We start from the raw sequence: 576,716 nt of genomic DNA, 5'->3' as shown, positions 1-576,716 counted from the left end.
CAGTGCACTTGTGACACAAAGAAACACCTTTCTGCTACCAAAAAGAAATGCATTAAATTCATAAAGAAAATTATTCTGTTGTTGTGACTAATAAGTGCAACTGGATAGGTCTATGAATAGAATTTGATTTCTGGAACTTTAGGTTAATCAGCACGCAAATTCAAGGATGACTAGTCTTTAATAATAAAATATACTTTTACCTCAAAGAATAGGTAGTATTATCTAATAGCTCTTTTCCTGAAAATGATTGTATTCATACTCCCCTAAAAACTATTCTTTCACCTTTAACTCATTAATCAGGGACTATGTCATCATCCTAAATCACATTAAATGAATATTTTCATAGGAAAGCTCAATATTATAAATTTCAGTCTTCTGAATAATCTTTTTATACTTCAACTCTACTTTTAAATCTTTGAGCCATAAAAAAATTATTTTCAGGTTATGTTCAATTCATTTAAGATGAATGACAGTACTTATTTCAGTTTCTCACTGTATAGTCAGATCACTATTAAATGGGGAAATAAAGAGTCCCTTTTTGCTCAGATCTATTTCTTTGGTACTACCATTAAGAGGCTTATTTACAGGAAATAAAGCAATTTCTAAACATTATAAATATTGGCTCTGATTTTTCTCCTTTTGCCACTTTTAGCAGAGGTACTAAGCTGGTAAAATCACAGAGAGAGAGATGCTGCAGATCATGAAGCTCCACAGAGAGAAAAAGTGCAGTTTTAGAATGAAATCTTGGCTGAATTTTCCTTGCTAACACAGACATATATAGAGCATGGTATGTGGAGTGATTTGGCCAAAACTCCTCTAATATGGGATGGGAATACAGAAACTAGCTCTCTCCTACATACTGGAATTCTAAATCTGAAAAATCAGTTAGGAAACCAGCTCCCTAAAAGTTGTTACTTAATCTTTTAGAATTTCAACAAGAAAATTCAAGCTAAATTCTAACTACAGGGAAAAAAAGAGATAGGAAGGCAGGAGGAAAATGCATATCAAAAAAAAAGAATCTTTTTTCTCCAAACCCTAGAACACCATTACTTGCTTCTCTGAGAGAAGACTCAGACTCCAAAAGTGGTCTTGTAGCACATATCATGAATTGTAACTATGACTGAGTTTTCGCCAATTTTCCCTCGCTCGTAAAATGTACTTGGTGGTATATTTAAAATCCCACCCATCTTCCCAGGTACTGCTACAATCCCCACTTCCTCTATTGACTTACTTGTAATTTCCCCTACTCCATGGCAGCCATCCTTTTCTGAAATATTGTGGTCCTTAACCTATTACCTCTCTCCAATGACTTCTTATTTACTCAACTCTGTGTTATTGCTACTTGTATTTGTGTCTTATCTTCCCTAATAAATTATGAATTCCCCTAAAAGAGGTTCCTGGCATAAATTAATTTTTCATCTTAGCTAAGTACCTTGCACAACATAAGGCATGGAAAAAAAAATACTTGTTAAAGGATGGCAATGATGAATGATTGGAGAATATATTTAAGGCCAGGAATTGGAGAATATTTTCTCAACAAGTCAAAAAAAGATTAACATGCTTCTCTCTTCAAGAAATGACAGAAAAAGTAGCAAGTCTCGAAAACCCTCCCAGGAGGACATCTGGCATAAACACAGGAGGTTGGAGATGGTGGTCTGAGGAATCTAGTGAGGCAGGCTGAGAAACTGAGCCTTCTCCACATCTCCTAAAGCCAAAAGGATAGCCAGATGACTTTTCTTAGCCAAGGTCTAGAGAAAGGATTTGAATGTAGACATAAAAGCAGGCACTGTAGAAGCATTAGGACCAAAGAATAAGAACAAGTTCTACCAGGGCCTCCCTGGTGGCATAATGGTTAAGTCTCAGTGTTTCCATGTGATGGCTCACTGAGACAGCCTGAGTTTGATCCCCGGCCAGGGAGCTAATCCACATGGTGCAACAGACCTCTCCTGTCTCACCCACTACTCCCCTCAGTGGTGTATTTCAGTAGATCTGCCTGTTCTGCTCCCCACTCTGTCTCTAGTGAATCCTCTTAACCTCCACACCACTGGCCTGCACCCAAGTTCTTCTATACAAAAATAAATAAATAAAATCTTAAAAGAAAAAGAAATTTGAACTCTGGCATTTCTGTGAGTATAAAAGTACATGATATAACAATGCTTAAAGAAGTTTATTCAAGATGGAGCATGGAAATGGGTTTTGAGACTTATGGCAGTAAGAAGAGTTAGAGCTTTACACTGGTCCAGCCAGGGATGATGAAGTTGAACTCACAGTTGTGAATGGAAGTAGAAATGAAAGTGAAATTTTATGATGCTCTGTGAAGTGGAAACCAAGGGCTTGAATATATTGGATACCGAAGGTGTGAGAGGGTAAATATTCAAGAGTTTTCATTGATTGGGGAATAATAAAAAGTTCAGGCATTCCTTATGGGTAACACAACAGCAAAATGATATCTTTTCAAAATGCTACTAGTCATGCTCTCCCTTTTCCCAAGAAAATACAAAATTTGGTGAAAAATGAAGGGCTTCCTGGAACTGATTGCATCAGAAGCTACTGAATAGAACACAATCTTATTTGTTGATTTTCATAGAAATTTTGTGCTTCATTTTATACCAAACCTCTTGAGCTGGAACTTCACATCTTTTTTCAATCCTTATGACCTTGTTTTGCAATGCATTCATTAAATTGCTGATTGTAAGAACTCTTATCTGATTATAATGGCACATAGTTGCATAGGGCATATAAAAGCTTCCAGAATTCCCTGGTCATAACTCTACACTAGATTTACCCTTAGTAGTACTTTCAAATGGTATTTTAAAAACATAACTCACTGGATAAAGTAAAAGGACCGATGGAATGGCAATACTCAGATAATAAAATAGCAATGATTTAAATAGAGTTCAAATCATATCTGATTCACTCAATGAATGTGTCACTATGCTAGACCTCATAAATAATACAAAAGAACTTTAAAAAATAATTTCAACTTTCTGGTAATTTTCAGTCCCTTTGGGATGAGAAGAGATATGGACTTACCATTTAAGGTAAGCATTTCATTAAATGCCACAATAAGTGGTTCAAATTTAGTTAAACATAGTTAAGCATTCAAGAAAGAAATCTTGTTCACTAGCTGGCCTGAATAAAGGGAAAGGCTTAAGGGAAGGGGAAAGCTTAATTGGACCTTGAAAGGCTGGTCAGTTTAGAACCAGTAGAGAAAAGAAAGCAAAGGTTTGGAGGACAGCAAATTTTTGTCACTGGTATGAGCCTAGTTATATAGAATGCAGAAAAGAAATTGATTTTGGTTTAAAAGACAGTAAATGTTAAGGAACAGAAGAACAAGAGATTAACTAGGAAGGAAAAACTTTATAGCAGAAGGTTCTGTAGATACAATCCTATAAGCAAGGAAAGTTATTGAAATTAATGAGTAGGAGATTTGAGTCTCCAAGTGGAATCTTTAGGAAGATGGATCACTTGGACACTAGAAAGATACTAGAGTTAGGAAGACCAATTAAGAATTCACACTAATAAGAGCAAAATGATTGGGATAAATATGAAATGCAAATTCAAAGAAGACAAAATCAAGCCCCCCCAAGTTTTTGCATTTTTGTGAGCCATTAGGATTGTTATGACAATTAAACAGGAGATACTAAGGCCCAAGATAGAAATGTAAATTTTTGTGGAAAAAAGAAAGTGAAAGTATCCACGTTTATTTGGAAGGAGATAGTTGATGCCTTAAAATTAATAAAATGGAATTATGGAGAAAGAAAGCATAAGTTGAAAGTCTCTTTAAAAGAGAACAGAAAGGAAATTAAAACTTTCTGAGCACCTACTCTAGATTTTTCATCTCATTTAATCCTCCCTAATATCAAGAAACTACTTTTAATATTTTGTAATTCTTAAACAAAAGATGATAAAATATTTAAAATGTTACTAAGACTTATCCCTAGTTAATAAATTCAGGGGAAAGAGGATTGAAGTCTGAACCCAGATTGGTGTGATTATAGAACTGTTAATCGGATTCCTATTATGGATACATCTTCAGTAAATGTCCTCTATGAAATGATCCATGAAAGACTTGATTTCTTCTCCAGCTCTTCAGTCTACTTATGAACTGTGATCATGGGAACATTGTTGATTTTTTTAAATTAGTATAACATTGCTTTATAACCTTGTAGAAGATTCAGAAATACAGGATCCTACTTCTTCTGGTGTATGCTACCACACCCACCACCAAAGTTCCCATAGTCCTCCACCATAGTCCACCATTTCCCTCTCCACATTCTTCTCCATCCTCCTCTTCCCACTGGTAGCATCAGTTTTATAGTCAGATTTCTAGAGTTTGTTTCTTATTTGGTACCATCTGAATGTTTGCTTTGTTCCTCTATACTCCATGTATGAGCAAAGCCATCTAGTATTTGTCTTTTTACATCTGGCTTATTTCACCTAGCACAGTCACCTCCAGTTCCGGTTCCATTCATGGTGTCCCAAATGATGTCCATCTCATTAATTTTATAGCTAAGAAGTATTCCAGTGTGTGTGTGTGTGTGTATGTGTGTGTGTTGTTTCTGGACATTTTGAAATGGGCTATTCTCACAGGTGTGAGGTGTTATCTCATTATGGCTTTGATTTGCATTTCCTTGCTAAGGGATGATGAGCATCTTTTCGTGTGCCTATTGACCACCCGTATGTCTTCTTTAGAGAAGTGTCTATTTAGATCATCTACCTATTTTTGGATCCACTTCTTTTCTTTATGTTGAGTTACATGAGTTCTTTGTGGAACTTGGATATTAACCCCTTGTCAGATGTATAATGTGCAAATATTTTCTCCCACTTGGTAAGGTGTCTTTTCATTTAATGATAGTTTTTTTTCCCCTGTGCAGAAACATTTTATTTTGACATAGTCCCAATCATTTACTTTTGCTTTTGTTTCACTTGCTGTAGGAGTCAACTCCCAAATAAATCACTGAGGCTAATGTGGAGTATTGCTACCTATGATTTCTTTTAAGTACTTTATGGTTTCAGACCTTACATCTAAATCTTCAATCCATTTTTATTTAATTTTTGCAGATACTGTTGGTGATCTAGTTTTATTCTTTTGCATGTGGCTTTCCAGTTTTCCCAACACAGTCTGTTTAAGATATTTTCCTTTCTCCAATGTATACTCCTACCTCCTACTTATATGGAAAGAGTGTCCAAACTTTCCATATAAGTATGGATTGTTTCTGAGTTTTAGATTCTGTTCCATTATTACATGTCTATGTTTATCCCAATAACATACTGTTTTGATAAGTATAGCTTTGTAATATAGCTTAAGGTATGGGAGTATGAAACTTCTGTTCTTTGTCATTTTTGTCAAGACTGCTTTGGCTTTCCAGAGTCTTTTAAGGTTCCATATAAATTTCAGTGGTGTTTGTTCTAAACATTTCTTTGAAGAATGCCATGGAAACTTTGATATGGGGTTGTTTTGAATGAATCTGTGTATTGTGTTGGATATAATGTAGTGTTTCAACAATGTTTATTTTTCCAATCCATGAGCAGGGAATAGCTTTCCTTTTTTGTGTGTATGTGTCTTGTATTTCTCTTAACACTGTCTTATGCTCTTCATTATATATGTCCTTCACTTCTTTTATTACTCCTAAGTATTTAATTCTTTTTGATGCCATAATAAAGATGGTTGTTTTCTTGCTTTCTTTCTCTTCTAGTTCACTGTATATAAGAAGACAACTGATTTTTGTAGACTGATTTTGTACACTGCCACTTTAGCACACTGATTTGTTGTTTCTAATAATTTCAGTGGAGTCATTAAGATGTTCTATGTATATTTTCATGTCACCTGCAAACAATGACAGTTTTAGTTCTTCTTTCACAATATTGATTCCTTTTTAATCTTTCTCTTGCAAGATTGCTCTAGCGAGCACATTCAATAATATATTGAATAGTGGTAGTGAAAGTTGCTATTTTTACCTTGTACCTGACCTTAGATGAAAAACTTGCAGTTTTTCACCATTGAAAATGTTACCTGTGGGTATGTCATATGTGCTTTTATTATTTTTAAATATTTTCCACCAATCCCCATTCTGAGGCGTTCTATCATAAATGATTTTGTATCTTATCAAATGCTTTCTCTACATCTATTACTATAATCATGATTTTTATCTCTCCCTTTTCAGATGTTAGTAGGAACTGGAGAAACAAGAAAGAGTCCTATGTTCAGATTTTTAAAGACGTGTTAAGTGAAATCCTTATTATTTCTTTATTGAGGTAATATTGGTTAACAGTACAGTATATGATTCAGAGGTTTAGGTTTATACCTATTCAGATGTATGTTAACACACCACACCCACCACCAAGGTGCCTATAATTCTTCACCATAGTCCATTGGTAGAGATATTGTGTGGAATACATGCGAGAACTTTTATCCCAAGAAACTTTCTCTCATGGTACATATTGTGGGATTAATGTCCCTAATTTGGTTGGACAATACAATCTGATATTTCTGAAAAAAGCTTTGAAGAGTACAAAGTAGAAAGACTACTGGTATACATTTATTTGTTTAACAGTAGAATTATATGATGAATATACATCCCACTGGATTTTACTATATAAGAAACCAAACAACCTATTTAGGAACCACGGTGAGAGAGGCACTTGGAAATGTTGCAGTCTCAGGTTTGGAGACAGGAAATTAAATTGGGTTTCTAATAAGGAAAACTTTCCCATGATACCATGACAGGGCCTCTCCCAAACAGCCTCTAATTCATCATACCTGTTCCTTTTTCACATGACTTCATTTTTGGCAAAATGTGAAAGAAAGTGGTTAGCACTGGGGAATACACACATCAAAAAACAAAAATGAGTCAAACAAGGACAACAGCATATGAAATTACAAAGAACCTCTTCTCAAATTTATAAGCTTCAGAGTTGCATAATAGATGTGGATTCATATGGTTTCCTAAAAGAACAGTATTTTATTATTTTTCTTTCACTTCTCTCTACTTATTTTCATCATAAAAGCAAGACATTATCTTTTTAGAAGAAACCCATGCATAGATATTGTATAATTGTAGCCACAAAATTAGAAAGAAGATGTTAAAACCTCCTCTAAGTAGTGAGCAAAAGAGTAAGGATAGGAATGGAAGTATTTTTACTTTTCACTTTTTACTCTTCTGTACCAACTGAATATTTCATAGCAGGTAAGTATTATACTTTTTATTTTAAAATTAAAAACTAAAGACATTAATTGGATCTCTTTAACAAAAAAAATTCTATGACCTTCGTGTACATCATGAATATATATATATATATATATATATTCACTTCTCCGATGGAAATGTGATCATTCTGTTCTAAAACTTGACTTTTTCATTTAAAATATTTTGTATATTATGTATATCTAAGTATGTTCCACTATTATTAATAGCTACAAAATATGGATATAACTGTACAATAACCTCTGATTTATATTTTGAAACATATCAGTTGTTTTCAGTTTTCTACCATAGCAAACACTTCAGTGAACATCATTGTTCGTATATCTGGCAGTTCTCTGTGTGTGTGTGTGTGTGTGTGTGTGTGTGTGTGTATAAGATGAATTCCTAGAAGTAGAGTTGCTGAGCTGAAATGCATGTAACTTTATTAAATGAGCTGAACTCAATGAAATTATAAGCAAAACAACAGCTTCCTCCTGTCTCACTCATTCCTTGTCTTTTCTCCCAGCCTTCAAGCAGATTGCTTTCAGTCACTTTTACTTTCAGATATTAAAGAATCCAGGCTAGTCTAGAACTAAACACACTCATCAAGTTTAAATTTCCTCCCCTTCTCCCAGCCCAGATCTGTTTCAAAATTCTTTAGTGGTAAAGGAAAACAAAAGTTGATGTTTAATAATTTTTCCTTTCTGCCTGAATCTTCCCTTGAAGCTTTCAATACTTGGCTTGAGATAGGGGATGAAGGAGAACCTATCTCATCACCTTTTCCCATTAACTCTTGCCATTTCTCTAATAAACGAAGAATCACAGAATCAGTTTACAATTCTTTCAGAGATGACCTAGAACATTGCTTAGGAATAAAAGGAAAATTATCACCTATTGTTATTAGCTTTAGGACATTAACCCAGATAAGGAAATGCCCTTAATACTCTATTATGTATATTTTTAATTTTGACAGATATTAATAAGTAACACTCTAATATAGTTAAAAGAATTTCCACTCCCATGAAGAATATATCAAATTACATACTTCTACTTACCCAAGTTCTGAATCTTTGCCATTCTAAAAGGCAGAAAATGTAGTATCTAATTTTTGTTGATTTGTATTCTTATATCAATGGCCAAATATCTTTTAATTTATCAGCTATCACTATTTTTCTGTGAATTGTTAGCACATACTTGCATACTTCTACTTTCTTTCATTTTTTGCATAGAAGAACTGGGGTGTAGGCCAGAGGTACGGATGAGTGAGAGGATTCGCAAGAGACAAAGTGGGGAGCAGAACAGGTGGAATTACTGAAATACACTACTAAGGGTAGCAGCAGACAAGACAGGAGAGGTCTGTTGCTCCATATTTGGGCTAGTTGTGATCGCACTGAGACTTAACCCCTCAGCCACCAGGGAGGCATTCCATTTTCTTTTGAGTTTTCTTTTTCTTGTTGTTTTTCTATATTAAATATATTGAGAAAATTAGTTCTTACATATCTTGAATATCATCTCAGAAACTGAGATGATAGATAGATAGATTAGATAGATAGATAGATAGATAGATAGATAGATAGATAGATAGATAGATAGACAGATAGATAGATAGACAGATAGATAGATAGATAGAAATATATTTGCCAATGGTGTGAACTCTTACTTTGTTTATGGTGTTAGTTCTGTGCGAATGTTTTTAACATTACAATAACCAAATTTATCAGTCTTTTAATCTAGAGTTTCTGGGGATTAGATCATTGTTTACTAGGCCTACCTATTATATGTTTTTTACTGCTTTTGAATCAGTTCCAGTTATTTTACTTTTTTCTAGGAAACCACTAATTTCTTTCTGATTTCTCATATTTCCAAAATGACCTATAAACTATAATATAGTCTAATAATTATCTTTTTTCCTCTGTCTATTTTGTTTCCCATTTGTATTTTCATCATTAATTTTGATATTTGTTATTCTCTTTTCCTTTGCCTGCTTAGACTAACTAGCTGGTTTCCCAAATAATGAACATGATTTATTTATCAATCCTACTTTGTTTTCTGTTTTATAGCTCATTCATTTATACTGTCAGGTTCAATTCCTTTATTTCATTTTCTTTAGTGTTTATCTCTTTTCTAATTCCTTACATTAGAAAATCCTGGATAAATTTTTTAGTATATTTATTTTGTTTAATACTACAATCATTTGAATTATAAATATTCTTCCTAGTGCCAATTTAGCTCACATGGGTGTATAGTCAGATTTCTAGATAATCTATAATTAATTTTATTTTATATTTCTTCTTTCATAAGGTTTACTTAAAAATGAACTCAAGAATCACCACATTCTCCAAAGAGAAACTACTATATAATTGCATTCTATCTTAATATCACTCTCTAGAATACCACTTGAGTGCCCAAATTCAATATGAAAATTGCACAGTATGATTATCCTGAGATGTTTGATTGTTTTTACTTTTAGATTCCTAGGTGTGAAAGTTCTAGTTTGCTATTAACTCCTAGCTAAATTGCATTGTGGTGAAAAAATGTTGTCTCCACTGTTTCTAATTTTTAATTTATTAAAAATGTCTTTAGGTTTAATATACTGGTCAGGTTTTATAAAAAGGTTTATGTCTTATAGTATAGAGTCAGCATAAAACTACTAGAATATCCATATTAATCATATTACTTAATCTGTCATGGGCTGAAAGATGTGACTTAAAAATCTTTTACTGATAGTGGATTGTCAACCATTAATTACTATAGAGCATTCTATTTGGTACACAAGGTTTTATGATATCTATAGACTTACTGTGAATTTTACTTTGCATCATTGAACTGAAAATGAAATTACCTTTCTAACATTATTTTCCTCCTCCAGCTATATAGAAGCTATATAATTTAGATTGAATTGAGTCTCCATTCAGCTCCATGGATACCTAATTAATCTAAATCAGTGGTTGTCAAAATTTATAACCTCAAGTCTCTTTTAAACTCTTAGAACTTATCAAGAGCTCCAAAAATCTCTTGTTTATGTGAATTATATCTATGAATGTGTTCTACATTAGAAATTAAAACAGAAAATGTTTAAATATTTATCCATTCAGCAACTTTAAAATATGCTAAGTGAAATAAGTCAGAAGGAGAAAGATAAATACCAGATGATTTCACTCATCTGCAGAACATAAAGAAACAAAACAGGGGAACAGGCTAAACTAAACCAAAACAAATCCTAGAAATCTAACTGCGAATTGAGGCTACCAAGGGGGTGTGTGAGAATCATGAACAAAGAGGGGAGGGAGCCAAATGGACTATATGAAGAATTATGAGGAGGGCCTGTCTGGTGGTACAAGGGATTGGGTCTCAGCACTGTGAAGCTGTCTGCAACCGCTACAGCACAAGTTCGATCCCCAGCCAGGGAGCTACCTACATGGTGCAGCAGACCTCTCCTGACTAGCCCACAGCCCCCCTCAGCAGTGTATTTCAGTCAGTCTGCCTGTTCTGTTGCCCAGTCTGTCTCTGGTGAATCCTCTCACCTCCCACACCTTTGGCCTGTACCCCAGCTCTTGTATGCATAAATAAATATTTTTAAAAAGTTTTAATATTGGGAAGCATTTTTAATATTAAAAAATGTTTTAATGTTGGAAAACACAAATTTTCCATTTTGAGCATTTACCTTTAAAAAATGAATTTTATCTTTGGAAAAAATATATTATCAACTGTTTCACTAAAATGACAGATTCATCTCATATGTTTTCAAGAAAATGTCTGTCAAATACCCAAGTCTGAGTAACAAGTTTGTCAGTAGTTCTCTGAAATAAAGTGGTGTCACAATGAAAAAAAGAAGCTACTTTGGTGGCAATTCAAGCTCAGAATGTTTTCCTCAATTACTTGAGACACCCATCACACTTTAAACTATTGCATAAGTGCTTCATGCTAACTTCCCATTTCATTATACAAAACATTACAAAGACAGGTATTCAAGTTTCTAGATATGATAAGATTAATATTTTCTTACTGGCTTATCAATGATATTTTTAGGCAAAACTGGCATTCTTTGGCTATAATACAATGATCGGCAAAGTCCTTTGATGCCATTGCCTTGAGCCACGCTAATTTACAGCAGCTTTACCAGTCAACTGTTCTGCCATCATTACAAATGTCAACACAGTGAAAGGACAAATAACTTGCTCATATTTTTATAAAAATAGTTTTAACTTGCAGACCTGAAAGTGTTGTGGGGAGTCTTAGAGATCTGTGGTTCACACTGAGAATTTCGGTTTAAATCAACCAGAACTAGTCTTACTGTCTTTCTATTGTGATTGGTTAAGAGTGGCTGGGAATTTTTTTCAGATGGCTAGGGAGAAGAGTCATGACTGTGAGTAAGGAATCACATGTTCACAGTCACTTTGGGCAGTCTTCTTATGACCCAGAGGAAAGTCAGCCTGAGAACAATTGCTTACCAGGGAACTTCACAGAAAAAATGAGGCCAGAGACACCATAGCACCACCACCACCCACCACCCCATCCACTGAATTTTTTGGTTTCATGAACCAAATAATCCCTTCATTTTCAAATCAGTTTCCCTTTGTCTCTTTTCTAAGCATTAAAAATACAATAGTGAATGAAACAGACAAAAACCCCTGTTCTCATGGGAACTAATCTGAGAACCTTTCTCTTGTTACATGTAATTTATCTCATTTATCTAAAAGTAATACTTTCTTCTTATTTATGACATTTTATTTATATTTCCTGATTTCAGTACTTTCTTTTCTTCTATTTTCAACAAAGTTGCCTGTGTTCTCTTTTATTTATTTTTTAAATAAAAGTTCAAATGGTGCTTTTGAATTATATTTTTGAAGTATCCACTTTAGAATATATTTTCTGACTTCCTGCTAAAAATGTGCACTTATATTGTCTTTAATCTCACACTTTTACTTTTCATCCCCTATTATTTTGCTTTTTATATTATTATTTTTACCTTATGTAAATTTATAAAGCTTGCCCTATAACCACAATTCCCATCATTGCTGAGCACTAATACTAACACAAACATATTAATATTCAATGCCAGGCCTCTAATACAACTTCCCCTATTTCTTAGATCCTTAGCATAGCACTTCTTTAATGCCTGATTTCCATCAGGTAATTTTTTCAAGGACTGATTTGTGTTATATTCTTTTTTGCATATTGCACAATATCTGTCTAAGACATTTAGTCAAATAAAAAATAATCATTGAGTCATACTAGTTCCTCTTAAATATCTGATTTTGCTTCATGACACTCTAACTTTGAAAGTCATTATGTCTGATGTAGTCTATAAGTGTTAACTACATAGGGTAAAATTTTACTTTTACCCTAGGAATTGTTTCCAGTAACTTCTCTAAGATATAGGCTGATATTGGTCCTACTCTACCATCTTTAAGCTAGCATGTCCTGTGCCTTCCATCTGCATATACCTTTATTTCAAAGGATTTCTTCTCTACTGTCTTTGAATACCAATTATCTGATTAATTTATTCTGTACTCTTCAGGAGCACCAACTGTAATTTGCTGAGTAACAATATAAATTTTTTGGGTCTCCCCGATGGCTCAGTGGTTGAGCGCTGGGTTGTGAAGCTGCCTGCAGCCTCTGCAGCACCGGTTCGATCCCCAGCCGCCAGGGAAGGGTCCCACATGGCACACAGAAACTCTCCTGCCACCCGCTGCTCCCCTCAGCAGTGTACTTCGTCAGTCTGCCTGTTCTGCTTCCCCCTCTAGCTCTGGTGAATTCTCTCACCCTCCGGCACTTCTGACTGTACCCAGTGCTTGTATAAATAAATAAATAAATCTTTTAAAATATATATAAATTTTTCCTGTTGTCTGGAAATTAGGACTAAGCTACCAAGCCAAGAACAAAAGATGCTATATTCCCCATATTGTGAGTTCTAATAACAATCAGCACTTGGTACAGGATTCTCTCTATAGAGCTCCTTGAGAGGACATTTTAGAAGGACTAGCTCCCCACTAGTACTAGTCAATGTAAAAACCAGAGTAAGGAGAGAAGATACTACCTTTAAAGGGGTCTAGTGTTCAAGAATAAAAGCTATTTCCATCACCTTATTCCACACTACCACTCCCAGCCATAGGTTAAGAAAAAGGGATAATTTGTCTGCCAGAAATCTTCAAATAACAGAGTGGGATGGGGTTGCACTTCTAGACATAGAGGAGGGTGTACATAGCTAATAAGATATTAATTTCAACCCAAGCTCTTAAACTCTCAAAAAGGTAAAGCCACCATGCACAAGGTACATGCATAAAATTGTTTTGATTCTAGTCCTTTATTTTTTCCCAGTTTTTAAAAATTACATTAAGGTAATTGTTATTGTCTGCCCAGTACCAAACTTACTTCCCAACATTATGTGACAGTCAGCAGGAAGCAAGTGTCCACCCATCCACTAAGGAATCTGAGGGGAAGCATAACAATTCCCCATCTCTGAAGCCAGGGCACAGCCATGTCACCTAGGTTCAGGCAGCTGGCTCTCGCCCCAGGACTTTGAAACTGGAGTTGGTGGTACATAGAAAAGGGAATGGCTGAATCATTTGTGATGGCATCAGCCATCAGCATGTAGTCCAATGTTAATCTTAAGCATAACTGATATTTTTATTATTAAAAAAATTAGTCAATTCCTATTATTTGAAATCAAGACCCTGCTGCTACATAAACAAGTAGACCCTTCAACATTTTTCCTGTTTTTATATATGTGCATATATATATATATATATATATATATGTGTGTGTGTGTGTGTGTGTGTGTGTGTGTCAGGTTAACTAAATAATATGTTTTAAATTAAGACCAAACCATAAATAACAATAAAATATCTCACATACCTGCTCTTTTTTTTTATATAATCCTCATTTCTTAGCATCCTAAAAAGAGAATAAACATTTTATTCTCATCATTAATGGACACATGATAGAAAATCAAAATAGCACAAAATCTTCTTCCAAACAATTTAAATTAGATGATATATAAAAGAAGTATGTGTTCCCAAATTAGGTTTACTAAATGTTATGTTATAAACTTTTATATTATTGACTTTTGACTTAGCACACAAGTGAGTTGGCTCTTTATCCAGTTTGGATAAAGAAGTGCAGTGAAATGGTTGTATTAATTATCTTTCATATTGCTGAAACTCATTCTGTCAAATCCTATAATGTATCACTTTTTCCCCAATCATAAAGTCATTGAAATCTACTGCTATTTTATGTCTCTTTTCAAGGGAAATAAATCTTTATCAGCTCCTTACTTTCAAAAGCTCTGCCCCATTATTGTGGGCTATTAAATGCCAAGCTCTTGTTTGAAAATACAGGTTACTTTCAATAAGGCAACTGAACTGCAGAGCAATCGATTCTCTGCCTTCAATGAGATTTAGACACTCTTGCTTCAATAAAAGGCTGTTATTAAGCCATCTCCTTTCTAAAGAATTTCTGGTGCTATTTTTTAAAATGATCCTGTTTTCATTTTACAAAACTTTTTTGAATCCTGTTACCTTGACAACAAGTTAACGTATTTGACGGAGATCATAAACTAAAGACAGCAGAGTTTAATCCAGTCCTCTTCATTTAAGAGTTTATAGATGGAGGATTTTTGTGGCATAATGATGAAATAATTTTTACCAATTGCTTTAAGAAGAGTTGAAATTATTGCTTCACTGACATGTTTCAGATTTTTTATTTAGCAATATATAGAGTGTTTCTATGTGTCAGACAGTGTTATAAATCGAAGCCTAAATTTTCCTAGCATACTGATTATTATTCTCATTTTACAGATGAGGAAACTGAGGCATAGTATGTTTAACTTGCTCAAGAGTTAGTAAAGGTCAGCGCCTCGTTTCAATTCCTGATAGTCTGGGTCCATTGTCTGATACTGAGATACCAGGTATTTGCATATGGATAAGATTATCTGTCAATGATCTTGATATTTAAATGAAATTTAATACTTAGTGACAAAAAAAATCAAAAATCTTGCTCCCACATCACAAGGAAAATTATCACACCTCAGGCAAGATAAACACCCCACCTATGTTATTCAGTTCCAATGTGGTTGGTCTTCTTACTCCACTACATGTTAAAGAAAGTCAACAGAAGAAGAAAAATAGCTAGCATTTCTTGAAAGAACCATGTTCTTGAGACTCATTTAGCACTCATAACAGGATAGGTATTTTTTTTTATCTCTGCTTCACAATTAGGATCTAAGACTCAGAGAGGTCAAGCAACCAAAAACCACTCAAAGACAGAACTGGGAATCAAACATAGTCTGGCTTTTTCTGTATTATCTTTTTTTTTTTTTAAGATTTTTTTTTATATTCCCCATACAATTGCACCCCCTTTATTTTGAACCCAGTCCCTCCTCTCCCCGCCCCCCTCATAGTGTGTCTCTGGTTTATAGCTACTTGCAGACTTTGTTTTTTTCTTTATTATAGTTATTCTTTTTTCTGGTCCCTTATTTAGATTTTCTAGATTCCTGCTATGAGTGAGACCATCCAGTATTTTTCTTTTTCTTTCTGGCTTATTTTGCTGAGCATAATCCCTTCCAGCTCCATCCATGTTGCTGCAAATTGCATGTGTTTATCTTTTTTATTGCTGAGTAATATTCCATTGTGTATATATACTACATCTTCTTGATCCAGTCATCTATTTTTTGGGCATTTGGGTTGTTTCCAAAGCTTAGCTATTGTAAATAGTACTGCTATAAACATAGGGGTGCAGGTGCCCTTTTGAATTAATGTTTCTGTGTCCTTTGAGTAAATACCTAGGAGTGGAGTTGCTGGATCATATGGAAGCTCTATCTTTAGTAGGTTAAGAAATCTCCACACAGTTCTCCATCATGGTTGGACCAGTTTGCACTCCCACCAGCAGTGCAGGAGAGGTCCTTTTTCTCCACACCCTCGCCAACATTTGTTGTTGCTAGTTTTTTTTAATATGTGCCATTCTCACTGGTGTAAGATGGTATCTCATTGTAGTTTTGATCTGCATTTCCCTGATTACAAGTGATGTTGAACATTTTTTCATATGCCTGTTGGCCGTTTGCATTTCCTCTTCAAAGAAGTTTCTTTTTAGTTCTTCTGCCCATTTTTGACTGGATTGTTTACTTTGTTTTTGTTGAGTCTCATCAGCTCTTTGTAGGTTTTTGTGATCAGTCCTTTATCATTAGTGTTGTGTGCAAAAATTTTCTCCCAGTCGGTGGGGTTTCTCTTTGTTTTTGTTATTGTCTCTTTTGCTGTGCAGAAGCTCTTTAATTTGATGAAGTCCCAGCTGTTTATCTTTGCCTTCACTATCACTGCTTTGGGTGATGTGTCTGTAAAGATGTCTTTGAGGTGCATGTCATGTAGTGTTTCTGTCATATCTTACCATCACTTTAACCAAATTTGGTACCAACAGAAATGCAGAAGCCCAACTGAAGTAGAAACTCTCACTTGACCCACATATTTAGCTCCTTCTGAGTAAAATACCACTTATTAATTATTTCTTCAATTCGTTGCCACTATAGGAGATGAAAGTTTCTTTGACCTTTATAGGGTTTTCCATGACAAAGGAAGTAGCTTCATAAAGAAAAGAAGGTTGTTAGAAACAGCTACACCTCAGCATTTTTATGCTCGATGTTATAAGAGCAGACAATCATGGAAAAATATGATGGTCAAGGAGTATGAGATAGTAAACTGGGGAAAACTTAACAAGTCCTCTTTTTTGGAATTCTTCTCAGCATTCCTTTGTCTTTGGACATAAGTTTGCACTTTTCTTCTTGTATAAAAATCTCACCTGAGATTTTTATGACCAGTTTCAGTTAAGGTAGGGGAGGTCAGAGTGACCTTCCTGTGTCTGCTGTTTACTCAGACCCCTTCAACTTAAAATATTCCATATGCCACAGATGCCATATTTAGGGGTTGCATGTCCTGAGCCCTATCATCATCTCACTATGGAGCAGGCAATAGACTCACATTCTGGAGTCCATTTGATTCCAAATGCATTCTTTTTTGTTTGTTTCCAAATTATCTGTATCATTAATATCATTATTATTACTACCTTATAGTAGAGACCCCAAAGTTGAATTTGGAGTTTAAGAAAATAAACTTTATTATATGGCCCTTAAAACATATCTTAAACTGATTTCCCAAAATAGCTCCACCAAATTACATTGTCACCACAAGTTTATAAATGTAATAAATAATCTCAAGAATTTCATTACATCTTTGCAGAAAGGAACATGTTACAACTTTAAAACTATGTCACTAACACAGCAGAAAAGGGGGCATCTTTAGTCATTAATATTTATTCTCAGCAACCAGAAGCAAAAATGGAGTTACCACAAGTAAAATACACAAAATAATAGTCTTTCCTTAAGATAGCAGTTTCTAACAAAAAAACTTCCCCCAAATTTCTACTAAAATATCCATAATATAGAGGGAAAAGTAAAAACTCAATATTGATCTCAAGATTTCTAGAAGCACAATTGGTGGCCAGGTCTGTGTTCCCACTCTCAATTGCTGCGTTCTCATTGCCATCTTTGCCATTTATTAGGCAAATGAACACTGACAAGTTACCAGCCTCTCTCTGCCTTAGCTGTCACATCTGTACAACAGGAAAGTATACTCTATCTCAGAGGTTGTTGTAAGAATTGAATAAGCTTGTACATGCAGATCTCTCAGAGGAGCAAAGAGTAAGCTCTAAAATATACCTTAGCTAGGTTTGGCTTACAATATCAGCATTGATGTTTATCCAGTGTTTCTAAAAGTGTGTCACCAGGCCAGTACCCATAAGTTCCTTGTCCTTGCTCTATTCCAGTTTTATCATTTCATTTTGTAGACAAAATCAGAAAAAAAAAAAAAAAAAAACAGGAAAGGCAGGTTGAGACCAAGATGGAGGTAGAAAGAAGACAGGGATTAAGTCACAGACTCATAACCAGAGAGAAATGCACACATTAGCATGATGGCAGATCCCTGCCAAGATCAAACTTGGAAGAAAAAAGTCAGATATGCAGTTCTAGAAATCCCCACCTATTTCTCTGAAATTTGCTGATGCAGAATCTTTATCCCCTTCCCTTCCCAAATTAGTTGGCTTCTCCCTAGTTCAGGGAGTAAGCCCTTAGAGCATAAGCTCCCTGTCCATTCCTTAGCCAGTGAATAAAACCCTAAGCTATTTGAACCTTTGTTTTGAGTGTCTCTCCAAGGATTGTTTGGGGGAAGAATGGATAAAAGAGCTCAACTAGCCAGTAACAAGTCTATGTATAAGATTGGGGTAAGATAGTAGATATGAAAGATTAGGGGTAATATTCAAAGTTACTATAGGTGATACACAGCACTGTCATTAAATAGCATTATTCCCATGTAATGAGAAAATTTTACCTTCCATTTTCAATTCTCAATCCTTTTGATTAAAATTATTAAAATCCCAATTTGGTGGCAATTATGTCTTTTCATCTCCCCAATAATTGAAAATCACCTTTAGTAGCTAAGAGAACAGGTTTTAGACTGGCAAAGAACAGTATTTAGCAAGAATTTAGTCACAAATTTTAAAGCATATTTGCTTTCATAAGTATCTTCCATTTCTCTAATTTTGCTAATATTTTTATTTAAATTACATAAAACTTCTTTTATATAATATCCTTTTTTGTTGTTACAGGAAGCACAGTAAAAGATTTCATAATATACATTTCATACTAATCCCCAAATCAAAATTTACAACAAGTTATTCTACAAAGTATTTCAGAAATAGAGATTGAACAAAATGTGGGAATTTGAATGGAAAAATATATAGAAATTACATAGGAGCTACTAATTATAAACACTCTAATTACAAACTTCTCTTATACCCTCAGAAATTAAATTTACCTGACCTAGAGGACATATGTCTTAGTCATGCCTCTAATATAAAAAGAGAGGCCCTAAATTTATTATCCTTGACCAATCACCTATTGTTCCTGCAGGTCTCTAATGTATAAATTCTGTACAGAGAACATTTGGGGGGAAAATGATTTTATTATTCATGGACTCTGAACTCACAGATTTCTATGTGCTCTCCTGTCCATTGAGTCAAGCTGGCCACCTATAACCCACTAATTTAAAAATGTGAATACCAAAAAGGTACTTACTTTCTAAATTGATTTCTCCTAACATATCAATATTTTGTTTATTACAGATGTGAATGCAGAGTGTCATCAATGTTTAATCTGCATCATTCATTACACTGCTAAATTGGACTTTATAAATATTATACTCTATACAACAGCACTCAAAATGAATCACTCCTATGAACAAGAGCTGAACCATTTAACAGCATTACAGTTTACTTTAATAAAGCAAATCCCCACTAACAAGAGGATCCTAATGTTGGAAACATAATGAAGTAACGCAGATTGAGGAAGCAACTTTATTGTAATACCCTGGAATTCTGTTATTTGTAATGATGGTGACAAAAATTTCCTATCAGTATGATAAATCTTAGTCAAGTGCTTAACCCAAAGATATTGTACATCAATTGAATTTTATTTGGCTATTCAGATATTTAGATAAAGAACATGACTACTCTCTCTCTTTTAGGGATGATGATGAAAAGTATGAGCGTATTCTCCATTTCAAAATAGTATGGCAAAACTTAGAACAAAGCTGTTTCTTAGATAAACATAGATACTGAAGAAGTTGAGTCCAAAATTAGTGAAACAAAAAAAAATTATGAAAGCATGTAAAAAGTAAGTATGTTATTATATGAAGCTGATGTGTGGTATGTATGTCTAGTTCAGAGACTAAAATAAATACATTAAATGTATTTTATCAACTATCTCAACTACATTTTACCATTCAATCTATAACATACCAGAAGGCATAGGATTAAGAGAAAAATTCCAACATTATGCTTAGTGAAATAAGACAGATGGAGAAAGACAAACACCATATGATTTCACTTATATGTGGTGTATAAAGAAACCAAACAGATGAATTAAATAAAAACAAAATAAATGTTTGGACTTTAAGACCAAATTAGTGATTATCATAAAGGAATGGGGAAAGAGGGTGGATAATTGTATAAAAGAGGACAATGTTGTGGTAAAGGATAGAATTAGACATTAGTGACAAGCTTAATGTAATATATACAGGCATTGATTTTTAATGATACACAACAGAAACCAATATAATGTAAAGTTACTTCAACCAAAAAAACTATTAAACAAACAGAAAGAACCTAAACAATTTTGTAATTCTTCATATAACTCTAGTCCCCAGAATTTTCTTTTAGCACTCTGTCCCTAAAACCCTAAAATAACAAGATTTTTCTCAGTTGCTTTCAGTGTCGTGATAATTTGATTAAACTTAGGTGATTCCTTTTTTCACTTTTAGAGTTTTGTTAATTAGTGCTGAGCGTTAGCAGACCATACAGATAAGCTGACAAATGACCAAAACATGTTAATAGAGAACAGCTCAAATTCCCTTGCCACCAGTCAGAAATAATTGGTACTTTCTTCAAGCTTTCCTAAGAGAATGACAAATCAAGAGGAAATGCCTTTTATTTCAAAAGATTTTTATTGGCTCTGGATCATAAAGCAAGGCAATTTATTTCTCCTTTTTTATTATAAAGAAAACATAACACTATCTCTAAAGGAATGCTGATCAAAGTTAAGGAGTTTAACATGTCAAAGTGAAAAAGATGTCAGCATCTAGGGAAACTGAGGATATAAAGCTGTTAAGTGAATTGGACTAATTTCTTCATAGAAGTCACACTAAGCAAATCACACTTTTTGATATGAAGATGCAGATGCACTTCACACTGGTAAATGAAATAAAGAGAATGATCTATCATTTAGAAGTAAATGTAAAGGCTACTTCTCTGTGGAATCAAGATAAACAAAACAAAAAGGGAGACTCATTAAAAAAAGAAAAACACAACATGAATAACATACTTCTATTTATTGTTCAGGATAATGGCACTGTAAGCATCCAAAAGACTCAGGCAAGACTGACTAAAACAAAGCACAGGCTGGTAAACTCTGGGGCATCAAATTTTAGGATTGAGAACAGCTAAAAACTTACTCTTCTTGAATGTTTTTAACCATTCATCCATCCCCTAATATTAACATACACTTTTGTGGTATCCTTATTATGTATGACAAAGTAGCATTTTTAGGGCCTCCCCGGTGATGCAGCGGGTTAAGTGCCACACTGTGAAGCTGTCCCTGGCCTCTGCAGTGCAGGTTCAATTTCCAGCTGGACAGGGAGATATCCACATGGCGCAGCAGACCTCTCCTGTCTCGCCTGCTGCTCCCCTCAGCAGTATCTTCAGTCTGTCTGCCTGTTCAGCTTCCCACTCTGTCTCTGGTGAATCCTCTCACCTTCCCGCACCTCTGGCCTGTACCCCAGTTCTTGTATAAATAAAATAAATCTTTTTTTAAAAAAGTAGCATTTTTACTGAGCTTCTGCTATACAGATTTAGACTAACAAGGTTTGGGTCTAAGGTATCTGGAGTCCACTTTTAAGCAAGATTCTCCATATGCTTTATTGGAGAATTAAAACTACCTCTTGAATTAGATATGACTATTTGGAAATAAGTTTCCATTACCATTTTATGTAATAATTCTATAATTTTCATATTAAGATTTATTGTATTTTGTAGCTCCTTGGTAGTTAAAATGGAACCAATTCCACCATTTCAGCTTTCAATGAGCTACAAAATACATTTAATTTAAAAAATCATATTTTAGCATATAAAATGAAAATCGAATTTTATTCCCAAATATTCACTTCTAATTTAAGCAGTAGTTGTGGCTGTTTCAGTCTAATTATGTATCTTTTATGCATAAGAAACTACTGAGACTAACTCAGTTGGGAAATTGAATGTTAGTATCATTTAGAATAACTATTGAGTGATAAAGTTTCTGTTTAAAAAACATCCAAAATCTTCTTTACAGAAATGAGTATATCAGTGCCTATTCTGCCAAAGGGGACACATCTGATCCTCATTTTAAATTTCACCAAATTATTTCTGGCTTTTGAAAAAAGTTATGCTTTGCAGTCTGTTTATTGGTTTTGGAACTACATATTCCATATAAGAGTGAAAATTCATTTTTCTTTAGGTTCCAATGAATAAGCATGTAAAACTTCATCTATACAGTTTACAACTGCAATTTATATTACAATGTCTGATCTTGATCCTTTTATTTTTTTTTTATTAGTCAATTTTTTTTTTTTATACAGGCATGTTTTATTTATTTATTTGTTTGTTTGTTTGTTTTGTTTATACATGCACTGGGTACAGTCAGAAGCGCGGGAGGGTGAGAGAATTCACCAGAGCCAGAGCGAGGAGCAGAGCAGGCAGAAGGACCGAAGTACACTGCTGAGGGGAGCAGTGGGCGGCAGGAGAGGTCTGCGCTCCATGTGGGACCCTCCTCTGGTGGCCGGGGAGCAGCTGGGGATCGAACAGGCGCTGAAGAGGTTGCGGGCAGCTTCGCAACCCAGCGCTCAACCGCTGCGCCACCGGGGAGGCCCTGATCTTGATCCTTTTAAATGAAATTTCATAAATTTTTAGATTTTTCTTAATTCACCTTCATACATATGCAGATAGTTTCTGAACACTTTTTAGTATTCATCCCATTTTGCACATAGACAATAAGTAAGACTTTTGGCTATGTGAAGTAGTATAAAGCTTAATTTAATTTTTTAAGATTTATTTATTTATGCATACAAGAACTGGGGTACAGACAGGAGGTGGCGGGGGGGGGGGGAGGGTGAGAGGATTCACCAAAGACAGAATGGGGAAAAGAACAGGCAGATTGACTGAAACACACTGCTGAGGGAAGCAGTGGGAGAGTCAGGAGAGATCTGCTGCACCATGTGGGCAGCTCCCTGGCTGGGGATTCAACTTGTGCCGCAGTGGCTGTGAATTACTTCATAGGTTGAGTCTTAACCCCTTGTGCCACCAGGGAGGCACAAGGGGTTAGGGGGTTAACCTTACTTTAAAGGAATTCAGTTAATAAGTATCCAAGTTTATGAAACAGAAAATTCAAGGAGTCACTGAAAGATTTCCCCAGAGTTTCAGTAGCAAACTCCTTACAGGCTTTAATATCAGCGATTCCACCAGCATTTGTTGATTTCCTACCATGTGCCAACAGTTCTAATGAGCAAGGGAGGAGAAAAGATGAGAAAATCCTAATACCTGAAATCAAGTATCTCAGGCTTAATGGTTGAAACAAATACATAAGCAAATAATATTATTATTATAACATTTTGTATATTCAGATTCACACTTTGTCCCAAAAGGGATTTAGGTCACAAAGTTACTTTAACTGTGGGATAAGTACAATAGAATCACAAATAAAGCACATAAGAGGAAATAATAAACATGTAAGAGGAAATAACAAATGTGATTCAATTTATAATTAAGTATACAAGAACTCTGTGATGAATCAAAGAATAGGATTCCTATATATATTCTTTAGTTGCAATCTGGCAAAATATCAAATCATGACTTTTAATATTCTCACATAACTTAATTCTATAAATGAGAGCTTACTAATAATTGGTAAATAAGTGGATTACACTATTTTGCCATTTCATTCTAAGGGTTTTTAATTTAATATATGCCACACAAATGCTTATTTGAAATAGCACAACAAAAGATAGTTTATGGGGAGAGCCCAGAAAGAATGATTTATTTGATTATTCCTTCTCTCTTTTCTCATCTAATTGCTGGGTTCAAATTCTTTGATAAATGTTAGTCTTCTAAATGAGTTGCAAAATAAAACATTAGCACTGTAAAGATTAGCTGGAATTACTATAGTTTGAAAACATTTGCTCCATATTTCCATCTAACATGTAAGACTGAAAAAAACAGTTATGCTTTATGTTCCATTTGTAGAATCTACAAAGTAGGACAAGATTCTAGAACTTGTAGGACAAGTAACACATTATAGGACTTGTGCTTTTTTTTTTTTTAAGACTTATTTATTTATTTATACAAGCACTGGGTACAGTAAGAAGCGCGGGAGGGTAAGAGAATTCACCAGAGCCAGAGCAGGGAGCAGAACAGGCAGACTGACAAAATACATTGCTGAGGGGAGCAGTGGGTGCAGCAGGGGAGGTCTGCATGCCATGTGGACCCTCGCCGGCGGCCGGGGATCGAACCAGTGCTGCAGAGGATGTGGGCAGCAAAACCGCTGCCCCACCGGGGAGACCCAGGACTTGTGCATTTTGTCTGACTAGAACCAGAATCTATTTGGGAGTGCACCACTGCTGTCCTTGGTCTTTGTTGATAGTTCCTTCTAGAAGTGAACACAGAACTCAAGTCTGGCCACAGTAACTGGATCCAGAATGACCATGTGATCCTAGTCAGGCCAATCAAGGTTGTTGACAAGACTTTGGCTGACGTTACAAGGAAAGAGATGCTAGCTATAAGGGTAATACATTGTAAAGATGCTGATGGCCATCTTCAATTCTATTTTGAGAGACCCCTAACTAGAACAAAACTGATCCCCCCCCAAAAAAAAATCAAGAGATAGAGAAAAAGACTCTTTCCAGATATTACATCAGTTATACTTCCACATAGAGCAAGCTTATGGCCTAGCTGTCCTCTTGAATGTTGTAACTGAGATGAGTTCTGGCTGATGAAACTAGGAATGTTGATTAATGCAGTGCTCAACAAATGTGAGATCACATTTCCTTTCTTCCTTCCCTCCTCCAATTTCGTTATGTATGACTTAGAAAACTACCAAAATGGACATATTGAAATATAGACTATGAAACTACAACACGATTTAGAATGTGTAATAAATTACTTATGTGAAAAAGACAGAAAAAAATGAGACAGAAAAATTTTACAGGAATAAATATTGCATCTGAGATTTTTTAATTCTTAATTTTATGTCTGCTTTGTCATTTACAGACAGAAAAAAAATCATTGTGCATTTCTAGTTTCCCTTTGAATAAAAGATAACATAAGTATCATGATTCTTTCATAAAAATCATTCTGGTACAAAAAGATAAATAGACACTTTCAGATTTCACAAGCCTAATTCTGAAAACTCACAGGAAGCATCAAAGAGCATAGACTATATAGCACTATATCAGCAATTGAAAGCTCTGCTATTTGCTGAAAGATCTAATCCCAAGAAGCATCTGTTCTTGAATCCCTCTGTGACCTAAAAACTATATATGCCCTATTTTACCCCATTCCTCAAGAAGCAGAAAAAATCTTAATCTTGACAATCTTCACTGTGGTACTAGTTACACCATATTCAAAATAAGCCAGAGGAGGGGTCTCCCTGGTGGCGCAAGGGGTTAAGCCCAGCACTATGAAGCAATCTGCAACCTCTGCAGCACGAGTTCGATCCCCGGCCAGTCAGGGAGCAATCCACATGGTGCAACAGACCTCTCCAGTCTCACCCGCTGCTCCCCTCAGCAGTGTATTTCAGTCAGTCTGCCTGCTCTGCTCTCCACTCTGTCTCTGGTGAATCCTCCCACCCCCCCCCGCATCTCTGGCCTGTACCCCAGCTCTTGTATGCATAAATAAATAAATCTTTTAAAAAAAAACAAATAAGCCAGAGGAACAAAGCTGGGAATGGTCCTATTTGTCACAGAATATTCTAAGGAGAAAATTCAAAACCATTTGTGTTTCTACTGGTATTTCTCTGCTTGAAAGACTGGGTGAAAAGTAACCTGACATTTGTTGGGAAATTGTATTTTCATGTTATAAACACTTTACAGGAAGAGAAAGCAAAGGCAACTTACTGCCTTTCTGGCCAAAGTAGAATTTTAAGAGTAACACAAAAGACAAGGTGAATTACTCTCTTTTCAAATCCTCCTCCTTTCTCTAATGTTGCTCTTGAAACAAATAGGGTGTTTTTCTAAGAGCTTGCAGCATGTATTTGTGTATCCTCAATCATCTCTCTTCATTTGGTGCAGTCACCATTTCTTGCAGACCTAACTGCATGGAAGAAAAGAATGCCTTTGCAGCCCCAGGATTTAGGGTAGGAAATCTAAGCTTTCAGTTTTCTCACCATAAATAAGATGTGCTTCCAAACACTGTTATACAAAGTATAACAGTGAACAATACCACCCCTCTTTTCAGCTAGTTCTTGCCCTCTTTTTCAGGATTATTGCTCAGTAAATTTTTCCCTTTTTTCAATTGCTGCATTAGGCACCAGTATGAGAAAAGATCATGTGCAGCCAATTTGCTGCCCAAGTTAGGATTCTTTAATATTTCAGCATTTCTAAAAATGATGCACCACTTGTTTGGCTCTGCTTGTAATTTTGTTTTCAATTTCTATCTGCCTTGGGCATCTTCCTCCTGCCACATACCCATATGAGCCTAACTGTATACCACATGCAGTGCCAGATGCTAGAAATGCCATGATATACCAAAGCTTGTGACACAAGGATGATCTGCTCTTTCCCTATTAATTAAATGAGAAAACTGCAGGTATATTGTCTCCCGCTCAGCCCCATTACAAATGCAGCCAACAGATGCTACCACATATGATTCATGTAAGTATAAAGGAAAGATGTAAATATGCCCCTTAAAATTTTCTTCATCAAGGACTGGAAGCCCATGAGGTTGGTTAGTTTGTGAAGAAAAGCAGGTGTTAAGTAAAACAAATCTTGAATACAGCAATACCCAAGGTAACCAGCACTCTGGCTTCTGTCCAAAACTGTGTCACACACTTGCCTTATGCTTTAACACACCTGTCATTTCCTGTTGTGAGCTGCCCAGGCACAAGGTTGGTGACAAGCCAGGATTAAACCCACTGGCAACTATTCACCCCATGTCCATCAGCATGTGCTCTGAAAATCCCTTAGACTCCTCAGACTTGCCAGCAGCAGCCAATGTTTCCTTTGATAAATGCTACCTCCCAGCAAACCACATTCAGAACAGACAGACCATCTGAGAACACTAGCTTTCATCTCTGCACTCCCTTATCACTAACAAGACTCTGTCTAATAACCGCATAAGCCCAACTATCACACATTGAAAGAAGGCTTAAAAAAACCCAAGTAGTACAAACAAGGTTTGTAGCATAATTTAGAGATATGAGGACACTGTGGATAAATTATCAGTGATACTAGGAACAAAGTGTAACAGTTTGGGTTAGAGGATTAAGGACAACAAGAAACCCTGAATTCTATAACTTTTCCCCAAATTCAGTCGGCAGTTAGGCCTCTGGCCTTGGTCCTATTGATTTATCTTTAATTTTATTCTCTAACCCTCTCCAAAATGATCTTTCCTCCCACAATAGAATTGATGTAAACACCAAATAATGGTCATTGATGCAGCATTATTCTTCAAACATTTAGTGTTAATTGGCCCAGCATTAGATATTTGAAAATGGTCACAAGGAATTGTGCAGTATTAACAATTTTCCCAATGAACACATATTCTCTTAAAGAAAGTTTCAGATTCTCAGAATTGAACTCATGTTTTCAGGCACTTTATGAGATCTCAAGTAATGATGAAATGATAGCATAGTTAGCCAGGCCTGCCAGTTCTCATAAATGCATATCTGACTTCTCTGAAAGTTTCATGTCATCTTCTATGGATTCTCATATGATCTTCAGCTTCTGTCCCCTTCTAAATAGTGAGAAAGGAAGAAATTACAAGAAAGAGGCAAATATAGCTCTGCCCTGTACCTTGGTGATGTGGCGTTCTCATTTCTCTGCAATTTGTATACTTTGCCTCTATCTGCACCATGTAGCACTGGCATTGATCACCATCTGGAAATTGGACCTCACAACCTATATTTCTCCTTGGCTTCAGTGGCCTCCTTTCTAAACCAGCCAAAAACATTTCTATTTTTTTATTATATCTTTTCATTGTTGTAATGGTTTACAACACTGTATGTGATATAGACATATAGGTTAACACCTCTTCAGATGTATGTGACCACACCACACCCACCACCAAAGTAGCAATAATCTTATATCCCATTCTATTGGGCGCCCTTCCTCATAACACCACTCTCACCCTCCCTCTCTCTACACCTAACACCTGTATGAATGGTTCATATAAAAAATAAATAAATGAAAGTAAAACAGAAACAAGTGCTGACAAGGATATGGAGGAAAAGGAAACCTCCTATACTGTAAGCGGGAATGTAGACTGGTGCAGACTCCTGGAAAACAGTATGGAGGTAGCCTCAACTCTACAATCAGATTTCTAGGGTATATTCTTGTTTAGTTTTGACTGCACATTTCTTTTGTTTCCCTATATTTCACATCTGAGTGAAATCATCCATTATATTTCTTTCCTTTATGATTTATTTCATTTAGCATAATCCCTTTCAGTTCCATCATGCAATGGCAATATTTCTTTTGTTTTTAGCTGAGTAGTATTCTATTGTGTACATATACCACATCTTCTTTAACCAGTCATCTATCCTTGGGCTAGGTTGTTTCCATAATTAGCAATTATAAGTAGTGATGTAATGAACATAGGAGTGCATCTATTCCTTTTGATCAGAGTGTTGCATTGTTGGGGTAGATACCTAGGAGTTGTACTGCTGAATCATATGGTAGATCTACTTTAAATCTTTGAGAAACCTCCATACTATTTTTCATAGAGACTGGATCAGTCTACATTCCAATCAGTAATGTACTAGGTTTGCTTTCTCTCCACATCCTCACAAAAACTTGTTATTTCTGGCCTTTTTGCCATAGACCATTATCACAGGTGAAAGGTTTTGATTTGAATTTCCCTGATAAGAACAGTGATGAACATCTTGTCATGTGCCTGTTTGCCTGTATGTCTTTGGAGAAGTATCTATTTAGCTAGTCTGCCCATGATTAGACTGGGTATTTTGTTTTCTTGTTATTGAGTTGAATAAATTCTTTGTAGATCATGGATATTAGCTTCTTGTCAGATGTCTGATGTGCAAATATTTTCTCCCACTCAGTAATTTGTCTTTTTGTTTTAATGATAGTTTCTTTTGCTGTGCAGAACCCTTTTAGTTTGATGTAGACCACATAATCTATTTTTGCAGCATTTCCCTTGCATTGAAGTTGAATCCCCAATGACATTACTGAAGCCATAGGCATGGAGTGTTTTGCGTAAGTTTTCTTCTATGTATTTCATGGATTCAGGTGTTATATCCATGTCTTTAATTTATTTTTACCTAATTGTTTGTGTATGTTATGAGATAGTAGTGAGTCTCATTCTTTTCATTATAGAAAACTAGTTTTCCCAGGACCACTTTTTGAAGAGACTTCCCTTTCTTCATTGTATATTCTTGGATCCTTTGTCATAAATTGTGTTTAATTCTGGGGTTTCAATTCTCCTCCATTGGTGGTGTGTCTATTTTTGTTCCAATACCATAGTGTTTTGATTACTATAGTTTTGTGGCATTGTTTGGAGGCTGGGAATATAATATTTTTGTCAGAATTGCTTTCCTATTTGGGGTTGTTTGTATTTCTATACAAATTTCTGAAATGTTACCACAAATATTTCCAAACAACCTCACCACAAAGCACATCTAAACCATCTGCTAAAGTCTACAAAGCTGTAAATTTCATGAAAGCAGAAGCTACAGCTTGCTCATCCTTGTAACCACCACTGCATCTGAAAAAATGACTCGCACTTAGTATACCACGGAGGTTGAAATATCTTTTTTATTTGAATGCAATATGTCTGAGATCCTTACCTCAACATTACTCCTTCCTCATCACAATCTTGCCATCAGTGTTCTTCCTCAGTCCCAATCACATCTGCACCTCATTCTTATAAGAACATTTAATAACCAAGTGTTTTTATATTTCTTCCAGTCCTTCATGATTTCTCCACTGGCAATGTAATTCTTACTCAGTCCTGGAGTGCTGTTATCACTTTCCTGCCAGTCCCAACACAACCATTAAAAGCCTCATCCTGTGACCTATAGGCAAGCTCATCTCCAAATTTGTTTCCCACATATGTATGTTCTTCCAATTCATTTATCTCTGTTTGTAGGTTGAGTAGGATGTCTAGAGAAAGACAAAGAAGTGGCCCAAGATAGGATCATATTGGAAAACTCCAAATAGCCTTATTTGGTATCTGATATCAACTCTTAGCTTACTCTGACCAATTTCCCAGAACATTTTTCTCCCTAAGTCCCCAACACTCCATATTTCAAGCAGATCAGATTTGCTAATATTTTACTTTAAGAGGCTGATGCTACATGCAAGTTATGAGAAATGGCATGTTATACATCAATAAACTATATTCCATTAAGTTAAAATGGAAAAGAACTTTACATTTCTCAATGCTTGTTAATGTGATATCACTATGAAATCTGTTTTTGATGGGAAGGGCTCTATCCACAAGCTCATACTTTGGTATGTGACTTTATTAAGCCCAAAAAGCATTTCACCTGAGAAGTTGGGCAAATGTGCTACCTTTACTGATAAAAAAAAAGAGAGAGAAAATCTGGATGTATTGCTCACCTAGGTAAGAAAGTGCTAGGCTGGTTAGGCCCAATCTTATTGAATTAATAAAACGCTGATATTACATAGGACTTTAAGAAAGAGTACATATGGAGAAAGGGATTGTGTTAGCTACAAAGGCTACAATAGGTTTTATTTCAGTCTTCAAAGGTGACTAATGTTGAGTACAGAAAGTTAATTGCATTTAGCTACAGAAATAGCTGACGATAGATGGTAGATGCCAGTCTTAAAACACAAGATCACTGGATATGGTTTCACTGCTGATTGACTGACTTTCAAATCATGAGATTGCTACTGATTGGTAAACTTTCAAAAGTCAGTTGACAAAGGCAAATTACCACTGATCAATTAGACAGGTTTAAAACAAATCTTGGTATTTACTGGCTATTTTTTTTTAATGGGAAGGAACTTTAATAAAACTAGGAAACAATACAGGTAAGGCAAAGAGTCTAGTTTCTAAATGAAGCACCCAAAGTTACCCGTCCCCTCGTGGGTAAAAGTCCATCCAAATGGGATTGGCGCAGAGCAAGGCCCCAAAGCCTGCTACAAGTCTAAAGCATCTTCTAGTGGGGACCCACAGAAAAGGGTCACAAACAACCAGACAAGCCCAGAAGGAAAAGAGCAAAATCAACATCAAGATAAAAGCTGCCATTGTCACCTCCCCACGGGTCTCACCCACATCTGTGTCACCCAGTCCACGACCAAAAGACAAGCGCAGTTTCTTCACGTGTCTCTAGGCTCCATGCACCTCCTCCAGGTCTCCTGGCTCCATCCTGCTTCCTTCCTCAGTCTCTTCTCCAGCTTCTCCTCCTCCTGCTCAGCTCCACCCTCCCTTGGGTGGGGCAGGGAACCTCCCCCTTTCCTGGGGACCACCCTGTTGCAATCCCCCCTTTTAATTTTTATTCCACCATATCTATGGTGGCACAGATCTCATGGTGCAATCTTAGGAGACAGTCTTTTTTCAGGGTTACAATGTGTGTAAGAGAAGCAACAATTAGTCAGCAGCATTGTCCATGAATGTCCAGTATGAGTTTCATTACTTAAAAATAGTCCATTATCCAAGCCAAAAGAAAAAACTTGGAGCATTGGATAAAACAAGATAGCAAATATATCAAAATCACAGGGAAAGAATGTTAAAATGGTTCAACTTATGTAAAACACAAATTTTCTCAACCTTGATCCCAAACTTTTAACAGCATAGCAAAAGTTTGCAAACTAAATCTACTTTTAAACCATGTTTCCTATTTTTGCATAAAATCACAGGGCAGAAAATAACTAACAGCAATTTTTAGATGGCTTTGTTGAAATACTCCATACAGGATCAGAGCGAACCGGTGGCATCCAGTCGATGTATGCTTCAGGTATAAAGTTGGACTCATCAGACTCCACCTGGGCTTTCCTCTTCTCGAGGGTACCAGGGCATTTTCGTTGGCCAGGTTGTCAGTCCTGCCAATGGAGGCAAGCTTCCTCACCTTCTTTGGAGATCTCTGGAACCATCTGTGTCACCCAGTCCACGACCAAAAGACAAGCACAGTTTCTTCACGTGTCTCTAGGCTCCATGTGCCTCTTCCAGGTCTCCTGGCTCCATCCTGCTTCCTTCCTCAGTCTCTTCTCTATTTACTGGCTATTATGTCAGCTTTTTTCCTGATAGTATGAGGACTTTTTAAAATTCTCATGCCTAAAGAATATGCTAGTTACAGTGAAATAAGTCAGAAGAAAAAAAAAATAGCAGATGGTTTCATTTATAAGAGGAATATAGGGGAACCAAATAAGACATCAGGGGAAAAATAGTAATAATACAAAACACAACAAAACAAAAACAAACAGACAATTATAAACCAGAGACATCCTGCACGGGATGGGGAGGAAGAGGGATCGGAAGGAGGGAGTGAGGAGCACAGGGCACTGTGATGATGGTGCATGGGTGAATTGGTGGAGCAAATTCTATGGGGACTACACCTGATGGGGAAAAAAAGATATCAAATATTGTTTAAAAATGAATAATGATGTGAAATATATATAAACAAATAAATTTTTAAAAAGATATGCTAGTTATAATAAATTTTGATGTTAGAAGTATTTTTTTTATTTCATCGAGCCATTCAAACAACTAAAGTAGAAGATCCAGTTGGCATAGAGGTTTCCACTGATTTGCCAAAGTCTATCAATTGGTAGTGATAGTCTAGAGTGAATTACTGAGAAGATTGTAGATTTCATCCTCGCTCAGGTTTGAGTATCATCACTCATGAGTAATGCTTGTTACAGAGAGAATTGAGTGACTGCACCACATTATGTATTTTCTGAATACCCTAGATCCAAAGCCACTCAGAGTCTACAGTTGGTTAGGTTGGACTCCATGAATGGTTATTGCAGAGATCAACTTTAACAAGAATAAATTGAATTGGCTGAGTTGTAAGCCATTGATATTTAAAAATGCTGTTGACCTGAATGGAATAAAGGGTATGTATACTAAGGCAATGAGGACAGTATGAAAAATTCAGTAAAATCTTGGTAAATATGCCTCCCCAGTGGCACAGCGGTTGAGCGCTGGGTTGTGAAGCTGCCCGCAGCCTCTGCAGCGCCGGTTCGATCCTGGCTGCCGGGCGAGGGTCCCACATGGCGCGCAGACCTCTCCTGCCACACGCTGCTCCCCTCAGCAGTGTATTTCATCGGTCTCTCTGTTCTGCTCTCCGCTCTGGCTCTGGTGAATTCTCTCACCCTCCCGCACCTCTGACTGTACCCAGTGCTTGCAAATAGAAAGAGTAAAATAACAAACATTTATATCCAAAGAGGTAAGAAAGAACAAAAATCTATGTCCAGAACAAACACATATGCCTAGGAGAAAAAAGTTGAATTGAAAAATGTCATTTTTAGTAACTTTTTTACTAAAAAAATTCTACATTTAATTTTGAAACTTAGCAACAAAGAATAAAAAGTTTCCTAAGTTTAATTCTTTATAACCATAAAGAATTTAAATTGTTAATTTAATTGTTAAATTGTTAATTTAATTGTTAATTTAATATTCAAAATATTCATTTTTTTAATTTTAGATACAGATAATGAGTTCATGAAATTTATCTTCCAAAAAATATTATTGCAATCAGGAATTTTCACTTTTTCTCAGGATATTTTCCACCATTTTGATATCAACTTCAAGATCTAAGGCTTTAATAATTTCTGGATTAGATGAAGCAAAAATATGAACTGGACACTTGGTTGGAGTATAAGAATATGTCACATTTCAGTAAGTGAGCCTAGTTTAACCTTTCAACATCCATGCCTCAACTTATTTTTGCCAAATTATCACTACAGGAACAATAATTCTCACAAAGTATTCTTATAACTTTGGTTTTTCTTTTTTGTAGTCCCCAAAAGGAAAACCATTACTTTTTATAATAAAAATAAAGATGAAGTGTGGGTTTCTAAGGCACTAATGGAACTCATGAATTTAGAAGATTGCATATGTCTCTAAGTATACCTCATGATAGTCAAGGGTCTGCTTGATTTTAATTTCCCTTCAATGTTCGAGGTTGAATAACATTTTAAAATTGTACATCCTTAGCATCTTCTGTATAATAAAATATCTGGATGTCTTCATTCATCAGGACATGAACCAGAGCTGAGCACTAATGTTTTTTCTAGCACAATAACCATTCTATATATTTAAAATCACCAATTCAGAGGATATTAGAAAGTTCTCATTTCTATAGAGTCTTCTACTAGAAACAATGAGGGGATTATTATAGACTATATAAGACTGTGTAAAAAATTACACATGAGCAATTTTTTAAATAGAATTTAACATTAATATATAAAACAAACTGGAAATGTAAATGTTTAAAAAGGCAACACCATTTACCAATGGTATTGAACAAATTTCTAAGCTTCACTAAAATTTATTCTCCATATTTCTAAAATGGAAACCTCTTCATGGTGTTTTTTTCATTGTTAAATATGATAATTCAGTGAGTATTTATTCAGTACTTGACAAATGACAAGAATTAATAAATATGAATAAAGACACTGGATGTGAAGACAAAAGATGGGTTCCTCAAGATGGTATAATCTGAGTCAGTATCCAAAGTAAAATTCAAAGAGAAAAGCAGAATCTATTCCCAGTAAAGACATGAGCAGACAAATGGAAATAGAAACTTCCAAGAAAAGCATTTAATTACATTCATCATAGAAAATGGCATACTATTGTCCAATTCTGTGCAAGACCCTATTAACTTTCTTTTTAATAATAATAGAAAATGAATTGAAAGGGATCTTGAAGGGACAGACTATCAATTACTTTGACTTCAGACAGGCGGGATCATTTTTAAGCTACTTACATGTTATTTACTTGAGATGACAAAATAAGAAAAATCATAGCAATTTTCAAAATATAAAATCCTTTCTTTGGTGGCCAAGCCTGTCTTTCACTTTAAGGCTGCATAACACTGTCTTGAAATGACTGTCAACTGCACGTTCTCTACAAGGGCACCGACCAATCCTTTCATAGATCCCTTTCCTTTCCTTAGAGTTGTCAGTTGTCATTAATGCTCCTGACAGTCTGCTTCATCCAGCATACTTGCTGAAGTGGAAGGTGTTACACTTGAGTGTCCAATTTATGGATAGAGAACAATATTCAACATGAAAATGTTAATCAAGCAAATGCCTAAAGAAAGATTGCTTGCCACAAACAACTTTTAATTGTCTGTCATATTAGATGGGATACCAAGTATTTGTTGGAGTGCATATAATGTAAAAAGGGACTTGTGAAAAAAAAATTTTACCAATAACTTTTTAAATAACCTTCAATGAAGTAGATTGTTAAGTTCTCCATATACTTAATGTTTTTTAAGAAACTTGTTTTCAAAAGGATTCCTATAACAAAAATGAATGGGGGAAATAACTGTTTGTAGCAAAAACAGAATAGCTTTAGTAGAATTTAGTTGATGACAGCACCATACATATTACAGCACAGCACAGATTGAGTGTAATTATTTGAAACATACTGGTATTTTTCAGAAATGCTGTGTTAACTAAACACACACACATACACATTTGTGAATCTGAGTTAGGGAAGAACAACACTTCCACCAAAAGTAACTATAAAAGATGCATCTAAGGCCTCCATGGTTGTGCAGGGGTTAAAGTCTCAGTGCTAACAATCTATCACCAGCTACTGCAGCATGAGTCTGATCCCTGGCTAGGGAGCTAATCCACATGGCACAGCAGACCTCTCCTGTCTACCTGCTGCTCCTCTCAACAGTGTATTTTGGTAAATCCACGTGTTCTGCTTCCCAATCTGTCTCTGGTGAATCCTCTTACCCTCCCCTACCTCTGGCCTATATCCTAGTTCTTGAATTCACAAATAAAATAAATCTTTTTTAAAAAAGATGCATCCAGGAATTGAGGGGTTTAGGTATCAGAAAGGAGAGAAATTATTTGAGGTATGCCCTGTATACTGGACACAATTTCTCCTCTTGCGGGATTTGCTGAATATAGCAGCAAGTAGGCTATAGGTGATATGGTGTTAGGTACCCTACGATGGCAAAACATTATGGAGAGAATTTTAATATTACCATAATTAAAAGAATATATTATTAAAATATTAATAATAAAGAAATCTATTTCCCTTCCAAAAACAAAAACAAAAACCTACACTTAGAAAAGAAAGAAATAATACCAAGAAAAGTGTAAGATGTAGGATGATAGGCCTGAAATAATCAGGCCAAAGCAACAGTTAAAGAAATATGATTGAGAAAGGTTTAAGATTAAGACTTTGGAACAAACCACAGATCATAAAGGACCAAAAAACCAAAGAGACTAAACAAAAAGAGAAGCACATGTACATACATTATAACCTAAGCTCCTTTTTAAAATCATGACAAAGAGAAAAATCTAACATACACCTGAAGAGGTAGGGTTCTATATTTCTGAATCATATATAGTGCTGTATACCAAAGTTACCTTAATGAAAAAAAAATTATAAAATAACATATCTGCTATTTACTGAAACAATTCAAAAGAAGTACATACAATGAGAGAGAAATAACTTAAAAATAAGATATGATTAAAAAAATTAGGAAATCTGGGAAAAGAATACACAGAAACTTTTTATATTATTCTTACAGCTTTCATTAGCCTGAAATTATTTGCTTTATTTCAAATATTTTGAAATTATTATTTTTTTTTGGTCTGAAGTCAAATGTTTTGGGAAAATAAAATGTGAGAAAATGAAGTGTTATTCCCTATTATTTCCTGAATCCTAGTTTCAAAAACTACAAAACGAATGAAGTTCAATAGAGAACATTCAAGGCAAGCAAAATATGAAAAATATTTTCCTTAGAGAAGCCACACTAAATAACTAAATGAGTTCTTTAGGCAGAAGAAAAATAACCCCAAATGGAGTCTTAGAAATGTAAGAAGTATCGAAGAGCAACAAAAAGAGTAAATAAGTGAGTAAATGTAAATGAATATTGACCATATAAAAACAAAAATGGTAACACTTTTTGTATTAAATATATGTATAATTAAAAAATTATGATATCAGTAATGAACATCAGCACTAGGTAAAGAGAATGAACAAGAGTTAAAGGATGTATGTGAGAAAATACACAATTTAAAATAAATATTTGATATTATTTGTCAATTATTTGCCCATTAGTTCTAAAAGGCCCTTTCATTTCTCAGTACTTCTCAACATTATTCTTTGGGTACAAGAAAGATTCATTTAATTACCTCAAGTAATCAATTCTAAAACTTCATGTGGTAATGACAGAGACCATATCCCATGAATACTTCTCTGTTTATCAGTGCCACTCAAGGATACAGGTTTATGGAGCTTTCCACAATTACAGAGCAATGGGATATTTATGTGGATAATATATTTGCTTTTAATACTTCTACTCAGAAATATGTGTCACTTTTGCTCATGCTTTGTTGGTCAAAGTAAGTTTCACAGCTATTCAAAATGTCAGAGATATGGGGAAATGTGATCCAACTGTGCCCAAATGGTCAAGTAAATGAATTAAAATAATTCATTCCTGAACTAAGATTGAGAATGTATCATAAACAAAAAATTTCAAATAACCCAATATTGCTGCAGTATATACATAAATTAGATATATAATAGATAGGTATAGGTAGGTAGGTAGGTTGATCGATCCATTAAATAAATAACTTGAGATGTGACACAAAGGTATTCCAAAAAAATCAAGGTGAGACATGTTCAGTCTCTAAAATAATTTGACTGAAACTGCCTAGCTGCAATGTCCTTTAGATGAAAGCAACATGTTATAAAGAGAGGACAAATTGATAATTTTAAAGATAATTTTATCAGAGTTAAAGAAAACACTGTGACAATGTAGAGGAATTGTCTAGACATGGAAAATTTTGAGTCTCAATATTGATAAGGGAGTAAAGGAAACTGACTTAAACCAAAAATGAAAAATGGATTTAATGCCAATTTGTAATGCTTAGAAGTGGTTATTGGGTAGAGGATCAGCCAGCTTCTTACACAACAATCCTAACTCATTTTCTCCCAACTGTGGCCATGATTTGCTTCTTGGACCTCTGATAGACTATACTTTTCTAGTTAGTTATAGCTAGTAATTTGTGCTTCACCTTTATTTTTAATGAGTCCAGGTTCATATTTGAATATCCAAATCTCCTATCTATTTGACCAATATTTTGAGATTTGCATTTTTCTTCTTGAAATTCTTTCCAGTTTGGCCTATATCCTTGAAGCAATCAGGTACACAGAATGGAAGACAGCATACACCTGCTAATTTCTCACTTCTAAAAATAAATCTCTTAGATGAAGCATGAAAATGTGGAAAGATTTTCATTTTCCAATCATGGAAACTATTGCTCCAGCCCCTTCACTTTTTAACCAGCATAAAGACAATAGGATAATATACATGAACCAAGGTATATAGTTCAGGGAAGTGTTCTTGTTAGCTAGCCCAAGATCTGCTAATGAGCAGATAGTTATGGTATACTAAATCATCTTGAAATGACCTCTTCCAAGCTCAGAAGGTTAAATCCTCAAATCCTGTGCTGAGGCTATATTTAGATTTAAGAGAAAGCAAAGGGGATGGGAGATTTATGTATGAGGGAATTAATTATAATGATCAGAGGGACCCTGGCACTTCCTGTCATTCTCTCAACACCCCGCCTAAAAAATCCAGATTTCTTTAGTCTCTAGGGCTCTTTTAGGATGCCAATTTTACAGTTAGTTCCATGGTATTATGCCTTTTCAATGAAACATCTTCCCAATACAGCACCATCAGGTATGACTTGGAGGCTATGTTTGGATGGAACTGAAAAATTAGGTGGAAGAAACCCAGTTCAAACTACACAAGCAAAAAAAAGTGAATCCACTTTGATTCACAAATCTGAAAATGTATCTGGCATGACTAAATTCAAAGATTCAACAATATAGGGCCTCCCCGGTGGCGCAGTGGTTGAGTGCTGGGTTGCGAAGCTGCCCGCGGCCTCCGCGCCGCCAGTTCAATCCCCGGCTGCTCCCCGGCCACGGAGGAGGGTCCCACATGGCGCGCAGACCTCTCCTGCAGCCCGCTGCTCCCCTCAGCAGTGTACTTCGGTCCTTCTGCCTGCTCTGCTCCCCGCTCTGGCTCTGGTGAATTCTCTCACCCTCCCGCGCTTCTGACTGTACCCAGTGCATGTATAAACAAAACAAACAAACAAACAAACAAATAAATAAATAAACATGCCTCTATTAAAAAAAAATTAAAAAAAAAAGATTCAACAATATAGTCAAGAATCTGGCTCTGCCCCCCTTGGATTTTGTTTCTTCTTGACTTCATTCTCAGGCAGACTTTTGGAACATAATGGCAAAATTAGCTATCAGCAGCCCCAACTCAATTCTGCCAGGTTAGGAATCCCAGCAGGAGACAGCAAATCTCTTCCCAATAGCACCAAGAAAATATGGGCAATGTGTCCCTTATGGACAAATCCTGAGTCATGGTCAGCCTCACCCATATCACTTGGACTAAGAGTGAGAGGAAAGTATACAAAGAAAAATCAGAGAATGGGTACAGGAAATGTATATATGAGCAACAAAATAAATATATGTTCATGATCAGGATGTATAATTTAAGAATGCAGCTGAAACTAAGAGTTTTCAGGTAATATCTAGTCAATCTCCTAGGTCCATTCAATAACAGAAAGATGTAGGAAATACCCTGAAGATATAGCACAAGGAAAAATAACTATAGTCTGCTTTTCTTTTAACAGCTTGGAGGAAAAACAAATGGTATGGAGAGAGGGAAGGGGAAGGAAGAAAGGGAATGACCAAAAGTCACCATAAGATTCAAAAAAAGGTCAAAGTGGGATTTATCACAGGGAGGCAAGGATAGTTCAACATATACAAATCAATTACTATAATTTGCCATATCAACAAAAGGAAAGACAAAAGTCATATCATAATATCAATAGATGCAAAGAAAGCATTTGACAAGACTCAGCATCCATTTGTGATAAAAACTCAGTAAAATGGAGATAGAAAGACATTTTTCTTTTGTTTAGATTCATAGTCCCAGTCATATTATCATCCTTATTTCTGTATCGGTATATCTTACTCTCCTTGTCCAAATTTTGAAGTAGTCAATACTTAGAAAAAAGCACAAAATTCTTCAAAGCAGCTGCATCAGCACATGCCTTTGAAGGCTTTAGCTAAAAGTTCATCAAGCAAGGAAAATTAAGGATGAGACTGAAAGGACAAGGAGACCTTAGAATGTCCTATATAACCTGCATAGCATGGATCAAATCATGATAGAAGTCACAGTGCTATATCTCGCCTATGTATCATATGGGATAAATGGATAAGCTAGCAGAACTGCACTAAATTAGGTACACTATAAAGGAACTTAAGCATAATCTGGGCAGCCAGAAACTATGCAGAACACAGAAGAACAACACCTGTTCCAAGCATATTAACTTGAAGAAATAAACTAGAGAAGCTCTCACCTAAAATGGACATTATTATTTTAAGGAAAATGGCAGATAAGGAGAAGAAATTAGGGACCTACTTATATTATTTTTCCTTCAATATACTGAAGTAAGCTAGAAAAGCTTCCAAGAGCTCTCTCTCTCTCTACTTGACAATATTCTAATGAAATGTAATGCTACCTCGTTTTTTCAATGTCAGTAACTTGTCAGAAGTCACTTGGGACACTTGGCAAGCAAGAATCATGCTGCAAATCATTGGTGTCTGAGAAATAGCATATTTTATTGTGATTAGAAATGAAGGTTCTACGAAAAAGAAATGAAAAATCAACAGAACTATACCAGATGCTTGTTGGGGCTAATTACAGAACCCAGGTTTTAATTCAGTAAAGATTAACTCAGCCTTTAGCAGGACTTATGCTTCAAAGTCCTCCCAGAGAGCACCATAAAGATCTGTGAGGAGTGTAAGGTTGGAAATTCGCACTGAAATCACAAAATATTCAGATTTCACCACTTGAGGAAGGCATAGAGAGAAGCAACCAGAGACAGATTCCTTACTGGGTTTGATGAGAAAATTCATTGTCTACTTTGTTCTTTATTGCCTCTGCATCTTAATCCTCCCTAATTGCCCTTCATTATACAACAACCATTAAAATAAAAGAACAAGGTGTCTTGCATAAGTATTTAATAAATAGCTGTTGATAGGAAAAAGAAAAGGAATAAGGAAGGAGGAGGGAATGAGACATAGGAAAGGAGGGTAGAAAGAAGGCAAGGAGGGAGAGAGGATAGAAGTGAAGTGAAAGAAAGACAAGTAATAAGCCCAATATTCTTATGTCCCATGTTTAAAAATTCACCACTTTTATTGTGTAAAGGAAAAAAAATCATACCAAAATGTTATCCTGACTATGAATTCATTTATATTTAAAATATGCAAGGATTAATGCTAGAACTATGTAATATTTCATGCAATATTTTTATTAAGAAAATAAAAAATGATATAAGAACATAATTGTTCTAGAAAGTTTGAATATGTGGTCATAGACCTCAGAAAACAGAAATGTCTAAGTATCTCATGAGGGTATAGCTTTAAAGTGGTTTTGCAAAGCCTTTTTTCTAAAGAACTTTTATAGGGAGAAATTTTGTCCATAATACCATGTTCAACCTCCTAGTCCATGCTAAGACAAGAACCATTATATGCTCACAGAAACTAGCCTGCTTTGATATTGTATACACTCCTTCCTTAAAAGGTTACCATATTTTGACAATGAAATCAATGTCAAAGGATTGACTTTATTAGAGACAAACTACCTTTTAAACTTAAAGAAAAGTATAATTTTTTGAGTGTCTGGGGAAAAATTATTAAAGAGAAATGTGAGTTTCAGACCAGAAACAACAAGTAGCAGCAGCAAACATTCTGATCAGTTTGTTTTCCAAATTTAAGTTATATGGTCAGATTTGCAGTTTGTCAGCCATCTGTTCTCCTCTATTATAGGCAGATGATATCTAGTATAAAGTAAGTCCAAGCATCTAAAATTTTATAGGTTAGGCTTAACATTGTGAAAAAACAGAGATAAGCTTCAGGAAATGCTGTGTTTTCAAGATATATCTATGAATTCATGAACAACTCTTCTACAATTATTCTAGGGAAGCAATAAGTAATTTGAGAGATGAAACTAAGGATTATACATACAATACAAAAATCAAAGACAATGATCAATACAAAATCAAAGACAGTTCCAATATGACACATAAGGAGCTTAGAAGTCACCACTCCATGGTAACAAGTAAAATAAAAGAATAAGTTGAAAATCAACAACTCATCTTGAGTCCATTAAAGTGATGTTACTAGGCAAATCTTTGTTAGAAAGACTGATAGAGAATCAAACTTATAGTTGAAATCCATGAGTAGAAACTACCATGGGAACTAGTGTCAGAAAAAACTGAACTGTAACTGATGAATTAATGAAGGCTCAGAGAAGACAGTTCAAAAGTCAAAAAAACTCCAGGAGGCAGTGACAATGGCACATGTTAATATAGGGGAACCAAATAAGACATCAGTGTATAAAAATAATAACACTACAAGACACAACAAAACAAAAACAGACAATTATAAATTAGACATACTGCAGGGGAGGAGGGAGAGGGATTAGAGGGAGGGAGGGAGGAGCACAGGGGACTGAGGTGATGGTACATTGGTGAAGGAAATTCTGTGGAGACTATGCCTGGGGGCGCAGGAAAGCAAATATTGTTTAAAAATTAACAATGAAGTAAAAAAAAAAAATTTAAAAAACCACTAGCAACAACAAATGTTGGCAAGGATGTAGAGAAAAAAGGAACTCTCCTACACTGCTGGTGGGAATGCAAACTGGTCCAGCCACTATTGAAAGCTGTGTGGAGATTCCTCAAACCAGTAAAAATAGAGCTACCATATGACCCAGCAATTCCACTCCTAGGAATCTATCCCAAAACACAAAAAGATTAATTCAAAAGGATACCTGCACCCTTATGTTTATTGCAGCACTATTTACGATAGGTAAGCTATGGAAACAACCCAAATGCCCCAAAATAGATGACTGGATCAAGAATATGTGGTATATGCACACAATGGTATATTATTCAGCAATCCAAAAACATAAACTCCTGCCATTCTCAGCAACTTGGCTGCAGCTGCTCAGTGAAATAAGTCAGAAGGAAAAAAGAAAAATATCAGATGGTTTCACTTATAGGAGAAATATAGGGGAATCCAATAAGGTATCATGGAAAAAATAATAATAATAAATAAAAAACCAAAATTAACAGGCAACTACAAATCAGAGACATTCTACAGGGGAGGGAAGAGCACAAAAGACTGTTGATGATGCATGGGTGATTTAGTGGTAGGAATTTTATGGGGACCATACCTGAGAGATCAAATATTGCACAAAAATCAACAATGATATAAAATATATATAAATAAATAAATTTTTAAAAATAATGATGTGTCAATGCAGATTCATTAACTGAAACAAATGTAACACCATTATAGAGGACATTGATAGTGGGGTGTTGGGGACTGGGAGTTCTGCATGCGTAGGGAAAAGGTATAATGAAAACCCACCGTAGTTCCTGCTCAATATTGCTGTGAATTTAAAACTGTTGTAAAAATTAAAGCTTATTAATTTAATAAATGAACAACAATGCAAAGATAAAATTTATTAGAGATGCTCACATCCTCCACAAAGACTGGAATATTAAAAAAAAAAAAAAATTACGCATCACCAGACAGGAGGTACTGCCTGAGGTACAATGAGGACAAAATAAATGAGATGTCAATCCTACCTAGTAGGGTGAAGATATAATCACATAATTATAACATATTGTGAGAAGTGTTATAATAAATACATGTACAAAGTACTGTGGAACACAGAGGAAAAAAACAGAGCAGGCATTCAAATTCTAGTTGAATTGAGTTGAAACACAGTATGCTTATTGGGACAAAGCCTAAAGAAAAATGAGGCCAGTCGCCTGGCAACAATGTGTGTTTCTACAAACCAATTACTTGTTCAGTAATTGGTAAATAGAGGAATCCTACCAGTGTAATACGCAGAAGTTGTGTTGATTGATAGCCATTTTTCCCAGACCAGAGTCAGAAATGGAGGGGGGAGGTCTAAGCAGGATAAGTGAGCAGTCTCATCTTGGTAAATGCGCAGACTGGAGCCCTTTCAGTTCCCCATTATTTCCAATGAATGCCTGTATCCAGGATCCCTTCTCCAAAGAGGTGCACCCAGCTTTTAAATGCTCTTGTTCCTTTAGTCAGCGCTCCTTTAGTCATCATCCCTATAACAGCAAACCATCATTTTTGTTCTATTTTTCTATTTTACTTGTGCATTTTTAATATCCCCTGAGATAGCCCCCAGCAATTTTGTTTTCAGACACCTGACTATTTTTGTTAAAGCTCTGATTACAAAGCCATGTTGGTTTTAAGTGGTCTGCCCCAATTCTATTTTCCCATAAGACTTGTTATTTTTATAGAGAAATTTTCAGAATAGGAGGCTTCCAAGGAACATAAATTTCATGTTCTATCAAAAATTCCTGCAGTTAAAATTACTCTCTTAAAAGAATGAATGAGTAGTATGTTTTAACTATACAGGCTGTTACTAGGTTGTTCTCTACCCCCATGGATGTTGGAGAGAGATGTTGGGGTTAATCATTAGCTCTGTTATGAATTAAATGAATTCAATATCCATCTAACCCTTCCAATTGCTCCAACCTTGTCTGTTGTTTTTTTGGTTTTTTTTTTTTTGTTTTTTTTTTGTTTTTTTTTAAGAAAACAGTATGTCCATCTCAGGGCCTTTGCAGATATTCTCTTTCCTGTCATTCAAGTCTCAGCTCAAATGTCACCTTCTTAGAGAAATCTCTCCTGACCACCTAACCAAAGGCTGCACTCCCCAAACTTGTGTTCTTTCATATTCCTCTCTTTCTAATACTTAAGTTTTCTGATTTTTATTTGTGACTTAACAGGTTCATGAAAGCTTGTACCACATGTGCCTTTTTAACTAGAGAAATGAAAAGGGGGCTCACAGCCACACGAATGTGCACAGTATAAAGGCCCCACGACCTATAGTCCAGTCCACCTACCCAAGTTTCTAGTCTCATTTGGTGCTGCCTTCTCTAAGAGCTTCTCATCACACTCTAGCAATTACTAAAAATTTACAAAGAACAATTTCCTAATTGATCTCGGCCTACATCCCACCCCTGCTAGCTCATTTATAAATTCTCAGTGTTTAGAAGACATTGGTTTCTAGGAGGCATTAGAAAAACATTTCTTGATTATATTACATATTAAAAAAAAAAAATACTAATTGATAAGTTTTTCTCTGGCCAGCTAATCCTTAAATAGTTGAATTTAGCTGATTTACTTTGTTTTCCCCTGTGCTTTTGTGCTCACCATCTGATTAACTCTAGTGCATATAGATGAACAGATCTACCACAGTTTCTATTTCTTTTCATTTTCTGTGTCTCCTTATGGAGCAGTCTTCATCTGTTTTCCCTATAGTTTTTGTTGTTGCTGCTGTTTATTTGTTTGTTTTAAATATCTGTATCATCAATAGATGATGGTGTAAAAGCAGTAAAATTGAGTCAATGGATGCCTAAGTGACTCAGATAATTTGAGTACAGTAAATTCTAGTGGAAACATTTCCTTCATAATAAATAACAGATAATAGATTGAAGGACCTTAATATCCATATTCAGAATGGTTTCATGATCTTAGAGTCATGACTTTTATTGGCATAAAATGAGTGAAAGTAATATTTTTGATCTCTAGAATTATCCTTTCAAACATGCTATAAAATTTATTTTTCTCCTTTTTCCTAATCCAAATTCAAATTTCAAAGAATGATTCTTTATGGAAGAGAATTATTGCTACTCTAGATCTATAAAATCCCAAAACTGTGGTTTAACTTGTATTCACATGCAGATTATTTTTCCATAATAACAAAATTAAGCCACAAAAATTAAACCAGACATATAAGTAGTTTGGTTCTACAAAGAAGCATATGATTTTAATATATTTTTAAATTTTTTTAATTAAAATTATGTAGATTGTCACAGCTAAAATTATAGTGATAAATATGAGCACTGGTTACAGTGATACTTTTATTTATTCATCTATTATCACTGAAAAATTTGAGTCATGATTATAACACACTGATTTAATGAAGGTATATATTTCTATATAATTAGTATGCAAAAGTTCAGGTAAATGGCACTTCATTCTAACTTAATAGGAACTTCAAGTCCCACCCTCCCACAGCTACATCACAGTCACATTCAAGAGGGAAGAGGGTCTCAAAGTAGTCACCCTGTGCACTGACTACCTCACAACTAGGAAGAGCCTTTGCCTCTCCAAACAGTAATTTCAAATACAAACAATATGTTTAAAACAAAAAAAAATTGGAAAATTCTAAACCCAGTGCAGCTGCAAATATAAAAGTGTAGGAAATTGAATATTCTTGCTACAATAACAAATGAATTCACTGTAAATGAAGCATTTTCTACTAACTGTGCCATGGGGGCTAGGTGGCTTTGCTGTCAAGAAATTTCCCATGGGCTTGCTAGGCACAAATTAGTCCAACACTAATGAATCTCATCCTATTTACCTCACTTCTAAAGTCATTATATAAATTGGTTCAATTCTGCATGGAGGATAAACACAGTTAGCTGGCTAAGGGATAAAAAAGGACAATGAGAGCTTGGCGTTAAAACACATCAGCACATAGAAAAGTTTTTATCAGATCCACTGCAGAAACATAAGATAATAAATGGTTGGTGCTAGTATTATTATTTGATGATGATAGGTAACATTGTGCTGTTAACATGCATCAGGATTTGTTCTGTTAAGTGGTAAGTACTATACATGTAACTCACCACTGTAAGTTCCACTTTAGAGATAAAGAAGGTGGGGCATAAAGAAGTTAATTAACTTGTCAGAAATGATATAGCCAGTTAACAGCAAACTCTGAACTTTCAGCTCCAGTGTCTGTTCTCTTAACTTCATAATATACAACTGCATGTACCTATAAACACTGAGTAGGAGTGGAAAGTATTGGTTTCTTAGTAATACCAGACCACGCAGGGTGTTTTTTCCCAATCAATTAAATATGAAGTATAATAAATAAAATATTAAGTATAATAAATAAAGAGATCTAAAACTAATATCATCACTCAGCTAAATGTTATTCACACTCTTGGAAACATGAGATTAAGATGATCTCTAAGATGGGCACAGGTAGTTTGGTGGAAGGTAAGTGGAACATGTGCACATATGGAAGAGCAAAATGTAACCCCAAAAATTAAAATAAAAATTTTTTAAAAGAATATATCTTAGGTCCTTTATAGTTCTCAAATTCTCCCTGACTTTCATCCTAAATTGTTAGGATAACCAAATTCGGTCTCATCAAAGAACCATCAATCTGCTCCTTGTTGGCTTCATTATCTATTGACATAATTTTGTGAAATTTAGGTCCTCTGCCTAACTTTTTCAAAATTCCAGAAATTTTAATTTTCTTGTATTTTCTATGGTGCAAGCTTATCTCCTTGTATATACCCAAAGTTCATAGGTCAAACTGCATGGAAGGTAAAATCTGGCCATATTGAGAGCCTGTGTGAGGACCTCTAGCAAGACCTAGGAAAAATCCAGATAAGCCCATAAGTCCAATAGAGAAAACCAAAGTAAGCAGAGGCTGTCAAGACCATAGGCCTATCACTGTTAATTCAACAGCAGAAAGTGTAGTTTATAGAATTCTCTGAATGCCTCAGTGGCTCTTTAAATCAACTTCACCTTTAAGTACTACTTTAAATCTAATAAATATTCATCTGTTGCAGTTATCTCCTTATTGAAAGTCAATAACTCAGTTTAGGAGGTTTTGTCACTTGGTCTGACCCACCTGGAAGCATGCAGGACCCTGGAAGTGGTAGGCAGTGGCCGAGCCCTGATAATTGCCTCTTTTGCCTTCTGTACGGAAAAACAGCATTTAAAAAGTTGACTGATGAAAGGAGATGTTCTCTTTATTCCTAACTGAAATATAACATATTTTAAAGTGTACAAATCAGAAATATAAAGTTGAATATATCTTTACATACGTATAAGCCTCTATTAATTACCCATATAATCATGCTAGAGTCTAGGACATCACTAGAAGCACAGAGGGTTCTCTAGCGCCCTCTCCAGTTCAATACTCCCCACCAACAATAGCCATATTTTACCCTTTCTCATCATGGACCCACTTGCCTGTCTTTAAAATTTTTTTTAAAAAATGGAACCAAACATAAAATGTATTTCCTTTGTTCTGCCTTCTTTTACTCAACATTGCCCTTAAAGCTTCATCCTTGGATCAACAGCTCATTCTTTTTTATTATTATGCAGGCATTCCATTCTGTAGAAGGATATTTAAGGTTTGTCTAGTTTTGGACTACCTGACTAATGGTGATAAGAATTCTCATACAAAATATCTGTTGGACAATACCCAAGAATGAAATTGTTTGGCTAATAATATAGGTATATATTTGCTGTTAGTAGATGCTGCCAAACAGTTTTCCAAAGTAATTGTACCAATTTGATTCCCACCAGCAGTGTATGAGTGTTCCAATTGCTTCACATATTTGATTGGTGTATTGAGTTCAAAATTAGCTGAGGGCAAGGACCTTTCTCAAATTTGTCTATGATCTCTAAATTTCTCATCATTCCTCAAATCCAATTACAATTACAATCCAATAATTTTCCAGAACTAAAAAACAACAAATAGTTGTTCAAATAGTTAATATGAATATCATTGAAATGTAAAGAATTTTTAAATTTTCAGACCAATTATTTTCTGGTCACAGTGAATATCCAATGGGAAAAAAAAGGAGGTTTCTGTTGGATGTGTATGTATCCACTTGCTTATATTTTTGAACAGGATGGATGACAATGACTTTCAGCAAAATTAAGCAATTAGATGATTCTGTTTTTTTCCCTTTGCAAACAAATTTGCCGTTAGCCAACAGAGTGGGTAATGAGAGCTCCTTCTCCATGAAGTACAGCCCCTGCTTTATCCCATCTGTCTTCATGAGCTGTCACAAGGGCTAATATGAGAAAGTTCCACTTTCAGCAATTTACTCTTGAACCAATTTGATTATGAAGTTTGTGCATAAAAGGCACATTTGTCAAAAATACAGAATGTACTTGGTTGAGAGATAGAATGTTTTGAGGAAGTGGTAGATAAATAAAATACTCTCTGAAATTAACCCAGAAATGCCCATGCCTTCTTGCATTAAGAGTCAACAAAGAACACATTTTTTTTGTAATTATTTTACAAAATAACTTACCTTCTCCTGGCATATGTGATATACAAAAAAATAGATATGTATAGCAATCATTTTCTGCTGCAACTACCTATTACTATCATGAGAAGCTGCTTTATAACTCTACTTCCTCGATGTCCAGCTGTTGCTTACATCTAGACATTCTTTCATATGCAAACGTTTTGGCCATAAAAAAATTGACCAAAATGATTCTCTTAGATGATTAAACAAGATGGTGTTTCTGATGTTTGATATCCAATCATACTCTGCTGCCATTTCTGAAGAAACTCTAAGTTCTATGTTACAAACACTTCTCTAAGCATTTTCCATCTTCCCTCTTAAAGTTTGCGTGTATGGGAGTTCATCCTATGAACTTTGCCAAAGCACTATAAAATGCAAGTCACAGAAACTGCTTGTCTGAAACTACTTGTCTTTAATCCAAAGTTCTTTTATCTTCTGAAAAAGTGTACACTAAAATGCCACAGTGGACCTATTATTTTGCTTGTCACATTAGCAGCCCATGTTTTTCATCTCTCAAGTCCAGGGAGTGCTCATGAACCTCTCTGCTATGCTCTAGCTTTACCTGCTTCTCTCTAGTCCTGGCCTTTCCACTTCTTCCTTTCCACCAGCTACTTTTTATTTTCTTTAAATGTGCAAATGTGAATATTATCCTTCAAAGCAAAACTTATTCTCTACCCTCACCCCCTTTGGTCTCACACCCCTTCTTCAGTCTCATTCTATCTCACCTCCTTCACCATTTTTTTTTGTTTCCAAAATTACATTTTCTCACATTCTAATTAGCCCTAAATCTACTGAGCTCATCCTCTGTCCCCTACACTCTATGAAAAGTACAACATTCCTTAATAATATCCTTGTTACTAAATCCAATTAACAACTTATAGACCTTACATTACTTTATTCTCATGGAACCACTGAGTACTCCTCTTTCCTGAAGTGCATGGTCCACTGCCCTCATGGTACTCATGCCTCCCGATTTTCCTTTCAGTTACACACTCTCTTTATTTATACAGCCTCATGTTCCTCTCTGTCCCTTAGAAACTGCTGTTTTCCAGGGTTCCCTGCCTGATCTTCTATACTCATACCACATCTATTATCCAGACATTCACATCCACACACATGAATTCAGTGAGCAACCAGAGCACTCTGCTTTCCATAGAGCAGTGGGGGCAAATGCAACATGGATTGTGTGGTAACAGGAAAGTGAGCAAATAGAACCCTGCCAATCTTTTTTAAGAAATACACTTATGCAGGAAGCTTTCAAAACTCTCTTCTGAATTCCAGATTTATAAATGCAAATTTCTACATCTTCACCAAACACACTGCCTTCCTCCCTCCTCAACACCTGCTTTCAAATTTCAATGAATGGCATCACTACCCACTTAGTCATTCTTTAATCTCATTGTTTCCTCCCTCTCTCTCATCCTTCCCAGTCATTCAAACTATATTGATTCTGAAAAAAACATACTTGTTAAGTATGAACTTTTGTTTAATATGTACCAAAATTTATGCAAGGAGATTTTACATGATTATTTAACTTTATCCTTTAAAGTTAGGATTATTATTATTACCCCCACTTTTAGTATGCAATGAAACAAAGTTCCAATTAGCTGAATAAAAGGAACAAATATGATTAATTCTACCATTATTATGGGAAGGTGTCATGTAAGTTGAAGCTTTGAAAATAAAGAAAAATGGAGATGGAGACGGAGGTCCTGGTAGACAGAGTTCTAGGAAAACAGCAAATCTAGAAAATGAGTACTATGAAAAGTTGAATAGCAAGCCATAAGTGGAATGTGAGTCCTCTAGTTTGTCTAAAGTTTAGACAACAGCATTGGAAATAGATAAGCCACAAACATACTTGAACTGATATCAAGGGAAGAATTCTATACACAGTCAGCAGTCAATGGAGAACTAACAAATTGAGCAAAAGCCTGGAACAGCTGAGTTTTAGGAAGACCACCCCTCCCCCAACTCCCCAATGATCTGTAGAATAGATTAAAGCAGAAAAATATGGGAACATTCCCATAAATAGTCAAATCAAATTCAAAAGTCAATGGTAAGAAGCTCCAGTGTTTGATTTAGCATTAAAAAAGAAAAATAAATGTTCAGGAGGGAGAAGATATTAGAAGACTAGAAGTAGCCAGTGTGGTCTCTGCCCTTGAGAAATTTCTATTGTAGACATGAAAGCAGAAACTGTGATAAAGAATTAAAGTGTGATAAGGGCAATAAGGAACAAATAAGAGTCTAAAATTTGGCACTTATTTAAGAAAAAAGTTTCCCAAAAAACTGAACTACAGAGCAATTCTTACCTAAATTAGTGTTCTGAAACATACTATCAGTATGATCCAAAAAACCTCAGGCAGAGAATTTAAGAGAAAGGACAAAAGAGACACTGTAGAGTTGGAATGTATACAACTTGGCAAACAATTTGATGAGAAGGGGAATGAAGGAGAGGGAGAGGTCAAAGAGACTAAGAATTTGATCCACAAGAACTGGGATAATGGCATTCTCTGTGGCAGGTTGAGAAGATGGGAGAGAAACTGTTTGGGAAGAGACAAAAGTAGTTTTGTATTGGTTGAATTTTAACTTTCTATGGGAACACCCAGATAAAGGGTTATAGCAGGAAAATAGAAAAGCTGATTAAAAGCTTAGGATTGTGTCATCTTAAAAAATCAAATCCTGTATGTTTTTGTTTTTTGGTTGGATACAAATGCATAGAAAATGCTGTATAACAACATATACCCCTCTGCATACCAAAGGGAAATAGCAGATAGAAGACTAGATGTTGGGGAGAAAAGGAATTTTCATGTTTTACTCTTTATTTAGCTAGATTATTTGGATATTTTAATGGTCATATAGCTATATTATTTGAATATTTTAATGGTCATGTACTCAAGTATTATTTAATTTTAAAGCTTTGATTTAAAATATTTGGAACTAGAAACTAGAGGTGAGACAACATTGGCATAAAATGATAGTAGAAGATACAGGAGAGGGTACAGTTGTTCAAAAACACAAATACAAAAAGATAGAATAGGTGATTTAAGAATTAAGCCTGGAATCATTTTCTTAGAGAACAGGAAAGTGATAACACCATGGAAAGAGGAAAATATCTGTCCAAAAGGTTATGGAAAACCAATAACATGCCAAAAACACATGAAAAAGAAGATAAGTTGGGGGAGGGAGATAGAAACAAATTATCACATGCCAAACATTGTTACTAACATAACAGAGATAAGTGCAATTTATTGGAAGATTGGTTATACATCAGAAACATGCTAACAATTTTATGTAATGATTCCATTCCATCCTCCTAAGAAGCTTAAGGTAAAATGTAAAAATCTTCACTTGAGATGTGGACCTGAGGTTCACAGAGGTTAAGATTTATGATTATATAACTAGTTTAATTGAAGAGTTCAAGTTCAAAGCCAGTTCCAAATTCAGAGACCTTGCTCAGAGTTCTGGCCACTTGCTTTTGTTTAGAAAGAATAAACAAAGAACAACAAAGGGTCAAATGTTACACTGCTATAATGGAGGTGACAACTAACAGAAAAGGATTTGGTCATGTGTTTATAAAATATCTACTGATTTGGGGAACCAGCATTTGAATGAGTAAGGGAAAAAACAAGTGCAAGAAATTAAAATTCAAAGAAATCTTTTGTAGCAACAGGAACATGATATGAAGAATTTTTTAATGTGGCATAAAAGAGAGGATTATTTATGGCTGAAGAAGTAAGCAACAGGGTACAATTAAAGCAGTGATGCCCTTGAAGAGATAGGGCCATGACCTTATATAGAAGGCCAAGACTTGGAAGACATTGCACCCTGGGAAAAAGAGTAAAAGAGAGAGAGCAGGATCCTAAGTGGAATGAATAGAAAGTTTCTGCTGAGTAGTTTCAGACAAAGGTGACTAGTGTAAGGAATATAGAGAATGTTTTGAATAATCACTGTGAGAAACATGATAGAAAAACAACAATGTGTGATCCAAACATTGCTAAATGGCAGAATGAGTCTGACTGAAAAGTAGCATGGCCTTCACAGGTGCCCTTATTCAGACTTTTTTTTTTTACTTCATTTGGGAATACTCATTAGCCTAATATTTAGGGAGTAGCCTGTAAGAGTTAACGAATCCATCTTCACAAAGGGGTTGTGAAGGCAGATACCACAAAGGGACCTGGAGTTTTTCAGGCCTTAAATCAAGCCGTGGTTCTATCACCTGCCAATTCTGTAGACTCTGGAATTAATTTCATCTTTAAGTATCAAGTATTTAATTTGTAAACTCAAGTGCCTAGCCCCATAATTTGTTGCGAGAATAAATGTTTACACAGCACATAATGTAAAATATTCTAAACTCTCAACATATATTAAATATTAAGTAATGGGAGAACTGAGAGATGTGTATCAAAGAATTGAAAGAAAAGATGAAGATAAGGAGTTAGTTAATAGTGAATGATAGAGTAGAAGAAGAAAAAGACAAAAAGTTTTGGTAAGAGACGGATATTTCAAAATTTGAAATCTTGTAGGTGAAGCAGTTTTGATGAATCATAAGGCCAAACCAGGTAATCAAGTAATTTATTTAAATGGAGACCACTGAAACTGAGGTGTCTAAGAATCCAGGAAGGAAGTGTAGAGATATTCCCTAGGAAGGTGCCTCAGGAAGGGGAAGACAGATTTCATTCTTTTTTTAAAAAGATTTATTTATTTATTTATTTATTTATTTATTTATACACGAACTGGGGTAGAGGCCAGATGCGTGGGAGGATGAGAGGATTCACCAGAGACAGAGCGGGTAGCAGAACAGGCAGACTGATGAAATACACTGCTGAGGGGAGCAGCGGGCAAGACAGGAGAGGTCTGCCGCACCATATGGGACCCTCGCCAGCCAGCTGGGATCGAACCCGCGCTGCAGAGGCCGTGGACAGCTTCACAGCGCGGCGTTCAACTGCCTGCGCCACCAGGGGAGGATCCAGATTTCACTCTTAATGAAGTCATTAAGAATGGCAGGAAAATGATTTTGTGTTGTTTATAGATTACTCAGGCAAGGAATAAGACAAAAAAGTGGTATAAATTGTAAGCAACCAAGCTGGATCTTGGGCTCTTTGCCCATAAATCCAAACTCTGAACCATGAGAATGTATTTACAAAGAAGAGTTCATTCAAGATAGCCACCAAAGCAGGTGGGATTGGCATCTTGAAAAACTGCCTCCCCAAATGATGAGAATACTGTGATTATATAAGGGTGAGAGGAAAGTAAGGAAATAGAGAGTTTGAAGGAGTTGAGGGGAGGGGGGACTTTCAAATTTCTGGGCCCAAGGATGTACCAGGCAGTCTTGGCTTCATGAGTCAAGGTGTGGATGGCTTTCTCAGCAGGAAGTGTCTCCTGAGGCCATCATCCTGCAACACCCAGCAGATGTTTGTTTTTGATGATCAACCTCAAAGGAGCACTGAGAATTTTTATTAGGGGTGTAACACAATCAAATTTCTGAGTTTCAGGAAATGCGGTTGAAGAGAAATGCATTAGTTGCAAATTAAAGGTTAATCATAAGGAGGGGGTGGGGGAACAGAGAACAAAGAATGGTCACTGTTAAATATTGCACAGTCCTAATATTTAGTACAGGGACAATTTTGCTACAAAATGGAAGGCATCTGGCTACAGAATTTCAAAGTATGAAATTGCTAAAGGAGAACAAAGAATGTATAAAACTCCTGGACATAGAATGTGAGAAAAGCATTGTCAAGAATTTTGAAGGGTTCTGAGATTTACTCTACTTGCAAGTAGCAAGTTGGCCTGCCAAAGCTTCAAGAGTGCTGGCAGAAGACACAAAGCTGCTTTACAAATATATATATATAGCTTTATACATATTTGTATATTTATATATCAATAGCAGTAGCCCCAGAAATGTCATTTTCCTCAAGAGGATATGGAAAGGGCAGCACCTGCACACACACGCAGAGGATTGAGTTACATGAGCAGAACCCTGAACTAGGGGAAGCTGATGCTTTTATGATGTGCTGTAAACACATGCCTGCCCTTTGCTATGAAGGGAGAGTGACTACATCTTCCAGGGCTATTTGCTATACAAACATCCTTGAAAAGACAGTCTACAAAGGCAGTCAGCATTTTTGTTCACAAGATATGCAGAAATCCAAGAGACCCATGGAGAATTGTCTCCTAAGAAGAGGAAAAGGTGGAAAGGAAATATTATCAGAGAAAAAAAAACAGGTTTCATTAATACAAGTAGATAAAAATAGAGTCACCATATTTATACAAATTTAACCTCCTTTCAATGACAATTCCTTCTCCAGGGATTGTTCTTCTCTAAGCTACTGTATTAGAGCTTATAAAGCCTCCTGGAGATTTTTTTCCACCTTGACTCCCATACTCATCCTCACTTATAAGACTCACTGCTTCTCAGGCTCCTTGTTTATTTATTCGGTGACTATCATCATAAAACACACAGCTTCTAACTGTGGAAAAGTTATTTGCTACTTTCAGAAGGAATTCTGGCATTGTTTTACAACTCCCTTCTGTTAACTGTTCAATTGTGTCTTAAATTATCCTGAGCTGCTCTCTTAGCTTTTCCTAAGAAACTGTTTCTTGGAAATTTGAAAACTGACATGTTAATTCTGTTTCTTTGAAAGTTAAGACAAATGTTAGAACTGAGTTTTGAATGCTTCTTCATGCAGTAAAAGACCAGGTTTGGTGGAAATTTAAAAAGAGAAAACATACTTATAAATTTGAAAAATCACATTTTAGAAGCAATCTACCAGCATATTCTTTGAACATGTAAAACATTAAAAACTGATTCTCAGCAACTGAATTTATTCATAAATAATTTTACAAATGTGGTATCATAGCTTTGCAAATATAGCATTTTTTTTCTGCATAATACCAGAAAATCCCTGAAAAAGTGAAGATTTAGTCACAAATCCATGTTTAATCTGCTTTGTGAAAAACATGCAGATTTTGATGATCATGTGCTCCTAAGCACTACTGTCTAATGGGTCCAATGTCTAAAAGAGTGACAGTGCTGTGCTTTTCATCTGGTATACACTATCAACTCCTGTTATCTTCCTTACCCTTCCAGAAAAAGACTATTAATGAAAATTAATATTTAATACCCCCTTTAGGCAAGGGTAGATTCCTTTTTTATGCAAGATAATAATAATGATTATAATTCTCACAGCCTGATTGTGTGCCAGTTGCCAAAGAAAAACCAGAGCTTGATTGTAGTTAAAGTAGCAAAAGGGGTCAAAGGTACAAACTTCTAGTTACAAAATACCTAAGTCATGAGGATGTAAAGTACATGACAATCATATTGTTAATAATACTGCATTGTTATTTGAACATTGCTAGCAGCGTAGATCTCAAGAGTTCTCTTTACAAGAAAAAAATTTGTGAGTCTATGTGATGATGGATATTACCTAGACTTACAGTGATCATTTTGCAATATATACACCTAATGAATCATTATGTTGTACACCAGAAGGTAACATAATGTTTTATATGAACTACACTTCTTCAAAAAAGTAGTAAAAGCTAATTTTTATTCAGGAGTATTACAATTGGAGAAAGATTTCAATATAGAACTGGGCTCAATTCTGCATACAACAAGGAAAATGTAGGGATTTATAGCCAAGAAGAGAGGTCAGGGCAGTGAATGGAAAATTACTAAAAGAGTAGGGGAACTCTTACTAAATAGATCTAACAGGATTTTTTCTGAAAGCATGCAAGGATGATTAGAAATCACCTGGGAGATAGTGGGGGATGAAGAAATTGATTATCAAGTAAGATGTCAAGGGAGAGACATCCTGGCTAAACTAAAGTGATAGGATTCTTGTTAAAACTAGACTCAAGGATGGAGATAGAAGCCCAAAGATCAGGTTTCTAACGAAAGAGAGGGTTCAGAAGAGCCTGACCAAAGTTTGGTCAAGGAGAGACTCTTTGTTACTTGCACTCTTCTAAGCACTTTATATACATTAATTTATGTAACCCACACAACAACCCAGAAGGCATATTTCATTACTTTCCCATTTTGAAGATGTGAAAACTGAGGCACATAGAGACTAAATGATTTGATCAAGGTCCCATGCCTAGTAGGAGGTAAAGTCAGGATTTGAAGCCAGGCAATTTGGTTCTAGAGAGTATGTGTGTCTTGCAAAGGCAATACTGCTAATAGTGAGTATTTATTGAGCAGTTGCCACATTCTAGTCACTGGGCTAACTGTTTTGCATGCTTCATTTTTCACTGAAGCCTAAAAAGAATGCTGTGAATTTGGTTTCACTGCTATTCCCAGATTGTAGTTGAGAAAAGTGAGGCTTCATGAGGTCAACAAGGGTCATATAGCAGGTAAGGCACAATAGTCATTAGACTAATAGCTAGGAATTAGTAAATCCAAAATTAAATCTAAACCCAAGGATTTTTTTCCTCTAAAGCCCATTCCTAACTTCCTTTTTCTGATCATTTGTTTTCAGTCAATAAATATTTGCAAAGTTTCTACTAGGCACTGCGCAAGGCACTGGGGCCATTATAGTAAAAAAGAACATTTCCTGAATTCACAGAGCTTAGTCTATGGGAGAGACATTACACACAGCAACTGCAACCTAGTATCATAAGTGCTGAATAGGTACAGGGTGCTGTGAGAAGACAGGGTTAGAAAGTACATAATCCTGGTTTGGGGGGACTATGGAAGGTTCCCCAGAAGTCACTTACAGCTTTGTAGAGGAAACAACATCTAAACACGGGTCTATTCCCCAAGAAACCTGTGGAAATTGCAGGAATTAGCCAGGAGGCCAAAAGGTAAAGGAAATATGTTCCTGATGAAGGAAAGAGCATGTGCCAAGATTTCAATAAAGAATGAATGATTAGATCAGTATGGCTGGAGCCACAGGGTGGGGAGGAGTGATAGGTGGAAGAGGTAAGAGGGGACAGGATCATGAAGGAGCTTATTAACCAACTGAAAACATTCACAGTTAAAAACAGCAAGGAATCCAACCTACTAAAGATAGAGCTTCCATATGATCCAGCAATTCCACTCCTAGGTATTTACCCAAAGGACACAGAAACATTAATTCCAAAGAGCACTTGCACCCTTATGTTTATAGCAGCACTGTTTACAATAGCTAAGCTTTGGAAACAACCCAAATTCCCAAAAATAGATGACTGGATCAAGAAGATGTGGTACGTATACACCATGGAATATTACTCAGCATTCAAAAAAGATAAACACATGCAATTTGCAGCAACATGGATAGAGCTGGAAGGGATCATGCTCAGCGAAATAAGCCAGAAAGAAAAAGAAAAATACCGAATGGTCTCCCTCATAACAGGAATCTAGAAAACCTAAATATGGACCAGAAAAAAGAATAACTATGAGAAAGAAAAAAATCAAAATCAACAAACAACTATAAACCAGAGCCACTCTTTGTGGGGGGGGGGGGAGCGGGTGGGAAGGAAGGATTGGGGTCAAAATCGGGGTTGTAATTGTATGGGGAATATAAAAATAAAGAAAAAAGAAAAAAAAAGAACAGCAAGGAATCACTGAAGAATTTCATGCAAGAAAATGTCATGTTCCAATCTGTATACCAGGAAGACCACTCACACTGCATCATGAGCACAAGTCACTGGGAAAGGGGCACAGGCTGACTGAAGGAAGACACTTTTGAGATGGTTGCGGGAAGGCAGAGGAGCACACAAGTGGCAGTGAGGAGAGTGAGAAATGAGTAGATCTGAAAGTGACTCCCAAAGTATGTTGCATTTCTAAGACTTGGTAATTGGTAGGACTGTCTTAGCAGGAATCAGTTGGCAAGAAGATGTCTAGCTTGGAAATATATTTGAAGAGGAATGAAATATAGGAGAAACAGCAGGCTTAAAAGGAAAAATAATTATATCTGTTTGGGAAATGCTGAGCTATATGTATTCACAAAGGACCCAGGTGAACAAGCTGCTTAAGTGATTGCTAAGGGTGGAGCTCAGGATGTTCTTGAGGTGAAACTGTGGGAACCATCTTGATGGAAAGATGAGTAAAAGCACTGGGGCATATGAGATTACCCAAAGAAAGTATGAGATACAGGAGAAAAGTAAGCTGGGAGAAGACCAATCTTCCAAGGTTTAAAAGAGAAAATTTCAGAAGAATTTGAAAAAGACTGGCCAGAGAGGTGGGAGCAAAGCCTGGTGTGGGCATCACAGTGACTAAGAGGAAAGTTTTCAGAAAGGAGTGACCACCATGTCAAGTGCTGTTGAAGGATAAGTAAGAGGGGACTGGAATTTTGGCCAGTGAGTTTACAAAAAGCATATATTTCTGAAGTGTAGAGCAAATAGCTAGAAGACAAACAATATCTTTGGTAAAGCATTGAAGAGTTTATGCTAATATACCAGACTTGAGGAACAGATGTGGGTGTGAAGTTCTTTGGGAGAAACAAGAGGATAGAGGAAGAGTTTTCAAATGAATAAAGATTTTGGCCAAACAAATGAACAAATAAAGAAAGATTTTTAGACTAGAAGACCAAATTATTGGTTACCAGAAAGGAAGAGCTAGAAAGGGTGTATAAAGCAGGTAAAAGGGGTTAATTGTATGGTGATGGACAGAATTAGTGGATAACTTAATGTAGTTGGTATAGTAATACACACTTAAACAGTATAGTATTCTGAAGTAGCATACCAGATATTAATTTATAATGAAGCACAACTGAAACTTATGTAATCTCAAAATGCAATATTACTTCAATTAAATAATAATAATAATAATAACAAAGAAAAGAAAAAAGAGTTTGGGAGTCAATGGTTGAGAGTGAGGACACAGGTGCCTCCTGGAAGTAAGCTTGTGATGTAATGACTAATTATGGGCAAATGTCCAGGTTTAATACACAGCTCTGTCACTTACAATTGGTGAGACATGGTGCAGCTTGCTTAACTTCTCTGTACCTTAGTTCTACTTTCAGTAAGGCAGATTGTTGTGAAGCTAAAATGAGTTAATTGGCATGACAGGTTTAAACAGTGCCTGGTGCAGCAGACCTCTCCTGTCTTGCCCGCTGTTCCCCTTAGCATCATATTTCAGTAAACCAGCCAGGTCTGCTCCCCACTCTGTCTCTGGTGAATCCTCTCACTCCCTGCACCTCTGGCCTGTACCCCAGTTATTCTATGGAAATTTTTTTTAAAATAAAGTTTAAAAATTTTTAAATAAAATAAAAAATAAACAGTACCTGGCACACATTAAGCATTTTGTGCCACCTCTTAATGTTTCCTCATTTTCTAGGGACTGTACAGTTTCAAAATTCTGATGAAATATTTGAGAAGAACGTTCCTAATACCAATTGAGACTATATTCTCCACTCGAACAAAAAAAGGAAAGTACTTAGAGTTAGACTTATTTTGATCTAAAAGAATAAAAGGCACGAGGTGGTCAAGAGGACCGGCTATATCACTACTGGAAACCAGGAAGTCTGTGAAAACAGACCAGGGGTTGAAAACTAGTGTCCACAGACTGGTTTGTGAATTCAAAAAACATGCCTATTCCAAGAAACAATATCGATAGTTGCTTTCACCTCACATCAGCAGTTTTGGGTAGCTACAAGGAAGATGTATGAGCCATAAAGCCTAACATATTTAGTATCTGACCCTCTACAGAAAAAGTTGTGAACTCTTGACATAATCAATACTTTCAAAATAATATGAAAGCACCTAAAGAAAAAACTAAGCAGCTGGGAATCTAATCGTAGATTCTAGTTTAAGAAGAAAGAGGAGGAGTGGGGGTGTTGGGGGGAGAGAAGGAGGAAGAGGGGGAGAGAGAGGGAGAGAAGAAAGAAAGGCCCAAAATGAAGTTCTTCATGATGGTGTCTTTGATACCACAGTTGTTACTGAAGGAAAGCAGCACAAAGGTCTCTGGGTATAAATTTCAAAGTTCCTGGTCTTTTTAAGACAAACTCAGCCCCCTACATAAAATGTTTAATATAGTATGCATTTTGAAATATAAATTAGCATTTCTTTTTTTTTAAGATTTATTTATGCATGCAAGAGCTGCTGTGGGGGGGGGGGAGGGGGGGTGAGAGGATTCACCAGAGAGAGCGGGGAGCAGAACAGGCAGACTGCCTAAAATACACTGCTGAGGGGAGCAGCAGGTGAGACAGGAGAGGTCTGCTGCGCCATGTGGGTCAGCTCCCTGGCGGGAGATTGAACTCTTGCTGCAATGGCTGCAGACAGCTTCATAGTGCTGCACTGCCACCAGGAGGCCTTAAATTAGCTAATGTATTTGCCTTTCTCTAAGAGGTTGTTCCATGCAACCATAGGCTGACAAACGACTTACTAGGTTTGGTGACTGGGAGCACCACTGGGAAATTACAAAATGGAAGACTGGAGGGTGAAAGGAGGGGAGAGGACTATCTCTCTTAGCTCCTCTCTCTCTTTCTCTTTCCTTTCTTCCCTTCTTTCTTCCCTCCCTTTGGCCTCCCCAACTTCCGTGTGATTTGAATGGAATTTCCAACTGTAGCTTATCTTTTTAGTGGTCCCATTTCTTGCCAGTCCTTAGCATGGCTGTGGCAACTGGCCCAGGAGTTTCAGGCCACCACCTTCTCGCCCCTTGTCCCTCAGCCATAGGATGAGCAGGATACAGCTTCTGTTTTTGCTCATTGCTGGGTTGCTTCTCTGTCCCCTTTATTCTGTGTGTTGTGATAAAATATACAGAACATAATTTCCCTTTTATTTTTTAGCTTCTCCAATACACTTGTAACCAGTCCTACATTGAATTCTATAAAACCACCTCTGTGCTTCTATGTTCTTGGCTAAACCTGACTGATACCACTCATTCTTTAATTTAACAGAGGTTTTATCTCAAGTGTAGATTTTAAAAATGAGTAGAAATCACTGAAAGAATATGTATCAACTTTTTGTTTAAAAAAAAACTGTTCTTTTACTTGGTCTAAATCTTGAGTGATGGCTTTTATAGCCTCCTCTCTCCCTTGCAATCTATTTTAAAGTCCCTCTCCACAATACAAAGTGGCCATTGCGTCATCTTGAGCACTCATTATACCTTCAAGTGTCAGAGATTTCATTTGGATTCTCTTATTAAACTTTAAATCCAATTGAGTTAACACAAATCTTTCAATAACAAAATCTATTTGGAAAATCACTTGCAAGAATCCCTTTATCTCTTTTATTTTATTTTCCATTCTTACTTTTTCTTCCTACCTATTGCTTTTTTTGCTTTTCCCCAATAGAAATAAGAAACATGATCAGAGCAACATTTAAACAGCCCACCAACATGACCTCTATCTTTCTTCATGTCAAAAGAGGGAGATGTTGCCGTGGCAACTCTGGAGGAGACAGAGGAGACATTCTTAACTTCCTAGACTGCAATCTTAAAAAAAAAAAAAAAAATCTTCAGGTGGGAGGCCTGATATTGTTTTAACACAATTTCTTTCTATAATGTAAGACCCAAATTTGAAGGACAACAATTTATGGATTGTCCCCAGCAGAAGTGTGTGTTAAATGGGCACTCTTCGCCTGCAAATGATTTTGTATTCAGTTGTTTCTCATTCTGCTGATGCAGGGAGCATTTTACTGCCTTAGAACCATAAATTTCGAGGATTATCCATTACTGAGCCTTTAATGTGTAAAATACTAAGAAAGAGTAGCCAGTCCACAGTCCTTCTCCCTAAATGAATATTATTCTCTTACCATTTCCTTTTGTCTGGCCATTAGTCTTTTCTGCTTTCTTTTTTCCATTTTGTGGTTTCTTACTCCTCCACTGTCTCCATGAATTCACTCTGACCTAATTGAAGTACCATCCTGTGTCAAGCATGTCTATGCTGCAAGGAGGACTGGGCACAACTGAAGTGAAAGGTCACCAACTTTGGGAGTGGAGAAATCAAGAAGAGGGGTCACAACAGGTCATAGTGGATAAATAACTCCAGCAACTTCTATGCTGGACCTACCTCACCTTTTCTCCTACACTGTCACTATTTCAGGAGCCAGAAAGAAATGAGGAGGAAGGTGTAAAGTTGTTCTTAATGCAGCACTATTTGTGTTGACCTCTTCAGATGTTGTCAATCTTAATATTTACATGATGGCCATAGAGCCCTTCACATGCTGGCTCCTGCTCTGTCTTCTCTTCCTTTATTTTTTAAAGATTTATTTATTTATGTATACAATAACTGGGGTACAGGCCAGAGGTGGGGGGGGGGAATGAAAGTATTCACCAGAGACAGAGTGGGGAACTGAACAGGCAGACTGACTGAAATATATTTCTGAGGGGAGCAGTGGGCGAGACAAGAGAGGTCTGCTGTGCCATGTGGGTAGCTCCCTGGCCGGCAGGGGATTGAACTTGTGCTGCAGAGGCCGTGGATAACTTCACAGCGCTGTGCTTAGCTTCCTGTGCCACCAGGGAGGCCCTTCTCTTTCTTTAGCTCTAAGCTGAGAGTTGAGTGATACCAGCACTATCTCAAAAATTTGCATACATTTCCTCCTTTCATCTTCACAAAATCACCCGTATTACTGATGAGCATAAGGTCTTCCAAGTGGAAAGCTGCAGAAGCAGAATTTGAATCCCAGAGAATCTAATCCAAAGATTTGTTTTTCATATATAACACATTGCAACCCCAACAGGGAAAATCTAAACATTATATGAAAAGCATCTGTTTATTATGTCTAAATTTTCCATCTGCCTATAAGCAATGTAAGTGAAGGGAAAATTCATATTCACTCCTGTAGCCTGCCCGTGCCTAGCATGTTGTAAACACTTGATAAACAACAAGAATGAATGAACTTGTTCTCACCCTTCTTCTTTTTTCTGAATCTGAATTACTGCCAAAACCTCTAAATGGCCTCCTTACCTTTTTTCTTGAACACTTGTAACTAAGTTTCCACATGAAGTTTAAACAGGATTAATTTGATACTGTTACTTTAAAATTGCTCAACAGTTCCCCCATGGAAAGGTTAAAGTGCAAATTTCTTTTCCATTATCTACCTCAGAGTTTTATCTTTCCCCCTCAATCCCACAACACACAATCTATCCTTCACCTCTTTGCTCAATTATTATGAAAATTAAGGTAATTGGCAGCTTCACTGATACAGACCTTTGAACTATAGTTTCAAAGCTTTAAACTTTTGTGCATGCAATTTCCTCACCAGGCCCTAGTCTCCCACACACACATACTCCTACCACAACCCCACCCTGGGGTACACATACACACTTTCTTCCCTCACCTTATTTGCCAGGCAAACTACTATGTCCCTGTAATTAACTGAATGTATGTGCCTCCCCCACCTCATTCTTATAATGAAACACTACCTACAACCCCAACAGAGTATTTGGAGGTAGGGCCTTTGGGAAGTAATTAGGATTAGACGAGGTCAAGAGTGTGTAGCCCTCATCAATGAGATTAGCATCTTTCTAAGAATCACAAGAGTGCTTGTTTCTTCTCTGCTCTCCATCAGCAAGAAATCAGCAGTCAACAACCTAGAGAAGGGCCCTCACTAGAATTCAACCATGCTGGCACCCTGACCTTAGATTTCCAGCCTCCAGAACTGTGAGAAATAAATGTCTGTTGTTTATAAGCTATCCAAACTGACTTAGACACCTCCTTCAAGAATAAACTCAAGCAACACCTCCTCAAGATTCACTAATTTCCTGAAAACTAATTGCTTTCTGTTCCTCACACTAATGTCCACTATAGAAATTGCCATTTTGTGTTCTCACTGTTTACTTCCCCACTGTTTTGCCAATTTGCTAAAAACAGCATCCATACCTTTTCATCTCTACATCTCCAGGATGTACATCTCCAGGATGTAGAGATGGCAGCACAGTATCTGGTGCTGCCAGCCTAAAAAAAATCAATATTTGTCCAAAATAAGCAGGAGAGAGAGAGCGAGAGAGAGAAAGGGAGTGAGGGATGGATGACCCTTCATTTGGTTGAAAACAGGTTCCTAGAAGAATAGTCATGCAATGACCAACTTTTGCTCTTTGAGGCAGGTCAAGAAAGTTGTGGGGCCTGGAACACGACCCTACATAACTAACCCAAGAACTATGTGATAATAACAATGATGAGGGGGATAAGAAAATCCCCCTCATTTGCTGTAAGAAGCAGCAAGACAAATTTTTATGTACAACTTTATCTCAAGCTGTCCCTGTGTGGAAGATTCATCTCCAAACCCCATACTATGGCAATACTTGTGAAATCATTAAATTTATTTTTGTGTGTGTTTCTTTTCAAGTCAAAATATTTTGAGATATAAAATCATGCCTGTTGCAGAGTGTGATATTGCCTTGTCAATTGGTTTTTCTTACTGCCACTAATCAAAGAACTCAAATACATATTTCTTAGGACCTAAAGCACACAGTATGTAAAACTAAAAGAAAATCAGAAAGAGGGCCTCCCCGGTGGTGCAGCAGTTGAGCGCCGGGTTGCAAAGCTGCCCGCTGCCTCTGCAGCGCCGGTTCGATCCCCGGATGCTCCCCAGCCACCGGAGGAGGGTCCCACATGGCACGCAGACCTCGCCTGCCGCCCGCTGCTCCCCTCAGCAGTGTGTTTCATCAGTCTGCCTGCTCTGCTCCCCTCTCTGGCTCTGGTGAATTCTCTCACCCTCCCGCGCTTCTCACTGTACCCAGTGCTTGTATAGATAAATAAAAGTAAATCTTAAAAAAAAAAAGTCTGTAAAAAAAAAAAGTAAAAAAAAAAAAAAGAAAATCAGAAATAAAAATGCTTAACATCTCTGATTTTAAGAACTCTATTTTTTCCAATTTTGAAAGGCATGGCTTATTTTACTGTCTCTCACTTGTAATATCTATTATTAAGGTAAAATGTAGATAACATTGGAGAAATCTCGTTATATTGAGTAAATAAAAGACAACAAACTTTTAACTGTTTGGTCAAACAGCTTTCCATGGCAGAATCAAGGGTCTGTGATTATTTTTTAAGGCTGACATTTAATTAAAACTAAAATATGTTGTAAATACACATTCCTCAACTCAAAAGAAGATGGAAAGAACATTCAATATCAGGAAGGATTTATTTCTAATAATTGGAATTTAAATATTCCTTCATCTTTATCAACAGTACAACTTTACCAATATTGTAACATTATATGTATTATCACTATTATCAATATTATAACTTTTAAAGTTATATATGGATATTTGTTGGATTTTTATTTATTAACACCAGGTTTTCCTTCTTAGTGTTCTCATTGTTTAGTTATTTAATTTTTTTCTTTTAGTATTGATTCAAGCACTTAGCAAAGCAGATGGCTTAGTTGTTCGTTAAATGGTGATTACAGTTATCTATTAGGATTCATTCCCAGGGCAGTAATGCTTAATAGTTTTTTCATATATTCTTTATGCATTAGTGGTGATTGTCTCTAAAATATTTTAACCAAGTCACATAATCCTAAATACTACCAATTTCACTCATGAGGAGTAAATGTTAAGTCCATTATGCCAATTAAATACTAATTTCACCTATAAAAACCAAATTCAAACATTCATACTTCTGATTAGCAAAATGTCTCCAGTACTTGCCCCAGTCATTGATGGATAATAGCCATTCTGATTAGATGCTAACTCACCACCCTACTACTAGAACATAGCCTAAAGTAACATAAACCCAAAACCACACTGCTGTAGTAAATTGTATACACTGTCACAAGGAACATAGCCAAATATCTTAATGGAAAACTAGATTTCCCCTAAGCTAGTCTGCTGTTTTTGTTGTCTTATAGACTGTGAAACCCATTCCTAATCAGCTGACATGTTTCATGAAGCCTGCCTACAATTCTTGGAAAAGTGGAAAATTCCTGCTTTTGGACCTTAGAAGCTGAAACAAGCAATGGTTAAATAACTCTCTTCCTCTGAATAAGTTAAGATTATCATTTTAGTGTACTTTTTCTTACATTATGTTTCAAGTTTGTGAAAATTTAAATTTGCACTTTTTTGAGAAAAACCTTTAAAATAATAAGTTACACATGGGAATACTGAAGTCACAGAAAATTTTTTGATGATATTTGATCCATTTCACATTCTTAGGGAAAATATTTAGGTTACTACAGAACACATAGGTAATGCTAAAGGCCTCGATCATAAATATGAGTATCTAGAGAAAAGAATAGTCTGGGAGCATCCTTTTGTTCCTGAATGTGAAAGTGAGATTGATGAAGAAGTACCAAGCTATCCCAAGGTGGGTGCTGGCAGATTTGCCTAAAATTCTCCATCAAATGCCTCATTTCTTATCTTTACATAAGCAATCCTCGACAACTAAAGATGGGTTTTTTAATCAGCCAGAGGGCACAGAATTTGTTTCATTGGGCCAAAATTCTGCAAAGCACAATGTTAAAATATGAGGTTGGGCACCAATGAGTCCAGGCAGCTGGTCCTCTTCCATGCTTTTATTTCACCTGATCATCATGCTTTTGAAAGGAGGCTATTTGCTTGTGAAATTCCACAGGCCAGGCTGGCTATTACTTTCACCAGGCTCAAGAAAACAATCACAATACACAAAGGCCCCTTAAGATTTGTTTGTTAATTTATTTAATTGACATTTATTGAGCATCTGCTGTTTGGCAAACTTGGGACTAATAGGAATAGGTAGGAGCTCAAGCATGTGGAAGACTAATTCTAGCTACCCTCAAGGATTTTAGTCAATTGGGGAAGATAATCACAAAATGGCACTGAACTAAATGAATGAGCACATTCAATGTACATACTCAAAGGATGTGTTTGTGAAGATCAGGCAAAACAGGGCTGGAAAAAATAATACTTTCTTTCCTAGTTTAAAGAACATGGTCCACGGAATGTAGATTGAGTTCTGTCAAGGTTAAAAATCTGTATTTGTCACCAGTTGCTCTTCATGGTCACCCTTTTGTCTCACACACAACAACAATGTACAAAAGCAATCTCTCGGGCATTGGCAAGTATTAACCACATTCCATTTTTCTATGGCATCAAAAGCCCCAAAATCTTAGGGAAACTAACATCAATTAGTTAGAATAAATCTCTTTAGACCAATTCTCACTGAGGAATAAATTAACAATGAGGTATATTAATCGTCCCAAGAAATGAGAAGGTATTTAGGCAGAAATACATTTTTAATTTAGTAGTAATACACTCGAAATTCAGGAACTATTGGTTACCCCACAGGTTGATAGCTTAAAATACATATTGAATAGCTATAATTCAATTTTTTCCAAAATGTAATACAGTCTTCTTGTTGTACCGTGTTGGTACATAAAATTATTTCAAGTATCACATGAAAAACATTTTTAGTTTAATAACTATGTGTATATGCATGTGTGTACACATTTCTGCTGTCACATGTAATTAAGTAGAATTACAATGGTATATATACATATAAATACATACTAATGATACTAACTTTGTATTTTAGGGAAATATAATTAAGAGACTGAACATACAAATGAATAATGGTCAGATCATTAAAAAAATTAAGACCCTCTAACCCACAATCTGTGGCAACCAGCTAAGGAAGTCAATCCATCACCTACAGTAAACCAAACACTAACTTACTATACACAAGTCATCTCAATAGCTCTATTAACCAGCCCAGGATACCAAACAATAACTCCTCTAAGTAATGTTGCCCAGATTGCCTAAACTTAATAACAGAGCTTTTCTAATTTTTGCTCTCACTTTCAAGTTGGGGCCAACCAAAGAAAGCTAACTATGCACCCCTAATCAATCACATAGGCTACCCTGCTTGTAGTGAGCTCACTTACAACTACCCCATGTCAGTATCTTCCAAACCAGTCATACCTGAATCCTTCCCTTTTTTCCACTTTCCCAACTCCCCTGCTTGACTTTTCATCTCTTCCTAATACAAGTGATTGCGACTATCTTGCTATAGTAAGTTCACAGTAAATAGTCTTTGCTTGTCCTCATTTTAGAAATTTTCATTTATTTTCACAAAACAAAAGTCTCTTTCTAAAATGAATGTACTTCAAAGTGAGAAGGGGATATGAAGTAATTAAAATATAATTAAATAATTGTACAGAAGGCACATGAATATCACAAAAATCATCACAAATCACAGTAGTACACAAATGAGGGAAGTTTGAAAACACTGCATTCTGTGCAAATTTTGTGCTAGATATTATAACATGTACAAAATCTTGCACGGGAATGATATGGCGAGTGTCACTGGGTATCCTACCTCAGATCTTTGCACTACCTGTTTCCTCTACTTGCAGTGATTTCTCACACACCCACAAGACACACCTCTGCTCTTTGGGTCATTTTTCAAGTATGTACTTTGTAAGTTCTTCTCTGACTATTCCATTTTGAATATAATAGCCTCTCTGCTATCCTTCCCTTTGAAACACACTCAGTCCTCATCACCTTTCATGTTTTATTTTCACCATTGTACTTAAGATCATCCAATATACTATGCATTTTATTTCTTTGTTATAAGTAATCCCCCATACTACTAGGTAATTCTCTAAGGGCAAGGATCTTTAACCCTTGTTTCTCTTTTCTCTTCAAGAATGAATTCTCGGGCCTCCCCTGATGGCGCAGTGGTTGAGTGCTGGGCTGAGGCTGCCTGCAGCCTCTGCAGCACTGGTTCGTTCCCCGGACACCGGCAAGGGTCCCACATAAAAAAAAAAAAAAAAAAAAAGACTGAATTCTTAACACCTAAAACAGTACCTGGCACTGAGAACATCTTCAATAAATTAAAAAGAAGAAGGGAATATCATCAACTTTATAGACAACAGAAATACCAAGCTCAATCTCAAATCTGTCACTTATTTACTTGGTTAGTCACAGAGATGTGTCACTCAGATTCCCTTCAAAAGATAATGCATTGTCCCAGCTGTCAGTCCCTTCAGGCTTTACCTGGGCTGCAGAGGGTCTCCTTTCTCAAGGACACACCCTGAAAAGGCAACCAACACCCCATGACTGAGCAAGGGCACAGAAATTTCAGCCCAGCCCATCTTACTGGCAAAATGTCCCCAGAGCTCCCCCTGGTGTTAGGCACAGCTTACTTGTATCTGAATCATAACTACAATTTGTCTGTCCAATCCTCCTACCGCCTGGCTCTTTTGCACTGGTGTTAATTCTTAATATATTCCTTGGACACAAAATCCCATTCCAGCAGCTGTTTCAGGAGAACCGATCAGCAAAGTTAGTTAAAGTACCCAAGAATCCAACTAATGACATTAATCAAGATTCTAACTTTCCTCTGCTCCCTTCTTCCCTGAATTCTTCATGGAGGCTCAGCACAGTTGTGGTATGTTGTTAGCAGTCAACCCAGAAGCAGCTTGTACCTCTCAGGGCATATACACATTCCTGCAGATCCATGTAGACAAGACCTAAGAATCATGTAGCACAGGCTCCAGAGATGACATCTAAACAGGCCCTAAGGAGACTGCCATGTGGGGACTCTAGTCAAAGCGTCCCTTCTGCCACAGTGAAATAAGGGATCTTTGCTCTACTGCTATTTATCTTCCTTCTCAGCTGCCACACTCGATATGAAAACGTTTGTTTTTATTCAGAATGTCTGTCTCCAGGTTATAATCTCCCTAGGCACTGTCATGATTCTATAACTTACAGAGTTCAGAGCCTGGCTTCAGGACTCTCTAAATAAACAAAAGAGAATTAATAATAATAATTACAGCAACCATTCCTTGGCATTCCTGTGGATTCCACCCATTCAAAATGACTCAGGCAGCAGGCTATTACACTGTAGTTGCATGTTTCCTATATCTAGAGAGCTATACAAGGCTATGAAGAAAATTGCTGCTCTAACATAGAATGCATGCAATATATATACATTCAGTACAAAGTTTTGCCAGTTTCAGCTCCAATAACCTAGGAGTAAAAGACTTGTGCCCCTATTAGTGAATCCCCTAACAGACAAAAATATTATAAAAACATAGTTTTCTCCATTCAGATTCAATTAGATTTCCAAAAATGTTTCAGTGGGTGTAAAGCTCAATAGAGAAAGTTCAAAAGAACATTTTTTAATTAAAATCAAATTTTATGGGTAATGACCTTACAGATATATTGGTTACATGGCATATTATAGCTGTTCTCTTGTGATTGAATTGAGAAAGAATCTGAACAAATCACAAGAGTCCAAATCACAAGAGTCACAGCAAAGGTAAAAAGAAAAGGAAAATCATCCAAATTATTTGTGAAAACACCATTGTACCTTCTCAGGCCCTTCTCCTGTTTTGTGCTATGTGGAACAGTTTTTCATATCCAGGAACCACTGAGCTGACACTGATAGATTTTAAGAGAACCTCAGGTTAACCAAAATGTAAGTGTCCTATGAGTAAGAATCAGGAAACAGTTTCTCTCCATAACTTACAGGGGCAGACAACTTTGGTGCCTATCTAGGCGCAACAATGGCAATGAGCTCACTGACACCAAGGGGCAGAATCCGTATGCCCTTAACATTCCTTCACTTCTTCATTCAAAATCCTCTATTATCCATTATCCCCAAGACAGAGAGCCTTCTTTTCAAGAACAATTCAAATGGCAATTTAGATGCCTACCCAGTGAGGCTCTCATAGACACATAGTAACACACCACCCATGGGGAGATTGTTTCCACAAGGGTGATATGACTTGGAAAGTGATTGAAAAGAAGCAGTGCCCGGTCCACAAAGGGTAAGTCATGGCATCCTAAGACAAGTGGTTCTTTCTTCTGGGAGCTGTGAGATGGACAAAGTAGCATACAATAGCAAGAGGACAAAAGGCCTAATAAGTCCACAGTGAGGGCAAAAAAGAAATATTTCTCACAGTTTTGGAGGCCAAGATTATTTCTAAGATTCAAGATTCTTTCCGAAATTATTCAAGGTTAAGTCTAAGTACAAGATCAAGATGCTGGCAGATTTGGTTCTTGATGAGATCCTGCCTTTTAAACTTGCACCACTTTCCATGGTGGAGTAAGAGCTCTAGTCTCTTCCTCTTCTTATAAGGACACCAATTCCATGGTGAGGTGTCTAAACAATCTGAACTTGATTAACACCCAAAACCCCATCCCTACTATCACATTTGGGACTAGGGTGTCAACAAATGAATTTGGGGGAGACACATTGAGTCTGCAACATTCAGCTAAGTAAATTTTGCCAGAAAAGATCAGAAAATGGAAATGAGGCAACAGAGGAATTAATTTCCAAGTCTGTGCCATCTCAAAGGAGGCAGAGATCCTGGAGAGAGAAGATGAGTATGCACTGGGATGGGGGTGGAGACATAGAAATATAGTAACAGATCCTGACTAGATCTGACTAGAGAGGGGTCCCGGCATTGGCCCCTATAATCCTGCCTCTCTATCTCTGTCTCTCTTTTGGTAGCATGTCCGGGACCTCTCAGCCTTAGTCTTACTGGACTTTCAGCTCCAATTCCTCAATTTGGGATGCCTGCCAGTTTTCAGCAGGGTTCACCCTGTTTTTGCTAAAGCCTACAAACTCTCTCCACACAGTGAAGTGTGGGCTCACCTATGATTTTCACCTCTTGGGAATCACGTTTCACCTTGATTTTCATTCTTGGGAATAATCACTTTTCTTCATTGCCTAATGGCCAATATCTTAAAAACTGTTGTTTTATATATTCTGTCTGAATTATTTGGATGGGAAGATAAATCTTTACTCAAATTCTCTGTCAAAATGTCTTCCAGATATCAATGAAAACAGATTTCCTATAATTTCACTATAATATTTACTGAACGTGAATTTTTAAATTGGAATTAAAAAGAATTTATTTCCTGACTACTTATCCTTATATTAGACCTCTATTACCTAAGATAACCTAAGAGAATGTTCAAAGTAGGGATTGAGAAACTATGGCAGGGCCTCCCTGGTGGCACAGGGGTTAAGTTTCAGCACTACCAACTTATTGCCAACCATTGTGGCATGAGTTCTACTGTGGATCCCAGGCCAGGGAGCTAACCCACATGATGCAGCAGACCTCTCCTGTCTCACACGCTGCTCCCCTCAGCAGTATACGACAGTCAGTCTGCCTGTTCTGCTCCCCACTTTGTCTCTGGAGAGTCCTCTCACCTCCCTGCCCCTCTGGCTTACACCCCAGTTCTTGTGTGCATAAATAAATAAAATAAATCTTAAAAAAAAAAAAAACTTGCAGGCTAGTAGAGCCAGTAATTTTTGCATGCTTAAATCACACTAATTTTGTGCAATGGGGTTAAAATAGGACTACAAAAAATGAAACTGACTCCAAAGAATATTGCAGCTGTCCACTGACCCTAATTCCTAGCATATGCTGAGTCATGCTGCCTCTCTTTAACTCTTCAAGTCACTGGGTTCCTATCAGTAGAATGGATACAGCTCCTTACTTCCCAGGCATGCTGGAAAGATTAATTTAGGTCAGTTAATCCAGTGGTTGCAGAAAGTGCTATATTCTTGCTATGCCATGAAAGTAACCCAAGAAACCACAATAATGATGTGCAGTAGAATTCAGAAAATGAGAAATGTCAACAAACAACATAAAAATGAAAGATACTGCTTTACAAAATGTATTGCATCCATTTATTCTGTCAAGCAAAGTTGGGTTTCTCTCTTTTAAAACAGACTGCTTTGTGGCATACCAAAACAGTATATATTTTATGTGTAGCAATAAAGTCTTATTAGTATAAAATCTCATTACAGCTAATGATGCTTAAATTTCTCATTTGAAGTAGGTGAGGTTGTCTTGCTTTGGAGAGAGTTGGCAGGTGGATGGATTGATAAAGTGAGGAGAATATAAAATATAAGTCATGTCATCAGACCCTACCTAGTTCCCAGGCTCTGCAACCCATTCGCCTCACAGGTGTAGTCATTGACTTTTGGTCTCAAGTCCTATCTCTCTCTCTCTTTTTTTTTAAAGATTTATTTATTTATGCATACAAGAACTGGGGTACAGGCCAGGGGTGTGGGGGACAAGAGGATTCACCAGAGACAGAGTGGGGAACAGGACAGGCAGATCTATTGAAACATACTGCTGAGAGGAGCAGCAGGCAAGACAGGAGAGGTCTGCTGCACCATGTGGGCAGATCCCTGGTTGGCCGGGGATCAAACCTGTGCTGCAGAGGCTGCAGACAGCTCCATAGTGGTGTGCTTAACCACTTGAACCACCAGGGAGGCCCTAAGTCCTATCTCTCTCTAGCTTCAAGCTCAGTGGTTCTCAAACTATAGCCCCAATCAGGACCATCTAGGAATTTGTTAGAATTTCAAGTTCTCTACTCCCCATCCCAGACCTAGAGAATCAGAAAATCTGGGAGTGAGACACAGGAGTCTTTTAATAAGCCCTCCACTTGATTCTAATGTATGTCAAAGCTTCAGTACAGCTGCTCTACACCAGCATCTTAATCACAGTGGTATTCACAATTCAGCTATTTTTTCTTTTGAGTGTTTACTTGAGTGCTTATTATCTGTCATAATCTGTTACTACTGTTGTAACAAAATACAACAGACTGGTAGTTTATAAACAAAAAAATTATTACTCAGAGTTCCCGGGGATGGAAATCCAAAATCAGGGTGTCCTCATGGTCTACTTCTGGTGAAGGCCCTCTTTCAAGTTGCAGACCTCTCACTGAGTCCTCACATGGTACCAGGGGCCAGGGAGATTTCTCAGGTCTCTTCTAAAAGGGCATGGGTACTATTCATGAGGGTGGCCATTATGATCTAATTAGAAGGTGCCCCCCTCCGACTAATACCATCACCTTGTGGATTAGGTGTCAATTTATGTTCTTGGGGAGTCACTCACTCCCACCACAGCATTATCTTTCTTCTATTCTGGTTACCTATTAGAAACACCTCTGGAACAATTTAAAATCTCCATGCCAAGGATGAGAGTGAGACTAAATATACTCAAAATTAAGGGCATACGTATTTTTTTTCTCCCCAGAGATTCCCAGGGGTAAGCATTGTAGAGAACCACTGTGTGGACAAGGACTGACTTCCAGCAAGAGACAGTTAAGTGGCTCTGCCCACACTCTGGGACTCAGCCCCATGTAGACCTTAGGGACAAGTTTTGAGGTCCCAATTCTGATAGGTAGACTTATGCCTCCTTCCTCTGCCAGGCCTCAGTTTGTTTCCCTGTTGAAGTTAGCAGGCTTCTGTTAATCCACCTGTTCTGGGAATTGAGCCAGTGTTGTAGTTCCATAGAAAAGAGGTGTGTCCTGTGTGAAAGCCTGCTGACTTTTGAGTCCCCACTTCTATTCTCACTGTACCATTTACAGTCTATTTCTTCCCTCACCCTTAGCCAGGAAACTGTTGTTCACAACCTAGTATGTGATCTTAATTCCTATTTCATGTTCACATGATCATATGCAAATACACACACATTTATGGTTTTTTCTCCCATTCTTTAGCATTTTTAATAGGATACACACATTACATTTTTCTACATCTTTCATGTCCTAGTTAAAAATACATCATGGAACTCCCTCCAAACAACTATTATAGGTTGATATAGTACTAACACATCTTTTTTATTAGTTACATACTATTCCACCCAATGAGTTGTATACACGCATATGATGTACACACACCAAGTGCGCATCATGCATGTACACACATACACACACACACATTCACACAAGTGGGCAATTACTGATTTTCAGGAAAATGTTACCATAAACATTTCTGGGGGTAGGGGATGTAACACATATCCTTACACACTGCAGCTCTATTTCTTTAGAATAGAGTTTCTAAAATAAATTTGCTGGCTTGAGTCATATGAGTATTTTTGCTTATTGTAGATATTGCTAGATTATTTTCCAAAAATGCCTGTAACAACTCACATTTCCAGAGGCAATTTGTGAAAGAGCTCATCTCCACATTCTTGCCAGCAGTGGATGTTATCATCTTTTTTTTTATTTTTGCCAATTCAATAAACGGTTGCAAAGTGAGAATTCATTGGCTAATTTGCATTTCTCTGATTATTACTGAAGTTTAAACACTCTTTCATATGTTCATTATATTTGTCATTTGGCTAGTCATTTGGACTTGTTCTTCTGTGAATTATCTATTTATAGCTTTCAAAAGTTTTTCTATTGGAGTATTAGCCACTTGTTTTAAGAGTTTGTTACCAATTATAAATATTTATTTGTTAGACTACCTATTTTTCAGTGTGTCATTTGTCTTTTAACTTGGCATATGTAACTTTTATCCTACAATGTTGTAATGTAATCACACACGTCTATTTCTTAAATAGCTTTGGACTTTCATGTCTTGGTTAAAAGTGTCTCCTTAATTTAGATTTTAATTTTCAGCTAAGATTTTAGTATGGGATGAAACTGATGTTAAGTTTATAGATTATATAAAGTAAGACCTATCTAGTAGGTGCTCTTAGTAACTCCTTTTCCCCACTATATCTCTAGGAACTTTTTATGTGCCCTGTCAAATTTCCAGTTGCCAGAATATGAATCTCTGTACGTGAAAGCTTTTCATTAGATCTAAAAAGGCCAGTCAATTTATGCTCCTCAAGTCCAAATAAGCACCATCACCACCTCCTCCCAGAAGACTCCTCCTCCAATGACTTTCCTGAGTGGCAAAAACTCAGGAAACTGAACAAGAACTGGCTACATAATTTGCAGGACCCAATAAAAATTGAAAATGGAAACAGCCCCCAGAAGCTAAAACCCATCCCCAATCTAGGTCTGCATTCCCATGCCTATAGGTTTAGCTGTCAATCAAGTCTAACCACTTTTTGTTTCTCAGATTGGCTGGTTAAATCACTTTAAGTATGACCTCTTGGCTACAATACCAAGATTAACCTGTTCTTCCAGAGCAGTTCTGCTCAAAAATATCTAGAGTAGGGTTCCCGCCTTTTGTGCACAGGGCAACCATGGTTCAGAAGGACCTGACCACTAGCCCATATTGAGACAATGACCAATTTTGGGTTCTTTTGTTTTCCTGTCCAATTTGCCCAATGAGATCCTGTGAAACTCACTTTCTTTTGCCAATGGAATTCAACTCTTTTGCTCTCCCAAACCCCACTTCCCAAAATGTAATATAAGCCCAATTCCCTGGGGTTTCATAGAGGTAATGCCTTGGGACTGCTACATCCTGCTTACCCTGCTCCACATTAAAGTCCTTTCTTTTTCAAAATTCTAAGTGGTATATCTTTTGTAATTATGCACATCAGGTAGACATGCTAACTTGATTCTTGGTAATAAAAATTTGAGGCCCTGGCTGTTGAAGTAAATCTCGAACTCCTGTGAGTGCTCGACCCCAGGCTATAGCAACCCAAGGACAGGCTATTCCTCACAGGATTACAACCTCTACATCAAAAGGTGTTTCTTGATCAAGGTTCAAGTGTCAAAGACTTTGGAAGGCCCTTATCAAATTATCCACCAAAGTTGGCATTGCTCTGCTAGCTCAAGGTAGAAACCTGTGTATCCAAAGACAATCTCCATACACCCAGCACCCTCAACCAGGTCACCATTGGAGGTGGAGAGCAACCATGGTACATACTTCTTCACCCTATCACCCACTATACAACCAGCTCTGGTGACTGCCAGAAACCAAGGGTAGTAACTATTGCAGGTAGATAAAAGGAAGGAGGGAGGTAGCAGAGGTAGGATCGGGCATGGGTTGAAATTGCAAGCCCCAGGGGCATGCTCTATTTTGTCATCAAGCTTCAATTGCAAAACACAAACTCAAAGATAAAGAATCAAGAATTTCAAGAGGCTACATAATAATAATAAATCCATTCTGTTTTATGTAGTAGCTCTATGCTACTATACTGGGCCAATGCTTCAGAAGCTGGCCCTGCCCTCGAATTCAGATGGGATAGGTTACCCAGCTATGTTACCCAGAGTTTTCTAAGTCACTAAACTCCAATGGTCTAGTGTCTTATTTCACTTACAAATGCACCATTTTTGGCTGCCTTTCCATTGCATCACTTCCTTACTCTCCTATCAGTGTGTTCTACTCCTCCTAAACCAACCTCCTGCTTTCATTGGAATCTGGCTCAGAATATGCTTCCAGGGGAACATGAACTAAGTCAGAGTTCAACTTATTTTCTTCCAAATGAATAGTCCAGTTGCATTTCAACCAGAGGTCTTACTAGCTGTGCATGAAAGTTACTGAGATTCACATCCCACTTGGCATTTTCCAGTTTTATAATTTTTACCATTCTAAGAAGTAGTAAATAATATCTAATAATTGCTTTATTTTGCATTTCTCTAATTAAAAATAATTTTGAACATTTCCTTGTACACTTACTAGCTTTAAGACTCCCTCTTTTGTAAACAATTCATATTGTATCTGCTTTCTTCTTGAGGTAGTTGTCATCTTGTTGATATTCAGTTTTTTCCTATTGAGATATCAACTGCTCATCAGTTTCAGGCATCCAGAATATCTTTCTCTCTTTGACACATTACCAAAATGGACTCTATGCTATAATCACACAGGATAAAGTTGAAAAGTATGAATAGCTAAATGATCTGTAAAAGGTATTATTTTTCCTTCCCTTTTGAAACTATTTCTAACATAGGTAAGTAGGTAAGCATACCTACTTCATTCATAGTATCACTGAAGTCATTGCCAAGTGCTCCTGAAATTGTGGTTGGCCTTTCATCCCAATGTGAAAGCTGTCCTGATAGATTCTGCTGCTGCTGCTGCTGCTATTCAAAATAGTTTTCTCTTCTCTAACTCTTCTGAAGTAATATGTGTACCTGATGTGTGTGTAATACCTTGAAATAAATTTCTGGAACTACCTAGCATACTGAGCTGAATAGCCCTAAGAAGGTACACTGCTTCATCTTAGTGCCAGAGCCCTCTGCAAATCTTCTTCATCGTTGTCTCAAAGTACTGACCCATCATTTACTTCTAAGACTCGTTCCAGATCTTGTTTTTGGATTCTCTATTCTTTCAGTTGTGTTAATTTGTCTCCAGCAAATTTTGATAGGTGCATCTGTTGGAGCTGATCATCTGCAAAAGTTGGTCGGCTTCACAGTCTGGCAGATCACCCTTTACAACAAATATAGTATAAACTCCCTATTGTAATTGAGCCAAGAAAAGTGCAAGGTATGCATCTGATATTAATTCTGGACACTGCAAGAATGAATTCAAATGGAACCACTCTTCTAATTTTCTAACTGCAAACTACTGTTCCTTATAATTGCATATAAATGACCTTTTACTTAAAGGATCAATCCTGAGCCTCCGACACTCTGGACTGTAGAACAGGATTAGTTCTAAATTTCACTTTCAAAATATTACTTATAACTTGAATTGGGGAAAAAAACCATCATCCATATTTCTAGACCGCTGTTGTAAAATGTGTGATAGCCTTTACTAGTACTTCCCTTTTCTGCCATTCTCAGTCTCTCTTCATCTCTGCTCAATTGAAGATTATGTAAATTCCACAGGGTTAAAATAGATTATTCAAGCAATGTTGAACACAAAGGAAGCCTTCTTATTTCTGGTGGAAGATGGATTCCATGTTAATTTTTGCTCAACCACTCCCCTCTTTTGGTAATCTCTTTTGAAAGTTTACATTTATACTTATAAGTGAGACTGGGCTATAGTTTAGGGCTGTTTTTTTTATTGTTATCACGTCTGCTATAATAGATGCTACTATTTTACCCAATTTTACAATATTAAATTGTGCTGGCTTCACAAAGGGAATTTATATACTTACTATAATTTTTCTGAGTTATTATAATTTTAAAATAATAGAATTTTATGCTTTGTTTAAGTTGGAATCTATCTGAAAATTCTCTGGTCCTATGGCTTTTTATTCAACTTTCCATTCTCCTTGACAATACTCTTCGTCTATCCAAGTTTTCCATCACTGTTGCATGTTTTGATCCTTTTTATTTTGCTGGTAATTTATCTAATGTTTCTATGTTTTCTGATTTTCTCCTACACAGTGTACCTAGTGTTGTGTAATAATGGTGTCACCAACCTTATTTGGTGGTTTTTGGTTTTCTCTTTTATTTCTTAATCATACTCCCTTAGAGATTATCTGTTCAAGTAACCAGAGCAGATTTATTATAATTTTAGTAAAACTTTCATAACTTTATTAGTTCTCCCACATTGTTATTTTATTACTGCTCTTTCCTAATTTCTTTAGATCTTAAATTCCTTGTTTTTTCAGTTTGCCTTCTTTAATAATAAACATCATTGAGATCATATACATTTTCCACTGAGTATATGTTTGGCATTCCACAGACTTTGGGATGCACTGTTACTTATATTTTTTTTAATCATTTTTGATGTAGTTTGTAATCAGAGGTTTATTTAAGTATAACTTCTGTAATTTTCAAGGTTGAAATGTTTTGTCTTTTTACTTACTTTTATATATTATCAGAAATGCTCTGTATTTTTAAATTGGTTAAAGCTAAGGAATTAAATGAGGAAGTGATTGATCCTGAGCACAAAGTAGAGACTCAATTCATGATTGTGATGAGAGAAGATGCAATGATTGAAGACAAAAAAAAAATGCCTGTCTTACATCAATTCCCCCTCCAAGTATAACTATTTAAAACTCACGTTGGAGCTGAGGGCTTATATCCACTTACAGATTTCCCAAAATGATAACATACTGTCTACATGGACCTTTGAATTTTTCAACCCTCATTGTTCATTAGTCTTTATTAATTATGCTGATACTAATCAGAGTACTTTAACTTAGTGGAAAGAGCTAAGATTTTGACTTCATGCTGCCTCATTTCCCTTAAAAGATATTTGGTCCGGGCCTCCCAGGTGGCGCAGCGGTTGAGCGCTGGGTTGCGAAGCTGCCCGCGGCCTCCGTGGCGCCGGTTCGATCCCCGGCTGCTTCCCGGCCACAGGAGGAGGGTCCCACATGGCGCGCAGACCTCTCCTGCCGCCCGCTGCTCCCCTCAGCAGTGTACTTCGGTCCTTCTGCCTGCTCTGCTCCCCACTCTGGCTCTGGTGAATTCTCTCACCCTCCCGCACTTCTGACTGTACCCAGTGCATGTATAAACAAACAAACAAACAAACAAACAAATAAAAATAAATAAATAAAAACATGCCTCTATAAAAAAAAAAAAAGATATTTGGTCCTCATCAAAATTTTCATTAAGACATTTGGTAAATGCCAAAAAGTCCTTGGTCCTATCAAAAATATACTTGAGCATATTTGGTTCATGATTCATTAAATAATACATGCATTTAACTTTGTTACAATTTTATTTACATTACTGTTACTGTAATTCATGATGAATTCTGAATTTCACATTTATTTTTGTTCTTCTTCCTCATCAAGTTCAGCATGATTGATCTTAAGTCATTGAGCAGTTGCTCTTAAGTATATATTGACCAGATTATTGTATCTGTTAACGTTTTCAATTATTTGAATTTGATTTTGTTGGAATTGTTGTGAAGTTGGTGGCCATTTTTTAGTATGACCACCAAGAACCTGGGTGATGACTTGTTCATTGCATTTCTATTTATCTTTTCATACTTCAATAAATCTCAGAATTGAAGGTTGGAACACTAACATCAGTTCTTCAAATTTGCTGTGCCAGCCTTCCACTGCATTGTTTATCTCATGGTCAGTATTGATTTATAAATATTCCAAATTTCTAGTGGAAATGTTGGAACTTCCAGTCTTCTGATTTTCCCTTGTCTTCATGAACATACACTCTCTCAACACAACCCATTATGTTATTCTAAACATATCTACATTCTTTACATTGTACTTAAAATTTTCACTTACATCTTCTAAAGGCACAAAAGGAAGTCCAAATAAGAATGCACACTTATGGGTGTAATTTCTATTGTCGTATACTCACGTGTTAGACCCAAAGGTATATTTTGCCACAGTAATTATGAAAAGTGAAAGAAGTATCCTATCAGTTATGTATGGGGTAAGAACAACCAAATTGTATTAATATTTTTAATCTCAAGAATCTGTCATGCATAATGAAGGGTTAATGATGAGACTTCTTTCCCATACAAATTCAATGGCAGAAGAACTATTTTTTTTTTTTATTTTGTAGTCATCTGACTACAGCCATCTGACTAAAGTGATCTAGTTTGCTAGTAGAGGAAATGTCACTAATGCCTTATGGATTTGATACCAAATAGTGTTTAGTTTGATCAGTCCTTAGGTAGGCACCAGCTGAGGTCATCATGTTCCACACCTATTGGCAAGTAAGCCTTAGAGTTATACCTACCAAAACCTTTCCTAATAGCAACAGAATATTCTTTGGGTCTATTAAGATCATAACCCTCTTTGGCACTGACTCAAGTGAAACATTACCCATTAATCCTGGGTGATGGAGAAGGTGTAGTGGGGTCACCCCTCATAGCATTTCTTCCACCTGGACACTACCTGGTTGAAAATCCACACATATTCTCATTCCTCCTGAACAAGGAGATGCTCTGTAAAGTGTTTCTGTCAAATATTCACCACTTTATATAGTTGCTTGACCATCTCCTTTCAAACTTCACACTTACTGAACAAACCAGACACATCTAACCAAATGCCTTAGTGACATTGACATACCATACATGAAATAGCCCATCCTCAATTTGTCATCATCCTTGTATTTCTCAAACCATGGGCTCATCCTTGGTACACATAGTTAATATAAATTTCTCTCTTCTGCAGGAATCAAACTCTCACCTAACTTCCTAAACTTATATGCCATTACCAGTAGGCTAACAAGGTAAGAAGGGTTATTATTATCAATACAGCCACAACACAGTTATTGGACCAATAAAACATAATGGTATTTCTTTTATGTATTCATCCTATAAACCAAAAATATAAATAAATGTTATGGGTTATTTAAATCCAAGGACATTTTCTGACCATAGTTTTTTTTTTTTTTTAACAAGATTAAATTTCAAGGACCTTTTGGCATGAACAAAATGTCTTAATAGACATTTTGGGATAGACTCAAATTTCAAGGACCTTTGGCATGGAACAATTTCTCAATGGACATTTTGGACTGTACCAAATGCCCACTAACCCTTGGTTTCAAATTCTGGATCTCCCTTTACTGATTTTGTGTAACTTCTAGATGATTTATTCAACTTATGTCCTAATTTTATTTTCAGAATATAGGGGTAATGATAGTAACTCCTGTACATAGCAGATATGAGAATATAGTGAGATAATGAGTGTTAGCCAGAAGTCTTTGAAATCTAACTCAAGAAATAAAGAGGGACCCACAAAAAATGCTGGGTTTAGACACAAGTTGATCTAGAAGCTCAAATGATGCCATAAGGGCCTCTCACCACATTTAATCTCAAATTCTCTGGTCAAGAACCTCATTTCTTTCACTATAGAAAAATGTCCATTTTCCTAGGACCATAGCCACAGATAGCTACAGACTTAAATCATTAGCAACCAAGTTAAAATAGAGATTATCTCCTTTTAAGAATTTTTCTGTCAATCCCAGGCAAGAAACATAATGGGCACTTCATAGATGACATATGTACCCTTTAACAATCACTTAAAAATACTATCCTATTTAATATGCCCATACCTATGATGGATAGGATTGAGGAAAAACCACACAGACTCAGAGAAGCACTTCCACAAATGGAAGCTATCAAAAAAAAAAAAAGCAAACAAAAAAAGCAATAAATAACTTCCACTATAATTTGTAAAGCATTTTGCACAGTTATTAAATACATTAAGGGTTTAATTCATATTGTCTGTCTAGTCATTACCACTCACAGAAATTTCCTCAGGGCACTGGGTATTAAATGAAACCTGTGACTCCAAACTAAATTTCTTCCAGGACCAGAACTAACAGTGTTCTTCTACCCAAGGCAAACCTGTCATGGGATCTGGATCTAGTTCTGGGTCCCTTCCAAATTGCTCTGCCCTCATATAACTAAGTCCTGCTGAAAGCACGTACATAATTTTTCAATAATAATATAGGTGGTACTTAAAAAAATTTTCTGACATGTACTCTTCCCATGAAACTGCTTCATTAGTATCAGACTTATTTATCAAAAATTAAGTTCTATCAAAATTGGAATAATTAGTACTGGTGGTATCATTCTACCACAAGAAACTAGGAATGTGAGCATATAAGAAAAAACAGATGTTTGCAAATATTACAACTAGCCAACACAGGACCAAGGTCTTTTAGAAAAGTTATATAAGTAAAATAAGTCCTAGGATCATCCTGATCTTATGCCTGGAAGTATTTTATTGATAATGACAAAAAGAAAATCTGAGATCATAATGTTCATAGTAAATTTTAAATTGATAGGACAGAGTTTAGACTTTGAGGAAACTGACACTGCTAAACTATGTGAGGCAGAATACACTATAGGAAGGAGGAATTAAAAAAAAAAGTGCTCCAGAAATCTGCATAGAAATTCTGTTGATCCCCTATGTAAAGGATCCAAGTAAGGGATCAGGAAAAAAAGTAATTATAATAAAGTAAAAATCAAAATCAACAGGCAACAATAAACAAGAGACATTCTGCAGGGGGAGGGAGAAGGGAGTAGGATCAAAACAGGGGTGGGAAGAGCACAAGGGACTATAGTGATGGTTCACAGGTGAATGGATAGTGGGAATTTCATGGGGACTATAACTGAGATGGAAATGCATACATTGTACAAAAATGAAAAATGGTGTAAAAAATATAAAATAAAATAATAATAATTAAAAAGAAAGAAATTCCACTTAGTCTGTTGTTGAATACAAAGTCCATCAGGAAAGGGAAAGAACTACAGAAAAACAGTGAACTGAACCATTTTCAGAGCTCACATGGAACTCAGAGATGATTGAGTTCCAATCAGCCAGAATAGAAAGCTTTGTTGAATATCTAGTCCATGGAGTAGAAATCTCTGGAGGGTCATGACTTGATACTAAGTCAACCCAAGCCTAATACTACTCCAACTTTTGAAAACTTTAAAACAAGGCTAGAAAGGATAGTGCTAATCTACCAATCTCTTCAGTAAAATAAAGTTTGATATTTCTTTAAAGAAATACAAAATCCACTCAACATTAACATTTACAAAGCCCTGGATCCAATCAAAAATGACTGGAGCTATGAATAAAGAAAATTGTTACATATAATAAAGATATAAATCAATGAATAATAGTGGACCCAAAAATGGCAGAGATGATGAAATTATCAAAGTAATTGAAAGAGCTATTATAAATATGTACAAAAATTTAAAGAAAAACACGACCATAATAAGAAGAGAAATGGAAATTATAAAAAATAACTAAATGGAACATCTAAAGAAAAAAACTACAATTTCTGAAAAGAAAAATTAACTGGATATTTTTAAGAACATAAAAGATCAGTGAATTTGAGGATATAAAAACAGAAATTACCCAAAATGAAGTGCAGAGTAAAAAAATGTTTTTTAGTTTAACAAACCTTCCGTGAGCTTTGGGACTATATTAGAGTTCCTGGAGCAGAAAAGAAAAAGCATGGAGCATAAGAGATAGTTAATGAAATAACAAAAACTTTTCCATCCTGATTATAACTCTAAAGCCCAAATCCAAGGAACTCAATAAACCATTAGTAGGATAAAAACAATGATATCAAGTTACATTAGCATCAAATTACTGAAAATCAGAGAGGGGTTTAAAGGGAACCAGGGGACACCCCAACATTTAAAAGCATCCCATCTTTTGTTTGGGCAAAGTTGAACTCAGTTTACACCAGACTTTCTTCTGTATGCTAGTATTTATCACTGAATAAAATCTATCTTAACTAACATTTAAATTTTTTTTTTTCAAAAATCAACCAGGGGAAAACATTATGTATACACCTTAAATTCATATTTTTTAAGTGTTAGAATTGGGTTGGTTTCTTTTATTGCTCTTTTCCAGTTTTATTGAGCTATAATTAAGGTATACATATGTGTTTTCATTTGCACGTGTGTGTGGTGGGGGGGGGAGAGAGAGAGAGACAGAAATGCTTACCAAATCAGGTTACTTAATTTATTCATCATCTCCATGGCTACAATTTATTTTATTTTGCGTTTGGTGTATATAATTTTTATTTGTTAATTATATATCAATAGAGCTGGTAGAGGGAAAGCAAAAGAAGGGCATACAACATGGAGAATTGAAGATAAAAGAAACAGTGGACTTTTCATTAGAAAATATGCAAGAGATGACAATGTAATGGATTATTTAAGTTAATGAAAACAAATGACTCCCTGCCAATCTAGCATTCTATATCCACTGGGAATATTTTTCAAAAATGAAGGTGAAATAAAGATATTTCATTTTCATGTAACAAAATCTAAGAGAATTTACTGTCAGCAGCTGTAGTATATGGAAGTGATAGGAAAATAATACTGTGTGGAAACATAGGTGAACAAGAGCTAGTAATAATGCTGGAAATGCTGAATATGTAAGTATAAATAAAATTTATTTTTCTCGGGCCTCCTCTGGTGGCGCAGGCAGTGGAGCACTACGCTGTGAAGCTGTCTGCAGCCTCTGCAGCGCTGGTTCGATCCCGACAGGCGAGGATCCCACGTGGCGTGGCAGACCTTTCCTGTCTTGGCTGCTGCTCCCCTCAGCAGTGTATTTCGTCAGTCTGCCTGTTCTGTTCCCCACTCTGTCTCTGGTGAATTCTCACACCCTCCCACGCATCTGACCTGTAACCGGGTTCTTGTACAAAATAAATAAATCTTAAAAAAATTATTTTTCTCATTTTTGAGATATAATTGAGATGTTATGTAAGTTTAGGTTGTAGAATATATTTACACAGAATCTTTATATACTATATTGCAATATATGTTTATCACATAAAAATGTTTTTAATATTTACTTTATTAGCAATAATAATAATGTTATGGGCTTATAACACATAGAAGAGAACTACAACAAAGCAATAACACAAAGGGTGAGAGAGGGACAATTCAATTGTACTTTGTAAGATTCTACATCATACATGACATGATATAATATTATTTAAAGGTAAAGTGTGATATGCTAAAGGTATATACTATAAATCTTAGTAACCACTAAAAAATAGAACAAAGAACTATAATTACTAAGCCAAGAGTGGAGATAAAAAGTAGAGCTAAAAGCTACTCAATCTACAAAACATTAGGAAAAGGGAGTGCAAGGAATGGAAAGCAGAGGGGAAACATACAAAACAAACTATAAAACAATAGACTGAAACTCAACCATATTTATATATAATATAAAGTAAATATAAATGGTTAAACACTCCATTAAAGGCAAAGCTATATGGCAAGATATTTTTAAGCAATGTTCAATTTTACATTATCTCACATCAACTAACATCACCTCAAATATAAAGATGTGGAATAAAAGTAAAAAGATCATGAATTATTTGTTATTTTATCATAAGTAGAAGAAAACTAGAGTGACTTCCATTAGCATCTACAAGTTAATCTTTAGGACAAGAAATTTTAACACAGGTAAATAGGTTTGTTTCAAAATGGTTAAACAGTTAATTTCTCATGAGGACATGTGGCTGCACATAATCACAGAGCTTTCAAGTCCATAGAACAAAACTGACAGAATTGAAAGGAGGAACAGACAAATCCATAATTATAGTTGAAAACCTCAACACTCCTGACTCATAATTGATAAAACAAGCAGATAGAAAATCAGCAAGAATGTGAAGATTTGAATAAAAATATCAATTTGTGTTAATTGACAGTTATAGAACACAATACCCAAAAACTGTAGAACAGCCATTCTTTTAAAGTTACATGAAGATTCATCCAAGTGGTCATAGACAGGTCTTAAAACAAATATCAGAACATTTATTTTTTTTATTAGATAATAAATTTTATTGTTATTTTCCCCATACAATTGCAGCCCCCCCATTCTGACCCCAATCCCTCCCCTCCCGCCCCCGCCCCCCTAAAAGTGTCTCTGGTTCATAGTTTTTGTTGATTTTGATTTTCACTTTCTTATAGTTATTCATTTTCCTGGTCCCTTATTTAAGTTTTCTAGATTCCTGCTATGAGTGAGACCATCCGGTATTTTTCTTTTTCTTTTTGGCTTATTTCGCTGAGCATGATCCCTTCCAGCGCCATCCATGTTGCTGCAAATTGCATGTGTTTATCTTTTTTGAATGCTGAGTAATATTCCATGGTATATATGTACCACATCTTCTTGATCCAGTCATCTATTTTTGGGCATTTCGGTTGTTTCCAAAGCTTAGCTATTGTAAACAGTGCTGCTATAAACATAGGGGTGCAGGTGTTCTTTGGAATTGATGTTTCTGTGTCCTTTGGGTAAATACCTAGGAGTGGAATTGCTGGATCATATGGAAGCTCTATGTTTAGTAGGTCCAGAAATCTCCACACAGCTTTCCACAGTGGTTAGACCAGTTTGCACTCCCACCAACAGTGCAGAAGAGTTCCTTTTTCTCCACACCCTCGCCAACATTTGTTGTTGCTAGTTTTTTTAATATGTGCCATTCTCACTGGTGTAAGATGGTATCTCATGGTAGTTTTGATTTGCATTTCCCTGATGACAAGTGATGTTGAACATTTTTTCATATGCCTGTTGGCCAACAAATATCAGAACATTTAAATGGTAGTAAAGTGTATTTTCTGACAGCAGCAAAAATAAATTTTGAAAAAATACTACATAAAAATACACAACAAACTAAGAGATATTAAATTTAATGATGAAAAACTGAAACATACCCTCCCCCACAAGACTGTTAATAGGACAAGGATTCCTGCTTTTGCTAATTATATTCAATATTGGACTGGCAGTTTTAACCATAGAAATCCCAAAAGAAGAAAGGGGAGGGAAGCGAAGGGAGAGAGAAATTCATAAGTAAAATAATCTCTATTCACAGATGACATGATTTTTACAGTCTCTACTCCTAGTCAAATATATGACCACAAGAATTAAAAACAGATATTCAAGCAAAAACCTGTACACAGATGTTTTTAGCAACATTATTTACAATAGCCAAAAGTTGGAAATAAACCACGTCCTTCAATTGATGAATGGATACATACAGTGGAATATTTATCAGAAAAAAAAGAAAGTACTGATACATACTACAAAGTGGATGAACTTCAAAAACATACTAAGTGAAAGAAGCCAGACAAAAGTTTCATATAGTGTTTGATCAAATTTTCATATGTAATATCCAGAATAAATTTCTTATATAAAATTCATAGAGACAGAAAGACAGACTGTAGAGTGGAGAATGACTACTTTAAGAGTAGAGGATCTCCTTTGGGATGGATATTGAGAATGCTTTGGAACTGTATAAAGTGATGTTTGCACAACATTCTGAATATACTAAATACCACTGAATTGTACCATTAAAAGTAGTTAATTTTGTTACATGAATATACTTCAATAATGAAAAATCAATAACAAAAATATAAAATAGCAATATTACAAAATATCACCATTTATGGAAAATTAACCGAAGCAACTCTAAATAACTCTTGAATCAAAGGACTTATAAGGAAACTAGAAAATATTTTAAGTGTTAATAAAACCACATCATATAAGAATTTATGAGTAGTGCTTATAATATTTATGGTTGTAAATGCTTATATTTAAAAAGAATCAAAATCCAAACCAGCGATGTAAGCTTCTAGCTTAATGAACTAGAATAAGGAAACATTAAATCCAGTCTAAGGAGAATAAGTAAATTATAAAGAAATCAAAAGAAAAAAAATCAACAAGATCGTAAAGTGATTTTCTGAAAAAAATCAATACATTTTATAAGCTTCTAGCCAGTCTAATTAAAAAGACGAGAGAGAGAGAGAGACAGAGAGAACACAATAAGACAATAAGGAGAATGAAGAAAGGGACAATATTACAGAACTTACTAATATTAAAAGGATAGTAAGAGATTATCTCAATAATAAATTTTACTATATAGTTCAGCAAATTGTATTTTACAAAATGGCTACAACATTACTTCTCACCTCACATGCTCTTTCAGAACTTTTCTTCTGCCTTGTCAAGAAATAGTCCAAGGCTCATACATTTGAACCTTGGCAGGACTTTACAACTAATAGAATACACACACACATAGCTTCAAAAAGTACTTCAAATGCTAGGTCATTTCCCTGATTACGAGTGATGGTGAATATTTTTTCATATGCCTGTTGGCCATTTGCATTTCCTCTTCAGAGAAGTTTCTTTTCAGCTCATATGCCCATTTTTTCACTGGATTATTTTCTTTGTTGTTGTTGAGTCTCATCAGCTCTTTGCAGATTTTTGTGATCAGTCCTTTATCATTAGTGTTGTGTGCAAAAATGTTCTCCCAGTTGGTGGGGTTTCTTTTAGTTTTTGTTATTGTCTCTTTTGCTGTGCAGAAGCTCTTTAATTTGATGTAGTCCCAGCTGTTTATCTTTGCCTTCACTATCACTGCTTTGGGTGATGTGTCTGTAAAGATGTCTTTGACTTGTAATCAGGGAAATGCAAATCAAAACTACCATGAGATACCATCTTACACCAGTGAGAATGGCACATATTAAAAAAACTAGCAACAACAAATGTTGGCGAGGGTGTGGAGAAAAAGGAACTCTTCTGCACTGTTGGTGGGAGTGCAAACTGGTCCAACCACTATGGAGAGCTGTGTGGAGATTTCTTGACCTACTAAACATAGAGCTTCCATATGATCCAGCAATTCCACTCCTAGGTATTTACCAAAAGGATACAGAAACATCAACTCCAAAAATCATCTGCACCCCTATGTTTATAGCAGCACTGTTTACAATAGCTAAGCTTTGGAAACAGCCCAAATGCCCAAAAATAGATGACTGGATCAAGAAGATGTGGTACATATATACCATGGAATATTACTCAGCATTCAAAAAAGATAAACACATGCAATTTGCAGCAACATGGATGGCGCTGGAAGGGATCATGCTCAGCGAAATAAGCCAGAAAGAAAAAGAAAAATATCGGATGGTCTCACTCATAGCAGGAATCTAGAAAACTTAAATAAGGGACCAGGAAAATGAATATCTATAAGAAAGTGAAAATCATAATCAACAAAAACTATGAACCAGAGACACTTTATGAGGGGAGGGGGGCGGGGGGGAGGGATTGGGGTCAAAATAAAGGGGTTGCAATTGTTTGGGGAATATAAAAATAAAAAAATTAAAATTAAAAAAAATGCTAGGTCATAAAAGGTAAATAGGCTTCAATTCAACTCTATCAATAATTTAAAATTCTGTTCTTCAAAACACAGCATTAATAAAAATAAAAAGACAAGCCACAATCTGGAGGGAAATATTTGCAATGCATATATTTGACAAATGATTTGTATCCAGAATATGTAGAGAATGCGTACATCTCAATAAGACAATTAAGTTAATTAAAATATGGGGAAAATACCTGAACAGACACTATATATGATCAATAAGCATAAGATATAAAAATGAGTAATAAGCACATAAAGCCAGTCTTATAAAAGGAGAGCATATTATTCTGCTTGAAATTTCAGAGCTGAAAAAAACTAACTTAATTTTCTATACATGTTTGGGTTTATTTTTGGTCCCTCAATTCTATTTCACTGGTCTGTCTGTCTTTGTTCCAATCTATCAAGTTTTTGTCATATGTGTGTATTGAACACTGTCAAATACTTTCTCAGCATGTGATATGATCATGTGATTTTATCTTTCTTTTTGTTGATGTGGTGAGTAATATTAATTGATTTGATTTGAAACATCCTTGCATCCTGGCTTGACAGTTTTAAATAAAATATGGAGTACAAATCTTAGCATAGTATAAGGCATTGAATAAGGACATAATAAATTTAACCCTCACACATCTCACTTCTTCATTTTATCCCTCCAGAAGAGTCATCACAAATTAAATGTAGGTAAAAGAACAGTAACAGAGCTTGAGCATGAAAGACCGTAGGAGTACCATGTAGGAATAGAGGCGAAACGTTGCCATATCTTCTAGTGATGGACACAAAACAGAAATCTGGAATTTTATGTGGAATTTCTCCACATTTAAATGTTGATAGTAAAGTGAAAATTATTAAAGTTCTGTATCTACCAACATTATCAGATCAAACCAAATTTGTCTGTTACTCTGTGCTATCCAATAGACCACAAATGTGCTCCCTTTACTTATCTAAAAAGATGAAAAATAGTAAAACCTGCAACACAACCTTAGTTTTGGTATGCATAAACACACACACACATTTTGTAGTGGCCATATGGTTCTTAGAACATATTGTCAGAAATTGCTCACCTCACTTTTTTTCTCTCCAAAGTTCCTATTCCCCTGTATGATGACATGACTTTAGCTAATGCCAACGGCAGAAATTATTGCATTAAGTTTCTTCAACGATTCTTGACACAAGGTCAGAATCACTCTGCCTTAAGCACTCTTATGTGTTTTCAACAACGGCCTTTGTGTCCAGGTGGTCTGTGCCATGGTCTTCTTCAACAACACATGTGCTTTGCTATTTCTTTTTACTCCTTTCTTCTTAAGAGTTGAAGTCACAAGGTAAGTGACAATTTTTTTAAAGGTTAATTAAGAGCCTTTCTCATATGTCCTACTTAATTAGCTCCTGTCAACCTTGATTACACTCAAATTTTCAAATTATACTATACCTATATTTATTATGCTTGCATGAATAATGTGAAATAACAGTACAGCTACTGTTCGAAGCTTTTCCTGTAAATGACTACTATAATACAGGAATTATCAAAGTAATATAAATGCTAACCCAGAGACTCTTTAATGTGAATACATTTCATACTGATGAACTTCTATAATTGCTGTGCATGTTTAAGGGCAGAAAGGTAATTTTTCTTTGGAATAATAGCTCCTGGTGACTGTTTTGAAATTTCTTAATATAAAGGTGGCCAACAGGAATGCGTCTCTGCTCTGTACTAGTACTGTTCACATTTTGGTGTGTACATGACTCATCTGCAGAGCTTGTTAACAATTCAGGTTCTGGCAGAGCCTTTCTGTTGCTGAAAAGGACACTGCCCCATTCACAAACCCTTTAATAAAGTCAATTAGATTTCTAAATTTATTCAGATATATATATATATTTTTAATAGTACTATCCCTTAGTCTCTGAGTCACAGGAAAGACAAAAGGTGAATAGAGTGAAGATGAATAATTTCCCTGTTTTTCAATCATCTTCTTTACGGGAAGTGAAGCCTAGTTTTTCTAAGGGTTAATGAACTTGGTAATCTTTATGAAGAAATAATCTTGGCAGCACTAAAAAGAGCTGGGAGAAAGATGGACAGAATCCATGAGTCTTCACTTCATTCAGGGATTTGATGATTGGCATCTGGAGGAAGCAGTCACATCTGAAATAGAGCTGGGGACTTTTGAAGATTGGTATTTCAGCAAAGAAAGACAGAAACCATCAGAAAGGTCACGAGAGACTGAGAAACTCAGTTCACCAGGAGAGATAGCGATCCCTCCCACTGGATCCTCAGGGCTTTCCTTAAACCCAGGGCCTAGACAGAGAACAAACAGTTCTTAGCAAGAGTTCAGCCTGCTCAAAGAGGGAGCCTAGGTGGCCAGCGGCTGTTTTTAGCAGTGTGGAGAAACACTCACCTATGTCCTGAGTAATCTCTGAGCTCCCGGGGTTGTTTTTGCCAACCTTAAGGAGTCAGCAGAGATGCCTGCATATATCTAGCACAATCTATGCTGCTTCCCTGCTCCATCTGTAGAGTACAGGCCTCTGAGCAGAATACTCATGGTCTTATCCAGAGGAGTTCCCACATAGGCTTTGGAAAGTTTAGGAAGCCACCTACCTCTCCCCCTTGCATGACCCTGGGGCCTGCTCCCAGAGTGTATAGTCAGAAACTATGAGCAACCACATGAACAAAGTGTGGAGCAAGAAAATACTGGTGTTTTTGTGCCCACCTTGGGGAGTCAGCAGCGGTGCTGGCCTGGACCTAGCATGAGATCTAGCATGTAACCATAGTGTATGTATATCTGTTTGTGAAATATAAGCCAGTTTTACTATACTATTATATACTTAGAAAATATACCAAAATGGAAATTTTAAAAATAAGATAAAATAAATAAAAATATTTTAAAATTATGTTTTGTTTATTAATGCCATCAAAATTAATTTTTTAGTTAAAGATTATTTTTTAATTATTTTTAATAAGATTCCAGAAACTTAGTTCTTAAATATTTGTTAGTTATGATGGCTTCTTCATGCCACCACCTATAATCCCATAGTGCAATGTACATTTTTTACAACTCAGAATAGCTCAAGGCACACTACTTATTATATAACCATGTATCTGAAAATATATATATTTAATATTATAGTGGATATAAATTCATATTTCAAAATATCTTCTTGATAATTCTAATCCTTTTGGCTAATTGCTTATTAGACCTGATTAGATTGTCACTATTGTTTTTTTTTACCTTGCAATATGATAAAGAGCTTGAACTAGGAGACTAAGTATGTTGACTCTGACATTTTCTTCTTGTCTCTGTACATTTGTGTTATTAGTTTTACTTCTAATCAGCAAGATTATTTTGCAGGAATCTTTTGAGGCTATTTCAGTGCTTCCTAAGGGTCTTCATAAGACACTACTAAGAATTCAGATTTCAGGACTATTATAGACCCTGTATGGCTTTAGTTTCATTCAGAAGGATCTAGGCTAGAAAACAGCTTCCCACAGGACAGAGCAAAGCATTCCTCTTCTGCAAGAGTCCTTGAGTAATCCTTGCCACAGACCAGGGAGTGACCTCTAGCCTCCCCAGGTGTCAGCTCAGGCTCAAAAATAAGAGATCATCCACATTGACTTGTTTCAAATTCTGCCCTAATAGCCAATGTCTCTTTAGCAACTCCACTGGCATAACCTCTGGAGCTCCCATAGCACCTAGATTAGCACTCTCAGTTAAAAACTATGGTTTCCCCAAGAAAAATTCATATTTCCCCTCTTATACTTTTGATGGGTATGTAGATTGGTCCAATCCCTCTGGAAAGCAGTACTGAAGTTTCTCAAAAAAAACTAAAGATGGATTTGTCTTACAACCCAACAATTCCACTCTTAGATTAAAAAAATACAAAAACACTAATTCAGAAAGAAACATGCACTCCCATGTTTATAGCAGCACTATTTACAATAGCAAAGATTTATGGAAATAACCTCCATGTTCAAAAACAATAAAATTAAACAATAAAAAAGAAAAACAGCTAAAAAAAAAGAAAGCAACGAAATTCTTAAAAAAAATATGCAATTCTCCCTGTTGTAACATTTTACTCAGTTAATTTTATCATAAGTAATGTTGTCTAGAAATCTTTTTGACATATTACCTTTATCAGAACTCCACAGAAAGTACTAGAAAGGTAACAAAAGGACACATTATTAGGCAGAAGGAAAGTTTTACTAACCCTTTATGAACACCATTGTGGATATCCAATTTTGTGGGCTTTTGGTTAAACCAGAGATATACATTTTAAATTAACTGAGAACATATAAGTTGCAGTTTTTCAACAAATAAGGATGCCTTTTTATTTCTAGCTCAGGGATACTTATGTCTAAATATCTCATATACTATCTATAACATGGGACCATTTGATGCATGGTATTATCCTCATATTGAATATTAAATTTCTTACTTTTTAAATAGATGTTTTTTTTTTAATAAATTTAATTTAGGTTCACAGAAAAATTGAGAGGAAGGTAACTCCTACTCCCACCTATGTATAATTTCCCCATTATCAACCTAAATCCCCCTGCCCCACCAAGACTGGTATATTGGTTTATAAACCTTAGATTAAGGTTCATTCTTGGTGCTTTGGACAAATGTTTAATGACATGGGATATATCTTTACAGTAAAAATAAAAGTCGTGGAGAACATTGTCAGACATTTAGCTTCTCTGGCCCAGCTCACTAAAACAGTAAAGCCTTCCCTCTATGGAACAATCCAAAAGCATTTTTGTATTTTGTGGGGTTAAAAAATAGATGATTGATGGATATGCAGGTAGGTTGGTAGGTAGGCAGATGGATGGATGGACGGATGGACAGATGAATATGGATGAATGGGAATACTAACATTTTGTTTCTAAATTCCAATTAACTGGCTCTCAGAGTCATTCTGGGTGCGTCACCTCCAATTTGAGACATTGTTTTTTACTCTGCTATCCAACCAGCTTCATCCAGTCATTTATATTGTGTACCACCCTAGTGCACATTGGCCTTTTTTAATTTCCCAAAGAGTAATGCACATGTGAATCACCTAGGGATTTTGTTAGGCAAATTCTAATGGAGTCTGAAGTAAGGTCTAACAGACTCCTGGTGATATTGATGCTGCAGGGATACAGAACACATTTTGTAGAAAGGCTTCAGCCCAGAAGTTTACATACCAGGGGTACACATCAGAATCACCTGGGGGGCCTCCCTGGTGGTGCAGGGGTTAAAGACAGCATTATCAAGCTATTGGCAGCCACTGCAGCACTGAGTTCAATCCCTGGCTGGCCAGGGAGCTACCCACATGGTGCAGCAGACCTCTCCTGTTTTGCCCACTGCTCCTCTCAGCAGTGTATTTCAGTACACCTGCCTGTTCTGTTCCCCACTCTCTCTGTATGCATAAATAAAATAAATCTTACAAAAAAAAAAAAGAAGAATCACCTGGGAAGTTTGTAAACCAGCCGACACCCGCATTTTACTTCTGGCAAGGCCATCCTTTCCTCCTCTGAAAAACTCCACAGATTCTTCTTTCTCCTCTAAGGCATCAAACACTCCTACTCCATTCCTTCAAATCACAGTTTAAATACCACTCCTCAGAGTAGCCCTCCCTGAGCTCTCAGCTTGGATAAGGCCCTTGCCTTAGGGTGTTCCAGCCACTATTACTTAAATACTGTAGACTAGGTAGCTTATAAACAACAAAAGGCTATTGATACTTCTTACATTTCTAGTGGTTGGAAAATCCAAATTCAAGATTACAACAGATTTGGTATCTGGTGAGAGCCCACTTTACTGTAACCTCGCATGGTGGGAAGGGAGAGGGATCTATGTCTAGCTTCTTTTGCAAGGGCACAAATTTCATTCATGAATATTTAGCTGTGGTGACCTAATCACCCCCCAAAACTCCCCAACCAAGTACCATCACATTGGACATTAGATTTCAGCAAATGAATCTGGTAAGGGCACAAACACTGGGTCTTCAGCAGCCCCTCTGTCATGGTCTGTCCTTGCACTTCATCTTTACTTCATGATAATCATTAGCATGATAGTTAAATTACAATATGTGTAAATTTCTATCTGCTCAAAAAAACATTTTGCTCAAATTTTCTTTAGAGCTGGGATTGTCTGTCCAGTTTTGTTCATTGCTATCTGCCCCATTTCTAGCACTATGCCCTGCACATGACAAGGGCTAATATATATTAAATAAATGAATTTCCATTTTTCATGTTCATTTGTGTTTGCCAGAGTAATGTCAAAGAAACTGAAGAAATGTGTTCTCCACAGTCCTAAAATGTAGAGGGACTATATAGTATTATTTATTCTTAAAGATGACAATGTTATCAACATTACTACTATACCAGTCAAAGGTATAGTAGCACCTATTTTTGTCAGTCAGTAGACAAAAATAAAGAAGATAGATAGAACCCCAGATCTAATATAGTTTGTGCCTTTGTATGGAAGACAGATATTCAAGGGATTGGGGTTTAAACAACTCTCATAAGACCAATGTCATGTATCCCCTCCTCCTCCATAATTGGGAAGAAGGAGAAAATGACAAGAGTTATACACTAAGGCAAGAAAATTCATATAAATAATTAAGAAATTCATACAAATAATTACAAGCATTAAATCAAATAATTTTTAATTTTATTTTTATATTCCCCATACAATTGCAACCCCCTTATTTTGACCCCAATCCCTCCTTTCCCTGTCCCCCACCCCCCATAGTGTGTCTCTGGTTCATAGTTGTTTGTTGATTTTGTAAATCAAATAATTTCAAGTGGATTTTAGGGGGTGTTATAATGCATATAATGAGGGCCCTCAGCCTAGTCTAGGGGAAATGGGAAGCTTCCCTGGGGAAACTGAACAAGAGATTAGCCAGACTAAGGGTGAGAGGTGTGGATGTTTCAGACTGAGGGAACAGAATATTTGTTCAAAGAGGCAGGAGTCTAAGGAAAAGACCTGAAGGACAGAATCCAGAGGGGCTGGCACAGATATGTGGGGTGAGGCTGAAGAAGAAACAGGAAACAAATCATGCAGCTTGCTGAACATTTTGAACTTTCTCTGAGTTCAATGCAAAATCCCTGAGGAGTTTTAAGCAGGGTAATAATGGTCTGATGGCAGTGCTGAAAGATCTCCCTGGCTCCAGTAACTGCAATTACATCAGGATAAACCCGATAAGCCTTTCCTTCTCCTAATGATTATTTCATTTTTATTTGCTTATTTATTCTTCTGCAGTTTCTGACCCATAAAATAGCTGTCCTTTGTCAATTACTTGGTGATTCATGCTGAACAGTATAAAGCTTAGTTGGAAGCATTCAGATGCTTACGGTCTTCAGATTTTCTTTGAATCTAGTTTTAAAAAGCCTTAATTCAATTTTTGGTAGTTCTCAGCAAGGTATACTACCTTGAAATATTAATTTACATCTTTCAGTAGTAATCTTTCAATCAAATATTAAAGTTGCAGAAATTAAAACTGTGCTTCTATTTCAAGTTACAGAAAAGGTATTTATCATCTAGGAAGCAATACAAATGACTACTGGATTTGAGGAGAATAAATTTACGTATTAGTATCAACACTAGAAATTGTTATAACATTGCAGGTATTTTAGGTCATGAATGCTGCACCCATCACCACCTCGCCATACAGAGAAGATATAGTTTAAGTCTGGATTTGGATGTGACAAAATAAAGAAAATCTGTTTCCTCTCAAGGAAGAAACTTTTTTTAAAAATTGAAAGAATGTTTCTTTAACTGTTTGACTAAGGTAGGGATAAGAAATGGTACATGTGAGACCCTCTGCTCCAGTAATATGCTTATAGATAATAGGTGGTTCCTCCTTTGTTACATCTGTCTTGCATTTAACCAGTGGTTTTAAATTTCATTCTAGTTCCACTGACCCCTTGTTATAATAAATAAATATTGCCTAATTCCCCTTTAAGCCCCCATAAATTAAATTATAAGATATTTCCTATCCACACAAATTTCTAGCAATTTAATAACACTCCCTAAATGTATTATAACTAGGGTAACTATATAAAAGAGAAGACAATATTTAGGGCAAACTTACACTAAAAAATTATTCATTGCTTAGCAGAAATTTAAATTTAATTGGGCTCTCTATATTTTTATTGCAACCCTAATTATAGGAAAGACAATAATATAATAGTTATTTTAATGTAAAACTGCTCAACTTCTACTACACTATGATACATAATAAGGTAGTCAGATGCTTGCATCTGTTATAGAATCACCCTGATTACAATAGCTACAAATGCAGACTAATATTGATAGATTTCATTGGCAGCTCAAATACCATAAATGGTATGACTGTTACAGATGTGATTTTTCTGAAACAACAGTCTTCACAAATTTTAAGACAAAACAAGCTACAAACTTCTTTTGATTTGTGCAGTGCTTACTTGAGTTCCTGAATAATCTGATGTATATTAAAATCATAACAAGCACATGAACGCACATGTGCATAAGTGCACACACACAAACACACATACAAATTTCAAGTAGAAATCTGAAGAAATTTACTTATTTTTTCTTTTTAGACTGTCCTAGATAATTTTAACCTGGTTTCCCCTATATGATAATAGAGTCAGGATACCCACTTCTGGGTATATAGCTGAAGGAAACAAAATCACTGTCCAAAGAGACAGCTGCACCTTCAAGTTCAGTATTTATAATAGCCAATATAGGGAAACAACCTAAGTGTCTATGAATGGATGAAAAGATACAGAAAATTTGAGAGACAGGAGTGCGTGCACATGCACACACATACATACAATATTTTCAGTCCATTATAAAGAATGAAATATTGCCATTTGTGACAACATGGGAGGACCTTGAAGGCATTATACTAAGTGAAATAAGTCAGAGAAAAACAAAAAAAATACCATATGATCTCACTTATATGTGGAATCTAAAAGAACAAAAATCAAGCTCATAGATTCGGAGAACAGATTAATGGTTGTCAATGGTGGAGTGGCTAAAGTAGATCAAATGATGACGTAGATCAAAAGGCACAATCTTCCAGATACAAAATAAGTAAGTCATGGGGATATAAGGTACTGCATGGCGCCTATGTTTAATAAGACTCTATTGTTATTTGAAAGTTACTAAGAGAGGATATCTTAAAAGATCTCATCACGAAAAAAATTATTAGTAGGCATGATGATGGATGTTAACTAGAGTTCTGGCAATCATTTTGTTTATCTACAAATATTGGATTATTTTATTGTATACCCCACACTAGTATAATGTTGTTATTCAATTACACCTCAATACAAAACAAAATGTAGGGCCAGAGGTTTAAAGAAGCCTATCCCTCTCCATATTGACCTCATAGTGCCCCATGCTAGTCTTGATTATGTGTCAGATAATATTGCTTATCTCATTTCTAAAATAAGAAGATTTCTATGCTTCTTGCTTCATAGTGCAGAGTGTGAAAAAGTTAATAAATTCTTTTCTCAACATTGAAGAACATAAGTTAAAGAATCTTTGGTCTGAAAATAGATTTTATTAGCTGAGGCAGCTTCCATGGAAATGTCCCCCTTCTATCTCAGCATATAGCACTTTCCTTAAATGAAAAGATTGCTGGGAGCACTTCTTTGGCTAAGTTAGTACCAGAGAAGTTTTCTTCTGAGTTAGTTTCAATCAGACACATGTATCCCTGAAATAAAGGAACAGTGGCCTCTAGAATAAAAAAAAAAGTCTCTCTTTATATCTTCTCTAATTGACATCCAATGAGGTACATATTTATCCAATAGAAGCAAATCATCAATCTCAGAAAAAAATCCTGATTGTTCAACAGGAAAGACAAAACATTTGACTTCCCTCAAGTGCACAAGGGATTCCATGTCTACAAGGCACCTGGCTAACAGTCAGTGACAAAGATGTTTGTGGACTCCCCAGCCTTCCAAACTAGACAAATTTTGTTAAAGCGACTTTCAGCAGTTGACTCAAGAAGTAAAGAAAACAAAATAATTGAAGAATTTGAAAAGGTTATAAATGTTCTAACTCTTAAGTTTCAGTTGAGAGTTCTAAACTTTCAGCGATCAGGGGAATTTTATATTAAATATAGAGGACAACAAAAAGATAGAAAAAAGTTTACACTCATTCTAAAAGGTAGCATAATCCTGTAGGTTTATAACAGCTGTGAACATAGATGTCACTGTCCTAAATAAGATAATAACCAATCCATTATGGCACTTCACTAAAAAGAACATTGAACTCTGAAAAAGGAAGGTTTGTCTCAACAATAGAAGGCTGATTCACTATTAGCAAATCAATTACTGCATCTCACCACATTAATATAGTGAATTAAGTGTGTAATTACATATCTAATATCTCAGTTAATGTTCAAAGTCGGAGAGGGGGCGGAGCAACATGGCGGCGAGGAGACGCTGCGAGTAAGATCTCCCATTAAAAAAAGCTAATAGGGAGGAAAAGCGGCAGGTCCCAGTGAGAACTGGGACACGGAAGATAAACGGACCACTCCAGCAAACTGCCCGAAGAAGAAAGTTGCCATAAAAGAGGACCAGAAGGGAGGGAAGCGCAGAACCCTGCTCCCCTCCCCCGCCCACAAAGTCGGCACTCTCCGACCGGCAGAGAGGAGGGAAACAACAAACCAAAACGGCCAACAAGAACAATGACGCAGCAAGTGGGAATGTGAGTAGAAAGGAACTATTTCAGCCACCACACCCCGTGAACGGGAGCTGTGGAGAACCCTGCAGGATCCGCCGCAGAGGTGAGCTCCGGGCGCCATTAAAGAGAGCCCCGCCCCCCAGGAGGAGGCCAGCACCAGCACATAGCCCCGGCCGCCCGGTAAGCTTGCACGGAAGCGGCGCGCTGAAAAAGCAGACGCGGATCCGGATCGGATTGCAGCTGCCCAGGTCCCCGCGCCTGCGACCTAGGCTTGCGGGGAGACGCACGGAGGCCCTCCCTGAGTGAGCAGGAACCAGGCGCCCAGGCACGGGAGCGGGATTCAAAAGGCGCCATTCCCGCGCCACTGATCTGGGCTACAGCCCGCATCCTGGAACTGAGGGCTTTGGAACTGAGACCCGGGGCACGAAATTAGGGGCGTGGGTTCCCCACGACGGTGGGGCACAAGGCAGACACAGCACCCCAAAGCCGTTGAGGTGTACCCTACCATCCCCGCTCTGCTCCCTGTCCCACGGGGTGGAAAATCAGCTCCCCAAGGGTTCTAGGAGAGATCTCTGGCGCCACCTAGCGACTTGAAGCCAGCAGAGGCTCCTGAAGGAGCTAGTGGCCAGCTGGGGAGTTAGCCCACACCGGGCCCCTTCCGAACAAGTAGTCTGAGCCCACAGGGAGAGCGAGCACCCACAGCCGGGGCAGACCAGGCGCGCAGAAGAGTGTGCCTGACACCGGACGCGCAGGGAGTGTGTCCCACATCACCATTTTAGAACAGGGACATTTCTTCAGTAAAGACTACCTGCAGAAGGCTTCCTCAGGAGCCAGAGGTGAGCGGGGGAAGTTCGCCCACGCCAGACCCCCTCTGGCCTGCAGTCCAAGCCCAGAGGGGGAGCAGGAACCCACCGCCGGGGCAGACCAGGCGCATAGGGGAGTGTGTCCCCACATCGGCATTTTAGAACAGGGACCTTTCTCCAGTAAAGACTGCTTGAAACTGACAGATGACTCCTGGAGGAACCAGAGGGGAACAGAGAAGCCCACCCAAGATGCTGGCCAGTCCCAACAACACAGTGTCCCAACGCATACGGCAAATTAGAAAACAGACAGTAGGGAGGAGAAGAACCACACGCAACCTAGCAACTCTCTAGAGAAAAAGCACACCACAAAAAGAAAACCAGCCCCCAGATTGCAACGACAATAACTTGGAAGAATTTCTGAGCCTTCCAGAAAGAGAATTTAAAATTGCCGTGATTAAAAAACTGACAGAAGTCATAAAGGAAAACAATGATAAGGGAAAAATAATCAACGATCAGAAGAATGCAATTGAGTCCCTAGAGAGGGAAAACAATGGTCAGAAGAAAGAAATTGAGTCCCTAAAGAGGGAAGTAAAAGAAATGCAGGAGATCAAAGAATTAATGGAAGAACTAAAGAATTCTGGGAAAAGCAATGAAAGCAGAATAGATGAAATGGAAGAACGAATAAGTAATCTTGAAGACACAGAAATAAAAAGAACCAAAAGAGAAAAGGAAAGAGAAGTACGAAGGAAAAAGAACGAAGAAAGACTTCGGGAACTATCTGACTCCATGAGGAAAGGAAATATAAGAGTTACAGGAATTCCAGAAGGACAGGAGAGAGATGTAGGAACAGAGAAAATATTCAAAGAGATAATTGAAGAGAACTTCCCAAATGTGAAGAAGGAGCTGAAAATTGATATACAAGAAGCAAGAAGAACACCAAACTTCCACGACGAAAGGAAAAACACAGCAAGACACATAATAGTAAAGCTCCCAAGAATCCAGGACAAGGAAAAAATAATGAAGCTGGCAAGAGGGAAGAAACAGATAACATTCAAAGGAAAACCAATCAGGCTGACATCAGACTTCTCTGAAGAAACACTACGGGCAAGGAGAGAGTGGAGAGACATAGTCAACAGACTCCAAGAAAACAGATGCCAACCAAGAATACTCTATCCCGCAAAGCTCTCCTTCCTCTTTGAAGAAAGAATATGGACCTTCCCAGACAAACAGAAACTCCTGAATTTCATTGCAACTAAACCCCCACTCCAAAAAATACTACAAGGAGTCCTAAAGCCAGAACCTCAGAGGGACGAATAACAATGAAAGAAGGCCAAAAAAAAAAGTTATTAAAAGAATAAATAAATAAAATCAAAGAAAAGACAAACACAATGGCAAATACAGATGTTAACATATCAATATTAACTCTAAATGTAAATGGACTAAACTCTTCAATAAAAAGACACAGAGTTGCAGCCTGGATTAAGAAACAAAACCCAACCTTTTGCTGTCTCCAGGAAACACATTTAGCTACAAAAGATAAAAATAGGCTCAAAGTTAAAGGATGGAAAACAATCCTACAAGCAAATGGACCAAAAAAGAAAGCAGGAACAGCTATACTTATATCAGATAAAACAGATTTCAAACTCAAAAAGATAAAAAGAGACCCCAATGGTCACTACATTATGATCAAGGGGACAATACTTCAAGAAGAAATAACACTCATTAACATATACTCACCAAATGAAGGAGCACCAAAATATATCAGACAACTGTTGTCCTCTCTGAAAACAGACATCAGAGAAAACACATACGTAGTGGGAGACTTCAACACACCACTATCAACAATGGATAGATCAACAAGACAAAAAATAAGTAAAGAAACCAAAGCTCTAAATAAGGACCTAGAGCAATTGGGCTTAACAGACATCTATAGAACACTAAACCCCAAAAAAACGGAGTACACATTTTTCTCAAGCGCACACGGATCATTCTCCAGGATAGATCACATACTGGGGCAAAAGACAAACATCAACAGATACACCAAGATTGAAATCATATCAACCATCTTTTCTGACCATGAAGGCATCAAACTAGAAATAAACCATAAAAAGAAGGCAAGGAACTTTCCTACCTCATGGAGATTAAAAACCACACTACTGGAAGACCACTGGACTAATGAGGAGATCAAAGAAGAAATTAAAAAATTTTTTGAATTGAACGACAAGGAGGACACCAATATCCTAAATGTATGGGATGAAGCAAAAGCAGTAATAAGAGGAAAATATATAGCAATAGAAGCTCACATTAAGAAACAAGAAAGAACGCAAAGAAACAACCTAATCTTGAAGCTCAAAGATCTAGAAAAAGAACAACAAAAAAACCACAAAACCAGTAGAAGAAAAGAAATAATAAAAACCAAAGCAGAAATAAATGAAATTGAAACTAAAAAAACAATCCAAAAGATCAATGAAAGCAAGAGCTGGTTCTTTGAAAATATCAATAAAATAGACAAACCCTTAGCCAGGCTCACAAAGGAAAAAAGGGAGAAAGCACAAATAAACAGGATCATCAATGAAAGAGGAGAAATCACAACGGACACAGCAGAAATCAAAAGAATAATCAGTAACTACTATGAACAGTTATATGGAAACAAGTTTAACAATCTAGAGGGATGGACAAATTCCTACAACTCTACAATCACCCAAAGCTAGATAAAGAAGAAATAGAACACCTAAACAGACCAATTACAATTAGCGAAATTGAAATGGTAATCAAAAACCTCCCCAAAAACAAAAGCCCAGGACCTGATGGATTTACAAATGAATTCTACCAAACATTCAGAGACAAATTAGTGCCTATCCTTCACAAACTCTTCCAAAAAATTGAGAAGGAAGGGACAATACCAAACACGTTTTATGAAGCCAACATTACACTAATACCAAAACCGAACAAGGACAACACAAAAAAGGAAAACTACAGGCCAATCTCCCTAATGAATACTGATGCAAAAATCCTCAATAAAATTTTAGCTATCAGAATCCAACAATGTATCCATAAGATAATTCACCACGACCAAGTAGGAATCATTCCAGGGACACAAGGATGGTTTAACATCCGAAAATCAATCAAAGTTATCCAACACATCAACAAAAAGAAATATAAAAACCACATGATAATATCAATAGATGCTGAGAAAGCTTTCGACAAAGTGCAACACCCATTCATGATAAAAGCCCTTGAAATTCTTGGGATACAAGGAACATACCTCAACATCACAAAGGCCATCTATGACAAGCCAACAGCCAGTATCATTCTCAATGGTGAAAAGCTGAAAGCAATTCCATTAAGATCTGGAACAAGACAAGGATGTCCACTCTCACCACTGCTTTTCAATATAATACTGGAAGTCCTAGCCAGGGCAATAAGACAAGAGAATGACATCCAAGGAATCGAAATAGGAAAAGAAGAAGTCAAACTATCACTATTTGCAGACGATTGATATTATACATAGAGAACCCCAAAAACTCCACAGAAAAGCTAATTCAACTCATCAATCAGTTCAGTAAAGTGGCAGGATACAAAATCAACACGCAAAAGTCAGTAGCCTTCCTATACACAAACAATAAATCTGAAGAAGAAGAAATCAAAAAAACCATCCCTTTTGTTATTGAAACAAAAAAAATCAAATATTTGGGAATAAATCTAACAAAAGAGGTAAAGGACCTATACAAAGAAAACTATAAAACACTGTTAAAAGAAATAGAAGAAGACACAAAGAAATGGAGAGACATCCCCTGCTCATGGATTGGAAGAATAAACATTATTAAAATGGCCATCCTTCCAAAAGCAATATACAGATTCAATGCTATTCCAATCAAAATTTCAATGTCATTCTTCAAAGAAATAGAACAATTATTGATGAAATTCATATGGAATCACAAAAAAACCCTGAATAGCCAAAGCTCTCCTGAAAAAAAAAAGAAGGGAATGGAGGCATCACACTCCCAGACTTCAAACTATACTACAAAGCCATCATCATCAAAACTGCATGGTATTGGAACAAGAACAGACATACAGACCAATGGAATCGAATAGAAAATCCAGAAATAAACCCACAGATTTATGGTCAACTAATCTTTGACAAAGGAGCAAAGAATATGCATTGGAGCAAAGAAAGTTTGTTCAATAAATGGTGCTGGGAAAACTGGGTCGCTACATGCAAAAGAATGAAGCTTGACCACTACCTCACACCATACACAAAAATCAACTCAAAATGGATTAAGGAACTAGACATAAGACCTGAAACCATAAAATACATAGAAGGAAATATAGGCGAAACACTACGTGATTTGCACATCAAAGACATCTTTACAGACACATCACCCAAAGCAGTGATAGTGAAGGGAAAGATAAACAGCTGGGACTACATCAAATTAAAGAGCTTCTGCACAGCAAAAGAGACAATAACAAAAACAAAGAGAAACCCCACCAACTGGGAGAACATTTTTGCACCCAACACTAATGATAAAGGACTGATCACAAAAATCTGCAAAGAGCTGATGAGACTCAACAACAACAAAGAAAATAACCCAGTCAAAAAATGGGCAGAAGAGCTAAAAAGAAACTTCTCTGAAGAGGAAATGCAAATGGCCAACAGGCATATGAAAAAATGTTCAACATCACTTGTCATCAGGGAAATGCAAATCAAAACTACCATGAGATACCATCTTACACCAGTGAGAATGGCACATATTAAAAAAACTAGCAACAACAAATGTTGGCGAGGGTGTGGAGAAAAAGGAACTCTTCTGCACTGTTGGTGGGAGTGCAAACTGGTCCAACCACTGTGGAAAGCTGTGTGGAGATTTCTGGACCTACTTAAACATAGAGCTTCCATATGATCCAGCAATTCCACTCCTAGGTATTTACCCAAAGGACACAGAAACATCCATTCCAAAGAACACCTGCACCCCTATGTTTATAGCAGCACTGTTTACAATAGCTAAGCTTTGGAAACAACCCAAATGCCCAAAAATAGATGACTGGATCAAGAAGATGTGGTACATATATACCATGGAATATTACTCAGCATTCAAAAAAGATAAACACATGCAATTTGCAGCAACATGGATGGCGCTGGAAGGGATCATGCTCAGCGAAATAAGCCAAAAAGAAAAAGAAAAATACCGGATGGTCTCACTCATAGCAGGAATCTAGAAAACTTAAATAAGGGACCAAGAAAATGAATAACTATAAGAAAGTGAAAATCGAAATCAACAAAAAACTATGAACCAGAGACACTTTTAGGGGGGCAGGAGGGGAGGGATTGGGGTCAGAATGGGGGGGCTGCAATTGTATGGGGAATATAACAATAAAATTTTTTTAAAAAATAAATAAATAAATAAAAAATGTTCAAAGTCATTTGATCTTTTTAATCTGATAAATAGTAGTTATAATAGTAAGCAACCTAACTAAAACTGAAATTTTAGAAATAACCCTACTAAAATCAAGGATAAATTCTGAGACTTTTTGCCTCCAGCACTCTTCAACATTTTGCTCCAGTCCCTTGTCATTGAAATAAAACTAGAAGAAATAATTTAGAGGCATAAATCACTTGAAAGTGAGCTAATCCTAGTCCTACCTGTGCTTAGCTCCATTCCTGAACCACTCCTTCCTTGCCTTGCTCTGTATCATAGGTGACATCCTCTGCAGGCTGTTTCATGTTTTCATTACTGTTGGGCCCAGCTAAATCCAGTTGGAGGTGCTGGTGGGAGATTGGAGGGTGGAGGAAGAAAGCAAATATATTTCTCTCACTTTATACCAGCCCTCAATAGAAATGGAAACAGTTTCTTTCACAGCAGCTGCATTTCCTGCATGACTTACACTCCCACGGTACAGGCCCACCATCCTTCCAGTTTGTTTGGGGTGACCCTGGTTCCTGGGCTCTAGTAGCACAGCCTCCAGCCTTTCTCTCTTCAGTCTCCTGATTGTGGCTTCTTACTGTTACAGTTGGGTTATCTCCTTGTTTTTGGTGTGGTTTTTCAAGGATACCTCACATCTGTTTAAAATTCCCTTTTTAGTAAAGTGGTTTCTATTCCACCAGTAAGACTGACATTACAGAAAACTGGCATCTGTAAATGCTACAATTTTCTCCTAGAATGTCCAAATGAATCAATACAAAACTAGTAAAGCCAATGTGAAAATTTAGTAAGCCACATGATACAGGCTCAACAACAAAAACAAAGTTTTTATGTCAGCAATATTAAATTAGAAAATGTAATGGGAAGATTTATTCCATTCAAAATGATAGCAACTAAGTCATGAATACCTGGGGATAATACCGAAAAGAAATATGTAAGACCTACATAAAGTAAACTCAAAACTATACTGCAGTACATAAAAGTAGAACTAAAAAAATATATATCATGTTTCTGAATGCAAAAGTTCAATAATATAAGACTGTCAATTCCTTCCCAATTAATTAATATATTTGGGGCAATCCCAATACACTAGCTTTTAGGACTTAAAAATCAGATTCCAAAGTTATGGTAAAAAGCAAAAAATATGTATTTTGAAAGAGAAAGAAAATGAGGTTGGGTCAGCCCTTATTGCTACTAATGTATACAATAAAGATGGGGGTATTAAAGCATTATATCAATGCCAATGCAGAAACAATAATCTAGAATTATGTGTGCTTGTGTGTATGTTTGTGTGTGTGCAACTAATGTGGGTTTGAAACAATGAACTACTCCCTTAGGAAAAGTGAAAATAATTAATGGAACAAAAATAAGAGGTTATATACATTTGAATGGGGAAGATATTCTTTTTTTTTAATAACATTCTTTTATTTATTTATTTATTTATTTATTTATTTATTTATTTATTTATTTATTTATTTAACAAGCACTGGGTACAGTCAGAAGCGCCAGAGGGTGAGAGAATTCACCAGAGCCAGAACAGGGAGCAGAGCAGGCAGAAGGACCGAAGTACACTGCTGAGGGGAGCAGCGGGCGGCAGGAGAGGTCTGCACGCCATGCGGGACCCTCCTCCAGTGGCGGGGAGCAGCCAGGGATCGAACCAGAGCTGCAGAGGCTGCAGGCAGCTTAGCAACCCAGCGCTCAACCGCTGCGCCACCGGGGAGGCCCCAGGGGAAGATATTCTTAATTGACATAAAATCCAAGAGCTATCAACTTGAATACATAAAAATTTTAGTTCTGTACTAGTAAAGGAGATGATATGTAATATTGAAAGGGTCAAGAGACTTAAAACATTTGCAACATAGACAAGTAGCTTATTATTTAAAAAGCTCCTTTAAATCAATAAGAAAAATATCAACACTCCAACAGGAAAATTGGCAAGATATGAATGAACAGCTCACCAAAAGATTGCACAAATGGTAAATAAATATAAGAAATTATTCTCTGCTTAATGAGTAATAAGGGAAATTCATACTAAAGCAGCCATAAGAATCTTATTTATTTCTCTCAGATTAACAAACAATTAAAAGCTTGGTAACAGGAAGTTGTGCAGAGGATGCTATATACTGTTCATGGAGTAAAAATTGATAAAGTTCTTTAAAAGGCAATTATTAGCACATTATAAATGAACATATCCTTAGACACAGCATTTCCATTTCTAAAATTCTAGTCTAAATAAATATTATCATTATATTAAAAAACATTCACTGTAGCACTATAAAAAATTTAGAGAACAACTAAATGTTCAAAGGGAGTGGTGAAAAATTATGCTAGATTCATGAAATGGACTAGATCTATAAGTAATGATGGATAAATTTCCAACAAAAATACCTATGTGGAAATAAAATAAAAAGCACACAATATATTGTTTGCAGAATGTTTTCTTTTTAAATATAGGTGTGTATGTTTATATATATGCATTTATATATATTTATGTATATAAATATACATTAATACATTTGTAAATGTGCAGAAGGATGATGGGGAATATAAGCAATAAACTGTTAACAGTGAGCCCCCTGGAATAGAATGGAATCTGGGCAGGATTAAGAACAAAGAGAGTAGAGAGGGATTCTGACCTCACATACTAAATGCTTCTTCCTTTTAACAATAAGGAAACAATAGGGAAAATAAACAATAAGAAAAATAAATAAAATGTAAGAAATATTAGTTAAAATCACATATATGGTCTTAGTTATCACATACTGTCTTTCTCTTCCAAATTCACCTATTAAACTAAGTTCTAAGCCTTAGTACCTCAGAATGTGACATTATTTTACAATAGTCATCACAGATGCAGTAAATTGAGTTAATATGATACTATATTGGAGTAGGGTGGGATTCTAATCTAGTATGACTTGTGTGGTTATACAAAAAATGAAATGTGTACACAGACTTTCAGAGATTACCAAAGATTACCAAGAAAACATCGTGTTAGGTATTTTTTTTAATCATACCAGAAAGAAAAGGGTTAGCATTTTATCAGTTCTAACATGGAAAAGAAAAAAACACCTATTAGAAACTATCATCTTGAAAATACCATGTACACTTCCAAGGACAGTTCTGTGCTCATCGATTGTAAACATTCTTTAATTTGCTCAAATTGCCTGCCTTTTCCACAAAGAAAACACAGCTGGCACCCTTAGGAACTATGATAGAGCAAAAGTAATTGGGTAAAGAGTTCTAAGTAATGGATTCTATATTTTCACACCCATCTTAAAAATAAAAATTGCTTCTTAGTTAAGATTTCCATAATCACTGAACATGTTTTTAAATTAGGCACAAAAATCTAAGGAAAAGAATTTTTTCTTACCTTCTGCAGGATATGGGGAAAAAGAGTTATAATTTGTTACAAATTACCCAGGATTGCTTACTTTAATATCCCTTTGTGTTCAACAGGGGAAAGAAAAGGGGAGGAGAGACAGAGGGAGAGAGCGCAGAAACATGTTTCTTTTTCTTTTTTTTTTTTATAGAGGCATGTTTTATTTATTTATTTATTTGTTTGTTTGTTTGTTTTGTTTATACATGCACAGGATTACAGTCAGAAGTGAGGGAGGGTGAAGGAATCCACCAGAGCCAGAGCGAGGAGCAGAGCAGGCAGAAGGACGGAAGTACACTGTTGAGGGGAGCAGCGGGCTGCAGGAGAGGTCTGCGCGCCATGTGGGACCCTCCTCCTGTGGCCGGGGAGCAGCCGGGGATCGAACCAGCGCTGCAGAGGCCGCGGGCAGCTTCGCAACCCAGCGCTCAACCACTGTGCCACTGGGGAGTCCCAGAAACATGTTTCTTGATATAAAACCAGAAACTATATATAAACCGTATTCAGTTTAAGTTAGAAAATCCAAATGAAAGACTCTTGCACTTGTCTAGGAGAATGATTACAATAGAGAACATTGGAGGAAAATGAACTTCTCTCCTGCTGCTGATAGAAATGTATTCAGTCCCTTTTTTCCACCTGTCAATGTTTAATCACACTGCAAATTGTAGACTGCTCTCTGATATTTCATTATTCTAAGTTTTGAAGTGACATTAACTGTATGTTTGTCATTTCCTGGGACAAGACCAAGATTGAAGGTTCCCTGTTCCTAAATACAATGATTTAAGTAGAGGTTCTTTACTTGTGAGTGGATACAGAAGAGAAGTTGTTAAAAAAATATGGACCCAAATTTGGGGAATAATTTCAAAGATATTTGGTTTTGTCTCCAGTTCCTAAAATAGCTCCAGACTATAAAAGTGAAAGGTAGATATTTTGTTTCTAAAAACAAGCCCCCTTTCAACCACACCTGAGTTTATGTTAATAGTGTGACTTTGGACACCCCTGAGAATGAGATGCTTGTACCCAGGGCAACCAACCATGTGATTAGAGGGTTGAGACTTTTAGTCCCACCCCCTGGACTCTGGAAGGGAACAAGAGACTAGAAGTCAGTTTAATCACCAATGGCCAGTGGTTTAATTATCATACTTACAAGGGAACCTCTCTGAAAACAGTAACCAAAGGGTTTCTGGGAGTTCCAGATTGCTACACACATCAAGGTGCTGGGAATGTGGTGTGCTCTGAGACAGGAACGAAGCTCCATGCCCTTTCCCATAACTTACCCTTGCATCTCTTCCATCTGCTTTTTCCTCAGTTGTATCTTTTATAATAAACCTGTTATCTAGTGAGCACTGTTATCCTGAGTACTGTGAGCCACTCTAAAAATTATCAAACCTGAGAAGCAGTTCATGAGAAACTCCAGTTTATAGCCTGTCATGAGCAGCACAACTGGCAACTTGGACTGATTATCAAATGTAGGTGAAGCTGGGTAGTGGAACTGAGCCCTTAACCTGTGGAAGCTGCACTAATTACAGGCAGTTAGTGTCAGAATTAAATTAGACAGTAGGAGACCAAGTGGATGTCCGCAGAGAATTAGAGAATTGGTTGGTATGAGTAATACCCTCCCCAGCCCCCACTTTGCTGTCAGAAGTCCTGTGCAAGTAGAGAAAGCAAAGGTTTTCCTTAAGGGTTCTTCACAATTCTATATAAAATATAATCTCATAGTTCACTATTATGACATTAACAGGAAAATCAGTATTGTACATCATATAATCACTCCTATAAGAAAGAAAAACAGTCAAAACACAAAGAATCAGCATGCAGTGAGAGAGATTACACTTGGGTAAGCCCCACTTCTCTGCATCCCCTGCAGAGAATACAATCAGACTGAAAATGATTGATTAGTGAGAAACTAATTAGAGTAGAAATTTCTTTAACATATTCACTCAGCAGAGAACATGTTTAATTAGTGTGAGAAGATATAGCATGCCATTGAAATAGAAGTTCTGGTCACTCATTTCAACTAATTAGGTGTAAAGGAAGCTTGTTTCCTAAGTAATATTTAAGGACAATTTTTTTTTTAAAGTAGAACTGTAGCTCTCTTACAGATATAAAAATGAACACATATTACAGCTTTTCTTTAACTCATATCAGGAAATGGGTAATATATTAAAATCAATTCAAAGGCCACATTTATAGATTAGGAATGTTGAAACAAAAGTGCCAGTGGTGGCAAAACCACTTTTTCCCCTTGAAGAAGGAAAGTCAATTGAACCTCCATAGGACAGAGTTTATATGTCTACAGATAAAAATTATTAGGCATTGCTATCAGTTAGCTACAAGTTTTGGAGTTTGAAATAGCTCCAACAGAACCAATATCAGAAAACCTAGAAGAATGTGCATTGTTCTTCACTGAATCACAAATTTTCCCCTAATCTCCCAATATTTGGAGACCTGCTTTAAAGACTCAGAAAATAAACACAAAGCATGTCAATTTATTATGTTTAAAGCCCTGAAGTATCAATTGAACAATAGAATTACCAACAGCAAAATTTTTCAACTCATAGACCTCTCCAAGATGCAAAGACAGACGTCACAAGATGTTCAAAATGGACTTTCTTGAGATGTGTCAGTGTGGCCTGTGGATTATTTTGAGCTGTGATCAAGAGAAGTCCTGAGGAATAGAGACTAACTTTTTTTTTTTAAATAATATATTTTATTTTTATATTCCCCCATACAATTGCAGCCCCCCCATTCTGACCCCAATCCCTCCCCTCCGGCCCCTCACCCCCCAAAAAGTGTCTCTGGTTCATAGTTTTTTGTTGATTTTGATTTTCACTTTCTTATAGTTATTCATTTTCCTGGTCCCTTATTTAAGTTTTCTAGATTCCTGCTATGAGTGAGACCATCCGGTATTTTTCTTTTTCTTTTTGGCTTATTTCGCTGAGCATGATCCCTTCCAGCGCCATCCATGTTGCAGCAAATTGCATGTGTTTATCTTTTTTGAATGCTGAGTAATATTCCATGGTATATATGTACCACATCTTCTTGATCCAGTCATCTATTTTTGGGCATTTGGGTTGTTTCCAAAGCTTAGCTATTGTAAACAGTGCTGCTATAAACATAGGGGTGCAGGTGTTCTTTGGAATGGATGTTTCTGTGTCCTTTGGGTAAATACCTAGGAGTGGAATTGCTGGATCATATGGAAGCTCTATGTTTAAGTAGGTCCAGAAATCTCCACACAGCTTTCCACAGTGGTTGGACCAGTTTGCACTCCCACCAACAGTGCAGAAGAGTTCCTTTTTCTCCACACCCTCGCCAACATTTGTTGTTGCTAGTTTTTTTAATATGTGCCATTCTCACTGGTGTAAGATGGTATCTCATGGTAGTTTTGATTTGCATTTCCCTGATGACAAGTGATGTTGAACATTTTTTCATATGCCTGTTGGCCATTTGCATTTCCTCTTCAGAGAAGTTTCTTTTTAGCTCTTCTGCCCATTTTTTGACTGGGTTATTTTCTTTGTTGTTGTTGAGTCTCATCAGCTCTTTGCAGATTTTTGTGATCAGTCCTTTATCATTAGTGTTGGGTGCAAAAATGTTCTCCCAGTTGGTGGGGTTTCTCTTTGTTTTTGTTATTGTCTCTTTTGCTGTGCAGAAGCTCTTTAATTTGATGTAGTCCCAGCTGTTTATCTTTCCCTTCACTATCACTGCTTTGGGTGATGTGTCTGTAAAGATGTCTTTGATGTGCAAATCACGTAGTGTTTCGCCTATATTTCCTTCTATGTATTTTATGGTTTCAGGTCTTATGTCTAGTTCCTTAATCCATTTTGAGTTGATTTTTGTGTATGGTGTGAGGTAGTGGTCAAGCTTCATTCTTTTGCATGTAGCAACCCAGTTTTCCCAGCACCATTTATTGAACAAACTTTCTTTGCTCCAATGCATAGTCTTTGCTCCTTTGTCAAAGATTAGTTGACCATAAATCTGTGGGTTTATTTCTGGATTTTCTATTTGATTCCATTGGTCTGTATGTCTGTTCTTGTTCCAATACCATGCAGTTTTGATGATTATGGCTTTGTAGTAGAGTTTGAAGTCTGGGAGTGTGATGCCTCCATTCCCTTCTCTTTTTTTCAGGAGAGCTTTGGCTATTCGGGGTTTTTTGTGATTCCACATGAATTTCATCAATAATTGTTCTATTTCTTTGAAGAATGACATTGAAATTTTGATTGGAATAGCATTGAATCTGTATATTGCTTTTGGTAGGATGGCCATTTTAATAATGTTTATTCTTCCAATCCATGAGCAGGGGATGTCTTTCCATTTCTTTGTGTCTTCTTCTATTTCTTTTAACAGTGTTTTATAGTTTTATTTGTATAGGTCCTTTACCTCTTTTGTTAGATTTATTCCCAAATATTTGATTTTTTTGTTTCAATAATAAAAGGGATGGTTTTTTTTGATTTCTTCTTCTTCAGATTTATTGTTTGTGTATAGGAAGGCTACTGACTTTCACGTGTTGATTTTGTATCCTGCCACTTTACTGAACTGATTGATGAGTTGAATTAGTTTTTCTGTGGAGTTTTTAGGGTTCTCTATGTATATTATCATATCATCTGCAAAGAGTGATAGTTTGACTTCTTCTTTTCCTATTTGGATTCCTTGGATGTCTTTCTCTTGTCTTATTGCTCTGGCTAGGACTTCCAGTATTATATTGAAGAGCAGTGGTGAGAGTGGACATCCTTGTCTTGTTCCAGATCTTAATGGAAATGCTTCAGCTTTTCACCATTGAGAATGATACTGGCTGTTGGCTTGTCATAGATGGCCTTTATGATGTTGAGGTATGCTCCTTGTATCCCAAGAATTTCAAGGGCTTTTATCATGAATGCTTGTTGCACTTTGTCGAAAGCTTTCTCAGCATCTATTGATATTATCATATAGTTTTTATATTTCGTTTTCTTGATGTGTTGGATAACGTTGATTGATTTTCGGATGTTGAACCATCCTTGTGTCCCTGGAATGAATCCTACTTGGTCGTGGTGAATTATCTTATGGATACATTGTTGGATTCTGATAGCTAAAATTTTATTGAGGATTTTTGCATCAGTGTTCATTAGGGTGATTGGCCTGTAGTTTTCCTTTTTTGTGTTGTCCTTGTTCGGTTTTGGTATTAGTGTAATGTTGGCTTCATAGAACGTGTTTGGCATTGTCCCATCCTTCTCAATTTTTTGAAAGAGTTTGTGAAGGATAGGCATTAATTCATCTCTGAATGTTTGGTAGAATTCATTTGGAAATCCATCAGGTCCTGGGCTTTTGTTTTTGGGGAGGTTTTTGATTACCATTTCAATTTCGCTAATTGTAATTGGTCTGTTTAGGTGTTCTATTTCTTCTTTATCTAGCTTTGGGTGATTGTAAAGTTGTAGGAATTTGTCCATCTCCTCTAGATTGTTGAACTTGTTTCCATATAACTGTTCAAAGTAGTTACTGATTATTCTTTTGATTTCTGCTGTGTCCGTTGTGATTTCTCCTCTTTCATTTGTGATCCTGTTTATTTGTGCTTTCTCCCTTTTTTCCTCTGTGAGCCTGGCTAGGGGTTTGTCTATTTAATTTATTTTTTCAAAGAACCAGCTCTTGGTTTCATTGATCTTTTGGATTGTTTTTTTAGTTTCAATTTCATTTATTTCTGCTTTGGTTTTTATTATTTCTTTTCTTCTACTGGTTTTGGGGGTTTTTTGTTGTTCTTTTTCTAGATCTTTGAGCTTCGAGATTAGGTTGTTTCTTTGAGTTCGTTCTTGTTTCTTGATGTGAGCTTCTATTGCTATATATTTTCCTCTTATTACTGCTTTTGCTCCATCCCATACATTTAGGATATTGGTGTCCTCCTTGTCATTCAATTCAAAGAATTTTTTAATTTCTTCTTTGATCTCCTCATTAGTCCAGTGGTCTTCCAGTAGTGTGGTTATTAATCTCCATGAGGTAGGAAAGTTCCTTGCCTTCTTTTTATGGTTTATTTCTAGTTTGATGCCTTCATGGTCAGAAAAGATGGTTGATATGATTTCAATCTTGGTGTATCTGTTGATGTTTGTCTTGTGCCCCAGTATGTGATCGATCCTGGAGAATGATCTGTGTGCACTTGAGAAAAATGTGTACTCCATTTTTTTTTGGGTTTAGTGTTCTATAGATGTCTGTTAAGCCCAAATGCTCTAGGTCCTTATTTAGAGCTTTAGTTTCTTTACTTATTTTTTGTCTTGTTGATCTATCCATTGTTGATAGTGGTGTGTTGAAGTCACCCACTACGTATGTGTTTTCTCTGATGTCTGTTTTCAGAGAGGACAACAGTTGTCTGATATATTTTGGTGCTCCTTCGTTTGGTGAGTATATGTTAATGAGTGTTATTTCTTCTTGAAATATTGTCCCCTTGATCATAATGTAGTGACCATTGGGGTCTCTTTTTATTTTTTTGAGTTTGAAGTCTGTTTTATCTGATATAAGTATAGCTGTTCCTGCTTTCTTTTTTGGTCCATTTGCTTGTAGGATTGTTTTCCATCCTTTAACTTTGAGCCTATTTTTATCTTTTGTAGCTAAATGTGTTTCCTGGAGACAGCAAAAGGTTGGGTTTTGTTTCTTAATCCAGGCTGCAACTCTGTGTCTTTTTATTGAAGAGTTTAGTCCATTTACATTTAGAGTTAATATTGATATGTTAGCATTTGTATTTGCCATTGTGTTTGTCTTTTCTTTGATTTTATTTATTTATTCTTTTAATAACTTTTTTTTTTGGCCTTCTTTCATTGTTATTCGTCCCTCTGAGGTTCTGGCTTTAGGATTCCTTGTAGTATTTTTTGGAGTGGGGGTTTAGTCATAATGAAATTCCGGAGTTTCTCTTTGTCTGGGAAGTTCCTTATTCTTTCTTCATAGAGGAAGGAGAGCTTTGCAGGATAGAGTATTCTTGGTTGGCATCTGTTTTCTTGGAGTCTGTTGACTATGTCCCTCCACTCTCTCCTTGCCCGTAGTGTTTCTTCAGAGAAGTCTGATGTCAGCCTGATTGGTTTTCCTTTGAATGTTATCTGTTTACTACCTCTTGTCAGCTTCATTATTTTTTCCTTGTCCTGGATTCTTGGGAGCTTTACTATTATGTGTCTTGCTGTATTTTTCCTTTCGTCGTGGAAGTTTGGTGTTCTTCTTGCTTCTTGTATATCAATTTTCAGCTCCTTCTTCACGTTTGGGAAGTTCTCTTCAATTATCTCCTGGAATATTTTCTCTGTTCCTACATCTCTCTTCTCTCCTTCTGGAATTCCTATAACTCTTATATTTCCTTTCCTCATGGAGTCAGATAGTTCCCGAAGTCTTTCTTCGTTCTTTTTCCTTCGTACTTCTCTTTCCTTTTCTGTTTTGGTTCTTTTTATTTCTGTGTCTTCAAGAGTACTTATTCATTCTTCCATTTCATCTATTCTGCTTTCATTGCTTTTCCCAGAGTTCTTTAGTTCCTCCATTAATTCTTTGATCTCCTGCGTTTCTTTTGCTTCCCTCTTTAGGGACTCAATTTCCTTCTTCTGATCATTGTTTTCCTTTATGAGTTCTGTCATTTTTTTAATCATGGCAATTTTAAATTCTCTTTCTGGAAGGCTCAGAAGTTCTTCCAAGTTACTGTCGTTGCAATCTGGGGGGTGGTTTTCTTTTTGTGGTGTGCTTTTTTCCTGAGGAGTTGTTAGGTTGCATGTGGTTCTTCTACTCCCTACTGTCTGTTTTCTAATTTGTCGTATGCATTGGGACACTGTGTTGCTCGGACTGGCCGGCATCTTGGGTGAACTTCTCCGCTCCCCTCTGGCTCCTCCAGGAGCCATCTCTGGCTTCTGAGGGAGCTTTCTGCTGGTTTCAGGAAGTCTTTACTGAAGAAATGTCCCTGTTCTAAAATGGCAACGCGGGACTTAGTCCCTGAGCATCCGGTCTCAGGCACACTCTTTTGCGTGCCAGTCTGCCCTGGCCGTGGGTGCCTGTTCCCTCTGTGGGCTCAGACTGCTGGTCGGAAGGGGCCTGGCGTGGGCTAACTTCCCAGCTGGCCACTGTCTCCTCCAGGAGCCTTCTGCCCTTTTCAAGGAGTCTTAAGAAATTTCCTGTTCTATGGGGTGTTAGTGACTTTTTTTTCAGGTCGCTAGGTGGTGCCAGAGAGCTCTCCTATTGTCCTTGGGGGGCTGTTTTTCGCCCCCCCCCACCCCGTGGGACAGGGAACAGAGCAGGAATTGTAGGGTAAACCTCAACGGCTTTGGGGTGCTGTGTCTGCCTTGCGCCCCACCGTCGTGGAGAACCCATGCCCCGAACTTCGTGCCCCGGGTCTCAGTTCCAAAGCCCTCAGGTCCAGGACGCGGGCTGTAGCCCAGTTCAGTGGCGCGGGAATGGCACCTTTTGCACCCGCTCCTGTGCCTGGGTGCCTAGTTCCTGCTTACTCAGTGAGGGACTTTCACCTCAGTGAGGGCCTCCGCGCGTCTCCCCGCAAGCCTAGGTCGCAGGCGTGGGGACCTGGGCAGCCGCGATCCCGATCCGCGTTTGCTTTTCAAGCGCGCCGCTTTTCCACACAAGCTTACCGGCCGGCCTGGGGCTGTGTGCAGGTCTCCTCCAGAGTCTCTTTATTCTTCAATGGCGCCCGGAGCCGTTCGCTCACCGCTGCAGGGTTCTCCACAGTTCCCGTTCACGGGGTGTGGTGGCTGCAATAGTTCCTTTCCACTCTCAGTCCCGCTTGCTGCGTAGTTTGTTCTTGTTGGTCATTTTAGTTTGTTTTCCTCCTCTCTGCTGGTCGGAGAGTGCCGACTCTGTGGGTGTGGGAGGGGAGAAGGGTTCTGCGCTTTCCTCCCTTCTAGTCCTCTTTTATGGCCACTTTCTTCTTCGGGTAGTTTGCTGGAGTCGTCCGTTTATCTTCCGTGTCCCAGTTCTCACTGGGACCTGCCGCTTTTCTTCCCTACTAACTTTTTTTTAATGGGAGATCTTACTCGCAGCGTCTCCTCGCCGCCATGTTGCTCCGCCCCCCAAGGGTTTCCTCGAGACTAACTTCTACTCCTTTAACTATGTAGAAAAATAAAAATTGGTGTTATTATGCATATTAGATTTTTTATCAGAAATGAACTTTTTATCAGAGAAATGTATCTATAAGGGTAAACATCTAATTACAGATCATCTTATCTTCATCATGAGTCACCTTCTCTTGGTCTTCTGAATCTCTCTCCTTGAAGCCTCATGCCCTTATTCCACTCCATTTGTCAGAAGATATGAGAGAGAGAGAGAGAGAGAGAGAGAACTTTATTTTTCCCATTGACTTCTAGAATTTATATCCATATAGATTCTCCATGCATATGTAATGAAATATGTTTGTTTTCTCCTACTAATGTGTCTGCTGTTAATTTGATTGCCCAACCAGCCATAAAGAACCCCAGAGTGGGAAGGGGAAGTTTCCTTTCTGCCCCTACACAACAGTTAGGAGAATCATCAAGTCCTAAGCAATAACAGACTCTATCATTGGTAGTAATTTAGTCTTCATACCTCTGACAGTCACATAAAGATGGGTCATGCTGGGTGTGTTCATCTTAGAATAATTCCTACCAGGATAACAATTCCCTCCTCCCAGAGACCTCAGTGCTCTCTCCTCTTTCATAATTATCTCCTGGTAAGAATCTGAATACTTATTTTTAAGGTGTTTTATTGTGCCCATCTTGAATATTAAAAATCATATCACTTGATGAGTCCTCCTTATAAAACTTTTAAAATTTAACTTTAAGCTCTGTATTGCAGTGTTTAGTATGTTAACATAACTGAATAAGGAGGCCATTAAACTGAAGTAGCTCAAATGATTTGGTGACCTATGTAAGCAAACCAATACGTAAGCCTATAAATTCCTAGGATATCCAATCACAAATACCCAACTATGCTCTTTTTTTTAATGCAACATTGTTTTGCATTATATGTTTTAGGTGTACAGCATTATGGTTGATATCTGCATATACTAAATCAGGATCATTATCAAAATCCTAGTTTCCATCCACCAACATATACTTGATCCCTTTTCACTCACCTGACAACCTCCCTCACCTCTGGTAACCATTAATCTGTTCACTGAATCTAAGAGTTTGATTTTGTTTTTTCATCTTAAAGCTTAACTAAGCTTAACTTAGTTAACTAAGCTTAACTTAACTAAGCTTAACTAAGCTTTAAGATACAGTCAATCAAATAATTTCCTTGTTTTGCTTTTGTACCTTCTGTATATAAATCACTTCTCTGGTTAGGAGGGGAGTACTCCTAACACTCCTAATCTGGCTCTGCTTAATTGGAATTGATTTTTGCTTAAAGAAGCTCTTAACTTTTAAAAAATACCTCAGTTTATCTTTTAATAAATATTATACTAATAAAAAGTATTCTAATTATAAATATCCTTATATATTCACACTTATGCATAAGCATTATATGTATCTGTATAGAAACATATTTTATATTTTACTCACATTTATTTCAAATCAAGTTCATATAAAACATAAGTATCTAAATACTTCATCTCCTCTGCTTAATTATTTCCCAAAATATTTAAAATTTTAAATGAAATCCTCTAAAAGTAAGTTCATCTACTTGTGTAAACAATCTTCAAATGTCATTTTTCACTCAGTTTTCTCATTTGTTTAGTGTTAATAGTTCTTACTGTGTAATCACACTCCTTGTGTGATTATATATTATGAATATATTTATAACACTTCACTATCCACACAATTTATTAAATCATTTAGAAATTAACTTGTAATGTCTTAACTGTTCACAGATTATTTTAAATGATTTGGTGACCTATGTGAGGACATACTGAATGATGAATAAACTTAGCACTGTAATTTTATATTTCCTCATGTTGTTATCATTTACCTCAAATCAGATCTTATGTTTAATTGAATGACTGGGTACCAATTAAATCTAAAGATGAGAGGGTAATCTGGATGTTAACACATGGAGAAAAAGAAAATCTTATTTCTTTAAACAGAACTGCCTCTCTCCCTGCTTCCCCATCCTTAGCCACAAAACTTTTTGTGTAGAAATACTTTTTTTCCTGGAGTATACTGAATTTGCTTCCTAGAAAATGGACTACAGCTTCAGGGACAGGCTTGAGTCATAATAGATAGTTCCAGAAACTAAACTGACTACTTGGGGGCAAATAACTGGTTAATCAACACACTTATTTGCAAAGTAAAGTGTAGACAGAGCTGATTCCAAAAAACAGATAAGGTTTTGAAGAAATTATAATAGGACATCGTCAGTTAGAATCTTTGGGAAAAGATCAGAAATGTTTAATATAGAGAAAAACCTCTATATTAGAGCAAACAATGTATTAATGTGCTATGTGTAGTCTAAACATCTTTTTCCATTAAATCTTGAGCAAAAATATACTCTGGGGAATGGGCCTATTTAATGTAATGTGACATTTTACTAAAAAGGGTAATTAGATGGGCAGGAGTAATAGTCACCTGTGAATAGTACCATGATTACATACCGGTGATAAACTACACGTGCAGGAAAAGTGACACTGTAGAATTTTCTGAAAAACTGGCAAGCCTGATAGTGCACATTAATGAACACCTAATGTCTTTTGGGTGCTTTTGATCAGGTCCTTTGTCATATCCATTTTGCTCACTTAAAGAGATTTACAAAAGATTGATTAATCTCTCTATCCAATAACTCTACACTCTATTGAATAATCAGTGCTTCTTCCTCTCAAAAAGTTCTTTATAAATATTAATCCTTGTATCACTGCCATAAATTCTACTTTTTAGATAAGAGGAAGACAGTTGCTTCCCATTAATTATCACATCAGGAAACTGATTGGACATTTTCAAGAGATTGACTATATAAGAGTGAAAAATAGTTTCCCCTCTACCTTTCTGAGTTGTTAGCTGAGACCCATGTAATAAATGAAAGGTTTGCAAGAGAAAAACAAACAGAAATTTATTAACATGTAAACCTCATGTATACCTGGGAGATACCCAGGAAAAAGTGAGTAACCCCCATCAGGTGCTGTTAGAATTCAGGTTTAAATAAGCACCAAAAAAGGGAAAGAAGAGGAAGAGCAAATGATTTTTAGGAAAAATGATTTTCCTTTAGAAGAACAGATGGGATCATGAAGAAGAAGAAAGAAAAGAAGAGAAGTTTGTTTGGTTGAGGTGTTGACTTCTAGACTTTCACATCTGTGGCAAGACTCAATTTTCCCCTGGTAGATGACTCTCCCAGGGAAGAAGTTTAGGACAACTGGCTGTTTTTTGTTTTAGCTTTTGTTTTTGAGGATCTGCCTTTAAGCAGTTAGGTAAAAGCATCTCCTTGCTTTTGCTATTTTCCAAGTACCTACAGCTCAACATAATGGCTGCTCCGGTCTCCCTGGTGGCACAGGCAGTTGAGAGCCGATCTGTGAAGCTGTCCGCAGCCTCTGCAGTGCAGGTTTGATCCCGGCCGGCCAGCGAGAATCCCACATGGCGCAGCAGACCTCTCCTGTTTCGCCTGCTGCTCCCCTCAGCAGGGTATTTTGTCAGTCTGCCTGTTCTGTTCCCCACTCTGTCTCCAGTGAATCCTCTCACTCTCCCGTGCATCTGGCCTATACCCCGGTTCTTGTATAAAAATAAATCTTAAAAAAAAAAAAACCAACATAATGGCTGCTCTATGCTGAACATGTATAGTCACATTTTGGGTAGCATATTCTGGTGTCCTCCAACTAAAAATACAATCTCTACTTGTAGGGGTTGGGAGCCCAAAAGTTGAAAAGCCTGAAGTTCCAAACTTTAAGTCATAAGTAGGCTCCATTTACTATGTGGAACTGTGAATGAGTTATGAACTCTACTTGTGCTTCAGGCACTTGCCTAGTTATGTGATCCTGGGATCTTCGAGGAGGAAAAAAATCTCTTCCTCTACTAATTTTAGGGCCTCAAGGTAAGGTCCTATAAATTAGACTGGCCAAAAACATTAACAGGAAAAAACATAGATTTTATTAGCATGTAATCAAACACATACATATTCAACAACCTGAGGTGATGTTATTATAACTTAGATTCAAATACCAAGAAAGGAAAAGGACATCTGGACAGTGGGGCTAAGTTTGGGAAAGGTGACCAGGAGAAGAATGGTAAAGAAAGGTTGTTCAGAAGCATTTGTGTGCAGACCTTAAGTCTGTATCTTCTCCATTCATAAGAGATGCTAAAAACTCTCTTCCCTGTATGGGAGAGAAAGACAGCTCAACAAATGGAAATTTTTTAATAAAAATATATATTCTTTACAAAAGAAAAAATTGTGCCTTGAGTCTTTTCCTGAGTGTACTGTTCTCAAATGATCATTAGCTTAAAATAATCCATATTCCAAGGAAGCATATTTTGGGCTGGCATTTCCTGGTATCCTCAATATCATCTCCTATAACAGAAACCTTCCTTTGTCTCCATTTTAGTTAAAGAGCAGAATGTAGAGACTTTCAGTCTGAGAGAAAAATATTTGAGCTTCTTGAAGAAGGTATGAGTTTCTAAAGTGCATGCTTAGGGAAATAGAAGATCCTCTGCATTAGAGGAAAGAGAGGGGGGGGAAGCAAGTTCCCTGAAATATAGAAAATTCCCTGGAGGAAGGGGAGAAAAGACAAAGGGTTGGAATGCTCTTGGGGAATGGAAGACAGAAAAAAACTAGTCATTAAAGGTAAATTTCTAGCAATCTGGGTTAAAAGCCCAGCTTTGCTCCTAACTAGCTGATCTTGGGCCACATATTCCTTCTGAGCCTCAGTATCCTTTTCTATAAAATGGGAATAATAATGGCTCCACCTAACAAAGTGAACTGAATTATTTAAAATTCACAATTTTTAATAAGTTCTATATTAACCTCTCTTTACTATAAAACATCTTGAGGCCAGAACTTAGGTGAGGCCTAGGAAAATAAAATTTTGAAGACAGATTTTCAACTTATTAGTTGAGAGGATAACAAATAAACTTTACATATCTCTCCCAGGCAATTTTCAGTGAAGTTCACATAATTCAGTGATGTTTTTGTGCATGCTTATTTTAGTAGGTTTATTTTAAAAAAAGAACATTTCTAGTATTAATACTAAATGTATAGGCCCTATTTATTTCATCCGAAAGTACCCGCTTGTGGAAGATAATTTCTTTATTGCAGATAAATATATACTAAAGCCTAAGCAATGACTACTGGGACAATCACAGGGAGTCTGTAATTTGTTTTAAAAGTAAAACAATAAAAATAAATTGCATTTAAAAGTCATGATGGGTCTGAGCAAGTAATTCAGAATAACCAAATTCATAAGAGACCAATTGAAGAGTTTACAAATGGAAATGCGTTTGCCAGAAAAGCTAACAGTCAAATTCACAAATCCCAAATATACTCCGCAAAACACACTGTAGAACAAAACCAACTTACTGACTTAGAGTCCAAAATTAAAGATATAAGAGTTCAACTACCAAAAGGAGTATTTCCAGTAATTTGCTTAAAGAATTGCTTTGTATGTGTAAGGAAAGGTTCCTTTTCCAGAAACAGGACTGGTCATCAGATCTAACTTCTCCCAGAACCATACCAGAGACACAAGAATGACATGTCTTCTTTGACTTCTAAGACTCTTGATTAGAGGAGTAAAAGAAAATATTTCACCACAATTATCTAAAATCTATGTTTTGATCCTGACTCAATTACTTATTTGCTTAGTGAGTGAGCAAATGAATGACCATTCTGCCCTTCTGGTTTCTTATGTATCAAATGGGGAAAGTAGAGAAGTCACTATAGGAAGTGAATGAGCAATAAATGTAGAGCTCTATAGGATGCAAGGTGCATCTGTTTGAAAATGTTAGTTGCTATCAGCTCACTGTATTTATATTTTGACATATTCCTAGTCAGAAAAAAATTAATTGCATCATGGTCTTTATTATATAATTTACACTTTATTCTCCTTGGAGGAATTTTGAAGACTTCTAATTTCCTTGATGATCATTGGACAGCATAGGTACATATTTATAGTTCTCTCAGTCAGGTAACTTCAAAAAGATGAAAATCTCACCCATTTAACCTTTATTTTCTTATGAGTTTTATCTATTTAAAATTTTAATCATATTCTTTATCATGCACTTTTTTCAGAGTGGCCTCCTCTTGGCCACCCCTTTTATCATTCTCAAGTCTTTTGGCTACAGGAAGATAAAACCATGATTTTTTTATTGCCACCTCTTTCCAGCACAAAGCATAATGCCAAGCACATAGTAGATGTTCAATATATTTTTTTTTTCAAATGAAACTATAGATGTCTAGTCCTTCCTGATTACATAAATAGCTAACCTCTCAGACAGGTTATATGTTGAATTTTTTATTTGGAAGTTATGTTTTCTTATTTCCCAGTCTAATTTGTGCTTTACTTGAAAATTTAAGGGTTCTAATTATTTTGTTCAAGTTGTTCTTTACCTCATCCCAGCATCTCTGTAATTAGAGACCTTATCTGACTTTCCTCTGTTTATCTCATTCATGTTAGGCCTACTTAGATGTGCTATAATTTTTCTTCCTCTGCGCTTGGAACTTTGGTATGGCTGATGCCTTACATGAGAATGCTCACAGGAGGTGAAAGTTCCTGGGGGCTGGCAGTATAGCAACATGAAGGGTGTGAGTCCTTCATCAACACATTATGATGAAATTGCTCTACTTTCTGTTCTCTAGTTTCCCACCTCAAGATGGAGAGGAATTAGCCCACCATTCAGTTCTCTTTCACCCTCCTCCTCTCTTTCCTAGACCATGACAAGTTCACCCTGCTTTTGTTTTTTTTTTTTTATAAAGATTTATTTATTTATGCATACAAGAGCTGGGGTACAGGCCAGAGATGAGGGGGTGAGAGAATTCACCAGAGACAGAGTAGGGAACAGAACAGGCAGGCTGACTGAAATACACTGCTGAGGGGAGCAGCGGGCGAGACAGCAGAGGTCTGCCTCGCCATGTGGGTCTCTCAGGGGCTGGTTGGGGATCGATCTTGTGCTGCAGAGGCTGAGGCTGCATATTGCTTCATAGTGGGGTGCTTAACCCATTGCGCCACGAGGGAGGCCCTCACCCTGCTTTTGAAGGTCAAGGATCCTTAAGAACAGATCTCTCGAGAATCTCCTCATGGAGTGTGCTATGCTGGTCTCAAAGCTGTCATTCAACTCAGAGAGGAGAAAGTCCTACTACATGTTCCAGCAGGCGCCTTCTAGACCCCATATTCCATATCCCACTCTTTGCTAGGCTCTGGACAATTGGGTCAGGCCAAGTTAGAGGTCAACTTCAATTTCACCAAGTAGCATTATGTGATCTCTTAACTAAATCTGAGGCATAATTAATTTTGTAGTTTATTATGGCTATAAACTTATCCAAAATTAAATATCACTTATTTGGCTTATCTTGAGAACAAGGGAAAAGGAAATAAATCTGTAAGGTGGAATAAGAGAATAAGAGAGAAACCTTGTAAATTGTTTTTTTTTCATTTTCTCTCCCTAGGTTTAAATAACTGTATCTGAACAGGTACTGTTTGTAGTCTTTAGAACAGGGGCTTTTCTTCAGAGTCTACATTAGTATTTAGCACATGTAAGTGCTCAAAAACATATGCTGAATAAATTAATAAATAAAAGGGCGAGTGAATGGATGATGATGCAGAAGACTAAGAAGACTTTGATCATATTAGTTTTCAAAATTTGTTTTTAACTTAAAGGGCTTTTGTTTTTTATGAGACAGAAAGAGATGAACTACTTTGTCTGAAATGAGCTTTCAATATCAATCATACTAGTTAAAACACTTTGGTTCAATGAACTGTGTCAATTATTGGAATGGATTAAGCAAATGAATGGGACATTATTTTGATGAGCAGTCTAAGCTAGTCATTAACACAAATGACAAAAAGCCAGAAGATCCAAATGTAAAACTGGGTAACAAATTTTCAAAAGAAATTTAATCAATTATTACATGTTTAATGTATAGCTTTAAAAGGAGTTCAATAAATTATTACAACCTAAGTAAGCAGAATTCTTGATAAACTTAATCTTGTCACATTGACTCAGGAAAGATGTAGATTGTGAGGAGATATAAAATCAGTCAAAAGTATTTATTATATGTCTGTCTGCTCAACACAGTTCTTAGCACTATGAAGGATACAAAGATTTGTAAAACATGGTCATTAGAATTAACATGCTTACAGTTTAATTGGGAAGACATAATTGGCATGTTTAATTATATGTACTTGTACTTGACTTTTTTAAAAAAGGGTATTAAATTCTTTTAGGGCTATTCTTTGTACTCTAAGCACTATTAAATAAATATTCAGTGAAAATTCTTAAAATATATTCTGGAGTCAGTTAAGATTGGGTTCATATCTAATGGTTTTAGACTAATATAACTGTACCATGAAATGTTAAAATTTGGTATAATAACCTTAAACCATTGAACCCACAAAAAATAAATTTCATATAAATCAAAAAAATCTGGAAAAAAGTGATGGAGTGAAGCCAAAATCATAGGCACTGCACCTGGAAGGCTTTATAATCAACTATTACCAAATCTTCAAGGAAAGGATGATTCCTACTATAAACTAACTCATAGAATAAAAAATATATATGAAACTAAGTTTATGAAACTAAAATGATATTGATACCAAAATCATTCATGTACAATAGAGGAAGCATTTCAAGAGTACCTCACTTATAAAATGAAGTACAAATATACCAAGTTAAACATTAAACAACTAATTCTGCACTATAAGAATCAAGTAGGGACTATCCCAGGAATGTAGGATAGCTCATCCTTAAAGATTCTATCAATTCTATCAATGGTTCTGATAACAATGATGGATTAAACAAAAGTACTTAACTTTTGTTACCTCCTAAAATCCCACTATATTGACAATAAAGAGGGTTTTTTTGTTTGTTTAATTACTTAGTAATGTATTTATCTAAACAAGAACAGAGGGGAGGGAAGATGCAGCAACAAAATTATGGAAATTAGGAAGCAAGTGGATAACTGGTTGTAGTTAACTTAGAATACCGGAGAAGGGTGAGTTTCAAACACACAGGAAAAAACTGAGAGGCAATCAGATCTATGTAGTGGAACTGCCAAAAACAACAGAGCTGGAAACACCAGAAACCTTTGAAGGTAGGGTAAAAGTGAACTAAGAACCAAAAAATGATTTGAGTTCATTCAGAAGCACTCTCCCCAATCACACAACGAGATTACTTCTACCTCCACTCCCCTCAAATGCCCCACTACCCCCCTCGCCCCCACCACAGTCCCTTCTCCCTAAAAAAAAAAAAAAAAAAGGACAGGATACTGCAAGCTTATTGCCTGGAGAGAATAAAGGTTTCTGAACTGAGCAATACCAGGCAGTAAGGAAATCAGGACAATTCACTATAAGTTCATAGGTTCATGTTGGTATTCCTAGATTTCTTTTCTCACTTGGACCAAGAATGAACTCTACACTGAACTCTACACTTTAAGCAGGAGATAGAAGGAGGCTTCTCTTCAGAATTTCACTAGCTCATGAGAAAAGATCTGATATTGATTTTGGGGTTCACTAATGGAATGGCCCAGAATCACAATACAATGAACCTCTATATTTGATAAAATATACATACATGCCCCCACACCTACACACACATTCAGAGCTTCCAGGCAACTTTTTTAAAATGTACAATTCAGTGGATTTTAGTGTACAATTTAGTGGATTTCTGGCAACCACTAATCTATTCTCTGTGATATATGGATTTTCCTGTACCAGACATTTCATATGAATGGAATAATACATATTCATAGAATTATTTATAATGCCAAAAAAGCATTATTCATAATAGAATAGGAAGAAACATTTGCTCTGAAGATGCAATATATGGTACTGTCTCCCCCACAGCCAAGATTTAAATCCATGAATCAGAGTGAAAATGGAAGTGGTACCACTCACCCCTATTTTTTTCACCTATATAATCACTCAAATCACATACTCACTTAGTGATTCAATGGCAAAGTTCTTGTGTTCTCCTTCTGAGAAGCTAAGCCATCAATTATTTTAGTCTCCCCATTCAACAGAATCAATAGAATCAACAGGAAAGAAAGGTTGTTACTATCTTGGCTGTGGTGATTGATCCTGTTACCAAAATAAAATTGGGTTCTTACTATACAATGGAGGTAAAGAAAAATATGGCTAGAATACAGGATATCCCTTAGGGACTCTCAGTATTACTATGTCCCATGTTTAATGTCAATGGAAAACTACAACTCAAGCAGGAAGACCAATAGCACACAATCTTCAGGAATGAATATTTGGGTCACTCAGCCAGGCAAAGATATATAACTAACAGAGGTGTTTGCTGAGAACAAAGGAAATATGGAATTAGTAGTAGGACATATTTATAAATATCAGCTAAAACCATGAGACCACTGCTAACACAAGGACTGTAGTAGTTATGAGTATTTCTTGTTTATTTTGTTAAGGTTATATATCATTCATAATTGTTGTATTTCCTCTCTTATCCCCCAATATCATCTCATCATCTAACATAATATGTATTAATACTAGTTCACTTTATATCACAATATTTATATTACAAGATATTAAGGTGAAGAGGCAAGTTCGCTCAAGAAATTTGTGTGTTCAACTAGGGAAAGAAGTAGGACGGTTTAACTTGTAGGCAGGTAGTTGAGTCAGGAAGAACTATTACCTTGTTCTTGTCTTTATTTGGAGATTAAATATGGTTTATGGACGCCACATTGACAAAAAGTGAGTGGTTCATGATGTCAGTTTAATGTGTCAACTTGACTAGGCTCTAGTATCCAGTTGTTAAATACCAATCTCGGTGGTACTTTAAAGGTATTTTTAAAATGTGATAACTTTTGCAATTAGTTGATTTTAAGGAGATTTTCTTTGATAATCTGGGTAAACCTAATCTAATCAACTGAAAGCTCTTAAGAATTGAATTGAGATTTTCTTGAGGAAGAAGAAATTTCATGCATAGATTGCAATGTCAGCGCCTCCCAAGATTTCCTACCATCACCTTCCTGATAGTCTGCTCAATAGATTTGAACTTGCCTCGTCATGCCCAACAGTGGTATAAACCAATTACTTACAATAAATACATATAGAATATATTATATATTAGATTAGATTCATTGCTGCAGGACTCTCTAGTTGTGCTATATTTGAGACTTTTATTACCTAACCCTTCTTTCATTCTTCTTTCACAGACTTCAAACATTATCACTCTCAGATTACTCCTGTTCCTTCACCCTTTGCCTTTCACAGGCATTGCTCCCAATACATTTCTTGCACTCCTGTTTCTTTCTTGGAATAGGCTTCTTAGAGGACCCAAACTGACACAGGATGGGACCTCAAAAATCATCTAAGCTCATATCGATTACTTCTAAGCTCAAAAACCTGAGGTTAAAATAATTTACTGAATGTCATATGGTTTCTATGTGGCAGATCAAAATTAGTAATAGGGTTAACAATCTACAATCAAATACTTTTCTATCAAAATAGGAAAGATTCAAATTCAATAAAGGCAACTTTATTATAACATAAAAAGCTGAAAGTAGTATTAACAAAACTGCAGGAATCTACATGGGGTAATAAAGTTGAAAACATTCACTGGAATCTAACAAGGAATACACATCAAATATGTATAGTTGACAAAGAAAACACAGCAGCAGGAGCAAGAAAGCAAAGGAAAATATTAGAAACATCCAGAATACCCAGGCAGTTCAGTTTCTCTCAGTCACACAGGACACATTTCATCTTCAGAACGCAGCCACCAAAATATGTGAGATACATCAGTCTCAGGGAATGCAGATAGAGTTAATGGTCCCCAAATTTATGTACATCTGCAACTTCAGAATGACCTTATTGGGTAGTAGAATATTTACAGATATAATTAAAGATTGAGATGAGATCATTTTGGATTAGGGTGGATCCTAAATCCAGTAAAAATATTCATATAAAGGAATAGATAAGAACACACAGAAATGATGCCATAATGAGTGGCAGTGATTGGAGTGAAGTGTCTAAAAGTCACAGAATGCCAGGGACCACCTGGAATAGGAAAGGAAGAATTTTCCCCATGGGCCTTGAGGGAAGCATGATGCTGTCAGAACCTTGAGTTTGACTTCTGGCCTCCAGAATCGTGAGAAAACAAATTTCTGTTCTTCACAGCCATAGTTTATTACAGCAGCTCTAGAAAACTAATACACTGAGGCACAAGTTTACTGAGGGTTCTTCTGCAACAGTCACATAGCAAAAACCAGGTTATATGGCTAAATATAATAATCAAACCCACCACGTATACATTTTCAGTGAAAAATGTAGAAAAAAAATGGTACAGAAAACCCCTCAGTGGAGCTTTGACCTTCAAAGAGCATTAAAAATTGCTAGCTAGCATATTTCCTTCCCATGCTACTCTAGGGTCGGTACCATGACTCCAGGTGTCTTGAGAGATAAACACATGACACTGTAGAACACCTTCTAGTAAAACTGCCCTTACCTAACTACATAGCCAGAGAATAATTCTAGGTTTCTATGGTGAGACAGAGAAGAATCAAGCTAACTCAAACCTGATTGACATCTGAAGCTTAGAGGTTACCAAATAAAATTTCTTTTCATCCTTACAGCCCAACGAAACAAGTGACAATACACATAAAGTGTTGCCAACCAGATAAATTCACTAAGTTCTGGGCCCAGGGTTTTTCCTGGGATTCAGTCATGTATGCATGTAGTGCCTGCATGACTGTCCTCTGTTACTCAGATTCCAACTCCTCTCATCCCTGAAAACAATCAGGTATTCACCATAAATCACATCATTAGGACAAATTTATCTTGTCACACTGGTACAGCATGGCTCAACACCGCGGGCTTACAAAAACATTATTCTGAGAGATAATAGGTATTCTATTTATTTCAGCCCTTGTTTCTGATTCTACAGTGCCCATATAATATAGTACTCCAAGAACATTTCTTTTACTACCAAAAGTCTTGACAGATACCTTAACTTTCTTTAAAAGTTAATGGTTTATTGCAGTACCAGAGATAAAAATATCTAGGTTATACTGTTTTCAAGGTTTAATGTTAAATACAGTTCTTTAGCTAAAGTTGTTTTTCTGATTCTCAAATCAAAGATTCAGTCATGTCACCTATTTAGACCCTTAAGAATATTCTAGGAAATCCATAAAATATAAGATTCTTTCCTGTTTATCTTAGACAAAACCAATTATTAAATAATAATTATTTTGCAACTTAACTTTCATTTAAAGCTACATCATATGCATCTTTATTGTCAATGTACAAATCTCCCTCATTATTTTCAATGAGTCTAATATTTCATTGTGTAGATGAACAAAATCTGTTTAGTCTTTCCTCTACTGTGAACATTTAGGTTGTTTTCTGTTTGCTATTAAAATAAATCATCAATTAATATCCTCCATAAACATGTTTAAGGAGAGTGACAGAATTTGATTTTGTGCAGTATACAGGGTTTTTGTTACTATTTTCTGACAATAATGCAAGCAACCCTGATTGCTAGAAAGGGAAGCCAGAGCTTCTCTTAATTATGTTTCTAAGAAAATATTTAGTATGTACCAGAGAATTTCAGATCCAATATCTAATTAATACAAAAGTTAGAGTAGCTAATTTCTATTCTTTTTGATTTCTTTCTAATTATGAAATAATAGTTTGGAAAATAGAGAAATAGATAAAGAAGAAAATTAAAAACACTTAAATTTAACTGCTCTGACAATATTTCAATGAACCTCCTTCATGTCTCCTTTCTGTGCAGTTATTTTACATAGTTGAAATTTAATGTACATAATTCTTTATCCTGAGTTTAAAATTTAATATAACATTTGCTATGTATGCCTCTAATACTAATAGCCACTTTTTTAATATTCTAGTGTAATATTTAATATTCTGTGTAATATTCTAGTGTGTTCTATGCTATATGTTATTGTTGCCTTAGTTCGCTTCTCTTATTTCCAACAACAGAGTTTTTGTTGTGAAGGATATCTTCATGTACAGAGAGTTTTCCGGTGCACAGAAGTTTTTCTGTGTTTTATATTATTTATTTAGGAGAAAGCCTTAGAAGTGAAATTAGAAGATCACAGTTCTCAATGCATATTGCCAAACTACAAGTTTCATTAATCACTCATTGATTGTTCCTACTAAGACTGCAGGTATTCAACCAGGGAGAAGCAACTCCCAAACTATAATTTTGGCATTCAGTCATTTATTACATATTTTTTCTTCCTGAATTATCAGAAAAATATCATTATTATAGGAATATATGAGAAATATAATACATTTAATTAGAGTTTTGCTATAATATAGTTTTAAATTGTGTCCTTTGGTTTATTTTTACTTTTATATATGTTTATACTGCTAAGATTAGCTTTTTTTCCCCACCGACCCTACTTCTGAGACACTCTACAAAGACTCAGTCCTACTAGAAAATAGGGAGATAGGAACTGTAATAATTTTAATTTACAAAATACACTTCCATGATTTTTTTTCAATTATCTCTGTAGACTGCAACCCGCTGTTAACAGATTTCTACCATAAAAGGTGGAAGGTCCAGGGCCTCCCCTGGTGGCGCAGCGGTTGAGCGCTAGGTTGCGAGGCTGCCCGCAACCTCTGCAGCACCAGTTCGATCCCCAGCCACCAGTGAGGTTCCCACATGGCGCACAGACCTCTCCTGCCGCCCGCTGCTCCCCTCAGCAGTGTATTTCAGTAGATCTGCCTGTTCTGCTCCCCGCTCTAGCTCTGGTGATGTCTCTCACCCTCCTGCGCTTCTGACTGTACCCAGTGCTTGTATAAATAAATAAATAAATCTTTAAAAAAAATGGTGGAAGGTCCATGTTCTTATACCATTAATGAGGAGCAGAGCTGAGCAGCCAGGTGAAGTTCTTTAATATGAAAAAAAAGGAAAGAAAGGAAGGAAGGAAGGAAGGAAGGAAGGAAGGAAGGAAGGAAGGAAGGAAGGAAGGAAGGAAGGAAGGAAGGAAGGAAGGAAGGAAGGAAGGAAGGAAGGAAGGAAGGAAGGAAGGAAGGAAGGAAGGAAGGAAGGAAGGAAGGAAGGAAGGAAGGAAGGAAGGAAGGAAGGAAGGAAGGAAGGAAGGAAAATGCATACATTGTGCAAAAATGAAAAATGATGTAAAAAGTTTATAAAATAAAAAAAATTATTATCTGATTACTAGTAGAATTGAACATATTTTCATATACTTAATGGTCATGTTTTCTTTTCTAGAAAATATCTGCTGCTAAAAGCATTTCTTACATTTTTCTAAAGGACACATTGTCTTATTCTTAGTGTTTTGCAGGAGTTTATTATATGCTGGAGATTAAAATTATATTTCATTATGTTACTTTTGTAGCTTTTATGTATCCCCAGTTTTGGCCTTGCTTTTAACTTTTGCAAGCTATTTTTTATCATAATGGTAAAAAAACACATAGCATTAAATTTACCATTTTAACCATTTTTAAATGTACATGTTAGTAGTGATAAGTATATTCACAGCAATCCAATATTAAATGAATAATTCAAAAGATTTGAAAAAAAGGCAGTTGGGTTCAAGAGAGAACACTTGGGAGAGACACAGAGAAACATAGGGAGGAGAAGGGCCTGCTTGCCTCTTGACTTTGGACTGGCACCAAGGACTTGGGGTAAAAAGAGACATGTAGAGACACTTGGAAGAGACAAGAGTGAGCGACACATGGAGAGGTTGACAGTAGCTGCCATTATCTTGATTCAGACTTTGATTTTGCGTCTTTCAACCCAGTCTTGTCTGGCCCCTTGGCTCCTTTCCTATGGTACCCCACCAGAAGTTATCTTAGACTTGTGGCAAGCTTTTGGTCTCGGTGGCCCTGCTTCTGGCAACCCTGTTAGCAACATTGAGCATTTACCCATGAGGGGATGTAGAACCTTAGGTGTTTTATTTGTAAACTATTATCCTTTCTTCTCTCTCTCTATGCATTAATTTTATTAAAGTTCTTTTACACTGGGTATGCTTTGTCTATGTGCACACAGGTGGCCAGACCCCATTAGAGCATGGGAGTGTGGGGGTTATCAGGATACCTCTCAGTCTGCTTGTTGACATTGCCATTAGTGTAAGTAAAATAATTTATCAAAAGACTTTTAAGAAACTTTCTGAGAATCACTCTAGGCCCATCTTCACTTTAAATAATTCATTCAACTTTGTAAAATGTTTCTTATTAGATGCCTACATGATACTTAAAAGTATGCTCATTTTAATTGTTTCTCAACACCTGAATACAAATGAAAATTTGCTCAATCTGAAAGTAAAACTTTATGTAAAATCTGATATAGTATAAATGTTGTTCTCTATATTTCATATCAGTAGAAACTTGTAACATCCAACAGTGTTAGCATTAGTTGTATTTAATGTAAGATGGAAAATTATACTTTCATTACACTTTTAGATTCAGCATACTAGCTTTCACCTTAGGCAGATTTGTATAACACTAAGAATTATAAATGATTATATCTGCCTAGAAGTAGTAATTACTTTCTCAGCATCTAGCTAAAATACAGATATATAAAGTTCTATTTTTTGACACATAAATTGTGCTGGCAGAATTTAAGATGATAGTTTTTAAAAAAAACTAAACTTTCAACAGCAAAGCTACCTACCAAAGTTTGGGGGGAGTTAATTTTATTTTTAATTCTGAACTGTCCTTAGAAATTCATCTTTCCTAACATATTACTCTGAACTGAATATCCAGGTCCATTCTGGAGCTGACCCAAAGACACAAGTATCTTGTCTTGCAGTCTTCTGGAGAGAAGAAAAACATGTGTTTGTTGAGTCTTGGATGGGCCCATCTCAGGAGTTAATTTCATGTAAGAAAGTGTACATGTTGATTTCTGGGACTATAGCAAAGAGTAGGGAGTACAGTGCTGGACTAGATGGCAAGGAAATAGTGTTAAGTTTTGTTGGACAGAAACAGCTGCTTGATTGTCAGCAATTTTCATCCAGTTTAGTGCTCTCTCATAGGGGTAAAACAAAATAACTCTTGATTACTCTCCAGAAAATTTTTTCCCCTAATATCTCTATATTGAAAACCTACAGTATTCATCATTCATCATTCTATAAACCTATATTAATGCTCTCCAGATTTTTAGCCCTTATTATCTACTGGTAGAAACTTTGTAAATTTATAGTGTGCTAAGGAATTTTTCCCTCAAAACTACCACTTGTGAGTTCTAAGAATTCTTTATTGTTTTTATGTATTGAGAATTTGTACACATCTGTTTAAATTTTATTATTCCATTTAAATTCATTTCCTTTAAAATTTCATAATTCTCCGCTAACTATTCACCTATACACATGCACACACACATACACACATACTTTTAGTCTTTTCAAACTGAAGATCCCTCATATTCAATTTTGGTCTACCTGTTCAGCATAAGTTTCAAACATTTCTGACTTTTTCTTGAGTATTAGAGGCCAGCACTTCAAAGTATTTCAGTTTATTTCTAATACTTTTTCCTGGTGTCCCCTTACATATGCATTTGTGGTTTTTCCCATAATGTAACAAAGTTGTCCACTGTCAAACATCTGTCATTTTCTATATGGTGTTCTGTGATATTCTTACAGAGTTTTCCAAATTCCAGTTTGGAAATTGGAAAGAGTATTTAAAGTCATGTGTAAATTTGGACATTTGTTGTACACAACAATTTCAGATTGTAAGTAAAAAACATCATTCCTGAGAAGGCAGGGTTCTGATACATTAACTTATGAAAATCTGAATAAGTCACATTTTGATTACTATTATTACACCACTTATGCTCAGTTTGATGGTACTACAAGTGGTCAAATCTAAAGGAAATTCAAGGATATGTTTTATTTTATTTTAAAAACTGTACTTACTATATTTACTATTATCTTTCTTATTGCCTATTGATGCATTTATAAGATACACAGATATGAAATCATTTCTTCCAATAGTTTTTTCACTTTTCCTTATACCACTTTCTAATTCTATACCTACATTAAGTGTTCAGTGTATGTCATAAACAATTCTGAGCACCTGTTTTGCACAAGCTTCAGACTAGGTATTATGTACTTAAAAAAAAAAGTCTAAAAGACTCTTTAGGAAGACAAGTCATTATAAATAAAAAGGCTAGACAGCATATGATAATCTTTTGAAAGAAATGCAGCTGTAAAAATAATAATGAAACAAAGTTTTCTCAAGAAGTCTTGTGGACAGATAGTGAGTGATATATGATGAAGTAGGTTCCAGATCTTATACATCAGATTCTAACTTTAGCTAGTTAAGAAGAAAATGATTTTATTATAAGGTTAGGGAGTAGCTCACAAAATTGAAGGAAATTCCAGAAAACCAGGACCATAAAAAGACAGAAACCAAGGAAAGTTTGATAAGAGATGATAGCTCAGGTTATACTTTGAAGCAGCCTGGTTAGGTTTCTATTGACCACTGGCGAACACTACTAGAAACAGTATTCACTGTCACTGAATGGCACAGCCATGAATAAATTCTAAGTTTTCTGTTAAGCTACTGTGCTTAACAGTGACCTCAGTATATAATTGGTGGCACCAAGGTTGTATACTAGCAATGGTTTGGGAGAAACAAAATATCTTATTTCTGAGCCTTCTTTAATGCAACCTGGAGTGTTGAGTCCTATACACATATACAAGGAATTTTCCCAAAATAAAAATAGGTTTGGGGGCTGGGAAGCTGAAATGACAAAATACCCAATAGAGCCCATTTCTCTGTTATATATATATATATATATATATATATATATATATATATATCCCTTATGTTCCATGGTTATTCATAACATTATCTCCCACCCAACATTGCTGCACACCTAACATAGGTGAGAAATAAATTTGAGAATGCACTGACTTTTCCTCATAGAAAGACAATCAAAAGTCTACTAACTTACTATATTCAGTTCATTATCTAGGATCTCAGGGAATGTCCATTTCTTCTTAGTTCTATAGTAATGCCATCACAGTGCACTACTCTATGCACTACTTTGTAGTTATCCAATGTTAAATATCCTACACACAAAGAGTGAGGAGCAGAGAGACTATGAAAGAAAGTTAACTAAAGTACATGCCATAGTAAGAAATATGGATAAAAGGTATTGTTCTTTGTCCTTGAAATTGGTCACAAGACCATACTTAATATTTAAAACCTTTTTCACTTTAGTACAAAAAACAGGCAGCATGTGGAGATGGCAAGAAAATGTTGCAAGAGAGGCTGTATTTTTTGTGAACTGAATTCTCTGACCACAATAGTAAGGAACTTTAATAATATGTTATCCATAATAGTTTAATACTGGTTTCTGTGACAGAGGTCCAGAGGGAACTAGTACAGAAGCAAGTCCACTTGGATTAATAACTCTTTCCTCTTGAGAAACAGTTCTTTTGGCCTTTTGGAGAATGAACACTTTGGCATGGCAGGTAACTGTATGACCCCAGCTATTCATTCTGAAAGGACACTTGTATACCTCTGTATATTGCAGCACTATTTACAATAGGTAAGCTATGGAAACAACCCAATGCCCAAAAATAGATGACTGGATCAAGAAGATATGGTATATATACACAATGGAATATTACTCAGCAATCAAAAAAAAAGATAAACTCATGCCATCCGCAGCAACATGGATGGAGCTGGAAGGGATCATGCTCAGTGAAATAAGCTGGAAAGAAAAAGAAAAATGTTGGATGGTTTCACTTATAGGAGGAAGATAGAGGATCCAAACAAGGCATAAAGGGGAAGGGATGGGGAGGAGCAATTAAAATAAAGTGAAAATCAAAATCAACAAGCAACTATAGACCGGAGATATTCTGCAGAGTGGGGAAAAGGGAGTAGGATCAAAACAGGAGTGGGAAGAGCACAAGGGACTATGGTGATGGTACACGGGAGAAGTGGTGGTGGGAATTTCACTGGGACTATAACCGAGATGAAAAAGCATACATTGTACAAAAATGAAGAACAATGTAAAAAATATATAAAATAAAAAATACAATAAAAAAATAAATTCCATCATCCAGAATTGTTCTGAGTTACTCAACCCAAAAGGCTTGAGTAATTTGTATGATCACATTCCCAGTTTGTTTTTCCATCATGCTGCCTCTTTTCATTCACCCCACAACTACAGCCTCTTTAGAATTCCTTATGACAAACTGATATTGGGATGGGTAGTTCTGGTCACTCTATCAGGCAAGAAAACCTAGCCAATATAGTCATCAAAGAAAAAAAAATGCAAAGGTCTTAAGACCAGATGCTTAAGATAGCAACTTCTACTTGTACTTTCTTGTACTATCACACCTGTCTTTAAACAAATTTATCATCTTTTCTGTCATTTATGTTCATAAGTATTTATATTACTATTTAGTAGAGTTTCAAGACTACAGTAAGAGAATATGGCAAAACTATATAGAAGAATGGACATAATATGAAGGCACTGGCCCTGACACTCAATTAAGTAAATGACAGCTGCATTAGTAGGTTTGAGTACTTTGGGAAGTATAAAAGGAGTATGTATGTGGCAACTTAACAGCCAATAGTGAACTGCAGTGAATACATGTCTTTTTTGGCTATTTGATATTCATTCACCCATGCCAAAAGATTCCCAGATGCTGCCTACAACTACAAAAGCCAGAAGGAGTAGGCATACGACCTAATACAGGTCAATGGGACCTTTTCTCGAAGGGCTATGAATCTTGAGCTGATCTTGCAAGGAAAAAGAATAAATGACAGGGAGGATTCATTATCTCATCCTAATCAGGCTGCTCCCACTATCAAATAGTCACTTTGCTTCCTTCTCCTTGACCTTCTGGTAATTTGTTTGGTTCCTGCCCACTAGTTCTGAGAGCTACTGGATACCCTTCCAATAAATTCCCTTTTTCTTAGCCAGATGGTTTCTGTTGTTCAAATTATAGAACCTCAATTTAACCAACAGAATGTATTTTTGTTATTGGATACTATAAGTGCTCAAATCAGACCACCCCAAGATTTTCAGAAGTGGTCTCTATACCCCACTCTGGCATCAGAGTATTTTGGAAGAGCAATGAAATCCTTTGAGGCTGAGGTGCTTGTCCTTCCCTAATCAGTTATCAGTTCTAAGCTTCTGCTCTTTTCCTAATCAGAGAAACAATACTGCTCTCCCTGCCCTTTTATGACCTGTAAGAATGAAGTTGGAGGGTGTTCATCCAGTTGTTATCAGTCTACATGTCCTCTGGTGTGACTCTCATCTTTATTTTCAGGTAAAGTTTCCCCCACCCCTTTGATGCTCATTCTACATTAAATGTAGAATAAATATTCCCCATACCCTCCAATTATTCTTCAGGATTTACAACCATGTACATTCTCCACATGTATGTTATTTGAGGCTTTTTTCCTACAAAGCTGATGGTCATTTGTTCATTCATCCAGTCTTAAAAGAACTCAGATGGAATGGGGAAATTCCCCCCTAACACAGACAATAATGTTAAGAGTTTCATGTTTGTACCCCCTCCCCCAATTCAATTATTAAAACTCTTATGCCAGTAAGATGTTTAGAGGTGGGGTCTTTATGAGGTATATAGGTCATAATGGTGGCATCCCCAAGATGAAATTAGTATCCTTGTTAAGAGCTTCCATATGATCCAGCAATTCCACTCCTAGGTATTTACCCAAAGGACACAGAAACATCAATTCCAAAGAGCACCTGCACCCCTATGTTTATAGCAGCACTGTTTACAATAGCTAAGCTTTGGAAACAACCCAAATGCCCAAAAATAGATGACTGGATCAAGAAGATGTGGTACATATATACCATGGAATATTACTCAGCATTCAAAAAAGATAAACACATGCAATTTGCAGCAACATGGATGGCGCTGGAAGGGATCATGCTCAGCGAAATAAGCCAAAAAGAAAAAGAAAAATACCGGATGGTCTCACTCATAGCAGGAATCTAGAGAACTTAAATAAGGGACCAGGAAAATGAATATAAGAAAGTGAAAATCAAAATCAACAGAAAACTATGAACCAGAGACACTTTTTGGGGGGTGGGGGGCGGGAGGGGAAGGATTGGGGTCAGAATGGGGCGTTTGCAATCGTATGGGGGAATATAAAAATAAAATTTATTATTTAAAAAAAAAAAGAATACAGAATAGAAAGACTAAAAAAAAAAAAAAAAAAAAGAGTTAATTCTCTCCTTCTCCAAGTGAGGATACATGATGGATGACTGTAAATCAGAGGGTCTTCAAGGGAATGGACCATGTTCCCATTCTAACTTGGAACTTGCAGCCATGAGAACTGTGAGAAACAATTGTTGGTTAAGCCACCCCATCTGTGGCAATTTGTTAAAGCAGTCCAAGTCGACTAGGGCAGATGTTGTGTCTCTATTCTTTTAATGTTGTTTTCCGGTGTATCCTTACCCTTCCTATTTCCAATCTTTCTTGTCTTAGGGATTTGTTCTGCTGCTTTTGTAACAGGGTGCTCCCCAGGAAAGGGGGAGGTTCCCTGCCCCACCCAAGGGAGGGTGGAGCTGAGCAGGAAGAGGAGAAGCTGCAGAAGAGACTGAGGAAGGAAGCAGGATGGAGCCAGGAGACCTGGAGGAGGCGCATAGAGCCTAGAGACACGTGAATAAACAGCTTGTCTTTTGGTCGTGGACTGGGTGACACAGATGTGGGTGAGACCCGTGGGGAGGTGACAATGGCAGCTTTTATCTTGATGTTGATTTTGCTCTTTTCCTTCCGGGCTTGTCTGGTTGTTTCTGACCCTTTTCTGTGGGTCCCCACTGGAAGATGCTTTAGACTTGTGGCAGGCTTTGGGGCCTTGTTCTGGGCCGATCCCATATGGATGGACTTTTACCCACGAGGGGATGGGTAACTTTGGGTGCTTCATTTAAAAACTAAACTCTTTGCCTTACCTGTATTGTTTCCTAATTTTATTAAAGTTCCTTCCCATTAAAGTCTCATATGTTTTGTGTTGATGCGGCGGACGGCAGAACCCATGTAGAATAGGCAGGTTTGCGGGGTTTGGGCTGCCCCTCTCCCTGTCCTATAACACTTTTGCTTTGCATTCTAACTTTTGATCAGCATCCTAACTTTTGATTTAGTGTTGTGATGAATGTATTTGAAATTACAAATTTCCTTTACAGTGTTTTACCTAACAGCCTATAAATTCTGACATGTATTGTTTTCATTGACGCTAAATTTAAGTATTTTTGTGAAGTTATTCCAAGTATACAGGTATGGAAACTGAGCAGCACTGTTATTAATACACTATTTAAAACTCATCCTATTTAATTATATCTGAAGTTATATCTATTAATAACTAAATCTTTTAATAACTTAAATAACTAAATCTTTTAATAACTTTTAATAACAAATATTTAACTTTGACCTAAGTTTCTGACCAAATAATAAATATTAATAACTAGTTTTATTCCAAAACTCTTCTGAGATCACTGAAACTATACACTCCCTGTGTATCCTTCACAAGTAACTGAATGGAATGTTTTAAGCTATATGCAAAGAGATGACATCACCTGAGTCAGTCTCAGAGATGGAGTACAGCTGCTACCGATAAACTCAGCTTGACTCCATTTTTTTTTTGAAATTATAAAAATCAATATGAAAAGCAGAGGCCAAAGGGAGAATTTATTGCGTTGCATAACCTAAACTTCAAGAATTACAAGGTCACTACTGGGCTTCAGGGACTGGAGAAAGGTCATTACCAGTATCCATGCCGACCTTATTCTTTCCCACTGTTCACACCCTGGATACCAGCATCTCCTGGGCTTGCATCTTTCCAGCTTCAATACAGCAATTTCAAATTTAAAAAAATTCTATGAAATGGCCTGACTTGAGTCATGTTTCTATTCCTGTTGTAATCACTATAGCCAGGTGAGATGAGAAACTAGAATTAGCCCATCTCTGGTTAAGTACCTATCCTCAACCAATTATACTGCTAGGAAGTAGGATGGTTAGTATTTGGATTCTTTGTTAGACCAGAAAGAGGAATTTCCCAGAAAAGGAGAGTAATAGTACTGAAGGACTATCTTACAAATACATTTCTATATGTATCTATATTGTATAGTTATATACAGAAGTTCTATATACAGAGATTCTAGCGTATTATGGTTCTTAGTCATAAGACAAAAAATCTGAAACAAGTTACCCAAATTCAGGGAGAAGGGATTCGGAGGGCTGGAAAGAATACTGATTTTGTTACTTGCACCTTCTTTTGAGAAGAGCCAAAGGGGGAGGAATGCAGGGTGAAAATATATTCAACAATTCTGGGAAGAATACCTAAGCCTTGGAATTATATATGAATTATCACAGCAGATAATTTTAAATGAAGCAGCATTTTTCATTTCCTGTGAAAGGTTTTTGAACTGGAAAAAAATGTGAAGAGTTTTACAAACCGTATTAAATTATTTACTCAGTAACAACACTCAGCAGATAACAGGAACATACTGCACATATTCATTTCCCATTTAGCCTGAATAAGCAGTTTTGCTATACAATGTTTTCCTAATGTAATTTTTTCAATAGCCTGGGAAAACAGCATTCTACACAGACAATCTTTCTAAAATTGAGGTGACTGTCTAAGCAGGTATTTAGAAAGGAAGTGGGAACAACTAAGCTTTAGTACTGTGGGGGGAAAAAGTAACATTACAATTAGAACAGTGAAATAGAAAAATCATGAAACTATATAATAAATTATGTATATCTATATACATTATCAAAATGCTTTTTCTATTTTGGCCACTAAGGCTAGTTCAAGCATTTTTAAATATAAAAACTTCATGTTTGTCTTTATTAAAAACAAAGTAACAACAATTTTGTTGAAGTAACCATAAACACACCAAGATAAATATTTGGAATTGTGAAAACAGAAACAAGAACAGTTTCAAACCTCAATATTTTAATGGCTTAAATAATTTACTATTTCAGTTATTTTTTTTTCTTAAAAATAAGTTTTCTTAATTTTAAACTAAGGAGAATGTGCTTTTTTAAAAAAAGACAAAAACCTTAACTAAAAATGGTAGGTATTAGGTTTGCACCAGATAAAAAATAACATTTACACCTATCTAAATATAACAATTTTAAAAACATACAAATTTGATATGTAGTAGGAAAATATGTAACACACAAAATGAACTATGCCCCATTAAAAAATATAAACACACCTTCTATTGATTCTATGAATATTAAAATCTAAATATTCTTATTTAAAAGTAGCTCCTATAAAATGTAGTAGGCATTGTTTTCTTTCTGAATATAATGAATAAATAAGAAGTATTTCCATTTCCACTTAAATGTAGTATCAGTATATCTTAGCAAAAGTGTAGTATATACATCAAAAGTAGGCATTGTATTCAAGTTTTTGAATTTTTCATTAAAATGTTCTCTACTAACATATAAGGACAATGTATACAAAAGTAAAAAGATGAGGTAAACATCTTACACTTTTAAGAAATTATTTGAAAGTTAATACTCAGATATTCCCAATGCCTAACAATGCTTTAAAAAGGTCCTCCATAATGATGACAATGTGACACAAAGCTGAATCACAATGAACAGTATGATTTTCCAGTCTTCTGAGTAGACAATGATGTTCTTCCCCCTTACAAAGTAATCAGAGATACATTCTGCCAAGAATATTTTTTCAGTGTGGGTTTACATGAGGCACCATGCTATAGTAAGAGCAGCTACAATGCCATTCAAAATTGCCATGCTATATCCCATGTGGAAAGAATGTCCCGTCAGTTTCCTAGGGAAAAAAAAAAAAACAAAGGAAATGTAATTTGGTGTAACAGAAACAGTTTTTATTGAAATGTTTACAGTCTGGAAATGTTTCACAAATTAACACACAAGTTAAAAAAGAATATTGGATAGCTGCGAGATTAGTAATGGAAAGATCTTAAATTCCAAGTTGGCTCTCCGTCATAAACTACTGGTTATCAAAAATAATTTTTTAATTTAATTACTCAGAACATAATGCTGAGTTTAACCCTTAAGATTTTTTTAACTGAGGCATAACTGAGATATAATCATTTCAGATGTACAACATAATGAATCATTATTTGCGTAAACTGTAAAAGAGTTACCACAATTTGTCTACATAACATCCATTCCTATACACAGGTACAATTTTTTTTTATTATAATGAAATCTTCTAAGATTCCCTCTTTTAGTAACTTCTAATACAGACTTACTGGCTATGGTCACCATATTGTACATTACATCCTCATGACTTATTTTATAACTGGAACTTTGTACTTTTCACCCCCTTTGCTCATTTTGCTCACCACCCCCTCCCCAACTCTGCCTCTGCCAACCATCAATCTATTCTCTGTAGCCACAAGCTTTTTTTTTTTTTTGGTTTCCACATATGACCTCATACGGTATTTGTCTTCCTTTCTGACTTGTTACATTTAGTATAATGCTGTCAAGGTCCATTCATGTTGTCATAAATGGCAAGACTTCTTTCTTTTGTGTGTCTGAATATTCCATTTCTACATCTTCTTTATCCACTTATCTCTCGATTGACATTTAGGTTGTGTCCAACCTTGACTATTATAAAATTGCTGTAATAAAAATAGGGAAGCATGTCCAAACTATGGTCCAAACTATGATTGTATTTTTATTATTTTTTAAAGATGTATTTATTTATACAAGAACCAGGGTACAGGCCAGATGTGCGGGAAGGTGAAAGGATTCACCAGAGACAGAGCGGGGAACAGAACAGGCAGACTGATGAAATACACGGCTGAGAGGAGCAGCAGGCAAGACAGGAGAGGTCTGCTGCGCCACGTGGGATTCTTGCCCGCTGGCCAGGATCGAATGCATGCTGCAGAGGCTGTGGACAGCTTCACAGCGCTGCGCTCAACCCGCTGCGCCACCGGGAGGCCCTATGATTGTAGGGCCTTCACACTTCACATTTCCACCAACCATGCTCAAAAGTTCCCTTTTCTCCACATCCTTACCAACACTTGTTATGTCTCATGCTTTCGATAATAGCCATTCTAACACATTAGGTGATGGCTTATTGTGGTTCTTATTTGCATTTCCTGGCGATTAGGGACTCTCAGATCGTTTCATGTACCTATTGGCCATATATGTATGTGTCTTCTTTGGAAAAATATCTATTAACTAATATTCTCTCTACATATTTTAATCATACTCTTTGCTTTTTGTTATTGATTTTCATGAGTTCATGTGTTTTGAATAATCCAGTACAAGATACAAGACCTGAAAATGAAAACATTTTCTCATTCAGTAGGCTGCTTTTGCATTGTGATGGTTCTTTTGCCATGCAGAAGCTCTTTAGTTCAAGCAGTCCCACTTGTTGGTTTTTGTTGCCACATACTTCTTTACTGCGCTTCATAGTCACTATGTGTACCCATAGACCAAGTGTAAGGTATAAATCTTATACCTTACACATTCTTTCATTAATTAGCCTTGTTTCCCTATTCTCTTATTCTCACTTAGAACTTAAAATATATATTACTTCAAGTATTTATCCTGTTTGTACCCTCCATGTGATTTGTAAATAAGGTTAGATATTACAGTTCTCATTTCAGAAAGTTCCTAAGTATCAGTAAAGACAGTAAAGACATTTCTGTTGTTTTATGATTACCATGAGTGCTGTCTAGCTTATGTTTATAGATTTTCCTTGACATTTTGTTCCCTTTATCTCATAACAATTTTACATTTTCTTTCTTATAGTTCTTTCCACTAACTGTACTGCAATATTCTTTGCTTATCCTGGTAAGTATAAGACATAGTAAAAAGAAAAGAAGGTAGTGTTAAATTGGTGTCAGAGATGGAGCAAATTCTTCTCCTTACCAAGCAATAAAACCTGGGCCCATCTAGAGAGCTGCACTGGTTGAAAGTAAAGGGCATGGATGAGAAGGTCATCCTGCCCATGCCCTTTTTTCCTTTTCTGAGGATAAGTCTAAGCCAGACAGGTACTCAGATGTAAATTAACATTTGGAGAACTGCTCATTATAATTATTTCAGTCCCACAAGTTGTGTGCAGAGAGTGAAAAAAAATAACACTCTTCAAAGAAGACTACTGGAGACCAGACCCTGATGCTTCCTGATGACTCTGTGTCCATGATAATTCTGACTCTTTCCACTCAACTTTTCCTCATCGAGGGACTAGTTTAAAATGCTTCTCATGTGTCACTGACCATTAATCTACTTAGTTGTATTAATTTGCTTTGCCCCTTTAAAAGGAGAAATTCCTCAAACATATCACATATCAGTGAACAGGAAGTCATAAAATTGAATTATATCAACATTATCATTCATGGGGAAAAAGTGAAGAAAATTTAAATTTCTATTCACAAAATGAAGTAAATTATAGAACAGAATTTCAGAAGTTGTCTTTTATTGGTTTGTGACTCCATCCTCCCATCTATCTTTAAAGTTTAGGAAGTTATACTAACTACAGTGTTGGTACAGTTAAATTTTACTGAGACATGCTCAAACGGTTAATAATCCCTCTCCCCAAAAGAGGCAAAGGAATTTTAAGGGCAATTAAGGAATGCTCCAGAGCAGAGGTTCTTACTTTTCAACCATCTCAAACACACCATGTAACAATGGAGTGGTAGTCATCCATGTCCTGCTAGGCAAGGGGGTTAGAACCACTAATTTCATAGCTCCTTTTTAAGTTAGTCAACATGATTATCCATTTTGGGAAAAGGTACAGACAACCTTTGGTAGGTTTTCTTTACTGTGCATCCCTTGTGATCTTTGAGGTCTTGTTAAAAAACTGAAGGCATCTTGGGTCTGGCAATATTGTGACCGATGAGAAATTATATATTTGGTCATTCAAAAGACCAAGATAAATGTCTCACAAAGCTTCCAAGACCTGAGGAATTTTCTGAGCAGTAAGAGCTATGGGAGTATCAATACTAACTCTAATTACCGAGTTAAAAAATGACTGCATGTGATATCTGTTTTACTCAATTTCTATGTTTATGCATTTACTTTTTATATTAAAGTATACATAATAAAGTACAAATGCCTAACATGTATACAGATCAATGAATCTTCACCATGGTGTATACGGTTATGTACTCACTAGTAAAATCAAATCTGTACATTCTAGCACCACAAAATGTTCCTTTGTTCCTCCTATCAATATCTACTTTCCTCCCCCAAATACTGAGATAACCACTACATACTGTCAGTTATCAAGATGACTCATTTCATTTGCTCTTGAAATTCGATCTACATGGGATCATCTACCACATGTATTCTTCTGTATCTGAATTCTTTCCTTCAACATGTGAGATTCATCCATGTAGCATCTAACATTAGTTCTTCTGTACTGCAGTTTACCAAAATATATTTATCTACTCTATTTATTGAAACATTTGGGGCTCCTATTGTGATATTATGAATATGATACTATGTACCTTTTTTGGTGTGTGATGGGGCATCTGTACTCCTTTTCTCGGATATATCCTAAAAGTGGAACTGCCGGGTTATAAAGTAGAAGTAGATACTGGCTTTACTAGAAAGCATCAAACATTTCCCAAAATAGTTGACTATTTTACACTTGCAACCATCAGTGTTGAGAGTTCCAGTTGTTCCATATTATCACCAACATCTGGTATTCAGTTTTTTATACTTTTCACTGGGTCTGCAGAATATGTTGTTGTGGTTTTAGTATTCATTTTTCTGACGATTATTGCATTCCTTGCCTGTTCATGTATTCTTTTTTGAAATTTCTTTTCATCATTAGTTCATTTTTCTACTGATTTATTGCATTCTTTGCATATTCTAGATACAAATCCTTTCTCAGAAATAGGTATCATGTCTATTTGTTTGTAGCGTGCTTTTTTTTTTTAAAGTTTATTTATTTACACAAGAATCGGGGTACAGGCCAGATGCGCAGGAGGGTGAGAGGATTCACCAGAGACAGAGTGAGGAACAGAACAGGCGGAGTGATGAAATACACTGCTGAGGGGAGCAGCGGGTGCGACAGGAAAGGTCTGCTGCACCATGTGGGACCCTCGCTGGTCGGCCGGGATCGAACTGGCGCTGCAGAGGCTGTGGATAGCTTCACAGCACGGCGCTCAACCGCCTGCGCCACCAGGGGAGGCCCTGTATTGTGTTTTTTACTCTCTTAAAATAAGGTCTTTTGATGAACACAAACTCTTAATTTAAATGCTCAACTTACTAATATTTTAATTGTTGGTACTTTCCTCTTTTTTTTCCCAAAAATATTTGACTACTACAATAAAAAGCTTTATTGTTCTCCCTTTGGTGCTTAAGTCTACAATTAATCACATATTATTTTCATGTATGGCATGAAAAGATACCATGCATGGCTCATTTTATTTTTTATGGCTATCCAACTGTTTCAGCACAACTTACTAGGAGAAAAAAATTTTTTTTTTCCTCATTGAATTGTTACAGATTCTTAACTATGTATGTGTGGGTCTATTTTGGCGATATTAATTCTATTCATTTGGTCTATTTGTCTATTCTTGATGAAATCAACAACTTTTCTATATACAAGCCAATTAAAATTTATGCTGGATATGCTAATAATAGCAAAGAAACACTAGAGAATTTTAGAAATGCAACTAACAATAATCTGTAAGTCCCTGTGAAGATAAGCATAAAATTTTACTGAAAAAGATCTAAGTAAATTATTATCCTGTATTCATGGAATTAAAGAGAATATTATTAAAATGGTAATACTCCCTAAGTTGATCTACAGGTTTGATGCAATTGCTCAAAATTCCTACTGTATTTTTGGAGATATGGACAAGCTGACCCTAAAATTTGTAAGGCAAGACAATAATCAAAACAGTCCAGCATAAGTCAACACTGGAGGGCTTACACTTCACAATTTCCAAACACAATATAAAGCAAGAGTAATTAAATAGTGCGGTAATGACATAAGGATAGACACATAGAACAATGGAACAGAACTGAGTCAAGAAATAACACATCTATAATTCATTTCTGACAAGGGTATAATAAGATAATTTCATAGGGGAAAAAAACTCTTTTCAACAAATGGTACTGGGATAAAACTGGATGCAAAAGAATGAATTTTGGCCTCTTACCTTACACAATGTACAAAGATTAACTCAAAATGCACCAGAACTAAAATGTAAGAAATATAAAACTCTTAAAAGGAAGCATAGTTATAAATCTTCATAACCTTGAATTAAGCAATGGTTTCTTAGACATGTGACCCAAAACATTCGCAGCTAAGAATAAAGTGAACTTTATCAATTAAAAACTTTTGTGTTTCAAAGGATACTATAAAGAAAATGAAAAGACAACCCAAATAGAAGATATTTGTAAAACTATCTTCTAAGGGTTTACTATACTGTACTCATCTCAATAGTAGCGCAAAATGATTATTTCAGTGATGAACTAACACTTTGATACTAAGTTCATCTGCTACAGTAAATGTGCAAAACGAGCAAAGAAAGTTTTTCAAAAATCAAATAGTAAAAAAACAAAGTAATTTTTAAAAAGGAAACAGAACGAGAAATAAAAAAGACATTGGAATACATTTAGCATCCAGAAATAAATTCATTTGAAAGTGTAGGTGTGTGGGAATAAAACTAACAATTATATCTTTTCAAGTTCTTTTCTCCTTATTACTAATAATGGTTTCATTTTATCAGTGGAGAAATCAAGATGTATCTTATCTTCAAAAGAGCTATCATTATGTTTATATAGAGCAAAGAGATATTGGTGATCAAGCAGTTTAACTTCCAGTCCTTTGATTTTGAGATCCCCCAGGTTATATTAAACACGAAGCAAAAAATAAGATTAAGCTCATTACTTTTAAGTTAACTGGGGAAAGAGCTTCAATTCCAGGGATTGTAGATTCTTAGTCCACTCTCAAGGTGAGGCCCAGAAGGCACTGTGGTATATTATAAATTCTTTTTAAATTTTAGTTTGTATGCATATGTAATTCATATGCATATGTAATTCACGCATACTGGTCTTGCATGAATTAAAAATAAAAAAACCCTACTGGTCTACAATCTCTAGTGTGCATTATTTTATTCATAGTTTTATCACAGAGTCTACTATGGACTTTAAAAGGGTATGAAAGTATACATTTGTAGAGGTTTGAATTTATAACTCCTGGGAGCAGATACCAAGATGCAAACCTACTTTACACATCAATAAACATAATTTGGGGGAAAAAATTCTCATAATAGAGCTATTTCTATATCCTAAAGAATTAGTTACAGAAAAGGTATTATTTTGTTCTGGTTTTAAAGAACTCTTTCCCAATAAAAAAAGAATCTTAAAATGAAGTACTTAAGTGGTTCTTGTTAGTAAAGTTTAAGCTCTTTAGTTAGAAATGGGATTGACAGCCAGCTTTGCCACTTATAGGGAGTATGAAGGTACAATGTGTTTGACCCCTCTAAGCCTCAACTTCCCCAAATGAAAGAAAAATAGACTCTACCCTTACCAAGTTATGAGGTTCAAGTGTTTGGAACATAGTGGACAATGAAAAAATGCTAGTCCATACATAATACAGGAAGGGCTTAACTATGGATAAGATTTTTAAGAATTCTTTCGCCTTTCTATTTCAATTCTTTCTTCTAATCAAAATAACTAAACCTAGATGTATCCCAAATCCAAAACAAGAAACAAACAATAACATACTACAGACCGAGGAGGTAAATGGAAGAAGAAAACGGAAGAATTATATACATTGGTATTATCCTCTTCCTCTTCCTGTAAGTTCATAATCACTTCTCCCTTTATAATTCACTAGAGAATTTAGGACTTTCACTATTTATATCCAGATTTTATAGTTTGGAAAAACAATTTCTAGCAATATAGATACATTAATATTTAATAGTAACTTGTAAGTGACTATCATAAAAGAATTATGTCAATTATTTTCATTTTTCAGAAATAGAATACATTTAAAATTTAAGATTCAAATGAGTTCAATTACTATGATAATTTAAGTAACCAACTTTCTTCTGAACAATAAATTGAAGCACTGAAGCCTGAAGCCATTGCCAAAAGGTTCACATAAATTTCCTTTTTTAATTTAAGACTGAGGCCAACAGATGCAAACAGTTCTCACTCTATGTTTTACTCTGTTTATTGTTTATGCTCTAACCTTGGTTGACTGAACTGAATCTCTAACACATACTGGACTTCACTCTCTTGAAGACTTCATTCCTGTATTAATTCTTTTCTTTTCCCTATTTACATACCCACATTCAGACATGCTTTTGTGACAGAGTTCCTGCAATTTAAAACAGTAATTTCACTGCCAACTGAATTTGCTCTAAAAATCTTGCTCTCTGGGCCTGCCAGAATAAAAAGTTATATTAAGATCTTACAATAAGAACCAAATGGCTATTTATTTGTGTCTGACTGGCTCAGTGGGAGACAGGATGAGTTAGTACTAATCTACTTCCCCTTCACACATGCAAAATGCCTTTAATTTTCCATCCTTCCCCTAGTCAAGAAATCTCCAATCCTGTAAAATTTTAAGCTGTGTGAGTTTTGGTTGAAATAACTATCATTTCTCTATCTGTAATAAAAAGTTCTTAATCCAAGATCCAAAATTTGAAAACACTAAACATCATATTTCATTTCGTTAAAAAACATTTCCTTTTCTATCTTCCATAAACACAAAAAAGACAGGATTTCTTTTGTATTCTTTTGTCTTAAAAAGTACTTATAATTTGGTAGAAAGGATGAAGCTGTGTGTGTTACAATTAACTTTACCAGTGTTAAGGGTTATTTAGATTTTCAAAGAGAAAGCATTGCTCCCTGATTTCATCTCTTTGCTCTCTTTAGGAAAATACAACATACATTATATTTGCCCCTTACTTTATATTCTAAGGTTCTTCATAATTTTCTCAATTCTCTTTTTATTCTTTTACTACACCAAAACTTACAAAATAAATTCTCTATATCAGGCACTATATGTGAAAAATAAGTGAGCAAGAATCAGTACATAGTGTGGTAAATATTCAAGTTTTGCAGGCAACATTATTGTAACATAAAAGCACCAATCAGCTTAGAGAGATTTTAAAGAGTTAATACCTGACCTAAGATTGTGCATAAGGAATTCAGAGTTCTCAACAAATAAGTTTATGGAAAAACAAAAGATAACGGGGAATAGAGAAAGTGGTCAAGAGTTTGTTACATTAGTATATAAAGGACAGACAAACCTAATCGCTTTCTAATGGAGTTTATCATGGCTCTCTACTTTTTACCTATCTGAAAATCTAATTCTCCACCTTAAAGAGATAAAATCCCCTCCTTTGTTGTTCCTGTGATGACTAAATGAGATTTATATTAACAAGTACTTATTTAGCAGTATCTAGTATCAAACACAAACTCAATTAACACAATAAATGTCAGCTTTTGGTGGTGTCCTTGGCTAGTCAGAATTACTAATGGAGGAATAACACAAGGTAGTGCTGCCAGATTTCTCCCTTGAGTTACTGGTTGGATGAATTATCATTCACCAAGACAATGAAGCTCAGAGAAGAAACAGGTTGGTGGGAAGAGGAAAAAAAATGAAGTTAATTTTAAATATGCTAAACTGGAAATACCTGTGAGACACAAAAATAAAAATTACTAGCAACCAACAGGAAATACAAATGAAAACCAAAAGGGAGGATCCCAGAGAGAGGTTCAAGAAAAAGCTAGACTTGAGGGACTCCCCGGTGGCACAGCGAGTTGAATGTAGCGCCCTGAAGCTGTCCGCAGCCTCTGCGGCACAGGTTCGATTTCCGCTCAGCCAGGGAAATCTGCAGACAAGGCGCAGCAGACCTCTCCTGTCTTGCCCACTGCTCCCCTCAGCAATGCTTTCGGTCCATCTGCCTGTTCTGCTCCCCGCTCTGTCCTGGAGGGTGAGAGATCACCCTCCCACACCTCTGGCATGTACCCCAGCTCTTTTATAAATAAAAAATAAAATCTTAAAAAAAGAAAGCTAGACTTGAAAATCTTTAGCCAGTAAGCAGCAGCTTAAGAAAAGGAATTCCACATCTGAGTAGTAGTAATCCGATAGCTATAAAAAAATAAATAAACTTTTGGTGTGACAGAAATTAAAAAAGAAAAGCATGTTGAAAAGGAATTATAAACCATTTCAAATAATAGACTGAAAAATGAACATTAAATTTTGAAATTAAGCGGTCCCTAATGAAATCGAAGGAGAAAATTGTTTAGTGTAAGAGTAGTAGCAACTGCAGTTACTACGAGAAAAAGAACAATTGCTTCTCCAGTCTTCCAACATGCTAAAAACATGAAGAAGAACTAGGACTTTTCCCTCTAACACAGGAGAAACTTGAAAGTTTTACAAATATCCTAGCAAGGATACTTTAGACATCTGGTGGTGATTATAATATAGTCTACACAAAATTATAATGCTGTATATCTGAAACCTCTGTAATGTCATAAACCAATGTTACTTCAGTTAAAAAATGTATCCTAACAAGTTGATACAAAGAGGTTGAAAATATGTGGGGAAAAAAAAGGCATTGTGGGAGTGGGCTCTAGATCATAGCAAACAAAAAATAAGGTGACAAAACCTTCATCCTCTGCGATAAGAGGAATAATAGATTGATGAATATGGATACAAATGTGTAGTGGAATGGGTGAAGGAAGATGCAGGAGTTTCTCTTGAAATGATTTTTCACTGAAACTGACAGTGAAGTCCATTATAAATAGGAGTAATGGGATGAAGATTAGGAATAGTTATAGGGAAAAAAGGTAGAAGAATGTAGACAGATGGATAACATTAGCTAAAATACTAACTCAGATTACAATGATTCGAACTCCAAGTTATTCATATTTTAGTCTGGATGATTCAACTCTGCCTCATTATTCTCTTTATACAATAGGGCCTGGTCTATTTTAGAATGAATTTTAGGTCTTCTGCTATTTTAGCATTTCACTAGCTCTGTTCTGGGCTTGCTCTCCTACTTGACCTTTTTATAACTTCGAAATTTTATAAGGCAGACACCTCATAGTTTTTTATACTAAATCTTGTAAAAGTTCACTAAGTTCACTAAGTTCATTTAAGTTCACTATAAGACAATTGTGACAAATGTGAGGTATTTACTTTGGCTTTCCTACTTTTAAATTTCAATTAAAATTATTTCCTTGCTGGACCTCCCCTGGTGGCGCAGCGGTTGAGCGCTGGGTTGCGAGGCTGCCCACAGCCTCTGCAGCGCCAGTTCGATCCCTGGCCACTGGCGAGGGTCCCACCAAAAAAAAAAAAAAAATTATTTCCTTGCTATTAACCTTTCTCCTACAGTATTTGTTAACCCTAAAAAACACTTCTCAGACTTGTCAAGGAAGTCACTGGTAGACTCAAAACTAAAAGGAACAAATTTTTAAAAAGGGTTTACAAATGTCTTATTTTGCTATAAGGTTATAAGCTTTTCTTGATTATTCAAATAGTCTTTTTTTAAAAAATATATTTAAAGAACAAGTTTATTTTAAAAAAGACCAGAAAAGTGAAAGACAGTTGCATAGACACAAGCGGGCAGGAAGAGATGCCTCAAGTAGTCATTACTACTTTTTATCTTTTATCCTGAATACTCAGATATCAGTAAATGTTAGTATTAATTAGATATGAAGTATTTGTGTTTCATGATGAAAATGTAACTTTTTAGGAATGTGTTCTATCCTTAAGGCTATACACCTAATCAATTAAAATGGAACTATCTGAACACCCTATCCTATCATTCATAATCAATATATGAGTAGTCTCCTAAAGCAGCGGTTGGGAAACTATGATATGCCCGCCCTGCCTCCTGTTTCTTTTTATTGGAACATAACCTCATTCATCTTTTTATACATTATCCATAATGACAGAGTTGAGGAATTGTGACAAGAGACCATATGGCCCACAAAGCTAAAAATACTTACCACTTAGTTCCCTACAGAAAAAAGTCCACTGACTTTTGATTCAAAGCTTTCAATTCAAAGTACAGTCCATAGACCAGCAATATATAGGCATTGACAGGGAATTTCATAGAAATTCAGAATCTCAGATCCTGCAACAGGCATATGAATCATTATTTCTAACTTTAAATCTTTTAAGACTCAAAGTAAATACTGATGCTCACAATTTGGAAATACATAAATTAGCTAAACTGTTTTGAAGTAAATCTTTCAGAAATCTATACTAATTACTTTCTACATGAAAGCTTAAGTTAAAGAAGTTTTACAAAAAATATAAGTTGAATGAATATTTATAAAACTGTTTACTTCATTGTATCAACGTGTATCTACATAGATGTATGACTTCTTCAAAATTTTATATGACAAATAAATAGAAATCAGGTAAGAGATTACACAGGAAAAAAGTCCCTCCCATTTATCTTTCTCTTCTTTTCATATATATTTACCTTGCATTTATGTACATTTGTATTTCAGAATAATCTGTTAGTACAAAATATGGCAGAATATTTTTACAGTAAAGTGCCAGAGAATAAGATTAAAACTATCACATTGGCCAATTTACCAGATTTTTAAGTATGGGTATATTTGGATTAACTGATATAGTTTCAGGTGGATACACATACACAAACTATACACACAAATGCATATATAATATACAGTCACAGAGTCATAAGGTTTTACTAATTGAGATTACAAATAGGGGCCTCCCCAGTGGAGCAGCAGTTGAGCACTGGGTTGCGAAGCTGCACGCAGCCTCTGCAGCACCGGTTCAATCCCCAGCTGCTCCCCGGCCACCGGAGGAAGGTCCCACATGGAGCGCAGACCTCTCCTGCCGCCCGCTGCTCCCCTCAGCAGTGTGCTTCGGTCCTTCTGCCTGCTCTGCTCCCCACTCTGGCTCTGTTGGGTTCTCTCACCCTCCAGCATTTCTGACTATACCCAGTGCTTGTATAAATAAAATAAATAAATCTTAAAAAAAAAGATTACAAATAAAAAAAATAATTATAAAAATATGTGCTCTATAGTTAAACTTTGTTAAAAATAGAAATGTGTGCATGTGCATTTTTTTTTTGGCAAATCTAAAGGTATAACTTAGCCTGTTAATATGACTGTGAGTTATCTAAAATAAGACTGAGCTCCCTTTCACTTTCAAAGTTATATTAATTTTGTGCTGTTTTATAATGCGCATGTATTTATTCAATAGTCATAAAAAAATCTATAAAGAAATTTTAAATCATAGTCACCGTCTTCTTAATTACTAAATTATTATTGAAAACTAGAAAATACTATTAAAGTATAAAGTTCTTCTCTTTTCAAAGATTTATTTTATTTATTTCTGCATAGAGCTGGAGTGTAGGCCAGAGATAAGGGGGGGAGGGTGCAGCACAGAGGACTCACCAGAGACAGAGTGGGAGCAGAACAGGAGGATAGACTAAAAAACACTGTTGAGGGGAGCAGAGGGTGAAACAGGAGAGGTCTGCTGGCCACATGGGTTAACTCCCCGGCTAGGGATCGAACTCGTGCTGCAGTGGCTGACGATAGCTTGATAGTGCTGAGACCTGACCTCTTACGACACCAGGGAGGCCTGAAAGTATGCAGTTCTTAAAAATTATGACTGTACTGGGTTCATAATAAATCTCAGGTAAGTATTATCTGGGTAAACATTTGCGTGAAAGATGCAAAAGTTGAGGGAAAATGTGTAAACATATATATTTAAAGGTGAACTGCTGGGCCTCCCTGGTGGTGCAAGCAGTTAAGACGCAACCTATGAAGCAATTTGCAGCTACTGCAGCATGAGTTCGATCCCTGACCAGGGAGCTACCCACATGGCACAGCAGACCTCTCCTGACTTGCCCACTGCTGCCCTCAACAGTGTATTTCAGTCAGTCTGCCTGTTCGGTTCCCCACTCTATCTCTGGTGAATCCTCTCATGCCCCACACCTCTGGTCTGTATGCATAAATAAATCTTTAAAAAAAAAAGAAAAAGTGAACTGCATGTGTCACAGGAAAATACACAGGAACACAGGTGATTATTTTGAAATTATGTCCATTGCCCCATGGCCTGTAATTTTTTTTAATGATTTGCATTACAAATAAACACTAGTTAATAAAATATTTACCATTTTAATGGAGGAAGTTGATCTATCAATTTATTCAAAATAAGCTATACTGATAGAGCTTCCACATGATCCAGCTATTCCACTCCTAGGTATTTACCCAAAGGACACAGAAACATCAATTCCGAAGAGCACCTGCATCCCTATGTTTACAGCAGCACTATTTACAATAGCTAAGCTTTGGAAACAACCCAAATGCCCAAAAATAGATGAATGGATCAAGAAGATGTGGTACATATACACCATGGAATATTATTCAGCCTTCAAAAAAGATAAACACATGCAATTTGCAGCAACATGGATGGAACTAGAAGGGATCATGCTCAGCGAAATAAGCCAGAAAGAAAAAGAAAAATACCGGATGGTCTCACTCATAGCAGAAATCTAGAAAACCTAAATAAGGGACCAGGAAAAAGAATAACTATAAAAAAGTGAAAATCATAATCAACAAACAATTATGAACCAGAGATACATTATGGGGGGGAGGAGGTAAGGAGGGATTGGGGTCAAAATAAGGGGGTTGCAATTGTATGGGGAATATAAAAATTAAATTCAAAACAAAACAAAATAAGCTATATTATGATGGAATTGAAAATTTCAACTTTAAAGATTCCCTCATTTTATAAAAAAGACTTCATTTTTCTTAGCATTATTGTTTCCCAGCTATGCAGACAACATCTTTAGTCTTGCTGCCTCTTCTATAACATAGAATGGTCCACATGATCTCTTTAAAACCTCTGAATCTCAATTGTGCAATAATTATGCCTCATATATATATTAGTCATTTATCTAGAATTTTACGAACTAGAAATTTTTTTTTTTTTTTTTTTTTTAGATTTATTTATACTGGATACAGTCAGAAGTGCGGGAGGGTGAGAGAACTCACCAGAGCCAGAGCGGAGAGCAGAACAGGCAGAGTGACTGCTGAGGGGAGCAGCGGGCAGCAGTAAAGGTCTGCGGCCATGTGGGACCCTAACCCAGAGGCTGGGGATCGAACCAGCGCTGCACAGGCCGCAGGCAGCCTCGCAACCCAGTGCTCAACCGCTGCACCACTGGGGAGGCCCCCAACTAGAAATTAATTTGAGTCACAATCCCACATTTTGTTGGCAAAATATTAACAAACATAATAACCTATGGGCATTCAAAGAACCTAAAGATGAGCAAAGTCCTTTAAAATGGAATTATATATGTATATATTTTAAATACATCTTATTGTACTACAATTTCCTAGAAATCCATCAAAGAGAAATAAAGGTACTTTCAAAGTACCTTTGGTTAGGTAAAACTACAAATTAACCTACCGTCTAACTGGCTACAAACTGAAGAATGGCAGACATTTAACTTTACTCACCAGAGAATCTATGTATAAAAATGCCTAAGGATATCAATCTGTTGGTAGGCAATGCCTTGATTAGGCACAGTCATTATACACTAAGAAATTAAGATACACAGTACAAAGTGAGATTTCCAAGCCTTTGGATTTTATGAGACAATTAAACAAGGTATTTTACAAAAAGTAAGTAAAGTGTTAGGAACACTTTGTGTTAAAAACCATTACCATTTACTTTTTCAGCATTATTTTGTAAAAGGAAGCACACCTTAATACCAAAAGATTAGGAAGGGAGGAAAACAGAATAGAAAGGATAGAATCTCAAGATAAATAACAATTACACTAGAGAAGATAACTGAAGAATCTTAATTAAGAAGAAAGGAAAAGCTCTACTTTATCACTTGATATATTTATTGCTTTAGGTAGAAAACCTATACTTAGAGTAGATATCACTATTTTTATCCCACTTTAGAGTAGGAAATTAAAAACTCAGAGAAACTGACTTGCTCAAAAATTCTTCTGTTAATATGGAGTAGCTTGGATTTGGTAGCTATCTCCTTTTGTAAGGAGGGTGGTCCCCAGGAAAAGGGGAGGTGCCAGGTTCTCTCCCCCACCCAAGGGAGGGTGGAGCTGAGGAGGGAAGAGAAGTTGGAAAAGAGACTGGAGAGGTAAGGAAGCAGGATGGAGAGCCAGGAGACCTGAAGGCACAAGGAGCAGAGAGACATGTAAAAAAAAACTGTGCTTGCTTCTTGGTCCTGAACTAGTTGAAACAGATGTGGATGAGACACCTGTGGGGATGTTAATAATGGCAGCTTTTATCTTGGTTTTTGATATTGCTCTTTTCCTTCCAGACTTCTCTGGCTTTTTCTGACCCCTTTCTATGGGTCCCTGCTGGAAGGTGCTTTAGACTTGTGTCAGGCTTTCAGGCCTTGCTTTTGGCCAAGCCTGTTTGGCTGGACTTTTACCCACCAGGGGATGGGTAACTTTGGGAGCTTGATTCAGAAACTACATTTTTTCTCTTTTCTTTGTTGTACACTAATTGTATTAAAGTTCCTTTCCATTAAAGGTCTTACATGTTTTGTCTTGATGCAGCGGATAGCAGAACCTATTTAGAGCAGGCAGGTTTGAGGGTTTTGGGGTGCCTCCTTTTGCCCTGTAACACTTTCTGACTTGTACATTCAACCAGGCTACCTCTAATAATTTACAAAAGACTGTTGAACAGACAGAAAGGGTTGCAAGTACAAAACTGGCAAAGACTATCTCTCAGGTATCATCAGTGCTGCTCTGTGCATATGGACACCTGTGCCTTTTCAGCAGCCCTTTTATAACACATTGTAAATGAGCATAAGCAAAAGCCACAGCAAACAGATGCAAAACACACACACACTTCTAGTTATGTCACTTGATGAAAACCAAGAATTAAAATGAATTCTTACAGGAATTTGTTATAGCTATTTATGTTTCCATTCAGAATAGTAATGGAATATATTTTATAAGACATACACATATTTTAACCCTTTATTTCAAAAAGCTGTAGTGCAGTGCCATCAATATATTCATTAACAGTGGTATCACCGCATTTGATGGCTCAAAACAGATCCTAGATAATGAAACTTCATGATATTCAAATAACAAGGCCAAGTTCTTGATCTCTATCTTTTGTTAGCTTTTCTCTCCTACTGTAATTAGCCATCTGACATCTGTTTCATTAGTTTCATTAGAAATAAACAATCTGATTTGACAAAGTGGCAGATGTCCAAAATCTGTATGAAAAGAATAGTAGACTCAATTTATTATGCTCAACATTAAGCCTAGTGTGTTTGGAAAATAAACTTCTAATTTAAATATTAATCACCCACTTTTCTTGACCTCTACATTTTTATTACGATCCCAATTAAGAATCCACAACTCTTTTTCTACAAAGATTTACTATTCTATTTACACTATATCTTCTTAACCTCCTAGAATTAAGGCCTCCAATGTCAAGAACAAGAAGTTAGAGAAAACCCTCTAAAAACAGAAAAACAAACAATATTGAATAGAAAAGGAATATAGTAACATAGCAATGCCAGTTTTAAATCCTGAATTTTCTACAAAATTCATATGTTAAATATTCTACTCACTGCTTCCCCCACAACGGTACTAACAAGCAGCAAATCCTACCATACACATGTCATGGACATATTTCAGCACCTGATTATGTCCAAAACACGTTATATAGGAAATAACATCTGCAAGATAGTATCAGCTTACATGTGTTAATTTTTAGTTTGTGTAATAGTTACTGAAAACAGTTTATCAAAAAAATCAACCATTTCCTTTTTTATCTCACTTACTGCTAAGTGAATTTGCAGATTCCAAATAGCATTGTAAGGTAAATTATTTTTAAAAAATAAACTACAATATGTAAAATTTATGTTAAAAAGGTATTTTTGAAATCCAGTATCTCATATTTATCAAATATCATGTGACTGGAAGCAAAAGAATAGGAAAGTGGATAACTCAGAGTGATCCAGACAAAAAAAAAATAAGAGCAAGAGAGCCCTTGATCTGTATAATAACAATGAAATAACACAGATTGCCAATCAAATTCTATCGTGTATAGCACAACCATACAAGAAGACACCATTCTTTATCTGAGTTCATGCCTGGAAATTACATAATACTAGTAATTGTAAAGTTTCTCTGCATTTTGACCATAAACTACAGATCAAATAAAGGATGATTATGACCAATAATACTTTAAAAGATACCAAATTTCAAACTTCTCTTGCAATGTAAGATCATGAATTTATGTTCTTATTTCTATAAAATGGATATTTACTGTGCCTTTCAATGTCTTATTCTAGAAAACAGTTTTTTATTTTTTTATATCATTGTTCATTTTTAAACAATATTTGCTTCCCCCCACCCCCTCAGGTATAGTCCCCTCAGAGTTAACTTCACCAATGCACCCTCGCACCATCACCTCAGTCCCCTGTGCTCCTCCCGCCCTCACTCTGATCCCTCTCCCTCCTCCTCCCTTGCAGGATGTCTCTGATTTATAATTGTCTGTTTTTGCTTTGTTGTGTTTTGTACTGTTATTTTTTACAATGATGTCTTATTTGGTTCCCCTATATCCTTGCTATAAGTGAAACCATCCGATATTTTTCTGAAAACACAGTTTTTTAAGAGGCACCTGCAGTACAAACTCTAACTTTGACTTAAAACTAAGTCACACCATGGAAAAAATATACACATTTGCTTGATTCTGATAACTCCAAATGGCTACTCGAGGGATGATTTTGAAGGGTTCATTCAGTCTTTTAAAAAAAATCTATCAGGAAAGGGCCTCCCCGGTGGCGCAGCGGTTGAGTGCTGGGTTGCGAAGCTGCCCACAGCCTCTGTGGCGCCGGTTCGATCCCTGGCTGTTCCCTGGCCACCGGAGGAGGGTCCCGCATGGCGCGCAGACCTCTCCTGCCGCCCGCTGCTCCCCTCAGCAGTGTACTTCGGTCCTTCTGCCTGCTCTGCTCCCCGCTCTGGCTCTGGTGAATTCTCTCACCCTCCCGCGCTTCTGACTATACCCAGTGCTTATATAAACAAATTAAATAGATAAATAAATAAATAAATCTTTAAAAAAAAAATCTATCAGGAAAACTTAAAATTATGTTTGCTTTTTTCTTTTAACCAATATTCCAATTTTTAAAAAAAAAAAACCCACATGGGCCTCCCTGGTGGCTTAGGGTTAAGTCTCAGCGCGATCACCACTACGGCATGAGTTCAATCCCCAGCCAAGTAGCTAACCCACATATCGGCAGGATGCCTCTCATGTCTCGCCTGCTGCTCCCCTTAGCAGTGTATTTCAGTAAAATCCACCTGCTTTGCTCCCCATTCTCTCTCTGGTGAATCCTCTCACCCATCTCTGCATGTCTGGCCTACATCCTAGTTCTTCTACATAAAAACAAAACCCCACAGATAATCAAACTCATTAAACTAAAGGCAGAATTATGCTCATGGTTGATACCATTTTTTAAAAAATAATTCATTCTACCCTCAAAAAGACTCATCTTTAGTTGTATGATTCAAATTAACATAATAAGTCTTTTAGGACAGAAGTCAACAGAGAATTATGAAGCACTGAGACATTCTCTAAAACTCACAAAACTGTGACTGTAAGACATAACGTATTTCTCAACAGGAGAAAATTATTTCAAATCATTTTTGCAACAAGTGATTCCAAAGTCCAAGTTTTTGATTCAGATATTCTGAAATTCATCAGAAACTTTATTTTATATATCCTTTGACCAGAATAAGGTTAGAATTCAAAATTTTCAGCACTCAATTTCTACAATATAGTTAGCAATCATTTTAAAAGCAATCATTGGTTTTTCCTTATTGGAAATAACTCTCTCTGGACATATTCAATACAAAATAATAGTCTTATCTCTATGAAGTTAATGCCTTAGTGTATAGGAGAATATGCTGTTCAGTCTAATTTTTAATCTAAATAATTTTTATAATTGTCACTTACTAACTGCAATGAAGTAATACTCTTAACTTATTTAAAAATGCTGGTCCCTCACACTGAGGGGAGAGACCATATATTGTCCAAAAATTAATGAGAAAAAAAGAACTACATTTAAAAAGAAAAAATAAATAAAATTTTAGAATTGTATATAAAAATAGCTGGTTCCTCACCTCTGGGTCTATGTAAACACTAGTATATAACTGGCAAATTTAAAAATTCCTATCATTTTTTATCACTAAGTATTTTGAGTCATAATTACAAAACAAACGAGTTTTATATACTATACTTTTTGCTGGATCTATCAAATACATTATCACTTTTTAATAAATTTATTTCTAGACTATAAAACAATAATTCCACCCTATATGAGACCTAATCTAGGGGTTTTTACTTTTAACACAGGAATTATAAAACTATGGCTACATCACTATACCACTAGATGGGGCTCTGTGCACAAGTAATGTGAAAAAATGCTGGTCCCCAAGAGAAAACAAAGGAGAGAACAAAGACAGATGTTAAAAACAGATTTTGACTGGATTTGGCAATATTGCATGGGTCCAACTGCCACATAACAAATGCTCCGAGTGTTATTTCAATTTCTCCTATTAATTCATTTCATAATACAGAGAGGGGTTACTTAGCACAGCAAACAAAAATAATAATAGTAGAGTCAGGTGCTAGCTATGTTACATGTAAATTATTTGACTTTGTACTGGTCACCTGAATTCCTGAGATTTGATTTTTTCACCTAGAAAAAAATGTAGAACCTAGACTAATTATAATAATGAAGGTGACTTAGTTCCCTAATAAGGGAACTAAAGATAATAATCTTTAATAGGAACCTCAAAAGCATTCCCAGCAATCCTATAATATGTAAAAGGATGTACTTATTAAGAAAAATGTAGCTTCAGGGCACATCTACTATACCAAATTTCCTCCCCAATCAGGACTTGCAGAAAAGTTCTGGTGATACCACAGGGCCCATTGTTTTGAACTCTAGGTTCTTTCTGAATGCAGTATGTTGCATGGATGAGCCACATATTTAGATGCATTAACTGCTATAATTAAAGCAGATAATCACAAAGTAAAATATTGGTTACACATATATTTACCTTCTCAGAAAGCACAGACCAAATCCAATGAATGAATGTGGAAAATTAATGCGAATTAGACTAAAGATGTCAATTAAATAATATAAAAGAACAGGATTACTGAATTATAAAGTATTAAAGGGGGAATGCCTCTTATAAATACTCTAAGGAATCTAAAGTTACTGCCTCTTGTTTTTTAACACTAACAGATTTTCAGAAACCAAGAAAGTAATTTAAAGTATTGAGTTAAATACTCCAAATATTTGCTTTCTAATAAAGAAGTCTGCATATGTGACATTGTATACCTTTTAACTCAGCAAAGTCTGCACAGTGAGATGACAACCATCTTTCTTAAAATACATTATCTGAAGTCTATTAAGTGTACCTGTCTGAGAGTATATCTTGCAAAGTTCTTCAATTGCCTTGAATTTCCCTACAGGTCTACTGCTTATGTAAAAGTTTTTAAGTTCTGTATGGACCAAAGGTGTTTTTGACAATTGCCCCAACCTTGTCCCAATTCATATGTCAAAACCTTACCCTTTCAGTATGAATCCAGCATTGGTTATTTGGGAAGTCATTAGACTTTAATGAGCTCATGAGAGTAGAGCCCTCACAAAAGGGATCAGTGACCTTATTAAGAGTCACAGTAGAGCTTTTTGCTCTCTGCTTTGTGAGGACACAATGAAGAGGAGGCCATATGCAACCCAGAAAACGGCTTTCACAAGAACCCAGACATGCTGACCCCCTGTAACTTGGACTTCTAATCTTCAGAACTGTGAGAAATAAATTTTTGCTGCTAATGAGCTAAACAGTTTATGGTAATTTGTTAAAACAGCCAGAACTGACTTAAGATAATATCAAACTAATATAGAAAGTAAATATGAAATAAAATATGTAAATGAACACAAGGAAAGGGTTTTATTTCTTATTTCAACTTTCCCAGTGACTTATCCAAATTGCTAATTTCATCAAATATTTAATCAAATATTTACTAAGTATCACTAAAGGTATTTTCTTATTTCCTTGAGTTTATGTTTCTAGGGAAACACTAGTTGATAGCCACAGTAAACATAATCTTCTCAATACTACTGTATTTCTCACTTATATACTAAGTAGTAAAAAAGACCATGTGTTTAAATCTGCAAAGAATAAAAAGATAACTATATTTTTAACAAACTAAATTACTTTCTTTGTGCTTGACATTCATGAAGATAGAAATATTTTAAGTAACAATCTAATCTTAGAAAAAAAAGTTTCTTCATTTTGTCTTAATTATCTTGCCTTTCTTCAGTATTTACTTAGTTAATAACTGTTTAATAAATAATCTTAGAATCTTGCTACCATTTATATTTCCCTTAAATTGACATACATGATGGACTTCAAAGTGTATTTCAACACTGAAAACACAAACGAAATAATGAAGGGCAAGACTGTCCAATATAATGTTCAATTTAGAAAGTGGATTACAAAACATGTATATTGTAATTCCAATTCAATTTTAAAATATGCCAAGAATGGAAAGATATAGGCATTAAAATGTTGGCATTTTCCTTGATATGGGTTTTTTCCATTTTTTTCTTTTGATTTTTTGAACATAGAACTTGTATTAGTTTTATAGAATCAAAAAAATATATACTGGCATTGTTTACATTAGATAATACAAAAATACATTGTTCTATATTTTTATATAAGCATGTTGCAAATTAATAACATATATCAACATTTCTAATAAGTTAAGTCTGAAGATTTCAAATCTGTCCAAAGGTAAAGTTGTTTCCCTGTACAAGCACTCACTCTGCTGGTAACAGAGAGAATATATTTATCCTGAAATTCCTGAAGTAATTGCATTATTTTCCACAAGCACTAGAGGGCAGGGTTTTCACTACAAAATTCAATTTTATCAATTATCACTATATTTTGACATTTTTATCTGTGGTTTCTGCTAATATGTGGTCAACTATCACTGTATTTATTATATGCCTTTTTCAAACTGTTTCTAGTAAAAAGATAATTTAAATTAGTTTGACTCCCATTAGATATTTCATAGCTGATTTATCAACTATAAAAATAACTTGGCCCGGGCCTCCCTGGTGGTGCAAGGAGTTAAGCACCGCACTATGAAGCAATCCACAGCCTTTACACCACAAGTTCAATACCCAGCCGGCCAGGAAGGAGCCCACAAGGCGCAGCAGACCTCTCCTGTCTCGCCCACTGCTCCCCTCAGCAGTGTATTTCAGCCAGTCCGCCTGTTCTGTTCCCCACTGTCTCTGGTGAATCCTCTCACCCCCCAAAAAAACTCCAGCCTGTACCCCAGTTCTTGTATGCATAAATCTTTTTAAAAAATAACTTGTCCCTACTTACATATTGAAAGGAATTCATATATACATATATATTTACATTCAATATACTTATTTCAAAACTATTTTCAGGGCTTTATTAACAAATATGCAACGTGACACTACCTCATATTAAAATTGGACAACTAATAAACACATTGACTACTGAGATACAACCCTATTGGTTCTGGTTCAATAAGCTATTCAAAGACAATTTAAAAAATTAGACAAATACCCCCAGAATTTCAGATCTTTAAGAGAACAATGAAATGCTTTCCTCTTAGCTCCAATATGCCCTAACGTCTATGAGGCTTATGAGTTCTGCCAGTGACGTAGAAAAGAAGCTGAGAGGGAAAATGACATTTAAAAAAAAAAGAGAACCACAAGGCTAAAAGTCATAGCATCTCAAAAGTACATCATTTATTTTGGGGATGCAAACAGATGATATCCTATAGTACAGGGTACACATCATTTGGATAAGGACTATTATGTTATACTTACATGGTAAATTTTACTTTGAAGTCACTGATGATTTTAAAGAGTGAAAAGTTGGAGAGGAGGAGACCAAAGAATCAAATAAATTAGCAATGCCTTAAATAGGGAAAAAATTAATGGAGGTACAAAGTATTCCCATATATTTCAAAAAGTCATTCAAAAGAATGACTGGATTTGATGAAGGGATAAATACATTAAGGTTTTTAAGTAAAATGAGTGGTTCTAAACCTTGATAAGTTCACTGAATACTGATGCTTTTAAGACTGGTTATAGTTTTCATAACTCTAAGTGCAAGGGACTTTCTGAAATCAAGGTTGCAGGACCTATTTAGTATAATTAACTTTTCAACTGAATGGTAACCAAGTTAACTATAGGATGGTATTGTAGGATAACACAGTGAAGTCAAAATTTTTAAAGATAGAAGACAGAACTTGAGTTTAGTAATGAAGACCAGTAGTACCAAAGATCATTAATAACAACCACCAGTATAACTTCCTATTTTGAGTCCCTCAAATAGATTTTATTTGATCTCTACTATCTGTTCATAGGGTTTTGGAGCTGGTAATAATATAAATAACTATAATAGTCTGATAACATACATATCCAACAGAAATTATTTTCTGTTTTTTATGCCCCACACCTTAGTTTATAAAATAAACTGATATCCTGGATGCTCTTATTTGGAAATTTAAAATCTGAGTTTCCTGGCATAATCAAACTAGATTAGAACAATGCTTACTCAATTTTCTGAAACTCTTTAAAACAGAGAAAACAGACCAAAGAAATTTAATATTGTTCCATTATGTGTGTAATGAAACGAATCTAATCTGGCATAGACACAGTAGGTGCCATAAATGTTTGCTAATTATAAAATCAAACAGTTTAAACCCAAAGTCCAATTCAAAGAAAAGTCTAATCCACTGAAGTTCTTTTAAGTCTAATTATCTGACTGTAGCAAAACTTCCACATTACTGATATTCAGCCATCATAAATTGTTCTAAATGAAATTACATCCCCAAAGAACAAACAGCAATTAAATTTCTTAATTCTCAGATCATTTCTTGAACTTCATTTTTAAAGGATGATTGCATTATCTAGGTATGGAGTTTAAAATGCTCTTTTTTTCCCCTTTTTATCTAAAGGCTGAGCCAAGCTGAACACCCTGTCATTTATATTTTAGAGATTAAAGAGTGGGTTCTTAATAAATTATTTCTCACAAATAAGCAGTCTTATGTTTCTATTTTAGTATTTTATTTTTTTAAATAATATTTGTTCTTTTAATTGTGCTAACATTAGGATTCAGTGTTTTAAATAGATTTGAGATGGGCAAAAAAATAAATAGGAATACTTACTTGAACCTGGCAGGTGAAAGAGGAGTAGGAGGAAACATTCCTGGTTCAAAAGAATCAAAGTAAGTCACTGTCCAAGAAAAGCTGCAGCAGGAGAATCCAGCAGTTAGAGATAATATAAGTAGAGTCCAGAATCCTTAATGGGAAGAAAAGGGAAGGGGCAATTTAAATTATTAACACCACAGCAATTTAAAATAGCATCCTCAGGTTCAAAAACCATGTGCAATTCTGATATTCTGAATTTTAGGTGATGTAAAAGACCAGAGGTTACTATAAGCTGACATATTTAGAAATGCAAAATACTAAGGCACCACATGAAGTTATATATTTGAATATTTTAATTGAATTATAATTTAGTGTGTGGAAAAGAGCAGAAATTCAACTTGAGAATATAACTCATCTGCAGTTTTATAAAATTCAATAGGTAATTCAATATGAATTACCAAATTTCCTGGTTGTACAAAAAGTACCATTTTATTTTGGCAAGAAGCAGCTAAGAAATATGTAGATTATTTGTAAATCACTTGAAAGCCCAGAATCAGATAAAACTACTAAAGACAAAGAGGAATGAAGCATAAGAAAAACTGTAGCAAAACATTTTTGAAAGAGTAACCTAATTTTTTTTTTCTGATAGCTCTATTTCCCTTACACCCTCTTAAAGAGATAACAGACTTTGTGTTTACTGCTCTCAGAAAGATGTCACAATGCAGAAAGGAGAAATAGCCTGAATGTCTCTTTTGTTCTTATGTTGCAAAGTAAGTAAAGGAACTAGTACAACAAATACAGCATCTCTTCTTGAGAAACCGCAAAGACAATAAGCGACTGGGGTATAGATAAAAGGTTTGTGAGTAACAAGGAGAAAGCATGAGGTCTTTATCTACAGGTAAGAAAGGCTTCCTTGGTTTGAAGAAAGCATGCTATGTATGTGTGTTTGCACTTGTGAGTGTATGAGTGAAGAGTGCTACTGGGCCTTCCTGGTAGAGCCATGAGAAGGGGCTACTCAACACCAGGGGGTTTACAGTTGTATCCAGTCTTGGGAGATGGGCCTACAGGCAAGCTTTCAGATACCTCTGCTCAAAGTTAGGCACAGAAACAACAAATGGTCACATTGCTGGAAGGTACTACATTTGAAAAGTCGTCCTGACCAAAAAGAGAGATTTCAGCCATAATTCATTTGAGCAAATGTCTTGAGCATTAACTTGTACTCCCATTACAAAACCCTGGCACTGTGTCAGCATAAAGAATCTTAACCCAACCTGGGTGTGCGTAGATAGTTGTACAATCTTTTGCTAAATCAGTGATAGGGAATCAAAACACAAATGAGATTACTTAGTGTACAATTAAAACTTATGGGGGCCTCCCTGGTGGCGCAAGGGGTCAAGCACCGCACTATGAAGCAATCAGCAGCCTCTGCAGCATGAGTTCGATTCCTGGCCGGCCAGGGAGAAATCCACATGGCATAGCAGACCTCTCCTGTCTCATCTGCTGCTCCCCTCAGCAGTATATCTCAGTCTGCCCGTTCTGTTTCTGGTGAATCCTCTCACCCTCCCGCGCTCCTGACTGTACCCAGTGCTTGTATAAATAAATAAATAAATCTTTAAAAAAAAATACATAAATATAGCAGAACAAAGATGGTAATTAAAAGAATTTGAGAACTGCTGTGGAAAGGTGAAACTTCTTAATATCTAAAAAAAGTGAGAAAGACAAAATAACAGATAAAAAAAAAACAAAATGTGAGATAAAGTTCATTCTGCTTTACTACTCAGTTATTTTAATAAAACAACTGTCAAATTTAATACAAGAATATTCTAAAGCTACCAGAAATGACTACTATTCCATGATCTAAATGGTTGCCTGATTTTGGACAATTTAATTACATGTTCAATTTGCACTAATTAACAGCCACATCACTGATAAATGCCAGGTCACAATGACAATGTAATATTGTGGTTTAGAAGTGCTTATGCCTCTTTACTCAATTAATTGATGATGAAACAGAAAAGCCACAGAAGTCAGCAACTCCCAACAACTAAAATTGTGAACAAGTCACTGTTTCCAGAATCTGGAAGCCAAAAACCTGTTAACTGTTTTGTAAACCCATTTTACCAATAGTTAACTTCATTTTTTAAAAGTAGAAAAGCTTATCAAAATAAAGTGAGTGATCCTTCCCCAATACTACACTTAAGAGCAATCAGCTAAGAGTCTGTTGTGAATCTTTTCCAAAATCTATAGGAAGTGTGGATAGATATATGAAGCTCTTACATACAAGTAATGTATAATACGTATGAATTTTATCAGTTTAATTTCCATAAATGGGATTATGACCAGAAAAAATGCTCATAATTTTGCTGTTTCAACATAGCAATGTTGAAACACACAGGCCACAATGCTACTTCAGATTTGTTTTCACTTTTGACTATTAAAAATGAAGCTGTAAGTAAAAGTCATACTTTCACACTTCACTGTACAGATATACAAGGATATCTATAACAAATTTCTAGAGGAAGAACTACTGTGTCAAAGGGCATGTCTTTAAATAAATACATCATCTTTCTTCTCTACAGTTCAATTTTCATAAGTTGATGAAATGATGGTAATTCATATTTTGCAACAATTTTGAAACCTCTTGGAGTCAAGTTTTATAAAGATGTAGAGACAATAACTGCACATATGATATGCAAATTGAAATGACCAGAGAAAAAATACAAACCTCCATGGTCCCATACTAGAAAAGCTTTCTTATTAAAATTCCATTGTGGAATTAGTCAAGCATTTGTCACAAAACATTGTTGCCATAAGGAAACAATAGGACTAAATATGACAGCACAAAATTTTGTGTCTTGTTTTAGAACTTCAGACAAACTGTCTAAACAGACTTGAATATAAAATATGCATAGCAAAAAAAGAATGAGGTAGATCCATGCATAACACAGAATGAACTCCAACACATTTCAATAAAAGTGCAAAATATTCGATTCCAATTTTTTTTACAAAAGAGAAAACCACATATATAACCACTACATGTATGTATATACATGAAAAAAAAATCTATAAATATGTATGAGTATGTTACTGGAAACCTTTGCTTTAATTGCTGGAATTTCCTAGTAAGATCACATAATTTATGAAATTAAAAAGGAAAATTCATTTAACATTAGGTAATTAAAGTATGACCATCTGACTATGATAAAAGGCAGCATTTTGTTTTTTCTGTATACAATAAATGACTTCAACAATAGTTATTGAAGAGTCTGCATTTTTTAAGTGAAAACTTTCTTTTTCTAATTTATTTATTTATACAAGCACTGGGTACAGTCAGAAGTGTGGGAGGGTAAGAGAATTCACCAGAGCCAGAGTGGGGAACAGAACAGGCAGACAGACGAAATACACTAAGGGGAGCAGCGGGCGCGGCAGGAGAGGTCTGCGCTCCATGTGGGACCCTTGCCAGTGGCCGGGGATCAAACCGGCGCTGCAGAGGCTGAGGGCAGCTTCACAGCCCACTGCTCAACCGCTGCGCCACCAGAGGAGGCCCCAAGTGAAAACCTTTTTATATCAATAGTAAAAGAACAAAATTTCTCTAGCATTTCTTCAGGGATAAGTGAAGGCTGCAATCTTTTTTGACACCTAAGTTAATCAACTCATGGTTAATTTTTTTTTTACTTTATTTATTTTACATCACTGTTTATTTTTGTACAATATTTGATTTCTCCCCAGAGGTGTAATCCCATGAAACTCCCACACCACCCATGAACTGTCACAAGAGTCCCTCGTGCCCTTCCCTCCCCTTCCCCCTGCTGTAAGTCTCAGATTTTTTAATTTGCCTGATAGTTTTCTTTTTCCTGACCCCCTTGTTTTCTGTTTCCCTATATTCCTTCTGTAAGTGAAACCCTCCGATACTTTTCTTTTTCTTCAGACTTATTTCACTGAGATTACTCCCTTCCAACTCCGTCCATGTTGCAAATGGCATGAGTTTATCTTTTTTGATTGCTGAATATTCCATCACACTCATGGTTAATGTGGATCCAAGTCACAGGTCAAGGGAACAAGTGACCTACTTTTCAACTATCAACGGTTTCAAATGGACTTTTAATCTGTAACAAGTAGTCAATTCAAAACATTACTTTCCAAAGAGGTTAATTTGTATCTTTCTCCCAAACAGGAGAGAATTTAATGTTAATCCCCTGGAAATGAATGGAATTAGTTTATTAAGTGATGTTGAAAAAATTCTTCACTTGATCCCTGGATAATTGGTTCAAAATAAGGATCTTTGTTTTGGCATAACTATTGTTTAACAGGACATTGTGCCAGCACAATTCAATAGTTTCTTTCAACTCCTAAGATTATTCTTCATCTTGAAAGTAAAAGGTCATTAGCAAAGACTTAGATAATGATGTCCCTACTTGCTATAATAGTAATAACTATCTATCAAGCAGTACAGGAATATTTACAGAAAAGAAAAAGGTGAATGACAAAGCCATTATATTCCTTTTGATACTGAACAAGTCATTCCATTAGGCAAGTGCTACTCATACATTTCATAAATGTGAAATCTTGCCATTTTTTAAACAGCAAGTTAGAATTCATTAATAGTTCATATGATTGTTTCTACTGCACCAAGAGTTGACAAACCTAAAAATGCTATGAAAAGTCCCAGAACCTTGGCTGTTTGAGATGAAACATTATAACACATACTGATAAAATGAGTTAACTAAAAAGTGTATGTTTTCTCATGCAAGAAGAACAAACACAAGTTTTCATGGGACATCAGCAAACTGATTTTTTGTAATTTGAAGAAAAAGGTTTCTCCATCAGCAAAATAGCGTATGCTACACTTCAGATCATTGTGAGAACATTAGCCTTAAAGAGGTAGATTAAACAGTTATCTAAGATTTGGGGAGAGATGACATGCAGGATAGGAACTAATTAGAGTGATCAAAATTAGAGTGATTTAGAGTGATCAAATTTAGAGTGATCAAATAATTTATAGCAAATTTATAGCAAATAGTGATCAAGGAGGAAAAACATAAGCACCCAAATAGGAGCACAGTACACCAGGACGTTCTTAACTCTTCAACATCATTTTAGCCAAAAGAAACAAATGTTAAGATAAATGACCCTTAAATTTTTTCACAAGAAACCTGTAAACTAATATTCTATGGAAACTCAGGGTTAATTCTTTCCTAGTCCTCATAACCGAGTATGCCCAATACTTACTTTTTTTGAAGTTGCTTATAAAGATTTCAACATAAATTTTTCCTGAGGTCTGCTAAAAACATTATCTTTCGTAAGTTTGTGAAAAGTTTTGTTTGTTTTTAACTCCTGGGGAAAAAATTGTAAGGAGACTCTTCCAGAAAGAAACTAGAAAATGCTAAGTATTCTCTGGGTCTTAGTCATATACATTTGTATTCAAAATGTATTATTAGTACGTGTGATTTATACACAAATACATACACACACCATCCCTGTATAAAAAGATTTAATAAAATTTACCATACAAGTATACAGATGAAAAAGAATAAGGCTAAATTAAGGGAATATATTAAGGTTTTATCCAAAATTTTGTAGTTTAAACATGATGTGGAAAAACAAAAAGTAGCCTCAAAATCAAATCAAGTGACAATTAAGTTCCATACCTAGTACCCCAGTGTCCACACCATCTTCATCCTTCAAATTCTCAGTGTGCAATTCTGTAAATACACAAAGGGCCTTGTGTAAAAAAGATGATTTTATAATTTGAACAGTAACTTCGAAGGCTGGGAAGTCAATGTGGAGTTACGGAAAGTGTTCTGGAGTCAGAAAGAACTGGTTTCAAATTCGGATTCCATTTATTAGCTGTGTAACCTTCAGTAAAACATCTATGAATCAATGAAACATTTTTGTATAATTCAAATTACAGGGCACATTAGGTTTACAGTTCAGTTCCTTTCTCTATTCTCCAAAATCAGAAGTTAAATGTCTTGCAATGGGCTGCCATTTACCAGGTTTCGTGACTGCATAATACAAAAGAGCAAGAGAAATAAACTATCTACAAGATAAACTTAGTGAAAACAAGGGCTAGAAGGGAGTGATCAAGGAGGAAAAACATAAGCACCCAAATATTTAAGATTGCCAGTTTATACCCAATACCACTTTGAAGAAATAAAACTTGAAAATTAAAGTGCGAATCTGTCTTCTGTATGAAAATCAAGCCATGATAAGCTGTTAAATGCCACCTGCACCCTTCTAGGGGCTTGGAAACAATGAGGAATAAAAGAATAAGTAGAGTTAAAACATTTATTTCTATTTAGTGAAGTAAAACTAATTATCTACAAATACAGGCAATGGGATGGAAATTTTGTCCTTCAGGAATTCTGAATGTACAAATGGGCAGATGGCACATCTTAACTATTTGTGGATTAAAGTCTTGAATACGTATAGCTTGTTTAAAATTACTGTCCCCCACCTCCTTTTAATGATGGTAGTTCTGCGTTTTGCTTAGTTTTCCAATATTGCAGTAACTTTAAAAAACTTTTTTCAAGAGTAACCACTTAATCATGACTCTTTCTTAAAAATGGCGCAGAACTCTCCTGAGTCGCCCACTGCTCCCTTCAGCAGTGTAGTTCACTACATCTACCTGTTCTGCTCTCCACTGTCAGGTGAATCCTCTCACTCCCACATTCCTGGCCTGCGCCCTAGCTCTTGTATGCATGGATAAACCTTTAACAAAAAAAAAAAAAAAAAAAAAAAGCGTCGTCTACACTTTTTCCTTGTAACTATGTATGCTGAAGAAAGTTAAACTATTGGGATGATGATTGGGCAATGTATACAAACAGCAAGTCCCTATGTTGCACACCTGAAATTAATGTTACACGTCAATTATACCTCCACTTTAAAAAGTAAAATAAAATGTGTCTCTTGAGCATGGACCCTCCACCTTGAAAACAAAGCGGGGCGGGGGGGGGGGTGTCAAAGAAAGGTGCAGATGAAGACTCAGTGAAAACGCTACCAGCTCGCCGCCCTCAGACCAGGTGAGTGACAAAGGTGAGAGCCGCCTCGAAGCTCAATTTTACTCAGCACAGACTTTCTCCAGGCGCGAACTCCAGTACCTTTTACGATCAGATAGGTGATGGCGAGGAGGAAGGCGAGGAGGACGGCGAACAGCAGGGAACAGAGAAGTGAGAGCACCTGGACCGGCCAGCCCCTCGCAGGGGCCGGGCCGGCCGCAGCAGCTGTGACAAGGCCGTTGCGTTTGTCAGGCAGCAGCGGAGACCCGGCCCCGTCAGGCGGGAGCGGCCAGTTCTTCCGAGGCTCCGACGACGCCCCGGCCGAGAACTCAGCCCGCAAGTCGCGGGCCACCGGGTCGCATTCCTCTTCCTCGACTTCACCCTCACCCCAACTGCCCCCTTGAGCAAAGGTGGAAAACGAGTGAGTGTACGGGGTCGGGGTACCAGGGCGGCGGCGCAGGGCAGCCGAGCGCCCCCCGCTCTCCACGAACGACATGGCGGGAAAGAGAGCGCGGTCCCGGGCGGCGCAGCGTCGCCCCCGCGCCCCGCCCCACGCCCGCGGCAGCCAATCAGCGGCGGGCTCCGCCACGGCCTCTACCACCGCGCGGGGGCTGGCGGGGGAGTACCAGGATGCGCGGGGGCCCCGACGAGCGTCTGGGCGCCCCTAGTCCAGATCAGACCCCCGGACCGCAGGAGGGAAGGGGCGCAGGGAAGCACGCAGGGAAGAGGCGAGCCGAGGCCGAAGGCAGCGGCGTCTCCGCTCCCTCCAGTGTTTCCTCCGGGCCAGACCTCAGCCACCCCGCGTCGGCTCCTGGCAAGCGCGCGCCGCGGCAGCCCCAAAGCGGCTTCTTCTCGACGCCCGGTCCTAATGCCCACCATGCCCCGCCGGGCTCTTATTCCCGAAACTGTTTCCCGTCTTCCCGCTACGTTGGCGCTCGCCCCCGGCCTCCTTAGATAGCAACAGCTCACCATGCGGAGCTCTGGCCTCGCCTTAACTGCCCATCCCTACCTCTCCGCCGCCTCGCTCTCCCCGCCCCATCACACCTTCCCTCCGCGCCACTCGACACGCCTCCTCCCCACTTCTCCCGAGCGCGCGCTCTCCGGCCGGTACCTACGGAACTCGAATCTCCTCTAGAGCCCTCCTCTTGGCTTTCCAGCCCCCGCCCTACGCCTCGAGCACTGCGCGCGCGCGCTCCCGGCCGGGGCCACCTCTAACGCTAGAAGCTGCTTGCCCCACCCCCACCCCACCCCACCCCACCCACCCCTGGCGGCCTCAGGTTTGTGGGGCGTAAGTAACTCCGGCGGGGGTGTGAAGGTGGCAGGCCCCCACTACCCCACCCCGTACGGGGTGAGGCGGTCTAAGCTCGGGAGGCTGGTACACGATTATCTTCCCTTCCCCGGGGGAAGTTGGTGGAGTTTTCCCGGCAGACGGTTCGGCGCAGAAACTTCCTCCGTTCCCCTCCCCCCCCCTCCATGCAGGCGACGCCGACTGAGGCTGAGGCTGGGGGCGAATCGCCGCAGAGCTGCGTGACGGAGGTGCACTCTGATTGGACAGCGGCAAAGCCTGTCAGTTTATTGGCCCCGCTGATCCCACCCCGTAGCGCCGGGCAGCCTTTAACCTTTGGCCCTAGCGGGCGCCAGCCACTCAGATCGCTTCTTGTTGGTATGTGTAGCGGCAGTGGCCGCCGGCGGAGCAGTCTGAGCCCGACGATGAGGCCGGGGACGGGAGCCGAGCGTGGAGGCCTCATGGTGAGTGAAATGGAGAGCCATCCTCCCTCGCGGGGTACCGGGGACGGGGAGCGGAGATTGTCCGGCTCAAGCCTGTCCTCCAGCTCTTGGGTCTCTGCTGACGGCTTCCTGAGGAGACGGCCCTCGGTAAGGGATCGGTGGGGCAGGGGAAAGCGGCACAATGAAAAACGGAGTCAGAGAGACAGGAAGCTTTCTCCAAAAGGAGAAGAAGATGAGAGTGGACGAAGAAAGAACTCGAGATGGTGGGATACGTTCCCAGGGAGAGAAACGGAGGGCGGGATGCACAAAGGGAAGGTTGTGGGACCCTGGAAGTTCCCAGTGGGCTTGGCCTAGACAGATGCGTGGTGGAGGTGCTGGGCCCTGGGCGTGCTGAACGTCTTGGAGAGGTAGGCCCGATTTGGCCGGGAAGAGGAAGCGGAGACTTGGGGGCACTTTCAAACAAGCAACCAAAATCCGTTTTAATGGGCTGTAGTCGTGTCGACCGAGGGAGTGGAGGAGGCCTGTTGGGAGAATTGGCAGGTTATAAGTACCTGGTTTTAAGACCTGGAACAATGGACATACAGGTGAAGAAAGTAGTTGTCTTTTAAAAGCTCACTGAAATGGGTGGATTAGTTGTTTACTTACAGTGTCTGAATGACACACCCTAGTATTTGAAAATGTTTTAGGGGCCAAAGTAATTTTATATGTTAGAGAGTCTGTTAGGGAGTACATTTATTTGTTAGGAGTGAAATGTTTTCGCTGTTTGTTGTTTGCCCCTACTGTTTGCGTTTTATAAGACCAGCACCCGGTCTGAGTTAATGGGGCAAATTCAGAGTTTTGAAGTTTAAAAAGCAGCTTGGAAATAATTTTAAGAATAAGTGCCATTATAAAATAACGAAGCTAACAGTGTTAAGTCTGTGTGAAACAGGATAAAGTTGTGGTTTCTACTATACCAGTTTTTAAATCGGCTGTCCCATGCGTTTCTTCCGAGCTCATCAAGCCAATCAGGATGCTTCACCCAAAAAAAAAAAAAAAAAAAAAAGACTTAGTTGTCCGGTAATGATTTTTTAACTTTTGCGGTTTGTTCTGGAATTTGCTCAATTGCAAGCTCATTTTAAATACAGGTGTAGTGCATTTTAAGGCAAGAAAATATAAGCTAATCCGATAATTGAATCACACAAGCCTAATAACACCTGCCACTGCAGGTAACTGATATGTAGAAATCAGATTTTTGAGAAACATTTATTGTGAATTGTTAATTTTTAAACTGTCCCCATTTTTCAGATGGGACATCCTGGAATGCATTATGCCCCAATGGGAATGCACCCTATGGGTCAGAGAGCGAATATGCCTCCTGTACCTCACGGAATGATGCCACAAATGATGCCCCCTATGGGAGGGCCACCAATGGGACAAGTAAGACTGTTTTTGTTTTATTTTGTATTTATTTATGTTTGCTTGTGGTATCGTGTCAAGATTTCAAAATCTGGGTCAATACTTAAAGCTGTTAAGGATTAGTTACGCCAAAATAATGTTTTCAAATAAGTCAAATGTTGAATCATGACACTAACAAAATTTTGAATGTAATAAGCCTTCTGTGTAAAAGATCTACTTTCTACTGCAGCAAAACTAATTTTTTTATTTAAAAGTAATTGTGCCTTCAAGCTTTTTAGTTTAATGACTCCCCTCCCCCCAGTCTGTCATTTGAATTAACATTTAAAGAGTAAATATTATCTGATAGATCAACATAACTTATGTCAGTGGACCCCGTAAATGCATAGACTCTGAAATAGCAGTTGTGTAGGCCTTTGACTTAGGATGGCTTTTATTCCTGAAGTAATTTCCATGGGTTTATGTTTGTGTGATCATGTGGTGGGGATGGAGTTGGGGAGGGATCTATTCTGATTTGATTCTTCCTAGGACAGTGCCAAATGGAGAGTTCATTTTTCACTTACACTATTTTGTTGGATGTTTTTGTTTGTGTTTAATGCTTATTGCTTCTGCACTCCTGCATTTGAGCTGTCCCTTCCATCGCCAGCATAAAATGTAAATCGACATTTTTGGGAGTGATTTGAATCAAAAGGTGGTAATGCTGACTCAGTGAATTCAGTAGAACTGAGTTCTTAAAGAAGCATCCAAGAAACGTAACAGGTTCAGTTAGTTACTCTTACTAGTTTTATGTCCCTTGTGAGATTCTGTAATACATAAATCCTTAGGTGACTGGGTTCTTTCCATTTGAGTATCTCAATAAATCATAAAAAATTTTAAGCTAACCAACTATTTTGGAAAACCAGTCAATTAGGTATGCTTTTCGCTGATTATACTTTTTTACTTTGATAATCTTCAAAGTGTTCAGTTAAATTTATTGGTGAAATTGTAGTAGAAACAGAGCTTTCTTTGTGTTTTTCTTTTCATTTAACCTAAGGATTGGACTTAACTGTCAAGTGGTTTTCTTTTTTTACTTGGAATATACCCCTTTTATATATAAATCTCTATTCAAAGGCACCAGGCCCAAAAGATTATGTCTGTAGGAGTTGTTTAAAAGAGAACCATTTATTGTTATTCTAGCATAGCACAACTTTTAAAACTCCCTACTGATGGAAAAACAACCTTGATTCCTCTTCTGTTTCTTTCCATCTCTAAGCAGAAAGGAGCTCTTGTTTTCTTAGTAGAGCTGCTCTAACTAGATAATGAGCTTTAAAAATATTTATTCTTTAAATGCTCTGGTTCTTATTTAAAATTAGTTTCTTTCCACAGAAAGATAAAATAAAACAATTTGCTACTGCCAGATGCTTCTCTCTTTTCTGGGGCCTTCTGTTTCCATTGGGCCAATCAAGGTAAGTTTTGCAAGGGATTGACCTGCTTACCCTTGCTGTAATGGTGCTTTTGCACTACCAAAAACCCAGATTCCAGCTAGTCATATCTAGTAAAATGCAGACTTTATTTTTTTTTTAAGTACACTAGTGTATCTCATGACACAAAAATTGTTCACATTTTGCACTATGGCCCTTTCTTTAGCAGTATCAGTGACCATTTTCCCAGGAGGATTACTTACTAATTGGTACACATCCATTCAGATACTCTGAATTTTGTCTTGTGGTTTTCTTCTACTTTTTTCCCTAGACCAATATATGCCATGTGCCCTTAAATGTACCTGACAACTTAGATGTTTAGAAGTCTGTTTCTCCTATTGGTTTCTGTTAGGATAATGAAATGGATGTCATAGAATGATTTCAGCTCTGAGGGCCCCAAGAGAATGCACTATTTTTTTCCCCTTAAACTTAGATTATTCTCTTGTTTTTCTCTTTTAATATCTAACAAAAATAGGACTTAAATGTGGTAAAACTAATTCTTACTTTAGCTTCAATGACAGACTAAGAGGGTATGGAAATGTTAAATAAACTAGAAACAATTTTTGTAACAATGAAAACTACTTTTAAAGTAGGAGTTAATTCTTAGTAAAATTGTTGCTTTTTTCTGTATCATTTCTTCTGTCTGGCCACTCTCCAGAAGTTTTAATGAACAGTAAATAGTCAGAAGATAATGATCAGAAGCAGGGTGCCTATATAGTTCACTACAGTGATTGATGCGAGGTTGGTAGGGTTTCACCAACCAATTTCAAAAAGATGATTCACACATTCTTTGGACATTGGGGCTAAAGGTTATGGAATCTTCACACATATCGCCTAGCTCACATTAAGATCTTATTCTGGGACTGGCTGAAGATTAAAATTGATAGTAGTCTTATCTGGTAAATAATTACAGTTTTTGGAATGTTACTGAATGTGGCTTGAAATTTTAAGACTTGTTCGTAAACTAATATACAGATTAGACAAAAATAACAAACTGCTGAAGCCAGAGGTCATAGTTTTTCGAGCGCAGCAGTTATTTAAAGAAATTGGTATATTCTTTGTTCTTTTTTTAAATTCAGGAGAATGTCCTTTATAGAATTCAATATTAGTAGAAAGTATTTGGAAGTCATCAAATGGAGGTTAGTATTTCTTTCAAGTTTATCTCAATTATCTATTATTAGGGTAAATTTACCTCTTATCATATATTAATTTCAGTGGGAAAGGTGCTAATTCTACAAAATTATTGGATCTTAGATCTAAACAACCTTTTCATGGTCTCTGAGTTAAGTAATGGTCTGTTACTGGTTAGAAAACTGTGTTAATAAAGCAATTTACCTGCTTGGTGGTAATGCTCAAAATTTTCCAGTAGATATTTGCTTTGGGGTAAAATGATGTATGGGGTCATCCTCTTCCTCCATTTGTACATCTCACTCCTTTGTTCTTTCTACACAAAGGACATGCAAGTCCTGCCATCTTTACCAAAGATGGTTTTGCCTTCACTTACATCCAAAAGATTCCTGCTAATGGACATTTTTCTTTTTTTAATTTTCTTTTAATCAGTACAGAAGAATAAAAGAGTTAACATCCCTATCAGCTGTAACAGATAATGGTTCAGTTCTGATCATTTGATAAGAAAAGTATGTGATGTATGTAAGAGATTTTGTAGGACAGTATGGAAATAAAAGAACAGAAAATAATTTTAGTATTACCTCCCTAATTCTAACTATTCAGTTCCTTTTTCTTTTCTTTTGCATTTGGTGTATACATGAATAATTGCTCTTTACAAATAAATTTGATTTTTATTTCTTTGTTGAGCAAGACTTTAAACATCATACTTTAATTATATTGCTGCTGCCATCTGAGCCCAGTTATTACCCTCCTGTGCCTTATATATGCTTAACTTTTGAGCTGTAGTACTTGTTTCAAGGCATCCCCCTCACCCCAATGCTTTTAGAGTTTCCTCTTTGCCGTAGAACCTCCAGTGTTTCTCTGTGCCTGCAGGATAATATCCAAATTCCACAGCTTAATTTTCAAGGACTTCCATAGTACAGTTCAGAGCATGATTCTGACTGCATGTGTTCACATTCCTACTTTGAACCCAAGCTGATATTTTCATGCTACCTTGAGTAATTATATCAATTTATGACTGAGCTCACATTGATCTTATCCTTCTGCCCTCCAGGAACTTTATGTAAATTCTGCCCTTTAATCCATCCTTCTCCAAGAGGTCCTCAGCAGTAACTTTGTCCAGTATATACCAGTCCTTCAGATTACTGAAGTCTGATAATTTGTAATCTGTCTATAACTCCTTAACTGTTCACTTATTTAGTCACTTAGTTATTAACTTGTTTTATTTTATAGTTTCTTACTTGCTTTGTTTTCCACAAAAGTAATAGATTGTAAGCTCTTAGAGGGCAGGCACTATGTTCTGTACTTTTTAAGAAGTCTGTGCTGAGCAGTTCTTGGCACATCTTGGATGCTCAGTAAAAATACTTGTTGAATGAATGAAACAAAGATACTGGTCTTTGATATAAGCCAGAAGTAAGTGGATGTTACATGTTTTCAGTGGTTGCTTGTGACTTTACATTGTTACCAGTATTGTTTTTCGTGTCTGTCTCTTCACTGTGGCTTTTTCATTTGACAAAAGTGAAAGATAAGTAATACGAAATATTTAGTTTTTGTTTGGTGAATTAAACTAGAACACCTATTTCTGTTCATTTTGAATTACAGGCAAATGTATCAGTATGACTATTGATGATCATCTCTTTATATTCTACCACGGACTTTTTTCATACCCTAGAGAAATTCATAATATCTTAGATTGTCAAATCTCACCAATTTGACAAATTGATTTGTTGCTTTTACATTTGAATTACCCTTATGATTGGGTTTTTACAGAATCCATGCCATGCCATTGAATTGGACATTTTTTTAGCTAGTGACAAAAAGACTTTTTTATTTATTTATTTATTTTTTTAATAGAGGCATGTTTTTATTTATTTGTTTGTTTGTTTGTTTTGTTTATACATGCACTGGGTACAGTCAGAAGCGCGGGAGGACGAGAGAATTCACCAGAGCCAGAGCGGGGAGCAGAGCAGGCAGAAGGACCGAAGTACACTGCTCAGGGGAGAAGTGGGCGGCAGGAGAGGTCTGCACGCCATGTGGGACCCTCCTCCGGTGCCCGGGGAGCAGCCGGGGATTGAACCGCTGCGCCGCAGAGGTGGCCGGCAGCCTCGCAACCCAGCGCTCAACCGCTGCGCCACTGGGGAGGCCCGACAAAAAGACTTTTTAAAGGTTATCTTTAGATAGCGGTTCATTAAAAAAGAATTCATCTATTCAAACTTTTAGCTAGAGTGGTGTTTCTAAGAATGGGGGGATGCAGGTGGGAGTGTTGGGAAGATCTAAGAAGACCATGTAAATTTGGAAGAAGGAACTGTACCTCCTCCCCACTCTTGGAGATTGACTGGTCACAGTATTTACTTAAGATGTTGGGAACTCTTGCCAGAAGCCTTTTAAAGCTGTGTTATTTAGTATCTCTTAGTTTTATTTGGCCATCTTCCATTTCCCCAGTCTCCCTTACCACTGTTATGTTTTTTTGTTTTTGGGTTTTGGGGTTTTTTGTTTGTTTGGTTTTGGGTTTTTTGGGTGGGGTGCTTTGTCTAGCTCATTACATGGGGTTAGCTTTCTGTGGAGAAATGCTGAATTGAGTACACTTTATCCATTTAGTTTGCTCTTTAAAAGGGAAAGGGCAACTTCCAAATAAGTTAATATTAATGCATACAAATGAAGTACAACAAATATTTATTAGGTAGTGGGATCAGAAAGGAAAGGGGACAGATTTCAACAAGAAAATCTGTTGATTTTTAGTTGGGTTTGTTAAAAATTTGAATGACAATACTTCCAGTTATAATTAATAAAGATTTAGTATCTGTGTATATCCCATAGTTGTACCCTGGGGTTTTAAGTTTATTTTTACTTAATAATAGATTTGCATTGTCAAAATTTTAAGTAGGAATAAATAGATTGCTGTCTCATTTGTTTTAGTAAATAGATATTTTAGTCTCTTGGTTATGGTGTTAGTGTTAGAATGCTGTACATACCCTGACTCAAGCAACTTATATACATTCCTCAGTTGCCTGTCTAAACTTTTGTTTTCTTATCTCCTAACTACTGTCAAAATACTGCTGAACATTTGAAAAGTTAGTAATGAATCTTTAATGTTTGTGTTCTTTCTGTATCTCATCAACTAATCATGCATTTCTTTTGCTTATTTAAGAAAAGGTTAATTGTAATTAGTTGTTAGTAAAGAGGTGGTATTTTGCCTGATGGGCTTGAAAGAAAATCTGCCTCTGACTGCTTCTTTCTTACTGATTGCATTGCGCTAAAAGCAGAAATCTGAATCTTACTTAAATCTGACTGATGCTGTTATCCATGTCTCTTAAAAAACCCAATATGCAAGCAAATGATGACTTTTTTTAAAAATTTTTTTTTAAAGACTTATTTATTTTTATACAAGAACCGGGGTACAGGCCAGATGCGCGGGAGGGTGAGAGGATTCACCACAGACAGAGTGGGAAACAGAACAGGCAGACTGACTGAAATACACTGCTGAAGGGAGCAGCGGGCGAGACAGGAGAGGTCTGCTGAGCCATGTGGGACACCTTGCCGGTTGCCAGCTGGCTGGGATTGAACCCGCTCTGCAGAGGCTGCGGACAGCTTCATAGCACTGTGCTCAACTGCCTGAGCCACCAGGGGAGGCCCGGTGACTTTTTTTTAAGCTTTATTTATGTGTAGAAGGATGAAGGGGGGGGAAGAGGGGTGGTAGGACAGAGGTGGGGGGAAGGGTGAGAGGACTCACCAGAGACAGTGGGGATCAGAGCACAGGGATTTGTGGAAATACACTGCTAAACTGAGTAGCGAGCAAGACAGGAGAGGTGTGTTGTACCATATGTGGGTTACCTCCCTGGCAATAGTAATAATGCTGACACTAACCCCTGTGCCACCTGGGAGACTCCAAATGGTGACTCCAAAGTACTGAAATAGTTTATCTTAGGCTTTGAATTATTTTTTTTAATGAAATTCTCATCTCATTGTAAACTTTGGGTGTTATGGGTTTTTTTTTTTTTTTAACAAATTTTTATAACATTTTTAAGAACAAATTCTCAGACTACAACTGTAATTTTGCTCATTAGTCTCGATCTGTCTGGGCTAAAGTTTTTAAAATTATCTTCAATTAACAAGCATCAAGATTCTACTTGAAAACATGGATTTGGTATAGAGTCTTTCTCCTTGTGGTATGAAGAAAGTTGTTCTCTGAAAGATTTTTTAGTATTCAAGGTCATTGTTTTTGATTATATATTAAGTATAATAAAAAATTGCCCTCTTCTCATACAGAAATAAAGGCTCATTGTAAAGTTGTCTACTACAGTGTTTGAGTTTATGCTATGTCCATGTAACTGTCCTCTGCACCAATGATATATGCAATAATGAGATGTGCTCTCTGTCCTAATGGTGCCACAGTTGAGAAGATTAAAAATAAATGTCCCATGTAGACAGATACATAACAATTTAAATATGTATAATACTGAATCTAGTATTAAGGACTTCAGGGAAAGGGAGTGGGAGTAAATCTTACCTGTTTTGTATATTAAAGTATTTAATCTTCTAGGACTTAATTGTGTACACTTTGCATCGTCAATATGTTTAGTGTGTTCAGTTTGTTCAGCATTTTAAAAATAAAATACTTCATTTCATTCAATTCTAAGTTGATTGTCACACATCCATACCCAGAAGTTTTCTCTTTATATTTTCTATATCTTCATTTAAGAAGTTAGGTGTTTAGTGAGAGACAGTTGGCTATGGATCACTAAATTAATTACTTGACCTTTTAAGTTTCCAGGAAGCAGGATTGTGATAACTGATCTGTGTTATGAATAATTATAATTTTATCATCATGTTTATGTGTTAACTTTGAGAATTCAGAAACCTCCTGATTTTGATAAGTGGGTTGGAAAGATGGATGTCCAATTAAACTTAGTAGGTATAAAAGGCCCAGAGAATTAAGTAAATTCTACAGCAACATTGTAGAGCCAGAACTGAACATGGTGTTTAATCTGGGACTGACTTTTTGTTGAATATGTTGATTCCTACTGAAGATGATAGATTTACAACATTTACTAAATGCCTTTAAAGGACTGAAGTGCCTTCTGACAGAGAATAATAGATGAGAAGGGACAACATAAGAGATACTTTGATTATATGAGTTGAAGGAGAATAATGGTAATAAAATTATCCGTGTTGAGCCTTGAGGTGTAAGTGCCTTAAGTGTATCGACCCATTTGAGCCCTACAACAATCCTAGCAGAGAAATATATTTTCTCCCATGTTACAGGTGAGGAAATGGAGGCCCAGTTAAGTTAATTAGCCCAAACTTATGCACTGGTAAGTGGTCAAGTTGGTAGCAATTCTGATAGTTGTGACTGGAGTGTACTTAATAGCTGTATTAATAGTTGTGATTGGAGTGTACTTAATAGCTATTAAGTACACTCCAAATTATACTACACAGGCTGCTTCCCTGTGTAGTATGAGATTGTCATTAAGCTGGATTGCCTTAGAATGTAAAGGTAAGTGTAAACTTCGGCAATTCTAAACTGATCAGGTTGAGAATTTAGCAAGTTAACTTTGAATGATGGCAATTGACTTATTAAATGATAAAATTCTATTCTACGTATGGCAACATTTCTTGCAAATATTACCATATTTTGTTTATATATTCCTAATACCAGAAAAATGATGCCTTGAGTTTACATATAACTGTAAATGCAGAGGAAGTAAGACTAAATCATTGCATTGCTTGAAATGCAACCACTGTGGGTTATTAAGGGTATTATAAAGGTTATTTGTTCCTATCTCCAATTGAATGACTAGTTACCTTCAAATATATAGTTTTTGCATTTATTGAAAGATTAATTTTCTTGCATTCACTTACACATTTGTTTATAAGAAAAATTAGTGGTGTAAGAGACAGTTGTTTTTAAATACTGTATTAGTAACCTCTGCAGAATATGCTTGCTTTTTAGAATTTGATTTTAGGATATTCCAAAGGAACCAAGTAAAAAAAGGCAATCAGGCTATTGTAATTGAAGGCTCGCAGCAAAAGTGGATTTTTAAAATCAACCAAATTTAACATTTAATACTTAGACAAAAGGTAGGTTATGTGGAAAAACTTCAGAAAATAATTATGAAAGAAGGACTTTTTGAAGTGTCATTGAGGATCTCCACTTTCGTTTTCATATTACTACAGAAGTGCTCTGTCAGTGTACATTTGTACAACTTAGTTGGTATAGCATTGATAAGATTGCATTTATTACTGTACCTTTTGTTTTCATTTCTTAAATATTTAGTGTAAAAATTGACACACACATGCTTGTTTTTATAGAAACTTTCCAAAATGAAATTTTGGAAACTTTCCAAATTTTTCAAAATGGGATTAACTTAGAAATTTTTAATAGTCTCATATTGATGGTGCTGAGTGACTGTCCTAAGTCAGCACAATGTTAGAAAGAATTGAACTTCAGTCCAACCAGTTGAAGCATGCATCTCTGTATTATGTATATCCTAAAATTAATGAAAAACAAATCATAACATTTCCACAAAGTAGATTCTTCATACATTGGGAAATGGGCTTAAGAGTTCTTAATTTGTCAAATTCTTATAATAACTTTTCATGGGAAACAATACATTGCATATTTTTGGTTTTCTTTTATTTCAGCTTAATATCAGTTTGGTGTTAAACCTATATTCATAATCTATAATATTTACTTTCATAATATATAGTTGTACATAATTTAAAAATCTGTTGATATTTGCTAGGTTGACCAAGTTTAGCTAGTTGCTGCCCCTGGGAATTTACTGTTTTGTACCAAGGAAGATGGAGAATTTTACTCCTAAATGCCCTTAATTTTTGTGAAAAAATGGTTTGATTCATTTTTCTTTTAATTTTTCAAACTTCAGTTTCGTAAGTTTTCTTAGAGTTCTATTTTTTGCATATGTTTTCTATTTAGGCTATTTTAAAGAGCTGGTTATTTCTCTTTATTACCTACCATATGTCCCCCTATAATCAATAGCTTAGTGCTTAAGAAGATTTCAAACCTACTTTGCTATTAGCCCAAACCAAAAGTAATTATGAGGATGTATCTTTGGGAATGGGGAGGAAAGGGAACAAGCCTACTTCTCATTTGATTGCTCTATTCCCCCTCCACCCCCTTTGTATATTGATTATTTTCTTTAATTCTCTTAGTCTGGGTGTTCTTAAAGACCAGTGAATGCTTCTGTTTTCAAATCAGAACCTCTGAAAAAAATTTGACCTTGTATTCTAAGTTTTAGTTGCATGATTTCTGTCAAGGTCTTGTTGAATGATGTTTAAATAACATCAAGTGCTTGAGACCAAAGACTTCTTTTGTTAAATTCATTAGTACCATGCTACTTTATTTTAATAGTATTTTAACCTCATGAGTTAATTTTCACAAGTATTAAATTTCAGTGTATGAGTATTCTTAACTACTTTTAGTAGTCTTTAAATGTTTTATTGACCAGTATGCTTATTTCTTTCTTATTGTTCTTATTTCTCAGATTGTTCATTTAATTTGAAATTGTTGAATAAGTGGATATATTGTTTCGGTACCTATGATTGTTGTATATAATTTGTTCACCTCCATGTTTTCTTCAGATTTGTTCATATTAAAATCAAAATTATTTTGTTTGACCATACTACATAGAGCAGCATCGGGTCAAAATCCTGTGGTAGTGGAGGCTAACTTCATGATTTTTATTCATTCTTTGTAACCAGTATTCATAGATTTTGATGGCAGTCATTGATAAAACTAGATTAAGCTTCCAAATTAATATTTTTTCCAGATATTCATGAATGTGTTTCATTAAATACTTCTTTACCAGAAGAGAGTATTGATGATTTGTACTTAAAAGGTTTGTTTATGTATTTTTGTAAAGTCACTTTGAATTTTTAGCACCTTTGATCTAGAATTTTAATATTTTACCTAGTTTTTTAAAAGACCAGATTGCTATAAAATTTATCTAATACAGTTATTAAAAATCAGAAGTAACTAATAGTGGGGAAAAAACTGTCTTCCTCCAGGAAAGAAGAAAAGTACAAGTGTTGAATTAAAATTAAAGAAATTAATAATCTTAAATTTAGGTTAGAAGTAACATGATAAACTTTTAAATACATTTATTAATTTTGATTGTACATATAAATTCTAACATCTGTATTAAGATAGGTAATTGACAAAAATTCTTCATTCATTCAACAAGCACTTACTAAGCATACTATGCATATACTGTAGTGTTAAGTGGGTTTTAATATTAAGTTTTACTTGTTACCTTTAATAACCAGATAGATTCTTGAATTCATGTTAACTGCTTTGGTCTTACATGGTAACCTTTTTTTTTTCACTTTTGTTCTAGATGCCTGGAATGATGTCTTCTGTGATGCCTGGAATGATGATGTCTCATATGTCTCAGGCTTCCATGCAGCCTGCTTTACCGGTAATTTTCTAAGACTGTTTCTGTGATGTTTTGATTACTTTCATATGTGAAATAACGTGTATTCTATAGGCAATTGTTTAGCTTTTAAATGTCTGTGGAGTACCATAACATAGGAATTGCAGTCGACTTTTTATATTTAGTTTTTTAACATTTTTCCCACACTTATTATATAGCATTATATAGTATACATCCTTGTTTATTCTACATTAAACAAAATTAGAGTACTGGAGAAAATATTTCATCATCCAGAAGCATTTGGTTGGTCTGGTAGCATTCTGATCATAAAGAGAAGACATGGTGCTAATTAAAAATTGATAAAATATTATTTAATACTGGAAGCTACATTTTTTTAATTGAAGAAACACTGCATCTTTAAATAGAGATTCAGGTGTGAAGAGATAGATTTAGAATGTCAAAGATTTCATTTCATTTTCACATTTCATGAGATGTAAGCTGTGGCAGTTTATTTAGAAATTCCATGAGCAGCCTTATCATCTTTTACTGGGTTGTGTAGAAATATGTGAAGCATGATATTCTAATTTAGCTTGTTTATTATCTGAAATCCTAGTAGATGTGACATACTCCATTGGGGTGTTAGGAATAGATTTATTAGAAAATTGGTGTTTTTTTTTTAAGATTTACTTTTTATTTATTTGTGCTTACAAGAACTGGGTTGTAAGCCAGAGGTGCGGTGTGGGGGTGGTGGTGAGAGGATTCACCAGAGACATAATGGGGAACAAAACAGGTGAATCTACTGAAATACACTGCTGAGGGGGGCAGTGGGTGAGACAGGAGAGGTCTACTGTACCATATGAGTTAGCTCCCTGACCAGGGATTGAACTCATGTCGCACTGACTGGTGATAGCTAATAGCTCTAGACTTTAACCCCTGTACCACCAGGGATGCCCCCTGAAAATTGTTTTAATATTGGAAAATAATAACTTGCACCATACCATTTATTATATAAAAATCTCTCGTGGATTTTTAGGTAGTGCCCCACAATATTTTTTTTTTTTTTAAGATTTATTTACTTATACAAGCACCGGTTACAGTCAGAAGTGCGGGAGGGTGAGAGAATTCACCAGAGCCAGAGAGGGGAACAGAACAGGTAGACTGACAAAATACACTGCTGAGGGGAGCAGCGGGCGACACAGGAGAGGTCTGTCGAGTCATATGGGACCCTCGCCGGTGGCTGGGGATCGAACCGGTGCTGCAGAGACTGCAGGCAGCTTCGCAGCCCAGCGCTCAACCGCGCGCCACCAGGGGAGGCCCTGCCCTATAATATTTCTATAACAAAACTTTATAAATGTTCACTTTCAAGCATATAAAGAAAGTGCTTGCATCCAAGTCAGGGCAGGTTTTTTTCAGAGTAATGAGTTTTGGTGCAAAGTTTGGTTTTCAGAGCTTTTTGGATTTCAGAATTGTATGTAAAAGGTTATGGATGTATGTACAACTGATGACTATATATACACGTGTATGTATATATAAAAAGTAGCTTGGGATACTGATATTTTTTTGTAATGTATAGCAAGCTCAAGGAGCTGAGACCACTAAAATTTAGTAAGAATCTTTGAATCATTGACTTGAGAATTATAATAGAGGGCACTTGATTGTGCTTTTTTAGGAACTTAAATTTAAGATAAAGCTTAAATAAGGTGATTATTGCTAATACAATTTTTTCTTTTTACAGCCAGGAGTAAATAATATGGATGTAACAGCAGGTATGTATAAAACTTACAGTGGTTTATAGTTTACTTCATTTGAAACATAGTAGCTATATTATGTGTGTTAGACTTTATAATCAGCTCCTGGGGTTTTTTTTTTGATAATTTGATCCTTAAGAAACTTTCCTAAGTTTATATATGTATGTATGTACGTATGTGTGTATATATAAAGATCTTACTAAGTTCTCCTTAATTTTGTTTCTTCATTGTGGGTTTTGTTTGTTTGTTTGTTTTGGGGTTTGTTTGTTTTTTTTTTTTTTTGAGGCAGTGTTGATTTATAATAATGTGTATATGATTTAGAAGTATAGGTTCACATCTCTTTAGAAAACATATCGTGGCTATCCCCTGGCTGCCATTAAAGCACCCATAATCCCCCACCATAGTCAATTGTGCCTCCTCCTGCCTTAGACTCCCTACCCTCTCCAGTAACCTCAATTTTACAGTTAAATTTCTAAGGTGGTTTAGTTTTGTGTATTCTTCATGTGTCAAATCATCTGCTATTTGTCTTTCTCCTTCTGACTTATTTCACTTAGCATAATCCTTTTCATTTTTAATGTCAAGATTTCATTTTTTTTTAATATACCTTAGTATTCCATTGTGTATATATGCCACATCTTTTTAATCCACTCCTCTGTCATTGGGCATTTAGGCTGTTTCCATAACTTGGCTATTGTAAATAGGGCTGCAGTGAACGTTGAAGTGCATATATCCCTTCAAAAGAGTGTTTTTGCATTCTTAAGGTAGATACCTAAGAGTAGAGTTACTGGATCATATGGCAGATCTATTTTTAATGTTTTGAGAGACTACACACTTTTTTCTATAGGCACTGGACCAATCTACATTCCCCCAACAGTGCATAAGCGTTCTTTTTTTAATCCACATCCATCAACACGTATTTCTGGTTTTTTTGACACAGGTTATTCTCACAATGTGAGAGGGAATCTCAGTGTAGATTTGATTTGTATTTCCCTAATGATAAAAGATGAAGAGCATTTTTTATCATTTGGCTGTTGGCCATCTACATGTTGTCTTTGGAGAAGTGCCTGTTTAGCTAGCTCTTTTGCCTAAATTTTGTTTTCTTGCTGAGTTGTGTGAGGTCTTTGTCAGATGTATGATGTGCAAATATTTTCTCCCATTTGGTAGGGTGTGTGTTCATTTCTATGATAATGAAAAAACTCATAGTTTTAAATGAGGTATTTATGGAAAAAAATTAGTTTACAAATATCCTTTGGCCCACATGGCATTTTAAAATTTTATAGCTAGTTTCTAACACTTACAGTCTGCTGACTTTACATAAAGATTCAGTTGATCTTTTTTATGTACAGATTGAATTTACCTTGAAAAGATGTATAGTCTTAATAGTCATCAGTTACAGTGGTCCTGTCAACACAGTAGGTCCTTAGAATATTTTAATGAAAAAAGGTTGAATCCATGTTTACTCAGCAAACATTGTGGAATGGACTAGCAACTCCACACTTGGAGACATAGAAAATGCACTTTCATGACCTTCTGAACTAATTCACTCAGTTTTCTGTTACTGTATTGGTGCTAGTAGCTTTGAAGTTCGTAAGCCTTGTGCTAATTATTTATTTGGTTAGTTACCAGTAATGTTTGGTTTCATCACAATTTTGGTATATAATAATGCCTCAGTTATCCATGAACAAACAATGTTTCACAAATTTAGTATTCCGGATGCTGAATTTTATCCCATGGTTATGCTATCAAGTTTTTCTGTTTTCATTATTACTGGTTGAAACATGTTTAAAACATGCTATATGTTCTCCTGAAGGCTTATATGTGGCATGATTAACCAAAATATGTTTTCAAATTACTTAAGCTAAAGCGATATTTTGAAATACCTAACATGCTGTCTTACCTTACTTAGATATACCTAGTTCTGGTTAATAGTACTCTAAATTTTCCTGGAAGATTGCCTTAATAACTTCTAAAATATTTTGTTTCTACCATTGAGCTTCTTTTCATTGTTCTTGGGTCTATATGAACTGTTTCCTTTTTACATAGTCATTTTTTTTAACATGCAATTTTAAATTACTGATTTTCTAAAATTAGAGATTATTCACATTAACTTTGAAACTAATGTGCATGTCTCCTTATGTCTTAAGGAGTTTTGGTAGTAGTTTAAGACAGTACCATATAATAGAATGTTCTGCATCTGTGAAAATGTTCTGTGATCTGTACTGTGTATTAGCTACTAGCTATATAAAATTCCTGAAATGTCACTACTGCATAGGAGGAACTAAATTTTAAATTGTATTTAATTAGTATATATTTTAATTATAATTTTAACAGGAATAGATGGTGGCAGATTGATAGTGTATTATATATAGCACACATATGTAATCTAGATAGTGGAAATTGTCAAAAACCTAAAGCATCAGTTCATGACACTGTACTATAGTAGTTTAACAAAGGAAGAAATTAGACCAGATAAACAAAAGAAAGAGGTAAATTCATCTCACACTAGCTCCAAATGATTTTGCAGATTGAAAGCTCAAAATGCCACTTAATCCTGAAAATGCTTTTTGCATATTGATGTTTGTGGGAAAGAAAACAAGCACATAATCATATGGGACAGTTTTAGGGTATGAAAGAATGAGGAGGAAGAAATAACGTGAATAAATATTTTTAGGAAACATGGTTATCACATTGTAAATATTCCTTTTTTACTTTTTTAGGTACAACATCCGGTGCAGTAAGTACTTTTGGAATAGTTTATTTCATTATATTTCTTTAGTCTACTACAATATTTTTTATTTCTAAAGATTATCACTAGGTAGACTCCTTTTCCTTTTTTTCTATTCCAAAGTTGAAAAATTATTTGATTTGTTGTAAAATCTAATTTGGATGGGACTTGGTAAGAAAAAAGGAACTTTGATATCATTTTTAAGGATTTGCTTTTTCATCACATTTAGAAAACAAAAATTAACCTGATAATTTTCAGTTAACTTTTCATTGAAGGTATTCTTTTACAAAAATTTATGTACCCTTAATAGCTTAATGTTTTGCCTGCTTGTTAAAGTAATGAGGGCTCTCTGGGAATATAAGGCAAATTATAAAGAAGAAAGTAAATTTCACCTGAAGTTTTTCCACATGCGCCACCACAGTTAATTTTTAGTTGTGTCAATTGTCTATTCAGACATTTTTTATGTCACTGAATTGAAATTTTTTTTGTCATATGTTAAACTCTCGTATCTTGGCATCTCTTATTATTTTTCCATTTCTAATCCAATTGTTTATTTTCCTAATCAGAGAAACTTTAACATCTAAAAATGCAAGTATTAATGGTTTCTCTTCTCATTCCCTTAGTTATTTTAAGGTATTCATGTGAATTTCCCTATCCACCTCAAAAAAAAAATCTAAAAAATACAAACCCTGATACAATCAGAAGTCAAAATTACCTGGGATTATATTTTACTCATTTAAACTTTTGTAGAATTATTTCTGTACTTTTCTAGTCAACAGTCCTATCTAAAAATACTGTGTATTTGAAAGTTTATTATTATTTTATCCTTTCTTTAGATGCTCTGTTTGGATATATGTCCTAAGACATGTGTGAATTGGGAAAGAGTATGAAATTTTATGTGTAAATTACTGTTTTTTCTGTAAATGTTTTATTTCAGTGTCTATCTCTAATTTACCTGTTCTTTACTCCCCCACCCCCTTTTTAAGGTTTAAATGGTTTTTATTCATTTCTGTATATTCCTGCACATTTTTTATATAAATTTTTTAATCCATTTGTCAGGTTGCCAAAAAAAATTTTTTTGGTATATTGGTTAAATCCCACTGAATTTATAGATCCTGGGGACATTTAAAATATTAAATCATCACATATATGAACATGGTAGTCAGATCATCTTTTGTATCTATTCTAGAATGGTTTTGCGCTTACTTCAGTAAAGGCTTCTGTAGTCTTCATTTTGTCAGTTTATAGATAACTGTGTAAAATTTAGTGCCATTTTGAATTTTTCTGCTGTACTTTATAATGATCATTTTTACATATTTATCCAGCAGGCTTGCTGAACTCTTATTGTCTAGTGGGTTTTCTGTATATATTATTCTATCCTCAAATGACAGTTTAGACTCCTTCTCTTATAATTTTCATACTTGTTTCTACTTCTACTGTCAGCCAGAAAGCTCTAGTACTATAGTGAACAGTAGCAATATTAAGCTGGCATCTTTTTCTTGTTTTCTGTCTTAAGTGGAATATGTACTAAATGTCTCCATTAAGCATGTTGACCATAGTTTTTTGGGATATAACCTTTGTTAAGGTCAGTCTTACCTGTATTCCTATTTTGCTCAATATATACATCTATTTAAAATTATCAGTGCACATGCGCACATTTTGTGTGTGTGTCGGTGGGTGTGGGTGGGTGTGTGCAGAACTGCTGGGGTGTAGGTCACAGGTGTGGGGGTAGAGAATTCACCAGAGACAGAGTGAGGAGCAGAACAGGCAGATTCACTGAAATACACTGCTAAGGCGAGCAGCAGGCAAGACAGGAGAGGTCTGCTATACCATATATAGGTTGGCTCCCAGGCTGGGGATCAAACCCAGGCCATGGTGGTGATCGCACTGAGGCTTAACCCCAAGGCTACCAGCGAGGCTTGCCAGTGCTTTTATAATGTCGATAAAGATGATTATATACTATTTCTTCTCTAGTCTTAATGTGAAAATACAGAAATATTTTCTGACCTTACTTACTAAGGTGAGCCCTACTTGTTCGTTGTGTTTTTAAGGTGTGTATGTGTGCACATGTGTGTTTATTAATTCCTTCTGGTTTCAGTTTGCTATTATCTTATTTAGGTAGCTTGTGTCTGGGCAACAACCCAGAAGAACTTGTATGAAATGATGAATAATTTATTTCTTAATAACTTAATGGAAGGAACACTACTGAAAGCTTAACTGCTTTTTTGAAAATAGAAGTTTGGGGTTATCATTTTACTTTCTTTTGTGGTTTTGGAGCTATTCCAGTTTCAAGTTTTATTATTTTCAGATAATTAGTCCTTTTAATGTGGTGAAATAATTACTACAAAGTTAGAAATCTTAATAGATGTTTCTTTTCGGACATGATTAACTATCTTTGCTGTCATTTCTTTCTTGCTTACTACATTGCTCTTTTCTATTCTCTTCAGTGCTTAGCTTATATCTTGTTGGTTTTCAGGTAGTTTCCTTGGTTTTTGGTGCTGATTTGTGGTGTTTGATTATTACTTACCTCTCTTTTTCCTTCATTTGGTTTCATTAAAAGTTTATTCCATGGTACATTTTTCTTGATTTTCCACTTGTGGGAATCTCCTTGTTGTTGAACCAGTGTGGGGAAGGAGACTATAGGCTGGCTTTAGGATTTTTTTAAGTAGAGTTTTTGAGGAGCAGTTTTGAGTTCATTGTAAAAAGGGAGGGAGGGCAAAGTCGAGTTCCCAGATATCCCCTCCCCCCTACATGAAGCTTCCCCAAATAGCAGTATCTCCCACCAGGGTCATACATTTGTTAACAGTCCCTGAAGATATATTGGTATGTCTTTATCACCCTAAGTCCAATTCACATTAGGGTTTTTCACTCTTGCTGTTAAGCTTTCTGTGAGTTTTAACAAATGTGTAATTAAATATAACCATCATCATAGTCTCATACATAGTAGTTTTGTTGCCCTAAAAGTCCGCTTGTTCCATCTATTCATCCCTCTCTAGCCTCCCGTCTCCACTGCTGGCATCCACTAATATTTTTACTCTGGCCATAGTTTTACTTTGACTCCAATGTCACATAGTTAAGATCATATACTCTGTAACATTTTTATATTGGGTACTTTCATTTCTTAATATGCACTTACATACCCTTTTATTTCTTTCCATGGCTTGAAGACTCATTTCTTTTCAGCACTAAATATTAACATATAATAACACAAGCAATAATAGTAATAGCAGTGGATAGTATTCGATTGTTTGAATATGCCAGCTTGTTCATTTATCTAGTGAAAGACATTTGGGTTGCTTCCACATTTTCCCAATTATAAATAAAGTATTCATACACATATTTTTAATGGACATAATTTTTCAGCCCATTTGGGCAAATACCAAGGATCACTATTGCTTGATCATTTAGTAAGAGTTTGTTCAGTTTTGTAAGAAACTGGGCAAACTATCTTTGAAAGTGATTTTACATTTCAAAGAGAGTTCCTGTTGCTCTACATGCTTGCCAGCATTTGGTGGTGAGGGTGTTTTAGATTTTTGCCATTGTAGTAAGTACATAGTAGATCATCTTATTGTAGTTCACAATTCCCTAATAATATATGATGTTGAGAATCCTATTTGCCATCTCTGTGTCATTTTTGGTAAGTCTCTGTTCAAATCTTTTGCCCATTTTTTGAGCTATTTTCTTAATGTTTGAAGAGTTCTTTGTATATTTTGGATAACAGTGCTTTATCAAAAGTGTATTTTTAAAATATTCTACCCCAGTTTGTCTTACTCTTTACTGTGTGTGTCTTTGATAGAGCAGATATTTTTAATGAAGTTCATCCTATCGGTTATTTCTTTCATGAATCATAGCTTTGGGTCACTTATTTTTTTATAAGGTACCCATTTTGCATTATGATAAGAAAAGTCTAAGGTCCTGAGTCTTTGCAGTTTATTAAAACTAATGTGTGTTCTATTTCAAGATCTATTTTTAGGAATATTCTGTAAATTATCAAAATTATTTGTTGTTACTATATTTTTTAGTGTATTTTCCCTCTGCTCAATCTCTTAAGACAAGGCATATATTAAAATATTTAGCTTGTTTCAGATAAGCCATCTTTTTCTCCCTGTGTTTTCTATTTCTTTCAAGGTTAAATTGCCCAATGCATTTACATTCAGGATATATTTTCTATCTGTTTTTTCCATCTTAAAAATTCCCCCCTTCATTATGGTTCTTGCTTTAAATTCTCCTTATGCAGGACAAACAACTGTCATAGCTATTTCTTTTTGCCTCATAAAACTTTTTACATTGAGAATAGTGTATTTTCTTATTTTTATTGCAAGCTCTTTTTATTACCAGATACTTTGGATAATTAAAATAGTTTTTTTTTTTTTTAAATCTCTTTCCTAGTACCTACACTAAATCATTCTATTTCTATGTTGTAGTTGTTAAAATGTGATGGTAGACTCAGTTTTTGACTTAAGAATGGTTTTTATTGGCTTTTGATAAAAAATGCTTTTTATCATTTAGCTATTTTTATTTTATTTGAAGATTTTAAGAAATATTTTGAATACTTAATGAATTGTCACAATTGTGATTTGATGTGCCAAGTCTGTTACTGTAATCCAGTGCTGTTTTCTTTCAGTTTGTTACAAAAAATTATTTCCACACAAATTTCCTAGTACTGAACCACCCTTACACTCTTAGAATAAGTTCTCTGTGGTCAAAGTATAAACATTGTGATTCTTTGTACTAACATTTTACTTCTCAGCTAATATTTCTTGCTTTTTCTGTATCTTTTCTATTTGTTTTGTTACAGAGCTTTTCATCTTTTTCTGTAATCTAAAATAATGACACTAATTATCTGTTCTTTAGAATTTACATATTATTTTTAAAAGATCTTTTTATGTATCTTTTAAATTGCTTCTGTGGTAATTGGAATATTTAGATATATATGTTGATTATTGAATGAATTTTGATAAAGTAGTTTGCAGGAATATAATTTTTTCTAGATTTTGAGGTTTTTTTGTAAATTCTTGTCTTATGAGCTTCCTCGATCTATTATATTTTGGCTTTTTAAAAGAATTCTTCATTCAAGTTAGTGGAGATTTATTTAGTATTTAGATTTAGCATTTTTTTCTCTTGCACTTTCATTCAGCTGAGTATTCACTTTGTATAAATACATGTATACACAAATGTTTATCTTTGAGTTTGACTGTATTGATTCATTCAGAACCTAAATCAGCTTTTTTGAATCTTAAAAAGGTATATTATCTCTTCTGATACATGTGCATTATTTCCTTATACCTAGTTTTTGTTTCAAATATTTTCCGTATACATTTTACCACTAAATCACTTATTATGTCCTAACTCTTTTAACATTGCATCTTAGAAGTTTTTTCATTATATTAAAAAATTAGATCTGCATAAGATACATCTGTAGTATGATTGGATCATATTGAGCTATATCTGATTTTTCACTAATTCAAGTAATGCTATAGAGAAGATCTTGTGCATCTGTGCAACTTTATCGTTGGAATTTTGTGGAAAGAAATTTCAGCATCAAGAGATTATGCTTGTATATTCAATTTTGACAGGAACTAAGTTGCCCTTCAATGAAATGAAAATTCATTGCCAACTGTTAACTTGACTGTCATTTTGTACATTAAGGATAAGAGGAAAGATCCCTTATTTTGCATATATGCCTCTAGGTTATCATTTGTAAAAATGTTCACATTTGATTAATTCCCCAGGACTGCCTTTTTTGTTGATAATTTTTCTTTTGATATTTAAAGAGCAGGTTTATTAGAAAAGGGATAGGATAGTAAAAGACACTTGCATAGACACAGGAGGGCAGGAAGAGGTGCCCCGAAAGAGACAGGTTTGCTAAGAGAGGCCTGCATGGTTGCAGGCAGGTAGCCTTGAGGAGAGCAGCCTCCACTGAGGGAGGTCTGTGAAGAGAAGCCCCAGTATGTACATGTCATGGGCAGGCAGGAGGCTGCTGCCCTGCAGAGGGAGAGAGTTGGTGAAAAGAGTCACCTTCATAGTCACAGGTGGGCAGTGGGAGTGCTGCCTGTGTTGATAATTTTTTAATAGTACAATAACTGTCAGTAATAAAATAATTTTAGGAATTGTATCACCTGGGGCAGATGTACAGAGTTAACCCTAAAGCTCCAATGCAAGGGATAGCTCAGTAACTTCTGCAAAACCCCAAAGCAATTCTTTAAAAGGTTAAAACTACTGTTGTAGCTTTGGCCCATTCAGAGTGTACATCTGAGTCTTACAAACACTCTCTCTCTCTCTCTCTCTCTCTCTCTCTCTCTGGAATACTATAATCTTTTTAAGGGGAGTTATCTGATACCCTCTTGAAAAGATGGTACCCACAACTAGACCTAGCACCTTTGATCTCTCCAGTAATTCCTTCATTCATAATATCTTTAAAACTTTTTAAACCACTATGTTAAGGTATGGTTCACATATGAAAAGCCATACATATTTAATGTGTACAACTGGATGACTGGGAGTATGTAAGTGTACGTGCATGAAACCAGTCAGGACCATGAACAGCCCATCACCTTACAAGGATTTTTTTTGTTCCCCTTGTGGGACCCTCGCCGGTGGCCGGGGAACGAACCGGCGCTACAGAGGGTACGGGCAGCCTCGCAGCCCAGTGCTCAACCACTGCGCCACCAGGGGAGGCCAACCTTGCAAGCTTTTTTTCACCTCTTTATTATGAGTTTGTGTGTGTTTGTGTGCATGTACAATGGTGACTATGTGACACTCTTAACCAATTTTAATTGGAGGCATCATGTATACTTATGTCTGAAGTTTTGCTTTCATTTTTAATTCAATTTAATGAGATTTTTTTCTAGTTTCACATAAAATTTTGTCTCCCCTATCTTGTGTTGAGGCATTTGCATTCGCACTTTATGCCTGTAAAATTTCTCCTTATTGATGCTACAATTCTGATTCTTATCCCAAAGCCATAATCTTTGATTTGGATTTGTTGAACTCATAGTCAGCCCACCTATGTTGCATTATCATCTGGTTCAGGCAGTCTCTTTTATCCCCAAAGCATAAAATTATATTGCTGAAAGATTGTGTGCATGAGTTACAAAGTAACTGTATAAGAGCAGTCCTATCTTTTTAATTCTGCGATTTCATAGAATAGAGATTCTAGAACCTGAATGGATTCATGCTGTTTTTGAAGTACTTTTAAAATACTGTTTTTCAGTTATCCCTTTCTCCATTTGCATTAAATTTTCTAAATTACCTGAATTGTCTAAAAACTATACCCATTTTATACTTCTGATTTCTTCATATAACTTCGTTACTACTGATAGTCATTTTGAGTGGCACAGTTAAGTGATTTAAATCTTTTATTGTTTCCTTCAGAAATCCATGTGGACTGAACATAAATCACCTGATGGAAGGACTTACTATTATAATACTGAAACAAAACAGTCGACTTGGGAGAAACCAGATGATCTTAAAACACCAGCTGAGGTAAAAGTTTGAGGGCTGGAAGTTGTGGGTTGTTAAGTAGGCTGGTTCATGTTTTTTTTAGATTTCGTAAATACTTGACCACCCAAGAACAGTATTGCTTATGTCTCAAGAAAGATTGCTATAAAACATTCAGAGAGGGCCTCCCTGGTGGCGCGAGGGGTTAAGACAAACCACCGTGAAGCTATCCACAACCACTTCAGCATGAGTTCAATCCCTGGCCGGGGAGGTAACCCACCTGGTGCAGCAGACCTCTCCTGTCTCACCCGCTGCTCCCCTCAGTGCAGTGTATTTCAGTCAGTCTGCCTGTTCTGTTCCCCACTCTGTCTCTGGTGAATCCTCGCACCCCTCGCACCTCTGGCCTGTACCCCAGTTCTTGTATGCATAAATAAATAAATAAATTACTTAATTAATTAATTCAGAGAAAGAACAGGGTTTACTTAATGCAGTTGCACCAATCAGCAAAAAATATAAACACATTCCTTTTTATGGACAAACTAATTTTACTTCATGATTTTGCCCCTGATTAGGAACACTTGTCAGGAGGCATTAATTTAAGAAAGGTGACTAATTTATAAAGTAAATTGGAAGAAAAAAAGGTCTGTCTCTGCATGCTTTTATTTTTTATTCTAATATGAAAGTGTCTTCTTTATAGCAAACTTAAATGTTTTTATAAATGATTTTTACTGAGTTTATAAAAATTTCCAGTGGGTGGAGAAATGGACAGGAAATTAAATTACAATTAACTTCTCTTAGGTGGAAAATTGTCTTTCTCTTAGTGGAAAATGTCCATCTGTCCCCCACCCTGCCCCCTCCACACAAAAAAAAAAAAAATTCCTAGATTTCAATTTATGTTGCAAATTTCACCGTTCAAAATATAAACAGAAGATAGAATATACTGGTAAGCAGTAAGTACTATGGTTTAATTAGAAACTCTATGGAGTCCTAATTAAGAGTGATATGAAACCTCCAAGTTATACTTAAGGCACTTTTCCTAATTGGCAGCATATCATCCCACCCATGCAACCCCAATTAAGGAATCTAGGGATATAAAAGCATTTTCCAGGTCACCACGCTTACTATGCATAGTAATACCTGGGAAAGGTATATTGGTAGATATCAAAATATTTTTTTTAATCCAACACTGGCGTATAGTCAGTGATATGTATTGGTTTAGTATTTGCCCAAAATACTCTGTCTAGATTTAAGTTTTCAATAGTATTCTCATACCACCCTCATCAGTTTCACATATTATTTAATTATATTATATTTATAGTTTCCTTACATAAGATATATAATAAATTATCATGAAACTGAAATTAAGCAACCACATTTTTCTTTTTCCCCACACTGGTTTTTCCATCTTGTGTTCATATTTGAGAAGTCTGTTTACTTACAGTAATTTTTATTTACGGTGGGAAACAAAATGACAGAACATACAGGATTTGAAATTCAAATAGACGTGGTTTTGAATCTTCCCTCTGCTTCTTAATAGGTATATTGCCTCAGACACCTTACTTTGTCTAAGTAAATTGGGAATGCCTATTAATACTATCAGTGTTAACAGTCTTACTGTAAAGGTTAAATAACGTTCAGTTCATGTAACATCACTTTGTGTAGGTGTCCTATAATTGTAACTTATATTATCATCATGTCACAGTTTTGAAATTATGTAAGTTGATATTATCTAATGAATCAGTGATTTGAATGATGAATATGATAAACATATTTCTGTTAACTAAGGGTTTTATGTTCCTTTAGCAACTTTTATCTAAATGCCCTTGGAAGGAGTACAAATCTGACTCTGGAAAGCCTTACTATTATAATTCGCAAACAAAAGAATCACGCTGGGCCAAACCTAAAGAACTTGAGGATCTTGAAGGTAAAACAGGAAAAAATACTGTTAATTTTTTAAACACATATACATATGTCATTCACGGTAAAACAGTCCTTCGCACATGGGATTGTTCCCCAGAAGGTTTTCTTTTTAATTAAATGATTAGACCATGTTAAACAATGTAACAGTTTTATGGGCTCTTATTTTCTTGTTGCTCTAGATCTCAGTTCTATAGATTTTAAATAGATTTTTATTTGATTTGATTCCACTGAAACTAGGATACCAGAATACCATTGTTGCTGGAAGTCTTATTACAAAATCAAACCTGCATGGTGAGCTGCTTTGATAATTCATTTTCTGTCATTTAACATTTTTTAGAGTATGTCACTAATAGTCACTAACCATGATTGGATAAATCTGCAGTGAGAAATCTCTAATTCAAAGAATTCTTTTCATTTCAGGGTTGTATTATAAATGAGCTTGTAGTCTAAATATACTGTGAGGGTTGATACATACATGGAATCTGTGAAATAGATAACAAAGAACCTTGATCCTTTTCTGTTTAAATTTTAATATTTTATTTGACTGCAATTATAGTGCTGATTTTATTTACATTCAGCATTGCAAAACAGCCTTGATATATTTGTAATGGGAGAATTAGGAAACAAAATATGCACAAAGGATATTTTTTTTGAACATCCCCAACAATGCAGAATACCTCTGAAAATCTAGAAGTACTTACTACTTAACTATAAAACCCAAGACTTAAAATAGCTGAGATAATGAGGGAAAATTGAGAATTTCATTCTTACTCTCTCTTTAGTAGAAATCTAATGTCAAACTTATTTCAGATTAGAAGCAAATGATCATAGGAGAATGGTACTAATAAAGTTGTCTGCAATGTGGAATGATGTTTGACAAGAATTAAAGTTTTCTTAAAGGCATTGTGATCTTGTTTGTTTACATTCCCTCTTATCACCTCATTAACTTAGATTATGTGAAAAATAGGTTAGTGCTAACTCCTTTTAGTATGTTTTGTCAGCCATTATATACAGGTTTTCAGAGATCCTTTTAAAGTGATATATTGAAATATTTTCATAAAGAATTTTTGTTTTATCACTTCCATGAAGCACCCCAATTCCCTAAGAAAGCTGAACAAATGAGATTTTTGTACCCCTAAAGAAAACTTTAAGTAGAATAAAAGCTGAACTACTAACTGCGAATCTTTAAAGGTCAATTGAAGTTTCTATACTAGTTTTGATTATAATATTGTAGATAGGTAGATTTAAAATTTATGTAAGAAATATCAAGCTCATTTCTGATATAACCCTACTACAAATAGTTGGTGTACATAATTATTTACCTGTCAATGCTAGTATATATATGCTGGAATTTCATAATACGAATATGATCCCATTTGAATTTTGTAACTTTAAAAAAAAATCAAAGTTTTATCACTGGGGAAAGTACTGCTTTGTTTTATTTCAGAATTATGCAGTAGTTTCAGGGAGTTTTGTAATAGGCAACAGCCTTTTGGGAAATAATAGTATGGGGAGAGGCTTTCCTAAAAATTGCTACCTTTGTCTTCATTCTTTAACTGCTGCCCTGGAACTTTGGAGCAAGCATTTGCTTTGTGAAAGTGGTGATTTTTTTTTTTTTTTTTTTAAGGATGATAAATTAAACCCTACTATGATACTTCTTCATTATCTCCATTTAAATTTGTTTTCAGTGATTGTATATTTAAAACTATGTAGTAGGTAACTTCTTTTTTTTCTTTAATAGCTATGATCAAAGCTGAGGAAAGCAGGTAAGCAATTTTGGACATCAATATGAATTTTCAAAGTTATAAATTTGGTGTTTCCTATAATCTTATCAATAACTGTCTAGTTCCTTTACAATGCAAATATTTGACAAATTAGACCTGTTGGTTTGAGGTTGGTGGGAGATTTGAGACAGGGACAGAAATATTTACTCAAGATGTTCAAATGATGCTAGAGTAGACAATGATTATTTGCATTTGAACTGTATCCTTTATGAATTAAGAAAACTTACAGAAAAAGCCCAAATTTGATTTGAGTTAATTTGAAAATGAATGAAACATCACATCAGTGTTCTGTTTCTTCAAGTTTGCCTTTTAATGAGTAAAATTGATAAAATTTAAACTTAATAGAAAATTATGGTTCAGGTCAAATTTCATGATATAATACAATCTGACAGTTATTGGACCTTTGGAAATAGGCAGCCTATTGCATGAGTGCCTGTCATACATTATCACAGGTATTTGCTGAATTAAATCAAGGCAGTAACTCACAGTCTGTGATTTTATCTTTTTGAATGGCCTTATAGTTTGGCAACACTGATTTTTACCAAGTCCTTTTAAGTTCCATTATATTTATTTGTTTTTATGATTACTGAAAGTTTGCTTTGGCTTCATGATTAAATAACAAATGGCTACTTTTCTCTTTTTTAAATATATAGTAAGCAAGAAGAGTGCACCACAACATCAACAGCCCCAGTTCCTACAACAGAAATTCCGACTACAATGAGCACCATGGCTGCTGCAGAAGCAGCAGCAGCTGTTGTTGCTGCAGCAGCTGCTGCAGCAGCTGCAGCAGCTGCAGCTAATGCCAGTGCTTCAACCTCTGCTTCTAATACTGTGGGTGGAACTGTTCCAGTTGTTCCTGAGCCTGAAGTTACTTCCATTGTTGCTACTGTTGTAGATAATGAAAATACAGTAACAATTTCAACTGAAGAACAAGCTCAACTTACTAGTACTCCTGCTGTTCAGGATCAAAGTGAAGTATCCAGTAACACTGGAGAAGAAACATCTAAGCAGGAAACAGTAGCGGAGTAAGTTTAATGGCTTGTCCTCTGTAACTCAGTAGCAAATTTCATAAACACAAGAAATTGCCAGTTTAGTCATTGTCCACTAAGTGTTTAAGATATTCTGGAAAATTAAAACATAGCCTATAGATAACGTACCAATTTCAAAGCTGAATTTTGTGTAGCCATGCTATCAAAGTGTACCACAAAGCTAAACAGAAGTTTTAGGAAACAGTTGGGGACAGAGTGACATAAACATTTAAAGGGGTGCCAAAAACCTTAGTAACCAAGGTCTGTCACATCATGGTGCAGTATTTTGAATCAAAATCGATGCAAAACATCTGTGATAAATAAATACCAAAATTTTTGTTAAAGGAATGTTATTACTGATTTTCTTTAATTTGCCTCACTTTCAAATGTGGCCTAGCACTGCAAGGAAGTTTGGTATTGAACAAATAGATAACCTGTGGAAGTTACCACTCTACTAGTAGATACAAAGTAACTAGTTTAGTATCTGCCTTTAATATTATAGTATTTGGGGTTTTTTAATAGCAAATAAGAACTTTATAAAATTATATAACTTTCTTGTCACATATAATTTCTTCATAAGGACCTCAACAAGTACAGTTGAGAATTCTTGGATATATTAATTATTTTTGTTTGAAATCTTTGTTCAGCAAGCTTTCTCCTGAACTATTGAAGAGTACATACTTTCAGTTTGTGGGTTAAGTGTGTCACAGTGACTAAACTCTGCTGTGGTAGCATGCACTTAGCCGTAAATAGTATATATGCTCATGAATATACCCGTGTTCCAGTAAAGCTGTATTTTTAGAACCATGCACCTTGGTTGTATTTGGCACTTGAGTTATAATTTGCTGACCTTAATTTTGGCCTTTGTGCGGGTGTTAATTGAAAAACTAGAAAAAAGCTATACCTTTAATTTAGGTTTAGATACGTTCAGGGCTGATATAGGAGACAATTCTAAATTTGTCAAATTGTAGCTCAACATCAGACATTTAAATAAAACATTATTCTATATGAAATGGGTTTATTTAAGTAACAAATAACATTTAAATTCTCTAGTTTTACTCCCAAAAAAGAAGAGGAAGAAAGCCAACCAGCCAAAAAAACATATACTTGGAATACAAAGGAGGAGGCAAAGCAAGCATTTAAGGAATTATTGAAAGAAAAGGTATTTTACATTACAGATATTTATATAATGTGATAATAAATGAAGTTGCTCTTTAATACTGCAACACCTGGTTTCTTTTATTTTTATATATATTTTTTTTTTACATCATTGTTCATTTTTAAACAATATTTGCTTCCCCCACCCCTTCAGGGGTAGTCCCCATAGATTTCCTTCACCAATGCACCCGAGCATCATCACTTCAGTCCCCTGTGCTCCTCCCTCTCTCCCTCTGACCCCTCTCCCTCCTCCTCCCCTGCAGTATGTCTCTGATTCATAATTGTCTGTTTTTGCTTTGTTGTGTTTTGTACGGTTAATATTTTTTTTAAACTGATAATCTTACTTGGTTTCCCTATATTCCTCCTATAAGTGAAAACATCTGATATTTTTCTTTTTCCTTCTAGCTTATTTCACTGAGCATAATTCCCTCTAGTTCCATCCATGTGCAATACCTGGTTTCTATTGAAAATACATTCAGAAACTATTATAACAAAGTGAACTGAATTTCTCTTACATTTTTTTTTTCTAAAAACATTTCTATGATGACTTTCAATCAAAAACTGTCTTTAAGCCTATAGGCATATTACCCCAGATTTTCTTTTCTTCAATAAATTATTTTTTACTCCTTTTTTCAAACTTCTGCAAGGAAAAATGCTTAATGTTTGCAGTGAGTATTCTTTGTTTCCTCTTGAATGACTTCTGTTGTATGTGTTTGAAATTTTAATTTTTCATTAAATGATTTTCAGCGGGTTCCATCCAATGCTTCATGGGAGCAGGCAATGAAAATGATCATTAATGATCCACGATACAGGTAATACTTTGATTTTTTTAATTTATTTTCCACTTTGAGCATAGCAAATAAAAACTTTTTGTTATTTTAGGTACCAAGAATAATATTTTTTATGTCTGATGTGAAAGAAAAGTGAAGGTTTATTAATGCAATTTGAGCATCTTGCTACCAATGAAATTAAAATTATTTTAAAGTAGAAATTTTCTATAATCATCTCTTAAATATCTTACTAAAATTTTCTGAATTTGTGAATTAAATCAATTAAATTTCAAAGGCTTGACTTTAGGTTATCCTGTTTTTACTTCGTCTTTCCTGATATTTTTCATTACTTAGTGCGTTGGCAAAGTTGAGTGAAAAAAAGCAGGCCTTTAATGCCTATAAAGTCCAGACAGAAAAAGAAGAAAAAGAAGAAGCCAGATCAAAATACAAAGAGGCTAAAGAATCCTTTCAGCGTTTTCTTGAAAATCATGAGAAAATGACTTCCACAACCAGATACAAGTAAGATTTTTAATGATGGGTGGTATGTGTCTACTGCACTTTTTCAGTTTTCAGACATTTTGCCAAGTGTAATAACTAATCCAAAGTAGATGAACATTAAATAAAACTAAATGTTTCTAAATTTGGTGGTTTTGTAACGTATAAATCAGTAGTTAAGTCTGAAATTCAATTTATAGACTTGGCAAGTTATTAATTAGAATCTAAAGAGGAGAAAAACCAATTTAATAATGAAAATTACTCCTTTCTACTTAACATAAAGATTGAAATTTTTGATATTTATGAAAGTATTTTCATTAAGACATTTCAAAATGTTAATTATGAAAACTTGCTTTCTTTAGAGTACTTTATGAAAATTGTGGGTGATTGATTTAAATTTTTAAATACATTATTAAGTTCATTTTTCCTAATGTTTCCTTGTTTCCCTCATTCAGTAAAGCCTTAGTGAAGGAATCTTGATTATAAATTGTCCTATTTTACTTGTAAACTGAATTTCTGGGTTTTTGAAATCTATAACTTAGTTCTATAGATATTTTAGCAGTCTCTCTAGCTACCCTAAGAAAGAGAGATAGTCTTGACTACAAAAACACTGCTCAGTGAGAATTATCACTCTATAAGGAGAAATGAGAGGCCTAGGCTGGTTTGTTCTTATTCGGAATTTTCCTTTAATACAGTCATGAACTTAGAGTGGAAAAGAATGTTCATTTTTTTATTTTAAACTTAGTGTAGTAGTTTGAAATTAATTTTTATTATATAACAGCATAAAATTTAATTCTTTTAACAGAAAAGCAGAGCAGATGTTTGGAGAAATGGAAGTCTGGAATGCAATATCAGAACGTGATCGTCTTGAAATCTACGAAGATGTTTTATTCTTTCTTTCAAAAAAAGAAAAGGTATTCACTTAGTTTTTTGTATTCATATTTATTAATTTTTAAGTAACATGCCCATGTTTGTTGGTTACTTCATGCAAATTTATATGATGCAAGTGATATACTCATTAGAAATTATATTTAAAAATAGTAGTTCCCATATTAGTAAGTATTGATATGGTCATGATATTTATAGATTTATTCAACTATTACTTGTTTTATCATAAATTGTTATGCCTTTTTTGAAAGACAAAATGTTTTTTCCTTAGCTCATGAGATTTAAAAACTGGTCAGTGTTTTTGCATTTAACATTTTCATTTACAATTTTTTTATAAAAATGATAGTATAAAAATGATTGTTTTCATGAAACTACTGTTAGGATAGTGTTTTAAAACACCTCTTTTTTTATGTCTTTTTTATTATGTCCTGTTACGTTTTATACTATGCATTTTCAAGAGATAGAAATGCAAGTGTTAAAAACAAAAATTTGAACATAGTTCAAAGTGGTTGAAGAACTTATCATTTATACATTGTGTGACTTGTCCACAGCGACATTAGTTCTAAGATCTTGTCTGTAATGCATAGTGGTAGCTTGAGTGATTTATGGACTAGGAGCAGAAACATGGTTTCCAAATTCTGGCTTTAGAAGAGAGGTAAAGGTAAATGCCAAACCAGGCTGTTAGGCATGTGCTTTATAAAAGTGTTTATGTCTTAAGGAAATGGGTGACACTTGAAATTTCATTATCAAAATGTAAAGAGACCTTCACTCATACAGTTTAAGTGTAATTTTTTTCTAACTGCAAAACCTGTGTCACCATTTTTTTGTGTTAGGAACAAGCGAAGCAGTTGCGAAAGAGAAATTGGGAAGCCTTAAAGAACATACTTGACAACATGGCTAATGTAACTTACTCTACTACTTGGTCTGAAGCCCAGCAGTATTTGATGGATAATCCAACTTTTGCTGAAGATGAGGAATTACAGAGTAAGAATAATGCCTAAATGGGAGAAGAAGTTTTATAAAAGTTGTCCTGGGGAGAGAATTCATTATCCACTTTTGAAAAAATGTATTCTTTATTTGCAACTAGGTTTATTCTTTCTAATACAGTTTTATGGTTCAGGACAAAATTTATTGAGAAATCTCAAGTTATCTTTAATTAGATAATACTTGAACTATAATAATTATAGGTAAAAGTTAAAATTGTTCTTTGACATTTATATGTAACAGTAAGAACCAGATTATCACTTTTAACACATGCTATCTTGAAGTAATAACCTTAGATATATGCAAAAAGTATATTAGTCTTATACTTCCCCAAGATGTTTTCTGATCTATCCAGAGTTGTTTTTAATTACAGCTTTCTTGATTATCCTTCTAAAAAGCTTGTTTCACTAGGTTTGGGACAGAGCCTTGAATTCTGTACTTTCAGGGCTAATTGGGTAATTCTGAAATGCTGATTTTTTTAACTTTCATTAGTTATGTCATGTGCATGGTTTTTGTTACATCCTAGCTGTCAGGATAGCTATAGGTGTCATCTTTGGGGAATTTTGCTTAAATGTTTTCTTCTTAGATGTCATGTTTGAGTTGAAATAAGATATTTTAAAAAAGTGAATTTGAAATTTGTAGGGAGTTAATGCAATGCTTAAACTACTTTCCTTACTGATATTTTGACATTTTAATTTTTCTTTTTTATTTTTTTAAGATTTATTTACTTATGCATACAAGAGCTGGGGTACAGGCCAGAGGTGTGAGCAGTGAGAGGATTCACGAGAGACAGAATGGGGAACAGAACAGGCAGATTAACTGAAGTACACTGCGGAGGGGAGCAGCGGGCGAGTAGGAGAGGTCTGCTATGCCATGTGGGTTTCTCCCTGGCTGGCCAGGAGATTGAACTCATGCTGCAGAGGCTGCAGATAGCTTCATAGGTTACATCTTAACCCCTTGTGCCACCAGGGAGGCCCTACATTTTGATTTTTTCTTATTAAAACTTCAGACATGGATAAAGAAGATGCATTAATTTGCTTTGAAGAACACATTCGGGCATTAGAAAAGGAAGAAGAGGAGGAAAAACAAAAGAGTTTGCTGAGAGAAAGGAGACGACAACGTAAAAATAGAGAATCTTTTCAGGTAATTAAACTCTCTTTTAATTTAAGTTTATAATAGAGTTAGTGAGCTTAAACAATGACAAACAATTTTGAGATATCTGCCCAGATCATGACTTAGACATTCTTAAGAGGATCCAGATACATACAACTCTTAAAATGTCCTGTAATTAGTTATGAGTTCACTTAACGATAACAGCCATTTTAGTTTAGGTAAACATTAGAATATAGATAATTTGGTATTTGAGCACTGATAAATTAGAGAATACTGTATTAAAATTTAGGCATAGGCCATAATTCTTACATGTCATATATACAAGCTAAAATTACTAATCCTTTATATAGCTCATTTTCACCTTTAGGTATCACTTTTATTCTCTCTATAATGGAACTGTTATGAAGCAATGAACTTTTTGTATTACATATTTCACCATATTGTCTCAGGAATGATTGTAATAGCAGTTAGCATTAGTTGATTTTTTTTTATTGTTATACATTTTTAATTTATAGTCTCTTAATTTTGATAGTCTTATTTTCTAAGAGTAGATACTACTACTGTATGTGCTTTGGTTAAAACTCCTTTTGTTGTACTTACGTAAAACTTTTGTTATATTATTTTCTGTAGATGAGGAAATGGGCTCAGAAAGGTGAAGTGACTTCCCAAATTAACCTAGTGAATAATGAAGTCAGAATTTGAATCTGTAGTCTTAATTATGGGGTCTCTTCCATTAAAGCACTGTATTTGGATAAATGCTAAGTTACAGTGGCTTAAATAAGAAATTTATGTCTTAATATAAGTTGGTCTAGAGTAGAACATAGTACCATCCCTAAGGCAGTGTTCCTCAAAACCTAGCAGGCATCAGAATCACTTTAAGGGCTTTTAGAAAAACTCTGCCTGCTATGCTAAAGGTTACTAGCTATCTTAAATGCCACAGCTAATAGCATTATTTCAGTCCTCATTCCATAAAAACTTCTCTTGATAGGTTTCTTTATCCAGGTAGTATCCCAAAGGATCATTCAGAAGATTATTATGACCAGATTGTTGAGTCTTACCACCAGAATTTGATTCTTTATATTTGGGGTGGCTTCTGAGATTTTTATATTTCTAATGATTTTCCAAGTGATACTGATTTCTCCTTACCCATATTTTGAGAAAAGCTCTAGACCATTAATCTTCTCTGAATGTTTAGGACTACATTCTTCCTATGATCATTGTTCCCATGAGCTTGGAAGAAGTTGAAAAGGCAAGTTTTTTAAAAAGCCTGTGATGTACAAGTTCTAGCCTTCATATTTAGTTGCTGAGAAATTTAGTCATATCCCCACAGTTAGATAAAAAGGAGGCAGGAAAACCTAAATTTCAACTAAGCCATGTACCTGGGAAGAAGAGATTAAATTTTAAGAGGTGAGTTAATACTGTAGACTTTAAATTTTAATGGTGATGATGGTTTTGCAGTGTTTTAAAATAAGAAAAACCTGTGATAAAATAATATAATTAAGTAAGGAAATTTGGGTCACAGAAAATATAAAAGAATATATTGTGTCAAAGCTGTAGAGAATGGACGAGAAATGTAAAGGTTGTGTAGACCTGATAGACATCTGGCATGTTTTCTGATTGTTAATGCAATTTATATTAGCATTTTATTATTATTATTTTTAATGCACTTTTTTTTTAAGATTTATTTATTTATACAAGAACAGGGGTACAGGACAGATGTGCGGGAGGGTGAGAAGATCCACAAGAGACAGAGCAGGGAACAGAACAGGTAGACTGACGAAATACACTGCTGAGGGGAGCAGCGGGTGAGGCAGGCGAGGTCTTCTTGCCATGTGAGACCCTCGCCAGCCATCCGGGATCGAAACCACACTGCAGTGGCTGTGGACAGCTTCACAGCCTGGCGCTTATCCGCCTGAGCCACCAGGGAAGGCCCTAGCATTTTATTATTACTTAGATAATTTTCCTATACTAGTGCATTACCTGTTGATGTGTATTTAGAATTCCAATAAAAAATTAATTAGAAGAGAAAATTGATGTTAGAAATAAAAAAATCATGGATGAAAGAACATTCTCCATAATGATGATAGCTGACATTTTATCAAATATCAATTTACCAATAGGTGATAAATACTTGTCCATCTGTAACAAGGAACTTACGGTTTTGTTTTGTATTTTTAAATCTTAAAATCTGGTTTTTGGATTCATATCAAGATGGAAAAAAATGACCAAATGTTTTAAAGGGGAATGTACAGTGTCTCAGAAGCCAAGGTGTGTTTTTGAGTTAGAGCACTGACCTTCAAACCATGGTCCTAATATATTTATCATTAGCATCACCTGGGATATTACAGAAATGGAAATTCTCAAGCCCTATACCAGACCTGCTGAATAAAATTCTGGGAGTGCAGCTCAATAGTTCATGGTTTTTACCAGCCCTTGCCATGATTCTTTAACCCACCAAAAAGGCACATGTTAAGAATCTTCATTAAATAAGCCTGAAAAACAATTAGATACAGCATTTAAGGTGTTAATTGACTACCGTTATGGAAAGTCAGAGGGTTGCCAAATAATTTAAATAGAAGCAAAATTAGTCCTTTCTCTAAGATATTTTGATGATAAAGTTCAAATAAGCTCAGAGTTAAGAAAATGGTTTTTATTGAGTAAGAAAAAAAGTCAAGAGGGTGAGAATGAAAGAAACTGAATGTTATTGGTTATCTTTTGTTAAACAAAAAATCATAGAAGGTTTAGAATTCAAGCATAGTTGTATTATGAACAATATTAAGGAGATAAGGGTAAAGAAATACTGGGCTGGCTGTGCAGCAATGAGATTGATGCTCCAAGTAATGATTTTATTAATGGTTATGATTTGGGTGGAAGAAGCTATTGGCATCATGATGGATAGAGGTCAGAAGTGCTGCTCCGTGTGCAATGTACAGGACTCACTGTGTACCTACCCCCAGAGTGGTGGTACTAGATGTCACTGGAACCAAGGTTAGGGACCTCTCCTCCAAGAGGAGAATATGAGGCTTGGCCATCGTACGTAGAACTTGCTTTCTATAATGTAAAGACTAGGCTCCTCCCCCCACCCCCATTGTGATTAGTAAATAAGATAGAACCATCTAGTTTTTTCTTTTTTTATTTTTTTTGAAGTTTGCAATTTATAAGTTTCAGATGGTGTACCGTTTCTCACCTTTGCAATTGTATATATCACATCACTCCCACCGCAGAAATACAGTCACCTGTTATCAACCAATTGATTCCTTCTCCCCATTCCCTGCCTCCTCCTTATTCCTCTGGTAATCATCATTCAGAACCATAACCATCATTCTAGAACCATTCTAGAAACCATAGCATAGTGGTTTTCAAACCTGAATTCACTTCAGTCTTATTGTATTGATCTTTAAAAAGTAAAATTACAAAATCTAGATTTCAATCCATATTTTAAGAAAAATATTCCTAGGAAGATTCTAGTTCAGGTTAGGAATTCACTATTGAAATAGATTCAGTCTCAAAATTCTGTGACTATACAGATGTCAGCAACTTGGAAATAATACTATCAAAGCAGATAGGGTGGAGTGGAAATTGAATATGGTCTCTAAGGTATTTTAGGGATGCCATAGAGGGAACAAGTGAAGAACTTGTGATCACACAGCAAGGGAGGGTTAATAAGGGACTCCATTTTTGTTGAAGGGAAGGAACAAAAGAACAGAACATTAGAAGAAAGAATTTTAAAAATCTGTGACTGTATGTACATGCTTATTCTTGGAGAAGAAGAGTTGTAGGTTCCTGGTGTTATTCAGGGCAGTGCTAGCCAATAAAAATGTGTATGCCACAGCATTTCTTAAAATTTTAAATTAATGGTAGTCTTTGTTTCAAACTGTTAACATGTAATCAGTATTTTTAAAAACTAATTTTTTTGGTAATAAAAATTATGACACACTACAGTTCAAAGTAGCCACATCTCATGTACTTAGAGACTACATTTGACCAGTGGATACCAAACTGAATGTTGCTACCAAGTTGAACAGTTCAGGTGTTGGAATTTTAGGAGCAGAATTGTGGCTTATATAGTTCTTTTAAGGACATTAGGTTATAGGATTGTACTGAGGTTTGGGGAAGCAGCAAATGTAGAAATTGCTGAGCACTAAAATCTCAATATGTTGCTTTGAAAGTCAACATACTTAAAATGAATAAAAGAAATTGGAATAAATATATAAAGAGTTAGTTTTAAGGTATAATAGTATTTGGAAGAAAGGAAGTATGTTTTGAAGTCAGATATGAGCTTGATTTCTGTTTCCCCTGAATTATACATCTTCCTCTTAGAGGTCCACATTTATTCAGAAAGATGAAGAGCGCAAAACACATTAGTCACTGTGTTTTAAAAAACAAAACTTACTTATAGGAAACATGCAAACCCATATTCATCGTTTGATGTAGACAGTATACAATATTTTGACTTAATTTTTACCTTTTTTTTTTTTTTTGAGATGCAAGTTTCTATCTTTAGAGATAGTAAACTAGAATTTTCTAGATACTTCTCTGAAGTACAAAATTTTGCCTAAAAGCAGATTGTTCCTTTCCTTACATGTGTGTATTCTTTGCACCTAAACATATTTGGTATGGCTTTGGTAGAAGTTTTAGATGTTGCTTTTTTTAACATGCGTTCTTAAGCTACACTGATATTTCTAATGTCCTTAACAATGACTTTTCAGTACAGTGTTTTTTGTTGGTGGTGGTGGTCTTTTTTTCCAGATATTTTTAGATGAATTGCATGAACACGGACAACTGCATTCGATGTCATCTTGGATGGAATTGTATCCAACAATTAGTTCTGATATTAGATTCACTAATATGCTTGGTCAGCCGGGTGAGATTCTTTCCTAATTTGTAGTTATGATAGTAATTGGGAGGGGCTGGGGGCAGGGTGGAGGGGCATAAAGTGCTTGTGTTGAGGGTTGGGTGGGTGCTTTATTTTGTTTTATAAACAAAAAAAGTAATTGCAGCTCTTTGGTTAGAGCTAGCTTTTGACTTCTTTAGTTTTTTCATTAGGATCAACTGCACTTGACCTTTTCAAGTTTTATGTTGAGGATCTTAAAGCACGTTATCATGATGAGAAGAAGATAATAAAAGACATTCTAAAGGTAAATGGTATATTTACATTAATCTGTAGTATATTTTAAAAATGGGCATGGTGTTCCTGTGTTAATAAGATTTCTTTTTTCTTTTAGGATAAGGGATTTGTAGTTGAAGTTAATACTACTTTTGAAGATTTTGTGGCAATAATCAGTTCAACTAAAAGATCAACCACATTAGATGCCGGGAATATTAAGTTGGCTTTCAATAGTGTAAGTTATTATAAACAGTAGTGCAATTTTTAATATATTCAGCACCTAAGCTGTAGACTTTGGGAGTAAAGGAACATGTTTAGGACATCACAGAGTAGATGGTCTTTCAGAGTAATGTGAAAGAAAATGTTTAGATGTGCTGAGTTAAAATTCCTTTGCTCACATTAACTGGTGTTACCGATTGGCCTATATAAACGGTGGGAAAATATGTAAGAATATGAACTATATTAACAAAAATTAATAATTTCACCATTGTAGCTTATATTAAATATGATTTTCTAAAAGTTACTAGAAAAGGCAGAAGCCCGTGAACGTGAAAGAGAAAAAGAGGAGGCTCGGAAGATGAAACGGAAAGAATCTGCATTTAAGAGTATGTTGAAACAAGCTACTCCTCCAATAGAGTTGGATGCTGTCTGGGAAGATGTATGTATGCTTGTAATTATTTTCTAATGAACTACTAATTTACAATTAATAGTTTTAATTCTTTTCCCATTGTATAGTTACTATTTTAGAGTAATTTTTGAAAATACATTTGGACCGTGCTCCATTTAAAGAGTATTTATTAAAAAATTGGGGCTTTAAAGAAATAAAACTAAGGAGACAGTTTGTCATAATTTTCACTTGCTATGTTACTCCTTAAATTTTATTTTCTTGATATTCATAATATGTTCCATATCTGAATTTTCCAGATCCGGGAGAGATTTGTAAAAGAGCCAGCATTTGAGGACATAACTCTAGAATCTGAAAGAAAGCGAATATTTAAAGATTTTATGCATGTACTTGAGGTAATTTTAGTACTCTGAAATACTACAAAATATAAATATATAAAAAAAATTAAAAGATTTAGTATGATGGAAGTTTCTTAAATCATACTGTTTTTGTAGAAAATGCACTTGCCTGGGATGATTATAGAATGATTTTTTTCAGTAGAAATTGTGAAACAAACTAAAATTGCATAGGAATGTAAAGATTTATGGAGACTATATTCATATTTTAGAATAATTTAGCAGTCTAGCTACTACACACTTTCTACTGTAGTCAACTTAAAATCTTGTAAAATAGAAAACACAGCTTTTAAATTTCTGTGTTACAGTACATTAGGTGTTTGTGAAAAATAATGGAATAAGTAGTACATTTCTGTTTAATAGTGATTAAATTGCATATTAGTTCATTAGTTGAAGAGTGGTTTTGGAAGATTTCAGGTAGGCACTTGTACAGTAAATATGCTAAGTTGACCAATTGGATAACAATTTTTGGTGCCTTTGTGGGCTAGGCGCTGTTATAATTATTATATGTATTACACATGAATGCAGTCCTCACAGCAACCCTGTGAAGTTACAGGTGAACAAAATGAGACAGTAATTTGCAAGAGAGCAATTCCAACCCAAACCATCTGACTCAAACAAGCTTTAAGAGATACGCTGATTTTGCCAGCTGTAGATAAACTCCAACAAGCTGAAAGCTGGCATTATAGTTTTTCATGGTAATTGCATAGAAGGTCACTAGTTTGCAATTATTGTGCTTGACAAATGTCAATTTTGACAGTAGTTTCCTCTGTCACCCTTTGTTATTTCCTAGCTTGCTCTAGATCTTTTATATTCAAGTGTGTTTCAGGTGAGCAGCATCTGCATTACCTGGATGCTTATTAGAAATGTAAAGGCAGGCATTATCAGCAGAAATCCTGCATTGGAATCAATGTTTTAATAAGGTTCTGAAGCTCGAGAATGTACATTTGAGAAGCCCAGCTCTAGTAATGTCTTTTCCCTATCTTTCACAATTCAAGAATCTCCCAGATTCTTTCATCTTCATGAAGTCATAAATGGAGCTAAGGATGGTGGCATAGGGAAGGGCTGAACACACTGGAATGTTTTGGACTTCAAGTATCTGGACCTTGAAGTAAAAAAGCAGAAAAATTAGCATCTGACTTAAGACATCCAAAGATAATCTAAGAAGGAAATGTCTTTGGGCAAAAAAGAGGAAGATTTTGCACATACTTAAACCTTACACATAAACAACCTTATTTAATTAACTTCAGGGATGACTTTGAGGTAGTTCTGTCTTGATTCCGAGACTCACCCACTAAGGCTAGATTAAACAGAGAAAGACTATTTGTGGCTATAATTGTATTTCCATTGTTTTTGAAAGCAGTGATGACTGTTGTGCAGATTATGCTTTGCAGTGTATGAATTCTCCCTACTAACCCATACCATTCTCATTCCTATAAAACCATTGTCTTTAATATTTCTTAACATTGTTGTGTTTAGCTGTCTAAATAAATGAATGTAGGGCCTGCTGTTTAAAGGTAACTTTTGATTTTTTTTTTTTCTTTTGCCCTTGCAGCATGAATGTCAGCATCATCATTCAAAGAACAAGAAACACTCTAAAAAGTCTAAAAAACACCACAGGAAACGTTCCCGCTCTCGATCAGTAAGGAAGTTTATTACATGTTACCTTAAGTATATTAACATATTTGTTAGCATCATTGTGAATGAAATTATTATTACTATTTAGGGGTCAGATTCAGATGATGACGACAGCCATTCAAAGAAGAAGAGACAGCGATCAGAGTCTCGTTCTGCTTCAGAACATTCTTCTAGTGCCGAGTCTGGTAAGCATATCTACTACTTGATTAAAATTATTGATCATTGGATGTCCTTAAATCCTGACACTTTTGTTTTTCATGCTGCTTAGAGAGAAGTTATAAGAAGTCAAAAAAACATAAGAAAAAAAGCAAGAAGAGGAGACATAAATCTGTAAGTCAACTTTTAATTTTCACACAGCACCTAGGCTTTTGTCCTTAGTTTTGTAGTCCATGGACTAGATTCAGGTGTTGTAAACTCAAATTTTATATTAGTTCTTCACCTAATGTTCCATTAGTCTTTTGGTGAGTTTTGAAAAAACAAACCATAGTGTTAAGATATTAACTCAGGCTTTTTCTCTAAGATGTCTCATTTTAAAGCCAGTGTGTTTATAGGTATGTACTGCAGTATTAAGAACAAGTCTAAATATTTAAACAATAATTCCTTCCTCTACTTTTTAATCTTAGAATCACATAAGGAACTATTTCAAAATTGAGGGCCTAGGTGTTACCACAGACCTGTTGAATGAGATTTAGTTTTTCATTTGAATTTGTGAATATCCAATGAATGACCACTTAGGCCCTGAGAATGCCTTAAATGTCAGCAGTTTGAAGAAAGAATTTTACTTACAACTATTGATGGAATGATTAAGCTAATTGCAGCATCTCTCTCTCTCTCTCTCTCTCTCTCTCTCTATATATATATATATATATATAAATGTCAAAACTATTTTGTTGGGTTAGTGGGAAAAAAGTTTACATTTACATATTATTACTTTTTTTTTAAAGATTTATTTATTCATACAAGATTGATTGATACAAGCACTGGGTACAGTCAGAAGCGCAGGAGGGTGAGAGAATTCACCAGAGCCAGAGCAGGGAGTAGAGCAGGCAGAAGGACCGAAGTACACTGCTGAGGGGAGCAGCGGGTGGCAGGAGAGGTCTGCGCGCCATGCGGGACCCTCCACCCGTGGCCGGGGAGCAGCCGGGGATCGAACCGGCGCTGCAGAGGCTGCGGGCAGCTTCGCAACCCAGTGCTCAACCGCTGCGCCACCGGGGAGGCCCTACATATTATTACATTTAACATAATAAATATGATCCAATTTTAATTCCAGTCCTAACCCATGAATCTAGGAAATGTCCTAGAATCCTTGAAGTTTAACACAAATTTTATCACTCTAGGAGCACATACCCTGATACATAGGTGTTCTTAAATATTACCTAGATAAGGATTTTACAAATAGAGTGGTATCTTTATCAAAATGCTGACATGTTATTTTTTATTTACATAGGACTCTCCAGAGTCAGATGCTGAACGAGAAAAGGATAAAAAAGAAAAAGACCGGGAAAGCGAAAAAGAAAGAACTAGACAGAGATCAGAATCAAAGCACAAATCGCCCAAGAAAAAGACTGGAAAGGATTCTGTAAGTATTTAAAATTTTGAAAATATAGAAATGGATATACTGTGGTTAAATGTGATAGTGTTAAAGAATAGACTTTTTGGGCCTTCCTGGTGGCGCAAGGAGTTAGGCACTGCACTATGAAGCAATCTGAAGCTTCGCAGCATGAGTTCGATCCCTGGCCCACCAGGGAGCAACCCACATGGCGAAACAGATCTCTCCTGTCTTGCCCGCTGCTCCCCTCAGCAGTGTATTTCAGTTAGTGTGCCTGTTCTGTTCCCCACTCTTGTCGCTGGTGAATCCTCTCACCCCCCGCATCTCTGGCCTGAGCCCCAGCTCTTGTATGCATAAATAAATAAATCTTTTAAAAAAAAAAAAAGTTTTCAGGTTTATTACCACTGATGAAAACAGTGACAATCAGCTATATCTCACAGAAAATAATTTTTCTAATATATGTAGTCATGAATGACCTCTGCTTTGAATATCCTTGATTTTGTATTTCTTTAAAACACCATAGCATTCTGTAACAATACTTTAACCCCCTAAGAAAGGATATGGTCTTCTGCTTTGCATAATCTTAAGACGTGCAACTGAATATTTTGAGAAATACGAAATTTAAGATACTAACCTGGGGTTCTCCCCCCAGATAGCCACAGTTGTCATTATTATTAAATCCAGTCCTCTTTTTTTAATGTTTATTTTCTTTTAATTTTTGGATACTAAGCCCAACTTCAAAAAGTAACAGTCTAGTAACTTAAAAATAATTATTGATGGGAAGAAATAAGGGCAAATTTGTAGGGGTAAACAAAGTCAAAGTTCAATAAAAATTACATAATTAGTCCTTACTTTTTTCCCCTTCATATGTGTGTATACAATCATGCATCTCTTACCAATATTGAGGTTAGTGTCATACTACCTATAAGATGGTGGTCCCATAGGCTATTTTTATTTTAAAGATTTACTTATTTATGCATACAAGAACTGGGGTACAGGCCAGAAGTGTGGGGGGTGAGAGGACTCACCAGAGACAGAATGGGGAGCAGAACAGGCAGATCAACTGAAATACACTGCTGAGGGAAGCAGCGGGCGAGACAGGAGAGGTCTGTTGCGCCATGTGGGTAGCTCCCTGGCCGGGGATCAAACTCATGCTTGCAGTGGCTGCAGATAACTTCATAGGTTGCATCTAACCCTTGCACCACCAGGGGGGCCCTCCATAGGCTATTTTAATAGCCAGGATGCAAAGCATGCTATGTGCCATGCCTTTCTCAGACTGTAGTCCCATCATTAAAGGACAAATGACAGAGCACATTTAATACAGTGTTCTCCTAGCATTGCCATGTCTTCCAAATGCTTTGGGCTTAGCAACGAAGTGGCCACTGAATTACCACTGGCAATTTTTGCTAAGCCTTGTTAGTCCTTCCTTTGGATTCTCTGATGCAGTGACACAGTGCATCACTGCTAAATCTGATGCACATCCTTGGTGGAGAGTATTTGAATTTTTATTCTAAGTGTTATCCTGTTCATAAATATTGTACGCTTATTTGAATATAGTATGCTTAAACCTTAACTTTTCTGTAATATAAAACGTAGGACAACATATAATCTTTGCAAAATTAGCAAGAAATACAGATCCTATGCAATCAACTTCCATTAGATGGAGAAAGATTTCACATTCAGTTATATTAGAAGAATGAAAAGAAACTGGTGTGTATGCCATTCTCCATTTAGTAGCATCTTGTAAAAACTCTCCCCTAGTATGACTTAGCAATGCTAATCATTGATAAGCTTTTGGAAGAGGGGGTTTCTGTGGGTGAGAATCCAAATCCAGATAGATTTTAGATTCTTTTTTTCCAAAGGCTCGTTACTACTTAATCTTTTGAGTAGTAACATCACATATAATTATATTCAATGTCTTTTCAGGGTAATTGGGATACTTCTGGCAGTGAACTGAGTGAAGGCGAATTGGAAAAGCGCAGAAGGACCCTTTTGGAGCAACTGGATGATGATCAATAAATTATACCAAATATGTTTACAGTATGATTTAAAGTCTAATTCAGACCAGGGACTCTATTTTAAGTTCAATTGAAATGACACTGGGTTTTAATTATATCACAGGGAGAAAAGTGCATTTAAGTATTGTTATTGTGGACTTTATAAAAGCAAAGGAAATTGAAAATAACATTTGATTCTGTATCAAGAATCATATTTTCATATGGTCATAACTGTCTTTCTGTGACCCTTTCATAGGGCACTGCAGGATGGATTAAAGGTGGCAATTTATTGATAACTGCAGATGTCTCTACTTTGTTCTAAAGTCTAAGTCATTAGGTGATTTGATTTACTTTATAGAAGTTGGATTTTGATGATATAATGAAAAAATTTTGATAACTAGTAGTACAAAAAAAGCACCAGCAACTGACAAAACTGCTTTTTTGTGCACTACCCAACTGGTTAAAGCCAATATGATCTTTTATGGTGAACTCAGAAATAGGTGTTCTTAATGGAAACCTGGTAGACCCTTAACTATAGTAGTGCTAATGAGCACTACTATAATAAAGCCACCATTATTTTTTATGAAACATCTGAATACATTTTAAAAAGGCTATTGTGAGGGCATTATTTTGAGGTGATGTTTAAAAAGTTAACATCAAATCAAATTGTAAATTACTTTAAATATATTGCCTTAAGGACCTACTAAAGAATGTGCCACCAAACTTTAAGTGATAGTTGCAATATCCTTGTCTAAAAACAAAAATCAATGTTGACTTAAACATTTTCTTTAACAGTTGTCTTTTTTTAATCCAATCTTTCTCTTGCTTTTTTTTTTTTTTTTTTTTTTCTCCATTGAGGAAGTCTTTTACCTTCCCTATTCATTGAGAAGCATTGACTTCGTGGTACACATTCTAAAGCATTTCTGATTTGAATATTTTTGTACATTTTTATCGATTATTAAACCTTCTCTTCTAGCGTGTACTAGTATTTATTTCTATTTAAAATGCTCAGCTCAAAAATATTGTATCATCATTTAAAGTAACTAACCTAAATTTTGCTTCATCTTACCCACATAACTAGGTTACTTTTCCTTTTTTAATATTTAAGAATTTCACAAATCAATGCACTTGAGGCCCCGTATTTGTTTTTGGTCTGTGAATTTCCTACAGAATACTTTAGAGAAGCAATGGTTGGAAGCTAGAATACTCTTTACATGCTAACTTTTGAAAGTTAGTAATGTAATTTATAATATTTTCCTTCAGTGCAGGAGATTTTTTTAAGTAAGTAAATTTTAGCAGTCTTTGGTAATATCTTGGGGTTTTTGTTCTTTGTGTTTTTCCCCCCATTTTGCACACTTGGGGCAATCCTATTTCAAGTTGGGAATTATTAGAACAAAAAGTTCATTTTCTTTTTCCTTCACCATCCGAATGAATTTGAAAGTGGGACTACTGACCAGGATAGTTCTTTCCCAGCCTGCCTTCCTATCTATCATCTATTGTTGAAAGTCTCGGGATTGTTTCTAAACTTGTCTCTGCCAAGTCATTTTTCTGCTGTGAAATAAGACATGACTTTGTAGAAAATGAGACTCACTATCTTTAGAAAATGTGAAGTAATCAGGTTGCTTGCTTGAGGTTAGTCTTCTATTGTATATTAGAACCAAAACATAACAACTTTGGCAACAGGGAGTTGCCTAGACTTAATTTTCAGAGGTCCCGTTGTAATGGTAGTAATTATATTGCTAATCATGTTAAACACTTGACATGGAAGTCAGTGGTAAAAAAATCTTTAAAATATGCATATGATATTGATCAGCAGAAATACTAGTGATGTTTCACAGGAGAATTCAGACTGTAAAATTTTGTTTTAATAACTTCCATGAATGATTTTTTTTTTAAGTACAACTTTAAAGTTTTGATTTTCTATTTAAATAAAAAGCTATTGATGTGTTTTAGCATGTCCTTACAATAGATTTCTGTATTTATTATAGAGATAATTGTCTTATCACAACCTCAAATCACCCCGTAGAAGACAATACAAATTCAGATTACCTTATAGTTACCCCATGAAAATTATTTGGCCTATTATAAACAATTTAAAACTGAACAAACTGCAACTCACACCAGAACATCTTGGTTTAAAAGATGTCTTGAAATGTTTGTAATCCTTGTCTACCTTTGATCTTACCAAATGGGAATTGCTAGTTGCTAGAAAGATAATTGTATGATCTGAAGGCACAGGTGTTGGAAAGATTCTATTAAAGCAAGAGTTTTTGTATGACTATTGTTAACCTGTTACATTTGGTTTCTAAATTTTCAGCTGGGAAAAGGTGAAATATCTTGATATATTAGTTCTATTAGAATTGAGTAGATATGTTCAAACAGGAATTTGAACAAAAGTGTTCAAATAGGAAAGCATGTTTGTTTTCAGATAAGGAATATTTATAATTTCCAATTAAGCTTTGGACACTTAGGTAAATGTTGCATTTCTCTTCCTCTCAGTATCTTATTATTGGCTTAAACTCACTGATACATTTCATATCATACTTAATAGTCAGAATCGAGATCTCATATATTTGATGGTTTTATTTTCTCCCAATCCACAATTCCTTTGTGGAAAAAGTGAATTTGTATTAAAAATTCAGTTAATTTGTGTGCATTTTCCCTACGTGTATTTATATAACAATGTTTTTTCAAAAAGCATTGTCCCCACAATTTTTAGCATAGTTGGCAGCATTTCATTACCCAAAGTAGCTTTAATGTACAGGTTACTTCATCTTTTTCACTAATCAGTTTTTTTTAACCTCCTAGTAAAGTCAATAATAATCAAGTACCAACAGCTATTTCATCTTTTGGTTTGCTCATTTGTCCAACTATAAAATGAAAATGATTAGCCTGGAGTAGGGCAGTCTTAATTGATAATAGTTGAGTAAAGAGACTGTATACTCAACTTAGATGCTATTTGAGAGAGAAAACAGTTTCTAACCAAACAATACCCAGGGAAGAATGAGGAATGCTTTTAAAGTTTATAGGATATTTAATTACATTCTGTAATTTAAATGTAAATTACAAAACTAAGAACTGAATAAATACTTATAAAAGCAAAATGAGGCAGAGCACATTAATTCCATTTTAAGATTTTCTTTTCCCTTGGGGTTGTATCTCTCTCAATACAAAGTCAAATTTTAATTCTCATTTTCTAGTAAAACTGCACTTATTTCGTAAAGACAAAGCAAAATAAAATCTTTGGTCATTTTAACTATATGTTCTAATAAGCTTATGATAATAGACTTATAATCTCATTCTGATTATGGTAATGGTATATGCCATAAAATAATTCTTACCTTCCTTTGTCTTACTTTGCTCTCAAGCTTTTCATTTGTTGTTACTTAAATGATGGTCTAATTCCTTGGGGGCAGAGATTTTTGTTTCATTCACTTCCATATCCTGAGGATTAGAATAGTGCCTGGCACCATACTAGGCATTTACTGAATGTAAAATACTAGTTGATTAGACATAATCATCCAGCATCCATCATGGTACACACCATCTGTATTAAAGAGCTTGTAAAAGCATCATTGGAATAACCATTCTAATCCCAAACTAAAGCTACATACATAACTGAAGTACAATTAAGGTTTAGTTACTGCCACTCGCCTTAACTTGTTAACCTCAGAAATACCCACAAGCTTGTTAATGAGACGTGCAAACTCCAAGTGGTTTTTGAATTGAAAGGAAACCCCTTGTGGTAATATGGGACATACCTTTCTCACATTGCATTCATAAATTAATGTACCATAGTTTAGTGTTACACTAGAGGTCCTAGTGGTCACAATAACAAAATAAGTACATTTTTTTATTTAACTTTTTTTAAAATCGTGGAGATAAAACAACTGCAATTTTTACAACTGCAGCTTTTACAAAGCCAGGAATAAAAAATGATCAAATTCTTTTGTCTATTAGAAGACACAAAATTAAAAAAAAAGGAAATTCTGGGTAGCATCAGTTTATAGTACTCTATATGATTTAGGGTTATAGGTTCATACCTCTTCAGAACGGTTACCACATCACATCAACCACCAACAGTAGTTAAAATCTTCCATCATCCATTGATTGGTCCCCCTTCCCCTCTGGTAGCCTGTTTTGTCAGATTTCTCGTTTGCTTTAGTTTAGTTTTATCTGTTCATTTCTTGATATCCACATGAATGAAATCATCCAGAATTTGCCTTGCTCCTTATTTTACTAGCACGATCCCTCTAGTCCCATTGAAGTTGTTACAAATGACCAGATTTCATCTGAGTGGTAGTCCATTGTGAATATATACCATATTTTCTTTATACACTGATCTGTTCTTGGACATAGGTGGTTCCCATAACTTTGTTGTAAATAGCTAAATACCTACTGAAATTTTAAGCTTAGAACTAATTATTTCAGGCAATTTTTGAAAAAAGCCTGCGTAATAGTGACATGGCAGGCACTTAAATGTTACTGGAACAGACTTGATGTTGAGATGAGAAGTGAAAAGATGTGGCACAGATTATCCACACACTCCCCCTAGCCCACCGTTTTATTTCATTTCCTACCTGGCCTAAACTTAATTGCAGCAAACTGTCCATAACTGCTTTTGTGACTCAATAGGAACTAGTCAAGGCCACTCATTGCTCATGATTGGTGAATGACTTAATTTGATGGTAATTGCCCGAGGCAGAATATTGATGCTTGCATTTCAGGGAACTGAGTAACCCCTCTTCTACATCTCACCCTAATTTTCAATCAAAATATGAAACAGACTGGCTGCCTAATTAGATCAGATTCAAACTAAGCCATTCTTCTATGCTATTCCTTGGGATATCTAAATTGCTATTTATAAACATCTTTTTTTTAGTTCTGCCTGCAAACTTTTTTGGTAGCTGTTGTTCCCTTGCCTACCTCTACAACTAAACTCAAGATTTGTTCTGAAAGGTGAGTAATAGGGGGAACAAGATTTCTATTTTTTGTGTTTGTAACTACCACGTCTTCTCTTCTGTTTAATATATTGTTCTGATGTAAAGAACCTCATAAAATTAGACCTTTTGTAAATAAACAATTTATTAGAAAAAGTGGCATCTTTTACTGCATAAGGTGGAATTGTGTCAGCTTTTTACTTTATACATTTCTTATATGCAGTTCTCTGATGAGATGCTATCTGCCCCTATTGTTTTCTCAGTACAATTACTTGCTTTTGGCTATAAAAGTTAGAGCCAAGAAAGTGTATCAACACTCCTTCCTTTGTTTCTTCAATTTTGAGGAATAAATAGATGGGGTATTAGTTTACAAAGAGATGGAAAGTTAACAGATTAAGAACCCTTTTGTACAAACTTGGCTTGCTAGTATATTCACCTTTGCAGATATTTCTAATAAAAATTATGAAACTGGAACTAAGAAAAAAAAATTCTTAGTTTTTATCAAATACTAAATAAAGTAGGTGAAAGTTCTTAGTCTACCAGACACCCAGATGTCCTGAGTCTGAGGTTGACACTGCCATGACAGTAAAAAGATGGGGGCTTGACTTCCTCACCTTTTAACAAAGCTGTTGGTCAAATTTTTAAAATATGTAGGAAAAAAATAATGTACATGAATTCTAAAGCTCATTTAAAAAGGTGCGATCTTCCACTGTAAAATTAGATAATTCTAATACATTAAACAAGTAGAGTTACTGATGGCCAGCAAATCTCATTTTGTGCCGAACATTGTTGGATCAATAGAGTCTCTAGACTTTGAATCTCATTGCAGGGAATTCTAATGGGTCTGAGTTTACTTTTTTTTTTTTTTTTTAAGATTTTTATTTAAGTATACAAAAACTGGGGTGTAGGCCAGAAGTGTAGGGGGTGAGAAGATTCACCAGACAGAGTGGAAAGCAGAACAGGCAGATCTACTGAAATACACTGCTGAGGGCAGCAGCAGGCGAGAAAGGAGAGGTCTGCTGCACTATGAGGGTTAGCTCCCTGGCTGGGGATTGAACTCATACTGCAGTGGCTTGCAATAGCTTGATAGTGCTGAAACTTTAACCCCTGCACCGCCAGGGAGGCCCCTGAGTTTACATTTTTAGTTGAATGAATGGGAGTGGGGGACAAGAGAATTCAATTCTGAGTCATTAGTCTCATCTGTCTCATCTCAGTTTATAGTTGCAGTTTTGCGTTTGAAAATACTCTGAAATTATGGAATATTTGAGATCTTTATTTCTTCCACCATGAGGCACTTTTCCTGGCATTAAAAAAATGGAGATTATTACTAAATGTTCCCATTAATGTGCCCATTTATAATAAAGCTTCAACTGCACTATATAACCCCATTACAGTGGGAAAAAATATTAAATAGGGAACAAAGACCTACTGCAATAATTCCTTAAATGACTAAGTTTATATTCCTCTTAGTGTTTCTAAGCTACTTGGACATTTTCTAAAGTCAAAAATCTCTTTGTTCCCTTAGAAAGAGTATACTAATGTTGCACATAACCTTTTCTGATGACTTGGAGCTACTACAAATACCACAGCAATGAGAGCCAAACTGCTTGCCAAAACGTGGTTGTGAAAGGTACAAAGTTAATCTCCATGCAGTCCACACATGTCCTATCTGTACATACACATCTTTTCTTAAAATGGAGGGTTAGGGAACCAGAGAAGAAGGGTACTACTTCTATGGAAACATTTTAAGTAAAATTTTGTAGCTGTATGTTTCAGTATCAAAATCTATTTGGTTCACACATTCCATATAGCAAGTAATCAAGAATTCCTATAGGCAGGGATTTTTCTTAAAACTTACCACAAATAGATTCTGAATTCAAGTAGCAAAACATCTGTTTCTAGAAGATAAAAAGTATATATTAAACTGCTAAAGCCTACCATTGAAAGACAACAGTATATTACAGGAGGGTAGTAAATAGTTTATTTGCTCATATGCCATGAAAAGACCAGAAAAGTAACATGAACTGCTTTTATAAAACATTTCTAATATTGCTAAGAAGCAGGACCATTAATAGACAAACAGAAAAGAACATGCCAACATTATTGTCTATTTGGAGATTAATAAATAGGCAATTATTTTAATATGCTCAATAATAATGAGCTTTGGAAAGCAGCTGCTTATAGTAAAGGACCAACCATTTGTGTTGTATCATGGTCAAATTTATTTCTTCATCAAAATGAATAGTCAACAGAAAGACAAAATCTTGGCATGTTCTTTTTTAAAGGACACATTTATGAAAATGTGCTCAAGGTGGCAGTTTTAAAGTATTTCTGTAAATAAGTATGCTAAAGTGAAATGTAACTGATCCCTAAACTGCCCTTGTAGTTAAATATATATTAAAAAAAAAAAAACTATAAGTTAAAATAACATTCAGATTGTATAGCATAGGCTGATGCATTTTTAAACAATATTTACAATATTACCCAGAGACTTAGGTAGGAATTAAGGAGAAGTGTAAAAACCATAAAAAACTGCACCAATTTTATAGCAAAATATCTGTACATTTAAAAAGAGCTCATATAACTACACATTATCCAAGGAAAATGGGACCTTCACCAAGGAGTTCACATAAGCACAACGTAAAAGAAATTCAGTGGTTAAATACTATACAATAAAACTTTACAATTAACATATTGATGTAATGTACCGAGAAGGTAAGCCAGAAGCAGAATGTGTTATGAAAAGTACAAATTAGCTTCGGTCCAGTTTTTGACTTTGGAATGGATCAAGTGCCCTGCCAGAGATGAAGGAAAAATTACAATGGCTTAGTTGGCCATTTAGTTCCATTACATACCATTTAAGCTTAACTCCAAAACTTCATCAATTTAATTGCAATTCCCACGAAGTAAACTGGGAAATACGTGAACTTCTTAGCTTTGAATGCCGATTTACAAAAGGGAAAAATAAGCGGGGAGGAGGCAAGAACCCTGCGATTGTCAGAGGAGAATAAGGCCAGGTAACTAACACTACTGTGCTAGCAGAAATAATCTTGAATGCTTGATAGAGCAAGTGAACTTCTCCCTGGCTAGCAAGGCACCAGTTTCTATTCTCAGAACTGACCCATAATGGTCCTCAGAAATCCTAGTACTGATTACTGAGATGTTAATTTTAGTGCTAATTAATAAATACATTTGCATTATTTTTTAAAGCTGCCTCTAGCTGAAGAACACAGTACTGCAAATAAGTCTTACACAGTTGTATGCCATCATATCCTTGCATTGTTACTGTGAATGTCTCACAGGGCATCATACCCTACCCGAGAAGTAGCAGAATGTGATACAAGACAGAGTTGAGTGACTTCTTGCCACTGCAATTGCATCCTGTTTGGACTTTGCTGGGGGCTTGGTTATTGACAAAAGAAGTTTATCGTGTAATTTTTTCCTTCCATGTTGCAAGCCCTTAAAGATACTACCTTGATATATATGGCTGAAACCCAAAATTAATCAGTTAAGACATTTCAGCAAAGGAAGCCAACAGCAGATGCACCCATGTTATTTACAACTTACCAAGAAATGAGGGTGGGCCTAATGGGACGTTCACAATGGCAAGTAATGAATGGAATATGAAATTTACATTTTGGTTAAAAAATTGAATAACATACTGGTGTAAAAAGATACCTAATCAAATCAAATCCTATTGCTTTGATTAATCTGAGCAGGTACTTCCACTTTTAGGCACTTGTTAACAAAGGTTGAAAGGAGAGCCCATCATTTTTAAATTCCTATGTGTTTGCTAAATCTGAGCCCTTTGAATATTTTATCTATGTTCAAGGCTGCAGTTAAATGGTAGCACATAAAGTTTATGTGGACAGTTTCATTCACGAACACCCTCTTCATACAGGCAGGTCTTGGGTTCACATGGTTATTTCGGCACCATTGACAGAACGCAAGTTCTGATCATCAAAGCGCCGCCTGACACTTCTCCTCACCGCATCGGCTCGTCTGTATGGTTGGTTTCTAAGATCTGTAAAGAGGAGAGCACCAGTGAGCAAATTGCAAGCTTTAATATTATGTGTCTAAGCAAGACAAAGGCCAGCTGGCAGCCAATCAAAGCAGCTTGTGGAGAAGAATCAGCTAATTGGGCCGTTTAAATTAATTGAGTATTTGAGCCAAAGACATGTACTTTGCCCTTAATAGTTACAGTCAAACAAAACAGGACGTAATACTGGTGGGTTTCTGGGGCTTACAGAAAAATATATAAGAAAGGATATTCACTGGCCAGAAAGTCTAGCTTATGTCTTCTTTTGAGAAGTTCCCCAATTGGAAATAGCTATGGCTTAGTTATTCCTTTCCTTTCTGGAAACCTGATCAATAATTGCAATGAATTTTAAATTGCAAAACCAAAAAAACTAACTGGTCTGCTCTATCTTTGGCTTTAAGTTTTAATCAAGGAAGGAACCTCAAGTTTAGCTTGTAAACACTGGTTCCATTTTTATTCCATCAATGTTAGCTGAAGTCATCTTTTTTAGTGAATTAGAAACATAATGCTAAACCTCAAAATAAAAATAATTGCTAAGTAAAAGTAATTTCTAAACACTTTCCCCTACATTGTAATAACTTTGTTTTTCATTAAAGGGTATGTCATGAATGTTCCTGCATTCTCCAATTTGCACTGTGAATGCATAGAAAGATATCAAACATTAAAAAAGTATGACCTGTTGAATGAATGAATCTGCCCATCACTTCAAGTAGGCATTGCTCTAGTGGGATAAAATGGAATGAACCAGGGAAATTTTATGTAAGCATTCTGAGTGTGAAGGCATGCTTTCTTGATGAGTAATGCATCGCCTACTTTCGATGGAGTCAGAGCATGGTGCGGGGCGGGGTGTGGGGGGAAGCAGACTTCATACTTAAATAGCATGTATTTCCCTTTAATTAACTCAGTACTGTCGGCTTCTGTTAGGAAACATTCTGCCTTTATAAAGGGAAACACAACAGAATTAAATTAGACTGAAACATTTCAATCAGTAGATTAAAAATGGTGTTGATGAGCCATACCTGACCCACAGGAAGTTTGGCCTCTAGCTTATATTTCTCAATACAGTCTCCTGATAATTCAATAGGCAACAAACATTTCAAAAAGCAGGTATTCTGACTAATCTTTGAAAACTCTAAGATTTAGCAATACTGGGCCCCCATTCTTATCTGTCAAAAACCAAGGTGAAGCTAAGTACTGAGACCTATGCTTTCAGTTTCAGCACAATCTCATAAACTCCTGACTCACTGAATTTATGGTCTTGCCCTACTCTTCGTAAATTCAAGCAAAGAATAGTTTTGCATGCCATTATCCTCTGGAGCCTCTGCTGCTTGACCCAGAATGGTAATGAAAGGTCAGAATTCCACTTTGGGCCAAAGATATACAGTCACCTGCAACCCTTTCAGTCCTGAGTCCTCTGAGTAAGTACTTCTAGAGATCCTAGCCCTTCAAAGGATGTTCCCTGTGATCTGTTTACAATTTTTTCAGATAAAAATGGGGTTAACTGAATAACTTGAGGACTAAGAAAGGGGTTAAAAAAAAGGGCAGTCTAGCACCCAAAACAAGTCCATCATCAAATATCTTTGCCCAAGCCATCACACTTAAGGACATGAAAGCTGGCCAGAAAGAGGCCAACACAAGACTCAGTCTCACATCAGTGGAATGTGAGGTTCAAAGACTGCTCCCTGGTCAGACTCTCACCAGTATTACCCTCAGCCATAGATTGAAACCATTGATCTGCATACAGAAAGAGGAGGAAGCTAAGTAAAAAGTGATGCTTGCCAGCTCTGTGTATCCTCCACCACCGGTGTGCTAGAAGAAATCCTTACCCTCGAGTGAACATTTGGAAATTTAGTGATATTATTCTTCTTTAAGGCTAAACAGAAAAAAAAACAAAAAAACACAAAATGATGGTTAAGCAAAAATGGGATGAAAATGGAAAGCAATTTAACTTAGTGCTTAACATTCCCGGGCATGTTAGCCAACAGAGGAAGAGAGTGGGAGGCCATTACTGTAAGAGGTGTTAGATAAAACAAGGGAAGGATAAGAGGGTCTTCCCACCCAGTGCCCTGACCACCCAGATCCAAGCTGCTTTGAAGTTTGGCTCCAGAACAACAGAGAGTCCAGCAGCAAAACTGACAGTAAACATAAGCCAAGTAGATGACAGTTCCTAGCCTTGTTAATAAGCACTGACGGGTAAGTAACTGCAGAGCAGGCAACAACACACCACATCCTTTGAACTCTTCAGAGACAGGATATACATAACAAATGCAATTCATAAAAAAATAATGCCACAAAACAAAAATGTACCCAATTCCATGTCAACCTTAAAATGGGAGTCAAACAATGGCTATTTCTTAAGTAGAGTATGTCCTTCCCTTTTCTTTTCCAACCAACTGTAGAGAACTTTGCTCCTTACCTGGCCATCAAGAACTAAACTCAGGCAGTTACTTGTGACAATTTGATCATTCCTTTTTTTTTTTTTTTAATTCTAAGAACAGTGGCATTTTCCCATCATAGTTATATGCTATTGCTTTTTCTGTTGCCACCATCCTGACCAAAGGAGCATGTGCAGATATGATCTCATCACGGAAGAAAACCCCTAGGTTTGACATGGAACAGAGGCACCAGCAAAGAAGCATGAATGGGCTATGACCATGGGGAACACTAAAGACTTAGTTTTCACTTTCTGCCTCGCAATCTGGAACTGCTGACAGCTGAATGTAGGCATGAAACCCAGAGGAATGAGCTGAGTATAAAGCTAAAAGTTGCCCATATTGGCTTACACAGGTTTCTCGGTCAAAAGGACTCTCTGTGTAAAGCTTATGCCAGGAGTCCCATCACACCACGGACGATGCTATGGAAGTCAGTTAAGAAAGACCCAATTTATAGCTGCTGTGCACAGTCCACAGTTCCTTCTGAAAATCATTCTGCAACTTTAGAGCACTGTGCATTCCTGAGCACTTGCGTGGCAACTCATTCACTATCAGAGCATATTAACTGCATTCTGAAGGAAGATTAGTTTTATATCTGTAGGACTACAAAAACACAGTAAGTGTGCATAAATGTTACGTGTAGTAGTTGTTATTAATAATTATCGTTCTGTGTTCAAAGATATTAGCCCAAAAATCTTGTAAGCAACCTACCTGGTCCCAGTTCTATTCTCAAAGAAGTGTTTACTCTATATATTATTTTTCTGAAAATTTCTGCAAGTCTATTAATTCAACTCACACATACCCAGAGCACTGCTAGCACATGGATTCACAGACACACTGAAAGTAGCAGTAATGAATGAAATGTAAAACCATGCAGTGTGAAGGCAACAAAAAATACAACACAACAAAGAGGGCAATTTCATGCTATCACATTGGGTGGTCCTCACAGACATACAGAGGGACATAAGAGATCAAAAAATCTCCAGCAACCTTTTAAGAGCATCAGGTGAGAAAGAGTAATAGTTTAGTAATGGTATTCCTCAGTGAGAACAGGTTCGCAGAAAAATCGAGAGCCACGCTTGGCGGTGCGAGCAGTAAAGGGCACAGTCTTCAGCACTGCATCAAAAATGACAGCCAAACAAGACAAACAGAACAAAGTAAAAAGCCAAGATTTACTGCATTAGTATATGGTTAGTGCTCTGTTAATCAAATCTGAGGAAGAGGGGAAGGGAGGTAAGCAGGAAAGGGGAAAGAGAGAACCTAAAGTCTACAAGAGTTGTTAATCCATCTAGGGCAAGATGGTAGGGTAGAAAGTGGAAAATATTCCAAGGAGAATAAAAACTGCTCGCTTCATAACTAGATATTCATTCACTTCTGCTGGTAGATTAATAATTAGGTCAGCATATAGAAACTGTGTTTTGCTCATTTTATAAGCCAGGTGTTGCTGAGATGGAGAAGAGACTGATGAAAAAGGAAGTTTCAGTTAATCATGTGCAAGGTGGGATGTTTCTCTACCTATAAGCTAATCTTGTGGCACTGAGGCTGAGAGTTGTTTACTCAGGCGATCTGGTCTTGGCCTTGCTCAGAGCAGAGCTGCTCCCTCCATGTGAGGGAGCCAAAGACAGAGTCTAAATGGCAGGGGCTTTAATCAGGGTGCCATCTGCAAGCCACTGCACCATAGACATTGAGATACCAGCAGGCACATGTGCATGGTATGTAGAGATGGGCTTTTTTTAGAAGATTTATTTATGTATGTACACGAGAACTGGGGGGTAAGCCAGAAGTGCGGGGGGTGAGAACATTCACCAGAGTGGGCAGAACAGGCAGATCTACTGAGATACACTGCTGAGGGGTGCAGTGAGCAAGAGAGGAGAGGACTGCTGCACCCTGTGGGTTAGCTCTCTGGCTGGGGATTGAACTCGTGCCGCAGTGGCTGGAGACAACTTGATAGCACTGAGACTTTAACCCCTGTGCCACCAGGGAGACCCAAGATGGGCATTTTCATCAGCCATTTACAGATCCACTGAGAACCTACCCTGCTTCACTCTGTGCAAGCAACTTTTACTGACTTCCTTTTTAATGATTTACTTAGATCTCTGGGTCTGAGCTTGTGGGGAAAAAAAAATGTGGCTTTCACAGTTTGGGATCCCTCTTTATAATGCTGATAAGCTATTAGCAAGAAATAAATCAAAAGTCTAAGAATCAGATCTTTTAAAAATTAGGACAATTGGGGAAATGTGAATAATAACTGAATATTTCATATGAAGGAATTGTTAGTTTTTGAGGTGTGTGACAATGGTAGTGTGGGTAGGTTTGTTTTATTAAAGCGTTCTTATTTTTTGAAGACACATACTGAAATATTTCCTGATGAAACTGTATGTCTTGGATTTTTTTCAAAATAATCCCAAGGGTTGGGGAATGGGGAGTAGGTAGAAGCAGACAGGTAACAAAATTGGCCGTGAGTTGCAAGTTTTGATGGGTAATGGTACATGGAAACTCATTATACTATTCTATTTTTTGCACATTTAAAAATTTCCCACAATAAAAACTTAAGTGCCAGGGAAGCTAACAAACAGTACTGAAATGCAACAGACATGAAAGGGAAGTCACTTACTGCCACAAGACAGTAGCCTAAATTATTGTCCTAATCTATAAGAGGGAATGCAGAAACTCTGGAGAATTGGTTCAAGCAGAAAGTATTAAGCTAGAACTCAATCACACAAAAACCAAGCTGGGGTAGGCACCATTCCACGCTGACATAACAACTATTTCCCAAACCTTGGTTAGGAGTTTGTTGGCTCATCTGAATGCAAACACCAGTTCCTGATTTCCCATTGTCTGCAGTCACTTTGCGTGAGTAAAGAGGATTTTAAGTAGCATGCTGGGAAAATCTTCATTGTCTGTGATTATTAGAATATACCCCTGAATGGGTCTTGTCCAGAGTTTTAATTAATAAGGCAGTTGATTAGGAGTAGCCAAAAGGAAGAAACTGGAATGAGGTTACAAACTGAAGACAATGGAAAACCATCAGGAGAAAAAGCTCTGATGAAATCCAATGATATGACGAAAGAAGGATTTTTCAGAGAGAGAATGTTTCAGTTCTTTGAGAGACAGTATATAGTAAATAAACTTCAAACACTAGCATAGAGTCTCTGTGTAACACTAGATCTGAGTTAAATCAACTGCAGTGTTTATAATCTCCAAATCTGCAAATAGTCCAGAATGGGCCAGGCCTGTCATTCTCCATCGACCACAATGAGGAAATATCTTTTACCTGTGATAATATCTTCAATGGCACCATCTTTTCCTTCGTATACATGTCTGTTATCTTTAACTTGTCGCCTTCTTAATTCTGCAATTAACTCTTGCTGCTGCCTCTTTGATTTGTGGGAAGGAGACTAGAAGAAAGAAAAATGCAGAGATTGATGGGACCAGCACCCTATGGAGGTCTGAGAAATCCAAAACCTGTGTGAGCATTATGTTGCTGATAAGCAGTCTCAGCCAGAAACACAGAGTGCCCTCTCAACATTCTGCTTAAACAGAGAAAAGTTCAAGAAGCTTCTAGGAAGAAAACAATTTGAAGAACACACAAAACTCCAGCTGGCAGCAATGGCAAGGCTGGATCCTATGACAAGAGGCATCCACTTAAACTGTGGCACAAAGGATCATCATGAATCACCTGGCAGCCTTTATGTTCTTTCCCTTATGATGTTTCCCTCCCTGAAATGCCACTTTTAAATTTTTTTTAGTATTTATTTATATATATTTTACATTACTGTTCATTTTTGTACAATGTTTGATTTCTCCTCGCAGGTGTAGTCCCTGTAGAATTCCCGCCACCAAGTCACCCGTGAACCATCACCACAGTCTCTTGTGCTCTTCCCACCCGTTTAACCCCTCACCCAACCCTCCCCTGCTGAATGTGTCTGATTTATAGTTGCCTGCTAGTTTTGTCTTTTTCCCCCCAATCCTTATCTAGTTCCCCTATATTCCTCCTATAAGTAAAAACATTCGGTACTTTCCTTTCTCCTCCTGGCTTATTTCACTGAGCATGATCCCTTCCAGCTCCATCCATGTTGCTGCAAGTGGCATGAGTTTATCTTTTTGGATTGCAGAATGGTATTCCATTGTGTATATGTACCACATCTTCTTGACCCACTCCTCTATTTGGGGGCCCTTTGGTTGTTTCTGTATCTTACCTGTTGTAAATAGTGCTGCAGTAAACATAGGTGTGCAGGTTTCCATTTGAATTAATGTTTTTGTGTCCTTTGGGTAGATTCCTGGGAGTGGAATGGCTGGGTCATATGGTTGCTCCATTCCACACAGCTTTCCACAGTGATTGGGCCAGTTTGCACTCCCACTAGCTATGTAGGGGAGTTCATTTTTCTCTACATCCTCGCCAGCATTCATTGTTGCCAGTTTGTTTGTTGCTGTTTTTTTTAATATGTGCCATTCTCACTGATGTGAGGTGGTATCTCATTGTGGTTTTGATTTGGAAATGCCACTCTTGATCCCAGCGAAACCTCTGGCTATCAAGGCCAGCACCAATGGTGTCCCCTTTAAGCCTTCTTGAGACACCTCCAATTACCAGGTGACCCTGGTATGGGGGTCTCTGTTTATACATAAGACTTAAGCTCCATATCACTATAAACCTGGAAATGCTACACAAATATACGCTTAGCCTCATTTAACTGGATGCTGAACAAAGCAATGAATGAACACATTTCCATTTGCCAAGTTTCCAAGTGCTGGAAGGAAATGGTAGAGCTCTGTGCAAATCTGGCTTTTTGCCTATTCACCCTGAATGTCTCTGAGGAGCCATCATGGTCTCCCCTCACAAGAGGGCCACCCCAGGAGACTGGCTGGCACTTCTCACCTTTGGATCCTGTTGCTCCATCAGTGCTTCCTGCTCCAGGAGTTTTTCCATGAGAGCTTGTTCCTGCTTTTTCCTCAGCTCATTTTCCTCTTCTGCTTGCTGGATAAAACCAAAAGAATCAAAAGATTATGTCAGTATTAAATGACAGCAGTCAAGTTGCTTCAAAGTCACTCTAAGAGATTCCCTGTTGCACCAGGACTTAGAATAATGGAAAGCATGTGTACTTCATGTCTGTATTTAACTCTGACTTGGGATTTGACTGTCTGCCCTTACCACATTTCTCAAGACTACCCCATTTCTCAAGTAGTTGAAATGTACTTTTTAAATCCTTTTTTTTTTTTGTTTTTTTTTGGTGATCCTCTTCCAAGTCAAACTGCATTTCAGTCCCACAGAGATGATAGGACCAATACTTCCAGCAGCTATGCTCAGTGATTTTCATGCATATTTGTTTTGTTTCCAGAATTTGTCTTTCTAATGACCAGCCTCCGAAAAGTAGGATCTCACAGTTCTCTCCCTTTGCCCATTGCTCAAGGAAAACCTCCATTCTCTTTCCTAGTGTTCTTCAAGGGCCTCACAAGAGAGATACTCTTGGACTTTCTCCCCACAGATCATTCCTTCCCAAGGGAGGCAGTATCCTCATTAATCTAATGAATTTTGGAGAAGCTGAACAGCTCAGCCTTTTGGGCATCTCCCTTTGGAAGTCAGCCTCCCTAAAGGGACTTGTAATAGTCTAGCTGTGAACTGACAAGCCACCTATCTAATTAAGGGCTGAAGTGTAAACTCACAGATATATATATACACCATATCCTCATAACCGGTCTTTATCAGTTACAAAGTCCACATTCTCATCTGTTGCTTTTGTCTCAAGCTTTCATTTGGTTCATACTGGAGGAGAAAAAGGAGGGATGACTCCTAAAACCCAAACATCTGCCCACAAAGTCCGTAGGTCAATTTCAGCTGGCATCTCTGGGTCACAAGGAAAACAACCCTGTCTGACAAGCGCCTCACAGAGCCAGCTAATAGAACCATGGGGAGAAATGACAACATGGAAGGGACACACTGACAGGTGTGACTGGTGGCACTCCACAGATCACCCAGGGCCTCCACTCTCTCCTCTGCTTGTGCGCACCCCGGCTGAAGTGGTGCTCTGAGTGGACACCAATCAGAGACACTTTCCAGCTTATATTACACAATTCAAAAACAGCATGTATTTTCTCTTTAGACTTTACACTTAAACACCACGGGGTCATCTCTTCAGCACACAAGCACTGCCAGTCAAGGAGCCCCGGAGTGCAGCTGGGGACCAGAGACCTTCTGTCGCCACAGCGCCCAGTGTGCTGCACACAGCCTTGTGCCGTGTTTGTGTTCATCCTCACAGCTAAGGACACTTTCCTTGTGCAAACAGCGTACGATATCACTGTTACACTGAATCATACTGAGTGAAATGGCTACACCACCTTCTGAGTTTCAGTACAAGACCCAAGGATGGTTCTCCACAGCACCAGCCTCCAGGGGCGCAGGACAAGTGACCAACTATTAATGTTTCTCAAAAATGTAAACGACCCACCATATCCCCCTCCGGCTCGAGAATCTCACTCCACGTTCCTCCAACATTATCAATATTTCAAGTAGATAAGCCTGGAGGATACAGATTGCAACGTCTCCTAAGTGTACTAAAACCCCTCCCTCTCCCCCAACTCCCTCTTCATTCTCTCCAATGGGACAAATTCTTCTGACACATGCCTCTTTGAGTGACATGCTTTTTCTAGACTGGGGCCCTAGAGAACATCAGAGTCTCTCCTATAAAGGCAGAGCCATAACTGGACAGATGAGGAAAGAGGGCAACCTTCCTTACCAGCACCATCTTGAGCCCACACTGGAGAAATGTTGATCCAAACAACCTGCAGCCCTGGACCAGGACTAATATAAGCAGGCTCGGCCTGACCTCGGCGACATCCCAGGGAGTCACTGGCAGGGTTCACTCCTTTTACAGGTTCAACAATCCCTTGGGAGGCCTGGATTTCCTAAGTCCACCCGCCTGCCAAGGCAGTCAGGGGGGCAGCATCTGTCTTTGAGCATCTCACTTCCTCAAGGGGAAGGTCCTGGCGCTGAGTCCCCAAGGTGGCCCAGTGGAGATGGTGTTAGGGGGAAAAGGATGTCCTCAAGCTAATTCCATACAGGCTTTGTGGACTCCACCCCCACCCCAGGCCAAAGCCAAAGACACTGGGAACTCCAAATCCCATCACCACCAAAGGGAAGGTGGCTGGGACCTGAGGGTGGGGTTAAGCAGCCAGGTGGATACAAAAGGCAGACACGTGGGCTTTGGGGTTTTCTCCATTTTTGGGCTCTCAGCCAGCTCGGAGGGTCCGGTCAGCTCTGAGAGTGACTTTGGGTTTCCAGGTCATCGGATCGGGTAGGACGCATTAAAGACTTTATTTCCCTATTTTCTCCCTGAGTTGTACATTTTCCTTATTTCCTCTTCTCTTGTAAATAAACCTTTTATTAATCGTGTGTGTGCCTGCAGTGAGGTATTCATAAGTCCCTTTTAAGCGCGCAGGTGAGGACCCACAGCCAGGAACCCGTTTAATATCGGGGCTGCTCTATAACAATGGGAGCGTCATGAGCTAAGGGACTTGGCAAGGTCAGATACTGACCGCACTGCCCAAGGGACCGGGGAGGCCTCTGCAGAGTGGCTCTCACCCTCCCGCACTTCTGACTGTACCCAGTGCTTGTATCAATCAATCAATCAATCTCGTATAAATAAATAAATCTTTAAAAAAAATGAGAAACGTCAAGGAAGGCACCAAGGATATAACGCTCCCGTTTACCTTGTAGGCTTTCACAAAGCGGACAAAGACAGGAAAGAAGACAGAGGGTGGTGTCGTCTTGGGGTTTTCTCCAAAATACTTCACAACATCATCAAAGGCGTCCTGTGAGGAAGCATATTTCTCTTGAATTTCATTAGTTTCAGCACTTGAACTTGAGGCTCTGGGGGGAGAGCTGCAGCAAAGCAGCAGTGATAACACAGCAGCTCTCACATTCTCCCGCCTTGGTCCTTCTCCCCTCCCCTCAACTCTGCAGCCTCCATGCTCTCTCCCGGTGCTCAGAGGCAATCAGAAGAATGCAGTGGCGCTGCAGGGACCTCCTGTCACTCCCACACAGACACAGGTACACACTCGCCCTTCAAGAGCTTCTTAGGGTAGTGACAGAATTCTTTCAAACCAGTAAGGTCAAAAGGGATCTTTTTTTTTTTTAAAGATTTATTTATTCATTCATTCATTCATTCATTTATTCATTTATTCATTTATTCATTTATTTAATTGTACAAGCACTGGGTACAGTCAGAAGCGCGGGAGGGTGAGAGAATTCACCAGAGCCAGAGCGGGGAGCAGAACAGGCAGAAGGACCGAAGTACACTGCTGAGGGGAGCAGCGGGCGGCAGGAGAGGTCTGCGCGCCATGTGGGAACCTCCTCCGGTGGCCGGGGAGCAGCCGGGGATCGAACCGGCGCTGCAGAGGCTGCGGGCAGCTTCGCAACCCAGCACTCAACCGCTGCGCCACCGGGGAGGCCCTCAAAAGGGATCTTAAATAGCTATAGACTCCAGGGGCCTCCCCGGTGGTGCAGTGGTTGAGCGCTGGGTTGCGAAGCTGCCCGCAGCCTCTGCAGCGCCGGTTCGATCCCCGGCTGCTCCCCGGCCACCGGAGGAGGGTCCCACATGGCGCGCAGACCTCTCCTGCCGCCCGCTGCTCCCCGCAGCAGTGTACTTTGGTCCTTCTGCCTGCTCTGCTCCCCGCTCTGGCTCTGGTGAATTCTCTCACCCTCCCGCGCTTCTGACTGTACCCAGTGCTTGTATCAATCAATCAATCAATCAATCTCGTATAAATAAATAAATCTTTAAAAAAAAAATAGCTTTAGACTCCAAATCTCAACTCATTGCAACAATGCTCCTTCCAATAGCCCCACACTGAGGACACTCGGGTCTCAGCTTGAACTTTTCTGTAACACAAGACAGCCAACCTCAAATGGGACCCAATCCATCACATCTACTCTTAAATCCCCACATCACTGGTCCCTCTTTTCTGTGATTGCATGCAGGCTACCCCAGCTCTGTGCAAGTATGTAAACCTGACCTCTGGTACAGTATGAGAAGTTAAGGTCAAGGCCTACAGAAACCCAATTCACCAGAAACACTGCATGCAGAACACAGGCCTGACTGAATCAAATACCGGACTCCCAAAGAGGACAGTGAGGAGTGGAGTGGAGTGGAGTGGAGAGGGGTAGGAGGGCCTCCAGAGAAGACAGGGAAGACCTCACGTTAGAAGAGGACAATGAGCAGGCAGAAGCCTCCCACATACAATATTCAGGAAGATCCCCTGCAATAACCATGTGCTATATCAGGACCCTAACTTCATCAGACAAAGGGCAACTTTCCCCCAAAGCCAGCACCAGCACCCCAGCAGCCTTTGGAGATCCAATCATCTCCTCGCCCTGGGTGTCAAGGGGCACGGAGCATACCTGTGCGATCTTGGCATCATCCTGCAGCTTCTTCAGCTTCCCCTCATTGTTGAGGATGAACTCTTTTAACAGTGTGTTGTGGTCATGCATGGTGTACTCCCTCTTGGTCAAGTCCATGCCCCGTTGGAGCTCCTTGACATCCAGTAAAACATTCTCAAGGGAGACTAGAGAAAGCAAAGTCCCCATGAGCATCGAAGCCACATCGAGTCTGACAGTGAGCTGTTTCTAGAGGATCCTTAGGGATAATGAAACGCCTTGGAAAGTTTCCAGCTTCCAGTACAGATTCTTAATATGAATAACTGACTAATGTGCTCATGGTCAAGCACTGTATTTAATTCTTTATATGCACAAATTCACTGGCACCATTAGCCCAGGTTACCAATGAGGAAAAACAGCATAAAGAGGTTGCGTGGCCTCCCCGGGTCACACAGCTAGGAGTTGGGAGAGAAGTTGTTCAGATAATAGTGGATGCCAAATTATGTGTTTGTACCCTTATATTCCAATTCTCTTTTTTTTTAAATTTTATTTATTGAGGAAACAATGGTCCACAATGTTGTTTGTGGCTTGGAAGTACAGGATCTCTACGTGTTATTTCCACACCACACCCACCACCAAAATACCCGCAGCCCATCACCGCAGTCCTCTGCGGCCCCTCCCCACTTTGTTCTCTTACATAAAACAAAAGCTTATTGGTGGCCAGCAGGCTCAGATGTTCCTTAACTGTGAAGATCCAAGATGTTACTCGACTTACCTACAGTTTTTGTTTTTGTTTTTTTTAGCTCTTTTGCATTTCTGTGGTTTTCCAGCAGGGGGACCCTGGGACCCAAAGCAACTTTGGACAGCTTCCTATTCTAAAACCATGTTTTCCTGCTTCAGAAGGGTTTATTAGCATAAGCCTCTTCATCTGTAGGGTGGCTACCCTTACAGAGCAGGCCCACTCCTGCAGCCTCCTGAGCCAGCTTCTCACAGAGGTCAGGCCCCACCTCTGGCTCCCCACAGCCTGACTCAGCACTGCACAAGGATGAATTACAGAGTAATGCGGGATGTTTTCTCCTCACTGGACAGATTCTGTCTTACTCATCCTTGACTCCTCAATGCTTAGGACAGTACTAAGTACACAGCAGGCACTCAAAAAGGTACACTGGATAAAGGAAGTAGTGAGAGAATAAATTACTGAAAGTATAAAAATGTCAGCAAACCTTATCCCTTGGGCACTTGAGCACAATTCAACTCAACTGACTTTTAATGGAGTCTCATTTAGGCCACACAACATGTGCTAATTGCACTAAGGCAGGAATTTCTTTGAACTATTTTCCTTCATTAGAATTGTGATGCTAACAGAACTCTTAATTGAGAGAGAGGAAAACTTGAATGGAAAACAGAAATCCTGGTAACAGCCTAAGCAAACCGAGGTTTCATTATATAGTCACATTCTGCATTGCACAATTCTTCAAAATACCATTTCCACCTGCCTCTCAGTCTCCACTGGACCTTCATCAGCACATCTATTCCAAGAGCTACATCATCTCATTCATTCATTCATTTGCTAATTCATTTATTCCCACTGTCAATTTGCTATGGGCTGAGAGAATTACAGAGATAAATAAAATTTGACTACCAGTAAGCGCACAGGTTGCAAATGCCATGCAAATTTTTACAAGAAAATTTGATATATCTTGTTTGAGATACAGTATAAACTGTTCTTTAGTAAAACAAAGAAAAAGCAGCCACTTATTGTCTGTGGCAATAAGAGAAGGTCTTGCCCTCAAAGATTAGATTCAACAAAGCTGGGATGGGCCTCAGAACTAGGCATTTATAGAAAACACCACGGGCTGCTCATGGTTCTATGTCACAATTTGGGAATCACAACATACAACCAATCCCGAGGTCAGTATGCATGTTGTTCCTTCTTCTAACCTACTACTTGAGAGAACGTGGTATGGTGGACAAAACACTATCTGAGGAAAACCTTAGGTTCTATTCCTGTTTTATTCCACTTTCTACCCATGTGACTTTGGGGAGCAAGACATTTAACTTCTAAAAATGTCAGCTTTCTCATCTATAACTTGGAGATACTACTACTTCGTACAGCCAAGCTATCTCTGCATCAATGAGGACTTAAGTGAGAATGTAACTGCCGTAGCAAATTAACAACCAAGAGGTAGTGATAACTTACATTCTGGCTAAAGTTAACTATTCAGAGCAGCCACACCTGAGAAAGTGGAACGCCACTAAATCATATTCAAGAAGTTGTGTGTATGTGTATATCCATGTGTGTATGTATGGGTGATTCGTTGATTCTCATATTCCAAACAAAAGCAGTGAAATATCACGGGTAAGAAATGGAGGTGCATGAGAGGACATCTTGACAAAGAGGTCACCTTCATCTTCATGTTCATTATTGTTCCCAACAGTGAGCAACATCACGGCTGAAGTACTCCAGCTCAGAGCTTCTGACATTTCGGACTTGCCTTGTTCAAGGCGTGCTGAAGAATGTTTGTGTAAGGAGGGATGGTTCCCTCAAGATGAAAGATATTCAATACCTGAGAGAAGCATTAATTGCTGAAATCAAGTACCTGCAGCAGCTTTCTCCACATAATGAAGCTCATTATAAAATAGGGACACTTGGTGATATTTTTCTTTCACAACATTAGATATATAGTGCAACAGCGTTTGCTTTCGGTCTGTTGACTTTGTATCTAAAAGCTGAAGACAAAAGGGAACAAGAGTTAGAGTGAAGGCTAACTGGACAGTTACCCCACAGAGGACGTTCTCCTACCCAGAGTAAACCACAGAACAGAGGGAGCAAGAGTGGACAAAAAGCACTCCTATAGCAGGTTCAAGATTGGCATCTTTCTTTAATGAACCAGCTCACTGATTTTCAAATGGCTAGCGGCATGTACAAGTTCTCCTTACATAGCTCCCACTCTTCATATATGGCTTTTTTAAAAAAAAGATTTATTATTTATTTATACAAGCACTGGGTACAGTCAGAAGCGCGGGAGGGTGAGAGAATTCACCAGAGCAGGGAGCAGAACAAGCATAAGGACCGAAGTACACTGCCGAGGGGAGCAGCGGGCGGCAGGAGAGGTCTGCGCGCCATGTGGTGATCGAACCGGCGCTGCTGCAGAGGCTGCGGGCAGCTTCGCAACCCAGCGCTCAACCGCTGCGCCACTGGGGAGGCCCATATATATATGGCTGTTATTCCCTTAATGTTAAGATTTTTTTAAGTAAAATGCTTTATAACACATTATAGATTTCAGATGTACAGTCTTTTAAATCAGTATCTGTACAGACACTTATACCTGCCACCAGAATTCCAGTTTCCACCTTCACCATCTAACTGACTCCTTTTACTCAATTTACCCACACCCCTTCCCCTCCTCTGCTGGTTATCACTGTTTTCTTCCTATAGTCTAAGAATTTTTTTTTTCAGTGCATTCATTGGTTTTCTATCTTTATGTCCCATATATGAGCAAAATCACATGGCATTTATCTTTATCTGGCTTAGTTCACTAAGCATAATACCCACTAGGTGGATCCATGCTGTTGCGAATGGCAGAATTTCATCTTTTTTCAAATAGGTGAATAGTATTCCACTGTGTACGTGGGCCACATCTTTACCCGCTCATCTTTCTATGGGTAGTTGGATGTTTCCAGTTCTTAGCTATTGTGAGTAATGACCATGGGGATGCATAGATCTCTTTGAATTTGTGTTTACATATTCTTCAGATGAATACCCAACCATGGGATATCTGGATCACATGGTATTTCTAGTCTTAATTTTTTGAGAAACCTCCAAACTGTCTTCCTAAATGGCTACACCAATTTCCAGTCCCACCAACAGCTCAGCTCCACTCTTATTCCCCAGGCACTGATGGCCGTCAGCAGATGTGATTAAAACCATGACCTTTGGGGGGCAGAGCTATGACTTACTGGACCATCCCTATCAAATAACCATGTTTTTCCCCAGGCTGAGAACTCAACCCACTACCAACCTTTTCATGTGGAAGCCACATTTAGTCCCACATGGACTGTGAAAAAGGGTTCCATAGACATTTTTTCTACTCGTGTTCATATAAGTCAGGTGATTCTGAAAAGCAGAGTACCCTTTTCCAACCAGTAATGCAAAACTTTTTAGAAAATATGAAGAAGCAGTTTGAAAAAATTCCCTAATTTCACCCAGTCTATTGACATCTTAACCAACTTCGATTCACCTTGTTTCTACATATTTTACTTAGCTGAAATCAAATGTACATGCAATTTATACTCTGCTTTTTTCTTTTCTAAACAGAAAATGACCCATTTCTTTGAAAACTCTTCACAAATAGTCTCATATTTAAAGAATAGGTCACTGTGTTAACTACTATTAAAATGTATTTAGTCATTTCCCAAAATGTTAATCTTCACATTGCTGATAATTATTTAGTCCATACTTCAGACTCTCGAGAAAAGATTCCTAGAAATGGAAACATAGGTCAAAGGGCATGAATATTTTTAAGCTTCTAAGTGCTTGCTGCCAGATGGTGTTCCAGAAGATTTGTACCAATTGATCCTCCCACTAGAAGAACATCCCACCCAATTCCAAGGGCAGAGTCTCTCCACCCAGGGCTTAATCTTTGTCAGCTGCCTTGTCCCTCACAGAGTTCTTATGTTTCTTTAAGTCCACTCACCAGATCTAAACTCTGAAGTTTAAATCCATAAACAGCTCCTCGTTTACTACTATTCATATAGTTTCCAAGGGCCAAAATGATCTGTGAAAAAAAGAAGTTCATCAATAGAGCATCCAAGACCCAAATAAGGGATCAGGATAAAAACTAATTATAATAAAGTAAAAATCAAAATCAACAGGCAACTATAAACCAGAGACATACTACAGGGGGAGAAGGGAGTAGGATCAAAACAAAGGTGGTGGGAATTTTATGGGGACTGTATGGAAATGCATACATTGTACAAAAATGAAAAATGATGTAAAAAATATATAAAATAAACAAAAATAGAGCATCCAGGCATTCCCAGTTAGAGAAATGCTGCCAATAAGTCAGTGCCTTCCATACATGTTTAAAAGGAAAATTTCACTTGCCTCCAGAATTTTCTTGAGTTTTTGGGATGACTTTATCGAAACAGATGCAGCTATAATTGAGTGCAGTTGCTAGATTCCAGGCAAAGGAAGGAAGGGGAGGAAAAGACATGTTAAAAATGAGAAACTAATTGGAAACTAAAAATTAACACAGAAGAAAATAGGCTGGCATTTAGACTTCAAGTTTGAATGCTGATACCATTACTTCTAAACACAATATATTTAAGTCGTCCTACTAAGTAACCCCACTGGTGCATGCAAGCTTTTCTCTAAAAAGGCATTCACTATAAGAAATAATGTCAGAAGTACTTATCACAAAGTTAGGAGTCAACATCATCTTCTAGCAGAACTCAGTTCCCTGCTATGACTCTTCATTAAGTCATACAATTTATATTTTTAAATTCAAGAATGAAAACAAAATGAAACAACAAAGGAATATAATCATCCTCCAGTTTTCTCAGGAAATGTTTTGAACAGACATGGCATTATAATTAGTAATTAACATAAGCTTATTTAGAATTAGAACTGGTAAAAAAACTTTCATAATACTCATAATGCAGTATCAGAATAGCGAAAAGAACAAGAGATGGCTGGCTATTATCGCTTTATCACCACAGTGTGCTGCAACAAACTTCCAAGGAAGAGAGTAAATTTAATGTTTCCAGTGAAAACCAGTTAAGTCTTTTGACTAAAGATATGGGATTATTTATTATTTTTAAAAATGAAAATCACATTTCAGTCTTGCCAATCCAACCAGAGAACTGGTATCTTCAGGAGAAGACAAAGTTTGAGAAAATGTTTTTCCTGTCCCATACTGAAGTACTGTTCGAAAGGCAAAGGACACAAAAAATGGCATTTTCTAGGGAAAGCAGCAACACAGAATCTCAACCATTTTCAAATTTACTTGGCATACTTATTATGAAAAAGGTGGCCAAAATAAAAATGTAATCGAGAAAGTTCGGGAAGGGAGTCTTTAAAGCCCATGTCACCAGGCCTCCCTGGTGGCCTAGAGGTTAAGTCTCAGTGCTATCACCGCTACCACCTGAGTTCCATCCCTGGCCAGGGAGCTAACCCACACATGGCACAGCTGACCTCTCCTGTCTTGCCCACTGCTCCCCCTAGTACTGTATTTCAGTAAATCCTCCTGTTCTGCTCACCACTCTGTCTCTGATGAATCCTCTCACCCCCTGCACCTCTGGCCTACACCCCAATTCTTCTAGGCAAAATAAATAAAACTTAAAAAAAAAAAAAAAAAAGCCCATGCTACCAGTACAATTCTACAAGAGCCTTAAAAGAACAGTAAGAAGCCCCTACATCTCTTTGGATGTCCTCCCTCCTGCCCGAGTTAATTCACTCACAGGAGTCAGCATCTGAATACTTTCAGCAAAGTTGCCAATGAAGGCCATGATGGTCATCTTCTGCATGAGCCTCTCGATTTTGCTGAACTGCATCATGAAGCGATCTTCATCTGACAGGTTCTCCAGGGGCTTCCTTTCCCGCTCATAGAGCCGGAGCACTTTCACTTCATTTTCAGTTGGCAAGAACCTCATCAGGCACTCTACAAAGTCTACAGGCAGTGTCTTCAAGTCAAATCTAAAGACAGATGTGGACCTGTCAGTGTTCAAGAGAAAACCTATCCTTTCACAACACCTCCACCTGGTCCATCTCATGAAGCACCAGTTCACTAGGTTGACCATGTCTATAGCTGGATTGTTAGGACACCCCTGGCACTGGCTCCTGACTATGCATCAAGTACCTCATTGGCCCTTGCTGAAAACTGGACCAATCACAACCTCTGTGCACAGCTATTAGGCTACTAGTATAGTTCTAAGCCTCTAGAAATCAACTGTAAGTAGGAAGAGGAGGCAGGAGGAAGGCTGAAACATCTGATGGATAAATGATTCAAGAACATGCTAATTAAAGACATTTATATTATACACACATTACAGAATACCCATGACTCTACAAATTATTTCAATTAAACCAAAAGTCTGGGATACTTTTTCTTTAGGGAAAAATGCCCCCAAATGCCTGTACTATATATGATGGTGTTGCTTAAATTTAGCATACATCCTTTAAAGGAGAACCGGGTCTTTGCAGATGAATGCTCAATTTGATAAATCTCTATTTTATTCTCTGCACAATTTTGTTCAGCAAAATAATACAACTATATTTAACCATCATGACAAACAAATATAAAAAGATTAAAAACCAGAATGCATGTCAGATTTCAACATTAAGAAACAGAATATTCTCTATGAGGCACTTGACGATTAGATTATAACCCTGGCTGAGGACATGAAATTGAACAAATGAATCACAGGGTCAATATTCCTGTAAAAATCTATGCTCAAAATTTTATGAAATAACTAAGTTTACAATGAATTAAACACCAAAACATCTAATTCTTATAGTATCTGAAAGTCATCTTGACCCCAAAAGAGATTCTTCTATAAAATAAGTAAAACCAATGCCTTTTCTACAGTTTAAGAATTAAAAAGAACTGAACTTAGCTTAAAATGTCCTGAAAGTGCTAAGAGCAACAGAAATCACATTCCTATTGTTAGGAACTAAAATATGCATCTGTATCATATTTGCATCTGGCATTGAAATGTATCATTCCACAAATGCCATCAAATTTATATGTAACAAATCTGGACAAAATTCAGATACTCCAGAGAAAACTAACATTTCCTCCCTTTTCTTGGCATCTGCAATAGTCCATTCAACTTTCCTATTTTTTTGTAAGTCTTGCTGTAGGCCGAGATAAGAAAGCAGACCAAGATAATAAATGTCACAATCCAGCTGTTACTCTTCTAAAACGATAAATTACTCATTCTAACATAGCACTCGTGAGGGGAACTCCTGGTACACCTGTGTGTTAGCATTTTATTCAGCTCTGAAGTCACACTTAGGAAAGAGAGGGAATACCTGATGTGTGGATATCAAGGATGGCTCCATCTTTTATCTTAGATCTTGCCCGACTATTGAAATACTTCCTTTATATATCAATTTATAATTTTCCTATTCTCCTTTTTATCCTAAATTTACTAGAATTTCCCAGAACCCCCTTAACTTACACATGAATAGCTTTACATATTTCATCTGCAGTCTTTCCAGCTTTCCTTAAAGTTATGGCAAGATTTTTGGCTCTATTTGCTTCTAGTAATGTCACTTTGTTTGACCCCTTCTGTGTTATCTTCTGTTTGCTCGAAGAAAGATCAATGGCAGGACCTTGGGCTTTTGTTTTAAATATTTCCTCAAATTCATCCACATTTAAATCCTGGAGTAGAAAGATTTGAAACAGGCAAACTGGATTATACGTAAAAATTTTAAGAGAGTAAGTCATCTTTTAGACGTCAAATCACTAGCTTTTCCTATTCGACACTTGTCTTTAACTGTGGCTTGCTTCTTCCTATCTAAAGAACAAATAACACCACATACACACACGTGCATGTTCTGAAATCTGATTCCAACCAATCAAATGCCTTTCAATAATTAGTCTGCATGGATGACTACCACAGACTAAAATAGCTATCACTCCAGCTAGAGAGTGTGAATATTAGATCCCTATTCACTTACAATTCAACAAAGGGTTTTTATACTCTTTGATAAATTAAAGGCAGGGATTATATCTGATACATGTTTTGTGGTATCCACTGAAGACACTCAAAACTATTCCATTTCAGCATAACTTTTTAAACATAATTTTATAACACCTTACAAAATAGTGTCCAATTTTAGTCTTTGATATTTAAATCCATCCATTTTTCTTTACATCAGGATACTAAACATACTAGCCCTTAACTGCTCAAATTCCCAGATCAACATTTTGGCTTCTCTGCACAGAGAACATCCCTCAATTCCAACCAGTGAAAGAAAGATACCTCCAAAATTCGTTCATCATCAATTTCATTGAAGACTGTGCCATTGATCTGATTTGGCTTCAGAGCAACCCAGTTAAAAACCGGCATTCTGAACTTCGTCTTGATTGGCTTCTTAATTTTCACAGCTACAAAGGTCAGACAGATGAAATTAAGATCACACCAAGACCAGGTGACCCTTCATCAATAATCAGAGAACAATCCTTGCAGATGACACTTTAACACTGGAGGAAGACTAGCAAGAGGCGCCCAAGAGTTCTTAAATATGGAAAATATCACAGATAGCTTTGGGCAAAGCAATCTGAGGTAATCATTTGGTTGATGGACACAATTTTAACAACTTTGTGTTAAAGTTGTCCAAGGGCCAAGGATTGACTTGTTTTTCTAATGCAGACATCTGTTTTCCTAATGCATTCAGTTGCAGTGTTAGGTCAATGATGAGAACAAATAAAGTGCTGGGGAACAAAAATTATTAGCAAGTTATTAGGTAGCAGACAGGGCATTATCTGTGTGACTTAGTTTGACATGGACGAGCATGAGCTGAATATTAACATCCTAAATTCTTGCTTCCAGGACACATAATTCCAAACAAATCTTAAAAGATGATCAGAGACTTCAGAGAGTGGCTGTCTAAACCACCAGGAATGTAGCATCAAGAAGGCTGACTTTCAGCCAGAGCAATACATTCCTGTGGATGATTTCGATAATGGGTTGGCGACATAGTTATTGCAGACTAAGGGCTATGAATGGCCCAGAATAGAAAACATTTCAGACAACAGAAGAGGTACTTAAAAATATCAGGAAGTTGCATAGCTTTTCAAGAATGGTCACAGTGCCTTCTCATTTTTAAAAGCAGGTTCTCCATAGGCGTCAACTATGTGCGATTGGACGGCATCGATGAGCCCATTAAAAACACCTCTTAATATACAGGGAGGGGAGCTCTCTCTTAGAGGTGAAGTTGGGGGGGGGTGAGTTTCAATTCCTCTTATTTTTGAGAAATGAGCTTATAAAGGTAATTCATTAAAAATTCCATATATTAGATATATATATATATATATCAGAAAGGAGTCTTTCCAAACCATTCAGCTATATGTAGTCACCTTCCTGTACAAGCATGCCCACCACACTGCCAGCGTTCTCAATATTTGCCATCACTCACAAAGGAAAAAGAACTTTAGTGCAAAAAAAAAATATATTCAACATATTACTGGGTTTTTACCTGGCTGCCTGCTTCGGTGGGACGTAAGTAAAAAAGTCAGACAGTGCCTCTCATTCCTCCAGAGTTACAAAGGCCATCTAAGCAGCAGGAATGTCATCTGATCAATCCACACAAAAGCATGCAGGAACACAGAAACAAAGCTTTTGCCAAACCAGGCCTTACCACCACCAAATGTGACACCTCAGTGCCCACTACCCAAGCATGTAAGATGGCCTGTTACACTTCATTTTTTGCCTATTCTTCCCAGGAAAACCCACGTCATCAGAGGAACAAAGGAACGGACTTCCCTCCAGTCTGGTGCTGCAGCAGTGTTGAGGGAGAACTGCGCAGGGACCTTTTCATGATTTGTGGTGACAGCTCAGTGACATTTGGCCTCTACCATCTCTAAGCAGACACTGCAAGCCTCGGGAGGTCACTAGAAGTCATGCCATGTGTAGTTCCCCTACTTGTAAGTCTTTAGGAAGATTAGGAATAAGCCTGCGATCAGAGTCCAAACAGGAAAGTTCTCTTCAGAAAGGTTTTCCTGAATCTACCTGAGTAGGTGGAGTGGGGGTGAAGAGGAGAGGTTTATATGTTCAAGCCAAAGTGGTAGCTCTGGGCAAGTGGGTGCTCCATATAGAGCAGGGGACCATTAAAAGGAGAGGGAGTGTCAGCAGCTGCTCCTTGCTCTGTGGAGGAGCTCACCCATTCTCCTCAGAATAAATCTAAACTCCTTCTGTAGTTCAGGCTTTAAATCCAACAACAAAATTAAAAGAAACAAACTCTCCTTTTCCCAAGTGGAAAGGAATGTGGCATATGGAATCCAGGATGTCTGTTTCAAGGGTCCTAGTCTCTTCTACACATTCAACTAAAATGTGTGTGGGCAAACCTGGATTAACAGTCAGCCAACACCATGACTTCCCAGACACCAAGTCAAAATGCAATGGATTCAGGATAAGATGGAGTAGACAGATGTCAAAGCACAGTGTGACCAACAAGGACACATGGCAAATACGCAATGCACTCAGTGAGGAGCCACCTACAGAAAAGCTTGATGGGCCCATCTTTTGTGGAAGCAGAAAAAACAGAGGAAATACAAAAAAAATTAGACATTGTTAGAGTCAAGTGGCTCAGTAGTTCACGCATGCTTAACATAGAATTTCATGCTTCTCGAAAACATTTCATCAGGCAACACAGAGCCAAAAATCCATTTCCATTAAGGCCTGTCATGAAGACTAGCTTATCATTATTTGTTTAATAATGCTTTTCAGAAGAGGGGAAGGAAAAAAATATTATTACAGCCATTCCAAAGAACCATATTAAAACTGTGTTGAATACTCCATACAATCTGAACAATTTTTTAATAAAAAAGAATCAGCCCAAGTTCAAATTCCCATTGTGAAGTTCCAAAGCACATTCTTCCAAAGAGACAGCAGAATGTCCAGTGTTCACAGATGACCTAACTAGGAAAAGGAAATTACACCCAATCTATCACAGGTTGGAGGAACTAAGCTTTACCATTCAAGTACCCATTTCACTACTGATATTTTCTCTATAAAACGCAAAAACATGATAAACTAGACCAACTTAAGGGACCTTGCCCTAGACCCTTGTCTCAGCCCCCAAGAACACACTCCACTCGCTCTCCGCCTGTTTGCTCATTATGTTGCCTGCGAATCCAAGGGCCTATTAACATCATAGGTTTCCAACTTCCCAGAGGCCTTGCAATAGCATCTCAGTTTTACCTCTTGGCTGTACTGGGACATCCTGATTCTGTCTGGCCTCTTGTTCCAGAGAGAGACAGTTACTGAACACACTGGCAAAACATCTCATAAAATGGGTTACAACCGCTAAGTATTTACAGTCAAATTAAGGATGACTAATGAAGATTAAAGGCTGTGAAGAAATTGCCTGATCTCAAGCTTTAAAAGACTCAGAAGGCCTTGTAATCCTTACATGTTACAAAACAAAGTATCTTGTAATTAATGGACACTTCAGGCACTGAAAGAGAGGTTCTTCGGTCCCACATACAATCCTCTGATTTGCCTAAGACAGAAAGGGAACAACTTGCAAATGCAGCCGCACTGGAAGGAGCAGCCCGTGATCAGCTGAAAACGGGGTTCTACAATGTAAAAGTGAGTAAGCCACAGAACCAACTACCTTGTAAAGTAGTAGGAAGAGGTCAGGCAAAAAAAGCAGAGTGGACAAGACAGCTTCAGAAGGGAGCCCTGGCCCAACACACCTAGGCCCTCATTCTCCCCAGGCAGACCTCAATCCCACTTTAGGGCTCAGTGAAGGCAGGTGGAAGCTGAATGACACGTTAGATTGTGCCCGAGAGAAAGGAAGCAGAACCAGACAATACACATCACAGTGGACACATCTCACAGTGACTGCTCTAAGGGGGACAGCAAGGAAAGCCTCATCGGTGAGCCCAGCACACAGGACAATGACTGATTTTCACACTCAGTCACTAAAAACAGCCTGGTGATGGAACACATTCCTGGGGCTTCTTAAATGAGGCTTTTTTGTTTGCTTATATTCCAAAACCCAATAGTTCCATAATGACACTCTTCCAACTTTTGTACTTCAGAAAGCCTCATCGGTGAGCCCAGCACACAGGACAATGACTGATTTTCACACTCAGTCACTAAAAACAGCCTGGTGATGGAACACATTCCTGGGGCTTCTTAAATGAGGCTTTTTTGTTTGCTTATATTCCAAAACCCAATAGTTCCATAATGACACTCTTCCAACTTTTGTACTTCAGAAGCAGTAAAGGTTCTAGAAATAAGTGGTAGATGCAGGAGACCTTGCAAGGTAGAGATAAATCACTGCTTTTACAGTGAACAATACTTTGAATGGCACCTTGCGTGTTTCTTTTGACAGGTTCATAGAAGTTGGGGTGGAAGTAAATGCCTCAGATTTGATGTGAATTAAGCAAGGATGGCTTTCTGGACAGAAAAGGTCTTCAGTCACAAAGATGAATTTGCCTTAATGATGGGCCAATAGAGCTGCTAATGGGAAATTCAAAGGGATGAAGCTGGGAAAGACTTTAAAACAAAGACTGATTTTCTGACTTTGGGGAAAAGTCTCAGCGCTACTGCAGCCTTGGAAATGGAGACCATTGACAAGGTAATTCTTCACTGGAAATGAAGAGTCTGCATGGAGGGGGCAGGATTAGCTAGTGTCACAGAGATGGCACAGCAAAGCTCAGAGCAATTCTAGATGCCAGGGAAGCACTCCATGACTGCAATGGTGGCTTGAAGGATTTTAGAAGAGTCAACATTCATTTCCATGAGTTAAAAATAAAAACTTGTATTTTAAGACATCCGAGTAACTCTCTTCCTCTCATACCACACCTACCCCGTTTTATTTCTGGTGAGGAAAGGATGCGGCCTTCTATCTCCTGCTTAGCAGGAAAACAAAATGCATTAATTCCTGGCTGGAGATACTGCTCTTGGTCACATTTGCCCTTGAAGAAAATTCCACTCCAGTGAATTTTGATGTCCTCAAATACTCAGAAGAAATGCTTTGAAGCCTACAGCAGGTAATTCCACAGTAAGGCAGGAGATTTTCCCCTTTAGGGAATAACATCACAAATAGCTCCCCAAAAGAGTCAGAAGCACTCTGTGTGAGAGCCTTGACAACTACAGATGTCAGGAACACGTGACACATCTTGATTCCTAAGCAGGGAACTTATCTCTCTCCCTTCTCTAGGTGGGAAGACAGTGTGAGATCAGAACTTCCTGGCAGGGAGAGTGGAAAGGGCTACTCAGAGAAAAATGTCTACTGTACATGACAAATTCTTCTTCACTGCTACATTAACAGGAATGCTGTTATATAAAAAGCAGGTACCTGTTATTCATGAGACCTGGACATTCAAAAAATGGCTTTAACCCTTCTGAGGTAAATCAAGTAAGTATTTTTTACACAAGTACCTGGATTTTAAGTCTGTGCTCTTACCTGCTAATCCTGAGTTGAAAACCACTGTGGGCGAAGATGTTCCAGGCAGTGGGGGTGCAGAGGGAGGAGGGGGGGGTGGCAGAGGAGGTGCTGGCACAGTCTCAGCTGCAGGACCAGGGAGAGGAGGAGGAGGCGGTGGAGGTGGTGGGGGTGGTGGGGGAGGTGGGGGAGGAGGAGGTGGTGGCATCGGTGGTGTTACTGGACCATTTTGCACTAGCAAAGAGAAAAAACACACTGCGTTGAAAATGGGAATGGCTCTTCCTGCAATATGTCACATGCATCTAAAGTGTGCATAAACGAAACACTGAAAAGGACAATGGATTTTTTTCAAAGGCTAAAATTTTCTCATTTACAAATAGGGACTATACTGCAACCTATATGAAATGAAGATTTATAACCTTAACCGCAAGAAGCAAATGTTCTTAAAATCAATCAATAAAAGAACATGACAACAAAAGCAGACAAAGGACGTGACTGGAGATGGGGTAAAAGAAGAAATACAAATATCCAAATACCAGCTCAGACTCTTCTCACCTGCTTCAGGTGCATCTGACGACAGAGGTAGTGGTGGGGGAGGAGGGAGCAAAGGTCCTGAGGAGGCAGCCCCCGTTATTGGTCCCACAAAGTTACCCACTGCCACCTCTGACCCCGTGGACAATGTGCCAGAAGCCACAACTGGCAGAATGGCGATGTCCCCATCCCCCTTCTTCTGAATTTTAATGGTCCCTTGTTTCTCCAGTTCATGAATCTTTTTTTCCAGGGTAGACTGTCTTTGAATGGCTTCTTCTTTTTCCTTGACCATTTTCCGTAGTGTGTGAACCTGGGTGTTTGCATCTTTGTAGATTTCCTACAAAAGAGTCAATGGTCAAGAGTTTGTCTTCGCAAGACAGTTGTATCTATTACCATCAGACTGTAATGGAGGATAAAGAACCCACCAAAATAGGAATAGGAATATTCACATAAATAGAGATTTCATGGAACTCAGACAGACCTATTAAGTCCCATTAATTAGCAATTACTCACTGATAATGCCTGTAATATAGTCTGATGGTCTGACAATTATTGCTGTTAATGTAGTTAGCTAATTTTCCTTGCAGATGGAGAGGGACAGGCAGAGATGACCCAAAAAATAATATTATAGTTGATTTTGGAATATGCTGAGGGTATTCCAGTGGTGTGGCAAGTATTTCTTTCACTGATTTTGAAATTCACTTGTAACTCCTACATATATATTAGCTGAAAGTAGACAAAATAGCTCTAAGTCAGACTTGGAGAGAAGTCAGCCTGGGATTAAAAATCTGCAAAGCATGGAATAATCTACTCTTCAGTAACCAGGGGCTGACTGTCTTCAATGGATTACTCTGGCCCTGACAGTGCCCTTTGACCAAGCTCGGGACAGCAATTGTAATATTTTCCTTTCAGTAATTCAGTTAACAAAACAGTCCAATGCTTCACTCCACTAATTACTTATTTCTGTCTGGGTTTTTAGCAGGAAACAAAGAAGTTGTAATTTTCAATTCAAAGGCTGTCCCGGTTCCTTTTAGAAGGGGCCCGCGGAGGTTCCAACGAAAGGGTTTTATGGAACTTGCTTGCGGGGCCTTGTACATGTGATCTCTCACCACAAAACTCCAGCAGGCAGGGAAACATTCTTCACACCCTGTCTATTATTAATAATCTGAGAGTCTGAACTTGAATTGAGTCCATATGCTACAATTTTGACTCATTGGTGTGCCAGAATGTAAATTTCCTAGAGTTAACTATAGGGCATGTCAGAATATCAAGCAACACACGCAGACATGATAACCATCACATAAAATGTGCCATTTCATTAACGGTGGTGTAAAGGCAAGCCATTTCCCTGAAAGTGCCCTAGGCACTTTGGTGCTTTTATGCTCTGTATAGCTCCAAGCACATGGATGGCACTCCATAAATACCTGACACTTAAGGTAAAACAATGCTAAGGCAAATAAAATACCCAGGGTCTTGTGATAAAAAAGCAGACTGGTTTTGTTTTGTCCTCCCCCCTCCCTTCTTCCCCCCACCCCCCCACCCCCACTTTTTTTTTTTTGGTGAATGCCCTTAGGTCTCGCCTGTGCTGAGATTCCATCATTTCCATTGAACTACCAAATCTGGTTTCAAGTAGAAGCAAAGCAAAGAAATACAAAGAAGCTCAAGTCTTAATAAAAATAAATAAGTGGTATGAATTAAATCCATGCGGCTTTGATTTTCAACCAAATGGGTGATCCACAGAATAAACCCTGACTCATGTAGATGGGAAAATATTACTGCTCCCAAAACCTGTGATAAGGAAATCCTGAAGCTCCAGCATTTGATGACACACACAGATATATACATACCCTAATTATATGTACTTTTTATCTGAGTATCACCTCTAAACTGGTCTCATGAATAGGCTGCATCGATGCATTGTTCTGAACATGTTCCTGCTCCCCTAGATGACGCGGGAGCACTGCCCTAGGAGGCCCAGCTAGAGTAGATGTCAGGTCACACTTACTCGAACAACATCCAGCTCCTTGTTCCTCTGCATGAGCTGCTTTTCCAGTTCCACAATCTTGGACATGGCTTCATTCTCTGTATCTTGCAGTTTTTCAGACAACTGTAAAGTTTTGGAAAGGAAGCTGTGTCACAACATGGGATCAATCTGATCAGGTTCGTGATTCTCAGAAAATGGTCTCAAAGATCATTAGGGTCCCTCAGAGTCCTACATGTGTTCCGCAAGATGCTTTCTAGAACTGTTAATATTCATAATACGGGCTCTGAATATGTGCTTTTTCTATGAGGAATTAATAATTTATACAGGACCCTTAACAAAACCCATATGTCAGCTCCTTAGTGTTTCGACATCCACAGTGTGACACTCCATTTCTACAAGAACTAGCAAGGGTGGAAAACAGAAGATGTGGGAGAAAGGAAGCCTACCTTTCTTTCCCTAAGAAAGGACTATGAGGCAAAACCTTTTGAAAACTGTTGGTCTCGTGAATTTGGTTCTGTTTCTATAGGTAGCCCACTGAAAAAAAATACTAATGCTTGTTTTGACCCAAACTATCCAAATTATAAGTCACTAGGGAGGGCTAGTTCAAATAAACAGGTGTCCTGCTACAAAAGTGGGTTATTAAGTATAACTGGCTGAGATCACCAGATCACAAGTATGCTGCTGAAGCTTCAGGAGAAAGAGACTGAGTGACATATTAGTTTCTTGTCACATAACAATGTGAACATAACCACTGGAACAACTCTGCACCAATCTGAACAACTTCTGATTTCTTACAGCTCACTGAAAACCATCAGAAGAAATCAAGGAAGCAAGGTGAGGAGGAAAAATGGAGATTTCTGCTGATTGTGTTCAGAATAGAATACAAATCTTTTGGGGAAGATAATTCCCTTCCTAAGCAGGTACCAAACACATCACTGTACCACTTATAGAGGGAACGGATCTGGTTCTCCCACTTGGGTGAACCTCAAGTCATAAACATTCCTGTTTTCAAAGTTATGAGGATAAGGGAAGAACAAAAAGCCAATTCTTTTAACTAAGAAAATTAATGAACTTTTCAAAAGGGAAAAATAATATCCCTTCGAACAGAGACAATTCATTTCACAATCAAGGGTACTGTCAATAGGAATTCATCAAAAGAAATCAGTTCTCATATGCCTCGGTGTAACGAAGCACTTCACTCTTGCAACATTCAAATAATTTTCAATAGATGAACAGTGAACAGCCTCTGAAGGCCTTTGACCCAAATTCAAGTTGGTCTGTGGAAAGAATAATCCTTCCAAGAAAAAAAAACCCCTGCTTCAACACAGAGTTGACATTACACTGAGAGGGCACCCTTCCTGAACATTATATATGGGAAAGTTTGCTGATTTTCTTGAAAATGCCTTTTGTTCATATAAATCTATTGAGAAATCAGGTAACCATAAGGCAGGAGTGGTTACCTAACTGCATCAACAAGACACTAGATCATCCTGCCCATGGGTCTGTGTGGGCACGTTTGGTAGAGGACAACTCTGACTCAGAAAAAGATACATATTTACCTGGAGCCAAATTTACATATTTGAGTTTTGAATTTTCCTCTAACAATGCCAATCATCTAACTCCACTACGTAACAAAGATGGCCAGGAGATCTGGACTCAGCAGAAAGTTAGCAGAAAAGCTAAGGCAATGCTGCAGATTCCATTGAGTTTTAAGCCATACACCTGCCTTCGTTGAAGAAGCTTAACGGCTCTGGTAGCCCTCTATCTCAAGTTGTAGCTCACTCCTAAACTCAAAAATCTATTCATTTACTGCCATAAAAACTAAAGTCTATTCTTCTTTGCACCTAGTAAAATAATTAGCAATTTTTCTTCTTCTGAAATGTAATTACATGAGAGATGTTTTCTTCCAGTTCTTCCACCCTCTCCAATGCTGCATTCTTGGTTTCAGCATCTTCCAGCAGAGCCCCCACATCAAACACATTGTCCAGATAAGCCTGAATCTGCACCTGCAGCTTGTCACTCTCGGTGTGTTTCAGCTTCTAAGAGTCAAAATCCAAAAGAAGGAGGTGTTAGCATGTTTGTGGAAGTAAAACAAATTATTACCCAAGCACTTACAAGGTTTGTCCATTCCAAAGTCTCATCTTTTCCAAGAGGTGGTTTGATACATCATCCTCCTTTTAGAGCATTATGGAGTGACTACCTAAAAGGACACCGTTAGCCTTTTAATCCCACTGTGGCAAAAGGGATTAAGTACAGCACTGTGAAGCTGTCTGCAGCCACTGCAGCATGAGTTCGATCCCCGGCTGGCCAGGGGGCTACCCACATGGAGCAGCAGACCTCTCCTGTCTCGCCCACTGCTCCCCTCAGCAGTGTACTTCAGTCAATCTGCCTGTTCTCTTCCCCACTCTGTCTTTGGTAGAATCCTCTCACCCCCCAACATCTCTGGCCTGTACCCCAGCTCTTGTACGCATAAATAAATAAATCTTTAAAAAAATAAAAGGACACTTTTAGACTATTTTTGGTGAATGAGCTCTCTCAAACAGAAACACATTTCCTCTCTAACCCTTTCTGTAGATCTATTCCTATGTAGATATGCTCTATCCTAAAACTTTTTCAAAGGGGTGAAATCAAGACAATAGAAAAATTAAAAGCAACTCTGATAGGTAGTAACAATCACAGGTAAATTGAAACTTGAGGGGTATGTGTACAGAAGAGATTGGAGTGGGTAGAACATTGCCTAGGTAGTGATGACAGTTCAGTTTGGGGAGAGGGTTAGGTAGGAGGCAGTGTATATGATTCGTGGGTTTTGGTTGGTTTTTTTTTAGCATCAACTGATAGAGTCCACCCTCCTTAAAAACTTCCCTAAGACACTGCCCCATTATCAACTTAGTCTTCCCAAAGCACAGATGAGGAAGCTTTCCCCATTCACACTAGGCACACAAAGCTAGGCACCCCAAAGAAAGTCAACTAGTTCTACAGTAAAATTAGAAGCCAAATTAACCAGTGAAACTCCCTTATGCATAAACATAATTCATGACTTCCACTGGGATCAGATGAGTGTAAAAATAATACCTAACACAATCATGATGCCTACAAACATTTGTCGAACAAATCCATTGTTATTTAACAAGGTTAGGGTTTTGTAAACTAAAGCAGAATTTATATGTTTTATGCTTAGAATAATATTCTTCTAACCACCTCTATCAGGGTATAGAAACAACAGACCAATAAGTTAAAGAAACAGGTTTCTTTTTAAATATGTTCAAGTTTTAAGAATGCCATTCCATATAATTTCTCATAAAAATGAATTTTCTCCTAGGTGTAATCTGGAATTCTACAACTTAGCTTGTTCCGAAGAGAATATATCCTATCTTAGTTTAGGAGTCAGAACTGAAAAAGATGTCTGAGTAAAGGTAATGGGGGGAAAAAAAATGGAAAGCAGCTTAGCAGGATTTTTCACAGGCGTGATAATGAGGAGGGGCACTGAGGGATGTGTTACTAACTCCCACTGTGACCTGGAGCCTGAACTGAGCACTGAGTGGTTGAGCACAGTGCTGTGAAGCTGTCTGCAGCCTCTGTAGCACAGGTTTAATTCCCAGCCGGCCAGGGAGATACCCACATGGCGTGGCAGACCTATCCTGTCTTGCCGGTGCTCCCCTCAGCAGTGCTTCCTTCTGGTCCGTCTGCCTGTTCTGCTCCCTGCTCTGCCTCTGGTGAATTATCTAACCCTCCCGCGCCTCTGGCCTGTATCCAGTTCTTGTATGTATAAATAAATCTTAAAAAAAAAAAAATCAGAAACTTACAAAAAAGAAATCTACAAACCCCCCAATTTTTATTCAAACACTGCTACCGAAAGCATGTGTGGAAAGAGGACAAACCTCTATCTCAACGCAGAAAAAACTTCTTAATACACCATTTTGTCAAAGGCATGGATGGGTCCTTAAAAGTAAAATAACTCGAGTAACTCTCTAGTGGAAATCTATGCTTTCCCTGTTTAGAGACCTAAGGCCACCAAGGGCAGATCAGCTGATCTGAAAAGCAAAGCTGTGTTCTGAGATTGCTGTCATGCAATGAACAGGGGTTACAATCTACATGAATTGGCTGGCTTCACCCCTAACAAAGATGGGCAGCTGCAGTCTGAAACATTTAAGGGAAGTCCTTTTTCATAGCTAGAAATAGAATTGAGGTCAACAATTCTGAATGCCCTATCAGTAGTGGTCTTTTAAATTCAAGTGAACCATTCCTATAGAGAAGAGAAAACAAAACTGCCTACAAGCCAAAGGTCAATGGTACATCCTATACACACTTAGGTACCGCACTTCCACTTTCACAACAATTTTCTGTCTCTTTGCTGAAGAACTACAGGGAACAGACTGAGCACTTCAGCAAAAGAGGAAGGGAAAGAGAAGCTTCAGACTCCCATCTCCAAAGAACTGAAAGTGAAACTTCTAAGCTGCAAAGACTTTTAGCAAAATTTAACAGCTACATGAAGAAGTCTCTGCTGTCCATTTCCTCACTGTATCACTCTACAGCAGACTTAGTTTGACTTTGCCTGCTCAGATGGGGTCTCCAGACAACCAAGAAAGTGAATTGCCCGACAGCCCAGACGAAGGGTGCAATGAGATTTGACACAGGCAGAATTCAAAAGCATAAAAAACCTGTAGCAAGCATATAAGAGGTTATCTAACTCTGGTACTAAAAGGCTGCAGCAGAAGACCTGCAGGAGGTGGGAAAGAAACCAGTTTCTCTGGTAAACTGCATTATATAGATTCCTTTCAACTAGCACCACAGTGGTTGCTTGCATAGGACTTGAAACATTCTTTAATCACTATGGAAGTGTATCTGCAAGGACAGGCAATAAATCAAGTCTTAAATTGGAGCCAATTTAAGAACACTTACATCCAAGTATTCATCCAGGCCTAACTTGGTAAATTCATACTGGAGGTGAACTCTGAAATTCATGTCTTCTACTGAATGGACTACAATATTAATAAACTGCATAGAAGCCACCTGAAATGAAATTGTCAATAGGTTAGACATACTCCAAACTTGTTTTCCCAGTTGAATCATACGTAGGCATATGCTTTCAATTTTACAATCTAACCTCAGTTTCATTTTCATTGGGTCTTTAAAAATATTTTATTACTTTTTAAAACTCAAGTCATAGAGGTATCATAAGATACCACTTCACATCCACTAGATGGCTATAATTAAAGAAAAAGATAATTACAAGTGTCAGGGATGTGGAAAAATCAGAACCCTCATTTATTGTTGGTGGGGATGTAAAACAGTGCAATTATTTCGAAAAGTTTCACAGACTCAAAATGTTAATTTAGAATTACCACATGACCCAGTAATTCCACTTCTATGTATATATACCCAAGAGAAATGAAAATGTGCATTCCTATAAAAACTTGTACACAAATTTTTATAGTAGCATTATTCATAAATATCAAAACATCAGGGGGAAGACCCCAATGTTCATCATCAGATGGACTTTTTAAAATATGACAGATCCCCACAATGGAATATTACCTAACAATAAAAAGGAATGAAATATCAGTACACATTATGACACAAATAAGCATAAAAACATTATGCTAGGTGACCTATATCAGTTGCATATTTGATTGCATATATGTAATTTCCATAATTTCATGTGAAATATCCAGGATGGGAAAAATCTATAGAGATAGAAAGTAGATTAGAACTTGCCTGGGACTGGGAGTTGGAAAAAAGGGCAACAATTGCTAATGGGTACAGAGATTCTTCCTGGGTCAACAAACATTCTAAATTAGATTGCAAATATACATACAACCCTGCAAATATATTAAAGATATGTAGAATCACATACTTTAGGTAGGAAAAGTAGATAATGTGTTAATTGTATCTCAGTAGTGATTTTTTTTTTAGTTTTATAGGTATATGCAATAAACTATATAAGTTATTATAGGTATACTGCAGAAAACGTTAATTATTACAAATTAAATTTAAATCACCTCTGATGACACAAGATAAACAAGTCCAAAATTTTACTATAGCCCTACCACACTAACAGGATAGTAACAGGATCCTGATCCCATCTTTTGACTTCTAATAATCAAGCAGTTCCCATTCCATAAAACTGCAATGTGCTACTTGCACTGCTTTCTCCCTACAATGGCATCCGTGGCCCAGATACCTGCCACAAGAAAACCAGTCCCCAGTTGGGTAAAAAACAGAAGGGAGTTCACCAGATATATTTTGCTTTTAATAATGACAGTTTGTTTATGGTTAAATATCTTACTAACGCCTCCTTTCTATGGTTAAGCAGGGACTCCGGCAAGAAGGTAAAATGACTGTAGGACCCAAATTCATTTTACTCTGCAAAGAGCCTTATTCTTTCTCTCTCCCCCACACCTCACTTCCTTTCTTTTTTTTAAGTATTTTTGTGGAGTTAAAGTCAGTCTTCTCTGAGAATATGTTATACACTGGCTATCACTGGAAGAAATGTAAACTCTCCTGTCACATGGGGGCTGTCTTTCAATTTACTAACAAATTACTTCAGGGTCTATGGTTAAATGAGCTAAAACAATATTTTGTGGAATTTTTTTTCTTTTCTTTTGTTCATAAAAAATACAGAAAAAGTTCTTAGTCTACATTGGAAGAACTTATATTTTATGAAGAGTATGTTGTTTGGGAGGTTGCATAACTTAACGGCATTCCCAAGATAGCTTATGAAAAGACTCATTTTCTGCAGGAAAAATATGATTGGGCTTTGGCATCTTTCCATTTTTCTTCTGAATGCAGGTCTAAATGATTTATTGAGTTTTATAATATGCCTAAGAGGCAACTACTTGTTGGTGACACATGAATAGAGCACACAGTACCTGTATACCAGGAGCCCCAAATAACTTCTACACAGATGAATAAACAAATTGATAGGAAATATGCTATCTTTTGTAAACAGTACAGCTTTTCTTTTTTTTGAAGGGCTTAATACGTGATTATAATTTCAGTAGAAACTCAAATGGCAAAGAGATCCAATGGGTATGATAAATGAATGAAGTGGGCTGTGTGTATTCATAGGGAATGGTGTGGACTGTGACAAAGTAGAAAGGACATTTTCAAAGAAAAGGAACAGGGTCTACTGGTTCCAGCAGTTGATACACTGCAAGAACAGGAGCCTAGGGTAATCAGGAACACCTTGTTTTCATATGCAATTTTCAAATTTTCTTATGGGAAGACATCACTGTCATTTTAAATTTAGAAGGTCTGTAGGTAGGCTTCAGCCTAGCAACCTCCAGTTTGCAACCTCAACTTAGAGGAATAGGTGAGTTCCTCCTCTGAAGGCAGAGGAAAGAAACTGGTAATGTGAGGCTGGGTATGGCTTCTCTCCATCTCTTTTTCACCAGTGCAAGCATTAGCCTTAATAGTGCAAAAAATCCTAACAAGAAGAATGATAAAGGCAATGTAAGTATTTCTAATTTCACATTTAATTTTCACTTAAAAAAAAAAACACAAAAGATACGCTTTGTGGAACTGAAGAGAGTCTATAAAAGAATCTTCTTTTCACTGATTTTGGAAGAGACTGAGGGCTAGGATACATATAAAATTTGATGACCCAGAAAAATTTTTTCACCTAAATGGGTAGAAATTTGTAAAGCTATGATTTATGTTTTACAAGTCACTGAGGCAATCAAATTAAAATTCTGTCTGATATCCCAAGCACAGGTTTTAGAGGATTCAGCAAGGTAAGAACTGACTGGGACATGTGCTCCAGGTTCTAGATATTCTTGGAAACTCAGCCAAGTAAGGACTTCCTGGGTTCAGCAGCTCCCTAAGTCAACTGCATTAGGTCAGAAAGCCTGCAGATCTGTTATAACTGAGATGCAATATTCTGACTCAGGAAATTAACTGTCTTCTATAGTAGATTTGATGTTTGGTCCAGGATTAAGATTTGGTATATGAATTCAGACGTGCTCAAATTGCTTTCGTTAGCCGTACCTGCAGATGCAGTCCTGCTGCTGAACCACATGTTCTTGCATGTAATCTAACCTGCTAAGGAGCAAGAATATGCCCTCACAGAATTACCGGACTGGGAAAGAGGTCAAGGCGGGAGAATAACTATAATACATTAATTGGGGGGCACATATATTCAATTCTACAGGCCAAACCACTTTAGACTTTAAGAACACAGTAGGAAGAAATTCTCCATAGGTTGGGAAATGCAGAAGGGAAAATTGTCAATTCTTAGGAATCTTTGAAGCACTACTGACAGCTAAATTTGGCCATCACAACTATTTAGACTAGGTATTTACTTCCTTTTCCTGAATGTTATTTTAAAAAAAAAGCAGTACTTTTGGCCTTTTCTGTGTATATAATGGACTAAACTGGAAATAAATGCTGTAAAGAGAAAATACAGACTATGAGGAACGATATCACCTAGATCTATTGTCTATGATACCCAATTCCTTGCCTTTTGTACACATAAACATACATACCTACATATATGTATATTTTTGAAAATATAAATACAAATAGACTTGGGAAATAAGTGTTGAGACTGAGTTTGTTTTATTGAATATGGTACTGAAATAACTCACCATAAAATCTATATTATTGTCTTCATTCCTGAAGTGTTCCATCAACTTCTCAAAGCGCTGTTTTTCTCCGCATACCTGAAATACACATTTTCATGATGCATGTGAAATTCCAAACATAAGCATTCCAAAATTAGATGCAGAAATTTTAGCAATAATAATTATTTCCAGAATATTATTTTTTCCTTTCTCCTTCTCTCTCTCATGCTATCTCCTAAGCTAGTTAACTCACAAATAGCAATATGAGTTAGGATCAAAAGTTGACCCTTGGCTTGTTTTGCATGTTTTCTTGATATTTTGAAATCTTTGTCAAATGCACTCTTTTCCCCATTGGTTATCTCTGCAGTCCCACCAATTTTTCAGCTTACATTTATAATCCCAGAATTTTGCTTATGGTGTTTAAGAAAAAAGTGATCACAGCATTCCTTTTTATAAGCGTACTTTTAAAACAAATATGATAAAATATCTGAATAATTCAGGATTTAAGTTCCTTGAAAAGCAAGTTCAAATGTTCATATTATGTCTATATCAAGCAGTTTAGTGCATAAACTACAACATGTAAGTAAACTAGATATGTTGAGATGCTATATTAACCCATTCAAATTGAGAACAGAAATTGTAGTAATTTGTGAAGCAGCACCCTGAAAGCCGAAAGCATACATTCAGCTTATGTTTATGTTTTTAATTTAACAGGTGAAAAGAGAAGATATAATACTATGAACACCAGGAACCCACCTTATCTGTTTACATATGGAATTAAATACCTGGAGTGAAAAACACATAGTAACAGAAAGATTTGTGCCAAATAATAACTCTCTGAAAACTTAGTCCCAAAATCAAAAGATAAAGCTTAATTCTGCCAAGTGTCCTTGGTTACCTTTTTTAGAACAAAGCCCTGCATCAACTGGCTTGTTCATTCCCTTTTCAGAGAATACCTATTCCAGTACATTCAACCTTTAACTTAACACAAATAAGCATATAACTGGGTATAAGAATGCAGCAATAATTGGCCCACCTGGCCTGCATAGGTACAATGAATAAGGCGGCAATTCACTAATAATCAGGGATTGTGTCCAGGGAATTAGAAACAATGGATTTGAAATGGGTCGAGTAAAGCACATATGGGCAGTAATAAAACAACTATTTATAGCCTGTTAAGAAAAAGGGATGACATCAAATCCAGAGCAAGCAATATGAGATTAATTACATGGTGGGTCAAGATCCCAAAAATCACTGTACTAGCCAGGTAGATGGGACTGAAATAGGCATTGAATCATAAACATAAGACCTGGCCGGTGGCCTAGGGGTTAAATCTAGCACTATCACTGCTATGGCCTGAGTTCAATCCCTGGTCAGGGAGCTAACCCATATATGGCACAGCAGACCTCTCCTGTCTTGCTCACTGTTCCCCTCAGCAGTGTATTTCAGTAGATCTGCCTGTTCTGCTCCCCAGTCTGTCTCTGGTGAACCCTCTCACACCCCATACTGCTGGCCTATACCTGAGTTCTTCTACACAAAAATTAAAAAAAAAAAAAAAAGTTTAACAAAAAAAAAAAAAGAGTCATAAATATGTTTTTTAAGAAACCCTTTAGTCTGTCAACAGACAAATCAGTGCTGAGAACATGTGTGTTGAAATGGAGAAATATCTTTAATCTCCAAAAAAACAATGGGCTCAAATATCTTCCAATTTGCAGTTGCTATGAACGTAATGAAATGATTCTTAATGTACAAAATGACACACTGCCAACACAGATACCAGCTTTAGGAAAACTTTTGAGAATTATCCTACCGAGGACTCTGCTCCACAGTGAAAACTAGCAGGGTCCCCAACAATCAGCTTGACAAGCCCCTCTTTGTAAAAGTTAAGACTGCTCTGTTGCCAAACTCTATTAATGAATTCAAGGTGGTGTTTTCTGACATTGCTCCATAGGAACAGCATGGATTCCAGAGGCCCCTTGATTTCTGCGCAAGGAAAGGAAGCATGCAAACCAGATTCACATTTGTTTCGATATTATTTTAGCCATCATTAAACAAGTGTATACTACAACCCCACAGGAAATGGGAAGATATGTTTAGGGAAGGTTGGTAAAAGTCATGTACCACATCAAAGGAAAGTCAACTTAGCTCATACAGCTCACATCTGGACCACCCCACACACTTGGTTAAAATAGGGCCATCAAGGCTGAACGTGCCTCTTCTCTCCTTTGAAATCGCCTCACTTTAGAAAACTGGTGAGGATGAAATTAAAAAAAAAAAAAAAAAAAGACTGACTTTTCAGTTATTTTCAAAATCAACATGTTGGCCTCTGGGGGGATGCTCTCACAGGCGTCATCAAAACGTATATAAGAACTAGCAGCTTATTTGCACATACGCTATTGTACATCCTATATTGCTGCACATAACTTTCATCTGCCAAAAAATACCGACAATATATGACCTGAAAACCTTCAAGTTAAAAAACTGCCCTACTGAAACTGAAAATTTTCATTTCTTGACTTTATTCATTGGTATTTCTTGCAACCCAAAGAGCTCTAACAGCGATTTCCTGTATCACTATTATTCCCTGGAGTAGGTGGAGTAAGGAGAGAACTGAAGAGAGGCTGAGCAGACAGACTGGGGTGGGGGTGGGAGTTTATTTCACAGAAATTAGACTTGCATTGAGAGCAGCCAGGGCTACTACAAAGTAAACTAGCAGAAAAATAAAAGTATATGTTCTGGCAAAGCATGTACTCTACTATAAACAAAGAGGCATCTTTGTTTATAAATAATTTATAGATCAGTCTTGTGTGAATAAATTTCCTGACATTGATTAACACTGTGTACAATGAGCACACTCCGGCTGGGGTCCCGGACCTCAGTCTATAACACAGGCAGTTGCCTACCCACCCCTGGGGTGCTGCCTAACACATGCGGCCCTCTGTGCACCGTGGAGCTCCCATGCTGCTGGGCTATGAGGGCTAAAATAGGACTGCACAGAACACTCAAGAGTGGACTGTAAGTCCTGGGTTACAGCAGACAGCTCTGCACTGCTCTGCCGCAAACTTCCCTCAACTTCAGCGTTTCACAACTCTTACTTCAACAGCTTTAGATTACATCGTTGGCTTTCAGTTTCTGTTTTTAAAAAGCCATAAGGTGACAGAGGAACATTGTGGGGGCTCCAATGGCAGGGGGCTTGGCAGGGAAAGAAAAACCACAAATAAGTAAGGTTCTTGGGACTTCTGTCTTCATTTATCTGACTCTGTTTTATTATGTTGAGTTGCGCCATAGGTTCTTTTGAAAATAAAAGTTTCATTGAAGGCTTTCATGGTTAATAAAAGTTTGAGAACACTCTCTCACTCAACACCTTGAGCTTTGAAATTCTAATCTAGGCATGGCAATTTAACATGATATTCCCACACTGAATGGTTTGGAAGTGTTTCACAAACCTAATTTACAGATGCACTCAGTTCCGCAGGCCCTGTGTACCAAGCACAAGGGCCAGGGCACTATCTCAAAGCATCTGGCTGACTCAGTTTTCTTAGTGGATAAATTCTGCCCTGCCCAGAAAATATAGGCCACACCCAGGACAAGCAAGATACATTTCCACTTCAAGGAGAACTGAAGCAAAAGCATAACTCTTGCCAAAAAATAGCTCAACTCTGTTCTCCAACATCTGCAAAAGACATTTCTGAACAGAGTCCCAAACCATTTGCATAAATCCGGGCAGCAATTTAAAGCATCTCTAAGGGTGAGCAGAGGTTAGGAGATGATTTCCCTAAAGGCTTCTAGGAAGAAAAAAGAGGTTTTCACAAAAGCTTTGTAGTAAAGAGTATTATCTTGCTAACCAGATGTTGAAATTAAGACTGCCGGCCTTCAGCTACCTCTCCAACCCCCTTCAAGGTCAGGGACTGTCTCTGGCTTCCCCCAGCAACAGGTCCCAGGCCATCACACAAAATCTGCAGCAGGACGGAGGCCTGCTCTTATGAGGTAGCTATAAAATATGGGTTAGTTATATAAAAATTAAAGGCCCCTTGCTAAAGTGCTTCCTTCTTGCCTGGCGCCTGCCTTAATGCCTTCTTTTTCTCTTCTCACAATAGGCCTCTGTGATTCACAAGGTTTGCTGCAGGAAGGCACTTTTTTAAAGGCACAGGCTATGATGACTGACTGGCCTGCTACAGAACATATGTTCTGTTTCCTTTGCAAGGTCACATGAAGTAAACAGTTAATTCATAGTTAGTCCTACATGAAAAGCATCTTTAACTTTTTATTGCAAGACCAACAGCTTGGACGTTACTTGACATTAAGATGGCCTAAAAAAAACTACTTTTCTGGGGTGTTCTGTGGTTGTTGGTATCTATTAGATTTTCCCCCCCCAAGGTGACTAGAGATTTCACACATTGACACCAAATGGCTGCTGTGACAGAAGCAGATCACCTGGACCTGCTGCTGATTGCTATATTTCCTTGGGATTTAAAAGCAGAAACATTCATCAAATTGAAGCATTCTCTAACTGAGCCACCTTATCGCATTCCACTGAAAAAAAAAAAACTAACAAAAGCCAAACAACTAACTGTATCTCAGGGTCCATGCAGCCCTCCTTCTCAGAAGTTAATAAAACATTTCTATCAATCTTGGGCTGGTAGACATCTGATTATAAGCTGGAGGTTTCATCTACATAATGCTAAACACCCTTGTGAAAACTTCAATCACTTTTCCAGATGTTTCCAAATATCCAGATGTTTGGCACTAGACACACAAAGTATCCAGATGACTGTTTTACTTTCTATGCATATATTTTGCTGTACTGAGTAAGGAACCCTGACATAGAAAAAAAAAAAAGGTCAGTAAAATCCCCAAATAACAGCATGTTGCCACACCGCACCTTTAATGAGAAATGCATTTTTATCATTCCTCTGAAATAAGATGACTTTCATTAAATACTAGAAAGCCAGGCCCCAGGTAATATAATACCTCATAAATAACATCTTTTCGGAAGTAGTCCAACTAAAAACTCTCTGATTTCAATGTGAAACTCACATCTCCTGGTGACCATTAAAGACATGAATTTTTCAAGGCTTCTGTTCCTACAGAAAGACCAATACCTTCCAGTTCTTCAACAGAGACTAGTATTTGAACAGCTACCTGAGGGTTAAATGACAAACACTTTCAGGCATCTCTGCAAGGACTTAACCCATCAGTCAAGATTCCTCAGAAGTAGAATGCAGTCTAAGACTATGCTGTATTTCATTCATGTCCCCCAGTGTCATCCTTTGAGCACATGTAAGTCAGTCAAGCAAGGCAAAGGAGGGGACACAATGACACATTTCTAGTGGTCATCATGTGTTCTCTAAACCACAGCAAGGCACAGGGTAGAAAGTGTTTAAGCCTGTGGCATTTTCACCATAGACTTTGGGACCTGCCCAGGAGCCAGAAGTCAATCCATGGTGCTTTTCTCATTCCTGAATTACAATAAACCACATTTAATTGGTCAAAGATGTGCTATTAATTCAGAACCCCAGAAGACAAGGTCTCTGCTTAATAGGGCAAAGACCACAGCCTAACAATAAGCAAATAGCTCAAGTGTGTCCACTGCTGCCTTGTAACTCATTTCACATCACTTCTGCTTCTTCTGTGCTCTGTTCCAATTCTGAAACTTAAGCGGAAGAACTCTGCTCTTGCCAGTCCAAGATGACAGCAGACAATGAATTTTTGTCAGCAGTTCCCAAAATGTGACGCTTAAAACACCATGGGTCCCTGAGGTCCTTTTTTACCCTTTTACAGGATCTGTGACGTCAAAGCCACTTTCTATAATAATGCTTACATGTTCTTGCCTTTTCCACACACTTGACACTTGCACTAGTGGTGCAAAAGCAATGGTGGGTGAGTAAAACTGCTGATGTCTTAGCACAAATCAAGAGAGTAACACCAGTGGTCAGCAAATTCTTCACAGCCTCGCATTCCCATCCACAAAGAATAAAGCCATCTTCACTACTACTAATGATGCAACAAAACATATTCATTTTATTAAATATCAGCCCCTGAATATAATCTTTTTAATATTCTATATGATGAAAGGAAAGCCTGAATAAAACACTTGAGCTGCATGTTAAAACTGTTCTGACAAAAAGCACTTCTGTGATTATTTTAGTAGCAAATAAACTAGCCACTTTTTCATTATGGATAATATTTGTTGCCTATGACAAAAATTGAGCTTTCAAATAAAAATGATAACTCTGCAAAACATGTATCCACCATGAACTTGACAGCTTCCCAATATTTAAAGACTATTCTGATAAAAAGCTGGTGGTATTTAATAAAAGGAATTTCTTAAAATACTGAATTATGAAGTATGTCAACAATTAGCAGATAGATAATTCAGTAAAGTGATATTTTCCAAAACCATTTCCATTCCATTGCATTTTATTACAAAATTCATTCAAAGTGCAAGATGGGGAAATAACTGTCAATGTGATTGAGTACAAGGCATTAATACGGTTCCAGATTCCACTTTACAGCTAACCTATACAAAACTACTACTTATCCAGTGTTTGTAGAGTATAACACCAAAGAACACTGTTTACTATTATCTGAAAATGCTATTAAAGTATTTCCTTTTCCATCTGCATATCTGTGTGGGAATGAATTTTCTTGATCTACTTCAACCAAAATGAAATAAATGACTGAACGCAAGCATTCTTTTATTAAGCTAGACTGTAAAAGATATATGTAACAGGCCTCCTTGGTGGTGCAGGGGTTAAAGACAGCACCATCAAGTTATCACCAGCCACTGCAGCATGATTTCAATCCCTGGCTGGCCAGGGAGAAACCCACATGGTGCAGCAGACCTCTTCTGCTTCACCCGCTGCTCCCCTCAGCAGTGTATTTCAGTAGATCTGCCTGTTCTGCTCATCACTCTCTCTGGTGAATCCTCTCACCACCCCACACCTCTGGCCTATACCCCAGCTCTTGTATGCATAAATAAATAAATCTTTAAAAAAGATATATATAAGATAGGGCCTCCCCTGGTGGCACAGCAGTTGAGCGCTGGGCTGCCCGCAGCCTCTACAGCGCCGATTCCATCCCTGGCCACCGGCGAGGGTCCCACATGGCACAACAGACCTCTCCTGTCTCGCCTGCTGCTCCCCTCAGCAGTGTATTTCGTCGGTCTGTCTGTTCTATTTCCCACTCTGGCTCTGGTGAATTCTCTCACTCTCCCATGCTTCTGACTGTACCCAGTACTGGTATAAATAAATAAATCTTTAAAAAAAGATATTGTAAGATATATATAAAGATATGTATATCTTTATATATAAAAAATATAAAATAATACCACTGCTATGGAATGAATTGTCTCACCAAACTCATATGTTAATGCCCTAGCCCACAATTCAATTGCACCTGAAAACAGGGCTTTTAGGAGGTAAATAAGTTTAAATGAGGGCATAAGGGTAGAGTTCTACCCTAGTGGGACTGGTGGCTCTGTAAGAGAAAGAACGATCTATACGCACACACATGTATGCACATGCACACACACATAAAGCCAGAGGGACACTCAGGAAGAGGGCAGTCATCTGCAAGCCAGAAAGAGGACCCTCATCAGAACCCAACTAGCAGGCAGGAGGACTTTTAGCCTCCAAAATGAATTTCTATTGTTTAAGACACTCCGTCTATGCTATTCTGTTATGGCAATGCCAGGTGACTAAGACAGCCACAGTTCTCATTAGTTTTTTTAGTTCTGGAAAACAGGTTATTTTTATAGAAAAAACAGTTTATAAATTTTTTAATAAAACAAGTTTTATCAAAATTTTATTGTGATTTGTGACATGATAATTACCAACACAGAAACCAGCACAAACAAAAACTTTTTTGGGTCCTCAGTTATCTAGCAGAGTGTAAGAGGGAGCCCTAATGCCAGAAGTTTGAGAAGGACTCAATTAAAGAACAGCCTCTTTGTTTCTACACTGATGATGAACTTTAAAAATGCAAAACTTGAAGTAAGCAGGTTTTTTTTTCAACTTGTAAAATTTCTAGCAAGACCATTGGGTAGTCAACCATACCATATAAAGCACAACTACATTACCATTTTTCCACAAAGATAAAGTCATACCACTCAGAGACAGGAAAGGTTTTCATACATAAAAAAAGAGCCTTCTACTAGTTTATACAGCAGCGGTGAAAAAAAAAAAGATCTCCCTTCAGCTCTTAGATTAACAAGGCCAAGTACAGTCCTTGGCACTTACTAGACGGCACAGTAGCAGTCCCTATCAGCTTTCTGGCTCTCCGAATGTACCTGCCACTGACACGTGGAGGCTCACAGCAAGGCTAGATATTCTTTTCTGAAAACCAAGTGAATGCCAGATCCTGAGAAGAGCATGAGAGAGCAACAGAAATAATTCCTTCCCACGTGATCTACAGACCTCACATTGTTAAAAGTTCAGTGATAATCAGACTCAGGGAATCCATCCAAGGAAACAGATTTCTCCTAGGATGACTGACACCACCATAATACCAAAAAATAAAGTACAAACACCCAAAGAACAAAATGATGCTGCTCCTTGCCATGTATTAAGCAGGCCTTTGATACCTACCATGGAGAAGACATTCTTTCTTCATTTTACACCTATTCCTGGAAAAATACTTCGAAGTGGAAATTTAGTGCTGTTCTTAGCGGTAGACCAGTAAATCAGGACCACTACATGTGCTGCTGGTACATTTACTGGTAGGGAAAGAGCCCTCATTTTCCACGGCCAAAACCAAACTGCTGAAACAAAACAGAGCTAAAGCTCATGTTACCAAGATTGGCTATTTCCATTCTCTGATGACGCAGAGTTGAGGGGGAAATTTTTGTCAGAGAGCTCAAATTCATGATCAGGGTAACTGACAGTAATTACTGGACCATAATCAGGAACCGCTGAGCCATTTTCTTTTACTGAATGTGTTTCAGTCAATTGTGAATGAAAACTAGTATGACCATACACCCTTGGCAGTTGCTATGCAGAATGAAAGAGCTGGGCAGCAGCCACATGCACCACTGTGGCCAAGGCATAAAAAATGGCTGCTGAACTACCATGAGCAGAACCAAAGTTGGGGTTTCACAAAGGAGCTGGGAAATAAAGTCTAAACAATGACTTGAAAGTTCAGTCTCTCAGATACCACCAAAACCAGGAATGCTTTCACAGACAGGTCTCACTATGGCAGGTACTACCAGTGAGCCCAGTGTAGACAGCTCACTTTCTAGTTAAGAAAACAGCAAGCTCCTTGGACATGCTGCAGAGTTTTTAAATGAGACTTGGGTTTAGAGACTGGCGTAGCTATTTCCAGATGTAGCCATTTCCAGATGGTCATAAAAGGGAAGTAGGGACTAAAATCACAGTAGCCTCAAATCACTGCAACCTCTCTTTAATCTTGTTATTAACAGGCTTTAGATAGGTTACTTTTTGCTCGTATGTAAATTTCGTTACCTGTCATTTTGTAGTCTAAGTAACTTGTTTTTATATCTGCAGTCAAAGTAGTACTTAGCCTTTCTCAGATAGAGCTATAACAATATACATGTATAATATATATTACATGCAGGCATTTATGTGTAGACAAAATTTCATGTAGAATCATACAATGGTAGAATTGGAAGGGGTGTTGAGACTATTTGACTAACTTGTCACCTAAAGCAGAAACCTGTAACATAAAACACCACATCCCTTAGATTGCCTCCCACCCTTTCTATCCTTCGTGTTTGTATGCTCTTCTGAACATCCTTCTAACCCATTCTAGCCTAGTCCCCTTACTCTTGAAAACTGTTGCCCCTATAGAATTTACCTTTGTAGTTACAATCCCCTTCTCTATTTGGATCTCTTCCCCACACACACACACACACAAACTCAAACACACACACGCACACGCACACACACACTCACCTCTGTTTGAGCCTGTTTTCTCATTCATTATCTTTATTTCAGGCTAAGACTCTGACCTTGAGCATTTTACCATCACTAAAAAAATAAGTATCAGTCTAATAAAAGTAAATCTTAACTCTCTTCACCTGAGGGGGGAAAAAAAAAAACCCAACCCACTGTGGTGGTCACATTCTTTCTTCTTAATTAAACACACACTGTTTGAATAGATTTTTATTCCACTGTCTCTTGATGACTTTTCTCCAATTTTATGGCTTCATTTTGTGATGACTACAAACTTGGTCCAGTCATTTAATGCCTGGACTTCCTCTCTGCCAAACAAGTGTATTTTACACAGAACATCAGTATTCTTCAAGATTTATCCAAAGCATATAAAATTCGCTTCTCAGATTTCCACAGTATCAAATGGAATAGACATAAAAGCACTTTATAAACTGTAAAGTACTATTAGTTAGTTTCCTTTCCCTTTTTCTTTTTCCTCCTACTTTTATCTATCTTCCAGGTGAGATATTTTAATCATAGTTTTCAGATCTCCATTATTATTTCTCTGAGCCTTAATCATGCTTGCCACCTGTCATGCTTTATTCTGTAACATGAAGACCAGTCCAATATTCTTCCTTTTCACCATTTATTCTGACTTACACTCCCTTAAGACAGATTTTATGTCCATTTTCTCCTCTATTCCCAGAATTCTAACACTCAAATCTAGTCTCTTCCTTCTGCTATCATCCTGTTCAACACTTAGACTCTTTTTTTGGTCCCCAGTCTACATGGAATGTTAACAGAACTTCAAACACTCCAATAATCTACCCAGTCTATAAATGTTCCAGTTAGTTTTGCTTTTTTTGGTAGAAACTTGAGAGTGTGTGTGAATGTGTAGAAAGTGCTTGGTGTGTGACAACCTGTCATATAAAGCTGACTGTGAGTCTTGGCATTAAATGGATCTGAGCAAAAATCCCAGAGTTGCCATTTACTATAGGATGTAAGTAGGCTTACCTACTCTGAGCATCTCTTTCCTCATTTCTACATCATAGGATGGGTCCTAAAGTAACATATTCTAGCCAGTTGACACTCTGCAGACAATAAGTGGTACTCTTACTAATATATATAAATGAAATGAAAAAGCTCATGAAATCTGTTTCTTTTCTTAAAATGAGTGTTTGGTAGTTAAAAAAACAAACAAACAATGGAGTCCTATGTATTACCTAGGGAGTCCAAATAAATTTAAAATGTGCTTATGTTTTACAAGTATTTAAATTGCAAATGAAATTTGAACTTGATGCACACCTAAAACTTTAGTTTAAATTCTAACGGATTATAAAAATATAAACACAAGCACAAAAAGTACTGAATTATTATCCTTAGCCTACAGCTGGTCCTTAACTAAACACCTACTAAAATAAGTGCTTTTTTCAAGGCAATAGAAACTTTTGAGAGAAAAACTTAATCATGACTTTCATTTTCCATCAAAGTCTCAAAGTTTATCACAGCAATATAAAGCTACTTTTAAAGGCAGCTGTAACAAATGAAGAATACAACAGTATGCTTAAGTTCCAAGACACAAACTTTAAAATATATGTTTTTTCCACTATGCAAGTCAGAGCGTATTGAATGAAAGAGCAGGGAAGAAGTTCTTTCACCTAGGAAAAGGAAACCAAGGTGATCCTAAAACAGACCATTAACATTCCTCTGCAGAAAAAAAAATGCCAGAGTAGCAACCAAATCCTGACCAGGAACTTCAAACTTCCATTCTAATAGTGTTTGGAGTTAGTGATGCTGCCAAGATTGTAAGTTTTGATTCCAGTTCTCTAATCAACTCACAGCAGAATACATCATACCATCCTTATATACCCTATACCCAGAAGAGCATCTAAATGTTCAAGAACATTTCCCAATGAAAGTTCCATATTAGGGACCTGTGCCAGCCTCGGTGTCAGATTTTAATGGGTCTTAAAGTAACACAGAGCTCTCCCTGCTCTCTCCTAAGGTCTTTCACTGTAATCTTCCCAGCACAGGAAATAGGGGCACTTATGCCAACAGTGTGCAGTTGTCAAAGGGTATAGGGCACTTTGCAGTTGTCAAAGAGCATAGAAAAGGCACTTTTACCTGAATAAAAAAATAAGGAAGCAGTACCTTGGTGATTTTTCTTAAAGTGGCTGCTAAGAACAGAATAGAGGATGAGCTTCTCTGTTGTATACAATTTCACCCAGATTTGTAGAAAGGGAGGGTCTAATTGACTTTAGGTTGAGAAGCAAAGCATCTCTACAGATGCTCACCAGGTACTGTGATGACCTCACCTGTCCCTGGGGACCAGTATTCCACTGTACTTCCTCTAGTTTAAAAAAACTCCTCAGGCCCACATCAGAGTGAATGAACAGGAGAAGAAGGGACATATGAGAGGAAGGAATGAGAAAAACGCAAAAATTTCTGAAATAAATTTCAGATCCCAACCACACGCAAATGTGTCAAATTGACCTCATGCTGCGTCTACTGCCAACTGACTTTTGAAGCAAAAAGAAATAACAGCTTTTTCTTTGTTAACCAAGAGAATGGATCTCAACAGTTAATGTTTGGAGAAAATGAGGGAACACATTTGCTGTGACTGCTCCATGCTACCTTTAGGTTACCTGGCAATTAACAAGTCTTCGGAATAGGTAATTAGGTCTTTCATGAATTGTCCCTACTTTTCTATGCCACATTTTTTTCCTATGTCTTTCCCCTATTTAACACTGAAAAAAATAACTTTTTGAAGCTTCATTAAATGCCACCTTTTTAAAATATTTTATTTATTTATGCATACAAGAGTTGGGGTATAGGCCAGAGGTGCAGGGGTGAGGAGAAGATCCACCAGAGACAGAGTGGGGAGCAGAAAAGGCAGATCTACGGAAATACACTGCTGAGGGAAGCAGCAAGCGAGATAGGAGAGGTCTGGTGAGCCATGTGGGTCAACTCCCTGGCTGGAGATCGAACTCGTGCTACAGCTGCAGCTTCATAGTGCTGCGACTTAACCCCTTGCACCACCACAGAGGCCCAAGTGTCACCTTCTTTGTATAAAAATAGTGGCCTCATGGTCTTTACCCAGTAGGCTGAATAAGGATCCTCCAAAAGATGCCCATGTCCTAATGCCTGCTGCCCATGAATATTCACCTTACATGGTTGGTAAAAAGGACTCTGCAATCCCTATGATTCAGTTAAGGAACATCAAATGAGGAAACGATCCTGTGTTATCTAGGTGAGCTCAATGTAGTCACAAGGGTTAATAAAAGGAAGCCAGGTGATCAGAGTCAGAGAGAGAGAAATGTGGCAATGTGGCTATGGGGGAGAGGGAATGAGGACAAGGGGGGACAAGGGGAAAGAAGGAATAGGGAAAGGTTGAGAGGGGTAGGGGTGAGGCAGTGGGGTACGGGAATAAGGGGAGGGGAGATGATTTAAGGAGAGAAGATACTATGTTTCTGACTCTAAAGTTAGAGGAAGGGGCAATGTGCCAAGGTATGTAAACTATTTCTAAGGAACTAAACAGGTGAGGAAATTGATTCTCCATAAAACCACTTTGTGGACCCATTCATATACCTCTGAACTACAGAATTTTGATAAATAAATCTACATTGCCTTAAGTCATTAAGTTTGTGACAATTTGTTACTTCAGTAATAAAGAAATCAATATTCCTGATTAACCCCTGTTTATCCAACACTAGGATCAGGTGCCCTTTCCTACAGAAAGCCTCCCCTGACAGCTCCCACCCCATCTGCCCCCCTCTTCCAGCTTATTTTGGTTCCTCCTCCTTGCAAAGCACCCTGCAGTAACCTTTATAAAACCCATTATTATTAAAATATTTATCTGCTTTCTCAACCAGACTAGGAGGTTCCTTATTATAGCTAGGATCTATTCCTTGATCATTTTACTTTAAGAGTTTATCAGTGTTTCTAACACAGAGTGCAGGTACACATGAACATTTTCTCTGGTAAGTTAGCATCACTCACCCTAAATATGAGCAAAATAGGTTTTACTTCCCTGATAGACCAGAAAGACACAGATGATAAAGAAATAACTAGCACATTACCAGGGGCTGAGGAAATCCTAAGTAAATAGCTTCTTTCTCCTCCAGAAAGACCCCTCAAAATGTTTTCTCATAATACAATGGCTTGACAGAAGAAGCATAAGCCCTACCACCAATATAAAGCTTCCAGTCCTGAAGAGAAACAAACATTGGGCTGAGTGAAGAAGAGAAAGAACGACAGCAGCCTCTTCCTTGTCACACGTTCTTGTACACTGTGACCCCCAAACTCCATCATCAAAAGAAGAAGTCATCACCGTCCACTCTGCATCTGGGTTGGTCATAGGGACTCACTTGGAACCAACAGTAATGACACTGATGACTTCTGAACATGCTCACAAGATCCAGTAAAATTTCTGTCTCTTTGACTGCCTGTTCTCCAGATGCTTCTTCCCAACACTTCCTCTTGCAAGCCAGCTCTCATGCTATGAGGAGCTCAGGCATGCTGGTTAACAGATTCCTCTGAGTTCCGTGTTTGAGTCATCAGAGCCCACCCAGAGTCTACATAAATGAGTGAAGGGGCTTCCACATGAATTTCTGATCCTACTCAATCGGCTCTTTCCTGATGAGCCCTTAGAACTAACACAGCAAAGACCATCAGTTCTGCCATGACCAGTCTGACTCCTGACCCACAGAATCCATGAGACTAATGAAATGAAGTTTGGGGTAATTTATTATACATAAGAAATAACTGTAATGGTTAATAGACAATTAAAAATAAGTTACTATGATTTTGCTTCCTCATTCTGGGAAAATGAACTGGACAGAAAAGTCCTGGTGAATTAGATAAATCTAATTCTGGCATGGTAAAATGAAACATCCATGCTTTAGAAATATAGTTTCCAGGGCTCTCTGGTGGTGCAGGGGTTAAAGTCTCAGCACACTCAAGTTATTGCCAGCCACTGTGGCAGAAGTTTGATCCCCGGCCAGGGAGCTAACCCAGATGGCACAGCAGACCTCTCCTGTCTCGCCTGCTGCTCTCTTCAGCAGTGTATTTCAGTAAATCTGCTTGTTCTGCCCCTCACTCTATCCCTGGTGAATCCTCTCACCCCCTGCACCTCTGGCCTATACCCCAGTTCTTGTATGTATAAATAAAATAAAAATCTTTTAAAAAAGAAATACAGCTCCCATTTTTGAGATTTGAGAGAATATACTGCTTTTGGTTCATTGAGAACTAAAACTAAAATTTTTCTCTATGTTGAAAACTTATCAGTGAAGGAGCTATCAGGATAGTCTTTTGCTGATTTCTGATCTTCCACCCTTAATCATTCCAGAGGTTGGGTTGGATTAGAGGGACTAAAACTGAAAGAAGTGCTAGAAGCACACCAAGATGTTTGTTTTCCTTCCTGACCAATTTGGTCCACTGTAAATAAAAGTTGACAGGTTTTCTTAAATCACCTTAATAATGTGTAGCACAAGTGACTACAGATGCCCAGTAGCTAACCCACATCAGTTTTCTTAGGAAGCCTTCTAGCAATAGGTGAAAAAATCAGCAGCTACTGCCAAGATGCTGTGTGCAGGGTGGCTGGTGGCCCTGCATGACTCATTGCACAAGGCTCCCTCTATCTACACGGGGAAGTAAAAAATGGGAGGGAGTTGGGCCTCTCATAACCAAACTCAGGCTGTTTTGTTAAAGTCATATGCTGTCATTTTGGAAGTAGACGAGAATACAGTTATAATCTATCTGGAATCCTGATGAACTCCAGGTAAACCTCCCAGTGGGTGGGGAGGGGTTTGCTAGCACAGAGCCTTCAGATGGTTTTATTAGCGTGTCACAGTAGGCAATTCCAGTGCAGCCAGTGGGCCTCAGTCCTTTTCCCCTTTGATTTCAAACAGGAACATACTTTTTATTGCCAGACACACTTTTTAAAGGCAATTCCACAGATATAACTAAGAATATAATGGAAAAAAGAAGAAAGGCTAATAAAAGTTAGGAAAACAGGGTCTAAGTAGAAGACTTCACAATTCCTAAGAGAATCTAGACTAAACAGTGTTCAGAACAAACGGAGGACTCATAGATGCTGTTAAATAGTAGTGTAGTTTTGTGACCCAGGCGATGGGTCCACGTCCTTTGGAAGAGAAGAAAAACTATGAGCAGACCCCCAAGCATGTTGACGATGGCTCGGTTTCCAGGGCACAGTCTGAGAGTCTAGCCACATTTTTGGAACAGCTGCCCATTTTCCAGACCTGTCTCTCCAGGCTCCTTGTCAACTCTGTGCATTTCTAGACATCCTTCCAATCAACCCCTCCCTCTATATGTTAGAGTCAGTTTCTGCTTCTTGCAAATGAGACTCTGAACTAATGCAAAAGCCAAAAGAGTGATTTTTCACTTTCAATTTTTTGGGGGGTGTCTGGTAGATTAATTGCTCAAAAATATATATTGCCAGGCAACTAACAAAGTATCAATTTAGGAAAGATGGGCATATGTCTTTCCACACGGCTAAATTAGCCAATAAGGAAAAACAGATGACGCCTTGTTCTCACCCTCGTCCTCATTTCAGGACCATAAATTTTCATGAGGAGATATTTCAACAACAAAACCAGATGTGTTAATTCCCTTTATTTAAAAAAAAAAAAATTTAAGAGAAAAAAACTTCAAGGACACAACGGTTGACTGTGAAAGTAGTCTTTACTCAATATAGTCACATTTTCAGGAATGTCACTAACCATTTTTGGTTCAAGTCTACCATCTGAATTTATGCAACTAAAGCTCATGTACAGAGTTTCCAGACCATCACATACTGATATGTGCTTACTCAGTGACATGAGGCTTAGGCCCTTACCTCCTCACCCACTGAAAGCAAAAAGCCTCGAGTTAATATTCTTCCTGTCATCAGATTACCATTAAATTTAAAGTGTGCCCTATTTTCCTAATACACGTAGCATTATAAGACATGTAGCAACATTCTTTGCCAAGAACTAGAAATATTGAATGTAAGGAATTATCTGCACAGGGCCTCCCTCATGGCACAGGGGGTTGGGACATAACCTATGAAGCTGTCTGCAGCCACTGCAGCACGTGTTCGATCCCCGGCCAGGGAGCTGCCCACATGGCGCAGCAGACCTCTCCTGACTAGCCCGCTGCTCCCCTCAGCAGTGTATATTTCAATCTGCCTGTTCTGTTCCCACTCTGTCTCTGGTGAATCCTCTCAACCCCTCAATCTCTGGCCTGTACCCCAGTTCTTGTATGCATGAATATTAAATCTTTAGGGGAAAAAATGAAATGATCCACATAAAGATCTATCATAAGTTAAAAGACACCTTCCTTCAATTTATTTGAATTAATTAATGGAAGTCACTAGGACAGAATGGATATGTTGGCTTAATAAGTAGAGGAAGAAAACCCTGCTATCTACTTAAGAGGTATGGTCTTCAAATTTCTTTTTAGCATCTGGTACCACACTGTAACAGCATGCTTGGCCGTACCCTAACACAAAGCTCAAAGGGTCTGGCTACTCTATTTCAAAAATTTATATTGATGCCTGATATTGAGCCCTATCAATGCCATCTACTCCCTCCAGTAAACACAAGGATAATTACTTCCCCCTCCATTAGAAGATGAATGGAATCCTAAATTAGTAACTGGGGATAAAAAGCTTTAAAACAATCTTCTTGAGGGCAAAGACTTGTCTTTTGTCTAACTCCCTGGTATGGTGCTCTCGGCCACGAGCAGCTCAGTAGCTATTAATCATGGGCCCAAACCCTCTCTGCCCAGGCATTTGCGAGCTATAAGACAGTTTCTCCCAGTCAGGAATAGCAGGCTCTCAAATCTCCCTAAACTCAGACGATTCAAATGATATTTTCTCTGTAAAGATTAGAGAACATACTCTTCAGTGTGAAAGGAGAAAGGGGGGTAGTTCACTCATGTAAAGATAGGAGAAAAGGAAAAAAAGAAAGGGATTAAAAAGAAAATTGAATATCTTAGAAAACAGAATATCATACCAGTTAGGCCCTAGAATAAAAAGGCAAATCATCCTGTTCAAAGATGTCTAAATACAAGATATTTGCATGAGCATTCTTTTTAAAACTATAAAGTATCCTACCTCCTTAAAGTTATCAAATGCTGATAGAATGATTTCATGCCCGCCTCTGACAAGACAAACAGCTGCCAACAGTTCTAAGACAAGTGCTTTTGTTCTGTTAAGAAGAAAAAAGAGAAACACAAATCAGTGAATGTGATAAGTCAGCTATTCCAATCTTCCAACATGGATATGATGTAATGAAGTATGTGTAAACCTTTATTTTATTGATATGATTTATCGAGGTAACAAACCTGTTTGTTTTTTTTTTTTTAATTTTTTTAAACATTATTTGATTCCCCCTACCCCCTCAGGTTGCGTCTCCATAGAATTTCCTTCCCCAAGGCACTCATACACCATTACCACAGTCTCCTGTTCTCCTCCCTCCCTCCCTCTGATCCCTCTCCTTCCTCCTCCCCTGCAGGATGTCTCTGATTTATAATTGTCTGGTTTTGCTTTGCTGTGTTTTGTACTGCTATTATTTTTTTTACACTGATGTCTTATTTGGCTCCCCTATATTCCCATTATAAGTGAAACCATCCACTATTTTTTTTTTTTCCTTCTGGCTTATTTTACTGAGCATAATTCCTTCTAGCTCCATCCATGTTGCTGCAAATGGCATAAGTTTATCTTTTTTGATTGCTAAATAATATTCCATTGTGTATATATACCACATCTTCTTGATCCAGTCATCTATTTTTGGGCATTTGGGTTATTTCCAGGTTTCACCTATTGTAAATAGTGCTGCAATAAACATAGGTGTACAGGTGGTCTTTTGAATCAATATTTTTGTGTCCTTTGGGTAGGCCCCTAGCAGTGAAATTGCTGGGTCGTATGGTAGCTCCATTTTTAGTAGACTGAGGAACCTCCAGATAGCTTTCCATAGTGGTTGGACCAGTTTGCACTCCTACAAGCAATGTAGGATAGTTCATTTTTCACCATATCCACATTAACCAAAACAGAGAGACACCCCACTGAATGGGAAAAAATCTTTACACTCCATTCAACTGATAAAGGACTGATCACAAAGATAAACAAAGAGCTCACATGACTCAACAAAAACAAAATAAACAACCTAGTCAAGAAATGGGCAGAAGAACTTAAAAGACATTTCTCCCAAGAGTAAATGCAAATGGCCAACAGGCATATGAAAAAATGTTCAGCATCCCTTATAATCAGGGAAATGCAAATCAAAACTACAATGAGATACCACCTTACACCAGTAAGAATGGCACATATCAAAAAAACAAGCAACAACAAATGTTGGTGAGGACGTGGTGAAATAGGTATTAAATCTGGAAGGTGTGTTTCCCACTCCACAAATTACAAATTGCTCACTAATAAAAATTTGGGAAAGATTAGTCCTTGAGTTCTATCATCATGTGTCTGAGTTCAATATAGTTGAACAAGTTTCACTGATGAGCCAAAAGCAATAGGAAGTTTGGGATTATTCAGGAAAATAAAGCACTGGTCAAATATTTTCTCTGGTATTAAGAGTGAGAAATACAACATTTGCAGAAAAGTTCAAAACTGACTGAAACTGAAGTTTTAAATTAGCAAATCTGCTTATTTGCAGGTGGCTCCATCCACAAATGATAATGCATGTTTCTGTCATTTCTTCCTCCTATGTAGGAGATCTGAAAGGAGCCAGGTCACAGCTGCACTAATGTAAGAATATTTTCTCCAACTCAAGAAACTAAAACTTAATCTGAAATATTTTTAGAAGGAGAACCTAGAACTACAGCATAAGTTTTCAAATACAATATCAAGCATAGCATTTTTCTTCATCCTAAGATTACCAGATTTTCATGCTTTTTCTGGAATAAAGACTACTGCCAACCTCTAAACAAAGAGCATTCTGATAATCCACGATGTTAAGTGTCTAAAGAAAAGTGAATAGTGACTTCCTTGTAATGGAGGCAGAGAAGCAGCAGCACGACTATTAGGGATTCTAGTAAATTAAGGAAGCAATTAGAGTTGCAAAAGGTTTGTAATCAGGGGACGTTTGGAATACTAATATCCAACATTGAAATAGGACTTTATAGTTTGCACTGCATTCTGAATCAGAAAGAATTTATCATCATATTTTTTAGTTAACTAAAAAATTTATTAACTGTCTCAGATAAGCCATAGATAACTGATGAAAGGGAATGATACTTTTGAGAAACAGAATTTCTGATCAGGATGGAAAACAAATATAAATAAAATAAAATGATGAAGACAGGCTTCTAGAAGATAACCTATGATGTGAATAATATATGGCATTGGCCTTTATAGGAAAGTGAATAGAAGAAATATGCATAAAATTATTTTCATTTGGTCATAAAAACTACATATGTAAAGGTTGCAAAATGAAGGAATAGTGGTTTAAGTTAGCTCCCATTATTAGCTGGTGTAGCTAAGTCTATATCAAGATTCTCCTAGCCCCAGTCCTGGCAACCTGACAACCTCATGCTTGCCACCAAATTTTGTTAAACTTGCAAAGATGCTTAACGCCAGGCTTCAAGAAGATAAAAGCTGGAAAAGCAGGGCCAAAGTTGTCACAAGTGATTCAACTCTGTCACATGTAAGAAATACAACTTAGCTGAAATGAAAATTCCACAGAGCCAAGGAGTCTAGAATCTACTGGCAATCTTATTTCAGAGAATCTCACTTGAAAATTTCCAAACTCTTACTTGGATAACATAACCTGATAAAGTGTTGACTAGTTCTCTGCTTTCCCTAGATACAGACTTGTACATCACAGAGCAAGCTTACCTTGGGTTCTTGTTGTTCAAACTTAGGGCGATCTCATTAACAGCATGTGGATGAGACATCACCATGTTGAAACCATACTGAAATAAATGTAGACAAAACACAGCATTACTAGTCAGCTTGGGGACTGGCAATGTTTATTATATTAAGTAACAAAAACCCTGAAGTTCTATCTAATCCAGTTATTTCATCACAAATGTACATCAGTGTCTGAACATTTTTCTATGAAAATTTTCAGAAGTGATGCTGTTATCAAGGGATCACATTCCTATTCTTTATAGAAAAAACTCCATGTTTCTGTTTATTAAAATGGTAAAGAGGCACCAGCCAGTGATTCTCAATTTTTCTGCTCAATGAAATCACCTGCAAGAATAAACAAAAACCCCTGATTCTCCATGACCCCCCAGGCTAATTTATTTTGTTTTCGTTTTTTTTTTCTTTTTCTTTTTATTTATTTATTTTTTAAATAATAAATTTTATTTTTATATTCCCCCATACAATTGCAAACCCCCCATTCTGACCCCAATCCCTCCCCTCCTGCCCCCCACCCCCCAACATTTTGAATGGCATGTGACAATTTTTTAAACTATCAGAGTGATTCCACTTTACAGTTAGGGTTGACAACCACCGCTCCAGTCCCCTTCTCTGGACAATGTTTGTTAAAAGCATCAAAAATCTAGTAAACTTATCTTGCTCTGAGACCTGTTACCTCATCCTTCTATAAAAAGGAGTCAATGAACAACATGCCCAAGAGTCATTCTAGGTCCTGCTCAGTTGAGGAAGTAATCCTTCTCCAAACTCACTTTCCAGCTCAGAACTATTTCTAATTACACTTCCCAAAGCTCCAACATAACATCAATTGACACACATAGATTTATGCTCTCCCTTACCTCTTCCTTAAGATGAAATCCACACATAGCATTCATATCAACATAATTATCTAAATCATGTTTTTCTAATTCTCACCCCTGGTTTACTTATCTTACAATAGTTTTTACCCTCTCTGTCTACCCCCTACACACTCAGCTCTAACTTTCACTTTGTTGTTAGGGTTAATCCAAACCACACACTATACTCTCCCGGTGTTTCTTAGAGTAGAGATAACCTGCGTCACAATCACCTGAAGGAGGAAACTGCACTTTTAACAAAAATCTTCCAGGTGCTTCTTATGAGGATCAGGATGACAAAGTCCAATAGATGGTAGCCCTAAATTCTTGCTATTTACTTCACAATCCCTTGAGACCAGTCATCTACCTAATATGAGGGTCTACTTGTTCTTAGTGTTCTAAGGTTATTCTGTCATTATCCATAACCATCAGCTTATTCTGCCTTTAACGGGCACAAAGATTTACAAGTAATCTAAACAAGCTTATCACTGTAAGAGGAAATCATCTTTCCTTTAACTACCTTGTAAATTATATATGCCAATTAAAATATAAAGGCAATTAACTAAGTTTTGAATGTTAGAATGAACCAGATCTTTTTTTCTCTAGTATCTCATTACATCCTAATATTTACTTCAAATGTAAAAAATACAAAGAAACCAAAGAGAATAAGATCCGTGTCTGACAAATTCAGTTTTTTTTAAAGGATCAGTAATCCAAACATACCTGATAGTTCATGATGGCACGTAAACACATGATACAGACGTGTACATCATCTTTCTTACTCACTAGTCTTGAATTTTTCAGAGTTCGTCTGCTTGGCAAAGTATTATATCTACAAATTAAAAAGGAAACATAAAGCTTTTTTAGCATAGGCATGTGCATTTAAAAAACAGTGTTCTCTACCTTTACTTTCACCTAAATGAGGACTGGGCATCATAACCACCACCAACAAACCCATGCCCAAATAGCTATTTCTAATTCCTTAGACTGCATGGCTCAACAATTCTCAACAATTCATCATCTCAGGCCAGACTCGTGAACAGTGTAACTTCATTAACAGCACAAAACAGATCAAGACTATATAGGAAATTTATCTACCATCCAGGCTGCTTATAATCAAGCCAAACACATTTACAGAGGTGACCTGAGGCAGATCAAATTTGTAATCAAGTGAAGTAGTGAAACTTAGCTTATATGCACAACTCCAATCTTACAACCCACTTTCAACTTTACCTTTCTATAATGCTCTCAGGACTTCTTGCTTCTCAGTTCAAACCTACACAAGGTCATCCATTTAGCAACTTTAATATTAACTTAAGGTATTAGACAATGAAATCTTAATGACAGGGAAATAGCTCCATAGCCTGATCCCTCACATAAAGCCTGGCATAGCAGCTGAAACTTAAGGAAATATGCTGTTAATTCACAGGGTAAACAAGTTTCACCACTAGGATTCATTCTAGAAACCCTACATTACTAAGCCTAGGTTCTCTTGTCTAGTGATTTAGCAGAGCCTACAAGTGTGACAATGTGACATATTACAAGTAGAAAACAAGACAACACTGAGGGCTTCCATATACGTTTTAAATTACTGCCTCAATGTGGGAGCACAGATAGGTTTTATCCTGCAAGTTCAAGCCTAAAACAAAAGCAAACTTCAAAAGTTGTCAGCTACTTTTCTGTACAGTCAGTAACAGAAATGCTCCAGAAAATAAGCTATAAGTCTTTCTTTTTTGAGCTGAACTCACTTAAAATTTTAAAGGAAGGTCTGATTAATAATAACTGATTCCAAAATCCTATAGGTACAGGCAAAGAGTAGAAAATGCAATCGACAGGTTTTCTGAAACTTTAAACAGAGCAGCCCTTTTAAATTTCATTTTCTATTAAAAAACTGATGGTTCCATCACATAAGCCCACTAACGAGTCAAAAAGTTTTTGAAAAGTACTTCAATAAGTCTCTTGCCCTGGCAGACCTGAATGTATAAAACCGAGTGTGCTCATGCCGGTTCTACGAAGAAAGCTTTAAGGCCACCTGCTAAATGGGAAAACATATTGGCACATAAGTACCAGATGAGGAGTTAATAACTAAAATTGATAAAGATCTCACAAAACTCAACAACAACTAAAACAATCTGATCAAAAATGCTGAGAAGACATACAGATAGCCAACAGACACATGAAGAGATATTCAGTATCCTTTATTATCAGAGAAATGCAAATCCAAATAACAGTGAGATATCATCTCACACCTGTTAGAATGGCTATTATCAAAAAAAAAAAAAAAAGACAAGAAATTACAATGCAGAGAAAAGGAAACTCTTTTGGTAACAAGCCTAATGCAATACCAGATGTGGATACAGATCTGCACACAGGAACACACCTATGTAAATGTTACAAACCAACTTTAGTTTAAGTTTTTAAAGGTTGATTTAAGGACTTGCTGTTTCATTCACATTTACAAAGAAAATTTCAGCTTTGAAAGTTGACCTAATTTAGTTCTGAATGCAAAAACAAAGTTAAGGAAACAAATTCAGAAGTTGGGACTAGTAATTCCAATTTGCACATCTAAAATACAACTTTAAAATGTGTCACTTCATCATAATCCCAGCTTGAGTAAGATTGCTAACACACTTCCTAGAGGTCTCACAGCGATTGGTACACTTAGTCTACATCTGAAGCTCTTCCCTTTCCTTTACATTTCTTAATTTGTTTTAATTTCATTTTATTTTAGTGGAATTATTAGTTACATGATAATTTATTAGAGTGACTATTGGCACTATGAATTAAAAGCTATGGCTACTGGTATAAAACAAAGTCTCTAAGCTGAAAAAAAGAAAGGTGATCAAGGACTCAACTAGCTTTGCTAAATTGTATTTATGATGACGATGACTGCAGAAGATATACAAACCAAACAAGCAAAGGAAAATACCAAAATAATGAAAAGACAAACTACCAAATGGGAGAAAATATTTGCAAATCACATATATGATTATATCCCAAACATATAAGGGATTCATAGAATTCAATAGCAAAACAAACAATCCCACTTGAAAAAACAAGGGCAGAGGATATGAACAGACATTTTCCCAGACAAGACATAAGAAAAGAACACCTGCACCCCTATGTTTATAGCAGCACTATTTACAATAGCTAAGCTTTGGAAACAGCCCAAATGCCCAAAAATAGATGACTGGATCAAGAAGATGTGGTACATATATACCATGGAATATTACTCAGCATTCAAAAAAGATAAACACATGCAATTTGCAGCAACATGGATGGCGCTGGAAGGGATCATGCTCAGCGAAATAAGCCAGAAAGAAAAAGAAAAATACCGGATGGTCTCATTCATAGCAGGAATCTAGAAAACTTAAATAAGGGACCAGGAAAATGAATAACTATAAGAAAGTGAAAATCAATATCAACAAAAAACTATGAACCAGAGATACTTTTTGGGGGGTGAGGGGCGGGAGGGGAGGGATTGGGGTCAGAATAGGGGGGTTGCAATTGTATGGGGAATATAAAAATAAAATTTATTATTTAAAAAAAAAAGAATGGCCAAATGGTATATAAAATGGTGCTCAACATCATCAAAGCCCACAAGATATCACCTCACACACATTAGAATGGTAATTAAATAGACAAGAAATAACAAATGTTGGTGACAATGTAGTGACAAAAAGACAAAAGAGAACCTCTTTGTGGGTGACAAAAGAGAACCTCTTTGTGGGAATGTAATTGGTGTAATTACTATGGAAACAGCATAAAGGTTCCTCAAAAAATTAAAAATGGAACTACCTTATGATCCAGAAATTCCACAACTTACTAGATTCACTGGACAAGACAAACAATCTAGAAGGACTGAATTCTGGTGCTCTCCACCAGCCACAGGAAATCTAGCCAAATATCTTATTTAATTCCTAGAGCTGGTTTTATTAAGCATCTATTCATTATGCTAAGCTCTACTATGTGCTGAGGAAAATGAAAGATAGATAAAGATGTTGTTTTTGCCTTTGAATCGTTACCATCTAGTTTAAGAAGCAATAGATAAGTGTTCACTAGCCCCCAAATTAAGGTGTGCTCTCTGCATACCCCATGCCCCGCTCACCTCTTCCATTGCATGTACTTTGTAATACATAAAAAGAATTCAAAAACAAAACACACACACAATATGGTAGGGTGATGATAGATACATCTCAAATGAGAACACTTCCTGCAAAGCATCATACTTAAAATCCCCTTATTGTCAACTTTTTCTCAATCAAGTTAACAAATAGACCTATTATTGGAAACTACTTTATCCACATGCAAATTGTTTTTAAATGGCGCTGTAACTCAGGAATACATATAAAAGGAATGGACAAACTGTGGGGTGGACTATCATAAAGGTGACATGATAATGAACATAAGGAACATGAAATTATTACCAATGCAGATGTAAAGCATGCTGTTCTATGGTTCTTTGAACAATGGAATTACAAGAGACTTCCCATTCATTATCTTCATATATATTGTATATATTTTAAATTTTCTACAATGTATATAAATTACTTTCAAATAAAGGGGAGGAACTTTGCATAAAATGTGAACTCTTAAGATGTTCTTGGTTTAGATGTGATTAAAGATAGAAGGCTAATTAGATAATGTGATCATAATGCTTCTCCCCCTTTAATCACTCTAGACTGTTCCCTAGAAGCCCTGTGGGCTGGAGAATTGGTGCTGATCTAGCCTCATAAAGCAAAGTTTCCAATTTCTGAGATGAGACCAAACCCCACCACAAATGCAACAAATGAATCACACCTCATCCAAAAAACTACATTTTGAAAATCTTATTTCCTGGTTCTATAAACATCCACCAGATGTCAATAAGCCTAAATACAATGATGAACATTTCCATAGAAAAAGGGTAACGATAATTGATTAGAGCCACAATCAATTAGCGTATGCATTATGCTGACTCCTTCAAGTAGGATTTAAAATCACAGCAATAATCATTCACCAATAAAAACTTCAAACAGTTCAAATGAAACTAGTCATGACAATCAAATACTGTATGTACAAGGTGCTGTTGCATAATCATTTTAACACAAGTAAATATGATTCAATACACTATCTTTGAATGAGTAGATAAGGCAGCCTGCATCCGGTTTTATGTCACAGCCCTTCAGGCTAAATTATTTTCTCCTTTCACAAGCCTTGGTCATGTTATTAGTTTAGTTATTTGAATATACTTTCCAGAAAGATCTGAGCTTACGGGGATTAAGTCAGTGACTCAGTAGGAAGTATGGGTGCTTCTGTGGTAAACTAATACCCTTGGCACATGTTCAGTTACAGAATTACATAAAGTGAAACCAGTTCTATGATATTTTCTTCCAGAAATGATGATGAAACTTTACATAAAACTAGAATATTTAACCAGAGTCAAACTGGAGATTGTCATTCAATTCATTGTGGTGTATTAAAAAGCCCCTGATGAGAGGCAGCACTAGTTTTTCCAAAGTCTCTGATGTATAATTGAGGCAGAGGAGATTTAGTTCTGTCCCAAGTATCATGTCCTGAGTGATCCCAGATTCTGTCAACAGCTAATGGTGCATGTTCCATTAACAGAAACAGAAACCGGCTTCGTCACTAGCAGTTCTCAAATCTCATGGTGCATCACAGCTTAATGTAGTAAGAAAAGGACAAGGAGAAAGAGGGGCTTGGAAGGAACTTCAAGTCCATTCTGCCCCTCCTTTGGCAGCCAGGCTGACAGTTTTCACTGTGATTATGGAACTACTGGTTTACAAGACAACAGTAGAAATAAGGAGGGAGGGATGGAATGAGAACAGGACAAGCACAATTCCACCAAGCTAGCATTTGTGAGATTCAGCAGTTTTTTTCTAAGTAGCATCTATTTAGAAAAAAAATTACAAAATTTTAAATTTCTAGAGCTCCAGAAACATTGATTCTGGCATATTTTGCCAGTTTTCTCACTGCTTTCATGCAGTCACATAGTGTATCCCTGAGATACAGGCCCATTCTCACTTCTTTCACGGATGAGACTCTTACAGAAGTCTTACACCAACATCTTCACAGTATCCATCCTGTAATAGAGATCCTGCCTAATGTATTAATTCTGAGCACATATAACAATTCCTTCCAGTTTACAAGAAAAGGTCCAACAAGGTCCTGAGACAATTAGTGTCACAGGGCAGGTTCCCTGAGACATCAGGACCAGAGAGAACTCTCAAATTCAAAGGAAATGAAACATTTCTGAAGGAGGTTGCGAACCAATGTCTGGACCTCTGTAGCCTACTAAGTGTTGTCCTGAGAACGCTTCTTCTCAAAGATGAGCAAGCAGAGGTTTGGGACTTCAAGTATCTGGACACAATGGGGGTCCTTTGTCAGAGAATGGTCCTCAGTCAGAGTCAGAGAATGGTCCTCAGTCTAATTTTTAGAGTGTCTGCTATTTTAGGAAAAACAACAGAGAAGGGATATTTAATGCTATTTTTTGAGGTCTCAAGAATTTTCAGGCAATCCTGCTTCATAAGAATGTCATTTTCACAGAAACCTTATAGGGAAATGACCACCATCACATTTCTCAAGCCCTCTTCTCCATCAGCTTTGAGAATTGTCTGCTATCTTGTCAAGCACTAAGCTAAAAACTCAAAGCATTCTAGACACTAGCTTGAAAGCACTGCCAATTAGAATTCACAAAATTTGGTGAATATGGAAAAAAATATTTAAAATGGACATTAAGATCAAAGCCAAACAGAGATCACTCTGACCAATCATTAAACTTATGTGCCAGGGATTATATGTACATGAAATCATAATAGAGGAAGTTATGAATCAATGCTACTGAATAATATGGCATAAAGAACTATGCAATTCTAACAAAGATCTTTTAAGAAACTAGGCAAAACATCCCCTGCTTGGCATTTTGATAACCAATGTCATAAGAGCCACCTTAATGTGTGGCAATGAATTGAACAAACAGCAGATAGTTTGCAGATGCATAGAACTGGCATCAAGTACAACAAGGAAAGAAGGTATTTCAATCAATAAAAATAATTAGCTCCAATCAGTTGACTTATTCTAATAATAGTAAGACAAGTATAGAAACAATCCAACTGTCCAGTAACAGTTGAAAGGATAAAAAATGTATTAAAATGACTATGTGAGGTGATAGAGGTTTAGCTAATGCTAAAGTGGTAAGCATATTGTAATATATAAATGCATCAAAACAAAATGATGTATATCTTGAGCTTATACAATGTTACATGACAATTATATCTCAATAAGAAATGAAACATTACACAGTCACATACACAAAATATTAAAGCCATAAAAGACAAAGAAGGATGAAGAACTGTTTCAAATTAAAGGACATTACATAGACACAACTACTAAGCACAATAAATAATCTATGCATTGGATCCTCGACAGAGTTTGAAAAAATTGGTATGAAAGAGAGAGGGAAAACTGATGAAACTGAACAGAATGGACTAAAATGTTGCCAATATTAAAATATTCTCATTTTGATCACTGCATCATGGTTGTGTAAGAACATTTCTTTGTTTTAAAGAAATCTAAACTAAATAAGTTAGTGGAAAGGGGCATGATTCAACAACCTATTCTCGAATGGTTTAAAAATAGATGTTTACAGAGTAAATGTCTAAACACTAGAGTTAAGCGGGGCAAAATGTTTACAATTGTTGACTTTTATATAAAGTATAAAGGATCATGCACTAGACTTAAAATTTAATCTTATGTAATATCAAAACGAATGTTACCCCCCCAAAAAAATGTAGTAAATACATACAATGGTATATTATGCAGTCTTTTAAGAAGAAGGAAATCCTGGATATGTAACAACAGGGATGAAGCTTCAACATTTGTGCTAAGTGAAATAAGCCAGTCACAGAAGGACAAGTGCTATATGGTTTTATTTATATAAGGAAACTACAACAGGTAAACTCACAGAAGCAGAGAACAGGATGGTAGCCAGAAGGAGGGCAAAATGGGGAGTTGCTAATCTATGGGTATAAAGTTTCAGTTATACAAGGAGTAAATCCTAGCAAAGTGCCTATAGTTGCCGATACTGCTTTGTACGCTTGAATACTCACAAAGAAAGCAGATCACGAGTTCAGGATTCTTACCACAATAAAAAAATAAAAGTACATTACAAAAGAAAATAGCTGATAAACATAAGGATGAATAATAAGTAGTGGTGCCCACAATGCTGGTAGTACAGGTGGAAAGACCACCCTCCTGAGCAAAAGCTAGATGTGATCAAATGCTGGATTTGCTCAGAGATCTACATCCACAAAGCACCAAGTATTTAGAAAACACCAAAATGGAAAGCAACGTTCACCCAGTGATGCCCTGAAAGAAGCCTGATCACCTATCTAGGGTCTTAACAACACATACTTCTGAACATTTAGACATATTCCTATATGCAAGTTATATACATGTCTGCTTCTCCCTCTGAGTATTATACACAGACTGTATTTTACTGCAAAGCCATCGATGACTATTTCCTAACCAGGATTTTCCAGAGTCAGAGAAAAATGCGTTCTCAAAAATCTTCTGTGAATGTTCCATGGCAACATTTGTAAAATTTGTATTATCTAGGTCCTAATGTCAACAGAAAAAAAGGTGCATATTTTTAACTTTAAAAAAAAATATTTTCAAACAGTCTAATTATTCATATATCAAACTATTATCTACCTATAAAGAATAGTAACTGGAACACTCATGGAAGCTAATGTAAGGGCTCAACCCAACTGAAATGCATGCCAAATGAGTATGTCACATAATTTGGCAAAATTGTACTAGTCTTTTATGGTTCCAAGGTCTGGATTAATAGAAATTTACCAAGATTTGGGGGTTTAGGTTTCCTCTCTTTTATCCTTCAGACATGACATCACTTGGGCATATTTTTTCTATCAATTTAACTTATAAAATATATTATGTGAAAAAATGAGTTAAATACTTTTCTGTTTCTATAGCCAAAAGAAACAAAGCTGAAAAAGTTGAATCCAGATAGTTTCAAGTTGGGTAAACAGAGAGAAGGGAAGAGAGAAGAGGAAGAGGGAGATATATAAAGCTTACAATGAATCTTTTTTCATTAATTACCGAAATGGGACCTCCCTGTGGTCCAAGGGGTTAAGATGCAGCACTATGCAGCTGCAGCCACTATAGCATGAGTTCGATCCCTGGCCAGGGAAGAGATCCACATGGCATAGCAGACTTCTCCTGTCTCGCCCGCTGCTCCCCTCAGCAGTGCATTTCAGTCAGTATGCCTGCTCTGCTCCTCACTCTGTCTCTGGTGAATCCTCTCATTCCCCACATCTCTGGCCTGTACCCTAGTTCTTGTATGCATAAGTAAAAAAATCTTTTAAAAAAATTACCGAAATGTTTTGTTTGCCCATACTTTTCATTATAAGACCAGATGACAGCTAGGAACAGCAAATCAAAGATCTCTTTAGAGGTTTTTAAAATGGATTAAGTGAATGAACAGGCTGCCAGCCCAATATATAAATGGAAAGCAATTATTAACCTGAATTTTCCAATTTTTTCATTACAGTCCCTTTCTCAATGCATTTGTTATTGAGTGTCTAATCAGGATAAATCATTATGAGAAAAAACAATTCAGCTTCATCTTTTAAATGGATGTAAGCTTTAAATGGAAATATTTTTACTTCATCCCAAATTATCCCGTTTTCATAAGCCATCAATATATCATAGCATATGCACTAAAATGATAATTCTGTAACCCAGCCTTCAAAATAGTACCTGTGCTGCATCAATTCACTGTTACCTGAACAGACTGTGCAGTCTTACCATCAAGTCACGCTGTTCACATCACTCCCCCTATTTTTCCCCAGTTATTCCTCCAAGTTTTATTATTGTTTGACATCCAGGACAAGTCTCATGAATCTTTCCTAGGTTTTATTGTTCACTAGAGTCTCTCAAGTTCCATATCATTAGTTTTAGTTATACTCATATGATACTTAATGAGAACACACACACATATTTCTCAATCTATTTGTAGATAAAGACATTGTGATGTAGAAGGAAGAAACCAGAAGACTTTAAACTATAAATCCTGGCTCTGTCACTTATCAGTTGTGGATAATTTCTCTGGGCCTCAACTTCCTCATCTATAAAACAAGGCTAATTATCTTGGAACGCCTCCCAAGTATTTCATGAAGATACAATGATCTAGGTATGAATAACTCCTTTATCAGTCATAAATCATACAAATATATTATTCATGTCTATTTCAGTATCCTCTTCACCTGGTAAAGCACCCTTCACATATAAAGTATGTAATAAACCTTGTTGATGAAGACAAGAGAACACACCTATAGGAATTTGCTCAGTCCTCTTTAGCATCTCCCTTGACAACAGATTAACATTCATTGACTACTCACTACTGTGCCAGGGTCTTTACGGGAATGGTTAATCTCACAACATCTGAGAAGGACCAAGGCAGACATATGATCTCCACCAACCTAAGATTCTATGAGAGGGATCTCCAACATCATTCTGGCCACATGGTCTCTCTCAGTTTTCCAACAGTGAAAAGACCCAATGAAGAGGTGGAACAAGTGAAATCAGATCTCATAATGGGAAATGCTTAATAAAATCTGCCAGCATGACATATCCACAAGCTATCATTAAAGCTCTCAACATCTGTACTAGCAGGGCCACTAGCAGAGAAAGTTCCAACCTGAAAAGTTGGAATGTACATGCTTAACCCAGTACATTTTTCTCTTTTTAAAACTTCAAATATACAATAACATATAAAAATCTGAAACACAACCACTTAGCACATTCAGGTTCTTCTGATTACAAATGTGTTGTTGAAAAGTGAAAAACAAAGTTTGCAGATATGGGTTATTTTTGGAAAATCTGCAAATTTAGAAAATATTTTATAGATGGTTGTTGAATTTTCTGCAACCTCCATTTAACTCAAGAGACTGTCAGGTTAGGGAGTGTTTGATACGTCTCTTTTCTCATCAATGATATTCAGGTGTTTGCTAGAATTGTTTCCTCATTTTTTTTCTTCCATTCCTTTCCAGTATTTTCTCTCCTTCTAAATTGCTAATGAAAATTTTAATCAACATCTGCCATCTCACCTGGTGAACAAAGTGAATTCAAGCCTTGAGAATACATATTTTCTTTGTAGGTTTTTTCCACCCTTTAAATTAGGTATCTATGGGGCCTCCCCAGTGGCGCAGCGGTTGAGCGCCGGGCTGCGAGGCTGCCCGCAGCCTCTGCAGCACCAGGTTAGATCCCTGCCCGCCGGGCGAGGGTCCCACATGGCACACAGACCTTTTCTGCCGCGCCCGCTGCTCCCCTCAGAAGTGTATTTTGTCAGTCTGCCTGTTCTGTTCTCCACTCTGGCTCTGGTGGATTCTCTCACCCTCCCTCGCTACTGACTGTACCCAGTGCTTGTATAAATAAATAAATAAATCTTTTTAAAAAATAAATTAGGTATCTATGGAAATTAGATCTGATTGTTTAATATCCTTTCACAGGGAAAGGTTAGAATAAATGGAGGCAAGGAGAAAAAATACACAGTATATAAAATACAAACAACTATAATAAAGACAGAAAAAGATCCTGATTTTGCATAAGGGTGGAGATGGAGAGAGAAAAGCAGGAAAAAGAGAATGATGGTCTTTTTAGACTTTTAGACTTTCCTAATTTATATAAGCTGAAAAATAAAAGAGTTCAACTTCATCATGAATCATGATAAAAATGCTTTAGCTTCCAACTATAGAATTCAAAGATCTTTTCATATGATACTGTGAATTAAGAGTCTAGGTGGTTTTCTCCCAACAATCGAAACAAAATAAAATGCTATCGACCCTTTGAAATAAAAGAGCCTATAAAAACTTGATAAGAGCTCAACTCTCCTACGATATCTCTTATTTTATCAGCAAATTTGTACAGAGTTGGTGTTTCCATATCTTTAAATAGGATCGCTGCTACACAGAGTTCAGGAAAATTGTGGTAAACAGTATTTACTGCAACAAAGGTCAAAAATCCATATGGGCCATTAGCCCACAAAGGGAGATAGACTGACAGGAACTAGGTAATTCCTTGGAGAATAAAGTTTGAGAGTTGGGCTTCCAGTGCCTCATCAACAAAAAGAGGGGTAAACCAAATGGCATTTTAGATCCCTTCTAGATTCCAATTTTCCTATTATTATTAATGGTACTCTTTGTTTTTCATCAGTTATACACAGAGCTTTGATTTTTTTTACCTTTGACAACTCAGCCAAATTTTGGAATATCTTTTTTTTTTTTTTTTTTTTGTTCTATGTTTTAATTTTCAGGTACGTTGTACACAGGTATGAGCAGCAGCAACCTCAACACTCTCTTCCTCCAATCTACCTCCAGGTCAACCACTGACCCTACAGGCCTAAAAGGACCAATGGCCTCTGTGACTTCCCATTCAACTGCTAAGCAGATTAAAAAAAAAGCCAAACTCCAAAATTCAAAGTTCTGGGTTATGTGACCTCTTCCCTCACGATTCATTGGTATGTATTTTCTGTCAATCCTAAAACATCACAAAATCAAAATCTGAAAAGAAAAATATTTACATACACTAATCTCCCCTTTAGTAGAAATAGGCATTGTTTTCATTTAATAAACTTCTCTTTCAATGGCTTCCCATCTGCCAATGTGAAAACAAATTTGTACAAATATATATATAGCTTTTTTGGTTTTACTCTCATCATTTATTTAGGAAATGCTTTTTTTAATTTCTATATGACTTTATTTTCTAAGAGTTATAAAACATTCCAGCATTGATCAGCATCCCCACTAGCTCACCGCAACTTCCTGTGAACTAGAAAAGGTACGTCGTCTGGGAATGGCAGGTAACAAACAGTCCTTCCTGCAGAGCACTATGGGCCTTGGGCTTGGGGAGCAGAGCTCCACTCTCATGCAGGGTACAGCTTACATGAGGACAAGCAGACACTCTGATGCTGAAACAGTGGATTTCTGGTGGTGGGTGAGGGAGAAGGAGGGTAATCATTCTGCGAATCAACAGGAAGGGTAAGATCATATGGAAGTTGGAGCAAGGCTGTATTACATCAAATCCTACCTTCATGGCACACTCACTCAATAAGTTTTGATGACACCCTCAATAAGTTTGTTCCCCAATAAAAAAACTGTATCAATGCTATTTCTATCCCTGCATGCATTTTTTAAAAACTTTAGAAGTTACTAACATGAAAACCACAGGAATGGGATTCCAGTGTTAAAATGCAAAAACATGGAGCTAAATTTGAACTCCTTGTATTTTCATGTATATCTGCTAAGGACATAGGTGGTAAAAAGTCAGGTGATTATTCATGAGTGTCATTCTATCAAGATAATCATCTCAGGAAAAATACCCATTATCCTCTGGGAACTTATGAGGAAATAGTAATAGGAGTTAATATCTTAAAGGAAATGTTGATGTTTGTTTCCTTACAGCTATGGAAAATTGGGTGGCCCCAAGGCCTTTCCAGTTTTGTCTGTCCCTGACACACTCCCTCCACAAGGCAACCTTCGCAAAGGCACTGAAAGGACAAGGTTTCTTCACTCCTTCCCAAATTTGCCTGATCTCTGATAATATTTTGCTCATTTCAAGCTCTTTAAATTTACCTCCACCTGAGACAGCCTTTCCTCATTCTGCAAATCAACTCCAAAACCTCGACCAAAATTCCAATTTAAATATGACCCCTTTCTCCAGGCTTGTAGTGTACTACCCTCTTCTCCAAAAACTCAGAGCACGTCACCTATGTCACTACAAGTTTAATGGCATTAACCATGACATTCTTAAAAATTACTTTCTCTTGCATCTGAATTAGTGTCTTTGTCTTCATAGATCTACTGTGCACATATGTATCATTTAATTTAGTCAGATCTGTAGCCACATGAACAAAAAGCTATCTTAACTAAAACACACAGGGCTTGCAACCTAGAAGAGCTCTTGCAGGTTTTTGCTGTGTCAACACCAACATTTTTACCACTGGCCAGGTAGACAAGTGTATGGTAATACAGAATCTAATAATATAACTCAAGGTGTTTGTCATGGCATAAAATGCTTAATAATCCACTTAAGTCATTTTTAGAAATAAGGTCTTGATACAAAAAAGAGAATTCTCTCAACATTAGAACTGTCCCTAAAAGTCTTCTATCTGGAAGTGTTTTCCTTTAAAAAAAAAAAAAAAAACAAGGTTCAAGATTTATAAAGTTTGTTAAATTTCTTGAAAACTCCTTTCTTCTTCCAAGTTCAACCAAATCTTTTTGCCAAGGGATAGAGGACAGAGTTACTAAATCTATACTATTGCAGAAAGATCAAGGAGAGGGAACTAAAATCTATATTTGTATATAAAGACATTCTAATCAAACAAAGCTACCAGAATACTAGCATCAGTCAAGTCTCTGGAATATGAATTAACTCCGTTTCCTCTTTCTAAAAAAAGGGAAAGAAAAAAAAAACTCAAAAAACTCTGTGATGTTAATAAAAACACAACACACCTTAAATACCCTGATTCTTAAAATGATAAGAGAGCATCAAAACTTCAAAGCAGTGGCCTCACTCCAGTGCGGGATGACAGCGCTAAGCCACAAGGTTATCATATTATAACATGGAGAGCAGTCACAATACCCTGCCACCATGCACTACAAGCTCTCTTGGGTGTCATTTTCACCCGTGACTTACGAGATCTTCCGGTTTGAAGCCTCATCATCAGTGTGTAAACTGAAGCTGCTCCAGAGGCAACAGGGAGAGAAGCAGCTCTGGTGGCTTTTGGACTGAAGATACTCAGGCAGAGAAACCAATCTGGCGGTGGTGTAAGAAATGAATGGCACCGGAGGAAAAGCAGACAGTAGGAGAAGAAAGGACAAAGTAGAAGAGAATTAGAAATGAGATGGCAGAATGAAAAAGAAGGGCAACAAAAGAAAGTCAAAAAGTGAAGGAAGGTGGGGAGCAGAGGGAGAAAGGAGACAGAGAAAGGAGGAGGAAGAGAAAAAAAATGTAAACAATCTTTGGGTATATGAAAAGCAACATGTACCATATGCCTGTACTTCTGATTGCTGTTTTTACGTCACAGATGCTATCAAATGACCAAATACAGAATTAGAATTCATGCATATATCCGTGAACCACAGAGCTGGAATATCATCAATAAACATTGTTTAAAAACAAAAATTGGACCTCCCTGGTGGTCCACAGGTTAAAGTCTCAGCACTATCAAGCTATCTGCAGCCACTGCAGCATGAGTTCAATCTCCAGCCAGGGAGCTGACCCACATGGCACAGCAGACCTCTCCTATCTTGCCCGCTGCTCCCCTCAGCAGTGTCTTTCAGTAGATCTGCCTATTCTGCTCCCAACTCTGTCTCTGTGATTCCTCTCACCTCCCGCACCTCTGGCCTACACTTCAGTTCTAGCATGCATAAATAAATAAATCTTTAAAAAAATCAAAATCTGAGCTTCAGGTCAACAAGTGGTATGACAGTTACTACCATAGTGATTTTTCTGAACCTACAAATTTACAGGAACCCACAAAGGAGAGTAAAAGAAAATTCAAAAGTTCTATTCCTGAGCTTGGAACTGTTCAAATGACAAAACAGAAAAATGTGATGGTGATTTCTGAGTTGGTCATTCAAGCACACCTGCCAACCAGAAATGTCAGAGTCCCTGAGTTTCTCAAGATAGCATTTCCACCATGTCTACCTCCATACGTTTGGCCTAGTTTTCTAATTTAAAATGAACTCCAGCAGAATCTACCTAGAGCCAAATATGAAGCTGATCAGGTTGGACAGGTTGCTGCCTCAACACCATGCCTTCCAGGGTCCAGTGATATGACTCTCCTTAGACCCAGAATGTTTCCCACATTTTCCTGATTCTACCAGAAACAATGTATGCTCAACAGACAATAATTCTTCAATGATTCAAAGACAGGCATAAAGAATTATTAATTAAAAAGAAAGAAGATTAAAAGGCTATCTAGCCGATATGAGATACTTTTCATTTAAGAATGGAAAGAAAAACAAATTAAAATGTACATTGTCAATTAAATCCCTTACACATGATTACACAAAAGATAAGAATTTCCATTCAAGTACCAAGCTGGTTAAGGAATTCTTCAGGCATAACCAGCCTTTCTTCAACTTCCAAATCAGACTAGCGAATTCTCTGCCCACATGTAAACTTGGATATATTGCCCTTGGTATACTACAAATACCTTGAGATGAACTGCAACACTGCTCTTCATTATTAGTGAATCAATTCGTTCCAAATCCAAATAACATTTTTGGCATTTCTAAACGAGGAAAATCTAAATGGCTGATTGGAAGCACCATATTCAAATGTCAAATCCTTCAGTAGAACTAAATTTCATGAGAGACTTTAACTTTCCATAACCAAAACCCAAGTCAAAAGGCTACCCAATATGAAAGTCTCATATCCACTTATTCACTGACCAGCTCCGGACACAGGCATTCTATTACAAGACCCAACACCCGTGGTGATCATAAATGTTTTCAGTAACAATGTCCACTTTTCAGATCAAATCTGAAATAAGTAAGATAAATTGTTCAAGCTACAAGGAGTAAGCAACATTTGGAAATGAAGGGCTTATTAATAAAACATGTTACATTAATAAAACTCCTAGAATATTGATACCTTTATGAACTTACTCTAGATGGTACCTCTGTCTTCACAGGCAAAAGTTTTGATTTATTCACCCATGTATATTAACTCTAAGTGCAGTGCTTGGCAAATTCTAGAAACTCACAAATATCTTTTAGTGAATGCATGACTACAGGTATGAATGAATGAACAATCCCAGTGATACCACACCAGACACAGGTACAAATGGTCAACTGCCATCCTCCGTCAGTATAGAGGGATGTCAGCAAGAGACACTAGAGAAGGAATCCTTAGGCAGAAACAGAAAAGTCTGAAAATTGAGAACCAAACAGCACTGCTTAAAGGCATCTCATTATTTAAAAGTATCATTAGAGCAGTCCATGCCTATGGATGATAACAGGTCCCATAGAACACATAAGTGAACTACTACTGGAGAAAGGCAAGGGAGGTGAAGGGTATGAATAACAACAAGGAATTCTTGAAATTCTCAAACCTCAAAATGCTGCCTCTGGCAGGAAACAGAACCTAAATCACAAGGTCAGCACCTATCTGATTTCAAAGCTTATTTGCCTATTGATAGAATTCTGTTTAGCTGAATTTTCTCTTTCTGTGCTGAATGAAGGTGTGGTGTTTCTTGAAAGCTTTTAACACTACACGTATTGCCTGAGTGATAAACTCCTAAACAAAGTTTCTCTTAGAATCCCTGGAAATGCAAGTGTTGTGTGGCAAGATACAGGAGAAACTGCCCAGGATCATCAGAACAAGTGAGGGGCCCTGCTGTCCTAGTGCATCCTCCTCCTGATTAAAGGAACTCACCGCAATGCAGAATGTCTTCCAGAACGAGAGACACTGTTGCCCACGGGAGAGGGCAGGTTGCTCCCTCTGTGAAGGTCCTCAATGGATCTACTCCAGGACTTGGACTTGTCCACTGAGCTCTCCACTGTACTTTCCACACTTTCAAAGTCAAAACTAAAACGAGAGAAATGCCACCGATGACTTCAAAAACAATGGCATATGTCCCCACAGAGGAAATTCCCCCACCCCAAGAAGTTTACAGAAAACTGCCTCTTCAAGTGTTTGCCTTATTCAGCTTTTCACTTGTGCCATTAAGCAAGCACTGTAGCAGAAGCCACTTCCACATGGCCCTGGCAGGGAGCACTGCTGCTCTATGCTCCATTCTCACTGTACTTGGTATTTGGTATTGTATTTTTTATAAATAAGATTTTTATGTAAAGCTCAGATTTTGATTTACAGGGATCTTGCTGGATTAAGTACCATCTCAGTTTTGTGCCACTGGTTCTGCTGTTAGCACAGTAAAAATCATTTGTATCAAAGGGGCGAATGCTTTATTAAGATAATAAAAGGGAACACTAAAAAAAAAAAAAAAACACGTTTTCACCCAAGTACATGGATAACTTGGTCCTTCCTATTATCTACCTGCACTTTAATACAGGAAGTCTTTGCAGACAAAGAAAACTAAAATGAAAATACAGAAAAATTATATGGACCCAATATTAAATTTGAAAATACAGAACATATAAATACTATACCAGGCAAAAAGAATAGTTGTACAGCAGTGAAAATGAAAGAGTAATGCATTATTCTATAATATTTTACTATAAGGCTTGCTAACCTACCAATTGTTAACACTGCTATGATGGCAGGAGAGAAAAGGATCTTACAGCTGTCTTCATTTTGCTTTAACAAGTCACTATGTTAGGTTTATACTAATTTATTCCTACCCATCAATTTTCACTGAGCATTTTCTCCTAGTATGTTGGCAAGTATACTTTTCCAACCATATGTGATACATTACTCTCAAAGTTATGGATTTGCTTTGATTTTGGAATCTCTTCCCAATGTGGTACTCTTTAAAGTAGGACTGTTGTTTCTCTGAGATTTTTTGAGGTTATTACTCATGTTAACCATGTTAGAATAAATGGTAAATTAAGTTGCTCGTTCTTGTATAATTTTAGGAAGAAAGTTTTTAAACAGACTGGCTTTTGTGTTCTATACATTTTTCTCCTCCAAAGTCAGTAGCTCTACTTTCTCCAAAAAAAACTTTTATCTTTGTTTCTACCTTTAGTTCTACCATGTAACTAAGGGTACCATGATCAGACAGCAGAATAAATGAAAGGTATCAGTAGTATTCTATGGAAGATTTTGAAGATATGGCAGAAGAAACAACCATACAGAGTGGAAATAAAAAGTATGATTTTTTCTAAGAGTATGACTGACAAAATAAAAAGTAGTTGGAACAGTCATCTGAAAACTAAGTGATATTCTCCACCTATTAAATACTAATTCAGATGACAGAGATTGAAGTAACAGGTCAGTGAATGAGTCTCACAATTTTGCCATAGCTTTGGATGTGGGAAGGAGTGCCAAACAAAGGAAGTAGAATTGGGTAATCAAATAGATCCTGAAGTATTACAAATGGAAGCCTGTATCTGAGATTGGATAAGGTAAGTGAGGGAACATCCCAAGATCTCAAGTCATGAACACTCCCACAAGGTAACTCTGCAGCCCCCACTTTGCTCAGTTGTTTAGCACTGCTGAGCCAGGATGCACGGGCAGGTTCACTATCAATTTGGGCAGATGGATAAAGGAGAGTCCCAGAGCCCTCGGTGGATTTTTCAGGCTTTAATCCTCTCTCAAGGAACCAGGTACACAGGCACACCAGGCAGCAAGGCTGGCATGCAAGGAGACAGGCAGGCAACCAAACCTCTCAGCCACCCATGAATCTCTAAGCTCTTTCTCTGGGTTCTCTCTGACATTCTCTCATGTCATTTTGTGATCTTGCCTCTTCGGTAGTCAAGCCGCTACTCCTTCCCATAGCCATAATCCATCTCTAAGTGATGCCACCCTCATAGCCCAGGCCTCCAGGCTCAAGTGTGCACACTTACACATGCCCTCACCATGTTTCAGGTGTCCACAATCAGGCAGGCACACACACGCTGCACCCATGCTCTCAAGCGCCTTCTGCATTAACACTATCAAGGCTGCAGGTGAGAGCCATAGAGGCTAGGGATATTAAAAGCCTTATTAATTCATTTACCCTACAAGCACTCATGTTCTCAGCTCGTCCCCCAGCAGAAATGCACGCCTTGGTGAAAGTTTCCATTTTAGGGATGGAGCATATTCTTTAATATTACACGGGCTAGGAAACTGTCACATGCCAAGGAATGGTAAGAAATCTTTTCAGTTTCAAAAAGAACACAAATTACATGTCTATAATTTTTTATCTTATTAAAGCAAACCACCACCAAAACTAGTAAGCAAAGAGTAAAAAGCTTTTGTTCTAAAACAAAAGTTCTTGGTTGCTCTCTTTTGTTGGTTTGATCTATGCTGCTGACTAGAATTCCCTCAGAGTGGCACTACCTTTTCCAATGGGTCTTAGTGAAGGTACAATTAGGAAAAGCTGGCTCATAAGCTTTGTAGATAAAGAGGTTATTACAGAAAACCTACATAATCAAGCATGCCACTCTAGTCCATTATTCCTAAAGTTTTCCAGTCTTTCCTTAATTCCACAAATATTTCATAAAAATTCCATTAATATGCAACAGGTAATCTGTTTTGTTGCAAATATGAAGTATAAGGAAGATTAGTGTATTTTTACGTAACGGAGATAGGTAAAAAAAACAATCTTTGCAATAAACTTTTAAAAGCTAGGATTATATTTCATAGGACAATTTTACAGAATGATAAGAACTTGTCTGTTGTTTTTCTTACTCAATTCCTTATAACACACAAGAGTTACCAAAACTGAAACTCATCAAGGCAGTTTCAGTTAATACTTTAGTTTATGCAACCAAGGTAATTATAGCTTTCTCTTCACAAATTCTCAAGGAAGTGATGGGGATTATAAGTTAACATCTGGTTAGGTCTTGAGATTGTTTTTGGAATGAGGCAATGTGAAAAAACATGTTATCGTTTTCAAAAGTGGTGAACTTAAATGTAGTACATGCACATGATTTTCAATGATGCACACCTGAAATTTATGCAATGTTAAGATGCAACAGTACTTTAATTAAAAGAAAGGAAAACTGAGAGGACAAAAATACCACCTGAGTGAAATCCCTTCCAGTTGAATTAAAAATAATTTCCTCAGTCTCTGTATGTCAGAATACATCTCTGGATACTAGAATATTGTTTGATTAAAGAGTGAATGTGAAGAGTTGTCTCATTCAAATGTACACTTTCCATTCCTGTTACAAATCTTTTCAGAAGTCTGCCAAACGGGGCCTCCCCTGGTGGCGGAGGCAATTGAGCACAGCACTGTGAAGCTGCCCACAGCCTCTGCAGCACCGGTTCAATCCCGGCTGCCGGGCGAGGGTCCCACATGGTGCAGCAGACCTCTCCTGTCTTGCCCGCTGCTCCCCTCAGCAGTCTGCCTGTTCTGTTCCCCAATCTGTCTCTGGTGAATCCTCTCACCCTCCCATGAGTCTGGTTTGTGCCCCAGTTCTTGTATAAATAAATAAATCTTAAAAAAAAAAAAGTCTACCAAATGGGAAAATTATGAGTGAACAAAAAAATCAAGGTTAAATCAGCTGATTTTTTTTCTTCCTGTTGCAGGTTTTCTCTCCTTTGCCATAAGAGGAGGCCATCAATAACATAAAAGCAAACTTAGTCGCTTGCATATTGTTCTCTTCTCCTTCCAGGTCCAAAGCCTCTCCCTGCAACCACACTCCACCAGATTCTCAGAAGCATCCTTGTTTTGATACCCTTCTTTGTACTTATGGGAGCCAGAGAAGCCATGTAGGTTATGTATCTGACTTTGTTCAATACAGATGGCAGTTGGGACAGAAAGAATACCTGAAACCTGGAACAAACCAGGTGCCAATGATCAATACCAGTTCTACTCAGTGAATATGGATGAGAGAAAAACTCAAGAAAGAAGGGCCAGACTTCCAAATGAAGTATTTCACTATACAGTGGCTTAAAATGAAAGTCTTCCAGAAGTTATCCTCACAATTCTCCACTTAACCAGGCAACATTTTCCCTCTAAATGCATGAACTCTTGTTGCTGTATTGTGTTGGGGTTTACACTGATTAATAAATATCTGAAACTTGGGAGAAAAATATTATATATCCTATGAAGTAAAAAAGGGAAAGCCTTTTTTCACTCCTTCCTCCATTTCTGCAATCATTTTCTCTGCATTTATCAATAGAGAATATACAAATATACATATATATATCACTTTTTTAGTAAAAAGGGAGATTTCAGCATCTTACTTTGTTCATTCAACAATATATCATATTACTTTTTTCAATAACTGCTCAAGTATTCTACCATATGGCTATATATATAACTTGAGCGCTAAAGTCCTACTTTTAAAGACAAGAGTTTTCTAGGGTGGTTTTTACTCACCTGTTTTCTTTCTGCTTAAAATGTATTACTAACATCAATTAAGTGATTTCTTTTTAGATAAAAGGAACAGTAACAACCCCCTTAAATCCACCTCTGCTTCTGAGTATAGTGTATAATTTCACTACGGAGTTGCATCTTCGGTGGCAGCACAAATTAGAAAACAAATAAGCCACGTTGTACTTACGTTACTGCATACTGAGCAAATGACAGATACTCCACTAGAACATCAAGGCCTTTGTTTTCTTCATTCAAAAACTCCCTGACCCATCTGGTAAAGCAAAAGAAAAAAGATTTCAGAGGTTCATCACATGCTCTGCCATGAAAGGATACAGTGAAACCTTTTGTTTTTCTACCAGAAACATTTACTGCTAGAAAGGAAACATGGAGTAAGGCTTAGACTATCACCTGAAGAGGGGCTTTTAGATGTGGCAACAAAAAAAACCCATGTGTACAAGAAGAGGGGGTAAAAGGGATGTGTGTGCCCCCCTTGCACTTTACTGTTCAGGAGACTTGGGATAACTTACAAGAAACTTTCTAAAAAGGGAACTTGCTAACTGTACTTCTTCCACCACAACTGATCCATAGCCTTCTTATGAAAGGAGCCAAAACTGCACAGGGAATGAGGCAGACAGGGGACATGACGACATAACCACTGAAATCCAGGCGTGATTCCAAATCCAAGTTCAACTCCTTCTTGGCACACTAAGATGCAGAAAACACAAAACCAGCCAATGACAGACCAGTGATTATAGGCTTCTGGAAATTCAATAGGGATAATGATTTGCTTAATTTTTTCCATGAATGTTAAAACCTTTTTGAAAACTGCAGTCATCACACACTATCTCCAAAGTCAAGATGTGATGAATGCCATGTTTTTTAAATTTTTTCTTTCTTTTTAAATAATAAATATCACCATGCACTTGAATGGTAAATCTGGATGCAGTTTACTGAGTATTTACACAATTTTTATTTGCTCTTCATAATAATTCTTAGAGAAGAAGTAAAGCAGTCAAAGGGAACTTTCAGGTAATGAGAAGAAATAACTGTTACCCCACATGACCAATTTCCTCCAAAGCAACCGTCTTCGAAGAACATGTGACACCCCAGTAAGCCTTCATTTGGTTTGAAACCCCAATAAATAATGAGTAAAAGCTAGTATCACAGAATTCAAACTTAGGGGACATCTGTCAATGTCATTCTGAAATGGTTACCTAGCCCCAAGTCCACCACCCACAGACACGAAAGCTGCTGCTATGGAAGCCATTTTTTTGAGCTATGGAACAACAGTATGGTAATCTATCCAGTTCCCTAAAGGATAAACAGCCCCTTAAAAGGCCTTTGTCTAAAAGGAAGAAAAAAATCTGGTGAACTCAAGATGCTTTTTTCATTTTGTTTCAGGGATTTTTCTTTCTTTGTTTTTTGTTTGTTTGTTTGTTTGTTTGTTTTGTTTTGTTTTATCCTTAAATTCATTCCTCTTTGTAGGCCTGTCATAGCCATAAGTTAAACTCAAGTCAGCAGATAAGCTTCAGGAGACAACTAGATGGGAGAGTAAACAGCTTGCCTCCTATTTTCCCCTAAGTGTCTCAGGCAGGTTAACATAAAATGTAAGCACTTCACAGTCACCTGTAAACAAAGAACATTTAAAAGAGGTCAAGAGTGGTAACAAAGGCCATGAACTACCACTGGTCAGGTCTCACAAAGTGGCTTTGTTCTAAGAATTGACCACAGTTAACAGGGCTGGCTACTGGGCTAGGCAATGCTTCATTTCTAAACAACCGCATACACAAACTCAGGGCATCTGCATCTAGGTTATTTTCATTTACTTTATTTACTCACTAGATGGCTAGATCTCAGTGCACACAGACCATTTTTAAGTGCTAATATTAAAAGCTAAGAAATAGTTAAGTAATTTCTCTTTTTTACAATTGGAGCAAAGATTCAAACTCACTATGAAAATCAAATGAGTAGCTCTTGAAATCCAAGCAATCCAAGCCCCTTAGCTTCTCTTGGGCCTCTCTGTTGATTGGCCTATGGGCTGCTGCTACATGGTTGAAAGAGGCCCTTGGTGATGGGTCACAGCAGGAATCCCCCGGGGCTGGTTATAGGGTCCACCTTGTAATATAAATAGTCACCACCACAAGGTCGAGATTTTTCACAGCAGTCTCAGTTTCACATATTCTATCTCAGTGGCCCAGAATTTAGGAGCTGAGGAAAAGTCAGTGTAGTTCCTTCTGGTTGATTTTCCAGACACTATCTCCAAAAAGTACAAATGGTCCAGGACTAGGGAGTCCTCAAACCATTATCTCAACCATGAGCACCTCCATTTTACTTAGAAAGTTTAGCCACAAACTGAATGGGTGACAAATGGCCCACATAAAAGTTGGGGGGGGGGGGAGGATAAAAAGAGATAGTTGGGACTAGCCATGCATGCTCAGAGCTACAATTCTCTTGACTCAGAATGCTAATATGCATATATTTCGATGCAGGTATAAAAAATTGGTTTCTCTTCAACTCCACACCTTTACTGATGGCACACCCCACTTGCAGACTTTGACTGAAGGTACCTTAAAATTTTTCAAAGTGAAATTTTCATTTTTTTTTTCCAAAGTGAAAATCAGAAGCCAGCTGTTCAGTTCCTGTAATGTCAGTTACGATGTAACATATCCCAGATTCTGAGAGGTTTAAACATAGTTAACCTCTTTTTCTAAGAGGTACAAGATCCTGGCTGGGTATTTGCACTGTACATACACCCCCCGCCACTCCAGGTGATAGGTGATATAGAAAAGAGTAAGAGTGACTCCCTTCCAGCCCCTGTCAAATGATTTCAGGTTAGCAAAGTAATTCAGCAAAAAAGGTTATGGATTATATGATCATAATCACTTCTTCCCCTGTCCTCTTGATCCAATTCCTTCCCCGACTTGGGCTATTCTATATAGGTGAGATGAGAATGAACTTCTGCAGTAATCAAAGAATGTGGAAAGAAAATAACTAAAGATGGAAGGCCAGCAAGATAGATGCACCACCCTGCAGGTTTATGTATATGATCATGCAACGAGATATCATAGATTCAAGTCTCCCCTCCATACATGCCACATACACTTTTTTGTACATTGCCAATATGAAAATAGTCTTAAACTTGGTGATTATAGGTTTTGGAAAATACAATTATTTCTGATCCAACAGCATGCATCACTTGAGTATCTTACAGATTTAACATAATTACTACATGCTGTAAATATGAATTTAAGCAAATTTCAAATCAGCTGCTTAGAAGTTGGAAGAGACAATGATCATGAAAAATAGCTCTAGAAAAAAATGTTATCAAGGAAGCGATCTAAGTGCAGATGCCAACAGTTACTGTTGTATCATTTCAGAATTGCTGTTCTTTTCTGTCTGCCCCCAAAATCTTATAACCTCATAGTTCTCATCTACAAAATGAAGTCCAAAGGATGGTTCTGGTTTTACATTTCTAAATAGCCTAGCAGACTCAAGGCGCACAAGAAAAATAGAGCATTCCCTTTGCCAAACTCCCTTACAGATGTACTATAGACAGGGTAGAAATGTCAGTTGCTGAAAAATCAGGATGAAAATCATGAGAAGTATGAGAAAGATGAGCATTACCCAAATTCACCTTGAGCTAACAAATCTATTGTGCGTCACAAAGTGGTGTATAATCCATATACCACTAGGGGTCCCTGACACCCTCTCAGGGGGCTATGAATTTAAAACTATTGCCATAAAAATATTAAGACAGGGTTGCTTTTTCCCCTGTGTTTGTGATACAAAAGAAATGTGGATAAAAACAACTGTTGCCAAAGAATACACCTACATATTGTACTCTTCACCCCATGCAATTGAGAGGGGAAAAACAAGTCAGCTTAACTTAAGACTTCTTAGTGTCTGTTTAAAGCAAAAAGTAAAAGGAAAAAAAAAGTCTTTAGAGAAACAATACAAATTATTTGACTACATTAACACATGCTTTTTGAGCACCCAGGCATTTCTTGAGCTTCATTTCATTGCACTTTGAAGATACTGCATTTTTCCACAACTTGAAGATCTGTGGCAACCCTGCATTGAGCAAGTCTATTTTTCCATCAGCATGTGCTCACGTCATGTCTATGTCTCAATTTTAATTAATGTTATTGCACACTTAGTAGACTACAGTACAGTGTGAGCATAACTTTTATATGCACTGGGAAATGAAAAAGTTGTGATTATCTTTATTAGAAATTCACCCTATAGCACTGATTTAAAACCAAACCCACAGTATCTCGAACATGAGTCTATACATCATTTTAATTTTCTGTGTAACTAAGTGAAGAGTCCACATAAAGCAACCTGTTGGATCAAGTATCACAGATGTCTTGAAGAAAAACATCTGTATAATTGTTTGAGCTGAAACTGAACGAGCCACTGAATGTAAGATGACAAATTAGTTATTCTGTTTTAAATATAAGGCAGATATTTTCTCAAAAGTGAATGAAGTAGGTGTAATTTTAAGGAAAACTGATGGTATTTGCTGTCACAGATAAAAGTTGAACGTTCAAACAAAAAGTTAGAATTTTGAGAACACATGTATTCACCCCAATACCTAACATATATTCTGATGAGACTGATAATTTTTAACAAACATGATTGCTTTTACAATGTAAAATAAAATGTGTAATGTTTGAAAGATCAGAATAATTGAGTAAAACAGTATTTCCAAATGACTAATTCATGATGCTACAAAATTATGCATTAAGAGACCCAAAGTATAAGCAGTAAATGAATTTTACTGTAACAGTACAGAAAAAATTGATATGGTTTCAGATTCCACATTGCAACAACTTTAATTACAACTTCTTAAATGTTTGTATATTATCAAAGAATATCCACAGTTCTAAGTAGCTTACTAAAAACTCTTCCTCCCAAGTATTATATATGTAAGTTAGTCAGATTTTCTTCCTAATACATCAGCCAAGACACAGTATCACAACAAGTTAAATGTAGATAAAGATATCTGAATCCAGTTGCCATCTATTAATCAGACATTAAAGAGACTGTAAATACACAAATCAATGCCACTCTTGCCTTTAATTTTTTTTTTGTTCTGGAAGTTGTTATTTTTCATGACTTGTTATATGTGCTATAATATCTTGTTATTTTATGTTATTTTATGTTAATATATGTTAATATATTTCCCAACTATGCATTATTAAACACTAAATTCTATTTAGCATGCATATTTAAAACCTATCAGTTTAAATTTCCAATACAGTAAACACTAAGATAAAATCCATAGAAAGCAAAGCATATATTGGGATACAAAATAATTCAAGACAGTAAAAAGGGTTCTAAAATCAAAAATTTGATAATTTCTCATTTGGGTTTTAGATTTAGTCATATCTAGGTTCTAATCTCAGTGCTTCTAGGACTTGAACAAGATACTTAATAGCAGGCTCAGTTTTTTCATCTATATCGTACCTCATCAGAGATAAAAGGCAATAATGAAAAGATTTTTCAAAGAAATAAATAACAAATTTAGCATACCTAATACACACGTAATGACAAAATTATGATGGTAAGATTTCCAGAAAGCACCAAGAATGAACTAATCCTAAAGTGACTTCACACACACACACACACACACACACACACACACACATCTCTTAAACACAGACTTAGTTCTCCTTCTCTTTTTCCTCCTTTGGCCTGGATTGGCCAGAAATTTTTCACAAAGAATCCAGGAAGTCTTGGGGGGAAGATGTTCACTGAGTAGTTCCTCAGCTCCTTCCCCTTTCTATAAATCTCCTCTCCTTGCCAACTTGCACATTCCTCCTGCAACCTCATGCCCATTCTCTCAACTGCCCCAATGAGATAAAGTAAAACGAGCATCTCTCAAGATTTCTATGACCTTGCACTCAGGATAAAAGTAATCTTCTACAATAATAGGCAACTTTAGTAAAATAAATTACCTGCAAGAAGAGACAGACCACATCTCAATTCCATGGTGAATAAAGCCCATATATCTGTGCAGCTCACCACCATCACGATCACTTGAATGTTATCACCCTGACATCCAAAACACGATGACATCTGCCCCCTTGTGCTGCATGGCCAATGAGTTCTAATAGAACTAGGCTCCTTTTTCAAGGCTATTTCAAGTCATTTCAAGGGTTTGGATAAGTCATAATCCAATTCTTCTCTATTGTTATAGTTCTAAAGTAAGTGAATGAGATTATTTCTAGTCCAATTCTCATTTCAATTTGGCTCAGAGAAAATTAATTTTCTCTCAGAAGATTGCTCCATTTATAGAGTTTTTAGACTTACATCAAAACTCAGAAAAAATCTTTTACTTGACTAGGCTCTAGTTTGGAATGTTATCTCAGCAAGCCCCAGACTTTAACCTTGAAAAGTAAGCATATGCCAAGAATAATTTCTTCAGGACAAGTATACTTTAAACATAATTCTTCCTTTTAATTTCTGGGAATCACAATTACCCACGTGGCCAAGTCACTCTAGACAGAAAAGATAACATTCTTTGCATCAAATTCTTTAGGGATATATTACATAACACTGTTGAATTATTTTTATATACTATAACAATTATTATTATATATAGTATTTTTAACAAGTAAAACAACACTAGTTATTATATACTGAGCAACCACTATGTATCATATCCCATATTAGGTCTTTTATAAGCTATCTCATTCAATCCTTACAACATTCCTACAAAGTATTATTATCTTGATTTTGTAGGTGAAAAGTTAGATGAGATCACATGGTAAATAAATACAGGAAGTCTATGTACTTTGTCTAAGATCAATAACGCATATGTGGCATGGCAAAAAATTTGAACTAAGATCTCTCTTTCCATAAGGCAAACAGGCACACAATTACTTTTCTAGCAATAAAGACTATGGATCTGGTATATAGGAACCTTGCCTTCCATAATACCTCACTGTAGTACTGATTATTTTCTTAATGAGTAATTCTTCAAATGATTTCCCATTCAAATGAGATCAAGCCAGTTAGTTTCCACAATGAAGAGTCCAGGTTCAGGTTTGGATTTTCAGAATGGGCAAAATCCTAATGTGTGATTTAATACCATGTAAGAGTATGCCAGTAATTGGTTACATACAACCAGATAATGCATCTTCATGAATCTTCCTGCTGCTAAAGCCAAAGCTTTCAGAATATTCCAGAAAGGTGGAAGGCAAGAGAAAAAAACTTTAGCTGAAGATGAAAGAACTGTAAGAGTCTTGCAACATTCCTATACTATCCTAAACAACAAACTACTCCAATTGCTTGCAGATTTGCACTGGCTTTAATCCAAACAGGGCTCTTCTAGTCAGCCAACTCTGTATTGGAAATGATCATCTAGCTTTGGTATTTGATGGTCAATTTCACATTACTTCAGCGATGCTTGAAGAAATGCTTTTTAACAATTTGTAGAAATCCTGGCTGCAGTTCATTCCACCATTTTCAGTCAAGAAGTATGGCCAAAAGCTTAGAGTCAGACCTTACCAAATGGAATTTAGTTCCCAATCTGCAAATATTGAGAAGTAGTTGAATTTCCTACGTTTGGCAACCCAAGTGCATTGAATCACCACCACATTCAACCTTAACAGATAAGCCTCATTGCTTTCATCCCAGAGTCCCAATGACATTATTTCCTTTCAGAAAAAGGGCTGCCAGGTTAAGCTACATAAGGAAAAGAACATAACATTTTGATCCAAATCACATGGCTCTAGTTTTAGACTTAGTGGGAGTTACTCGCCTTCTCTGATCTTTAATTCTTTTAACCCATAAAATAATGGATTAAGCAATGCTTACTTTCTAGTTGAAAAATCATAGTTCTATGACACTGTTCTATAAAATCCATTTTCTGGAACAGAGGTGATTATCAACTTTAGGTTAAAATCAGTTTATTTTCCCAATACTTTCTTCTCAAGGTGGCAAACATACTGGGCTATCCATTAGGAAATGAACATTCTCACTCCATCACCTATAAATCAGTCTTGCACTTTCACAATATAAAAAAAGCTTATTTTGCAATAACTATAGAAATTAATCATTTGATTGACTGACTCATTCCAAAACAGTCTTAAGTAGAAAGAAACTGTTATTTATGTAGTATATTTCACAGGATATGTGAAACTATAATGTAGCAAATATACAAAACTTCATTTCTAAAAGACCTGCAAAGAACATCACAGGGAAAAATCATAGAAGACCTCAAGTCTATAGTATTCTTATCGTAGAACTCAAAAATCAAAACCCAGAGAAGTTTAATAACTTGCCTGATGTTAAACAGGTATGTTAGGCAGAAATAAGGTTACATACCAGGATACCTATATCATTCTGCCTTGGAAAAAAACCATCTTGTTTTAAGACACTATACAATTATGCCATCCCAGGAGTAAGGGAGAATGTAAAGAACTTTTATTTGCTTGACGCAAAGCAACCATGCTATTTCAAGAAAAACTCCCAGAAATGTTTACTGCAAAGATTCTCCACGCTTGGCCTTCCCAGAGTGAATTTATACTTCCAGGTCCTGAAATAATGGGAAAAAGAGCCTAGGACAAAGTAAGTGGAATGATGTGGGTCAGGAGCCATCATCCCAGCTTTGTCCCTGTCTGGTCAGAAAAGCCAAGGAACAGAGGAAAGGGGAGAGACTCAACAAGCCAGCTTGGAGAAATCCTGTGAACACTTAACAGATTTTCCTACATATTTTGCTGGGGAATCCTGATTTGTTGTTGAAGAGAAACCAAGCAATTATCACTGCATTCAGGCAAAGAATCTTAGAATTGTTAATAAATACACAAAATCACAGGCTATGTGTGCTGCTTCTACAACTTCTTGCACAGTGAGCACTTCGAGTACTAACGAAAGTTCTAAACTTCAGTCTTTTCGCTTATAATGAAAAATAAGGAAGCTTAATTCTTTGGATATGATCCAATCACTTTGTAAAGTGTCAAAACCTTAGAGCTAAAATGTTAAATGGCACACTTACCCAATATGGTTGGTTCGTAAAGAAATTTCCAGTTCTCTTAGCACTTGGGTAGATTCTTGAACACGCCGTCTGAATTTCTAAAATTCAAGAACATATTCTCACAAAAATATATTTTAGCAAACACTATAACTGCACCTTACTTACAAGTTTAATACAATATGAAAATGTTTTTGCTTCTAAAGTGGGTTTCTCTGACATTTCTTTTTGCAAAGCACACATTTTTCTCATCAACAGTATCAAATGAGAAAGGACTAGGACAAATGACTAATTTTATGTCTAAATGTCATTGAATAAGTAGATTATTTTTCCCCACCCCACAGTACAAAAATATTCACCTATTTACTTATGTGTCAGGATCCCTAAGATCATGCAGTATCAATTATTCAACAGGACTCAGAATTGAGTTGTCCTCACAAGTAGGATTTACTACAGAAAAAAAGGAGAAAGCACAATCTGTGGGGGCAAAGTCCCTCGGAAGCACAAATGACAACATGGGTAAGATGCTGTCCACTAGGGAAGCTCACTGTGAGTAGGTGCCTAGGTTTTTATTGGGGGTTACGTAGGCACTCTCTGCCTAGGACATACTCAAATTCCATACTGTGAGAAGGAAAGCAAGCATTCAGCATAGACTACATTGTTGGCACACACGGGTTAGGCATAGTAAGACATCTATCAGGGAATGGTGGGAACGCTTCCAAAACATAAGTTCTCGGTTGCCACTCAAGGGCAACAATGCAAGAAGACCTTTGTAAGCAGCAATCTCAGTCCTGTTATTCAAATTATTTTTTGCATGTACTAACAGTGTCTATGCATTCAGTTACAGCTACCCATGAGTCCTCATTGGAAGGTCCCTCCTCTGGAGCCCTTCTCCTCCAGCTTTTGAAGTGTCCTTCCTCATTCCTTTGCCTACCAGAATCCCAGCTACCCTTCCGGAACTCCCTGAGGTCTTTCTTCAGGGAATCCCCTGGTGGCAAATGCACTTATCGACCTTCCCCATTCTAAATAATCCCCAAGGTATCAATGGTTGAATTATTTATCAGTTCTTTAGAAGACAATTTCCTATAGAAACATTTATTTATAGTGATTAAAGTCTCAGGTCACTCTGGAAGGACATTTGATATGCAATGCCTTCTGAGAAGATTCTATAGACATTGTGCTACAGACACAAATCATCTTCATATGACACTGTTTCAGGAAAAACCTATGTGAATTCCAGCTCAGAATATTAGGAATTCCTATCCTCTGCTATCGGCAACTGCAGTGCAAACAGGGTTATCCAATGCAAATGAAAAAGGCATTTAAGGACAGGAAGGGAAGGACAAAGGCTGAAAAAGGATAGTTCCAGATTGAGGGACTGGGAGAACCTGACCTTGCTCTGCTCAGCATGGTGGGTTCCTGACCCCTTTTCTGCGGTCCCAATGAAGCAAAGAGACTCAGTTTCTCCCTGATTGCCAATTCTAAAGCAACCTAAAAGCCTTCTCAGATATCCTGAAATATATTAAATAAAAGCTTCCCTAATGCAATGATAAAAAGGGAGGCACCTCCTCCCTGGTGGCGCAGCGGTTGAGCACTGGGTTGCAAAGCTGCCCTCAGCCTCTGCGGCGCCGGTTCGATCCCAGGCTGCTCCCCGGCCACCGGAGGAGGGTCCCACATGGCGCGCAGACCTCTCCTGCCGCCCGGGGCTCCCCTCAGCAGTGTACTTCGGTCCTTCTGCCTGCTCTGCTCCCCGCTCTGGCTCTAGTGAAGTTTCTCACCCTCTTGCGTTCTGACTGTACCCAATGCTTATATAAATAAATAAATCTTTTAAAAAATAATAAAATAATTAATTTAAAAAAGAAGGGGGGGGAGACACCTCGCCCACTTTGTCAAGAAAGGCCTAAGAGTCATCTAGAGACATTTAGAGTCATCTAGATTTTGGAAGGACATCTGAGCCCAGCATTTCCTGGAGAACCTTCAGGTAACGAGGACCTCTGATAAGGTAGGAGTCTACTGCTGCCCAGCTGAGGGCACCATTTCCAGGTGGTTCCCTGGCTGCTACAGAGTGGCCATTCTATTCAAGTCAATGCTACAGAGTGGCCATTCTTTCCAAGTCACAAGTCTTGGGCGGCCTATACATGTGGCCTTAAGAAAACTACTCAGGGGCCTCCCCGGTGGCGCAGTGGTTGAGCGCTGGGTTGTGAGGCTGCCCGCAGCCTCTGCAGCACCGGTTCAATCCCCGCTTCTCCCTGGCCACCAGAGGAGGGTCCCACATGGCGCGCAGACCTCTCCTGCCGCCCGCTGCTCCCCTCAGCAGTGTACTTCGGTCCTTCTGCCTGCTCTGCTCCCCGCTCTGGCTCTGGTGGGTTCTCTCACTCTCCCGCGCTTCTGACTGTGCCCAGTGTTTGTATAAATAAATAAATAAATGAATAAAAATCTTTAAAAAAAAAAAAAAGAAAGAAAAAGAAAACTACTCAGAATTCCTAATTATGCATTATGTGGCATTCTGACTCCTTCCCTAAAGGCTCTGCCGGTGCCCTGACTCTGCTTATGTTTACTCAGGGCAAGGTCATTCCTTAGATACTTCATCTGCCACAGGGCAGCCAGCACAGTACCATGGATCAGAGAGTAAAAGAGGATCTGTGGAAGGTCTTAAGAGGCATAATATCAAAACAAAATAATTCTAATCAAAATACAACAAAATAAAAGTAACAACAGCAGCTAATACTTAGTAGGCATTGACGGTGGCAGACAGTACACTTTGGCAACTGCATGATAACGGGGATAAAACTAAACTGATTTCTCCACTGTATTTTCTTCTCTTGGGAACTCCTCAATTTCAGCTGGACTCTGAACTATGGAGAAGCCTTGGCATCTACTGTTCTAACCATAAACAAGTGTTAACACTTTGCACTTCTATGATGTATTCAAAATTCTGCAGGGACCAGCAAAAAAGAACAGGGTACAGCAGTCTGTACCATTTGCCCATCTCTCCCCATAAAAAGTGGGCCCAGGGATGAGTCCACAGAAGCACTAGGGACCCATATTCAGGCTTCATCTCACAACTGCAGTGCCGGCAGAGAAGCAGGCTCCCTTATTCCTGGTCTTTATAGCCTTTTCCTGGGCCAGACATGTGAACCTTCCCTTCTCCTTCTGTATCTTGTTCCCCCCACCCCAACACCCAGTGCAGACTGAACACCTCCTGGTATTAATAAGCAAGAAGGCTGCTGACAGTGCTGGTCTAAGCTACCCAATGAAGGTACTTCGTTCTGCCCAGTGATTTCATTTAAAACTATTTAGAAGAAAATCTAAATAGAATATGCTTAATATTTTTTTAGCATCTTGTATTGAATGTGAACCAAATATTAATGAATGAAATATTCAAGGACTCCAGTCACAGTTATGGAAAGAGTGTCAGTCTAGACACCTGGCTCAAATTGAAAGCCCTAACTTGACATCCTCTCTTTTCTCCCACCATAATACAGCCAAGAATCTTAAGCTCACTTTAACTGTAAGCCGTGCTTTCTTGCAAACAAAATCTCCTTTTTTCCAGGTTTTAAGCGTGAAAATTATGTTGAGTAGAACAGATCATTTCCTACTGCCAGTTCTTGACAGAAATCTTACTAAAGCAAGACTGTTTGATCCAACATCCATTTTATTTTTTGAGCTGAATGACTGATGGTGAAAGATGAGGCACAGACCAAACAAGGCCACTCAGGTGAGTCTAGGGCAGAGACTTCAGAATGAAGAGCAAGCCAAAAAGACATCCTTTGTCTTGAACCTTTTCACTAAATTATTTGCAAGGGCACTAAACACTTTCTGAACAGCTCCTTTTTCTGTTTGTTTTTTATCATTCTTTGCCTTAAAGCCAGGAATAATTGTTCCAAAGGATAATAGGGGCTGTACAAGAGGATTCGGTTCTTCCTTCCAAGCATCATCCTCTTTGGGGGCTTAGGAGCTGGAGTCTCAGAAGAGGACTCTAAGCACATTTTCTCCTTTTCAGAATCTGACATATGTGGAGATAACTGTTCAGGGCTGACACTGACTCCATGCATTGGAGTTCTGTCTTGTGAACAAATGAACACATTTCTACCATACTCAGTGCAGATGAGCATACCTAATGCTGGGGTCTGGGCCATCCAGGCTGGAGGCTTACAAGTTGGAGAGTTTCTGAAAGTATTTCTGAAATAGAATCTTGCTGCCCCATGTTAATAAAAGCCCAGGAAACCGCCTGTGTGTGTAGTATGTATTTTGTGCATATGTTGTGTCTCCACTTAACCCATAATCATCAGATTAGGATGAAAGCAAGTGTGTTACAACCCAGGGAAAGGAGACAAGAAAACAGCAAGAATTAAACAGCTATCTCATTTAAGGGTCTGACAGAAGATCTTTTTAAAAAGAGAAAGGTGTGTACCACACTTGTAAGGGGGAATATATGATGATACTTTGACAGGTACATTCTTAGAAGGCAAGGCTACGTCACATTCAAGTCACATGGTATCCAGTTGACAGCAAAGGACTATAGTCCATCATCAGTGCTAGATTTTATTTCCACTTGTCTGCATGCTAACCAAAAGACAATTGAGCAGAAAACTCTAGGAAGGAAGTAACAGCCTTTCTCCTTTGCTTGACTTTGTGGCAGGGGGTGGGGTAGGTATGAATTTAAGAGTGCAAACAAAAGATGAAGAGAACTTACAAAAATATACAGGCACCAAGGACCCTAGCAACAGTGGCTGACTAGGAAAAGTGTACCTTTCTTTTCTCATGTGTCACACCCTGAAACAACAAAGGGAATTCAGCTCAAGATATTTTTGCTTCGTCCTTAAAAGCAGGAGTTGTGGAAGGTCAACCAAAAAGAAACTGCTATCTGACAAAGAACCACTTATTCTTCTTGAGCCAGCACAGCTTGACCTGAGCCATCCCAGGGCCCATCCAGGCCTTCAGGGCTATACCAGGTTCCCACTTTACCATGAGGCCTCAGTTTATATCAACTATGCAGCTGCACAAAGCAGGGTTTGTTTGCAAAAGGAGAAAGTCAGTTGAGAATGGAATCGGCTATTCTCTCCTTTCCTTCTTGGGGCCAGGGACAGGGATGGCAGGGGAAGCTGCTAAAAGCATCAACACAGGATGTGAGTGCACAGCTGGAATGACAAAGCCCCAGTGATTTTTCAAGGTCTCTGGAAATGTATCAAGGCATGAAAGACAAGTGTTCACTTGGCTAGACCTGCTTTTCTAGGGGCCTGAACACCTCTGGACTGGACTCACTGTTCTGTGTAATTGGAAATGGCAGTGTCTCAATAACCATTGGGGGTATGTGACTCCCACCCCAGGAGAGTACTTTTAACACATCCTCAGGCAAGGATGGCTATTTCTTTGTCTTTTCCTGTTGTCAGTCTCCAAAGGTTGTTTCCTGAAGGCTCTGGCAGAGGCTATAATGCAGAGGAAGAAAGGGCTCCTCCAATGCAGGTGGTGTCTGCCAGCTAATGAGGAAGTAACAACAAAGAGTGAAAACAAATCCATCTTACCTTCCTGGTTACAGCTGGATCCAGATAGCCTTTGAGCTTTTGAATATATGTATGGGGAGGATTCTTCACCTGGAATCGTTCCTGCAAGAAGCACAATGTAAAGTAAAAAGAATGAAAGAGCTATGATGGCAAGACATAGTGAGCCAACATTCAAACAGATTAATACTGCTGATCAGAGGTCAAAACACATCTACAGTACGAACATGGTCCTGAAAATAATCCATATATACTCCTGGTTTTGAATCTTTGTAAATGTGTTTATCCTTTCTCTGCAAAGAAAGAAACTGAAGATCAGTCCTTCTCTAAGATGACACAGTCAGTGGTACTGATGAAGGACAGGAACAGAAGGGAAAAAAAAAAAAGGAGGTGCGCCACAAGACCAGAAACCTGGCTCACAAGGAGACGGGGGTAGAAGAGATTAGCAACAGACCTTTCCTGTCTTGCCTCAGCAGTGTATTTCAGTGTATATGCCTGTTCTGTTCCCCACTCTGTCTCTGGTGAATACTCCCCACCCCACCCCACACCTCTGGCCTGTACTCCAGTTCTTATATGCATAAATAAATAAATCTTTTTTAAAAATGAGCAACAAGTCTATCACTAAGAGTATGGAATGTATGTATACATGTATTTCTGTGATCTTAATGGATTCCTAAGGCAGTTACCAATTTGAAGACCCAAAAACATTTTGCAAAGACATCATTGAAATAAGAAGAGATAGATAGATAGATAGATAGATAGATAGATAGATAGATAGATAGATAGATAGATAGATAGATAGATTGATAGACAACATATCTATATCTCCAACCCCTAAGGTGATATTTACATGTACAGCGAAGGCAGGACCCATGAATCTGCAGTTCGAACAAATATTATGCTGATGATATGGATGAAAGTGTCATATTTTGAGAAACCCATGCCCCTCCGTATTAGGTTTTATAGACATTCAAGTCCAAAGTAGCATTATAAACACTAATTTTAAAAACCAGGTAAAGACAAATATCTATAAACTATGAAATGGTTAAGTACTTTCATTATGTTCATATGATGGTATGCTATAGTCCAAGAAAAAGGAACAAAAAGTAATGCATGCTCTTACAGGACGGATCTTACAAGCCAGACACTGAGAAGAAAAGATGTTCGCATGATTTCATTTATATGGGTTTAGAAAACAGGCATTATTAAACTTTAATGGTTAGGGACATATACATAGCTGGTTTTATTTACATGTATAAATATATACACATATACACAGAATCACATATCTTATCGATGCATGGGAGATGGGATTAGCATACAAAAGAACTGGAGAACTGAGATGGGGAAGGGAAACATGACTGGATCCTGAGAGCTAGCAGTGTTCTACTTGACTCAGGTGCTGTCCCTAGTCTGCTTATTAATTATGCGATTCTTAGGTTTCATGATCGTTCTGTGTATCTGCCATATTTCATACACACAAAAAGTTAAATCAGCTCTAAACGGAAAAACAAGATTCATCATGAAATCAAGACAACTGTAGTCAGATTTTTTTTCTACTTACAATTCAAGATGTTTTCTTAGCAATTCCTTTTAACCTGATTACTATTTATGTGACAGTGGAATTTTTTAGTATTTCCCAACACTGACAAAGGCTAACAGGTTTAATCATTTGTTTAATCCATATGAACTTGTATTTCTCCAGCACAGAGAACCAAGACATTCTTCTTGTCCTACTCACGTTTTGCTCAATACAGCGTTAGAACTGTTAAAGATCATCTATCAAACAAAAATATTTTGTCACTGTTTAGTACTTCACAATAGATGGAAGTGGCTTTTTGTGAGACACATCAATATTCCCCTTTAATTTAAAAATCAGGGTGAATTTTATAGTATATAAGCTATACCTCAAAAAACTGTTAAAAATAATCACTGTATAGTTTACAATTATTTTCAATTTTGTAATCTGAGAACAATTTTGAAACAAATCAAATATTTGGCATTTCTAGTACCATCACTGTATCTATATATAAAATTTTTTAAAAATTCACCATCACTTCACTAAAGGATTGGTTAGAACTCAACTGCCCTCAAGAATTATCAATAACCCAGTTGAGGGCTAAAATAATAACAAAGAGCTCTGGAAAATGAACTAATAAGCTAGCAGGAAATGACTGATAACCATTTTCTCTAAAAATTAGAATTTTAGATTTTTGAAGTGAAACCCCAAAACACCTTAGCTAGTAGCTTCCCATCATCATTTCAGTACATACCCCATGGACTATTTTCAATAATTTTATCTGCCTGCTCAACATTATTGATATAAGCAGCTTAACTAAATTAAGTCCTCACCTTGAGTTGCATTGTGTTTGACAACAGCTGATGCCAATTATATTCAAATATAAATAAAACTTATGCTTTTTAAAAATACAATGATCCAAATTTTCAAAAATACTATGACCAATGACAACTCAAACTGTATTCTCCTCTGCTACAGCAAACACCACCTGCATCTAAATATAAAGACACTAATATATCAGACTCTTAATGAATTGCAACTCAGGTTAATTGCTTCAGTACCTAAAATCTAAATCTGTGGAAAGTTGCTGGAAACTTCTAATTTTTTTCTTTTAGGCAATGTCTTCACATAAGAAAGTCAAGCTTATCTCTTTAAAATAATCTGATTGAGCAACATATATCACATTAGCATTCCTTCAACTAGTGAATTCTATTTTTGACAATTGATAAATGCAGCTTTCTTTACTTCACATTTAAGAAGGAAATGACCAAAGAGGCTTTCTCTGATACATACATTTACTGCTGCTGTAGATTTGATTGTATTCTTAAAGTTATTCCCCTGAAATTATGGAAAAGGCCTTAAATAAAATAAACTCATACTTCTTCGAATGTTCATCTAGCTTTTGTTGCTGTGTTTTAGGCACATTTTTCACACTGTTTGAGTAATTAACTAATATATTTCCAAGAAACAGAAAATAACAAAGCCTGATGCTTTAAGACACAGTAGGTCTGCATTATAGCTACTTCACAGAAAACTCAGCCAACATGCAGAGATTCTGTTATCAAGGAAGAATAAAATGCCCGAATAATTTTCCTAAAACTCAGGATTGTTTGTCTAATTTCAAAGGGAGCTATTGTTTGAGTTACAAATCTAGCACCTGGCTCACCAGATATTTTCTTTCTATATTTAACATGACCATTTGGACAATAGAAACATTTGAGGGAACACATTGGAGATTTCATCATCCAGCCAAAACACAATTATTTTCAAGAACTTTGGATGGGTGATTGATGTATTTATATAAACTTTTTTCTCTAAAAATAAGAATTTTAGGCTTTTGCATTGAAACTCCAAACCACCTAAGCTAGTAGTTTTCCATCATCCTCATTCCGGATCTGCTCCATACCCCACGGGCTATTTTCAATAGTTTTACCTGCTTGCTCAACCTCACTGATATGAGCAGCTTGCCTAAATTAAGTCCCTGCCTTGAGTTGCACTATACAGACACAATTCCTAAGGATAAAAATGTATTCCTGAATGCATGGTGATTTATCAATATAAAATGATGTTATGTTGACGAGCTTTTAAAATACAAATTTCCTTGAAAAGGTCTACCCATACAGCCTCACCACCATCCTCACCTCTCTCTTTGTAGGTTGAAAGTTTCTGGATGAAATGTTTCTGAGTGGGGAGTAACAACTCTTCTTGGATTTTAAATCATTTCCTGTAAGCACTCAAAGATAAAACAGCCTAAAGCCATTTCTTAACATTCAGTCCACGAGACCCAAAAAAGTCTGGGAGGAGTGTGGGAGAAAAGAAGGGAGGGAGAACAAACCTTAGAATCACAAAAAAAAAAAAAAAAAAAAAAAAATGCATTAACTTTCTGTGTCATTTGCAAATATTTTACTTTAAATTAAAGTCGGTGTTAGGAATTCAATTTCTCTAGTAATGATCATAAAATTTCTCTTCACTGCTAAAAGACTTCATTTATGCAAGCCCAGGAATACAATTATCTTTTCATCTGGGACGGCATGTTTTGTTATCCAGAGATTATTTATCTTTTAATAAAACTTTACATCTTACCATATTCTCTAGACCTCTAAGTTCACTCAAAAGTTGGGAAGTAAACTTCCCAATCTGGCAAGTAGATATGATCTCTATGTTAGAGATGGAGTAACTGAGGCTCAGAGATGAAATGACTTGCCTTAAATCATACGCACACAAACACAGAGGCACATATACATGACAGACGAATACACACAGACAGATGCACAAACAGAGAGACACACAGACATTGATCAAGGATTCAAACTCAGTACTTCTGACTCTTCTGACCCTTGTTCTTTTAAATACATTGTAGCAAAGTGTTCATCCTGGGGGGGCAGTTGTGGGTTTTTTGTTTTTTTTTTTTGGGAGAAAGTTTTTAAAAGAGTGCAAATGTGTTGATTTTGAATACCAGTACTTAGAAGAATAACTGACACACCATCCTCCATAATGTTCAAAGAATGAAAGCTCTTTCAAATTTCGTATCCAAGTCACTTCACTCAGAGATTAAGGATAATATTTTAAGCTTAGATACACAACGTGTAACTCTGGGGCATACACCCAGTGGGTTCAGGGCTAGACATGTCAGCCAAACTAATGCCATAGCTAAAGAACACTTGCTGATAAGCCTGTGTTGTTTGGCTCCTGTCTCTAAAGGAATCTACTACATTATCTACACATTTGTCCCTACCCCAATTTACCAAGGCTTGGGCTAGTTCCATCTCCCTTCCACTGGCCACCAGGAAGGTTAGGCTGCTCAAAACACAGGCCGGCTTTGCAGGTGATAAAAAGACAGCATTTAATGGACCCCACCTAATGACTAAGGTTCAAATCTACTATAACTCAAACTGAAACACCAGGAAGTAGATGAAGGGGTTACAACCAGGGTGCCACTAGGTTAAGTAGGTAAGTCACAGTAAACAGGACTCATCAGCTATGCTACAACATGGCATTTTCTATTAGACACACATTGGCCTGCCCTTGATTATTTCTTTGGGGCCTCCCTCTGTTGATGACGTGCCCCCCTTTCTCCATCCACATCTAACAGTGTGTCACTGAAAGTCTTTCTGCATATAGGTTTAGAATTAGAAATTCCACTCATCTAGCAAAACATTTCTGATCCTTTGTATCCTCTCTATCCATGCATATAATTACATAAGAAATTACTTAATTGAGGTTAATCTGCTGTTAGTTAGACTTATCAAAAAAAAATTAAAAAGGCATGTTTTAAGCATTTCTGCTCCATAAATTACATTTGGATAAGCAGCTCTAAGAGCAAACATAATTCCACTCAAGTTTGTCTTATACCTTAATACTCCTGAGGTTTAAGGGAAGAAATTATACTGAAACATCTGAAAATAAAGGAAACCTCAGGCAAATGAATAGCTCGGGAGGGACACACTTACTGCAGAGTTTCTTTTCCTGTTTGGGAGGGCTGCAGGGTCACTGACTCCATTTCAGCAGTATATTAGCAGCACTACATGAACTGCCTAAACACCCTGGGGATGAATTAGATGTCATCATCATTAAGCCATTATTGTTTTATTATTCGGATCCTGTAATAATTCACTTAAGATAGTAAAAATTCAAAGGGGTTTGTTTCCGTGCATATAAGCTCACTATACTTGAATGATTTTTACTTCCTAGAAGTTCAAAGTCTTTGGGCTTCTTTCCCAAGGCTGAGGAAGCGAACCATAGCCTCCAATGAACCATAATTACAACCAGCATCATTGTCATTAGTGAGCCCTAATTTGTAGGACTATTTGGTGCTGAATGCTCTTCAGACTTCTGTTGATAAGAATAATCTATATTCCTCATGGAGTTTACCCTCTACAATGGGTAATATGGACATCAGGTAGAAAAGGAGAAGACAAAAATAATAGACTGCATTAATATTGTAAATAGACAGAAATAATGTATACAATATGGCAGGGGACAAGAATAGTGCATGGGGTAGGGGGAGTAGGCTCAGAATCAGGTATCCTGACACAAAGGACATGAAACTTAGCCAAAACATCTCAGCCCTTGTGGGGCTAGCAATTTGCACAAAGAAAAAAAAAATTACACAGACCAAGATTCTCCCAAAGAATTGGAGATATCAAAGGTCTCAAGGTAAGACATATTTCCTGTTTCCCAAAAAAGAACAAAAATTATGAAACTTCAGAGAGGCTTCCAAACTGTGCCATCTATAGTAGTATATGTATGTGTGTTGTGGGGTGGGGGTAAGGAGAATGTTGAGAAAGAAGACAATTCAAAGAAAATGAGGAAAAATACTAAGACTCTACCTATTACTATAATAGGTGACCAAGAAAACAAGTTCTTGTGGAATTCTAATTTTGTTTACAACCACCAGAGGCAGTTAGTGCCAGCTGTGCTCCTATTTAAAAGGGTCCCCATGGTTATTATTGGATGAAAACATTTTACTAAACAAGCCCCTGCCTCTGAACAGCTTAATTCTTGCTATCACATTTAGGTCTCTTGCTTCTAGGCACTTACATGAAAAAATACCAAGGTAAAAGAAAAAAAAATTTAGTTATTTTATTTTCATTCATCCAGAGCACATTATGCATGACCCTATAAAAAGCACAAAATGAAACATTCAATTCCAAAGCACTAAATCTCATCTCTGAGATACAACAGACATCACTGTAATACAAAGTGGAATATGATAAGAGCCATATGTGATCCTCTGGAAGTTCAAAGAAAGGTAAGGTTCTTTCCAACTGAGCTGATCAAAGGAACATCCCTGAAGAAAGTGGCTTTTGAATTGAGTTTTGAAGGACAGGCAGTATAGATATCCTGGGATGGTGTGAAAGGCAGAAGACAGAACAGTTTTCCAGATGGGGGAACATGGGAACAAAGATAGAGAAGCATGGAGTATTTTCTAGTAACTTCAAAGGGTTTAGCTGGGATTCAGTAATATGAAGGTAATGACACAAAGGATCTAAACAGTAAGTTGGAGTGGATAATGGCAGGTGTCAGATAATAAGCTAATGTGTACAGGATAGACAACAGGGAGCCACTGAGGAGTTTTGAAGAGAGGAAGAACACATGGTTAATACTGTATAACTCTCCTTCTCCATTCCCAACTTTAGAAGTTGGCCATCCTTGCACTAGACTGGACTTGAAAAATCTGCATGTTAGATTCATTCCACAGCCCTAGTTTTTTTGGAGAGCCTTGAAGCATTCTTCAGCTCTAAATATGAAATCATTTTCCTAGTCTGAGCGGAGAGGACAACTTTCCAAGTGTTCCATTACAGCTCTAAGACTGAAAATAACTTTTGATGAGACTTTTCCAAATAATTTCCTTTATTTAGACTAGCAAAAGTTTCTCGTAGTTCAACAGGTCTTTCCTAATCAAAACATCCTATAATTCATTCTCTAATATATGATATTAGTTGGACTTCTTTAATCCTACTCATCGTTTTCCCCAATTTAAAAAGGGATAAAATGTGTTTTACAAAACAAAAACAAACTCATAGATATAAAGAAGAGATTAATGGTTACCAGAGAGGGAAGGTGGGGGTGGGGGTGTGTGAAATGGTAAAGGGGGTCAATTATATTGTGATGAAAAGACACATGGTCAGTGACCAGGCTGTTATGTATAAAGATGTCTAGTTACAGTATTGTACACCTGAAACTTACATAATTTTATAAACCAATTTTTTTAAGGTGGCTTTGTTGAATTGTAAGAAAGGAGTCCATACTAATACAGTTTATTATCTCATTATCCGAAGGCTGAACCATGACTGTGCTTGGCAAGCAACCGTGTCCAATATGTGCTTGGCAAGTAGTAATGTTCAATAAATACAGTTGTTGCTATTGTTATTGAAGATCTACGAATTGTACTGAGTAATAGGGGAGTCAGATTTATACCAGAAAACCTTTTAGAGAAGCCTTCAAATTCTTTGCTGTCTCCCCTCAAGAGCCAAAACTTTCTTTTCTATTAGAATGGTGTTTCTTAAAGACCATCAAACACCTGCATCTAAAGCAATTGAGGCTGCCTATTACATTGCAAAAATTCCCCTGGCACTATTCATCAAGTACTCAAGAAGAATCAGTATTTTCGTAAATTCCCAAAATGGGTCATCTGTACACTAAAACATATAAATCATTGTTTTAGATAGCACTGCCTACCTTGCCTCTCTGAATGCATCTCTTTACTCAACCTACAAGCAGAATGTGCATACCCTTGGTAAACAAAGACTTGGGAATATTTTCAGTTATGTTTAAAGACAAAGATTTACATTGAAAATTATAGTCTACACATTCATAAAAACTTTGCAAAATCCCAGGGAAGTACAGTTTCTATTAAAATGTAAGGGGCAGTTGGGCCTCCCCGGTGGCGCAGCGGTTGAGCCCTGGGCTGCGAGGCTGCCCGCAGCCTCTGCAGCACCAGGTTCGATCCCTGCCCACCTGGCGAGGGTCCCACATGGCCGCAGACCTCTCCTGCCGCCCGCTGCTCCCCTCAGCAGTGTACTTCGGTCCTTCTGCCTGCTCTGCTCCCCGCTCTGGCTCTGGTGAATTCTCTCACCCTCCCGCACTTCTTTTTTTTTTTTTTTCCTTCTCAAAGGAAGGGAAAATTTATTGCACCTTAGGTGGAATTCCCGGACCCAAGGTGGGGGTCCGAGAAGCCACCCCTCCCGCGCTTCTGACTGTAACTAGTGCTTGTGCAAATAAATAAACAAACAAATAAATAAATAAATCTTTTAAAAAAAAAAAAGTAAGGGGTGGGGTCTCCCTGATGGCACAAGGGTTTAAGCACCACACTATGAAGCAATCGCAGCCTCTGCAGCATGAGTTCGATCCCCGGCCAGCCAGGGAGCAACCCACACGGCACAGCAGATCTCTCCTGGCGCGCCCACTACTCCCCTCAGCAGTTTATTTCAGTCTGCCTCTTCTCTTCCCCCCTCTGTCTCTAGGGAGTCCTTTCACCCCCTGCATCTCTGGCCTGTCCCCCAGCTCTTGTATACATAAATAAATAGACCTTTAAAAAAATGTAAGGGGCAAGAATATACCTCATTGTCTCTTCCTCTGAAAAATGGAAACCCTTCCTCTGAAAAATGAAACCCTTCTTCTTCCATTTACTACACTTTCCAGAAACCTTACTTAAGGATGTCCTCCAAACAAAAAAACATACTGAAGATCTTTAGTAAGAATTTTCAAAGCTAACTATGTATCATACAAATAAAGCATGAAGGAAAAAAAAAATATGAGTCTAAACCTGATGGGGTGGGGAGAGAGATTTCTTATAGAAAACATCAAGTATTTCAAGATTAAGATATGAACACTAACATCTTTCAGTTACTCAAGAATTTCAAAGTAAAGCAAGCTCTTATTTTAGGGATTGTTTCTGACTACAATTAGACGATCTGGGTTGTCTGAACTTCATGTGTTCCAATTCAAACAATGTATAAATACACGGATATAATTCCTAGAATTTCAATAGGTGTTTGCTAAGCATAAGGAATCATAGTATTTGTGAAGGACATAATCTATGCAGCAGACCTTCAAAGAAGAGAGTAGATAGCATGGGAAGAGGTAGAAAAGGAAGCCACCTTCCACTAAAATCAACAAGTATCTTAGACACACAAAGAACACATTCTTATGAAAAGAACTGAAATGGGAGGGGTCAGGATGTCTTATCAGGTTTTAATCATGCCCTTACCATTTGCTTTCATTTACTATAGGCATAGACTTAACTATAAGAGTCAAGTTTTCCTGACTGCTGTTTACATTTACAGAATCCATTAACATAGTGTTCAAAGTATCATTTGGTTTTGATAAATGCAAAGATACAGCATTTATCACCTTTTCTCCACAAGTGGATCAATGAAATAGAAATTGTTCAAAAACCATGTTTCTCTCAAAATAAACCATTGGAAACTTTCATTTTAAAATTGTATCACTTAAAATAACACTGAACAGCATGAAATACTTAGAAATAAATTAAAATACATCCAAGAGCTGTACACTGGAAACTTCAAAACATTCCTGTAAGTTATTATAAAAGACTTAAATAGAAATGCCATGTTCATAGATCAGAAGAGTCAATATTGTTAAGATGCCAGTTCTCTTGAAATTGATCTACAGAATTGAGGCAAACTCAATTGTAATATTAGAGGTTTTTTCTTAGAAAGTGACAAGTCTATTCAATAATTTAAATAAAAATGCAAAGGAATTAAATAGCCAAAATAATGTTGGAAAACAACCAAGTTGGAGAACTCATAATACTTGATTTCAAGACAGTAGTCAAAATTGCTATACTGACATAAGGATAAAAATAAAGATTAATGGAACAGAATAGAGAGAACATAAATACAGGCCCACATATATGGCCACTTGGCTTTTCAAAGATACCAAGGTAGTTCATGGAAAAAAGAAGTCTATCAGCAATTGCTACTTGGATATTGATTGGGGGGTGGGGGGAGGGAACAATGAACTGTCATCCTTACCTTCACCTATGTGCCAAAATCAAATCAAAATAAATCACTGGCTAAGAATCAAAACTTCCAGAAGGGAACACAGGAGATAATCTTTGTTTTTGTTTTTGTTTTTTCCCTTAGGAGGTAATCATTGTGACCCAAGATTAGGAAAAGATTTCTTAGAACACAATGCACGAACCACTTAAATAACATAAATTCTACCTCATCAGAAGAACTTTTGTTCTTCGAAAGACACTTTCAAATATGAAAATACAAGATATGAACTAGGAGAAATGCTCAGTGAAGATACACAAAGGATAAATCAGCACATAAAACGATGTTCAATAGCACTACAGTAATACAAATAAAAACCACAATGAGATCCCACTTACATGAACATAGAATAGCCAGAATTTAAAAGTGATAATATACAAGCATTACTGAGTATATGCAGCAATTATGACTCAACTACATTGCTGGCAGGAATGCCAAATGTCCAGTCACTTTGAAAAACATAAAATCAGTGAACATCATTGTATGTGAATTACACCTCAATAAAGATGAGGTTTAAAGGACTCCCTGGTGGCACAAGGGGTTAAGATGCAACCTATGAAGCTATCTGCAGCCACTGCAGTATGAGTTCAATCCCTGGCCTGCCAGGGAGCTACACACGGCACAGCAGACCTCTCCTGACTGGCCTGCTTCTCCCCTCAACAGTGTATTTCAGTCAGTCTGCCTGTTCTGTTCCCCATTCTGTCTCTGGTGAATCCTCTCACCCCCACACCTCTGGCCCATACCCTGGTTCTTGTATGTACAAATAAATAAATCTTTTTTAAAAAAAAAAAGATGAGGTTTTTAAAAAAGGCACCTCAAAGTAATTTCTTTCTTTTCCTCAATTATGTTTGTTAAATTCTTTTCCTCAATTATGTTTGTTAAGGTAATGCTGGTTTATAACATGCATTTATTTTAAGGGGTTTTAGCCCAAAAATCTTCTACCATGTTCCACTGGGTTGCCTCCCTGCCAGCTCTCATGCTCTCCTTCTGGTTGCCTCAAGGGCTGGTTATTGGTTTGCTTTTGTCTGACCCTTTGTTTGGTTTCTTTATATTCCACATATAAATGTCACCACCCAGTATTTATCTTTCTCCTTACTTATTTTGCTTAGTATAATCCCCTCCAGTTCCATTTCTTCAGATAAATTTTACTTATTTACTTTGTTACTGAGCACCACTCCCTTTTTTCAAAAGTTTCTCCTGATATTTTGTTGGTTTCGCACAAGCTCATTTAAATAGTCAACTATGTCAGTTAATACTTTTGCAAGAAATAAAGACTCAGGGGATCTGCAAACGTGTTTTACAATTTCAAAATGTTTATGAATCAGTAGGTTAGGATATATGGCTTGAGAGCTTTCTGTTACATATTCATAGGTTCCAAAATTTACTTTTAAGAGGATGTCTTAATCTTTCTTCAAGCTCTTTTGAAATATTCAGTATTATGTTTTCTGAAGCACTATGGTCTTAGCAGTTAACACATGATTCGTCACGGTGTGCATAATCAATCATGCAATGAAAGGACTCTTGAAAAGGACTGATCAGTGAAAGAACTGATGAAAAGAACAACAACCATATGGTGATATAGGTCATTCACTAGCAAGTTTTTCAAACACCTTTCCAAACCATTAGGCCACTTTTTTAAAAGATTTATTTATTTATGCAACTGGGGTACAGGCCAGAGGTGTGGGGGCTAAGAGGATTCACCAGAGACAAGAGGGGAACAGAACAGGCAGATCGGCTGAAATACACTGCTGAAGGGAGCAGTGGGCAAGTGAGGAGAGGTCTGCTGCGCCATGTGGGTAGCTCCCTGACCGGGGATCGAACTCATGCCATGCTTCAGTGGCTGTAGATAGCTTCATAAGGTGCACCTCAACCCCTTGCCTCACCAAGGAGGCCCCCATTATGCCACTTTTTAAGACACAGAAATCTTCAAAGTCGTTCGCTAGTAGCTCAAGCAATTATTGGCTAACTTCCAGAAAGCCATTTGACTTTTCTGTTGTGTGAAAATTGAAAATAGTGTTTCATAGTAAAGATTATGAGTTAAATGTCCAAGTGTGAAAACAATGTAAAATAGAATTTTTGTTACCCTAGAATAATAAATCTATTAAAATCACTTAAATTTTCTAAAAGATAGGGTGTAAGGTCAAATTCAGCCTAGCCCACATGCATGAAATTGGCTACTCGACTCTTCCTTTTCTGTAACACGTTGCCAAGTTTACAAAAGACCCTCATATTGTAAGTTTATTTCAAACAACATAACCAAGTTGTTTAGGCTAGCTCAGGCAATTAAGTAGTTTTGGGGGTCAAGGTGGGAGGAATCTATGATTCCATTTGTATTACCAGGCAGAGGGCAAGTAACATGATATTCATTTTGGCAAAAGATAACCAAAAAGCTTCCAAAGAGAATGGGCCCTGGGTTTTTGTTCTGGCTGTTATGCCGAATGGCATTTCTGACAGACCATTTACAACAAGCCGCCAAAAGGGGTTAGTTTTAAAAAGGAACAACTCCCTCCTCCACTGCTTCTTTAATTTCCCTTTCTCCCCTCTCCTGTCCCCCTCTCCAACCCTCTGGGCTAGGCCAGCATCTTTTCTCCCCACTATGAAAACTGACAACGGAACTTCTGGAAGAGGGAAGATGTAAACTCACTTCTAAATTCAGCCTCAATTTTCCAGGACTGCAGAGATATTAAACACAAGAGAGCAACATACAGAGAGTTGGCATCTGCTCCTCTGATTGCTTTTCCAGTATTTTTGAATCAAGGAATCAGAGACCGGAGTGAGTATTCGTGGAAAGGAAATGGTTTCAAGAGAAAAACTGAAAGAAATGTGTCTTTTTAACAGCAAGTAACTCAATACGTTTCCTCAGATTTGGAGACTTCCAGAAAAAGACGACAGTTCCTTTGCAATCTCAAGCAAGAGACAGTTCAAACGTTTTTTTCCCCCATTTTAGGATGGCAAAAGTACAGCTCCCTTTGCCAGTCCATGCCTGCCATTCTGCAGGAATTCAGAACAAACAAATTGGTACTATGACCATCCAAAGTAATTTCCAACAAAATATTACATGAGGCACCTATTTAGGGAAAACTCACATCCATATCCTCTCACTTCACACTCTGCTTTCCCTTGCCTCTACAACTACATGCTTATTCAAACAGCTTTGTCAGTTACTTTCACTATTTTAAACATAAAGATCTGTTCCAGACTAGAAGAAACTTAAAAGAACATAACAGGCCAGATGCAATATACGATTGATTCTGGAATAGATTCTCATTTGACTAAAACAGGTGGGAAAAACATAAAGGATGATTGGGGAAAATGAACTGGGCAATAGATGATATTAAGGAATTATTATTCATTTTAATTTTAATGGCTTTATTTGATACAAGAAAATAAATCTTTCATATAGTACTTACTATCTCTAACAGTTTCTAGAGTGGATTGTACATTCATGCAATCTACACGGATCAGCATTAATAAGCCAAGTATCCTAAATTTTTTACTAACCACTTCCATTAAATGTTTCAGCAGAGGCACAGTCAGAAGCCAAGCTCCTCACCACCTTTAAGTTCTACAGAGCCCAAATCTTGCTTTTATAAGATGCATACCAAGTCTTAGACAGACAGACAGACAGACAGACAAAACATCAAAGAAAAATCTGACTAATGCATGGTCAAAGAAGGATTTCATGGCAGGGGGAGGGTAAGATCAGGTGTCAAAATGATAAAAACACGAAGGATCTGAAAGAATTTACAAAGAATTAAACAGATTGAAAAAACCTAGCAATGATTTAAAAATAAAATAGCATCAACATACCACAGAATTATGGAAACATAATAAAAATTCAAACAATTTAACATCAAACAATCGTAAAAATGCCAACTAACCAGAGGGTTGAATAAGCGGGCGGATGAGATGACTGTTAACCCAACAGCTGGTTAAGTCAGAATGAAGAGAATGTGGCTAAATGTAGAATCAAAGCCTGGAACTTGATGTAGGAGCTGAAGGCAGATTAAGACTGGAGCCGGGGAGCCAGGGGAGAGGGAGCGGGCAAAGGGAAAGCTACTGCTGCATCACTACCTTTCCCTTCACCTTCTATACAATTCATATGCTTCTCAAGTGACCAACATGGCAGCCTCCAACACTGAAATAGGCTATAACCACCACCATCACCACCCCCACTTTTTGCTATTCATTTAGTATCCCTCATTCTCCAAGGACCAGCCCTCCTTACCTAGAACCTGAAGGACCACAGGAAGTCACCTATTAGTCTCAGAAATATTTGCCTCCCTGGCAGAAAAGAGCTCAAACTGGCTCACAAAATCACATCAATAAATGTGCTCTTAGATTTTTTTTTGGAGATTTGATTCCAGAGGCAAACTGGCTTAACTACTGATATAGTTATTCAATAAGTAACTGACTAGTCTTTTGAAAGAAATAGTATTAGGAAGTACATGTGAAGGGTTTAAAAGAATAATTATGTTCTTAATGATTAATGGTATGGATCAGTTGTGTTGAAAAAGACAAGCAAGTGATTCCCACTGTAATGAAGTATTGGAGAATCTCTGCATGAGGGAGTATCTTACTGCCCCTAGCCTGACTGAGTTCTGACAGAGTGGCACCAGGGACCTGAATCAGGTCACATGCTAAGGAATGAGGGCTAAAATCTTCTCTCACTGAAGTACTTCACACAAGAAGCTGAAGTTTTAAATTGGTACAATTTCCTGCCACCTCTTTATTTTCACCTTTTTTGTTTGTCTTTAATTTCCTTCTCCCAAATTATTACATATGAGTGAAGGTAAAGGAGGGATCCCAATCTTTAAGACAATAATGCAAAACAACAGTCAGCATTTCAAGGCAAGATAGAGCCACATCCAACCACCCACAAAACACATCATGCCATCACCAGCAAAGTCACAAGGATGCTTTCTAACCTAGCTCAGATGTGGTACCTCTAAGTTTCTTAACGGACTATACACATTCACAGAATCTACAACCATCACCGTTAGTTATCAAAAATGTCTTGAATTTTTGATTAACCACTTCCACAAAATCATTCAGCATGGAGGGCCTCCCCGGAGGCGCAGTAGTTGAGCTTATTTTTTGGGGGGGGTCGGGGAGACAAACATATGTTAACTTTTCCAGTAGAAACAAACAAAAACAATGGCTTGAAATAAATGATGTTGAACAACTCTTCCAGATATAATGATCTGAAAGTTCATCCTGGATATCTAACTCCATAAGCACAGCCTTTACCCATAGCAGCCACTTCTAAGAGCCCTACACCTGTAGGAAATAGCCCAACAGTGTAGTTGAGAGTTTAAGTTTAGGGAGGATCAAAAATTAAAGCAAGTGTGAGCAAGGGGATTTCTCTCCGCAAAGGTAGAAGTCCACTGAACGAGCCCTCTTCTTGCTAGACAGTTTGTGGATTTTCATTCACTGTTGCCAGGAACTTAACATTTCCAGCTTTTTACACCAATCACGTGATCTCATGCTTTTGTAACTCTTACTTCAATGTCCCCAGAGAGCCCTCAAACTGATGCATTCAGGGGAACCCTTTCCACTTAATATGATACATAAATGGGTTTTCTGGGATGTACCCCACACCAAAATTCATCAAGAAATTTCCTCTTTCTTGGGCTCCTCTCATCACATTCAGACAGTTCTCCCCTGTGACCTTAACACTGGTGATCCACTAGAAACTCAGGTGATCTCTGCCTATGTAATAATCCAAAAAAGGACTAAATGACATTACCAGAATACTTTCACTATAGAGGTTCTTTGGAATTTAACCTCCTAAAAACTTGTCTTCCTTCTGGAATTAGCCAAATTTCAGTTGACCTTGGGTAGGTGAGGACAGAGCTTCAATACAGGAATGCACAGATTCCTTCATATCTACATCAGATACTCTTCTCTTTTCAAAAATGTTTCCAAGATTGAGCAGGGATGATAACCTTCACTCACCATAAGCAATTGTAGATAAAGAAGGTGAAACGGATAAAGAAACAACAAACTACTACTTCTAGGCTACCTCACTCACCTACCTCCTTCTTCCTTTTGTCTTTTCTTCCTTCTCCACTGTCTCCAAGACAGTGTATTTAGTATTCTTTCTTTCACTCATCACACCATAGATACCTGCTGTGTTTCAGGCACTAAGCGAAGTGCTGTAGCTTCACAAACAAATGACACTGGTCCATGTCCTTATGTGATTCTTGGTTAAAAAAAAAAGGCATTTAAATACTTCGAAAACAAAGTAACAGAGTAAGGCAACCACATGAAAGTGTGAAAATACATGTCTCCAATTCAATGATGAGTTGTATTAAACTAAACTGAGTTCCTAAACTGAACCATGACAACGGATTTTGACACTATATTTGCTGATCTAGAGAAAGACCGTAGATTCAATGCTCTGATTCACATAATGCCCACAACATATACAAAATTAGTTTCATTATCAAGGCAAATATAATTTTGCTCACCAGTAAAGCTGATGTGTTATTTTATGTTCACCTTGTTCAAAAAGATGTCTTATGAAAGTAACTTCCATACTAAGTGAGGAAATCAGTAAAGAGGGAAAATGCAGGCGGGAAAAAATAAAGCCATAAATGAGGCTGGTAAACAGAACATAAGTCACTATGATACTGTATACTCTGTGAGGGAAACTCATAAATTTGGCTCTGAGCAACTCAGCAGTCAAGGAAAAAAAGGAGAAACATGACCAGTTCCACGATTCATAGTGTGCATGATACATTTTTCTAGAACTGAAATCTGAAATATTTTCTCCACAGGTCTTCTAACAATCGTGCTCAACTATTTCATTTTGAAATTTAATTTCTTTAACATCCATTTTCACTTTGTGCACCTTGTATATAACATGTTTCCTAAATAGCAATTGATAATGTTTCTGCATTGTGTTTATTAAAATGAAATAAAACTAATATTTGTACTCAATATACTACACTGTGCACAGATCATCAGGTGCCAGGCAATGTCTCATGTGACAGATATCAGTGACAACACACCACAGTCATTATTAAGACTCACTAAAAAGAAGCAATCTGGCGTGGTCTTTTCTTGGACTGAAAAGTCTATTGCTGTGGCTTTTCTTGAAACATCATGCAACAGGCATTCAAGTCACAAGCACATTTAGGTAACACATGATAATCTGTTAAACCAAATAAACTTTCCTGAATCCTTTAAAGTCGATAATAATAAAAAAAAAATAATGGGACCAATACTTAATATCTGAGTCCCTCAGCAATACCAGAAGCAGCCACACAATTTATCAAGCGCTTATTATGGGCCAAGTTTTGTTCTATATATTTTATTTATATATTGCTTCTATAGTGCCTTGAGATAATTTAAGAATGTTAACATTGACTATATTTTACAGATAGTGAAAAAATGAAGGTTATCATGTACAAGCATCTTTCATAAATTCTCAAACATAAACAAAAGTTTCAAGTATACTATAAAAGATAACAGTCTACTACAAAAGTCAACAATTATCAAGATTTTTTCGCATTTCCTTAAACGATCCCTTTTTATTTTTTTCCCCCTCTGGTAAAGTATTTTACAGCAAACCCCAGCTATATCTCCTTATACCAAAAAGTACACATTTCTAAAAAATAAAAGACAGGTTCTTACATTATCATAATATCAAAATCAAATGCAACTAAGTCAACAATGATGTTTTCAAGTCCTCTAACATCTTTTTTTTTTTTCCTCTAACATCTTTGGATCACTAATCAAATGTCTCCAATTTTCTCAAAAAGTCTTTTTACAGTTTGTTCAGATTAGCATCAAATAAGAAAATGTCATTTCTCTTAAATTGAAATAAAAATGGTATCATTTCTCTTCCTTTTCCCGATTGTTGCAGAGCAAAGATCTATTTGAGGTCCCTAAATATCTCAAATATCTAAATTCTATTTCAGATATAATTCACATGCCATAAAATCCATACTTTTAAAGTGAACAAGTTTAGTATAATCACAGGCTATGTAACTATGTCACCACTACGTTAATCCCACCAGTAGTTTTCATCACACCAAAAAGAAACCCCACAACCATTAACAATCACTCTCCATTCCCCCTTCCAATCCATGACAATTACTAATCTACTTCCTATCTATATTTTCTACTGTGGACATTTCATATAAATGAAGTCATAAAAGTAAATGCATTTTGAGTGTCTATCAGTTTAAGTACCATAAATAGATATAAGTTAGGAGAGCCATATGTATTCTATATATATTTGTATTATATATGTATTACATGCAGCATGTTGCATGAAATAGTAAGAAATAAACATTTAGTCAATAAAAACCAACACATTATATTCACCACATTAACACATAAAGAATGTTTTAGGTTTGTGGTTCTTATGTTTTCCCTCACAAACATGCAGAAGAAATAATACTGACACGTGTGACATACCTTTAGGTTACCCTTAATTAGCAAAAATTCAGTCTTCTGCTGGACACAATCTCACAATGATTAAAGCTTAGTCAAAAATGTCAGTTCACCTTAGTGCACAAGAGTAGGTGAGATTCAGGGCCCACATTACAACTCCCCACCTTTTCTCCTTCACAAGAAAACATGCTAGAAGGCAAGCCAGAAAAGTAAAGATAACCTGTATTTTTGTTTGTATTTAGCATATAATTTGCAGACTTAAGCGCTTTGTGAGAAAGGGAAAAAAGAATAATAGTTAAAGGTACAGACACCAAAATCTGTATATTTTCCAAAATCGGAGCAGTATACCACTTTAACTTTGAACAGTTAAATGACCTTTGGCAATGAACTTTGACTTTAAGTCTCAGTTTCTGCCGTGTGTTGAATGGAAGCATAATAAGTATAACTTTAAAAAAAATAAATGCAAAGCTCTTATTAAGGAAATGTGCCTATGAAATGTTGGGTCTTTGTAATATTGTTATTGGTATTAATAAATCACCCATAACGCCTCAAAACTGATGAAAGTTTGGAGCTTTCGACATGCATTGAAGCGACTGCCAGATAGGAATAGATGAAGTAGCTATATTTTCCATGTCCTAGCATGGTCACTTTTAAAGGCAATAATAGCCTAAACTTGAAGATTTGTTCCTCTCTCAGCCTCAGAATCCCCTTGGCTCATCATCAACCCTACAAAGCTACTTTTGGTATCAGAAAAAAGTACAGTTATTAGAAATCTTCAATCATCAGCTGTCTTCCCCTTTGGCATATTGGAGATGCAAAAATAACTCAATAAAGCCAGAAGGAGCAGAGCAAACTGAGATGACAGTGAATTTTGCAGGTGTGAGGAAGGAAGGAGGATTTAGCCCTTCCTCTCAACACTAACAAAATGTCACCTCAGGAGTCTTCCTTGCTGTGCTCTCCACTCTATCACAACCTGTCACACTGGAGAATTTTTCAGCCCCTGGCATCTCCCTCATTTGTGGCAATACATTTCCTTTAATAGTAATTATCTCTTATCTTTGTCTATTGCCACTATAAAATCATTTTTTTTCCTTGCAATAATACGTCTAGATAAAAATTAAGTCTCAGGAAGGAGACTGTCAGCAAAAATGCATTCTTTTGGGATATAGTCACAAAAGCAGTAAACTTCCTCTTCAATTACTACCTACTCTTGGGGCTCAAATATAGCCTGGAAAGGAGAGGATGATTTTACCACCTTTCCACTGCTGCTTGAATTAGGTGCTAAGGTAAAACAACACACACACAGAACGAGGGCTTCTGAAGTTCCATGCAAACTCTAGGCATCAATTTCTAAGGGAACGGGGACACTCTACCTGAGAGGAACAAAAAACTTTCCACTCCCCTGACACATTTTGCCCCCACAGTAGAGACCCAAAGGAGCTGTGTTAGGAGGAATTACAACAGTCCCCAAGAAACTTTAGGGTGGTGGCAGGGTGAGGGGAACATAATCACCTTAAAACTAATGGCACAAAATAAAAGATTTCATATACAGAGCCTCCTCTGTATTTTAAGAGTAATCTTTCCAACATTTTAAAACATTTTACCTATACTAAGTGCTGTGATGAAGTGCCAAAAAGTTACTACCAATTACAGTGGTATACTACCTACCATTTAAAAGAAGGAGATAGAGACATATACACCAACCAATGAAGGTATCAAAATACAGAAGAATGTGTGTGTTCATATAATTTTGGTTTGTTTTTTAAAACACACACATAAAAAAAAAGTTGTTAGGAGAGACTTCAAATTTTACCAGAGGACATCTAAGGAGCAAAATTTGGAAAACAGAAAGAAATGGAGAATTTCAATTTTCATTGAAATCTCTCTGAATAGCCTGAATGCATTATGAGTTAATAATGACCAAAAAAAAAAAAAAAGCCGGAGAACTTCTGAAATAATTTTTTTACCCACCTAATGAGTGTTTCTTTATGAACAATTCACCATCTTACATGAGTATATATCAATACGCGTGACTAGGAATAGCAACTACGTCAAATGGCTGGCATTATGCAAGCAGCATAAACTGCTGTGCAAGGTAACTACACAAACAGATCCCCTGAATATGGTTTGCCCACTTGACCAAATTTTCCAAACTATCTAATTCAAAATGTTTCAAAATAAATAAAAGAATTAAAATAAAGCATGAATAAAATAATTCATTTCTAAGTTTTCCTTTGATCCTAAGAAATCAGACAGTAACAGAAATCCATTCATCTCCTGAAAAAAATCTAGTATATTTAGGAAGGAAATCTGGTTCTCTACTGTCATTATTTTTTAATAAAGGCATTGCTGTTTCTTACCTGATCACAAATCAGTTCCCACTTTTTTTCATTGTCATACTGCCGCAGTAACCGGGCTTTGTCAGGGGGTAGGTTCATAGCATTCTGTTAAAAAGAGAGAGAGAATGTTAAGTCACATTCCATAATAAGCTGCTGATAGGCAACTCATAGACAGACCAAAGCATACTACTGTGGTTCTTTCATGACTTCTTTTTCAATTCTTAGCACCTGATGAAACCAAAAGACTCTTAAGAAGCCATTTAAACATCAAATCAGTTTAGCGGAGAGAGAAAGACTCTGAAGTCCTCTGCTGGGACGTCTAGAGTCATCTGTTTTGAACTATCAGTCCTGCATTTCAGCAAAAGTAACACACTATTTTATTTAATAGAAGGCTCCCATTCTACTCAAGAAAAGGTCAAAAACTGTTGAGAAGATATCACTTTAATTGCTTGTTAAAGCACTGCAGCAGCAGCCAGACAAAGAACAAAAAGTACCGAAAGAAAATTCAATAACCAGACTATTGAAAGAGAATATCAACTTATACTCACTTTAACAGACAATATAAGTAAAGGAACATTTCTTTTTTAAAACTGAAAACAATGCAAATAATTACAGTATACCCCATAAGATGACAGCACTCCTTTGGGACAATGTTGACATTAGCAGCCACAATTTTCAGTTAAGCTATATTGTTTTATGAAATTGAATTTGCAGTGAGAAACTGATCATAAGCTAATAGTAATGTCTAGACATCAGTACACGTATCAATGCTCTGTCAATACAGCACACCTTCTATAGTGGTGGTCATAAATCTGCCCAGGTACATTCACATTTTTCTAGTCTAATGTCCCAAACGTCCAATCAAACAAATTTTCAAGACATTGCTGGCTAGGGTCTGAGGTGAGAACTTTGGCCACAAAACATGAGAGAGTAAACAAGACACAAAAGAAATCCACATCTTTTCTCTTGTCCTCAAAGTTCTCACATCTAAGCAACTAAGCTAAGCAGTCAGTTAATGCCTTACGTCTATTAATATTACTCTCTATCCCTCTAACCAAGAGTAAATCTTACCTACACAGGTCCTTGTTTGGATCGACACTTGAGCAGACAAATGCAAAGGGCTTGAACTTTTAATGCTCAAGTCTTTTAATGCTCTCTGAAAGATTTGACTTATGGAGAAACAATTCCCCTTGCCATTGTTACTGCCACATGACATCCAGTGAGGCAAATTTAATAGAGGCAAGGAAGGCTAATCAAGTTATTCTGAGAATTACTCTTTGATGAATTTGACAGACACAACTCAAGCATTTTCCCTTAAACTCAATATAGCAAAGAGACTAATATACCTAAGTAGGTGCTAAGATACATTCTACCTACCAATGTGAATCTAACCTATTTCACTATAATAACCTGTCTTCAGAATATAAATTTTTTAACTTCCCTCAAAACGGACAACAAAACTGCAGTGTTTGGGAATCCAGAGTTTTCATTGTTACTACAAATGTTTCTCCATAGGAATATCTAAAATGGAGAAAATGTTTTCATGTGTCCTATCTCCATAGAATATCTACTTAACCAGAATGGAAATTTATTTATACTCATTTGCTATTACAATTTTACAATGTTATATACAACCCTGGGGATAAGCAAAGGAGAATTCCCTGTGTATCTTTTTGAGGACGCCCAATGCTATTGACCATTAAATAACTAGTCCATCACAGCTTATTTGTACCCTAGAGATGGATTATTTCCTCTTAAACTAATCTTGACCCTCATTTGGGTATGATTTTGCACTAAATAAAAACACTAAGATTGTGAGGTAATTTATATGATTTTTTTCTCCAAATTCTTATTACTCTCTTGTTATATAGAGAAGAGAGAGAATGTCTGAACTCTAACAAAATGCCCAGCACTCTGCAAAAATAATCTCATGTAATCCTCATAACAAGCCCATGGGATAGTTACAATTTTCCTCATTTTATATATGGGGAAACAGACCTGGGAGAATTTGGTTGACTTTTTCAAGGTTTGACAGCTTAAAATAAGCCAAATATGACCTAACCTCTTAGTGTTCTGGATTCTCAAGGACAAACACCAAAGATACCACCAAGATTATTATTTTTTTTTTTTTTGGCTGTAAGGCAAAATGGGAAATAACTGACTTTCTTTTAGTGCTCAAGTTGACACTCATTTGGAAGCAGTTTGCAAGCACAACACAGGAATCAGTTGTTGTTCTGCAAAGGCAAAGTCAAGATGCTCCTTTCTCAGTTGAATTTTATTTTAATCAAAGTCTTATTCAACAAATGTTTATGAAGCAGCATTCCTGTACACTGTGCTCCACTGTGCCTCGGGGACCTATACAGATATGATACCTATGGAGTATCATATTAGATGCAGGACATACAGATGGAACAAACTCATCTTCTAAAATTCCGATTAAGTCTTGATAGGGATTATAAAAGGGCAACTTTAGATTGAATGGTCTGAAAAGACCACTCAAAAAATAGTAACCAGGGCCTCCCTGGTGGCCTAGGAGTTAAATCTCAGTGCAATCACACCTAAGGCCTGAGTTCCAGCCCCAGCCAGGGAGCTAATCCACATATGGTGCAGCAGACCTCTCCTGTCTCATTTGCTTCTTCACTTAGCAGTGTATTTCAGTCATTCTGCTCCCTACTCTGCCTCTGGTGAATCCTTTCACCCCCTGCACCTCTTGCCTACACCCAGTTCTTCTATGCAAAAATAAATATTTTAAAATCTTTAAAAAAAATAGTAACCATTAAGTTAAGATAAAAAGGAGTAACTAGACAGCATTCTAGGCAGAGAAAAACAGGGAAATGACGCTCAGGCAGGAAAGAGCGTGGCACATGCAAAGAGTTAAGAGAAAGTCAGCATGCTGCGAGAGAAAGTAAAAGAGAATGGGGAAAAACTAAGTTGGAGAGGTCAGTCAAGGGCTTATCAAACTCATCCATATAGACCAGGGTAAATATTTGTTAATTTATCTAAAATACAGTGAGAAGCCATTGAAAGCTTGTAAGCATAATGAAATGATATTATTAAGTTATATTTTATAAAGATCACTGTAGGTACTATGTGGGAAACTGATCAGAACAGCAAAAGTGGAAGCAGGGTGGCCATTCAGGATACTAGGACAATATTCAAATGGATGATGGTGATGTGGACAAGGTTTATGGCACATAAAATGAAGTTAAGTGTCTAGATGTCAGAAATATTGAGTTAGTCTGATTGCTTAAGACTTAAGGACTGAGAGAGGATGTCAATAATTAATATACTGCTTATATCTTGAGTCACTAGGTGAATAGTAAGTTCATTTAATGAGAGGAACACAAAGAAGATATCTAGAAAAAGTGATGAAGAATGGATTTCCAAGTGGCACTGTGTATGTCTGAGATTGCCACGATATATAAAGGTAACAGTCAAGCAGGTAGATACCAGAGATTCTGAAGTGTGAAAGACCTGTGTGTGTTCTGAACAAGAGTTTTGAAAAGTCTTTTTGAGCCCTAACAACTAGATGTTGTCAGGAGAAGTCACTCAATATCAATAACATTAGAAATAAAATTGCATGTGGTAATCATTTACCTAGCATCTAAAATAATACATGGGTCAAACCTCTCAGCAGCTCCAGCATATAATGCACAGCTAAGTAATCCTACAGGGGCCACAAGGAAGCAGCTCTATTTAAAATCAGATACTTTGGAGGCCTAAAGTTCAGGAATGTTGTTTTTCGATGATAATAACTGGTCTTAAACTCTTTTAGAGTGAACTCGTTTCTTTTGTGTTGCATGGGGCAGGACACTGGGGTCCAAGGGAAATGTCTGTGCAGGTAATTCATAAGAATTCAAGTTATTTTCTGAGGAAAATATTGGGTTAATCTCTAGGTCCCTTTGCTACATGTATAAAAATAGATTCCTCTTCTATTTAGCTGAAAATGTAAATCAACTTCAAAATTTTTTGGCACAGTGACACCTCTACCTCATCTACTTCCTTTCCTTCTTTTCAAAACCATCATTTTACCCATTCTGGGTTTTGACCACATGCTAGGATGTCTGTCTGCACTGCAGTCATCACAGAAAATTTAATCACAAAGTTACTGAAGTCTAGTACAGGCCAAAGAGCCACTGAAGACATGACACAGAAGTAAAAGTTTAGTGAAAGTTAGATTAGATTGTGAAAGTTCCTAACATAAGTTAGAACATTCAAAAGTATTCTGTAAGGAACGTCTCTTCATTTCCTTCAACCTGGCAAACTTAAAGAATCAGTTAAAATATAACTCATCATTACAACTTTCCCCCCAACTATCCAAGGTGTAACCCCTGGCTGGGCCCCAATGGCACTGGATACATGGTTCCTTTATGGCACCTCACACCCTACATGCTAATAATCTGTTTGTCTAATTAATCTCCCTAGTGGAGTAAGTACTTCAAGGGCCATATATTTTTTTATCCCCAAAGTCTGACCCAGTATATGACAGTGGGTGCTGGGCAGTAAAAAGGAAGCTAACTCAGTCATACTTCTCTACCAATTGAGTGTTCATGCTGCAACTGTTAACAAAGGCTACACACCAAAGACCATTTTCATTTTTTATAAAAGCAATACAAAGTCAATGTTAACTTCCTATTGTTCATTAGCAATTATCCTTCACTTAAGCATTCATGGTGGACGAGGGGGAGGAATCTTCATGTTCAATTCCACCAACATTTTCCTGAAAAGAAATCTGATGTCCTAGCCATTTTTCTACCACATATAATAAGCAATGAAACCTGAACTGTTTTCTTTTGTGGCCCGTAAATTCAAATAGTTTTGACTATAATAATTCTACCCCAAGTGGTAGCTATATATATGGTTTGTATTCTGATTTTACCCATAACTGTACTATTTTACTTTTTTTTTCAATGTGGTTTCCATCTCAGAATCTTTTGAAAACAGAAGGCACAATGATTAAGTAAGTAACAAGGAAATATACAAATTTCTGGTCCATGACAGAGTAATGAATTATGGTTTAAGAAATTATGATAGCCTATCATAAAGTTACACTTGAAGATTAATTACCATATGCAACACAGCAGAATTAAGGTATCCAAACTATTCAGAACTAAATAAATTTATGGCCTAAGGATACAGTTTTCTGATGCCAGCTCTTGTCTTAGGTTCACGGAAACAATGAAAACTTGCAAAACAACCTTCTTTTTATCTGATATTCTCAAGACTTAGGTTGAAAAACCTACAGTAATATGCACACAAACAGTGGTGAAAGTAATTATCAAATACACCTTATGTAATATACCTTTGTTTTGATAATCTCTAAATTAAAAATTGCAAGTGTTAAATTACCAGATTCTACAACAGAAATTCTTCTATTACATAACCACCTACGCTGCATAGAAAGAATAAAGTTCATGGACTTCACAAGCAGTGTTGTTTAAAAAAGGCAGGGGAAAGCATGCCACAAGAGAAATAGCTTAGAGAATCTTAAGAGTTGCTAAAGATACAGAAATTTTATTACTCAAAAGAAGCAGCCATTACTTTTTCTTTAAATTTGTGGCAAAAAATACAGGAAATAAAATGTGCCACTTGCCCACTTTTAAATGGGTAATTCAGTAGCATTAACTATAGGGACCTGTGTTGTATAACAGAGCTGTCCAGCAAGTGCAGCAAGCAAAAATGAAACTCTATACCCAAACAACTCCCCACTTTACCCCTTCCAGGAACCATTACTTTTTGCTACCAAAACTGCAAGGAAATGTGATGGATTGCACCAGAATGTTTGGGCAGCACAGTAATAAGGGATGGGACTTAATGAGACAGTATAGGACTGAGGTTAACTAGCTGGATTCTGGTGTTGTATTAGCTGGATTCCAATCTTGACTCTAATTAATTCTTATTTGTGATCTTGAATTACACCACTTGAATTAAAAAGCCAGTTAAAATGAACAAGCACAATGTTACCTCAACTTTAAAAATGTTTTAATAAATTACCAAATTAAATGAAGTTGAAAAAGTCAGTCATTGTAATTCAAAATTAAAGATGAGATCTAGTCAATCAAAATGAAGGGTCAAAAATATGTACCACTTATTGGTTATTAGACAGTCTCAAGCACTTAGGCTTTCATGCATTATCTAAACTGATTGTTTCATAGTCCAGTGAGTAGGTATTATCTTCTCCATTTAACAGAAAAGGAAACTGTAGGACCAAGAGTTTGAGGAACTCATCCATGCATAATATAAGTGGCAAAACCAGGTCTCAAAAGAGAAGTCTGTATGATCACCATCTTTCCATGATACTTACGCTACAGTGTTTCTCTACTGTAACCTGTCTGAACTAAGCAATCCAACAATTCTACTTGATTGAAACTAGAGATACAATAATTAACATATAAAAAATGCATAGCCATTTTTAAGTTAGTAATAGTTTCAGAAAAAGCACTGGCAATTTAACAGAATTATTCACTGTCTTTAAAAAATGTAAACTAAAACACTCAAAAAGTTACTGGGTCATAGCCAGTTGCCATGTTAAATCAGCAAACACTGAATAAAAACAATATAAAGCTGGAGATACAGATATGAGGTTAACTCAGGCTCAGTAAAGCAGAAGGGGAGAGCATAACTACACAAATAACAAAACAGAACATAATAGTTACACAATATGCCCTCAGAGAAGAAGCCATTATTTTTTTTGTTATGGAAAGCCAAAAAGTTATGAACTAGGCTTGCACAGGATGTGGTTGAGGGCAGTAAAGAACAACATAAAATGGCATGATGTGGCTTTAATATTTAGGCTCTGGAGATGGTCCACCTGAGTTGCAATCCTTATTGTTCCAATCACTAACAGTGAAATCTTAGGTAAGTTAAACTACATCTCAGTTTCCTCACTGTTAACATGGAGATGATAATAGTGATAAGGATGCAAAGGATGATGGTGATAATAATGATATTAACTGCCTCATTGAATTGGGAAAAGTTAAGTTGGATGATATATGTAAGTAGTTACCACAAAGTAAGTTCACAAGAAGTAACTGATAAATTAGAAGTTAGTATTCTCATTATTTTAGGTTAAGGGAAAGTGTGAATAGTATGGATATAAACGGTAAAAGACTGGGAGCCTCACAGATAAACAAGAGAATAAGGAGTGGGCTGTGTGAGACCACGTTAAAAAGGTGGGGCCCTGGACACCAGGCACCAGAATTTCAGACTCCCTCTACAAGGCAGTGGGAAGTCATCATGCCAAGAAAATGTCTAGGAAAAGCAACCCGTCGGCGTCCTCAAATCACACTAAGTAATGGGTTCTTCCTTTGCTACTTTTTTCCACATTGGCATTTTCCCCTTTACCATTACTGAGACATTAGGTTGAGTCACCTGATTCTGAATAATGTACCAATTTTTTTTAAAGATTTATTTATGCATACAAGAATTGGGATACAGGCCAGAGGTGGGGGGGGGGGAGGTGAGAGGGTTCACCAGAGACAGTGGGGAACAGAACAAGTGGACTGACTAAAATACACTGCTGAGGCAAGACAGGAGAGGTCTGCTGCACCATGTGGTAGCTCCCTGGCTAGGGATTGAACTCATGTTGCAGTGGCTGCGGACAGCTTCATAGTGCTGTGTCTTAACCCCTTGCACCACCCGGGAAGGCCCTAATGTACCAATTTTCCTGCCAGTTCACTTAAAAATTGCAACATTTGAGGGTAGCAGGAGGTTGTTTACAAATTCAACACATGATCTGCCTGCTCAATTCAACTAACCTCAAAGCTACTTCCTTCCATGACCTATATTCTTGATCCACCCAACTACCTGACATCCTAAATTTTAATAGCCAAGAGGATGCTGCTAAAATATACTCAGTTTCGTTCCTGGCAACAGGACTCAGGCAACCAGCCAAATAGTTCCCCAAAGTGAATCATCAGTCAGTCATCTTTCATAGTCACTATTATTTTTATTTAATCATTGAAGTATTAATATCAGTCACTGTAGCCAGGGAAGCCCACAACAGGAGAAATCAGCCTGCTCTCTAATCTAGTTACATCTTCAAAATAAAATCTGTCTGGAAAGTCATCCTTTCTGGGGAACCTGGGAGAATGAAACATTTCTCTAATCTCCCATTTATAATACTGGTTACATCCTGTTTTCTTGGAAGCCTTTCTTCAAGGATTGAACAACATGTAAATGACAGTTCGTAACCTTTTATAATGAAAAAGTACACAACTGAAAGAGAAGCTCATGATGTTTAGTCTTACTCTCTCTCATTTTTTTTTTAATTTATTTATTTACGCATATAAGAACCGGGGTACAGCCAGATGTGCAGGAGGGTGAGAGGATTCACCAGAGACAGAGCAGGGAACAGAACAGGCAGACTGACTGAAATACACTGCAGAGGGGAGCAGCAGGCGAGGCAGGAGAGGTCTGCCGCGCCATGTGGGCATATCCCTGGCCAGCCAGGATCGAACAGTGCTGCAGAGGCTGCGGACAGCCTCAGAGCACTGCGCTAAACCGCCTGCGCCACCAGGGAGGCCCTAGTCTTATTCTCTCTCTACAGGTGACCGATCAGGAGTGAAAAATGTGAAAAAAATGTTCATGTTCACTGGACTGATGATTACAACCAGTTACAAAACAAAGAATCCAGGTCAACATGTTTACTACTCTTTCCCATTAATATTAAGTAAAGCGCACATACCTATCTCTCGTGTATGCACATATACATGTATCTGAGAAAATCAAATCAGATAAATGATGTTAAGTAGGTAGCACAAAGTCCTGTAAACAACAAACTCCCAATACATGTTAGATATTGTTACTCTTTTTGTAGTCATTTGAGAGTAATTTATGTTTAAGGCTCACTTTCCCCTGACTATACAATCTGTATAATACGAGTAGCAGCATTTGCTATTGTCTCCATCATTCCTCCTTGACTTGCAGTTTCATATTCAAGGAACAGCTTTTTTTATTTGTGAAGTAAACTAAACCCAAAAACTTCCCAAAATCTCATGTAAACTGTGTACTGTTTTAAATTAGTTACAGTTTTGCTACCTTTAGGCAATGGAAATGAACATATGTTGATTATATACATTCTTATACTTACATTACTTTATCTAATTTCAAGGCCAGGTTATCACCAATATGAGTGCAACTGATATAAAGTGCAGAACAGAAAGGCAGAGCTATGGGGACATGTGACAATTTTCCTGCAGCACATCTTTCTACTACTCCCCATATCACTAAGTTTGAATGATTCAACACCCTGCAGATGCCAGAACCACACATCCCTCCTCTAGCTATCATGCCAACTCCTGAAATACAGACCCTTATATTCATACACAAAGAACCTCAATCTAAAATGAGGGAGAACAGTCACATTTGCACTGCACGCATCAAGCAAAGCAACAAGAACAAAACACCTTCCAAGAAAAACAAACACCTATATTTACAGATGAGTTTCTGGGAAGCAGGTCCCAGGCTGTGCACTACTTAGTTTTAAATGCTAGACTTGGCTGTGTGCAGGAAAAAGGAAAAGAAAACATACAAATAAGAGAGATGGAGGGCGGGGGTGGGAGGGCTGACTGTATTGATTCCCTGTGCTTGTCAGCTGAATAAACCACAACAGTAGGCCTGGGGGACATGACCTGGCTGCTGAACTCAGCACACCCACTCAATATGTTCTGGATGTAAACACTTTTTTCTGTTTCCTACAAAGCAGTGTTATACTTGTCCAAGAGGGCTGTAAGTATTTGGAAAAATGCCAAAATACTACAGTGGCAATATAATCTTTGTAGTACTACATTCTATAACCCTACTCTCCTCGCTCAAGAGATAAACCATACCCAACTCTGGTAAACCAATCTATCCTTCTGTAAATTAAACTTCAAGTTCAAGTTCTAAAGACCCCAGGGTAATTCCATTTGCCCAGTTACCTCCAAACAGCCTATTTGAAAGGCACCTCTGATTCAGATCTGTCTTCTTCCACAGAAAAATTCCAACACCAGTATCAATGAACCTCTGCTTGACATTAAAGTTTATGGAGAATTTTAGTATCATAAACATGAGGTCTTTCTATTGGTGACTTAAAGACCTACCTAGTACTTATTCTACTTCCTAGATGAATCTTAAAACCTGATCTTGGGCCTCCCCGGTGGTGCAGCGGTAGAGCGCTGGGTTGCGAAGCTGCCCGCGGCCTCTGCGGCGCCGGTTCAATCCCCGGCTGCTCCCCGGCCACCGGAGGAGGGTCCCACATGGCGCGCAGACCCCTCCTGCCGCCCGCTGCTCCCCTCAGCAGTGTACTTCGGTCTTTCTGCCTGCTCTGCTCCCCGCTCTGGCTCCGGTGAATTCTCTCACCCTCCCGCGCTTCTGACTGTACCCAGTGCATGTATAAACAAAACAAACAAACAAGCAAACAAATAAATAAAGAAAAACATGCCTCTATTAAAAAAAAAAAAAAAAAAACCTGATCTTGACACAGAGTCTTCCACACACTTTCCTATCTTAGGAGTCAGTTGGCTTCATGCTGCTGCAGCATTCCATCTCAGTCAGCTGGCCCACTGACAAACAGATCCATTCATTCTCTCTTTTTCTCTTTTATACATATATTTATAAATGGTAAGCACAATATAATCTCTGTTATTCCACATAGTTGGGTCAAAAAAGACACTGTTTGATAGAGAGGTGCCACACATACCATGCATGACTTCCAAATGAATAGGATTTATCAAAATGTAGTAACGCAAAAGCCATATTATTACAATTTAATCTTTACTGACTCTAAAACATCTCCAGGATTTTACATCTTTGGTCACCGTTATAAATTACACTAAGTTTTGTGGTTGGTACCACTGAGGCATGTATTCAAATTCCAGTTCCTAGCCCTTCACTTTGGCAAGTAACTCAATTACTCTGCGACTCAGTGCCTTCATCTAAAGAGGACAGGAGAACCTCCCTTAAGGGCACAATGAAACATGCAGACCTCTCACAGCAGGAGACACATGGACAGTGGTGTGGTGATGTGGTGTGGTATGTATGGAGACGACTGTGAATGGAGACAAAGTTTCTAGTCATTAGAGTAAAAAACACAAACAACAAAAACTACTTGACTTCATATCCTAGAACTGAAACTACTTGCTGCATGTTCGCTAGCAAGTCACTTCTATTGACTTCAGTTTCCTGGCCTATGGTATAAGGGCACAATTCGAAGGAGAGTTCCAGAGCAGCCTTGTAGAGAGACTTTTACAGTAGAGTGATTATGGAAGCTAGATATTGAATGTGCAAACATATGGGAAGTGGCTCATTGAGCTCAGAGCCTCACATAACAAAGAATCTATGAACCATAACTGTTGTACAGAAACACAATACAACCAAATTCTAGAAGGGGTAAGAGTGAAAGATAGGAGGTATTAACCTAAACACCATGTCTTTGAGACCTATTCAACATATATATGAAAAAATTTCTTGTATTGCGGGCCTCCCTGGTGGCACAAGGGGTTAAGCACCGCACTATGAAGCATCCACAGCCTCTGCAGCACGAGTTCAATCCCCGGCCAGCCAGGGAGCAACCCACATGGCGCAGCAGACCTCTCCTGACTCTCCCACTGCTCCCCTCAGCAGTGTGTTTCAGTCAATCTGCCTGTTCTGTTCCCCACTCTGTCTCTGTTGAATCCTCTCACCCCCCACATCTCTGGCTTGTACCCAGTTCTTGTATGCATAAATAAATCTTTTCTAAAAATTCTCGTATTTTAAGTACAATGTATGTTCAACTGGTAGTCCATATGACGAACTTAAGAGAAATGACTAGACCTGTGTGGTTCCCAAATTGAGTGCTGAGGCTTCCAAGCCCAGCACAATAAACTGTAGGTTTATTTTAAATCTTGAAGGAAGTAACAGCACTCAAATTCTACCAAACAAACTGCTACTCTAAAATAGTTCAGTTTTTATATTAAATTGTACTACATTGCTTTGGCTTATGACTTACCTTTTGTAAATCTGACTTTTTAAAAAGCAGTGTTGTGATAAATAGCAAGTAACTGGAGAAAATGAGGGTGATAAAATAGAATCTGAATTCTCACAGGTACAGACATCATACTGATACCAAGCTGTGATTTTTTTTCAGAGTACAACGAAAGTATTTTTCTTTCAGTTTACATGTAGTATTTTTTCAAATAGCCACTAAGTTATTAGTACATAATACTTACTAAGTTGTTTGGACATAACAACTCAGTAAGTTGGAGAACTAAGGTATTCCTTTTGGACCAGTAGGAGTACCATGAATGAGACACTACAGCATTGCTAAGAAAGTGTAAAAACCTCTGGTTTAATTATATCCACCCTACTACTGGCTATCACTGCTTTCTGGAAATACTCCAAAATAAAAGGAACCTCTACAAAGAATTTTAGCCTTCCAACTTAAGCCATATATAAGAAATCATTAGAATGGAATGAGGCTGATTTGAGAAAAGATTTTTTGCAAGTAAGGAAATAAAATTTTACCATTAAAAAAGAGATATTTCTCTAGAGGACCCATGTCATAAAAAAAGTCGTATAATATGCAGCACCTTGATCACCTTGGTAAACAAGCTTGAGCTCACATAGGTTTTTCTCAGGTTAAATACTTTTTCAAAACCACGTTAGAACTTGGTTTTATGAACAGTATTCTGGAGTAATTACAATAACTTTCATTCTTAAAAGTACTCCAATTTAGACGATTCATGTTATACTCACCCTGACTTTAAAGGGCAACTACTCACGGAAAAAATTGAGGTATGAATGTCTATTTGGAGCTCATCAAGAATTAAAATCACAATACTGTATTTCAGTTTTTTAAAAAGTCAATAGCAGATGCTCAAATACCAGGTAATGCCTAAGCACCCCCCCAAGTCTTGTGACTCTGGAGTCCCTTGGGGGGACAGTGAATCAGGACTTCCAGCAGCCAAAACTACTGAGTGAGCCAGGCTCTGTATCTTGCATATTGCATGTATGTTTAAAAAAGTTGTTAAAACTGTTAATGTTTTGTAGTAATAAGCTAAGTAATAACTTGGCTTTACATATTTATAGGAAGAAAATGTCAAAAATAGAAGCAATTCATAAGTTCTGATTTGTTTCAATGGGTCGTCTCAAAATAGCTACAATTGGCTCTTTTCACTAACTCTACCAATTGTTTCTTATATTCCCACAACCTGCCCTTAGGTAAATTCTAATTGTTTTTTCATACCAAAAAAAAATTAAAAAGCCACTTCTTATACAATTCCTTCCCAAGAAAGTTGGTGACTGGTTATTTTTCAGTACCTCCTGCTCATTAAAAAAGATGCAAAGAAAAAAAAAAAAAGATGCAAAGATTTTCCCTTCTCACATCTCATGCTTTAAAAAAAGAAAAAATATCTGACTTAGTAAAATACAGATGCTTAAAGAATAAGCATATCCATGTACAACTTTCCGTAACACCAAAAACACAAATACAACAAAAAATTTCAACTAACTAAAGGGAAATACCATACAAGCTCCTCAATTCCTGAAGAACTGTGTTTCAAATGTGATAGTATTTTTGAGACAAAGTTAATTCACTGGTTTTACCCTTGCTCTTTGCAATGCTTCATAAAAAGACTTATTTTTACATTGGATGTTGAGATAAGGATAAATGACAGCAGGGACAGCAGCATTTCTCTCAGTGTCATTAAACTACTAATAAGCAGACATGCACATTCCTAGGCTCCAGCCCCACAGAGCTAACTCGGGGTGGTCTCTGGGATCTAAGCCCAGGAATCACTTGAGATCTACTGATTAAAAAGTACCTTATTGCATAAGAGAGAGGCCTACAGTCACTAAATAGCTCATCTGCTCAGTTATCACAATTTTGAACATGAATATATGCGTTTTTAAACAAAAAAAATAAAATGAGAAACAGCTAGGGGGAGATACAGACTGCACAGATGTTTAAGAAATCTTTCTTTATATGGGTAGCAGGAATTGTGAGGAAGGAACTACAAAACAAAAATGGACAAAATTCTTGCTCCTCATTGTGAGAAGTATGCAAACAAGTCACCTATTAAAAGCCAAGACAGACAGCTGCAGGGGAATGTCTTGGCTCTTATTTTAATGATTTTTCCTTTTACACTATATATCAGCTTCCAAAAATTTGTCTGATCCTTACTAAAGCAGTCCATCAGCTCATTCCTATCTGCAATTCTCTCCTTATCCAGCTCAGAATCTATGGTTCAGCTAAATAACATTCTTAACGTCACACTGAAGTCTCTTGCTCCATTAACCGTCTAACAAACCCCCCAAACCTGCACAAATTTGGTTACCAACTCTGCCCATCCTGGTACAAGCAGCTCAGTGCTGCTCTGGAGCTTCTCAAGAGGCTGACTGGCCACTGTCTCGACATGGTGGTCCAATCTTAAATGGCCCTCAACACAGCCCAGACAACCTTCTTCACGTCTCTGGCCAGCTCACTCTGCACACACACTACACCTACCCTTTCCCAATCTCTTCAAACCTCCAACCTCCATGCTTTCTCCTTAGGCCTTCTTCAGTACAGTCCCACCTGCTGTACTTTGTGGGTATCACAAAGGAAATGAATATCCTGTTGTGGCAAGCGTGCAGCTGGTAAAGGGGGGGGGGGGGGGCAGTGCCTGAAGCCTTGGAAGGCAACGGAGCCTCCCAGTCCCCTGAGAATCTTTTCGCTCTTTCCCTGGGCTCTGTAGAGTAAGGTAAAAAAAAAAAAAAAAAAGTGTCAGGCTTTTCTGCCCTCCCACCATTAGGATTGATGAAGGATCCCTGCGGTCCTGAATGCATGCCTGATGGCGGGCACATGGAGTAGGGTGTGGGCATACATAGGTGGGTTCACCCGGGCTGACTGACTGAGCTTATAAGGGTGGCGTCCCAGGGACGCCAGCAGAACACAGCGAGAGAAGAGAGCAGAGCGAACTACAACAGACCAGAACAAGCTAGAGGCCGGAAGGGAACGAGCAGAGAAGCAGAGGCCAGGAGAAAAGGTCGGACAGCCCAGAAAGAGTGAAGACAGGCCGGGGGCTGGGAGGCCTGCCAGCCTCCCGGCCCCCCAGCACCCCTGCCTGCCATGTACCTGGTAAATCCCAATAAAAGCCTAAAAAGCCACTGAGGGCTCCACGACTCCTCCTTACCCCGTCTGCTCCGATCATAGGAAATCTGCACTGTGCCTATCCTGCCCCTACAGGCTCTCTCTGGCTTTCTCTAGTGGTCTTGTCTCTCTCTAGGTCACCCCGTTTGTCCTCTCCTCTGTCTCTGAGTGGCGCCACCCTTATATCCCTGACCTCTAAGCTCAGGTGTGCACATTTGCACATGCGTACACACCCATGCTCCAGGTGTCCACAATTAGGCACACATGCCCTGGGCCCACGTGCCCACGCTCCCAAGCGCCTCCTGCGTTAACACAATCAAGGCTGCAGGTGGTAGCCACAATGGCTTAAAAGCACACCCTGCTCTTCAGTTTTCCTCACAATGAAGTATTTCTTCCTATCTTTGGAGAACATACTCTCCTGTATTTTCTACAGGAGATAGGACTATCGTGAAAAATGTTATAATCCATGTATCACATGCACAATGTGTGGCAGATTAGAAAGTATTCAATTGAAGATGTTTTCACTATTAAGGTTTCTGAAAGAGCCATATCCAAGTGGATGCTCCAAGGATAAATAACCCACTCCTATAATTGAAGAGGGAGAGAATCAGAGGTGAGCAAGCACTTCAAACTTCTCACATCTATTACCTCCCCTCCAACCTGAGAAAATAACCCAAATTCTTATCTCTCAAGAAAAACTTACCTCATTGTCAAATATGAGGAACAAAGAAGTGAAAGTTAACACACTAGTATTTGCTTGCCTTGGTTGATTTTAGAATTACTCAGACCTACTTTTAAATACTGAGGCATAAATAGTGAAAGCTATTTCTACATGTTCCTTTCCATAGTTGCCATGATACAATCTGTTACCCGTTTCTCTTTCAGGAAACCATAACTTATGAAATTTAAATGGACTAGAACACTTGGATCTCATTCAAAGTATATACCATACCTTGCTGCCAATGTCTAAATCACAGGGTGCACAGAACTCCATTAGAGGAATAGTGACTGTATGCACATTCACAAGCCCGGTATAGCAAGCTTCCTTCTAGATGGAGTCTTGGCAATTAATTTCTCCAAAAGGTGGACAGGGGAGTTAGGCAAATTTATAGGGAGAGAAACAGAATACCTGACTTGTTAGAGCCAGGAGCACAATCAGGCTCCTTGCTCATTTCTATGTAAATATTCCTTAAATCCTCTCACTCAAAACCCTGGATAGCCTGGGGACTGTCTCCTCTCAGCCATCAGAGCAAGCTGGCTGATTCTGAGCCTCTGTATTGGCTGCTCATTCAAGATAACTTTTTAAAATGAATGGAGCCTCGGTTACCATTTCCATCAACCCATCTGGAGTTCTTGATATCAATTCACAAAGTATTATGTTTTTAAGTTATAAAACATGACTTTTAGAAAAGCCAGAGAGAGATGTTCTCAGCTACCTTTTTAGGAAGGTCATTCTTCAAGTTTCTCTGAACTTAGATAAAAAGCTACCTTTCTTCCCCTCCCGCCCCACCGCCAAGTCACTTATAAAAACAATTACATTATATAAGTATATATACAACTTCTATAAGTACAAACACTATATAAGTATAAAAATCTCGGATAAAAATATAATCCCTAGATTTAAATGATTTAGCTTTAAGAAAGCAAGGATGAAGCCTCCCTGGTGGCACAAGATGTTAAACACAGCTCTGTGAAGCTAACCACAGCAACTGCAGCAGTTCGATCCCGGCCTGCCACAGAGCTGCCCACATGGCTCAGCTGACCTCTCCTGTCTCGCCAGCTGCTCCCCTCAGCAGTATATTTCAGTCAGTCTGCCTGTTCTGTTCCTCACTCTGTGTCTGGTGAATCCTCTCACCCCCCCCCCCCCCCACACACACACACACCTCTGGCCTGTACCCTAGTCCTTGTATGCATAAATAAATCTATAAAAAAAAAAAAAAGCACGGGTGAATTGGTGAAGGAAATTCTATGGGGACTACACATGGAGGGAGGCAGGGGATGGAAACTTTGTTTAAAAATGAACAATGATGTAAAATACATAAAAAGAAATAAAGAAAGCACAGCACACCACAGGCCTCTATTTAGGAACCAAAGGACATGGTTTGATCACAAGCACACGGGGCCCCAAAGAGTTGTTTTATTGCCCACAAAACTCTTTAATACTATGAAATCTTTGAAAAGATGTGGAAAATGTCATGTAAGAATCCAAATTTCCATATTCTCATGCAAATCTGGAAGGTCTCGCAGCACTGCTAGACTTGGCAGTGCCTGCTGAAGCTGAGCAGGGCCTGCTCCTGTGGTCAGGCATTTACCCCTAACTTGCCAGACCCCATCACTCCCTTCTGTCTTAAATCCACACAGATTTTTACTAACTTCAGGGATCTACTTTATGCCTCTAAGACATCTGAGATTTGATCCCCATTTTAAAGCAGTGGTAGGGTTCTGGGGTACAGTGACGCACAGAGGATACATCAGCAGCAGTTAGCAACTATTAGTTCTTTAACAAAACAAATCTCAGGTGGTTTCTGAGGAAAGGCTTTAAGGGAGCTGATAGATGGATGCAAATTAAACAGGTGCTGCTGCAGGGGAGAAGGCAGAAGAGGGATCAGAGGGAGGGAGGGAGGAGCACAGGGGACTGAGGTGATGGTGCACAGGTGCACTGGTGAAAGAAATTCTAGGGGGGACTACACCTGAGGGTGTGGGGGGAAGCAAACATTGTTTAAAAATAATGATATAAAAAAATGTTGTTTTTTTTTTTAAAACCTAATTAAACAGGTGCGAGGGTCCTAAGGAGAAGAAGAGGAATAGAAGAACAATAAAGTTTATCCACCACCACTCCCAACAATTTTACCTAGGGCCAGTCCTATTTTTCTTTCTGATAAAAGTCAAGTTGTTGAATGAGCATCAGAATGATTTTTTCATCTAAGTTTTTTTAGAGGACAATTTAGTTCTCACTCTCCTAAGCTTTTGGTGGACCAGAAATATCTGATGATCTTTATCATGGTTTGTCCATTTTCCTCTGGGTGTAGCCTATAAAACTTGGTATCTTCAGAGACTTCCCCACCCAAACTGTCCTGCTCTGAAGTCGGCACTGTCTGACTCACTGCTTTTATTCACATTGGGTGAGTTCTAATAAAGTAAACTCAACATTGCTTCAGAGGAAAGTGTTCTACCTCCCGACAATGCAAAAGAGAAAGCGGTCAGATGCCCTCCAGGCTGGAGTGAAAACGACAGTGAAATGCAGACAAATTCTTTAGAGAATGCAGCCTTGGGCACTGGGCAACACAGTACAACTTAATTCTCTACCAAAACCACTATCAAGAGAAGCAAAAGCACGAGATTATCAAGGTAACAAAAACAAGAACTTATATCTCAATGTGGTGTCAGCTGACCTACGTGCACATGATTGTGGCTTTGTGCAACATACATATTCCAGGCTTATGCCACAGGAGAGAATCTTGTTAGAATCACAAGCCTGGGAGACTGATGGCCCAGTCTGCCAGCCATCTGCCAATAGAGAGCTATTCATTCACACACAAGTTTTTCTGATAGATTTTAACCCATTCTGGTTTAAAAAACATATACCTGGAAAAGCCTAATATTTAGGTCTTAGCAATCTATAACAGTCAGGAAATTCTTTCACAAATTAGGTATTTTCTCATTCTTCTCCATTCTAAGTGATTTATTTAATTAGCTTCCAGGTTGGCTTTGGTTATTAACTGAGTCATGGGTATGAAAAGGTCTACAGTTGTGTCATATAAAGTCCTAGACATGAGGAACCTCAACAATCCAAACACTCAACTACCCTCTAAACCAAGTCAAAGGTTCTCTGAACCTTTGACAGAGAAAGACCAGGCTTCAGAGCAGAAATTCTCAGGACCCCTGACCATGTGAATTGTGACCAGTCATTTGTTCATTTCATTTTTCAGGAACTTCATCAGTTTTTAGACTTGAATTCAATTGAGCTTAAAGGAACACCCTGAATGGTGATCTTCTAGGATCTGTATCCTCATCTCCAATACCTTTCTAGCGGACAGATCTTAACTCTCCAGTCAGGTGCAAGCAACTTCCCAGAGATGAAAAGCTGTTTATTAACTCTCAGTTTTTCCATTTAAAGAGTAGCACAGGGGGGGTAAGCACTGCACTATGAAGCAATCCAGCCTCTGCAGCATGAGTTCGATCCCAGGCTGGCCAGGGAGAAACCCACATGGCAAGGCAGACCTCTCCTGTCTCTCCCGCTGCTCCCCTCAGCAGTGTATTTCAGTCAGTCTGCCTGTTCTGTTCCCCACTCTGTCTCTGATGGATCCTCTCACCCCCCACATCTCTGGCCTGTACCCCAGCTCTTGTATGCATAAATAAATCTTAAAAAATAAAAATTTAAAAAAAATTAAGAGTGGTGCCATGAGCTCTTTCCATCCTGCTGTTTATAAAAAACCTGAAGGTCCTTTGTCCTTCATGCTTATTGCCTTGTAGAAAGCCAGATAGTCATCATATGGGCCCTTCATGTTTACTGGGGTGCCAAATCCCTGACTAATTAAGCTGCAAAAGGACCACTTCCTTTCCTTTCTCAAGCCAGCACCATTTGCTGTGTTTTCAATGATGTACATATGTGGTAATATCTCTGAACATTCAGATAAGTTTATCTGTCTTCAATTTTGTTTTCTTCGACTACCTCCACAATCGATAGTCTCTCATTATTCTTTTGATTTCTACTGAGTCTGTTGTGATTTCTCTTCTTTCATTTATTATCCTATTTATATGTGTTTTCTCCCATTTTTTCTTTGTGAGCCTGGCTAGAGGTTTATCTATTGTGTTTATTTTTTCAAAGAACCAACTTTTGGTTTCACTTATCTTTTGGATTTTTTTAAAATTTCCATTTCATTTATTTCTGCTTTGATTATTATTTCCTTTCTTCTACTGGCTTTAGGGTTTTTTTGTTGTTCTTTTTCTAGCTCTTTGAGATGTGAAAGTAGATTGTTTCTTTGAGTTCTTTCTTATTTCTTGATGTGAGCCTGTATTGCTATATATTTTCCTCTTATTACTGTTTTTGCTGCATCCTATACATTCTGAAAAGTGGTGTCCTCCTTGTCATTCAACTCAAAGTATTTTTTAATTTCTTCTTTGATCTCCTCATTAGTCCAGTGGTTTTCCAGTAGTGTGGATTCCAATCTCCATGAAGCGGGAGGGTTCCTTGTTTTCTTTTCATGATTTATTTCTAGTTTGATACCTGTATGATTGGAGAAGATAGTTGGAATGATTTTGATCTTCATGTATCTGTTGATGTTTGTCTTGTGGCTCAGTAGGTGATAAATTCTGGAGAATGAGCTGTGCGTGCTTGACAAAAATGTGTACTCAGATTTTTGGGGGTGCAGTGTCCTATAGATGTCTGTTAAGTCCATGAGTTCTAAGTCTTTAATTAGGGCTCTAGTGTCTTTGTTTATTTTTTGTTTCGTTGATCTGTTCATTGGTGAGAGTGGGGTGTTGAAGTCTCCTACTACATATGTATTTTCTTTAATGTTTCTTTTCAGAGCTGATAATAATTGTCTAATATATTTTGGTGCTCCTTCATTTGGTATGTTGATGAGTGTTATTTCTTCTTGGTGTATTGTCCCCTTGATCATAATGTAGTGTCCATCTGTTTACCTTTTTTAATTTGAAGTCTATTTCATCTGATACAAGTATAGCTGTTCCTGCCTTCTTTTTTGGTCCATTTGCTTGTAGCATTGTTTTCCAACCTTTTACTTTCAGTCTATGTTTATCTTTTGTGGTTAAATGTGTTTCCTGGGGACAACAGAAGATTGGATTTTTTTTTTTAATCCAGCCTGCTACTCTGTGTCTTTTTATTAATGAGTTTAATCCATTTACATTTAGAGTTAATAAAAGCCTTTCCTAAACGAACTCTGCAATCCTCTTTATATTTACAGGCTTTATAAAGTAGAAAAGTAGCATAGCCAGTGACCAACACAGAATTTCCAGGTGTTCCACATGATCCTCGGTGCAAACTTTTCTTTCTATTCATGAAGTTGAACTAAAAAGAGTTGACTTTGCCAGGATTACTCCTGTGGTCAACTGGGTTGATGGCTCCATTTACCTGCCCCTCCACACACAATATCTGGCATGGTAGGTGCACAGTGAGTATCTGATACACAAAGTGCACAGTCGTGATTCTGTGCTTTCAGAGCTAAGAGCCCCACAGCAGAACAGGTTGCTTTTCCAATAGGCTGGTAATCTGGAGCTTTCTTGACAAAAGGGATGTGGGAAAGGGTCACTACATAAAATTCAATTTGAATCAAATATATAGAACAACCTGAAATCACTGTCCAATTATTCGGGCAAAAATCAGTTCCCCACAATGATTCTCACATCTCTCAATCAGTAATTAAATTAAAACGACATCTCTGAGAGCCAATTAATATCCTTTCTCTCTAGAAAGAGAGAAACAAGTAACAATTTAATGTTTTTTTTTTTAATTTAAAACCATCTATTTCTTATACCAAACGTAAACTCTACTAAAACATGAAAAACACAACTCTGAAAACACGACGGCAGTGTTATTATGGTGGTAGTTTCCCTATAAAATGTGCTACCATTTCACTTTGTACAGTCTGTAATCCTGGATGTTCAGTCACCTTCTGAATTTGATCACCTTTTGTCAGCTGTGTCTCTAGTGACTAAAAAGACACTTGTTAACTTTGGGTCAGATCTTGAGGGTGAAACAGAAATTACAAAGACATAGAGGTCAAAGGTCTTTTACAATGTTGGTCCTACAAAACACTCACCCTACAAAGGGAAAAGCTCACAGCTTCCTGAAGATGGCCCCCTTCCTCTTGCCTCACATTTGGCTAGCCCTCGTCCATCGGTCAGTTTTAGACTGATCCAGCGCTGCACATGTTCCTGGGGTGAATGGGCAAAAAGGAGCCACCAGGAAATGCTGTTGACTTTCTCTTGTTATAAATCCATAGCGTGTGTTTTCTTATTTTTAACTAACCCTGTGTACATACCAAGCAAATAACACATGTAAGCCAAATAGTTTGGTAATGTCTGAAATGAGTTTTTATGGTTTTCTAAGAAAAACTACACAGTCTGGCTACCCTACAAGCCCAAGTCAAAAGTGACTGTGAGACCATTCATTCTACCAGCATCTTAGTTTCTTTCTCTCCCCAGTAGAACATTCTTATAGACAGTCAGGACAGTTGAGTTTCAAAAGACACTCATATCTTTATAAAAAGCAGGTCATTTTCAGAATTCTGAGGCATTCTATGAAGAGGGGAAAAGATATTAAAAGGAAGCTTATCAAATGCTGAAATTAAAATGAAGAGTGGTGAGAAAACAATTTGAACTCTCAACTCCAATTCCGCCTCCTCAAGAACATTTCCCATAATTGCACAACAGTCTCCTTCTTTAAATTCCTATAGCTCGCACAGGCTGCACCATGCCATCTTGAACTTCTATCGTGCAGTGCCAATTCTAATCACAAATCGCCTCAATAATTCACCTCTTGTTGATCTCACCAGGTTATATATTCTTTAAAGATAGGAAATAGACATCTATTACACCTATGCATGATTACGGCTGGTATCATACTAGGCAGAAGTAAATAGTGCTTGTTGCCTATTTTATGAAAATTACTAAAGAGGCAATGAAATAATCTTGCACAATAAAGTGATATGGAAGAAAAAACAGAACAATTACTAACCCATCAGCTATTTTCTTTTTATCACCAACCCTTAAAAACTGCTTCTTGGTTAAAATAAATTGCAATTAGGAAGTTCAGTAAAATAAAGGGACAATATCTGATCTGGCTAGGTCCTGAGAAAATGCAGTATCAGAAAGAACCAAGGGATGATTAGCCAAGAAAATATACCGACAGTAGATTTTTTTAAATACTAGTTTCTGGTCTGAGTCAAAGATAATTAATTCAACTTAAATATGGAAAATGATGAAAGACAAGGAAAAAAGGATTCCTTGATTCCATGTTGTACTTGAGCATCCCACTTATAAAGCATTAGATAAAAAATGGAAGAAATAGTAATTTCAAAGCACTTAAACTAAAATCAGTCTATAGCAGATAACAGAAAAAAGCTGTAATGACAGCAACGTGTATCTGTTATTGAGTACTGTGATGGCAAAGCCAAAAATATTGAACTAATTTCCTTGCTAAAAAGCATTACTGAAATATTTCTAATACTATGCTATTTTAGAAAGTGATCTTACAAAAATCTTCCCTGAAATGAAGTTCCTGTTTTTATAGGCTGACCATGAGCTTTGACTTAATCTATCCCAGTTGCTTTGGAGGTAGAGATTACTCTAACAAGAAATTACATAAAGCAAGGAAAATGTTCTGCGGGCAGGGGCTAAGGAATAAAGATGCCATTACACACACTGACTGTGAATTTGACAGACAGGACCATAACTAAACTAGAACCAACCAACACTGGTGACCCACAAAATCCCTTCAACAGGAGCAATGTGAAGCCCCCACTGCATTCAATAACTTATTTTAATGTATTGCTTTCGTGGGATGTAAATAATTAAATAGAAACATATATTTCTATTAATATTCTATTGCATGAGTGAGTTCATTTTAAAGCTACCTTCAACAGTTACCATGAAGAGAAAACACATCCTACAATGTGAAAGTAACTTCGAGAAAAGGAGATAAATAAGGCAAAATTTAGTGGTTAGCAGGTAGAATTTAAGAGACTGAATTTTCTTGTGGCCAATTTAAGCTTAACTCTGTTTAGTAATCAAGAGGACAAGAGCTTCCAGCCAAGAATTCATACCCACTGTCCTTTCACAAAACTCAGGATAGAAAACAGCAGCATCCTGGCAGGCAAGCAGCCACTCAGCTGATGCAAAATGTTTTTCCGGCCTAGGCAGCAACCTCGGCACCTCCACTCACCCCGGCCCCCTGACCCCAGAATAATTGCAGCAAGTTCTCTCCAGTTTATACTTTGAGCAGAAAAGGGAGATCATAAATCCAGGAAACTTCCTCCTTAGATCAAGACTGTTTCGTTGCCAGATGTTCATTTTTATTGGCTTTTTTCATACAACAATGGGGGGTGGAGTGGAGAGAAGAACACATTGGCTGTACTACTAACTTTCCAATAGCAACGGCAAAAGAAAGCAGGAAGAAAGGACAAACCTCTCTGGGCTCCCCCACAAACAGCACAATAGAGGAACAAGTGGGCTCAAGAAACAGCAGCATTATTTGAGGCAGATGGCAAGCAAGATGGAAGGAATGTAACGCATTTAAGATTTTTCTTTCCATTTTTTGACACAGCCAGATATTACTTGGCCAGCTCCATAAATCATTTGCCTTTCCATCCCCACCCATCTGTAGCTTTTTTTTAAATCAGATGTTCTGTTCACACACTGGTTCATAAACAACTTGCTTAGAGCCTGATGATTTTCCTCTTGGTTATTTTCAACTCCACAATCTGTCTCCTGAACTATGTCTCTACTTTTATCCAAGGAGTAAGGCCAAATGTGATTGCCAAGTTTAGGCTGTGGCTCATCTCACCATGGGATGGAATCAACAGTTATTTTTTTTATTCATCGAACACACACACACACACAGAGGCCCACAAATGCCGAAGAGAAGCATCTGTAGCCTGTGCCTGCTACAGAGCTGTGAGATTCTTGGCCCACACAAAACAGGCAACAAGTGAGCTCAGAGGTCAAAGACTTCCAGGAAAGTTTATGTTGGGTACATCATTAACCATGGTGGTAAACTCAGAGCTCCCAAAGTCTGCCTGAGTATGGTGGTGCAAGTTTTGGGTTTTCAAGAAAAAAATGACCATAGATACCATAAATCTGCATTTATTTTCCCTTGTCCTCCAAACGCTAACCTCCTCTCACTCCTCATGCTTTATGCTGACTTCCACTGTGCCCATTCGAGTCTCTACCCTTTTTGGCAAATTTCTCATCAACTCTGCCATAGAAAAATTAACATTTCGAGACATACTTAATATAATTTTTAAATCTCCCTCTCCTTGCAGTGCAGGCACAACTGAAGATCCAGCATGTTTTTTTTTGTAAATTAGGAAGAACTAAAAGGGTCTGTTACACATCATCTTTGTGTAATTCATAAATAGTGCACATGATGCTAATTAAAGACCCATTCCATTCTTTGTGGTTTATTACTAAAATATAGGTAATGTTTTTTTATATTACCTAGTGGAAACATGTCCAGAATCCTGATGATTGTTTTAAGCCAAGTAACTTAATTATAGACATTAGTGTGGCTACTCATTTTGGAAATATATACATAAATTACAAAGAAAAACTATGATTAAAATATATATGCATGTATGGCATACATATGTGTCTGTTTTTTTACTTACTCATTTATCTATTGGTATGTATGTGTGTATATAATGCAATCTGGATATAAAGTACATAACCAGTACATAAATTCTTTGATCGTTATCTGAGTAGCATTCACATTTCTAGCATGTTCAGTGTATCTTAGAAACAAGACTTTTGATTGAGTGTTGCTGGTGTGACCACGGCTTCAATGCCCATAAAACCACGAATCTCAAGTGCTAAAAAGCTTATTTGCTGACTTGCTAGCTCTAACAGTTCCACCAATAGCCTGACCTCTCTTTTGCCCTCAATTGTCAGATAATAAGATGACACTTACTACTACCACCCACAGGCAAGCTCTTTATAAATACCTGACAGAGGTACACTACTTCATCTTGAAAGTGTGAAATTTACTTTAACATCTATAAATCATAAACCCTACCGTGACACAGCATAGGATCCCTTCATTTCATAGTACTAAAATGAAACACTTTTGCAGATATGTGGGAAATTGATTTCTAAAAGAAATGATTCATCTGAAAGTGTTATTATATTTCAAGCACATGTAAGTATAGAGAATATAACGCATTACCCATGAACCCAGACCCACTTCTTGTCATATCTTAACCTTTACCACCCTTTCTTAAGTTTTTTTTTTTTAGGTATATTTTAAAGATTATTTTTTGATAGTCATAGTATGGCTTGATCAAGGATTAAGGGAAGAAACCATTGGAAATAGATTCCATTTTTATTTATGCCAAATCTGAAATATAAGCTATTATTCTTACACACTAACAGTCTTAGGTCTCATTGTTATCATTGATAGATGATATCTAAACTATCTTTCTTTAGAGGCAATAAACCCTTAAGCACATACGTATCAGTGCTAGATTTTAGATTAATTTAAAGCAATTCTTTCACTTCAGTTCCTTACTTATATTCAGGAAAAATGATGTGTTCCTAAATATGTTTAATTTATGATTAATGAAAATGATAACATTTTAACTTGGGAAAATATTTCTTAATTTTTAAGTACCGAATGTGTAAAAGAAAAAAGTTGAAAAGCTGAACAAAATTTCAAAAACTAACTTCAAACAAGGAGATCAGAACTACTATATCACCTTGTCCATCAGGGATGGGTTTCTCTTGCTTTTTAAGATTTATGAAAATCTTATCAAGAGATTGGTACATTTGACAATACTACTGACATTAGAACTTCCTATGGTGACATACAAAGAGCAGAGAGCACATAGTTATCGCCTATTTGCTGGGTGCATTTATTGTCTGGATTATGCAGAAGAGTCAAATCAACACTCTTCTTGAGTAAATACATCTTAACTTTAAGTAACTCACACTGAAGAAAAATCAATATCTTAAGTGGTTTACGGACAACTCATTTCCGTTACCATATTTTGCTAGAATATCTATAAACCCTCAAGGAACATGATTCCATGAAGAACTAGGCCTACTGATGTTGGGCATGGTGAGACAGATTTTTCATTCTAAATCTAAAGGGCGAGAAAACAAAACAAAAACAAAAGGGATTTATTCTCTTAAAAAAAAAAGAAAATCAAATTATAAAACTGGGCAGTCATGTTCTCAGTCTCCTAAGCCTCTACAGAAAGTGAAGCCTGAATAACAAGATTCATAAATCAAAAGGGTGTTCCAAAGCACTGTTATAAACTAAGTCAAAGGACATTATTTTCAAAATCATGACCTCCAAATCCAAAACCTGAAAAAGTTAATATTAAGGGTTTAAAAAAGGTAAAGTGTTTAACTTTCCATTCAAAAGGAAATTAATTTACCAAAAACTGTCCTTTTTCCAAATATTCCTAGTTTATTGAGGTTTACTGTATATGGCAGTTCCTAATAATCCCCAAAATTTATTCCCAAGTTAAAATGCTGAAAGCCTAGACACATCTCTCCATCACCCAGCTCCCAAAAGAATGGCATATTGTTAAGAACATAAAAAAATTTTCCTTTAATAAAGGATGACAGGAAGCTTGTCTTGTGACACAGCAATGGCAGCAAGCGAACATCCTGTAAAGTAGATTAATTTTACAGTGATTTCTTTTGCTGATTCAGGAAGAACAAGTACTAAACAGTGGAAAGGAGATATAGGCAGATCATGATACATGCGCATTCAGGGTAACAACCCACTTGAGCTGGTCTCCTGATAACCACGGGGACCAGATGGATCTGTTGCCATTCATTTCTCTTAGGCCTCAAGTTACCCAGGTTTGGCCTTTCCATAAAGTTGGGTAATCATTCCCAAAGATGAGGAGTTTGCCAATTATTCAATAAAATTCTACCTCTAAATACTCTTTTTCAAAAATTGCATGTTCAACCCATGTCACTGCTTTATTTCTTAAAGCTTTATTTTGGCAGTGAATTCACTAAGCTTCTTTTCCAACTATTTTCTCTTCTGCTGTAATTGTTAGACAAAATGTAGCCCCTTTACAGAGAGTAGTATCCATATTCAAAGAGAATCCCTAATTTCTGCTTTTCAAGAGGTACTGCTACCACTCATATTCTAAATATGCTTGCTGTTTTTTTTTTTTAATTTATAACATCATTTGTATGGAGGAAATATTTTGTTTTCCAACAATCATCATAAAATTTTCAAAACACAAGCATAAGCATCCGTATAATTTTTGTAGGTCTAGAATAAGTTTACCCAAAAAAAGAAAGCTAACAAATCCCACCTATTCTTACACAATTGGTGATCAAACTGGAAAATGACCGTATCTTTTAATCAGGAGCTACTGCTAAAACCCCAAGACACTACCACATTCTGTTTGTTCTCAAACATTAATGCAGCAGGGGAAATGCACTGTAATTCCCCCAGAGCATCATGTTTTTCTTACTCAAGTAAGCATCTTCTGAATCACTGCTTATAGTCTCAGCCTTAAAGCCACTGATCTCTCTCTCTTTTAATTAAGCTTGTTTATTGAGAAAATGGCAATATGGGCTTTCAAACTTACATAAGCAAGAAATAAGGTGCAGGGTGCCAAGACCTTGGACTGGGCAAGATAACTGAAGTCTTTTTGTAAATGTTAGGTATCTGATAGAAAAAATGATAAACTCTGGAATTGCACACCAGTGGCAGAGTTATGATTCAGTGCGTGAAAATAAAAGAGAACAAATAAGCTGCATCCAAAGTGATGACAACCATTACCACTGGAAACTGATTAGTTAGGAACCTCTGGCAGTAGTCAGACTCCATACAACTGACCAGTCTAGTTTTAAGAGTCTTGTTTATCTTCTGCCTCTTCTTTACACAAAAACAACAGCTGGGATGGTGGGTTGTATCCCTCCGCCCCGGCCCCCCATGAAAACTGTGTCTGTGTATGAATTTCTCTAGTTCTCAAGAGACACCCAATGATGGCGATTAACTACAAATAAATAGCTTCTAGAGATAAACAATTCCTATAGTAGTCTAGAAACACATGTGTACAGTTACAGTGCTGGGGCCCTGGTAAGCTCTCTGCTAGTAAAGGAGAGTTGGAGAGTATGGACACAGTAATGAGCTATTAAATGAAAATAACGTCAATATTCAATCCTTCCCTGGGGGCTCAACATGGGGGTTGGGGGAAGCATACGGAGACTATAAGAGAGGACAGTGGTATCCAGCACCTGAGAGCAATTCGTGAAGGCCTATCCCTGGGAAGGATTCAGAGCTTCCATCACTAGGTTTAAGAAATCTGTCATGCATTTCATTATTTCATGTGCCAAGTTCAGGGGCAGGATCCAATTGTAATTAGCTGAACTGGACAGAAAACCTTTTGAACCTACAAGCAAAAGAGCTCTGTCATTTTAATTTTTTTTTTAACATGTCTGGCATTCTGGTTATGAAAATAGTTGATTCTAATTTTAACCAACACCTACTACTATTTCAGCACATTCTTCTGGGTAAAGAAATCAATGACTTTCCAGTCAGTGACTACAGTGACACAGACATGAACTTGGATAATTATGCTTCTAGTTTTCAGTTACTCCAAGACATTTTTAAGTCTTAAGTCAATGTATCATGAAGAAACTGTCCAATTTTAATATAATTTTTATGACTATAAGACTAAATGCTGTAAAAATCATATTAAATCCTCACAATCCAGATAGTGATGTGCAAAAATTTTGCATTAGGATGTTGGTTTTGTTTGTTTTTTAAGTTCGAAGATTCCTACCCTCAGTGAGCCTGTAACCATAGAGCGATAAACCTCTGAGACTCATGAAATAAAATACCACATAAGAGAACTCACAAGAGGAAGCCTCAGGAAAGACAGAAAAAAGAAAAAGAACATTTTCTTTCTACTGAGTAAAGTTAGTTTACAACACTGTATAGATTTCAAATGTACAGTTTCTCACCTCAGCAACTGTATCTATCACATCACACCCACCACCAAATATCTGCTCAAGCTCTACCATCAGCCAGTCAGTGCCCTCTACTATTTCTGCCCCTCTTTTCCTTTCTGGTAACCACCATTCTGTTGTCAAAGTCTGAAGGTTTTGTTCTTGTTTTGATTGGTTTTCTTTTTTTCTTTATATTTCACAAATGAAATATACAATCATATGGTAGTAATCACTCTTAACTTTTCACTTAGCATAATCCCCTCAAAGCCCATTCATGTTGTGGCTTTTTTAGAATCACTTGGGAAACTTCAAAAAGTGCCAGTGTCTGGCCCTGCCACAGACCAATTCAATCAGAATTTCTGGAGAAGGAATTCAGCTATCACTTTTTTTTTTATTTTTTAAAGATTTATTTATGGGGCCTCCGTGGTGGGCAACTGAGCGCATTGCTGTGAAGCTGTCCGCAGCCTCTGCAGTGCCAGTTCGATCCCAGCTGGCTGTGGAGCTACCCACATGTCACAGCAGCCCTCTCCTGTCTCGTCCGCTGCTCCCCTCAGCAGTGTGTTTCTGTCAGTCTGCCTGGTCTGCTCCCCACTCTGTCTCTGGTGAATCCTCTCACCCTCCCGCATCTCTGGCCTGTACCCAGGTTCTTGTATAAATAAATTTTAAAAAATAAAGATTTATTTAAACATATAAGAACTGGAGTACAGGCCAGAGGTACGGGGGGGGGGGGGTGAGCGGATTCACCAGAGAGAGTGGGGAGCAGAACAGGCAGACTGACTGAAATACACTGCTGAGGGAGCAGCGGACGACACAGGAGAGGGCTGCTGTGACATGTGGGTTAGCTCCCTGGCCGGGGATTGAACTTGTGCTGCAGTGGCTTCAGATAGCTTCATAGTGCTGAGACGTATCCCCTTGCGCCACCAAGGAGGCCCAATAGACTATTCTGGAGGATTATTGGTGTTTTGGCAGCGGGTGTGGTGTGGTAACATACATCTAAAAAGGTGTGAACCTGTATCTCTGAATTATATAGTCTTGGGTCAACATTACTTCAATAAAAAATATAATTAAACAAAAATACCTGACAAAAAAGTAAAAAAATAAATTAGCTACCTTGGGGATCCAAATCTCTTAAGAAATCTGGGTAAGCATAAATGCAGGCATAAATAAAGATATTTTATCTCCAACTCCTCTATGGAGAAGATTTTTTAATATAAACTTTTTATACAGGTAGCATTTTCCTTAGGGAGTAAAAGTACATGGAAGAATTTGTTTAAACAGTTATGCAGAGGTAGACTATGCTACACAACTAACAAACACATCAATATGCTTAAATCTGCCAGCAAATATGGGAGGTGTTCATGTATACATATGCATGAATCTCACAAAATTCAATGAGTTTGTGTATGGAGATGTTAAAACTATACCTAACACAAAGACCAAAATCTTGTTCCCTCTGCATTTAAAAATGAATCATCCAAGGAAAAACACCAGGCTTCTATTCATAGGCCCTTTGGAAGTCTCACTGGAAAAATGAACAGTGCACTCAAGTCTGGCAATACATTTTTTACTGCATTCATCTGGTTTTGGTGTGTGGTGTGTTCTTGAAAATACCTACCATCACAAATTCAAGGTTACTGCATGAACCATTTAGGCCTTGGTAGAAGGTCCTCATCCCCAAAGTTATTTTTGATATAGAAAGTATCTTAGTAAAGTACCTTAGAACCAGCATCTTCTGATTCTAATTTAGAAAACCAAACAAGAATATTATTGGATTTGTGACTGTTAGCAGTCAAATTAGATCTACTAGGCCAATAGGTAGGGTAGTCTGATATGTCCTAAAATTTTGAGCCTACCTATCTTCTCAGGTAAAGATCAGGTCTACACCACCTGACTTATTGTAGGATTCAAGCTGAAAAGGCAGCAGCTAGTCAGGGCATATTTTTCTCATGATAATCAAAGAACACAAAAGCCCAATCACATTTAGGGCATCCTATAAGATACTGGCTTGCATCACATTCATTTATATTCCACTGGCCAAAAAAGTCATAAATCAAGCACATTATTATTGGAGCAGGAACTACACACTCTCACGCAATGTAAGTCACATGGAGAGAAGGGAATTAAGATATGAAAATAATTTAATCTATGACCCCTCAATCTGATAGTCATAGATATTAAAAGAAAAAGTCAATGTACTTCAATCTCCTCTTCTTACCAAATAATTATTTTTGACACCATATAATTTATATTTTACATACATTAAGATTGGATAGTTAATGAAAATTTGACATCATACAGACTCTAAAAGCCTTAAAATAAAAAAAGTTAGATGGAAATAAAGATAGTAAGCTCTGGAAATACAGGAGGAGTGAAAAGTGGTTTGGGTGATGAAGAAGATATCGTGGCACATGTAAAAAGTTTAAATAAAACAAGTTCATTGAAAACAGAGTTAAGGGCCTCCCTTCTGCCTAGGGGTTAAGTCTCAGAGCTATCACCACTATGGCCTGAGTTCTATCCTTGCCCAGGGAGCTAACTCACATATGGTCATCAGACCTCTCCTATCTCACCTGCTGCTCCCTTCAGCAGTGTATTTCAATAAATCCACCTGTTCTGTTCCCGACTCTGTCTCTGGTGAATCCTCTTACCCCCAGCCTCCCGCAGCTCTGGCCTATATTACAGTTCTTCCATGCAAAAAATTTTTAAAAAGTGAAAATGCAGGTTTTTTAAGCTGATGTTTATATACTGTTTTATATATAAGGAAATACTATTACGCATCCCACTGTTTATATTTCAACAAGTCTACACATTCTAAACTTTTTTGGATCTTCTTGAGAAAAGAAAGTATTACCTTAATGAGCGGTTATCCTTATATTCAGACTTATATAATTTTTATTTAATCTATTCCTCTGAAATTCACCAGACCACAAATTTTAATCTCTTCTTCCTGCTTAACATGGCCTATATAAATCTTTTAGTAAAATTCATCTTTGTCTTCATGACACCTATTCCAGTAAATATAAAACAATAAGCAATGGCTTTACACAAAGGCTATTTGTTGAGACCACACAATTCTAAACATGATTGATTTACAACTTCCACTTCATCACATAATACTTTGAATGCTGGGCCTCCCTGGTGGCGCAAGGGATTAAGCTCAGCACTGTGAAGGTATCCACAGCCACTGCGGCACGAGTTCAAGACCTGGCCTGGCAGGGAGCTACCCACATGGCACAGCAGACCTCTCCTGTTTTTCCCACTGCTCCCCTCAGCAGTGTATTTCAATCTGTCTGCCTGTTCTGTTCCCCACTCTGTCTCAGATGAATCCTATCACCCCACCCCCAGTCCTTATATGCATAAAATGAACAAATCTCAAGAAAACACTTTGAGTGTTTTGGGGTATATTTTGTTATTGGGTTTATTTTACTTCCTTATAGTAAGTGAAACAGATTTCAATTAGGATTTCTCCAACAATGTAGCCTAAGTCCCCAAACTCTCCTGGGGACCCCAAAGGAGCCTAGAAAAATATAACCGCTTTTGCTTTTAACTATTTTCTATACTGTGTTTCTGTGAAAGTTTTAATATGGTAATTGAAGGTTCTATTTTTTTAACCACAAATTGTGAATTATCAATAGTGTTTAGACCAGTTTAAGGAAGGGCTCAAGTCTCCTAAGGTTTGGTTTAGCAGACTTCGTCGAGTCGAAATAAAAATTACATGTGGTAGGTATGAAGCAACACCAGGGCATTAAATATAGAACCTGCTATGGCTATATGTATATAGTCTGTGTGTATATATACACCAAGCTTCACTTCACTTAACCAAAAAACACCTTTACTGGAACTATGTCAGACCATAATTATAAAGAAGAGAAGCCACTTTTATATTGTTATTATCCTACCTATATTCAATGTCTATTTTTTGCTTCTACTCACTTTTTTTTCATGTTGTTGTTAATTATGTAACAGTCCCACCTATTTGGGTTGGCTAGCACCCCAGAAGCTCCAAGTAGACACAAACTTAAATGATGGATCCCCACCACCACACAAACTGCTCAAGAGTCTATTTTCCTTTACCACTGATCCCAAGACCCTGATTTGTCATGATTTATAGGGAGTCCACTGAAGAATAAAAAAAGTTTGGAATGAAGAAAGAACAGCACAAGAATGAGGACATAGTATAGGTGGTTGTATTTCGGTGGGTTTCTTCTTTTGCGAGGATATTTTCAAATGTCATCTAATCCCAACCCTTTTATTTTACAAATGAAGAAACTGAGGACCTAAGAAGTTTAGAAACTTTCCCAGTACCCATGGGTATTCTTCAGCTTCCAACCATGCCAGAATTCACTAAGAAAATATTCAGTTCAAAAGTGAAGGCAAATGATGAACAGACTCTTCTCCAATAAACTGTTATGGATATAAGGAGCCAGCTATCTGCCTAGCTTAATGCACTATATTTCCTACTAACCCTAAGAGAAAATTAGTGCTTTTTAAATTCTGCTAGATCTATACCATAAGCTTTCTAAATGGGAGATTTCAGGCTACTTGCCCTATCTTTTCAGAAAGTTAAGCATTTCCATACTTCTTGTTTCTAACCAGAAACATTGTTATGCTTTTGGAACTAAACAGTGTTTATAATCCTGTTTTGAAGCTTGATAAGGTAAACAGGATGTTACACAAAGATCGTCCAACTTCCCAGATAGAAAATCCTGCCCCTTGAATTAGTCTGACAATGGATTCACCTCTCAGTCCAGGACAAGACTCAGTGTGAGTTCTGATCTCTCTGAGATGTACTATACATTCAGCATAATTATTATTTTGCATTACCAACATAATTATTATTTTCCAAACCCTATAAACATTTGTCAAATACTAAGTTTACACAGGGTGTTCAGCCTACAGTGGAGGGTTACTGTCAAGACTGTTACTTAGTAAATATATGACTTTGTACAACTTTGTACAAGTCAAACTCCATCTCTCATCCACAAAATGTTGGTAATATTTATTTGCCTTATAGAACAATAAATAGAAACAAATATAAGTGGCTAACAAAAATAGACCTCAAATAGTAAATACAGCTGGAGCTTTAAGCTGAGCCATTCCTAGAATGGTACGAGCTTGGGGTATTTCAATCGGCCACCAGCAAGGACTTTGAAAGGAGGCCACACTGTTGACATCATTCATAGACGCCTTAGAATATTCTGTAAAGCAGGAATTTTGAAGTTGTCCTTATTTTCATAAAAGAGTAGAGCACAGCAAGGGACCACCCATCTGAAATTACAGGCCTCAGCTGCCCTACTCAGGGGATAGTTGGCCTTATTGGAAATATATAATCGCCCGGATATTAAATCTAAGATTTAGCCCCATTTTCTATATCAAGATCTCAGTCTAAAAGGTTGAACATCTATCCCCAGACTCTCAATATTCACATCTACCAACAAAAAGAGTAGTGTAGTCAAACTAAGAGCTTTCAGTGGCAAACTAACTTCCCAGAATTTACTAAATTGCTACAAGGCATATGTTAGTTCTATTCTATGGAGACAAAGATGAACCAGACATAGATCCTATCTTTAAAATTGCTCCACTACTCTCTTACCATTTATTTTACATTTGAATAGTCGTTACCAGCTTTCAGAAATAATTTCACATATATTTCACACTTTTTTATGTAATTCTTCCAAATGAGTTATATACATGCAGTTTTCCTCATTTTTTAGATAAGCAAACTGGTTTCAAAATATTGAACCACTAGCCCACAGTCACTCAGAACTTAAGAGTGTAATTCATAAAGGTGTGGCCTTAAGTTTTTATTCCATTCACTGCTATAAAGCCTCCAACAATAACCTAAAATCCCTGTATTGAACATAGGGATATAAATAAGACAGTAACCCCTCCAAGTGACTCTATAACTGGTTTCCTCTACTTCTCAGCAATCAGGTCAGAGTAGTGAAGAAAAAGCTCCACAGCTCCACTGATCTTTTCAGACCCAATTCACAGTCATTAATCATTGTAAACAAAAGTCAATCTAAACTTACATACGAAATAAATGCTGACCACATCTTAATTACCTAAAGTTACTTCAAGTTACTTGAGTTATGTTCTGTTTAATTAAAATGCTTTACATTTAGAAAGTCTCTTCAGTCAACATCCAAACAAAAAACAATCATGAATCACAAAGCTAACAGCTTTTCCTGGTGTCAGAGGAGTGCAGCAGAGGCACAAGATGGAGGGCGAACACGCGTCTAGGAAAGCAAGATGGGAGAAGAACAATGATACTTCCTTGGTATGGTTTTAAGTAAATTTGGTCTATGACTAAACAAACTCCTAAGGGGCAGCAAATCCCAAATGTGATAAAATACACAAATATTCCATGGTCCAAGAAATTCAGTACATGCCTTTCTTATACTAAGAGTTTCCTAACAGAAGAGTATTGTCGTTGTTTTCTATGGAGACCTTTCAATACTGGCTTTGCATGTGAAATATGAAATAAAGAGTGAAAGCAACTGTTCAGATAGTTTGAAACAAAATGAAATATTTGGTCTAGATTTTTTGAATATTATAGGAAACAGAACTTTGACTCATATCATCCCTGTATTTTACTCAATTCTAGGAACCACCATGTACATGTGTGTGTCAGACCATTTCACTACATTAATAATAAAGAGACTATAGAACAATTTGGGGACTCCACAATCCCTTGCCACTCACTACATGTAAGGATCATAACTCAAAACACACATATACAGAATAGATAAGAAAGAAAAAAATCAAAATCAACAAACAAATATGAACCAGAGACACACTTTGGGGGGGAGGGGGAAAGGAGGGATTGGTGTCAAAATCAGGGGGTTGCAATTGTATGGGGAATATAAAAAAATAACACACACACACACATATACAAATGTACAGGTAAAAAAAATTCAGACAAAAATTGTCTTTGTTTTAGGTAATGCACAAATTCTTTTTAGTCTACTACCAGATCTATATCCTATATCAAGTGCTCAAAAGATCACAACCTATCAAAGACACACTCAACCTATAGCTTGAAAAGTACACTTCATTATATGTCACGTTAACACACAGTGAACCCTTATAAGAAGGAACCTGTATTAGAGCCTTTGCCACGTTCCATTAGTTACCAAAGAACTTATGGTATTCACAACTTCCTTAATCTTCTATTTAAAAAAAAAAAACCCTCCATAGACATTAGACATTAGTCCTCTAAATCCTCACATTGAAGATACTACTATTTGCACCACTTTACAGATGAGAAACCTAAGCTCAGAGAGGTTAAGTATCTTGCCCTTGATTACACAGCTAACTGGCAGCAGATCTGGAAGATTCAGGCAAACTATTGTAAAGGGTACTCTAGAAGTGGCAAAAATGCTTACACTACACAGATCTACAATCCTTTATGTCTAAATCACCTGAAACCAGATGTAGTTCAGAATTCACTATTCTTTTGACATTTAGAATGGTAATAAATATGTGCTGTGTTCCCTTTCACACTCACAGTGATGTCTGCGGGAGTATCCTGTAGTCAAAATAGAATTTCTGCAGCCAAACATAAATGTTGATACTGTTAACTGACAATAACGTCTCAGTAATAGTTAGACAAAGAGGGCCTTCCCGGTGGCGCAGCAGTTGAGCGCTGGGTTGAGAAGCTGCCCGCAGCCTCTGCAGTGCCGGTTCGATCCCTGGCTACCAACGAGGGTCCCACGTGGAGCGACAGACCTCTCCTGCCGCCCGCTGCTCCCCTCAGCAGTGTACTTTCCCACTCTGGCTCTGGTGAATTCTCTCACCCTCCCGCGCTTCTGACTGTACCAGTGCTTGTATAAATAAATAAATGAATAAATAGGTAATTATTTTTTTTAAAAATTTAAAAAATAGACAAAGAATATTGGATAATTAAAGTGAGAATCCAAATGGGAAACTGTCACATAAATTTTATGTGAGAGCTGTTCCAATAAACCTGTTTGAATTTGATTTATATAGGTAAACTATATAAAATGTTTTGATAAAACATTTTTGATAAAAGGGGCTTCTAATTTAAGTTGTCCTGATGAAAAGACATGTCAAGATATGTAAAGATATGCTAAAGAAAAAAAAAAGATATGCTAAAGAAAGGTAATGCAGGATTTAATTTCTTCCTTTTGAAAGAGTGTAGAGATGCAAAGGCTGGGTACCCATTGTTCAATCATTTCTATTTGGCTTCATGGTTATTAGTGGCTATGGAAAGACTTGCTGTAATGTAACATCCTGCATACAGGATGGAGCCTGTGAAGACAGCTTTGCTCTTTTGCCTATTAGATCAGGGACAGGGTCCCCCCAAAATTTTGCAGTATGTTCACAGCACTAAGTGGGATAAATCAAGACTGTAAGTGGCTTCCCTTTAGCTGAGCTCAGGCTGACTATCAGATGAGCTCAGGTCTGCCCAGACTAGGCCAACCAAATGAATTATTTCAAAAGAAAAGTTCTTTTGTGAAGCTTTTTAAATCAGAAATAGAAACACAAGGTTGTGAATCCATACAAACAAGAAAAATTTAAAAAAAGGTGACCAGGGTGCTTTCACATATAATAACTGAACACCTAGAACGTGTTGATCCTTTATTAACAGCAGTTGGGAGGTACCAAGGCAACACACCTGAAGATACTCCAGGAGGCTACTGGGAGGAAGATTGCACTAAGTCTGGTTCATGAAGTCTCAGCTACTGTGATGTACAAATGTTACTCATCATGTTAGGGGGAAAAGTATGTCCTAAAGCTAATTCTATACAGGCTTTGTGGACTCCACCCCCACCCCAGGCCAAAGCCAAAGACACTGGGAACTCCAAATCCCATCACCACCAAAGGGAAGGTGGCTGGGACATGAGGATGGGGTTAAGCAGCCAGGTTGGTATAAAGCCAGACACATGGGCTTTGGAAGGGTTCCCCCATTTTGGCTCTCCGCCAGCTCGCAGAGTGCCTTTGGGTTTCCAGGTCGGCGGATCGGGTAGGACGCATTAAAGACTTTATCGGGTAGGACGCATTAAAGACTTTATTTCCCTATTTTCTCCCTGAGTTGTACATTTTCCTTATTTCCTTTTCCCTTGTAAATAAACCTTTTATTAACCTTTTGTGTGTGCCTGTAGTGGAGTATTAGTAAGTCCCTTTCAAGCGCGCGGGTGAGGACCCACAGCCAGGCAACCTGTTCAATATCGGGGCTGCCCTATAACAGCTGGTGCCCAACGTGGTTTCCAAGTTTCACCCATGGTTGACCAGTCCAAAGTAATTTTTCTTGCGTTGGTCACCGTAAAGCACACTAAGTCTGCCCTATAACAATCAGATCAATGAACTCACATTGCTTGACCATAATATCGTAAGAAAATCACTATTATACCATCATTTTGCATTTGAAAGGAAGCTTCTTATTTTTTCTTTTGGTAGTTATTGCATAATTGGTGATTACTGCACCATACAATCTTTAGATAAGGGCAGATCTGATCACTGGATCTGGCTCTCCAGTTGGCTATGCTCTGGAATCCCCTGAGGATCTTTAAGAAATACTGCTCCGAGGTCCCACTCCTGAGGCTGTGATTCAACCTCTGCAGGCTTTATTATCGCTCGGTATTTGGAATTTTTAGAACCTCGGCAGAACACTTGTAATATGCACCTAGTTTTGAGAGCCTGCAAGGTTAAAATACACACTAAGGTGGGCTCATTGTCTCAAATAAAGACCCTGGCAAAGCTGTAAGCACCATTTCCCAAAATATCATCATTCAAAGGCCCAAACAAATAACAGGCCTCCAAGTGATCCAGTATAAGAAAAGATTCCTATTTATAAATTTCATGGAGTAGGAAAAGAGAGGGTTAAAAGTTTCTAAATCCAAACACAAGGAAACAAATGCTGGCTCCCACTCTACTGTGGGGCTGCTACAGAAGGAGACTCAGGCACCGACCCCCCATCCCCACTCCCACATGGATTGTACTGAGAGCCCATTCTTTTGCTTATTTTTGGTCCCAGCTTTTTTAAGGCACCCTGCAGTCAAGTGCTAGGTACAGGAAACTAAAGAGCTTTCTGGTAAATAATTTGGCTTTCTTTGTCAAGAAGAATAAATATATCTTACTTGTTCAATGTAAACAGCCTCTCACTCCTCAGAGAATCAAAATGAAAAGCTGAACAGCCTCACTTTGTTTTGTAAAAACTGTGATTTGTAATTGTATTTTCCAAAAGATAAAATGTGGTCACAAATTGCCAAGGGAGTTAAACTAATATGCCTTCGCTGTTCAAATGGTACAAAGGGCAAAAATGTAAGGCCAGCTCAGATAAAACTTAGAAAACCAACAGCCAGCCTACAGGACTTTTTCAATGCTCTCTTTTTTTCAAGGCACAGCTTTGAAAATTAAGTCTTCCAAACAACTTAAAATTACATTCCTAGCCTCTCTAGACATGAAAGAAAGGTCTCTCATGTGAAGCCAAACATTCTCTAACACTTCCAACAGAACAGGGTTTGGTCATACCATGAAAAATCAAGAGCAAGGCCAGTTAACCATTCGCAGGAAATCAATTCTTTGTTTTTTTTATATATTTTATTTTATATAATTCTTACATCATTTTTCATTTTTGCACAGTGTATGCATTTTCTTTTTGGTTATATTCACCATACAATTCCCACCCCCCTTATTTTAGCCCTAATCCGTCCTCTCCTTCCTCCCCCACAGTGTGTTTCTGGTTTATAGTTACTTGTTGATTTTGATTTTCCCTTTATTATTGTCTTTTTCCTGGTACCTTATTTAGCTTTCATGAAAAGATCATACAGTTCAAAAGTTCTTACTCTCCTCCCACTTTCTAATGAGAATTGTATTTACTCTCTTAGTATCTATAGTAAGTATCTCTCACTAGATGTCAATTTTGTTAAGTCAACTCATGTCTCCTACTCATGTAATAACCAGAATAAATGATTCAATCTTTCCTGGAACTAAATATGACCTTATAACCACTTCGATTCCATATATAATTCAAACCCTGCATACAATGTGGAATTAAACCTGGAAGTGGAATCTAGACATGGCAACTGTGAGAAGACTGTATTATAAATCTTTATGGGTAAGACTATGCAATAATTATAGCCATATGAGGAAAACAGGTTCATTAGGCATATTTTTTTAATAGGGTATATGATTGATATTCAACTTCTAATTTACAAGTAGAAATTTTCTATCTCCTATTTAAATGACATTTTCATATTTCAATGATTTTTCGTCTTTATCAGTTTTTTATCTACTTTAAGGCCTAAGATAAAAGTCTTACTTACTTGTTGACAAATAATAGATAACAACCTTTAAAATACTTTCATTTAGGGCCTGCCTGGTGGCACAGGGGTTAAAGACAGCACTATCAAGCTATCCCCAGCCCCAGCCAGCGAGGGAGGTGACCCACATGGCACAGCGGACCTCTCCTGCCTCACCCGCTGCTCCCCTCAGCAGTGTTTCAGTAGATCCATCTGTTCTGCTCCCCACTCTCTCTGGTGAATCCTCTCACCCCCCCCCACACACACACACCTCTGGCTTACACCCCAGTTCTTGTATGCATAAATAAATCTTAAAAAAATAATAAAATACTTTCATTTAAATCTTCAAGCATTATTTTGAGAAGACAACCAATAATAGTGGATAATGTTTACTGAGCAACTAATTATTATATAACAGATCTTATTTGAAGGAAGATGCAGATCTTCTGAGATCAGGAACATGCCCAATTCACACTACAAGTCTCTCTACTTTCTAAGTATATGCCCTAAACAATGCATTATTCTTCATCAAAAACAGCCATCTCATCCTCTACAACAGCGAAGGGGGAAAGGCCGTCATTAAAGCGAGAGCTGTTCACATTTGTTTGAAACTTTTAAAACAATAATGCAGACACAAAACAGGGAGTCAAAGTAGAAAAGAGTAAAGACTTTTTTTAAAAAATGGGGTTTTTTTTGAAGATTTATTTTTATACAAGAACAGGGTGTATAGGCCAGATGTGTGGGAGGGTGAGAGGATTCACCAGAGACAGAGCAGAGCACAGAATAGGCAGACCAACCGAAATACACTGCTGAGGGGAGCAGCGGGTAAGACAGAAGAGGTCGGCCCCACCATGTGGGTATCTCCACGGCTGGCGGGGATCAAACCAGCACTGTAGAGGCTGCGGACAGCTTCACAGCACTGCGCTCAACCACCTGTGCCACCAGGGAGGCGTGAAAAGAGTAAAGACTTTTTGAAAATGAATATGTGGCTTGTGCAACAGATGACCAGGCTGCTCTCAGAAGCAAGTGGTGCATAGCAAAAAACCATTATGTGTACACAGGTACAAGCACACGCCTTGCACACGCTGGAAAAACACCAAAGCTTGGGGTAGCTCACTACGACAGATGCAAAGCAGAACAAACACATACTTCAACATCCACAAACAAAATTACAAAGAACTGACAGATCTTTAGACAGTGTGTACCATCAAAACAGGGTAAGTTGGATTTAAAAATATGTAGCAAAAAGACACAGGCTGGAGCCACTGGAGAAGTCTATCAGCCTTCCACCTGCAGAAAACAGGAAGAGGCAGGAGAGTGGAAGTACCACTTAAAAAACGGAACAAACTAAATTCCCAGTGTACGTACATATGGTATTTATTAAGTTTGAGGAGTCTGGTTACATCTGCTTTGAGCCTTTTTTGTTGTATTTCAGTTTGCCAAAAGGAATGACGAGTCATTAAGAATTACTGATGAACAAGTTCAGCACGTACAGAAGTGTGTTGGCACCTCCAGGAAAAAGGAATGAGGTGGTAGGTAACAAAAATGAGCCACAATTCCATTTCTTGATGGGGGTGGGTGAGAGAGAGGAGGGATCCAAATTACTAGTAAGAAAGGAGAACTGAAATTCTGCTGCGACACTAAGCTTGTTCAAGGGTTAAGGTAAGGAGGCGTCAGTCCACGAAGACATATAAAGAGCAAGGGCAAGAACTCGATGGCTTCCCCATTGGAGGAGTAATGTCTCACAGGTGGGCCACGAGTGAGGTTTCCTAGGAAAGAGCAGGCAGGAAGAGGGAACAGTGAATGACCCTACAGTGTCAAAAACTCAGAGACACATCCTTGCAGCCTTTTACTCAGGAAGAGAAGCAAAGGGCTCAATGGCACTGGACAAACACCACAGAATGATGTTTTAATGTTACTGTTGGCCTTCAGCTTATAGCACTTCAGGGGGTGGGGGTGGGTGGTTCCAATTCCTAGTGTTGCTATTTCTTTAGATCTGGTTGAGAAAGTAAGATTTGCTCTATGCCGTACAAAGGGGGAATCTGTAAGGATTTGTAATGCTCCAGAGGTAATTAGTTCAAGGAGACCATAGTTAGATGACTCTGTACACCACCGCATCTTTTCCCCTGGCCCCTCAATAATAAGGAAAACTTCAGCAGGCTTATCAACTAGAGGGGTGGAGGGGATTTAGTGTTAATAGAATAGCCAGGTGCCATATTCATTATATGGGTGACTTCAGTTCAGCACTTCTTCAAACCCAATTACATTTTGATTACTCAAATCCAAAGTGGCCCAGATTATATTTCTCACAATTAGAGATACTGATAGGTAGGCTATAAAAGGTGAAAAGGAAAAAAAAGATTTCCAGAAAGCTCTTTGAAATCATCGTAGTTTAAGAAAATCTTAAACTGAAAACAAACTGATGAAATTAAACATTAATAATAATGAAAACAGGGCCTCCCTGGTGGCACAAGGGGTTAAGCACCACACTATGGAGCAATACATAGCCTCTACAGCGCGAGTTTGATCCCCTACCAGCCAGAGAGCAACACACATGGCGAAGCAGACCTCTCCTGTCTCGCCCACTGCTCCCCTCAGCAGTGTATTTGTTAGTCTCCCTGTTCTGTTCCCCACTCTGTCTCAGGTGAATCCTCTCTCCCACCACATCTCTGGCCTGTACCCCAGCTCTTGTATGCATAAATAAATAAATCTTTAAACAAATAATAATAAAAATATTTTCTCTGAAGATAAGGTTGATTTGTATAACTACAATGAGTTTCCTAGAGGCTGGTCCAGTCCGACTCAGAGTGCCTCTTCCCTCAGGCAGGTAAGAAGACACATACAGTGGGCAAGTGAAAGTGCCAAATGACAGGGTTCAGACAGTTTGAAAACTATGGTCCACCAGGCATGTGTATATATGTTCTTTTGCATCTCCCACTGTTCTTTTCATTATTTTTGTAAAAGGAAACTAAGGCTAAGAATAAGGTGATAAACTCAGTTGGGGCTGAAATAGGATTAGACCCTAAATTTCTCAATTCGTAGTCCAATGCTCCCCTCCACCCCTACAATGGCAAGTTGCTTCTTGAAAAATAACAAGCCACAGTTCTCTATTTTATTGATTTTCCAGGAACTTTCATTTCCACCTATTCGGGGATATGCTCAACATCATACCTGTATACTCCCAAAGTAGAAAGGCAATTCTAAAAACTCCTTTCTTTCCTTTCTTCTGGATAAAAGGTCACAGGTGTCCTGGGGCCAGGTCACTTAGAAAAGTATGTCCACATCATTCGCCCATGAAAAAGCAACTTGACCTCTCTAAAGAAAAGCAAGTATGTTCAGTCAACTATCTGAGACTTCTAGTCCTCACTCAGGAAAAAACTGATTCCTTCCAGCCTATACCTTTATCCCAGTTTAACCAGTTAATCCATCCAACCTCTCATCTGGAACATTCCAGAAGAGTAATTCCTTATCTAGCTAGTTCAGCCTTCCTGCTTTCTGGTTCCTTTGTACTTGCCTACCACATCCATGATACTAAAGGTCTTCCCTTATTCTTGCAACAAATTCTTTCCTCCACCAGACTATTTCACACCTCAGTCCTTTTTACACATGCTAGATCAACGTTTTGCAAATAAGGTCATCTCCCCAATTTTGTAAGTTTCTTGAAGGCACTGATAAGAGCAATTTTTCTCTCTCCCCCAGACCTGAGCACAAATGTCAAAAATATTAACAGCTGCCACAAGCATACAGCAGCTTATTTCTCTCCAGAGTGGGACAAGCATCCCCAGAGAGGCTCTGAGAGAAATGCTTTCAACCTCACCTAAATAGAGGATGTAGCATTTGAACCCCCTCCTTGTGCACTGATCTGTTTCCACTTCATTTGTGCTAGCTCATTTTACACTCAATCAAGTCTACACTAAAATCCAAGGCTATCCTCTAAGGGGCAAGGAATGTGAAATAGAAATTATAAGACCTCATCAACAGATAAGTACCAGGAGAAACCTTCTTGAAAGTGTTTTCTGCTCCCTTTTCCCCCAAACAATTTCACTGGAGTGGACAAGTTCATCAAGATATATTCCCAAGGAGCTATGGAAACCTTGAGAATTATCACACCCCAGCGAATGGGAGCCAAATAAGGAATGTCTGCTTAGATCTTTTAGAAAAATGATGAAGCAAAAAGAATATGTTTAAAGCTAACAAAAGGAGATAAAAACAAAGGAGCCACCATTCTATTTGTTGCTGCTCACACAGAAAAGCAAAAGAGGGGGTATATATAATTTGAATTATCACCATCAAATACCTATTCTGTCTTTAAAATACTTTTCTCCAAGGGGGAAGAATAAGGAGTATAGAAAACAACATTCAATTAAAGTTATTAACTAACTCAATTCAAATTAAACTCTAGTCAAATAGTGCTGATATCTCCAGGACACCTATTAGTAAAAGCTGGATTGGAGTGGGGGGGCAGGGGGGAGGGCACTGTCTGAAAGCTGTCTTTGCACCGGGAACTCACTGCACATAAAGCGTGAGCCATACAAACAGCACTGCTCTCTGAAGATGCTTTTATTCACATTTTACCTGAGACTGTAGAAACGTTAACCATCTATTACAAGTCTAAGTGGGGAAACATCAAGTCATTAATGAATCTTGTCACCTCCTGGGACCACTAACACAGTAAACACCATATTGAAGGCAAATTGTATTCTGGTCCTAAGGATGGGGTTTAGTTCTTTGAAGCAGATATTACCACAGGCTTTGGAACAAAATCACTTTGTTTTTTAATCTCTATTCTGCTTTTCATAACATGTGTGACCTTGGAAAAGTCACTGAGCCTTGATTTCTTCATCAATTAGGTTAAGAGGCCTGTTGTCCAAGGTAAGGGCTGAGTTAATTATATCTAGCATATGAAAATGCACCCATTATTGTTATGTAAACAGAGTCAAGGGGGGAAAAAGCATTTTACTTTCATAAGTACAATTTGCAGAAGTATGGCCTTTTTTTCCTTCGCAGCAATCCTTGAAGTTATAGGACAGGCAGATTTGATAATTCCCATTCTAACAAGTACTGATAGTAATCTGGTGCACCAACTGCCAGGCTCGAGGTCACCAAGCTCCTATGTTGTACCAGGAAAAGAACAGAGATCTCCCAACACCCAGCACAGTGCTCTTTAGAGGATCATGAATCTGTTGGACTACAAACATTCAATTGTTAGTGAGATTTTTTTCCCCCTAAATATCAAAAGAAACATTCTTTATAAATCTAAGCACAAGGGCTCTATTATGAAGATAGAGAAAGCAAGCCACAAATCTGAGGAGGCTGGATACTCTATACTGCTCTGCTTATGTGGTGGCAGAAACACAAGATCCAGGTTCAAAACATAAATACATTACCCATCCCCCGTCCCCTCCCTCCAACTATGTGACCTTCAGCAAATCACCTAATTTCTATGTCTTTTTATGGCCAAATGGCAATCATTTCTGCACATGACTCTGCGGGGCTGTGTACAATCAAATAAGTGTAAATCTATTCGATAGTCTTAGGAACCTAGAAAATACCCGGTGCTGATTTGGTTCCTTCTTTGTATTTGTTTCTAACAAATTTATGTATGATATGAACAGCAAGGAAATAGATTTGTGGAGAACTTATAGTAGAAGCACCAATCTATTCAATCACCAGGGGAAGCTTTAAAAAATCCTAATCAGGGGCCTCCCTGGTGGTGCAAGGGGTTAAGAAGCAGCACTATGAAGCAATCCATAGCCACTGCAGCATGAGTTCCATCCTCAGCAAGGGAGCTAACACACATGGTGCAGCAGACCTCTCCTGTCTCACCCATTGCTCCCCGCAGCAGTGTAATTCAGTAGATCCGCCTTTTCTGTTCCCCACTCTGTCTCTGATGAATCCTCTGACACACCCCCCACACAAACACACACCTCTGGCCTGCACCCTGGCTTTTGTGTGCATAAATAAATAAATCTTTCACAAGTGCACTGGTGAAGGAAACTCTATGGGGACTACACTTGAGGGGGTGAGGGAATCAAATATTGTTTAAAAATGAACAATGATGTAAAAAAAATTTAAACTTAATTTTAAAAAATTAAAAAAATAAATCTTTTTAAAAATAAAATAAAAATAAAAAATCCTAATGATTAGATCTTTCATATCACTTAAACCAGCATGTCTGAGGGCAGTAGCTGAGCATAGGTCTATTTTAAAGAACCCCTTCCCCATAATTCCACTATGTGGTAATGTTTGGAAACCACTGGTCTATGCCATTTGCCACTCATTAATGTCTTATCCTTTTCTCATTGTCTGTACTAGTTCAGATTGTGACTCCTTTATGATTCTAGCTCAACACTATATCCGATATGATAGCTACTATCCTCATACGGCTACTTAAATCTGAATTAAACACAATTAAAACATGGTTCCTAGTCACACAACAGTTCAAGTATTCAAAAGCCATAATGGGTTGGTTAGCACTGGTCTGTGCCAATATAGAACCTCTCCATCGGAGAAAGTTTTATTGGACAGCCCCAACAATTGAGCATGCTTTATCTAATTATTATATACAAATGCATAGGAGCTCATTTGGTAATTACATAGCATCTTCAATTACTGAAGTGCAAAAATCCTTTTCTCAGTATCTAAAACTGTGCTGTCCAACACGGTAGCCCAGCAACATGACACTACTGGAAATGTGGTTAGAGTGACCAAGGAACTGAATGTTTAATAGTACTAAGTTTTCAAATTTGAAATCTGATGTTTGCTTCAGCTATTAACAAGTTTTAAGTATGTTTATAGCAAACTCAGTGTATCAGTCTACTTTTGAAGTCTACATTTTACAAAATAAATGAAGATCAAAAATTTCCAGTGAAAATTTAATATCCAAGTAGAGATGTGCTTTAAGAGTAAATCACACACTAAGATTTCGAAGACCTAGCATTTAAAAGAATATAAAGTATCTCAATAATATTTATATTGATGACATTTTGAAATATTTTTATAGCTTGGGTTAAACAAAATATATTATTAAAAATAATGTCACCTGTGTCTTTATTTTTAATGTGGCTACTGTAAAATTTAAAATTAGTCAAATCATTCACATAATATTTCAATTGGACAGCCCTGTTAAATTATCAGTTTTTTTGAAGGTGAGGCTTATATTATTCTCATGTTCTACAGAAAAGTCCCTTATAGGCAAAAAATATATTATGCAAATATTGACTCAATGTAGTTCAATGTTAGGCTAAAACACTTGATCACTCCTAAGTTTGGTTGTACTGAAGTGCATTTTAACTGTGAGCTTTGTGAAAACTGCAAATCTCCATGCAGAAGAAATTAGGTATGCAGGAACAATCTGAGTAGTAACTTCCTTCAAATTATCGTTTCATTGTTTCTGGCAAGACATTGTGCACATAATGGCTGTTAAAAACAAAATGGTCAAGGATTTGAAACCTAATAATTATATTCATTATCAATATTTTAATTTATGTTCTGCCTGCACAGACCATATTAATGTTTTTCTATATTGATCCCCCCACTCGGGTTAGTTCAATTGAGATGGTATCTCATCATAAAACACTACTAACCAACTGAACGTGCTGAATGTGACCCCAGGTGTGAGTCCTATGGAAATAAAAAATGTGAATTTTCACAACTTAGTCATTTCATAGACTATTTTTATTTAACAAGCACAAAGAGAACTGGCTGAAATTTCATCAAAAACTGTTGATAATGTGCCTGGTACAATTCATCTTAGAATACTCTCCTCCTTTTAAAGAAAGCATATTTTTCAAATTTAGTTCCTTCATTTGATGACTAGAAAAAACAGAAGGAAATTTTGGTGACTCCCAATTTAAGAGTCTCACTATTGTGCCAGCTTCCAGCTCACAGAAACATCTGCTGTTTTTAATACCTCCTCTTCAGGACCAGATTAAATTTGTTTAATTATTTACAACAGGTGAGAGTCCTATTATAATGGGAACTTCAAATGAGCTAGTTTTTTTTAAAGCACTTTGCCCCAATAAAAAGTGATGTCTTTCCTTTCTGCTATAAAGTTGATAGAAAAATAAATGAAAAACTGAAAATTGAAAGAAGCCAAATATTTTCACTTAATTAGCCTACTAATAGCTTTACCTTATGCAGTTAAGATCCCCCCAAATGGGAAAAAACATAATCAATTTTGTAAAATAAATCCAATCACTTGGACTTTTTAAACTCTCCAGGGGTTCTAGGAAATAATGTAAAATAACAAAGACTCCTTTTCAATCTTAACAAAAGCAAAAATCAAAATCATGGTGTGTATTCATGAAAAGCCTTTTCCAAAGTGCATGGTTCACTGGGAATTCATATTTTGCGGGCATTGTTTGTATTATGTTTATCTAAAAGAACTAGTTATCAGAATAAGTACTAAAAGCAATAGAGTTCCTTCCCAAAGCACATTACTAAGAATTAGTCCCTTTCTCTCTTTCAAATATTTTTCACAGCAGAATTTCTGCTTTTGATACTTCACATCTGGTCCCTGAAACACAGAGACATTAAACAAAAAGTAAATAGAAAGGTGTGGTGATTTTGACATACTGGGTATTTCTAAATTTCAATTATACTGTGTGTCTTACCCACTTCTCCCCAGGTACAAAGATTGGCTCTCTGCCACCTTCGAACTTTCAAAACTCAGCACTTGACTTCAAAAAATGGTGTCCTTAACTCTATTACATGCTTCCCACAAGACACTGTCTAGATGAAAACTCATTAGCAGAAAACTGCTATTCATTTCCCAAAAATAATTATTTCACCTACAAGGAGAGCATGGTGCCTATCATTGAGAGGACAGGCCCTCCTCTCAAAGAAGTTGCAGGAGGGTCACCAAAGAAGTTGCAGGAGGGTCAGCATCACCCACCACGTCTGTGGAAAAACCAAATACCTGGGTCCCAGACCAAATCATTCATTCATTCTCTCTGAGGGTGAATCCCAGGACTTTTTTTTAACAAACACATTAGCCTAGATGGGAAGATCAGATGTATTCACATAAACATTAAATAACAGTACAAGCTAATTATGACTAACTACATGTGAGGAGTGAAGATGGTCAATGTCACAAGATTTCATAGGAAGGAGAGACAGAAAGCAAGGAATAGAGTGTTCTGGTTTGGCAGGAACAACTCAGGCAAAGGCGTGGAGTCAGGAATGTGAAGAAGAGAACAGGGGACCAAGGGCAAGGCGAATAAACACATCCATCAGAACACAGAGTTCTTGTTCAAGACCAGGCAGAGAAGGAGTGTCTGAAGACCCTCCTGTGGAGTGACCCGAGTTCCTGGTCAAGGATCATTTCTGAGTCATGGAATGACATATCAAAGAGAGCTGTCTAATAATGATGGCAGTGATACAAAAGTCTCAAAGGAATTAAATCTGGTTGTCTATTCACTTGGATTAGAGAACCATAGGCAAAGAAATCAAGCCCTCCTTTTCTGGTAAGGAGAATAATGTCACCCAAAAAATGCGTACACCCTAATCCTTAGAATCCATAATTCTTATGACAAAAGGGCCTTCACAGACATGATTTGAAATGGGGAGATTACACTGGCTTCTGTAGGTGGGCCCAATCTCATCATGAGTCCTATGGATGGAGAACCTTTCAAGGCCAAAACAAAGAGATGGCGGTGTGAAAAGGATCCAGTCTAACACTACTTGCTCTGAAAATGGAGGAGCAGGGTCATGAGCCAAGGAATGTGGTCAGGTGGAAAAGGCAAGGAACCAGTGTTTCCTAGAACCTCCAGAAGGTACACACCCCTGCTGACACTCTGATAGCCTGGTGAAACCCACCCACAGGACTTCTAAACCATAAAATTAGAAGCTAAATATATGCTGTCACCAAGTCTATGCCATGTGTTACAACAGCAGTATAAAATACATCTTTTGATCTTTTGTTTTGCCAAAAACTTCTCCAGTATCTACCATCCTCTTAGACCTACATCCACTCACCACAAAGAATTAAGATCTCTTTTGAGTTGATACACACACCCCCACTGTGTGTCACTTGCCTTAGACATTTAAAGTCTCCAGTTTGAAGAAGGGGCAGGCAAGCACCAGACTAGTTGGTGCAACTTCATTTAACATCAGTTTTATAGACCTCTGTTATGTCCCAAAACAATGGGAGGATCTGGAGCAAACATTTATCACTAAGTTACAGTAATGATTAAAAATTGTCACCCAGTTATATTTTGAGTTCCATGAAAAGCCATGCTGTATTAATTTTGGGTGTTTTTTTTTTTTTTTGCTAGATCCTAGCATATTACTCAGCCTACAGGACATGCTCAATAAATAAATGAACACACAAGTCTTAATTTCTCAAAGTTATCCTCTGTTATACAACTGAAACTTTCACTTCTTGCCCACAAATCTCTTAATTTCAGTATTTATCAGACTTCAATTAATAGCCAGTGTCATTCTTTAGGCACTAAAAGTAACCCATTTATCATAGACAAATGTCAGCAAGTGTATCAGTATATCATGTCACTCAATTCCCTACTAGCAAATACTTTCAACATATACTACTCCTCCCCTAAATTCTAGGTAACAAAAGTAAACTGGAGGGCATGCTGTAAATGGGTCATGTCTCAAATCAGCACATCATGTTCTCCAGAATCTAGTTTATAGGCAGTGATTAAAGTGCAACTTCTCTTCTTGCTTCTGTCTCACTGAAGAGGTAAGTTTAAGAGGCAGAGGCACTTATTAATTTGACATCTTCAAAACTCATTTACCCAATCTATGATTGTATAAATTAGGTTAAACTCTTTATACCATTCATAGGATGGTTGGAAAGAAATTTTGATTAAAACGGGAGACTGCCAAAAACACTTAGATTTACAAGGAGCTTAGATAAAATGACAGAATTTCTAGCTCCAGGATGCCAGTCTCTCAAGACCTTCCCCTTTCTTGCATTTATTGAATGTTCTGCCTTTACATTTGAATGCATTAATCAGTACATATGTTGCACCAAATCTTTCTGGCCATCATCCCATGAAGAAAAATATGACAAATATATGACTTTTAGTGGCCCCCAGCTCAATGATGTCCCCACTCTCTAAGTCCTTTACAGCAGAAGCCTCATTTTCAAACACAAGTTGCCCCCCTCTCTTCTATATACTTTCTGGAACTTTCCTCTGGCGTTTCCCCAATTTTTTCTCATTCTCTATTGATTTATTTGTTTTGTTAACACCATTTTTCCTTAAAGGGACTTCATCTGATTTGATTCCATTTCCTTATTTATTTGCTTTCTCTCCCCGAGGCCTTGTTTCTCTTGCCTTTTAAGTAGCCAACCCCCACTCCTAGTCCTTTTAAGTGCACTTTCCCATCTGCTTGATTTTTTTTTTCTTTTCCATCTGCCTCTTGGTGAAGGGTTTCCCCTCGTCCTCTTCTCTGGCCAGCTACATACACAAAAGGAGAATCCAGGGATTCTAGTCTAAAGAGAAAAATCTCAAGCAAGCTTTGAATATTACGAGGGCTTCCTGTGCAACAGCTTCTTCTCTCTTTAGGGACTCCCCACAAAAGCCTGGGGACCCTTTAGATCATCTCTACTTCAAAGTAAGGTTTCTGAGCAGGGTCTCCCCTCACCCACCCCGAGGCAGCGGAGGGGGCAAGTCAACTCAGGGTATGGCACATCAGAGTAGAAACAGCTACAGGTGGTCAGAGCTTTCCTTGAGGGTCACTGCATCTTATTTGCTCCTTTCTGATTAATTCAAGGGCGTTCACAATCATCCTAGGTTCCTTCTTCATGCATGTTGATTAAAGTTCCAATTATCCAGTGGCCCTTGAGGACAGGGAGCCTGAGTTTAATGCAGAGTTCCTGGAACACCCTAATGCCCACATTCTTTCACAGCAAGCCAGCAATGAGCAAATGTTTGCAACAGGAATAAGACAAAGTTTCTAACCTGACAAAAGCTAATAAAAAAATAAACAAAAAACACTTTAAGTCAAAGATGAATTTTCCCTGTGCCTTTTGCACTCTCTTCGTTACCTGTGATCTCATGGGATACTAACAGTTCCTTTCAAGTGAAACATTACACCCACCCAAAGAGAGATATTTTCAACTAAACGTGTGAGGATTTTCACCTAGGTGTCTCCAGGAACTAATGATAAATCTACAGTGTTAAATTCAATATAAGACCAAAATAAGATTAAGAAAATAATGAAAACTGGGCCTCCCCAGTGATGCAGTGGGTTGAGCGCAGCGCTGTGAAGCTGTCCGCAGCCTCTGCAGTGCAAGTTCGATCGGAGCCAGCCGGTGAGGATCCCACATGGTGTTGCAGACCTCTCCTGTCCTGCCCGCTGCTCCCCTCAGCAGTGTATTTCAGTCATCTGCCTGTTCTGCTCCCCACTCTGACTCTGGTGGATCCTCTCATCCTACCGCGTCTTTGGCCTGTACGCCAGCTCTTGTATAAAAATAAATAAATCTTAAAAAAAAAAAAAAGTAAAAAAAAATGAAAATAATGGAAACTATCCATGTCTTTATCAATTTACTGCATGTCATTTTCCCAACTAGCAAGAAAAAACACACAACTGCTATTAACTGGTACATGTCCTGCAACACAGCGACTGAGCACCTTATGCTTTCTAAAGTATTTTTCACTTCATTATCCTCATCTTTCATGGTTTTGAAACCACGTTCCTGGCTACACGAAAGCACACGTTGAGCAGTCATGCTTTCCATCAAGTTCCAATGTCTATCTTTCTGTCACAGTTTCCCTTTTCACTTTCTCCCTATAATGGCTCCACCCCCAAAGATAGAGCATGCGACAGAAGGGCAGACAGTCTAGACTATTCAGTAACACTAACAGATAGTTTAGGTCTTAACCTCCCACACCCCTAACCACCCAGCTCAATGAAAAGTGCTAACCCAGGAGCCACAACCAGAAGTTGAATTTTCCTTTTGTTTGTTTCTTCCTCTAACAAAGAGGCTAATGAGCAGTAAAACAGCCAGAAGGCTGGGCAGCAGGGGAGGAAAAGAACCAGAGGAGCATCCTGGCAATCCACAAACTGGATCTTCCCTCTTCTCAGACCCAAGGCCAAAGGTTCCATACACCATCCCCCACCACCAAGTGTTAATAATGCCCAATAATTCACACTTACAAAAGTGTGAGATGGAAAATTTCCTTGAAATACATGCACATGTGAGGTGTATTTCTTTCCAGACCACTCCTAATTAATAATCATAAAGGGTCAGCCAGGCTGCAGAATCCACTCCTGACCTTTCATCCAGCCATAGTTTCTTTCTAATTCTGCACCACACTGAGGCTAAATTCCAGCTTTACACTTGGGCTGAGAAGCTGCGAAACAAACCCTGCAGCTTCCATATCATGAGATTAACCACTAATTGCCTCTCACATGACACAACACCCACCTTCTCTGCCCTGAACAACACTATTCAAAGGATGCTGTGGCCCGTGGCAGATTCTCTTCTCCAGTTAAAGGAGCTGCTAAGTTACTTTGCCCAAAAACTTAAAGAGCCCCTCACCTGAGGGGGGTGTGTGTAGAGAGAGAAACATTCTGAAGGGCCCATTGGGAACAATCTGAGTGGTCACATTTGTCCCATTACAAAAGCATTTGAAAGACTTTTTTTGCACAAATTCCTACCAGCCCACATTTCTTTCTTTGTAAAGAAGTTTTTGCTCCATCAACCCACTAGCGTAGTGGTTTCTACCCACAAAAATAAGGTGGCAGCCCCAACTCCAGTGGTAACTCCCAGGAGCACAACTTGCATGTGAGAAAAGACACAGGCAGCTTTGTTGTCCTAAAATGCTACCAAAGGCAGGAGAGGCAGGAAGGTCAGGCATGGAGGCTGCACTCTGCCTGTACTGCTGGTGTGAGCCATCCTCTTGGAAATCTTTTTTAAATGATTCAGAGCTATTTCTTCAAAATCTACCCAACAAGGAAGTTCTCAAGTGACCAAAATAACAAACTTAGTCGCTTTGGAACAGAGTGAGGGGACCAGGAATCACACAATTTTGTCAGGGTGACTGTGGCATTGTCTTGACATCAGAAATCATATGGAATACAAACGAATGGCTCCAGAGACTTCAGATCAAGGCCAAGGAGTCCCCTGGCTGGAGCCCTTCTGGATACCCCTCTTTTCTGTTACCCCTATTTTCTCAAGTATATAGTCTGGGTCCTACTGCACCCATTCTGCTCCCACAGCCCACTCCCTCTTGCCCCACAGAGACCTGGATGTAACAGTAAGGGAGGGCACATCATCCCCAGATCAGTAAACTGAAACTGGGAGGGTGTTGGGGGGGTGAGGGCACACCTAGCCACAATATGGGAACCCAATGACCCACCACATCTGAGACAGAACTCTGAGAACCCTCACTTCATTATATACAAAGCTTGGGTTGTTTTTTTTTTTTTTTTTTTCGTTCAGTTTTTCTTGTGGCTTATCTCTCACATAATGCAAAGAAAAATGTATGACAACTACAAATTCTGATTAATACAAATTTTACTTACTTGATTTTGAAATGTATGTTGTTTTCAGTAGTATATCTAATTGTTTTATGAATATAAAAAATAAAATTAGTTTTTATTTCTTAAACACTCATTGATTGAAACTCATCGTTGGGTATTGATTTTTTAAGGATTAGATTATTGCTACATGGTAAATGACAAAGAGCTCTAACTATCATGGCCTTAAATGCAGACTAAAGAACATAGAAATGGCAATGGATAAATTTGGAATAGGATATGACTCATCCTTGACATGTTAAAATGAGGCAAAGTTTCTATATGGGGTGGTACAAAGTATGAAGGTGATAATTTATTAGACCACTCTAGGAAAATGTAGGAATTTTACATGGTGTGTCAAACATGTGACCACATCACCACTTAGGAAACAGGTTAGACACTATCAGAGAAGCTTCTTCTATAAGCAAAGTTCATTTTTAAAGTCTTTAGATTTTTTAAATTACTGTCCTTATTCTAAAACATCACAACTCTTACATAGATCTGTTTGCACTACATGACTAGGTAGTGAAAACAAGACCTAAATAAGAACATTTAGTCAGTTCAGCCCCAAAGTCCCTCTCAAATGGCATGAACCCTAAAAGGAAACTTTTCCCCAGAAGTTGAAAGCAGTAAATTTAAGCATCTGAAAGAAGCATTTGCCATGAAAACCTTGACTAGTTCTTCCCTGCAGGAGCAGATACTCCACAGTTCTGCTATAAAACTACAGACTATTTTGGACAAAAGGGTCAGGAAAAAAATTAAGAAACCTTACACTGTTAATTAATTTTGCAGAAATCCATCAGGTGGTCAGAAAATCCTTTAAAAGGATCTCATATTCTAAGACCAACGAATGGAGACAAAAACGAAAAAAAGTGGTCCCAGACAGAGTTCTGATCCCAACATATCACTCAGATCAAGCTTGAAGGTCACACTTGGAAGGGGCTTCTTGTAATAAATTACCTTTGTTCAAAAGAGAGAAACCAGAGAGTGGAAGACAAAGGTAGGAAGAAGTGTGTCTGCGAGACAGACACCATCTAGTCCTTTCTAGCAATGAAAAGGCACAAAGAGAATCATTTGACAACCCCTTCTGCTCCTACGGCCCTTCTGGTGCCCTTGCTGGGTAAGTTCAGTGTTGATTTGACCACCAACAGCCATCTTACCTAATGACTTTAGAGGTTTCAGCATGTCTTTATAAGGCATAGCTTTTTTCTTCACAAAGTCAAAGTTCAAGGTCTAAAAGCATGAAGCAATTTTGTATTTCAGGGACTCTTCAAGGGAAAGGAGAATGAGAAGTGTAGGAAATCTAGAGACATGCATTTAATCAGTGATCTGGGAACAACTCACAGATCTTATCAAAGCAGCATTCCCCAAGGATTTTCTTTTTTTCAAATTTTTTCTTCTTACCTCAAAGTGGTCTCTGACCTATTTTTAAATTCATTACCACAAAGGTGCATGGTTTCTGAGAATTAGAAAGTATAAATCATAGATGTTCAACAAATGATTTTATGAATGCATGCAGGCTCAGAAATTATCCTCAACCTATAAAAGGTTTCCTTTTATACCATAATGAAAATCCAAAGAGAAAAGCTTGAAGAATTTTACTCTATATTTAGTCTGTCCATCCAAGGTCAGTCAAGGCAGGAGAGTTGCTAAGAGCAACTTCCTTAGTGTTGACAGTTTGAATGAAAGGCAGTCTACCTTTGTAGTTAATATTAACATTTCATGTCCATGGAGGAGTCTTTCATTATTGTTTACTGAGCATTATTTAAATTCCATCAAAAGCCAAAGGTACCATGTCCATTAAACACACACACACACACACACACACACATTATACCCAAGCAGGTATAGACGTGTGCTCAACCTGTGCTTTGTACACACACTTAGAAGATGCTCCATAAAAGAACACTGTAAATTGAGTTCATTATCTAAAAAATTGAAGTCAAGCAATAAATACTTAAACAATCATGGAAAGGGCATACTTTTATGGTGTCTTTTTTTTCTCAATCTCTAAATTCTAGGTGCAAAATTCTATGTTGCCACAAAGAATATGCAATGGAACAAGGACAGTTTGTTAAATAAGTGGTGGTGGGGAAACCGGACCATCACACGTGAAAAAGTGAAACTAGACCACTACCTCATACCATGCACAATTGGAAATGGATAAAAGAATTGAACATAAGACCTGAAACTATAAAATTTAGAAGAAAATATAGGCAAAACAACACATAACATACATCTCAGTAACATCTTTAAAGACTCATCCCCCAAAGCAAAGATAAACAGCTGGGATTGCATCAAACTAAAAAGCTTCTGTACATCAAAAGAGACATTAACCAAAACAAAAAGAGACACCCTACTGATAGGGAGAAAATTTTTGCACTCCATACAACTGATAAGGGACTGATCACAAAGATCTACAAAGAGCTAACATGATTCAACAAAAATAAGTAAACAATCCAGTCAAAAAATGGGCAAAGATGTTTAACATCACTTATAATCAGGGAAATGCAAATCAAAACCACAATGAGATACCACCTTACATCAGTGAGAAGGGCACATATCAAAAAAAATAGCAACAACAAATACTGGTGAGGATGTGGAGAAAAAGAGCTCTCCTACACTGCTGGTGGGAGTGCAAACTGGTCCAACCACTATGGAAAGCTGTCTGGAGGTTCCTCAAACTACTAAAAATGGAGCTACCATATGACCCAGCAATCCCACGCCTAGTAATCTACCCAAAGGACACAAAAACATTAATTCAAAAAGATACCTGCACCTTTATGTTTACCGCATCACTATTTACAATAGGTAAGATATGGAAACAACCCAAATGCCCAAAAATAGATGACTGGACAAGAAGATGTCGTATATATACAGCATGGAATACTATTCAGCAATCAAAAAAGAAACTCATGCCATTTGCAGCAACATGGATGGGACTGGAAGGGATTATGCTCAGTGCAATAAGCCAGAAAGAAAAAGAAAAATATCAGATGGTTTCACTTATAGGAGAAATATAGGGGAACCTAATAAGGGATCTGGAAAAATAATAATAATAAAACAAAGTTAACAGGCAACTATAAATCAGAGATATTCTGCGGGGAGGGGGAGGGAGAAGGATCCAAACAGGGGAGGGAAAAACACAGTGGACTAGGGTGATGGTGCACAGGTGAATTGGTGGTGGAAATTTTACAGGAACTACACATGAGAGGAGAAATCAAACATTGTACAAAAATAAACAATGATGTAAAATAGATATAAATTGATTTTAAAAAATCTATATTGCCAAAATATTTTTCTAAACAAATTTACAGACATAACCAGGTATGTTTCAACGAATTCAATGGCTATAAAGAGAAAATGTCTGCAAACACATTAGTACAATGTACAGTCTTGGGAGTAATATGCTGATGAAGATACCACCTTTGAAAAATTATTTCTTACTTAATTTCAAGTAAAGTAAAATCTTTGGAGGGAAAAGAAGTGGAAAGGCATTAATTAAGGTAAGAATATTCAGCAAATGAATCTTGCAGTGATGTAGGCACAGGTTGATACAGATAGAAGTAGGGGGCAAAGGTGACAGGGAAATAAATAGGATGAAACTGCATTAAAGGGACATTTTAAGTGGAAAAATATGGACTCCAAACTGGATATATCAAAGGAAAAAAGTGGGCCTAAGATATATACTGTAAATTGCCATGAATCTCACTGCTATTTAAGAGAGCACTTTTTTACTGCATGTAATTATTGAGAAAAGTTTGAAATACTCAACTCCTATCATCTAGCTAAAGGAAATCAGCCTTTTCCTAAATAAAAATAATTTATTCATATAACCTTTAAAATATCAAAGTTTGGTTTGTTTTTTAATTCTCCTTTTCCCTACCAGGGTGAATATTTTCACTAGAGTGGAAAAATGTAAACTGAGTTATGCCATCCAGAAAGGCTTGGCTTCCTATGAAGTCCAATGCCCTGCCTTCCCCTCCCTCCTACATTTTAAACTTCTAAAAACTTTTTCCCTTATCCAAATGATGGGAACGCTGACCTAGAAAGTGAACACCAGTTGTGTTGGGAACAAATGTTTGTCAGGAGAGAGATCTATGATGCTAAGCAAAAAGGATATATTCCCCTGGACTTAACTACCACACACACATAAAGTACTTTACTAATTTACAGATTCTTCATTAATTTTAGTCTGTGAACCCTTACATTGGAACAACTGTTATTTTCCTCCATTTACTTTAGATCATCCTTTAAATTAAAATCTTGGTTCAGCTGAGGTTCCTAAAGCAAAATCAATTACTTTTCATTTTCAGCTTTAACTATTCAATACCTAGTACTTCACAAAGATTCTATATTTAATTTCTTTTTAAAAAGCCTCTTTTTTAAAACTTACAAAAATTCCACACAAACACAAAAGTAGAAAGAATAGTATACTGCACCTCCAACTGCCCTCAAGAGTCAATCTTTTGCAATCTTACTTCCTAAGCCCTTCTGCCCCCACCCCAGGACTTCGAGATTGAGTGTCATTCCTCTGTAAATACTTCGATATGCATCCTGAGAAGGACTGTTTATAAGCAGTCACCCAAAGAGAATGCATTACTGTTATTATAGAAAACTTTTTTTTATTACATGGTATTTCTGAGAATTAAAAACGACATTATCATTTGCTTAAAATAAACGCCAACTAGTTAAAACATGATCGTAGGGACAGTCCATCTGAGCCCAGTTCAGTCAGCCAAATGGATGCAGAAATCATTGTAATGCCAAATGTGAACTTGGCAAGGATAAAATTACTCACACTCTACATACACCACACACATGGTCTAATTTCTTATAAGGTTAGAGGATGAATTAATAAAGCTGGAATGAAAACCAAAGTCTGTTCAAGCCTGGAATTTTCCCTGAAGGCCTTTGTTTCTGCTACTGTGGCTGCTCAGAGAGTGTCATGAGTCAGTTTTAAAGATGAGCTGTGATGTTTTGGAAAAAGGATCTAATGTGGGGATTGGGGGAAGTGAGGTCCTTGGCTGCTTGCCAACCAGCTGACCAGGGCCTTGAAGACCTTCCCTGAGATACATCGTGTTTCTATCTGTGCTAATTAGCATGAACTTTAAATACAAGAAATAGCTTTAGAGTGCTGGCTCTCAACATACAGTCTCCTCCAACAAGCAACATCAGTCTGAGAACTTGCTAGAAATGCAAACTTTCAAGTTTTAACCCAAACCTACTACATCAGATTTTGGGCACAGGGCCCAGCAATCTGTGCTTTAACTAAGTCCACCCAATGACTCTGCTCTACTCAAAACGTTAGAATCACTGGTCTAACACAGTAGTCATTAACCAATATGACATTTTCACTTTAAAGTTGGAAATTTAAAGTAACAAATTTAAATTTAAAATTCATTTCTCCACTGATACCAGTCACATTTCTTGCTCACTTGTTCAACAACCAGTGGTTACATATTGGTTGCAAAGATGTCGGAAGTTACCTTGGTCAGCAATGCTCTGGCGCATTTAAACTGAACTTTAATTTACAATGCACGGAATATATGGTTTCTCTAATTTAGGGAGACCTAAAAGTGGAATTGTGATTCTAGTTGGATCTCAAGAGCCTGTAGCCTCCAGGTGTATAGTGCAGGACTTGGTTCCTTAGTGGAGAGCATCAAAGAATAGGGGAAAGGGAAGAGAGGAAAGCATGGTGACTATCGTCCAACTCGGCCACAGAGGTCAGGTCACGCTCCATGGGAAATAAATGGGGGGGTCAGGCAGCTCCTGGAGCTACAGTTAGCAGTAGCTTCAAGAAGGGGAATTCAAGCAGAGGACTGAGATCCTGCCTACGACCTAGGGAGAGTGCCCTGAGTCGGCAACATTTCATTATTAATACCAATATGACCTCATGCATACCCTACCACAGGGTTGTACAGCAGAGAACAATGAGTTCGCCATATGCTTGCTGTACACTGAATAGAAATCTATCACATGTTAATACCATCTTTAAACAGACCTCAAGGAGATGACTATAAAAAGTGCTGCTATTATATAAGGCCACACACTTCCACGGAAACTGAAATTTAACTACTCAGGCCATGAGAGGATCTTTAAGATTCTGTCTCATCCTTCCAATACCCCAACCTCACCACATTCCCATCAGTATGAGTGGGGAGCTGAGATGACCTGACTCAATAGAATCTACTTCTGTAATATGTCACCTCTCCAAAGAATATTTTGATAATTCTTTTTTTAAAAGATTTATTTATTTATTCATACATACAAGAACTGGGGTACAGACCAGATGTGCAGGAGGGGGAGAGGATTCACCAGAGACAGAGGGGGGAATAGAACAGGCAGACTGACTGAAATACACTGCTGAGGGGAGCAGTGGGCGAGACAGGAGAGGTCTGCTGCGCCATGTGGGTATCTCCCAGGCCAGCCAGGATCAAAGGGGCAATGTAGAGGCTGCGGACAGGTTCACAGCGCTGCAGTCAACTGCCTGCGCCACCAGGAAGGCCCCTTTGATAATTCTGAAGAAGAGTGATTCAATGGAATAGATCTTTAATACTCAATAGTTAGGCTGTGTAGTACATAAGTAAGGAAAATTAGTTGAGGGAAACATCAAATCATAGCAGGCATTTGGTCTAAATATAAATCTGGTTACTGTGGGAGAGGCAGGCAGACCACCCATGCAATGTCTGCTGTGGTCACCTTCCCATATCAGATTGTCAGACATTCCTCTATGAAAAAGTTCCCCTCTCTTAAACCTTCAACTACTTTGAGTCTTCTTGCTACATTTCAACACACTCAAGTCTCTTATATCCCACCCCATGCCATCCATCTCCTCTGCTCTACCTGTTACCCTCTGTCCTCCTTCTAGAAACAGCCAATCTTCTGGAACAAACTATTTTAACAGTCTGTCTTAGTTCTGATCCTATGAATTTACCACTTCTGTCTGCCTTCTGTCTTTGCTAAGCTATTGAAAAATTCTGATCACGGAAGCCTTATTATCTAACACAAGAGCTTGACCCAAACCACTCAGTCAACGCTGAATGAATGGATGGTGGACTTTCATGTTGTTGAATCAGATGGCCCCTCCTTGATGCTTAGCTGCCTTACATTCTTTGCAGTTTTTGATGCTGTTTCACTCCCATTCTTCCTGAAACACTTATTTGTCTTGACCTCTGTGACAGAGCACGGTGTACACTTCTAGCATTGCCTCTCTATCCAATCCCCCTCTTCCTTATCTAATTTTCCTTAATCACTTCAGACCCTTAGAGTTCTGTCCCAGGGTCTCTTCTCCTTACTCATTTTCCTGGTTAATTTCATCTACTTCTATAGATCAACTCTCAATCCCATACTGACAATTCCCCAAGTACTATCAGCAGCCTTGCTTATCTCTGAGCATAAGGCAGGTGTACCAGCAAGTGACTCTGATGTCTCAAAAGCACACAATCTCATCATCATCCTGCCCCTAGACTCCCTCATACAAAGAAAAAAAAATGATGACTATGTGCATGATCATCCGTTTACTCACATGAAAAAACTGAACTTCATCTCTTCATTTACCTTATCTAACCAGCCACAGATGCCCCTGATCCTCATCTGAAATAGTGTTACAGCTTCCAAACTGTTTTCTCTGCCTTCTGTCCCACCCAATCACCTATCACCCCCATCCATTCCCAATTCATTCATTTATTCCCAACAATTCATTCATTCTCAATTTCAGTAATCCTGAAATCAAACTAGTACTCCTAGAAGTGTGGTCACACCAGCAAAGCAACACTTTAAAACTCTCAGGCTTCACCCCAGACCTACTTAATCAAACCAGGGATTGGTAGGGGTAGAATTTGTGTTTTCATAAGCGCTCCAGGTAATTGTGATGCATGGCAGTTTGAGAATCACCGCATTAAAATTTAAACCTGTTCATATCACTCTCCTGACTGAAAGCCATCAGTGGCTTATCATCATCTCTACAATAAAGGTAAACTTCTTCAATGTATTTGTTGTGAAACAATTACCCTAAAATGAGAAGAAGGGGTGATTTGGGGTTAAACAGATAAGGAATAGGTCATTGTATGAGTTGGGGATTGGAAAGGTGTTATTGGCAAATGGAATGGTGTATGAAAAGGACTAAGAAAGAAATAGGGCACAATGAGGAAACTAGTAACATGCCTATCGAAAACCAAGCTAGCAAGTGGTATTTTCTTCCCTTCCTCCCTCAGGTATCACAATTATATCTGTTTCTGTTCCTCATCTCATTTTGATCTATGATCCAGCTTCCTTCACTATTCAAAATTTCTATGTTAACATACAAAACTCCCTAGCCACCACTTTCTGTTAAAAACACTAAGTGTAAGAACTTACACTCGCAATAGCTTATCCTATAAATTACACAGCTACTTTGAATAGGTCTTTAAGGTTTTCACCAAATACTCGTTTCCCACTACAGTTCTACATCAACTTTAACTCAAAGGTCCCAAGTCTCCCTCTTTGGTAAAGGTAGTTTTTCTTTGCTTCCCACCATCCTTTAGAGGTTTGCATTTTAACCATATCTTATAGACTCATTAGACAGTCATATTCCAGATTAAAATAAACAAAAATTTAATAATCTTTCAATAATGCCATCCTAGTTGTTTCCATAAAGTAGTCTCCCATTTGGGGTGGGAGAAGACTAGAGAAAATGCTCCAAAAGAAAAGAATGAAAGCAAGGTCTGCCTTCTCCTGCAGGCTCTCCTTGGACTTACAGCTCAGACAAGCACATGTTCTCCACATGGCTCTAATTGTAACAATTTTTTCCTTTTGGTTTGTTTTTCAACCACAAAATTAGTCACTGTTGTGACCCACAGATAGATATCAAGGAGAGCTTCTGAAACTTGACTTCCCGGCAACTGAATCTTGTAAAGACAGTTTCAAGTTCATGTTCCAGGAGAACATGTTTTTCTTCTAAGGCTGAAGGAAGAATTCCTGATCCCAAACAGAGTCACGCCATTTCCCCTGTCCTTATCAACAATGTGTTTATCAAGAAGCAAAGGATATGTTGGTATTTACAGCCATACCACCAATCTTAAGATTTTGGTTTGCGGCAAACATAAAGTGACAGAACACACATATATCAAAAATTTTTTCCCCGTGTTTTCCCACCAGCAAGCAACTTCACAGCTGAGTTAAGCACTTATGTGCCAAATGTTTTCATCTGGAAAGGGAGAGAGGCCCAAAGATTTCAAGTCCACTTCTTTTGCAGCTATTTCTTACATGTTCTCAGTAGAAAGGACCACCTACCACTCCAAGTGTGTTGCTTGCATTCCTCTAGTGGTTAAGAGCTGACTTTTCTGTCCAGTTCTGTCCAGTGGTAATTATTTATGGTAAAACTACTCTATGCACCTGCTATAACATAGGCCTTTAATTTTGAGGAAGTTTAAGGAAAGAGGTAAAATGCCGCATGTCAATTATATTCATGGAACGCTAGAGCAAACTAAATCGAACAGGACTGAAAAAGAGAAATGAGCTAAGCTATATTCTTTTCTCACCTAGGATGTGTAGGGTACCCTACTTAGGAGTCTGTAAACTATTATCTTTAACTCCAAAGGCCAAAGTGAAATGAATCCCTACTATGTACCAGGTACTGCAACAGGCACATTATAAAGATCCTAATTATAGAGATAATCATTTAATGCTGAAGAATAATCTGCAAGTAGAGGAAATTATTCCTAACTTACAGAAGTGCAGAGAAACTATGACTTACAAAAATCACTTTCAGACATTCAACATAACACCTTTTAAAGTTAAAAATGTTTTCATAAAGGCTATTTTCTTTCCACACCCATTTTGTAAAATAAGATGAAGTTTGGCTTGATTAAATACAAAACACACACACCACAAAAAGACTTGTCTGTTTTTTGGAGACATAAATCTTGATTGAACTTGCCCTAGCATTCATTTCCTGACTTATTTTTTATGGAGTAGTTTGCTGGATTTTTCAGTCATCAAACTAGCAGTTTTTAAATAGATTGGCAACACTCTTAACATAGTTTCTTTTTGATTCAATTTCATTTTGCCAATTTCCATGTGTTACATGGTAATTTTTTTTCTGCACTCAAGAACTTTTTCCTCCCCTAAAAGTCAACCTCCTAAAACGATGAGAATATTAAATCCAGAACATTGAAATTAGCTATGGCAACTCACACACAAGAGAAATTAAACTAAATTCCATCCATTCGAAGACTGGCCAAGAATCTAAATGCTTTTATTTCACTTTCTCTTCAATAGTTGAGGGATTTTAAACTAGTTTCAATCCCAAGTAAACCATCTTTGTTGATTTCCTAATCGCAACATAAGTGATGATTATGGCATTTCTATAAAGTAAATACAATTTCAGTTTATGAAAGAGAATCAAACAACAGCAGGTTCTCCATAGAGCCACTTAAACCTTGTAGATGGCATCATCCCCCAAGGCTATGACTGCAAAAATCAGGCCAGATTGTTTACCCAGTGTACAATCAGAGAGTCCTGCTGTCCGATGCCTACAAGCAAATATGCCTTCTCTTGCCACTAAAATAGGAATCCATAGGCAAGTGGCTCTCAGGACAAATAAGCAGACAATTTTTCACTAGCCTACAGGGTACATGTTTCAAAAAAAAGAGAAACAAACCCACATTTCTAGCTTCCTTTTAAAAAGGTGGCGTAGGGCCTCCCCTGGTGGCGCAGGCGGTTGAACGCTGGGCTGCGAGGCTGCCCGCAGCCTCCGCAGCGCCCATTCGATCCCGGCTGCCTGCGATTGTCCCACATGGCACGACAGACCTCTCGTGCCCGCGCCTGCTGCTCCCCTCAGCAGTGTATTTCGTCGGTCTGCCTGTTCTGTTCCCCGCTCTGGCTCTGGTGAATTCTCTCACCCTCCTGCGCTTCTGACTGTACCCAATGCTTGCATAAATAAATAAATCTTTTTAAAATAAATAAAATAAATAAAAAATAAAAAGGTGGCGTAGCAGTTGAGCATTGGGCTGCGAAGCTGCCCGCAGCCTCTGCAGCGTCAGTTCTCGATCCCCAGCCACCAGCAAGGGTCCCACATGGCATGCAGACCTCCCCTGCCACGCCCGCTGCTCCCCTCAGCAGTGTACTTCGTCAGTCTGCCTGTTCTGTTCCCCACTCTGGCTCTGGTGAATTCTCTCACCCTCCCGCGCTTCTGACTGTACCCAGTGCTTGTGTAAATAAATAAATCTAAAAAAAAAAAATCTTAATAAAAAAGAAAATAAAAATACAAAGATCTGACAACACTAGTCCTGCATAAGAAACTTCACCTTCTACTTTCTTCCTCCTCCCCCCACTCCCACTTCCTCCAAAGACTTGTATCTCTACATGCCAGTCTAATCAAACCTGCATCATCACTTAGGTTTATCTGCATAGCCCTCAAGCACATCTGAGTTTGCTACCTTTCACTTCTAGATACAAGGGGAAACTGGCCAACTGCTTTTGATTTCTGAATGACTGTCCCTGGACAAAGAATGAATCAACAAGGCATGTCCTATTTACTGTCTATTTAATCCCAATGCTAAACAGGCCTCCTCATTTTCCCTAATGGTTGTGTTAGTCTCATTTGAATACAATTTCCCATTTTCTACCAAATTTTCCTTTTCTGTGTTAAATGTGAACATTTGGGCAAACTGCCTTCTCATTCTGATATTAGAATGAGACAGGAAAAAAAAAAAGAAACAACAGAAGATAGGGGAAAAAAGAGAGAAGACAGACCTTATGGGCAAATTTCACTAAAAATAGGTTCCAAAGTTTCCATGTCTTTTATTTATCATAGCCAAATTTAAGGCAAACATCTCTCATTTCAATATTTCCTAACGGCTCTGGGTTTTTCCTCCCCCATACATCCCAACACAAATTAACGATACAGAACTGAATGATTTCAAATTGGGCTCTTACATATAAATCTAAGACAGAATCAAAAGGCAATGATGCTCCAGAACCAACTACTGAGTTCTTACAGGCATGACAAAGAATGGAGCCGATTATGTCACTTTTTGTTTTAATTTTGGAATATTAAAAGCAAGGGAATACAGCATCCTAGCTGTTCTCACTGTCCCTGGGATTAAAATACAACAAATTTCAGACAAACTGATAGACTGTAAAAAGGTATATAATTGAGGTTTGGTTGGTTTGTTGCTGCTTTTTAAAGCAGCATTAAATCAATCTAGTACTTTGCTGCCAGTCAGGAATGGTTTCATGAAGCCAGTATTATTTTTGCTGGATAGAGCATATTTTTCATTACAAAATGAGTTCACTGTCATTATTCAGCTTTGCAGCTATGGTACTGCATACTTCTCAATATACTCTCAAGCTCTCATCTGACCTTTGTAATAGCGTTTGCAAATAGGCATGGCAGGTGGCAAAATATATCAAGAAGTTTATAAATTGACTCCACGTCAGATATACAGTCACAAAGCTTAAGTCTAGCACCATAATAGCCAAAATACTGTCCAATCTAGATATCTGGACTATATTAATGCTGTGGGCATTTATATATATATATTTATATCTGTCCACCAAAATTCCTACTTCCACCTTCATACTGTCAACTTTTCATAGGAAAATGGCTTTCCACTGAAGAATAATTTCCCAATCCTTCTGCACTCGTGTGGGATGTCAGGACTATTTGTCACTAGCATTGTGGGGAAGAATCAGGGTGTAGGCCAGAGGCTCGGGGGTGAAAGACAGAGTAGAGAACAGAAATGGAGGATTTATTGAAATACACAACAGAATGTGTCCTGGCCCTGCTTCCGCATTCATGGTCAAAGTGCTCAGTCTTATGCCCTGGTTCCCACAGCAACCTTATCAATCCCCTTTATCTATTCAAGACACCCTCCACCTTCCTCCTGGACAGGGGTGTGGGGGTTTAACATTATTAAATGATACCCTAACAACCAAGAGGTGTTTCTGGACAAGTGGAGCAACAAAGTAGTGCCTTCACCCTCTTTTTCCCATCTGCTATTACTTTCAAAGGACTCCAAAGTCACTGGGTGTTAAAGACAGAGAAAGAAAGAAATCTGGCAACCCTCCCACCACCACAACCACCACCACCACCACCAAGAACTTCTACACTGAGCTGTAGTGAGTGAGATTCACAATAAGCCAGTGAAATTCTAAGACTTGTTAGAGCAGATAGTATTTAGTCCCTTACTTTTGTGTTACATTTATAATGTGGTAAGGAAATGGGGGGGAAAGTCTGGATTTATCAAGCACACATCTGCCATATTACATGGTGTTTTCTATTTGAGGTGTATTTAAATAGATGACAGGAAAAAAACAAGTCTTTGGGTGATAGGGATGTTTTCCAACACATCCTGCAGTGAATGTAGTAAAGAAAATGCAGAGGGAATACTCAGGGGCTCTGAACAGCAGCTCAGGTGGGTCCGGGAAGTATGTGGTGGTGGCATTCAAGAGGTTCAGAAGAAGCCTCCTCAAGATGCACCACTTTGGAATGTGGATTATTTTGAGCCAAAGGCAACAGAGCCCTGAAGGCACAAGAGAAATTTTATCTCTCCCTTAACTACTGGAAGAATTTAGGGTGGAGAAGAGGGTGAGGGAAGTTGCCCATAATGACAGTCATTACCTGAAGTAGCTTTTTATGACCCACCTGCTTGGCATGCAAACATCTAATTACCAAACATCTGCCCTTCTTATCAGCCTGTGAACTGCCCTCCTCCTCCAAGGTGAAGCCTCAGGCCCCTCTCCCACTGCTCAGCTCAGTATGGGGTATTTGTATCATCTTACCTTGAACTTCTCATATACTTAGGGTACCATACACAAGAAAGTTATTTTTCTCCTGTTAATTATTAGATTAGTCGAGAAAAAACCTTGAAGGGTAGAGGGAAAAGTTTCCTCTCCAATAGCAGCATCTTTAAGGCCCCACACCCCTGCTTATTTCTAGAATGAGAATGATCAGGTCCCTCTTATTCCCAATAGAGTATCACACAACAAAATGTCCGACTATCACAAGGACAAAACTACCAATATAATTTATTAAATTCTTTTTTCATTTCTCTCATTCCTTGATGATTTAACTAGCTGTAACTCTCAGTCCCACGACGAACAAAATAAAAACACAGGAAAATCCATATTCAAGTCTATATTCAAGTCTTTTTACCACCTTTACAAACACATAATGCACCATCACTTGGTAGAGCTTTTTGGTCTCTTTGAGGTTCTACTGAGTAGCAGCTTACACTCCACTAAATGTATAGAAAACTGTCTCTTTAATAATAGTTTTCAGGTATTTGCCACATATGATAAATCCCAAGAACAAATGATGGACTGGAAAAAGATGTCAAAGTTTAGTAACCAGAGAGGAGTATCTAAATATTACCTTGGGTGAACGAAGAACTTGAAATAAACCCCAAAAAAGGTTCTACATAACCCATCCCATTTGCCCTTAAACCAGTATGAGAGAAGAGCACGGTGAAAGGTATGTATGTACAGGTATCTGAGTAAAGAAATCTAGGCCATATGATTCCAGTGCGTCCACCTTGTAGACTTATTCACTTCTCTCTACTTGCAACTCTGACAAATACTCTAAACCCTTCAACCATAACCCACACAGTCTAGATGGAGTACTAGAGCCTCTTCAGCACTACTGAGCATGGCTTTGTGGACTCTGGACATGAAAAACAAACATGCAAGCACACTGCTCAGAGGGACCATCCCAGGGATTAGTATCACATTAATGCTAATCCTGCAGCTGGCCTGGCCAAAGAATTCCCACCCAAGGCCAGGCCCTGAATTCTGAATAGGCGGCTTATGCTTTCCCCAATGTGGCATGAATAATTAAAGGAGCTAAGCCTACCTGCCTAATTATGGCCAGTAACAGTCAGCCACCTAAAGCAACTTCCAGCCACGGGGCAAGCAGCACGTGGGGTGTTCATAATCCACTGCTGTGTTCCTCGGGGCCCTTTGGTTTTGTCAGACTATCCATCTGTCACCAAGGTGGCACTGAATCACAGCACACAAACTTAAATCAAAGGCTGGCTGGGATGAGCCAGATACTGTCAAAGTTGAGGAAACACTCAAGTTCCTATGTACTGGATAAAATGCATGTGATCAAATGTCTAATACTTGTAATATTCCTGTTTGATTCAAAGGGATTAAAATCTCAAATTTAGATTTAGCTGCAACTAGAAACACGAACCCCAAACATGCAGTTTTCAAAGAGCCATCAGATCCTAATGCCGTCATCCACCCCCTTGGCATTAGTAAATTTTAAACAGGGCTGAACTAAAGTAGAAACGTACTGCACGTACTTTCCTGCTATCGAATAGTCTGCACAAAATGTACATACCTGAGTCTTCCCCCTTCCCTCCTGCTCTCAGCACCACCCTTGTTAATGGCTACTATGCTAATTACCAAATTCCAACAGTTTGAAAAGTGCTGCTAAAAAATTCAATGGAATAATTATAGTTAAATTTCCTACTACTCAGTTTTGCCATAGCCAGCCAACTTTTCTCTCATAAACGTCCTTCTGTTTCTACTCAAAATGGGCTTTCTCCTTACATGACATTAATAGTACCAGTTTCCTCTATCAAGTTAGTAATAATTCATTGTTTGGCCTTGCATTTGAGATTTTTCAAAGCCAGGGGAAAGTAGGGTGGGACACAAATTTTCTCCAGACTACATCAGACTAATTTTCTTCCCCTGCTGTCTACAGAACTTTTTCTTTAGAAGGGTGGGGCCAATGATGGCGAAAGGACTAGAAGAAAACAGCAATGAGAGGTAGTGAAATGCTGACCCTGCTTAATCCATCTCATCTGACCACAGATAGGGTTTAGTAGCCATCAACCTTGTTAGTAACAAGTTCTTCTCAAGGATTCCCAGGTGTTATTCTTCCTCACCAAACCCAAGTACTACTTCCAACATTTCCTGTCAGCTTTCAACCAAACACCACGCCCAGGAGCACTCAACTTTATGGTGAGATGAGCTTTAGTACACGACATCAGGAGTACAGGCCTGACCACCACCAAAGACCAGCCTTCCCATTCCGAAGCTGAGGCTGGTGGTGGGAAAGAAAGAGAAATGGATTTATTTTCTCTCCTCCAGAATGAGCACTCCTATGTCCCTTCTCCACCTTGAGTTCTGTTGGTCTATGGCTATTTGGTGACTTAGATGACTTCTCCCATAAAGTGAGTCGTTGCCAATAAGGCAACCAGCATTTTCCACTTAAGACAACCAGCATTTTCTGTTCTGTAACAATAATTCAAAAGTGCTTAAGACAATGAATTATACAATAGATGATAAAGGAGTTAATAAAATGATTCACATTGTTGCTTTTTTTGATTTTCTGCTTGGTGGCACCTAACTTCCTTCTCCTTTATTAGTTCCAAAGCTCCTGGCTCTTGACTATGAAGATTTAAGAATGAGCTCTTAATAGAGGGACGCTTATTGATCATATATTGGGTTCAGGATGAGTTCTGCGTTGGGTATATGAGGTCCTTATTTAATGTTAACCGCTTAATGAGGTATGTTCTACTAGGATACAGTCAAGACAACTCAGACCCAGGTCTACCAGAATGCAAAGACAACGCCTTGCATGCCACAACCTGCTTCTTTCAAAGCCTGCCCTCAGCAGATATGTACTGTAACTTCTCCCACATTCTCTCACATCACTGAGCTCAGCACCTATCATGGGGCATTTCCAGTTTGACTCACTCACCTCTACATCCCAAGAAAGGCAATGATATTTAAACCTCAGAAGAAACAAGGACTTGAATTAATTATGACAACCAACAAAAGACCTACTTGCTATGGCCTGGAAGTCTACCCTCAGAAGAGATTTGCCCTTTTCCAGGCTAACGGTCAGGCAAGGTACAAATTTAGAGCTTTGGACAGTCATCTGCTGATGCATCTGGAAAACAAAGGGAGGAGACAGGAAAAGAACAGGAGGCAGCCAAGTCCTCTCAGATGTCTCACTGGGCTGTCTGGGTGAGTATTTCCTGGTGCATCTTTAGAACAATACTGAAAATTAAGATGGGTGTGTCAGACCTTAAAAAAAACTGGCATGATTCTCTCACAATGCTTCCGCTCCACTTTGAATTACTGCAAAATCAGAGAATGATTGAATCATGATGTCAGGCTTTAACACGCTCAATCAACACAGGCAATACCAGAATTAAAGTGGAAATGAAGCCTGAATCATCTGAGGCGCTTTAAAATATGCAACTCCCGCCCTCTACTCATGAGTAGAAAATGCACATTCAGCATAGGAGGAGCCCATTTTCCCTTTACACGGATATTAGGCAAATATTGATTAACAATAGCATAAACCATAGTTCATAAAACTTTGCACACATATACAGAGAAAGAATCTTTTCTCCAAAACTTCAGAATGCCTCTCAGATATTAAATTTTCAGAAAACTGTAAAACAGACACATAGCACACTAATTTTCCTACTTAGCCAATGCATCCCAGTTTTACATAATGCTAACACCAATTTTATATAATAACACAAATTATGATGCTTGAACCCAAAATTGTTTCCTCAACTCAGATTACAATCTCTTCACTTCTACATGGAAAAGAAATACCACTTTACTTCCCTGGAGATTGAGATAATATTCATTGTTTGATAAAACCAGTAGGATAAAATTCCAACATAAGCAGGGTATACACCTACGGCCACATTTTTTTTAAAGATTAAGACAAACACGTATATGCTATCTATGCACAGAAGTGTTGAGTGGAATGAAAATCATGATTAGTAAGTTCAACACCTTCATATTATGGACAGAAAATAACAGACCAGAAATCTTAACCTGCTTGATGTTATATTCATGGCTTCAGGAGAAAAAGCAGTTCTGGACTGCTTTTCAGACAATTCACACAAATCTGAGAGCATCAGTTTCTAAAAACCTAGAAATTGAAAATGAAAGAATTTCCAAAATTGAAGACAGGTTCCCCAAAAAACCTTAGAAGGAAACAAAATGAGAAAAATGAGTCATCCAAAAGGTGTGTCAATAAATGCCAACCACACTAATTTGGCCACAGTTCTTTGCTACAAGTCAGCGATAGCTGCAATTGAAATACTAAGCCTTTTTTGGGGGAAAAATAAGTATTTTTATTTATTTATTCATATAAGAAGTGGGGATCTAGGCCACAGGTGCGAGGGAGTGAGAGGATTCACCAGAGACAGAGTGGGGGGCAGAACAGGTGGCTCTACTGAAATACACTGCTGAGGGGAGCAGTGGGCAAGACAGGAGAGGTCTGCTCCGCCATGTGGGTCAGCTCCCTGGCTGGGGAATCAAACTCACCTCAGTGGCTGACAATAGCTACAGAGCACTCAGGCTTAAGCCCTGCACCACCAGGGGTGCCTGAAATACTAAGCTGTTAGTCATTCTCCCTTAGAATTTCTATAAAGACTGCATCTCTGAAACAGTGAAAAGAGAAATGAATCACTAAAGGCAGAAGGTCATTACCAATTCATGAGCCTGTGCTCACAGGAGGCCCTCAACCAGACTCCAGTGAAGGAGTAGGAATTTCAACTCAACACAAAGCAAGGACGTCAGCACAGGAGGGGACAACTCAGCATGCGCAAATATGAATGGACACTGTGTACTGCCTCCAGCTTTAGCCATGTTCATGTAATAGTGTTAGGTAAAAATCTAGATAGACTAGAAAAACAGCATCAGCCATTCAACTGAGTTGTGACATACTTCAATAACTAGAAACACATTTCCACCCCACAACTTGAAGGACTTCTACCCAAAATCATCTAGAAACACTTATCTCAAAGTACTAATTTTTCCCACCTGTCCAACACACTGTATAGTAGCTGCCTAAAGAATAAAAATGTATATTTTCAGAAAAGTTTCAAAGAGAGTCACTAAAGAGTCGGCATCTATCAATACATCTACAGCAAAAGGAAAAGGTTCTTGGATTAGAGATGAGATTATTTATAAAACCCATCTTAAGCTTTAAATTAAACCATAACACATCACTAGTCACCCCTTTGCTTCCAAGACAAATTTATACATAAATTGTAAATTGTGCTTTGTCTGCTCTTTTGTCCCTATCTCTCACTAACATTAAATTTCCATGCAAGCAGAATCATGAATGATTCTATGTTGACGTCTAACACTACAGAGTCTACCTCATAGAAGTCACTTAAAACATTTCAGGAATGAAAAAAACAAAACAAATATTTGGGGAATGAATATTTTACCAAAAAAGTTGCAAGCACTTTTCAAATTTGATAAAATGTAAAGCTGGCAGAATGTGGGGGAGGAGGGACATGGGAAATAATGTAAATCAGTACTACCCTTTAAAGGGTAATTTAGCCAGATGGCAACACCCTTTACAAACAATAGCAAAGTCTCCAGCATAAACTGTGCTTGGGCTTCTTGGTGGCATATTTAATGTTTTCAAAAATTCCCAATTCAGTGGGTATAATTCCATTTTGTTTTAAAGGCAGTGTATAACTTATTCTGCATACAGGGTGCCCATATATGCCTGGGGTTGTACTTTGCACAGCTACAGGGGGAGTCACTCATACCATAACCTAAATATAATCCTCACAGACAATCCCATAGGCCCCTGTGGGAAACATAACCATTTATGAAAAGATTTAGAAAGTTAGAGGTGACCTAGAACAGGAATAATGGGGGAGAGAACTGGCATCATGAGGGGGAGAAAGTCTTATTTCTCATGTTCTACCCTTCTGAAGTGTTTTCATTTCACACATTACTTTGAAAAATCAACCTCTTTTTTAAGAGAGACGTCATATTGCTAAAAACAGGAGGGAAGGAGGAACTGAGGGAGGGAAACACAGATGAGTAGAGGGCAAAATTACAACTGAATTTAAACCATAACTGTTCCCTATTTTTCTTTTCTCTTCCCCATAGTATATTTTAGGAGTCAGTGGTTAAAAGTATTGGTTTTCATTTTATGCTTGTTTGGGGCCTAATCAGATCATTTCCTGTTCCCCATCATGCCAACATCAGAGGAGGAGAAACAAACCAGGTTGATACAATCCTCCCCGACTAGGGGGAAGGAAAGGTCCACTGAAGGATTTTGCAATAGAAAACACCAGGCTTGCTATTACACAAGCCACTTGACTAGTGAGTGGAGACCAGAACAGCAGGCTTGGAGAACATAACTTGTGCACTGAGCACTTCATTTTTTGCTTCTTCATTTGGATTAGTTGTGCTTAAATTTTACTTTTCATACAAATACCTTCTAGTTTTCTTGGAGATAGTTGTCTCAATGTGAACAGGTGATGAACTTGACCTTTAAGAATATTTCCTCATGGTAGTTCCAATTAACAGGAATCGGCTATAAACAGCTCCCTAAGACTATCAAGTAGTGAGCATATGTAAAATATAGTTTTGCTTTTACATGTGTCTCTGTGTTTTCTAAGAAAAATACATCTCAATTTTAACATTATCTGGGAAACTTTTGAAAGATCTTAATACCTGGGTCCCACATCTCCAGACCAATGAAATCAGAACCTCTGTGTCTTACTTAACTAATGAGCAACAGAATGTATTTCAACCCATTACTTGACAAAGCCAGAGGTTAATTTTCAACAAACAGAAACAATTTGGGGGCACTTAAGCATACAATAATGTAGCTTTTATCGCAAGAGCTAAATGTCGAGAGAAGATGGAATAAAACAAGTGGTACAAAATACTAACATCTATAACCACAACCATAACCTAACCATAATCTATGGCACTGCTGTGTTACAAAGGCTCGTAGCTGCTGTTCCCAAGGCCTACAGCTGATCTGGAGGGCATTCAGCCACAGACATCTACAAAAATAAATAGTCTGTGACCCACACAGTTCAAGGTCCTTTGTAGACTGAAAGACCCTGAACTTGTCTTCCTCATTCTGTTCCTTTCTGTCTCCCATCTCCATTTACTCAGATGTCATAATGCTTAAAAATTTTTATATGATGGCAATTAGGTAGATAAAAAACATTTTTGCCATCCCAGAAATGATGTGCTGCCATCATAAATGATCTGCCACCATCATAAATCTGCCACAGTGTATAACCTAATGCCAGCAGAAGATACGTTCAACCTGTGAAGCCATGGAATCTGCCAACAAAACACTGATTTAAAAAAATAAAAATACCTTGCAACTCTCTGTGTTCTAATCAAACATCACAGTTTCTTGGAATGCTCATTCTAGTGAAATGGGGGTAAGCAGAGTTATCTGGAAACTGTCAAGGAATACCAATTAGAAACATATGGGAAACCACAAAAGGCATTACCTTGAGTTACTTAGCCTAAGGGGGTTCATATCTCTTCCCAAAGTTACAGACACAATGTAACTAGACCTCTATTCAAGATGAGATTGGGGGACATGTTTCACAATAAAATATTTGGTATAAACATGACTGATAAACTTTAATTGGTTCTGGCATATTAGGATATAGATGTTTTAAGTGGCTCTGTCTCTAATCCCATAAATGAAGTGCACAAGGCACTCTTAGGTAGAAAGGGAAGATCTCACAGACCTGTGTCCTTAGCTTTATAAGACACCATATCAGATTTTCAAGAAAAAAACACCAGAAAACTGGACTTCTCATTTCCCCTAACTCCCTACAGGACTTTGGAAAACTGACTTAACCACCGCAGGCTTCAATGACTACATATACAAAATGACAAAGTTGTTTTTGAAGGTTTAATAAAGTTACTTTCAGTTTTAATATTCTCTTCCAATTTCCAACTAGAAAAAAAAAAAAAAAGGCAGCTGTAAGGTTAAAATCAAATATGCATTGAAGACCCGGCACCTTCACCAGTGCTATCTTGGACAATGTTCCTTGGGTGTCGTATGTGTGTGTGATACCAGACACTATGGAAGAATGGAGTGGCCAGATCCTTATCATCTACAAATTTGGGGAGATATTTTCTAAGTGTAAATATTTATACACACATGTGAAGCATGTTAAACTAGGCAGCAAGGCAGTCTGAGACTGTGTGACAATTGTACCACAGAAAAGTTGATGAGAATCAATAATTAGAAAGGGTACAAGTAGTCTGGGGTATAAATGTGACAAGAGGAAATATATGTGGAACTACCAAGTACCAGAAACTATAATCAGTGCTTGCACTCCATTTAATTTAAACTACATGCCAATCCAGGCAATGCCTACCGCAGAGACATCATAGCTCTCTCTATTAAACAACATGACCAGGTGGCTCACAGAGCTGATAAGGAAGCAGAAGCTGAAATTAATTCTATTCCTATATAGTGGGGTTTTGTTATGCTGGAAAATGCATTTGTTTAGGGACAAATGTCCATGCAAGAAGACTTTTAAACTGGGTACCAACCCATTCTATCGGCCAAAAATTGTCCCAAAATAAAAGACACACAAAAACTCAAAAACTATTTCATTCATGTGCAGACTCCAAAGGCCAAAGTCTATAGCCTCAGCCCTGAGTCCCATCAGAACTTCTTATCACACAATCCCTGTGATCCCATGAGAAGAGATACTTTGCGCACTCCTCAATCTACCCTCTCTGGTTCCCAAAATTCAGTCATGCAGATTGACAAGTCAGGCCAATGTGCGTAACCAAGGACTTGAAAATTCTAGGACTTGAAAATTACTACCTAGGACTTGAAAATTCTAGCAAACATCAAAATAAAATATTGTTCTAATGAGACACACCCGCTGAGAGGTATCATGTGAGAACAGAGCCAGTTACCCTGATTTTTTCATATAAGGAAGGCTCAGAAGGCTTGACAGTCCTGGCTCCAAAGCCAAGCTGCCACTGCGCCAGTACCAGAAAGGCCTATGCTCTTAGAACACAGTGGCTGCAGAAACAAGTGGAAGTGCCTCTCCACCAAAGCATGGCATCATCATCAATGTTCTTAAATTCTGCAAATAACATGCAGCTAAGTGTGATGCCTCAATTCAGAGTGGATAGAAAGAAGCTGATAAACTGAAGACAGGCTAGATTATAAACTCATTAGATCAGAAAAAAAGGTTTTATTACATTTCAGATATTCCCCACATCTAGCTCTTAAACAGAGGTGCCCAGACACTACTGCTATTGTTAGGGGGAAAAGGATGTCCCAAAGCAAATTCCACATAGGCTTTGTGGACTCCACCCCCACCCCAGGTCAAAGCCAAAGACACTGGGAACTCCAAATCCCATCACCACCAAAGGGAAGGTGGCTGGGACCTGAGGGTGGGGTTAAGCAGCCAGGTGGATACAAAAGGCAGACACGTGGGCTTTGGGGGCTCTCCATTTTGGGCTCTCGGCCAGCTAGCAGCGTCTGGTCAGCTCTGAGAGAGACTTTGGGGTTTCCAGGTCGTTGGATCGGGTAGGACGCATTAAAGACTTTATTTCCCTATTTTCTCCCTGAGTTGTACATTTTCCTTATTTCTTTTTCTCTTGTAAATAAACCTTTTATTAACCTTTTGTGTGTGTCTGTAGTAGAGTATTCATAAGTCCCTTTAAAGCGCGCGGGTGAGGACCCACAGCCAGGAACCCGTTTAATATCAGGGTTGCTCTATAACACTATTGAATGTATAAAAGTAATTAATATAAATTATTTAAGAGACACTTTCCTGCTTGAGTGTCAGTCAATATAGATTCCTGTACCTCAATTTTGCTTTTAGAGTCTGTAATACAAAATAAACCCACACAAACTGATGCAAGGAAGAAAAAAAGCAATGGAGTTCCATTTTCCAAATTTTAATACATTTGAACAACTCTGACAGATAACCCTGCATCCCACATACTCTCTGATTCCCTTCTGGACATCTTCTTGTAATCTTTAATAAGCTGAGACCTACTGCTGAATGAAAATCTGCCAGAAGCAAGTTAAGGGCCAGAAACTGACGGAAAAAATGCTAGGCGCAATTCTGTAAATCTACTGAAAATCACTCACATCTACACTTCAAAGGGCATGAATTTTATGGCATATAGCAGCTCTAAAAAACAGAATTGAGGGCCTCCCCAGTGGCGCAGCAGTAGAGTGCTGGGTTGCAAAGCTGCCCGCAGCCTCTGCAGCGGTTCAATCCCCGGCAGCAGGGCGAGGGTCCCACATGGCGCGCAGACCTCTCCTACCGCCCACTGCTCCCCTCCGCAGTGTACTTCATCAGTCTGCCTGTTCTGCTCCCCGCTCTGGCTCTGGCGAATTCTCTCACCCTCCCACGCTTCTGACTGTACCCAGTGCTTGTATAAATAAATAAATAAATCTTTAAAAAAAAAAAAAAACAGAACTGAGACAATCACACATCAACCCAAGTACACCAGCTACTTAGCCATAATAATGGAAATCAAACTTGAAAATCAGATGGGGGTCAGAATCCAGGATGCATACCCCTATTCCTGGTGCCTCTTCACAGGCAACAAAGGGGTGGTGACACATGCAGAGCATCGTGATTTCCAAACACTGGGAATCCATGACTTAAATTCAACGAGAGAACCTCCAGAAGCTTTCAGCTTCTAGGAAGAAAGGCTCACACAAAACAAAGTAAGCACTTTATGACTAAGAAAACATGCTTCAGCAAGAAAATCCTTTCCCTGAATTTCTTAAACCCCTAAACATGGGAGGCAGCACAGAGAACCAATGAACTCAGGTCTTATGAGATTTGAAAGAGTGATTTCAAAAGCAGCTTGCGTGTCCTAGAAAAGCTTTTTTTGTCCTCTCCATGCCAGGGTCCTCATCATCAAAACCAACTATCTTTGCGGTATTACTAAGGGCTGGAGACAGTGTCAAACACGTACTGTTTAGCACATGGTAGGGATTCAGACACAGTGACGCAGAATGGCAATTACATCATGTTGTAATTATATATAAATAATAAAATGTACATTAAGATATCTTCATACAAAATGACAAGGCAGCTTACCTCCTCACTTACTTATACTCAGGCTATTTCAGGAACATCCATCTCTAGTAATCTCTCTCTGTACTCCACTTAATACAAAAGGAAATGAGCTCCAAGTAGCCAAGGTTCAGTAACAGGAAGGCATGCTGACAACAGAATTGAGTCCTCTTACATTTCTACAAGATTGTAGGCGAACTCAGGGTCGCTTAAGAAGCAGTTGAAGGAAACTCCATGAGGAAGAGTTGAGGGGGGTCTAAAGGTCACCTCCCTCTTCTTGGTGTTGTAGATTTCATGGACTAAATGGCTACTCCTACATTCCACATTGCAGTCTGTAGGTGGATGCCGACATTTCAGAATTGCACCTGAATTTCTCTAGGCACATTAGCAGTGGACTTGCTGTCCCAACAGGACTGCACAGTATTAACTGTCCAGAAAGAGCATCAGAAGGCAGTGGTACTGATGCTGCACCTACAACTGTGATGCCATCAAAAGAAAAGCAAAGAGAGTTTATTTGTGGTTGGTTCAAGCTCCTCACATTGGCTTTGGGATAAGGCGAACCATCATAAGGTTCATCATAAAATAATAATTTCTTTTTCAAACCCTTAAGTCATCCATTCAACTCTGCTGTAGAGCAGGCCGCACCCACTGACAAGAGAACGGTAAGTGATACCAAAAGAGGAAATGAGTTGATGGGAGGGCAGGACAGGACAGGGGATTTATTCTTTCATTTCCGTTTCACTATGTGACCAACTAATAACAATGCTTACAATATTACACAATTCCAAAATGTTCCAAGATACACGAGGCAGCCAACAATTGCCAGCAAACCTTGCAGTTGGATTAAGCAGCCAACCGTAGATGTCTCAGGCTAAAAACAGGCACATTTTCGTCTGGGACCCAGGTTGTCTGTTCCAGCCTCGTTTTGTGTTCAAACTCATGCTGCACTACAGCTGAGATTTCAGAGAGGCACCTGGTCACATTCCTTCCAGAAGAGGGTTTCTAAGGGTCTTTAAGGAAGTCCTTTGTGATAGAAGTCACCCCCTGCAACCCTACCATGGAGCTGGCTCCACAGACATGGATAAAGTCCCTTGGCCCACTGGACTCATTACTCATTCTAATCTGCAAATCTCTACATCATCGATTGGAATGACTGTAGCTCAGAGCTGTCTGTGTCTGTCTGGTATTTCTGGACTCAGAAGCGGTTGATCCACATCTTTCTGAAACACAGATGAACTCGCCAATTGCCCTGTGTCGAGTATGGTCTCCTTTGTAGGACGTGTATCCATTCTCTGAGCTGAATGAGAGTTGGTTCTTTCAAATACTCAAAGAGCTGCTTCTTTCCAAAAAAACATCGGGTTAAAAAGCAGCCAGTAGGAAAAGGGTGTGCATGTTTTCCTACTGGCATTTCCAGTAATATTCAGCTTTAGTCTTAGAAATCATGTTTACAAATGAAGTTCCACAGTAAACATTTTTTAACAAAGAGTTCCATTTTGCTTATAAGCATTCTCTAGATCTTCAAAAAGTTGCTATATTTTTGGTATCCCAATTAGTCTGCACAAAGCACTGATTTTTGCTTCGCTATTCTCTTTTGAATACGCTGGTGTTTAGTAACTGTACCCCATCGGCTCAGCTAATGGGGTATTTTAAGATTCTGTTTTCAAAGACTTTGTTTAATCACTGCTTTAGTCTTTTGGTAAAATGGGACTTTTAACAAACTGGCCCATAGGGGACAGTTTTTAAAACATTCTTAAGCTTTTCCTACCCCTTCAAAGTTTTCCCAAACTACATAAAAGCATCTCAGCCTTCAGGGTATGGATGATAAATTAGATAACTTTGCTCTTGGTCTAATCCATTTTTGTCTCGTCAATAACTGGTCTCTCACAACCAGACTCCCTTCGATATGCAAAGCAACCAGCACTTAAGTTCACTGGGAAAGCTACTCAGAAGCCCAAACTGGGCAAAGAAAGTCCTCCTGGGCTGTTCTTGGTTTCTGTCTGTAGTCAAAGGTCACCTTTGTGCTCCCCATTCCAATTCAAATTATTCAGAGAATGGGTAAGTTCAAGATGGATCCCAGAAAGACACAATTGATAATTTTATTTTTTTTTAAGATTTATTTTTATTTATTTATACAAGCACTGGGTACAGTCAGAAGCACGGGAGGTTGAGAGAATTCATCAGAGCCAGAGCAGGGAGCAGAGCAGGCAGAAGGACCGAAGTACACTGATGAGGGGAGCAGCGGGCGGCAGGAAAGGTCTGCTCGCCATGTGGGACCCAACCCAGGTGGCCAGGGAGCAGCCGGGGATCGAACTGGCGCTGCAGAGGCTGCAGGCAGCTTCGCAACCCAGCGCTCAACCGCTGTGCCACCGGGGAGGCCACAATTGATAATTTTAACCCTTTGCACTCCGAACCATTCTGGACATTGGCTACCAATGTCCCCTGAGAGGGGACAGCGGAGTGCAAAGGGTTAAAAGCAAAAGAGAATGCAAGTAAATATTAACCACCAAGCAAGGCTGCAAAAAAAAATGATATGTATGCTCTGTTTGAACATACTGTTCAAAATATGCAAATATGCACACGTGCAAATCAACATCACCATGAGATACCTCTTCACACCCACCAGGAAGGCAATTATTTAAGAAAAGGAAAATAACAAATGTTAAGGACGTGGAGCAACTGTAACCTTCCTGCACTGGTTGGAATATAAAATGGTGCAGCCTCTGTGGAAAGTTAAACAGAGAATTATCATATGATTCAGCAATCCAGAAACTCCAACTAGATGCTTACTCCAAAGAATTGAAGGCAACAACACAGGCATTTCTACATCTATGTTTATAGCAGTATTATCCACATTAGCTAAACCAACCCAAATGTCTATCAAGATGAATAGATAAGTAAAACGTGGTATACACACACAACGGAAATTCATTCAGTCTCAAAAGGAATGGAATTCTAATACATGCTACAACATGGGTGAATTTTGAAGACTTACACTAAGTAACAGAAAGCCAGACATGAAAAGACAAATATTGCAGATTTCAATTCTATGAGCTACCTAAAATGGGCAAATTCATCATTAAGACCAACAAGTAGAAAAGAGCTGTTACCAGAGGCAAAGGGGAGAGAGGAATGGAAAGTTATTGCTTAAGTGATACAGGTTTCAGTTCAGGAGGACAAGAAGTTGTAGAGATGGGTAGTGATGATGGCTTTACAAAGATGTGGACTCACTGAATCATACATCTAAAAATTAAAAGGGTTAATGTTATCTTATGTGTATTTTGCCACTATTAAAAAAGGGGTCAATGTTATGTGTATGTTACCACTATGAAAAAATGTGTTCTCCAAATTTATTTACACAAATGAGGAGGGAAAGTTACCAAATAAAAGGCTATGGGATTGTGGGTGATTTTTCAAGGTTTCAATTACTCTACAAGAGCTGCTACAACTTTAAAAATCAGTTCATTTACTCACATACTCACTGGTCTACAAAGAAAGAGGCAGGTCAAAAAAAAAAAAAACAGTTCAGGTTCAATGAGACTGTAGCACTAACATGGTGTGGCACAGAGTAGGTGAGGTTATGTCAGGGCAGCAAACACAGATGGGGGCAGAGCAAGGGAGGAGATACATACATCACAGGCTGGCATGTCTGCTGCCTTCTAATCTTTTGCCTTGAAAACCAGCCTCTCGGTCCTAAGCTTCAAGGCCCTGGTTATCGTGGAGATATATGCACAGACAACGGGAAGTCTTCTGTGACCACACACCCAAAAGTCGCAGTGCCCAAGATTATTGCCTAACTCCCTCTCTGCCCCACTGTCAGCACACCACGATGACCTACAGCAAGGCTGTGCCCCCTCCCTACACTCTAGTCAGTCAGCAAATTCAGCTGACAGAAAGCCAAGTAATTTTCTGTGTCAATGACATACAGAGAACTCCCAAACTCTTCTAGTTAAGCAAGACCCTTCAAGCTTTGTGCCTGGAATATTCAAGCCCAAGTTCAACATAAACCTCAGTTACTTCTCAAACACTGGCCCCAGAGGGGCAGGAGAGGACATGAATCATTCAGACTCATAGGTAAACCTCACACAGGTCAGATATTTGTGTCTGTGCTACCTTATATTTGCTCAGGTGACACTGCACTCCCAAATGAGCTCTGGATGATAAATGTCAGTGTGGAAGTAACATGAAATCGGGATTCACTGCAAATAGCCACACAACACAACCTAGACCAGGATCACTAAAGCTAGACTAGCCACATTTAGAAATTCAATTTCAAACTTATTATTTCAAATCCACTTAGATGCAGTTGCCAGTCTTGGAGAAACTAGGGTTATTTTTCTGAACCTATAAAACATTTACATGTGTTTGTACCTACAGGCTGTGCCAGTTAATTAGCTAAGACACAACTGGTAGATTTTAGGGTTTTTTCTATTGTCTTTTTTTTTTTTTAATTCTATTAGTTTACTTAACCCACATTTCATGCCTTGGCAATAACAATTGGGGACTTAAAACATCCCACAGGGTATAATTAAAGGTTAAATAATCTAATCTCATTTAAAATTCCCTCCAAATCATAGAAGTACCCATGTTCATTTGGCCAGAAGTCAGGATAGACAAGTCTGGATTCAGGCACTTCCCACTGTGATTCATTTGTAAAGGCTGCAGCAGAGTGACAGGAAGATGTCTACACCCAACATATTTGATTATAGCTTTAAGTTTTCCATTTTATTAGAAAAGCAGATTTCATGGAGGCTTTGACAATAATCTATCCATCCCTCCACAGAGAGGACTAAACAATGGTGCACTTCTTAGAGAAGTTACAAAATAGGTTTGCACTCCATGAAAGCTGAGGATAAAATACTAGTCACTAGTTACTAATACTATCACAATCTACTAATTTTACTTTGAGAAAAGAGAACTCACTCCTCAAAGTCAATTCCAGAAATCTGTGAGTACACCAACTCTCGCTCTACCCCATGAGGTGTCCTTTCCACCATTCTCCAGCTCTTATGGATATTGTAGTGAGAAAAGAGAACCCTCAGCCTCTACTCTGATGGTTACCTAAGAACAGCTTTGAAAGAACCTCAGGATGTCTATACAGCTAACCCTTCACGTACTTACCAGTCTTCCAAGTAGAAGCACTATTATCTTGAAAAGTCTACTGGTAGCACTATAATCCTGAAAAGGCCCTACTCCATCCATGCATGGTGGATGCTCCAATAATTTGGGCTTTTCCAAGTCCCAGGAAGGTAGCATTGCTCCAGCTCCTGCACTGCTAACCTCACAGTAGCTGGCAGCTAGGAAGGGGCATCTGAATTCAGGTCTTTCATTTGTGTGGAGAAAGACTGCTGCTATCGTTGCCCTTGGTGATCACAATGACTTTGACAGAAATAGTTGTGGTAGTAATTTCTCTGGAGAGTCACGTCACATCAACCGGTGCCTCTGTTGAAGGAAACAACTTCTTGCTAATTTATCTTGAGAGATCTCTGAAAGCTTACAGGCTCCAAAGGCAGCACTATCTCCCCTCTGACCTCCAGCACTTATCACAGTACCTAAAAACTGACTCTATAGGAATGAGCTTAATATCCTTGGAGCAGATACAAGTTATAGCATAGCACAGAGGAGAAGGAAAGAATCTCTTAAATCCTATCTTAGTTAATGGTTTCAATCGGCTATCACTCACCTCAAAAATAAGTGTTAAGTCCTACACGAGGGGTACCTACATTTTAAGTTGCCCAGATGGAAAACACCTAAGGGGAGAAAATAGAATGTACAAATCACATTTGTAGAGTGACTCAGTTTTCAAAACAACACTTTTAGGAAGTGACATGCAACACTGGTTCTAAAACAAGACTGTGAGGTAACTTGAGTGTTATTATCCCTACTGCACAGGTAAGGCAAAAAGAAGTGAAATCATTTACCACATATTTTACCATATTTTACATGCTTCAAGCACACAAAGCTCAACAAGTCTAAGACAAACAAAAGGCTATTTCCACACAATATTCCCATGCATATTCCTCATGTTCTCTTGCAAAAACAATAACAGTTACTAGATACTACCAGGAATCAGGTATTAATTTTTAGTAACTTTTTTATAATGGCATTAGGGGTACCAACTAGTGAGTATGGCAGAAATTTATGTATTAATTCTTTTTAAGATTTATTTTTTATTTATGCATACAGAAACTGGGGTACAGACCAGAAGTGTTGGGGGGGGTGAGAGCATTCACCTGAGACAGAGTGGGGAGCAGAACAGGCAGATCAACCGAAATACACTACTGAGGGGAACAGTGGGCAAGCAGGAGAGGCCTGCCTTGTCATGTGAGTTAGCTCCCTGACCAGGGATCAAACTCATGCTGCAGTGGCTGAAGATAGCTTGATAGCACTGACTTTAACCCCTGCACCACCAGGGTGGTCCCCTGGCAGAAATTTAAGGTGAAAGTTAATGTGAGACCTTAGAGATTAAGAAAAGATCCACTGTGGTAGGGATTTAAGCAGAAAATAAAGACAAAATCCATTCTACTATGGGTAGAGGAATTTCTCATGGGTTCTTTAGGAATCGTTAACTTTTCCAAATGAAAGCAGTGTACAAAAACAGAGTCTGGATTAGACTGTAATGAGTCAAGAAGGCATCCTGTAATCTTCAGGATAATCAGTAAAAGAATAAAAGAACTGACCAGTCAATAAACCGTAGAAATTGACTGATTTTAAAAATTTGTTTAGAGAGCTGATGTGATTTTAATTTTCTTTTACTTTCTATCAATCATGAAATTTCACAGTGATTTCTGGCCCAAGGTGGTACAGGCAGGGCAGACCTCACTGGGGCAATTGGAAAAGCTCTGTCAGGTTAGCACGTAGGTGATGTTCTGAGCACGGAAGTTGGCTCCCAGCTTGCTAAGCTTCATCAGGCTGTTGTCAAATGGCATGAGAGTTGGCTGATGAGCTTAGCACCTTGGAGTCATATTTGGCAGAGGTGATGGTCACATTATTCTACTGTGCAGTCTTTTCCACCTCTTCTTCCCTCTCTGCTTCCTGCTGAGGCACCAGTTAAGCTTCTACCCATTCATTCTGTAAACTCTTTCCTAAAGGTCAGATATGTCAAGGATGCATCATCAAGGATGATCCCACAGGTTGCCACTTACTCTAAGGTCCCTGCTCACTCCAGCTGGCTGGAGTCCAATTCTCTCTAAGTGATTAGTTCTCCATCTATGACTTGAGGATTTCTCTGGTGATAGATGGTAGCACACACTCATCATAATCATCTCTGATGCTGGAGAAGATGTGAGGAAGCTGGCAGGCACCAGTCAGAAAGGGATGCACAGGGTAATACTGACACTGTAAATCTTTGGTTCCAGTGATTACTGGCAGATTGGATGGTCAAGAGCTGCAGTCAGAGACAATCGGTCTTCATACATGAGAAAGTGAATCTCTTCCCCTACCACAATTCTGCACTCCAAGGAGCAGGTCAAAGATGACAGCTCTGTGCCCACATAATACAAGGCAGAGCTCACCACACACACTGCAACAATTGAGACCAAGTCAAACAATGGACTCAAGTACTTTGGCAATCACTCTTTCTGCTGGGCCCACTCACACCTGCTTTCACTCTAACTGCCATATCTGGAAAATAAATTTTTGTTTAACCCAAAGATGTCAAGAAGGAGAAAAAATATATAAGAAAGGTAGATCAGGTACAAAACAAACTGTAAGCTACAATACATCCATAATCACATTCAAGGTAAACAGAGAAACTACTCTAATTAAAATAATAGATAAAAACAAAGGGAGAGGAGAAGGGAGAGAAGGAAGGACCCAGGTGCATGACAAAAAACATTAAGGAGAATAAAAGCCTTTCTTGGGGGCCTCCCCTGGTGGCGCAGCAGTTGAGCGCTGGGTTGCAAAGCTGCCGGCAGCATCTGCAGCGCCGCCGGTTCGATCCCCGGCAGCCAGCGAGGGTCCCACATGGCGCAACAGACCTCTCCTGTCTCGGCTACTGCTCCCGTCAGCAGTGTATTTCATCATTCTGCCTGTTCTGTTCCCTGCTCTGGCTCTGGTGAATTCTCTCACCCTTCCGCGCTTCTGACTGTACCCAGTGCTTGAATAAATAAATAAATCTTTAAAAAAAAAAAAAAAAGCCTTTCTTGGATCTCTCTTATGGCCCACCAGGGGAGCCCAGCAAGGTCCTGTGTACATCAGTATCCCTATCCTGCACAACTTGTTTGGTCACCTCCATTCACAGTTAGGAAGCCAATCACTTTACTGGAAAAGGCCATAGAAAACTCTGCTGTCTTTGACTTCTTACTGACAAAGTCCTTGTTTCTCTCTATTAGGAATAACTCGGTGCATCCTTGCATATGCGTATTCAATCCTACATTACCTCTAGATTATCGCACTGTTTTGCTGGCATCTGTATAACAAGTTTTCTGGGGTCACCACTAATAATGTAAGGAGATTCTTTTTTTTTTTTTCCTGCCCATATTCCCTGCCACACCCGCCTCCCCTTCCCCCATGCTCCAACCTCCAAGTACCAGGCTCCATTAGTACAGTAATAAAACCTCTACTGTTTGGTTAGCAGTAATGAGTTCTAAAAGTATCAATGGAGTGTTTCATGGAGAAGGGCTATTGTTAGGTGCAGCAAACTTTCTCCACATCAATCAACCACAGTAGATGGTAGCATTCCTTTTTTAAGCACGTCAGGAATGCAATGAAAAATAGCACAACCCGTGCTCCTTAAGGACAACACAATATAGTTCACACAATCAGACAAAATAACCAGTGAATAAATACACTCATTCTATAGAGGTTAGTCCTACTGTATCCTTTGTTAAAATCTGGAAGTCAGAATTACTGTGTTAGTGTTCAGAGGCAGTGTTTTTATGTTGCTACCCACTTTTTGCCCACAATTTCAGTCATCCTGACTTCCTGACAGTCTGTCCTACAAAGATGTTCCTTTATATCTGTTAGAAAGGAGAAAGAGAGAGAGAGAATTGCTTTGTCTCAAATTCTCTGTCCACTGGATTCAAGGCCAGACTCAATGTGGGGAAGGGGGAGGTATGTGCTGATTAATCCTCCTTGGTATCAATTTCCTCATCAGGTTCACTCTGTTAAGATCACTGTTATTCAATTATTTTGACCTTTACAATAGCCAGCTCATATGGTTCAAATCAAAGGCAAACGAAATACTTGATTACTTGGTTAAAATAGGATATGGGAATAGTTTTCCATTTCAGCTTAATTTCCTGATTATCATCTTAAATTTCTTCATTTCCAAAAAATTAATTTTTCTTTAATAGCTGAAGAAATACTCTGGTAACTTTATACTTTGGTCAATCCAAACATCATCATTTTTCTCTCTCTGGGTTTTGGTGGTGGTGGCAGAGTTTCTGGGTTTTCTTTTTTTTTTTTTTTTATAGTAGGTGCAAAGGCACTCCTCACCCATGAAAGAAGAAATACCACAAAAACTATTCCTCTGCTTAAAGATGGAAACAACGTCAACATCTTTACCAAGACATGGCAAGGGCCATGTAGTCTTTTGCACAGAAATAAGTAAGAAGAAAGAAAACAAGAATAGAAACACATGGGCATCTTCAACATGGAGAGGCATGGAGATACAATGAAGGAAGACTGATAGAGGAAATGGACATGGAATAAGGCAGAAAAATGGAAGGAAATGGAAAAGCTTGAAAATTTCCATAAAAGTCTCTAATACTTGTGAAATTCATCAGTACTGAAGCTGTAAGAAAAGTCTATTATAAAATTGTTGATATGAGATCAAATGTCTTTGAATACTTTGTCATCTAGTCACGGAACTAATAAGCATCAGATTAGAACTGGAAAGTCTTTCCCTCTCTCCTCTCTGTTCCACAGGAATTTTACTATCATTAGAAAGGTTTGTCTGTATCATCAGGGCTCTAAAAATAAGTAATTCTAGAAGAAACTTAAAATTAATTCAAGAATGCAATCGCTGTTCCTGTTTAAAAAAAAAAAAACACATTATAGGGAAGAAAGGAACAAAGAAATATTAAGACTGAAGAGAAGACAAGACAGTATCAGAGGGGCCTCCCTGGTGGCACAAGGGGTTAAGACACAACCTATGAAAATATCCGCAGCCATTGCAGCATGAGTTCAAACACTGGCCAGGGAGCTACCCACAATGGCACAGAAGACCTCTCCTGCCTTGCTCGCTGCTCCCCTCAGCAGTGTATTTCAGTAGATCTGCCTGTTCTGTTCCCCACTCTGTCTCTGATGAATCCTCTCACCCCACCCCCACCTCTGGTCTATACTCCAGTTCTTGTATTCATAAATAAAATAAACCTTAAAAAAAAGAAGACAGGATCAGAAAGTACTCTCTTCAAATGGGCATTCAAAGAAAACTCATATGTAAACTAAAAAAACGTCTATCCACACTTTCCCTTCTACCCTAAGGAGAAAGTCTATCTTTTGGTCTTCATTCTGTGCCTTATTTAGCCTATGAAAACAATACACAAGGACAGCCTTCACAGGGCTATGAATGCCACCTGCAGAGGTCAAAGACAATACAGAAAAGCAAGAATCAGTCTCATTTATACACATTAAACAAAGGAGAAAGAGTGTACTGAGCAATAACACAGTAAAGGAAATGGCAGCTTACAGATGTCATTCAAGCAAGAATCATCAACCCTGGGTACAGAATCTTAGAAAGGGGGAGAGTAACCCTCCCCCGCCCAAAAAAAAAAGTGTATGTGACTTAGTGTTTTGACTTCCAAATGACACTTGGGATACTTTTATGATCTCAGTCATGGGACCACCATAAGGTCACATTCCCCTGACCAGAAGAATCATATCTCAGGGCTAACACACACCCTTGCTCAACTAAAATGTTCACTGGGAATTACTAAAAGCTCAATTGAAAGCTCAACATTATCCTATGATATGAAATAAAAATGTGCTACCTTGTGCTCTGCACCCAGGAGTTTGGTCACACAAGAACGATTCAAGTTAAATACACTGTTGAGAGTGCTAAGAATTTGCTGAGATCTAATATGGCTGAAGCTGAAAAAAGGAATAACACCAGGCGCTAGCTAGTAGAGTGAATCAATGACCAGGCCCCAATACATGAGTTAAGCTAGAATCCTACCTTCACATGAAAGAGAAAAACTGCTGGCTGGCTCTCTACATCACGAACTAGCCAAAAAGAGGGCTTTTTAGGAAGACGGAGGACATGGATTTTAGGACTGACTTCATACATTATCGCTCTCCCCAATAGAACAGCATCATTGAAATGAGCAAAAGTAAGCTGTTGGCAGATTCTTAAAGGAAGTGGTACATTTGTCTCAGCAAAAATCTACCTTTCTTCCAACCTTCCTCCATTGGCGGTATATAGAACACTCACCGCTTGACTCACACATAAAATCACTTATCCCCAATATTTGTCCAGACTTTTATTAGGGAATATAATTTCACTTTCCCAGAATTTCCTTCCTCAACTATTAAAAAAAAAAACAACCAACCTGCCTATATATTTAATTCTCTCAAGATAGCATATTTGCCTACTGTCCCTTAGGAAAGAAACTGTGAACTAATCAAAGCTTCATATGTTTCTCCTAATAGGGACTATTTGCTGGAAGTGAGGAAGGGAGGGAAAGGAAAACATTTCCTTTAAAGAGGGTGTTGCTCTAAGTTATCCAGAGACCACATGGAGGGCATGTGCCTGCTCTTCCTCAACTACAACAACACTATATCACTCATTTTGCAGTAAGTAGGCAAAAGAAATTATTTTGGGCATAGGGCACAAGCACATCTCCAATGAGTAGGTCGGTTGCCTGTAAGGTCACAGTGCTCCTAACTGTATACTCTCTGAAGAGAAAGCTTATTGTAAGCAAGTAAATCTTTGATTTACTTGAGGAAGAGTCACTTTTTCACTCAGAAGCTTGCATTAAGGAAATAGAAATTTGGGCCTTCCTGGTGGCACAGGGGTTAAGACACAACCTATGAAGCAATCCGCAGCCACTGCAGCACAAGTTCGATTCCCGGCCAGCCAGGAGCAACTCACATGGCGGGACAGACCTCTCCTGTCTCGCCCGCTGCTCCCCTCAGCAATGTACTTTGGTCCGTCTGCCTGTTCTGTTTCCCACTCTGTCTCTGGTGAATCCTCTCACCCCCGTATCTCTGGCCTGTACCCCAATTCTTGTATAAAAATAAATAAATCTTAAAAAAAAAAGGAAATAGAAACATGGAATAATTCACAGTGACTCCAAAAAGCCATGTATGGACAGACATGGGGGATAGTGGCGGGGGGGGGGGGCGGGGGGCATTGCAAAGCTCTGGCCCCATGATAGATCCACTATAGAACTCACAGTGCCAAGCTCAAGACTAAGCCAACATTCTTCCTGGGCCAGTGAGAAATCTGATCAGCTATGTGTTGCGAGAGCAGGTCTTAGAATACTGGGGCCTGGGCACAATTGCCTTCAGAATGCTACATCCACTCAGTTGAACTCAGACCAAAAGCTGACTCTACTGTGGTTGTAAAGGGCTCATCTGGAGAAGCTAGAATAAATGGAGTCCTTCCCAGGGAGGGGCTTCTCGATCTGTGACCCTCACTGTATTGCTCCAAGGAGCTGCCAATCATAATGTTAGTTAAATCAAAGGACAAGATGATGGTATAAGGTGCGAATTTGAGGTCCACTAGAAATGGTCATGGGTCTGCCAGCTAGTCAACATCCCTGCGTGACAGAAGTTTGGCACTAAAGCACTGTGCTCACAGCCTGTGTTCTGTGCTGTCAGCAAGCACTTGGAGTGGCAGCTTTATTCTGAAGTCTGAAAGATGAAATTAACACTGCCAAAAGGCTATAGGCTGTTTTCAAGGAAGGGAAGTCCATAACCATAGCTGAGACTTGTTTCTTCCTACCCTCATCATTAGCCCAGTGCTCTTGCTTTTTCTCCAGAACTGTAATTTTAAAATCATCTTTCCCCTCCTCATTCTGCCTCAAGTTCACATACCTACTCTGTAACCAAACACTGTCGTTCAGTTTCTAAAATATTTTCTGGCTCAGTTCTTCCCCATTTTGGTAAGGCTGATTTCATCTAGGGCCTTCAGTATTGCATCATTGCTTCAAATCCCAATTCCAGTCCTTACTGTATAACCCTGGGCAAATTTTTGACTCCTCTAGGCTACTACGGTCTGAAAACTGTCATTGTGAGGATTAAATGCGGAAATACATATGAAATACTTGAAACATACTTAGTTCTCAATAAAGTACCAATATCATCAGCAGCACCATCATAAACCAGGTCCTAATGCCTACTTAATTGGACTACATCACCATGTCTTCAGCACCCAGACTTACTATTAGCAGTCTTTATTGATGCCAACTTCATTTAACAATCTCAGTTATACCCCACTTCAAAGAGGCAGCTTATGCCATAGACAATAAAACCCTCTACCAAATGCCTTTCCCAGGACAGACCTCCATTATACCCCTGTCTTAACTTCCTTCATGCTCAGAAAAACTTCCTTCTTACTCTTAACTTCTGTTTCAAGCTTCTAAAATTTGCTCTTAGACCACAGTTTAGTCCACAGCAGGGGTCATGATTTTACTTTCTCTACCTCCTCCCGCAATAAACATTGGTACACATAAAGAAGTAAAGAATAAGCTGTATTTTATCTTCTTGAAGCTAACGCTGGTTTTGTCGGCTGCCATTTTCCTAATTTTCCATGAAGAGTGACTTTTTCTTAAACCTTGAACATGGCAGTCAGATTTCAACGGAAAGCGGCTAGTTATTTGAATAACCATATTTTTATTTCCTTGGAGCACCCCAGTATCTCCTATGTATAAATGAGGAAAGAAGTGAGAAAGGGCGGGAGGCACCTCATAATATTCCATCAAAGGTTCTTGACTCACAACTTCAAAAGTCTGAGAATTTTATTAAGCCAAATGCAAACCCGTGTTCTCTCTTATCCAGTAAGCTTCCTATTTTTTAAGCATGTGTTCAAGATTGATTCGAGGAGTTGATGCACAGTGAGCATTTCAGCCAGACCAGGCAGTCAGAATAGATTACTTCAAGGCAAAATACATAAAATTCACACACAATTCTTGAAATTCATTTGGTTTCTGACTGATGAGTCTACAGCTTTGGAAAAACAAAAAGAGAACGAATTCTAAGCCTTCAGTTTATCAGAAAATATGAAGCTCCAGAAATTGTCATTTTAAGTCTTACTCTCCAGAGACTTAATATTCATAAATGTTTTATAAACCAATTGGCAGAGCATATTCATTCATCCTAAAAATGTAATGCAACAAAGAAATGGAAGAAAACATCAGACTATGATAAAGAATACCAAGTAGATTCACTGCTTAAATTGTGTCTGGGCTTTTTTTTTTTTTAAGTTCTTTGAAGATAAAAAGACCTAAGGGTTAGATATTATCTATCACAACAATGCAATATCTGTTGATTATTCTACCAGCAGAAGCTAACCCAAGGCTCTTTGTTAATTCTCAAATAGGTGCCTTTTTTCAGGTTATGAGCTACATGAATCCACCTACCCAGAGAAATTCCAAACCCTGTTCCTTGCCACCGCTGGGTCCTCATGTGTGAGTTACTCAGGGATGCAAGAGTGGTTTTCCAACACAAGCAACTGAATCAATTCCTATCCTTTATGAACAGACTGCTCGGGCCCCCAATACTGAGCATGTTGGCAAGTTACAGGGATGCAGACGTCTATAACTCCATCTACTATATTTACTCTGTGCCAGGTACTGCTCTGTGATTGTTTTTTTGTTTTGTTTTGTTTTTACTCATCACTGTGATCATTTTTTCTGCCTAGAAATCCCTTTTTGTTCCCCAAGGAAGTTGAAAAAGGAACAATAAAGAGATTTGTTTCTAAAATAGATGGAACTGACAACGCAACCCATGAAAAGTGTACTCTTAGTGGCTCTGAACACAGGGAAGAGATGCCTGGTGACAGCTGCAGCAGAAGGAGCCAAAAGACTCAATGCGGCAGCTAAAAATTCAAAGGCCAAAATGATGAAAAACAAGGAATGAAACATAGGTTCCTCTCCATTTAATACTCAGGCCACTGTCTGGCTATTGAACCATGATTCAGCAGAAGAAAAGCTCTGTGGACTTTCCCAGTGAACAGAGAAATGTGAGCAGGGCACGGAAGGCATAAAGAAAAGAGACTGATTATCATGTAAGCTCCATCCAACCCCTGAAGGGAGGCCCTGCCAGGAGTCAGCATGCAAAGCTGAAGCTTAGACTCCACAGAGCCTTAGGCTACATGAGTTTTTCATCAATGACAGGGGGGGAAAAAAGTAAAGGACAGGGACAATAAAAGAAATGGCATCTAATAATATTATGCCCTTAGAGTGTATCTCTTCTTTTTTCCCAATCTCCTCAACATTTTGTTGTCCCTCCAATATTCTAACTCTTGATAATATGTCCATCCTATTCCTAAGAATAGCTGGAGTGCAGCAGACATTTAGGGGCAATGGCATACTCTGTCCTTAGGGGGAAAAAAGAGAAAGTGAAAGAAAACTTGTAATTATTAATTTAAATCAATGTAACTTTAACAGCAACCACTATGTGCCAAGTAAGAACAATGCCAACAGTGAAAGTTCTAATTGTGACAACAATCCTATGTGGCAAATTATATTTTCCCTCCCTTTTCAGGTGAGGAAAATGATGCTGAAAGAAGTTTTTTGGATTTGGGGTTTTGTTTTGTGCCCTAGGTTACAAAGTGACAGCCAGTAGAAATAATTTTAAATGACAGAAGCATCTACTTTTTTTTCCCTTTCAGTTCAGCACATTTCAGCTCATTTTATTTCAGTTCATCACTGCCCTTTAAATCATTAATGAAAATGTTTCTATTACGGTCCTATATCAGTCACTGGAGAGCCATGTGAGAAAGAGAAAACAATGAGCTTCTGATGAGTTAAATAAGATAAATTAAACATCTCGTACTTAAATTATGGCAGTAGGTGGCACCTGAAGGAAATGAGGGTATAAGTATGGCCTCTGAAGTCAGAAAGACTTGGGTTTGAGATCTCACTGAAGTCAGCTATATGATGGAGGACAAGTTACCTAGGTTCTCTGATACTCCAATTTTTCATCTATAAAATAGAGGTAAAAATGACAAAAGCAGTGATTCAATCTGGCTGTAGAACGAACTTAGACTGCCATCATTATGGAACTTGTCAAGTATCTTCAACCATAGCATTTAGGACACCCAAAAGAGGAAATCCAATGATGGGCCCACACACCCCACACCCTGATTGCTTTCCTCCTATTCCCATGATTCCTCTCCCTGTCTGACCTAACAGGGGTCTGCTGTTTGCTAGTTATAAGTTTACCCTCTATCTCTCCTCACTCTGATTGCTAACAAACACAATAAACTGGGAACTGAGGTAGCACCCTCTCTGACAAGAAAAATAACATTCGTATAAATAACATGAAACCCATGTTCTATAATATCAGACTTAAAAGATAACTAAGGATTTACCCACCTTACAGATGTCCTGTACCCTGGTGGAAAATATATACAACATATAGTCATAGAAATATGAAATCATAAAAGTTCAGTGGCTAAAACAACAAAAGACATAATCAAATCCAGCCCCCTCTGAGTCAAGACCAGAGATAAGATTTGCCCAAAATCTGTCTTAAAGTTAAACTGTGACAGAATGTCCTGATTCTCAAGATAATTCTTGCCTCTCTAGGTCCCTTTCGCTTCTAAGTAACAATGTATGTTTATGTCACATGTTGTCTGAAACAGCTACTGATGTCAGTATCAATCCACAGACAGGCAGCCAACTGCAATGTTCAAATTCCACTACAAACCACAAAATCAAGGCCAAAGAACCAGGAAGAAGGAGACTCAGGTACTAGTAAGCTCTGATTATCACTATCCAGTTTTTTCAGCACTCAAATCAGACTGCTTTTGTTTCAAGAACTGGGGTTTTGTTTCAAGAATCGTGAAAAAGAGTTGAAACAGTCAGTCTGCAGGTGCTTTCCATCTCTATAGTTGTCATCACGCAGCACATAAAATAGACACAGGAAAACCCAACGCCTTCTTTTTTTTTTTTTTTTTAAAGCCACTGGAGGAAAAAAAAATCACAGACATCATTTAGGGAAAAAGCAATGCTTACTTTGGGGTTTTTCCACAGAGGTAAGCTATGTGTTTTTTAAAAGCAAACAGTTCTCTCTCTCTAGAACAAGAACAGGATGTTAAGAACACAAGTCATTCTGTTGACATTCTAGGTAGTGGTCAGTGAGAGGACAGGAACCAGACCAGCTTCCTAGAGAGTACAGAGGAAAACTTGCTCCAGGATCTGGGAGGAAGGTGCTTTGCATTTCAGAAGGATCTTTGCTTCCTAAGCCCTTCTGAACCCAGAGTGATGCCCAGCCTCACCGCAGAAGGAGGAATAGAAGAACATACTTCTAGAAATCTAAAGTGCATAAAAGCAATTAAATTCTATGGGCAAAATCATTTCCCAATCCTAGCAAGACCACCAACAATTTACTCCTCAACATCTGTTCCCAGGTACTACCCTTCATCCCCGATGTGTCAGAATAGAAATGTGCCTTTTATCCACCATTTTCTTCAGAATGAACAACAACCAGCAAAACCCCAAAGGTTTACAACATGGAGGAGGAAGATGAGCAATAGCTGTAGAACGCAGTACTTGGTCTGTCATACAAAGGTTCTTGCTTAGTTTGGTTATTTTTGACACGTTATAAAATGTCACATTTGACCACCTGTTCTCAAAAAAATTTTGTTAGTATTTATGTGAAATATTTGTCTTCTTACATACTTATCAATATCTATGTAATCCTCTGCCTCCCCTACAATAATTGTTTACCACCCCCTAACTCCCCACTGGATTTAACAATGTAAATAATGCTTCTGTTCCACTTTGCTATGCTTAATATCACCACCAAGTTCCCTAGAGTGGAGAACTCTTCTGAATCTCTTATCTAAATCATACATTTACATATTCATTCACCCATCACTGGCACTTGATTACAAGTAATAGAAATCATTTAAATGTTTAAGTAAAAGGAGGAAAGAAAAAATGGCACTAGCCCCAAAGCTTACTGATCTTCCTTCTTTGTTTTTTCTATTTAAATTCAGTTCGAAATCCACTTTCTCCATCATTTGCTTCTCAATTTTAGGAGATAAACCTGTGAGCCATTGCTGTGCATGTGTGGTGAAAAAGATACAAAATAATGAACTCAAACAAAGTATTTATGTAGGAAAGGAAAAGTTTGCCAATTGATATACATTAAATTGGTCAAACATCTGAGGAAATGTGGTATAAGTTGCATTTGTTGAAAGAGCTTTGGTTCATTCAAGAAAAATGTACTGGGGTTTGGGAAAGCCCAGAGATAGAGGTTTGAAGATATGCTTCAATATCAAAAAATGGACTGATAACTAATATGTATAAAGCTGTATTATATTTATTTGTTTTTACAACTGTTAGCTAAAGACTTAAATATTTTAGAGCCAACAGACTCACAAAAGTGAACTAGTCAGCAGAGCCGAAACCAAATCTTTAGCTTTTAGACTGCTCATAAGCATGAGCTGTCCCCACAGGACAAAAGCATTACAGAGGCATATAAAAGGTCAAAGGGGAATTTGTAGTGCCAGAAAGTAAGGAAGAGCTTCCCCTTAGCAAAAAAAAAAAAAAAAAAAAAAAAGATGAGGGTGTGCTAAAGGGACACAGGAGCCAACTGAAGTACTTCCAATAGTCAAAAAACAATTTGAGGGCCTCCCCGGTGGCGCAGCGGTTGAGCTCTGGGCTGCAAGGCTTCCCGCAGCCTTTGCAGCGCTGGTTCAATCCCCGGCCACCAGGAAGGGTCCCACATGACGCGCAGACCTCTCCTGCCGCCCGCTGCTCCCCTCAGCAGTGTACTTCAGTCCTTCTGCCTGCTCTGCTCCCCGCTCTGGCTCTGGTGGATTCTCTCATCTGCCCGCGCTTCTGACTGTACCCAGTGCTTGTATAAATAAATAAATACATAAATACATAGATAAATCTTTAAAAAAAAAAACCAAAATTTGAACAAAACTGTTCTTGAATTATAACCCAAAGAATAAAGAAGTTGTCCATAAGTATATACGGATATAAAGAAATTACTGAGTAAATGGAAGGAATGAGACAATCTCCCATCCAGAAACATTCCAAACAATTCACGTCTCAAGTAGAAAGTTTAGTACACCTAACTCCCCACTCCTTAGGTATGGACTGACCTCACTCACTCCTTAGGTATGTTCTGAACTCATTCTTCCTTCTAAAGAGTGAAGTATGCAAAGGTTGTGTGCCATGTGGGTATCTTCCTGGCCGGGGATCAAACTCTTGCTGCAGATACTGTGGATAGCTTCATAGTGCTGAGCTTAATTCCTTGCGCCACCAAGGAGGCCTCTCTTCTCCATTTTTTTATACAACTAAAACTGCTACAAAGAGTTTATTCCCCCACACTCCCCCCCAAAAAAATGTTGAAGAGGACAATGAGAGAGTACTGTACAAGGGAGAACAGACGGATGAATCCTGCAAAATTCATTTGGGCAGCAACTGCCCATCCTCATCCTTTCACCCTCACTATCCTATCCTATCTTCAAGACTATAAACATCACACAAAGTCTAAAGGCAGAACTCTGTCTAAATATGCTTCTGTTCAAAGGGCAGTTGAGATCTTATTCAGTAACCAGAGTTCGTAACCATCACTTTCCGCTTTCTTCAAACACAGAAAGGATTCCCAGAATCTGCTCTCCAAAAACCCCCACTTAAGGGAATCTCCTAACTCATTTAGGCTCACCTCCACCCCACCTTCTAAGAGCACACCCTAAACATCTCCTTGCTTCTGTTTCACTATTTATAAATGAGAACAAGTCTTAGAATGTGTAAGCTTTTAAAAGATTAAACACAACGAACCTACTTAGAAATAGTTCCTTTACCACTGAGCTTTTCTGACAATTCCTCCAACCTATGAATAGCTTAGTTGGTCAAACTGATCACAGTAGTCACTTCTTCATCAAGCACCTGTCAGAAATCAATTTGAAGTTCAAAGTCAAGAGGGAAGCACCTGGAGAACTCCAAGGAGGAGGGGGGCGGAAAGCCCCAAGCTGAATCAACAGCCTCTCCTGTGTGGACCTAACAAGCACACCCAAATCCACGTCAACCTGAAAATAAAGATTTCAAATGAAAATGAGGATATTCCTGACAATGTCAGGAACTTTGTCTTTGATATCTAGCTAGATTTAAGCTAACGCTTTTTGCCTCCCAGCACCTCTCCTTCTTCCTCTTTCAAGATCAAAAGGGAAAAATTCCTCAAGCCTAACAGACAGCCTGGGTTTCAATTCAACTCAAATAACTCATCTACTAGGTGAAAAGGCAGTGTGCCAGGTATGCAGATCACTGGGACCACATACACCTCTTAGCCAACCCAGTTAGAAGGTAGTGTTCAACATGAACTTTTTAAGGAAACTTTAGTAGGACACACATTTGTCTTCCTTATATGATATTTAGAAGAATGGCTTTACCTAAAACCACTGAAGAATTGCAGAGGGACTTCTGTAAAATAATACTCTTTTGAAAGGGATAAATTCCCCGAAACTTCCAGATCTGAAGTTCCCCCAATCCACCCCAACTGCCCCCATCAGCAAGTGCAGTCGCTTCACAGGCCCAGGCCTGTTGAAAAATGAAATGAAATCATTTTGTATGTCCATGCCTTCTCTAGTACAGGAAATCGCTTTACAGGGTCATCTCCAATGTTCTGTAACTTTTTTGGGAGCCGAATCACAGAATGCTTGCACTCAAATGAAGCGTCAAGCCTTTTGCTGGCATTGTCTGTACTATAAATCCTCCCTGGCTGTGGTCTGGAAAAGATACACAAAAAGAAAAGAAAAAGAAAAAATCATAATCTCTAAAGTAGTAGCTCTCAACGAGGTATGATTTTTGTGCCCCCATGGAACAGTGGACAATGTCTACAGACACTTTTGATGGTCACAACCAGGACAGGGTCATGCTACCCAAGGCTACCTGCTGGGTGTAGGCCAGGGATGCTGCTAAACATCCTAAAATGCAAAGGAGAGCCCACCACAAACTAACAGTTAGCAAAAGCCTATCAAATTCATCTAGTACAAACAAAGCTATCATTTAGAATTCCATGTATCCAAAACACCACCTCAAGATACCCACCACTCTTTCATCTCACACTTATTTTCAATATTACAAAAAGAACATTTTATAAGTTGTACCCCGTCCATGTCCAGTGCCACCAGCATCTATTAAAAAGACATAGCAGAGACCATCTTTGCCTCAGAAATTTCTCTGGGCTACCCTTAAAACCACCACTTCAGGGCCTCCCTGGTGGTGCAAGGGGTTAAGTGTCGGCACTATGAAGCAATCTGTAGCTACTGCAGCATGAGTTCTATCCCCCCGCCAGGGAGCTACCCACATGGCGCAGCAAACCTCTCCTGTCTCGCCCGCTGCTCCCCTCAGCAGTGCATTTCAGTCAGTCTGCCTGTGCTGTTCCCCACTCTGTCTCTGGTGAATCCTCTCACCCCACTGCACCAATGGCCTATACCCCAGTTCTTGTATGCATAAATAAATCTTTAAAAATAACACCACTTTAAACCTCCTCACTTGTATCCTATTTTGACAGATTCCACTTCTCCCTCTATTCTGCAGATCTACAACTTTTTTTTGGAGTAGTCTCCTAGCTTCTATTTGACTTCTCTGTGTCAACATTCAACCTCTGGCTCTGCCACACTGCAGTGTTGGACAGAGGAAGTCTTGCCCCATCATCCCACCTCAGGTTTGGGATCCCGGACCAGCTCAGTGCCTGGGGGGCTGTGGAAGTGGTCAATCACACACCCAGTGTTCCTCAAAAGGCCAGCTAAATGTCTCCTGCTCCTGGGTATGACCCAAGTTTTCCTGCTTCTGTGGCCATCACCTTCTCTCTTTGGCTCCAGGTCTATGTCTCCATAGCACCCTATTTTCCTTCTATACTCAGCTTAAATGAAACCCTCTCCCTGAAGTCTTTTCTAATTTCCCACCCAAAAACCAAACAGAATTACTTTCTCAATCTTCTCATCATTTTTACCCTTTTTAAAGTGTGTGTATCATATTGTGGCTTCAGTTCATCAGTTCATCTCCTTCACCTTGGTATTACCACTTACTAGCCGTGTGACCCCAGGTAAATTAATTCTCTATGCTCTTTCATCGCCTATAAAGCAGTAGTGCATATCTCACCATCATGCAGAGATGAGAGATGATTTAACTTGAAAAAATGTGCCCATGGCTTGAAAATACAGCCAAGGAGCTCATGTTTTTAAGCCCCCTGAAAGTTTAGAAAAGTCTTACATTTGAATTACTCAAAAAATATCACTGAAATCAATTTAGTCATCCAAACTATCATTATTAAAGCCTAGCAGAAAAGACACCAGCATTTCCTAAGAACCAAGCATGTGTGCCAAGCAATGTATTAAGCACTTTACATAGGAGAACTTGTAGTTCGCACATCTCTTCGGACTAGATATTATCCCTATTTTACAGATAAAGATCAGAGAAAATAAGTATTTCGTCCACAAATGTCATGTCCCTTCCACTTAGCCCAGATATTATTAACATAACAGCAGGATAAAACAGCAATACTGCAAAGCGTCCCCCTGGCAAGTTCACAGGCCAGAAGACAAATAACTGAGGATTGTTTTTTTTGTTTGTTTTTTTTTTAGCCAATGCCATCTGTAAGGAAAGAATGACAGGAGCATCCATCAGAAGTTTACAGATGTAGTATGATGGCTTCTTTTCTCTAAAGATATTACCCCCATGGAAGGAAGGAAACACAGAAGGAAGAAAGGGAGAAAAGAGAAGGAGGAAAGAAGGGAAACTATAGAATGCAAGTCTTGGCCTGGAAATATCCTGAGATTCACAGGCTGAAAGTGCTCGACCAGGTTCCCTAACTTGTCACTATTTTCTACAATCACACTGGGAAATTAAATTTCTCCCTTTTGATGCATAATCGAGAAAGTGTATGAAAAATTCCATTAGGTAATTCTGATGTCCAATAATAATAATATTTTTTTCAAAATTAAATAAAGAGAAAGCAGCTGAATTATCCCGATAATTCCCTATATCTCCCCCTACATCCAATTCATTTGGTCTCCCTGCAAATTAACCAGGTGAAATATCTGTGCTGGTGATTTTTTTAAATTACTACAAACCCCCTTAATGCGTTCTTCCATTTGTATGTATTAATGTAACAATATATTTCTTCTTAATTTGCCTTCTTGCATATATTCTAGGTGAGGCAAGATTAGGTCAACCCTAACATCCTTAAAGCAACATCAAATTCAAAAAATATAACGTTTATATAACATTTTCCTTTGACCAATTTTACAACAATGCTAATTGCAATTTTAAAAGATGGCATCTCTGGATGAGCCACAGAAAGAATAATATATTTAGCCTACAAATTTGTGGAATATTGAAGAACAAGCCAAGTACATTTCATCTCCACAGTCTTATAGTTCCTTAAGCAAGACATACACTTAGAGTACTTTGACAACAATGATGGGGATCATGTGTAGAGGAGGGCCAAAGGTTTTTTCTTAAATAATGCAATTTAGGTAGTGCTCTTTGCATAACTGTTACTCCAAGTGGCAATTGTAAAAAAATCACTTAAGTATAAATTTAAGACAAATGAAGGCATATTCAAAAAGTAATTTTATAATTCCCTTTAGCTATATTTGAAAGGGAGCTTGGGAAATGTAGATGAGGCAAGAGAATTAAAACCTGGTTAAATATAAGCACACTTGTAAATGTTTATTAATTAGCGGGAAAAAAGAACTAAGACCCTGTCTGAAATATGAAATATTTGCAGAGGCATTTGGAAATGTAAATTTGCCCACAATAGGATTCCTCTATGCCAGGACCTAAGGGTCTGCTAATTACATGTTATCTTCAGAAATGAGTGGGATGCACAGAAATGAATTATCAGAGCCACAGAGGGTTAAACAGAAGTCTTAGATTGCATTCAAGATTTGGTAAATACTGGAACAATGAAATGGTCAATGACAATACTGTCCACTTAGTAAGATCAAGAAATTATCAATCAGTTCTCTAAATTTAGTAGCTAGACTAACTTCTGTTTGACTTTCCAAGCCAGGTCAGTACAAACAGCAAGTATAGAGTATATGACTTCTAATGCAAAAAAGGCAAAAATAATTCTCTCCAATAAAAATCAGATTTATACTCAGCCAAGTTCTCCTAGTTTTCTAATGTGGAAATACTTAGTGATAACTGTTCAAATGCTTAGTATATATCTAAGACACTAAAAAAAAAAAAAAATGAGAGGGAGAGATGCAGGCACAAGAGCTCATTTTTGCAGGAATGCTATGATTAAAAAAACAAAAACCACATTTATAGAACCACATAAAAGATGTCAGAGTCCCATTTACTCTCAGTAGTTAGAAATACGCTTAAGCAAAGATTCTAACTCTGTCAAAAGACAGTAGCTCATAAGCATTAAATAAAAAAATCCACGACTGTTTTGCTTTCAAATTAAGAAAAAAAAAACTTTTTCTTTTACTTCCCAAATTCATTTTTGCTATTCTACTGACAATTGGGTCTTTGGTTGAGCTTATCTGAAAGAGGACAAGCCTGGGCCAATTATCTAAAGAAGGACAAGATGTCTTCTGTTAAAGGCTTATAAAAATAAACTTGGCTTACAATAGAAATTCAAAGAGATTTCCACATTGTCCTCTCATTTCATGTGCGCTTATTGATTTTTTTTTACTCATCCCTACTTTCCTCTGAATTCATATACAAAAGGGAATGTTGAACAAAAAATCCAATTTTATCATTATGATCTAGCTAAACTCTGGTTTCGAATTTCAAATGACAAGATCACATCTAATTAATTTTTAATTTTAAGGAATTGTCCAGATGGTAGTTGAGGGTCATTGTAAAGGCACAAAATTGGAATTAGTTTCCTAAGTGAAGTTAACAGTCCATCTGGGACATAATCAAGCAATGAATCTCATTTATACCCAAGGCACCTTGTAATGGAGCTCTCCCTCTTTGGATTAAGACATTTGTTCAACCTCTCGCCTAGAACTTTGTTGGCTAGTTGTACTTTTCTGTAATCTGTATCCCAAGCACCACTCATCTCTTTAACTCTTGTGTGGAGTTTGCCACCTCATGTCACACAGCACCATGGCAACCCAGCTTGAACATACAGACATTCCTAAGCCTGAAAGAACATTTCAACTGCTAAAGCAGCCTGAATCAGAGGAGGGTTTCTGCAACAGGGTTTTCTTCCACAAACCAAAGAATAAGGGGTTTTAATCGAATTAGTAAAAAATTACAATTTTGTGGGAAACTAAGTAAAGACAAATCCATCACTGATACACTTGACAACACTTTGATTCATCAGGAATAACTTCTGGTGCTATCAGAAAATAAAAGCATTGTATCTATTCTTCATAGTCAACTGAATTGGGAACAAACTTTGAATCTCAACAGTAAGGAAGCCATTCCTAAAAATTGAGTTTTGGGATTTTTCTGTAGAAGTTTCACTTAACCTCAAATTATATTTTTGAGTCACTTCATCAGCTCTATAATGACTAAATAAAAGATAATTCCTGCCAAACCATAAAGACAATCTGTGATTCGTAAGTTATTTACCTACAGATCAAAGTGCAATAATTTTCAAAGGCAAAAAACACACAAAAAAAAAAACCACTTAGGTTTTTATAATATAAACAAATTGCACATTTCTTTCTTAGTGTAGAGATCAGGTTGTCATTCTTCATTAAAAATATGTATCTATATAAAACAACTTTGTTTAAAAGAACAACTATTTCCATATGTATCTACTGTGCCAACAGGGGTTCCAACTAACTCTGCTATGGATGCCAGTTAAACTGGAAACAGACAAGCCAAGAAGAACTGAGTGGAACTTATGCTGCAAGTTGGTGCCACACTCCTTGCACATAAATGAAAAACGGGGTTGCTATCAGGGTGCAAAGTTGAGATCAAAAGAACCCAAAGCATAGCTGGGCAACCCCAATACTAACTCTGAGAGATCAACAACAATCCATAATTGGTTTGCTACTTGGAAAAAAATAAATTTAGGCCTCCAAAACTCAACATGCTCCAAAATTAATTCCAGCTGAATAAAAGCTAATTCTTTGAAAAATATGTTTCTAAAGCTAAAATTAAGTCATGTATGCATTTCTGGACTCAATCTTTAGAGCAACGATTCCAATTTTCAAAATAATAACAAAATGATCAGGAACTTAGATTTTTCTGATTATGTACAAAAGTTACAATTCTCTAAGTCTAAAATGATTAAGGAAAGTGAGAAAAACTGCCAAAGATTAAATGAGTTGTCATCTATTACAGGGGTAGGCAAACTAGGGACATGGGCCAAAACCAGCTCACTAACTACACAATCATGAACTAGGAATCACAACCAGCACAATCCATAAACTAGGAATGGTTGAAAAAAAGAAAAATTTAGGGCATGTAGAAATGATATAGAATTCACATTTTAGTGTTCATACTGGGGCGCAGTCATATTATCTGAGGCTGCATTCATGCCACAACAGCAGGGCTGAGCAGTATTTACTATCTGACCTTTTGCAGAAAAGTTAGCTAAGCTCTGACCTACTATATGAAAAACAATGAGGCCCAATAAATATACAAGTGGAAAAGATTTTAGAAAGTAAAATATAACTGGTTAAATTAAGTAGAAAATGTTCACTTTCACTATCAAAAGAATCTCTTTGACCTATCAAATAAGAAAGATTTTTGGAAAAGTCAACACAACACTGTCACTGGTGCTATGAAACAAGAGCTACTGCATTACTGATGGCATGCTAGACAGGTTCCATCCTTTTAGAAAGTAATGTGACAAAAAAAAAAGTCTCAAAAACAGCCATAAATCAATTTTCATTTATAGAAGGACTTACCTAGTAAAGTGAGCAAGTTCACACACAAAGTTATTTATTATAGTATCAGTAACACAATGAAAAACCAGAAACTTAGTAAATTTTCAATTCTGGGTCATATTTTTCAGATGTTATTATATTTCAAATCAAGATATATCTTATAATCACATACATTTAACAGACCATTTCCTGGTAATAAAATGATGTTGCATCTTGTACCTGACAGTCTTTTATATGTCCATGACTACACAGAGGCAATTCATAAAGTCTTAAAGAAGAGACTTGATTGTAAAAATGACCTGCAAAGATGTGGGAGAACACATGGGATGTTCAGGCAGAAAGGAACAAAGACACAGGGAAGGAGAGTGTGTTTCGGGGGCCTAGAAGAGTGCTCAGGAAGCACAGGGGCTTCCTTGTGAGACACAACCATCACCAATACAGCAGCAGAGACACAGGGAAGGCACAGGTTGTGCATGATAGCTAGAATATTGCCTCCCAGCCTCAGCTCTCCTAAAATCCTCCCATGGGTCAATCCAATGGGAAGCCTGGAGGACACAGACCACCACCCTCTAAGAGCAGGGCAGAGAACAGAGTTGAGGAGGAAAAGGAATAATCCTATCAGTTGTTCTCCAATCACCCAACAGGGAATATGAGAAATGATAACCTGATGACAACTGGTAGAAGCAAGAAGTAATCTGAAAGGCTTAAAGCAAATTCACTCCATGGCACCCATAAACTGGCTTTGGTCACCTCAAGAAGAATTCTAACAAATGAAGATGAGAAAACAGGAATTTGAAAAGCAACTTTTCTTTTTATAAGGCAGTTATAAAAGGAAACATTTTCCACAACATTTAGATAAAACGAACATGTTTTAGAATCAAGTACAGAATATATAAAACCATATTAGAGAACAAGTTACTTTAAATAGCAACAAGGCTGGAAATTGGCAAGTGAAATCAAGGAGTTGATAAAGGATTTGAGCAGATGTGTGTCTTCTGCACTGTGGAGCTGGAAAGGATCCATTTCCAGTTGCCATTCTTCAGTGTCTTTTAAGCTCCTTGTTTCTGGTCAGGTTTTGGTACAGGACCTACCCAGACTTATTTCACTAAGAACATAGAGGTCTGTTGGTTGGTAGTGTGGACTGGAGTCAATTTGAAGGAGTTCAACAGCAAAATTTATTATCTAATAAGTAACGTGACCCTCAGAGATCTGATATGATAGGTCTGTTAATTGTCCTACCTTCAAGTCACTAAGCTGAAGACAACTACTGGGAACTATGTGAAAGTAGATCTCTTATTCCAAAAAAAAAAAAAAATTAACTCTTTCTAGCTGATCTAAGAGGAATTCATAGTGCCAACCAAGAGTCAGCATGCCATTCATGTCACTTGGCATTACTCCTACCACCAGGCCTCTCTGTCACTTTCCCCTGTTCTCCATCCCTTCAGGCTCCACTGCCTGACACAGGGGCACACAACCCTAGCGAACTCCGCCCCTCCCCACCGCCCAGTTCCTCCTCTATTGTTTCTACTCAATTGCCTCCTCACAGGTTTGTTTTCTTTTGTTTATACTTACTTAATTTCTTCTCCTTTGCTTTCTGAAAATTAAATCTTTTACCAGTGTTTGCAGTAGACCCTCAATCTAGTAGAATCTCCCAGAAGGGTCTTTTGGCACATTCATTTGGCATTCTCTGTCAGTCTTTGAAAGTTCAAAGTGAAGGCAACCAAGACGTACCAGAGACTGAATCAAATTCACAAGCCAACTTCCATCTCCAAGTGATAGTTCACTGACACACGGGAGTTGTAAATCTGGGAATCTGTACTTTAGGTAACTGCAAGAAAAGCCAACTGGGGGGAAGGGAAACCCATGATAAGAATGTGGCTACCACTGCCACAGTATTTTTTGCCTCAGCTTAGCCAGAAAGTATAGTTAACCACCCTTTCAAGCCAGGGTGTGAAAATTGCTAATATCCTATCTGCCTTTGTCTCCTACTTGAACAATTAACCTTAATCTTTATAATTTAACATTACAAATAAGGAAATAAAATAGTTGTAATTCCAAGGAGTGTGGAGTTATATTTCAAAGTCAAAGATGTAAATATCTTAAGACAAGGTAAACAACCGCCCTCATACCTTGGAAGATTTTGAGGGGACAGAAATGTTCCCTTCATCACACCACCTCCAGCTCAGTCTAAAAAGAGAAACGGGATTTAGACTTCAAGCAAAGAAACCATGAACAATAATACTTCTATTTAACTTGTGAGTCAGTTTCTTCAGTATTTATTACTTCATATTGTTAGTCACCTATTCTTTGATATCTTTAGCAACCAGTTTTTAGTGAGGACTGAAGTGATTATTTTCATTTAAAATATAGTTATGAGCACCACAATGAAAAGGAGACCATCACAGACATCACAATGTGGCCTCTTCAGTAATTTCCAATATCTGGTCCATGACTTTAAGTAATGGTTTATAAATCTCTCTTAAAAAGCAACACTTCCTTTGTTTTGCAATCTTGTACAAAGAAGGTCCTGCAATGGTATTGTTAGGGGGAAAAGGATGTCCTAAAGCTAATTCCATACAGGCTTTGTGGCCTCCACCCCCACTCCAGACCAAAGCCATCAGGACATTGGGAAAGACAAATCCCATCACCACCAAAGGGAAGGTGGCTGGAACCTAGGGTGGGGTTAAGCAGCCAGGGTTGGTATAAAACCAGACATGTGGGCTTTGGGGCTCTCCGCAGCTCTCAGCGCTTGGCCAGCTCTGAGAGTGCCTTTGAGCTTCCAGGTCGGCGGATCGGGTAGGAAGCATTAAAGAGTTTATTTCCCTATTTTCTCCCTGAGTTGTACATTTCCTCATTTCCCTTTCCCTTGTAAATAAACCTTTTATTAACCTTTTGTGTGTGCCTGTCGTGGAGTATTAATAAGTCCCTTCTAAGCGCGCGGGTGAGGACCCACAGCCAGGCAACCCGTTTTATATCGGGGTTGCCCTGTAACAGTATTAGAAAATCAACAACTTAAGTACCTGTGGTAACAATCATTATTGTTGTAATTAAGAGATGCTGAAGTACTTTCTTTTATGGTTACCCTTTTTGTTCCTCACATCTGCCTTTTGAACTCAGTATTGTTGCTACTATCCTGATAAACTTAGATCCATGATTTCTCTGATAAGTTTTTTATCTATAACTGCCCATAGATTCAAGAGCTGTTTTGGGGTTCTGTTACGGAGCAAACCCAATATAAAACGGGTTGCCTGGCTGTGGGTCCTCACCCGTGTGCTTAAAAAGGACTTATTAATACTCCACGACAGGGCCTCCCCTGGTGGTGCAGCGGTTGAGCGCTGGGTTGCGAAGCTGCCCGCAGCCTCTGCAGCGCCGGTTCGATCCCCGGCTGCTCCCCGGCCCCTGGTGGAGGGTCCCACATGGCGCGCAGACCTCTCCTGCCGCCCGCTGCTCCCCGCAGCAGTGTACTTCGGTCCTTCTGCCTGCTCTGCTTCCCGCTCTGGCTCTGGTGAATTCTCTCACCCTCCCGCGCTTCTGACTGTACCCAGTGCTTGTATAAATAAATAAATAAATGTTTAAAAAAAAAAAAATACTCCACGACAGGCACACACAAAAGGTTAATAGAAGGTTTATTTACAAGGGAAAGGGAATTGAGGAAATGTACAACTCAGGGAGAAAATAGGGAAATAAAGTCTTTAATGCATCCTACCCGATCCATCGACCTGGAAACCCAAAGGCATGCTCAGAGTTGCAAGCTGGCGGCAAGCCATAAAAAAAAAAAAGGGAAACCACCCCCAAAGCCCACGTGTCTGGTTTTATACCAAACCTGGCTGCTTAACCCCACTCAGGGTCCAGCAACCTTCCCTTTGGTGGTGATGGGATTTGTCTCTCCCAATGTCTTTTAGCTTTGGTCTGGGGTGGGGGTGGAGTCCACAAAGCCTGTATGGAGTTAGCTTTAGGACATCCTTTTCCCCTAACAGTTCTACCACCACACCTTTTAAAGACACTCAAGCTGCTTTTCATCAACTTAAAACACATAATCTCTACATTTCCTTTGAAGTCATTCCTAGTATTTACCATCAAGGAGTCCTTCTTCACATCTGCCTTGAATGCCTGTGGTACATTTTCTTCAAGAATATTTTTTTGCTGTTTTTATTGAGAAGTTTTAGTGATTATCTTGCTGAAAATTAGGCTAATTCATTAGGAACTTGTAAGTGTAAGGGGCAGGAATGGACACAGGGCAGGTTTTCTATGATCCCAGCAGACGGGGGTAAGGGAGGAGTCAGAGTCCTGGAACCCTCTGTGGCTTTTGCGGGTTTTTTATTTAGATTTACCAGGCACATGGCAGGCAGAGGTGCTGGGGGGGCCAAGAGGCTGGTAGGCCTCCCAGCCCCCAGCAAGTCTTCATTCTGTCTGGGCTCTCCGGTGATCTCTGCTGCTCTGCTCTCTCCTCTCCATTTGTTCTGCTTCTGCTTCTCCTGGCTTCTGCTGGCGTCCCCTTGATGCCACCCTTAAAAGCCCAGTCTTAGCCCAGGTGAATCCCATCTACCTATGCCCACAACCTACTCCAGGTGCCCACCATCAGGCATGCATTCGAGACCACAGGGTTCCGTCATCTCTCCTAATGGCGGGAGGGCAGAAAAGCCTGACACTTTTTGCGTTACCCTACAGTAAGCCTCTGCTTTATCTTTTCTTAGGTGACAAAAATTTGAAAAGATTTTAGTGGACTTTATTTTGTACTTCCTGGAAATGTGGTTCAGTGCTGAAAACATATAAATGAGGTTAGTTCTCACAGCGGAGGAAAATGTTCTGGTATTAAGATCAGTTTAAGTGATCACAGAAGTGTTACCTTCGCCTTTCTTCTGCCTGAATTAGGAGGCTATTCATAATAACAGCAGAATAATGGATTTAATTAGGCTATGGTGAATATTTAATACAGACATGAGGTATAAGGAGATGCCAAAAGTCAGCGATTTATGGCAACTTGATTTTAAGTTTATCCAGGTCAATAAAAAACAACTCTGTGAAAAAAGTTGCCAAGCCTCAAAGCAATAATATGAAATCAGACAATGAAATGCTGAAAAAGTAGGGTCATCAAAGTCCTATAGCAAAAGGATAGGCATATTTAAGATCAGCAGCACAAAAAATCAAAATAAGACAACTAGCACAAGAGACCAACAAAAAAGTAATGAACTAAAATGTAAAACCCTGTGAAAGAATTCATGAGTTAATGAATGAATGGTCCAACTGCTTACTACCAAGTTAAGGGTTATTTAAGATCCCCTAACCTTTATCAATTACTAAGGTGTATATTCTCAGGCAGAAGGTAAAGGCACAAGTAGCAACAATAGGGATCTCTTAATCAGGAAGCGTCACATAAATGAGATGAGGGAGGTCCTAAGCAGACCACATTCAGGATCCTCTAAAGAGCTTCACATTCAGTGAACTTTCCATGTACAAATCAAGCATGAAAGCATACACTCAAACACTCAAGATCAGAAGGCAGAGCTAAAACTCGGAGCTTTTTTTTTTTTTTTTTGGACCACAACGAATGAATGCCAAGATAACCATCATAATGGTGTTAGTAATCAACCTCAACAAGGTGTGCTAGAAGAAAGTCAGCCTCATCTCAGCTCCTTGTCCTGCCTCCCATGTTACCAACTATGGACCATTTCCTGATAGATTTCTAATTTCTTCCCTGACCTATTAATAAGCAAACACTTCCCTCCTGAGAGATGTAAGGGGTCTTATAACTTCTACATTTGAGAAGCAGATTACTGTCTGCAGGTCTGACTGTGCCACACAGACTTAGTGAGAAGATAGTAGGTCCAGGAAGAATAAAAGAAAAATAAATCAAGACACTACTTTCAACCTTCTGTTACAATTTGGCAGTTAACCTGTTGAAGCATTTGCACATGGGTAAGTGGTTCATTTGAAGAAAATTCACAGCATAAATATATAATTTAGTCTTCAGAGCAACCAATTTGATATTTCTCATAAGTCATTTAAATAAAACTTTCATGAACAAACCACAAAGCCCATGAATAAAGCCTCAATTAATAGTAAAAAACAATAAATACTGACAGACTGCTATGGCAAATTCTTGCAGCAATCAAATCAGATGAACCAGACTTTGCCCCTCACACAGACAAGGATATGTTTTGCCTTCCCCACCTTTTCCAGCCAAGGCTCCCGGCCTCCTTGCAGGAGTACAGTACAGGGAAGGGTCTTCCTGATTCAGACTCTCCAGGACAGTGAACATTGTGTGACCATCTGGTCTGACACCATATTACACTTTCACTGAGTGTGGTTCTAATCACAGCAGTTTAAACAACTACCCTAGATCTCAACAAGGTGCTTCTAAATGGAAGAATTTCTTATTTTGCCTTTCAAATTGTTTTTATTGGAAGCATATTTGTGAGAACACGAAGCAAAAGGCCTCTGTCTGAGCTTCAAAGTCACAGGCGCTTCACAAATCCACCCCAACACCCCCCTCCCCCTTCTGCTTTCTATGGACGGGTTTCTATTTCATCTTCACTCCCAGGAAGAAAATGTACCTACCAACTAACTTTGAGACCAAATCACATCATTCCCAATTCAGATGTTGCTTGCTGGGCACTTGTGTGCTTTTAGCACCAAAAAAAAATGGATGCTTCGTTGTTCAAGAGTCACTGTTAACTCTTTCAGCAAGTAGGCATTAGCAGAACGCAGGAGCAACCCCACCCTCTATGGGGTGGAGTGTCTCTCAAACTTCTGGATTAAAATTCTCATTGCCAGAACAACCAAGTAATTAAAGCATGGCTTTTGAGTTTCCTGATAAAAAGACATTCTTCTTCTAACACTTTTTTATAAACCATATTAAAGCGGATTCATTTATTAGGTTAGTTGGTTACTACCTTAGGATCATAACTAAGAGATAAAGGAACAAATTGGAATAAATAAGAAAACAAACCTAGAATGTAGCTACTTTGTTTTCTTTCTTTGGTGCGGGGCAGCAGGGAATTTGAGAAAGAAGATTTGAGAACAGTGTGCCGGCTGTGAGCCAGGGAAGGCCAGCCTTAGATGATGATGCTCCCTGTACCAGAAGTTCCTGCTTTAAAAAAGTCAGATACAAGTTTCCTAAGAAATGAAACATTCTAAGATAGAAGAACCTGAGGGGCCCAGTAAGGCTGCCTTCACTGAGCCAAGGAGAGCAGCATCCTGATTCTTGGAGGATGCCTCACCACTCAGGAAGCCTAAGGGAAGGCACTGTTTCTGATCTAGGGGCGGAGTTGCTGGTCAAGAGGACTCTGCTGCTGGGCCTCCCTGGTGGCGCAGCAGTTGAGCGCTGGGTTGCGAAGCTGCCCGCGGCCTCTGCGGCGCCGGTTCGATCCCCGGCTGCTCCCCGGCCACCAGAGGAGGGTCCCACATGGCGCGCAGACCTCTCCTGCCGCCCTCTGCTCCCCGCAGCAGTGTACTTCGGTCCTTCTGCCTGCTCTGCTCCCCGCTCTGGCTCTGGTGAATTCTCTCACCCTCCCGTGCTTCTGACTGTGCATGTATAAACAAAACAAACAAATAAATAAATAAAGCATGCCTCTATTTAAAAAAAAAAAAAGAGGACTCTGCTGTCTCTTTTTCATGTCAGCCTTCTATCTGACCATAACGCCCACCAGCTGACTTCTTATAGAAACTCACCCCTGTAGTTCACCCCCGACTCTAACCTGACCAGCAATACTGATAGCAACAACCCCATCCCCAAGCCCTACCTCAACATCCCCTATATCCACTGGACTGTGCAGAGACTGGTAACCCAGACCTCTAGAGTGAGGGTAAAGCATCACTGAAAGAAGTGTGGGAAAATGTGTTAGTAAACCACTAAGTAGTAAACCATTTAGGTAGTGAAAAGAAAATGGGCTTTGGAACCCTTGGTCTCAATCTCAATCTGTCACAAGATTTGAGCAAACTATTCCATGTCTCAGAATTTTAGTTTCCTCATATATAAAGAGAAAAATGCCTACTCTACAGAGCTACTATGAAACTGAAATAAGATAAATACACACAAAATAGGCATTCAGTGAGCGGTAATCAATGTTTCTATTTATTATATCAAAGGGTAATTCCAAATGCATGCTAGCCAAGAGAAAGATTTTACTAGATATGACTTTATAAATGTAAAGACTGAGATCTGTATAACATGCAATTACCCTGTTGCAGAAAACATATGGAAGGTTTACAAATTCCAGTTTAGGATTTCAAATTTCTCTAAACAAATAGATGATAATGAACAAATTGCATGATGACTTCTGCTCATTTTATCACCATAAATAAGCAAGACCCTTAAAGAGAAAGTAAATGTCCTAAATGTCTTTCTCTTAAGTATGGGGATGGCCAGGATTACTTCAGTCACATTCCCAGGTTCCCAAGTTTATCGGTTATGGTAATTTTCAGAAGAAAAGAGCACCAACTTTGCTATAACCACATTAGAAATATAAATAATAACAGGAAAACAACATTATAATTACTGTTATTAATAGAAGCTATTTCTTATGTGGAGTATTTACTATATAGTTTTATATAGGTAAGCTAATAACATTCTGCATGAAGAGCAAATAAAATTGATTTCACAAAAGGAAGTTACAAAACTCAAATTTAGAACCTAATACAGTATTGCTTCCCAAGTACAAAAATAAAGTACTAGCTCTCCAAAGAGTCTACATATTAAAAAAGTTTCCTCTAGATTTCCAAAACCTCCTTGTTTCACCCTCTCCGTGAAAGACTCCTAAGGGAAGTAAATTTAATGTCAGCATCTCTCCTCCTAGAAATTAAGAATATTATCTCTCAGCCTTCGTAGCCCTCCTGCACCACACTCCTACTTTAAACAACTCCGACTCTGCAGTCAGAGCTGAACCATAATCTACCTCTTTAGCCAAACCTGGTTGGCATCTGGCTCTCTGTAGGCAAAGTTAAATCACTACTGGCCCCTGCTAAGCTCTACTTTCCACACTTGGATTCAAGGCACTGAAGGGCATCAGAAAAGATCTCTCACATTTAACTAACAGAAGCCTCCCAGAATTGCCCAGTGGAGAATCCAGATTAATCCACTTCAGGACACCCAGAGACAGTGAAGGCAAAGGCATACATGCCTTCCTTCATGACAACCTCCCTTTCATCCTGGTTAAGTATACTGCAACTGGCTGGCACAAAAACCTCCACGCAAAAATGAAGCACAATCTTAAAGTTCAATTCTTTGGGAACCATTCATTGCACGTGTGTTCACTGAATATGTCGTTTCCACAAGCACATTTACCTTCTACTAAATGCTTCACAAAATGGAACAAAATAGTTAAAACTGGTATGTAAAGCTATGTTTGCTATTTGCTATGCTAACTACTTAGGCATTATATGGCTTCTTGAAGTGGTCCATGTAAAACATTACTGCATTTTAATTTCTTTCTTAAAATGCCATAGCAATGGTGTTGCAAACAACAGTTAGTAAGTTCACAGAAACAACTCTCACTGTCCTAAGAACCAGGAGATGCATATTTAAAAATAAAACTGTCATTTCAAAACCCAGAATAAAGGCTATGACTCTCACGACCCCCTGCAGAGTGGGAATCCCAAGGGCAGGAGCATTAAACCACTTCCATTATGATCATTTTGCTAAAGAACTTCAAATAACATCTCTGCTGTGAACAAAGATATTCAAACAAGACACTCCTCTCACATTGTTTCCCCAGCAGTGAGCATCCCTGGAGATCTGGCTTCCCCTTCTGGAAGAGGGCACAAAGCAAAGGACTCGTGTGAGCTCATAGATCACAAAACTTTCTCAGGGAAGCACAGGACACAAATCTGAGATTTATGAAATGTGCCATCCAGAGATTTTCAAGCCTCTTACTCTCAAGTCATTTCTACTGATCAGACTACCAGTCTTTCATGAACTATAACCTTAGTTAATATCAATCCCACATGCTTAAATCTCACAGCAATTCAGAAAATGAGTTAAGTGTTACCAAACTGTCACAAGTACGTAGCATCAAAATCTCTGACAAATTTCGGTGAGATTAGCTGACCCTTGATTTCAAACAAGGCCCATTTTACACCATTTTAAACAGAGAAGGATCCTCTACTTATTAGGCACCTAGTAAGAGCTATTCCTAAGCATCATACATTCTCCCTCTTAGTCATACTAAGTTCCTTTTCGCTTATGTAAAAAACTTCAGCTCAGTTGACGTAATCTGCCATAAACTACACAGTTGGTTATGGATAAAGCCAGTGTTACCTCACAGCTGCTAGCCTTCATGCTCTCAAACTGGCATGATGTAGGAAAAAGTGAAATTGGTCTGGCTTTTCCACCTCTAGCCTCTGGGGCCTTGATTGTGCTAACGCAGGAGGCTCTTGGGAGCGTGGGCGAGGGGCACGCGTGCCTGAATGTGGACACCTGGAGTACGGTGTGGGCATGCGTGAGTGTGCACACCTGGGCCTGGAGGCTGAGGCTATAAGAGAAGTGACAAGACGGCTGCTGCAGAGAGTAGCTGGGAGAGGAAAAGACCACTAGAGACTAAGAATGCCAGAGAAAGCCCAGAGGAAAAAGCGTATAGAGATTCGCAGGGGGCCCAACTTGCTGTCTCCCTGCTGGCTTGTTTCCCTTACTTACTATTAAAAAAACCCGTGGGGAATGACTGATGCCAAGGGCTCCAAGGTTCTCTTTTAAGCTGCCTGACCTGCCGGTGAACCTATCCGGACTGGGACAGTTGCAAAACACTGCAAAGTGCCTCCCATAAAGCAAACCGCACCTCTACCTGCAAACCAATTCTATTAGATACAGGGGGCAGAAAAGTTTTCTCCCCATTGATTCAGATGATAGTCTTTTCACACAGACAGATCGAAGCTCAGCCTGGAAGAATGGCTACAACCTTGAAAGTAATGCCCTAGGACTCTGCCAAAAGGAAGGTGAAAGAGAGTGGCCATCCCAGGTGATAGAGGAAAGGGAACAAAGGTGCTGCGGTGAGAGAACCAGGGTTTCTATTTACGCCATTTACTCTGACTTCTCCATGCCAGGACTGTGAAACATTTTAAGGTTACAAGTGCCTTGTAAACCTCTGAGAAGTTATTACATACAATTAGGAGAACAGGAATTCAGTGTTGCTCTTAATAAAGATCAGAAAGAAATAAAGCATTGAAGGTGTTTTCATTTTTTACAAAAGATTTCAGCTGCTAGATCGCTAACACAAGCAAAAAGCTTTTCATCAGTGCGCTTGCCAAGGTTGACAATGGGCTCCTTTGGCTCAAACACAGGGATCTGATTTTGCATGTACAAATGGTTCATTCATTTAACCCACAGTTACTGAATGCCCTCTATGTGCCAGGCACCGTGCTAGATGCAAGGGGTACAAAGATGAACAAACCTTATCCTTGGCCACTCGAAGTCCAAAAGGAGACAGCCACCTTAATTAAAAGCTCTGGTGCTATAAAAATAGCAAGTAGGGAGTGACTAGTGGCAATTAATTAGGTCCATGTTCAAAGGGTAGAAACAGAAACATTTTTTAATTCACCTTTTTATCCATTTCTAAGTCAATCATTGATATGGCTGCATCTAGTTCTAGTTTACTTCTTTGCAGACAAATTTTCATAAAATAACTGAATTTTCACCCTCTCCATTTTTACAGATTTCATGACCTTTTTTTGATGACTGCCACATCTAAGAGAAACAATCAGAGGGGATTGGATAATCCTTCAAACAAATGCCTTTATATCACTTCTGTATCACTCCCCAAATCCATGTGCCCTGTTGTCTATTTAAGGGAGTCAAGTCAGAATGTACAATAATATCACCAGTCTCCCAGTTGTGAAGAGTTCTCTTTCAAGTTTCCCAGCTTTCCATTTACCATAGTAGAGGCAATGTATGGCACCCTCTTCATTGAAGGAACAGGATTCTTTTTCTGGAACCTAAAACAAAGCATTCCCTTCTAGCTATCACATTCATCTTTAGCAGGTCATCAGATTATTTGGGTTTTTAAAGGAAAACGAAGTAAAAGTGATATGTTAACCCCTAGATACTTGCAAGTTTAAAGGCAAATTTAAAGGATGATGAACTAAACAAACAAAAAAAGGAATAGTAACCATATTCGAAGAAGTCATTTCATTTAGTTAAGCACTAAACTAGAAGCCCCTCCAGAAGAGGGGCTAACTTGAAACAGAAGATATCTAACTTGAAATCAGTAAAACAAATACTCTTTGGAAATGTATTTGGCTCACCACAAACAAACCATTATGTTTTTTTTTTTTAAAGATTTATTTATTTATTTATACAAGCACTGGGTACAGTCAGAAGCACGGGAGGGTGAGAGAATTCACCAGAGCCAGAGCGGGGAGCAGAACAGGCAAATTGATGAAGTACACTGCTGAGGGGAGCAGCGGGTGGCAGGAGAGGTCTGTGCGCCATGTGGGACCCTCCTCCTGTGGCCGGGGAGCAGCCGGGGATCGAACGGGCACTGCAGAGGCTGCGGGCAGCTTCGCAACCCAGCGCTCAACCGCTGCGCCACCGGGGAGGCCCCCATTATGGTTTTAAATGAAGTTGCTGCAAACAGACTACCAAAGTCTTATCAGAGCTCAATAGCTATCAATGTGGAAGCCCTATAATGGGTTGCCCAAAAAACAGCGTTGAAACTGTGTCGCTACATTCCACATCCCAGAATCAGCCCTAAAGCGGAAGAGTGGTTTCTGACTCAAAGAGCCAGTACTTAGCACATGGATACCCTAGGTATACCTTTAAAATATCATTATCAGTCTCGAAAAAATACTCCTCATCAAGGGTTCAACATTACTCTGCTGACCTCAACATTTCCATTTCTCCTACAAGAAAACACACAGATACAGACAGCAAGCTGGATTTCACCTCCTTTCCTCTGTCCAGGTTTGTTTCCTACGTATTCCCCTCCATCCTCCCCTGGTGGTCTCTCTCAAGACCTGGAATATGCTGCTTACCTGCTCTAGCAAGTAAACCTCACCAACCCCGAGACACATTTCTTCTCCCTCTGAAAAATCTGTCGAGAAAACTCATTCCATGAAGAATCTCATCAAACCCACACTTCTCCAAACCCACTAAAAAAAGAAGCTAATGATACTTGATGTACATCTCACAATGAGCAGTATACATAGCATCTCACATTTAAGTTTCAGTAAGCCAACTAACAGCAAAGCAGACAGGCCATGTATTACTATTCACATTTCATATGTGGGGGAACTGGGAGCCCCTCCAGAGCAGAAACCACAGCGTGACCATTTCTGTATCCTGATTAACTCACAAAAATTCTGAACGAAAGAAAGAACGAAAGAAAGAACGAAAGAAAGAACGAAAAAAAGAACGAAAGAAAGAACGAAAGAAAGGTAGGTATAAGGTATTTTGGGAGGTATAAATAGAATAAATTGCTGACCCAATGCTCTATAAAGAAAATACAGAGTAGGTTAAACACGAAATCAACTACATATTACAAATCTAGTTACTTAAATCGAAATGTGACTAGCATAACAAATTTATAAGTCCACATTAGAAAAGGATACATGGTCATTCCAGAACTAAGAAAAACACTAGAATTCTGAAAATTATATATAAATCCCATTTATTTAGATGCTTCCATAAATGGAAAAGGATATTAAAATGTTAAACACTATTAACATGTGTTGTGCAAACTCAACTAGAATACATTCTTTGTAATGATTCTGCTTAAAAAGATGCCTGCATATAAACCTTCAGTCCAAAGTAAATCAATGCTTAGGACTTGCTTGCAGTCTGGAAAGCAGGTAAGATAGTTATAAGGTAAATAAATGTTGTATCTTTAAGTTTAAACTTTCAGGAAACTTAAACAGTGTTTGAGCAAAGATACTATTGTGGTCATTACTACAGGTATCAATCATTTTGGCAATCCAAAGTGAGGAGATGAGAGAGTTCTAGCAACAAACAGATTCACACAAGCAAATGCATGTGTGAACTTCCCATTTCTTTCTGCAGAATAAAACCAGCACTCAGCAACAGATCCTTCTGTGATGATAGTATACATGCACTGTCCAACATAGTAGCTACTAGCCATCTGTACTTGAAGTATGATTAGCAAATTAAGAAACTGCATTTTTAGTTTTAAGTTTAATTAACATTTGTAACAACGACATGCATTATTGGTGGCTACCATATTGGAGAATACAGTCATAAAAGATGAAAAAGAAATATATTAAATTTCTATAGATTCACTCCTACAAGTCTAAAAATGAGACCAGATGTGTATCTAAGAATTTTGATATTAACACAGACCTTCAATAACTAGAAAAGGCAAGTGAAATCTTGTCCCAAGTCAAAGAAATGTAACCATTTACAAATTAGGCTAGCCCTCCATCCCAGTCTCTGCAAGAGAATAGTTTGCTCAGCAGTGAATCTGATGAAAGAGGATATTAACTAATATTCACAAATAATTTATGAATTGTCAGCCACTGTGAGCAATTCTTTACAATTATTATCTTATTTCATCAAGCATCCATCATTATTCATATTTAATAACCTTAAAGAGACTGGCAAGAGCAGGATTCCAACTTAAAAGCTCCAGAGAGTAGGTTATTTCCCACCACATATTGCACCTTTTTCTCAAGGTCTCTATGAGACTTCCACTGAAGTGGTTGACCACATACACCAAAGCTTCTAACATTTAGTGCTTGCCACCTAAAATGCTGGAAATTAACTGGTATCCTAACCATGCACAAGATAACCCCCATTCCCAAAAAAACAACAACAAGTTGCATTTCTACAACTTTCTTACATTATCTTATTACTTTCAGTACTACAAGACTGGTTTGACACTAAGATTAGTCAAAGGACAGCACAGTTAACATTTACTAATTAATCCTTATTAGGTCTGGAGGAGCTCACAGCTTGCAGTAGTAATATTATTCTTCCTAGAGACAAGGAAGCCACACCACAGGGCTGTGCCTCAAGTCGTCATTTCTCAGACATTCCTGATTCAGAGATCTTTCCTCAAATCCCAAGAGTCCACTGGCAGAATTCCCCAGGGTAGATCTTTCTCACTTCAGAGGAACTCTCCCCTCCTGACAGTATCAGAGATACAGGCAGAGTTGAAAGGATACCAGCACAGAAAGCCTCAGTCCGAAATAAAGTGAAAAGAGTTTCCAAGAAAACTATGTCCACACAAAAAACCACGAATATTCAAAATAGCATTATTTACAATAACAAGAAAATAGAAACAACTCAGGATAGCACCAATTGATGAATAAATAAAATGGGGTTTATTTTTACAATGGAATATTATTCAGTCATTAAAAGGGGAGGAAGTACTGATAAATGCCACAACATGGATGAATCCTGAAAATGTAATGCTTACTAAGTGAAGAAGCCAAGTCACAAAAAGCCACATACTGCTATATGATTCCATTTATATGAAGTATCTAAAATAAGTAAATCTATAGTGACAGAAAGAAGAGTGGTTGCTAGGGGGAAGAGAAAGTGGGAAGTGGCTACTAATGAGTAAAGGGTAGCTACAGAGTGATTAAAATGCTCTAAAATTAAATACTGGTGATGTTTTCCCAACTCAAAGCTATTTTTAAAAAACAAACTCCTAAGCTAATCATAACAAAGCAATGGCAGGAGCCCAGAAGGGACACTATCCAGCCTGGTTATATTTAAACTGTTAATTAAAATGAAAAAGCCAAATGGTGGTGTTTTCATGAAGTCTTTCCTAAAACCAGCTTAAGACTTCAAAAATCGTCTTCATTAAAATTTTTAAAACACAAAAGTCAAATAAAATCCAAGATCATCTCCAACTGATGGAGGTGGGTAGGGAATTAAATCCTGTGAGCAAATGAGAGAGAGAGAGAGAGAGAGAGAGAGAGAGAGAGAGAGAGTGGGGGGGGGTGTATACACATATACATATATATGACTAGATGACCTGCAGAGTGGAATTTAAATAAAAATGTCAAAGACCTTCAGTGAGTTATCTTGTTAGAATTAAACTTGACATTCTTAACAATTATTTTTTCACCCTAAATATGAATGGAATAGACTAGATCATAATCAAATAATTATTGAATACTTGTCATGTGTCAAATCCTGTTTCAAGCACACTACATTTTATAACAATCGTCATAAACACTAACAACAGAGCCTCCCTCTGAGTCTGAAGAGCTACTGCTGGTTTGCAGTGAACGGTGGACAAAACTCAAATTGTCTGGCCTACTTCATCTGGTTACTGCTTCAGACCACAGATCATTCCTCCTGCATTAAACTATAAGATCTCAAAGCTCTTCTTCCATGAAAAGGTTCTATAACAAGAATAGATATTATTATTCTTGGGCATTGGAAAATAATAAAACTTACTTAACTCATTGGCAAAACTAATAAAATACATATTTATATATGAAATGTATATTTATATGAAAAGATACATCTATATCTAGGTATAGATATATGAAAAGTCATAACAACACCATCTCACATCCACCAATGGAGAACTATAGTTTCAATTTACTTCCAACAGTGAAGGGTGCTCACCAGCTTAAGGGCCAAAGGCAGCAGACTCTAGCAGGGTGTGGGAACAGAATAAAATGCCACCAACTCACTTCTGCTCTCTGATTTACACTGAATAAATCTGATTTATACTGGACATGAGAGCAAGGGGGCCTTCTGGTAGAGTCTAGTATTGTTAGCCAGGTGAAAGGTGGAGCACAGACAGGAGAGTGGATTTGAGAGCAAAGGAAAATAATAAGCTCATGGGATGCAGCCAACTGGCCTATTTAAATCCATATTCAAATGGAAGAAAAGTGGGTTTCTGCTGCACCTCCCCCTGCAGTGACCTTTAGGGCTAACCGTCCCTAGGTCCGGCTGGGCAACCAGCGCGCAGGGGGAGAACAGCAAAACACCCTGAACACATACCTGCTGCACCTCCCCCTGCAGTGACCTTTAGGAATGGCTTTCGCCATGGTCCCTAGGTCCAGCTGGGCAACCAGTGCGCAGGGGGAGAACAGCAAAACACCCTGAAGCAGGGGAAGTACAGCGAAGTTCCCTTAAAAGACAGAAGCTTATCAAAAGATAACGACCACCAGGAACCACTACAAGAATGCTAAAAAACCTTATCCCGTCTTTCTAGAACTACAAACTTTAATCCCTTATTGTCTTTCTAAACTTCCTTCTTTCTTCTATAAAGGTCATTGCTTGTTAATTAAAAAATCATGAAATCCTTAAAACAAGGCTGACTCAAATGAAACATTACTAAACCCTGTAATAATTAAAATATAGTTTAGGTAAAAAAGTAGTTAATAAAAAATGCGATTATATAGTTTAAAAACAAAACCAATGGTCTATCTACTTAGGAATGAGGCTGAGTCCAGATGTAGATCACCGCCCTGTTGGTGATAGGCTGAGCCCATGAGCAAGCTGATTTCATTGATATTCATTGTTCCTGTGCTTTTGGAAAACATATATATACTGGTCACAAACTCAAAGAAAATTACACTCAGATTTTCACTCTTGAAGTGTGTCTGTTTGTCATTTCTTTCACCGACGCCCTGACCACCCTGCACGCTTCTCTCAACCCTGAGATGGCCTCATCGTCTACTGCTGTGCTGGTCCGCGGCAGGTTTCTCCAAATGCAAGTGACGAGTTCCCACAGACACATGTTCTCTTAGTCCCATCCCCATAGTCTATGTCTCTACATATTCAGATTTATTTTGGGATATTTAGTAAGTATAAAGCCATTAAAATTAAGGCTGTTGGGCCTCCCTGGTGGCCCACGTGATTAAGCGCCACACTGTGAAGCTGTCCACAGCCTCTGCAGCATGGGTTCGATCCCCACCGGCCAGCAAGAATCCCACATGGCAAAGTAGACCTCTCCTGTCTTGCCTGCTGCTCCCCTGAGCAATGTATTTTGTCAGTCTGCCTGTTCTGTTCCCCACTCTGTCTCTGGTGAATCGCACTCTCCTGCGCATCTGGCCTGTACCTGGGTTCTTGTATAAAAATAAACAAAATTTTTTAAAATAAATAAATAAAATTAAGGCTGTTCAGTTACCTATGTCATTTTCATGTCAATTATCTACCTCTTTTTCAAACACTTTGATTTTAACCCACATGACATAACAGCCTCATTTGGGTTTCCGAACTGTGGAAATATTATCTGATCAAAAAAATTAAGGGCTAAGGATCAAAATATATGATATTCATCCACATACTTGTAACAAAAATATTACCTGATCCAGATAACTAAGACCCTCATCCACCTGCCAAGCAGAATACCATTTCAGCACTTGGAAAAAACAATACCCCAACCCTAAAGTGGTTAATCCTCTACCCAACTCTTCAGAATTTATGGAGGATCCCCCTTTGCAGCCTCTAAATCTGTTGCTAGTCTCTTCACTCATTCAAGAACTATTAATTAAATGACTATTACTACATACAAACTGAGATGTTTTCTACCTTGAACATTACTCTGAAGGGAAAAAGCACCTTAAAGCAAAGTCTCAATACCACCAAAATCATATAGGTCACCATAGTTTCAAATATTCTTTCCCTGCATCCACATAAGCAATCACAACATGTAGAATGTTTCATTTTGATGCAAAGAATATTTCCTAGCTTACTTTTCAAACCCCCCAAAAAATCCAGTAATATTTTCTGATTTTTCAGTGAGGAAAAAAAAATGCTATAGTGATAAAAAAAAAAAAAAAGCATTAGGTACTGGACTTCTCTATCCTAGATTTCTAAGAGTTAAAAATAATCCTCTCCTTTTTCTTAAAAATCTCACCGAGATTAAGTGCTTCAAAAATACCAAACACAGTTCTATTCTTCTATCAACACTCTGGCACATAGTCAAACTCTCCCAAACTGTTCTAGAAAAAATCTTCCACTAATTATATCTGTCATGAAGGACTGGAACTCTCCCATCACCAATAAATGCCCACAGAACTTCTTTTAAAAAAAAAAATGGTTCTCAATACCTTAATTTGAAGACTTAACTTGATTAACCTCATAATATTTCCTATCGCCTTTATGAAAAATAGCTAATTTTTAACACAAGTTTGGAGGCAGGGGGCAATTAAGATAATTTAGTTTTAACTCTTTATTTTATGGATCAGGTAGAAACAAAATAATTGTTCTAAGTCACAGAGCCTTTTAAGTGTTAAGGAACTAGAACCCTGAGCCATGACTCAGGTTAGGGCTGCTTGAGTTCATCGAGTTCCCTTAGCTCTGCAATACTGTCCAAAGACATGAGGCAGGTGCACGACAGTGGTGATACCTTAGGGGGGGGTACAATACTTCCAAAATAGCAACAATAATGCAAATGAGCATTACCTCAATTAAAAAATAATAAATAAACAGACATGCACATTAACACAGGAACAATAGCAATGTCCTCCTAGTCCCAGACACTTCTTGAGATCAGAATACTCTTCCTATGCTCAGTTTTCAGATTTTATAAGCCACTAACAATCAAAACAGGAGCTACTACATAGTCTGCAGAGACACTTGAAGCAGCAGCTCTGTATCAAATGACTAGAATATGGAATGTAATTAAGCACAATCCAATCAGAGGAACAGCTCTTGCTTTTAACTAGAATTAAACAGTCAGTTTTCAGGCTGCCCAGAGGAAACTGCAAAGAAGTTCTCAAAGTGCATGGTTAGTCATAAAGATTTTGCCAAGTTAAAGTACAGTGGGGGAGTTCAAGATCTTCTTATGAAGGTAAATGAGCAAGTTGCAATGAAAACTCTCCACCAATGCAGAAAGCATACCTAAAATAAATGGACGAGATTCATCACCAACATGGATTCCTTATCAGAAATAGTAATGAACTTTATCCCATAAGACCTTATGCCAAAATAAAAATCTTAAAATAAACCAAAAGCTCCAACTATGATGAGAATAACTATCAATTCACAACAGATGTTGTGCAGGGTTTATTTAAACTATCTGAGGGCAAGCAACTGATTGAATTTCCAACCTTTCAAATACTGAACATATTCTGAATTATAATTCTGCATCAAACAGTATATTAGATTCTCTTTTGTTAGACCTTTAACTATAGCTCACCTCTCCACATAGTAATTTTAGAGCTTCAAAATTTAACAGGCTAGTCATACATGCCAAATGAGACATAATCCTTACTCTAAGGTTTAAGATTTCTCCCCAGTGAACTGTGACCTTGTCTCCCACAACTCCACTTAAAGAAGCTATAAATAAATGTCACCCATCTTACCATTAAAAGGAGAAAAGCATCTCACATTAAAAAAAAAAAAAAGTCAAGTGTACTTCTATGGTAGCCAGCATCTCCAAGAAAGGTTCCCAACCATCCTGGTTTCTTGGTATCCATGCCTTTAAGTAGTTACCACCCACAACAAATGGGGCTGACTTGTGTTGCCAACTGGATGTCACAGAAGTGACAGTGTCAGCTAGAGAATAAAAATACTGCACTTTTATTTTGTGTCTCTCAGACTGCTTGCTTACTCTGGGGTAATTCAACTGCCATGTTGTGGAGTCTAGCAAGCAAGTACAGAAATGCCTGCACTGAGCTAGTGAGGCCTCCTGGCTAGAGCCAGCAGCAACCTACCAATCATGTCAATGAGACACCTTTGAAGCAGTCCCCCAGCCCTAATCAAGCTTTCGAAGGCAGCCCCTTCATGATACAGCATCCTCAGGAGAGGCTTTAAACAGACGGTGCAGACGGCCCCAAATTCCTGATGCCTGAAACTGTGAGATAATAAGTGCTTACTATTGGTTTAAGTCTCTACATTTTGAAGTAAATTGTCACACAGCAATAGATCACCAACACTTTTTTCTGTTTAACTCAACCCTCAGGAAATGAAAGTACAACTGAATGATTTTTAATTCTGTCTCTTCCAATGGTTAAGAAACCTGTGTCACTTCTTGATCAAATCTTCTCTGCAAAGAACACAGCCTTCCTAAGCAACCAAAGAAGGACCCATCATTTACCAGCCATCCTCCTTATAGTATCAGTAGATGTTGAGAGTTATTTCTAAAAATCCATTCCCATCGGGCCTCCCCTGGTGGCCCAGCAGTTGAGCTCTGGGCTGCGAAGCTGCCCGCAGCCTCTGCAGCGCCGGTTAGATCCCCGGCCGCCGGCGAGGATCCCACATGGCACGACAGACCTCTCCTGCCGCCCGCTGCTTTCCTCAGCAGTGTACTTCGTCAGTCTGCCTGTTCTGTTCCCCGCTCTGGTGAATTCGCTCACCCTCCCGCACTTCTGATTATACCCAGTGCTTGTATACATAAATAAATCTTTAAAAAAAAAAATCCATTCCCATCAACTCAATTGATATAGTCCATCTTAATATTAATAAACGCTCATATTATTTAAGGAATCTGAGACCATTTAACTATGTGTTCACAAATAATCTTCAGTCTTCTGAATATTTCCTTGTAAAAGAAGTCAGACTCTGTATTTCTAATGTCTCTCTATCCTCCTCTGGCTTCATCCTCTACTCTCCATTCATAATACAAAGCAAAGAAGAAACCAGCAAAATCATATTAAAAAAAAGAAAAAAAGCAGGGGCCTCCCCGGTGGCGCAGCGGTTGAGCGCTGGGTTGCGAAGCTGCCCGCAGCCTCTGCAGCGCCTGTTCCATCCCCTGCTGCTCCCGGCCACCGGAGGAGGGTCCCACATGGCGCGCAGACCTCTCCTGCCACCCACTGCTCCCCTCAGCAGTGTACTTCGGTCCTTCTGCCTGCTCTGCTCCCAGCTTTGGCTCTGGTGAATTCTCTCACCCTCCCGTGCTTCTGACTGTACCCAGTGCTTGTATAAATAATTAAAAATAAATCTTTAAAAAAAAAATTCTTAAAAAAAAAAAAGCACCCAAAGGGAAGCACAAAATACTGTCTATCTTTTGTTATAAATGCCTTATTATCATGAAGCATTTATCAATTAATTTTATATTATCTAGAAATTTCCCCATTTTAAAAAACAGGTTAGTGTCGGGGGCCTCTCCGGTGGCGCAGCGGTTGTGTTGGGTTGCAAAAAAACAGGGAAGTGTCTGCTTTCCAAGGAACAAAGCAGCAGTAAAAGCAACCTTGAGGTTCCACATCCTTGTACTCTTTCACACTAAATCAGATCCCATGTGCCTGCTTATGGAAGAGAAGTGCTGTCATGTTAACTATGCACATGTCCTGTCAAGGAAGGCTAACTTGCATGTTTCAAGCCTACAAATATTGAATAACAGATAGGCAAACAAACTCAATAAAATGAAATATCAAAGGCAGGACACCAAGTAAAAACTTTCAAAATGAAACCAAAAATATAACCAAAAGCCCCTAGATTTAAGAGTATGAACATAAAATACATGAGACTCTGAAAAGCACATTTTGCCCATTTCAGAAATATTTTCTTTAATAATCTAGGAAACAGACCAGAGTACATGAAAAGGCTAAAAGATAATCTTCTCTATGAGGAAGGAGATTATATAAATTACTAAACTTAAAAAAAGAGAATTCTGGGCCTCTCTGGTGGCCTAGGGGTTTAGTCTCCGAGCTATAACCACTATGGTCAATCCCTGACCAGGGAGCTAACCCAGATATGGTGCAGCAGACCTCTCCTGTCTGCCCGCTGCTCCTCTCAGCAGTGTATTTCAGTTGATACACCTGTTCTGCTCCCCACTCTGTCTCTGGTGAATCCTCTCACCCCTCTCCTGGCCCCCCACCCCTCTGGCCTACAACCCAGGTCTTCTATGCAAAAATTTATAATTTTTTAAAAAAACCATCTTTAAGAGAAAAAGAGAGAGAAAACTAAGAGGCACCTAAATCATCATCTGTAATTCCACAATAACTTATATATGATCAGATGATCCCCACCACCTCTGAGTAGAAAACGAGAAAAATTCTTTAACTTCAGCAAAAAAGGCGCTGAGAGCACAGATTCTTAGATACTAAGTGATCTAGTCTCAAAATTTAACACACAAATGCAGCAATTGTGGACTTTATTAAAATAATGTAAATAAATAAAAGGTAGAATAAATAGAATGAATGTGTAAAATGCAGAATGAGTCAGTAATTTAGGAGCAGGCACCGAAAACTTGCACTTCTTTCTGGTCCCCAGGCGATGCTGACACTCCTAATCCTGACACCACAGACCAGCAGCAAGGAACAAAAACAGAGTAGCTGTCAAATCTGATGAGTAGGGTTACCAGAGGGCTGTGTGGGCTGGTGCCACTGGCAGTGATCAGGAAGCTGGATCAAAGGGGAAAATCCTATAAACCTTCCTCATCAATGAGCTTTTCCAGGCAGAATTCACAGACTACATGGAAAAGTAACTGTTAAATACCAGAGTGTTCTCTGAATCAGGTGCACAGTCATGGTCCCAGAGCCCTGAGGCAAGGTTTTAACCTGGGAAAGAGGAAGCAAGCCCAGATGATCTCACTCACCTAAAAGACAGAAAGATTTCACAATCCCCTTCCAACTTGTTTTACAAATCTCAGTGTTCTTGGGGATCCAAGAAATTCTCCAAATGACTCCTCAGACATGGAAATTATTGCTTAAGAACTCTGACAACTAAAATAGGGAGTATTTCAGTGCAAAGGCATTAAATGTATAGAAAAAAGACCTTAGATGAAACAATCCACATTTTTTCACCATCATTCGGAGTAGTCTCCAGAAATTCATCATATTTTCATCAAAGACAAGAACATAATGCCTAGAGTCAAGACTGACAACACACAGTAAGAATGCAGCCTCCTACACTAAACAAGCAAAATAAAGTCATTGCTCAGAGCATTTTAAACCAGAGCACACTATGTTTGAAACTGCAGTTCTATTTTGGATTAATGTAACTGTGTGTATTTAGAACATTCATCTAGTCAAGTACACATTATTATGCTTTATATAGCGTCAGGTAGTCTCTCGCACAGAGAGTACATGTACAAATACTTTAACAAAAGGAAATGCACTGTTGTTATTATAGAGAAATCTCAAAACATCCAAAACTCTCACTATATCCTTGCCCTCTATGACACAAGATACTTACTCATCGATCCCGTCTGTTGGCTGTACCACTAAGCTTTTAAATTCCAAGAATCAAGTAAATAATGATGTATTGATTATCAGAATTCTCCCCACCATTCTACTGAACGAGGATCCCAACCTGGTACCCAATGACGTCTCATAGTCCATGAAAGGGTTCCTGGGAACTGCATGTAAATTTTTACTTGTAGATAAAACCACAAACTTTTCTTGGAATCAATATCCACAAGAGTCCAGAGAAACTTCAAGGAGTGCCTGAATCTAGTAAGAACCAATTCATATACAAGTCTTGCCCTTTCGTCCTAAGCACCAACCCTCGGGTGTCCCCATCTTCATCCTTTTTTTTTTTTAAAGATTTATTTACTTATTTATTTATTTATACAAGCACTGGGTACAGTCAGAAGCACGGGAGGGTGAGAGAACTCACCAGAGCCAGAGCGGGGAACAGAACAGGCAGACTGACGAAGTACACTGCTGAGGGGAGCAGCGGGCGGCAGGAGAGGTCTGCGTGCCATGTGGGACCCTCACCCGGTGGCCGGGGATTGAACTGGTGCTACAGAGGCTGCAGGCAGCCTCCAGCCCAGCACTCAACCACTGCGCCACTAAGGGAGGCCCCCCATCTTCATTCTTACAAAAATGTGTTGTCTCTCTCTGCATTTGTTTCCTTCCTGATTATGGCAGATTTTTTATTAGGCTTTCAAACTCTGCCTTTGTCTATTCTAAATCATACTAAGATTGCCCTCAGATAACATATAACTTATCAAAACTTCTCTTGTCATTTCTACAGGCCCTATGTTCTAGCCATATCATCTATATGCATCCCTCAAAGTACAGCATATCTGTGGTACTCTCCCCTAGAATGCCTTCCCCTAAAACTGCTCCCCATCTCTCCCAACCCAAAGCAATCCCCTATGCATCTTCCACTCTTCAACTCAAGAATCAACTCAATCAACTCTTATTCAGTTTCTTTTCTAATTATTTGTAAGTTTCTGGCCCCCAAAGAACATATTCCATTTAATACATTTGCCTATCACAGTATTTATAATATATAAATCCATTATCTTTTCGCCCCTCCTGTATACTCCAATATAATGGCCAGCACACCTTGGTCACTAATAAACCCTCATTGGAAATATCAGTAAATCACATGTAAAATGCTGAGCACATAATAAGTGTGTAATACCTGATCTGGATTGAGGTTTTTAAAAATATTTGTGCTTCATTTTATATTTTGATTCTCTGAATTCTCACAACTGTTATTTAGTGTTTGCAGCAGGAATGTTCTGGATTGGAGGAAAAGACCTCTCAAGAACCTGTTATTAACAAAGGAGAGAAAGCTGAACCTTCAGTAACATAAAAACTAGTCCAGCTTAAAACTTTCTTGAATAAATTTGGATTTATTTCAGAGACTAAACAGAAACATTGTTGAAGAAATTCATTTATGTAAGATCAAAGTCACAGACTAATTCCAACATCTGAGTTAGTCTCAGTTGCACAATTTACTATTTTGCCAAGAAAAGTACCCAGAACATATCTAAATAGATTAATTTATTGGAAATACTAGTCACAGAATTGCTTCAGAAATTCTGCCACATTTGCTTTTGCTACATTATATTGTCTCAAGATATGTTTTATGGTTTACTAATGTTTTGGTTTAAAGGCCTGGTTCTCTGGCTAACATCCAGATAATGTGCAAAGGCAGAACAAGAGGGGCCTAAGACAAAACTGCCAACATTTTCTTTCAATCATCTCTTTGGCAATCTGTTTAATAATTACAGGCATACCCTGTAGACCTTTGTAAAAAAAAAAAAATTTGTTGACTGAATTTTAACCTTAATGTTTATGGATCAGGTAGAAATTCCTAAAATATGTGAAAATTTCACTAAAAATGACCAACCGTTGTCTGAATTTCCAGAGAACTCCATTTTTCACTCTTCTGTTTCCCTGGCTAAACTTACTTTTCCATAATTAATACACAACTTACATGTTCAAGTCCCTCAATCGAGGAGCATTATCAGAGGCTCTGCAGGTAACCTCAAGCACAGCTGATTAATACAATCAGGCAAGTACCAAACAACAAAATGCTATGAATTCCAGGGAAATAACTTCAAGAACAAAGATCAAGGGCCTCCCTGGTGGTGCAAGGGGTTAAGGCACAACCTATGAAGCTATCCGCAGCCACTGCAGCACGAGTTGGATCCCCAGGCAGGGAGCTACCCACATGGTGCAGCAGACCTCTCCTGTCTCGCCCACTGCTCCCCTCAGCAGTATATTTTAGTCAATCTGCCTTTCTGTTCCCCATTCTGTCTCTGGTGAATCCTCTCACCACCACCCCCACCTCTGGCCTGTACCCCCCAGTTCTTGTATACATAAGTAAATAAATCTTTAAGCACTCTTCTCAGTATCTCTTCAGCCTTAATTCTTTTCCACTGTTTATTATATAGTCAAATATTTTATAAGCGGGGTTTTTTTCAAGCAGCTGAAAAGATGACCAACGATCAGACCACGTGTGCCTACCAAAAGCAGCTGTTCATCTTTCAAAATACGTAGAAGAGTCTGCTTCAAGAAACTGGCAAAAAAAAGACGCTCCCTAGATACTACAAGAACATGGGACTGAACTTCAAGACTCTCAAGGAAGCCGTTAAGGGCATCTACAATAACAGAAAATGCCCCTTTACCGGTAATGTCTCCATCTGAGGGTGGATCTTGTCTGGCATGATGACAAGATGAACATGCAGAGGACTACTGTTGGGTGCTAAGACTATCTCCACTATATTCAAAGTTCAACTGCTTTGAGAAGCATCACAAGAACATGTCTATGCACCTGTCCTGTCGCTCTGCTTCAGGGATGTCCAGATAGGCAACATTGTCACAATGTGTGAATGCTGGTCCAAACAGGACCCAACGCTTTAATGAACTCAGGGTGACCAAGACCTCCAGAACCAACAAGCAGCTCCAGAAGTTCTGATATTGGACACATGCCCACTCACCAAAAAAATTTTTTTTATTTTAAAGTTATTGGCAACTCATTAAAGACCAAAGGAATAAATGGTCATGATCAATAGTCAAATCTTCAGTGTGGTCTTTAAGGAGTTTAAATGAATCTGATCAAGTTGATTCAATGTTGTACTACCAACAATTTCTGGAATTTAATCATAAATAGTGCAAATTTTCCATTCTAAAATAAGTCAAGATGACAATATTTTAAAAGAATAGAACGGCAGGGCCTCCCCGGTGGCACAGCGGTTGAGCGCTGGGCTGCGAAGCTGCCCACAGCCTCTGCGGCTTCAGTTCTATCCCCAGCTGCTCCCCGGCCACTAGAGAAGGGTCCCACATGGTGCACAGACCTCTCCTGCCACACGCTGCTCCCCTCAGCAGTGTACTTTGGTCCTTCTGCCTGCTCTGCTCCCCGCTCTGGTGAATTCTCTCACCTTCCTGCACTTCTGACTGTACCCAGTGCTTGTAAAAATAAATCTTAAAAAAAAAAAAAAAGAATAGAATGGCATAGAAAATGAGGTGCAATTCACTGAGTAAAGGTAAGTATTGTTCACAAAAACTTGTTCTCCATCTGAATTTGCATAACTTGTATATATTGGACAATGAATATAAAATATATTTCCACATAGGCCTCAGTCAAGAGCTTGAAAGATTCTGATTTAAAAAATAATCTCAATTCTTTCAGAGTAAGCTATGAAAATGTACTTTCAAAAGATAAAGCAAGATGATTTGTTAATAAAGAAAATGTCATTGATTCTAAGAAATAAAGCAGGAAATGTTCTCATTCACCGTAGGAAAAGGTAAGATATTTCTCAAGACTAATGGTGCTTTGGTGGCTTCCAGAAACCCATTTATTAATTTTAGTTGCAGTTTCTCTTTCTGATAATGGGAAATTAACACAAATAATGGCATTTCATTTCAATAAACAGTACTTTGGATTACAGCCTACAACTTGTTACTGAGAGTTATCACCTGCCCAGGGGCTCTGCACTACAGGAATACCCTACCACCTTCACTCTCCCCCTGCCATTCTCACCAAGAGAGTGCAGCAGAATAATTGGTTGAACGTGTGCTGTGGAGTCAAGAATGCCTATTCAACCACTTTCTAAATAAATTATTAAACTACCACAGCATTTCTCTTTAGAAATACAGGGTCCTCCCAAGTGGCGCAAGGGGTTAAGATGCAACCTATGAAGCTGATCGCGGCCTCTGCAGCACGAGTTCAATTCCCGGTTGGCCAGGGAGCTATACACAAGGCACAGCAGACCTTGCCTGACTCGCCCGCTGCTCCCCTCAGCAGTGTATTTCAGTCAATCATTCTGTTCCCCCCGCTCTGTCTCTGGTGAATCCTCTCACCCCCCACACCTCTGGCCAGTACCACAGTTCTTGTATGCATAAACAAATCTTAAAAAAAATAAACTGCTAAAAAAAAAAAAAAAGAAATACACATACAGAACTCACAAAGTGCTTGACCTTTTTGAAAGCCCTCAAAAAGTGGTAAAGATGATTAAAAAAACTCTTATAAAAGTAGAGAAACCCTATGTCCACCATCTTCACAGTAGCCTGAAGAAAAGGACAAACAGAAGACACAAATTTTTCTTTCTACCAAAAGTACTCAAAGTTTGCTTTGCAAGTGGTAATGAAAAGAGCTGGCTATTAAAAACTCTTCCACCAAAATCAAAGATGGCTTAGAAAATCAGCACTGAAGAGGATCCCCTGTGTGTCCTATGCTCACCACTGCCCTTAATTAAAGAAAAAAAAAGATCAAATGCTCTCCTCACTCCTGCGAAAAGATTCCCCAACTTCCCTGAATTATTTTGAATTGTTTTCTTACCTGCTAAGAGGTTATGGCTCTATGGATGAGAGATATACAGACCACACCTAAGATTGGAAACCCTATTTCCAGAGAGACCAAGTCCAAAGTTGCTTGATCTCTTTACACCTCAGAGTTTCCTCTTGAATTAATAATGTTGAATTAACACCAATAAAAATGAATTAGTAACAGTATCTACCACGTTGGATTGTTACTAAGATGTTCAGTCTAGTACAAAGACTCATTATTTGCTATTATTACCTTAAACATTCCCCGCAGGATCCCAATCTATTCTCATCTCACTGAAAGATAAAGCAGCTAGCTTTTTAACATTGTTTTATGTTTCTAAATGTTACCACCAGAAATACATTGTGAGTTCCTGGAAGAAAGTTCACTATTATTACTCATAACCACTAGCATCAGGTAGGTGCTAAAAAATACTGTTCATAGGGCCTCCCCAGTGGCGCAGCAGTTGAGCTCTGGGCTGCAGAGCTGCCAGCATTCTCTGCAGCACCGGTTCCATCCCAGGCCGCCAGCAAGGGTCCCACATGGCGCGCAGACCTCTCCTGCCGCCTGCTGCTCCCCTCACAGTGCATTTCATCGGTCTGCCTGTTCTGCTCTCCGCTCTGCCTCTGGGGAACTCTCTCACCCTCCCGTGCTTCTGACTGTACCCAGTGCTTGTATAAATAAATAAATCAATCTAAAAAAATGCTGTTCATATGCACACGAGCGTGCACACACACACACACATCACCCCCACCCCACCCATCCCAAGATGGCTACAGGGATGAACCCTACTAACATCAACTACACCTGAGGGGGGAAAAAAAAAACATTAGAGAGCACTTCAATGATGATCACTTGAGTTGAAAAAGGGCATTCATCTAGGACCCAATTATTACAATTTTAGGTATATAAACCTTAAACAGAAAACCTGTGCATCAAATGACAGAAAAGGATTATGATTGTAATATAACTTATAAAAAGAAACCATAAACCTCAAATGAGTCTCATTAGTCACAGTAGATTGTTCTGGAATGTCACAGGAAACATTAGTAAATACTGAACCAGTGTTTTCCTTGGGGGGGGGGGGGGAACAGGGTTAGTTTTCTGTGAAACTCAGGTCACATCAACACATGAAAAAGTATCATATGGGGCCTCCCCGGTGGCGCAGCGGTTGAGCGCTGGGTTGCTAAGCTGCCCGCAGCCTCTGCGGCGCCGGTTCAATCCCCGGCTGCTCCCCTGCCACCGGTGGAGGGTCCCACATGGCGCGCAGACCTCTCCTGCCGCCCACTGCTCCCCTCAGCGGTGTACTTCGGTCCTTCTGCCTGCTCTGCTCCCCGCTCTGGCTCTGGTGAATTCTCTCACCCTCCCGCGCTTCTGACTGTACCCAGTGCATGTATAAACAAACAAACAAAACAAATAAATAAATAAATAAAACATGCCTCTATTTAAAAAAAAAAAAAAATCAAAAAAAAAAAAGAAAGAAAGAAAAAGTATCATATGTGTTTTTGTTTAAAGACACCTCACTTTTTTATATTGTGGGTTCCTAACACTGAACTCACAGCCAACAACTCTCTAACTCATTCTTGAACAAAGCTGACATAACACACACATTTTCTCCAGAAGGAACATCACAGCCTTTCTGCAGTTAGGAACAGCAGACATCACTTCAGCATTATGTTAGGAGGCCATTTCACACAGCAAAATTACTAGCAGAAAGTACAAAAATGCAGAATCCATGGCGCTAAACAGAATGGAAAGAACACTTGCTTACAGAGACAGAGCTGAAACAACAAAGCAGAGTGTTGTCCTGTTCCACCTCACTGGCAAACTGTGCATTGGGTGTCTCAAATTTTTCACTACTCTGATCCATAAATGACCACAAAAGCAGCACTAGGATCAGTTTGGAGATTATAAATGAATTTTGCGGAACAGGCAAATTTGCAAATCCAGAACCTACAAATAATGAGGGCCAATTGCAAATAGTTTATGCTATTCAGTCAATGAATGATTCAAAAATTAAATATGATCTACAAGCATATCTATACATTAACATAGATACTTCTGAAACGAAATATTTATTCAAAAGTACTCATGGTTAATGATACCATTTCTATAATCTCAGAAACAAATGTAAATTATTTTTGCCAAATGTACATAGAAATGACATATGCCAATTCAGGGTAGCTTTCCTCAAAAGGGGGAGGGAAGGAAATGAGGGCAGGGAAGCACGGCCTGTACATGTAACATTTTAGTTCCTCAGATATGTGGGTATGTTAGCCTACTGTTAGATAATGTTGGCACCATTTCCTTAAAAATATGCCCATTGTAACTATTTCTCAGCATTGAGTACATGCACTACAAAATGCATGTGTTCTTTACAGCAATAAATTGTATGAAAGGTGATTTCTGCATAAATTACAGCACATATTTAGAGCAGTGGTGCAAACCATTTAACAGCATGATAACCTCAACTATTACAAGAGTTTTTGCACAGAAGGATTCTTGTAAGAGAGAGATGGAAAGGAGAGAGACAAAAGGGTCAAATGTTTATTACTAGATACAGCCTGAGTATCTGGCTCCTCCTTTGAAGTTCAAGGGAGTTTCTTCCCAGAAGGACTACATGCAGTACAGAGTCGAACAACCCCAAAGCAAGCTTAGTCAACAGGACATCATGAGAAAAACCTTAAACCTTAAAAGAACTACTCCTGAGGTAGTAGGGAAGAAGGTTAGGGACAGAAAACTCTTGAATGGAAACTTAGATAAGAAGAATCATTCTTACAGTCACAGGTTGGGGAGGACCCATCAGGGTCACATTTTCATTGGGATAAAGTAGTAGTTTTCTTGGGGGCAATGAAAAAGACATCATCTAACTCCCAATTTTGCTGTTGCTCAAGAAAAAAATAAATGTTTGTGATGCTGTTTCATTTCTAATTCTCTTCTTTGTTCACTTTTGGCAGTTATCATCATGAGCATTAGGGTAAAGTCTAGCACCCCGCCAAAAATACGAACTTTGTGATTGATGTGTGATTCAAAAAAGCTGTCAAAATGAATTCTCCAAAAGGAATGAGTCACACGGCCAGGCCAGGCATGCTAATATTTTTGTACCATGTTATAATCCTTTTCATCTGGATCTTCTTAAGAGTTGGCTTATTGATTCCTTTCATGCAATTCTAAGCTGACTAAGGGATACAATAAATGGCACAAGAAACCTGACAGAATTGGTTCATACCTTCATTACTAAGTCCAAAAATTAAGGCTATTTCTTATGGAAATAGGCCACCAAGAAAAACATGCATACAGCTTCAGTCCAAGAGGTTTAAGAACCCTCACTGGTCTGAAAATACAGAAATTTATTTCACACAGTCTGACAGTTCTAGCAAATATTCTTTTATCTCAGTAACTTTAAAAGGTAGAAGAACATCACTACACAATTTAGGGCAAAAATGACATTTACCAGCTGAGAGAAAAAGAACAGTTTTCCTAGCTGGAAAGTGATTAACAAACAAGAGTGTATAAAAGCATCTTCAGAAAATTCTAGGCTCTCATCTCTGGATGGTGATAGTAAATTGATTCGATTCAGGACTGGCCTTTGTTTCATAAGCTTAGCTCTATCGGATTCAGCAACATTTACTATGTAAGACTTAAGCAAAACAAGTTAATAAGGAAGCTTCTGAGGGAAAAGTATGTCAAGAGGTTACTGGGGGAATGTAACCTATAATGACTTATTGTTCTGTCTCCTAGATCAAGTCCTTTGGCATTATATTATTTACTTGATATAAGGAGGCAGCTTTTACTGAGCATTCAAACAATTCAAACAGAAGGCCACCTATACACAGGTTATACAAATCTTTTTTTTTACTACTATTGGAATTCAGAATAAAGTCCAAATGACTCCATCCAGCCCAGAAAAAAAAAAAACTGGAGTCAAATAAAACTTCCACAGCAGTTTCTTCAAGGTTCAGATGGTTATGACTTTGAATGTATTTTCTTGTGTGAACTGCTCTGTGGTTACCCCCGCTGTACTTCGCATGGTTTTTGCCTGTTCCAATTATGAAAACACTAATACATCTACTAGGGTCTGAAACAGAATAGTCCATTTTTTCTAGGCAGCACAAAATGCAAGTGTCAGGAAAAAGCAGAAACTACATACAATAAAGCAGGCCTTTGGAAACATTTCATATATGACCTTGTGCAATCACAAGGCGCCATCAATTCAATTCTGGGTGCTCTTCACATTTCAGGCAGGTGCTTTCACTAAAGTAACCTGTGAGATACACTAACATCCATTAGTCCAACTCAGTCCCAATTCCAAAGCTGTGTCAGAAACAAGCATTTTTGTAAATGTAGGTCTTTTTTAATAGTTTAGTTAAATGTCCTTTCTGGGTCCTACTGTCTAAAGTCATCACTTCCTACAACAAAAGCCTTTGTAGGAAAGATGGCAAGCTTTCTAGCAAAGTAAGTATAGCAGATGTTGGCTCAGTTTTTGTGTGTGTTTTTTTTTTTAAGATTTATTTATTTATAGCATTGGGTACAGTCAGAAGTGCGGGAGGGTGAGAGAGCCTCACCAGAGCCTTCACCAGAGCCAGAGCAGGGAGCAGAGCAGGCAGAAGGACCGAAGCACACTGCTGAGGGGAGCAGCGGGCGGCAGGAGAGGTCTGCGCGCCATGTGGGACCCTCGCCGGGTGGCCAGGTATCGAACCAGCGCTGCAGAGGCTACAGCGGCTGCAGACAGCTTCGCAACCCAGCGCTCAACCGCTGCACCACCGGGGAGGCCCTGTTGGCTCAGTTTCTAACACAGTCTAAAGGAGAAAGTCTCATAGTCTGACTCTTCTAAATATTATACACTCCTACCCAAAAGTATTAGTTACTTTTTTTTTAAAGATTTATTTATTTATACAAGAACTGGGGTACAGGCCAGATGCACGGGAGGGTGAGAGGATTCACCAGAGACAGAGCGGGGAACAGAACAGGCAGACTGACAAAATACACTGCTCATGGGAGCAACGGGTGAGACAGGAGAGGTCTGCTGAACCATGTGGGACCCTCGCCGGCCAGTCAGGATCAAACCGGCACTACAGAGGCTGCAGACAGCATCACAGCTCTGAGCTCACCCACCTGCACCACCAGGGGAGGCCCAGTATTAGTTACTTTTGACCAAATTCTTCCAAGTTGTTTGCACATGCACACTTATACACATACCTGAACCTTTAAGCATTTAGGCACAGAGCTGAATTAATTTCATCTGTACTTGTGAATTACAATTTTCAGCCAAAGTAACAAACTTGTCTAGATTTAGCCTAAAATGTTACAAAACTTTAATATGAATATTCCCCTCTATAGGGTACTGTATACACAACACACAAATATAATCATAAATGTCTTCAAAAGTCACTTCCTTTTCATGCTTACCTTCCATCAGGCGGTTAAATTCTCATAAGTAGAGACGACACTTGATGTCCCAGAAACTTACCCTGCCTGGCTTGGGCAAACACCCATACAAAACATTTGATGAATGAATGCATGGGATTGCATAGAAGTTGTTTATTAGAACAAGCAGTCCCGACACAGACCTACTAAAACAAGATAATAATGGTTGTTCCCCTCACAAAGAAGTCGAAGTCTGTCGGTTATCACTGAGGGCTGATCAAAAAAACTATAACACCACAACCATTTTCCTAGGGACATTTAAGAAAACAAAGGTTTAGAGATAGTTGCCTGAAAGAGGACCTTCTAAAGTCTTCAGAGGACAATCGTCACCAGAAAAAAACCAATCTGATCACAGTCTTTTTTGGTCTTGATTATTTCAACAGTGGAAAATGGCTTATTCATCCTGTTCTCATTTTATCTAATTTTTTTGGAAGGCTATCTTATTACTGTTCTCAGTATATACCAACAAAATATGGGCTGAAAAAATACTGAAGACCTCACATTGCTTGAATTTACTTTGAACCAGTACATTTTTGTCATATTTATATACTTGTAATTGATATTCTAGTATATTTACATTTTTTGTAACTGGTTGTTAAAATGGTATGTTAGGAACACAGCTTTAGAGTCAACAAAATTTGATTTTTTCAACTCTAATGTCCATTAGAAACATGCATCCTCAGGCAAGTTCATGAATTCCTTTAGTCCTGAGTTTCTCTGAGATAAAGCAGGGCTGATATCTACCCTGCAGTTGCCCTGAGCCACCTATGCTGCTTACTAAAATGGTTAAAGAAATGTACCATACATGAGCTACACTGTTATTGGTATTCATATGTCAAACCCACTTTTAACTAGAGGTCTTTCTTGTTTCACAAGAAACAAATCCACTAATGTATATGAAAGATTTAACGTGACACTGAATTAAATCAATCTATAGGCAAAAAAGATGCTCACATTCTCCACCCATTCTCCAACTGCTGCTGGAAGTCTGAGAGTTAAAGGCAGAACAGTGTGAACGCCCACATATCTGTGTGTAGACTTTTCCTCACCTCTCCTTTTGTCAAGTTCAGAGGTCCTCAAACCAACAACCATAAGAATCACTTTCTAGGGTTGTAGATGCAGAATTGTGCAGACTGAATCTCTATGACCAACTTAAAGAATTTTAGGAATAATTTTAATTCCACCAAACGCTTATTTTTAACTTCAAAACCAAAGTTCTATGTAAATTTCTTGCAAGCCAGTAAAATAAAAATGTTTTAAAAGAAAGATGGGGGGGCAGCTCTTTCTGCCCACAAGGATAGTTGTGTCTATGCAAGCATCCTTTACTCCTCTCATCCTCTCAGGTTTTAATAAACCTGTTCCTTAAGAAAAAAAAAGGGGGGGGGGAATCTAAGCAACAAGCTAGCAGCAAGTTATAGCAGAGAAATTTGTTCTGCCTTACCAGGTCAACCTACAGCTTCAAGCAGATAAATGGTCCACTCCAGGGAATGAGATGCCCTCACAATAACCGAACAGTCCATTCTCAATCGTATGTTGCATAGGTCTAGAACAGTTGACAATACTATAATGATCACATGTTAGAAACCATATGAACTTTATCAGTGACAGAATGGTGACTGCACAAAGCCACTTACAAGAAGGGGCTCTACAGCTAGAGTGTACGGAACCTCACTCCTGTGCCCCTTCCCCCCACAGCTGAGGTCTGGGCGGAGGACCTCACACAGGCTGTGCACTTCTTTTACTCCAGGGTTCATGCAGCCTATCATGACTCATCAGGAGAGAAACACTCCTCCTGCTTCAAGTTTCCTCCCTGGTCTTCACACCCCATGTAGTTACCTGCTCCCTCAGATTCTAAGCCAAAGGACACCCCCTCACCTTACCCTGATTTCTTCTCCTCATACTCTTTGGCTACCTCAGAACAGTCCCATTTTTGTACCTGTGTACCCCTTTCATGGCTGGCTCTCCCCACTGCACTTTCCCACCACTAGATTTGAAACTCCTTGAGGGCAGATATTTAGTCCATTTCATGTAGCACCACACCCTCCAGAGCCTACAGCACTGCCTGCTGAGTCATTATCTGTGGGTTGTCTGATTAAAGGTAAGTCCTCCCTAAGGCAGTGACAATGGTGCAAAACTGTACAATATAGAATACAAAGTGCAGTCCAGTGTGGTCCAAGCTGCTCCCCCTTTCCCCCACCACTGAAGCCCTCTCTCTGCTTCCTATTTGAAGGAAACTTTTCCTGAACACTCAAAAAATGGCACTGTCCCTCTGAAGCCCCAGAGCTTAGTGTGTCTTAAACTGCATTGACTGGGAAGCTATTTGGGGCTGTCTGTTTTCACAACTCCATCTTGAGCCCCATGAGATCAAGGTATGATTCTGTAGCATGGAAAAATAGCTGGGCTCATAAGACAAAGTATAGTTACTGTTTAGTCCAGAAGGTATATGATGAATGAAGAACTGGAAGCACACAGTTAATGACATCCCTTGCTATCTCACAAAATACACACAGTGTAGCACAATAGAAAGGAGCAGCTTCTCTCAGACAGGCCTGGATTCAAGTTCTGCCTCCATCATTTGGCAGTGGCCACTTCCTCACTCTGAGCCTCACTGTCTCATTAGTTGTTTTTTTTTTTTTTTAAAAAAAAGGTAATAACCTCTTCCAAGGGTTACCAAGAGCATCAAAGAAATACTTATGAAGTACATGAGCGAGCACATGAGCACATAACATAAACTTCATCTTATTTTACAGTGGAATTCACCCTGGAGTTAAATGCAAAAGACCTAGGACTAGATCACAAATTTCACCACCTTCTTATGTAATGTCAAGTCACACACCTTCACGACCTCATTGCCTCACTTATTAGGAGCTCCTGGAATCACAAAAGATCATTTGAAAATATCTGCAAACAGTTAAGCACTATAATGCCAAAGAATGCTGCTCATTTAAACTTGCCTCGCTCCAAAGAAAATAGCATGAAGAATATTTTTTAAAAGTCTAACACTACTGTACTACTACTCATTGATGACAGCACTTCACAACACACCAATATGGCTCAGTGACTGAAAAATCACTTACTTTCTTCAGTCACTTCAAGTGCTTGCGTCCTCTTCCCTAATTTACAAGTTTTCCAGTAAGGAGCAAAGTGCAATATGATGCCAATGTATAATCTCGAAACACTTAGCATTCTTGGGAACCTACCACAATCAAGTGATATGGGGAATACCAAGATGACTAAGAATCTGTGACAAAGTGTCATTTCAACACAAAGGCAAGTTATGTGCAATTAATAGTTGGCCTAGTATCAGTTAAATAAGTTCTCAAGAGCAGTTCAATTCCTGCCCTGTTTCAGCAGGTACCAGGCTCCAGCCAAGTCCATGATCAGGGACTAGGATCCATTCCTGGGCTAAGCACTGTATTGGATAAGGAAAAAGCTGCCAGGCCCTGCAAGATGTGACCCTTGCCTCCCAGGAACCCAAGATGTGAAGTGGCAAATAAATACAGAATAAAAGGGTAGCTAAAAGTGTAAAGAGTGACTATGAAGCTGCACATAAAACCACCCCCTTATTTTACAATCACACCTCACACAAAATATGGGATATTTAATCATGGGCCTCATGAGTAAGAGATAATTCATACTACTTGTACCATAAAGAGATCAGAAAAATGGGATTTGTTTTTTCTACCTCCCCCACACTGAGGTGGGCCTGCAAGGACACCTGGAAAAGGTAAAGGATTTCAGAAGTCTGGAAGACTGGATATAGTTTCAAAAAGCAGAGCAGCAAAAAGAGCAGGAAATATGCAGGAGACTCAGTATGAGAAAAGACATAATGGAGGAAAGCTCAGGCCTGTTCTATGGACAGGGCAGAAGCAAACTCCAAGTCAGGAACAGTAACAGGGTCTGGCCAGACTGGGAGGCTGCAATGAGGCTGGGAGAGACACAGAAGTTACAGAGAAAAGTACTGAAGGTGAACGATTTACAACAAAATGACCAAAGAACCTCTCAAATTGGATCTATGTTTGAAATACCATAATATGACTTTTTTGGGAAAACTAAGCCAGAAGATGAAATGTGTAAGCTTATAACTTAATATTTCAAAAGAATCATCAAGAAAGATGAAAACAGCTAAAGGTCAGAGCGTGGGCTTGAAAGTGAATACACAAAACTTGTATCTAACAGTGCATAACTCCAAGTACAGTAAGGAAATGACGTTTAAACAAAACTAACTTTACCTTAGATTAATTACTATAAATGTGAATTAAAGTTCAATAGTATATTTCTGATCATAAGAATACCATCAAATTTATAAAGACTCAAAACACTGCCAGTATTAAACAGTTATATTCATTGAACCTGATTGATTCAATTCATTCATTCATTCATTCATTCATTCACTCACTCACTTCCTAACCCATTTATTCCAGTTCAAGATGGTTAAGTGTTGAGAGCCAACAGTTCAGGGCACAAGGCAGGAACCAACTCTGGAGAGGATGCCTGTCATCACAGGAAACATACTCTTCTCTCTCTCCCACATGCACGCACATGCAAACACACATACACTCTCTCAAGCTGGGACAACAGACACACCAATGAAACTCACATGCACATCCTTGGCATATGGGAAGAAACTGAAGTATCAGGATAAAATCCACACAGACCTGGGGAGAAAGTGAAAACTTCACAAAGACAGTGGCCCCAGCAGGGAATCAATATTTTTTTTTCCTCAGTAGCATAAAAACAAAATGATGCTGGGGCCTCCCCGGTGGCGCAGCGGTTGAGCACTGGGTTGCAAAGCTGCCCGCAGCCTCTGCGGCGCCGGTTCGATCCCCGGCTGCTCCCCTGCCACCGGTGGAGGGTCCCACATGGCGCGCAGACCTCTCCTGCCGCCCACTGCTCCCCTCAGCGGTGTACGTCCGTCCTTCTGCCTGCTCTGCTCCCCGCTCTGGCTCTGGTGAATTCTCTCACCCTCCCGCGCTTCTGACTGTACCCAGTGCATGTATAAACAAAACAAACAAATAAACAAATAAATAAAAACATGCCTCTATAAAAAAAAAATGATGCTGAACTAGACATTATTTGAGGACCTGCTATACTAAAATTCAGAGGTCAATGCTCATTGTACTGTGGAAATCCTCCCCTATTTATGTTTCACTCTATGAAAATAAATCAAAATTGACTGTTGGGCCTCCCCAGTGGCGCAGTGATTGAGCGCTGGGCTGCAAAGCTGCCCGCAGCCTCTGCAGTGCCAGTTCGATCCCCAGCCACCCGGCAAGGGTCCCACATGGTGCGCAGACCTCTCCTGCTGCCCGCTGCTCCCCTCAGCAGTGTACTTCGTCAGTCTGCCTGTTCTGCTCCCCACTCTGGCTCTGGTGAATTCTCTCACCCTCCTGCGCTTCTGAATGTACCCAGTGCTTGTATAAATAAATAAATAAATCTAAAAAAAAATGGACTGTCATCAGTATTATGAACAAGTACTACACATATATATATACACATGCACACACACACACACACCCCACCATCATTTAGGGTTATCAATGATGATGTAACTGTAAAAACAACAGGGAGATGCTGCAGTGCCAATATTTCCTAATGGTTAGGTCTATCTGGCCTGAGGAAATCTCTCAAGGGAAGTGGTGGAAACTTCATGGTCACAATCCTTTAGAATTAAACCACAAGGCACAATCCTGTGGCTTACTTTCTTCCACATAAATCTGGCTACCCAGAAAGTAAATTCAGGTAAGTGACTGGAAGGCAAGGAGCCAAGGTGAACCATGTTTGGAAAAGAACAGAGAAACAGACCCCATTCCTGACCTACGGGCTGGTTACAACTGTGTGTTCAGTTTGCGAAAATCCATCGAACCGGATACCTATGATATGGGTCCATTTCATATTTTTCAATATTCTTCCATAAAAAGGTGGTTTTTTTAAAAGGATGACTTTAAGATGTCAAAGAAAAACAAAAAAGAATTTTTTAATGCTAACATTGTCAATAGAAAAAGTAGAGGAATCTCTTATAATTATTGGTGAAATAAATATGCTGATGTCTAAAGAAATATTCCATTAAATGATGGTTGGCACCTGGTAAATTAATAAATGATCTGGAGACTAAATCAAACAAATGCTTTCCAACAAGCCTACTCTGGGACTCAGACTTCCTCTGTGAAAGGACACTGGAGAGGCTAAACACTGACTAGCTGAATGATTCCACAGACCCAGCAGGCACAGTTCTAAATGGTCTCTCCAGGTTCACACCTAAAAGACCTGATTAGTTGGCAACTTTAAAAAAAAAAAAAAAAAAAAAACTCTTTTTTTTTTTTTTAAGATTTATTTATTTATACAAGCACTGGGGTACAGGCCAGAGGCACGGGAGGGTGAGAGAATCCACCAGAGACAGAGCAGGTAGCAGAACAGGCAGAAGGACCGAAATACATTGCTGAGGGGAGCAGGAGGTGAAACAGGAGAGGTCTGCCGCACCATGTGGGTTGCTCCCTGGCTGGCCAGGGTTTGAACCAGTGACGCGGAGGCTTCGAACAGCCTCACAGCACTGCACTTAACCTGCTGCGCCACCGGGGAGGCCCTAGTTGGCAACTCTGAATAAGACTTGGGGACTCAGCAAATCACAGGCTGAAGGCATACAGATACCAAGGCATTGGACTAATTGGCTCCCTAAGTTCACCAGGCAGAAGTTCCTGGGGATAAAGAAACCTAATTAATCAAGAAAACCCACTGTCACAAAAATGGGGAAAGTTCTTTCGCAGAACTACAACACTGACCACTCTGGGGACAGAAAGGGTCAGAACTGAAACTAACCAATCAAGCCACTCATCTGATTCGTTGTCTTTGTAATTAAGTTCCCCAGCGTTCACAAACGAGACATTTGGCAGTGCTGAACTCACAAGGCAATGTTGCCATAGTACAAATCTAATCATGTTCTATCAAACTTCTGCCATTAGTCATCCTAATGCTTCCTTCTAGAAAAAAAAAAAAAGTTATTTACTGATGGCAGATGAGATTTTAAAACTTACTGTCACTGTGAAACACTCATCTTTACCTTCCCCACCAAAATAAAATATTATTCTTCAGGCACATCTTCTCTGCCCGTTCCCAAATACTTGGTTTTATCTAGTCCATAAGCCAACTACCTACATGTCCTTGAAAGATTTACTTAAATTTCTAGATGAAAATTAGACAATAATTGCTTCTATCCTTCCAGTTAGAAAAGCACATATGCTGTCCTCAAACCCAAACCACAAATGCTAAAGTCTATGAGTAAGAGGAATGTCTGTGTGCTATGCTATAACTATTAAACGAATAACCAGAGTCTTGCATTGAGAACAATCAGCCATTCTTGACTTAGCATCCTATTTATCTTTCTATTCTCAAAGCTAATTGCTTATATAAGCATGCCAATTTGCCTTGATTATAGGATTCTTAATAAATGAATGTTGTTTACATTTCACAAGTGTATTTGAATTTCACTCCAGGAAGCCAAGCTCATCAAGTCTTTGTAAGTGGTAGAACCAGAGATCAAAGCAAAAGGCTTGCATTGAACCAACAATTAGGCTTGAGAATAGAGGCCTAAGCAAAAATACAATTGATTTATTGATTGTGTTACTCCAGAAGTACACCTCAGCGTCACTATTCACTCTTCAGCTATCATCTATAGAATTTTCTCCACAAATTTTCATTTGAATTATTTGATAGTCACTCTTTTTTTTTTTTTTTTAAAGATTTATTTATACAAGAACTGGGGCACAGGTCAGAGACGTGGGAGGGTGATTCATCAGAGACAGAGCAGGGAGCAGAACAGGCAGGCAGACCAAAGACACTGCTAAGGGAGCAGAGGGTGAGACAGGAGAGGTCTGCCACACCATGTGGGTTTCTCCTGGTCAGCGAGGAATCGAACCTGCGCTGCATAAGCTGTGGTCAGCTTCACAGCACAGCGCTCAACCCGCTGAGCCACCAGGGAGGCACATTTGATGGCCATTCTTAAACAGTTAATTCTGACATTCAATAAGCTTTGAATCCATTTCTTTAGTTTGCTCATCCTGGTGCTTCTGATTAAGTCAAACACCTTTAGGAATTTGTTTTTGTTTGTTTGTTTGTTTTAAGATTTTTTTATTTATGCATACAAGAACTGGGGTACAGGTGGTGGGGGGGAGAGGATTCACCAGAGAGTGGGGAACAAAACAGGCAAATTGACTGAAATACACTGCTGAGGGGAGCAGAGAGCGAGACAGGAGAGGTCTGCTGCGCCATGTGGGTCACCTCCCGGGACAGGGATCGAACTCATGCTGCAGTTGCTGCTGATAGATTCGTAGTGCTGAGACTTAACTCCCTTGCGCCACCATGAAGGCCCTAGGAGTTTGGTTTTTTAACCCCTCTCAACCTAGTCTTATTTCGTCAAATTTTCTAATACCTTGGAAACAATTCCTCTTGTACTACACTCATCTGCTTTTTTCACTGTAGTTTTAACTCATATTTGGTCTTTGGGGAGGTAAAACAAGAAACAGCAGCAGCAGAAGAGGAGATAAAAACCACTGACTCTCAACCAATGTTACCAATTGAAATCTCCTAAGAAGCTTTTAAGGATCCTGATGCTTAGCTCACATTTCCAGCAATTGTATTAGAACCTAGCAGCCAGACCCAGGCATCTTGATTTTTTGAAGCTTCCAGAAAATGCCAAATTGCAGCCAAGTTTGAGAACCACAGCTTTAGCTTGTTAATTGCCTCATCGCCCTATCTCAACAGGTTCACTAAACTTCCCTGGAATGAGGAAAAACAAGGAAAAGATATATGGTTCCTGAGCAAATCTCTCAACTCACGGCAAACTTGAGACAGGTGAGCTGGGTTCCTTCAGTCTTCAGCCACAAGAAATGTGAACTCTCTGACACTTTTCCCACAATCAATGAGGTCATGGGCATCTGTAGGGTGACTGAAGTTATCAGGCTTCTTTTGTGCCCTCCTGCCACTACTGTGGATGCCCAGGCTAAGAGGCTTGAATATGGCACGCGCACCTATGATTATGGATTGCTGGGCCCAGAAAGTCTGGGTGTGTGCATGTGTAAATGCTCACACCTGTGCCAAAAGGAGAGGGCTAAAAGGGCAGCTTCACTCAGAGATGGGACAATGCTGGAGGACCACTCTGAGACAAGACCACAAGAGGCCAGAGTGCAAACATTCATGGGAGGTTGGGATGTTCAGTTGCCTGCCTGCCAGCCCCCAGCCCATGCCTGCCACCTTGCCTGCCAGCCTCCCTGCCTATAAAATCTATCAAGAGCTCTGGGTCTCTCTTTATCCATCTGCCCAAATTGACAGTGAACCTGCCCTGTGCATGCTTACACTAGAGCAGCCTACTATAAGGAAGTCATAAAGTAAAATTAACCCTGTAGATATGAGGGTCTAAACATCTTAAAGTCTTCAGTTTTTGTGGCAATGAATATGGAGGGATGAGTGTGAAAAGAAAGTACACATCTGTCTACATCAAATACCATTATACCTCCCAACAGGGACTGAGTAATTCCTAACTTAGGGATTTCCAGCCATCGTGGTCCCTATCTACGGACCTTAGTTGAATCATAGTCTAAAAGACAACTCTCCATCCTATCATCTCTTTCCTTGGCACTGCTTTCAAATGACATCATAGCCACTGAAAACTGCACAGTCCTTACTGTAACATTAATACAGATGACTCTAGAGAAAAGGTTGGAGAAGACCATCTTTCAATACGAGCAGACACGACTGTAATGCAAGCATGCACAAGGTGGGTAGGTTCACTGTTGATTCAGGCAGATGGATAAAGAGCTCAGAGTCCTCGGTGGATCTTTACAGCCTTTAATGTTGGAGGAGGGATCCAGGTACACAGGCACACCAGGCAAGGGGGCTGGGACGCCCTGGAATCCATGCATGCTCTTTCTCTTGCCTCTCTCTGGCATTCTCCCCCTGAGTCTTATAGTCATAGTCTCACCTCAGAGTGACAATGCCTTTTCATCCCTCACCTCTTGGCCTAGGTGTGCACATACACACATGTGTCCACAATCATAGGTGCACGTGCCCCATGCCCATGCCTCTCGGGCCCGGCATCCAGGTTAATGTCAGGAGGGTGTAAAAAAGCCTGATTCACTTAATTTACCCTACACCTTAAGGGGAAGAAAATAGATGAGTTATCTCTGTCCCCAATATTCAAGTAGATGAGAGTTAAAGTGCAATGAAGTCCCTCTACAGAACCATAACCCCAAAAATGTGGAGCCATGCTCCTGTGATGGGGATTAAGGGCTCCCCCCATTACAGAATGGTGGAGCCACTCTACAAGAGGGAATCTGTCAAGCAGTTGCACAGCTAATAACCCTTCCTCCCGCCTAAGCAATCCAGGCAAGCGATTCTTTCACACAGATTCACTGCTGTTCTTAAGAGGATTCCAAGAACCAGCGGCCTCTTGCAAAGAAGTGACAATAATTTTGGAATCAGTGTTTCTTTTTTTAGCCACTTTTAGGACATCTCTTACTTCCTTTAAATATGAGTCAGGAGCCCACTTCACTTTGCCCTTACTTCTCAAGTCAGTATGAAAAGAAGACCACACTTCATCAAGACAAGCCCTTCAGGCAACTGTTTGCAAAGTCAAATGCATTTCCAAACAAACATGAGCATACTGCTTTTTTCTTCGTTGAGCTCAGGAGAAATCTATAAGGAGAGCTTGCCTGCCCTACCCAGTTGCTATGATTTCCTTCCCTACTCAGGTGCTATGATTCTATATCTAGTACCTACAAATGGCAGGTTTACCTCAATGAGAACACCAACATCAAGTCAATAATGCACTAGCTATATCTGGGGTTTGGAAAGATCTTCCAGTCTTCAGCATTTTTCAAACAGCTTCCTCCTGAACAACTCTGAGAACTGGCTCTCCCTTTTTTTGACACCTTTAAATGTTAGAATGTCTCTCCTTAGGTATAAGCAACTTTTAGCCACTAATCCCGGGGAATTCTCTATAGACTACACAAAGAACAGCTACACACATCCTACACAAAAGCTCTTCAACCTTCAAAGTTGGTTAATGAATCACAATATATCATGTTCTGTAAATCGCAAGGCTATCCTAACAGGGGTATACATTTTATTCCTACTTAAAGAGGAGGAAAACTCAAGGACCAGATAAATGTTTAACTTGCTCAAGCTGGTACAGCAGAGATGATTCTAGAAATGAGATCTCCTGCCTTCCAGGCCATTGCTGTTTGCTAAATGAGAGGCCACAAGTAAAAGAAATTCTCATTGGTTATATATTTAAGGGCATATATGCTTTTTCACCCCCAAATTTTCTCAGTTTACAATGCTGTCTCTCACAGGAGGCAAACAATTTACTGTCAGAGACCAAGTTTTAATCAACTTCTATCTTAGATACCAAAATAGTCTCACAGTTTTTATTAATATTATTAGGGATGAAACGCACTCTGATAATGTTAAGCACAGTCCTAACCATGTATTCCCACCTTGAAGAATAAAACCATTCAAGGACTAATGCCTAGGATGAAACTGTAATGGCTCAATGTGTGTGATAACATGGAACCTCCCTTTCTCCACATTCTTTCCCTCCAACAGGAGAAATGACACTCCTACCCACGCACCTGCTCAGCAGACTTCATGGTAAGGACTCTCCTGGGAAGTGGCTAAAAGGAAACAAACACCTTGCAAGAGGAAATAAATTAAAACTTGACCTCCTTGTCCCTTTCACAAGTAATTACATTTGGAGTGTGCACACTGTATTCACAAGTTATCTCTTCCCTGATTTGGAAAACCTAAACTTCCCAACCAAAGTAGTTGAAGCCTACTTGAAAGTTCCTTCAAGTTCCCTTGAAAGGAAAAACTGAAGAGTACTTTTTTGGATCAAATCAATATTTAACTACATGCCTGAAAATAGAATGGTGTAGTGAAGATGCCAAAATGTTTGACATCTAAAGGAAAACATCAAGTGAATCGCACTTTGGTTATTTCTAAGAAACTTCTGCCAATCTCATAACAGTTTGCATCTGCATTTACCAGATTTAGGATTTTTTTTAATAGCTTCACTGATAGTGCCAAGCCTTTTTTTTCCCCCTCCCCAGTTCTAGACCTAGGGAGGCACAATAGAAGAACCAGAGGTCTGTATCTGAGTTAAATCCTAGGTTAGTTACTCAATAATTGTATAACTTCAGACAATTTTGGTAATATTGTCTTCCTCATTTATAATACCGCTAATGGTGGGAGTTATTGTGAGAATTAAATGAGTATATAAGCACAGGGTATATGCTTGGTAGGTATTCGGCAAATATACTGCCCTAAACCATTACTTCCCAATCTGCCTTTTTGAACATGTTTGCAAAACAGTCTGTTCAATCTGATTTGTTACAGCTAGTATAGAGGGCTTGAAAGTTTCCTTCCCTCCAACTCAAAGTAAGTATCCTTAAGATAGCTCCTCAAAGCTGTTTTGGAAGCTGTCCGCAGTCTGGGGGAGGGTCCCACATGGCGGGCAGACCTCTCCTGCCACCCCACTGCTCCCCTCAGCAGTGTACTTCGGTCCTTCTGCCTACTCTGCTCCCCGCTCTGGCTCTGGTGAATTCTCTCACCCTCCTGCGCTTCTGACTGTCCCCAGTGCTTGTACCAATAAATAAATAAATCTTAAAAACAAAAAAAAAGATAGCTCCTCAAAAAAAGGCATTGGAGGACTTACCTCTTAAGTTGTAAACAGTTACTACAAGTCAAACATTCATAAAAATTATGGAGAGAGGTACGAAGAAGTACTCTTGGACAAAATCAACAACTCTTCACTACTTTATTGCTTTATCTTTGGAAATAAAGGACATGGGAGTATATGTATTTCTATTTCTATGTGTGTGTATGTATGTTTATATTCCCAACAATGAGACAATGTTTTATAAAGGCATTAGAGTCATATGCATATTTAATTATAAATGGGTGGGGCCAAAAATAAGAATGTTTTATACACATATAAAATATATACTCCTAAGAGAACAAAGATTTGAAGATGACTTAAGTCTATAATTTCTGAAAAACTTCCATCAAAGAGTAACAGAACATGACACACATAAAAGCACATCACCTTCTAAGCTCTACCTGAAAAGTAGATCAGTGATGCAAATAGTTAAATGTAAACAAGAAGTCAATAAACTTTTCCCTTAAATATAAGTTTACAACCATTATTATAATAATGCTGAAGATAAGTTCAGGAATGACAGCCTCTTTAAGAGGATTAAGCTCTTACGATTTGGTTTCAACTTTTACTAGTCACTAATTACAGGAAGCTCAGTAACTCAATTCTCTATTTAAAAAACCTCATTTATTACGATTGAAATTTTTTTTTAATTTATGCCTCTACTGATCTTAATTCAGTAATCTGTTACACTCTCAGCTCACCTTTCCATTCATACCCAATACTATTTTTTAGATTTATACACTTTAGCTCACAGACTTGGGAGGAAGGCGGTGAAGGTACAGTTTTGTTCTCTCAAGATTTTTCAGAAATAAAGACTTCTGTCATTTTAATTTTACTTATAATTCCCCAAGGCTTTAAATATTCTAGAGCTTGGGGAATGGGAAGAATAGTTTTCCATGCCTCAAATAGCTCATTAATTATTAATGGAAGCCATACTTACTATGAAGTGTTGAACAGTATTACTATCTGGTTTTCCTCCCAAAACACTTCTACGATAATTACCATTTTAGAAAATAAAACTACGATCAATAATGCCAATATGATTCCCATTGTCTCAGGGTACAAAACTCACCCTCATAAGTACTTTACAACTTGACATCTAAAATTTGTCCTTCAAGCTTGATCTCCATAATTAAACGGTTTGAGCTTATTTCTTAAGCAATTCTTGAAGAAAAAGTTGGGAGTATTGCATACACAACTTCAGGAAAAAACTGACCACAAGAGAAATCACCATAACCCTGTACTTCCATCAGCCCACAAAGATGGTTCATTTAACTGCTCTGTTAGGTTTCAAACGCTGACTAAGGAGAGTTACAGTAAACACTACATCAATTGTCCAAGTGCATCCCTAACAAAAGGGCCCCCAAGCTGACACTTTCCCAAAAGCTTTGACTCTATTCAATAAAAGTTAGCCTGCATTTTTGTTTCTGGTTTTTCTCTCTTTTGCAAGGCTTAAAATATCATAAACAACTAAGAAGGGATCTGCATCCAGTAACTCCATGTGATGCACAGTAGAGCAAAAGTAGCCACAACAATCAACCAAGGCCCCCAAGGAACTTGTGATGGACAATCATAAATGTCTACATATTAAATTTGTGACTGTTAGACTTAACAGTAACACAAATCCACCTTGCTAATGACAGAACATTATTTTTCTAAAGATTAATTCATACCATGTGTTATTAATCAGCAGGGTAACTGAAAGCTCAGGCACAAAAAATGCTATCCCAGTTGAGCAGGACTTAATTGCATTATTATTATTATGGTTGCTGCACTGATTTTCCTGTCACTGGTCCTTCTACTTCAAGTACGTACGTACACACACACACACACACACACAGGCACACCCCATCCCACCCCCACCCCCACCCCCCCATGGATGGAAAGACAGAAAACCCACAACCAGGAGGTAAGAAACATATGTCTGGTCGGAAGAGGATTTTGAATAAAAACGATGGTCTCTGGAAAGATGGGTCAAGTATGCACCCAGGCTGCCTTGAGAAATAATTAAGCCTATGCTGTTTCAGTTCAGTGTCCCAGCTTGCACAAGGAGAGAGCAGCTGTGGGAGATCACAGAAGATGCAAAGCAAGACAGGCAGCTTCATCTATCTCCCTGCCACACCAGAGTTTCCCGGGTGGCCTGGTAAAGCATGTGGCCTCTTTTATCCCAAAGAGCACAAGACTGACCTGCCATCCAGAACATTATTCTCCATATCAAACCAGTCCCTTATAAAAGCAAAAAGAAAGGTAATTTAAATATCCCAGTGTTGAGACTTGGGTCCTTTACCAAAACTGTGAGGTTATACTGTAAAAACCTGCCAACAGACAAAATTTGGCTGCCTTGAGCACAAGTTTCTCTTGCCACATAGCCTTGTGGAGTTTGGAAGTAACTAGTTAGGAGGGGGTAGTGTACAAGTGTAAGGAAGAGGCTTCCGATCTCGCATGTCCCCCCCCCCCCCCCCAACATCCCTTAAAAGAGGCTGGGATACTGAAAATCTTAGTCTGGAGAGCAACTGCAGTACAGACTCTGGCAAGGGGTAGGCAAGGGGTAGGCCGCCACACCCTCTTGAGCTCACAGCACACTGACAGACTGTGGTTGGGAGAGGCCCAGGAACTCATTCTCAACAAGAAAGGGAGAGAGGGAGTAAAGGGAGTCTTTAGTGTTTTGGATCTGAGGAGCTGGAAAGCTAGGAGGGGATTTTGGGAGGGAGTCGGGCACTGAGCAGGGTGTGCTGGTGGGACAGGAGGGGTCGAGACGCCCCTGGAGTTAGGACAGTTCGCAACACGTCCCCGCAAAACTGCACATTTTTGTGGTTTGAGATTTAAAGACCAAAAGGAACGCGCTCTAGTAAAGCTTCTTTCTCGCCCGGCTTCAGACGCCCCCTCCTTACTCAGGGACGGGGGCGCCGCATAGTCGCGGGTTTCCTTCTCTTTCCTTTTCGGAGGAGCTCCCCTCCGCCAAACCGCAATGTCCGCTCTCCAAGTTCGCCTTTGCGCAACGCCCGGCGCAGCGCCCGCCGCCAGCCACACGCGCCCATCTGCCCCGGACCCCGCGGGATGGTCCTCGGGGACTTGGGTTTGTCGGGATTTTTTTCTTTTCCTTAGAACAAAAAGCCAACAAGGCTCGCCGCCTCATCCCCGGCCGGCACTACCTTCCCTGCACGCCCACGCCGCACCTTCCCGGCACACGCGCGGCGAGGTGCCTCTCCCGCCAGACAATGGGTCCGGGGTTGGCCGGGAGCCCGCTCGGACCCCCGAGTCCATCCCGTGACCCCCCAAGAGCGCTGAGCGCGGGGGTCTTGAAGGGGAACAGAGAGGAGTCGGGGAGACCACAATGGAGAAGGTGGGCGCCTCACCCCAGGAACAGCAGGCTCGCTCCCGGTGCGGAGAAAAGAGGAGGGGGCCGGGGTCAGCTGCGCCGCCTGGCCGGGAGCTCGGGGGCCCCGCGCCCAGCAGCCGCCGCGCACTCACCAGTACGATGGCAAATCGCTCCTCCAGTTCACCTGGCTCGGGCATCGGCAGCTTCAAAGGCACGTTGTGCGCCCTGAAATCGGTCTGCTGCGAATCCATGCTCCCTGCGTTGCCCATGTTGGCTGCACGCAGGGGTCGGGGGCTGCTCCGAGCCCCTCTCGTCCGCGTAGGAAATCAGAACAGCTCCCGGTGGCCGGCTCCCGCCTGCGGGCGCGACCAGCCCGGCTCCCCGCCCTCCGATGCGCCCCAGCGAGTGTGCAGCTCGCACCGCTCCCTAGCAGCGCTCCGAGTCGAGCCAGCCCCCGGCCTCCCTCATGCTCCCCGCCGCCCCACAGCGGCCCCGGCCTCTTGTCCTCGGGAGGGGTCGTCAGAGCGCGGGGCGCCTATCTGCATGTTGCTCCGCTAGCACGCCGCCCCCTGCCAGCGACCCCGGTCAGCAGGCGCGTGGCTCCTCTCGCTCCGGCTCCCGCCAGGGCCTCGGCCACCGCTGACACTTGCAGTCCCCAGCCGGCCACCAAAACGCTCGCTCCGCGAGCACCTCGGGCAGACAAATGCAGCTCCGCGCTCCCGACACAATGCCCCCGCTCGTCCGGCCCCCGCCCCCGGCCCGGCTCCGCCCTCTCGCCCCGCGGACTGCCGGGACCCGTAGTTTCCACCCAAAGTGTCCGCATGCAGAAGCCACGCCATCTCTGGAGGGCTAGCCGGGTTGGGGCAACTTGCAGCAAAAGCAGTCTGGAAAAGCTTATGTCACTGTTGACAACCCTAATTCCAATTGTAGAAACAACTGCCCAAGGTACATCATTCTGGCACTTAGTACCTACAAGTGAATGAATGATCCCATGCATAGTGCATGTTCCCATTCTTACTTAAATATCAGAAGATTGTTACTTTTCAAAGGAGCTAGTTCCAGAGGGGAACAAAAAGATATTGGCAACGTCTTATTGCATAGACTGGGGATGATCGATGCTTGTTTTCTTGCTCTTTCTTTTTTATGTGTTACCTATCTTTTGGGTGACTGGAATGTTTTATAAGTAAATATATACTTTTATGGATATTTTATAAATATCCACTATGCATGGATAGTAAGAGCCCAGAAGTTGGAGAAGATTCGACTCAAATCAAACACCTGTCAAATGACTATTATGATACTGGGCTCAGTGGGGAAAAAAAAGATTGCTACTGCTCTGGAATACGTCACAATCTAGTAAAGGAGGAAACACAGAATGTTGGGAGTGTTTGGATAAGATTTTTGCCTGTAACTTCATAATGATCTTGTTCTGCTTTATAGCTACTTTACAGAAAAATTGGGCCCACCTGTGTGCTCTGGGATGCATTTCACATTATAACTATCAGTTCTGAAGCTGTGGTAAGAGGGAAAAACAGACCTATAAACCACTGTAGCCAACAGCTCATTGTGTAGATTTCCAGTGCATCCACCTGGTGGACTTGTGGGCTGATCTCCTGCAACTAGTCCTTTCTTACATTAGTGTTTCTTAATACCAGTTTGTGTATCAGGTTTACCTGGAGAAGTTGCTGTTAAAACAGCACACACCTTGGGTCCTTTTCTATTATCAGAATTTCTCTAAGCTAAGATTTGGAGCCCAGGGAAGATATATTTTCAACAAGCCCCTGGGTGATTCTGACGATGCAACTAGTCATTACCCTCTTGTTAAAAAACTGCTTCTTGAGAAGGATCATAGGAAGACACAAGCATCAGGGACCACATTTGATTCAACTTTATAAACCATGAGATGCCTAGATTTAAGGGCAGGACTGGCCACAGAGCAGGTTTTCTGATCCCATGCAGACCGGGTAAAGGAGGAGTCAAAGTCCTCAGTGGTTTTGCAGGTTTTTTATTGGGGTTCACCAGGCATATGGCAGGCAGAGGTGCTGGCTGGGGGGCTGGGGGGCAAGTCTTCACTCTATCTGAGCTCTCTGGAGTTCGTTCTGCTGCTTCTCGGCTTCTCTTTCGGCTTTGGCTTCAGCTTCTACTGCTGCTGCTGGCATCCCCGTGACGCCACCCTTAAAAGCACAGTCTTAGCTCAGCTGAATCCCATCTACCTATGCCCACACCCTATTCCAAGTGCCCGCCATCAGGCATGCATTCAGGACAAGGATCCATCATCTATCCTGATGGCGGAAGGTCAGAAAAGCCTGATATTTTCTTTCTTTTTTTTTTTTTTAATAGAGGCATGTTTTTCTTTATTTGTTTGCTTGCTTGTTTGTTTGTTTTGTTTATACATGCACTGGGTACAGTCAGAAGCGCGGGAGGGTGAGAGAATTCACCAGAGCCAGAGCGGAGAGCAGAGCAGGCAGAAGGACCGAAGTACACTGCTAAGGGGAGCAGCGGGCGGCAGGAGATGTCTGCGCGCCATGTGGGACCCTCCACCGGTGGCCGGGGAGCAGCCGGGGATTGAAAGGGCGCCGCAGAGGCTGCGGGTAGCTTCGCAACCCAGCGCTCTACCGCTGCGCCACCGGGGAGGCCCAAAGCCTGATATTTTCTTTACCCTACACTCGAGCATAGTACATGTTCAATCACTCTTTGTTGAATTGACAAAAGCAAGAATTTACCAAAACCTATGGAGCAAATAAATAAACCACCTCCAGTCTTTTTAAACAAAGAAGAGAGTAATAACTTGACTTATAAGTCTGAATAAATACAACCTGTATTTATTAGATTGCATTATATCAAACAAAGAAAAACAGGAATATAGATTCACACACACACACACACACACACACACTCACTCACACCCTAACTATTGAAATGTGGGGGGAGAGTGTAGGGTAAGGTAAAGTATCAGGCTTTTCTGCCCTCCCGCCATTAGGAGAGATGACAGAACCCTGGGGTCCTGAATGCCTGACTGATGGCGGGCACCTGGAGTAGGGTGTGGGCATAAGTAGATGGGATTCACCTGGGTTAAGACTGGGCTTTTAGGGGCGGCGTCACCGGGACGCCAGTAGAAGCAGAACGAAAGAAGTAGAGAAGCAGAAGAACCATGAGAACAAGGCCACCAGAGAACGCCAGAGAGCCCAGATAGAGTGAGGAATTGCTGGGGGCTGGGAGGCCTGCCAGCCTCTGGGGTGGGGGGAGGGGGCCCAGCACCTCTGCCTGCTGTGTACCTGGTAAATCCCAATAAAAGCCTGCAAAAGCCACTGAGGGTTCCAGGACTCTGTCCTCCTTTACCCAGTCTGCATGGGATCATAGAAAACCTGCTCTGGCCCTTCCTGCCTCTACAGAGGGGGAGAAGTTTGTTGAGACCAAGTGAGGCATTTCCGACCCACAAATGTGTTTATCTTTTTTGTAATCTCTGGACATATATTTTTGGTCTGATTGACTCATAATATCAGTCCACCCAGGGAATTGCCCACCTGGATGGAAGAGCTAAAATTTTTTTTCCGCAGTTTAAGAATCCATTTTTATTACATTTATGGCTCCCTCTGGCCATATTTCTACCAGTAACTAGGACCTTTTTCTTTCCTTATCACATCTAGTTTCTCATAATCTCACACTCTGAGAGGAGTCGAGGACAAATTGTGCAAATCCAAAATCAAAAGAACAACTGCCATTTCAAGGTTTGTACTCTCTAATATTTGCTTGTCATTCTTGACTGTTTTAGTACAAAACCAATCAAAACACTCCATTAGTCATAAAATTTCTGGGTATTTCTATCAAACTCTCAGGAAAATTTTGGGAAAAGGCACAGGGGAGAAAAAAACACATTTTCATTACTTTAAGTTAATTACAGTCTTCATCCTTCCTCTACACAAAATTAAAATCAGATAATGATTTTAAACTACCTATTTCACTTTCTGATTACTAGTATACATGATTTGTTGTAGTTGGTATCACAAAATATTGGCAAAAAAATACTTTGTTAAAACTAACCATCTTCCATGGAAACTGAAATGTTAACACTATGCCTTCCATGGTCCCAGGCATTTGAAAGTTATGTGAGAGATGCTTTAGTTAGGGATTCCCTCATCACAGTGTATTTGCTTTCAAAGAAGTTTTTCCATCATAACAAATACACATATGAAATCAGCCTTTTGAGGGACTAGAGCAGAGCTTGACTGGTGTCTCCTGCAGTTTTAAATGTAATAAAGTGTCCTGTAGCTAAGTTCACTTAGCTTCTTTAAAAGGTACTGGTGTACGGATGGTCTCACTCATAGCAGGAATCTAGAAAACTTAAATAAGGGACCAGGAAAATGAATAACTATAAGAAAGTGAAAATCAAAATCAACAAAAAACTATGAACCAGAGACACTTTTTGGGGGTGGGGCGCGGGAGGGGAAGGATTGGGGTCAGAATGGGGCGTTTGCAATTGTATGGGGGAATATAAAAATAAAATTTATTATTTAAAAAAAAAAAGGTACTGGTGTAACTCTAAGAAGATTCTCCTTGTGTATATAATTATATAAAAATGAGGTAAGTGCCTGTACAGTAAATGAAACAGTGTAGGGTAAATGGAAGTTATCAGGTTTTTTCTGCCCTCTGGACATTAGCATCAATGATGGACACCTGTGGTCATACACGTGTGCCTGATGGCAGCACCTGGAGCGTGGTGTGGGCGTGCATAGATGGGCACAACTGAGCTGAGAGACTATAAGGGTGGCATCACAGAGGTGCAGCAGCAGAGAACAGAGTGCAGCAGCATAGGACAGTGCAGTAGGGACCAGCAAAGAGACCAGGACTCCCTACCTCCCCTGCATCTGGTTGCATCACTACAAATGGTATAGAAAGATCATTAAAAGCCAGAAAAAGCCACTGAGGTCTCCAGGATTTCTCCTTTACCCAGCTACCTGAATCAATAAAGAACCTGCTCTGTGCCTTGCTGGCACTACAAATAGTCAGGCTTTTTACACCACTAGCCTATGTGGCTATCACCTGTGCCCTTGAATGCAGAAGGTACTTGGGAGCATGGGCATGGAGTGTGCATGCCTGATTGTGGACAACTGGAGCATCGTGTGGGCATGCGTGAAGTGTGCACACCTGAGCCTAAAGGTTAAGAATTTAAGGGCAGGGCCTCCCCAGTGGCGCAGTGGTTGAGCGCTGGGTTGCGAAGCTGCCCACAGCCTCTGCAGCGCTGGTTCGATCCCCGGCTGCTCCAGGCCACCAGAGGAGGGTCCCACATGGTGCGCAGACCTCTCCTGCCATGCCCGCTGCTCCCCTCAGCAGTGTGCTTCGGTCCTTCTGCCTGCTCTGCTCCCCGCTCTGGCTCTGGTGAATTCTCTCACCCTCCCGCGCTTCTGACTGTACCCAGTGCTTGTATAAATCAATCAATCTTGTATAAATAAATAAATAAATCTTTTTTAAAAAAAAGAGTTTAAGGGCGGTGTCACTCAGAGACAGGAATAGCTACAGCAGAGCAGCAAACAACAGGTTTGAGAGGAAGAAACCACTAGAGAATGCCAGAGAGAGCCCAAAGAGAAAGAATAGATTCCCCAGGGTTTGGGAGTCGTGACAGCCTCTTGGACCCCCAGGCTCCCTCCCTTGCCAGCCTGTGGACTTAGACCCCACAAAATTGACACAGAAAGAGTGCTAAAGCCTGAAGAAACCACGAAGGCTCCAGGACTCTGCCTGAATCCATAGAGAACCCATCCTGTGCTTGTGGACACTACAGTGTCCTATAATGAACAACCATTGAGCGCCCTTAATCAAAACTGTCAAGTAGAAGTAGCTCAGATTTTGCTTCATGTCAATTTATATCTACAAAAGTCCCACAAGATTCATATATCCATCATATATTTTTTAATATTTTTCAAGTAATTATGTGCCAGACACTGCTATTGATTCTAAAATTCATAGAAACTTTTAACAGCTTACAAAGATATATGTCAACTCTTCTGTCCCTCTTCCCCTAAATCAAGCAAGAATGAATGTTGTTACCACCAAATAAAAGAGAATCCAAGTAGTATTGCTCAAATAATATATTTTCTTATAAAGTAAGAAATCTAGAGAAAGGTGATGTTAATGTTAATTCAGCAACTCAGTAAGGCGAGGTTCAGTGATCTGTGTGATGACTTGGTCTTTCCCCTATATTCCAAAATAGCTGCCAGAAAGCTATGAATCAAGGCTGTATTCAGGTCAAAAAGTGACAGGAAAGGAGCAATGTCAGTTAAGTCTTCTTTTATCAGGAAATCAAAAGTTCACCCAGAAGGACTGCTAGCAGAGTGCCCATTATTCCTCACTTTCCAGAACTGAATGGCATGGCCAACCTAGCCATAGGTTAAAACAGGGTAGTGGCATGAAAAATGGTACTGGACATATTCCTTTACTTGAACAGAATCAACAAAAGGAAGAAAGGGAATAAATATGGGTAAAAACAATGGGTAGGCTAAATCTTCTAACTCCTACCCACATAGGGGTTATACATTTAATAATAATAATCTACATTTGAATATGATGTCATATTTTACAAAGCACTTTTACTTTTACAATACAACATCAAGGAATTTAAGCCTCAACAAAGTGATTTCTTTCCAGTTTATACAACAAGTGGTAGAGTTAGAACTTAGGTATTTGATTCCCAAGTCAATATCCTTTCCTGTCTTTAAAAAAAACAAGTTCTCTGAGATTACCATTTAGAGACATAATGAGACATATGCTTTTGAGCAAGATGGAGGACTAGAGACTATTTGAGGCCGCGGGCAGCATCGCAACCCAGCGCTCAACCGCTGTGCCACCGGGGAGGCCCCTCCCGACTAGAGACTATTTGAAACTTTAAAAAAATGAACAAAATACATGAAACAATGGCCCTCAAGACACTGACCATCAGTCAATGAAGAACAGTAATACCTGAGAAAGGAATAGGGGTGAGCCCTACAGTTACCCTAACTTACTATCTGGAGAAAATTTCCAGGCCATTGTGCAAGGCACAACCGAAGTTGTTCCAGGTAGAGTCTTTGCCCTGAGGGGTAGGTGGGGAATTCCAGTGAATTGAAGAAGAATTAGCAGTACAAAGAATTGGAAAAGCAAGCAGCAAGGGGAGAGGACTGTGGTTCCCACTCAGTATTTAGTAAAATGCTGATTAGTGAGTACCAATGGAGGAAAAAACCAAAAAAGATCATTTTATAACAATTCAGCAACAAATGTATCAAGGGAATGTAACACCCAATAGCAGTGCTTCAAAATACTTGATTCTCGAGGAGAAATACACAAACCCAAAATTATAGCTAGAAATTTCAATATTTGTTAGAACAAGGAGAAAATCAGCAAGGATATAGGAAATTTCAAAACTACTATCAGTAATTGTATCTAATTGATTGTTGCAAGCCACTTCACCATGTAATAGGAGAACACTTAACTTTTAAGTGCACAAGGAAATTTTACCAAGGTTGACCACATTTTCTGGGCTATAAACAACTCTCAATAAACTTTAAAAGAGGGACCTCCCTGGTGGTGCAAGGGGTTACTTCTCAGTACTATGAAGCTGTCCGCAGCCAACTGCAGCACGAGTTTGATCTCGGGCCAGAGAGCTGACCCACATGGCGCAACAGACCTCTCCTGTCTCACCCACAGCTCCCTCAGCAGTGTATTTCAGTCAATCCACCTGTTCCGCTCCCCAGTCTGTCTCTGGCAAATCCTCTTACTCCCCTGCACCTCTGGCCTACACCCCAGTTCTTGTATGCATAACAAATTAAAATAAATCTTTTTAAAAAAATCTATCAATGTAATTCACCATGTTAACAGATTGAAAAAAACACAAGCTCATCTCAAAAGAGAATAAGCAGGGCCTCCCCCCGGTGGCGCAGCGGTTGAGCACCGGATTGCGAGGCTGCCCGCGGCCTCTGCAGCGCCGGTTCCATCCCTGGCTACTCCCCAGCTGTTCCCCGGCTGCTCCCTGGCTGCTCCCCGGCCACCGGAGGTGGGTCCCGCATGGCGCACGGACCTCTCCTGCCGCACGCTGTCCTACCCTTTTGTTATAGTTTTGTATTTCCTTTTTTTAAAAGATTTATTTATATATGCGTACAAGAACTGGGGTACAGGCCAGAGGTGTGGGGGGTGAGAGGATTCACCAGAGACAGAGTGGGGAGCAGAACAGGCAGACTGATTGAAATACACTGCTGAGGGGAGCAGTGGATGAAACAGGAGAGGTCTGCTGTGCCATGTGGGTCACCTCCCTGGCTGGGGATCGAACTCATGTTGTAGTGGCTGCACATTGCTTCATAGTGCTGCATCTTAACCCCTTGCACCAGGGAGGCCCCCTAGTTTTTTATTTCTTCCTTATCACTTTGCTTTTCAATGATTTCAAAACATTTTCAGATGGGAGAAAAGAGACATTCTATTCACCATCTCGATAGAAACTCATTACCTGCTTTTTTATACTTTTAATAGACACAAATAATTTTGATTATCTCTTAATTAATGTTACCTTTATAATTTTAAAAAAAAGTAGATTCTAGCTTTTCCAACATTATTCCAGAGAATTAATCTATTTTTAAATTTTAAAATCCCAGCTCTTTTCTTACATATATCTCTGAGCTATCAACTCCTTTAGGCCCACAATACACACTTTGTCATGTAATAATACCCTCCACATTTTACAAAAATTCACCTGGATCATATTTGAAGGATAAGGAAAGAGTAACACAGAAACTTCATTTCTCTTATGTAAATTTAATATACATTTACAAATATACATCTGTAGGGTAAATTAAGTTGATCGGGCTTTTTACACCATTGCCCTCTGTGGCTATCACCTGCAGCCTTGGTCTTGTTAACATAAAAGCCTTGTGAGTGTAGGGCACGAGTGCCTGACTATGGACACTTGTGCATGGGTGTGTAAGCATGCACAAGAGTGCACACCTGAATCAAGGAGGGAGATGATAAAAGGGCGGCGTCACCCTGGGTAAAGGGGTTCAAGTTGCTGTCTCCCTGCTGGCTTGTTTCCTCTGTTTACCATTAAAACCTGTGAAAATGATGCCAAGAGCTCCAAAACTCTCTTTCAAATTGCTAGAACTGACAGAGAATCTACCTGGCCTGGAAGGTTGCAAAACAACATCTATAAAAAAAAATACTGAAACTTACAAAATAGCTGATACACTGAGCAGGTATATCCTTATAGGTTTTGAAATATATTAAAAATTTTAAGTCAGGGTCTCCCCGGTGGTGCAGCAGTTTGATCGCAGCACTGTAAAGCGGCCTGCAGCCTCTGCAGCACAGGTTTGATTCCAGCCGGCCGGGGAGATACCCACATGGTGCAGCAGACCTCTCCTGTCTTGCCCGCTGCTCCCCTCAGCAGTGTATTTCACTCAGTCTGCCTGTTCTGTTCCCCGCTCTGTCTCTTGTGAATCCTCTCACCCTCCCATGCCTCTGGCCTGTACCCCAGTTCTTATAAATAAATAAATCTTAAAAAAAATTTTTTTTAGAGTCATTAATAAGGGAGGAAAAAAAGCAGATGAAACACTGAGGCTTTTTGAATGGGCCTTCAAATATTGGTACCGCATTGCCTATCCCCATGCCTTGCTTCATCAATTGGTCAGTCTGAACGTAGTTGAATGGGGTGAAGCCTAATTGGTTGCCATCTAGAAGTTATTTGAGGCACTCTGGATGCAACACCTGTGTAAAAAAAGAAAAAAACATTACAAGATGCAGAAAGCATTGTATGTAAAGTCAAGTTCAGACTATTTTCACCATCCTCCCCTCTCTGTCACCTACTCTCTGCCTCCATCCTGCATTCCTGTCCTGTACTGCCTCCTCTAAGATCCTCCTTAACAGCCTCCTTTAAAAATGATTGGTGGGAGAGACTTAGCCTGTGATATAAACAATGGCAACAACAAAGGAATGTGCTGCTGGCTTGTAATGCCTTCTTTTATTTCAGGGAGTTCTCTTAACTTCCAAACTTAATATTAACTGTCATCCGGGAGGGCAAGGGTATCTGGACTGGGATGCGTGGGGAGCCCAGGATGCCCCATCCACACCTGCCCTCCTCTTCTGATAAACAAGGAACTCACAGCCTCCAACACTATCCATCTGGCACCTTTCAACAGCCTCCAAGTCTAAGAAAACAAACCCTTGGGGGCTGGGAGGGAGGGAAGAGTTTTTAAAAACAAGAAACCCAAAGGGAGCACTTTTTGTCTCTGGCTGCAACGTCTTCAACCAGAATCAACTGCATGGCGGGGAATAAGAAAGAAGAAACTGGAGTAAAATCCAGTTCCACAGATACCTATTACACAAATTACATATCTAGATTTATAATTTTATCTATTTTTCTCATTTGGTTTTTGAGAGAGCTAATTTTTAGGGGAGAGCTATATGTTTCTTTTCTGCAGAAGAGGCTTATCGACCTATAAGAGGCAGTCAGACATTTTGAAATTGCCTGTCCTTTCTTCCCTCTGTGACTCAGCCCAAATATATAAAAAATTGCACCTTTAGGCTTTCAGAGAATTAATTTTTCCAATCCCACAATTATTCTGTCTAGTGAATTTGTATTCCTTAACTTGCTATTTCGACTCTAAGGCTAATATCTTGGAAAGATGTCTGTGTTTGTCGGATTTGACCCCCTCTCACTTGCTTACTGACTGTTGGGAAATGCATTAACCTCTTTAAGCCTCAGTTTGTGCATCTAAAAGGGAAATAAATACATATACCACCAGGCACTAATGGTCAAGATTAAGGAAAATAACTTACATAAACCAAGTGTCAGGATCATGCCTGATGTATGACATTTACCTCACATTCTTCTTTCAAGAGGGTGATGAATTTAACCTTGCACATATCATTTAGGGAACAAAATTTTCCACAGTACCTGACTGAGTAAAGTAAAAATATGTAAATGCATGGTACTTATTTTAGATAATAGGAAGATATATCCACATAAAATAGAACATGCATTGGTTTATATCGTTCATGAATGCTTCCTAACGTCCCAATTCTCCCAATGATGAAGTTCTATTCTGGTTACTCAATAAGATAGTAATTGAAAAAAAGTCAGTATCACTGTCAAAGAAATCAAATAGTATTTCCTAATCCTGTGTGATAAGAAGATCTGCATGGCAAGATGACTGAATATACAGATTCTCTCATGTATTCCCCAGAAATTCTAATTCAATATACCCCAGAATCTGTATGTGTAACAAAAACCCAGGTGGTTCCTATTTTAGGCAAGTTTTGGAAACAGATGAATTGCTTGGGACTGGGGAAGTGACTCATCAGCAATTAAGTAATAATGCCTCTACTTAAGGAACAATGCCAACTTATCTAAAGCCATTGAATAATTATAACATATAACACTGCTCTAAAAACTGAATTAGCTATTATTTCAATCAGATGGATTGTTCCTTTTAAAATACAATTTATACAAAATTTGAAAGATTTTGAAAAATGTCACCAGTTCTTCATATTTGCATTTGTTATGCTTTTTATGTTTTTGGAGCAGAACAAAGCATCATTGGTTCTATTGTATGAATTGTCTACAAATGAGTTAGGAGCAGATTTGTCAGGTATCCAAATTTTGAGGTGGAATTTTGGTTATGCAGGTTTCTTCCTGCCCTCAAACTCATGTTTGTATGCAAAAATAAACTCAATAAATGCCAAACATTACATAATGCACAGAAATAAAATTGTCCAGAGCTACTGAATGCTACTTATACTGTTTTGATGTTATCATATTAATTTTATTAACAAATGTTTATTGTATTATATAATTCTAGTTGCAATCATTTTCCATACACAATGAAGATCAAAGAAAAGTTTTCTGGTAGAACCATGGGGGAGAGGGTTGGGCAGCTAATTAGTAGAACTAAAGAATCTCCCTCAAAAGGATCAAGCCCTTTGCCTGCTCTGTAATCACTAGCTACAAACACCTGCAGAGCTCAACACACCCTCCCCCCTCCTCCCCACCTCTTTAGAGAGCTGAATCGCACTAACCTTATCCAACGCCACCAGAAAAATGCTTACAACAGGGGCCAAACAGGCCTGTCTCAGCTCCAATTCTCACTGCCTCCTTGCTTTGTTTTGTCAACTTTAAGGAGTGGGAAGTGTTTGCTAAGATTCTTAAACAGTTCAAAATACTGAATTGAAATCTATGAGAAAGAACCAAACCCCAAAAGCAAAAAGTTTTTTTTTTTTAAATGTCTATTACACTGACAAAGATTAAAAGTTGGACTTCAAAATATTAAAAAGGCAGTAAAGATGTGACGAATGCATAGCCCAGAGAGATGAGGTGAACTATATATATTTTTGTCTATCCAGCACCCCTTCTTCAAGAGTACCCCCTTACTCTAGTAACTGTTCTTTCCTCCATTCCAACCTATTATTAATAAAGGTGCTGCCATATTTCCTGAGCTCTGTTAGCCAAGTTAACCTGTTGAAGGGTGGGACTCTAACTTAGGTTTGGCAATGATCCTTCTGATTTTTTGGACCTTGAATTAAAAGCACTGGCTTACGTTTTCTCAGGTGGCTGAAGTTGAATGCTCTAAAGTTTAAATGTGGTTGATAACTGTGGCGACTGATAAACAGAGAGAAAAGAAACAGATGTAAAATGAGGTGCAGAGGTAGAAGGTGGTGAGAAAGTTATGTTTGGAAATCCATTTATGCAAGAACTAGGCAGTTGGTAAATTGGACACATTATTTTAAAAACTCTGTAGGTCTGTTTCCTTACCTGCAAAATAAGGACAGTATTTAGTTTAAGCGTGTTTTCTGAGGAGTAACTGTGATAATATGCATAAATAACTTAACACTGAACCCAACACTTGAAAGAGTTCAATACATGTCATCTATTAAGCACCTCTGGGCAGGGGGCTAAGAAATGTAATCTTCAAGAGCGGGACCACGTTCAAAGGACATGATGTAACAAGATGTCTGGTACTGTTTTATTAGAAAAATATCCCAGGGGCCATCCTGGTGGCGCAGGCAGTTGAGCGCCGTGCTGTGAAGCTGCCCGCAGCCTCTGCAGTGCGGGTTCGATCCCCGCCGGCCTCGGAGCAACCCACATGGTGCAGCAGACCTCTCCTGCCTCGCCCGTTGCTCCCCTCAGCAGTGTCTTTGGTCTGTCTGCCTGTTCTGTTCCCCACTCTGTCTCTGGTGAATCCTCTCACCCTCCCGCATATCTGGCCTGTACCCTGGTTCTTCTATAAAAATAAATAAATATTAAAAAAAAAAAAAACGAAAAATACCCCAAATTTAATTGACAGCTCACTAAAATTTAACGCACAGGTTTCAAAAAATCCACAAGCATAGGAAATAGTGGCCTGTGTTTGCTCAGGTCCTAAAGCAAACCGCAAATCAAGGTTGTTGCTGCTGCTGATGATGACAATGATGATGAAGATAACAACAATAATAATTATTATTACTTACGCTGACCCAGGCAGGAAATTACATGGCTTACATCTAATATCTTTAGTACTTACAGCCACTATATGAGTTAGGTATTATTCTTTTTTTTTTCTTAATGGTTTCCTTTTTATAAGTTTTATTTATTTATTTATACAAGCACTGGGTACAGTCAGAAGCCCGGGAATGTGAGAGAATTCACCAGAGCCAGAGCAGGGAACAGAACAGGCAGACTGACGAAGTACACTGCTGAGGGGAGCAGCGGGCGGCAGGTGAGGTCTGCGCGCCATGTGGGACCCTCACCGGCAGCCGGGGATCGAACCTGTGCTGCAGAGGCTGCGGGCAGCTTCGCAACCCAGCGCTCAACCGCTGCGCCACCAGGGGAGGCCCTAGGTATTATTCTTATACCAATTTTGGAGATGAGGGAACTGATAGATAATGTTGAAATGTGCCGTTAGCAAGACTCTTCACTGACAGCCCCATGTCCCCAGCGCCTCGAGGCGACTACCCAATATATTTAAAAGTGGCTATTTCTCACTTTTCACTGTCACCTCTGTCTCAATCATTGTTTTGTCTTGATTTGGGAAATACATATGATTTAATTGGGGCTGTATATATTTCTATCTTTAATTACCCAGGATCACAGCTTCCAGGAAATGCCAGGTCAATCTATTTCCTAAAGCAGCATTTTTTGACTTCCTGTCTCTGCCTTGGCACTCTCCATCCTGATATGTCATCGTCTATCCTTGACCTCCTAAAGTACATATATATATTTTTTTTCCAACTCATTTATAGGTTCTAGCTGTAAAACAGTGAGTATCATTGTGTGATTCTCAGTTGATATATACTTGAGTCTCCTGGAAATCTTTATGAAAATGATGATTCTTAGAGTCATCCCATGAAACAGAATTTCTATGGAAAATCTGAGTAGTTGCATTGTTAACAAGCTGCTCAGATGACTTCTATACATACAGCTTCAAGTCCAGTGTAAGGGAAGAACAGGTACTATAATCTTAGCTTTTTTTTTTTAATATTCCACATAATTCCAGTTCTCTGCATAGCACCTGAAAGATGCTCACTAATTGTTTAATAAGTGAATTAATCTAACTTTTTTTTAAAGATTTATTTATTTATTGATACAAGCACTGGGTACAGTCAGAAGTGCGGGAGGGTGAGAGAATTCACCAGAGCCAGAGCGGAGAGCAGAACAGGCAGAGTGATGAAGTACGCTGCTGAGAGGAGCAGCGGGCAGCAGCAGAGGTCTGCGCGCCATGTGGGACCCTCGCCTGGCGGCCGGGGATCGAACCGGTGCTGCTGAGGCTGCAGGCAGCTTCACAGCCCAGCGCTCAACTGCTGCGCCACCAGAGGAGGCCCGAATTAATCTAACTTTAAAAGTAAATCCAGTCATAGGAAATATTCTCCACTCTAAGGAAATATTTGCAAATTTTATTAAATGTGCCCATAATACCAACTTCAATTAGTATAATCCTCATTCCCTCATGAGTTACATTGCCTAAACCTCTTTTGGATTTTGCTTATTCCTAAAATAATTTAATTTTAATGTACTTAGAGTGTGATGAAATAGCATATCAGTTTGATTCAAAACTGTCAAGGTATTCTTTATTTCAGTTTAGACCACCCTCTGGGTAGAAGCTAGAAAATTTTCCTACAATTATCACTGGAAGAAAACACCAAAATGATTTTATAAGACAGGTAAATATTGGTACAAGTATTTGTAAAAAGATTTTAATGTTCTAACATATCATTAATTCAACAAATATTTAAATATTGTTATCACAGGAAGCTCATACAAAGACGTCAATGGTTCCCTACTGCTCTTGGGAATATTAATATTTTCACTTCTTTATTAAACTTGGTTTGGAAACTCTTTTTACTCCCTGTGACCCAAAGTTGGCTGTGTCTATACGTCAGCACTTAAGTTGCTGATATTAAGAGAACTTTTTTCCACTGAGCTTTTTATCAGCATAATACATTAACATCTGAGCATCCCTCCATTCGTGTCTTTCTAACAGACATTGCCATGATATCTTTGGTAAACCTTGTTTTGACTTTGAGCATGTGAAAAGGGAAAAGGAACATAGGTGACTTGGTGCTCTAAAATGTTATTGTTTGAACTCTTAGCAGTGATCTTAGGAGGTGGACAATTTTCCTCCTATGTCACATGAAAAGTGGTTGAATAATTGTATCAAATCATACAGCTAAGAAGTGGCAGACCAAGAATTTTTTGGTTCCATAGGCTTGTCTACTCTTTCTTGCACCATGTTGGTTCCTCACTTCATTTTGCCACTGCTCAAACATGTTTCTGCCCTCCCTCCTCGAACATGGGTTTTGTGGTTGACCTCGTGTTGGTCTCCTTACTCAGAGTTAGTGTGACCCAGGAGTTCACTAACCATCAAATGCTCTGCTGATTTCCTATCACTTAGCCATCCTCCTTTCAGCCTTCTGCCAGTTTTCTAGCCAGTTTTGCCCAGGCTTAGGCACCAGGGCATAACTTGTAGAACCACAGCAATAATGTAGTCCTCGTTCAGGACTTCCACGTGTCTTGTTTTGGATTTGACATGAGTATCAATTTGAAAGCAGGTTTGGCTGCATATAACATAAAACCCAACTAAAATGGTCATAAAACCCAACTCACAATGGTCTAAACAAAAAGGGGTTTCCTTTCCTCATACAACATAAAGTCCAGGGAGGTGATGCAGTAATTTCATGCCAAATATCTCTGCAATTCTATTGCCCTTTGCCTCACTCATGATGGCAGGATGGCTGCTGTATGTGCCCATCATTGGCACAGTCAAAACCAAGTGAAAGAGGAAGGGGTAGTCTTAGTTATATTCCTCCTTGCTCATTTTTTCCAGAACAATTCCACTAGCAGATTTTGCTAGGGGCTAAGTTTAGCCCAGAGCTGAGTTAAAACAAAATGGGTCACAAGGCCCATCCCTAGCTGTTAAAAACTCACAAAAAAAAATGTTTGAAAAGCAATTAATGTAATCCAGTACATCAACAAACTAAAGAAGAAAAATCCCATGATCATTTCAATAGACGCATAAAAAACATTCGACAAAATCCAATACATATTCATGATTAAAAAACTTTCAGCAAACTAGGGACACAGAGAAATTTTCTCAACTGGGTAAAGATTATTATCTTAAAAAAAAAATGAAAACCTACCACTAACCTCATACTTAGTCGTGAGAAGTTAGAAGTGTTCCTGCTAAGATCAGGAACAAGGCAGGAATGTTCTCTCACACCACTCATTTTCAACACCATACTAAAAGACTCAGCTAATAAAATAAATTAGCAAGAATAGGAAATAAAAAGTGTACATACTGAGAAGGATGAAATAAAATTGCCTTTGTTTACAGATGACACGATTGTCTATGTAGAAAATGTGAAAACTTGACAAAAAACTCCTAGAACTACTGATAATTAGAGATCATCATAAAAATTTTAGGAAAAAAGAGCAAGATATAAAGTCAACCATTTTCTTATAAATCAGCAATGAACACAAGGAATTTGAAATTAAAAATGAGTATCATTTAATTAACTACCTTAAAAATGAAATATTTATGTATAAATCTAATGAAACATATGCAAGATCTATAAAAGGAAAACTACAAAACTCTGATGAAAAAAAATCAAAGAATTAAATAAATGGAGAGGTATTTTGTGTTCATGTATAGGAAGACTTAATATTGTCAAGATGTTAGTTCTTTTCAACTTGATATATAGATTCAGAGCAATACAAATCAAATGCTAGTAAGTTATTTTGTTGATATTGACAACTTAATTCTAATGTTTATATAGTGAGACAAAATAACCAGAATAGCCAACAGAAGAACAAAATTGGAGAACTCACACTTCCCAACCTCAAATTTACTATCAACCTACAATAATCAAGACAACATGATATTGGTGGGGGGAGAAGATGTATACAGTGAAATACAACTCAGTGATCAAAAAAGATAAATTCACACCATTTGTGGCAACATGGGTGGAACTGAAAGGGATTGTGCTAAGCAGAATAAGTCAGAAGAAAAAAATATCAGATGATTTCACTTATATGCAAAATATAGAGAAACCAAGAAAGTATCAGGAAAAAAGACAAAACTTGCAAGTTGACCATAGATCTGATGCATAAAATAGGGCATGGAAAGGTTGAGGGGCCAAAAGAAGGGAGGGAGGAGCACAAGGGACTGTGGTGATGGAGCATGGGTGCTATTGGGGTGACAAAACTACAGGAACTGTACCTGAGGAGAGAAATCAAATACTGTCCAAAATTTAACAAAAATGTATGAAAATAAGTAAATTAAAATGAAAATTAAAAATATAAAAAAGACAAAAAAAATAGTCATAATCTCAGACAGAAATAGAAAAACAGGATCCAGTCCATACAGACTATGCTTTTAAAATTTTATTGTTTAAAGAACAAAATTAAAAGGAATATGTATATCTACCAAAGTGAGGTTTCCCATTAAATAGGAGAGAAGGGCCTCCCGGGTGGCGCAGCGGTTGAGCGCTGGGTTGCGAAGCTGCCCGCGGCCTCTGCAGCGCCGGTTCGATCCCCGGCTGCTCCCCGGCCACCGGAGGAGGGTCCCACATGGCGCGCAGACCTCTCCTGCCGCCCGCTGCTCCCCTCAGCAGTGTACTTCGGTCTTTCTGCCTGCTCTGCTCCCCGCTCTGGCTCTGGTGAATTCTCTCACCCTCCCGCGCTTCTGACTGTACCCAGTGCTTGTATGTATGTATGTATAAATCAATCAATCAATAAATAAATCTTTAAAAAAAAAATAAAAAAAAAATAAATAGGAGAGAAATCAAATACTTTGTAACAAAGTCCATCCAGTTAGAAACAGAAACAGATCAATAAAGCAATAGTGAAAAAAATGTGTAGATTAATGGAGATTAGAGTCCAGAATTATTTCTATAAGTATTTAGAAATGTGAATATGAATATAAATATTCACATAAATATAGTCAAATGATCTTTGCAAAATAACAAATACAACACAGTGGTGCAAGAAGTCTTTTTAAAAATAATGCAAGACTATTTAGACATCTACTGCAAAAAAAAATGGATCTAGACAGACTATACCCCTTTCACAAAAATTAACTCAAAATGAATCATAGATTTAAATATGGAGTGCAAAACTATACCACTCGCAGATGATAACTTAAAAGAAAATCTAGTCATCACTATTTTTACATACCAAAGAAAGAAAGAATTGATAAGCTGGACTTCATTAAAATTAATAACTCCTGTTCTGCAAAAATTATTGACAAGAGTATAAAAATACAAGTCACATATTAAAATAAAATATTTGGTAAAAGGCAAAAAATTTGTATGATCTGAAGAGAAATCAGAGCATTAAGATAAGAGAGACTGATAAAGAACTGATATGCAAAATATCAAAGAACAATTAGAACTCAACAATGAGAAAATAAACTATCCAATTAATAAACAAGCCTAAGACCGTAACAGACATGTCACCAAAGAAGTTATACAGATGACAAGTAAGTATATGAAAAGATATTCAACGTCATAAGTCATTGGGAAATTGCAAATTGAAATGAGACTACTACATACAAGTTAATATGGTCAAAATCTCAAACACTGATAATGCCAAATGCTGACAGAGATGTGGCGTAACATCCTTATTCTTTTACTGATGGGAATAAAAAATTATACAACCACTTTGAATGACATTTTGACAGTTTCCTCACAAAAGTAAACATACTCTTTCTGTATAATCTGGCAACTACGCTCCTCAGTATTTAGCCAAATGAACTGAATGTTTTTGGTATCTTAATTCACAATTGCCAAAAATTGGAAGCACCTTTTTATTTTTTTTTTATTTTTTTTTTGGTATGAAGTAATTTTTTTTATAATAAATTTTATTTTTATATTCCCCATACAATTTCAACCCCCCCCATTTTGACCCCAATCCCTCCCCTTCCTCCACCCCCCCCCCAAAAGTGTCTCTGGTTCATAGATTTTTGTTGATTTTGATTTTCACTTTCTTATAGTTATTCATTTTCCTGGTCCCTTATTTAAGTTTTCTAGATTCCTGCTATGAGTGAGACCATCCGGTATTTTTCTTTTTCTTTCTGGCTTATTTCGCTGAGCATGATCCCTTCCAGCGCCACCCATGTTGCTGCAAATTGCATGTGTTTATCTTTTTTGAATGCTGAGTAATATTCCATGGTATATATGTACCACATCTTCTTGATCCAGTCATCTATTTTTGGGCATTTGGGCTGTTTCCAAAGCTTAGCTATTGTAAATAGTGCTGCTATAAACATAGGGGGGAAGCACCTTTTTAGTAAGTGAGTGGATAAATAAACTGTTGTACATTCATACCATAGAATATTATTCAGCATTACAAAGAAATAAGTTTTCAAGCCATTAAAAAATACTAGGAGAAATTTGAATGCACATTAATAAGTGAAAACAAACAATCTGAAAAGGCTATATCCTGTATGATTCTAACTATGTGAAATTCTGTAGAAGACAAAACAATGGAGATAGTCAAAAAGTTCAGTGATTAACAAGGATAGGAAGGGCAGAAAGATGAACAGGAAAGGGCATAGAAGAATTTTTAAAGCAGTAAAACTACTCCACATGATACTATAACAGTGGACACATGTCATTCTGTATTTGTCAAAGCCCATAGAATGTACTACACCAAGAATGAAACTTGGGCCCCCCTGGTGGCGCAGCAGGTTGAGCACAGCACTGTGAAGCTGTCCACAGCCTCTGCAGGGCGGGTTCGATTCCCAGCCAGCCAGGGAGATACCCACATGGTATGGCAGATCTCTCCTGTCTCTCCCACTGCTCCCCTCAGCAGTGATTTCAGTCTGTCTGCCTGTTCTGCTCCCTGCTCTGTCTCTGGTGAATCCTCTCACCCTCCGCCCTCTAGCCTGTACCCCAGCTCTTGTATAAATAAATAAATCTTAAAAAAAAAAAGAATGAACTTTAATGTAACTATGGTGATTATGATGTATCAATATATGTTGATCGCTTGTAACAAAAGTACCTACCATTGTAGTGAGGATTGTCCATTATTGGGGAGGCTGTGGGTGTAGAGGGCCAGAAGGCATATGGCAAATCTCTGTACCTCCTGCTCAATTTTTCCATGGACTTAAAACTGCCTTATAAATAAAGTCTATTTTTAAGGCAGAGGAAGGAGGAAATAGGATTATTATGATTGTTTTAAACTAAATATTGTGATTTGTGATTTTTTTTTTTTTTTTTTTTTTGCCTGGGACTGGAAACACTGATGCCCTGAACTAAACTGAAGGTTTGATAGCAAGGAAAAACAGGAATTTCCTCCTTAATAGTAATTTCTAATTAAGATTTTTCTAGGGCCTCCCCTGGTGGCGCAGCAGTTGAGCACTGGGCTGCGAAGCTGCCTGCGGCCTCTGCAGCGCCGGTTCGATCCCCGGCCACCGGCGAGGGTCCCACATGGCGCGCAGACCTCTCCTGCTGCCCGCTGCTCCCCTCAGCAGTGTACTTTTGTCACTCTGCCTCTTCTGCTCTCCGCTCTGGCTCTGGTGAATTCTCTCACCCTCCTGCACTTCTGACTTTACCCAGAATAAAATAAAATAAATAAATAATAAATAAATAAATAAATCTAAAAAAAAAAATTTTTTTCTAGCTGTAAATATGCTCCTTTACAACGTTACTGTATTTCCTGTAGTGTTTACTAGATGTATTTTATGTGACTAACAATGTCTGCCATACAGGTGCTTCCCGTGATTTCCAATAACAGTCAAGGAACTCAGAACTGGCTTCCCTGCCACCTGCTCTGACCCAGCCTCTATCTGCTTCATTCTCTTATTTGTCAAGTATTCATGTTTACAAAATGGACAGTCAGGGTTCCAGGTGCAGCTGTGGGTGTGGGATTGCAGCAATAGGAGAAAGTGGTGGATCAGGGGATTCAATTGAAGGCTTTATAGCACTGGGGCATAAAAATTTGTTTTTGTTTGAATGAAATCGTATAAGGAAGAAAGTGTAAACAAATGAATCAGATACCATCAAAATGTCTTGTCTGAACCTAGGAGGAGTGGTAGAACAACCCTCTCCCCCCCTAAATTCTTAGAACAGTTAAAGCCCCTGGGTGAACGAGAGGCCTAGCAGAAATGACTTTTAGTAAATTCTGCTCCCATGAGATTTCAAAAAAGGATGTTATGTCCACCCTCTAGGAGCAAGAAGTGCCAGCAACGTTGTTGGAATACACACACACACACACACACACACACGTGTATATATATATAGACATATGTAACATACATAATACATATTATACATAATATAGTTTATATATTTTACACATAATGTGTATATTCTAAAATTTGTATATATGAATTATGTTCAGTTCAAGTCAAAACTTAAGTCAATGTCCTTTAAAAGGAAAGAACTGAAAAGAAAATTAACTCGAGTTTATGTTTAAACCCTGATTATAACAAAGCTTGTTTGTCTAAACCAAATCTTTTAAGTTTATTACAGCAATCAGAGTAATGTGTTGGAATTTCATGTGTGTTCGTGTGCATGAATAATATAAGTCTTAACATTCCTTAGCAGAGTCCTCTTCTTAGCCAGTGCTTTTACAGAATGGCGATTTTCACAAAAAAAACAGCACTTGCTTTTCAACAAAGAATTCCAAAAAGAACTCTAAGTGATGGCAAACATAATGTCCTTTCTTATTTTTTTTAAAGATTTATTTATTTATGCACACAAGAGCTGGGGTACAGGCCAGAGGTGGGGTTGAGAAGATTCACCAGAGACAGAGTGGGGAACAAAACAGGCAGATCGACCAAAGTACACTGCTGAGGGGAGCAGCGGGTGAGTCAGGAGAGGCCTGCTGCGCCATGAGGGCAGCTCCCTGGCCAGGGATCAAATTATTTTGCAGTGGCTGCGGACAGCTTCATAGGTTGTGTCTTAACCCTTGCGCCACCAGGGAGGCCCCATAATATCATTTCTTTAACATTCACCTAAATTCAGACCTTAATCTCTTAAATTTTAATTATGTTTAAAGCAATACATAAGTTACATTGTCTCCTTCCTATCCATGGTTGAAAATGGACCATTCCAATTATAAACTTGAGTATTATGCTCTATGCCCTATGTCCTAGTTTCTTCATTTTTCTCATGTCTGTAAAAGCATTCAAATGGAGGAACCAGGACCCTTAAAAACCTGGTCTGGTTCTGGAATAGCATATATAGTATAATCTCAATTTTGTCATATATAAAAAGGCTGAAGAATTATTTTACCAGTTAGATTTTGCTACATAACAGATTATAGAACTCTGTGGGTTTTTTTTAAAATTTTTTTAAATATTTATTTATTTATGCATACAAGAGCTGGGGTACAGGCCAGAGATGTTCGGGGGTGAGAGGATTCACCAAAGACAGAGTGGGGAAGAGAACAGGCAGATTGACTGAAGTACACTGCTGAGGGGAGCAGTGGGTGAGACAGAAGAGGTCTGCCGTGCCATGTGGGTTGTTCCCTGGCCAGCTGGGGATCAAACTCATGCTGCAGAGGCTGCGGACTGCTTCACAATGAGGCGCTTAACCCCTTGCACCACCAGGGAGGACCTAGAACTCTGTGGTTTAAATGACAACAATTGGCCTTCTCGGTGGCGCAGCCGTTGAGCGCTGGGTTGTGAAGTTGCCCGCAGCCTCTGCAGTGCCGGTTCGATCTCCAGCTGCTCCCCGGCAACCGGCGACTGGAGGAGGGTCCCACATGGCGCGCAGACCTCTCCTGCCGCCTGCTGCTCCCCTCAGCAGTGTACTTTGGTCCTTCTCCCTGCTCTGCCCCCTGCTCTGCCCCCTGCTCTGGCTCTGGTGAATTTTCTCACCCTCCCGCGCTTCTGACTGTACCTAGTGCTTTTATAAATAAATAAATAAATAAATCTTAAAATAAATAAATAAATAAATGACAACAATTTATTTAGCTTGAAATTCAGTGGGTTTGCACACTCATCTGTACTGAGATGGTGGTTCTACTGATAACATGTCTGTGTTCTGTTGCCACTTAACTGGGCAGTTCTACTTCTGGGAATCTGCTGAGTGATGACTGATATGATGGGACAACTGGATGCATATTTCTTGTCATTAAGAAGGATACACACACTTCTTTACAAAAGATCAGTACATTACAAGAGTAGCAAGAGAGGGCAAACACAACCAAGGCATTTTCCCAACCTCTGTTTGTGATACATTTGCTATTGCCCCATTGGTCAAACCCAGAATCAATTCAGTGGTGAGAGAGGAATACCATAAGAACATTTTTTGGGATCAGAGCTACAACAATTTATGATAGATATACACCATAATGTTGAGGGTTGTTGTTTAGGTAATGGGATTTAGTTTATGATTTCTTCTCTATTTCTCCTTTAATTTTTTTAAATTTCCTTTGGCAACTCCATAGAATTTTTTTTTCCTTAGAGGCATGTTTTTTATTTTTATTTATTTATTTGTTTGTTTGTTCTGTTTATACATGCACTGGGCACAGTCAGAAGCGCGGGAGGGTGAGAGAATTCACCAGAGCCAGAGCGGGGAGCAGAGCAGACAGAAGGACTGAAGTACACTGCTGAGGGGAGCAGCGGGCGGCAGGAGAGGTCTGCGCGCCATGTGGGACCCTCCACCGGTGGCCGGGGAGCAGCCGGGGATCGAACCGGCGCCGCAGAGGCCGCGGGCAGCTTCGTAACCCAGCGCTCAACCACTGCGACACCAGGGAGGCCCAACTCCATAGAATTTTTATAGTAAGAAATCAGAACAATAAATAAGGAGTGGCCCGAAGCCTTGTGGTATGGTCTTGGGTAGAGAGAAGAAGGAACTTGGGGCCTATTATCAGAACATGAGAATGCTGGGAGACTTGCAACTTGGAACACAGTGAAAAATCAGTATTTAGCCCTGGGACTCCACATTTGCTTCCCAAAGTACATCATACTACCCTATGAAGCTGAAGAGGAAGAGGAGAGACTTTAACAACTTGATTCTGGTGCAGAAACAAACCAGGTTAAGATACAGTTTGAAATTAGAAGATCCAGTTTAGGGTATAGGTGCAAGCATGGGAGGGATAATGATGACGGTAACCTCCTTAATGTAAATTTGAACCTACTATTGGAATGGACTAGGGAAATACAAAAGGAAGTTCTAAGTCTCTTTGACAATCCTGGAATTAGATTCTAGAATATTACATACTGGTAGAGACTAGAACATTTTATTGATTATAGCACAGTCCCAGAGAAGTGGGACTTTCCTGAGAGCAAATTTGTTGTTCTCTCCTTGCTACACTGCTGCTGTGAAGGCAGCTGGTCCATTTGTGAACAATGGAATGTCAAATACCCCTTCCTCTTTCCCTACCACCTTCCTTTCTTCCCTCCATCACTTTCTCATACACACACACGCACACACACACACACACACACACGACCTGATCCAGGTGTTACCATCAGTGATAGCTACTATTACTCTTGTTGTGCTCTAAAGCCTATACCTGGAGGTTATGATCTAAAATATACTAAGCAATGACCACTACCTCACACCATACACAAAAATCAACTCAAAATGGATTAAAGAATTAGACATAAGACCTGAAACCATAAAATACATAGAAGGAAATATAGGCGAAACACTACGTGATTTGCACATCAAAGACATCTTTACAGACACATCACCCAAAGCAGTGATAGTGAAGGCGAAGATAAACAGCTGGGACTACATCAAATTAAAGAGCTTCTGCACAGCAAAAGAGACAATAACAAAAACAAAGAGAAACCCCACCAACTGGGAGAACATTTTTGCACCCAACACTAATGATAAAGGACTGATCACAAAAATCTGCAAAGAGCTGATGAGACTCAACAACAACAAAGAAAATAATCCAGTCAAAAAATGGGCAGAAGAGCTAAAAAGAAACCTCTCTGAAGAGGAAATGCAAATGGCCAACAGGCATATGAAAAAATGTTCAACATCACTTGTCATCAGGGAAATGCAAATCAAAACTACCATGAGATACCATCTTACACCAGTGAGAATGGCACATATTAAAAAAACTAGCAACAACAAATGTTGGCGAGGGTGTGGAGAAAAAGGAACTCTTCTGCACTGTTGGTGGGAGTGCAAACTGGTCCAACCACTGTGGAAAGCTGTGTGGAGATTTCTGGACCTACTAAACATAGAGCTTCCATATGTTCCAGCAATTCCACTCCTAGGTATTTACCCAAAGGACACAGAAACATCAATTCCAAAGAACACCTGCACCCCTATGTTTATAGCAGCACTGTTTACAATAGCTAAGCTTTGGAAACAACCCAAATGCCCAAAAATCGATGACTGGATCAAGAAGATGTGGTACATATATACCATGGAATATTACTCAGCATTCAAAAAAGATAAACACATGCAATTTGCAGCAACATGGATGGCGCTGGAAGGGATCATGCTCAGCGAAATAAGCCAAAAAGAAAAAGAAAAATACCGGATGGTCTCACTCATAGCAGGAATCTAGAAAACTTAAATAAGGGACCAGGAAAATGAATAACTATAAGAAAGTGAAAATCAAAATCAACAAAAAACTATGAACCAGAGACACTTTTTGGGGGGTGAGGGGCGGGAGGGGAGGGATTGGGGTCAGAATGGGGGGGCTGCAATTGTATGGGGAATATAAAAATAAAATTTATTATTTAAAAAAAAAATAGAATAAAAAAATGTAAAAAAAATAAAATAAAAAAAAATAAAAATGAAAAAAAAAAAAACAAAACAAAAAAAAAATAAAATATACTAAGCAAGCAATTTTTAAAAAGACTTACAGCTAATGAGCACTTGAAAAATATAGGTTGATTTGCCAAGTCAACACTGGTCTCAGGCCTGGGATTTTGCCAGAGGGAAAATTATCTGCTATGTCGACAGAACTTTCTTGTCTTTGCTTGACTTGGGCCTATTAGTATATCCAAGGCTGTTACCTTGAAAGAAGTGTTGAGAATAAAAATTATTGGTTCAATGGATATTTTATTATTTATCAAGTCCAATGGCATTAACTTTTACCATAGTCAGTTAGATATTTTGTCACTAAAAAAATATATACAGTAGCTTTACAAAAGTGAACCTGTGTTATAGCATCTATCTAAATACATTTAGATTAAGGGTGTGACAGCAACAATGGAATGGAAGGGAACAAAAAAGAGAGGGAGCAAAGTAAGAGTCACTATTCATATGCACCAGGGGATACAGAATTCCAAGAAGATGTTATGATTTGTGCCTTGTGCAAACAGGTACATGTAGTAATCAGAACAAGCTCCCTGCAAAGTGTTGGCATTTTCCAATTTCTACTACCTGTAGGTGGGAAATGAATTAATTATTTCTATGTGTTGAACCAAAAATGATTTAGGCATAGCAATTTGTTTTTTAACTGACTTATTTGAACAATTACTTGATCTCTTCATATTCTCTATAGTCACTATCTTCATTTTATCTATATTCACTCCCTCTATCTCTATATCCATATTGGTAGTCAGTCTAATCTCATCCTTCCCCTTATATTCTCACTGAGAGTTTACTTAGCTCTTGTTCCTGTCACCATGGGTTTAGGTTAACAGGAAAATATGTCATCTATATGGTGACAAGACATTTGAGAAATATTTTCTCTAACACTGCTAATTCTAACTCCCAGAGTCCTGACATCTTAAAATGTGGAGCTAACTAACTGCTCTCTGCAGTCCCTGATGCCCTGAGTTGGCTTTGTCTCCACAGACATTTACATTTTCTCATGCATGTGTGTTTTTTCATGCATACTATGTGTTCAAGTTTCTGTTAGCTAAGGAATCTTTGATAAAAGAACATCTATTTCAAATATAAGGCTTTGGTTGAAAAAGATTTGGCTCTCAACTCAATATTGCATGGAGTGTACAGGTCTCTAATTGATCCTCTGTTTCTTTGCATGGTGCAAACTTGAAAACATATGACCCTATGATCTTTAACTTTGGGCCCCTGAGCCTTAACTAAAGTTGTAGTAAATGCATAGAACAAAAACTTGCAAGTTCCTCCTTCTCTGTGTCCTTCTTCTTTTATAGCAACCTCTAACACAAAGTCTTTAGAGATACCAGAACTCATATCCCAGCTCCAATACTACCTTTGTATTGAGGGCCTGTCCAGGGCTCTTCTGAAGAAAATGGACAGAAAATTCATATTTAAAAATAATTCAGGTAAATCTGGACATTTCTGAATCTAAAGAAATTAATAATACAAAGAATTTATTAACAAACATTTATTGAATGTCTACTCTGAGCTAGGAGTCTGGAGTTATAGAGATAATAAGTCTTTTTCCTCAATGAGCCCAGAGCCTAAAAGGGAGATACATCTATAAACAGGCTAATTTAATATGTTGGACTAAGTACCACAGTAAAATTGTGTGTATGATCCAATAGTAGAACAGAAGGGAGATTAACTTTATTTGGGGGCAGAGAAACACAGAGAAAGCCTCTAACATCTCCTTCAGCAGTGCAGGCCTGTATGATCTTTCATGGATTGATAAGATTTATTTAAGGTACATGGAGTTGGAGAATATTTGGGCTGAAAGTTATTATTAGAAACCACACTAGTATATCTTTCTTTTTTTTTTAAATTTTTTTTATAGAGGCATGTTTTATTTATTTGTTTGTTTGTTTTGTTTATACATGCACTGGGTACAGTCAGAAGCACGGGAGGGTGAGAGAATTCACCAGAGCGGGGAGCAGAGCAGGCAGAAGGACCGAAGTACCCTGCTGAGGGGAGCAGCGGGCGGCAGGAGAGGTCTGCGCGCCATGTGGGACCCTCCTCTGGTGGCCGGGGAGCAGCCGGGGATCGAAGTGGTGCCTCAGAGGCCGCGGGCAGCTTCGCAACCCAGCGCTCAACCACTGTGCCACCGGGGAGGCCCAGTATATCTTTCTAATTTTAGGCAAGACTGCATTTAGAAACTTCTCTGCAAACAGGGCAAGCTACATAATTTGTAGAACTCCTTGTTCAAAAGCAAGGGGAAAATGGTGTTAAAGATATTAAAATATGAAGTTTTTTTCTTCCTTCTGTAGTTTTCATATTGTGTTGTTTTTATTTGCTATTTAATGTTGTTCTAACTTTTCTTTAAAAGGATTTCTTAATTATTTTTTGATTTCTTAATTATTAACGTGAATTTTACTATCCATCTTTATATTTTTCAATGCCAGTTTTAGACATGAGAGTGTTAACTCATATGTAGAGTGACACAATTCTCATTTCAAAGTGCATACATGCACATGCATTTCTTTCTTAACCGAACTAGGAAAGTTGCACAAAAATAACCAACTATTTTTATTTTACTTAATGATATCACCACATTCTACCAATACAACACTTTTGGCTTACTGTTGATTAAGGAAGAACTGAAAAGAAAAGTATCTGGGGTGTCCCATCTTTCTCTTTTCTTCTTTGTCATTATTTTCAGTGTAACTGGCTGGCAAATACAGTGAATGAGAAAAGATATGATAGGGCTCTTTGAGTTTCAAGTTTCTTAGAACACCATGGCCTTCTTTCTGCATTTGAATCAAATTTTGGTTCAAATGAAAAGTGGTCTGTTGGGGCTGTCAGCACCTTCACTTTCTCATTCATGGATGTAACACTTACCTTCATCAGAATGCTGAGCTCAAGGGGCACTGGGAACACCATGTGCACATGGGGTGTGAGTAACTATGGACACATGCGCTGTGTGTATCTCCTTCACTATGTTCGTGCTCCATGGCCACCTAGGACTTTGCTAATAAAACACAAGTTTAAAGACAAAATCATTAAGACTTCACGATAGTAACAGAATATCAAAAAAAGTACAGGGCTCATGAAGCTAACTCTGTGCACCCCGCCCTTAAAATGGCTAAACTTGTTTGGGGGCTCAAAAATGTATCAAGTTATTAAATTTCCTGATTTTATGATTTACCATCATGCAGCTTCTGGATAAATTTCATGTTTTTAACCACCTTGATAAATTTATGATTTTGGTTTGTAGTAATTCCTCAAAAATATTTTAATACTGAACAAAATCCCCTAGTAATAACTTACTTACCGTATGTGACCACAGTAAAGAAAGTTTTCCCATTGTACTAACATCACATATTTAGGGGTCGAAGTACAATCTTCTTTATATAACAAACGGTTACTTTATATGTCTGTGCATTAGGAGACTGTTGTTAGTAAATTTTCTGTGCCTATGATATGAAATGCCTTATTGTTCATTTTTTGTCTTGATTTCTTTTAAAAACAGACTTTATTTTTAAGTGTAGCTTTAAAATCATAGCAAAATTGAGCAGAACATTCAGAGTTCCCACCTAACCCATGCCCTGCCTACTCTATCTTTTTTTAAATTAATATTTTCAAAGCAACTCTAGAACAGATGATCCCTATAGTACTTCTGGAGAAACCATGGCACAGATTTTTAATACTTTAGACTAGAAGAATCTTAAAGATTCAGTTGGTGTTTCCTAAACATTTTACTTAATTCATTTTACTTAAATGCATTCATTCTTACTTCCATAATTAGGAAACCAATTGTAAAACTCAATTACTGCAATTAAGAATAGGTTTGTATATGTCCACTAGCTCAAATCAATTTGCAGAAGCATGCCTGTCACAATTCGGGAATAATGACTGGGTTCAGCATTCCCAAGCAGATTCTCTGCTACCACACTACTGATAGGGTTTACAGCAGAGCAATATCCCATGGTCATAAGTAGCCATTTTAAAGGCTCTGACATAGATCAGACACAACATGGGTTAGGTCCAAACTTTACATCATTACCTGTCATTTTAGTTCATTTTCTCCCAGTGTAATGAGGTAATGACACCTCATTTATAGACAAAACAACCAAACTAGGGAAATTGGGGAGACTGCTTAATTTATGCAGCCTGAGGGAAAGTCAGGATTTCCCCTAACCCCTGTGTTCTTTCTGGTTTCAATAGGACTTCTCCAATTCTTAAACTGAGATAATTCCACAATAGGTTCATGGACATTAAAGGGACACACAATTAACACATAAAGTTGGAACATTATCTTGCAAAAGAGCACCAGCATACAAAATATGAGCAGTACCTTCTCAAATATCCACCCCCATAGATAGCAAGAATGTGGGCCCTGTGATTTCTGAAGTCTAGGACATACACATAAGATGATTTGCGGAAATACAAGTTTGAAAAGCACAGACAACCATAGTGAGGAAGTCACTCCCTTCTAATTTTTTAAAAAGATTTATTTATTTATTTATACAAGCACTGGGTACAGTCAGAAGTGCAGGAGGGTGAGAGAGTTCACCAGAGTCAGAGCAAAGAGCAGAGCAGGCAGACTGATGAAGTACACTGCTGAGGGGAGCAGCGGGCGGCAAGAGCGGTCTGCACGCCATGTAGGACCCTCACCTGGTGGCCAGGGAGCGAACCAGCGCTGCAGAGGCTGCGGGCAGCTTCGCAACCCAGTGTTCAACTGCTGTGCCACTGGGGAGACCCCTTCTAATTTTTTTAAAGATTTATTTCTTTATGTATACAAGAACTGGGGTGCAAACCAGAGGTGGTGGGATTGAGGGGTGTGCGTGTGAGAGGATTCACCAGAAACAGGGTGGTGAACAGAACAGGAAGACTGACTGAAATTGAAATACACTGCTGAGGGGAGCAGCGGGCGAGTCAGGAGAGGTCTGCCGCACCATGTGGGTTGCTCTCAGGCCAGCTGGGGATCCACTCACATTGCAGATAGTTTCACAGTGCTGTGCTTAACCCCTTGAGCCACCAGGGAGGCCCCCTGTCTAATTTTTTTTACTAGAGGAGGTATAATAATTCAGATTAGTGTGAAAATAAATATGTTGCTCATTTCTACAAACAGAACTGGTGAAAGAGAATAACATGAACAGAAGAGAATTTCAATTCTTCTGGCAACATCCTCGTGCTTCTAGAGAGAACTGGAAGTAAATTCACTATTGTTAGTAACTCTAGATATGGAAGTGGGGAAGGAGCCAAGTAAGGGAAGAATGATTAAATTGCTTGCCAATTAATGGGAGGAGCCTGGTGGTAGAAGCTTCAGAAAATAGAGAAAAGAAAAAAGATGTGACTGCATCTTTCCATTGCCCCCAACTTAGATTTACCATTTGGCTTTTTATCTCTTTCCCCTGAAAGGCAGTTGCGGGAGGAATGATTGAAGAGTGTCTATCACTTTCTATTTATGATTTGGCAAACAAATATATTGAGTATCTGTTTACAATATGTAAGTGCCAGGCACTTGGGGCAGAAGGAAGCAATGAGACAATCCTGACATCTCAGAACTTAGTCAAGCAGAGAACTGGCCATGAAAAAAAAAAAAAAATACTTACATAAATGCATGCCATGGGGCAGGGAATGAAATTAGTGGAGTGCTGTGATTCAGTATAAAGAGCTTTATCAGGAACTGTCCACTTACTATGTCAAATCCAACCAGATTACTTTCTAGTCTATGGACTCCTGATGGTACCAATTTCACTGCAGCCTTCTACCAGTTTTATGTTAGTGCAATCTGACTGCACCTATACCAGGTCCATGCTACTGGTGTTCAGACTCATACTCTGGGAAATTCTCTGACTCCATGGTATGACATGACTTTGGGAATGCACTTACCAGTCACACTAGTGCAACCCAGCGTGTGAGAAAATTAATGCCATGTGGGGAACATTTGCATAGATAATTCCTTCTTTATATAGTTCATTTGTAGCATAGTTTGAGAAATATTTCATATGGCTTCTCACAAGGTCCTGGGAAATTGAGTATCCAGTCACTGATAGAAGTGGTTAACTCAGTGACGCATCTTTATATTATCTCACTCTTGTTCCATGATTCCGTTCTCCCCAGTGGTGTGCTAAGCTGGTTCTCCCCAGTGGTGTGCTAAGCTGGTTCAAGCAGGTTGGCGAGAAGTGATTGCTAGATTTCAGGAATTTGTCAGTTAGTGGATAAACACAGGCATTTTTAAAATTAAATTATATTAACTTTAAATACATAAATTATATATATTAAAATATAATTAATATTAAATATTTATCATTTTCAATTTTTTTTTATTATTCGTGCTCTTAAGTTTATTTGTATCTTTTATATTTGTTTGGTGAAATACTATGTGATGGTGTTTGATATTGCATCTCTTCCCAAGTACATATTCAGTCATATTATATTAGTAGCTTGTTGTCAGCCATGATAGACACACCATCACAGAAATTGGCATATACTACAAATTAAGATTTGGGGGCCTCCCTGGTGGCGCAAGGGGTTAAGATGCAACCTATGAAGCTATCTGCAGCCACTGCAAAATAATTCGATCCCTGGCCAGGGAGGTGACCCACATGGAGCAGCAGACCTCTGGTAACTTGCCCGCTGCTCCCCTCATGAGTGTATTTCACTCAATTTGCCTGTTCTGCACCCCACTCTGTCTCTGGTGAATCCTCTCACCCCCACACCTCTGGCCTGTACCCCAGTGCCAAAGGCCAGCTTTGACAAAATGTCATGTCAGGGGTTCCTGAAAGGATGAGATGGCGTCGGCGAAACTGAGGGATGAGGAGGGGGGAGATGAGGTAAATGAAGTAGTGAGGAGATACTTGCACCGGACAGAGTGTCCGGTGACATTTTGCCGGAGCTGACATGACATATTGCCGGAGCTGGCCTTCGGCACCCCAGCTCTTGTATGCATAAATATATAAATTTTCAAAAAAAAAAGTGTTTTCTAGAGATTTTAATCCTCATATAGCATTGAGATGATAGTGAAACCTTTTTTCAACCAAATGCCATATGGAGTCTATGGATAAATAAACAAAAATCTCTAAGATACATTTTGTAAGATTCCTAGAAATTCTTATGTGACAAGAAACTATTGTAGTTGCCTGGAGAAGTGGTCAAGTCATGCATGCAACCTTGTGTTGGCTCACTTTTCTTCTCTTTCTCATCTCTTGTTCTTATGCCTGCTGTACTCAAATACAAACTTTTGTCTTGTGGGTCTTATTTGAATGGGGAACTACAGACATGTAAACAAAGCCTGAAAGATTAGGTGAGGGAGTCAGATGAAGCAAAGGAGGGGCTCAAGTGAGCAGTTTGTGTGTAAGCCCTAAAATGGGAAAGAGTTTGATATATTCCAAGCAGGGAAAGAAGAGCAGTGACTAAGGAATAGAGAAAGCAGCTAGGGAGAATGCATGAGATAAAGCTAGAGGGTGAGCAGGACATTGTATTTCCCTCTTTCTGGAAGCTTCTTTGTCACTAGAAAAACTGTTATCACAGTTCAATAAGATACTTCATTTTTTTCCTCCCATATTCCTATTTTCAATGTCATCAAAATTAGGTTTGTGATGAAAGCAAGACAGTGAAATTGAAGAAATCCTGGCTTATAAGTCTTTGACTTAATGTGTTACTTTGGGCAAATTACAAAATCTTTACTTTAAAGAATAGGAAGACAATAAATATCATACAAATAAATGCTCTTTGTACAATACAAGCTAAGACTATTATCAGTCACAAACTATGAAGCCTAAGAGGTCATGACGTAGTCCATGACGTAGTCCATAGCCAAGAGTCAAAAAAAGAGAACAAAACAGTTCCACAAAGTCCAACCTTTGCTCACAGCAAAATTGCAGAATCAGCAATGGGATTTAGACAAAATCATTCATGATTAAGCATCTTCACAGAGCTGAAGGAGTCTTAGCTCAAAGTCATGTGAAGGGAAATTCTTTGACTTCTTCATATTGATAAAGTCAGAACATGTGACAGAACAAGAATTTCCCTCTAGAGGTTAAAATGCCTGTCATCAATGATACTAGAAGTGGGATTAAAAGAAAAAAATCAGCATTTATAATGCTCTATTTAAAGCAGTTACCACTTACACAATAAGCTTTAAGCAACTGGTAACTATGACCTCTAGCATGTATGCCATGATAGTGTCACTTCACTTTTTTTTTAAGGATTTATTTATTTATGCATACAAAAACTGGGGTACAGGCCAGAGGTGTGGGTTGAGAGGATTCACCAGAGACAGAGTGAGGAGCAGAACAGGCAAATTGAGTGAAATACACTCCTGAGGGGAGCAGCGGGCAAGTCAGGAGAGGTCTGCTGCGCCATGTGGGTTGCTCCCTGGCCAGCCAGGGATCAAACTCGTGCTTCAGAGGCTGCGGATTGCTTCATAGTGCAGTGCTTAACCCCTTTTGCCACCAGGGAGGTCCAACTTTTTAAAAGTCTATATTTCCAAGTCATATTGCAATAGTAGAAATCCATGTGATTTTAAAGTGTAATGCCAAGTAGTACTACCAGGAAGAAATGTTTCAGAAGGTATTTCATATGAATTCAGTCATGTAACGTGATAGCTTCAGTTCTGTTGTATAGTTTTTAATCTCTTCCCTGCTAAGCACATATTATTAGATGAGACTTTGGGAATTTGCTCCATTTAGACAGACCTCTGCTTCTAAGCAAGTACTCTCCTGTGATGAACAGTTCTTGTCAGGATTAATACTGATTCAATACCCGTCACATGCTTAGGAATCCACTACAGAAGTTTGAAAAGAGACTTTTGGAGAATTGTGTAAATTCCCAAAGCATTATGCTTTCTTAGTTTTCCTCCTGGGTTAGAAGAACATCAAAATTCCCTTATCTTTCTATACCCTACCAGATACAAGTTTCTGTTCTTGCTTTCTCATTAGTTGTCAGAAATTTCACTCTACTTGGTTTCTGTGTAGATGTTCTGTGGCTTTCCTGCTTGAAATCCTGTCGGATTATTGGGCCTGTAGGTTTATGTCTTTTACTTATTTGTTTCTTTCCAACTAGGATATGGGCTTCCCCCACACCAAGACCATTTTCACGAATATATGTTCCACACTAGCACAGAGGCTGATACTTAGGAAATGGCCAATAAATGCTCATAGGGCCCATTCAAATTAGCTACAGAGGAATTATTAGCCCACTAAGTTCCTGAGAAACCAGCAAAATACTCAACACAAAAGCTCAGCACTCTCTGCATAAAATATTTATTCAGCATTAAGCTGTGTTGTTGGCAGCATGATTAGACACTCTTAGGAGAAGTAATTACTAACCCCCTGACCTGTGTTGAATATGGCAATCACTAGTCACATGTGGCTATTAAAATTTAAATTAAAATATTTAAATTAAAATTAAAAATTAGTTCTTTAGGCACACTAGTCATATTTCAACTGCTTAGTAGTAGCTACTGGCTATTGTACAGACAGCTCAGAACGAACATTACCATCAGTGCATAATGTTTTGGAAAGTACTAGCTTAGCCCATAAAATCCTAAGGAAATAAAATCCATAATCTTTCAGTAATTGTTTAGGAAACAGTTCAAGGTTGTTTTGTAAACCTGATATCCAATACTGCTGTTCAGCAGTATTTCAGAAAATTAGTTTCTGACTTCATAAATAGTTCAGGTGCTGAAAATAATACAAGCCTATGGAAAACATTTACAAACACTGAATTTGACTGTGGGACAAATTTAAATTGTCCCTGGGGCCTGGAGGTCTCACTCATTTAAGCATACTCTGCCAACCAAGTGTATTTGAAGGTATCCATCCACGTTTGTTTCTGATGTCAAAAACTGAAACCCCGAATGTTCACTTAAGACATGTTTTCCAAATCTTGTGGGTTTGTTACAGTACCTGGAACATAGGAAAATTGTTTAAACATATGCTGGCAAATGAAGAACTTTTGGGTAGAGCAGTGCTGACTCATACATCCATATACCTTTGAAATTAAACATAAGGATGTTTGACATATGATGACTCTTAGATTGGCTTTGAAATTCTCTCCTGCTCAATTTTCAATAGTTTGTGAGGCCAGAGCAATACTGAATTTGGCAAAGATAAAGCTCAAAGGCAGAGTCAAACTCCTGGTCTACCTGGAAGAAGTGAGGGGAAGTTTTATACACATGCTATCCCTGTCATGATAACAATCAAATACAAATATCTTTATGAAGACTTTTATATTCAGGTTAAGATTGGGAATATGAGAAATTATGACATATACTCTATTCTCAGAAAATACAAAATTTAACTGAGACAGAACATGGAGAAATAAAAAGGTTTAATAGTTTAAAGTTTTCTCATAGTGAATGCACCATTTCTGAACAGCCTGTCTCCTGGTCTATCTTTTACTGATCTGTCTCCCTTGCTCTCATGTCCAATTGCTTTTCAAGTTCTATTTCTCTTTCTAAATCAGTATCTGTAGTTCAACCTCTCCTCTTCAAATATCATGGCTACAAATGAGTTCAACTTACATTCAATTCCATTTGAGAAAGATTCCTGACAATTTGACCTCTAGTACCTTTACTCCCAGAACTCCCAACTACCCTTTGATCATGCAAAAGTAATCTGCTAAAAAAATCTTCAGTGCCTCCGCATTTCCTGTTGAATAGAGTGCATATTCCTCAGCCTGGTTGTAAGCCCATACACAATGGAATTATAACCTATTCTCTAGGCTTTCTTCTCATTGGGACTGCAACTCCAGCTAACTTGGAATATTTGCTGTTCTTTGGGCATGTACTATACCTTTGTGCTTGTCATTCCTTCCCTACAGAAAAGCTCATCTCTTTTTTTCTCCCATCTTACCCTTATCTTTCCCAAACTAAAAAATCTTCCATCCATGATTTCTTCCCATCTGATGTATTTTCTAACTCTATAGCACTTCACTTAAAATCTGTTTATGGCACTTCTCAATATTTTGCCATGTGCTCCTTTTTTTAGTTTTTTTTTCCTGGAAGAACTTATATTTTTCATTTTTAGTAAAAAATTCTTATAGAAAACATATATACCAAAATACACAAATCATAAATGAACAACTTGAATATTCTTTTACAAATTAAACACACCTATATTTCAACTATGCATTGTTTTCTGAACTCTAACCATTTTTCTGACTTCTATCACCATAGATTAGTTTATACTTTATATAATGGAATCTTATAGTTTGGATCCTTTCATGTCTGAATTCTCTCATTCAATATTACATTTGTGAAGTTCATTCATGTTTCTGTGTACTTTTCATTGTGTTATACCGCTTTATGAAATGAACATAAAAATTTATGTTCTCCTGCCAATGAACATTTAGGTGATTTATGGTTTGGGAATGTTATGAATACTGCTGCTAAGAATATTCTTATACATATGTTATGGTGAATATATTTCACACATAGGTAGTGTACACCTAGAGTGGAATTGATGAGAGATAGGATATGTGTTTGTTCAGATGTAGTAGATACAGCCAAACAGTTTTCCAAAATGGTAGTACCAATTCATACTCTGACCAGCTGTGGAAGAGAGCTCCAGCAGCTCCATAGTCTCCAGGACTCTTGGAAAAATAATCACATAAAAATTATTTTATCCACTTTGTTGGGTATAAATAATGTGTGGTACACTTTCAATTGGTTATATATTTCTTTTAGTAAAGTCATAATTTTCCTCAATGATTTGCAGGAATTCTTTACATATTCTGAATATAACTTTTGCAGATATATATGTTACAGAAATTTAACTCCAGTCTGTGGCTTGTCTTTTTTTATATACTTATGTCGTATTTTGACACACATTTTTAATTTTAGTAAAATCCAATTGGGTGCATCTTTATATTACTAATCAGAATGGAAATTGTTAGAGTCTGGGTCTTATTCTGTATTATATCTCCTAAAGTTCTGATTACAGTCCTGCAATATGTTAAGAATTTAACTTTTTTAAATGAATTGCTGAATATGTATAACATGGCAAGTTATTAAAAAGTAATGATTAATATGGAATAACACTGTCAAATGAAAATTAAGATAGAGTTAAGAACCATGAGGCAAGGAAGGGCATTTCTGGCGAGAAAAATAAGTCTAGTTAATTACAATAGTGAACAAAGGGGAGAAATTCATTGGCTCTTTTTCCCGCTAAACTACTATTTTTGGAGTTCCTTCTACATGCAAATAGCTTACGCAAATGCTTTCACTTGCTCTCAATAGCAATCTTGGAAGTAGATACTTTCCCCCCTCATTTTGAAAGTAAAGAAACTATGATTTAGTGAGGTTAATGTTCTTGGCATAACTGCAGAATTACTGACTGATTGAGTCGAGTAATCTACTCTCTTGAATGCTCACACATTTCTATTCCCAGCAATTAAGTTGTAATTCTTAGTAAATTCTTGTGTTTATCCCCAAACCACTTTCTTTTTTTTTAAAGATTTATTTATTTATGCATACAAGAACAGGGGTACAGGCCAGAGGTGGGGGGTAGTGGTGAGAGGATTCACCAGAGATAGAGGAGAACAGAACAGGCAGACTGTCTAAATATACTGCTGAGGGGAGCAGCAGGCAAGTCATGAGAGGTCTGCTGCTCCATATTGGTAGCTCCCTGGTGGGCTGGGGATCACACTCGTGCTGCAGTGGCTAAGGCGAGCGTCATAGGTTGCATTTTAACCCCTTGCACCACCAGGAAGGCCCCCAAAACCACTTTTTTATGCATGTTTTACTTGACATGATAATCATCTAATTTAATTAAAAAGCTGAAAATGGGGGCCTCCCTGGTGACGCAAGGGATTAAGTCACAGCACTATGAAGCTGTCTGCAGGCAGCCACTGCAGTAGGAGTTTGATCCCCAGCCAGGGGGCTACCCACATGGTGCAGCAGACCTCTCCTGATTTGCCCGCTGCTCCCCTCAGCAGTGTACTTCAGTCAATTTCCCTGTTTCATTCCCCACTCTGTCTCTGGTGGATCCTCCCACCCCCCACACCTCTAGCCTGTACCCCAGCTCTTGTATGCATAAATAAATAAATCTTAATAAATATATATAAATTTATAACATTTAAGTTGACAGAAATTATTTTTAGGTATATAGGTATCATTTCTCAGAAATTTTCTAATCAACTTTTTTTGTTTTTTTAATTTTAATTTTAATTTTTTTTATTGAGGAAACATTTGTTTACTTTTTTGTGACCTAAAGATATAAAATGTCCCCCTTCAAGTGCTGTAATCATACCACACCCACCACCTAAACACCCACAGTTCATTATGCTCCCTCCTCACTTTTTTCTCTCCCCCCCTCCCTTTTCCCCTCTGGGACCCTCAGTTCTACAGTCAGATTTCTAGGGTTTGTTATTGGTTTCGTTGTATTAACTCTTTTTGATCTGCTCATTTACGACCAGGCCTAGCTCAGTTTTATTTATTTTTTAAAGATTTATTTATTTATTTATGCAAGCACTGGGTACAGTCAGAAGCACGGGAGGGTGAGAGAATTCACCAGAGTCAGAGCGGGGAATAGAACAGACAGACTGACAAATACACCGCTGAGGGGAGCAGCAGGGGGGTGAGGCAGGAGAGGTCTGTCGTGCCATGTGGGACCCTCGCCGGCCGCCCAGGGATCCAACCCGCGCTGCAGAAGCTGCGGGCAGCTTCGCAGCCCAGCGCTCAACCGCTGCGCTACCGGGGGAGGCCCACCTAGCTCAGTTTTAATTGAAAGTTTCCATTAACCTATATTAACTGCAATACAAATTAGAGTTCCATGCTCAGCAAGTGACTGGTTTATAATAAGAGCTCAAAAACATTAGCTGTCAATTATTATTATTATTATCTATATTTGATGTAAGTTAAAGCTAGTGACTTACTGCTGGGTTTAACTTTGAAGGTTAAGCGTCAAATGACAATTACTAACCAACCCAAACCAATCTGAACTGAATGCAAATCACAGATTCTTGCCCAAACAGGATAACACTGGTTAGATCATTGACTTTTCCCCTCATGTAGTATTAAAATATAAGAAAGCTTTGATTAGACAGAGAAAGGTTTTTGGGGTTTTTTGTTTGTTTGTTTCCTTTTTCAAAGAAATCTCATAATATTTGGTGTGGACTGCTGTACATCATATTCTGGCATAGTTAATAGGCAATGAAAAAAACTTCCTGAAATAAGTGACTTCAGTCAGAAGCCACAACCTGGGCATATTTTTGTAAAAATGCTGTTATAAGGACAATGTCTCATTACTGCCGCCCACTACATTTATTTTCAATTATTGATGTCATTCTTTCCTTCCCTTGCTGCCTAAACAACTATATATACCATTTAAACATTAAAATAGCTAGTCAGTGAATAATAAAATCTGAATAATAGAATAAATGATTGTTAAATGAAGCTACTGAAGGTAACCCTGCCCTCTCTTTGCTTATGGGCAGGGATTTGAGACTTTTTCATGTTAGAACACGATTCACCCCCATCCAAGCCAGCGACAGGGCCATAGCAGAGAAGAGCAGCAAAAGGAAATAAGGATGCTGGTAGGCGTGTTCTTGGTCATTGTTCCTAGCTCATTTCGTTTTCACATCTTCCCCAACTTCTCTTGGTATATCAGAGTTAGAGCTGGAGTTTACCCTCAAGTGGGTAACAACATTATCAGTGTATGCTTTCCCTGTGGCATGTGACACAATAGTCTAGCATTTATAGATATGTGTCTGCCATTGCTGAAATTGGTAAGAAGTCTGCATACCCATAAAATTGATGGGCCCTTGAGATTCTTTTACTTTTCATAGCAGAAAGCTATCCTAACCAGTGTTTCCAAAAGGTTAGATCTTTAGGTCAAAAACTTAGATTAAATTTTATAGATACTCACATATGAACTTCAAAAAAGATACACAGCAATATCATGGATGGCACTTTGCTTTGTAAACCTCCTTGCCACTCAGGCAAATTCACATGTTAACACATAGTCATCTCTGTTAGGACTCAGAGAACAAAGAGGAATGAATGAATCTGTCAAATTAGGCCAGCTGTCTGGGCTCCCGGCTCTTCTGATTACTTTCTTCTGGGAGCACTCACTACCTCACAACCTGACACCTGGCTATGTACCCTATCCCCAGTTATGAATGTATGTGTTTGAGGGTCTCTAACCCAGTCAGACTGTAAACTTTTTGGACTGTAGGACAATCTAATACAGATGATTTATATCCTCCTTTGTGACCAGTGCAAAACCCAACTAGGGACTGATAGGTGGTTAGAGGGGGACATGTCAGATGAACATGAATAACTGCCTTGTACTGAATTCAAACAGCAACTAAGATTTTCTTGGCTCAGGTTACCAGCTATATTACCTTCCAAGGTTTTGACTTGACCATTATAGAAATTTCTGTTCCGCAGCTTGTATTTACTCTGCAATAAAATCAATGTTAGGTGTAGGTAATTCCACAAATTTCTACCCTGCCAGAGTACGACAGTCTATATCCTTTTTCAGAATGCAATTTATTTTAACACATTTTATTATTACCTGGACCAGAGGCCAGTGATGCCAACCAAAAAACCAAGGTGTGACTATGAGGAGTGAAGTCAGTTCAAATATCTCCCACTGGGTCTCTAACTAAAAGACCATGAACAGGGTAAGTGTGAGGAAGCCAGCATTGGATAGCTTAATAAAGTATCTATGAACTCATATCAAAATCTTAATGCCACATAATTTTCTGAAGCTCGTTACAACCAGAATCAGAGGATGTTGACTTTCAAGTTGGAGAAGCTCAGGCTAACCTGTTCAGCCTCATCCCAATTCCTGAAAATAACAGCTAATATCTTTTGGACATTTAGTTGTATGTGCAAGTAATTTTACATTCATATCTCACTGAAACTTCCTAAACTTTATATTTTAGGTACTACTCCTAGTCTCATTTACCAAAAGAGAAATAGCTGCAAAGATCAATCAGATATTCCCAGGGCCACATGAGCTCTAATAATGGAGCTGGCATTCAAATCCAGGGAGTCCAAAGACACTAAGGCTGGGAAAGTATTCCTAACAGTTAGAGTTTTTTGCCTCCTTATTGCCTTTCTCCAGAGAATATAAAGGACTCCCATTTTCTCTTTACAGGCATCCTCACCATTATTATTCCCTACAAGAGGCAATTTCAAATGACTTTGGATATTCTACACTTCGCCAAACACTTCCTAGTCTCTCAGAATTCCTTGCCCATCCAAAGGGTAGGAAAGGAAAACTATTCAAGAAACTTGGCCTATTTACGGGGCACTGTCATGTGTTCAGCATTGTTTGAAAAAATAAGATAAAGGGTGTCCTTTGGCAATGGACCCCTGCTCTCAAGTTACACACAGCCTTACTAAACCAAGGCTCCTCAAATAACTGGAGGACAAGTCTATACATAGTTGCTTGACAACATCATAGCATGTCCAGAATGGAAGAGTGTATGGAATAGGGAAATATAAAAGATTGCCAGGTGGCATTAAGAATCCATTCAAGGTTAGTCATATGTATTCAGAATGAGATCAGTTGGCACCACCATACTTTTCTTTAGTGGTGCTCAGCTTTATGAGTGTGGTTGCACCAAAGGCAGAGATTTGCACTATACCTTGATTGGGGTTTGCTAAACAAGTATCAAAAGTAAGGTGACATTTTATTCAAGGGAGTGATTATAAGGATTGACCATTACTTACACAGGGTATAGAGGGAAGACATAAGGATGTAGGTACAGTGAAAAGGTGTCAAGGATATAAATTGCAGTTGGTGGATGTTGACTCAAGGTATAACAGGATCTACAAGAGTATTGCAAACATAAGTGGTATATAAAATGAGAAAAGGTCCAATTCAGACAGACCAGAATGGTTGGGGAAGATTTCTTTGAATGTGGTAGAATTTAATCTGAGAATAATAGAGAAGAACTTAAGTTGATTAGACAAAGTATAGAAGATAGAATATTCCAAATTGGAAGCATATATTAGCAAGGGATGAAGGCTGCACTAAAGATAATGGGTTTAGAAAATAATAAGGAATCCAGCCTTACGAGGATATAAAATTCAGGCTGGAGAATAGAGAGCATAAATTTTGATGAGTGTTGCTAGATGATGTCTCAGGTACAGGAAATACAAGGACTATTTCCATCTTTCCAATATTCCAAGATAAATCTGCAATCTTTATTCCTTTGTTGGTGAGTGTGAATTAGGTCTCTCCAATTTAAATTGACAATATTGCCTCTGTTAGGAAATCTTGTCACATTTTATCAGTAACCCGCCCTACCCCCCATTTTTAACGCCTTTTTTTGACTCCATATGGTGAATTTATGTGTTTGCCTTACAGTGTTTCATGTTGAATAATTTAGAACAGCTACAGTTGACTGGAGCAGGGATTCAGTATACATTTCAAAGCTTTTAAAAACTTAACCAAAAGTGTCCAACTGAATAGATTTTCACAGAAACCTAGAGACAGAGATTGCCATCACCACCGCCAGGAAAAAACAACCAAACAATGCTTAACTTTGTATGACCAAAATCAATTCTCCACATTCCACATCATTCATTCATTTAACATTTTAGTACAACAATATTGTGACTTAAACTAAAAATATGTATTTGATCATTCAGCTGACCACAGTTCCTGGCACAAAGTTCCCCAAGCCCTTGGGATTTCTTAAGTTTTGGGTATAATAAAGGTGTCTCCTATGTGAATGAGGTGACTTCTGGAAGCATCTAGAGATGGAAGTAGTTACTAGGAAAACCAACCATGTGATCAGATGGTTGAAACTTCCAACCCTAGCCCCAGACCTCATGGGAGGGCAGAAGGGCTGGATTAGGTTTAACTGCCAATGGCAATAATTTAATCAATTGTGCCTGTGTAAAGGATGGGGTTTGGAGGGCTTGCAGTTGGTGGACATATAGAGATATGGGAGAAAGATAGAACTGGGGAGGGCAAGGGACCTTGACCTATGCTTCTCTTCCATCTGCTTGTTCCTGAGTTATATCTTTTTATAATAAACCTGTGATCTAGTAAATAAAATGTTTCGCTGAATTCTGTGGGCTGCTCTAGAAAATTAATTGAACCTGAGGAAGGGATTGTGGGAATCTCCAACTTAGAACACTTTCTGTCAGAAGCATGGGCAACAGCCTGGGCTTGTGACTGGTACCTAAGGCAGGGGTAGGGGGATACTGAGGGGTGGTGGGGGGAGCATCTTGTAGGGCAGAAGTTTTAAATCTGTGGTATCTGATGCCATTTTTAGGTAGAGAGTGTAAGAAATGAGCTTAATTTGAATTCTTGGATATACTGTGGGTGTCTGAGAAATGCTTGTTGGTGCGGGGAAGCCTCCACACACACCCTTGTGACAACTGGACCCATGAATCCTTTCAAGCACCAACTATAAATCAAGAACTGTGGTACATAATGGGGATATAAAAACGAAAGAATCAACCTTTCTAGGCTAGTGGTCAAGACAAACAAGTAGAAAGTTACTACTAATATAAGTGCTACAACGGAAATAAACAAATAGGAAAAGTTCCTTACCTAGAAACACATAGGAAGCCAGAGGAGTTATCTGAGGGGCAGTGACATCTGAGCTAAGTTTTGAAATAACAGCAGCAGTTATTTGACCATCTACAAAGCAACACAATGGATTCCTAATAGAGGAAGAGGAAGAGAGAGAAACTGTAGGAGAGAATAAGAGAGATCCCCAAAACTTAATTCCATATATATTGGAATAGCAAGTGGGAACAGAGAAAGAGTTGAGGCAGGAGAGATAAGCAGGACTAGAAATAAAATGTGTATGTGTGTATTTGTGTTCCACCATGAGACAACTTGGTGTCATTGATAAATTTAAGCTAAGAATGAACACCACTGAATACAGAATAGAGAGATCATTCTTGCAGCAGTTTGGAAGATTGGATAAAGGAAATTAGTGAAGAGATTTTGTAGTCATTTGGGTGAGAAATGATAGGGCCTTGAACAAGTGGAAATGTTGAGGAGCAAACCATTACCACAATCATTAGGAGGTTATGTCCACTGGGTTTGGTAACTGGTTATTATAAGAACTAAAGGAGAAAAGGAAGAATGTGATGATTTCCATCTTTCAAGATCTCACTGGGGGACAAAGTCAATTTATTCCATAGACAAGTCATTCTAAAAGTATGGGATTCAAGTAAAAATTTGGGTCATGAAGTTTCTCTTGTAAACAGGGAAGAGTAAGTTCCCCTGGATTCAAACTGCTGGGTGTGTATTCCCTGGAAGAAAGTTTGGACAGATTGTCTTTAAAATCATTTAAACTTGTCAAAGTTATTCTTTTTATAATAATTTAAAACAAATTCCTAGTGATCCTAGACAGTCATATACTGAAGCTTTATTTGTTTTCTTTTTGTCAGATCTTTAAATTGTCATCTGGTCAGAACCAAACCTATGTCCCACTTCCAGAATACCTTTATAATCTGATTAGCATGAGGCAAAGTAGTAACTCAGCCATCTGTGTCAGCTTCAGCAGAATGAGGAGATAAGAATGAGTGGGACTGTCCAACATGTGCTTGACATGATGAAATCACATCTGTCCTCAAAATTAAGAATATTGTTGTCATTATGTGGTTTAATTTTTTAACTAAAAAATTATCCATATGTGCTCAAATTCCAAATGGATTTCAACTACTTCAAGTGAATTAGTCATTGTTTAAAGAAAAGATTATAGGATTATAGCTGTTAAGTCCTTTCTGCTGGAATTGAGTGGTAGTGACTGTGTGGCTCTGCCATATGGATAGGTCTCACCACCACTGCCCAGAGAATGGAATGAGAGACAAAGGAAAAGAGCAATCTGTCACTTTAAAGAAAAAAAGGACGATAACTCCTAAAATTCCACTTTTTAGTTTTAAAGAGAGAATGTGAGATGTACAGTTGTGAGAAAATCTGCTTCCTATCACACTTCTCTCATCACTGTTGCTGGCTGAATCCAGCTGATTCAGCTTCTTTTTGCTTTGCTTTACTTTGCTAACCCCAGACAAGATGCTATAGGGCATGACTGGAAGAGTGACCTCTGTCTCAAAGCCAAACAGATGACTAAACTAAACAAAGAAAATTAAATCATTGTCTTTGGACTAAAACACCCATTTTGTTCGTTTGAGGCTTCTGACTTCCTTTGGAACCACTTTCTTGAGAGGCCCAGATGTGGCCTTCAAAGTCTCTATATTCTATGAGTTTGTTTGTTCAAAAGTGATATATGCCATATGTTCAAATTTTAATAACAGTATTTTTTATTGGCTGCAACTAGAGGAGAGTATGAGTAGGATATAAGAAAAGCTGTATCTCTTGAAGGATTGAAGCTGTGTTAAAATTCGTGATAATTCCTTGCCTGAATTTGGAAGGAGTAATTTGAAAGTTTTAATCTTATTGTCACCCTTTTTCACAGGTGGAAAGGAAATCAACTGGTTAAGTAAGTCTGGCATGAAATTTTAAAATATATTAGAGTCCACAAATATTTTTTAAAAATATTATTGATCCTGTGACTCTTCAATGGAGTTCTCACTTAAAGTTTAAAATTGTTGCCTTTACTTCATTCTACTTTGTTAAGCTAAGAATTGTACATAAGTCTTCCCCAGCTTTTAGAGACTATAAAGTCATCTAAGGTCTAACTGCATCAGTTAGAATTTTTAAAAAAATTTTTAAAATTTTATTTATTTATGATATAAGAGCTCGGGTACAGGCCAGAGGTGGTGGGGGGAGTTGGTGAGAGGATTCACCAGAGATAGAGTGAGGAGCAGAACAGGTGGATCTACTGAAATACACTGCTGAGGGGAGCAGCAGGCAAGACAGAAGAGGTTTGCTGTACTATGTGGGTTAGCTCCCTGGTTGGGGATCAAACTCATGCTGTAGTGGCTGTTGAGAGCAACATAGTCTGAGACTTAATCCCTTGCGTCACTAGGGAGGCCCCTTGGAATTTTTTGACAAAAGCCCATCTCAAATTGGTTGAAGCCAAAAGAGGAATTTATTGGCTCATCTAGTTGATAAGCCCAAGACTATATCTAACTTCAGGCATGGCTGCGTCAAGATGCTTAAATAATGCTCTCTCTTCAAGTCTCAGATCTGCTTTCCTTTTGTTGACTTACTTAGTTTTCAGATGCTGTAGTAAGATGACTAGCAATAGCCTCAGACTCGGCAGCAGCAGAAAGAAATCCTATTTCTATATAATACTTTCAGTAATTTCAGACAAGGCTGTCATTTGGCTATCCTTGAACCAACCACAGTGCAAACAGCTTGCAGTTTGGTTAACCTGCTCTCACTGCAGCCAAAGGTGATACTGGCCCCACTCAAGTCATAAGGACAGTTAAAAAAGATGCAGGATTCCCCAAAGAAAAATTAGGTTACTAATATCAAAGTGGCAATGGGTGCTATACCAGAGAGTGTTGGATGCCTGTTTAAAATCCACTTTCCCTTCTTTTCTGCTAACTGAACCCTGATTTTATTTAGGTGTCTTTGCCCCTCCATGTGACTGGAACTTCAGGGAAGGTGTAAGGGAGGAGGGTGATGTCAGGACACAATGTCAGAGGCTGAGTAGAATGAGGAAGGCATCCTGTTTATTTCATCCTGGCATGATAGCATATAACAGGCCAAGTGCCCGAAGATGGGCATCCATGCAAAGAGGTAGTGATGATTTATAGGATATTAGTTAAATATAGGGAAATTGACCAAAGATCTTTATTCAGGAACTAAAGTTATTCAGGAACTAAAGGAACAATTAAAATAAAAAAAAACATCTGCCTTCTATTACTAATCATCTCATCTGTTACATATATGTATACAAATTAATTAAAAGACATCCACCACAATGATTTTTATACAACATGGTATACAGAATAAAACACAATTTAGGACAATCCCAATACAGATCTTAGTTTGTCTGAGTCTTTCTATGTTCAGAGGAGTCAACATGTCAGGGGATCAGGATTTATAAACCCAGGTAAACCCTTCCTTGAGTTTCTCGATTGTTGTAAGAATGGAGGAAATCTTCATTGGTGAGGAACTGATAAACTAACACAATCATCAAAAACCAAGTAAACTATTGATACAAAGGAAAAGGAAAGTCTAGGTTTTGAAATGAGAATCTAGGTTTAGATTTTAAAAGTCAATTCTTTCAGTGTTTATACATTAGTTTAAACACTATAGTGTTCTAGTCTGGAAAATTCTACTTTCATGATGAAAATGTTCATGAATGTTTATTCAGTGTATGGTACTATTCAAGTTTTCCTCCACACCTAAGGGGTCTTTGAATAATGTTTGTTTATTGCAAGTGTTTGATGAGCTCGATTTAAAAAAATGAAACAAAAGCAAGCAGTTAAGCACAAACTGGAGAGTTTGTGATCATTGATATGAGATGTATTTTGCATATTTTCTGTGTACCTGAACATTGTTTGAATGAATGACCCCAAACCCAATTTGATCAATTGAGTAGGCTATTTGATAAATGGTTTGGGCTGTATTAAAATATTGTGCCATTGGTTACATATTATACACCTTCTTACACCTAGATCTCTTCTGGACAAAGGGAAAAACATTTGCAGTTCTTATTCAGAAATAAAATTATTCATATTTTAAGGCTAATATTCTAAAGTCTCAGTCTTGGAATCCACTAGGTATTTAGTTTTTAACTTCCACCTAAATCCATATCATACATGCCTCTTGGCAAAAACCCTGAGCAGAAATCCCCCAGGGAAATATCTCCCATTTTTGCACACCAATAAAAACCTATCCATCTCATAATTTCATGGCCACAACAAAAGGAAAGTGTGTGTAATGTTTTTCTCATTGTGATCACTGCCAAGAGCGTCTCCTTTCTTTACCCAAACCTGCTCCTACACTTTTTTCCTTTTTTCTTTGGCACTGAGGGAATAGAACACTCCTAGCCCATGACTGCCACACCTCTCTGGGATCTTGTAGTGAGTAGCTGACCTGGTTCAGCAGTAATGGAAGCTCCAAGCAAAGTAAAGTCACAGTCAGTCTTCCTCAGGCAGTGTAGGGGCAGTGTATAAACACAATCTCATTTTGGCCCTGAGGGCATGGAAAAGATTTCTGTGTGTGTGTGTGTGTGTGTGTGTCTGTGTCTGTGTGTGTGTGTGCCTGCCTGCTTATAACAAGGGTCTATAGAATCTGGTAAAATCTAAAGAGAAAATTTTGCCTACTGGGATTTCTTTTTTAAATTGTGTTTGCTAGGAGGTACACTAGACTAAACTCGTTCTTCCACAGTGAATTCAGTGCAGGCAGCAACAAGCTGACCTTTCCCACCCTTTTCATTCACACAGTTCTAAGCAGAGAACCTACTTTTGTTGCTGGTGTTCATTCAACCTTCAGCCTCTCTGCTGAGCCTACCAATTAGTGTTAATAATTGTGGCCAGAGTTGATGGTCTGGACACGCGAAAACAACTGAGAAGATGGATTCATTTCAGGAGCTAGACTACTAAGAAGGCATCTCATGGAACATGGAGGAAGCAATTCACAAAGTTAAATAGCAGCCTGGGGGAGTTAGACCTTCAAGTTTGGAAAATTTTTCTATCAAAGCTTTTTCATGTTACATCCATCAACTCATTCAATTTGCCTCAAATCCTATTTGCTACAATTGGACTAGCTTAACGAAGCCAGACATTTGTTTACAAATTTCCACTAATTGATTTTTACCATAAAATATTAAAAAATGCTCACAGATACTTAAAATTCTATGCTGAGTCAAGGTAAAAGCTTTGAGAAACTCATAGTCCATTTCATGTTTTCCCTACCACTAGGATATATTTAGTAAAGTATAGCTATAAATCAATCATTTTTAAAGAAGGTGGCTTTAAGATGCAGCATGATGAAGTAATTTGCTTTAGTTTGAGTGAGCAGTATGATGGTTAGGACTAGACTGCTATTAGGCACCTGGTCAGGCTAGAGGGAGCAAGGAGTGGTTAAGTACATGGCTTTAGCACAAGCCTGGCCTAGTTTCAAGTCTCAGCTGGCTGACCTTAGGCAACCCATTTAACTTTTCCATGCCTCAAAATCCCTCCTCTATAACAGGGCTAACAGGAATTTCTCACAGATTTGCTGTGAGGACTAGATGAGCTAATGTGTGTCAAATGATAGAACACTACCTGATAGGACCAATATACATGTTTATTAAGCATAAATGTAATGGGGTGGTTAAGACCATCTGTTTTTCTCCTAATCTGCTCACATGATCTTAAAAAAATATTTCTTAGAAACTAATTTGCACAACATTCCGAAGAGGTTGGGTAATTATAGAAGACCCAGGGTAGGGTCTGGCTGCTTGTCAGACAGTGCTGTGGTGGAGTTGTGACTTGTAAAGCCCATTGCATAGCTCCCCATGCCCACCACCAAAAGTTATTGCTCACCTTAATTACAAGAAGCTTTTCATCACCTGGTGTTAATGAATATGATTACCTCCTTTGATCAGTGTTTTTGCTTCTAGAGCTGGATTAGTATTTCTGAAATTTTAATTCAAAAGGAAAATAAGCTCTTTGTCTATTCAGAACATATATTATGTAGACATGACCATTACAGTGCTATAAAGAAGCACGCATACATGTTTAATGCACAAATTAAATGAGAGGTAGCTTAACGGCAACACCCAGAGGTCCAAACCTCCAGTTTCAAAACTCATAACAGAAACCAATGAAATATTCATGTTAAGAAGGTATGGATGTCATATCTACATATGTATATTCTATCAGGAACCGGCAGTTCATACACACATTCACACACAGATTCAAATATTGTAAGGGGCGGACCGCACACTGTGCAGGTTTTCTGATCCCATGCAGACTGGGTAAAGGAGGAGTCAGAGTCCTCAGTAGTTTTGCAGGTTTTTTATTGGGGTTCACCAGGCATATGGCAGGCAGGGGTGCTGGCTGGGGGGCTGGGAGGCTGGCAGGCTTGCCAGCCTCCCAGCCCCCAGCAAGTCTTCACTCTATCTGGGCTTTCTAGCGTTCGTTCTGCTGCTTCTCGGCTTCTCTTTCGGCTCCGGCTTCGGCTTCTACTGCTGCTACTGCTGGCGTCCCCGTGATGCCGCCCTTAAAAAAGCACAGTCTTAACTCAGCTGAATCCCATCTACCTCTGCCCACACCCTATTCCAGGTGCCCGCCATCAGGCATGCATTCAGGACAAGGATCCATCATCTATCCTGATGGTGGAAGGGCAGAAAAGCCTGACATTTTCGTTACCCTACAAATATCTATATATGGAACACATGACTGACCTGCTTATTTTTACAATGACAAGTAGTCCTTCTTCAAATGAAACATCACAGGAAAAAATTGTGGAATAACTAGATCATATTTGAAGAGTATAATCAGGATCTAGATCATAAAACTAAATTCCAAGTTGTATTTATCCTTATCTTCCTACCTCATTTATGTAGTGTGGTTTCGCTTGGTAATTACAATGGGATTCTTAAACAGTAGAAAAAAGATTCACAGGTAGGTGGGGACACTTATGTATGCCTAATTGAAGAATTTTGGCATGCTACTGCAGGCCACCAAAAGCCCTCTTCGCAATGAGAGACGTAATTTTGAGAATTTCAGAGAGCTCTGTGCTTTCTTCTCTAGAACCCTAAGGGGTACGTGTGTTGGTGGAGGGGTACTAGTACTCAGTAAGGAAGAACACATATTCCCCTCTTCTTCTGTTTCCTATCGAGAATGAATAGAAGAGGAACATTTTTAGCCTCTCCCCACGATCTCATTTACTCTACCTCATATTAGAAAAGGCTTGTCTGGGGCCTCCCCTGGTGGCGCAGCGGTTGAGCCCTGGGCTGCGGGGCTGACTGCAGCCTCTGCAGCGCCGGTTCGTTCCCAGCCGCCTGTGAGTGTCCCACAAAAAAAAAAGAAAAGACAAGAAAGAAATGGCTTGTCTGGTGAGTTTTAAAGGATATGTAGGCTGGACTGAAATAACACCTTTGGGATTTCTTAAGGAATCAGCTGGTCTTGTGACTCTTACACTCTGATTTGTTCTCCATCATGTATAACCTCGGTGGGCAGGTTTCTGCACAGGGAAATACAGCCTCAGGGAAAGTGGAGCATGGGATTTTTAGGTATCTCTTTGGCCATAGATGTAACACTAAAGCTGCAAATCAGTAATAAAGTTGACATTTTATTTATTTTTTTAAAGATTTATTTATTTATGCATACAAGAGCTGGAGTACAGGCCATAGATGTAAGGGGGTGAGAGGATTCACTAGAGAAAGAGTGGGAAAAAGAACAGGCCGACTGACTGAAGTACACTGCTGAGGGGAGCAACAGGCGAGATAGAATAGGTCTGCTGCCCCATGTGGGTAGCTCTCTGGCCTGCTGGGGATCAAACTCGTGCTTGTTCTGAAATTTAGTGCGCAGAAGAATCTCTAGATAAGTTATTAAAAAATTTGTTTTATTAAAAAATTCAGACTGCTGACTTCTAGCTTTAATTAAGTCAAGGATGGGACCTACTAGCAGTTTTAACAAATACCCAAATGATCCTGACTTAGGTGGTCCATTCCTTAAGAAACATTAATCCCTGGTCAAGGGACGGAAATGCCCAATGATTCGACTGCCTTATTTCATATCAAGGGCTCCCTTAACTTAGCATCCTCAATCACCACCCACACATGGATGAATGGCAATGATTCTATGGCTTGCCAGGGTTCACTTAGAGAGCTTACCTACTGGGTCAGGTGGGTGCCCACTGACAATATCCCATGCAGAATCAGCAACTCAACACCACCTGTGATTCAAGGATTTGCTTGGAATTTTAGCCATCTAGACACAAACACACACAGCAGGTAGTTATAGAATTGCCAACTAAATTGCCTATAGAACAGCAAGCTTTGTTTAGCAATTGGCCAGTTTTTGTGCCTTTACAATGAGTCACCATTTTAAAAATCTGATTATTTTCCCTTACAGAAAGATATTCTCTTTTTTTTTAAAGATTTATTTTTTTTTATTTTTATTTATTTATTTAATTTATTTATACAAGCACTGGGTACAGTCAGAAGCGTGGGAGGGTGAGAGAATTCACCAGAGCCAGAGCGGGGAGCAGACAGAAGGACGGAAGCACACTGCTGAGGGGAGCAGCGGGCGGCAGGAGAGGTCTGCACGCCATGTGGGACCCTCCTCCAGTGGCCGGGGAGCAGCTGGGGATCGAACCGGGCCGCAGAGGCTGCGGGCAGCTTCGCAACCCAATGCTCAACCGCTGCGCCACCGGGGAGGCCCAAGATATTCTCTTTTAACTCTTTCTTTAAAAATAAAAAATCACCATTATATATATTCTTATTTCTACAAACGATACTCTGAAAATTAAACTTTTAATTTAAATAGAAGGCATGACAGGAAAATTATATTAATTTCATGAACAAAAGCAGGACAGAAGCCATTGTAATTTATTGTTGTTAAGATTTGTCATTATTATTGCTGCTATATTGCTGCTAGTATTTTTTAAGGGTCAAAATTCACCAGAACAATCTCATTTCTGAGAGTATATAAAAACATAAAATACAGCTGTTTCTCCTCGTTCATAACACCAATAATTCCAAAGATATTCAAAGGGGTGTTTTTTTTTTCTATTATAAAAGTGCTACAAATACAAACATTCATCAAGGAGGAGCAGACAGTAAGCCCTCAAGTGTATTGTGCTGACTCAAATAGGTTGTAGTAATTGGAAGCAGGAGAGCTTGTAGGTAAAATATTGGACTGGAACACAATAGAAGGGCTTACAGAGCTTTGTGAAAATACAATAGTGCTTATTCCAAAGTGCCATACTGGGAGAGGAATTATTTACTATCATGACTTACAAGTAATGAGGTAAAACAAAATGGGAAAATGTAGGAGGCTTATCTGACTTCCGAGTAGTGAGACTTATTTAATAGTGAGGTATGTTTTGCCAAGAAAAAAAATCCATACCAAATGAAACATTGAAAACCAGGCTGAACAATGCACTAAAATATGTATGGTGGAATCTTTTACAGAAAAAGGGGAAATGAATGGACAATCCAAACTTAATATACCTTCAGTGCTCCATCATATTCACCCCACTTCAGCATTCTAGGATCTAATGTTCCTGAAGAAATCATTTCTGTAGACCATAGATCTGAGACACTGAGAGGCAGAGGGGGAAAGAAGGAGACTGGAGAAGTGAGGTGGAGTGGGAGGAAAGAGAGCTCCATGGAGTGTGGTGAAGAACTGTGGGCACTTTGGTGGTGGGAAAAGAATGGTGACTGCACCTGAGGGGAGAAATCCTATAGTGTGAAATAATAAACAAGGATGTTTAGAATCAAAATAAAACAAAAAAAATTACAAAATAAAACAACATTTCCAGTTATCATGTAACTAAGGGAAACAATATGGTTTCCGGAAAATGAAATTCAGGGTTTTTTTTTTTAAAGATTTATTTATTTATGCATACAAAAGCTAGGGTACAGACCAGAGATGTGTGTGTGTGGCGGGGGGGGGGGGGGGGTAAGAGGATTCACCAGAGACAGAGTGGGGAACAGAACAGGCAGACTGACTGAAATACACTCCTGAGGGGAGCAGTGGGCAAGACAGTAGAGGTCTGCTGCACCATGTGGTTTCTCCCTGGCCAGCCAGAGATCGAACTCATGCTGCAGAGGCTGGGGATTGCTGCATAGCTCCGTGCTTAACCTCTTGCGCCACCAGGGAGGCCCAGGGTTATTTTAAAGTGAAAGTATCTACCAAAAGCCATATTAGGGCCTCCCTGGTGATGCAGGGGTTAAAGACAGTGCTATCAAGTTATCGCCAGTCACTGCAGCACAAGTTCCATCCCAAACCACCAGGGAGCTAACCCACATGGTGATGCAGATCTCTCCTGTCCAGCCCCCTGCTCCCTCAGCAGTGTATTTCAGTAGATTTGCCTGTTCTGTTCACCACTCTTTCTGGTGAATCATCTCACCCACCACACCTCTGGCTTACTCCCCAGTTCTTATATGCGCAAATAAATAATAAATCTTTGGGGAAAAAAAGGCACATTAGCCAAAGGAAGTTTCCATAATATAACATGCTTACAAACATAAAGAAATGAAATATTTTGAGCATTTTTTAAAATCATTTCTCCTTGTACGTATATAAGCACACGAATCTATCAGAATGGTAAAATAAAGCACATATAGGACTGATGAACATAAGGAAAAACAAATGCTTCCATGTATGATTAATGGAAATGGAAAACAGCATTCATTTTGGGGAAAGTAATTTGGCAATACCTATTGAAATTTTAAAAGCTCATACCTTTGACCTAGTTATCTCACTACAAAAAGTTGTTATAGTGCCTCACCTGTGTTAGCAACTAAGAAGACATGTTGAGCAAAAGAGATAGGTCTCAATATTAACCTATTCTTGTAAAAATGGAATTATCTCATCAATTTTAATTGGACTAAAAGCAACAGACAACTAAAGAGAAAATGGGAATAGTAAGTCCTAATATATCAACAATCACTGTAATGTTAATGGACTGAATTCACCAACCAAAATCCACAGATTGGCTGGTTGGATCATTAAAAAAAATCCAACTTTCTGTTGTGTCCAGCTTCAAAGATAAATACTCAAAGTAAAGGTCAGAAAACAACCCCATGAGCAAATAGAATCTCAAAAAAGGCAGGGGCAATCATATTTATAACAGATAAAATAAATTTTCAGCTGAAAAGGTAACAAGAGACAGGAATGGATATTATATAATGACTGAGGGATCAATATATCATGAAGACCTAGCACTCTTCAATATATCCACCAAACAAAAGAACATTGATATATATAAGGCAAGCTCTTTAATAAATCTGAAAGCAGACATTGGCAGCAACTGAATAGTAGTAGGGGACATCAATACCCCACTTACATCAATGGACAGATCTACCAGTCAGAAAATCAATAAGGAAACAACAGCCTTAAATGTGGATTAGATCAGATGAGTTTAATAAACAATTATAGGGCATCTGACCCCCAAAAAGCTGAGTATGCATTCTTTTCAAGGGCACATTCTTTTTTTTTCAATTAATATTTTATTTTATATAATTCTTACATCATTTTTCATTTTTGCACAATGTATGCATTTTCATTTTGGTTATATTCCCCATACAATTGCACCCCCCCCTTATTTTGACCCTAGTCTTTCCTCTCCCCTTCCCTCCCCCCAACCCTGTAGTGTGTCTCTGGTTTATAGTCGATTGTTGATTTTGACTTTTACTTTGTATTAATTAGTCTTTTTCCTGGTACTCAAGGGCACATTCCTAAGAATAGACCACATGTTGGGTCACAAAACAAGTATTAATAAATTCACTAAGATTAAAATTATATCAAGGAACTTTTCTGATAACAATGGTATCAAACTAAAAATTAAACAGAAAAAGAAAGTGGGAATACCTCTAATATGTAGACACAAAACAATATACTACTGAATGATGCTAAGGTAATGATGGTATCAAAGGAGAAATTTAAAAATACCTGGAGATGAAAGAAAATGAAGACATGAACTAACAGCACCCAGAGAAAGTAGCAAAAGCAGTACTAAGAGAAATAGAGGCCTATATGAAAAAGCAAGAAAAACCTCAAGAAACAAGAAGGATGATCTAAAAATAACACACACAATCCTTTCACGTTGGAGTTGGCAGATTGGCTCCCGCAAAGAAGGGTGGTGACTGGAAGAAGAGTCATTCTGCTATCACCGACATAGTCACCAGAGATTACACCATCAACATTCACAAGTGCGTCCATGGAGGGGACTTGAAGAAACCTGCCCCTTGAGCACTAAAAGAGATCCAGAATTGAAGGAATGAAGGAAATAGGCACTGCAGAGGTGTACATTGTCACTGGGCTCAACAAAGCCAACCGGGTCAAAGGAATAAGGAATGTTCCATACTATGTCCACGCGCAATTGTCCAGAAAACATACAGAATGAAGATTCACCAAATAAGCAATATACATGGTTATCTACATAACTGTCACAGCTTTCAAAAATGTACAATGTATTTGAGAACTAACCAATGCTTATCAAATAAAGTTATAAAACTGCAAAAATAAAAATAAAGGCACAAAATCAAATATTGATTTCTAATAATACATGACACCTAATAATTATCTTTTTTTATAAATTATTTTATTTTATATAATTCTTACATCATTTTTCATTTTTGCATAATGTATGCATTTTCATTTTGGTTATATTCCCCATACAATTCCTACCCCTCTTATTCTGACACTAATCCCTCTTCTTCTCCCCCTGCCCCCCCACTCTAGTGTGTCTCTGGTCTATATTAACTTGTTGATTTTGATTTTTACTTTATTGCAATAATTATCTTGAGTGTATGAATTGCTTTGTTAGATATCCTTACACTGTGCCTCTTGCAAGTACAGTATCTCAAATACTCTTCTGTAAAATTCTTAAATGTTTGGGAACTCATCACTAGAGCACAATTTTAAACATAAGCTTTGCATTTGCTGAGTTAAAGTACTAAAAATATTTTTAATTCATCATGTTGCCTTTGGAAAGTATCTAGTACTTTCAATGGCATTAGATACTATTTTATGTTTAATTTTGTGTTACAATGATTTTATATGTACCCCATTCCACTATTTAAAATTACTTTTTCTCAGGAAGCCCTTCTCCGGAGCAAAGCAGGAGGAAACAGTAAAAAGATCTAAAAGGACTGAAAAATATTCCTGCTTAAAATAATTATTTTCTCTTGGGGAAGTTCACTGTCCTAGGTTGATTAAGAGAGAGAGAGGACTCATGTAGGAATATCAAAGTCTGATAGGATTGCTCTTCAGGGGTTGTGCTTTCCTCCATGAATGCAAATTTGTGCTCAGTGTTGCTAAAGAGCGGGGCAGTCTCCCAAAGAATTCCACTGAACAGAACTCCAAGGAAAGTTTCCTCCAAGTCTGTGGTGTCTCCCTCTGTTAGGCTATATCATCTGCCTACGTGGAGATTTTTCCCGTCTTTTTTGGTCTTTCCTATTTCAATATGCACTCAGAAATCTTATTACCATAAGAAGCTACAAAGGGAAAACATGCTGCAATTGAAACACATTCTAGAATTTTGTCTCTCTTGTTTACCATCCCCAGGTAAGACCCATCACCTTTCGATCTGGCCTTTCCTTTTTCCTCTCTGTATGCCTCCTTCCAATGCTATCTGATGTACATTGATAAATCCCATGTAATTGGGGATCTAGAGAGTCCTCTTCTATAATAAGTAGATAAATGAATTACTAATAATTATCATATTGATATATCACCACTCATATTAGCATTTTAAAAGGGACTCGAGTTAAAATTTTATAATAGAAGCACTTGGTAAGACAGAGGGCCTCATCAATACTTTGCTCATAGCAAAATAAATAAGAAACTAAAGAAAGCAAGCATTATCTTTGTAAAAGCACTCATCTTTTGGTAGAAAATGCTAGTGTGTTGTGAATGTTAAGGAGTGTTACTTGGTAAACTTAATGTGCATTTTATTCCTTTTTAGCTTCTGGTTTAGTGTTTATTCCTGTTACTTTTATTTGTATGTTAAAGAAAGCAAAGTTAATTATTTCATTCTCAGTGCTAATAAAATTGATGCTAAAAATCTGACAAAACAGATGGTCCTCCAAAGACCCATCAAATTTCTGTCTGCAGCCAGGCCATCTTTCTTGGATCCTACATCTTTTATTGTTTGACATAATTGATGATTTTTATCATGGGCACAATAGAAATGCCAGATTGGGCCTCCCCGGTGGCGCAGCGGTTGAGCGCTGGGTTGCGAAGCTGCCCGCAGCCTCTGCAGCGCCGGTTCGATCCCCGGCTGCTCCCCGGCCACTGGAGGAGGGTCCCACATGGCGCGCAGACCTCTCCTGCAGCCCACTGCTCCTCAGCAGTGTACTTAGGTCCTTCTGCCTGCTCTGCTCCCCGCTCTGGCTCTGGTGAATTCTCTCACCCTCCGCGCTTCTGACTGTACCCAGTGCTTGTATAAATAAATAAAAATAAATCTTTAAAAAAAAAAAAAGAAATGCCAGATTGAGTCTTTCTGGAAGTGCATTCATTCTCTCACCTCTATACTACTTGTTCATAGTTCATAGTTCCTGAGATGACAGACTTCTGAGCTGCAGATCAGTAGCATATTTGTGTTTTAGTTTCAGATTTATCATTACAAACCCAGGGCAAGTCACAAGCTATTTCTTTTTTTGTTGTTGTTTTTTGTTTTTTGTTTTTTTTCATTTAATATATCTAAGAGTTCAGTACATGTACAATCTTCTTATTTAAATAGTTATCTACTGATAAATTTAAGTCTGTTTTTTTCTGTTACTAACAATACCATTGTGAATAATCTTTTTTTTATTTTTTTTTAGATAATAAATTTTATTGTTATATTCCCCATACAATTGCAGCCCCCCCATTCTGACCCCAATCCCTCCCCTCCCGCCCCCGCCCCCCTAAAAGTGTCTCTGGTTCATAGTTTTTTGTTGATTTTGATTTTCACTTTCTTATAGTTATTCATTTTCATGGTCCCTTATTTAAGTTTTCTAGATTCCTGCTATGAGTGAGACCATCCGGTATTTTTCTTTTTCGTTTTGGCTTATTTCACTGAGCATGATCCCTTCCAGCGCCATCCATGTTGCTGCAAATTGCATGTGTTTATCTTTCTTGAATGCTGAGTAATATTCCATGGTATATATGTACCACATCTTCTTGATCCAGTCATCTATTTTTGGGCATTTGGGTTGTTTCCAAAGCTTAGCTATTGTAAACAGAGCTGCTATAAACATAGGGGTGCAGGTGCTCTTTGGAATTGATGTTTCTGTGTCCTTTGGGTAAATACCTAGGAGTGGAATTGCTGGATCATATGGAAGCTCTATGTTTAGTAGGTCCAGAAATCTCCACACAGCTTTCCACAGTGGTTGGACCAGTTTGCACTCCCACCAACAGTGCAGAAGAGTTCCTTTTTCTCCACACCCTCGCCAACATTTGTTGTTGCTAGTTTTTTTAATATGTGCCATTCTCACTGGTGTAAGATGGTATCTCATGGTAGTTTTGATTTGCATTTCCCTGATGACAAGTGATGTTGAACATTTTTTCATATGCCTGTTGGCCATTTGCATTTCCTCTTCAGAGAAGTTTCTTTTTAGCTCTTCTGCCCATTTTTTGACTGGATTATTTTCTTTGTTGTTGTTGAGTCTCATCAGCTCTTTGCAGATTTTTGTGATCAGTCCTTTATCATTAGTGTTGGGTGCAAAAATGTTCTCCCAGGTGGTGGGGTTTCTCTTTGTTTTTGTTATTGTCTCTTTTGCTGTGCAGAAGCTCTTTAATTTGATGTAGTCCCAGCTGTTTATCTTTGCCTTCACTATCACTGCTTTGGGTGATGTGTCTGTAAAGATGTCTTTGATATGCAAATCACATAGTGTTTCGCCTATATTTCCTTCTATATATTTTATGGTTTCAGGTCTTATGTCTAGTTCTTTAATCCATTTTGAGTTGATTTTTGTGTATGGTGTGAGGTAGTGGTCAAGCTTCATTCTTTTGCATGTAGCGACCCAGTTTTCCCAGCACCATTTATTGAACAAACTTTCTTTGCTCCAATGCATAGTCTTTGCTCCTTTGTCAAAGATTAGTTGACTATAAATCTGTGGGTTTATTTCTGGATTTTCTATTCGATTCCATTGGTCTGTATGTCTGTTCTTGTTCCAATACCATGCAGTTTTGATGATTATGGCTTTGTAGTATAGTTTGAAGTCTGGGAGTCTGATGCCTCCATTCCCTTCTTTTTTTTTCAGGAGAGCTTTGGCTATTCGGGGTTTTTTGTGATTCCATATGAATTTCATCAATAATTGTTCTATTTCTTTGAAGAATGACATTGAAATTTTGATTGGAATAGCATTGAATCTGTATATTGCTTTTGGAAGGATGGCCATTTTAATAATGTTTATTCTTCCAATCCATGAGCAGGGGATGTTTTTCCATTTCTTTGTGTCTTCTTCTATTTCTTTTAACAGTGTTTTATAGTTTTCTTTGTATAGGTCCTTTACCTCTTTTGTTAGATTTATTCCCAAATATTTGATTTTTTTTGTTTCAATAACAAAAGGGATTTTTTTTTTTATTTCTTCTTCTTCAGATTTATTGTTTGTGTATAGGAAGGCTACTGACTTTTGCGTGTTGATTTTGTATCCTGCCACTTTACTGAACTGATTGATGAGTTGAATTAGTTTTTCTGTGGAGTTTTTGGGGTTCTCTATGTATAATATCATGTCGTCTGCAAATAGTGATAGTTTGACTTCTTCTTTTCCTATTTGGATTCCTTGGATGTCTTTCTCTTGTCTTATTGCCCTGGCTAGGACTTCCAGTATTATATTGAAAAGCAGTGGTGAGAGTGGACATCCTTGTCTTGTTCCAGATCTTAATGGAATTGCTTTCAGCTTTTGACCATTGAGAATGATACTGGCTGTTGGCTTGTCATAGATGGCCTTTATGATGTTGAGGTATGTTCCTTGTATCCCAAGAATTTCAAGGGCTTTTATCATGAATGGGTGTTGCACTTTATCGAAAGCTTTCTCAGCATCTATTGATATTATCATATGGTTTTTATATTTCTTTTTGTTGATGTGTTGGATAACGTTGATTGATTTTCGGATGTTGAACCATCCTTGTGTCACTGGAATGAATCCTACTTGGTCGTGGTGAATTATCTTATGGATACATTGTTGGATTCTGATAGCTAAAATTTTATTGAGGATTTTTGCATCAGTGTTCATTAGGGAGATTGGCCTGTAGTTTTCCTTTTTTGTGTTGTCCTTGTTCGGTTTTGGTATTAGTGTAATGTTGGCTTCATAGAACGTGTTTGGTATTGTCCCTTCCTTCTCAATTTTTTGGAAGAGTTTGTGAAGGATAGGCACTAATTCATCTCTGAATGTTTGGTAGAATTCATTTGTAAATCCATCAGGTCCTGGGCTTTTGTTTTTGTTTTTGCTAATTGTAATTGGTCTGTTTAGGTGTTCTATTTCTTCTTTATCTAGCTTTGGGTGATTGTAGAGTTGTAGGAATTTGTCCATCTCCTCTAGATTGTTAAACTTGTTTCCATATAACTGTTCATAGTAGTTACTGATTATTCTTTTGATTTCTGCTGTGTCCGTTGTGATTTCTCCTCTTTCATTGATGATCCTGTTTATTTGTGCTTTCTCCTTTTTTTCCTTTGTGAGCCTGGCTAGGGGTTTGTCTATTTTATTGATTTTTTTCAAAGAACCAGCTCTTGGTTTCATTGATCTTTTGGATTGTTTTTTTAGTTTCAATTTCATTTATTTCTGCTTTGGTTTTTATTATTTCTTTTCTTCTACTGGTTTTGGGGGTTTTTTGTTGTTCTTTTTCTAGATCTTTGAGCTTCGAGATTAGGTTGTTTCTTTGAGTTCTTTCTTGTTTCTTGATGTGAGCTTCTATTGCTATATATTTTCCTCTTATTACTACTTTTGCTGCATCCCATACATTTAGGATATTGGTGTCCTCCTTGTCGTTCAATTCAAAAAATTTTTTAATTTCTTCTTTGATCTCCTCATTAGTCCAGTGGTCTTCCAGTAGTATGGTTTTTAATCTCCACGAGGTAGGAAAGTTCCTTGCCTTCTTTTTATGGTTTATTTCTAGTTTGATGCCTTCATGGTCAGAAAAGATGGTTGATATGATTTCAATCTTGGTGTATCTGTTGATGTTTGTCTTGTGCCCCCGTATGTGATCGATCCTGGAGAATGATCCGTGTGCGCTTGAGAAAAATGTGTACTCCGTTTTTTTGGGGTTTAGTGTTCTATAGATGTCTGTTAAGCCCAATTGCTCTAGGTCCTTATTTAGAGCTTTGGTTTCTTTACTTATTTTTTGTCTTGTTGATCTATCCATTGTTGATAGTGGTGTGTTGAAGTCTCCCACTACGTATGTGTTTTCTCCGATGTCTGTTTTCAGAGAGGACAACAGTTGTCTGATATATTTTGGTGCTCCTTCGTTTGGTGAGTATATGTTAATGAGTGTTATTTCTTCTTGAAGTATTTTCCCCTTGATCATAATGTAGTGACCATTGGGGTCTCTTTTTATCTTTTTGAGTTTGAAATCTGTTTTATCTGATATAAGTATAGCTGTTCCTGCTTTCTTTTTTGGTCCATTTGCTTGTAGGATTGTTTTCCATCCTTTAACTTTGAGCCTATTTTTATCTTTTGTAGCTAAATGTGTTTCCTGGAGACAGCAAAAGGTTGGGTTTTGTTTCTTAATCCAGGCTGCAACTCTATGTCTTTTTATTGAAGAGTTTAGTCCATTTACATTTAGAGTTAATATTGATATGTTAGCATCTGTATTTGCCATTGTGATTGTCTTTCCTTTGATTTTATTTATTTATTCTTTTAATAACTTTTTTTTTTTTTGGCCTTCTTTCATTGTTATTCGTCCCTCTGAGGTTCTGGCTTTAGGACTCCTTGTAGTATTTTTTGGAGTGGGGGTTTAGTTGTAATGAAATTCCGGAGTTTTTGTTTGTCTGGGAAGGTCCATATTCTTTCTTCAAAGAGGAAGGAGAGCTTTGCGGGATAGAGTATTCTTGGTTGGCATCTGTTTTCTTGGAGTCTGTTGACTATGTCCCTCCACTCTCTCCTTGCCCGTAGTGTTTCTTCGGAGAAGTCTGATGTCAGCCTGATTGGCTTTCCTTTGAATGTTATCTGTTTCTTCCCTCTTGCCAGCTTCATTATTTTTTCCTTGTCCTGGATTCTTGGGAGCTTTACTATTATGTGTCTTGCTGTATTTTTCCTTTCTTCGTGGAAGTTTGGTGTTCTTCTTGCTTCTTGTATATCAATTTTCAGCTCCTTCTTCACATTTGGGAAGTTCTCTTCAATTATCTCTTTGAATATTTTCTCTGTTCCTACATCTCTCTCCTCTCCTTCTGGTATTCCTATAACTCTTATATTTCCTTTCCTCATGGAGTCAGATAGTTCCCGAAGTCTTTCTTCGTTCTTTTTCCTTCGTACTTCTCTTTCCTTTTCTGTTTTGGTTCTTTTTATTTCTGTGTCTTCAACATTACTTATTCGTTCTTCCATTTCATCTACTCTGCTTTCATTGCTTTTCCCAGAATTCTTTAGTTCTTCCATTAATTCTTTGATCGCCTGCATTTCTTTTACTTCCCTCTTTAGGGACTCAATTTCTTTCTTCTGACCATTGTTTTCCCTCTCTAGGGACTCAATTTCATTCTTCTGATCGTTGATTATTTTTCCCTTATCATTGTTTTCCTTTATGACTTCTGTCAGTTTTTTAATCACGGCAATTTTAAATTCTCTTTCTGGAAGGCTCAGAAATTCTTCCAAGTTATTGTCGTTGCAATCTGGGGGCTGGTTTTCTTTTTGTGGTGTGCTTTTTCTCTGGAGAGTTGCTAGGTTGCGTGTGGTACTTCTCCTCCCTACTGTCTGTTTTCTAATTTGCCGTATGCGTTGGGACACTGTGTTGTTGGGACTGGCCGGCATCTTGGGTGGGCTTCTCTGCTCCCCTCTGGTTCCTCCAGGAGTCATCTGTCAGTTTCTAGCAGTCTTTACTGGAGAAAGGTCCCTGTTCTAAAATGCCGCTGTGGGGACACACTCCCCTGTGCGCCTGGTCTGCCCCAGCGGTGGGTTCCTGCTCCCCCTCTGGGCTTGGACTCCAGGCCAGAGGGGGTCTGGCGTGGGCGAACTTCCCCCGCTCACCTCTGGCTCCTGAGGAAGCCTTCTGCAGGTAGTCTTTACTGAAGAAATGTCCCTGTTCTAAAATGGTGATGTGGGACACACTCCCTGCGCGTCTGGTCTCAGGCACACTCTTCTGCGCGCCTGGTCTGCCCCGGCTGTGGGTGCTCGCTGTCCTTGTGTGCTCAGACTACTGGTCGGAAGGGGCCCGGTGTGGGCTAACTCCCCAGCTGGCCACTGGCTCCTTCAGGAGTCTCTGCTGGCTTCAAGTCGCTAGGTGGCGCCAGAGATCTCTCCTAGAGTCCTTGGGGAGCTGATTTTCCACCCCGTGGGACAGGGAACAGAGCGGGGATGGTAGGGTACACCTCAACGGCTTTGGGGTGCTGTGTCTGCCTTGTGCCCCACCGTCGTGGGGAACCCACGCCCCTAATTTCATGCCCCGGGTCTCAGTTCCAAAGCCCTCAGTTCCAGGACGCGGGCTGTAGCCCAGATCAGTGGCGCGGGAATGGCGCCTTTTGAATACCGCTCCCCTGCCTGGGCGCCTGGTTCCTGCTCACTCAGGGAGGGCCTCCGCGCATCTCCCCGCAAGCCTAGGTCGCAGGCGCGGGGACCTGGGCAGCTGCGATCCGATCCGGATCCGCCTTTGCTTTTCAACAGCACTGCTTTTCAGCGCGATCCGTGCCGCTTTTCCGCGCAATCCTGATCCGCGTCTGCTTTTCCAGCGCGCCGCTTTCCGCGCAAGCTTACCGGGCGGCCCGGGGCTGTGTGCTGGTGCTGGTCTCCTCCTGGGGGGCGGGGTCTCTCTTTAATGGCGCCTGGAGCTCACCTCCACGGTGGATCCTGCAGGGTTCTCCGCAGCTCCCGTTCACGGGGTGTGGTGGCTGCAATAGTTCCTTTCCACTCACAGTCCTGCTTGCTGCGTCCTTTGTTCTTGTTGGCCGTTTTAGTTTGTTTTTTCCCTCCTCTCTGCCGGTCGGAGAGTGCCGACTTTGTGGGCGGGGGAGGGGAGCAGGGTTCTGCGCTTTCCTCCCTTCTGGTCCTCTTTTATGGCAACTTTCTTCTTCGGGCCGTTTGCTGGAGGGCCGTTTGCTGGAGTCACCCGTTTATCTTCCGTGTCCCAGTTCTCACTGGGACCTGCCGCTTTTCCTCCCTATTAACTTTTTTTAATGGGAGATCTTACTCGCAGCGTCTCCTCGCCGCCATGTTGCTCCCTATTTCTTAATTCAAATTCTAATTCAGAACACCTAGTCTGGGTTGTTGATGATCCTGGTTCTCTGAGCACACTTAGAGTAACATCTCCTTTGACAATCTAACTCTTATATGTAACTTACAGCATTTGTACTTATTACAGAACAAAACTGAGTAAAAGAACAGATGAGGGGCCTCCCTAGTGGTGCAAGGGGTTAAGACGCAGCACTATGAAGCTATCACAGCCACTGCAGCAAGAGGTCCTGGAGATTAACCACACTGCGCAGCAGACCTTTCCTGTCTCACCTGTTGCTCCCCTCAGCCGTGTATTTCAATAGATCTGCCTGTTTTTCTCCCTACTCTGTCTCTAGTGAATCCTCCAACCTCCCTCACCTCTGGCCTGTACGCCAGTTCTTGTATGCATAAATAAATAAATCTTTTAAAAAAAGAACAGATGAAAGTAAAGGACTACATAGATAGGAAGTTTTATTACTTAAGAGATTAGCTTCTGGGCCTTCCCGGTGGCGCAGCAGATGAGCGCTGGGTTGCGAAGCTGCCCGTGGCCTCTGCGGCGCAGGTTCGATCCCCGGCTGCTCCCCCGCCACCAGAGGAGGGTCCCACATGGCGCGCAGAACTCTCCTGCCGCCCGCTGCTCCCCTCAGCAGTGTACTTCGGTCCTTCTGCCTGCTCTGCTCCCAGCTCTGGCTCTGGTGAATTCTCTCACCCTCCCGTGCTTCTGACTGTACCCAGTGCATGTATAAACAAACAAACAAACAAACAAACAAACAAACAATAAATAAAATACATGCCTCTTTAAAAAAAAAAAGAGATTAGCTTCTGCTTTTTGAACAAACGCAGTGTGAAAACCTAATTTTGCAAAATAGATACATAATTAATAAGTTACTTTTTTTGATGATACCTTGACTTGCAAGAGATGTCAGGGTAGTATTTCTTTAACTATTGAGATCACCCAATATATTTGAGATGATTCAACATTAAAAAATTACATTTAATGTAATGACCTCATGGACACATATATTGCATAAAGCTGAATGTCAATAATTTATCATAAGCAAATGATTTCTGCAATCATATTCCACTTAATACCTAGATAATCATTCAAATTTTGTTAATCTTATCTACAGTCTTTACAGGACTCAATTCAAAAAGTAATTTGTTCTTTTCCCCCTACTATGGGAATGGCACATGGATGAATGGCAGCTGTAGCACTTTGTTTATGTAAAAAGAACACACACTTATTATTGAACTAAAAGTATTAACAGTGGCTATGAAGGTATTATACTAAAAATAAGAATGTCTATTGTTGTAGAAAAAACAGATCTTAGTGACTCACAAAGTTAATATCTCTTTGTTGGTTTGAAAAATTTCTTTATATCATTTTTAAACCTATTATATAGTTACAGCCTGAATTTATGGTGAGATATTAAAAATAAGCAGTTCTAAGTTGGTAGGCCATATGAAGCCAAAATCTTTAAGCAAATGAAGAGAATAAGAAAGCAAGCATTGAATATATATGTATGAATGTGTGTTAACATGAGGGCTGTTTTTGCCAATCACTGTAGTTGTTACAAATTTACACTGAATCTAATAACAGAAACAGTACAGGGATCATTAAGACTAGTAAGCAAAGAGACTGGAATAAATCACAGATGTCTTGGATATGCCAGGAGTTGGCATAAAATTTATTAAGCTGTATCTAAAAAATTTCTACTTCAATTTGAGTGATTTTGCAATTTGGCCTCTGGACAGAAAAACAAGAATAAATTAAAAATCCAGTTCTTATTATACAGTGAAAAAAAAAAATTGTTCCCACAACTTGTAATTTTAAAAAGGTGTATATATATATATATATATATATATATATATATATACACACACACATATATATATACACACACACATATACACACATATATATGTTTTAAAAATATGTACACATATTTGTGGTCCTAATTGATCTGAATAGCAATAGCTGGGGGCTTTTATTCTACTCCCTTTCCCGGTAAGTAATTGATCAGTTGGAAACATTTGTAAAATGTGGTCTTTTATTTTTCTGATATTAATAGCTCCTTGTTTACATGAATACATGTGGAATTGATTAGAAATGCATTTGTTGGATTCTAGTTTTACATTTATATATTTTTTGAGAACACCCAGCACAGATTAGGAGATACTCTATATACTTTCTCAATTTATTGAGTAGTAAAACCAGGAAGAAATAAAATGAGAAAAGAAAGATATTAGATGACAGTGTTGTGGCTTTGGCTGAATACAGTTCATGAGGACAGTTAATTGTTTCCAAAAGTATTTGTAATAGTCCTCGTCATAAACTGTATGTTTGAACCATATTTAACTAGGTAGTAAAAACTGTTTGATGTTCATGCATGTTCACAGCAGCACTATTAACAATAACCAAAGTGGTGGAAACAGACCAAATGTTCATCAATAGATTAATAAACAAACTGT

General features: G+C 38.0%; 3 protein-coding genes and 1 pseudogene across 21 annotated transcripts; 1 reads left to right on the top strand and 3 right to left on the bottom strand.

Annotated features, from left to right (window-relative positions):
- Window positions 1–78,981: 78,981 nt before the first annotated feature.
- LOC311185594 (ataxin-3-like) lies at window positions 78,982–79,798 on the bottom strand (annotated as a pseudogene). The gene has a single exon. The product of its transcript is annotated as an ataxin-3-like (transcript).
- Window positions 79,799–146,361: 66,563 nt separating this feature from the next.
- On the bottom strand, window positions 146,362–178,333 carry ARL6IP6 (ARF like GTPase 6 interacting protein 6; the record flags this gene model as incomplete). Of its 2 annotated transcripts, none has more annotated exons than XM_084255861.1 (4): window positions 146,362–146,455; window positions 170,858–170,990; window positions 176,488–176,541; window positions 177,940–178,333. In XM_084255861.1, 4 exons carry the CDS (start codon window positions 178,331–178,333, stop codon window positions 146,362–146,364), a joined length of 675 nt encoding a protein of 224 aa, XP_084111987.1. The 2 variants fall into 2 exon arrangements, with proteins under 2 accessions (XP_084111987.1, XP_084111988.1); XM_084255862.1 differs by having other exon boundaries at window positions 170,858–170,897.
- Window positions 178,334–179,310: 977 nt separating this feature from the next.
- PRPF40A (pre-mRNA processing factor 40 homolog A) lies at window positions 179,311–225,699 on the top strand (the record flags this gene model as incomplete). Of its 14 annotated transcripts, none has more annotated exons than XM_084237870.1 (26): window positions 179,311–179,586; window positions 180,850–180,981; window positions 191,900–191,980; window positions 193,671–193,701; window positions 196,401–196,417; window positions 203,783–203,893; window positions 205,652–205,772; window positions 206,006–206,059; window positions 207,510–207,534; window positions 208,206–208,577; window positions 209,634–209,742; window positions 210,486–210,550; window positions 210,863–211,027; window positions 211,809–211,917; window positions 212,725–212,875; window positions 213,885–214,018; window positions 218,738–218,852; window positions 219,035–219,126; window positions 219,214–219,330; window positions 219,616–219,753; window positions 220,020–220,115; window positions 221,671–221,757; window positions 221,842–221,938; window positions 222,022–222,083; window positions 223,201–223,332; window positions 225,229–225,699. In XM_084237870.1, 26 exons carry the CDS (start codon window positions 179,311–179,313, stop codon window positions 225,319–225,321), a joined length of 2,982 nt encoding a protein of 993 aa, XP_084093996.1. In that variant the 3' UTR covers window positions 225,322–225,699. The 14 variants fall into 14 exon arrangements, with proteins under 14 accessions (XP_084093996.1, XP_084093995.1, XP_084093992.1 ...); XM_084237869.1 differs by having other exon boundaries at window positions 219,023–219,126; XM_084237866.1 differs by having other exon boundaries at window positions 179,311–179,712.
- An 8,454-nt stretch (window positions 225,700–234,153) lies between these two features.
- Window positions 234,154–508,471, bottom strand: FMNL2 (formin like 2; the record flags this gene model as incomplete). 4 transcript variants are annotated; one of them, XM_084238496.1, is made up of 27 exons in its annotated part: window positions 234,225–234,263; window positions 236,105–236,151; window positions 239,985–240,108; window positions 241,587–241,685; window positions 244,415–244,516; window positions 246,102–246,265; window positions 248,678–248,807; window positions 250,775–250,855; window positions 251,185–251,253; window positions 252,540–252,774; window positions 254,262–254,464; window positions 255,069–255,193; window positions 260,227–260,439; window positions 260,761–261,073; window positions 262,742–262,843; window positions 264,610–264,759; window positions 267,620–267,730; window positions 271,306–271,380; window positions 289,288–289,381; window positions 292,021–292,097; window positions 293,628–293,736; window positions 310,368–310,520; window positions 315,107–315,190; window positions 323,924–324,000; window positions 329,425–329,505; window positions 350,709–350,792; window positions 508,355–508,471. In XM_084238496.1, the coding sequence occupies 27 exons, from the start codon at window positions 508,469–508,471 to the stop codon at window positions 234,225–234,227; spliced, it is 3,258 nt and encodes a 1,085-aa protein (XP_084094622.1). The 4 variants fall into 4 exon arrangements, with proteins under 4 accessions (XP_084094621.1, XP_084094623.1, XP_084094622.1 ...); XM_084238495.1 differs by lacking the exon at window positions 236,105–236,151 and having other exon boundaries at window positions 234,154–234,263; XM_084238494.1 differs by lacking the exon at window positions 234,225–234,263 and having other exon boundaries at window positions 235,976–236,151.
- Window positions 508,472–576,716: the final 68,245 nt, after the last annotated feature.

The sequence above is a fragment of the Talpa europaea genome, assembly GCF_964194135.1.
Source record: "Talpa europaea genome assembly, chromosome: 1".
Taxonomy (NCBI): Eukaryota; Metazoa; Chordata; class Mammalia; order Eulipotyphla; family Talpidae; genus Talpa; species Talpa europaea.
This window is presented reverse-complemented; position numbering and strand designations above follow the sequence as displayed.